General features: G+C 41.4%; 4 protein-coding genes, 1 long non-coding RNA gene and 2 pseudogenes across 14 annotated transcripts; 5 read left to right on the top strand and 2 right to left on the bottom strand.

Annotated features, from left to right (window-relative positions):
* The first annotated feature begins 933 nt into the window (after positions 1-933).
* Positions 934-302,623, top strand: RIPOR2 (RHO family interacting cell polarization regulator 2). 10 transcript variants are annotated; one of them, XM_049885081.1, is made up of 23 exons: positions 145,210-145,868; positions 228,875-229,001; positions 230,308-230,463; positions 231,341-231,419; positions 234,644-234,667; positions 235,758-235,811; positions 239,195-239,344; positions 246,333-246,396; positions 255,927-255,970; positions 257,156-257,281; positions 257,821-257,969; positions 260,509-260,638; positions 261,303-261,452; positions 265,026-265,712; positions 269,571-269,755; positions 272,377-272,545; positions 277,912-278,047; positions 280,222-280,383; positions 281,138-281,296; positions 285,595-285,797; positions 293,346-293,429; positions 296,718-296,808; positions 300,917-302,623. In XM_049885081.1, exons 1-23 carry the CDS (start codon positions 145,775-145,777, stop codon positions 301,015-301,017), a joined length of 3,324 nt encoding a protein of 1,107 aa, XP_049741038.1. In that variant the 5' UTR covers positions 145,210-145,774; the 3' UTR covers positions 301,018-302,623. The 10 variants fall into 10 exon arrangements, 9 of the variants coding, with proteins under 9 accessions (XP_049740996.1, XP_049741038.1, XP_049740954.1 ...); XM_049885007.1 differs by lacking the exon at positions 261,303-261,452 and adding an exon at positions 152,023-152,555 and having other exon boundaries at positions 145,778-145,868; XM_049885039.1 differs by lacking the exons at positions 145,210-145,868; positions 261,303-261,452 and adding an exon at positions 934-1,020.
* Positions 69,986-74,840, bottom strand: LOC126076559 (uncharacterized). Its single transcript, XR_007517506.1, has 3 exons — positions 73,662-74,840; positions 73,198-73,242; positions 69,986-70,001 (listed from the first exon to the last, which is right to left on the bottom strand). It is a non-coding gene; the product is annotated as an uncharacterized LOC126076559 (long non-coding RNA).
* LOC126058244 (uncharacterized) lies at positions 103,118-103,217 on the top strand (annotated as a pseudogene).
* LOC126076547 (potassium voltage-gated channel subfamily E member 3-like) lies at positions 104,454-105,093 on the top strand (annotated as a pseudogene).
* Positions 302,624-306,356: 3,733 nt separating the features above from the next.
* On the top strand, positions 306,357-311,121 carry ARMH2 (armadillo like helical domain containing 2). Its single transcript, XM_049885165.1, has 2 exons — positions 306,357-306,621; positions 310,694-311,121. Exons 1-2 carry the CDS (start codon positions 306,357-306,359, stop codon positions 311,119-311,121), a joined length of 693 nt encoding a protein of 230 aa, XP_049741122.1.
* Positions 311,122-319,459: 8,338 nt separating this feature from the next.
* On the bottom strand, positions 319,460-331,216 carry GMNN (geminin DNA replication inhibitor). The gene is made up of 7 exons (XM_049884960.1): positions 331,040-331,216; positions 328,299-328,380; positions 325,478-325,555; positions 324,719-324,863; positions 321,526-321,608; positions 321,120-321,230; positions 319,460-319,870 (listed from the first exon to the last, which is right to left on the bottom strand). The coding sequence occupies exons 2-7, from the start codon at positions 328,347-328,349 to the stop codon at positions 319,709-319,711; spliced, it is 630 nt and encodes a 209-aa protein (XP_049740917.1). The 5' UTR covers positions 328,350-328,380; positions 331,040-331,216; the 3' UTR covers positions 319,460-319,708.
* A 94,931-nt stretch (positions 331,217-426,147) lies between these two features.
* Positions 426,148-441,475, top strand: C1H6orf62 (chromosome 1 C6orf62 homolog). The gene is made up of 5 exons (XM_049884951.1): positions 426,148-428,510; positions 430,357-430,533; positions 432,405-432,527; positions 436,871-437,005; positions 440,331-441,475. Exons 1-5 carry the CDS (start codon positions 428,382-428,384, stop codon positions 440,454-440,456), a joined length of 690 nt encoding a protein of 229 aa, XP_049740908.1. The 5' UTR covers positions 426,148-428,381; the 3' UTR covers positions 440,457-441,475.
* Positions 441,476-443,279: the final 1,804 nt, after the last annotated feature.

Below are 443,279 nucleotides of genomic sequence, written 5' to 3'. Positions count from 1 at the left end.
ACCCAGGGCCATCTCCCTTTTGATTAACTCAGAGTCAACTGGTTGGGGACCTTAATCACATCTAAAAAATCCTTCACTTTTGCCATAGAATGTAACCTCAGCACAGGGGTAAAATCTCATATTTGCCACAGGAAAAAAAAAAAAAAAAACACTGCTGTCGAGTTGATTCCGACTCATAGCGACACTATAGGACAGAGTAGAACTGCCCCTATATTTAAGGCAAGGGAATTATACAGAGTGTGAACAGTAAGGGGTAAGAATCTTGAGGACTATCTTAGAATTCTGCCTACCACAAAAGCCAGTTGTTATCCTTTCAATAGATCCTGGATTTTGACTATGGGAAAGTTCAGGCAGTGTCAGGGTGGGGCACAGGAGTGAGGGGTAGGCACTGATAAGAGGGTGTCCTGTGACCCTTCTCTTCTTCTGGCCTGCCACAATTAGGGGAGGTTAAAGGAAAGAAAGAAAGCCTAGAAAGTCTACAAGCTTTGATAACAGGGAGATTTGACTTCAAATCCTGCTTCTACCACTTCTTAGCTATCAGTCTGTGGGCAAGCCACTATACCTCCCTGAAAGTTCACTTCCTTTTGACCATAAAGTGTTTATTATAATGATACCAACCTCACACTCATCTTGAGGGTGACCTAAAATATGTCACAAAATAAATAAAATATGACATAAAATATGTCAAAAGACATAAAATGGGTTAAGCACCTAGCACTCCAGTGTTGGGCACATGTCAGGTGGGACTTATTATGATCTGAGAGCCTAGAAGTGGTGATGGTGGCACTAGGGACTGTGTGAAGAGGGTGACTATTGCCACCTTCTTTCCCCAAATGGGCAGGAAGGAAACGCCGTGCCAGAAATGCAGCCGCCTCTTCCTCAGCCTCTAGCATCACCTCCCCCACCCCATACCCAGCCTGCTTGCGTGCACCACAGCAGGCAGGAGGAAGCCCAGATGTGCCTGGGAAAATCCACTCTTGGTCCCTGTGGGAGCAACTCCTGCTCTTCGGAGAAGATGGGGTGAGTGCTTTCTCCCACAGTGAGTCTCCAGGCTGTCTTCAGTAGAAGTAAACACAACCAGACTGCAGAATCCGTGTGGAACTTACTGCCTCACCTCCTTAAACAGTTGAACTCTGTGTCCAGACAGAGCTGCTATGGAGGGGGCTACAGGGTGGCACCCTCTGTGGAACCCACCCAAAGGAATGGAGCCAAGTCCTCCCCATCCCACTGAAAAGACAAGGGTGACAAAGCTGATAGGAGGTTAAGACCAGGGAATGGTGCTGTGCCACAGATACCATTAGTGACTTCCCTCGCAGTATTAATGGGACATCATTGTCTTGGTTTGCTTCTTTGGCCGTTCTCCTGACTCAGTGCAGAGGTATTCTTAATTGTGACGGGGACCTGGTCAGGCAGAGGCCCGAGTTCCACAGACAAATCCCCAGGCTGTGTTTGGGGTCTGGGTGTGATTTTGAAGGGGGTCCCTCCTGCCTGCAGCCACCCTGGACTGACAAGTCTCCTACACAAGGAGGTAAAAACCCCAGATGGGGCTTTCCAGGATATTCTGGCTCATGGGAAGGGTCTTGGAGTCTCTTCTAAATACCTCTGTATCTCCAAATGAGAAGCTGGGGCCACAGGCCGGGGCTAGGCAGGCCCCGGGGAGCCAGAGGGCCTGTGGGAGGAGGCCTGTACAGGGTATCCTTCCCAGCAGCCTCCGTCCGAGCAAGGCCACCCACTCTGCAGATGGTCCCTGCTTGCTGAGAGATCCAGCATCAACTTACAGAGCAGCCTGGCTAGCTATCAGCTTTCTGTCCTGGCCTACGCTGTTATCTGGCAAGGGTGTGCCCACAGGTTGTCGGCCCTGGACTCCTCTCACGTTTCTCCCCAGGGCTCCACCTCATTGAGATTTAGTTTTTCTTTAAGGACACAAACGTCTAAACACCCTAACCAGAGTAGAAGCCAGGTCGCTGCCTTCCCAATGTGCTGGCTTGCTGTCTTGCTGATGTTCTGACTTAATCAGAATTGGTCCTGAGTGTCATATTCCATGTGCTGAAGTTGCTGGCTTCAGGCTGGGTTTCTCTGTTCTGTCTTAACCAGTAAACCAGCTGCTGCTGAGTTGATTCTGATTCATGGTGACCCCATGTGTGTCAGGGTAGAATTGTGCTCCAGAGGGATTTCAGTGGCTGTTTTTTTGAAAGTAGATCGCCAGGCCTTTCTTCTGGAGCAAACCTGAGTGGGCTCGAACCATCAACCTTTCTGTTAGCATCTGAGCATGTTAACTGTTTTCAATACCCAGGGACTCTGTATTACACCAGGCGAATTCCTCTGCTGGTTCCTATTTCATTTAAAGCCATAAACATAAAGATTTGGAAGGAGGCAGGTGAGGTGGAATCGCCTTGTGTAAAAAACAAAGAAAGAAGCCTTTTTCAAACATTCTTTATAATTCTCAGTTCACATATTTTCTGGGCTCCAGTCTAGCCACCTGGTAAAGTTGTCCATTAACAGCTTCAGCCCAGACAGTAGGCAGGCAGGCCCCTCCAGGGTCTGGGTTTGGCCCCAGTTCGGCATTTTGTTTACCATCGACTCTACCAATTACAGAGAATGTATCTGTGTTCTGTTTTAGGGACCCTAGAATTTATACTGGCCTAAGAATTATTTCTATACCTTCCAACGTAACATTACCTATTTTCTCATCATCCAGAAGAAAAATTGCTTCCATAGGATTCTTGCCCTCCTCCTTCCTGCCTGGATGATTGAGTCCGTGCGTGCCATTGCCAAATGGCCAATTCCAGCTTTTACTGTCAAGGAAAAAAAGGATGGGAAATCCGAGAAAGGGAGATACTTTGAATAATTCAAGGGGATTGTGTTGGTTGAGAAAGTGCTTTCTTTGCATGTACATTGATCTGGGTGGATATTTTCGCTGTCTTCAGCCAAGGATACACAAAAGAGAGGGTGTGGAGGGAAAAGGGAAGGAGAGGAAGGAGAAACAAATACAAACGCAGCTCACAAAAATAAAAAATGAAAACAGCAGAGGGATTTAGAGAGCTTGGCGATGGACCCTTTTATTCTCAGGTTGTCTGTTTGCAGACAGAGCTAAAGGGTCCAGAAGTTAATCACTAGAATGGAAACTTGGTTTTCTGTTGGAGGCAGAAAATTATCAGAAGAGCAAATATTCTCAGAAGCGTTTTCTTAGCATACTCAGCTGTGGGGGAAGGAGGCCGTTAGGGGATGGAAGCCATCTTGAAATGTGTTAGCCTAAATTCAAGTCACTACGTGAGTACCAGTTTTTCCTCTGAAATACCAAGATCTAAGAAATTGTTTAACTGCGTAAGAATATGTTTATAATATATATACTTTTTGACAAGTTGTCATGGTGGCCATTAGCGTGACTGTGAGATCAGGCAGTGGCACTAAAAAATAAAAGTATTTCATCTTGGTCTGACGTAACGCTAGTATGCCTTCATTATATAAAAAGCAAACAATATAGAAATATATAACAGAGAAAGGCAAAGTAATCTAGAAATCAATCCCAGGCCCCTCAGAACCCCATCCCCACCAGAACAGGCCACATCCAATGGTCTGTAGGGCATAGTGCTTCCCTTTCTTTTTCTAAAAGATGCTATAAACCCGCTGCCGTCGAGTTGATTCCGACTCATAGTGACCCTACAGGACAGAGTAGAACTGCCCCATAGGGTTTCCAAAAAATATGCTATAGATATTATTTGAATAAAGACCCATTGCTGTTGAGTCGATTCTGACTCATGGTGACCCCACGTGTCAGAGTAGAATTGACCTCCACAGGGTATTCAAGGGCTGGTTTTTCAGAAGTAGATCACCAGGCCTTTCTTCTGAGGCACCTGGATGGATTTGAACCTTGAGCCTTTCAATTAGCAGCTAAGAACATTAACCATTTAATAGGATCATACTAATACTGTACTCTGTTTTGCAACTTGTTTATTTCACAGCATAATCTTGGAAACCTTTTTATGTCAGTTGTTGTTAGTTACCTCAAGTTGGTTCTGACTCATGGCGACCCCATGTGTGCAGACTAGAACTGCTCCACAGGGTTTTCAAGGCCGTGACCTTTCGGAGGCAGATCAACAGGCCTGTTTTCTGAGGTGCCTCTGAGTGGGTTTAAACCTCCAGTCTTTCTATTAGCAGTGCAGACCTTAGCATTTTGTACCACCTAGGAATTCTTTTATGTCAGTAAACGGCAATTAATACTTCAGACCAGATCCATCATACAGCGAAATCCAAATGAAGGCTTGTAGAATAAATAAAATGATTATAATGTAAAAGGGGATTGTAATGGGTGGGGACTGAAGGAACTAGACTTACACTTGGTCTTCGTGGAGCCCATATTTCTCTGAGTCTCTTATCATGTTGTGCTGTCACTGCTGAGATATATTTTTATAAGGTAATAATAATGGCTGTATTTTAATAAGGTTTATTTGCAGAAGGTAAGAGCTCTAATACAGGTGTGGCACAAATGGTTTGCACTTGACTACCAACAAAAAGGATAGCATTTTGAAACCACTCAGTGGCACTGCAGAAGAAAGGCCTGGCAATATCCTTCTGCAAAAATTACAGCTAAGAAAACCCTAGGGAGCTCAGTTCTACCTTGCAACACATGGGGTCACCGTGAGTCAGGATCGACTCAACAACCATGGGTTAAGATTGCTAATCACCAAAACACACAGGGTAAGCCATGGTCATCAGAGTGGGCATCCTCTAAGTTGTGGGGCATCTGAATTCTATGCATGGCTCTGTTCCCCTCTTAGGGAAGCTCCAGGCAAATCAGGGACTCGGGATCTCTCTGGAGTCCCACTGTGCCTCATCTGTGTCCTGGGAACATCAGTAGGTTGCTACCCAAGATACTCTGTGTGATCAACAATGGATTTATGGTTCCGAATGTGTTGGACCAGGTGTTAAGCCTACCTGTTTTGCTTTGGTACTGTATATGGTGGCAGAACATGTACACAAGATGGAGATTGTTTCTCCCAAAGGGAGAGCGAGAGCCAGGCTGACATAGGAGAGGGAAGGAAAAGGGCGCAGAAGAGCCAGGACTGGAGGGAGAGCAGGGGTTCTCCAGTGGGGGACAAAGTCATGCAGGACATGTGCTTTGGGGCCAGGAGCCCTCCTAGGGTTGAAGAAGGGCTTTCTGCCTGCCCTGCTCTCCACTCTCCATTTTCTTTCCCAAACTCTACTTAAAATTCTGTGTGTTGCTGCTAAAACAATAACGTCCTGCACACAGAAGGAAAAGACTGAAAGGATATCTTGGTTTCTTAAAGGAACCATGTAGTTTAAATTCTATGCTTTTACTCCAGCTTTTAGCTGAATAGCTAAAACGTTGTTATAGCTTCCCCAAAAGACGAAAAAAAAAAAAACCCCAAAAAACAATTCTCTTCTGTTTCAGCAGCTGAAATGAAGTTGTTTAGCTTTTAAGATGAGAAGCATCATCTGCAGAGTGAGACTACGTATCTTTTTTTGTTTTTTTAATCATCCTTATTCCTATTAGTTGCCATTTCTGTATCTTCTGAGAAGGTGATGTGGGGGGCTGCAAGGTCCGTGGCTCAGGGCTGGGACTTGTTTCCTGCCCTTGCCTTTCAACATCTTCAAGATACTGGTCACCCTCTCACTATAGCCGGCATACAAACTTTTTTTGCCTAGGCCAGGAGTTTGTTCTTAGCTTCCTGTTTACCTGTTATAGATTAAATTCTGTCCCCCCAAAATTTATGTTTAAGTCCTAAATGCTGGCACCTGTGAACATAACATTGTTTGGAAATTGGGTCTTTGAAAATGTGATCAGTTAACATGAGGTCACACTGGAGTAGGGTGGGTTTTAATCAAATAGGAGTTGTTGTTGTCATTGTCAGGTGCTGTCGAGTCAGTTCAGACTCATAGCAACCCTGTGCACAACAGAACGAAACACTGCCCGGTCCTGAGCCATCCTTACAATCATTGTTATGCTTGAGCTCATTGTTGCAGCCACTGTGTCACTCTACCTCGTTGAGGGCCTTCCTCTTTTCCGCTGACTCTGTACTTTGCCAAGCATGACGTCCTTCTCCAGGGACTGATCCCTCCTGACAACATGTCCAAAGTATGTAAGACACAGTCTCGTCATTCTTGCTTTTAAGGACCATTCTGGTTCTACTTCTTCCAAGACAGATTTGTTCGTTCTTTTGGCAGTCTGTGGTATAGTCGATATTCCTCACCCACACCACAGCTCAAAGGCGTCAGTTCTTCTTCAGTCTCCCGTATTCGTTGTTCAGCTTTCACGTGAATACGATGTGATTGAAAATACCATGGCTTGGTTCAGGTGCACCTTAGTCTTCAAGGTGACATCAAATAGGAGTGGTGTCCTATTAAAAAAAAAAAAAAAAAAAACAGTTACCATTGACTCGATTCCAACTCACAATGACCATAACTCGTGGTGACCCCATGCATCTTGGAGTAAAACTGTGCTCCACAGGGTTTTCAGTGGCTGGTTTTTTGGCAGTAGATTGCCAGGCCTTTCTTCCAAGGCCCATCTGGGTGGACTTGAACCACCAATCTTTTGGTTAGCCAAACACTTAATCCTTGTGCCACCCAGGGACTCAGAGAAGAAACACAGAGAGAGATGCACACACAGAGGGAAGATGGCCATGTAATGATGGAGTTATCCAGCAGCTGCAAGCCAGAAGCTGGGACAGACAAGAAAGGATCTTCTCCTAGAGCCTTTGGACAGAGCATGGCCATGCCAACACTCTGAGTTTAGACTTTCAGCTGTCACAAATGTCATGGATTAAATTGTGTCCCCCCAAAATATCTGTCAATTTGGCTAGCTCATGATTCCCAGTATTGTATGATTGTCTACCATTTTGTCATCTGATATGATTTCTGTATGTGTTTTAAATTCTATCACTATGATGTAATGAGATGGATTAGTGACAGTTATATTGATGAGATCTACAAGATTAGATAGTGTCTTAAGCCAATCTCTTTTGAGATATAAAAGAGAGAAGCAAGCAGAGAGACAGGGGGACCTTATACCCCCAAGAAAGCAATGCTGGGAGCAGAGTGCATCCTTTGGACCTGCGGTTCTTGCACAGAGAAGCTCCTAGACCAAGTAACATTGATGACACAGACCTTCCTCCAGAGCCAACAGAGAGAGAAAGGGAGAATTTTTAGCCTAATGGACTGTGAGAGAATAAATACCCCTTTGTTAAAGCCATGCACTTGTGGTATCTCTGTTATAGCAGCACTAGATGACTAAGACAGAAACTCTGAGAACAGTACATTTCTGTTCTCATAAGCCACCTGCTTTGTGGTAGTTTGTTTCAGCAAGAGGTCACTGAAAAGACAGGAAAGAAAGAAAAGACTAAGGTGGATGTCAGAGGAGACTCTGAAACTTGCTCTTGAGCATCGAGCAGCTAAAGCAAAAGGAAGAAATCATGAAGTAAAAGAACTGGACAGAATATTTCAAAGGGCCTCTCGAGAAGACAAAATAAAGTCTCATAATGACATGTGCAAAGAGCTGGAGATGGAAAACCAAAAGGGAAGAACACGCTTGGGGTTTCTCAAGCTGAAAGAACTGAAGAAAAAATTCAAGCCTTGAGTTGCAATAGTGAAGGATTCCATGGTGAAAATATTAAACGACGCAGGAAGCATCAAAAGAAGATGGAAGGAATACACAGAGTCATTATACCAAAAAGAATTAGTCGATATTCAACCATTTCAAGAGGTGGCATATGATCAGGAACCGATGGTACTGAAGGAAGAAATCCAAGCTGCTCTGAAGGCATTGGCGAAAAACAAGGCTCCAGGAATTGATGGAATATTAATTGAGATGTTACAACAAACAGGTGCAGCGCTGGAGGTGCTCACTCATCTATGCCTAGAAATATGGAAGACAGCTTCCTGGCCAACTGATTGGAAGAGATCCATATTTATGCCTATTCCCAAGGAAGATGATCCAACCCAATGTGGAAATTATAGAATATCATTAATATCACACGCAAGCAGAATTCTGCTGAAGATCATTCAAAAACGGCTGCAGCAATACATCAACAGGGAACTGCAAGAAATTCAGGCCGGTTTCAGAAGAGGATGTGGAACCAGGAATATCATTGCTGACGTCAGATGGATCCTGGCTGAAAGCAGAGACTACCAGAAGGATGTTTACCTGTGTTGTATTGACTATGCCAAGGCATTTGACTGTGTGGATCTTAACAAATTATGGATAACACTGCGAAAAAGGTGAATTCCAGAACACTTAATTGTGCTCGTGAGGAACCTTTACATAGATCAAGAGGCAGTTGTTCAGACAGAACAAGGGGATACTGATTGGTTTAAAGCCAGGAAAGGTGTGCGTCAGAGTTGTATTCTTTCACCATACCTATTTAATCCGTATGCTGAACAAATAATACGAGAAGCTGGAATGGGGCATCAAGATTGGAGGAAGACTCACTAACAACCTGTGTTATGCAGATGACACAACCTTGCTTGCTGAAAGCAAAGAGTACTTGAAGCACTTACTAATGAAATGAAGATCAAAGACCACAGCCTTCAGTATGGATTACACCTCAACATGAGGAAAACAAAAATCCTCACAACTGGACCAATGAGCAACATCATGATAAACAGAGAAAAGATTGAAGTTGTCAAGGATTTCATTTTACTTGGATCCACAGTCAACAGCCATGGAAGGAGCAGTCAAGAAATCAAAAGACGCGTTGCATTGGGCAAATCTGGTGCAAAGGACCTCTTCAAAGTGTTGAAGAGCAAAGATGTCACCCTGAAGACTAAGATGCCCCTGACCCAAGCCATGGTATTTTGAATCGCGTCATATGCATGTGAAAGCTGGACAATGAATAAGGAAGACCGAAGAAGAGCTGACACCTTTGAATTGTGGTATTGGCGAAGAATATTGAATATACCATGGACTGCCAAAAGAACGAACAAATCTGTCTTAGAAGAAGTACAACCAGAATCCTCCTTAGAAGCAAAGATGGTGAGACTGCGTCTAACATACTTTAGACATGTTGTCAGGAGAGATCAGTCCCTGGAGAAGGACATCATTCCTGGCAGAGTACAGGGTCAGCGGAAAAGAGGAAGACCCTCAACGAGGTGGATTGACACAGTGGCTGCAACAATGAGCTCAAGCATAACAATGATTGTAAGGATGGCGCAAGACCGGGCAGTGTTTCATTCTGTTGTGCATAGGGTCGCTATGAGTCGGAACTGACTCGATGGCACCTAACAACAACAACAACAGGGCACTGATTCACCACCTTTTCATGGCTTCATTGCTTCTACTGCCTTCAGTTGTATTAATAAATGGTGTCTTCCCCTCTCCCCCTCAGTCCTAGATACAGACCCATTTTCAGGGCCTGTCCTTACCTCTCCCCACATCAAGTCAAAGCCACCCTTCTTCCTCATAGTTTCCTGAAGCTGGTGTGGACCAGATCATGAGACCTGATGTGTCAATCTGATCATACTGAGTAAAAACCTTATATTCCTATAGGTAGATGCGATTTTGCATACTTTATTTCATTGGAGCCTCACAACTACCCCGTGAGGTTGGAAGAATCAGTACTATCATTCTCATTACTTTTGTGGAAACTGAGGCTCAGAGAAAAAGGAATAAGGGAATATGGATCATTTATTGAGGGTGAAAGTTGTGCCAAGCACTGTGCCAGATGGTTTATCAGACATTGTGTCTTTAATCCTCAGTATTAAAACCCATTGCCATCGAGACAATTTCGACTCATAGCGACCTTATAGGACAGAGTAGAACTGCCCCATAGGGTTTCCAAGGAGCAGCTGGTGGATTCAAACTGCTGACCTTTTGGTTAGCAGCTGAGCTCTTAACCACTGCTCCACCAGGGCTCCAAGAGGTTGGTAATTGTATCCATCTTACAGGTGAGGGCTCTGAGGCTCAGAGAACCTAAGCAACTTCCTAAGCAGCAGAACAGGGACAAGATTCAAAGCCACTTCTCTACAGTCCAGAGTGGTTTTCACAGTTGGAACTATTATCACCAGGATCTAATTTCAGTCAAGTGACTCTCAATCTAGTGGCTTCACTGCTTCCAATACACTCTGCCCAGATAATCCACTCTCGCACCCCATTCAAATCTCAAAGTCTGGGACCCAGTGGAAATACTCACAGCTCTGGGAGTCTCCTAAAGGTTGACTCCAAGGGTTGAAATACCTGACGGCAGCAAAAGAGACTCTCGAGGGGAAGTGGTATTTTGGTGTATATTGGATACCTTATCTTCCTAAAAAACTGTTCTAAATGTGTAGGTTTCTGTGAAATACAGCACATGGAAAACTAACCAAATATCAAAATCCTTATGGAATATTTCTCACAAGTCCCTGAATTCCCTCCTTTCTTAGATACAGCTGCCTTTAAGCTCAGAGCTGGGCCAAGTCTGAGACAACCAGCCAACTTCCAGCTTCTGGTATACCAGGTCTTACTCTGCCATCTCCTCCAGAACCCAGTGAAAACAGGACCCTTCAGCCCCTCTTCAGCTGGTTCAGTAGTCAGCATCCTAAAGCACCTCTGCCTCTGCTCACCTCCAGAGTGAAGCACTGTTCCTCCAACGGCTACTTCCCAGGGGATTCCAGCCCCATTTGATGATCCCTGGGTGGCGCTCCTTGGAAGCCCTACGAGGCAGTTCTACTCTGTCCGATAGGGTCACAGTGAATCGGAACCAACTCGATGGCAATGGGTTTGGTTTGGTTTTTTTGGTAGGTCTCTGGGTGGCGCTAGCAGTTTACACTCAACTACTAACGTAAACTTTGTGAGTTCAAACCCACCTAGCGGTCCTCAGAACAAAGGGCTGGCGATCTATTTCCGTAAAGATTACAGCCAAGAAAACCCTATGGAGCAGTTCTATTCTATAACACAGAATCTATTCAAAGGCTACGGTTTTGTTGTTGTTATTGTTGTTTTAAAGATCCCCTAACACCCGGAACTTCCCTCTTTCCACTTCTTCAGTTGGTTTCCCATTTTGGTGGTGTTGCCCCAGCTGCTGCCTCAGAGGCTGGGTTGAGGCAAAGACTAGGGCAGGCCAAGAGCTTCTCAAACCATGCAAGGATGTGGTGACCCACACCTAGGGTGGGTCCTTTCCTCCACAGCATAAATTTAGCAAGTTCAAGGCCGCTCCCATGCTTACCAGCAGATGCCTCTCTCTATACCCCAAAAGGGCTAATGCTCCCTCCTTTCCTATTTGTAAAATGGCTACCACAAGGCTGGTGACCTACGTACTGGCAGGGCTGGCATGATCAATGCTTTTCCTTTTGCTGTCTTGCATGGGGAAATAGAAACCACACACAGCATGTCCATATTTAGATTCTAGACTCTCACCCTCCTCAGAAGTCAAGCTTGTATACTTGCATTTCTAATCTTGGCCCTGAGTTTGTACTTCACCATGAAGTTCATCTCCTCGCTAACCCACAGCAGGGTCTCCACTGATTAGTTTGTGTGCTTCACTTAACTTCTCTGGGCTTCAGCTTTCTCATCAGCCAAACTGGGCCGGTGGAATCTACCACATACAATAGCTGTGAGCATTAAGACAATACGTGAGAACGTATTTTGTCAGCTGTACCAAGCCCTTGCAAACATCTCTATACTTAGTAGTTCATGGCTGTTAATCAAAAGGTCGGCAGTTCAAATCCACCAGCCACTCCTTGGAAACCCTATGGGGCAGTTCTCCTCTGTTCTATAGGGTTAATATGAGTTGGAACCAACTCAATGGCAACAGGTTTGGGCTGGTTTTGGTTTAGTCTAGTGAATTAGATCAGGTCATACCATTAGCACTTAATTTTTTTTTTTAAATATAATTTATCAGGAAATTCTTAACGAGCTCGTTACCTTTTTTTGTTTTAATATTTTAAAAACTGAACAATGGCTTATCCCAGACTTGCAGATCCCAAAAAGTACCACTTGCCTGAGTGGTCAGATTTGGGCCTGTGTCAGGACTTGTAGGGCAATGACAACAGCTATCAAATGGCCCAAGGGCTAAGGAGTAAGGACAAACAGATTTTGCCTCTTCTCATCCAGAATCCACACACGTCATTTATTTCCTCCAGGCCTTCAGCTTCTTTTGTCCTGCCGGCTTTCTTTCTGAGGGAATTCCCTGTTTCATACCTCAAAATTTCCCTCTGTTTACACCCTTTAAGAGGTTCAAACGGCGAATGCTCTCTGCTGTTGGAAATGGTGGTGGTTCAAGACCACTCAAAGGCAGCTCAGAAGAAAGACTTGGTGACCACTTCCCCAAAATCAGCCATATAGGACACAGTTCTGTTCTGCCCTGTGTGGGATTGCCATGAGCCTGAATTCTCCTGATGGCAGCTGAGTGGAGCCAGGCGGTGAGGGGATGGCTTCTGGTCCCCAGGTTTGTGCTCTATAAATCCACAGAGGTTTGGCAGTGCAGGTTAAAAAGGGTAGAGAGGAATGAGATAGGGTGCCCAGGACACAAGGGGAGTGGACACCAATGTAGGGGTATGATAATGAAGGTCATCATTGCCTGTTAATATGGCACTCTAGTATTAGAAATAAAATAAGTGTCTGTACTGAGAGAAAGGAGACCCTGACACACTCTGTTGCTAACTGAAAGGTTTGAGTCCATCCAGGTGCACGTTGGAAGAAAGGCCTGGCAATCTACTTTCTGAAAAATTAGCATTGAAACTGCTATGAATCACAGTTCCGCTCTGACACACATGGGGTCACCATGAGTCAGTGTCAACTCGATGGCAACTGCTTTTTCTTTTATCCTGTTTAAAATTGCCACGCGCTTGCATTTAAGACCACCGTAATCAAAAGATTTCCAAGAACTTGCAAGAAAATTTGTATTCTAAATTCATATAAACTATTTCTTTAAAAGTATAAATTAATGTTTTTCACTGTTAAAAATGTACAGAAAAAAAATGTACAGCAACTCCAAATAGAGTAGCAAAGTATTGCTTCTAGATATTCTCCAGCTTCCTGTTTTAAAGAATAAACGAGAAGTGTTTATAATTAGTGCCTCCGGTGTATACACGCTGTGCTTCCAACGTGCTTTAGAAGATTAATCTCTTCGATTTGCCTTCCAGTCATTTATTTTCCATCTGCTAGACAAAGGTAAACTTTAGCCTATCTCTATGTGAGTTATCATAAATCTGAATTAGGCAGACCTGTAATAACGGAATCTGGCACTCCTGTATAAAAAAAAGTGGCAAAATGCATACCTATAGAAATATCTAATAAAAACACCCTAACAGCCAAATTCAACAAATGGAAACAATTTCCCTCTCTTCCGCATCCAATCGCCCTAATTACTCATGCAGCACTGAAAAAAAAAAAAAAAAAACTTTTATGCAGCTTGTAAGTGTTTTTTCTCACTCTTTAGTTTTACCGGTAACAATCATTTTATAAAACTGTCTTGCTGAGCACAATGCTTTCAAAAGTGACTCTCCTGTGACTCAGAAAAACTGACAATCTCTGTAACTTTTAAATCCATGCAATATCCTCCAGCTCCTTTTGTGTGTGAATACAGACACTTATAATTTGGTTCCAAAATGTCACATATTAAAGCCCAAACAAGAATGGCACTTAGAATCATAAAGAGGCGTCTCATCAACACATCACCCGCCTTCCGTTCAAACCCATTGCCACCTCCCACGCCTCTCATTCTTGACCTCTAGGAAAACTCTCAACTCTTCCTTGAACAATTACCCGCTAGAGGGACGAAGTGGAGAGAATGACTCCTCCTTAAAGTCCAAAAACAATGCTTCCAGAGCCATTCAGATCCGCCACACCACAGGGAGTATTTAAAAGAGCCCTGCCTGCATCTTCTTTTGTTTAATTCCTATGACCTTCCCAAGTCCAGCATCTCGTCGCTATTCTAATCAATTACATTCTGAAAAGAATTTTTAAAAGTTTTATCCTTATAAATTCAGCTTAGATTCAAAAGATCTTTGCTTTTCCTTTTTTGAAGGCAGAACGATTGCTGAGGGGGCTGGGGGTGGGGTGGTGGTGAATTTCCTCGTCTATTCCTGTCATTTTTAAAAGGCTGTGTTGCTTTTACCTTTCTAACACCAAAAGTCCCTTTGTTCTCATACCCCTCAGCTCTAGGCTTCCAAAACACTGTCATTAATAAGAGAGTTTCTATATAAAAATCCCAGGTGTTATCTCCAAGTAGGAGAAAATTTAAAAACCACAGGCACTTATTTGAATCTCTTTGCGTAGAAGAACTTTAAAGCTAAATAAGTAGAAACTTTTAAATTACCTTTCCCTCCCCTAGAATATATCTTAGATCAGATTCTTAGAACTTCTTCCAGGTGAACACCAGGACTTGTGGGTGGAAGAGGGCATGAGGCAGAGAGGCTTCCCATTACAGCTCAATGAATTAAAAAGCAAGAAAAAAAGGGGGAGAGAAAGAAAGAAAGAAAAAAAACAGCTGCTGTCAAGTGAGAATTGACTCATGGCGACCCCATATGTGTCAGAGTAGAAATGTGCCCCATAGGATTTTCAGTGGCTGATTTTTTGGAAGCAACTTGCCAGCCCTTACTTCTGTGGTGCCTCTGGGTGGACTGGAACCTCCAACCTTTTGGTAAGCAGCCAGATGTGTTAACTGTTTACAATATCCAGGGACTCCTAAACGAATACACCAAAAACCAAACCAGATGCCCTGGAGTTGGTTCCAACTTATCGTGACCCTATGTGTTTCAGAGTAGGACTGCCCTCTATAGGGTCTTCATGGCTATGACTTTTCAGAAGCAGATGGCCAGGCCTTTCTTATGAGGCACTCCTGGGTGGGTTTGAACTGCCAACTTTTCCATTAGTAATGAATAAACAGACACCTCTATGTATCACTTTTCTTCTGTCTCCCTTCTCCTCCTCCTTCCCCTTTTTCTTTCTTGGCTCTTCTTCCCTTAGTGTGACTGTATGGACATTATCTGAGCTTGATCACACCTGTCTGATTACTGACCCAATTATATTCATCTCAGAGTCACAAATTTGGCTTCAGAGAATGTTGTGAGGCTGAAAGAATGGCAGCTTCATTTTTCTAATAAGTAACTAGGAATGTAGAAAACAGCTTCCTATGCCATCAAAGGACACACCATGGTGAGAATATCAATGGATTACAATAGGCATAAAGAGAAAACTGAAGACAAAGCCTTGGCAGAACCTAGAAACAGCATCGGCCTTAGCTAAATCCCATGTTTCATTCGCTCTGTGAGGCCAGAGAGTAGAGGACTGCCATTGGTTGAATTGTGTCCCCCCAAAATATGTGTCAACTTGGCTAGACCATGATTCCCAGTATTGTGTGTTTTTTTTCTCCATTTTGTAATCTGATTATCCTCCATTTTGTGATGTGTTGTAAATTCTAGCCTCTATGCCTGTGGTTATGGTCCTGTTTGGAAGTGAGCTATCCTTTATGATAAAGAGGCAGGATTAGGCTATGCTAATGAGGATTAGGGTGGATGCAACGCCCTTACTCAGGTCACAGCCCTGATCCAATGTAAAGGGAGTTTTGCTGGGGTGTGGCCTGCATCATGACTTTTATCTTATAAGAGATAAAAGGAGAGGGAAGCAGAGCAGAGAGAGAGGGACCTACTATCACCAAGAAAGAAGAGCCCAGAGTGGAGTGTGTCCTTTGGATCCAGGATCCCTGTGCTGAGACCCTTCTAGACCCAGGGGAAGATTGATGCCAAGACACATGGAGATCTCCAAGATTCCACAGATGTGGAAAGGAGACAAGGACCTTCCCCCAGAGCCAACACAGACAGAAAGCCTCCCCCTAGAGGTGGTGCCCTGAATTCAGACTTCTAGCCTCCTAAACTATGAGAGAATAAAGTTCTGTTTGTTAAAGCCATGCATTTGTGGCATTTCTGTTATAGCAGAACTAGATGGCTAACATCTTCTATGCTATTGTCTGGGGGGAATGATGGCCGGGCTCTCCCTTCTCTGTGAGCATCAGCCTGGAGCCAGGCTACTTCCACAAGGACACAAAACTGGAGGCCTTCAGCCATTCCCTTTCTCTGACTACTATGAAAATGCCATTGACTGGATCCCTCTCACATCCAGTTTCACACCCATCACCCACTTCTATTTAACTCTTCTACTTGCCCAAGGAAGAAAGGGTGAGATGTCCTTTTGGGACACACAACCCAATCACATTATCTGGTGCACACGCTGAGGGGTGGAAAAATCACAGGAACCAAGGGGATGGCGTTGATATTCTCCTTGACAATAACATTCACACCTCTGAATGACTCAGAAAAACCAACAAATCTCTGAAACATTTAAATCCATACAATTTCCTCGGGTTCCTTTTGTGCGTGAATGCACACACTTACAATTTGATTTCGAAATGCCATGTATTAAAGCACAAGCAAGACAGCACTTAGAGTCCCCAAGAAGCATCACATTCCTTCCTTTCAAGCCCATTACTGAAAAATGAATTGTCTTTGCGTTTTCTCTTTTTCCTGTCTTCGACTGTCTTTGACTATTAGTAAATTAATCCTTAAGCCTTGAAAATGTTGTTTTGACTGGTTGGAGGTATAATATTAGCAACATTTGTTGTATTAAAAAGAAATGTCCTGAATTTGTGAGTGATTAAACCCGCGGTGGTACATCCAGACAATGAGATAGTCCTCAGCCACAAAAATGAATTTGCTACTGATTTATGCAACTATATGGATTTTCTCAGATGCATTTTGCTTAGTGAAAGAAGCCAGGCTCAAGAGGCTACATACTGCATGCTTCCACTTAAATGACATTCTGGGAAAGGCGAAGTTCTAAGGACAGATGATAGATTATTGGTTGCCAAGGGCTGAGTAGAGTTGACTACAAAGAGGCATGAGGGATTTTGGTTTTTTTTTTTTTTTCTTCTTTTTTTGGTGTGATGAGACTCTTTTTTATCTTGACTGTAGTGGTGTTACAGCATTATACACATTTGTAAAACTGATAAGAATATACACTAAAAAAATAGGGTAAATTTTATCCTGTATTGATTATACCTTTTAAAAGCGTATCTAATTCCATCAAATTTATGGGTTTATTTCCATGTAGTTACAAAGCATTTTTTACAAAATTAAATATTTAACTCCCCCTGTGTCTTAGTTTCCTAGTGCCCCTATAACAGAAATACCACAAGGGGTGGCATTAAAGAACAGAATTTTATTTTCTCACAATTCAGGAGGCTAGAAGTGCAAACTCAAGGTGTTGGCTCTAAGGAAAGACTCTCACTCTGTCAGCTCTGAGGAAGATCCTTGTCCGTTTCAGCTTCTGTAGTCCTGGGGTTCCTTGGTTCCTTGGCAATCTTCACATGACACGTGTCTTCTACAGCTTGTGCTGGTGGTGCAGTGGTAATGAGCTTGGTTGCTAACCAAAAGATCAGCACTTTGAATCCACTAGCCAGCTGCTCCTTGGAAACCCTATGAGGCAGTTCTACTCTGTTCTATAGGATTGCCGTAAGTCGGAATTGACTCAATGGCAGCGAGTTTGGCTTTTTGGTTTTCTGTGTCTAATCTGATTTTTATAACTCAGAAGTGATGAGGTTTAGGACACACCCTACACCCATCTGGCCCATTAATATAACAAAGAAAGCCCTATTTCCAAATTGGTTGATATCCCCAGGTATTTGGGTTAGGATTCCAACCTACATTTTTTGGGACAGACACAATTCAATCTACAACATCCTGCAACTAACACCCTTTATAAGCCAATTATTTGATTAAAAGAATCAAGAATTTAGGGCCAGTTCACGTCATAAAGTAGATATCAGTCTGGTTTCTCACCAGCTCCCACTGTAGACAAACTACTCAGCCAAATGTAGGACACTACAGTCTTGCTACATTTGCCACAACTTGTCCTCCATAAATCTGTCACATAACCACTCTTATCAAGTCATCTGGTCTCCATCCTGCCTCTCTAATGCTCAGAGCTCATTCCCATCCATGCCTTTTTCCAGGTAGCTGCCCTATCCACGAACACTCTTCGTTCTCCTTTTCTGCTTCCTCTCCTCACCTCGTTCCCATCATCCATAAGCGCCCATGAGGTGGGCACTGTCCTAAGTACAAAGGATACAAAAAATGAACTAGACGTGAGTCTTGTCCCCAAAGAGCTCACAAACTAGCCAGATAGAAGCAGGAAACAGGATATATACCAAAATGCTAAAAGTTATTTTGGTAAACCTATTTGCGAATTTTATCTTCTTTTGACTTATTGAGCTATCTACATTTTCCGCATTTAATACCTATTACTTTGGTAATAAGAAGGGAAAGCAGAGACTCAGGGCTTAATAAATGGTTTGAACTAGAGGTTGTTACATTTCTTGAAGTGACAACTAGACATTAGGATGTCAAAAATTAGAAATTGTCGGTATTAGAAAGGGAATAGTGGGAGGAGAAGCTCTGTGGAATCTCATCACAAATGGCAGATACATCCATCTTAATCTATATTGATGCTCCCATTCACAGTAAGAATCAAGCTAAAATATCAGATTGCTTCATTGAAGAGGACAGGGGAAATTTCATTTTGGAGAAGTCTAATTAATTGTAATGAGAAGATCCTGGGAGGGAAAATATAATGTATCTCCAGAAGGCTCCTCCATGTTTTATTTCAAATCCAGCTAATTTCTATTTTCATTCTCTAAGTGAGAACAACCTTTGGGTTGAGGAAGAAGTTTCATTTCTTCCTCGCACTACTTGCACTAACACAGAAGTAGACTTTTTACTTTGGATTTGCCAAATTGCCCTTCTTGAAGGTCATAGCAATCTATCCTGAGAGTGCAAGTGTGTGCCCGTTTCCTTGACAACTTTGCCATATCTTAGACTATTCGTGTTAAAATTATACACATTGACCAAAGGTGGAACAATTTGGGCATCAAAAAAAAAAATAATAATGACTGCAATGGATCAAAATATGTAACAATCCATGAATTCATCATGAAACATTACCTAGCTGATTTTTAATAAGGTCTTTGGGGTACATATTATTGTAGATAATTTGTAAAATAAAGAAAAGTAGAGAGGAGACTTAAAAACACCCCATAATCCCACCATCTAGATTTAACTATTGTTAACATTTTAGAGTGCGTCTTCTTTTGTTTTTATATACATTTATATATATGTAAATACGATCATACTATATACACAATTTTGGTAGTCTGTGTCTTTTGATGAATATAATATAGAATATCCCTATGATAATAAAAATTCTTCTAAAACTGCATTTTTATATGATAGCTATGATATCCTCAGGATGGCGTAGGACCGGGCAGTGTTTAGTTCTGCTGTACACAGGGTCACTATGAGTCGGAACCGACTCGAGGGCACCTAACCACAATAACAAAGCTAATTCATCATACACATATATCAAAAATCTTTTGATATCTGTTTCAAATTTTCACTGGAATTAACATTGTTGTTAATCTGAGAAGCTTGACTATGTGAAGAAGAACGGGGCATCAGGATTGGGGGAAGACTCATTAACAACCCACGTTATGCAGATAACACAACCTTGCTTGCTGAAAGTGAAGAGGACTTGAAGAGCTTACTGAAGATCAAAGACCACAGCCTTCAGTATGGATTACATCTCAACATAAAGAAAACAAAAATCCTCACAACTGGACCAATAAGCCACATGATGATAAACGGAGAAAAGATTGAAGTTGTCAAGGATTTCATTTTACTTGGATCCAAAATCAGCACCCATGGAAGCAGCAGTGAAGAAATCAAAAGACGCATTGCATGGGGCAAATGTGCTGCAAAAGAGCTCTTTGAAGTATTGAAAAGCAAAGTTGTTACCTTGAAGACTAAGGTGCGCCTGACCCACGCCATAGTGTTTTCAGTTGCCTCATATGCATGCGAGAGCTGGACGAAGAATAAGGAAGAGCAAAGAAGAATTGATGCCTTTGAATTGTGGCATTGGCGAAGAATATTGAATATACCATGGACTGCCAAAAGAACGAACAAATCTGTCTCGGAAGAAGTACAGCCAGAATGCTCCTTAGAAGCAAGGATGGTGAGACTACATCTCACATACTTTGAACATGTTATTAGGAGGGATCAGTTCCTGGAGAAGAACATCAGGCTTGGTGAAACAGAGGGCCAGCGAAAAATAGGAAGACCCTCAACAAGATGGATTGACACAGTGGCTGCAACAATGGGCTCAAGCATAACAACGATTGTGAGGATGGCACAAGGATGGGGCAACGTTTTGTTCTGTTGTACATAGTGTCTCTAAGTCGGAAACGACTAGACGGCACTTAACGACAACGTTGTTGTACAATATTAGTTCACATCTCTGATTATTTTCTTCAGGAATATTCTTCTAAATGTGATACTAGTTTTTAAGACTCTTGATACCAAAAAGAAAAAAAACTTCAGGCCCACTGCCAATGAGTCAATTCCAACTCATAGCAACAGTATAGGACAGAGTAGAACTGCACCATTGGGCTTCCAAGGCTGTAATCTTTACAGAAGTAAACGACTGCCACATTTTTCTCCCCTGGAGTAGCTGCATCAACCTTTTGGTTACCAGCCGAGCATTTAACCACTGTGTCTTCAGGGCTCCAAGGCTCTTGATACATATTGCCATATTGCCCTCCTTGAAAGTTATAACAATCTATCCTGAGAGTGTACGTGTATACCCGTTTCCTTAACAACTTTGTCATATCTTAGACTATTTATGTTAAAACTATACACATTGACCAAAGGTGGAACAATATGGGCATCAATAATAATAATAAAGACTGCAATGGATCAAAATATGTAAAATATGTAACAATCCATGAATTCATCATGAAACATACAAACTTCACTGGTCAGTTTTGGAGGTGGCTAGGACACTAATGCTAATAAAATATTTTTTTTAAGAAATAAATGACGTATTCATCCTCTCTTCTATAAACTATTTCAAACTAACTAAATAGGTGATGAGGGAATTCTAGCTAATAAATGCAGAAGGAATAATAAAATTTATAAAATCAGCATTTGGCGATCCTCATGGATACAGACAAAAAGGCCCCCCAGTAACCTTCCACTCAGAGTTTTGATGTCCATAGATATCATTGTCCACCAGTGGCACAGTGGTTAAAGCTCTCAGCTGCTAGCCAAAAGGTAGGCAATTTGAACCCACCAGCCTCTTCACAGGAGAAAGATGAGGCAGTCTGCTTCCATGAAGATTTACAGCCTTGGAAACCCTATGGGGCGGTTCTGCTCTGCCCTATAGGGTCACTCTGAGTTGGAATCAACTCGACCTCAATGGGATTTTATAGTGGAGGGATCTGACTGACACCAACTTAACATCACTAAAAGTGAGACATTTAGTGATGTTACGATTTAATGACTAAGAAACACACAGCATCGCCTATGAAGTCTTGCCAAAAAAAAAAAAAAAAATTTTTTTGAATTGGAACCTAATCAAGATCTCATCTAATCTAGATCTGTTAGTTTATAGGAAATACAAGGAATAGAGGAACAAGTTAAACATCACCATGAGGAAACAGTCAGCTCAGATCAGAATGTGGAAAACTCTACAGAACAAGTGATCAGTTTCTTCAACAAATAAATATATTGAGTGAAAATCATGGCCAGGGGATAGAGGGTGGAGGGGGTAAACAAACAACTGATGAAGAAAAGTTCTATGCAGAAGAATCCATGCTTTAAAAATGCAGAAAGAATAACAGAACTAAAAAAAAAAAAAACTTGTTATCTAATGGAAACCTAATATTATCCAATAAATATTATAAAATATTAAGAAGTTATTGTTAATTTTATAGGTGTAATAATGGCACTGTAGTTATCATTTTAAAAACCTTTATCTCTTAGGGATACATACTGAATTTTTAGGGTGAAATGATATGATATCTGGGGTTTAATTTCAAATATTCCAGCAGGAAAAAAAAATTACAAAAGCAGGAGATAGAAAAAACAAAATTGACCAAATGAAGCTGATAATTATTGAAACTAGGAAATGGTTAAATGGGATTTATGTTATTCTTACTACTTTCACATATACTTGAAAATTTTCATAATAAAAACTAAAAAAAAGAGAAAGGAAAGAGTTGTTTACTGAAAAAAATATGTATATGTTAAAACTCTTTTTTAGTAGTAGATTTTTCTAAATATGACTGAGTGGCTTCGGTCAGGATTTTAAATGTTTCCTCTCTGTTTCTGATTTTCCAAGAACATATATCAGTGTATTACTTTAGTGTAATGTGTTAGTAAGAAGCCTTCCAACGCAGTCAAGAACAATCCTTACTGGGTTTGAAACTGCAAGTTAATACACACACTCTGGGTAGTAACCACCAGGTGGCGCCACTTTGTAGTTTTTTTTCTAAACGTAAAACTTCTTCAGACTTTAATCCACTCAGGTCGTTTTTCTATGTAATCATAGCTCCTTTTGAATAATTTTATATAATGATCAGTTTTTCAACTTTTATTGACAAACCTGAATCCTAATTACGGCCCTGGTCACTAAAAAGGCAACTGCTATCAAGAACTGTTCAACTAAACCTTTTTTCTTAAGGAGAGCATTTAGCATTCTCTCACCTTTGAGATTTTTCTACGATTTACATGTATCCGGCTACATATTTGGAGCCCTGGTGGCCCAGTGGTTAAGAGCTACAGCCCTAACCAAAAGGTCAGCAGTTCAAATCCACCAGCTATGCCTTGAAAACCCTATGGGGCAGTTCTACTCTGTCCTATAGGGTATGTAAGAGTCAGAATGAAAACCCTATGGGGGCAGTTCTACTCTGTCCTATAGGGTATGTAAGAGTCAGAATCTACCTATTTATTTATTATTACTGGACTGTACCATTTCTTTCTCTCTGACTAGATCGTGAGCTCCTTGGGGACAAAGAATATTGTATTCCTCTTTGTAACCGTGTGCTTGGCCATGTTTGTTCATGGTAGAGCATATGGTCCACAGAAAGAGACACTCGAATCAGGGAGGGAATGAAGCACATCCGAAGCTCCTCATTTCACAAATGGGAGTGCTCCCTGCTGTGACTGTCTTTCCTGCCAAGAAAATATTTTTTTTCAGTCTCAACATGTGGTCCGCAGAGAAACAACGAACAAAAGAGTAGATAGTACTGCATGCTTGAGCCTTCGCTTTGATTTTTTTTTCTTTTTCAGTACCAATAAGTCTTTACTTATTTGTTGTATTTTCCCACGGGAAAATGAAAAAAGGGGATTGAGTTAAATGTGTTACAAAATGATAATGGAAGGGAAAGAAAGAATCCAGTAGAGCAAAATCAACCATTAAATAAACAATAATGGCGCCACCAAAGCCTGAAATGCTCAGTCTCCTACAGATGAGGAATGAGGGAAAGGGATCAGGGAAAGGACAGGTACGGTACTTGATTTTTATCCTTCTTCTTTCCCTTGGTTGTTGTTGTTGTTAGCTGTGTTGAGTTGGCCCAATGTACAATGGAACTAAACGCTGCCTGGCCCGGCGCCATGCCCATAATCACCTTCTATCCTTCTTTCCCCGTAAATTCAAGATTTCACACAAAGCTTTGGTTTCTAGAGTTAACATGGGATTACATTCATTCATCTCTTATTAAACAATCCTGTGGCCATTTTGACATGTTTCTTGCACCCACATAAAAGTTCCTGTATGACTTGAATATACGTTCATCTTTCCTTTCTTGGTCTCTCACCCATATTTTCTCACTCCCACCACTTCTCTCTACCCTACGTTGAAGATTAAATAGGTCTGATCCTTCCAAATACAGTGGCATGTGTGCTCAGCATGAATCACAGAAGGAACAGTGCTTAGTCAAGAGGATTGGGAATGAAGGATGGAATGGTCCTGGTATCTTCAGATTTCTCATACAAATTATTCAGGACTTGAGGAGCCACTCCAAGAATTAGATGTATATGTGTGTGTGGACTTTTTTTGGACAGGGGAGGATGCTGGGTGCACCTTGATTTTTTAAGTTTTCATTTCTTTCTAATCAGTGGTTTCCCTGGCAACACAGTTCTGGCTCACTGCATCCCCTTTCTTGAAAAATAATTGATTCCTAATTTCAAAACCAGATGCTCTTATACCATGGCAGCTTCTTGTCAAAGACTCCTTAAATTTTTTAAATGATTGTAGAATACCAGTAAACACACACACACACACACACACACACAAGCACACACCAAATTGTTTTAAAACAGAGATATAGTTTCCTCACCTACTTTAAGAAAATCAGGCATTTTCTTGGGTGTTGTGTTCCTACATTTTTGTCAATGGTAGCCAGAATAATGTCACCTACCACCAGATGGCCACAACCCAATCCCTGGAAAGCCTGAATATGTCGGGTTATGTGGCAAGGGGGATTGAGGTTGCAGATAGAATTAAAGTTACTAATCAGCTGACCTTAAAGTAGTGAGATTATCTAGATGGGCCCAATGTAACCACAAAACCCATTGCCATTGAGTCAACTCCGACTCCTAGCGACACTATAGGACACAGTCTGCCCCCCATAGGGTTTCCAAGGAGTGGCTGGTGTATTCCAACTGCCGACCTTTTGGTTAGCAGTGAAAAGCTTAACCACTGCTCCACCAGGGCTCCAATGTAACCACAAGAATTCTTAAAAGGAGGCAAGATGGTTAAACTTAAAAGAGAAAAATTGGAAGATGCTACACTGCAGGCTTTTAAGATGGGGGATGGGAACATGAACCAAGGAACACAAGTAGCTCCTGGAAGTTAGAAAAGGCAAAAAAACAGATTCTCCCTAAAACTTTCAGGAGAAATACAACCCTGCCAACACATTGATTTTAGAGTTCTGACCTCCAGAACTCAAAGAGAATAAATGTGTACTGTTTAATCCACTATGTTCGTGTAATTCGTTACAACAGCCATACGCGACTAATACAGTCACCATATAATTCCAATTTAACCCCATGGCTTTCCTAGGTGATATTGTGAAGTATTTGTATGTGTCTGCTAATCCTACGTGTTGACAATTGTTATTACTTACAGGTTTTCAGCAGTATTTTAAATATTCTAATAACCAAAATATCGATTTCAATGTCCCTAAAGAGTTTACAGCTTACAGCAGTTTTTTTTTTTTTTTTGAAACCAGTGCAAACCCACAGGGCTGGTCAGCATTCACACCTCACTCTGTTGATTACAGCATCTGCATAATTGCTAAACTGAGGAGGGCTTACTGGGTTCCCACACCACCGCCATCCTGGGTTAAAATACAGGAAGGGCAAATCACAACCCCAGCCCTCCAGGAGTTTATTATTTGGTTACCTTTTAGTTTCATTTCCAGACTTGAGAATGAGTAAGGGCTAAAACTGAAAGCACTGGATAAGAGTGATAGGCGCAGCCAGTTGACACCAACTGGCTGGAAAGGCTTTGTAGAAAAGGGGCATTCGAAATAAGTCTTGAAGGGAGGACTTGATTTATGAAGGGAGAACTTGATTTGAATGCAAAACAAGAGGAAAAAAGTTGAGAGATATGGGCAGGTATATGTGTGGATGGCAGACTGGAAGCCTTTGGGCAGGCAACATAAATAAGTGGAATGGTCTAAGCGTAAGGCAATAGAGAATGGGGAGCGCTGTGGCAAACTACAGAGATTTGCCCTGACTAAAAGGCTTTTATGCCATTTCTTTTAACACTGTGCCAGCCCATATTCCACTCCACTCTCCCCAAAAAGTCTCTCAGCTGATTGAATACCAGCTTTCCATCTCTGAAAAAGGCAGGTTACTTTCTATAGATCTTTTTCTCTCTAAGCCTATCAATTTACCATATCCAGAAAGTGACAGCCTTGCAGCCAGATCTCCAAGAAGATATATACAATGAGAGATTTTTTTTTCCTAGGGTTTTTGTTTTTGTTTTTTTTCTGGAATTGTTTTTTAGAAACCTAGAAATAAATTTAGGATTACTAATTTTTTTTTTTTTTTTAATTTTACCAAACAGAAAAGCAGAACAAAATGGAGGTTGTTTGAAATTTTAATCTCAGAGCCTATTCGATGAGTGTTTATAAGTATAGGAAGGAAAAGAGTGATGACTCAGTTGAGGAAACTTTGTTGTCATCAGACTCCTGACTTTTAGTATGTGTCACTTGGGAAGCTAATTCCATCTCTCGTTACTAAATGTTCCCAGATTCGTGACTATTTTGTCATTCAACTATCAAACACTTTTCTTTCCTCTTAGGTGCTTCAGCAGCAATTAAGGCACGCTGAGGAATGCTTATTGCAAGAACGAATGTCATGAAAATTGAACATAAAGCTAATTTTACTTCTCATGAATAGAGTTCCTGGGGTTTCACTTCAGAACTAATGGAGGGGATCCATTTCCTCCTTGTTCTCCACTTTATATTGCTGAAGTTTACCTTCAGGGAGCCAGCTTCCACTGAGCCTAAATTTTTCAACATTTGTGGGCTTATTCCACAGAGTTCCATTCTATTGTTGGTGCCTTATGCCATGGGAGCGAATGGAATGAATAGCTATTTATTATTAGAACTGAATTTCCAAGAGAAGGCTTTTGAACCATGATCCTTCTCCACCTCCTTCCTGCTCTCCAATGCATGCATACCACTGCCAGTTGCCATGGAGTTGACCCAACCCATGGTGACCCCATGTGTGTCAGAGTAGAACTATGCTCCATGGGGTTTCCAATGGCTTATTTTTTGGAAGTAGGTCGCCAGACCTTTTTCCAAGGTGCCTCTGGGTAGACTCCAACCTCCAATCTTTCAGTTAGCGGCTGAGCACGTTAACTGTTTGCAACACCCAGGGACTTCCTCTGTTATGGATTGAATTGTGTCCCCCAAAATATGTGTCAACTTGGCTAGGCCATGATTCCCAGTATTGTGTGATTGTCTACCATTTTGTGATCTGATGTGGTTATCCTTTGTGTTGTAAATCCTAACATTTATGATGTTAATGAGGCAGGATTAGAGACAGTTATGTTAATGAGGAAGGACTTAATCTATAGGATTAGGCTGTATCTTGAATCAGTCTCTTTTGAGATAGAAAAGAGAAATTGAGCAAAAAGGAGAGGGACCACATGCCACCCAGAAAAAAGAGCTGGGAGTGGATTGTGTCTTTTGGACCAGGGGTCCCTTTGCTGAGAAGCTTCTAGACCAGGGGAGGATTAATAACAAGGATCTTCCCCCAGAACTGACGGAGAGAGGAAGCATTCCCCTGGAGGTGGCCTAAATTTGGACTTCTAGCCTCCTTGACTGTGAGAGAATAAACTTCTCTTTGTTAAAGCCATCCACTTGTGGTATTTCTGTTATAGCAGCACTACATAACTAAGACACCCTCCATTATATGAGTACCACAGAAAACCTCATACAGGAAAACCAGGGAAATTGACTTCCAGGTGGAATAAGAGGGAGCGGCATTTCCTTTCTTCCAATCATTAAAATCATCAACTAGTTTGTTATCAGTTAGTAAACAGGGTTTGAGAAAGAAATGAGAATTTGGTATAAGTGACTGAATTGTCTAGAAGTCTAAACAGGGTAGGGGTGATCTGTGAATTATCCACTGAGTTAGAAATATGGTACATTCCAAGGGTGGACACACCCGCTAGACCCTGGTAGAAGAGAGAAAACCCGATTTCATTAGGCTGCGTGATGAAGCAGCTCTTCACTTCACGTACCATACCGTGTTGAAAAGGTTTTGTTATTTTGTGCTCGTTTCAGAAGCTGATGTGTAAATGGTATGTACATCTGTTGCCATGACAACCCGGCAGCAGTTGGCCTGGGCTTCTTAATAGACTACAAATGTGCTCTTGAAGAGAGGCTTGTCAGAATTTGCTAGATGATTTTCCCTCCTGGATTCACAGAAAAGGTTTAGAAGGTTCCTAACTACATTTAGAGGGGAGACAGGCTGAAATTTAGCACTTGGCTGACGTGAATGATGAGGCTCAATAGCTCAGATCCCCTGCTGAAGTAATCTTGCTCCAGTCTATCATTTCAATACTTGGGGGCAACTGTGTAATTAAAGAGAAGGGCCAAGAATAAATGCAGCAAAAAAGTACTGATGATTATAGGAACTGACGCTTTTGTTGATTTTTAGTGTGAATTATAACTATCTCTGCATTTCGTAAGAGGAAACTGTTACTGCCTGAGTTCTTACTCATATTTTGGCTCGTCAAATTTGTGTGTAGGTGCTGTACTGAGGAAAAAAACCAGCCGTGCAAGCCAAGCGCGTTATTATCCTTCAAGGCCTTCTTCACACACTTGCTGGGCCATGATTTTCCTTGCTCTGAATTCCCGAAAGGACTACACACAATTTTCAACTATTTAAGGATTGATTGTCTAAATTTTGGGTTCTTTGAGTCCTTCATTTCTCCTCCCAGTCTTACTGTTATCTGCCATTTTGCCAGCATCTCCTTCCAAGGGAGGATGGAAGTGGAACACACATTAGCTAATTTGATTCTTATTCTTAGAATTCAGTGGAGCCCGGGTAGCACTAACAGTTAAGTCTTGGCTGCTAACTGAAAGGTTGGCAGTTCGAACCCACACAGCAGCTCCACAAGACAAAGACCCAGCAATCTGCTTCCATAAAGACGACAGCCTAGAAAACCCTATGAAGCAGTTCTACTCTGTCACATGGGGTTGGTATAAGTTGTAACTGACTCAACAGAACCTAACAACAATGTTAGCTCTCAAGGAGTCCTCAGGCAGTACAAATGGTTAAAGTGATAAGCTTCCAACTGAAAGGTTGGAGATTTGAGTCCATACAGAGTCAACTCAGAAGAAAGGCCTGGCAATCTACTTCCAAAAAATCAGCCATTAAAAACTCTATGGAGCACAGTTCTATTCTGACATATATGGGGTTGCCATGAGTCAGGGATGATTTCGCAGCAACTGCTAAAATCAGCTCTCAACAGGACTTTTTCAGGAAGATGGGAACTGGTGTAGTGTGTTGTGGAGATTATCTGTGGTACTTGCCATCCTTATCTCCAGAATCAAGAGTAACCTCTAGTCATCTTTATTTTAAAGGGTCAAATCAGTATTACTTCTGTTAGTTACCTCATTATTCCACTAAGATAACTTAGAAAGTCAAATATCAGCTCTTTTTAATATTTCTTTATTTATCTTTGTATCTCTCAAAAAGTGAGTGTTATTTGCAACACAGTAAATGTAATTAATGTCATTGAATCGTACACTTAAAAATGGTTAAAATGGCAAATTTTTGTTACATATGTTTTACCACAATAAAATTTAATTAAAAAAAAAATGAGTAGTATTGAGGGAAATAGAAAAGACTACAGGAAATGTCAAGGTGATCGTTGTTGCATTTGGGCTCTCTTTTTAAGTTGCAACTTGACCCACTGAAAAGAAAATTAACTACACTAGAATTCAGCCACAAGTATTTGACATGTCTTTAAGCAAGCAGTCTAACCCTTATGGATCTTAGTTCCCTCACTGGTAAAATGAAGACATTGGATGATATTAATTCTGAGGTCTGCTCCAAGCCTAAAAGTTTATGTTTCTCTTTGGGAATTCTGTAAGAAAACCAAGGCCTCAATCTTGCTAGAGCTTTCTAATGAATTAGGGTTGAAAGTTCCTAGAGTTAACCATAATAGAGAAACACATACACACGCACACAAATCAACACTAGGCCCCTCCATTCCCACATCGTAGGTCTGCACCCCTCAACCCACCTTTACCTCCATCTTCTTACCTCATTCCACAATTTTTTTTTTTTTTAAATAAGAAACCAAAGAAGAATCTACAAGTTTCTGGTTTGAATTATGAACTTATTTAAGTTCAGGATGACTGTTGTAGAAAGTATACTAACATGGTGTGGGACATAACTAGATGAACTCCAAGTACCTTTTCGACACTAACATCCAGAGTGTCCAGGACCACCACTTGTTCTCTTGTCATGTTAAAAAGGTGATCTGATCAAGTAGAGAATCGCATCACGATCATTCCCTTTGTTCTAGGGAGGTACAAGGCTTATAACAAAGTTTCTGATTTGAGATGTTGATGTTATAAGCCTTCACTATATTAAAAAAAAAAAACAAAACAGTGCAGAGACCACCAATAGCTTAGGTCACAAGCTAATGGTCTATGGGTGGAGCTCATCCAATAAATGCTTTGTTTGGACCGCACAAGTGGTTTAGTTTTTTTTTTCTTTTCTTTCTTAATTTGGTTGTTGGCATTTAAAAAAATAAGGATTTTACATAAAAATCTAAATTTCCAGTTTCTATTTTTATAACTGGGAAGAGCTGACAAAAGTGGGCCACATTTGCACATAGTAACAGTCCCTTGGTGCTGAAGCTGCTGGTCCTTTACACAGGGCAGGCACTCCCCACCCAATTCACCGCAGTCCCCACCCTGTGGACCACCCACTGTCTTCAGACCACCATTGAAGAATCATTGACTTTTCAGAGAATATAACCTGAATATCATCCAGTCAAAGTTACCAACCAAACCCAAACCCACTACTGTCGAGTAGATTCCGACTCATAGAATTACAGCCTCTTTTAAAGTCTGCTTCAGCAAAGATTACAGCCTTGGAAACCTTATGGGACAGTTCTTATCTGTCCTATAGGGTCACTTTGAGTTGGAATCTAGTTGATGGTAACAGGCTTTTTTCTTTGGTACTTATTTTATAATTAAAGGAAGAAGAAAAAAACAATCTAACAATCTAACTATTACTAGTTAGAACTATTAATAGTTCTTTATATATTATGGCTACAACACCATTCTCGGATACATAATTTGCAAATATTTTCTTCCGTTCTGTAGGTTGTCTTTTTCACTTTCTTGATAGAGTCCTTTGAAACACAGAAGTTTTTAATTTTGATGAAGTCCAGTTTATGTATTTTTTTCTTGTCATTTATGCTTTTTGTGTCATATTTAAGAAACCATGGCCTAATTACATGTCACAAAGATTTACCCCTGTATTCTCTTCTAAAAGTTTTATAGTATTAGCTGTTACACTTAGATCTATGGTCTGTTTTGAGTAAATTTTTGTACATGGTATGAGGTGGGGGGGCATGCAGTCTATTTTTAATAGTTAAGAACTTGCTTCTGTTGACTTTTGCTCCAGCCAATGCTTTATTAGTAGATGCAAAAATATGAAAATGTAATGTGCGTATAGAGCCTATCCTAAGAGACAAAGAACTTTGCTTGGATTCTCAACGTAATACAGAAATGATAACATGAAACAATCTTTGATGGTTACTAGCGAGGGGATGGATGGGGAGGTAAAAAACACTAAATAGACAACACATAAATGGTAACTTTGGTGAAGGGTAAGACAATACGCAATATTGGGGAAGCCAGCACATCTTGACTAAGGCAAGATCATGGAAGCTTCACAGACACACTCAAGCTCCCTGAGGGACCAAATTACTGGACTGAGGGTTGGGGACCATGGTCTTGGGGGACATCTAGCTCAATTGGCATAACATAGTTTATAAAGAAAATATTCTACATCCTACTTTGGTGAGTACTATCTGGGGTCTTAAAAGCTTGTAAGCAGCTATCTAAGGTACTCCACTGGCCCCACTCTGTCTGGAGCAACGGGGAATGAAGAAAACCAAAGACACAGGAAAATATTAGTCCAAAGGACTAATGGGCCACAACTACTACACCCTCCACCAGACTCAAACCAGCACAACTAGATGGTGCCTGGCTACCACCATCAACTGCTCTGATAAGTATCACAGTAGAGGATTCTGAACAGAGCTGGAGAAAAATCTAGGACAAAATTCAAACTTACGAAAAAAAGTCCGGGCTTACTGGTCTGACAGAGACTGGAGAAACCCACAGAATATGGCCCCCGGATGCCATTTTAACTCAGTACTGAAGTGACTCCTAAGGTTCACCCTTCAGTCAAAGATTAGACAGGCCCATACAACAAAATGAGGCTGTCTTAGGCTGGTTTCTCTAGAGAAGCAAAACTAGTAAAGGCATATAAATATATAGAGAGAGAGATTTATATGAAGGAAATGGCTCATGTGATTGTACAGGCTGGAACGTCCCAAGTCCATGGATCAGGATAGCGACTTCCCCTGTTTCACACAGCTGTAGGGGCTGGCAAACCCAGGATTGGCAAGTTGGAGAGTAGGGCTCTTATTCACAGGCTGTGAAGATCGACTAATCCCAAAATCAGCTGGTAAGCTGCTAGTTCAAGTCCCAAGAATCGGAAGTCAGATGAATAGAAGCCAGCTACAGGATCCAGAGCAGGCAAAAGCCAGGACATCCACTTACATTCAGATGCAGGCCACACTCCCAAGGAAAATCCCTTTCAACTGATTGGCTACTCACAGCAGATCCCATCATGGATGTGATCACATATAAACACTGAGAATTATGGCCCAGCCAAGGTGACACACAATCTTAAGTATTACAGAGACTAAAGGGGTGCACCAGCACAAGGGCAAGGACAAGAAGGCAGAAGAGGAAAGGAAAACTGGTAATGGGGAACCGAAGATCAAGAAGGGGAGAGTGTTGACATGTTGTGTGGTTGGCAACCAATGTCACAAAACAATACTTACGTTGTTTAATGAGAAGCCAATTTGCTCTGTAATTCTTCATCTAAAGAACAAGTAAAAAAAAAAAATGATGTAACACAGGTCAACTAAAGTTCTCGATAAACTTTTACTTAGCAGAAGAGCAGGCTAAGGTGTGGCTCTGTGACTATGTGATGTATTCAAGAGTTCAGACAGGAGATCCAATGCAGTGTGGCAGTGCTGCATGGAGCCGTGGCCATCCCTGTCTCATCCCCAGTGCTTCTCCCAAAGACTGGATCCTGGGAAACTGCTCGTCTCTGAAAGATCCCTTTGCTTCCTTGACTCCTACATGTGTGTATATATATATACATATATATGTATATAATATATATGTATATAAACACCAGTTGTTGAGTCAATTCCAATTCATAGCGACCCCACGGGTGTCAGAGTAGAACTGTGCTCCAGAGGGTTTTCAATGGCTGATTTTTCTAAAGTAGATCACCAAGCCTTTCTTTCAAGGTACCTCTGGTAGACTAGTTTGCACCAGCCAGAGATTTAACTCCTAACTCTATCCTGGAAACTCTTCCAGGCACTCTACCGTACCAGATTCTCCATCCCCATGCCTCAACACATGACCTTCTACACTGGCCCACAGGACCCTCCCAGCCTGGGACTGAGAGAGGTTGTGTCTTTGCTCCTCACTGGCTCTGAGAGAATTGGATGAGCCACCCCTAGGAAATGTAATTCTTTCTTTACTCTGCTTTTTTTGTCCCAGAAAATAATCACGGAGAACCTCTGGAATTCTCTATTTTTTTTATGTCCGTAATGTTTGTTACCTCATGAATTAAATAGACTTTGTGGGAGAACATGAGACCTTTACCACGATTTAAAACATGGCTGCTGTGACGAAGCCTACCGTGGGGTCTGAACAACTGATATACAAACTTTGGAGCACAACTTATAATTTGGGGGTGGGGGCTGTCTTCATAGTAACGAATCTTATGGTTACTTATTTTTCTTTTGGCTTTATGGTTTTGAACGAATTTCAATTAAAGTTAAAACTGAGGAAATACTTCCTAGTAATTTGTTAGTTTTTTTTTTTTTTTTGGACCTTGGAAAATGGCAGAAATGAATGTTTCTAGAGAAATTTGGCCTTCAGACTCTTAAGATGATTTCAAAGCAATTCTTTTATTTAATTAACCAGTTAAACACCTTGGGCTGTAGTATCTAAAATGGAGTCACTGAGAGAGGGCAAATGAATTCAGAGGAACCATTCATCAAGGTAAATTTTGACAGGCAAAGAGCCATGGCATAAAGAATGCTGTATTTTCTCTGACCTGCCACAAGGAAGCAGGTCTGCTCTTGTTTTTTACTCAAGCCCTGGTAAACTAAGCTTCTTTTTGGGCTCCCCAAAAAAAAAAAAAATTTTTTTTTTTTTTTTTACTCCTAATGGCAAGCCTTCCCCCATGAGGTCAACTTCACTGGTCTTTCTAAGCCAGGAGCCACAGGATGCTGTCAGCAGGACTGCACATTAACCAGACCTCTGTTCACTGCTTTTGCTGCCTTCGCTGAGATGAGGCAGCAGTAACAGTGGACCAGAGCCTGTCAGGTCCTGACTCCATTCTTAACAAGCTGCATGCGCTCAGCCAAGGTCTCCCCACGTTTATGCCAAGTGAAAGCATTATTGGTGAACCTCCTGGAGCAGTGCTTCTCAACCCTAACTTTGTGGTCAAATCAGGAGAGATTTTTTTTTTCTATGGCAATGCCTGAGCCCCATGCCAGAGTATTTAAATCAAAATCTCTGAGGGTGGGGGCTAGGCAATAGTAATTTTTAAAAATTCCCCAGGTTCATGGGTAGAATTCTTATCTTCCATGCAGGAGACCCAGGTTCAATTCCTATCCAATTCACCTCACACAAAGCCAACACCCGTCTGTCTGTGGAAGTTTGTGTGTTGCTATGACGCTAAACAGGTTTCAGTGGAGCTCCCAGACTAAGATGGACTGGGAAGAAAGGCCTGGTGGTCTGCGTTTGAACAGCAGCAAGTGAAAACCCTGTGGATCACAACGGTCTGATTGTGTTGTGCATGGGGTCGGCATGAGTTGGCCCCTGACACACTGGCAGCTAACAACACCATCAGGTGATTCTAATATGCAGCCAAGATTGAGAGCCACTGTCCTAGAAGAGGGAAACTGTGGTGGCGTAGTGGTTAAATGCTATGACTGCTAACCGAAAATTCGGCTGTTCAAATCCACCAGGCAATCCTTGGAAACTCTATGGGGCATTTCTACCCTGTACTATAGGGTTGCTATGAGTCGGGATCGACTCGAGAGCAACAGATGTCTTTTTTTTTTTTTAATCCTAGAGAAGGGGCCCTGGTGGCTCAGTAGTTAAGAGTTCGGCTGCTAACCAAAGGTCGGCAGTTCGAATCCACCAGCCCCTCCTTGGAAACCCTATGGGGCTGTTCTACTCTGTCTTATAGGGTCACTATGAGTTGGAATCAACTCGATGGCAATGGGTTTGATTTGGTTTGGTCCTAGGGGAATAAATTAGATGCGCTTGTGAGAAGTGCTTTGACACATATAAATTACCACACAAATGAAGGTGGGATTATATTCTATTCAGTTCTATTAAAATGACCTGCATGGAGTGTCTACTGTGTGTAAGACACTGTCCTAGAGGATGCAAAGGGGACTAAAACTTAGTACTTGCCCTGGGGGATTTTCCAGACCAGTAGAGTGGAGATATGTGTACTAAGTTATCCTGTAATTGTGTGCTATAAAAGTGTATTATAACACAAACCAGGTCACAGTAAGTGCCCACACTACAGCTACCACTATCATCGTGATATTATAAATGCCTCTCTGCTTGTCTGTGAAGTCCGGAAGGTCCTCAGGACAAAGACCATCTTATCTACCCATATCCCAGCATCCAGCACCAAGTCAGGCACAGGGAAAGAATAAAGTGCTAGTGGGTACCAAAGGAGGAAGCATGGAGGCCAAACCCTACCCAGAAAGACTGGCTGGGGCTTCATGGAAGAACTAACACCTCACATTGGACCTTCAAATGATGATGTAAGACTGTATCCAAGAAGGAAGTGTGAAGGGTTAAAAAAGGGGATGGTGTCAGGGGGAAGAATAAGAGCAAAGATACACGGTGCATGATTTGCTCAAAGAGTGGCCAGCAGCCCCAATGGTTAGAGGACAGGGGAGGTATTGACAGCTGAGTGGTTGTGGGAGATCCGGGTTCGATTTCCAGCCAATGAACCTCATGTGCAGCCACCACTCATCTTGTCAGTGGAGTCTTGTGTGTTGCCGTGATTCTGAACCAGTTTCAGTGGAGCTTCCAGACTAAGACTAGGAAGAAAGGCCTGGTGATCTACTTCTAAAAACCAGCCAATGAAAACAATTTAGAATCACAATGGTCTCAAAACTGATTCTGGAGATGGCTTATGACTGGGCCATGTTTTGTTCCATTGTGCATGGGTTCACCAATAGTTGGGGCTGAGCTGATGGCAGCCAACAACAACAGAGGACAGGGAAGATGGCGGGAGTAGTAGGCAATGGAATTGATGAGAGCCTTGAATGCCACAGCAAACAGCCAGAAACACGTTCTTTAGACTGGAGAGTGGGGGACACCAAGAAGTTTTGAGCCACATGTGGCGAGGTTATGTGAGGGTTATGGAAGTTTGCTGTGGCTGTACTACTGAAGATGGACTGGAAGGGGGAGAGATGAGATCAATACAGGGAGACCAAGTAGTGTAGAAAGAAGCTCTGTGGATCTGAGAACAAGAGAAGTGAGGAAAGGACGAGCAGTGGGGAGAGGGAGGACTTGGGCCAAGAAGAAAGAAGGTGTGAGAAAAGCAAGAGGATAGCTTATACCAAAATGCAGTTTTGTTTTTGTCTCCCATTCCCTTTTAAACTTTGTAAGGGTTGGGAAACCCTGATGGTGTAGTGGTTAAGTGCTACGGCTACTAACCAAGATGTTGGCAGTTCAAATCCACCAGGCGCTCCTTGGAAACTCTATGGGGCAGGTCTACTCTGTCCTATAGGGTCGCTATGAGTCGGAATTGACTCGACAGCAGTGGGTTTGGTTAAGGGTTGGGAGTGGAAATCTTTGTCCCACTGGGTGAAAACTGGGCAGGCTCGTGACTTCTCTGGTCACCTTCAGATAAATCTTCGAGTCACTTTTAGTTACAAAAACAGGCTTGAGTCAGTATCAACTTGACGGCAACGGGTTTGTTTTTGGTTTAGTTTCATGTCGTAGTCAGAAGAGATGAGGGTCTGGGACAGTTCTTACTTTGGCTTCGCCTTCTCTGGGTTGCCTTACGATTTTAGCTCTCTGTGTGATTCACAAGCACTCCAGGGATTTCCAGCAGCCTCTCTTTGCAGCCCCTGAGACTCCTTCCTGAAAGCCTGGGCATTCTGCAGGACATCTCCAGCCACTTTCTACTTTCTGTCCTGCCCTCCAGGTGGCCCTATTGGACAGGTGACCCTACAGCTTCTCTCTCTCCTGGATGACCCACAATGTGTCCAAACCAAAAAACCTGTTGCCATCCAGTTGATTGCAACTCATAGCAACCCTATAGGGCAGCATAAAACTGCCCCATAGGGTTTTCAGGTTGTCAACGTTTACGGAAGCAGATTGCCACATCTTTCTCCCACGGAGAGGCTGATGGATTTGAACCGCCAACTTTTCAGTTAGCAACCGAGCACTTAACCACTGCGCCACCAGGGGCCCTTACAGTGGTTACAAGGGGACCCTAATGTACCCCTTGCCCCACTCCCTCTGGGAGGGACAGTCCTGCAGCATTCTCTTGCCTTTGCCTCCAAATCAGTTAATGAGTCCTCCACTTGCCCCTGGATTTCCAGACCCTCACAACTTCCCTGGCGAAACCAGACCTAGTCCTTTGTCGGCCTCACTTTCGGCAAACGGCATTTAAAAACCCACTGCCTCAAGTCAATTCCAACTCATGGCAACCCCATGTGTTACAGGGTAGAACTGCTTCATAAAAATGTCTCGGTTGTAATCTTTATAGAAGCAGAACAACAGACCATGTCTTTCTTCCACGATGCGACTGGGTGGGTTGAAACCACCAACCTTTAGGTTAGTAGGCAAGCATACCACCCAGGGACCTGAAGTGGGTCTTACAGGGCTAAAATCCAAGGCTGCATTCCTTTTGGAGGCTGTAGGGGAAAGAGAGTCTGTTCTCTTTCTTTTTGAGCTCCTAGAGTCTGCCTGGAAACCCTGGCGGTATAGTGGTTAAGTGCTATGGCTGCTAACCAGAAGGTCGGTAGTTCAAATCCACCAGGCGCTCCTTGGAAACTCTGTGGGGCAGTTCTGCCCTGTGCTATAGGGTTGCTATGGGTTGGAATTGACTGGATGGCAATGGGTTTGTTTGTTTTTTAGAGGCTGCCTGCGTGCCTTTGCCTGTGGCTGCATCTCTTCAACTTCTATTGTCACGTTGTCTTAGTCGTCTAGTGCTGCTGTAACAGAAATACCACAAGTGGATGGTTTTAACAAAGAGAAATTTATTTCTTCACTGTAAAGTAGACTGAAAGTCTAAATTCAGGGCGTCAGCTCCAGGGGAAGGCTTTCTCCCTCTGTCGGCCTTCTCATCAATCTTCCCCCAGGCTAGGAGCTTCTCAGGCGCAGGGACCCTGGGTCCAAAGGACATACTTTGCTCCTAGTGCTGCTTTCTTGGTGGTATGAGGTCCCCCTGTGTCTCTGCTCGCTTCTCTTTTATGTCTCAAAAGATTGCCTCAAGACAACCTTGTAGTTTGAGTCCTGCCTCACGGACACAACAGCCGCCCATCCTCCCTCATTAACATCGTAGATGCAGGAAAATGACACAATATTGAGAATCATGGCCCAGCCTAACTGATACACACGTTTTTGGGGGGACATATTTCAATCCATGACACATGTCTTCTCCGACTCTGACATTCCTGCTTCCCTCTTATAAGGGCCCTTTGTGATTACACGGGGCCTGCTGAGCTAATCTAGGGTAATTTTCTCATCTCAAAATCCTTAATTTAATCACACCCACAGATTCTCTTTTGCCATGTACGTAACATATTTACAGATTCTGGGGATTCAGACATGGACATTTTTGGGAGAGCATTATTCAGTCTACCATGCTTGTCATGGCACCTCAGTAGAAAATGAGGCAGAAACAGTCCTGCTGGGGGGCCAGAATTGATGCCACTAAGGGCTCCACCACCAGGGCTCCTTACGGTGGGCCCAAGGGGACCCTGATGCATCCCTTGCCCTCACTACCTCTGGGAGGGATGGTCCCGAAGAAGCACTCCCCTGCCTTAGCCTCCAAATCAGTTATGGAATCCTAGCATTGGGGGCCAGAACTGATGCCTCTAAGCACAACAGGGAATAGAAGTGGAGGAGCTGGTTGAAGGTTGGACAAGTGGGTTGTGATGGTTAATATTGTGTGTCAACTTGGCTGAACCATGATTCTCAGTGTTTACATGCGATCACTCCCATGATGGAATCTGCTCTGAGTAGCCAATCTGCTGAAAGGCAGTTTCCTTGAGGGCGTGGCCTGTATCTGAATATAAGTAGATGTTCTGGCTTTTTTGCTCCCTCTGGATACTGTGGCTGCCTCCTGTTCATCTGACCTCCTGTTCTTGGGACTTGAGCTATCAGCTTATCTGCAGATCTTGGGATTCGTTGCTCTTCACAGCCTGAGAGCTGGAGCGCTGCTCTCCGACCTGCTGATCTTAGGTTTGCCAGCCCCTGCGGTTTCATGAATTGAGAGAAACCTCTATCCTGATCCACGGACATGGGACGTTCCAGCCTCTACAATTGTGTGAGCCATTTCCTTCATATAAATCTCCCTCTGTATGTATTTCTACGCTGTACTGGTTTTGCTTCCCTCGAGAACCCAGCCTAAGACAGGGGCATAATGAACTCATTTGGTGGTACAGTAAAACCTGCAAAGGCTGGAACTTATGGAAGGTGGAAACTTGTCAGAGAAGGAAAAACTCAAGTATTTTCCACTAAAACAAGTGATAGAAAAGTGGTGAGACTGCATCCTGTCAAAGGTGGAAAACTTGCAAGACCTGGGAAAAAAAGGCAGTTCCGTCACTGTATATCTGAGGTCACGCCAGGAGATCAATGTGGAAGAACAGGCCTAGGGCTCAGGAGAATGAAATAATAATTATAAAAATGTTAGAAATACCACTACGCACCTATCAGAATGGCTAAAATCCAAAACACTGACAACCCCAAATACTGGTGATGATATGGAGCAACAGGAACTCCCATTCATTGCTGGTGAGAACACAACATGGTACAGCCGCATTGGAAGACAGTCTGGTAGTTTCTTACAAAGTTAAACATAGGCTTACCATACGATTCAGCAATCATGCTCTTAGGTATTTACCCAAATGTCCACACAAACACCTGCACATGAATGTTTATGGTAGCTATATTCATAATTGCCAAAAATTGGAAGCAACCAAGATGTCCTTCGTTAGGTGAATGGATAAAGTGCAGTACATCCATACAACGAAATATTATTTAGCTACGAAAAGACCTGGAGGAACCTTAAGTGAACATTGCTAAGTGAAAAAAAGCCAGCCTGAAAGAGCTATACACTGAATGATATCAATTATATGACATTCTGGAAAAGGTAAAACTATAGGCACAGTGATAAATCAGTGGTGGCCAGGGGTTTGGAGGAGGGATAGAGATGAACAGGTGGAGCACAGGGCAGTTTTAGGGCAATGGAACTATTCTGTATGATACTGTAATGGTGGGCACAGGGCATTATGAATTTGTCAAAGCCCATATGATAGTACAGTACAAAGAGTGAACCCTAATGTAAACCATGGGCTTTGGTTCAATAAGAATGTATCAATAATTGTTCATCAATTGTATCAAATGTACCACACTAATGCAAGATGTTAATAATAGGAGAATGTGTGTGCAGGGGGAACTGAGGATATATGGGAACTTTGTGTTCTTTCTGCATAATTTTTCTATAAATGTAAAATTGCTGTAAAAACATTGTTATAAAAAATAATAATTGTCTGTACATCTATAAAGTGAAACTTTACTTGACCACATCTCGTTTCTTATGTGTACAGGGGAAACCCACTCACTTCATTCACGTTTGTACGTTTTCAGTATGTCATGGTCACAGTTTATGAAATAAGGATTTGTGGGCTAGCTAGGCACTGTGTCAGCGAGGCGGGTATGAAAATGAATAAGAAGGTGCTCTGGGCTCAGCCCTCCAGCCTAGAGGGAAAGGCAGTCAGTTATCAACTAAATGACATCCTCTAGGGTGCAGACCATGATGCAGGAAGAATATAAGACCCAACTTCCAGGCAACATAGAACATCCTCTGTTAATGGTATTTTGCATTTGATAGTCTTCTATTAAAAATTATACTTATCAGTCATTTTTCTCAGCAGTGTTATTGTTGTTAATTGCCATCGAGTAGGCTTGGACACCTGGTGGCTCCATATACAACAGAACAAAATGTTGCTTGGTCTTGTACCATCTTCAAGGTCATTGGTATGCTTGAGTCCATTGTTGGGGCTCCTATGTATTTTGAGTGCCTTCCCACCTAGGGGGCTCACCTTCTGGCACTATATTAGACAATATTATGTTGTGATCCATAGGGTTTTCATTAGCTGATTTTCAGAAGTTCATTGCCAGGCCTTTCTTCCTAGTCTGTCTTAGCCTGGAAGCTCCACTGAAACCTGTCCATGGGTGACCCTGCTGATATTTGAAATACCAGTGGCATAGCTTCCAGCATCAAGCCACCACAGTGTGACAAACTGACAGACAAGTAGTGGCAGCAGTGTTAAAGAACCCCAAAACAGAGAACCCTACCCCCCGCCCCCACCTTCTGCCTCTGCTTCTGGTTGAGCAAGAGGACCCGTCAGAACTTGGGACTGAGATTCAGACAGATCTTGTCCTCCTGCCCAGGGTGCTGGGGCAGCAGAGCCACACAGCTTTCAAGTTCCAACTCCTTTAGACTTTCAGTCATGGGAAAAGTTGTTTGTTTGTTTATTTTCCCCAAAGCAAAGTGCTGCCTTGCAGTCGAAAAGGAGAGTGGATGTTTCCTCTTTCCCAGCTCAGCTTCTTATATAGCTGTGCTATATTTGGCATATCTGTCTGACTTCCTGTTCCAAAAGCCTCCACTTCCTGTCAGTAACATTCTCAGAATGCTCGTGTCTCCCGCAGGTATTATCAGAAACTTGTGCAAGGCCATTGTTTGGTACAGCCTGTGCTCTACAGAGCTGCCTCCCAGCATGGTGACTCATCTGCAGTTGGAGAACACAGAGGGTCATGAACAAGAAGGAAGAGAGCATTGCAGGGAACCTCTTATTTGAATTATGATGAAGGTTTATTAATGAACAAAAAGTAGAAGGAGATTAGAGTGTGTGGGGGCGAGGAAGTACCAGAAATTTGAAAAGGCAGATGAAACTTTAAGGGCAATAAACAAATGTAATGTATTCCTCAAAAGAAAAATGAATAATTATTTGTTTGAGATCTATCTTCCCTTTTAGGTGATAAGCCTCATGAGAACCATAAGGGGCTCTGTCACTTTCCTTTGTTGTTTTAACCACTACAGTGCTAGCCTCCCACCCGTTCTCTCAGTTTTGTCATACTGTGGTCACTTGCATGTTGCTATGGTGCTGGACGTTATGCCACCAGTATTACAAATACCAGTAAGGTCACCCATGGTGGACAGGTTTCAGTGGGACTTCCAGACTAAGACAGACCAGGAAGAAAGACCTGGCAATCTATTTCTGAAAATTAGCCAGTGAAACTCCTATGGATCACAACAGAATATTGTCTAATATGGTGCTGAAAATATTAGAAGGCACTCAACAATGGACTCAAACATACCAATGATCATGAAGATGGTGCGGGACTGGATAGCATTTCATTCTGTTGTACACGGGGTCGCCGTGAGTCAGAGCTGACTCGACAGCAACTAACAACAACCGTGTGCTAGTGGGTACATAATGGTGCTCAACAAACGCTTACTGAATGAATGAAGGCAGAACAGAGGCGTGGAAGCATTAAGAAGCAATCTTCTTAAAAAATATATATGGGTGAATGGAGTGGAAGAAAAACTGGACTTACACATGTTACAGTGTTTATCTCTGGGTAGAGGAATTAAAGGTTATTCTAATTGTTTTCCTTTTATGGTTTCCGATTTTATTATCATTTTTCTGTAATTGGATCTTATATTTGTTTAATAGAAATATTTATAAGTAAGGATTCCAGTTTTTAAAAGTCTGGAAGGAAATATACAAAACTTAACAGTAGTTTTTGTGTTGGGCGTGGAATCACAGAGTTTTTTCATTTTGTCTATTTTCTGTTGCTTTTACCATCTGAAAACACTTTTAAATGGACAAGTTAGTGAGACCCCATCATAGGAGAGGCATTGACCGTGAAGAAAAGGTCAAGTTAAAGAGAAGGAGAAGAAAGTGAATAGCTTTATTATGCATTTTTTAAATTGGTGTATATACATATATATATATGGAAACCCTGGTGGAGTAGTGGTTAAATGCTACGGCTGCTAACCAAGAGGTCAGCAGTTCAAATCCTCCAGGCACTCCTTGGGAACTCTGTGGGGGCAGTTCTACTCTGTCCTATAGGGTCGCTATGAGTCGGAATCAACTCGACGGCAGTGGGCGGGGCGGAGATACATATATATATCCACAGCAATTTTATTTTTTAAACCCCCCTCGGAAATACATGTCACATTCACCAGAAGCTGCACTGGTCCTGCGTGGTTTCCTCTTATGAGAAGCTGTGTATTCTGACTCTGTTCCTGGGTAGAAATTTTTTTTTTTTTTCGTTGACAAGGATGAAAACAGCATTTCTTATGCCTTTTTCAAAGGAAAAATTGCAAGTTATAGCTATTTGGGGAATATTTTTACCAATGCACAGACAGAAAAATGAAAGCACAAAATATCATTGTTGTATAAATTCTCTGAAGGCCTATGCAGATAGGTGCCCCATGGCGCTTTAGAGATGAAAGGGGAGTTTTGTCCAAGGAGTCGATTTGTAGTCTGATACAGGAACACTTTGAGCTACACCTGGTTTGATAGAGGTGAAACCTGGCCTGAGACTAGGGACTCCGGTCAGCCTTCGTAGATGAGAGGCCCCAGGTCTCCATCATCTCCTGGTGACCAGGCCGTGTGAAGGAGTCGCTGCCAGAGCAGGCACTCCAAGACCTAGGGCTCCACCACCTAACAAGCAGGAAAATTCTCTTGGAAAGCTTGTGGAGTCCCTGGGTGTTGCAAACAGTTAGCAAGCTTGGCTACTGAAAGGTTGGAGGTTCAACTCCATCCGGAGGTATCTTAGAAGGAAGACCTGGTGATCTATCTCTGAAAAACCAGCCATTAAAAACTCTACTGAGGACAGTTCTACTCCGTACATTTATGAGGTTGCTATGAGTCCGAGTCAACTCAACAGGAACTGATTGTTGGTTGTTGCAAAGCCATTAGTATGACTACAGGGTTGGGGAGATCTCTGCCCAATACCATGATATTGACTTTAATGGAGCGGACAGTATTAGAAAATGTGTGTGTGTGTGTGTGTGTGTGTGTGTATACATAGGCTATTTGAATATATTTGGGGAACAGGCTTATGATTTGGGATATGAAATCTTTGAAGGGTAGTTATCCCAACCCAAAAGGAGAAATTAAAATGTGAGAATACTAAAGCATCTTCAGAAAGGAGGTAAAAAAAATTTTGTCACCTTTTGAAAGCAAAAGATGGTAGTTTTAAAAAACAAAAATAGGTGTGAGCTAAACACACAGAATCAGCATGGCTTTTCTCCTAAAACAACCCCATGCAAACTCTAAAAGAGTATTCCTCAGTTCTTCTGCCTCTACCCCGGGGGAAACAGGTCCTCAGTGGCCAGGAGGATCTTCAGCTCCTTACAGAACGGAGCCTGTCTGATTGGCCGGCTGAGCAGGGATGCCTGGCAGAGTCCTGTCGCTGACTACCGTCCAATCAGTGCCTGTTGCAGGCGCTCATCTCCCTTTTGGCAGAAAACCTGACGGGGAGGGGGGAGCTCAGCTGTGAGTGGTGAGTGACTGGACATAAAGGAGAAGCTGTACCCAGTCCAGGCCAAACTGAGCTGCGAAGGAAGCGCTGTGCTGGGACCAAGAGGCAGGTATTATGAGGTATAAAGAGACTTTGTTTTTTTGCTCATAGGGCCGCTAATGAGTCGGAATTGATTCATCGGCAAAGGGTTTGGTTTTTTTGATTTTGAGCATGTAGTTTTTTGTTACACAGCTTTTTGTTGTCCAAGCCTATCTATGCTCACCAACTCATTCATTCTTTCATTTTTGTATCCATCATTCAACAGCCAGACCCTATCAGTCTTTCCCTATTAATTTCCACCTTTTATTTCTTTTCACTGAGTCTGGTTATCACTGTGGTTTCCCCGTATCCAGGTTTATTGCCTTTTTTTTTTTTTTTTTTTGAGATATTCAGAGACTCTGTAAGTCTTGGGAGAATGAGACAGTTAACACTGCACTGCCCTGATTTCTGTTGATGTGTTCTACTCACTGCTTTCCACTGTGCCGGCTCACAGCCCTGAGAAGGACACGTTATATACTTGGAACTTAAAAAATACCATCTCAGCTGCTTCTGCTTGTGTCGTAGTCTCATTCCAGTTGCCATCCAGTCATCTCTGACTCACGGCGACACTATGTGTGTCAGAGTAGAACTGTGCTCCGTGGGGTTTTCGATGGCTGATTTTTTGGAAGTAGTTCCCCAGGCCTTTCTTCCAAGGTACTTCTGAGTGGACTTGCACCTCCAACCTTTTGGTTAGCAGCTGAGAGCATTAACCATCTCACCACCCAGAGACTCCTCTATTCTCATCATCACGTAGCAAATGAAAGAACAGTTGTAAACAGCCGTAACTGCAGTGAAGTCAGATTTATTAGAATGTTTTTAACATGTGCATTCAGAAATACTACTTGAACAGGTAAGTATATGAAGTTTACATTTACCTGTTAGAACAAGGTGATGCTGGAAAAGAACACATTCTGCTTAAGGTATAAAACAGTTAGGCTTAGAATGAGAGGTAACACTGCCTTTAACCAAAAGGTCAGCAGTTTGAATTCACCAGGTGCTCCTTGGAAACTCTGTGGGGCAGTTCTACTCTGTCCTGTAGGGTCACTATGAGTCAGGATCAACTCAGCGGGTTTTTGTGTGTGTGTGTGTGTGGTAGGTTCATTGCAAAAAACTGATCATTTATGTCAAACAAACTGAAAGGAAGAAGTAACTAAAAGTAAATCTTGAGATACCTTTTACCCAGTGATATTCTGAAAGTCTGAAGTCAATATGTATTTTCTGGGTCTTCTTCCTCAATTGCTGATTCATTGGTGCTGTGGCTTAGAAATGTATGTTCTGGGGAAGATGAGAACATTTTGAAGATTTAACCGTATGGAAAGGTCAAGGAGTGATTCCCCAGTCTGTTCACTCTATAGTCCAGTCTGGTGAGTGAAAATAAAAGGAAATGGCAGACAGGCCTAAACATTCCACGTCTTACACACAGAAAAATTCCAGGAACTATAATCCATGTGAATTCATTTGAAACAACTTTTGTACTTGAAGCTTCTGTAAATTGCAAAACGCAGGGCTGGCTGTGCCAGTACCAGCTGCCATCAAGTTGACTCTGACTCATGGCAACTCTATGTGTGTCAGAGTAGAATTGTGCTCCATAGGGTTTTTCATGGCTGATTGCCAGGCCTTTCTTTCGAGGCACCTCTGGGTGGACTTGAACCTCCAACCTTCTGATTAGCCACCAAGCACATTAACCGTTCACACCAGGGCTAACCACACACCTCATTTCATGCTGGCTGTTGAATTTTTCTCAGTCTTAAAAATGTCCAGGTAGTCCTACAAGGGAATTCTCACCAAGCCGCTCATTCATCAAGCACCGGAGAGAGGCTTCTGACTGTTATCACCTGAATGTGGCATTTGTAATTGATATTGGGCCAAGAGTTGCTGAGTGCTCTGCTTTCATGCTGGTGAAGGGACCTGGTGGCAAAAAGTTGAAATGTGATCCAGAAATGAATAAAATGTCATGTGTCTGATACAATTTGGTTGTCTTTTAAAGGGCATTATTGTGTGGAGCCCAGGTGGTATAGTGGTTAAGAGCTAGGGCTGCTAACCAAAAAGGTCGGCAGTTTGAATCCACCAGCTGCTCCTTGGAAACCCTGTGGACGGTTGTACCCTGTCCTATACGGTCGCTGTGAGTCAGAATTGACTCAGTGGCAAGAGGTTTGGCTTATTGGTTATTGCTTTGCAGGTTCCTTCAGCACTCGTGAAGGGGAAATACGAAATATATATTTTGTTTTCTATGACAAAGTGCAAGAAATCAAAAAGCATTAATTTTCTGAGAGCTCCCTGGATGGGTGAGGATATACGGATGATTCATAGGGGATCTTATTTCCTGGAGCATGTAAACAAGTTGGTGCCTGCCAACATTATTACGAAGCTTAAAGATGAAAAATGAAGAACACAGACAACTTGGATAAACCTTCCTATAACCTTTTTGAGGACTAGGTGGTAGATCTTCTCCATAATTTATATGGATTTAAATTCTATTGGGCAGAGAGACAATTCACATCCTTGTCCATAGAATTTGTACTTTTGCCATAGAACTTAATGTGAGAATACCCCATACCCAATTATACTATCTGGTTATCCTAAATTTTAGGTAATTTTGTCTTAAATCCCATTTACTGAATATTCCAATAGTATCTATAATCTAAGAAAAGGGTCAGCAAGCTATGGTCGGTGGGTCTCATCCAGTTTTCGTAAATAAAGTTTTCATTGGAACATGGACAAGCTCATTTATTTGTATATTGTCTACGGCTCTTTCTGTGGTGCAGTTGGAGAGAAGAATAGTTACGACAGAGATCATATGGCCCGTGAAGCCTGAAATATTTATTATTTGGCCTTTTACAGAAAAAGTTTACTGACTCTGATTATTAAAGTTTTATAAGACTATATATATAGAGAGTGTGTCTTTGTATTTATATAATTACTTATATGTTCATATATGTATATCTATGTGTAGATATTATTATAAGAATTTTATATTTTCTCACAGTTCAGAAGGCTAGAAGTCCAAATTCAGAATGTGGCTCTAGGGGAAATCCTTCCTTGTCTATTTTATCTGCGAGTAACCCAAACCAAACCCGTTGCCGTTGAGTTGATTCGTAGCGACCTGATAGGACAGAATAGAACTGTCCCACAAAGTTTCCAAGGAGCAATCTGGTGGATTCAAACTGCTGACCTTTTGGTTAGCAGCCGTAGCACTTGACCACTGCGCCACAGGGTTTCCTAATCTGCTAGTAACTGCCAGCAATCCTTGGTGTTCCTGAGCTTGTAGATAGATGCATCTGTCTCTGTCATGTCTTCCTCTTCCCCTGGTGTGTGTGTGCCTATGTGTCTCTTTTTCTAACTCTGAAGTGATTAGGTTTAGGACCCACCCAGCATTGACCTCATTTTCATAACAAAAGAAGGCCCCTATTTTCAAACAGGGTCATATTTACAGGTACATGGGTTAGGATTTCAACACATACTTTGAGGGGACATGACTCAACCCATAGCACCTCCCATAGGTTGAACCAAGTAGAAAAAGTTAATAGAAGTTCTGTAATCAAAAAACGTACAAAGTCCCTCGTTGTCCAATCTGTTCACATGCCATTGCCAACCCCCGTAAAACTGCCTGGACTTTCAGGCTCAGGAACCCTGGGCTGATTGAAAATGACTGTTCCCATTGTACACTAATACATACTCATAAAACAAACAACAACCTGTACCTATCTAAATTTTTCATATTTTGTTCATCATGGATTTTCTTTGCCCATAATTTAGTCTGTAGATGAGTCCAGAAAGATAAGTAGGAGCCAAGTAGTGAAAACCTTATAAAAAATGATAAGGCTTTTGAACTTCATCCTGAGGGCCATGGGGAACCATGAAAAGGCTTGAATTAAGGTAACGAAGAAATCAGGTATTTTGACTTACAGATACCACTCTAGCTACAGGTTTGAAAGTAGATCTGGGAGTTTAGGTCTGCCACAGAAACATCTGGATTTATATTAATCCGCCCAAAATATCAATCAAGGGGATGTTCTCAATTTTATAAAAATGATTCACAACACAAAAATCCTTGTAAATGAAAAATGCATTTGAAAATATGTACTGATTTGTACGAATGTCTGATTGTAAATATTTGATTATGCACAACTTTTCAAAAACACATTCCTGTGTTTCTGCAAGCCATCATTTGTTTTGCTGAGATTCTCAAAGAGTTGCTTGAACAAGTTGACGAACGCTTCAGAATATAAATTGCAGAGGAAATAATTTTCTATCCAAAACACTCGGAAGCAAACAGATTGAGGAAATTAAGAAAACAATTAAGTATAACAGAGAAAAAGAGGAACTTAACGGTTTAAGAGTAAAGACTAAATTACATCTGAAAATCCTTTTCTAAACTCTTGGCTTCACCTGGAATACCCTCTCCTCCACCTATCACATTTTAAGGCCCAGATCAAGCCCTACTCCTAAGAATTTTCTGATTGCTCCAAAGCATCCAATCTCCCTTTCTAAGCTATTGTTTTTGGTGTTGGCTGTCGTCAAGTCAGCCCCCGCTCGTGGTGAACTCATGTGCGATGGAACCAAATGCTGCCCAGTCGCCTGCTATTCCTGTGATCAGTTGGGAATCAGACTGTTGTGATCCTGAGGGTTTTCACTGGCGGGTTTCTTTTGGAAGTAGATCATCAGACCTTTCTTCCTGCTCCATCTTAATCTAGAATCTCCGCTGAAACTTGTTCAGCATCATACCACGACAGAGGGGTAGTGGCTGCGCATGAGGTTCATTGGCTGGAAATCAAACTGGGGTCTCCGACAGGGAAGGTGAGAATTCTGCCACTGAACCACCAATGTCCACCCAAATGAAACCCCCAGAAAACCAAACCCATTGCTGTCGAGGGATTCCAGCTCATAGCAACCCTATCAGACAGCGTAGAACTGCCCCATAGGGTTTCCAAGGAGTAAATGGTGGATTCGAACTGCTGACCTTTTGGTTAGCAGCCAAACACTTAACCACTGTGCCACTAGGGTCCCCCTCAGACTAGTGGCCCTAAAACTTGAGTGTGCAAGAGAATCACCCAGAAGTCTTGTTAAAACCCAGTTTTGGATTCAGTAGGTGTCTTAGTTTCTTGTTGTGTATGGTAGAGTTGATTCCAACTCACAGCAACCCTTTAGGACAGGTTAGAGCTGCCCCATAGGGATTCCTAGGCTGAAATCTTTACTGAATCAAATTGCCAGATCTTTTTTCCCATGAAGAGACTAGTGAGTTTGAACCACTGACCTTTTGGTGAGTGGCTAAGCGCTTAACCAGTGCACCATCAGGGCTTCTCTTAGTTTTCTAGTGCTGCTATAACAGAAATACTACAAGTGGGTGGTTTTAACAAACAAAATTTACTTTCTCACATTTTAAGAGGCTAGAAATCCTAATTCAGGGTGCCAGCTCTAGTGGAAGGCTCTTTGTCGGCTCTGGGGGACAATGGTCCTCATCTCTTTTCAGCTTCTATTCCTCGATTCCTTGGCAATCTTCATGTGGCGTGGCAACTATCTTCCCCCATCTATGCTTGCTTGTCTCTGTGACTAAACCGCTCTTTTTATGTCTCATAACCGATTGGTTTAAGACACAGCCCACACTGATATGGCCCGGTTAGCATAACAAAGAAAACCCTATTCCTAAATGGGATCAGACCAACAGGTATGGGGTTAGGATTTACAACACATATTTTGAGGGAACATAACAGTAGGTGTCTGGCAGGGCTCCAACATTTACATTTCCAACAAGTTCCCAGGTGATGTTGATGCTGCTGGCGGGGGGGGGGGGGTCACACTCTGAGAGCCACTACTCTAGATCAGTGCTTTTTTCTTAGACACAAATGTGTGTAAAAATCATCTGGGGACCTGGGGGTGTTGTTCAAATGTACCACCTAAGTCTAAAGCAGTATTCTCCATTGGGCATGATTTTGCTCCCAGGGGGCATTTGCCCCTGTCTGGTGGCATTTTTGGTTCTCATAACTTGAGGAAAGGGGATATACTTCCTACTGGTACCTAGTGGGTCTCTACCCAACATCCTACAATGTACGGGATAACTCCCAACAACAAAGACTTATCTGACCCAAAATATCAATACAGCTGCTGTTTCAAACCCTGATCTAAGCCATTCAATTGCTATTATACCTACTGGCTTTTGCATATGATTTTTTTTTTCACAATTGCAACTCCTCGAGACTAAATGCTGTCTAATACAGAAATTCTGAGGCTCCTCCTCCTCCCTCAAGAGCAAACCGCCTTCCTGCCCACTCCCAAATGCCTAACACAGTGTTTGCTATATAGTAGGCACACTTGGTCAAAGCTTTTTTTTTAATTGATTGCTCAGGATACTTTAAACTGGGGGTTCTCAGCCTTAGCTGCCTATTGAAATCACCTGGGCAGTTTTAACACAAATGCCTACATCCTATTAGCAGAGATTTTGAGTTTTAACCTATTTATGTCTTTGTCTATAAGCTGTGTCTCTTGGAGACAACATATAGATGGGCCATGTTTTTTATTCATTCTGCAACTCTCTGCCTCTTGACCAGTGCATTTAATCCATTTACATTCACTGTGATTATCGATAGCTAAGAATTTACTGCTGCCATTTTGTTATACATTTTTTTTTGTGTGTGTGTGGTGTTGTTTTCTTTGTTCTTTACTTTCTGTGTTGAGTTCTTTTTGTATACAGATTTCCTTTTCCTTTCATTTGTTGTCATTGTGTTTACTAGGTCTATTTTATTTTCTTCTTCCTTATTTTAGTGAGTAGACTTATTAATTTTCTTTGTGGTTACCCTAAAGTTTACGATTGTCCTGTATTTATATCTTGAAATTGCCTTAAGTTCCTTTCAATATGGAAGTTCTATAATTACACCATTTATTCCCTCTTTTGTTTTAAAGTTGTCATCAATTACAACTTTATATCTCTGGCTCCCTGTAATCAATTTTGTAGCTTGATTTTACTTTTGTGATATCTTTACTTGGCTTGGTATTTGGGTGATGCTATCATGTGTCTTTATCTCAGGTTATTGTGTGAGGTCATTGGTTTTTTATCCAAAGGACTCCCTTTAATATTTCTTGTAGGTTTGGTCTGGTGGCTACAAATTACCTTAATTTCTGCTTATCTGGGAATGTCTTAATTTCACCTTCATTTTTGAATGACAATTTTGCTGGATATATAATTCTTGATTGGCGGTTCTTTTATTTCAGGGCTTGGTGTAAGTCATCCCATTGCCTTCTTGCCTGCATGGTTTCTGAGGAGAAATTAGTGCCTAGTCTTATTGAGGCAACCCTTTGTGAGTGATATTTCATTTTTCAGGAGCTGCTCTTAAAATCCTTTCTTTGTCCTTGGTTCTGAAAAGTTTGATTATGATATATCTTGGTGAATTTCTTTTGAAGTGTATCCTGTATAGAATTCATTGAGCTTCTTGGACAGAAACATTCTCATCTTTCATGATATTTGGGAAATTTTCTGCCATTATATCTTCAAAAATTCTCTCTGTACTCTTTTTTTTTCCTTCCTCTTCTGAAATTCCTCATCAAAAAACCAATCCCATTGTCATCGTGTCAATTCTGACTCACAACGACCCTGTAGGACAGAGTAGAGCTGCCCCATAGGGTTTACAAGGAGCAGCTGGTCGATTCAAACTGTCGACCTTTTGGTTAGCAGCTGGGCTTTTAACCACTGTGCCACCGTGGCTCTGAAATTCCTTATATGCATATATTATTCCTCTTGATGGAGTCCCACATAACCCTTAGACTTTCTTCATTTTTCTTCGATCTTCTGTTTGTCCCTCAAACTAATTAGTATCAAGAGTTTTGTCCTCTATTTCACTGATTGTTTTTTCTATTGTTTCAATTCTACTTCTGTGTCCTTCCACTGAATTGTTTATTTCTGATATTTTATTGTTAAGCTTCTGAATTTCTAGGTTTTTTTTTTTTTTTTTTTTGGTATGGTATCTATTTCTCTATTTTGTCGTTTTGTTTGCCTTAATTCTTCTAGGCTTTTCCCCATGTTTTCCTTGATCTCTTTGAAGAGCCTTAATACCAGTATTTTGAACTCCTTGTCAGGTAATTCCATTATGAGTTCTTCCTCAGAAAGGTTTTCTGTCCCTTTATTTCACATGTTTGCTTGAGCCATTATATCCTCTTTCTTCATATGATTTGTAATTGACTGCTGTCCTTGAGATATTAAGGTTCTATCTTATTTCCTTATATGTTTCTTTATTGATTGTATGTTTATCTTTTTTTGTATTGCTTTGCATTTATTTTGATGCATCTGGAGCTTAGCTTCTTCCATTTCTCTTTATATTGTCTACTTTTTATTGTTTTAATTGTAGTTGTTTTGTAATATTGGTTTGTGTGTGACTATGGTGCTGCTGGTTGATTAGAGGTGATTTTCTCTCACTGGTGGGTATGATGGATCACATACACACAGGAGTCCTCTTTCATTGGGGACGTATGTCTTCCCATATAGGATTGTGTGGAGGAGTGTGAGAAGGTTCCTTTCCAGGTGTGGGGCTCCAGGTGTCAGGTGGACAAGATCCCTCCACAGCTCTTGTGGGGTTGCATGGTCCTTCCACATTGGTGTGTGCTGTTAGTGTGGTCTTTGGAGTACAGGACAGGTTGTCTTTGCAGGCCCAAGGAGACAGTACTACTTTAATGTGCAAGGCAGGCCCTCTGCTTAGTCACAGATTGGTGTCCTAGTGAAGGGGGAGGGCTGGGGGGCCTCTGCACATGCTTGGACAGCCTGAGGAAATAGGTGGAGTGTGGGAGGAGCATGTTGTGGGTGGGTCATTGGGGTGCCTTACCTCACAGGCTGGAAGGGGTAAGCAGTGGGCAGGGTGAGCCACCTGGTTGTCTCACTGCACAGGCCAGGTGGGGTGAGCTGTGGGCTGGTAACTGGGGGAACTTTGCCACATGGGTGGTGGAGGTGGTGGGGGGGCTGCTCAAATGGGAGGGAAAGCAGAGGGTAGCACAAGGCTGGTTAAGGTGAAACTTCCGGTTAATATCTGCTGTTTTACTATTTGTCTTAGTCATCTAGGGCTGCTATAACAGAAATACCACAAGTGGATGGCTTTAACAAAGAGAAGTTTGTTCTCTCACAGTCTAGTAGGCTACCAGTCCAAATTCAGGATGTCAGCTCCAGGGGAAGGCTTTCTCTCCCTATCAGCTCGGGAGGAAAGTCCGTGTCATCAATCTTCCCTTGGTCTAGGAGCTTCTCCATGCATGAACCTCAGGTCCAAAGGCACCTGGCACTGCTTCCTTGGTGGTATGAGGTCCCCATGTCTCTCTGCTGACTCCTCTCTTATATCTCAAAAGAGATTGGCTTAAGACACTATCTAATCTTGTAGATCTCATCAATGCAACTGCCACTAATCCATCTCATTAACATTATAGTGATAGGATTTACAACACTTAGGAAAATCACATCAGATGACAAAATGATAGACAATCATACAATACTGGGAATCGTGACCTAGCCAAGTTGACAGATATTTTGGGGGGGCACAATTCAATTCCTGACACTATTCAATGGATGTTTCCCATCCAAATGGACGGGCACCCCTGGTAATAAAAAGTCTAGTCACTAGTTTCTAAGTCCTTCTCTTCTCTGCACTCACCAACGACCCTGAAACTCTCACCTACCTTCCTGTATTTACCCTTGTCCCTCTGTAGAAGTGCACTGCCTATCTTATTAATCCCCCATCCTGAGGCTCTAATGATTCAGGCTACCTCACTTTGCTCCAGTGGCTTGTCCCTGTGTTTCCCTAGTTTCAAAGCTATGGCACTCCCACATGTCTCCTTCTCAGACTAGTTCAGACCCAGCATGCAATCTGCCTACCTCATTTCATTCCAGGCTTGTTTACTCAGCGTCTCTGCCTCTAGCTGTGTTTTCCATGCAAGTTGCCTTCCTGGGATCTTCACCCAGGGATGTCGTTTGCTTCCATCTCAAAATGGCCATGCTGTGCTGGGCTGGCCAGCTGGGTATAAATGTTCTGAGAATCTTCACATTCCTGTTGATTTCCTTCTAACTCTCTAATCCGGTGCTCAGTTGATTCTTCAAACATCTGTTTGATGTTCAGGGATCCTGGGTTGCTATTTGTATCCATTTCTCTTGGTTTGTTGAATCTTTGTTATAGGGGGACATTAAGGTGTGTCTGTCTAAGCTGCCCTTTTAACTGGAACCCAGCAGAGATTCTGATTTCATTGTTCTATACTGCGGTCTGGGTAGCAGGACTTTTTAAGCTCCCCAGATGATTCCAAAGTACAGTCAAAGCTGAGAACCACTGGAATCTATCCTTACTAGTGATCCAGCACTTGAAACTCTTAAGAGTGAGAAGGGACACTTTGTAGCCTCTTGATCAGACGTAAGATTGCCACAAAGCTTTTTATTCCAATCCATTTCATTGAGGGTCTTTCTCTTTTTCACTCACCCTCTACTTTACTAAGCATGATGTCTTTCTACAGGGATTGGTCCCTCCTGATAACATGTCCAAAGTAAGTGAAACAAAATCTTACCATCTTCTCTTCTAAGGATTCTAAGGTAGAGTCTATGTACAAGGAGGTAGATTGGGTTCTAGGGATTTGCAGTTTCCCAGGCCTGGCCTGGCTGACTATAGCTGCCTTTTCCTGAACTGGAGCTGCTTCCCCAAAAGCTACCTTCCCTCTTCCCCCAATCCTGCCCCTCGAAGGACAGCACACATGATTCTACCAAATGGTTTCTCTCTGGACTGTTTTCCTTCAACCTGATGGATTCTTTTGGACAATTCATCATCCTTTAGCAGACCCTGTTTCTGAATGAGCAGGGAAGGTCTCTATGTTCTTCTAGGCTGAGGGTCCCCATTAGTGTACAGCAAATGACAGAGCCAGAGGCCTATTCAAGGCTAGGCTCCTGCACTCCAGCACTAAGCCCTTATAATAAAAAGAGAAGATGATGCAGACTGGGGAGCAAAAAGCCAAAACACAGATCTGGTTCTCAGCTCCTTTCTCTGAGCCAGGTAGCTGCCCTCAACTGAGAGTATCCCCTGACAGCTTCATAGACCAAATTCTGAGTAATGGAGGGGATGATTGGCCACAGACACTGGAGACAGCAGGGGCTGTCATTACGGTACAGCATCCAAGCCAAAGTGGAAGCTCAAGAGGATGTCAGAGTAAACTATGAACCCATACATCTAAGGAGAGGAAAGAGGGAGAGAGTAAGAAAACAGTTTTCTTGAGATAAGAAGGTAAGCTCAAGTAGAGGCGGGGCAAGTGTGGAGTGGGTTTGGATTCTTAGGATATATTCTTAGTATGCAGGGTGTCAGGGTGCCATTGGTCATTATAGGGAGCTAGGAAGAGGGCAGCGGTGGTTCAGTGGTAGAATTCTCACCCTTCAAGCAGGAGACCTGGGGTTGTTCATCTATCAGTGGAGGTTTGGGTGTTGCTATGATGTTGGACAGGTTTCAGCAGAGCTTCCAGACTAAGACAGACTAGGAAGAAAGGCCTGGTAATCTACTTCTGAAAAATCAGCCAGTGAAAACCCTATGGATCACAGTGGTCCAATTCACAACCAGTCTTGGGGATGGCACAGGATTGGGCAGCATTTTGTTCCATCATGCATGGGGTTGCCATAAATTGGGGGCTGACAGCTAACAACAACAACCAGGAACTAGGAAACATTGTTTGGTCCCAGCCTGGGACGGATTACCCAATAAGCAAGGTATGCACAGGCTTACTTGTGCTTGCTTACTAATGTGTAGCGCACAATTGGTGAAGCTGTGCGCTACAGATTAGTAAGTAAACATAAGTAAGCCCGTGTGTACCTTGCTTAATGTAAGCCCGTGCATACCTTGCTTACTGGTTAATCTGCTCCGGTCCCAGGTGACAGAACCCAAAGCATTGCCTTGTAGCAGCCACAGAACACCCCAATGGCCCATCACTCTCATGAGTCTCCCACCTGTCTCATCTCCCATGTTAACTGAAGTTCCTTGTTCTTTCCTCTTCTGCACCAGAGAATGAAGCTAGAGAAAAACAAAGGGGGCTAGGGAGCAGACATGGTAAGCAGAAAAGTTAACTAAGAATCAGGAAAGTTTTTAGGGCCACTGTGCCTGCAACTGGCCCTCAACAACCTGATTTCCTCATTGCTAATAACATGGGAATATTTTTGAAGAAAATAAAATGCTGTGTTGTGATGCCCTCAGAAATGCTTCGAAGAAAAGTGCTCAGACTTTCAAACTGATATTACCTGACTTGTTTTATTATAGGAAAGCATTTTATTTGGTTGGGGCCAAGCCTCCACTAAATTACAAAATAGGTTAGCTTAGTCTTCTCAGCCTTTAATGTCCTTTTTATATTCCCTTAACCTACCTGCTCAGCATAACCCTCCTCAGTCTCAAAGTATCCAGTTCTTATTCCCACACCCCTCAGGAACCTACTGTCAGATATTTATGGTTTCCCATTTACTCGAAGTAACGTCCTCTAAGTAAATGGTTCTCCCCTACTCTAAAGCAAAAGTTACTGATACAGTTTGTGTGGCCTCTTTCCTGAGGGCCTGGATTTTAACAAAAAACAATACTTTCAGCTCTGAGCTGGAATGTTAAGTACCTGCTTCTTCTCTGTACCACATGACATTTAGACAGACGGTTAAATGCTGCCTTAGTTTCTCAGTGCTGCTATAACAGAAATACCACAAGTGGGTAGCTTTCACAAATAAAAATGTATTTTTTCACACAGTTTAGAAGGCTAGAAATCAGAAATCCGGTTGTCAGCTCTGGGGGAAACCTCTCTTTCCGTCTGCACTGGGGGGATGAAGGTGGGGGGTCCTCCTTTCAGCTTCTCCAGCATTTTCTGAGTTCTTTTAAGATCATGTGGCATCTATCTTTCCCCTATTCCCGCTTCCTTGCTTGCTTGCTTAATCTGTTCTTTTTATATCTCCGAAGTCCTTCATGTAAGACACACCCTACACTGACAATGGCCTCATTAACACAGCAAAGAAAAAACCCTGTTCCAAAATGGGATTACATTCACAGGTATGTTGTTGTTAGTTGCCAGGGAGTGGATTCCCATTCCTGGAAACCCCAGTGTTCAGAGTAGAGCTGCTCCATAGGGTTTGCAAGGCGGTGACCTTTCAGAAGTACATTGTCAGGCCTGTCTTCTGCAGCGCCTTGGGTGGGTTTGAACTGCAAACCTTCCAGCTAGTAGTTGAGCACTTAATTGTTTGCACCATCCAGGGACTCCTCCACAGATATAAGGGTTAAGATTTACAACACATGTTTTTGGGGGACATAATCCAATCCTTGGAAACTCCGGTGCCATAGTGGTTAAGTGCTACGGCTGCTAACCAAAGGGTTGGCAGTTCGAATCCACCAGGCGCTCCTTGGAATCTCTATAGGGCAGTTCTACTCTGTCCTATAGGGTTGCTATGAGTCAGAATTGACTCAACAGCAGTAGGTTTTTTTTTGTTTTGTTTTTAATTCAATCCTTAACACTGCTGTTTTGTCTTTCCACTCACTTACTCTTGGGCTCAACCATAAATAAGCTACTTAAGTAGTCTATTAAAAACCTGATTAGATTTAAAAATCAATAACAACAAATAAACCATGATTTAGAGCAAGGGTGGGCAATTTTTGTCTGCAAAGGGTCACGTAGTAAATATTTTCAACTTTGTGGGTCGCACAGTCTGTTGTAACTACTCAACTCTGCCGTCGTGTGAAAGTATCCATGGAGAATGCAAAAGTGAATGGATGTGACTGGGTTCCAACAAAACTTTATTTACAAAAATCAGATGATAGACCAAATTTGATCAACAGGCCATAGACTGCTGATCCCTGATTTAGAGGCTACATCCTTGTATTCCTGAAAGCATTTCATGAAGTAGCTGGCTACCCATCAAACTAGGAATACTGGCATGATGACTGTTATCCATTCTGATTTAATCAATGCCTTTTCTGATTAAATATGCCTGAATAGAGAGGAGGGGTGGGAATGGGAAACACTAAATAGACAGTAGATATGGGGTAACTTTGGTGAAGGGTAAGACAGTACACAATACTGGGGAAGCCAGTACAACTTATACAAGGCAAGGTCATGGAAACTCCATAGACAGATCCAAACTCCCTGAGGGACTGAAGTGCTGGGCCGAGGGCTGTGGGAAACCTGGTCTTGGGGAACATCTAGCTCAATTGGCATAGCATTTTTTAGTTTATAAAGAAAGTGTTCTACTTTCTACTTTGGTGAGTAGCATCTGGGGCCTTAAAAGCCTATGAGTAGCCATCTAAGATACTCCACTGGTCTTACCCCTTTGGGAGCAAGGGAGAATGAAGGAAACTAAAAATACAATTGAAAGATTAGTCCAAAGGACTAATGGACCACAACTACGACGGCCTCCACCAGACTGAGTCTAGCACAACTAGATGGTGCCTGGCTACCACCACTGACTGCTCTGGCAGAGAGCACAATAGAGGGTCCTGGACAGAGCTGGAGAAAAAGGTAGAACAAAATTCTAACTCACAAAAAAAGACCAGACTTACTGGCCTGACAGAGACTGGAGAAACCCTGAGAGAATGACCTCGAGACATCCTTTTAGCTCAGTAATGAAGTCACTCCTGAGGTTCACTCTTTATCCAAAAATTAGGCAGACCATAAAACAAAATAAGACTAAAAGGATGCACCAGCCCAGGGGCAAGGACTAGAAGGCAGGAGGGGACAGGAAAGCTGATAATAGGGAACCCAAGGTCAAGAAGGGAGAGTGTTGACATGTCATGGGGAACAGGATTACCGAACTTCATTCATCACCTGGGGCTGGGCATATTGAACAAAACCAGGGTTCTATGGGCAAGGAAGAAGGGGGACTAGACACCCTGTAAGAAAGTTACAGTGTCTTCTCCAAAACCAAATGATATGAACTATATGATCACAACTATGTAAAAATCTATGTGCTTTTGAGCAAGAGTCAGTTAGAAGATGCAAAATTAAGTGTGTCTGCATATAGGGTTGTGCATATTTTCCCAAATTTTCCATAACTTTGTTAACACAATTTCTTTTAAAAAAGGAAGCAATGCTTTGGTTTAGAACCAAGACATAGAAGAAAATTATTCCAAGGAAGTAGTGGCCTTCTTTATATGTGTTCGCCTTCACCAAAAATTGGTTTCAGTTCTTAAAGGCAGTAAATGATTCTTCGTTAGGCAGATATTCTTTTCAAACTGAAAATAATGATATGTCTATATGGCTGGTAATATTTGTCCTTCAGATCCTGTTTTTGCAATTGTGCCTAACAAGTCGTATGTCCCTGGTTCTTATTGACCTCAAACCCATTCCCGTTGAGCAAGATGGTGGTCATACCCTAAACCTTGGTTTAGCATCCGTCTCATCTTGCATGCCAGAAGTGTGAATGTGAAGATGTTGACTGGATTTACTGAAGGTTAGGCAAGTGCCGAGGAGTGTTGCAGACAGAAACTCGACTGGTCTCGGGACAAAGTGTTAAAGAGGGAATTCCTGCTTTGGTTGGAGAATTGGCTAAGTGGCTGCTGGGAGTTTTTCTAGCTCAGAGTCCTCATTTGTACGAGCTGAGGTTACCGTCACTAGTTTAAATAGAAATTCCAGATGGTTAGTCTCACTCCAATATCTAAGAATGGTTCTAAAAATCAATTTGAGAACTGTTGGTGTTACTAAGGAGCCCTGGTGGTGTAGTGGTTAAGAGCTACAGCTGCTAACCAAAAGGTCAGCTGTTCGAATCCACCACTTGTTCCTTGGAAACTCTATGAGGCAGCTCTATAGGGTCGCTATGATTGAGAATTGACTCAATGGTGACAGGTTTGGTTTTGGTGTTATTAAAAAATTTAAGCTGTAGTTTACTAAATCTATGGGCAAACAGAAGCAGTTCAGGGACTTAGTATATGACCTAATGAATATAAAAGAACAGAAAAAAAAACACAATGATGAAGTAAGTGAAGTTTGCTCTTGTACTATGACCCCTCCCACTTACCACCAGTGTTCAATCCTCCATCGTGGCAGTAACCTCAAGGTCCCCGCCCCTGCAGTCTTCCACTTTACACCCAGCAGCAGTAGTCTATTTTCTGTACCTTCTATTCTATGTGAGTTCCCAGGTAGTATGAATGGCTAATGAGCTGGGCTGCTAACTCAAAGGTTGGAGGTTCAAAGCACCCAGCGGTGTCTTAGAAGAAAGGCCTAGTGATCTACTTCTGAAAAACCAGCCACCGAAAACCATATGGAACACAATTCTATTCTGACACACATGGGGTCACCATGAGGTGGAAACCACTAGATGGCAACTGGCTATGCCATTCCATATGCCCAACAAAGCGTGCTTATTTCCTAGCCTTTAAGAACTCTGCTTCTTCTTCGCGACATCTCACTATATAATCTAATAACAATTAACCTGTGCTTAGGTATTCCCTATTCCAGGTAGCCTACATGCATTCAAACAGGGAACTGCCTTCTGGAGAGAATTCCTGAACACTAAGGCACAATGGTGGGAGTCTCAGGTTTACTCTGCCCATGGCTAAGACAGGGGAGTGCAAAGTAGAAACAGTGTTTATACTCTTTAATCCTCTGACTTCTCACCCTTCCTAGTGCTAAAGCTTCGACAGCTATCTTCCATTAGAAGATATTCTTCTAGCAAGCGCTTTAAAATAACGGCCATCACCTGGTAGCATTTTGTTTATTTGGCTCACAGGATGTTTGAAGTTTCAGTCATTGTCAATGTTTTTAAAAATTATGAGTTTTCACATGTAAATCCAGATGTCAGGTGTCTCTTGGAGAATCAGAAGCTCTGGTAGCCGCAGGCCAGCATTTCTCCTGGCTACCTCCAGAAGAAGGAGCCCTGGTGCACACTGGTGAATGCTTGGCTGCTAACTAAAAGGTTGGCAGTTCGAACCCCCAGCTGCTGCACCGAGGAAGATGTGGCAGTCTCCTTCCATAAAGATTACAGCCTTGGAAACCCTAAGGGGCAGTTCTACTCTGTCCTGTAGGGTCCCTATGAGTCAGAATTGACTTGAGGGCAATGAGTAATTTTTCTGGGAGAAGATTTCCAGGTCTTTTTTCCCTGACAAGTCACTGGATGGGTTCAAACCGCTGACAATTAGGTTAGCAGCCAAACACTTAACCATTGCGTTTAAACTATAAATCATGCTATTATCATAGTAAATAACATGGAAATAGTATCTTTAAACAATTTACCCACATCAACGTGAGTCCAATCAGTCCAGCCTTTTCAAAAGCCCTGGGGCTATGACTTGCAGCCGGCTTCTCCAGACCATGAGACCATTGAAGCTCCATGCATCCAGGCATCATATCTTTTTTATCGGCTCTAACTGTCTTTGTGGAGTCCTTGGTTGTGCAAAGGATGAACACATTCAATTGCTCACCAAAAGGTTGGAGATTGGAGTCCACCCAGAGATGCCTCAAAAGAAAGACCCGGAGATCAGCTTCTGAAAACTCAGCCAATGAAAACCCTATGGAGCACAGTTCTACTCTGACACACATGGGTTTTCCATGAGTCATAATCAATTCCATAGCAACCGGTATATGGTAAATCAGTGTTTTCACCAAGTCAAAGGTCCTCTTTTGATGTTGACTGCGTATCTGTTGATTGATCCTTCATGTATCCACATCAGAAGGATGTTTTTGTAAATGCCTACCTACTAAAGTTGATTTGGTCATGTCTTCTGAAAGGTACAGAAACCTAGACCTTTATCAGGTATTGAAACATAATAATCTAAAAGCACGTATGAATACAAGCATTATTCATTTTTGGACAAGCCAACCCTTTCATTCTAAGAAAATGTTCAGAAACCAAGACCACGGGTTTTATTTCTGATATATGATTCCGCTGTACCTGGCCTGTTTTATTTACATAGCAAGGGGTGTTGGGTGTTGGACCTATGCAAATAACCGCATCACAGCTGAAACTCAAGAAAATTAGCAAGTGTACTTTCCATAGTATTTAGCTGCTGTTCCGACTAGTAAGACCAATGAATACATGCCATATTTTCTACACAATCAATATCCTTGAGCTTTCTTGACCATTTATCAGGTCTTTATAGGTTGTTCTTTTGATTCTGAGAAGTCAGTGGAACAAGTCAGTTCAAAGTGGGTTAGACTGAGAGATACAGATAGATTAAGAAAACATCATAATGAAACACTGACAACAATCAAATCAGTCCCAGGTGATTAATTCCCGTTTTGTTGATCTTGGGTTAAGCTCTGCTTCCATGAAGTCTACTTCTGGACTGAAAGCGTCCTGAAACTCCTAATTCAGGTTTTTGGTAGAGTCTGACAGGTGCCAGGTACCATCTGTTATTGAGGTTCTTTGATGCTTCTTCTAAGACACTTGATTTCAGAGCTGTAGTTTGTGGCAAGAGATTTTCGAGGAGTGTGAGTGAGAGGCCCTGTGTAATTATATCACAACAAACCTGTTAAAAAAAATATCAGCCCCACGGTCTTAGCTCAGAGACCCTTTTGCAGTAACAAAGGAAAAAAGGGCACCATTGTGGCCCTCCCCTTTGCCTGGGTCCCCAAAAACGCAGCCCGACTGAGATCCCTCGTGGTGTTCTGTGTCTCCCATTCCTGCTCTGAAGGCCGGCACTGGGGACTCTGGAAGCCCTATCAGCCACACTGCACCTGCCAGATCAACTAAATGAATGAAACGAAAGAGCACTGGACTTGGAATCCCTTCCTTAGGAAATGCTCCCATGCACAACACAGTGACTGACAACAGCCTTGTTTGTTGGGAACAGTTGGAGGCTTGACTAACATCCACCAGGGAACTCCCCTATGTGAGCCGTTATCATTCTCTCCAAATTTTCAGCAGGGGCACCAATTCTACCATCATGTCAATCTTGTTATTGTTAGGTGCTGTAGAGTTAATTCTGACTCAATGACCCACACAGTGACCCCATGTGACAGAGTAGAACTGCTCCATAGGGTTTTCTTAGCTGTAACCTTTACCAAAAGCAGACTGCCAGGTCTTTTCTCCTCCAGAGTTGCTGGGTAGGTTCGAACTACCAACATTTCAGTCAGCAGCCAAGTGCTTAAGTGTTGTGTCACTTTCAGTAAACTTGGCTGTGATTGTTTAAAATGATAGAAGGCAACTTTGCGTGGGAATAAGAAGAAGGGGCCAGTTAATGTTTGGAATTCAAGAGCTTCTTCTCTCTTCTAACACTGGCAGAAAATGGCCAGCAACGGCAGCTATAGGTAAACTGGATTCCGAAAGGCAAGAGGTGGGATCATGGGCTCCCCAGGCCAAGTGATTTATTTTGTGTTTGATTTGGTTTGGTTTGTTTTTTGGAAACACTGAAATGAAAGCGAAGGCTGAAACTAAGCAAAATCTCTTGACAATTACAAGTTGCTAACTGGCTCCCAGTATCTCGGAGGGAGCACATTGTCCCTGGAAATTTTAAACCAAGTGGATTATAAATCTGAGAATGGAAGGCAGCTACTCAGGACATCCGAGCTGCCTCAAGCGTGTAGCTCCAGCCCTGACATGTTGTTCATCACGTGATGAAAAGGTCCTTGACAAGAGGACTTTGTACTCTTCCCCCTCCACTTCCCATTAGAGACGACTTTGGAATAAAAAGCAGGGAATTTTGGGACTACTAGGTTTTAGGCCCCTGGTTAAGATGAATCCAATAATTGTCCACTAGTCTTAGGCACTGATATGAGTGGAAATTGACTTGACAGCCATATAAATATTTATAGATAGATTTAGTCTTAGGTAATGGGACCTGGGTGCTGCAAGTGGTTAGGAGCTCAACTACTAGCCAAAAGGTTGGCAGTTTGAGCCCACCCAGAGGCACCTCAGAAGTTAGGCCTGGTGGTCCGCTTCCAAAAGATCACAGCCTTGAAAACTCTATGAAGCTGTTCTACTCTGCATACATGGGTTGCCATGAGTTGGAATCGACTTGACAACAACTAACGACAGCCCCAGGTAAAGAAATGCATAGCTGAGGCAGAGGGTAGTTGTAGATACCTATTTGCAGACTAGTCTTTTGTGTGTGTGTGTGGTAGATGTATAGGTAATAAAACACTTGCCATTTCTACAATCTTCACACGTGCAGGTCAGTGACGTTATGTTCACCATGTTGTTCAGTCATCACCACTAACTGTTGCCATCCAGACTAGTCCTACTGATAGCATTCAGTCACTCTGGGCAACTCCTGTCATGATTTATACCATTCAGAGCAATAGTTACTAGAACTGATGATAGAAAGAACATTCAAGCGACGTAGAAAGGCTGGGACAGTGTATGGAAAACGGGGTGAGATATAACAGCTACAGGTTATAAAGTCCTGCATTTGGTTTCCAAATGTCAATTGCTCGGGTAGAGAAGGGAGACATCTTGATAAAAGTTCAATGTGGTAAGGATCTAGGGAAACACTGTCCAAACTCTTCTATAGAATTCTTTTTTGGGAAATTCAGTGTGTGTTGCACGTTACTGATGTTTTCCTGGGCACTTATTTTATACTGGGTACTCTTCTAAGACTTTCAGGTAGAGTCACTCATTTAATGCTCAAAACAACCCTCTGTGGCAGGTACTATTATTATTGTCCTAATGAACCTATGGGGAAATTGAAGCTGAGTGGTTAAGTAACTGGTCCAAGGTCACACAGCTGGTGGAACTAGATTTTTAATCGCTATGCCATACTACTTTTGAAGGACTCATAAGTTAAAAAAAAAAAAAATTGGCTTAATTTCAAATTAGAATTTGGCACTTTTGATGTGCACTGAACACTTTTTTTTAAGACACCCCTATCATATCTAGTAGGCTAGTATTTCATGAAACAACGATTTGGGAACTGTCGCTAAGCAGTTTCATTGATTCTAGTGAAGACCAACAGAGGGATATTGTTACCAGAAAAGCTGAAATAATGCTGTATGTCAACAGGGAGCTGTGGTGGCTCAGTGGTTAAGCAATTGGATGCTAACTGAAAGGTTGGCAGTTCGAACCCACCAGATACCCCACAGGACAGATACAGCTTTAGAAACCCCATGGGGCAGTTCTACTCTGTCCTATAGGGTAACTATGAGTCAGAATTGACTCAATGGCAATGGTTTGGGTTTGAGTCAACAGAAGTAGTCCTTCCATTCCAGAGATACAGTCGTTCTACTGTGTACTCCGTGCTTGTCCAAACCAAAGGTGATCGAGAGTCTGAGCATCACTATCATACGAGGGATAGCTGACATTACTAGGGGAGAAGATATGATTAATTTCTTTCAATTTTTGAAGAACTTCCATGTATTGCTCCAGAGATGGAAGTGGGATTAACAGGTAAAGTCACAAAGAAGCAAATTTCAGTTCAGAATTAAGCAGCATTTTCTAAGATAGAACAAACTGTGAAGTCTTGAATGCCCGACCACCCGGGATCACTGAGCAGGAATCGTGGCTGGACGGCATGGCCAGGGAGATGACTGTGGCATAGTGGAAAGAGCACAGGACATAGGGTGGAAGACTGTGTCCAAGTCTCCACTCTGCTCCTTACTAGTGACTCACATTCTAGCCAGGCTTGGTTCCCTTAGGAGTCAAATAGGGTCAACGATACATATCTCATAGGGTTCTATAAATTGAGTCCATGGTAGAAAGAAGGATCCCTAGTGGCGCAATAGTTAACTGCTCAGCTGTTAGCCAGAAGGTTGGTGGCTCAAACCCACCCAGCCGCTCTGCAGGAGAAAGACCTGGTGATTTGCTCCCATAAAGATTACAGCTTGGAAAACCTTGTGAAGTGGTTCTACTCTGTCACATGGGGTCACTATGAGTCAAAATCAATTCAACAGGACCTAAAAACAAAAATACAGTAGAAAGAGGTTTAATGATGGAGCAACTGGTGGGTGTTGTCATATGGAAAACGACATTGATGCAACAGAAGCCTTCAAGCTATCCCAGAGGTTCTGGAACAGAAAGGCTCACAGGCCAAATTCAAAAGCTTTAGTCACACAGTTGGTTAAATCATTTTAAGACACATGGTGAGAAGCAGGTAGAATAAGATGGAGCCAATTATTGCACTTATGATAGAGTTGCAAGGAGTGTGGAAAGACCGCACTACCTAAAGCCTGGGGTGTGCAATGTTCACACGACAAAAACTGACACCAAACTGCCAACAAACTGATTTTATTTCTAGATGTAAAAGCCCTTATCACTTAGGGGCAATTATAGCATATACCTTATGGGATAAATCAGAAGGCCCTGGAGGTTTGTGAATGTCCTCATTATTCATAGTATCACACCTAAATAGAGATTCTATCTTTCTCCATACCAGTGATGCAGATTCATATAATAAATTGTCCATTCCCTGGTGGCTCAGTAGTTAAGCGTTCGGCTGCTGACCAAAAGGTCAGCAGTTTGAATCCACCAGCCGCTCTTTGGAAACTCTATGGGGCAATTCTACTCTGTCCTGTAGGGTCACTATGAGTTGGAATCAACTCGACAGCAATGGGTTTGGTTTTCGTTTTGGTCATACCTGCCACAGAGGGTTGTTTTGAGCATTAAATGAGTAACTCTACCTGAAAGTCTTAGAAGAGTATCCAGTATAAAATAAGTGCCCAGGAAAACATCAGTAACGTGCAACACACACTGAATTTCCCAAAAGAGAATTCTATAGAAGAGTTTGGACAGTGTTTCCCTAGATCCTTACCACATTGAACTTTTATCAAGATGTCTCCCTTCTCTACCCGAGCAATTGACATTTGGAAACCAAATGCAGGACTTTATAACCTGTAGCTGTTATATCTCACCCCGTTTTCCATACACTGTCCCAGCCTTTCTACGTCGCTTGAATGTTCTTTCTATCATCAGTTCTAGTAACTATTGCTCTGAATGGTATAAATCATGACAGGAGTTGCCCAGAGTGACTGAATGCTATCAGTAGGACTAGTCTGGATGGCAACAGTTAGTGGTGATGACTGAACAACATGGTGAACATAACGTCACTGACCTGCACGTGTGAAGATTGTAGAAATGGCAAGTGTTTTATTACCTATACATCTACCACACACACACACAAAAGACTAGTCTGCAAATAGGTATCTACAACTACCCTCTGCCTCAGCTATGCATTTCTTTACCTGGGGCTGTCGTTAGTTGTTGTCAAGTCGATTCCAACTCATGGCAACCCATGTATGCAGAGTAGAACAGCTTCATAGAGTTTTCAAGGCTGTGATCTTTTGGAAGCGGACCACCAGGCCTAACTTCTGAGGTGCCTCTGGGTGGGCTCAAACTGCCAACCTTTTGGCTAGTAGTTGAGCTCCTAACCACTTGCAGCACCCAGGTCCCATTACCTAAGACTAAATCTATCTATAAATATTTATATGGCTGTCAAGTCAATTTCCACTCATATCAGTGCCTAAGACTAGTGGACAATTATTGGATTCATCTTAACCAGGGGCCTAAAACCTAGTAGTCCCAAAATTCCCTGCTTTTTATTCCAAAGTCGTCTCTAATGGGAAGTGGAGGGGGAAGAGTACAAAGTCCTCTTGTCAAGGACCTTTTCATCACGTGATGAACAACATGTCAGGGCTGGAGCTACACGCTTGAGGCAGCTCGGATGTCCTGAGTAGCTGCCTTCCATTCTCAGATTTATAATCCACTTGGTTTAAAATTTCCAGGGACAATGTGCTCCCTCCGAGATACTGGGAGCCAGTTAGCAACTTGTAATTGTCAAGAGATTTTGCTTAGTTTCAGCCTTCGCTTTCATTTCAGTGTTTCCAAAAAACAAACCAAACCAAATCAAACACAAAATAAATCACTTGGCCTGGGGAGCCCATGATCCCACCTCTTGCCTTTCGGAATCCAGTTTACCTATAGCTGCCGTTGCTGGCCATTTTCTGCCAGTGTTAGAAGAGAGAAGAAGCTCTTGAATTCCAAACATTAACTGGCCCCTTCTTCTTTTTCCCACGCAAAGTTGCCTTCTATCATTTTAAACAATCACAGCCAAGTTTACTGAAAGTGACACAACACTTAAGCACTTGGCTGCTGACTGAAATGTTGGTAGTTCGAACCTACCCAGCAACTCTGGAGGAGAAAAGACCTGGCAGTCTGCTTTTGGTAAAGGTTACAGCTAAGAAAACCCTATGGAGCAGTTCTACTCTGTCACATGGGGTCACTGTGTGGGTCATTGAGTCAGAATTAACTCTACAGCACCTAACAATAACAAGATTGACATGATGGTAGAATTGGTGCCCCTGCTGAAAATTTGGAGAGAATGATAACGGCTCACATAGGGGAGTTCCCTGGTGGATGTTAGTCAAGCCTCCAACTGTTCTCAACAAACAAGGCTGTTGTCAGTCACTGTGTTGTACATGGGAGCATTTCCTGAGGAAGGGACTCCAAGTCCAGTGCTCTTTCGTTTCATTCATTTAGTTGATCTGACAGGTGCAGTGTGGCTGATAGGGCTTCCAGAGTCCCCAGTGCCAGCCTTCACAGCAGGAATGGGAGACGCAGAGCACCACAAGGGATCTCAGTTGGGCTGCCTTGTTGGGGACCCAGGCAAAGGGGAGGGCCACAATGGTGCCCTTTTTTCCTTTATTACTGCAAAACGGTCTCTGAGCTAAGTCCATAGGGCTGATATTTTTTTTAACAGGTTTGTTGAGAGATAATTCACATACCTTACAGTTCACCAATGACTTTTGGTACATTCATAGAGACAAGCAACCATCACCACAATCAATTTTAGAACATTTTCATTACTCCAGAAAGGAACACTGCACCCCTTAGCCATCATCACCCAATCCCCACCTGCCCACCCCCCACCCCCCGAAGCCCTAGGCAACCACTAATCTACTTTGTGTCTTTATGAATTTGCCAATTTTGCACAGTTCATATGAATGGAATCATTCAATATGTAGCCCATTGTGACTGGCTTCTTTCATTCAGCATAATGTTTTCAAGGCTTATCCATGTACTTAATTTCCTTTTATTTTTTTTAAATTGTGGTTAAAAATATATACCTAATAGAAAAATTGCCATTTTAGCCATTTTTAAATGTACAATTCAGTGGCATTGATTGTATTGACAATATTGTACACATGGTGCTGATTTTATTTCCTAAATCATGGATAATTGACTGTAAATAATAATGGTAATTGAAACTTACATTTTATCGAGCGTTTACTATGGGCCAGGCACAATGCAAAGTGCTTTAAATGCATCATCTCATTTAGTCCTCATAGTAACTCTTTGAGATAGGAATTATTTTTCAAATTCAATAGATGAGAAAATTGTAATTTGTTGAACATGTCACATAGGATTAGGCCAATGTCAGAAAACCCAAACACTTAAAGTGTAGACGTTTAATTCTTTGTTTCTCTCACACACACATATGTAAAGATTGAAAGTGAATAGTACAGGGCTGATAATGGTGCGCCAAGGCATTGAGGTCTTCAGGTCCTTTCATTGTCACCCACTATTGTCCACATGTGTCTTCTTCCTCATGGTCCATGTGGGCCACTCTGGTTCCAGCTATCACATTCTTATTCCAGCTAGCAGAAAGGAAGAAGGCCAGAGAAATGTGTGTCCTATACTTTAAGGACCCTTGTTAGAAGTCACACATAATATTTCTGCTTATATCCCACTGGACAGAACTTAATCATGGGCACCACCAGCTGCAAAGAGGGACAGAAGAGTATAGTCTTTATTCCAGGCAGCCATGTGCTCTGCTAACACTCAGGGGTTCTAATACTAATGGATAAGGGAAGAGTGGATGTTGGGGGACAAGTAGCTGTCTTCGCCATAATTAGAACCCAGGTCAGACAGATTCCAAAGCTTATATGCGTATTCCCAAACTACAGCATCTTTTAAAAACAACTTTATTGAGATATTATTAACTAATTGACGTACAATGTGGTTTAAACCCACTCAGTGGCTTGGCGGAAGAAAGCCCTCACAATCAGCTTCTATAAAGATTATGGCCAAGAAAACTCTATGGGACAATACTACTCTGTCACATGGGGTCACCATGAGTCCGAAAAACTGGACGGTAACCAACAATAATAACAACAAACAGCACACATTTAAAGTGTACCGTTAGATAAGTTTGATATGTGTATACACCAGGAAACCATCCCCACAATCAAGATGGTGAACATACCCCTCATCCTCAAAAGTTTCCTTTTGTCCCTTTGTAATCCATTCCCCCTGCCCCTCTTGGACCCTCCTCCCAAAGCAACCACTGGTGTGCTTTCTGTCACTATAGACTAATTGTATTTTCCAGAGTTTCATACAGATGGAATAAAATAAAATGTACTCTTTGGCTTCAGTCCCAGCATAATTATTTGGAGATTGGTTCATATTGTTCTGGTATCAATAGTTTACTCTTTTTTATTATTGAGTAACGTTCCATTGTAGGGATACCTTCTGGTGAATATTTCAGTTGTTTCCAGTTTTTGGCTATTACAAATAAAGCTGCTATGCTCATTTATATAGAAGTCTTTTATAGACATATATTATCATTTCTCTTGAAATGACCGGGTTGAATGGTACATGGATGGGCAGCTTTTTAAGAAACTGACCAACTATTTTCCAAAGAAGTTGTATCATTTTACATTCCCACCTGCAGTGTATGAGAGTTTCAGTTCCTCCTACATTCTTGTCAACACTTGGTATGGTTGGTCTTTTTGATTTTGGCCATTCTAATAGGTATGTAAAGATATCTCATTGTGGTTTTCATTTGCATTTCCCTGATGGCTAATGACATTGAGCATCTTTTTACGTGCTTATTTGCCATCTGTATATCTTCTTTGGTGAAGTGTCTACTCAAATCTTCTGCCCATTTTTTACTGGGTTTTTTAATTTTTCTTATTGTTAAGATTTGAGCTCTGTATATTCTGAATACAAGTCTTTTATCAGATAGGTGCTTTGCAAAGATTTTTCTCCCAATCCCTGGCTTTAAAGAGCAGGCATTTTTAATTTTGATGAAGTCCAATTTATCACTTTTCGGAAATATAATATCTTATCTAGTTTTGAATGGAGGCATTTCACACTTTCTAGGACCTTCTTACGACCATCTGACAAACTAATATCTTACGCCCATTTTATATGTAGTGAAAGGCAGGAACTTCAGCCAGCCACTTTATTTGATTCCCAGTAAGTCATGTAGCAAACAAGTCGTTAGAATCAACTGTTCTTGGTTGGTGTCTAGTGAGGCTTTTGCCTTTTTTTTTTTTTTTTTCAAAATAAAGATTTAGTGCCTGAATAAGTGATAAGCTTAAGTTGGCCTCAGGAATATGTGATTAGCAAAATGCAGTGCTGTGAGACAATGAATCTTACTTACTAAGGTAATATTAATAAGGCTAGCTGAGTCACTGAGAAATGGACCTTAAAAAAAAACCTTTCAACAAATTAGTTTCCTTCGCATTGGTAATGTTAGTCACACTAACTACTGAATAATTCATTTTTCTTGAATAGACAGCAGAACTAAAAGAACTTGGATCTCAGAAGCGTCAGCAACCAAATGAAATTATTATTCCTTTTTCTTTTCTGTCTTTTTTTTTTTTTGAATACAAAACCCATAATTGTTAACAGTGTGTGGCAAATGGAGTTTGTGGAAGAATGCCTTTGGTTTTTATTTTCTACGCTTTAGTATTATATGAATTTTCACTACAAATATGTTTATCTTTTGTTACTAAAAAAAAGAAGAAAGAAAGGAATACCTTTTGGAAATCAGAGATTGCTAAGACATTATTAGCCTTTGAAAGGTTGATATTGAGGCGAATACCCTGGGTTAGGGTCATTTTTCATCAGTTATCCTTTGAAAGGTTGATATTGAGGCGAATACCCTGGGTTAGGGTCATGTTTCATCAGTTCATTCCTTGTGAATCAAACAGCTGAGGCCCAGCCTCAGTGTACGTATCTAAAGTCAAACTCTCCGTTTTAATAACACCATGGAACAAGGTGAGCCGCTTCCTCTCTATGCTACCTTTATTCTTCTTGTTATTAGGTGCCATGGAATAGATTTCGATTCATGGCAACCCCATGAGACAGGTAGAACTGCCTTGTAGGGTGTCCTAGGCTGTAATCTTTACGGGAACAGATCGCCAGGTCTTTCTCCTGCGGAGCCACTGGGTGGATTTGAGCCACCAACCTTTTGGTTACTAGCCAAGAACTTAACCATTGTGCCACAGGGACTCTTTGAATATTACCTTAGGCTTAGATAATAATAATTAGCATTAATTGAGCATTTACTAGGTGCCAGGCATTCTTCCAAGCAGTTTATAATTATTACTTTAACCCCCTTAACAACCCTATTTGTGTCACTCCAGCCTTTATTTTACAGATGACAAGTGTGGCACAGAGAGGTTAAGTGACTTGCCCAAGGCTGCATAGTTAGAGCATGGCAGGGATTACACTCCAGGCAATATGACTCCAGAGTCGATAGCATTATCCCCTAAACCCAAACATCCCAGTTTGCTTGTGACACAGGCTAAGCTATAGTAGGGGGCCTGGCCAGGAGACCCTGGACATACCCAGTACAGATTCATCCCCCCAGCTCTGTAAACAGCGCAACCTCAGTGAAGGTCCAACCAGCGAGCCTGGGGCCAGAGGCAAGGAAAAGAAAAGTCTTCACTCCGTTATGTTTTGCACTTCATCTCTCAACCTTATTTCCTTCCTTCCTACATTCAAAATTCCCTCTGATTTGGGGAGAAAAAGTGTGCAGGGTAAGCAAGAATTTACACTAACCTTTTCCATTTTGGAATCCAGTGTGGCTCCACAGTGAAGGGAAGCCTGGGAAAATATTTGTTTGGGTTGGTAAGTGCTCTCTACTTACTCACAAGGCCATTCTAGGCTCCCAGGACACAGAAAGCAGTTATTGAAAGCCTCATCCAAAGATAAAATTCTTTACAACCCTGTTGGTTTTCATCCAAACTCTACACCCTTTTGTTCCAACTGAAGGAAAGCAAATGCAGTGGCAAAATAGAAAAGAATTCCAACTATTTGAGACCCACCCCTGTTTCTGTATCTCACACAGAGGTAGAGAAAGTTATCCCACAGAGAAATGGAGCAAAGGAATTTGAGATGGAAGATGGGGACAATGAATGAATGCGTTCATTCAGGGGACCAGAGAAAGGAGGTGTGCCCCACTGCCCCATTCCTGCCTGGCTTCACTCTGTTTCTCTGCCTAAGTGCTGGCTGACCTCACTCACCTCCTCAGAGCTCAGCTCCATTGTGCCAATGCAAGCCTCTGGTGTGTTGGGGGCAGGGAGACGGCTAAAGAATAGAATAAGGCATCAATGCCCATGAACCCCCCATAACTCCGTATGTTGCTGTTAGGAGCCATCAAGAAAGCTCCAACTCAGAGCAACCGTATGAATAACAGAACAAAACATTACCCAGTCCTGCACCATCCTCACAATCCTTGCTATGTTTAACCCCACTGTCGTAGCCACTGTGTAAATCCATCTCACTGAGTGTCTCCCTCTTTTTCTCTGACCTTCTACTTTACCAAGCATGATGTCCTTCTCTGGTGCTTGGTCACTCCCAAAAATGTGTCCAAAGTAAGTGAGGTGCCTCTCCATCCTCCCTTCTAAGGAACACTCTAGCTGTACTTCCTCCAAGACTGATTTGTTCGTTCTTCTGGCAGTCCAAGATATAGTCAGTATTCTTTGCCAACACCACAATTCAAATCTTTCACTTTTTATTTGGCCTTCCTTTTTCATTGTCCAGCTTTCACATGCGTATGAGGCAATTGAAAGTACCATGGCTTCCATTATCTCTGTATACACCCTAGGATGTGGCAGGTGCTACTGTGCATTTGGACAGTTACAGACCTGTGTGTACCCATCACTCATCATTCATACTTTATTTTATAGGCATGAGTGGCCATCTGCTCCCCTAATTCATAAACATAGTTTTACTTAGGTCCTTGGGTGGCCCAGTTTACGCACAACTACTAACTTAAAGGATGGTGGTTCAAACCCATCTAGTGGCAACATGGAATAAAGGCCTGGTAATCTGCTTCCATAAAGATCACAGCCAAGAAAAGCCTATGGAACAGTTCTACTCTGTAACACGTGGGATCACCATGCGTCTGAATCCACTTGATGGCAGTAGGCTTAGTTGTAACTGTCACTATAATGGGAAACCCTGGTGGCATAGTGGCTAAGTGCTGCAGCTGCTAACCAAAAGATTGGCAGTTCAAATTCACCAGGTGATCCTTGGAAACTCTATGGGGCAGTTCTACTCTGTCTTATAGGGTCGCTACGAGTCAAAATTGATTTGACGGCAACGGGTTTGGCTTTTTTTTTTTGGTTGCTGTAATAGGGAGAGAGGTTATAATAGGGAGACAAAAGGGATGGAAACCACAAGCTTAGCTATAACCTTGTCTTCACATCAGGAAAGTATGCAATTCTATTTTTTAGAAATCCATTTATGTAAAAAAATGCATATAATTATAAACATCATACTGTTTAGTCACATTTAAGGTGACCAGGTATCCTGATTTTGTTCACTATTGGTGACATGTGAAAACGTGTAGATAGATGTCCAAGGAAGCATTCCAAAAAGAATAGGCTCAACTCAAATTGCTCCACTAGTTAGATTAGGAGGCACTTTACTTGCTTTGTAAATTTCTGACTCTGGGCTAACCTGATGGGAGTGTAATTCAAAGTAATTAGTGGTGTTTATTGACATTCTTAGCAGCTTGTTAGTGGCTCTAGCATCAACAGCACTAAGACTGTGCAATAGCAAGGAGAAAATTTGGGTGCATTAACTATTCAAGGCCAAGGAGTCTATCTAGAATAAAATTCTCCAATGCATCCTAGCAGAGGGGTTCAACCTGGGGATGTGGCTCCCTATAACAAGTATGGGCTACTCCTGTCCCGCCTTCTTCCTTACCTACAGTGCAGTATTCGATGGTCAAAATATGATCACTGGCTGATCAATAGCAATAATTATGTTTATTACCTCTTATTCACTTTCTATTATGTACCAGATGTTTTACATGCATAACTTCTTTCAATTCTTATGGGAGAGGTATATCTAGCCCCGTCATGCAGAGGAGGAAAGTGTAGCTAAGAGACTAATTACTTAACAAAGCTAGTTAGTGTTTACATGGAAATTCGAATCCAGGTCTGTCGGTTTTAAAACCTGTGCTTTTAATCACTATGTTATACATCAACATGTTTCAAGTGCTCAGGCTAGGTTTGTAATTTTCCTGAAAGATTAGTCATATGGGTGACAGATGGACCATTTCTTTGGCTCTAGGTCCCAACACAGTATGGAAGAAGCCATAAGAACGGGCCTTTCCCTTCCCCAGAAAAGATAACTGAAGGCTTCCCATCATCCTGCATCAACAGTTATTGCCCAGAATTCTGCAGAAGTCCTTTTTTTCCTTTTTTATTTTTTTAACTTATAATTATAGTTTTATTATAGCAAAAAAGGATACAAATGAAGAAGCGCATAGGGGGATGTCTGGGAGGGTTCCCAATGTGAAGCTTCCAAGTCCCAAAAAGAGATGCACTTACCTTCCCAAGTGCATCGCGTAGATGTCTATCACCAACCAGTAAGCCCCGCAGAAGTCCTTTTTTAACACCTGGCAGTTGGTTTCAGAAAAAAGAATAAGATTCAATTCATGTTAATCCCATCGTGACCTTGTGAAATGGAAAGCCCTCTGTGTCTGCTTTGCAAAATACATGTTTCTGCAGTGACGGGCTCATTAAGGTGACTTGGGGATGATTTGGAAGACAGAGTGGTCCTCCCATAGGACAGTAGACCTATGGCATAACTTTTAAAAAACAAGAAAAAGAATGTTGTGTTATAGCTAAAAAATCAGCCAAAAAAAAATTTTTTTTTCTTTACCTCTGAAAATAACTAGTCCACCATTGCAGATTCCTTCTGTGGTCATGGTCACTCTTAATGGGAGTGACACAGAGGAATCTGCAACTTATTGATAGGACCCACGCCAGCTGAATGGGGAAAATTAAGCCAGCTGTTCCTAATTATTCCACAAGGAGCAATAGAAAATGTTGAGAGGACAATTATAGAAGGGAGTTGGGAATGGGAAGAAACTAGTTCATGAAATACAGAAAATCATGTTAAACCTTTATCTAAAAATATGCAAAACTCAATATAGAGCACTTCAGGCCTAAGCAAATGTATCCAGTATGTGAAGTTTATATTAACTTTATTCCATCAACATTTCCATTCTGGCCTCTTTTTGCATCTTCCCCTGAGATGCTCAAGTTGCTTTGAAATTCTCCCACCAGAAGAAATAATAATGGATATTTATCAAGGATTCATATTAATAGAATTTTATGTTAATCTTATTTACTTCTTATAACAACCCTATGAGAGAGGTACTAACAATATTAGACCTACTTTACAGATGAGGACACTGAAGGACAGGAGAATAGAGTCTGCCCAAGGTCATATGACTCAGGAGAAAAACCAGAATTCAAACCCAGGCTTAGGCTCCTAGACTTCATCCACCATGCGGCATTAATGACACAAAATGAGTCAAGCTTAACCCTAAATAATAAATCTCTGAGGGCAGAATTTCAGACACTTTACTACCTGTTATGGAAAGATACATGGAGTTTGGGGAAGGAAGAGGATGTGACCATTTGGTTGAGGCAACTGACTTATATCTTCAGGGGAGATCTTTGATAAAAATAAAGCCCTGAGTCTAAACTAGTCATTTAAAGCTTTTTATAGAGAGAGAGGGAGAGAGCTCTGGTGGCCTAGTGGTTAAGAGCTTGGCTGCTAACCAAAAGGTCAGCAGTTCAAATCCACCAGCCGCTCCTTGGAAATGCTGTGGGGCAGTTCTAGTCTGTCCTGTTGGTTCGCAATGAGTCAGAACCGACTCAACAGCACCTAACAACGACATGTATAGATGTACGTATGTATACAAACCATAAAAACAAAACCAGTTGCAGAAAAGTCGATTCTGACTCATACCAAACAAAAAAACCCAGTGCCGTCGAGTCGATTCCAACTCATAGAGACCCTATAGGACAGAGTAGAACTGCCCCATAGAGTTTCTAAGGAGTGCCTGGCGATTCGAACTGCCGACACTTTGGTTAGCACCCGTAGCACTTAACCACTACGCCAGCAGGGTTTCCTTCTGACTCATATCAAACCAAAAACCAAACCCAGTGCCGTCGAGTCGATTCCAACTCATAGCGACCCTATAGCACAAAATAAAAAAAAAATTTTATTTATTTTTTTTATAGCACAAAATAGCATCCCTTTAATACAGAGTAGAACTGCCCCATAAGGTTTCCAAGGAGTGGCTGGTGGACTCAAACTCCTGACCTTTTTGTTAGCAGCTGAACTCTTAACCACTGCGCCACCAGGGCTCTCTCTCTCTGTATATTCATGTGAAGTTTGTATGTGAGTGTCTGTGTATGAATAGAAAGTGAGGCTTCCAATGAATTATACAATTTTAAAAACTTGAAAGCAACATCATATGAAAAAGAAATTCAGGCTCGGAGAGATGCCTAAAATTATACTGACCTTCAGCTTAACAAAAATATTTCTGAAGCTCCAATAAACCAGTCTAGAAAACAGTACACAGAAAGTAAAAGACTCACTCTCATTAGATACGTATTTGGGCGCTAAAGTGATTTTTAAAGCATTTTTCACTTTAAAACGTTTTACTTATCCTAATGAGTGATCAAAACTCTGCTCTGGCCGTTAACGGGAAGTTCTGATCCAATTCTCACATTTAACAGCCTGAGTGTTACATCTGCTCTGTGAGCTCCTTTCAAAATAAACAGCCAGCCTAGACTGCCCTGTCAGTGGAGTTTGACTGACGTTCAGGGCGATTACCCAGAATCCACTGTTGACTACACAGCTTTAGATTAACAACTGACGGTGGGGAGGGAAGCTGCTGATACAGATTTTAAATGAACACTTCCAGCTTTTTTTGAGATGCTGATGACTTCAGTTCTCAAAACATTTACACACTGCATAATTAGGCTTTCAATAACAAGATGTTTATAGGAACCACCAAAAAATCAGGGGAGCAGATCTAACTTCCACGGCTTTTCAATAGGACCAGTAGTTACTCTCCCACCAATGATATGCCAAGGGCTGGATCTTTCGATTTTCTTCCATCATTAAGATTTTTTAAATCAAAACTACATTTAAAAAAAATTGGGGGACCATAAAATGTGAAACTGCTATAGTTCATTTCAATTTTGGAGATAAATGTTTGGTCCTGTAGTATTCCAGATGGGTCCCTGGGTGACAGAAACGGTGAGTCACTCCACTACTAGCCGAAACATGGCGGTTCGAAAGCACCCGAAGGCACTACAGGATACGGGCCTGGTGCTCTGCTTCCCAAAGGTCACAGCCCCAAAAACCCTAAGAAGCAGTTGCACTCTGACACACGTGACGGCAACCGTTGTTGTTAGGTGTTGTCACGTTGGTTTCGACTCATAGCGACCTTACGTACAACAGAAAAAACACTGCCCAGTCCTGCACCATCCGCACAATTGTTATGCTTAAACCCATTGCTGCAGCCACTATGTCAATCCATCTCCTTGAGGGTCTTCCTCTTTTTCTCTGACCCTCTCCTTTACCAGGCATGATGCCCTTCTCCGGGCTCTGATCCCTCCTGATAACATGTCCAGAGTATGTGTGATGTAGTCTCACCATCCTTGCTTCTAAGGAGTATTCTGGTTGTACTTCTTCCAAGATAGATTTATTTGTTCTTTTGGCAATCCGTGGTATATTCAGTATTCTTCTTCAACAGCACCATTCAAAGGCATCAATTCTTCTTCAGTCTTCCTTATTCATTGTCCAGCTTTCACATGCATATGAAGCAGTTGAAAATACCATGGTTTGGGTCAGGTGCACCTTAGTTTTCAAGGTGACATCTTTGCTTTTCAACACTTTAAAGAGGTCTTTTGCAGCAGATTTGCCCAATGCAATGCCTCTTTTGATTTCTTGACTGCTGCCTCCATGGGTGTTGATTGTAGATCCAAGTAAAATGAAATCCTTGACAACTTCAGTTTTTCCTCTGTTTATCATGATGTGGCTTATTGGTCCATTTGTGAGGATTTTTGTTTTGTTTATGTTGAGGTGTAATCCATAGTCAAGGCTGTGGTCTTTGATCTTCATCACTAAGTACTTCAAGCCCTCTTCACTTTCAGCAAGCAAGGTTGTGTCATCTGCATAACACAGGGTGCTAATGAATCTTCTTCCTATCCTGATGCCCCATTCTTCTTCATATAGTCCAGCTTCTTGGATTATTTGCTCAGCATACAGATTGAATTGGTAGGGTGAAAGGATACAACCCTGATGCATACCTTTACTGATTTTAAACCACACAGTAGTTCCTTGTTCTTGTCAAACAACTGCCTCTTGATCTACGTACACAGTTAAGTGTTCTGGAATTCTCATTCTTCACAGTGTTATCCATAATTTGTTATGATCCACATAGTCAAATGCCTTTGCATAGTCAATAAAACATAGGTAAACATCTTTCTGGTGTTCTCCGCTTTCAGCCAGGATCCATTGGATATCAGCAATGATATTCCTGGTTCCATGTCCTCTTCTGAATCCAGCTTGAATTTCTCGCAGTTCCCTGTCAATATACTGCTGCATCCACTTTTGAATGATCTTCAGCAAAATTTTGCTTGCCTGTGATATTAATGATATTGTTCAATAATTTCTGCATTCGGTTGGGTCACCTTTCTTGGGACTAGGCATAAATATGAATCTCTTCCAGTTGGTTGGCCAGGAAGCTGTCTTCCAAAATTTTTGGCATAGACAAGTGAGCACTTGTGCCACATCTGTTTGACAGCAACTAACAACAAAATATTCCAGGAAGACCTTGCTATTAAATGAGGGTTAACAGTGGCTTGCCTCATGTTCCAAATTTCTTTCAGTGAAATATTTATTTTTATTATATTACAAAGAAATACATGTTCATTGTAGACCTTGTAGGACATTCAGAAAAGTTTAAAGCAAATTAGAAACCACAGGTAATCCTACCATGCCTTTTTATGTATTTTTTCTATATGTAGAGTTTATTAATTCACAAAATCTTTTTTTTTTTTCTTAACATTGTGAGCATTTTCTAGTATTATTTAGTCTTCTTCAAAAATATAATTTAAGGGTCTGGGGACCATGGTTTCAGGGGACATCTAGGTCAGTTGGCATAACAAAATATATTAAGAAAACGTTCTGCATTCCACTTTGGTGAGAGGCATCTGGGGTCTTAAACACTAGCAAGAGGCCATCTGAGATACGTAAATTGGTCTCAACCCACCTGGAGCAAAGGAGAATGAAGAACACCAAAGACACAAGGTAAATATGGGCCCAAGAGACAGGAAGGGCCACATAAACAAGAGACTCCATCAGCCTGAGACCAGAAGAACTAGATGGTGCCCGGCTACCACTGATCACAGCTACCACTGATCACTGCTCTGACAGGGAACACAACAGAGAATCCCTGATGAAGCAGGAGAACAGTGGGACGCAGATCTTAAATTCTCATGAAAAGACCAGGCTTAATGGTCTGACTGAGTCCAGAGGGACCCTGACGGTCATGGTCCCTGGACCCTTTGATAGCCTAAGATTGGAACCATTCCTGAAACCAGCTCTACAGACAGGGATTGGCTTGGACTATAAGACAGACAATGATGCTGGTGGGGAGTGAATTTCGTGGCTCAAGTACACATGAGACTATGTGAGTGACTCCAGGCTGGTGGCAAGATGAGAAGGAAGAGGGGGACAGGAGGTGGTTGAATGGACACGGGGAATACAGGGTGGAGAAGGGGAATGTGCTGTCTCATTAAGGGGAGAGCAGCTGGGACTGCACAGTGGGTGTGTATGGCTTTTTGTATGAGAGACTGATTTGATTTGTAAACTTTCACCTAAAGCACAATAAATAAATTTAAAAAATAATAATTTAGGAGGTACTCATTTCTTAGGGGACACTGAGCTTCTGCTAAGGGTGGTGGAAAAATTTGGAAATGAAAAATGATGGCTGCACAACATAATGAATACAGTGCCATTGAATTGTACAGGGAAGAAAGTCGAAATGGCAAATGTTTTATGATTTATATATTGACCACAATTAAAAAAGAGAGAGGGGAAAATAGCTGCAGGTAATATGTAAAAACAAAATCTAGTTTAAATGGTTGTACAATATTTCAAGGTATGGATTACCATAATGTAAAAAAATAAAATTAGAAATATCACAAGGAGTATGTTTACACACATCCTCTGATTGTTTCCTTATTATTTTCTAGACGTGGAATTATTTTTTAATTCTTTTAGCATCTTACCAGTTTGGCCTCTAAAAAGTCTATACCAATTTACCCTTCCACCAGCATTTCTTGACTGTGAATGAGCTTGATACTTAACTGAGTTTACTCTTCATCTGTACTTCTCTTACATGTTGTGTCCTTTGCTTGGTTTTTTACTGTGCTGTTCATCTTTATTTATTTGTATTTATTTATTTTTTCTGGAACTGTTTATCAGAATATAATTCCTGTTCTCTGTTATAGTTGCTGTAAATATATCTAAATACTTTGTGTTTAGTTGGACTGTTACTATTTAAAGATTAATAATTTGGCAGAATTTCCAAATGAATATATATACCAAAACCAAAACCAAACCCGTAGCTGTAAATTCCGACTCATGGGGACCCTGTAGTGACCCTGTAGAACAGAGGAGAACTGCCCATAGAGTTTCCAAGGAGCACGTGGTGGATTCAAACTACAGACCCCTTGGTTAACAGCTGTAACACTTAACCACTATGCCACCAGGGTTTCCATGAATATATATGTGTGTGTGTGTGTGTACACATATATATGTATGTACGTGTGTGTGTATATATATATATATATATATAAAACTCAACCCACTGCTGTCAAGTCGATTCCGACTCATAGCAACCCTATAGGAAAGAATAGAACTGCCCCCATAGAGTTTCTGAGGAGCACCTGGTGGATTCGAACTGCCAACCTTTTGGTTAGCAGTTGTAGCACTTAACCACTATACCACCAGGGTTTCATATATGTATAACTCTTGGTGGCACAATGGCTAAGTGCTCGGCTGCTAACTAAAAGTTGGCAATTCAAACCTCCCAACCACTCTGTGGGAGAAAGGCCTGGCAATATGATCTCCTAAAGATTACAGCCTTGGAGACCCTATGGGGCAGTTCTACTCTATCATACAGGGTTGCTATGAGTTGGAATCAACTCAACGGGATGCAGCCACAACACCACCACAATTTGGTAGAATTTCCAAAAGAATATACATATACATATTACACACATATATATACATATGTATACACACAGGTGTGTGTGTGAGTATATATACACTTATAACAGCTTTGTTGAGGAATAATTTGCATACCATACAATTCACCAATTTAAAGTGTAAAATTCATTTTTTTTTTTAGTATATTCATAGTTTTGTGCAACCAAGGCTACAATCAACTTTGGAGTATTTTCACCACCCCAAAAAGAAACCTCATACCCTTTAGCAGCTACTCCTCGCTCTCCTGTCTCCCCCAGCCCCTGGCAACACTAATCTACTTTCTGTGTCTATACATTTTCATATTCTGGTCATTTCATGTAAATGAGATTATACAATATGTGGTCTTTTGTGACTGGCTTCTTTCACTTAGCGTAATGTTTCCAAGGTTCATCCATACCAAAGCATGTATCAGAACTTCATCCTTTTTTATGCTGAACAATATTCCGTCATGTGGATACACCACATTTTTTGGGTCCATTCTCAGTTGATGAACATTTGTTTGTTTCCTACTTTTTGGCTACTATGAATAATGGTGCTATGAAAATTTGTGTACATGTTTTTGTGTGAACATATGCTTTTATTTCTCTTTGGTATGTATCTAGAAGTAGAATTACTGGGTCATATGGTAACTTTCAAGGAATTGTCCAACGTCTTCCAAAGTGTCTGCACCATTTTACATTCCCACTAGCAATGTATGAGGGTTCCAATTTCTCCATATCCTCTCTAACATACGCTATTATCTTTCTTTTTTATTTTAGCCTTACCACATATCTGAAAACGTCTATCCTATTACCTTCCACTGAGATTTCTCTTCTTCAGGATAAGTAATTTCTCCAGCTTTTCCTCAAACATTGTGGCTCTGGTATAGGGGTTTCCCCAAACTTCTCTTGTGAATGTTCCAATTCACTGATTTCCCTTTGGAGTATGATATCCAGAATGAGGAGTTCTGAGCTGACCAGGAGCAAGTAAGATGGGAATTTCTGAATTATGAAGTTTCAGATTGCATTAGCTCTTTTTTATTGTTGTTGCTGACCATCACATGGTTGATTTTTACATTGGGTTTTACTGTCACCTAAAACACCCGCACTTTTCCCTACATGAACTGCTGAAACGCCCAATCTCTGCATGTCTGTGTAGGATTGAAATATACAGTCTTAACCTTTATCCTGTTAAAATATCATCTTGCTGCATTTGGACCCATGAAGAATAAATAATTAATAATAATATGGGAAAAACTTTATTATTCCATTTTGAATCTCACAAAAACCATATGAGGAGGTACAATTATATGCTCATGTTAGAACTGACCACGACTCATCTGTCAGTTTGTTGTACTGTGGTGGCTTATGTGTTGCTGTGATGCTGGAAGCTGTGCCATCCATATTTTAAATACCAGCAGGATCACCCATGGTGGACAGGTTTCAGCAGAGCTTCTAGACTAAGACAGGCTAGGAAGAAGGACCTGGCAATCTACTTCTAAAAAAATCTGGCCAGTGAAAACATTATGAATAGCAGTGGAACATTGTCTAATATAGTTTGAGAAGTTGAGCCCCTTAGATTGGAAGAGCTGCCTCCTCGAAGTAGAGTTGACCTTAGTCACATGTATGGAGTCAAGCTTTCAAGGACCTTTATTTGCAGATGTGGCACAACTCAAAATGAGAAGAAACAGCTGTAAATAGCTGTTAATAATTGGAACATAAAGCATACGAAGTATGAATCTAGGAAAATTGGAAGTCATCAAAAATGATGTCCTAGGCATTAGTGAGCTGAAATGGATTGGTATTGGCCGTTTTGAATCAGACAATCATATGGTCTACTATGCTAGGAATGACGAAATGAAGAAGAATGGCATCACGTTCATCATCAAAAAGAGCATTTCAAGACCTATCCTGAAGTACAACACTGTCAGTGATAGGATAAAATCTATACACTTATGAGGAAGACTAGTTAATACAACTATTATTCAGATTTACCGACCAACAACTATGGTCAAAGATGAAAAAACTGAAGATATTTTACTAGCTTCTGCAGTCTGAAACTGATCAAACATGCAATCAAGATTGCATTGATAATTACTGGTGATTGGAATGTGAAAATTGGAACAAAGAAGAAGGATCAGTAGTTAGAAAATGTGGGTTGGTGATAGAATCGATGCCAGAGATTGCATGATAGAATTTTGCAAGACCAAAGGCTTATTCATCGCAAATACCTTTTTTCAACAACATAAACAGTGACTATACACATGGACCTCGCCAAATGGAATACACAGGAATCAAATCAAGTACGTTTATGGGAAGAGACAGTGGAGACACTCAATATCAGCAGTCAGAACAAGGCCAGGGGCCAATTGCAGAACAGACCATCAATTGCTCATATGAAAGTTCAAGTTGAAGCTGGAGAAAAAAAACAAGTCCATGAGAACCAAAGTACAACCTTGAGTATATCCCACCTGAATTTAGACACCATCTCAATAATAGCTTTGACACATTGAACACTAATTACCAAAGACCAGACAAGTTGTGGGATGACATCAAGGACATCATACATGAAGAAAGGAAAAGGTCATTAAAAAGACAGAAAAGACCAAAATGGATGTCAGAAGAGACTCTGAAATTTGCTTTTGAATGTAGAGTAGCTAAAGTGAATGGAAGAAATGACAATATAAAAGAGCTGAACAGAAGATTTCAAAGGGCTGCTCAAGAAGACAAAGTAAAATATTATCATGAAATGTGCAAAGACCTGGAGTTAGAAAACCAAAAGGGAAGAACACACCCAATATTTCTCAAGCTGAAAGAACTGAAGAAAAAATTCAAGCCTCAAGTTGTAATATTGAACAATTCTATGGGCAAAATATTGAACAATACAGGAAGCATCAAAAGAAGATGGAAAGAATACCCAGAGCCACTGAACCAAAAAGATTTGGTCGACGTTCAACCATTTCAGAAGATAGCATATGATCAAGAACTGATGGTATTGAAGGAAGAAGTCCACGCTGCACTGAAGACGTTGCCAAAAAACAAGGCTCCAGGAATTGACAGAATACCAACTGACATGTTTCTACAAATGTATGCAATGCTGGAAGTGCTAACTCATCAATGCCAAGAAATTTGGGAGACAACTACCTGGTACCTGACTGGAAGAGATGCGTATTTGTGCCAATTCCAAGAAAGGTGATCTAACAGAATGTGGAATTTAATCAAACAATACCATTAATATCAGACATAAGTAATATTTTGCTGAAGGTCGTTCAAAAGCGGCTGCCAACAGCACATCGACAGGGAACTGCCAGAAATTCAAGCCAGATTCAGAAGAGGAACCAGGCATAGTATTGCTGATGTCAGAGGAATGCTGGCAGAAAGCAGAGAATACCAGAAAGATGTTTACCTGTGTTTTGTCGACTATGCAAAGGCATTCGACTGTGTGTATCATAACAAATTATGGATAACATTGCCAAGGTGGGATTTCCAGAACACTTAATTGTGCTCATGTGGAACCTGTACATAGCCAAGAGGCAGTCATTCAAACAGAACAAGGGTATAGTGCATGGTTTAAAATCAGGAAAGATGTGTGTCAGGGTTGTATCCTTTCACCATGCCTATTCAGTCAGCATGCTGAGCAAATAATCCGAGAAGATGGACTATATGAAGAAGAACAGGGCATCAGGATTGGAGGAAGACTCAATAACAACCTGAGATATGCAGCTGACACAGCCTTGCTTGCTGAAAGTGAAGAGTACTTGAAGCACTTGATGATGAAGATCAAAGATGAAAGTCTTCAGTGTGGATTATACTTCAACATAAAAAAAACAAAGATTCTCACAACGGGACCAATAAGCAACACCATGATAAATGAAGAGAAGACAGAAGTTGTCAAGGATCTCATTTTAGTTGGATCTGCAATCAACACCTGTGAAAGCAGCAGTCAAGAAATCAAAAGAGGCATTGCACTGGGCAAATGCGCTGCAAAATACGTCTTTAAAGTGTTGAAAAGCAAAGACATCACCTTGAAGGCTAAGGTGTGCCTGACCCAAGTCATGGTGTTTTCAGTTGCCTCATATGCATGTGAAAGCTGGATATGAATAAGGAAGACTGAAGAATTGATGCCTTTGAATTGTGGTGTTGGCAAAGAATATTGAATACACCATGGGCTGCAGAAAGAACGAACAAATCTGTCTTAGAAGAAGTACAACTAGAATACTCCTTAGAAGCAAGGATGGCGAGACTACGTCTCACATGCTTTGGACATGTTATCAGGGGGGATCAGTTCCTGGAGAAGGACATCATGCTTGGCAAAGTAGAGGATCAGCGAAAAAGAAGAAGACCCTCAATGAGATGGATTGACACAGTGGCTACAGCAATGGGCTTAAACATACCAACGATTGTGAGGATGGTACAGGACTGGGCAGTGTTTCATTCTGTTGTACATAGGGTTGCTATGAGTTGGAACTGACTGGATGGCACCTAACAACAACAACAATTATAGTTGGAGAATTTGAGACTTGGCAAGGTGAATTAACTTGCTCGGACTCACGTAGCTGGTAAGTGTCCAGGTGGGATTCACACCTATATTTAATTTTAAAGGTCAATCTCTTGGCCAATTTGCCATATTGCATCCCTTGGCTTTGGAGCCCAGTGCCCTCAGCCAGTGGAGTAACTGCCTTCCATCTTTCTGATCAGCAAATCTTAATTATGATTATTTCTAGAGTTAGTACATGATGTTGTTGTTGTTGATCCAAAAACAAAACCAAATTCATTGCCGTTGAGTCAATTCCTACTCGTATCGACCCTATAGGACAGAGTAGACGTTGTTGATAGGGGCCCTCAATTCAATTTTCGACTCATAGTGACCCCATGTGTTACAGAGTAGAACTGCCTCATAGGGTTTTCTAGACTATAATCTTTATGGAAGCAGAGCCCCAGGTCTTTCTCCTAGGGCAGTTGCTGGGTAGGTTTGAACTGCTGACCTTTCAGTTAGGCTGCTAAACTGTTTGCACTGCCAGGGCTCCTTTTCTGATCTGCAAATTTGATCAGTGTGGCCTCCATGGTTCCAATAAGCTCAGAAGTTTCCAAACCACTGAGTCCTAAAAGTTCTATACTGCTTCGGGAGGTGAAGGCCACCCTCCCCAAGGTCATCTAATCCTTGAACCAGAGAGGGCTCTGGGAAGATTTCTCCAGGAAATGGCATCCAGCTGAGACTTAAATAAGGAAGACTTGGCCAGGTGAAGATCAGAAGGTGAAGACTAGGTGGGTGGGCCCTCAGGTGCAAACATCCTGAGGTCAGCAGGATGGAAGAACAGAAACGGCCAGCAGCTGAGCAGAGTAATGGGCAGCACAGAAGGAGATGAGGTTGGAGAGGGGGACAGGGCCAATCATGAAGTTTGTCAGCAAAGTTTACATCCTAGAACCAGTCACCAGGGCCCATCCGCCTTAGAAGGTAGCCTAACGGCTTAGTGGGCAACTTTGGCAATCTGAGTATGCACTTGGGGTCTCACCATCCCCCAACACCTCCTCCCCAAGTGACTCATAAAAGTGTTGTCACTATAAGGAATAGCGAATAAAGAGTTTTTCAACTTAGTAAGTCAAAGAGCTTATTCTAATGTGCAACTAAGATGGAGAACCACTGACTTAGAGCTGAATGTCTCAAAATTTAATGTGGACAGGAATCATCTGGGGATCTTGTGAAACGGCAAATTCTAATTCCCCACATCTGGGGAATTAGATACCGTTGGTCCCTGGACCAATTTTAAATGGCAAGGCTCTAGAACAGTGGTCTTCAAAGTGTGGTCCCTAGACCAGCAGAAACTGCATCACCTGGCAGCATGTACCAAATGCTAATTCTTAGCCCTACTCCAGACCTATGGAACCAAGAACTCTGTGGTGGGGCGCAGCAATTGGTGTTTAATAACTAGGCCTTCAGGTGATTCTGGTGCTTGATAACATTTGAGAACTACTGTGCTACAGCACCTAAGGGTGCTCTTATAAGCATTTTATACAGCTTATCTAATGAAGGTAGGGGAATTGAAGGTAACGAAAAGAGAGGTGGAAGCAAAGGAGCTGAGTAAACCAGCCACTTGCTGAGGCAACCAGGAGGTCCAAGATACAGTCCCTAAAAGGTGTAGCCAGTTCAACATAATGAAAGCAATTGATAGCATGATGTAGTGCAGTTTCTCAACCAGGGCACTGTTGACATTTGTGGCTGGATAATTGTTATCTGGAGTTACCCTGTGAGGGTGGGGTCTAGAGTAAGGCAAGTGAGGTGCTTAGGATGCACATTTAAGGAGACCCTCATGTTCAGGGTCCTAACCCGTTGCCATCAAGTCGATTCCAACTCATAGCGACCCTGTAGGACAGAGTAGATGTTGTTGATAGGTGCCCTCAGTTCGGTTTTCAACTCACAGTGAGTCCATGTGTTATAGAGTAGAACTGCCTCATAGGGTTTTCTAGGCTGTAATCTTTATGGAAGCAGATCACCAGGTCTTTCTCCTGGGGGTGTTGCTGCGTGGGTTTGAACTGCCGACCTTTCAGTTAGACTGCTAAACTGTTGGTGGTGGTGGTGGTAATGGAGAACAAAGTCTTCACCCTTTATATTGCACTTGATGCTCTCTTGGACCAAATTTCCCCCGGAAGTTTGTTCCTTGCTTCCACACACCCATACACAACCTCTTTCCAATTCATACTCCTAATTTTTGTTGTTGTTGTTGTTGTTAGTTGCCATGGAGTCAGTTCTAACTCATGGCGACCCCATGCATGCAGAGTAGAACTGTTCCATAGGGTTTTTGAGGCTGTGACCTTTCGGAAGCAGTTTGGCAGGGCTGTCTCTCAGGAACCTCTGGGTGGGCTTGAACTGCCAACCTTTAATCTAATAGCTGAGCACTTAACCGTTTGTATCACCCAGGGGCTCCCATAGTCCCAGAACCCTGTGAAAATGAGCGCACACCCATTTCCCAAACCTCAGCATGTGCCTTTCCTAGCCTGAGTTCTGAGATTCAATAATTATGAGGGTGGCTTAGGCTCTGCTGGCTTTCCCCAAAGCCTTCCTCAAAGACTGACTAGTAACTCCTCTAATTATGTACCACTTTCCAATGGGGAAACGCTCCTTTGTTTGCCTATAACCTGAATCAATCTATGTAGAGCTCGGAGGAAGGAAGACACTCTTGTCTCTCCCCACCTTGCCTCCAGTGTACTCAGGATACCAAAAGAAAAAGAAAAACACCAAACCTGTTGTCCTCAAGTTGATTCCTACTCATAGTGACCTTGTAGGATAAAATAGAACTGCCCCACAGGGTTTCCAACGAGTGGCTGGTGGATTTGAACAGCTGAAATTTTGGTTAACAGTCGAGCTCTTAACCACTACACCACCAGAACTCCACTCAGGATAATAGGTACTTATAAGGGAGAGTAATAGGTCTGATCTCTAGAGCTCGCTAGACCCGTTGAAGGACTTGTCACAGGGAAAGAAACTAATATCTGTGGTGCTCCTGCCACGTTCCAGATATTCTGCCTTTTAATCCTCTTTGAGGGGTAATGCCTTAGGTATGTATTTAATTAGATACAAATCCTTTGTGTGGCCAAGTCCAAAGGGAATCAAGCACAGCACAGTGACTTCATTAAGCTCATTATCTCTTCGAGGCCTTATAATCATCCAGTCAGTCCACTTGCCACTGAGTCAATTACAACTCATGGCAATTCCATGTGCATCAGAGTAGAATTGTGCTCCATAGCATTTTAATGGCTGATTTTTCACAAGTAGATTCCCAGAGCTTTTTATTCCGAAACACCTCTGGATGGAGTCGGACCGCCAACCTTTTGGTTAGCAGCCCAGCCCATTAACCATTTGTACCATTCAGCTCAAGCATCTCACTCTCCCAGTGGATTAGACTAGACTTCTGATGCAGACAGGCCAAGGAGACACCATTAAACCTTTCGCCGTTCCCTAAGCCAGTCTGCTTTGTGTTCTGCCTAATTTTGATGTGTTTATTTCTCCACCTGTCTTTTAATCCCCTTTGAGGCGTAATGTCATAGGTATGTATCTAATTGGGTACAAATTCCTTGTGTGGCCAAACCCAGAAGGAGCCGGGCACAGCCCAGTGACTTCATTAAGCACATCGCTTGACCCTATTGTTTCCTTGGCTGCTTACTTTGGATTCACCCAGCAGCACTAGAGTTTGGACTATCCCTTGCTCTCCATTCTCCTTTCCATTTAGACAGAGACAAGCACAGGGATGAGCCTCCTGTGTAACGTGACTTCTTCATGCATAATTGTTTGAATGAAAACCTCCTGGTTGCATATCTGCACAATGCCAGTGATTAAAGTGATTAAATCAATCAAGCCCAATTTCACAATCATTAGAAGTATAATTTCCCAACTCAGCCAGGCCTGAACACGTGGCATGCCAGCTGTCTGACTCAGGAATCAAAAACACAATATTAAACAAAGCGTTTTGGGCTGTGGTTATGTAATTTTGTAGATTTAATACCATATTAATAAGGATAGATAAGGTTAAATAATAGCTTCATGAAATTTTTCTATTAGAACAGTGAAATGTCTGGTTCGTGATTTCCCCAGTGGTGACTCACTTCAGTAGTTCAAGTATGAAAAATACACCTCACTTACCACTCTTCAAAGAAAATACTTTACTCCCAGAAAAAAAATCATTCAGTCAATTACATGTACACCTTGATTTTAGACATGTGGTTTGAACCCACCAGCCACTCCTCAGGAAAAAGACGTGGTAGTCTGCTTCTGTAAAGATTTAGAGTCTTGGAAACCTCATAGGGCACTTCTATTCGGATCTATAGGGTCAGAATCAACTCAATGGCAGTGAATTTAGTAAGAAAGATTATCAGCTGAGAAAAATATTTCTAAGAACTAAGAGTGTCCATTAAAGCCCTTTTGAAAGCATCCAGTAAACCAGTCAGTTGCCATCAAGTTGACTCCAACTCACAAAGACCCACATGGGTCATAGTAGAACTGTGTTCTCTAGGATTTTCAGTGGTTGATTTTTCAGCAGTAGATCACCAGGTTTTTCTCTGGAGGCACTCTAGGTGGACTTGAACCCCTAACCTTTCGGTTAGCAGCCAAGCATGTTAATCGTTTGCACCATCCAGGGACACCTTTAAAAGCATGAAAACCAACCAAACAAACAAACAAAAAGCCCAAACCCATTGCCATCAAGTCAATTCCAACTCATAGCAACCCTATAGGACAGAGTAGAACTGCCCCATAGGGCTTCCAAGAAGCACCTGGTGGATTCAAACTGCCGACCTTTTGGCTAACAGCCATAGCTCTTAACCATGTGATGTCACTGTTGTTATCATAAGGAGTTGGCAAGATGCGTTAGATCAGATCCCCCAGAGCATGATGACAATTTGTCCTTCAAAATTGACCTGCTGGTTGATGCTTCTAAGGGTCACAGGTTGAGATCTTGAGCATCACGTTTAAAAGCAAGGATGGGAAGCATGGTTATACCACCTCTGCTCCTTCTCTGTAACTAAAGATAAGAAATTGCACTAGAGCCAAAGGAGGGAGAAAAAAGATCATTTACATCCTTTTACCTTTGTCACTCAATCCCATATTCTGTTTTTCTAAATGAGGCAATCATTGAGTCTCCTGCTCTAGTTAATTTTGTGTAAGTTTCAAAGTACTCATTTATTCGCTTGGGTAGTCTAAGATCTTACAAATTTCTAGGGTTTGAAATCCTTGCAAGACAGAGGAAAACAAATTTATCCATAGTTGTATCTACCATGTGAGAAGTAACTTGGAAAGCTACTGATTGGGATTGGGATGGGGCACACAGGAGGATTTCTATGATAATTGTCAACGTTCAACTTCTAGCCCTGGCAGAAGTTACAATAGTGTTTGCTTTAGACTAATCACTAGCTATCCATTTGTTTTGTATGGTTTTCTCTATTTCACTGGGCTTTAGGTGAAAGTTTACAGCGCAAACTAGTTTCTCATTCAAAAATTTGTATACAAATTGTTTCATGACATTGGTTGCAATCCCTGCAATGTGTCAGCATTTTACCTCTTTACCGTTACATCCAGGTTCCATTGGTCCAGTTTTCTTGTCCCTTCCTGCCTTCTCGTCTTTGCTTTTGGGCAGGTATTGCCCATTAGGTCTTGCATGCTTGACTGAACTAAGAAGGACATTCTTCACATGTGTTATTGTTTGTTGTATAGGCCTGTCTAATCTTTGGACAAAAGGTGGACTTCAACAATAGTTTCAGTTCTGAGTTAGCGGGGTGTCCAGGGGCTGTAGTCTCGGGGATTCCTCCGATCTCCGTCAGAGCAGTAAGTCTGGTCTTAGTGTGAGTGTGTGAATTTGAATTTTCTTCTACATTCTTCTGCCACTCTGCCTGTGACCCTCTGTTGTGATCCCTGTCAGAGCGGTCGGTGGTAGCAGCAGGCACCATCTAGTTCTTCTGGGCTCAGGCTGGCGAAGGCTGGGGTTCATATGGTCCATTAGTCCTTTGGACTCATATTTTCCTAGTGCCTTTGGTTTTCTTCATTCTCTTTCCTCAGACGGGATGGGACAAATAGATGTATCTTAAATGTTTGCTTGTAAGCTTTTAAGACCCCAGATTCTACTCACCAAAGTAGGATATAGAATGTTTTCTTTATGAACTATGTTATGCCAATTGACCTAGATGTCCCCCAAGACCATGGTCCCAGCCCTCAGCCCCATTAACTCGGTCCGTCAAGGTATTTGGATGCATCTAGGAAGCTTCTATGACTTTGCCTTGGTCAAGTTGTGCTAACTTCCCCTCTATTATGTGTTGTCTTCTCCTTGGCCAAAGTTAACACTTGTCTACTATCTAGTTAGTGATTTACCCTTCCCAGCCCTCTCCTCTCTTATAACCATCAAATATTGCTTTTTCTGTGTGTAAACCTTTTCTTGGGTTTTTATAATAGTGGCCTCATTCAATATTTGTCCTTTGGTGATTGATTTATTTTACTCAGCATAATGCCCTCCAGAGTCATCCATGCTGTGAGGTGTTTTGTGGATTCATCATTGTTCTTTATTAGCGTGTAGTATTCCATTGTGTATAGGTACCATGAGTTGTTTATTCATTCATCTATTGATGGGCACTTAGGTTGTTTCCATCTTTTTGCTATTGTGAATAATGCTGCAATGAACATGGGTGTACATGTGTCTATTCATGTGAGAGCTTTTTCTCTAGGATATGTTCCTAGGAGTGGGATTGCTGGATTGTATGGTATTTCTATTTCTAGCTTTTTAAGGAGGCGCCATTCTTTTTCCCATAGTGGTTGTACCATTTTACTTTCCCACCAGCGGTGCATAAGAGTTCCAATCTCCCCGCAACCCCTCCGACATTTGTTATTTTCTGTTTTTTTTTTTTAATTAGTGTTTATGTGGTTTTCTTTATCTGTGATTTATTTTACGATGAAAAAATGTTTAATTCATTGATCTGTAGACAATTTGTAAAAGCATTCACCGTATTAGTTGGACCAGATAATCCCTGTGGTAGGCAAAATAACGACCTCCCCTCAAGACATGCACATCCTAATCCCCAGAATCTGTGGATATGATTTGCCACATGGCAAGGGGAAATTACAATTGCAGATGGAATGAAGATTGCTAGTCACATAATTTTGCAATAGGGAGAGTATCCTGGATTATCCAGGTGAGCCCAATGTAATCACCAACCAAACCAGCTGTTGTTGAGTCAGTGCCAACTTATGGTGGCCCCTTGTGTATCAGAGTAGAACTGTGCTCCACGGGGTTTTTCATGGATGACCTTTTGGAAGTAGATCACCAGGCCTTTTTTCTGAAGCACCTCTGGATGGACTCGGACTGCTCACATTTTGGTTAACAACTGAACACATTAACTGTTTGTACCACCCAGGGACTCCACTAATGTAATTACCACGGTCCTTCAATGTGAAAATGGAAACAAAGGAGTCAGTGTCAGTGTGATGCAGCATGAGAAAGGCTTGATCAGCCATGCTGACAAGGCTGGACCAGCCATTGCTGGCTTTAAAGATGGAATGAGACCACATGTCAAGGAATGCAGGTAGCTTCTAGAAGCTGGAAAAGGCAAGAAAACCGATTCTTGCCTGCAGCCTCAAGAAAGACTGCAGCCCTGGCAACACCTTGGCTTTAGCCCAGTAAGATGTATTTGGACTTCTGACCTCCAGAACTGCAAGACACTGTTGCTTTAACCCACTAAATTTGTGGTAAATTTTCACACCAGCAACAAAATCTAATACACCCTCTTTCTTGGAAGGCAAAGATGCTCACTAGTACTCCCTCTTCCTTAAGACTTCTCCTTCTCTTTCTCTTTTCCTTCCTCTAAAGAGAGATTCCAAACTTCAGAAGGCTTGTTCTGTCACCTTGATAGAAATATTTACCACAGAAACATTTCTTATCCTGTAGAGCCATTCGACTCTGCCCTACTTGTGTTTATTAAGTAGTAAATTTAAATATACACAGTTGGATATGTAACCATCTTTCTCTCATTAATGTTGGCTTTTTAGAAAGCATTTCAGGTTTTGTTTTTGTTCACATTAGCATTTTGTTTTATTTTACTATTTCCAGTTAATTTTTTTAACTGAAAACATATAAAAGGAAAGTTAAATCTCTCATAATCTCACTGTTGAAAAAAATTGTCTAAAGATAATTTAGCCATCCCAAGGTTTAATAGAGCCTCCTTCACCCCAAATCCACCCCATACAAGACTGGAATCCCAAAGGATTCACCCTCAATGTAAGACTAGACTGGAAATGAACCAGCTCCCTGATTGCACCCCACCATTGAGGAATACAAGGAACTATGTTAAACCTCGCAACTGAGAGAAAGAAGGAAGAAAAACAAGAATTTGGAGCCAGAAGCTGGCCCTCAAAAGGGTTAGCAGAGCAAATTTGCAACACCTTGATGGTCTGAAATACCTTAAGCCAAAAAATTAATTTATAAGAGTCCCAAACTGATCGTGACTTGAGGTACCTGACAAAAATTAAGTTCTGAAGGACCTACCTTTGTCCAAAGCCTCAAATAATTTCTATAAATAAAACTCCAGGAAAATTCACCTGTAGTTTGGCGTTGAAAAACAAACTAAACACGTGGAAAGAAGGCATCATAAGAAATAATCACAGATGCTACAGAGAAAGACATGCAAGGACTTCATGTAATAAAATTATCAGACCCACACCAGAAAATGGCTATGCGTAATATGCTTAAAGAAACAGGTAACCTTGAAAATATGAGCAGGAAACCAGAGACTATAAAAAATAACTCACAAATTTGACAAAGAATCAAATAGTACTTTTAGAAATGAAAAATATAATAATGGAAAAACTCACTGTATTTAACAACAGACCAGGCACTGCTGAAAACAGAATGGGTGAAATGGAAAGTGGATCTAAAGACATTAAGAATGCACCTCAGAGAGACAAAGAAATAGAAAATATGAAGGAGAAGTTAAAGGACGTGGAGGACAGAGTAAGAAGATCTAACGTCTATCTCATTGGAGTCCCAGAAGGAAAATAAACTAGAACAAAGACAATATCCAGGAAAAAAGAACTCTCAAATCTTAAAACTAAAACAATAAAAACCCAATTAAAAAATAAGCAAAAGATTTGAACATATACTTCACCAAAGATATATGGATAGCAAATAAATGCATGAAAAGATGTTCAACATCACTACTCACTAGGAAAATTAAAGCCAAGATGAGATATCACTACATATCTATTAACCCATTGCCCTCAAGTCAGTTCATCTCTTTTTGACCCCATGTGTTTCAGATTAGAACTGCGCTCCTTGGGGTTTTCAATGGCTGTAATCTTACAGGGGAGCCCTGGTGGTGCAGTGGTTAAAGCGCTCAGATGCTAACTGAAAAGTCAAAGGTTTGAACCCACCAGCTGCTCTGCAGGAGAAAGATGGGGTAGTCTGCTTCTGTAAAGATTACAGCCTTGGCGTGATCTTTAAGGAAGCAGACTGCCCCATCTTTCTCCCTCAGAGCGGCTGGTGGGTTCAAACTGCTGACCTTTTGGTTACCAGCTGAGTGCTTTAACCACTGCACTACCAGGGCTGCTTCTGCCTCCTTAGGGCTTGCTAAAATATTGGAGACACAGAATGCTGCAACTTCTTCTAGACAGTTTGTTGTTGTTGTTAGGTGCCATTGAGTCGGTTCCGACTCATAGCGACTGTATGCACAACAGAACAAAACACTGCCCGGTCCTGCACCATCCTCCCAATCGTTGTTATGCTTGAGCCCATTGTTGCAGCCTCTATGTCAATCCATCTTGTTGAGGGTCTTCCTCTTTTTTGCTGACTCTCTACTTTAGCAAGTGTGAGGTCCTTCTCCACGGACTGATCTCCCCTGATAATATGTCCAAAGTATGTGAGACATTTGGGGGTGTTGAAAGAGAGAACAAGCATCTGACACTATCCAGACAAAAGAAAAATAATTTCTAATGGTGGAAGTGCAAGCAGGGGGTGAGAGCTAGCCAGTTCCCTGCCTGTTTTGGAAGTGCTGTTTCCTGACTTCATGATGCCCCATCCATGTCTGGGTTATTGATTTCAGCTCCCCAAGACTAGCTCTCCATCACCTTGCCCTGCCTTCAGAGGGAAGAGCTAGTTGAGCACTCAGTGAATCTTAATAAAAAATGGAAATGGCTTTCCCCCTTCATTTTGATTAACATTATGTATACATTTCTGGCATAATGGGTAATTAAATGAGTTCCTTTGCCATCACAACGTTCTCAGAAATAATTTATGGTTTTGTTTCATTATGTGAAGGCTTTTTGGGGTGGTACTGAAGTTTCATCATAAATATTTCCAAGGAGTGAAAAAAAAGATTACAGCCTTGGAAACCCTATGGGGCAGCTCTACTCTGTCCTATGGCGTCGCTATGGTATGGTGATCTTATAGAAGTAGATCAACAGGCCTTTCTCCTGTGGTGCTGCTAAGTGGATTAAAACCACTAACCTTTCAGTAAGTAGCTGAGCAAAAACTGTTTTTGAAACCTAGGGACCTACATACCTATTAAAACCAGTACATACCTATTAGAACAGCTAAAATAAAAAATACCGATATACCAAATGCTGGTGAGGATGTGAATAAACTAGATTTCTCATGCATTGCTGGTAGAGATGTAAAATGGTACAGCCACTCTGGAAATTATTTTGCCAGTTTCTTTAAAAACTAAACGTACATTTATTGTATAACCCAACAATCGTACTCCTCAACATTTATTCCAGATAAATTAGCATTTACATCCACACAAAAGCCTGTACACAAATGTTCATAGCAGCTTTGTTTGTAATAGCCAAGAACTGGAAACAACCAAAACGTCCCTTAATAGGTGAATGGTAAAACAAACTATGGTACATCCATACCACAGGATACTTGTTGTTGTTACCATCAAGTCGATTCCAACTCATGGCAACCCTGTGTGTTACAGAATAGAACTGCTCCATAGGGTTTTCTTGTTTGGAATTTTAATGGAACCAGATCACCAGGTCTTTCTTTGTGGTACCGCTGGTGGGTTCAAACCACCAATTTTTAGGTTAGCAGTCAAGCACAGACCACAAACTACTCAGCAATAAAAAGGAAATAACTATTGATATATGCAACAACATCAATGGATCTCAAGAACATTGTGATGAGTAAAAAAAAGCCACTCTCAAAAGGGTACATGCTGTATGGGTCCATTTATATATATTTTCAAAAAATACATTATAAATATATAACAGATTAGTGGTTGCAGGGATTAGGGATATTAGTAGGGGTAGCACAAGGGAGATTTTTGTGGTAATGAAGTATTTCTCTATCTTTGTTTTGGTTTTGGTTTTTATAGTTGCTTTAATACTGCCTGGAAACCCTGGTGGCATAGTGATTAAGTGTTACAGCTGCTAACCAAAAGGTTGGCAGTTTGAATCCACCAGGTGCCCCTCGGAAACTCTGTGGGGCAGTTCTACTCTGTCCTATAGGGTCACTATGAGTCGGAATTGACTCGACGGCAACAGGTTTCTAATACTGCCAACCCCGAAAAAACTGGAAGATGCTTTGCTTTAGCCAAACTGGCTTCATCTCAGTTCTTCAAATGTGCCAAACTGCCATCCTGGCAGGTGTGGCAGGAAGATACTGCTGACACCGAGGTCGTGAGGGATCCAAAGTTCAGCTTTCAGCAAGGAGTTCTCTTCCTTCTTGCCTGTATTTAGCCTGCAGATTTGGGCACTTCTAATACACCATGTATCCCCCCAGCCCATATAGTATTTCACTGGTTTCTTTTTCCCCCACATTTCAACAGCTCAGAAATTGGGATGAGTTTTACAATCTATTTCTGTTTCTTGATTGTGGTGGTAGTTACAGAAATCTACACATGTAATAAGATGGCGTAGAAATACACACACACATTGTACCAATGTCGGTTTCCTGTTTTTGATACCGTGCTGTGGTTGGGGGAAATTGAGTGAAGGGTACATGGGATCTCTTTGTGCTATTCTTGCAACTTCCTGTGAACCTATCATTATCCCAAAATTTAAAGTTTTTTTTTTTTTAAACATAAAGTATGAGAATTTTCCCCAACAGATGAAAGACACAGATTTTACCCAAGGAGCTAAATGAATCCCAAGGAGGATAAATACACACACATGCACAAAAACATTTGCTGTTGTTAGGTGCCGTCCAGTCAGTTCCAACTCATAGCGACCTTAAGTAAAACATAATGAAACACTCCCCAGCCCTGCACCATCCTCATAATCATTGTTATGTTTGATCCCATTGTCGCAGCCACTGTGTCAATCCATCTCATTGAGGGTCTTCCTCTTTTTTCCTGACTTCCTTCTTTACCAAGCATGATGTCCTTCTCTAGGGACTGGTCCCTCCTGATAACATATCTAAAATACATGAGATGAAGTCCCACCATCCTTAACTCTAAGGAGCATTCTGGCTATACTTCTCAGACAGATTTATTCACTCTTCTGGCAGTCCGTGGAATATTCAGTATTCTTTGCCACCATCATAATTCATATGCATCAATTCTTCTTGATCTTCCTTATTCATTGTCCAGCTTTCGAATGTATATGAGGCAACTGAAAATACCATGGTGTGGGCCAGGCATAACTTAGACCTCAAAGTGACATCTTTGCTTTTTAAGATTTGAAACAGGTCTTTTGCAGAAGATTTGCCCAATGCAATACGATGTTTGCTTTCCTGACTGCTGCTTCCAAGGAAGCAGTCCTGGAAAATGATTGTGGATCCAAGGAAAATGAAATCCTTGACAACTTCAATCTTTTCTCTATTTATCATGATATTGCTCACTGGTCCAGTTGTGAAGATTTTTGTTTTCTCCATGCTGAGGCATAATCCATACTGAATGCTGTGGTCCTTGAGCCTCATCAGTAAGTGCTCTAAATCCTCCTTACTTTCAGCAAGCAAGGCTGTATCATCTGCGTACAGGGCTAGATTATGCAATAAGGAAGGTACACATGGGCCCAATTGTGCCTCCCACCAATCTGCAGTGCGTAATTTCACCTGTCCCCCACTACAATCAAAGATGCGGTGAAACCCATGTGATACTGCTCACCACAGATTAGCAAGTAAATGCAATTAAGCCCGTGCATACCTTGCTCAATGCAAGCTGGTACATACGGCATTTACCAGTTAATCTGCCACTGTGCCTATTCTAGGTTGTTAATGAGTCTTCCTCCAATCCTGATGCCACACTCCTCCTCATATAGTCCAGCTGCTGGGGTTATTTGCTCAGCATGCAGATTGAACAAGTATGGTGAAAGGATACAACCCTGACAAACACTTTTCCTGATTTTAAATCACATAGTATCCCCTTGTTCTGTTCAAATGACTGCCTCCTGGTCCATGCACAGGTTCTGCATGAGCACAACCAAGTGTTCTGATATTCCCATTCTTTGCTATAATTTGTTATGACCCACACAGTTGAATGCCTTTGCATAGTCAATAAAATACAGGTCAATGTCTTTCTGGTATTCTCTACTTTCAGACAAGCTCAATCTGACATCAGTAATGATATTCATCAACACATACATATACCTTTTTTTTTTGACCAAAATGGGACTGTGCTATACATAACACTTCCGCAGCTTGCTTTTTCTCATAACAGTACAAGTTCCATGAGAGATTTTTTTATTATCTTCTCAGAAAAATACCTTACATAATGGGAAGTCAAAGATAGTTTGAATATGTATGTGTGTGTTTCATAAATGGTTTTGAAGCTGACAACTAAAAGGTTCTTGCCCAGCAGACTAGCGAATCTGAAGCCAGCCAGATGCGGGGTTGGAAGAACAGACTTATTCACAGTTTGCAAACTGGGAGGCAGACAGGGACTCGTGACCTAAGGCTGCCAGCTCCCTAAACTAAAGCAGATTTGCTCCCTATATAGGCAGTAACATACATATTCATGAACAGTGAGGGGAGGATCTTCAGTCCTTCCATGACTGTGCAGTCCGCAAAATTTTTGTGAATGAGTTTTTGCGCACGGCTCTAAATACACTGCACACAACCCGAAAAAAAAGGCGACAGCTTGCTACTGCCATTTGGAGTTGGTGTGCCTGCGCCTCGGCCTCCTGCCAGGAGAAGAGAGGAAACCTGGGGAATCAATCAATCATGGTGAGGTGGTGTAAAAGTTGTAACAAAAATGTAATAAGTGTAGACTTTTTTGAAAAACAACTATTATGGGATGGTCAATAACCCTCTACCCTCCTCAGCTGCACAGTATTCTATTTTATTTTACATTTAATGTGAGGACTTTTCTGGAGATTTGAACCATCCCAAAATTTATATAAAAAGAATAAGCGTTGTCTTTTCCTCTAGTTGCTAGGTGTGGGGGTATTTGCTGAGTACCAACCTCTGTAGTGCGGACTGGAAAACTGGCATGAAGAATACAGGCATTCTCTGTGGAGGTCTCCACAGCCAATCAAAGAAAGGGTTAAATGCAGGAGGACTAGATAATTCTGGCCCCAGTGGGATTTGTAACTCATTTTTCTCCACCTGAACTAAACCAAAACAAAGATATTTTGAGTCATTCTTCCATTTCCAGACCACTGAATCTCAAGAGAGACCTCAAATAAATCCAGGTACTGACTCTCTGTGCTAGTAAAGAGTAACAGGTGTACTCCATTCTCTAAATTATGAGTTTTGAATTTCAAAAGAACTAATTTGGCCAGGAAGATTTATATCACCTTTTTACATACACCAATCAAAAATCTCCTTTTTTAGGTATCGTCATTGTCGTTTTTGGCTGCCATTGAGTCAACTCCAACTCACGGCAACAAAACATTGTACAGCGTCATCCTCACCGTCATCAAGGACAGACATGTTCAGGTCCATCCTTGCAGCTATTGCATTAATCCATTTGGCCGAGGGTCTCCCTTGCCCTGGATGGCCCTCTGCTTCACTCAGCATGATCCTCCCCCAGCGACTGATCCCCCCGATGAAGTGTCCAAAGCAAGCAAGTGGACAATGTTCTGTTATGATCCATAAGGTTTTCATTGGCTAATTTTCAGAAGTAGATCACCAGGTCCTTCTTCCTAGTCTGTCTTAGTCTGGAAGCTCTGCTGGAACCTGTCCACTGTGGGTGACCCTGCTGGTATTTGAAATACCGGTGGCATAGCTTCCAGCATTACAGCAACATGCTAGCTACCACAGGACAACAAACTGACAGGGCTGGGTTTTAGGGATAAGCTACTGCTTTTCAAATGCTACTCTTTAATCAACTAAAAGCGTAAAACCTCTGAAAGTAAACAAACATGAAGTTTCTTTTCTCCCACCTCTCCCAAGCAATACATATCTCCATGAAAAACAAATGAAAAGATGGACTGTGAAAGAAAGGTATATGTTCTTGAGATGAATGGCTTCCTTTTAATAATGAATGTGCCTCTTGGAATGTTGGATGGATTAGTGATTGCAGAGTTCTTTAAAATCCACAGCTGTATATATGCATATTAGTATTAGTATATACTAGTATCTGAAACATTTAATGAATTAATATTCTTCGCTTAGTATTGTCTTTCAAATCTGCCCCTTTCTTTTCATTCCCACTACTCCTATCCTAGACCCAGACTTCATCATCTCTTCTAACGAGTCACCCCTGCCTCCAACCTCTCTCACCTAAACCCATAATCTATGTCGCAGGAAGAGCAGTCTTCTTAAAATAGTTTTTTACTTATTGCTACTGCAAGTCCTTCAATGGCCACACGAAACCTATAATTTTTTGACCGGGCAACTTGTTCAAGCAGCAAAGCAGTAAACTGAAAAGGATTCCAATTGCAAGATATTCCTGTACTCTGATGTTCAGGGTCATGACCACACTATGCAGTCACATATCCCACTGCCACACCCCTACGGGAACCCAATGCCTCAAAGGCCAGTTAGCATCATGTGCCGTAGCACATATACTAAAATTGGAATGATACAGAGAAGATGAGCATGGCCCCTGCACAGGGATGACATGCAAATTCATGAAGACGTAGGTATTTTTGAGGCAGGATGGAAGGCAGGAAGGGACAGGAGCTGGTTGAACGGACAAGGGAAACCCAGGGGGGAGGGGGAGTGTGCTGTTACATTGTGGGGATTGCAACTAGTGTCACATAGCAATATGTGTATAAATTTTTGAATGAGAGATTGACCTGAGCTGTAAACTTTCACCTAAAGCACAATAAAAAAAGAAAAAATGCTTGGAACATTTTAGAGAGTAGCCTGTGCCCTACAAAAAAAAAAAAAAACCAAAGCAGTTTCTGATCAAATCAATTCCAACTCATAGTGACCCCAGGCATGTCAGAGTAGAACTGTGACCCGCAAGGTTTTCAATGGCTGTTTTTCTGGAAGTAGATTGCCAGGCCTTTCTTCTGAGGTGCCTCTGGGTAGATTCAAACCACCACGCTTTCAATTAGCAGCCGAACACATAGCCATTTGCGGCACCCAGGACTCTGTGCCATGCAGTAAGCACAAAATAAGTCCAATTCATGGATTCTGTGTCTGCAAGTTCACCTACCTACTAACATTTATTTGTAACCCCAAAATCAGTACTCCTGGTGCTTTCTTAATCATTCTCGGACATGCACAGAGCAGTGAAAAACTCCCAGCTGAGGTCCAAAAAGGTTGATTCCCTATTCACTAATTCAGTGCTGGATGGGGAGAGAGAATAGAGCATTACTACTGCTGGCTCAACAGTTAAGCCCTCCGCTGCTAACCAAAAGTTCGGCAGTTCAAGCCCAGCCAGAGAAAGACCTGGCGACCTGCTCACGTAAAGATTAAACCCCAAACCAAACCCACTACCGTCGAGTCAATTCCGACTCATAGCGACCCTATAGGACAGAGTAGAACTGCACCACAGAGTTTCCAAGGAGCACCTGGAGGATTCAAACTGCCGACCTCTTGGTTTGCAGCCATAGCACTTAACCACTAAGGCCACCAGCGTTTCCCCCGTAAATATTACAGCCTAGAAAACCCTATGTGGGAGTTCTACACTGTTCTGTAGGGTCGCTACGAGTAGAAATCAGCTCGACAGCACCCAACAACAAACACTGCAAATAACGAGCCCTGACTATAGGGATTTTTGTTACTCAATGCTGTATCCTCGGTGCCTATGACAGTGCTCAGCCCATAGATAAGGAAACCGAAGGTTGGAGAGGTTAAGTGATTTGCCCCAAAGCATGCCCATCGTAAGAGTCTCGGCTAGAATTCCAGTCTATTTTTTCTTTCGGAGCCTGCACTCTTGACCACCAAGTTATACGGTTTCCAGGAGACGAGAGGTCACAGGGTGGTGCTGGGTGCCAGCTGCATGCTGCAGGGCACAGTGCCCTGACAACCTCAGAGCATAGGGCACAGTGTCCAGTGGAGCAAACAGGCACCCCCTTGGAGTGTGCCTAGAGGCGGCTCCTGAAATCAAGTCTGAGAGCCCAGATGTGCTCAGAGACATCCTTAAGAGGCTGAAGGGCTGAGAAGCCTTAGGGCTATGCCTACTCAGAGCCAGAGAATTTTCCTGCTGTTTGAGCATCTTCCGATTTTTCTTTTACCTCAATCCCTGTTGCTATGGAGACCACCAGTGGGACTGAGACATGGTACAAGAGTCTGCAGGCTGTACTGAAGGCCCTCCACAGCAACTTGTTCTGCCAGCCAGGGCCGGGCCAGGCAACCAGACTGAGCAGTGGCAAGCCAGGCCACCTGTCTGTGATGACAACTCCTACGTGTACATTCTCTTTGTCAGGTTTCTGTTTGCTGCCACAGTGGGCAGCCTCACTCTGGAATACACCCACTCCCACAAAGTGGACAAGTGCAGTGACCGCTACCATCTGTATTTCAAGAACCACGTTTCTATGATCTGATGTTCAGAGGCCGAGAATGGCACTAGATCAAGGCATGTGAGGCTTGTCTTCTGAGACCTCCAGAACTCAGATGTAGACCACATCGGGTCTCAGTGTCCCTGTCTGTGGGATCAGTATGAAGCCGTGCTAAGGGAGATCATCGTGGGGGTGAGAGGAGAGGGGCTGACAGAGCCGGGCCTTGTGGATAAGAATTTTTTCCAGGCAAAGATAGCCTTTATAGACAGTGGGAGCCCCTGAACAAACATAGAAATAGCAAAGGAGAATGACCAATGACAAGTCCAGTGGTGGGGTGTTGGGGGGGTGAGGGTTGGAGGAAAAAGAGGAGGATGTTGTAGTGGAAGGAAATGAAACAAAAAGATGCACCGAGGACATTTTTTTATGTTGTCTTCAACAGCCATGAGAAGCAGCAGTGCTTATTCTATGTCACAAATTACATTTTTTGCTCACAAATTTACTTTATATTCATTCACATTTTATATTTTTCAACACATTTAACATCTGTGATTTTACCCTCCTGTAAAGTAACCAGGACAAGTGCCATTCTACCCATTTGGGCCTAAGTGGCTCCATGATTGGAACCCAGGCCTCTGGCCTCCATACCCGGTGCTTTCCAAAACTCTTGTAGGGCCTGGTGCTTATGCAATTCTGTGGAGCCTCTTTAAGAAAAATAATTTTAAAATTTTCTTCCTTTTGTAAATATTAAAAAAACATATCGCCCATGTTAATGTGGCCAGGGCCCGTCCTAGGGTCTTAGAAAGGACCCCATGCAAGTGTGGAGCCGTGAATGTTAAACCTGACTAGCTCCATGGTTCGCTCACCTCTTGAGCTATCCTGTTACAGTGCCCAGCCTAAACCAGACCACGTGACTTTACTACCTCCAGGACAGTCTCTCCCATTTTGATTGAGTTTTGGTTGTGAAAAATTCTCCTGATACCAAGTTGAAATCTGCATCTTTGAAGCGTCCACCCATTGCTTATAGGCCAAAAAAAAAAAAACAAACTTGTTGCCATCGAGCCGATTCCAACTCATAGCGATCCTAGAGGGTAGACTAGAACTGCCCCACAGGGTTTCCAAGGACCGCCTTGTGGAATTGAACTGCTGACCTTTTGGTTAGCAGCTGAACTCTTAACCACCACACCCCAGGGTTTCCGTTGCTCATAGAAGATGATGTTAAGAGAAGCAGAGTGTGACATGCAGGTTCATGGTTCAGTGGAAAGAGAATCAGCCCTGGTTCTACCATTAAAGTGGTATGTGACCTTGGGCTGGACACCTCCTATTTCTGGTCCTTTGCGCTCTTCTGTACAATGAAATAGGTAGACTTGAAAGTCTCTAAGGGCCCTACCAGCTCTGACATTCTAGGCTTCCTGTATAATAGGTTGAACTGTAAGAAACTGTTGTTTTTGCAGGTCCAAAACAGGTAAATATCAGTAGTCTCACATGACTCAGCCTAATTCATGCAGTGTGGCAAGTGAAGACTTTACAAGCCACTTGCTCCAAATCCCAGACCAGCACTTCTCATTGTTCTCTGTCAGATTTCAATTTAAGGGATCTCCATGGGGTTCCGGAAAGGCCCCATTGAAACATACATATTTGTGCATAGCAAAAGCTCTGAAAGAATGTTTGAATAGTGAATATCTCTGAGAAATAGAATTATGGATGACTTGCTCTTTTGACTTTATGCATTTATGTAATATTTGATTTATTTAATCATAAGTATGTTACTTGCAGAATAAGGAAAAAAAGAAAAATGATTTCTCCTTTGAAAAAAAGAAAAATGAGTGCCTACGTGTTTCCTGAATGGAGGACTACAAAACACTCTTGCTCTCCTCAGCGGTCATGTTGACTCCCTGCCAATCTGTGCGGAGCCCTCTGTGTCTGCTTGCCCTTCCTCACCTGTACTTGAGGGAGGAGGTGGAGACCTGCTTAAGGAGATGTGACATATGGGAAAAAAATGGATTCAGAAGTCTACAGATGTATGGGGGTTTAGACGCCACCCGGTGCTAACAACCAAATAAAATGTGGAATGCAAAAAATTACTGTATATCTGTTTCCTCCCCTGACACAGTGCTTTTCACATAACAGGGATTCCATAAATGTTGACCAAAGTGCTTACTAACATATCTTGAAAATTTTCACTTCAGGTCCTTTTCACACGATGTTCACCTGGCCTGGATTACCCTTTTCTCCAAAAGTATTCCCCCAACTGCTTATCTATTCAAAACGTTCTCTTCCTCCTCTGAATTTTTATGTTGTTTTTTTTTTTTTAACTGTCTGTAAAACTTGTTGGCAGTGATTGTATCCTGTCTTGTAAACTTATCTCTTTTATGTGTCTTGTTTCTCCAGCAACACAGTAAATCCATTGAGAATGGACCATGTTTGCCTTATGGTTCTTTGTGTCCCCAACAGGGACTAACATGGCACCTTGCCCAGAGCTGACTCTCCTTAAATGTTTGCTGATGGATAAGTAGGAACAAAAGCAGCTAGAAAAGGACAAACCAGCCAAGACTCATTGTCGTCGAGTTGATTCTGACTTATAGTGACCCTATAGGACAGAGTAGAACCACCCTATAGTATTTCCAAGGAGTGCCTGGTGGATTTGAACTGTCAACTTTTTGGTCAGCAGCCAAGCTCTTAACAACTGCAGCACGAGGGCGTCAGAAAAGAACACAGTATCCCCTAATTTCCACCTCGCCTCTTCTCCTGCTTTAGTGTGTCCAGCCCTTCACTCTTAGGACTTTGAGGAGAGAAAGAGATTGGGAGCTGGAGGTTAAATGCATGCATCCCCTTAAAGTTTCCTTTGTTTCTCTTCCACATCTGGTTCTTACAGTATAGTGGGAGTGTCTGAAATGAGTTAACTGTATCCTTTTCTTAAGATTCAAGGAAACTAGTGTTATGGATTGAATGGTGCCCCTGAGAATATACTTTGGAATCCTAACCCCTATCCCTGTGGGTGCCATGGTGGTTAAGAACTACAGCTGCTAACCAAAAGGTTGGCAGTTCAGTTCCACCAGGCCCTTCTTGGAAGTACTATGGGGAAGTTCTACTCTGCCTATAGGGTCATTATGAGTTGGAATTGACTCGACGGCAGTGGGTTTCTTTTTTTTTTTTAAATACCTGTGAGTCTAATCCCATTTGGGAATAGAGTTCTTTGTTATATTAATGAGGGTATATCAGTGTATGGTGTATCTTAAACCTACTCACTTTTTTTTTAATTTTTAAAAAATTTTGTGTTTTAGGTGAAAGTTTACGGCACAAATTAGTTTCTCATTTAAAAAGTTATGTGCAAATTGTTTTGTGACATTGATTGCAATCCTTGTAATGTGTCAGCACTCTCCCCCTTTCCACCCTGGGTTCCACATGTCCATTTGTCCAATTTGCCTGTCCCTTCCTGCTCTCTCTTCTTTGCCTTTGGGCGGGTGTTGCCCATTGGGTCTTATATACTTGATTGAACTAAGAAGCACATTCCTCATGTTATTGTTTATTTTATAGGGCTTTTCTACTCTTTGGCTGAAAGATGGACTTCAAGAATGGCTTCAGTTCTGAGTTAGCAGGGTGTCCAGGGTTCCTCCAGCCTGTCTGTCAGACCAGTAAGTCTGGTCTTTCTGTGTGTGCGTGAATTTAAATTTTGTTCTACATTTTTCTGCCGCTCTGTCCAGGACCATCTATTGCAATCCCTATCAGAGCTGTTGGTTGTAGTAGCTGGGCACCGTCTAGTTCTTCTGGGCTCAGGCTGATGGAAGCTATTGTTCATGTGGTACCTTAGTCCTTTGGACTGATACTTTTCTTGTGTTTTGGGGTTTCTTCATTCTCCTTGGCTCCAAACATGATGGGACCAATTGATGTTTTTTAGGTGTCTGCTCGCAAGCTTTTTAGACCTCAGATGCTACTCACTAAATAGGAAGCTTCTATGACTTTACCTCGGTCAAGTTGTGCTGACTTCCTGTATATCATATGTTGTCTTTCCCTTCACCAAAGTTAACACTTGTCTGCTATCTAGTTAGTGATTTCCTCTGTCTATCCCTCCCCTCCCTTATAACCATCAAAGTTTTTTTTTTCTGCATGTAAACCTTTTCTTGAGTTTTTATAGTAGTGGTCTCGTATAGCGTTTGTCCTTTTGTGACTGACTTATTTTACTCAGCATAATGCCCTCCAGATTCATCCATGCTGTGAGATGTTTCGTGGATTCATCATTGTTCTTTATTGTTGTGTAGTATTCCACCGTGTGTATATACCACAGTTTATGTATTCATTTATCTGTTAATGGGTACTTAGGTTGCTTCCACATTTTTACTATTATGAATAGTGCTACAGTGAACATGGGTGTGCATATATCTATTTGTGTGATGGCTCTTATTTCTCTAAGATATATTCCTAGGAGTGGGATTGCTGGATCGTATGGTATTTCTATTTCTAGCTTTTAAAGGAAGCACCATATCATTTTCCATAGTGGTTGCACCATGTTTACATTCCCACCAGCAGTGCATAAAAGCTCCAAACTCCCTGCAACCTCTCCAACATTTGTTATTTTCTGATTTTTTTTTTTTTTTAATTAGTACCAGTAATGTCAGGGTGAAATGGTATCTCATTGTAGTTTTGATTTCCATTTCTCTGGTGGGTAATGGGAAACCCTGGTGGTGTAGTGGTTAAGTGCTACAGCTGCCAATCAAAAGGCTGGCAATTTGAATCCCACAGGCACTCCTTGGAAACCCTATAGGTCAGTTCTACTCTGTCTTCTAGAGTGGCTATGAGTTGGAATCGACCCAAGCAGTGGGTTTAATGGCTAATGATAGAGAACATTTCCTCATGTGTCTGATAGCTACCTGGATGTCGTCTTTGGTGAAGTGTCTGTTCATATACTTTGCCCATTTTTTAACTGGGTTATTTGTCTTTTTGTTATCGAGGTGTTGAAGTATTCTATAGATTTTAAAAATTACACCTTTGTCAGATATGACTTAGCTAAAAATTTTCTCCCAGTCTGTAGGTTCTCTTTTTACTCTGTTGATGAAGTCTTTTGACGAGCGTGTTTAATTTTTACGAGCTCCCAGTTATCTAGTTTATCTTCTGATGTTTGTATATTGTTAGTTATGGCTTGTATCCTATTTAAGCCATGTATTAGGGCCCCTAGCATTGTCCCTATTTTTTTTTCCTTTATTGTTTTAGGTTTTATATTTAGGCCTTCAATCCATTTTGAGTTACTTCCTGTGTATGGTATGATGTATGGGTTCTGTTTCATTTTTTTTACAGATGAATATGCAGTTTTGCCAGCACCATTTGTTAAAGAGACTGTCTTTTCCCCCTTTGTTAAAAATCAGCTGACCATGGTGAATAGATTTATGTCTGGGTTCTCAATTTTGTTCCATTGGTCTGTGTATCTGTCATAGTACAAGTACCAGGCAGTTTTGACTACATGACTCTATAGTAGGTTCTGAGATCATGTAGTGCGAGCCGTCCTACTTTGTTCTTCTTCTTCAGTAATGCTTTGCTTATCTGGGCCCTTTTTCCTTTCCATATAAAGTTGGTGATTAGTTTTTCCATCTTGTTGAAGAATGCTGTTGGTATTCAGATCTGGATTGCACTGTATCTGTTGATCACTTTGGGTAGAATTAACATTTTCACTCTATTGAGTCTTTCTGTCTGTGTGCATGGTATAAAAACCCATTTATGTAGCTCACTTTTGGTTTCTTGCAGTAGTGTGTTGTAGTTTTCTTTGTATAGGTCTTTTACGTCCCCGGTTAGATTTATTCCTAAGTCTTCAATCTTTTTAGGGGCGGGGCACTGGTTAAGTGTTCAGCTACTAACCAAAACATTGGCAATTTGAATACACCAGGTGCTCCTTGGAAACTCTATGAGGCAGTTCTGCTCTGTCCTATAGGGTCGCTATGAGTCGGAATAGACGGAAACAAGCTTGAGTTATTATTATTATTAATGATATTTTTTCCTGATTTCCTTTTCAGTGTTTCCTTTGTTAGTGTATAGGAATCCAACTGATTTATTTATGTTGATCTTGCATCCTGCTACTCTCCTGAATCTTTCTATTAGTTCCAGTAGTTTTCTTATGGAATCTTAGGAATTCTCTGTGTATAGGATCATGTCATACTCAAACAGGGATAGTTTACCTCTTCCTTTCCAATTTGCATGCCCTTTATTTCTTTTTCTTGCCTTATTGCTCTAGCTAGGACTTCCACCACAGTGTTAAATAGGAATGGTGATAAAGGGCATCTTTGTCTTGTTCCCGTTCCCAGGGGCAATGTTTTCAGCCTTTCTCCAATGAGATTGAAGTTGGCTGTTGATTTTGTATAGATGTCCTTTATTATGTTCATGAATTTCTCTTCTATTCCTATTTTATTGAGAGTTTTTATCAACAATGTGTGTTGGAGTTTATCAAATGCCTTTTCTGCATCAATTGAGATGATCATGTGATTCTTTTCTTTGTTCTATTTACGTGGTGGATTACATTGATTTTCTAATGTTGAATCATCCTTGCATCCCTGGTATGAATCCCACTTGGTCATGTTGTGTTATTTTTTTAAGATGATGCTGAATTCTATTGGCTAGAATTTTGTTTAAATTTTTTGGATCTGTAGTCATGAGAGATATTGGTCTGTAATTTTCTTTCTTTTTTTTTTTTTTTGTGGCGTCTTTGCCTGGCTTTGGTATCAGGGTTACGCTAGCTTCATAGAATGAATTTAGGTGTATTCCTTCTTTTTCTGTGCTCTGAAATAGTTTGAACTTAACTGGTGTGAGCTCTTCTCTTAATGTTTGGTAGAATTCTCCAATGACACCATCCAAACCAGGGCTTTTTTTATTGTTGTTGAAAGTTGCTCTTTTTTTTTTTTTTTAATTACCTCTTCAATCTCTTCTATTGTTATGAGTCTGTTCAGATTTTCTATCTCAGTTTATGTTAGTTTATTTCTAGTGTGTTTCTATTAATTTGTCCATTTCCTCTAGGTTTTGAAATTTGTTGGAGTACAATTTTTCGTAGCATTCTGTTATGAGCCTTTTTATTTGTTAGGTCTGTTGTAATGTCCCCTATCTCATTTCTTATGTGGGTTATTTGCTTCTTTTATTGTTTTTGTTTTTTCAGTTTGGCCAGTGGTTTGTCAATTTTGTTGATCTTTTCAAGAGCAAACTTTTGGTTTCATTGATTCTTTCTATTGTTTTTCTATTCTCTTTTTCATTTATTTCTGCTCTAATCTTTATTATTTCCTTCTAGTGGCGGTGGGCTTCTTTTGGTGTTATTTTTCTATTTGTTTGAGTTGTAGGGCTAACATTTTTATCTTGGCCTGTTCTTTTTTGATGTGTGCATTGATTGCTATAAATTCACCTCTGAGCACTGCTTTTGCTGTGTCCCAAAGGTTTTGGTATAATGTGTTTTCATTCTCATTTCATTCTAGGAAGTTTTATTCCTTTTTTGATTTCTTCTATTACCCAGTTGTTTTTAAGCAAGACGTTATTCAGTTTCCATATATTTGATTTTTTTTTTTCCTGTTACTGATTTCCACTTTTATGGCATTGTGATCAGTAGGAATGCTTTGTATTATTTCAGTGTTTTGGATTTTATTGAGGGTTGCTTTGTAGTCTAAAATGTGGGCTATTCTGGAAAATGCTCCATGTGCATTGTAAAAGAGTGTACATTTTGCTGCTGTTATGCATGTATGAAGTCAAGTTGGTTGATTGTGGCCTTTAGATCTTGTATCTTTGTTGAGTTTCTAAATGTTCTGTCCTTTACCAAGAGTGATGTGTTGAAGTCTCCTACTATTATTGTGGAACTGTCAATTTCTCTTTTCAGTGCTGTTATAGTTTGTTTTATGTATTTTGGAACTCTGTCATCGGGTGTATAGGTATTTATTAAGGTTATGTCTTCTTTGTGGATTGTCCCTTTTATCATTGTATAATGTCCTTCCTTGTCTTTTATGGTGGATTTTGCCTTAAAGTCTATTTTATCTGAGATTAGTATTGCCACTCCTACTCTTTTTTGATTACTTTTCACTTGATATATATTTTTTCCAGCTTTTGATTTTTAATATATTTATGTCTTTGTGACATAAATATATTAAATATATTTATGACAGCATGTTGATGGGTCATTTTTTTTTTAATCCATTCTTCCACTCTCTGTCTCTTTACTTGTCCATTTAAGTCCTTTATATTCAGTGTGATTATCGAAGGTATGAGCTTATTGCTGTCATATTGTGCTTTTCTTGGTGGTGTTGATATTTTCTTTGTTCCTTTGATTTTCTTGTGCTGAGTTCCTTCTTGTTAGGGAATTTTCTTTTTATTTCTTTTGTTATTATAGATTTTGTGTCTTTTTTATTTTGATGAGTAAGTTTAACTTTCTTTGTGGTTTACCTTGAAATTTATTGAACCACACTTTTATTACTTGATATCACCTTGACTTCTTTTCCATTTGAAAGTTCTATACCCACACAATTTTTCCTCATTTTATTGCTTTGACATTTTCATCATTTACAGACTGATGTCTCTGTTTCTCTGTTTTAAAAAAAAAAAGTCTTTTAGCTTTGTTTTATTATTGATCCCTTCATTTGATGCTCAGAGTTCCAGGAATGATGTTTATATCTGTTTTACTTAGTTTTTTGGGTCTTTGCTGCAAAGAAATTGCGTGGCGTGTCTGCCTAGGGTGCCATGTCGTCTCTGCCCCCTCAGAAAACTTTTTTTAAGTCTCTATTCTTTTTCCCCAGATACGAAAATATTCAGTGGATTAGGAAATAACTATGAAAAAGATATTTTGAAGAAATATAAAAGTTTTGTGTTGGCTTTCTAAAACAGTTTTAATTTTAACTGCCATTTTACATTTAAAAGCAGCCCTCTTTTTCTTGGAAATGGATCTAATGGGCATTAATATTGTGCTAAATTAATTTTGAGCTTTGCCAGCATATATCAATCCTTAGATTATTTTCAATTAATATGTATATACAGGTTCTGTTTCTTTACTTAGTATATGTATTTGTATATATTACCATGATTTGAGTACTTCTTATTTAGAGTTTATGTCATTGCACTATAAAACATAGTTCATTTATCTATTTCTGATTCTTGGACATTGAGATATTTTTTCATTTTTTTGACTATTATAAATAACACATCTTTGTGTGTATTGTTTCTTTTCTTCTTCTTTTAGATTACTTCCTTAAATTACTTTCCAAAAGTCATTACTGGCTCAAACTATTAACAGTAATTGGCATGTTGCCACAGTAATCTCAGAAACAACTGATCCAGTTTACAGTACCGCCAACAATGTTATCAGAAGAATTCAAGTATTTGAAAAGTTTCATTTGGCAAATGTATAATACTAAATATTGTGTACTTCTTCACAAGCCTTGAAAACATGTTAAAAATTGGCATTATAACCAGATAAGTTATGCAGTTAAACTATTTTTGTTTCCTGCTCTAGCACAAAAATAACTTCTCCTACATATCTGATAGACACATAAAGTCCTTGGGAAAATTATTAGCTATTTCTGTATTTTTACTTTACTTGTACAGCTAAAATTCACCAAATAGTTCTTCTGTGATAGACTCCAAAACAGAGGGACTTGGAGAGAGTCTGGCTACTTAACACTGAGCTAAAGAGAAAAGGAATTGTATAATCTGGTGTCAGAAAAGAAATCCACCTAATCCAATTCAACTGAAACTTTTGGTAGGTAGTCTGTTTTGGGTGCCTGCCCACTGCTTCTTCTAAAAAAGAAAAAAGCATGTGGATTTGGTTCCTCTCTCTCTCTTTCTCTCTTTTTTATTTTTGTAATTTTGGAAGAGAAGAAAAGTATACAGAACAAATTTAAATTATGGCATGCCGAGACAATTCAGTAAGGGAAAGAATAATGTTTTCAACAAATGGTGCTGGGACTACTGGATATTTACATGCAAAATAATGAATTTGGAGCCCTACCTCAAGCCATATACAAAAATAACCCAAAATGAATTGTAACCTAAATGTAAAAACTACGACTAAAAAATTGCTAGAAGAAAACATAAGAGCAAATTTTTGTGACCTTGAGTTAAGCAAGAACCTCTTAGATATGACACCTAAAGTACAAGCAATAAGAAAAAAATAAATTTGATTTGATTACAATTAAAAATGAGTGTGTGTCAAAGAACACCCTCAAGAAAGTGAAAAGATAACCTACAGAATAGGGGAAAATATTTCCAAATCATATCTCTGACAAGGGACTTGTATCCATAACATATAAAGAACTTACAATTCGACAATAAAAAAATAAATAACCCAATTTAAAAATAGGCAAAGAATTTGAATGGACATTTCCCCAAAGAAGGCAAGTAAATGTCAAATAAACACATGAAAAATTACTCAACATCATTAGTCATTAGAGAAATCCAAGCCAAAACTACAATGAGATATATCACTTCACACCCACTTTTTGTTGTTGTTGTTGGGTGCCATCCAGTCAATTCCGACTCATAGCAACCCCATGTGACAGAGTAGAACTGCCCAATAGAGTTTTCTAAGTTGTAATTTTTATGGGAGCAGATTGCCAGATCTTTCTCCTGTGGAGCCACTGAGTGGGTTCAAACCATCACACTTTCTGTTAGCAGCAGAACGCTTAATCATTACACCACAGAGGCTCCTTCAAACCAAACCAAACCTGTTGCCATCTGACTCATCTGTTGATTCTGACTCATAGCGATTGTATTAGGACAGAGTAGAACTACCCCATAGGGTTTCTAAGGAGTAGATTCAAACTCCCAATCTTTTACTTAGCAGCCAGGCACTGAACCATTGTATCACCAAGTCTCCTTAAAATGGCTAAAATGAAAAAGTCAGACAGTAACAAGTGTTAGCAAGTATGGAGAGAAATTGGAACCTTCATGCATTGCTGGTGGCAATAAAAAACAGTTCAGTCATTTTGAAAAATAGTTTGGAAGTCCCTCAGAATACTATACAGTTATCATATGCAGTGCAATGGTTTTCTCATATATATGATCTTTCTGCCCTTGGGTTTATAATCCTGCCAACAATAATTGGTTGGGCTGCAGCCTGCCCTGTGATTGGTCTATTTTAGGAACCTTGCAGGGATTGGACAGTTTACTATGCAAATAAATTACATAAAACCCTTGCAGAGATTTGCCAATTACTATGCAAATTGGGTAACTGTAGCCTACCGAGGGGATTGGTCAGTTCATGATCTTAGTGGGAGGAGTAGGCTTATAAAAGGGCCAATCTCACAGAGATTGGTGGGGGACTTCATTGCCATCAAGACCAACCTGGAGCAGAGCATATCCTTTGGACCTGAGGTCCCTGCACTGAGAATCTACTAGATACAGAAGACAGAGAGAGCTGTAACACTGACTGAAGACAGCCACAGATGGCATGAGACAGGATAGCCAGTGCAAGACAGCACAGCAGTTTGAGTGGTAGGAACCAGGAGACCAGCGTGAGATGGCTGTGTTGGGTTTCCTGGCCCATGGAGTAAGGTGGCCACGGTGAACCTGCCAGTCCACGGAGCAAGAGAGCTGAGTGCCCTCGGGCAGGAGGCTTGCTGGTGGAATATGGTGCCTCTGGCACTTGTTGATGTAGCCAAAAAGCTATAACACTTGCCTAAGCAGGGCAGAGGCTGAGACCGAGGCCCAGCAACAGAGGCTAGGCCAAGAGTGAAGTCCAATGTGGGCAAGGCCAAGAAGGAGCTGAGAGTGAGAGCTGTCTTGGTTGGAAGCTGTCTTGATTGATGAACTGTATCTTATATCGTTACTTACAAGTTGATTCTGATCCCAAGTTGTAGCCAGTTACTTCCCTAAGAAATCACATAATCGTGAGTGTGTTCTGTGAGTTCTTTGTGGCCATTGCAATGAATTGTCGAACCCAGCAGACAAGTAGGGTGCCATGGGGAGGACAGCTGGTGTCAAAATCGGTAAAAAGGTAGGAGAGTGGAGGTATGTCTGACCTCCATCTGATAAGAATCAGCTTTTGGCTGATCTTGAGTCTCTCTTCTTGGAAATTTAGGTGATTTCTGACACTAATAGATTACACCACATGATCCAATAATTCCACCCCTAGGTATATAATCCAGAGAAATAAAAACATATGTCCACACAAAAACTTGTACATGAATGTTCATGGCAGCATTATTCATAATAGCCAAAAAATGGAAATAACACAGATGTCCATCAACTGATGAATGGGTAAATAAAATGTGGTAGATCCATAAAATGGAATATTATTTAGCCATAAAAGAATTGAAATACTGATACACAGTATAGCAGGGGTGAACTTTGAAAACATTATGCTAAGTGAAAGTAGCAAGTCACAAAAGACTGCATCTGTGGAAAGGGACAATAGAGAAGTTCAATATCATCAGTCAGAACAAGACCAGAAGCTGACTGCAAAATAGACCATCAACTGCTCATATGAAAGTTTAACTTGAAGCTGAAGAAAATTCAGACAAATCCGTGAGAGCCAAAATACGACCTTGAGTATATCCCAAGGATATGAATCTGGAGAGCACGTGAAGAACAGATTTGACACACTGAACACAAATGACCAAAAACCAGACAAGTTGTGGAAGACATCAAGGATGTCATGCATGAAGAAAGCAAAAAGTCATTAAAAAAGAAAGAAAGAAAAGACCAAAATGGATGTCAGAAGAGACTCTGAATTTGCTCTTGCAAATGGAAGAAATGAAGTAAAAAAGCTGAACAGAAGATTTCAAAGGGCTGCTAGAGCAAAGTAAAATATTATAATGAAATGTGCAAAGAGAACAACACGCTCAGCATTTCTTAAGCTGAAAGAACTGAAGAAAAAATTTGAGCCTCTAGTTGCAATATTGGAGGGTTCTATTGGCAAAATATTGAACAATGTGGGTAACATCAAAAGAAGACGGAAGGAATGAATATACAGTCACTGTACCAAAAAGAATTGGTCGACGTTCAACTATTACAGGAGGTAGCATATGATCAAGAACTGATGGTATTGAAGGAAGAAGTACAAGCTGCACTGAAGGTACTGGCAAAAAACAAGGCTCCAAGAATTGACAGAATACCAAACAAGATGTGTCAACAATTGGATGCAATGCTGGAAGTGCTCACTTATCTATGTCAATAAATTTGGAAGACAGCTACCTCACCAAGTGGCTGGAAGAGATCCATATTTGTGCCCATTCCAAAGAGAGGCGATCTAACAGAATGTGAAATTTATCAAACAGTATCATCAATATCACATGCAAGTAAAATTTTGCTGAAGATCACTCAAAAACGGTTGCAGCAGTACATTGATAGGCAACTGCCAGAAATTCAAGGTGGATTCAAAAGAGGATGTGGAATGAGGGATATTATTGCTGATGTCAGATGGATCTTAGCTGAAAGCAGAGAATACCAGAAAGATGTTAACCCATGTTTTATTGGCTATGGGAAAACATTCAACTGTGTGGATCATAACAAGTTATGGATAACATTGTGAAGAATGGGAATTCCAGAACATTCAATTGTGCATGAAGAACCTGTACATAGACCAAGAGACAGTTTTTCCAACAGAACAGGGGGATATTGTATGGTTTAAAATCAGGAAAGATGTATGTCAGGGTTGTATCATTTCACTATACTTATTCAATCTGCATGTTGAGCAGATAATCTGAGAAGCTGCAATATGCAGATGACACAACATAGCTCATTGAAGAGGATTTGAAGAACTTACTGATAAAGACCAAAGACTACACCTTTCAGTATGTATTACACCTCAATATTAAAAAAAAAAAAAAACCTCACAACTGGACCAATAAGCAACATTATGATAACCAAACCCATTGCCATCAAGTCAATTCTGACTCATAGCAAACCTATAGGACAGGGTAGAATTTCCCCATAGGGTTTCCAGTGAGTGCCTGGTGGATTCAAACTTCCACCCTTTTGGTTAGCAGGTGAATGTCATGATAAATGGAGAAGAGACTGAAGTTGTTAAGAATTTCAGTTTACTTAGATCCACAATCAAAGCCCATGGAAGCAGTAGTCAAGAAATCAAAGGATGTATTGCATTGGGCAAATGTGCTGCAAAAGACCTCCTTAAAGTGCAGAAAAACAAAGATGTCACTTTGAGGACTAAAATGTGCCTAATCTAAGCCGTGGTATTTTCAATTGCCTCATGTGCACATGTCATGCATTGAATTGTTTGAATTGTGTCCCCCAAAGATGTGTGTCAATTTGATTAGGCCATGATTTCCGGTATTGTGTGCTTGTCCTCCATTTTGTGGTTGTAATTTTATGTTAAAGAGATTAGGGTGGGATTGTAACACCCTTACCCAGGTCACATCTCTGATCCAATGTAAAGGAAGTTTTCCTGGGGTGTGGCCTGCACCACCTTTTATCTCTCAAGAGATAAAAAGGAACGGGAAGTGAGCAGAGACGGGGGACCTCATACCACCAAGAAAGCAGTGCCAGGAGCGGAGCACGTCCTTTGGACTAGCTCCTAATCTGGTGGAAGATTGATGAGAAGGCCAACAGAGAGAGAAAGGCTTCCCCTGGAGCTGACGCCCTGAATTTGGGCTTTTAGCCTACTTTACTGAGAGGAAATAAATTTCTGTTCATTAAAGCCATCCACATGTGGTATTTCTGTTATAGCAGCACTAGATAACTAAGATAGCATGTGAAAGCTGGACAATGAATAAGGAAGATGGAAGAAGAATTGATGCCTTTGAATTATGGTGTTGGCAAAGAATGTTGAATATACCATGGGCTGCCAGAAGAATGAATAAATCTGTCTTGGAAGAAGCACAACTAGAATGTTCCTTAGAAGCAAGGATGGCAAGACTTCATCTCATGTACTTTGGACAGGTTATTCGAAGGGACTAATCTCTGGAGAAGGACATCATGCTTGGTAAAGTAGAGGGTCAGCAAAAAAGAGGAAGACTGTCCACAAGATGGATTGACACGGTGTCTGCAACCATGGGCTTAAATAGTAACGATTTCAAGGATGGCACAGGACCAGGCAGTGTTTCATTCCGTTGTACATAGGGTTGCTATGAGTTGGAACTGACTCGATGGTACCTAACAACAACTGTATCATTCCATTTATGTGAAATGTCCAGAATAGGCAAATCCATAAAGACAGTAGATGAATGGTTACCTGGATCTGAGGTGAGGTGGAGGCACTGGAATAGGGATTGAACTGTATATGGGGACAGGGTTTCTTTTTGGAAACTGAAAATGTTCTAAAATTACATTGTGGTGATGGTTGCACAACTCTGTGAATATACTAAAAACCACCAGAACTCGAAATTTTAGATGGGTGGTATGTGAAATGTATCTCAGTAAAGTTATCAAAAATGTTTAATTGTATCTAATTCTACCCCCAAAGGTGATACTCTTAACATATTGCAATATATATAAACTTTGCAGACCTCCCTTAATGAGGATTCCGTGGGCGGTGAAGGGGAAGTCTTGAGAATGTATTGATACACCACAGAGAAATTTTCCTTTCTCCGGTGCATATTATGTGGCTATTACAGCTAATCTTTTAGTATCCACATTTTTATCAAAGCCTTAGATGGTCATGTGGGAGACTTATTAGTCAAGCAAAGAGCCGGGTCATCATCACTGACTCCACTCTCCTTAACTTCTTGTCCAGTCGATCTCCTCTGAAGCGATGCCTGAATCCACTTGTGTCCCTTCATCCTTATTTCTACAGCCTTAGGTAAAGCCAGGAAACCCTGGTGACGTTGTGGTTAAAAACTATAGCTGCTGACCGAAAGGTCAGCAGTTCAAATCTATCAGGTGCTCCTTGTAAACCCTATGGGGCAGCTCTACTCTGTCCTATAGGGTGACTATGAGTTGGAATCGACTCAACGGCAATGGGTTTTTTGGTTTAGTTAAAGCCAACATCATTTCTCACCTTAGGTTGTTGTAAGAGCCCCCCTAACAGTTTGCTCTGCCCACACTTTTGCCCCTTGATGCTCATCCTCCACTCAATCGCTGAAGTAATCTCTCTCCTGCTTAAAAAACCAGCTGCTGCCTGGTTGATTCTGATTCAGGGTGACCCCATGTGTGTCAGAGTACAAGAACTACACTCCATAGGGTTTTCAATGGCAGATTTTTCAGTAGATAACCAGGCCTTTCTTCCAAGGTGCTTTTGGGTGGACTTGAAAATGCTTCAATGTCTCCTCCTATGCTTGGACTACAATTAAATTTCCTTCTGCTGATCCAACTCTAGGACTTTTCACCTCCCATCTCAAGCCGACTGCATACTCTGTTCCAACCATACTTCATTGCTTTCAGCTTCTAGAACACAGCATTCTCTCTCTTCCCTGAGTCTTTGTATTACTCCTTCCTCCAGTTTAAATATGTCTACCCCAAACTCTGGCTCCCCACCCACAGTTCCTCTCACTAGTCTGTGTGAGGCCTACTGCTCTTCATTCTTCAGGAATCATTTGGACATCACTGCTTCCAAAAGTCTTTTCTGGCCCCCACAGCCAAGTCAAGTGACCTTGCTAAGCGCTCCCACAGAGCCCTGCACTTCCCTTACGATAAATAACATTTATTGCACTAAACTGGAACCACCAATTAACTTTCCCCAACTTCCCATTTACCAGCTAAGTGATTTTGAGCAAGTTACCTAACCTCTCAATGCCTCATTTTCTCATATGTAAAATGAGATAAAAATAGACCTACATCATAGCCTTTTTATGAGGATGAAGTGAAATGATATTTGTAAACTCACTAAGAACGTTCTAAGTGCTATGTAAGTGTCTGGCACATTACCCAGAACCCAGTGCCGTGTACATCTCAAGACTGTAAGCCCCAAGAGAGATTTTCTGTCGTATTCACTGTTGTAGCCCCTATAAATCTCATTGAATGAATAAGTACATCAATCAATTAACCAAGCAAGCATGCATATAACTCAGCCAGCTCATATATACAAGCTCTAAAAGAAACAGCAGATAACAAGTGAAGTCTCCAAAGAAGGCAAGAGAGGATGGAAAAAAAAAAAGTAGCAGTTTAAATTAGTGGAGAGAGGATAGGTTGTTTAATAAATAAAACTTGGATCATTAGTTAAACATTTGGAAAAAGCTAAAGTGAGAATTCAGTCTCATAGCATAAACAAAAATAATCCTACATGCAACCATTAATTGAAAATTAAAATCTTAAAAGAATCACAAGAAAACGAAGCTCAGTATTTATCTGATCCTGGAGTTTAATAAATCCCTTTAAGCATGGTACCAGGAAAACCAGTTGCCACAGAGTTGGCTCCAATTCATGGCAACCCTGCACGTGTCAGAGCAAAACTGTAATCCATAGGATGTTCAATGGCTGAATTTTTGGAAATGAATTGCCAGGTCTTTCTCCCTAGTCTGTCTTAGTTGGGAAACTGCTGAAACCTTTTCAGCATTGTAACAACACACAGGTCTCCACTGACAGACCGGTAGTACCTACGCTTGAGGCTCATTGGTCAGGAATCGAACCCAGGTCTCCTGCATGCAAGGCAGAATTCTACCATTGAACCACTCTGGCCCTTGTAGGTCCTTGTAGGAAACAGAGATGGGGATGGATTAATCTAAGGGGGTCACAAAGGAAACACACCATGCATAGAAGAACCTCTGGAAGGTTATATACCAAAATATTAACAATTACGTCTGGCTGGTAGGATTATGGGTAATTTTTCACTTCTTTCTTTATTATTTGCCTTTTTACAATTGGCAAGTATTATTTATTGATTGCTTATTTTAAGAAGAGAGAGAGAGAGAAAATTATTTAAAGTCCAAACAATACAAGCAAATTTATAGAAGTAAACCCTCCCACCAAAACTTATCATCCAGATATAACCGTATTAACATTTTGTTAGTATCCCTTGTCCTAAACATATATACATATGTGGTAGCTATACCACCCATGACCTGTTCCTCAAATCGTAATAGAAATGGGCACAGGCCTTAACTTTTAAAAAATTTTTGTTAAAGTCCACAAATATCAGTTTAGAGTCTACTCTATCTCCCTTAAGTTCTCAGCCTCTGAATTGTCTGAGAATCAGGGACTTTCTTATTCCACAGGCATGTTATGGATTGAATTGTGTTCCCCAAAAATGTGTGTCAACTTGGCTAGGCCATGATTCCCAGTATTGTGTCCACTGTTTTGTGGTCTGATGTGATTAGCCTATGTGTTGTAAATCCTAATCTCTGCCTGTGGTTAATGAGACAAGATTAGGTTATGTTAAGGAAGATTAGGGCGGGATGCAACACTCTTACTCCGGTCTCAACCCTGATCCCAGGTAAGCAGAGTTTCCCTGGGGTATGGCCTGCATCACATTTTATCTTATAAGAGATAAAAGGAGAGAGAAGAGAGCAGAGAGATCGGGCCCTCAAACCACCAAGAAAGAAGCACCAGGAGTGGAGCGTGTTCTTTGAAAATGGTGTCCACGCACTGAGAAGCTCTTAGATAAGGGGAAGATAGATAATCAGAACCTTCTGCCCAGAACTGACAGAGAGAGAAAGTCTTCTCCTGGAACTGGTGCACTGAATTCATATTTCTAGCCTCCTAGACTGTGAGAGAATAAATTTGTTTGTTAAAGCCATCCACTTGTGGTATTTCTGTTATAGCAGCACTAGGTAACTAAGACAGCGCATCAGTCTTGTTATCAATGCCAGGAAGAGTGGGAATTGGAAAATGTCACTAATCCAATTTATGCTGTTCATTGCCACAAGATGTCGCTGTTGAAGACTGGTCCTCCACCATTCAACAGGTGCCACTCCTCTATTGCAGTGAACTGTCCCTGTCCACCCTAATCCTTACCCACCCTGCCGAAGTATCTCAATTTGGACTTTGAAATTAGAGTTCTCTCTTGTCCAATCAACTCTCTGCCAAGAATGACAATTGTGCCAGGGTGTTTGAGTCTGAAGACACTGACTAGAGATAAGAGAAACTGTTCATGAAGAGAAAAGGACCACACGTTGAGTTCAAACCAGCCCTAGCCCTTCCCTGTGTACTGTTTGTTTTATTACAGTGAAAATATACACACCAAGACATTCACCAACATTACAACTTCCACATTTACAATTCAGTGACATGGATAACATTTTCCATGTTGTGCCACCATTATCATTATCCCCCTCGAAAACATTCAACCACTATCAACATAAACCCAATGCCCCGCCAGAAAAAACTCCTTCTTCCCACTCCCCCTCACCCTGGTAATCATCAATAGTCTTTGGTTTCTATATATTTTCTTATTTCATATTTGTGAGATCATACAGTATTTGACCTTTTGCGACAGACTTGTTTAGATCAGCATATTTTCAAGGTTTGTCCATGTTGTGGCATGCACCAGGACTCCGTTTTCCTTCACGACTGAGCAATATTCCATGGTATGTACACTGTGTGTACCCATCAGTGCTTGTGCTGAGTCCAGGTCACCAAACTTTCCTTAAGGTAGTTTAATTTAAAGGGTCTCGCTGTACATCCCCATTAATTCTATACCCAGCACATTCCTCTACAGTATTATTACATCAACTCTATGGCAACTAAACCAAAAAAACCAAACCCAGTGCCGTTGAGTCGATTCCGATTCCTAGCGACCCTATAGGACAGAGTAGAACTGCCCCGTAGAGTTTCCAAGGAGCACCTGGTGGATTTGAACTGCTGACCCTTTGGTTCGCAGCCGTAGCACTTAACCACTACGCCACCAGGGTTTCCGTGTGGCAACTACTTACAATATATGTCTTCCTTTCTAGATTTAAAAAACAAAAACTTCCATAAAGCAGACTACATACATTTTATTTAACTTTGTCCAGCTGATGTGCCAGAGCCAGCTTATCCCTCCTCCCAAGAGCCAGTTGTATAATCCTTACCAGTGTACATTCATATCACCAGTAGATAGCATGCTAAGGTGCTCAATATTGGATGGATGGGTGGGTGGCTGGGTGGCTGGGTGGCCGGCTGACTGGCTGGCTGGCTGGCTGGGTGGCTGGCTGGGTGGGTGGCTGGCTGGGTGGATGGATGGCTGGATGAGTGGCTAGATGGATGGATGGCTGGATGGGTGGCTGGATGGCTGGCTGGATGATGGAAAAGAATAATTGAAAAGGAAAGACGCTTGGGGACAGAAATAAGAGTCAGAAGAGGATGTTAACTAGGTGGGGCGTTAAAAATTTTGCCTTTTACCTTGCAACCTGCCCAGTCAACAACCTCATTTGTTCTATTTCCTTCTTTTGTGGGTTTCTTATGTTGTGTTTTTGCGCATTGTGCAAAAGAGTGCAATATAGTACAGAAGATGTGGTCATCCTGTTTCTGAATTCTATGTTGCTTCATCACATTTCAAAAGAAGTGTTAAATTTTGCATTCCGGTTCATTTTACTGAGATAGTGGTGTGGCAATGCCCACTGCAGAATACAGGAAGCCTCACACTTACCATTCACTAGATATTTACAGCTAGATCCAGTGGAAGGTAAGCAGGGGTGGGGTCCCTTTGTGGCAAGGTTATCTTTACCACAAGTTCCGTTCCCACATGCTCTTTTATCCCAGAATATAAAGAAAAGGGAACTAAGTTTTGCTACCAAAGTTGATAATTCTGTGCATTACAGAACATTGAAAATCCTATCCAGAACATTCCAGAAACAAGATCTGGACTTTTTTTTTTCTCCTCTCCAAACTTTTGTAATGTCCTGTATCTTGACATTTACTTCTTAACCAGTTTTTAATGTTCCTTTTAGAAGTCTTTTGTACAGCTTTCTTTTAGTGTATTAAAAAGCGAAGAGGAACAGGGAAAAGAACTATAGAGGCAGAAACCTAGGGCAAAGGAAGTAGAAAGAAAGTGGTGGGGAAATTTTTTTTTTCTTTTTTTGTTCTTTAGGTGAAAGTTTACAGCTCAAGTTAATTTCTCATACAAAAATCTATAACATAGTGTTTTGTGACATTAGTTGCAATCCCCACAATGTGACAGCACACTCCCCCTTTCCACTCTGGGTTCCCTGTGTCCATTCAACCAGTTCCTGTCCCTTCCTGACTTCTCATCCTGCCTCCAGACAGGAGCTGCACGTATGATCTCATGTAGCTAATAGAACTAAGAAGCACACTCCTCAAGTGTATTATTTTTTTTGGTTGTAGACAGGATTATTCCTGTCTAACATTTGAAGAGTGGGCTTCAGGAATGGTTTTAGTTCTGGGTGAACATAGCTTCCAGGGGCCATTGTTTCAGGGGTTCCCCCAGTCTCCGTCAAACCATTAAGTCTGCTCTGCACTTGTCTCCTGCTCCGTCCGGGACTCTGTTGTGTTCCTTGTCAGGGCAGTCATTGTGGTAGCCAGGCGCCATCTAGTTCTTCTGGTCTCAGGCTTGTGGAGTCTCTGGTTTACGTGGACCTTTAGTCTCTTGGGCTAATATTTTCCTTGTGTCTTTAGTATTCTTCAATCTCCTTTGCTCCAAGTGGGTTGGGATCAATCAGTGCATCTTAGATGGCCGCTCAGAAGCTGTTAAGACACCACTTACCAAGGTAGGAATCAGAACATTCTCTTTGTAAAATCTGTTATGCCAGCTGACCTAGATGTCTCCTGAAACTATGGTCCTCAGGCCCCAACCCCAGCTACACTGTCACTCAAGCCGTTTGGGTGTATTTAGGAAACTTCTTAGCTTTTGCTTTGGCGCAGTTGTGCTGACTTCCCCTGTATTGTGTGTGTTGTCCTTCCCTTCACCAAAGATGACCCTTGTCTACTATCTAGTGAGTGAATTCCCCTTCCCAACCTCATAACCATCAAAAGAATGCTTTCTTCTGAGTAAACCTTTTCTTGAGTTCTTATAATGGTGGTCTCATACAGTATTTGTCCTTTTGCTACTGTCTAATTTCACTCAGTATAATGTCCTCCAGATTATCCATGTTGTGAGATGTTTGGCAGATTCATCATCGTTCTTTATGGTTGCATAGTATTCCATTGTATGTATATACTATAATTTGCTTATTCATTCATCTGTTGATGGGCACCTAGGTTGTTTCCATCTTTTTGCTATTGTAAACAATGCTGCGATGAACATGAGTGTGCATATATCTATTCGTGTGATAGCTCTTATATCTCTAGAATATATTCCAAGGAGTGGAATTGCTATTTCTAGCTTTTTAAGGAAGCACCAAATTGTTTTCCAAAGTGGCTGTACCATTTTACACTCCCACCAACAGTGCATAAGTGTTCTAGTCTTTCCACAACCTCTCCAACATTTATTATTTTGTGTGTTTCGGATTAGTGCCAGCTTTGTTGGGGTGAGATGGTATCTCATTGTGGTTTTGATTTGCATTTCTCTAATGGCTAATGATCACGAGCATTTCTTCATGTGTCTGTTAGCCAGCTAAATGTGTTCTTTGGTGAGGTGTTGTTTGTATCTTTTGCCCATTTTTTAATTGGGTTATGTGTCTTTTTATTGTTGAGGTGTTGCAGTATCTTGTACATTTTAGAGATTAGACCCTTATCTGATGTGTCGTAGCCAAAATTTTTTTCCCAGTCTATAGGTTCTTTTTATATCCTTTTGGCAAAGTCTTTTGATGAGTGTAAGTCTTTGATTTTTAGGAGCTCTCAGTTAACTAGTTCCTCTTCTGATGTTTGTGCATTGTTAGTTATGGTTTATATACTATCCATGCCATGGATTCAGGCTCCTAGCATTGTCCCTATTTTTTCTTCCAGGATCTTTATCATTTTAGATTTTATATTTAGGTCTTTGAACCATTTTGAGTTATTTTTTGTACATGGTGTGAGGTATGGGTCTTGTTTCATTTTTTTGCAGATGGATATCCAGTTATGCCAACTGCATTTGTTAAAGAGATTGTCTTTCACCCCATTTAATGGACTTTGGGCCTTTGTCAAATATCGGCTGCTCTAGGTGGATTCTAGGTGGGTGAATTTACATCTGCATTCTCCATTCTGTTCCATTGGTCCATGTATCTGTTGTACCAGTACGAGGCTGTTTTGACTACCATGGTGGTATAATAGGTCCTGAAATCAGGTAGTGTGTGGGGCTTCCCACTTTGTTCTTCTTCTTTAATAATGCTTTACTTATCCAGGGCCTCTTCCCTTTCCATCTGAAGTTGGTGATTTTTTTCTTCATCTCATTAAAAAATTTAGATCTGGCTTGCATTGTATCTGTAGATCGCTTTGGGTCAAACTGACATTTTCACAATGTTGAGTCTTCCTATCCATGAGCATGGTATGTTTTTCCACTTATGTAGGTCATGAGCTGATCATGGCCAGCAAATGGTGGCAGTAGCGGGCTGTATGCTGAGCAAGGCAGTGAGCTGATGGCTGCCCCCCGAGTGCCTCAGTGGAGGGCATGTCCCTATCCCCTAGAGTACATATGGGAATGGGTTTTGTAGCCAGTCCTTGGTCACGCAGTGCTGTTGGTTGCAGAGAATGGGAGGCCCTACTTATTCTTGAACCCCTGTCATGATGCCCTTCATGTGGGTGGTTGAGGACCCTACTCAATGGGCAAGACAGAGTCAAATGTCATGAATCTGCAACTTCCCCTTGGCTGCTATAGTTGAAAATAGGCTTCAGGTGTATGTCCTAGTGTTCTATGCTAATGAGGGCCTGTGGTGTTGAATTGGCCTATACAGGTCTAGGCAGGGGTGACGGGTGACGGGCGCTAGAAGTCCATGGACCCCTTATGCCAGTGCCTAGGCAAAGGGGCAGTGCCTGCCCTGAGCTCCCATCTTAGGAGGCATGGCGATTTTTTCAAGCTGTGTGACTGATTTGGGTGTGGATGTCCCTGAGTTCCGACTTAGGGGGCATGGCAGTTGTTGAATAACACTGGGCTGGTGTCCCTGCGAGCAGGATGGGGGAATGGATGAAGGGAAAGAGGCACTTCTCTGCTGTGAAATTCCCATGGGGGAGGGGTTATTTTGACCCCGCGCGTAGATTTGATGCTTTCCCTTAACTTTTGCAAGCCCAGCACCAATTCCACTCCTCCTCCCCACCCTCCCCACTGGCTCCGGAGGCTTCTGAAGTGGAGAGATGCATCCTAAGCTACTGCTTACCTCAGCCCACATGCACCGGCCAAGCCAGCCAGCAGGGTGCCGGCAAACTCATGACTAGCACTTCTTCTCTGCTTCTGAACTGTCTCTCCTTTCCCCTGCTGCTCAGTCCAACTCCTCAACTTTGTCTTTGAGGATCAGGGCTCTTAGATTTCCACATATAATCAATTTATTTGTTTTTTCAGGTCTTTGTTTTAAGAGGGACGACTAGAAGCATCTGACTATTCCACCATCTTGGTCCCTCCCCACAAAACATTCTTTATCGTTCTAAGTATGTTGCTTTGAAATTCCTTGTCAAGCGTCTTCCAAAGGGACACTTTTATGGAAGTCTTTGTCAATAAATTTGAAGACACCCAGACCCATTCGTTGGCTGACAACACAATGTAAAGAAACCTATTCCATTGCAAAACTCATGGATTAGTCAATTAATTTCCGTGAAAAAAATGTATATTTTTCCCACTCTCACCAGGGTCTGGGGTCTGCAGTATCAAGATGATAACCCAAGTCTTCCAAGCATAAAAACCATTATTGGGCCTTGTGTAAGGATTGTTCTTCCACTTCATAATCAGAGGTGGGATAAAGTTCACTATAGGACAAAGTTGTGTTCCTAACTATCCTGACAATGTGTGACCTCGTGAAGGCCCACTAGCTGTCTCAGGTGTCATTTCTCAGGGGACATTACATCAGCCTTCTAAAATCTCTGATGTCTAATTAGAAAACTGCTAGGACTCAATTAGTCATTCACTTAGAAAATGTCTGTGGAACACTGTTCCCCTCAGGCCTTGGGGAAAGTCCTGAAACAAAGATGCAAAGGTCTTGCATAATCTTTGCCTTCTAGGAGCTTGCAGTCTAGCAGGGGAGACCAGTTCATAAGCTGATAAATAAGACCTAGATCCTATAGCTTCCAATGTAATGCCTCTTCTATGATATGCAGAGTTCAGTATAGAAAATAAGATTTGAAAAATCACTCCCAATACAGCAGAACCCTGCTCACCTCACCCCATCTGACTTCCTGTTAGATACCTGCACTTTGGGGCATTTTCTAGATGAATATACAGTAAAACCTGGGAGAGCCAGAACTTGATGGGACTGCCTTGTTTCTTTGGTTCTTACGAGGTTTTCATCTTTGACGGGGTGCAGTCTTACCACTTTTCTGTCGCTTGTGACAAATTCATTTTGATTCTCTTAGAATTCAGATTCCTGGGTTCATAGAATTGGGGTGACCCATTCAGGCCATCCACCCTTAGGCGTCCTTTTGAACCTTGAAAGAACTGGTTCACTGGAGTCACCTTCAGGTCAAACAATAGCCTAGTAAGCAGCTTAGTAGAGAGTGTTTTGCCTTAGGCATTGAGTTCTTTTGGAAAATTATCTGTGTGCAGCCAGCTTCGAGAAGCAAAAAGTCCAGGGTCTGACCAGAGGCTGTTTTAGGATGTATGGATTGTCTTTGGCGACTGTTTCTGTAACCTGAGCTGTATAACCGGTTTTTACTCTCCCCGCTTCCAACTGCCTACCCAATATGTTTGGGTGATGCTGCCCAATTAGAATCGGATCTATTCACAATATTCTGTTATACTAATTTTTGGTGTTTTTCTAAACAATTTAGGATTTTGACACTCATTTTAGTGGAAAATATTTTCGTTTTCCTTCTCTGATAGGTTTCTGCCTTAAACAGGTTCTGGTTTTGCAGGTTTTATTGTAGTTTGTTCTGATGTAAATGGAGCAGTTCGGTCACCCTTGTCAGAACCTCCCTGGCATGAGTTTCCATGATCTTGACTCTCTCTCTGACTCTTTGAAAGCATTTGCGCTTGCTCCACCAACTCCACCATGTCACTTATGCTCTAGTGCCTATTCACCTAGTTTCTTTGTCCTCAGTTTCCCCGTCAGTAAAAGGACAAAAAAACCTGTTGTCATCGAGTCGATTCTGACTCATAGTGACTCTGTGGGACAGAGTAGCACTGCCCCATAGGGTTTCCAAGGAAAGACTGGTGGATTCGAACTGCTAACCTTTTGGTTAGCAGCCAGAGCTCTTAACCACTATGCCACCAGGGCTCCAAAGTGAGGACAGTGACACCAAACTCCCTCTCTTACCTCATAATGAGCTCAGAAGAGCAAGTGACACAAAACTCTCTCAGAAGAGTGAACAACACACATCCCTCAGTTGCTTTATTGGTCTTAATATTATCAACATAAGGTTAACCATGAGATCTTAAGTGAGTGCAAGGGCTAATGCAGGGTCCAAATTTTCCTGAAAGTGACAAGGGGATTATTAGAGTATAGGGAGGGAGGAAGAGAAGAGAAAGACTCTTGCTTTTAAGATGGGCATTACCAACTTCACCTCCTCACAGGGTTATCTGGTCCAAACAGGGATTTAACAAATCATTATTGTCAGATAATATCTCTAATTAATAAGAACATGTTGGTTGTGTATAAAGCTCTTATTAGATACCTTCCAGTGAAAGAAACCCTGTTATTGTTAGGTACTGTGGAGTCGGTTCCAACTCATAGTGGCCCCATGTGACAGAGTAGAACTGCCCCATAGGGTTTTCTAGGCTGTAATCTTTACAGGAGCAAATTGCCAGGTCTTCCTACCGAGGAGCCACTAAGTAGGTTCGAACTGCCAGCGTTTGGTTCACAGTAGAGCACTTGATTGTTGTGCCACCAAGGCTCATTGAAACACTTCTAGGTGTTATTCCAGGAACATTTCGTGCTCTGCTCAGCACCCCGCCTCATACTAGCACCAGGGAAATTTCTACCATTCTATAAATAAAAGTAACCGAACCACTTGAGTGCAACAGGCAGCTGGCCGCATTTGCAAAGTCTTTTACATTAGGTCACATTTTTTTTAGGATAAATAACACTGGGTTTTTGGGTGGGAGGATAAATAGATAGAAAGTAGAACTGCCTCCTCCCCTCCCCGTTCCCTCTACCTCGCCCATACGCAATACTTGACACCTCCCCTTTGTTTTTATTTTGTTAAAACAGTGGGTGAAATTTTATAAGAAAATAATTCACCCAGTATTCTAACATTTCTCTGGTGCCTACCTCTTTCAGAGCAGTTGGGCTGATGCAAGCCAATGACTTTTCCTGAAAAAGAAGGAGTCCTGTGCTCCTGAACTCCTGCTAACAAGCTTCTGACCTGTAGGAGACCTCTTCCTCACCTTTAGGGTGATTAGTGAGCCCTGGGCTATCATTGGAGCCCTGGTGGCACAGTGGTTAAGGGCTATGGTGAGCTATGGCTACTAACCAAAAGGTCGGCAGTGTGAATCCACCAGCCATTCCTTAGAAACCCTATGTGGCAGTCCTACTCTGTCTTGTAGGTCAAATTGACTCCACAGCAACAGGTTTGGGTTTGGGGGGGCCATCATCACAACACTGGTTTCCATGGTATTAGAAGACGGGCTCTGCTGTCAACCAAAAGGTTGGTGATTTGAGTTCACCGGGAGGCACCGCAGAAGAAAGTCTTGGTGATCTACTTGAACCATTGAAAACCTTGTGGAGCACAGCTCTACTCTGACACACACGGGGTCACCGTGGGTCAGAGTCGACTGCGGGAACTGCTCGGAAGATGGGAAGTTGATATTTGTACTGCTTTTGGTTTCTGCAAGTCCGCAAAAGAAGAAGCACACTTCTTGCCTTTATTTACCCCTACCCCACTCTCCCCAAATTTACTGCTCAGTCCCTGGCAGAATTGAGACTCCATAGAAGGCTTCACTCAACCTAACCATTGCATGCAAAGTGACATACAGCGTAACCTCAGAAGCCCTGAGATCCTCCATACTTGGAGACTGAGAGAGGAATCTCACGGCTCCCCCACACTGCGATGCTAAACGTGCAAGGATTTGGGCTCGTCGCCCTTGGCTCTGTCAGGCTAAGTGGAAGAGGTCTTCGAAATCTGCAGTATAAACCACATTGAAAACCTTCAACTTCAAGTTTTAATGAGGTTTCTGTTTTGTTTTCTGATTCCTGTTTCTTTGGAGAGGCGGCTGCTTTCTGCTCACCTCCCATTTTAAGCTGCAGTGTTCTTTTCCTGCTCCGGCCCCTACCACGTTCTCTGGTCTACACCCTTGTTTAGAACACTTGGTTCACTGCATGCAGGTCTGTTTGTGGTCTCAGAGAGGATGGGCGGCACTTTTCAATCTGTTAACACACCAGATATGGTTCTAGAAAAAAAAAAAAAAAGGTCTTATTTTTGAATAGGTAAGTAGGAGGGGTTCACATGTATGTGCAGAGGTGAAACGAACCATAGTACCCCTCAGCTGAAGGGAAATTACAGAGCAGGGACCATGAAGGAAAAGGGGAAGAAAGAGGAGCCAGTTCTGGCGCCTCAAAATTAAAATTCAGAGGTAATAACGAATATTCTCCCAGGGCAACCTGAGTTCAGATGTAAAAGGGAAATGTGCAGAGTGACTAATAACTACAAATTCCCATGTGCAATAATTGGGGAGGGACAGAGAGAGAGGCCCCAGAGAGGAAGCTGAGCTCATCATATTACTGCTGAGAGGTTATCTCCATGGTCAAGCATTGCATTTGGAATCAAAGTCAACGAACCAACCAACCAGTTGCTGTGCAGTCGATGCTGATACATGGTAACTCCATGTGTGTCAAACTAGAACCAAGCTCCACAGGGTTTTCCATGGCTGATTTTTCAGATGTAGATTACCGGGCCTTTCTTCCAAGGCACCTCTGGGTGAACTCAAACTGCCAGCCTTTTGAGTTAGCAGCCAGGTGTTGTTAACCATCTGTACCACCCAGGGATGCCTTCTTTTTTAATTGTCTTTCTTTTTCCCTCCCTCCCTCCTTTCTTCTTTCCTCCCTTTCGTCCTTCTTTTGTTCTTTTTTAGACTAGCTTTTTCTTTTAGTTGTAGGGAAGAAAGGAGAGAGCAACTCCCTTGCTCACTAAAGTTCAATGCTGTTTATTGAACTGGAAGGAGTCAGAGTCCTTTCCACCTGGAGGAGAGCTGGGTCTTCATCTTTTCCCAGCAGCCTGGTGGTGTTTTTGCTTTGGCTACATTGTTTTCAGGGAAGGAAGCAGCTTTTGCTGCTCCAGATCTTTAGAGGTAGAAGCTGAAAACTCACAGTTAAGCTAAAGATTGGTTGGGAATGTTAGGAGCCAGAGTCGTGGAAGTGCGGGACCTGATTTCCTCCCTGGGCAGGACCGGTCCATCATTCTGGACCTTGGGCATCTTGTCTCTCCTTTAACTCTGGAGCTTTGTTTTCACCATTCCAATCTTTTTGTGATTGATATTTCAAAACAAAACCTTAAAAGAGGAAAAAGCCTTGAGGGTGGAGCATGCCAGGGTACAAAGGAGGAACCATGATTTCTTAGACTATAATTTTCCATTTCCTCTCTCCAGTTTGCCTCAGATGCATCTAGATCTTTCTGGGTAAATGACAAAGCAGGTTTGGAGATCTAAGGTGAAGCAGGCACCCCAGAATGAGATGTTTTTAGGTGTGTTTAAGCTTTATCCAAGCTCTCCTCTGCTCTTCAGCATTCACAAAACAAGCAGAGCTGAATTTCAAATTTAGGAGTGTCTTTGGATATCCTCCCACAGAACCTTTTAAAAAAAAAAAAAATACAAGAACTCTGGAAATATATTTTTTTTCAAGAGTAATATTCTACCTTCTCTTCATGCTTTCATTCTCTCTTTTCTAAATATAGCCTCTGAAAGTTCTCTTTCCCCAAATTATTTTTCTGTCCTCTGCAGAGTCAGAAGCCACCAAAATACATACAGTGAATAGAAGCAACGCAGAAAAGCATTTTCAAAACATTTGGCCAAAAATCAGAACATAGCAAGTCTCATAAATTCCAAATCCTTGCATTCATTGCTCTCCCTGAGGAAAAGAAATTCTGAAGGCAAGAAGAAGCAAGTCAGGAGATAAATAAGTCATGATCCAAAAAGCTAGCATTAAAAGGATGGAGCTACTAGGACTACTTTCTGCAATGCCCAGACCCCATTGTAGTTTTCTTAGCTCCTCCAGGCCCCCTCGACCACATTCCCCAGGCCTACAGGGTCTCCAGCAGTCAGATTCCACTCAACCTGGGATCTGCACCAGTGGTCTTTAACTGTCTAACTTTTGAATCCCAAAGTAAATTTTGAAAAACTATGTATACCTTTGTATATCTAAAATTTTTCATCAGACATTTAAAAGTTACAGAAGCTCTAATTTATGGAGTGATATCAGGTATATTTTATCAGGTATATCTAGGTATAACACACAAACACAATCACTATCATCTATGTCAAAAATACATGAACACTTACCCTGATACCAAAGCTGGATAAAGACACCACAAGAATAGAAAATTACACACCAATATTCCTTATGAATACAGATGCAAGAATCCTCAACAAAACACTAGAAAATCAAACCCAAAAGCATATAAAAGAATTATACACCATAACCAGGTAGGATTTATCCCAGGAATGCAAGGATGGTGCAACATCAGAAAATCAATCCATTACATACACCACATTAAAAGAACATAGGAAACAAACCACAAGATCATCTCAACTGACGCAGAAATCTAACACGCTTTCTTGATAAATACACTCAGCAAACTAGAAATAGAAAGGAAATTCTACACAGTAAAGGGCATTTATGGAAAACCCACAGCTAATACTCCAGAAGGAAAGACTGAGAGCTTTTCCCTTAAGATCAGTAACAAGACAAGGATGCCTGCTCTCACCACTGCTAGTCAACATTGCACTGGATGTTCTTTCTGGCCAGAGCAATAAGGCAAACAAACAAATAAATAAATGAAAGACATCCAAATTGGAAAGAAAGAAATAAAAATATCTCTATTTGGAGATGAGATGATACTATATATAGAAAATCCCAAAGAATTCATAAGAAAGATATTAGAGCTAATAAGTGAATTCAGCAAAATGGCAGGATACGAGGTCAACACATAAAAATCAGTCAGGTTTCTATACATCAGCAATGAGCATTCTGAAATGGAAATTAAGGAAAAAATTCCATTTATAATAACATCTAAAAGAATAAAATATCTAGAAATAAATTTAACCAGGGAAATGAAAATCTTGTACACTGAAAATTATAAAATATTGCTGAAAGAAATTTAAAAAGACCTAAATAGATTGAAAGACATCCCATGTTCATGGATTAAAAGACTTAATATTGTTAAGATGTCAATACCACCTAAAGCAACTTATGGATTCAACAGAATCCCTATCAAACTGCCAACAGACATTTTTTCTCTCAGAAATAGAAAAGCCAGTCCTCAAATTCATATTGAATTACAATGGAGCCCCAAATAGCCAAAACAATCTTGAAAAAGAAGAACAAAGTATGAGAATTCACACTAAGCAGACCATAAAACTGCAATAATCAAAACAGTGTGGTACTGGTATAAGGATAGACGTATAGACCAGTGAAATAGAATAAAGAATACAAAAGTAAAACCATAGATCTATAGACAATTGAATTTTAACAAGGATGCCAAGTCTGTTCAATGGGGAACGCGTACCCAGCATTCAATGCTGAGACAACTAGATTGCTAATGCAAAAGAATGAAGTTGGAGCCATAGTTCACGTCACTTATGAAAATTAACTCAAAATGGATCAGTGACCTAAATATAAGAACTAAACCCATAAAATTCTTTGCAGAAAACATAGAGGTAAAACTTCAAGCCTAGTTTTTTTTTTTTTTTTTTTTTTTTTTTTTTAACAATCACTCCATAGATATGACACCAAAAGCCCAAACGACAGAGAAAAAATTGATAAATTGGACTTCATGAAAATTAAAAACTTTTTTGCATCAAAGGACTTTATCAACAAGGTGAGTCATATATGTGATAAACACTATGCTGAGTGAAATAAGTCTGACAAAAAAGGATAAATATTATATGATCCCGCTCATATGAAATGTAAGGCAAATGCATACAGACCCAAGTTTATTGGTGGTTACCAGGGACGGGTGGGAGGGGGAAAGCAGAAATTATCGCTTAAGGGACACTGAGTTTCTGTTAAGGGTGATGGAAGACTTTGGAAACAAAAAGTGGTGATGGTTGCACAGCATGGTGAACGTAATTAATGTCACTGGACTGGACATGTTAAAGAGGCTGAAACGGCAAATGTTTTGTTACATATATTTTACCGCAATAAAAAAAGTGAAAAGACAACCTACACAATGGAAAAAAAATTTTTTTTGACAATCACATATCTGATAAAGGTCTAATATTAAGAATATATAAAGAACTCCTACAACTCAACAACAAAAGATAAACAACACATTTAAAAAATGGGCAAAGAACTTAAATAGACAATTCTCTGAAGAAGCTATACAAATGGCCAATAAGCATATGGAAATATGCTAAGTATCAGTCATTAAGGAAATGTGAATTAAAACAACAAGGAAATACCACCTCATGCCCACTGGGATGGTTATTATCAAAAAAGAAGAAAAAACCCAGAAAATAACGAGCGTTGGAGGAGATATAGTGAAATTGGAGCCCTCATCCATGGCTCCTGGGAATGTAAAATGGGATGGCCATATGGAAAACAGTTTAGCGTTTCCTCAAGGAGCTAAACATAGAATTTCCATATAACCCAGAAATCGCAATCCTAGTTATAGACCCAAAAGAATGGAGAGCAGAGACTCAAACAGATGCTTTTACACCAATGTTAGTTGCAACATTATTTGCAATGGCCCAAAGGTAGAAACAATCCAAGAATCCATCAACAGATGATAGGTAAGCAAAATGTGAGAGATATATATACCACATTTTGTTTATCCCTTCGTCTGTTGATATACTAATCCCAAAACTATTGCCCTGAGGAAATCTCTGTCTCTCTCTGTATGTATATATCACAAAATTGTACACTGAAAAGTGGTTAAAATGACAAATATTATGCTATGTATATTTTACCACAATTAAATTAATAGAAAAAAATACGTGCTCTGTGAGATTTGGAAATGTTTTACTATTCCCTGAAATCATCTTTAAACCAATCAATAAAAGAAAAAAATCATCTTTAAACCAATCAATAGTTTAGCTTAATTAGAAAAGAATGTCTGCCTTGAGGATTGTGTTCTTTTAAAGAATTATATATGTGAGATCAAATAGAAAACAGCAACTGGAAAGGTTAGATGAGAAGCTTAAGGGGTAGTGATTTTATGCTGATGGTGGTCAAACAATTCAGGAAAGAATATCAAGAAAGATGGCACAACTTAAAGAACGTAGCCAATGTCATTGAAGTGTACATGTAGAAGCTGTTGAATTGATGTATGTTTTCTGTGTGTATTTTCACCTAAAAAAGAACTTCTAGTTTAAGATTATTAGACTCACTACAAGATCAAATATTTGTCTGGTAGGATAAATCAATATTCCAGAAGGGTTCTTAATCTCATTGAAATCTTTCAGAAAAATGGTTACACATTTTATAAGGAGTGATAGATGACTTCCCAGAGGGTGCCGTCGATCTCATCAGTCCCCAAGTTGGGGACAATTTTCTATCTCATACTGTAATGCATTTTTATATTTGAAAGTCTTTTTTGCTTGTTCTTTAGCATATATTTCTGTAAAAAAAGAAAATACGCGCACACACCCACCCCCACACACATACATATGTATAAAGCCATCCCTCAGTATCAGCCAGGTATTGGTTCCAGGACCCCCTGCAGATACAAAATCTGTGGATGCTCAAGTCCCTTGTAAAAAACGAAGTAGTATTTGCATATAAACCATGCACATCTTCCTGTATACTTTAAATCATCTCTAGATTACTTATAATATCTAATACAATGTAAATGCTATGGAAATAGTTGCTTCATCACAAATGAAGACTTGCTCTGGATGGTAGCCTTTCTCCTCTATGAGTTTCTTGAGCTCTTTCTGGAGCACTGATGCGGCCCTGGCATCAGCTGATGCCGATTCTCTCATGACCTTTAAGTTCTTGAGGCTGTAGTGCGTTACATAGCTAGCCGGCCATCTCTCAGTAGCCTGAAAGTCCTTTCTCTCACTCTCCTCAACCCCTCACAGTAGTGTTCATAGAGGCTGAGTTCTTCTTCATGCCTAAGTTCACCATCAACAGGGATATGCGTCTGTGACATGTCCTCTAGCCACACACTTAATGCTTTTTCAGTCTTTGCAAGCACTTTATCATGAACCAGGGAGACCATTTTTGCACTAACACTTCCATGAATTTCGACTTCTTTCTGCCTTATTGTGCAAATGCCCGATTCATTCTTACCGACCTCATGGCCCACTTAGGCAAACAACAGGCCACTTTTCAAAAGATCTGAGAATTTTTATTTTCTTATGGAGAGCTACCACTTCACATCCCTCTTAGCCGTTGAAGGATTGGTTTGACCAATCCTTTTTTCGGGGCCATTTTGTCACAGAAACAAAGGGTGCACAGAACTCAAGTAGGGAATGAACAAGAATGAACAAACAATACTCAACGAGTTCTGGAGAGAGGCTCAGGATCTGTGAAATGGGCTACAGCAGGATATGCCTACACACCCCTTCATTCACGTGAATTTGGCATAGAGCTTGGGGCACACAGCAAGCTCAAGTTTTGCTTTTGGGAAATTTTTTTTTTTTTTTTTTGTAAATATTTTCCATCCACAGTTTGTTCAACCCACAGATGCGGAACCTGTGGATGTGAAGGGCCAACTCTGTGAATATACATACATACATGCATGCATGCATACATATAAAACCAAAAGAATCCCATAGCCATCAAGTCAGTTCTGACTCATAGCAACCCTATAGGACCCAGTAGAACTGCTCCATAGGGTTTCCTAAGAGCAGCTGGTGGATTTGAACTGTCAACATTTTAGTTAGCTGTGGAGCTCTTCACCCCTTTGCCACCAGGACTCTATATATGTATATTTGTGTGTGTGTACCAAATGGTTTTAAGCATTAAAAATTTTTGTCTGGATGGAGTTATCATTACCATTGTTTTTGATACACAGTTGATCAAAACGACTTAAATATATTACACATCTTGATAAATATCAAGTTCCTACATGAAATTAAAATTTTCTTGAAAACGCATCGCTTAATGAGACGGACAGGACTGATGTTTTCCAATTAGTTCATTTATCCATGGACAATTATTACTTACTGCTATAATAAGGCCAGAATTATTCATAATTATACTTTTGTATTTTCCTAACTATACTTTTGTATTTAGTTTCTATAGAAACTAAAAATAAACATAGAACTATATTTATATGAACTAAGAAGCCAAGTTCATATAAATAAGTAAATGTGAACAAAAGAAATTTTGTTGTAACAGTATCATCAAATTCTTTGTGCTCAGCATACATTGTCTAGTATGTCAGTTGAATTCTTTTGTTGTTTCCTTACTATATATATTTTTTGAGTGATTTTCATTGTGATTGCCCTGGGGATTATAATTAACATCTTAATTTATAACAGTCTAGTTTGGATTAATACCAATTTAATTTCAATAGTATAGAAAATAATCCAAGAAGCTGGACTATATGAAGAACGGGGCATCAGGATTGGAGGAAGACTCATTAACAACCTGCATTATGCAGATGACACAACCTTGCTTGCTGAAAGTGAAGAGGACTTGAAGCACTTACTCATGAAGATCAAAGACCACAGCCTTCATATGGATTGTACCTCAACATAAAGAAAACAAAAATCCTCACAACTGGACCAATAAGCCACATCATGATAAACGGAGAAAAGATTGAAGTTGTCAAGGATTTCATTTTACTTGGATCCACAAACAACATCCATGGAAGCAGCAGTCAAGAAATCAAAAGACGTACCGCCTTGGGCAAATCTGCTGCAAAGGACCTCTTTGAAGTGTTGAAAAGCAAAGATGTCACCTTGAAGACTAAGGTGCACCTGACCCAAACCATGGTATTTTCAGTTGCACCATATGCATGTGAAAGCTGGACAATGAATAAGGAAGACTGAAGAAGAACCGACACCTTCGAATTGTGGTTTTGGCAAAGAATATTGAATATACCATGGACTGCCAAAAGAACAAGCAAATCTGTCTTGGAAGAAGTACAGCCAGAATGCTCCTTAGAAGCAAGGATGGCGAGACTGCGTCTTACATACTTTGGGCATGTTGTCAGGAGGGATCAGTCCCTGGAGAAGGACATCATGCTTGGCAAAGCACAGGGTCAGTGGAAAAGAGGAAGACCCTTAACAAGATAGATTGACACAGTGATTGCAACAGTGGCCTCGAGCATAACAACGATTGCGAGGATGGCGCAGGACCAGGCAGTGTTTCATTCTATGGTGCATAGGGTCACCATGAGTCGGAGCCGACTGTACGGCGCCTAACAACAACAGTGTAGGAAAACTTTGACCCTGTATAGCTTCATTCCCTTCCCTCATCCTTTGTGCTATTATTGTCTTACAAATTATATCTTTATACATTGTATCCCCACCAACACAGATTTATAATTATGGTTTTGTGCAGCTGTCTTTTAAATCAGATAGTGGGCAAAAATTACAAGCAAAAAGTTCATTTATACTATCATTCATATTTACCTATATAGTTATCTTTATCAGTGCTTTTTATTTCTTCATATAGAAAAATTTTTTTTTTAATAGATTCGAGTTATTACCTTATGTCCTCTTATTTCAGCCTGAAGGGCTCCCTTTAGTAGTTCTTGTAGGGTAGGTTTGCTAGGAACAATTCTCTGTTTTTGTTTATCTGGAAATGTCTTAATTTCTCCTTCATTTTTAAAGGACAGTTTTGCTGTGCATAAAACTTTTGATTAACATCTTTTTTTTCTTTCAGCACTTTGAATATATCCTCCCAATGCCTTCTGGCCTTCATGATTTTTAATGAGGAGTCTTACTGAAGATCCCTTGGCTATAATGAATCACTTCTCTCTTGCTGTTTTCAAGATTCTCTCTTTGTCTTTAAACAGTTTGATCATGATATATCTTAGGTGTGAATCTATTTGAGTTTATCCTACTTGGATTTCATTCAGCTTCTTGAATGTGTAGATTAATGTTTTTCATCAAGCTTGGGCTTTTTTGCCATTATTTCTTCAAATATTCCTTTTGTACCTTTTTTTCTCCCTTCTTCCTGGTATGCTTGATGGTGTACCACAGGTCTCAGGCTTTATTAATCTTTCTTTTTTTTTCTGTTTCTCAGACAGGATAATCTCAAATGACTGATCTTCAAGTTTGCTGATTCTTTAGCCTGCTCAAATCTGTTGAACCCCTGTAGTGAATTTTTCATTTCAGTCATTACATTTTTAACTCCAAAATTTCCATTTGGTTCTTTTCTCATAGTGTTTATCTCTTTATTGATATTCTCTATTTGTGACACTTTTCTCATATTTTCCTTTAGTTCTTTAGACATGGTCGCCTTTAGGTTTTTTAATGTATTTTAAATGTAATAAATAACTTAAAGTCTTCATATAGTTAAGTCCAGTATAGTCTGCACTTCTTCAGAGACAGTTTCTATTGATGGTCCTATGAGGTAGTTCTATTCTGTCCTGTAGGGTAGCTATGAGTCAGAATTGATTTTGACAGCAATGGGTTTGGTTTTTTGGTATGGACCATAGTTTCTTGTCTCTTTGAATACCTAATAATTTTTTGTTGAAGACTGGACATTTAAAATAATATAACGTGACAACTCTGGAAGTAGAGTTTTTCCTGTTCCCCAGGGCCTTTTGTTGTTGCTGCTTGTTGTTGTTGTTGTAGCTATTTGTTTAGTGACTAGTGAACTAGTTTTGTAAAGTCTGCATTCTTTCTCAAGTGTGGCATCTGAAGTCTCTACTTGGTTAGCTAATGATTAGACAGAGACTTCCTTAGATGCCTGGAACCAACAAATCTCCCTGTATTTTCCAGGAGGCTCTGTGTGGGTGCTATGCCTTCAGTACTCAAACACTTGAAAATTCTGTCTTAGCCTTCACTTTCTGCTTGCTCAGAACCTCAAGGTTAACCAAAGGCGAGGGCTTAGAGCCTTCTTGGGTCTTTCCTGAGCATTCACACAGCACTGGACATGCTCATAGCCTTACACATCTGTGGCTTTCTATACCCCAGGAGTATGTCATAGCCTTTCAAAGTCCCTCATTCCCCAGTTTTTCCTTTTAATAATTTAGGTTAGCCCATTGTTTGCCCTAACTTTTATGTGCTGCCTTACCCAAATGTAATGTTCAACAATTTCCTCTGATTGTTTTAGACAAACACCCCCAGGGAAAAGACTGTTCACACTCAGCAGCTCTGAGTCAGATCAAATGAAGACACCCTTGTAAGAGAGGTCTTCCAGGCAACCACCAGGCAGGTCAAAAAATGACAATCCTTTGGAAATTGGGCTTTAAAGGAGCTTCAGTCTCCTTTTGCCCCCTCCAGTGGCTGCCAAGATGCTGGGTTTCATTGATTGCGGGCTCTTGGTTTTCAAGGCTACCACAGAGCTGGAGGAGGAGTATGGGAAAAAGGCAAGTTACAATGTCACAGAACTTGCTGTTTTTATCATGATTCAGCCATTTTTCTTGAATAAATGCTCCCATGATTGTTGCACACCTTTGGTTTATTTCCAAACTTCTACAAAAGTTGATCCTGATCATTTTTCCTTTGTTCTCATTATTCTTATGGAAGAGAGTATTTTTGAAGGTCCCTACTCCATCATTGTCCTTGATATCCCACTCAATTCTTTGAACTCTTTCTCAATTATGTGCCTAAATCACATAATGATTTATGATTTAAAAACTTATGTTTACTGATCTATCAGTAACATCTCAGTAAGTCTCTCCTTCAATTCCTTAAAAACAGAGAATTGGGAAACCTGCAATTTGCCAAAAGTTTTATTACCATTCATTTAACGTCATTCCCTTTTTTTTTTTTTTTTCTTGCAATGAGGAACTTTACTGGACACACACTCATTTGCAAATAACACTGTTTTCTGTAATTTAATTTAAATTTATCTGAGTGCTCATTTTGGCTAGTACAAAAAAGGAGTATCAACAAACTTAACCTAGACATTTACAGGTAAATTTAGCCAAGATTAAAACTCAGTTCTGTCAGATCCCAGAACAAATGCCTTTCTATGCCGTTAAAAAAAAAGAAAGAAAATGTCATTGGTCAGAAGGTTAAGCAGTTCCAGCATTCCTTCCCTCAGCCCGTGGCTCTGACTTTCCAACGCATACCCAATGTGTGTCCTGCCAGTGGGAATATTTTGCTGGCTCTTCTCCTTCCTTCCTGAGTGGAGTGAGCAGATTCATTTAGTGGACAATCACCCTCACTCCCAGATCTATTGGAAAGGACTTCTGTCCAGGGCTTTGACTAGCCTGTCCTGCAGGCTCCCCACATGCCTGCAGTAAGCGACCCTGAGTATGGCTCCTATAGCCTAGAGATGTCCCTGAACCTGGAGGAGGTGGGCAGGATGATTTCCACAGGCTCTGGGGGGGTTTCATCCCATGGGGTGAGTATCTTCTCTTTGCAACAGGAAAACAGGAATCTGCTAAAAATCATGTTCCTTTAATCCCAACTCCCTGGACATGGCATTTTGTGGTTAGACTTGTTTTATGTGCATTTTTACAGGCAAAGTTACCCAGAGATAAGATTGTCTCTGGCTCTGTGCTCTTCTTTTTTATTCTTGATTCCAACCACTCCTCTCAGTTTCAATTCCTCTCTCTTATCTTGTTCTCCTTTTTGTTTCTGGACATTTACCCGTAATTATTTCAGATCTTTTCCCTGCGCTAAAGTTGTTGTATCTGAAAATTAAGTATTTAAGAATGATTTCTGGAGGGAATGGGAAATCCTCCAGGAAGGGGTGTGGAGAGAAGACTGTGAAGCTCTTTCACTGATGGAATGAACGCCCACATTTGACGTTGGATTTTCTCATCAGTGTGGCTTCTTTTCTCTAAGCGCTTCACAGAAGGCATTTTTACCATGTAGAAATATTTTTAATTAAGAAATGGATAGCCATTATAACCTAAATTCTTATAACCTCAAAATAATAATATTGTGGTGTTCATATGTTCAACACAGTCAGTCACTGTCATGGATTGAATTATGTCCTCCCAGAAATATGTGTATCAATTAGGCTGGGCCATGATTCCTGGTATTGTGCGATTTTCTTCTATGTTGTAAATTCTGCCTCTATGATGTTAATGAGGGAGGATGGGCAGCAGTTGTGTTAGTGAGGCAGGACTCAGACTACAAGATTGGGCTGTGTCTTGAGGCAACCTCTTGAGATATAAAAAAGAGAAGCAAGCAGAGAGAGACAGGAGGACCTCATACCACCAAGAAAGAGGCACCCGGAACAGAATGTGGCCTTTGGACCTGGGGTCCCTGCACAGAGAAGCTCCTAGTCCAGGGGAAGATTGATGAGAAGGCCAACAAAGAGAGGAAGCCTTCCCCTGGAGCTGACACCCTGAATTTGGACTTTTAGCCTATTTTACTGTGAAGAAATAAATTTCTCTTTGTTAAAGCCATCCACTTGTGGTATTTCTGTTATAGCAGCACTAGATGACTAAGACAGATTTTGGTGCTGAGAAAGTGGGGTGCTGCTGTAACAGATACCTAAAATGTGGAAGTGGTTTTGAAACTGTGAATGGATAGAGAACCAGCAGCAGCAGAGAATCTGCAGTGGCAAAAATGGGACAGCAGCAGCAGAACCAGGAGACCAGTGCAAGACGGTGCTGGAGCCGACCCATGGAGCAAGACAGCTGAGTGCCTGTGCACAGGAGGCTTCCTGGCGGAGTGGGGGTGCCTCCAGGCACTTACTGGTGGAGCTACAGAGCTTTAGAACACTTGCCCCGCAGGGCAGACGCAGGCATGAGGCCCAAAGACCCAAGAGGTCAAGAAGCCAGGAAACAGAAGCCGAAGAGGCAAGGAACACAAAAGAGCCGAGCTGCCTTATCCTCAGAAGGTATGATGGCCATGACCTCTAGTGTTTCTAACGGTAGAGTTGCTATGCCAGTGGGCCTGGAAGGCAGAGTTGAAGCCCAGGGCCAAAGGTCCTCCATTCAGAATCCAGACAGTGTGGCCAATACTTAGAGTCTGGAGGGTAGGGCCACAGTGTAACTTGTCTCAGAGAACAGATGATTGTTTTCAAAGCTTTGAAGGCTAAGGTAATACATTCTGTTGGCTTGCTTGGTGCCTGTTATTCCTTCTTTTACTCCAGTTTCTCCCGTTTGTAATGGAAATGTCTAGCTTGTGCCTGTTCTGCCATTGTACCTTTGGAAGCAGATAACTTGTATTCTAGATTTCACAGATGAAGAGGAATTTTTGGATTTTGGACTTGGAGTTAAGACTTTTGCTATAATATGATGGGGTGAATATGTTTTGCATGTTGCAAGGATGTGATTTGGGGGGGCCAAAGGGTGGAATGTCATGGATTGAATTATGTCCCCCCCTAAAATGTGTGTATCAATTGGGCTGGGCCATGATTCCAGGTATTGTGTGATTTTCCTCTATGTTGTAAATTATGCCTCTATGATGTTAATGAGGGAGGATGAGAAGCAGTTGTGTTAGTGAGGCTGGACTCAACCTATGAGATTGGATTATGTCTTGAGGCAATCTCTTGAGATATAAAAGAGAGAAGCGAGCAGAGATACAGGGGGACCTCATACCACCAAGAAAGAGGCATCAAGAGCAGAGAGCATCCTTTGGACCCAGGGTCCCCGGGCGGAGAGAAGCTCCTAGTCCAGGGGAAGATTGATGAGAATGCTGATGGAGACAGAAAGCCTTCCCCTGGAGTTAACACCCTGAATTTGGACTTTTAGCTTATTTTACTGTGAAGAAATAAATTTCTCTTTGTTAAAGCCACCCACTTGTGGTATTTGTTATAGCAGCACTAGATGACTAAGACAGTCACTTATACATTTACTTAAGAACTTCCCACTGTGCCTGAAATATAGTAGGCACTTATTCTTTTTCTAATGAATGAATGAATGAACACAGGATTAAGTGAGTCAAGTTACTCAAAGCAAGGTCCAGGCCTCACTTGTCTTTGTAACTCCCACAGCTAGTACAGAGTCTGGCAGAAAGTTGGCGCCAACTGTTTAGAGTATAAAAGTTTTGTCACGTTCCTGTGTTTAAGATCTCAGTGAAGTTCTGTTGTTTAACTCAGCCCAGCTTGTTACAAATCAGCCTTTGATCAAAATAGTTGTGGCCAATTCTCAACCTGGCTCATCCTTACTTGTGTTCTTTTCCCCAAATCCAATAATTGGAGCTGTTGCCTCAATCAGTGAAAAGCAAGGTCCTTTGGTCAGCGTTGTTCCATGTTCAACCTCTCACTTCTTATTCAAAATTACTCTCTGTCTCCTAGCCAACCAGTTGCCATCAAATCAATTCTGGTTCATGGCAACCTCATGTGCGTCAGAGTAGAACTGTGCTCCATAGGGTGTTCAATGGCTTTGTTAGAAGTAGATCATCAAGCCTTTCTTCTGTGGTGCCTTTAGGTGTACTCAAACCCTCAACTTTTTGATTAGTAGCCAAGCATGTTAACCTTTTCCATTACCCAAGGACAACCCCCGTAATTCCACTTCACTGACTTCTCTAGCTCAGAGCATTGAGTTTCTGTAGTTTTAGTCTTTCTTTTCTAGTATGGAATCTAGGACTAATTCTCAAATGAAAATTCTCATTCTTTCATATTCAATGCACACTCAAGCTTTCTGCCATTCATTTAATCATTTTTTACTCATTAAAAAATGCATATTGACATAGACTTTCTGGCACTATGTGCTACAGATACAAAGTTCAATAAGAAATGGCCCCAGCCTTTGAGAAGTGAAGAGAAGGGGTGAAATAGACACTTAAATACGTAAGTGGCCCAAGGAAAGGGGCAAGTATTTCCACCTTGGGATGTCAGAGAAAGGCTCCCTGGAGAAGCTAGCCCTTAGATGAAGCCTTGAAAGATGAGTAGATGTCCCCAAAGTTTGTAGAGCGGAATGTAAAAGGAGAAGTCTTCCAGGAAGAGTCATGTGAGCAAAGGTTTGGGGTGCCTGCAGTTGTCGTTGTTAGTTACCTTTGAGCCAGCTCCTACTCATAGCAAGCCCACGTATAACAAAACAAAATGTCGCCAGTCCTGCACCATCTTCGTAATCTTCAGTATGCTTGAGTCCACGGTTGCTGCTACTGCAGTGCCTTCCAACCTAAGGGCGCTCATATTCTAGCTCTACATTGTGCAATATTCTGTTGTGATCCATAGGGTTTTCATTAGCTCATTTTTGGAAGTAGATTTCCAGGCCTTTCTTCCTAGTCTGTCTTAGTCTGGAAGGCCTTCTGAAACCTGTCCACCATGGGTGACCCTGCTGGTATTTGAAATACTAGTGGCATAGCTCCCAGCATTACAGCAACACGCGAGCCACCACAGTAAGATCGACTGACAAAGGGAAAATGGGAGAGCTGCAAATAGCTCAGAATTTCTTTACATTTTACATATATGAGAGATAGTGTAGCATGGTGGTTCAGAGTGTGAACTCTGGGGCCAGGGTCAAGTCTCAGCTCCACCACTTACTTGTTGCATGATCTTGGGCAGGTCACTTCAACTCTTGGGTCTTAAACTAAAATGGGGATAATAATTATACCCATTTCATAGGATTGGTGTGAGAATGAACTGAGTCAAGGCATTTAGAACTATGTTTGGCACTATATAAGTGTTAGCTATTACATATATATAGTCCCTGAGAAGGAGCTCTGGTGGAGCAATGGTTAAGTGCTTGGCCACTAACCGAAAGGCTGGCAGTTCAAACCCACCAGCCACTCTACAGGAGAAGGATGTGGCATTCTACTTCCATAAAGATTACAGCCTTGGAAACCCTACGGGGCAGTTCTACTCAGTCTATAGGGGCACTAAGTCAGAATGGACTCAACAGCACGCAACAATTGTCCGTGGGTAGTACGAACAGTTAAGCACTCGACTACTAGCCAAAAGGCTGATGGTTCAAACCTACCCAAAGGCACCTTGGAAGACAGGCCTGGCAATCTCCTTCTGAAAGGTCACAACCTTGAAAACCCTATGGAGCAACTATACTCTGCATATGCCATGAGTCGGAATGGACTTGACACCAACTAACAACAACAACATATACCTTTATCTATCTATACATATATAAATTTTGTTTTTCCATTTTTGACACTTATATAAATAGAATCATAGTATTTATATTTTTATAAAACTAAAAACCAAACCCAGTGCCGTCGAGTCGATTCCAACTCATAGCGACCCTACAGGACAGAGTAGAACTGCCCCACAGAGTTTCCAAGGAGTGCCTGGCAGATTCAAACTGCCGACCCTTTGGTTAGCAGCCGTAGCACTTAACCACTACGCCACCAGGGTTTCCTATATTTTTATGAGTCTTTTGAAAGCCAACATTGTTTTTGAAATTCATCCATATTTATGCGTGCATCTGTAGTTCATTAATTTTCCTTGTAGTTAGTGTATCACGCATCTGTGCCTTATCTCTCGAAGGTGATCCTGCACTTTGGAGAGCAAGGACCACGTTTTCTATATGCCCTGCTTTCCAGGAGTTCACAGTGGCATTTGTCATTTGTTCACTGAGATTGTTAGCTGTGCTTCTAAGATACTTAGACTGAAGAAGAAAGGACTGAGGGAAATTTACCAAGGCTTGTCAAGATATGGTATAGAACATGATGGCTGCTCGTTCTCTATCGCCACTGAGGTTTCAGCCAGAAGTGGGTCTATGCTACCCTGTAAGAGAGTTGTTGGTAGGTGCCATCGAGTGGATTTTTGACTCATAGCGACCCCATGTGACAGAGTAGAACTGTCCTGTGAGGTTTTCTAGACTGCAGTCCTTATGGAAGCAGATCCAGAGGTCTTTTTCCCTTGGATGGACTTGAACTGCCAATCTTTCGGTTAGAGCTGAGTGTTTAACCATTGTGCCACCAGGGCTCATAGGTGAGAGAGTTAAATTGGATGATCATAATTGGCTATTTACTGTGTGCCAGGCACTATGTCAATTTTTTTTTATACGAATTACTTTACTTCAATTCTTAAAACAAGCCAAGTGAGGAAGGTATTATTTTGTCTATTTAAAGATAAAGAAATTGGCCTAGAGAAGTTATATTAACTTGCTGAAGTAGAACCCAAGCCTACCAAGTGACTGGGGACCCCAGGATTAATTTAATATGGCATCCTGGTAGTTTTGAGAATGGAGGTGATGGAGGTAGTGCTGATGATACTGCGGTGAACAGTCATCTCCTGTTACCCCTCGAGATGTTTAGAGAAGACAGTAATGGCGTGAGCTCTGGAATAAGTCAAATCTGCCACTCACTAGCTGTGTGATCTCAGAAAAGTTAAACTCTTGGTGCCTCCATTGCTTCATCTGTAAAATGGGTCTAATAGCATCTGCTCCATGGGGTTGTGAAGATTTAAGAACACAGGACAATGGATGATAAATGTAGTGATGTTGGTAATTCCAAATTAGCACCCATCCTTGCATCGAAGTCACACAAAATGGAGTTCTAGTCCGGATCCAGATTTCCTACATTCACACCCATTTTAATGAACTTAATTTATGTAATTAAGTGCAACCCCTTGACCAGATGTGTTGGTGGAAATGTCAAGAAGGAAGGGTATCTGCCCCAGCTGCCTGCCTCTCAGTATTTCTCTAGGGAAGCACAGTACAATATTTCTCTACTGCCGTTTGGGGCTAGCCAGTTCCTCCTTCCCCTTGTGCCATTGTCCTGTGCATGTAGGAAGTTCACCATCTCTGGACCCTGGGAACCAAGACACTGAATACCAGTATACCTTCCAGCCATTGTGCAACTGTAAACACCCCACACGTTTCCAAACTCTCCCCTAAGGATGAGAGCATTTGCAGGTTCAGCCACAGTCAGGCTGTAAACCCTTTTGGGGATCCCCCACAGCCACTGGCACAGGGATGAGACCACAGTGAGCTGTTATTTTCTAATTCTAGAATTCTTCTGGAGTGGTCCTTTCTCGCTGCTGGACTTCTCCAGCTCGTTTCCTGTATACTCTCCCCTGGGAAAAGCTGGTGCAATTTCAAGGGTGCAGTAGAGGGAAGAGGGTGCAAATTCTCAGCTTGATGGGTAGCACTTGGAGTCTCTTCAAAGCCATCAGTAAATAAACTTGTCAGAAGTAAACACTTTGGGCCAACAACTCCTTACCAACATCTTTATTTGCATTTTCTGACTGCCTGAGAGTTCTTACAACACAACCTCGAGCTCTGGGAAACCCCCAAATGAAGTTGCAGTATCACTCAGAGATTTGCTTTCTATCAGTTAGTCAATTGCCTTTGCGTAGATTCTAACTCAGCGTGACCCCGTGTGTGTCAGAGTAGAGCTGTGTTCCATACGGTTTTCTAAGGCTGATTTTTCAGATATGGATCTCCAGCCTTTCTTCCAAAGCATCTGTGGATGGACTCAAACTTCCAACCTTTCGGTTAGCAGCCAAGCACATTAACTGTTTGACCACCCAGGGACTCCTGCATTTGTACAGCCATGAAGAATCCAGCACACTTTGGGTAGTTTGATATGGTGATGGCAGCCACTGGTACTCACATGAAACTCAACAGTTAGTCTTCACTTTGGGAGGAACTGCCTTCTTTCATGCTCAGCTACTAACTGAAAAGTTGATAGTTTGAACCCACCAGTGGTACCACGGAAGAAAGGCTTGGTGATCAGCTTCCATAAAGATTACAGCCAAGAAAACCCTGTGGAGCAGTTCTACCCTGTGATACATGGAGTGGCCATGAGTTGGAATCAACTTTATGGCAATGGCTTTGTTTGTTTTGCCCTTTTGAGTTACATTTTTTCCTTTCTTTTTAGTGATAAATTCTTAAGTATTACATCAAGTAAATATTGTGAAATGGAAGTTGTTTGACCAAAACTAGTTATCTATTCATTGACCATAGACTTTATTGAGCCAACAGGAGCCTAGATCTGTGTGAATTTGGTTTAAACTTTAAAGTTTCCAGTTTTCAAATGCAAGAGGTTTGTGCAAAAAAAGAAAAAAAGCAAGTATTACAGATTGAAATGAAATCTCTGTCCTCCAAATACCTGCTTTGGTTTAGCATAGTGGCTTTCTTTTCTTTTAGATAAATTGCCATTGAAGCAAAACCAAGATACCAGAAACGTGAACCCCCGCTCTTTGAACACTACCCACTGTGTTCGAACTCTTAAGCAAGGAAGTTAAAAGCTCACCTTCCCCTCTAACAACATATGAAAGTTGTTGTTTTGAAAGAGAACTCATTACACTCAGACTTGAAGTGATACCTGCATTCAGATTCAACCGTATCTGCAACCCCCATCCAAAAACTTTTTTTCTCGGTCATGAGAATTACCTCACCTGAAACTTGCTCTTCAAATACTCAAGAAGCCTGTTCACAGAAATGAAGCTGCTTTCTTACAAGCAAATGCGGAAGTTGCCCTCCCTGAGTGCTTAGGCAACAGTTGGCAAAGGAAATCGCCTCAGGCAACGTTGGCAAAGGAAATCGCCTCAGGTGGCTGGTGGCTCATTTCACATCTTCTGTTGAGTGACTGCTGCCGAGGCTGACTGTCCTCCCCAAGATGCAGTACCTAGAGGCGGAGGAGCTCCTGGTCGATGAAGAGGATAATATTTTTGATGAAGGTAAACACGTCTTTCTGAAAGGATCTCTTCAGGTCTGCTTTGCTTTGAGACTACTGGAAACTTTTGCCGGGCTTAGGCAGGGACTCGAGTGGTACTTTGAAATGATGACAACTAAGCGTTCTGGACGTGAGGGGGGATTGTGGATATCAATCTAGAAACTGAAGGAATACAAGGCAAAAGTACAGACGAGGAAGTGGAATGGTTTCTCCAAATAGTTTTATTATTGTTGTTCATGACCAGCTAACAGCTTGTTGTTAATTGCCATCCTGTTGACTCACGGTGACCCCATGTCTGCAGAGTAGAACTCCTCCGTAGGGTTTTCAAGACTGTGACCTTTCAGAAGCAGATCACCAGGGCTTACTTTCAAGGTACCTCTGGGTGGTTTTGGCTATTTGTCAGCACTTAATGGTTTGTGCCACCCAGGGAGCTGTGGCTAAAGGCTTAGTTTAGGTCACAAAGTAATACAAAATCTTTCCCCTTGCCCCTCTGCTGTCCTCTGTCTTGTCTAACACCGTGAGAAAAGCACAGTGCTTCACACACGGCAGGGCTGCTAAGGTAGGAACTGGATGAATGGAACGGGAGGGCCTCCCCATGGGGCCATATCACTCCTGTCTGCGCTTCCGACCCCATCCGCTTTCTCTTTCGTTGGATCTTCCACTCTCTCGCTCTTCCTCACACTTACTTGGCACCCCGAATTTCCATTCCCTTGCCTTTTTCCTCTTCCAGGCTGGGGCGCTGAAGCTGTCGTGGCTTCCGACACCCACTGGCACTGATTAGTTATCCATTCTTTGCTCACTGCTCTTCCGTAAGGAGACCGACCTCTGGAGTGGAATTTGACTGTAAGGGTTCCTATTTTAAATGACCAATCTAGTCATCGACGGATGTCTTGTCCTAATATTGCATATGAAATGGGAATGTAGGCAAGAGCTTTTCTAGAATTTTGGAACTGTCCCAAGTAAATGGTAATCTGGACTTAGGGACCTCCTAAAGTCCCCCTGGGTGGAGCAAGCAGTTTGTGATTGGCTGCTAACCCAAAGGTTGTCAGTTAGAACCCACCCAGTGGTATTGTGAAAGAAAGGCCTGGCGAGCTGCTTCTGTAAAGACTACAGAGAAGAACACCCCATGAGGAAGTCCTGCTCTGTAACATGTGGCGTTGCTATGAGTTGGAATTGACCTGATAGCAACAGGATTTGTTTTCTTGTTTTTATTTTTTTGTTTGGGATCAGGGACCTCATAAGTTTGGCTATTTTCCATAAGAAATCATGTAAAAAATTAGATGAAGTAATATTAAGTCCTTTTTTGTGTGTGATTACCCAAGTAATATAAGTTCTTTGAAAAAAAAAGATGAAATATTTTTGAAGTACCATAATAAGAATCCCCTGTAATCTAATCATTTAGGGGAAAACCACTGTTAGTCTTTCAATATCTGTCTTTCCATTATTTTGTTCTAGCCACAAAAATATTTAAAATCATAACACTGGGCTTTGTCATCAGCTTAAATTAGTTAAAAGAATATCTACTTAAGCTTCATGACTGCTCCCAAAATTCCCAACCTGTTGCTTCACTTTGATGATAAACATTTAGAGCAACTATTACTCTGAAGAAGCCCTGGTAGCACAATGGTTAAGAGCTCAGCTGCTAACCAAAAGGTCAGCAGTTCAAATTCACCAGCTGCTCCATAGAAGCCCTACAGGGCAGTTCTACTCTGTGCTACAGGGTCACTGTGACTTGACTTGAGTCTTTTTTCTCTCTCTGAAAGTTTGATCTTACCTAGTCCTAACCTAGTGCCGTCGAGTCGATTCCGACTCATAGCGACCCTATGGGACCTTAGGCTCTATTATTCAGCTTTCATCTCTACTGAAGATGCTCTCTCTGGTTATACCTGTTTAGATCTTTACTACCTTCAAGACTTAAAAAAATGTTCACAGCTAGGAAGATAAACCTACATTGGACAGTTTGGTAATTATTCACTTCATCTCTAGGAATGGCATTTCAAAATGCCCACCCCATATTTCTTTCCCCAAAGAGATTTTTCTTTTTCATCTGGCTACGTTGCTGAAGAATGTCATCTGTGGACTGATGGATCCACACTGTGTAAAAGGATTAAGTGTGGCCCCACCCTCAAGGGAAACCCCCAGCTGTCATAGAGTCTGTTCCAACTCATGATGACCTCATGGGTGTCAGAAGAGAACTGTGCTCCACAGGGTTTTTGTTGGCTGATTTTTCCAAAATAGATTGCCAGGCCTTTCTTCCGTGGTGCCTCTGGGTGGACTCAAACCTCCATACTTTTGGTTAGCAGCTGAGCTTGTTAGCCATTTGCACCACCCTGCCACTCCCCCTGAAGGGAAGACCACAACAAAGCAAGGCTTGGTGAACCTGTGTGATCTCTCTTGTAAGCACTCATTATTATCAAGAGTGATTGTTTCAACCTCAACAATCATGGCATGCAGTCAGGTGTGAAGCCAAACAAGATTCACATTCAAATTCTGGTTCTGCTACATACTAACTAAGCAACTTTTGAGCAAGTTGTTTAACTTGCTAAACTAAATGTCTGGTTTCTCAGTGGTGAAATGGGACAGACAACACTTTCACAAGCTGTGGACATGCTTTCTCCTTTCCAGATTGATGATCTCTTTTAGCTTAATCCCTGAAAGATTAGAGAGAGAATTCTTGCAAGACCAGTGTATTTTTAGTTGGTTTGTGGCGTTCAGGCTCTTGTCTGCCAATTTATACGAAAGCTTGCCCAGGTGGTGCCTCATTTAAACAAGCTCTGTGTGGGATACCAGTCAAGAGCGTCAGCTCTGGAGTACAACCACCTGGGCTCTGACACTCATTCCGTGACCTTGAGCAGGTTACATAATCTCTCTGTGCCTCAGTTTCCTCACTTATAACATGATGGGGCTATATGCCGATTAAATGTATTACAGGGAAAGTACTTAGAATAGTGCCTAAGACATACTACCAGATTTTAAAAAAAAACAAAACAGTTGGCATCAAGCCAATTCCAACTCATGGCAACTCCATATGTGTCAGAGTGGAACTGTGCTCCACAGGGTTTTCAATGGCTTATTTTTCACAATAGATCACCAGACCTTTCTTCTGAGGTCCCTGTGTGAACTCAAACCACCAAACTTTCAGACAAAAACCAAGCATGTTATCCATTTGTACACCCAGAGACTTCCAAAACATAATACCGAAACCAAACCCACTGCCATTAAGTCAATTCCGACTCATAGTGACCCCACAGGGTTTCTAAGACTATAAATCTTTTTTTTTTTTTGTATTGTACTTTAGATGAAGGTTTATAGAACAAACTAGTTCTCATTAAACAGTCAGTACACACATTGTTCTATGACATTGGTTAACAACTCCTAGGCTATAAATCTTTGCGGAAGCAGACTTCCACACTTTTCTCCTGCAGAGCTGCTGGTGGTTTTGAACCACCAGCCTTTTGGTTAGCAGTCAATTGTTTTACTCGCTGCACCATCAGAGCTACTTCAAAACGTAACAAGCACTCAATAAATACTAATTCTGACTATGTATTGACCAAAATTGGTTTATAGAATAGGTTAGAAAGTGATGTTTGAAAGAGATTCAGCACAGAGTCTTCTCACCTGTCTGGTTCACCTGGTGTATTCAAAATATGGACTCTTTACAGAACTTAGGTTTATAAATAACTCTTCAGAGCTAATATGGTGGAAACAACAATGGACAAGTTGTTAAAAGCCTGCGTGATGGCACCACCCCTGGTGTGACGTAGCTGTTTAATCTTGGGCAAGTCAGTTAACCTCTCTGAGCCTCATTCTTCATCTAAAACAAGAAGCTTGATTACACATTCTCCAAGATCTCATTTTTAAAAACTTGATTCCTTTCTCTTTTCTGCATAGTGACATTCCTCTACCCAGAAGGCCTCATGCTCACTCTAGCTCCATCCATGCTTTCAGCTCACTCAACATGCCTAAGAAAGCAGAAAGCTTTTGGTACCATGGGTTTCCTCTAACATAAAAAAGGAAAATGCCCAGGAGTTGGTTACCAGGGCAACATTTTTTCTTTGCAATAGACCTGTTTTCAAAGGACCCTTTCTCCTAAAGGAATGCAGGTTTAAAATTTAGTTTCTTTTGGTTAAAAGTGTATACATACACCTTTAGATATATGGACTGCATAAAGATCTAGGAAGGAAAAAGAAAATGAGTCATGCTCACATGCTTACTGTAATTTTTTTTTAACTGCCTTTTCAAGACCCTGTTTGCTTCAGCTATTCTCTGTGGCTAAGGAAGAATTTTAAGGTTCACAGAGCTCAGGAACATTGATGTGTAACTTTGCTTTTGTTCAAGAGCATATGGCGCATGTGTGTGTGTGAGAGAGAGAGAGAGGAAAAAAATGATAAATATCAGGGTTGTGGTGCATGGTCAGATGACTATTTATTTCTCTCTCACACACACACGCAGCCCTTTTTTTTTTTGTTTTCCAAATAACACCACCAACGTTAAATCATTTAGAAAATGGTTACTATCGGGTAGGCCTTATTCTTGCTTGGGGGAATGATTGATGTGATTATCAAAATATTAAAAAAAGAAAAACCCAGGAACTGGAAATAGAGGCTGCTTTCCCACTGTTGCTTCAGACTTATCAAATTAAAGGGCTTTCATCTGTTTTGTCACTGTGCCGCCTTTACAGCCAGTCTGGTGAATGTTGGTTAGAAAGAGTTGGATCGATAATAATAGTAATGATACCTATAACAATTATGACAATGTCTATGATGATAACAAAAGGAAACCAAAAAAAGAAGAACCGTGGATAGTGGAGGCCATTGGCTGGCTTTCAAGAACAGAAGAGAGCTCATGTGTGGGAGGAAATGGTTCTCCAGGTGGCAGTCAGTGAGCATTTTAGCAGCCATAACTATCCGTTGGCACAAATTAAAGCTACAATTGTTTTTTCCTTAAAAGCACAAACATCCCTGCCTCCATTTGAGCACTGCTCAGGAATCTATTGTCAAGCACAATAATTAGAAAAATAAAACATGATGATTTCACAGTTAATGTGTGCATAATCTTTCTCAGGCTCTTATATTCCCTGGGCACTTCCATGCCTTTTAAGATCTCACTTCTAGAAAGACCTCAGGGAATGACAAGCTTTTGCCAAATCTTAGAATGTCCCCTGGAGCTGGTACAATGCAGCATAGCATGAGAATACTTCTCCTGTCCTGGATTACTGTGCCTGGGAAAGTCGTCGCAACCTCCTCAAAGGGGAGGGCTCACCCTGATGGAGATGACCTGGCAAAAGAAAGTCCATGCAACCATTAACTGCCTGCTGCTCTTCAGGAGAGCAACAGAGAGTTGGAAAAAATGCCACTCACTTTTGAACTAACCTGCTCTCCAAAACAGTGAAGTCAGTTAGCACTCTTTCCCTTTCAAAGGAAACTTCAGCTCAGAAAGAGCAAAAGAATTGCAAAAGACTCATTTAAAAAAATGGTTATAATTAGAACAGATGCCTGTTTTGTGTGTGTACACTGCTTGTGAAGTCAAGGCAGGTTTTTTGTTTTGTTTTTAATTTTTATTGTGCTTTAAGTGAAAGTCTACAAATCAAGTCAGTCTCTCATAAAAAAATTCGTATACACGTTGCTCTATACTCCTAATTGCTCTCCCCGTAATAAGAGTTTTTTGTTTTTGTTTTTTTTGCTCTATACTCCTAATTGCTCTCCCCATAATAAGACAGCACACTCCTTCCTTCTACTCTCTATTTTCGTGTCCATTTGGCCAGCTTCTGACCCCCTCTGCCCTCTTATCTCCCCTCCAGACAGGAGATGCCCACACAGTCTTATGTGTCTACTTGATCCAAGAAATTCACTCCTCACCAGTATCATTTTCTATCCCATAGTCCAGTCCAATCCCTGTATGAAGAGTTGGCTTTGGAAATGGTTCCTGTCTTGGGCTAACAGAAGGTTTGGGGACCACGACCTCCAGGGTCCTGTTTTGTTTTTTAGTAGGTAAACAATTCTGCAATCTGTTGTGATCTGGTGTATTTTGGTATTGTTTGCTGAGTTGTATTTGCCCCTTCCAAAAATAACTGAAAGAAGAAAGAGTGAAGGAGGAAGGAAGAAAGAGAAGGGAGGAGGAGAGAAGGAAGGAAGAAAGACTATGTTCAAACTGTCGAATGGGAAACAAATTTGCTCTGTGTAAACTTTCACCTCAAGCAACAATATAACTTTTTTTTAAAAAAAGAAAGATTAAGCTAAGATTATGAACCAATAAATCCTGAAAGTTCAGACTGGTTAAGTCATACCCTCAGTGGAAAAAAGTATTGAGAGATGGAACATAAAATATATGAGCCTTGGCCAGAAAAAGTTAGAGCTTTTTGTTTGATTATGCCATATTTTATATCACGCAAATATAATAATTATTATTTAACTATGTTGGATATTACTGAAAAACATATGGTTTATCTGGGATGCTCCAGTAGACCCAAGAAATGGGATTGGACAAGGAGGGAAGAGTCTGCCTTACTTTCCTGGATTGAAAAGACTTGGTCACTCATTAGTCTTGCTATTTGCCAAGCTTGCTTGGATTGGTTTCCACTCTTAGATTCCTGGATAAATGCTTTGGTTGGAAGTGATTTTCCTACTGGATTTGTCACAGAGTCTGGTGCAGACACAGACCTCTTCACAGTATTTCATGCCTGTGTGGCCTCTGCCTTGGCTTACTGTAAAACATTCTATTCCCATAGATGTCTAGGAAGCTTTCCTTGGCTGGTGCCAAACAAATGGTGTCATTGCAGGGGCACAAACTAAAATAGCACATTGCACTCCAGCTATGCAAGCTGCCATAGCCACCAGCCCACCCCTCTGATTTATGGCCTCCAGTGACCTCAGATCAGGCCATGCCAATAAGGGGCCCCATACTACAAGTAAGGCATTTTAAATGCTTATTTTTAATATCTTTATGAGCAGGCAGCAAAGTCTTAGCTTTTTAGGAATATGCTGTAAAACATACTTGACTGCGTCTTCTATGAAACTGGAGTTGAAGACTTAGAGTATGTGCATATCCATGGTATGTGTGGCAAAATTAAAAAAGACGTGTGCTACTTATGGTTAAAACATTGGAGTAAATTAGGACTATGCCCTTTCACCTCCCTCCTTGATGGAACTCATTTTACTGACTCAGACCGACATATTCTTTAAAGAGATGTGAATTACCCAGTATCCTATGCTTCACACAGTGTATTATACTTAAAAAGTGTCAGCTTGTTAAACTTCTCATTTGCCTTTGGATGGCTAAATTTGATTGTTTGCCAAAAGATGTTATGTTTACCTAAGCTGTTTAAGAACAAGTCAATGGCAGAAGAGATTTTAAAGGAGGAGGTATTAGCTGAGTCAAATTGAAATAACTGTCTCAAGTACCAGAAGGGCAGAGTAAAAGGGTAAAAATAGCGACTGGTTCTAGCAAGTAAAAATGAGAAGAAAATGAAAACAGAAATGCAGGTGCTGGTGAGGTATTGAATATTCATATACCCAGTCACCAGTTGCTAGAGTCATTTCTGACTCATGGTGACCCCATGTGTGTCAGAGTAGAAGTATGCTCCATAGGGTTTTCAATCACTGATTTTGGGGAAGCAATTTTCCAGGACTTTCTTTCGAGGCACCCCTGGATGGGTTCAAACCTCCAATCTTTCAGTTAGCAGCTGAATGCATTAGTGCGTTGCACCACCCAAACAATGAACATCCATGTGCTTCCTCACTACGCAGCATGCTCCAGGCTGTTTGGGGTGCTAGTTTTTCAGGAGCCTGAAATCAGGATGTACCTGGCTGACTAGAAGGGTGGTGATCTCATATCATCTTCACGGCCCAAAGTGAAAGAGATATTTGACCTTGATTTGTGCATTTGATCCTTGTTGATAGACCAACCAGGTCATTGGAGCTACAAAGCCACTTGACTTTGTGCTATGTAGATAAAGCATATCTCATCAGTGATCTATAATTTCCCTTCAAGAAGAAAGCAATCTACTTGATCATTTTAGATATTTTTAAGGGAAAGATTTTTAACCTGTGCTGGGCTGGCAATCGAAAAGCAGATATAATGGGAAGTTTTAGTCCAGAAGACTAATAGTAATTATCATCATTCTTTCATATGTAGATTTTCCATATTTTACCCTTTTTCATGCTTCATATGTGGACTTCACATATTTGCTTACTGAGTGCCTCAGGCAGGAAATACTTAAAGAAATGCTGATATCCATCAAGGGAAAAAACTGAATCTTGATATATGAAAGCGAGGAAAATATGAACTTTTTGGAGGGCAGATTCTCTTTTCCCAATTGAGGAAGAGAGAAAACACTGGTGTCAAGATGTGTTTCATTCACAGAGAACCTAGTAAACAGGGAAAAGATCCTGAAGGTATTTCAGCTTCTGCTACATTGTGAGGTTTTGCCCTAGGAAATAGTCATTTCTCAATAAAATAGAGAACAAGTTGCTGCCTTCTGGAAAGTGATGAGGTTATGGGGCTACCTTCCTGCTGCACATTTTTCCTTCTTTGCCTTCGGATCACTAAGTTAAAAGATTTAAATGTTTACTCCCTGTAACTCAAAAGACAACAGGGGAAGACCAACTGGTTCCTTACCTCTTGACCTCATGCTGAACTGTCCGTGCTGTATGACAATAATGAGCTAAGAAACCAGAAGAAAAGAACTTGACCTTCAGTCACAAGTTGAGTCAGGTGGCTGATCTATTAAACATGATTTTTCTTATTCCCTATAAATTTGCATTTAGAAAGCCCTGAGGGAATAAATACAAAACCATTTTCTCTGGTGGGATTGTTTTTCTTCCTATTTATAACAGCATGATGCACTGATAGAACGGTTTTTAAAGAAAAATAGGGCAAAGTATCAAATAGGCAGACATGATTTGTGGAAGGTACTCTTAACTGCATTCAGATAAATTACATGATTAAAATATTACGTAAAAGAAGCTCTTCTTTAGTTTCTGGTTTTCATGTTGAGGGGTGCCAAGGATGCTTTGTGGAGGGGTGTGCCTCAGCCCCCTATTAGTCACCACTTCCATCGAGTTGATTCCGATTCATAGCGACCCTATAGGACAGGGTAGAATTGCTCCATAGAGTTTCCAAGGAGCAGCTGGTAGATTCGAACTGCTGACCTTTTGGTTAGCAGACGTAGCTCTTAGCCACTATGTCACCAGGGTGTCTACTGGCATCTCTAAAAACTGAAGAATAAGTAAACATTCTAAGTCTTAACGTGAAGTGTACTAAAAAGCCTTTTTAGGAAGCGTTGCTGAAGTGATCTGCACTATAAAATCTGAGTAAAATAGTGTACTTACTCTATAAACAGCTTTCAGAGAAGGCTCAGATCCCTTCTCAACTACATTACCATACTAAGCACTTTTCCTACAGAAATTCTGGAGCCCCCCTGCTTTTTTTTTTTAAAGATACTATCCATGACTGATATAAATACTTTACTTATGAAAGTAAATATTACCTTTATCGAGTCTAAGACAATATTTCTATAATGTATGGGCCTAATGTCAGCAAAAAAAAAAAAAAATTTTTTTTTTTAATGTCAGCAATAATACTAAGAGTATGAGATAAATGGATTATTTTATCATTTACCCCTAACTACAGTTATATTAATTGACCATGAATTTCAACGTTGGCCTGATTACATTTTCTTCTAGTATATTATCAATTACATGATGATATTAGAATAAATCAGTAACAATTTTAAAACTACACTAACAGAAATGAACACTTGGTTGCATTTAATTTTAAATATGATCTAAGTAGTCTTATTGTATATGGATAAATTTATCTACACTTTGTACATGCACTGTACCTCAAATCTTCAGTTTATGATAAAGGTATTATTTCAAATCTATGGGGGGGATATTATTATTAAATAACTTGTGCTAGGGAAAATATTTAATTATTTGGGGAAATAAATACATTCCTATTGTTTTTGTTGCTATTAGTTGCTGTCTAGTTGGCTCTGACTCATGGTGACCTTACATGTAACAGAGTGAAGCTTTTCCAATTCTATGCTATCTTCATAATCGTTGGTATGTTTGTATCCATTGTTGTGGGGAGCCCTGCTGTTTTTAAATGTTATTTTTACCATTCAGGCTTCCAAACTGAGGGAAGGTAGCATAATAAAAAGAGCAAAATATCTTAACCTAGAAGTCTAGTTCAAGTCCTACCTACACTTACTAATTGTTTGACTTTAGGCAAGTTACCTAACCCCTCAGAAGCTTCATATTCCTTCTTCTTGGTGGTAATTATGATAATGAAGGTGGTGGTGGTGATGGTGATGGTGGTTGTGGCGGTCGTGATGATGGTGATAATTATGGTAGTGGTTGGTGGTGATGGTGGTGATAATTATGGTAGTGGTTGGTGGTGATGGTGGTGATAATTATGGTAGTGGTTGGTGGTGATGGTGGTGATAATTATGGTAGTGGTTGGTGGTGATGGTGGTGATAATTATGGTAGTGGTTGGTGGTGATGGTGATGATGATGATAATTATGGTGGTGATTGGTGGTGATGCTGGTGATGATGGTGGTAGTGGTTGTGATAATGATAATTACAGTAGTGGTGGTAGGATGATGATGATGATGATGATGATGATAGTGGTACCTACCTACCTGTTGCCACCGAGTCAATTCCGACTCATAGCGACCCTGTGATAGTGGTGGTGGTGGTGATGATAGTGATGGTGATAGTGGTGATGGTGGTAATAATGATGGTGATAGTTACAGGTGGTATTAATGGTGGTGGTGATGATTCTGATGATGCTGGTGGTGGTGGTAGTTAGGAATGATCATGGTGGTAATGCTAGTATGGTAGTGATGGCTGTGGTGTTGTTGGTGGTGGTGGTGGTTATGATTATGATAGTTAATGATAGTATGGTTGTGATGGTTGTGGCAGTGGTGGTGATAATGGTGGTGGTATTGATAGTGATGATGATTGCCCCCCTCAAAAAATTGCTGAGAGGTTGAAGGAGATAATATATAAGTTAAAATCATTAAGGGCTTATTAGGTAAATGTCATTTTTATTTTTTTATTAAACTGTGATTTTCTCAGCTGTCCCAGCCCCTCAAGCCCATACAACACTCCTCTTTGTCTACTCCCAACTTAGTCACAAACCAGGAAGAGCTGGCTTAATAAAAGATACAAGCTGATTAAAGCAAAGTTATTGGTACTCTTCACTTCGAATGCTTTCCTGGAAATAAAGAGGTCCCCTTTACAAGCCTGGCTGCTATTGGACCTCCACCAGGTGACCAAGACAGTACTCAGAATAACCCCTCTCCCTGTAAAATGTGTGTCAACTTGGCTAGGCCATGATTCCCAGTATTGTGTGTTTGTCCTCCGTTTTGTCATCTGGTGTAATTTTCCTATGTGTTTAAATCCTAGCCTCTATGATGTTAATGTGAAGCCCTGGTGGTGCAGTGATTAAGAGCTCAGCTACTAACCAAAAGAATGGCAGTTTGAATCCACCAGCTGCTCCTTGGAAACTCTGTGGGGCAGTTCTACTCTGTCCTACAGAGTTTCTGTGAGTCGGAATCGACTCAATAGCAATAGGTTTGGGTTTATGGTTTTACGATGTTAATGAGGCAGGATTAGAGGCAATTATGTTAATGAGGCAAGGCACAATCTACAGGATTAGGCTGTATCTTGAGTCGATCTCTTCTGAGATATAAAAGAGAGAAGCAAGCAGAGAGGAGAGGGACTGTCTACCACCAAGAAAGAAGAGCCAGGAGCAGAGCATCTTTTGGACTCGGGGTCCCTGTGCTGAGAGGCTCATAAACCAGGGGAAGACTGATGACAAGGACCTTCTCCAAGAGCCAACAGTGAAAGAAAGCCTTACACTATAGACTTCTAGCCTCCTAAACTGTGAGAGAATAAATTTCTCTTTGTTAAGTCTATCCACTTGTGGTTATTTCTGTTATAGCAGCACTAGGCAACTAGACTGTGAGAACCCCATTACTTAGCACAGAATAAGTGATTCTCTACCTATTTTCTGTTGTGTTAACCAACCTGGTCTCCCTCTAAGAATTTTTTGGGTATTAAAGAACAATATACACTATGGCAGTTTTGTTGTGGAGAGCCCCTTACCTTGATCAGGAATGCTGGATGTGGAGAATCTTTGTGCATATCTATAACAGTATACAGAACTTATTTCCTGGGTAAATATTTGGTTGTGTTAAACACACCATAGTTACTTGCCTCCCCAGACCACTTTTCAGGGCTCCATTGAAAAGGGAATCTGAGAAAGACGGGGCTTTCTATATTTGTTAAAACATTTCAGATTTAAAGATAGCACCCACTCATCTGGGGTCTTAAACGCTAGCAAGTGGCTATCTATTGGCCTCAACGCATCAATTGGCCTCAACACACCTGGATCAAAGGAGAGTGAAGAGCACCAAAGACACAAGGTAATTATGAGCCCAAAAGACAGAAAGGGCCTCATAAATGAAAGACTACATCAGCCTGAGACCAGAAGAACTAGCTGGTGCCTGGCTACAACCGATGACTGCCTTGACAGGGAACACAACAGAGAACCCCTGAGGGAGCAGGAGAGCAGTGGGATGCAGACCCCGAATTCTCATAAAAAGACCAGACTTAATGGTCTGACTGATTAGAAGGACCCCGGTGGTCATGGCTCCCAGACCTTCTGCTGGCACAGGACAGGAACCATTCCCAAAGCCAATTCTTCAGACAGGGATTGGACTGGACAATGGATGGAGAGGGATGCTGGTGAGGAGTGAGCTTCTTGGATCAGGTGGACACTTGAGACTATGTTGGCATCTCCTGCCTGGAGGGGAGATGAGAGGATAGAGGGGGTTAGAAGCTGACAAAATGGACATGAAAAAAGAGAGTGGAGGGAGGGAGTGGGCTGTCTCATCAGGGAGGGTGTAATTGGGAGTGTGTAGCAAGGTGTATATAAGTTTTTGTGTGAGGGACTGACTTGATTTGTAAACTTTCACTTAAAGCACAATAAAAATTATTAAAAAAAAAGATAGCACCACTGAAAATTTGAAAACTGTCTATCCATCTGTCTGTCTATTTATCTAACAGAATTTTAGGACAATAACTGAGATTTTAAACAAAGCCTCTACGATGCCCCCTCTAGTAATACTTTTGTTTTGATTTTTTCACTCCCATTGCTTTTTAAATATTTTTCTATGGTGAAACTTCCTGGCGGAAATCGTGATCATCTGTTTATGTGTATTTGTGCGTAAATATAGTAAAATGTGCACGCAGACATACAGGAGAACAGACATTCACTCAGTTGTTCACTAGTACTACATGTGGCAGGGAACAAGTTATAGGTTAACCCCCATGAACAAATTGACAAAAACTTATTGACCACCACTCAAAAATTATAACCAGGTTACATAACTTGTAAATTAGCTTGGAAACGGTACCAGCTATAGCATGGTAGACTGGGAATGGATCAGCCAGTCCTCCCCCCAACCCTGGAAAGACAACCAACTAAAGGAATCCCTTGACGGGAGCGGGGCGGGGAGCTAATGGTTAACATGGTTGCCTGCTAAATGAAAGCTTGGAGGTTCAGAAGACACCTCAGAAGAAAGGCGTGGCCATCGACTTCTGAAAAATCAGCCATGGAAAACCCTATGGAGCACAGGTCTACTCTGACACTCCCCTGGGTTTGCCATGAGTTGGAGAAGACTTGACAACTGGATTTTAGGGTTATTTTTTTAATGGTGGGTCGGAAGCATCATCTTCCATATGTGAATAAAACAACACATCTTATTATTTACTACATGGACTACAGTGTAAAGAAAGACAAGTCTCTCTTACATTGATGATATGCTCAGAAAAATTTTTATGCCTTTATCACCCACCAGGCAATGCTGAGAGATTTAGCAAACTGCACGCCGTGAGTCTGTGGCTCTCTGCAGTTATCTTGATCTAAGGCAGATCATTGCCTACAGGCCAAATCAGCCCTACCCCTGTTTTGTGTAGCCCACAAGATAAGGTTGGATTTTACAGATGAACATTGGTGATAGATTTGATGACCAGGAATACTAACCTTGAACCCTACTTAAGCAAAATACTATCCTAAAGGAAAAGAACTCTCTTCTTAAACCGTAACCCATTACCGTAGATTCAGACTCACAATGACCCTATACCAACCAAAGCAAACCTGTTACCATAGAGTCAAGTCCAACTCATAGCACCCATATAGGACAGAGTAGAACTGCCCCATAGTGTTTCTGAGGCTGTAAATCTTTATGGAAGCAGACTGCCCCATCTTTCTCCTGTGAAGCCACTGGTAGGTTCAAACCACTGACCTTTTGGTTAGCAGCCAAGTGCTGAATCACTTAGTAGACCTGTATTACAAAAAAAATTGTGCTCAGTTATTATTATTATCATTAGAATTATATTTTTAAAATGTGTATAAAAATATGTGGAAATTTGTTTTTTCTTCTCTTGGCCCACAAAGCCTAAATAAATTATTTACTGTCTAGCTCCTCACAGGAAAGGTCTGCTGATCCCTCTAGTTCGTCAACTTCCAAGTCATCTTGCCTCTTCAGGTCGTTGAGAGCTTCTTAATCCTCCTCCCCCTGGCCCTTTTCTTTTTCAAGTCTGGTAGTCGTGTTCTATCATTGTTCAAATTCCCTTTATAAGAGAATTTAAAAAAAAAAAAGCAGTTGCTCTGGAGTTGATTCTGACTTACGGCATTGCCAAGTGTGTCAGAGTGGAACTGTGCTCCACAGGGGTGCTCCACAGGGTTTTCAATGGCTGTTTTTCGGAAGTAGATCACCAGGGCTTTTCTTCTGAGGTGCCTCTAGGTGGACTTGAACTCCCAAACTTTCAGTTAGCAGTTGAGCATGTTAACCATTTAAGAGGATACATGCCACCGTACCTCATTACTCTATAATAACATTTGGAGCCCTGGTGGCACAGTGGTTAAGAGCTGTGGCTGCTAAACAAAAGTCAGCAGCTCAAATCCACCAGCCGCTCCTTGGAAATCCTTGAAGCAGTTCCACTCTGTCCTATGGATTTGCTACGAGTCAGAATCAACTTGGCGGCAACGGACTTTTGGTTGATAACCACTGATTTGAGAGTTTGATGGAAAATTAGTGGAATGTTCTGGGTGGAGGGGAGAGAAGATCATGTCATTTAAGGAGAGAAACACGGTAAGAGTACATTCTCCCAATCTGAGTATAGGTATCTTCTTGGACAATGAATTAGGTAAAAAGGTAGCACACAGTTGTCCAGGGTCCTTCCCACTTATACCTCTGCATCATTTCGAGGGGCTCCTCCCAATTCGATCTTTGGGTTCGCTTGCCTCTGAGATCTGAGTCCTTGGACCTACTTTTAATGAAGGGCTGATGTGCAAGTATGCCTTGGGACTATCATCCTGGCTTTTCCACCCACGCCATTCCAAGTCTCCCTAGTGACATGGGAATGACGGTGCCAGGCCTCAGGGAGCATCTCCCAAAGAAACCACCAATTGGAAAAACATTACCTTTATGCTGGGAGATTACATGGGATTAGCCAACTTTGATCATTCCAAAACAGTGTTGGCTCTTGTCCACAGCCCTGAATTCCATAAGGCAGACCAGCATGTGTCTGCTCAGCTTGCATGTTAATTCGAGAACAAGGAAGCCTTTTCAAAACAGCCCCAACAGGAGAGAGCTAAAGCACCACCACACACACCCATGCACACTCAGTGGGGGCCACTCAGCTCCCGGTTGCTAAGCACTGGAAGAAGCAGGAATGTTTAGCTTTATTAAGCATCTCTGAGCAGTTCTAACTTGCTAGAGGGGAAAATTTTTTTCGCTATTAAAAACAGTTAGGAACGGGTACACCAAAAAAACAGGAAGGACCAAGAAAGACTTCTTTCTCTTGAGCCATGTAAGACTCAAAAACCAGTTGCCATTGAGTTGATTCCGACTAACAGTGACCCCAAGTGTGTCAGAGCAGATCTGTGCTCCATACGAATGCTGATTTTTCAAAATAGATTGCCAGGCCTTTCTTCTAAAGCACCTCTGGGTGGACTCAAGCCTCCAGCCTTTTGGTTAGCAGTCGAGCACATTATCCATTTGTACCACCTGATTTACAATTTAACAACAACAACAAAAAATTCCTATCAAGTCAATTCTGACCCATAGCGACCCTATAGGACAGAGTGGAACTGCCCCATAGGATTTCCGAGGAGCAGCTGGTGGATTCGAACTGCTGACCTTTTGGTTCGCAGCCCAATGCTTAACCACTGCGCCATCTGGGCTCCATATATTTATCATAGGGAAATAAATTTCCATGTGCGATAGAAATGGCTCCTAGGCATGACTCTGGACATATCTGATAACATCTTAGAAAGACTGGTTTCCTCCTAACAGGATGTAGAAAGTTAGGTATGGGAATTCTTTACTAACTTCAGCCTAGCTGGGAACCGGTTTTAGGATCTCTGCATAAATGCTTTGAGATTAGCACTTATTGAACCCCCTCTAGAGAAGAATAACCTAATTAGTAGATGTGGCCCCCTGAGAAGCTTATGAACTATTTATTTAGAAACAGATGTATTTCTGTTGTTGTTGTTGCTACTTAAATATTCATTGTCTACCATATGCAAGATTCTATTTTATTCTGGCTCAGAGGCTGCAGTGGCAAATGCAGCTAACTCTCAGGCCTCCAGAAGTTATATTCTTTTTTTCTTTTTAATTATTGTAAAAACATATGAACATAAAAAAATTAAAATTCAGTGTATTTCAGGTGTACAATTTAGTGGTATCAATCAATCACGTCATGCAACCATCACCCCTAATTGTTGCTAAACGTTCTCTGACTATAAACAGAAACTGTTTCCTAAACAATGGCTCCCCCTTGCCTCCTCCCTTCCGCTCCTGGTAACCACAAATGAACTTTGGTCTCTATACATCTGTCTATTCTTATTATTTCATATCAGTGAGATTATACAATATTCGTCCTTTTGTGACTGACTTTTTTCACCCAGCATAATGTTTTCAAGGTTCATCCATGTTTTAGCATGTGTCTTAGTCATCTAGTGCTGCTATAACAGGAATACCACAGGTGGATGCCTCCAACAAACAGAAGTTTATTTTCTCACAGTCTAGTAGGCTAGAAGTCCAAATTCAGGATATCAGCTCCAGGGGAAGAATTTCTGTATCAGCTCTGGAGGAAGATCCTTGTCATCAATCTTTCCCTGGACTAGGAGCTTCTCTGAGCAGGAACCCTGGGTCCAAAGGACGTGATGCTCTACTCCTAGTGCTCCCTTCCTGGTGGTATGAGGTCCCGCCTCTCTGCTTTCTTCCCTTTCCTTTTATCTCTTGTAAGATAAAGTTGTGCAAGCCACACCCCAGGGAGACTCCCTTTACATTGGATCAGGGATGTGACCTGAGCAAGGGTGTTACATCCCACCCTAATCTTCTTTAACATAGTCTAATCTTGCCTCATTAACCACAGGCAGAGATTAGGATTTACAATACACAGGAAAATTATATCAATCACAAAATGGAGGACAAGCACACAATACGGGGAATCATGGCCTAACCAAGTTGACACAAGTTTTGGGGAGATGCAATTCAATTCATGATAGCATTTATCAGGACTTCGTTTCTCTTTATGGCTGAGTAACATTCTATTGCATGTATATACCACATTTTGTTTTCCATTCATCTATTGATGGGCATTTAGGTTGTTTCTATCTTTTCTTTTATCTTATGTATGGCTATTGTGAAGAGTGCTGTAGTGAACATTGTAGTATCTGTTTACATCGCCACTTTCAAGTCTCTTGGGTATATGCCTAGGAGTGGAATTGCTGGGTCATGTGGTAGCTCTATGTTTAACTTTTTGAGGGAATGCCAAATTGTTTATCGTGGAGTTATATTCTAGTAGAAGGAGACAGACAATAGACAAACAAACAAGTAAAAATATGTGTGTCAGCTGGAGATAAGTTCTACGGGGGAAAGTAAAGAGGGGTGAGAGGGATAAGGCTTAGTGGTCAGGGAAGGCTTCACTGATAAATGGCCAGAGACTTGAAGGAAGTGAAGGACTGACGATGTGGACGTCTGGGGGAGAGTGTTCCAGGAATAGCAAGGAGGCCAGTGTGGCTGGAGGCAAGTATGAACAAGACTGAGCCATAGATTAGATGCAAGAAGTTTCTTGGGGGAGGGAAGATCCAGATCCTGTAAGGTCTTATAGGCCATTGTAAGGACTTCAGTTTATACTCTATGTGAGATAGGGAGCATCTCACTGTTTACCAAAGTGACATAATCAAAATTGCCTTTCAAAAAGAGCATTCTGATTGTTTCGAGAACAAAGATAGGGGAGTAAAGGGCAAAACCAGGGAGGCCAGGTTGGAGACTATTGCAGTAATCCAGAAGAGAGTTGGTGGGGATCTTATCAGGCCTGATACCAGCAAATCCATAAGACTTGCTGATAGATCAAATACTAAGGGTGTCTTAGTCATCTAGTGCTGCTGTAACAGAAATACCACAAGTGGATGCTTTAACGAAGAAAAATTTATTCTCTCACAGTCTAGTAGGTTACAAGTCCATATTCAAGCCGCCAGCTCCAGGGAAGGCTTTCTCTCTCTGTCACCTCTGGAGGAAGGTCTCTATCATCAATTTTTCCCCAGTTGAAAGCTTCTCAGACTCAGGGACCTTAGATACAAAGGACACACTCTGCTCCTGGTGCTGTTTTCTTGGTGGTATGAGGTCCCCATGTCTCTCTGCTCACTTCTCTCTGTTATATCTCAAAAGAGATTGGCTTAACACGGTATCCAATGTTGTAGATCTCATCCATATAACTGCCTCTAATCCATCTCATTGCATCATAGTGATAGGGTTTACAACACATAGGGAAATCACATCAGATGACACAATGGTAGACAATCATATAATACTGGGAATCATGACCTAGCCAAGTTGGCAGATGTTTTGGGGGGATACACAATTCAATCCATGACAAGGGGTAAGAAGGAAAAGTAGCCAAGGATGACTCCACGGCTTTGCTCTAAGCATCTGGAAGGATGACATTGCTCTTTGTACTGAGATGAGGAAGACTGCAGGAGTAGCAGGTTTGGGCATAGGGGCTGTTGCTATGGTAGGTCCTCAGGAGTTCCGTTTTGGGCAGTTAAGTTTGTAGTATACCTATAAATAGTAGATGTCTTAATGAAGTTCCGTTTCAAGTACCCAGAATAGTAGGTACTCAAATCTGTTGAAATGTTGACTATAAAGCTGCATGTAAACAAATGAACATTATTCACAGATTTACAACCAGTTCATGGGGATTGGACTACATAACTACTTTTGCTAACTTCTGTCAGGTTGACTCTGACTCATAGTGACCTTATGTACAACGGAATGAAACATTGCCTGGTCCTGTGTTAGCCTCACAATTGTAGGCGTGTTCAAGTCCATTGTTGCAGATATTGTGCCAGTCTGTCTCACCGAGGATCTCCCTCACTCTTGGTGGCCCCCTACTTCAAACATGGCCTCCTTTTCTAGCGATTGGCCCCTGCTGATGACGTGCCCAAAGCAAGCCAGTCAGACAAAGTTCTGTCGTGATCCATAAGGCTTTCATTGACTAGTTTTTGGAAGTCAGTCACCACGGCTTTCTTCCTAGTCTCTCTTAGTCTGGAAGCTCTCCTGAAACCTGCCCGCCATGGTTGACCCTGCTGGTATTGGAAATACCAGTGACATAGCTTCCAGCATCACAGCAACATGCAAGCCACCACAGTACTACGAACTGATAGGCTGGGGAATGAATACAACAGTTCGGGCTGTTCCACGAGACCAGAAGTTAAATAATACAATACAAACTGTTTGCAAACAGTAAAAAGAGATTAAAGGAAATATCAGAGAGGAAAAACTGGAATAATCTAAGCAGGCTTCTTGGCGGTGAGTCTTTGAAGGAGAGAACTTGACGTCCTGGGGAGCGCTGTGACGATATAATCGTGGAAAAGCACCTAAGAACTTTCCATCTTTACACAGCTTCCTGCATTTGCTGCTATGCACATCAAGTTAAGATGCTTGTGTGTCTTGCTCTTTTGCTCCAAGGCCATACAATCATAGAATCTCAGCTGGAAGAGACCTGAAGAAGTTTGTGCAGCACTGCTAACTGAAAGGTTAGAGATTCGAACCTACCAGCTGTTCCACGGGAGAAAGAAGTGGCAGCCAGCGTCCATAATTACAGCCTTGGAAACCTTATGGGGTAGTTCTACTCCGTCCTATAGAGTCGCTAAGAGTTGGAAACAACTCAATGAGTATTTTAATAGAAGATAGGCGAGGAGTCAAAACTCCCTCCTTTTCTTTCCTCTCCTAAGATTTATTGGCCTCCCTCAGTCACATGAGGTGCCCAAGTGGTGCAGCGGTTAAAGTGCTCAGCTGCTCACCAAGTGGGAAAAAGATGTGGCAGTCCGCTTCCATAAAGATTACAGCCTTGGAAACCCTATGGGGCAGTTCTACTCTGTCCTGCAAAGTCACAATGAGTCAGAATCCATTTGACAGCAGTGGGTTTTTTTTTTTTTTTGGTTTCTCAGTCACACCTCCATTGGACAGTCGATGACGAACACTCAAGGACGTTCTCTTTTAAGTCAAATCCCACAAGCTATGTCTTCAGTCACTTCTGTTTATTCTACTCGTAGGGAAAATTGTTCTCTGTTCCATAAGATAGTCTTTCATATCCTCAACAACCATTAAAAGAACCTGTTAACACATCAGTAGCTCTTCAAACACCGAAATAGCCAGTCAAATATTTGTATTCCACCAGGCACTTGAGTTGAATAATGCATGTATCTGCTGCTGACAAGGGGTGAGTGTATTCCGAGTGGTAAAGAGGCCCCACTGTCTGTGAATTAGGACATGAAATGCAGGGACACACAGCCTAACAGCTGTTGAATTTGAATTCCTCTGTGAGTGTAGCACCCGGGGCTGAGAGGCACTTCTCAGAGAAGCTTGTGTATGCTGTTCTAGAACCTTCCAATGCCCACTGGTGACCCTCATCCTGAATTGGCAGCCATCCTGGGTGCAGAGAACAAATAAGAGCAGGTGTTCCCATTTATCTTCTTCAAGTAGCCCCTCAAGGGTCCTTGGGGAAGGGTCAGTGCTGGAAGACCCTGAACTTAAAAGCCTTCCCTGCCCCCACTCTTACTCTCTTGCCAGCACCCAGCTGTTTCCACCTCCTGCTGCTGCTGCTAACAAAAACACAACTTGAATTCAAGGAAAGATCTCCAACATGGACTTCCTTGGAGAAGCCACTCTCTTTGGAGATTTGCTTAAACCAAAGCACTTGAATTCGTTATCATCACTGTGAAATTTCAACCTACGGCAGCCTTAGTGAGAATGACCTATTTTGAGCAGTAACAGCCGATAGCACTTTCGTGGCGTGAATAATTTATTAGGTGCAAGCACTGTCAACACAGTGGTATTACAGCAGCCTGGCTAATTATGGAGGGTGACAGCTCTCCGTCTTGCAGTCAGCGTCTCTCCGAAGCTGCCAGCGACATGGATTGTGTGTGAGCAGAAAAGGGAAGAGGGGCATTGGGGCCAGGGCCTGGCTCCTGCTACCAAAGAAGGCTTTGTGGGTGGAGCAAGCGGGGCTGCAGGACTCATATTTCCCCTTCACCTCTGCGAAGTGAGGCTGTCCAGGGCCCACGGGGAGGGATCTTGTATCCAGTGTCCTGGTTTTGCATAAAATGTGTGTTAGTAGGGGGAGGCTGAGGCTGTGAAAGGGCGACTTAGGAAGGAAAGAACCATTAGACCCTGAAGCTAGCAAGAACATCTAATGGTTGCCAGGCTTCACAGGGGAGGCCTGTGGCCTCTTTAACAGCAGCTGGATTCACTGCCCAGGAGCAGGAATATGAGACCTGATAAGACACAGGAAAAGAGCACACAGCCAGGAGGGACCTCAGTTATGGCTTCAGAATTTGTCCCCCTGTATTTCAAACAGAGCCCTGGTGGCACAGTGGTTAAGAGCTCAGCTGCTAACCAAAAAGGTCAGCAGTTCAAATCCACCAACTGCTCCTTGAAAACCCTAGGGGGCAGTTCTACTCTGTCCTATAGGGTTACTATGAGTTGGAATCAATTAAATGGCAACAGGTTTAGCTTTGGGGCTTTGGTCAGTGTATCAGTCAGGGCACTGCAGAAAGCTGATGGCACTCTCAAATGCAAATAATTCAAGGAGGGTTTATTTATAAAGGAGTCCCTGGGTGGTATGAAAGGATGGAGGTTCATCTTGGAAGAAAGGCCTGGTGACTACTTCCAAAAATCAGCCATTGAAAACCCTATGGAGCACAATTCTACTTGGACACACGTGAGTTCACTATAAGTCAGAATCTACTTGACAGCAACTGATTGGTTTTATTTATAAAGACATTAATTACAAAGGTATGGGTGGAGTGTGGGGGAAAGAGAAGGACTCAAGGGGTTAGCAGCAGCAGCACTCCCCCCACTGTTGTGCCCAAAGGAGGAGAGAGGGCAAGGCTGCCAGAATCTGCAAGGAGACAGCTATATAGAGAGGAACAGTCATCGTTTTTTTTTTTATTGTACTTTAGATGAGGGTTTACACAGCAAACTAGTTTCTCATTAAACAATTAATATACATACTGTTTTGTGCCAACCCCACAACATGCCAACACTCTCCTCTTCTTCACCTTGGGTTCCCTGTTACCAGATTTCCTGTCCCCTCCTGCCTTCTTATCCTTGCCCATGGGCTGGTGTGCCCCTTTAGTCTTGTTTTGTTTTATGGGCCTGTCTAATCTTTGGCTGAAGGGTGACCCTCAGGAGTAACTTCATTACTGAGCTAAAAGGGTGTCTGGCAGCCATACTCTTGGGGTTTCTCCAATTTCTGTCAGACCAGTAAGTCTAGCCTTTGTGGGGGGGGAGCTAGAATTTTATTCCACATTTTTCTCCAGGTCTGTTGGGGACCCTCTATTGTGATCTCTGTCAGAGTGGTCAGTGGTGGTAGCTGGACACCATCTAGTTGTACTAGACTCAGTCTGGTGGAGGCTGTGGTAGCTGTGGTCCATTAGTCCTTTGGACTAACCTTTCCCTGTGTCTTTGGTTTTCTTCTTTCTCCCTTGGAGCAGTCATCTTTTATGGAGGGACACAGATAGCCCAAGGTGACCTCACAGAGGGAAGCAGGGGGTGAACATCCTGACATCACTCCCCTTCCCTTCTCTCATTTTTGATGGGACTCCCCATTGGCCAAACTCAAGTGGACATCAGAGAGCAGGGAGGCTGTTGACATGATCCCTACTGGTGAGCCACCAGGGTAGAGAGCAGGATGGAGAAAGATGGAGACGGCCCAGGGAGGGACAATGTGGAATATGCTGCCAGCCAGGAGCTGCATCAGGCCCAGGAATACAATGACAAATAAATCACCCTGAGTCCCTGCCTTGGAGAATCTTACACACAAGTCCCTTCTTTAACTGTTTCTCCTAATAATGAGAGAAAAGGGAAGGAATTTATTATGAAAAGGAAAACCAACTTAGAACCTTAAAAAAAACCTACATATGAAGTACCGGCACTGTGCTTACATATAGATATTGATCATTTCCAATCGCTTTTGCATTTGTTTTGAATTATTTTATACTTTTTTTCATATCATTGTGCAATAAGTACTTATCAAGTTAAATGTATGCTGTTAACCTTCAGCCTATAGGTTCATAGCTAAAGGAATTTGTAAAGTTAACATTCAGCCAAGATTTTGGCAGTCTAGATCAGTAGTTCTCAAAATGTGGTATGAGGACCCCTGGAGTTCCCTCAAGACACTTTCAGGGGTCCCCAAGGTGCCCAGTAATTTTTAAGAGTATAAAGGGATTTTGGGACCAAAAAAGTTTGAAAACTGCTGGTCTAGATTGGAAAACCCTGGTGGCATAGTGGTTAAGAGCTATAGCTGCTAACCAAAAGTTCGGCAGTTCAAATCCACCAGGCACTCCTTGGGAACTCTATGGGGCAGTTCTACTCTGTCCTATAGGGTTGCTAGGAGTCGGAATTGACTTGATGGCAGTGGGTTTGGTTTTTTTGTTGGTCTAGATTATGTTATCACAGAAAATGACATCTATATGTAATACGATAACACTGTATGAGAAATTCAATGTCAAGTTTCTGGGCAGAAGGGGAGTGCTTGCTACAGTTGGGCATATTTTATTTCCTATCAGCTTTGAACATTCTGCTATCTTCTACCATGCAGCCTTCCAGGGCACTGGGTGCTGAACTAGAAGTGGAGATGGAGGTGGGGCTCAGGCCTGAGGTTGTTTGCCTGAGTGCATAGGCTGGACCTCAGCACCGGAACCTTCATTCCTGGGACATACTAACCTGCTAGGGTGTTGGCCAAACAAGTTTCCCATTGTGCAAGCAGATATGTGTGACAGTGGTAAGGAAACAGTCTGCGATGTCTGCTCCCTTGAGGATGTTATCATCAGTACCAGACACAGGCAAAGGAAAATGGGGTCTTGCTCCTAGCAGTTCAGAAGCCAGCGAGCAAGACTCAGCTGTCATTGTCAGGTTGAAACATTCTCTTATAAATACAGCTCTAATGCCAATAATTGCAACCATGTTATGTTCCTTTTCCAGGGGAAACGGTGACAGGAGCCAGCAGGGACAGTGCATGTTCTTAATCCTCATTCAGTCAGTATTTGTTGACCGTCTTCCACACTCATTAACAGCGGGGTAACTATTCTCTGTCGTTGTTAGTTGCTGTCGAGTTGGTTCCAACTCATGGCGACCCCATGTATGTATGCAGAGTAGAATTGCTTGATAGGGTATTCAAGGCTGTGTCCTTTCAGAAGCAGATCACCAGCCTGTCTTCCCAGACGCCTCTGGGTGGGTTTGAACCACCAACCCCTTTCAGTGGTACAAGTGCCCAACCATTTGCGCCCCAGGGAGTCCTTACTGTACTCTAGGTTACACAAAGCATAGTTCCTGACATCAAGGAGCTTATAAAGTAGTGCAGAGAAGTATACCAAATATCTGCACAGAAGGAAGGTTTGTGATTGAGTCTGTATTCAGGGGACACACTACTGGCAGGAGTGGAGACGAGCACGCGTGTACAGCAGACACAGCCACGGAAGGTATCCTGAAGGAGGTATTGTCAGTGCAGGGCCTTACAGGCCAGGCAGAATTTTTAGAAACAAACATCAGAAGTAGGAGGGAGAGCTATGGGCAAGGCCTCAGCAGAGAGTTTCCAGGCAGTAGGAATGGCCTGAGCAAAAAGTTGGGAGCAAGAATTGTCAAATGTTAGAGCCAGAAGGAAGCTTGACAATCAAGTTTTCTGTTTACAGATAAAGACACTGAGGTCCACAAAAGTTGAGATTGACCCTGAGTTCTGAAGTATGAGAAAGAGAATTAAACCCAAGTGTCTTTGTCATCTAGTGCTGCTATAACAGAAATAGCACAAGTGGATGGCTTTAACAAACAGAAGTTTATTCTCTCACAGACTAGTAGGTTACATACAAGTCCAAATGCAGGGCATCAGCTCCAGGGGAAGGCTTCTCTCTCGGCTCTGGAGAAAGGTCTTTCTCATCAAGCTTCCCCTGGTCGAGGAGCTTCTCCGGTGCAGGGACCCCAGATCCAAAGGACGCGCTCTGCTCCTGGTGCTGTTTTCTCAGTGGTTTGAGGTCTCCAACTCTCTGCTTGCTTCCCTTTCCTTTATATCTCAAGAGATTGCCTCAAGCCACAATCCAATCTTGTAGGTTGAGTCCTGCCTCACTAATACAACTGCTGCCCATCTTCGCTTAGTAACATAGAGGCAGGATTTACAACATATAGGAAAATCACACAATATGGGGAATCATGGCCCAGCCCAATTGATACACACATTTTCTGGGGGACATAATTCAATCCATGACACCAAGTGTCTTGACTTTTTGTCTTAGACTCTTTCCAGGGCTGTTCCTTGGACACCGAACATGGCAGGAAGAGGCAGCATTCAGGGCCTGCGTTGCAGAGAAGTGGGGGTGTAGCTGGAAAGGTGTCCATAGTGCTGAGGGGGATGGACACCTGTTTGGACCTTACATAGATTGCATTTCCCAAAGCGTGTTCTGAGACAACTTTACTGGAACCATCCATGGGCTTGTTAAAATGACTGAACTGGAATGGGAAGGGCATGACCTGAGAAGCCACATTTTAAGGTCCCTCCCAGAGTGATTCTTGTTTTTTATGATTGTGGTAAATATACATGTAACAAAATATTTACCATTGCCATTTCAACATTCTTTTCTTCTTTCTGTAGTTTAATTTTTTTATTGCAGTAAATATATATGTAACAAACCATTTGGCTTTTCAACATTCTTCACGTGTACAAATTCAGTGACATTACTGACATTTATGATGTTATTTAACCATCACCATGGTTTTCTGTCACCCTTAACAGAAGATTAGTGTCCCCTAAGCAGTGAGTTCCCTTTTCCCCCTCCCTCTCTCTCACCCCTGGTAACCACTAACAAACTTTAGTCTCATTTGCCTGTTGTAGATATTAATAGAAGTGAGATCATATAATGTTTGTCCTCTTGTGACTGACATATTTCACTCAGCATGATGCTTTCAAAGTTCATCCATGTTGCAGCATGTATTAAGGCTTCATTTCTCTTTATGGCTCAATAATATTCCCTTGTATGAATGCACCAGAGTGATTCTTACATACTCCATAAATTAGAAAATTGAAAGTAAAGAAAAAGAGAGAGAGAGAGACTGGTCAGATGGGCAAATAGAGAATTCAATGGATGTGAGCAAGGTGGAAGGTAAAGACTTATAGAGCAGAAAGGAGTTCAAGGATTTTAGAATCCTTGAACCCCTTTCATGGTCTGACCATGCCTTTGGGTGCCTAAATGAGTATAGAGGAAGGTCATAAGAGCAGGGAAGGAGCTCAGAATCAGGGTTAGATGTGCTATCCGCATGGATATTAAACATCACAGTTACAAAGAGAGATCAGATCTCAGTTGTATCTGGTGCCTCTCTCCAAATCTGAATGAGGGAGGGTCCTTCAGCATTTCTGGTGGGAAGGTCAAGATGAGCAAAAGAACTGACCAGTGATTGTGGAGAAGGTCGCTGAAACTCATTTCCTTTCTGTTGTCCTGGGTAGAGCATAGGTCTACATGTCCACCATACAGGTTAAGGGTAGTCAACTAAGGTAGTCAACTAGACCAAGAGAAGCCAGAATCCACCAGTGTCATAGGCGGAAGGTATATATAGAAATAAAAATGGGTAGGGGTCCCTAGATGTAACTGATAACTGTGAGAGGACCTTCCAGTTAGAGCACCTGGTTCATCGTGGCAGTGGGTCTTCAGGTATGTTCTGAGTTTCGTGTTACGAATCTGAACCTCTCAATCAGGAAACTAAATGGGCTGCATTTCAGATGCTCTTCTACATTCTTCTGATGAACTGTGCAGTCACTAGGATTGACTGGTGGAGAAAGAACAATTGGCTGGCTTGGGTGATTCTCTTCTCTAAGCAAAAAGTAGCTAAAAAAAATGTCCATGAGAGGAGAGCAGGGTTAAAAAAGGCCATTTTCAGTACTGTTGAAATTCAAACACCCTGTTTTCTGGTACCAAAAATAATAACAGTGCCTATAAACCCTGTATTTCCTCTTTCATAGCATTCATCTGACTTATTTATGGCTATTCTCATCCCTAAACCTTTCTCACCACTGGACTCCACAAAGTAGAGTTTACCTCTGTGTCTCCCACCCTTAGCGGAGTGTCTGACACCTGCGTACACAATAAAATTATTTGTTTAAATAATAGCTATCACTTGTGCTTAGGGGTGTTTCCAATTAAAACTGATGAGGAGAAAAAAAAAAAAAACTTGTGTTAAACCGTTTCTTATTTGGAAGGAACCATTTCCTTTCCACTGGCATGAAATAGCAATGTAAGAATTTCACAATATTTTCATAGTACCCCAACCCCAGTGTCTGACAAACTGTGGGCTTCTCCGTTTTCGTAGATGAGGTCACAAGGGCTCGGTAAAGTTTGGGGGATGAAAGAATTCTGTTTAGGCAGATGTTAGTCGCCGCTGAGTCATCTCCGACTCATGGCAACTGCGTGTATAACAGTATGAAATGCTGCCCAGTCCTGCACCATCTTCATGATCATTGGTAATCAGACAATGTTTTGTTGTGATCCACAGGGTTTTCACTGGCTAATTCTCAGAAGTAGATTGCCAGGCCTTTCTTCCTAGTCTGTCTTAGTCTAGAAGTTCTGCTGAAACCTGTCCACCGTGGGTGACCCTGATGGTATTTGAAATACTGGTGACATAGCTTCCAGCATCAGAGCCACATGCAAGTCACCACAGTATGACAAACAGACAGTGGTGGTAGGCAGTAATAGGGACCTAGAAGTAGCAAACAGCGTTATAACAGAAAGACTAAAGACAACAAAAACTTAACCACTTTGGAATGAAGACTTTCGCCACCACAGCAGAGGCATTGATTTAAAAGGCAGCGTGAAGAACTTTGGACTAAATGCCGGGATACCTCAGTTCTGGTGTTGGCTCATTACCTGGTGTGACCTCGGGCTAATCACTTAACTTCTCTGGGATTCTGCCCAGACAATACAGTATGAAGTGTGTCCTGGTTGTTTAGACCTGTGCTATCTGGTGCTTCTCTCATTCACCTGGTCTCTAGGAAGGCACTATGCTAGGAATATGGGGGCTACCAAGCCATCTAAGACAGAGCCCATTGCTGGAAGCTTCCAGTCTAACCAGGGAAACCAGGTCTGTATTGGGCTTTTCACCTTCCATACCCCACATCCTGTGCTCCCTTCCAAGAGAGCTAGCTCAAGGGGGGTTGCAGCTCATTGTACCCTCTTCATTCCTGTTCAGAGCTTTGCTCTGAATCCAGGATGCTGAGTGGGGCAACCTCAAGGCAAATCTAAAGGCACCAGCCTGGAGAGCTACACTACACTTCTCTCCATCCTCTGGCCTCCGGCTCTGTATATACACGCACACCCCCACATGTATCTACAAGCCTCAGCAAGATATCCCCCCAGCCCAAAAGGGGAAGTTGGTGGCTGGGGAGTGGAATGTGCTGTGGTGAAAAGGGCATTCAGTTTGGAACCACACCCCACTTAGAATATGAGCTTCACTTTTCTTTCTTTTCTTAATGGGAATCTTTAGACACATATCTCTTCAAAAATATACAGTGTATTTCAGATTGCTTGTGAACGTGAAATTCCATACAACTCTCTCCATCCAAAAAAAAAAAAAAAAATGTGTTTACCAGTCTGGCAAACCTGTAAGTCTGTCTTAATAGAGAAATTTTACTAAATTTGTTAGAGATTTTTGTGTGTGTGAAGTTTCACAGACTTGAGTATGTAATTCAGAGTTTGGGAACACCCAGTAAATTCCATTCCAGTTTTAATATAGGAAAGTTTTAAAAACCTTGTTAGATGTGGGTTCTGTGATTAGATGGCCTTACACACATATCTCTGTAAAAATACACAGTGTATTTATGAGTTCAGTTTGCACACATGAAGTTTTATACAACTCTCTGTTAAAGTATATTTCTATGAGTCTGGCAAACATGTAACACTCTCAAAATAGAAGTTATGCAAAATTCATTAGATATGGGTTTTTGTTTTTGTTGTTCAGCTTCGTTTCTGTAATCATAAACAAGTTACTTTCTCAACCTCTCAGAGCATCAGTTTCTTTACTTTCAAATAGGGACCAAAAACCAAACCAAACCCATTGCCATCCAGTAGATTCTGACCCTATAGGACAGAGTAGAACTGCCCCATGGGGTTTCCAAGGAGCAGCTGATGGATTCGAGCTGCCGACCTTTTGGTTAGCAGGCAATCTCTTAACCACTGCAACCACCAGGGCTCAAATAGGGACAGCATGGAAAAAGCAGATTATTACAGGCTTAAGAGAGGTAACGTCACTTAAGATGATGCAGCATGACTTACCTGCTCCCTCTTGTCATTCCTTGTCCCCTCCCATCCACCGTAAAGGTCATACACCATTCATACCAGTTCAGTTCCTGAGTCAGGAAGGTAATGGAGTTGGGAAATGAGGGAAATAGGAAGCCTACTTCTCTCTAGCCACCACCCATTTGTCAATTGGTCATACCGCGGTGGTTTGTGTGTTGCTAGGATGCTGGAAGCTCTGCCACCGGTATTTCAAATACCAGCAGGTTCATCCACAATGGACGGGTTTCAGCAGAGCTTCTTAACTAAGACTAAGAAGAAAGGCCTGGCAATCTACTTCTGAGAATTAGCCAGTGAGAACTTTATGGATTACAGAATATTGTCCAATATAGTGCTGGAAGATAAGCCCCTAGGTTGGACGCCACTCAAAATACACAATGGTCATCATAATGGACTCAAGCATACCAATGATTATAAAGATGGTACAGGACCAGGCAATGTTTCTTTCTGTTGTAAATGGGGTAGCCATGAGCTGGAGCCGACCTAACTGCAGCTCACAACAGCAACAACTTCTCTCTAGAGTGGATGTTAGGCCCTCCCTCCAGATGTTTGCTATGTGGCCTGTTAGCACAGATGCTAATCTGCAGTAGTTCCTTGCCCGTTTCTCTCACTGTGTATCTGCGTATCCCACTGCATATCTGTGCTGTTTCCCAGGTCTCTTTATCCAGAGTGAGGTAAACAGAGAAAAGTGTGGGATCATCAGGCTCCATGTAAGTAGCTATGATACAAGGTAGAAGGTGCCAAGCATCTGAGAGTCAGCTAAGGCATTATAGAAGTTCTGAAGTGGGAGGGCAGGGAGAGGGGCAAAGAATCTGTGAAAACTGAATGGAGAACATGGCTCCTTGGAAATGGAAAAAAATCTATTTGGATGACGAGAAACTGCACTGGACAAGACAAATAAAAAAACCATCGTAGGAGTCAAGAGGTGCTTCAGAAGGCTGGGGATATCCATCTTTTACTCAACAAATGGTTATTGAGCTCTTGCTCTGTGCTGGGGATAGAGTAAATATGACAGAAATGGCCCCGGCCCTTGTGAGCTCATAGTCTAGTGAAAGAGAAATAAAAAACAAGAAAAGGGCAAAGCCATTACATTTACAATCACTGTACAAAAGAAACAAACAAAAAAATTGTTGTCGTCGAGTCAATTCCTAGTCCTGGTGACCCCGTGTATGTCAGAGTTGAATTGTGCTCTACAGGGTTTCTAATGACTGGTTTTTTGGCAATAGGTCACCAGGTCTTTCTTCCAAGGTGTTTATGGATTGAATTTTAACCTCCAACGTTTTGGTTAGCAGCTGAGTACATCAACTGTTTGAACCACCCAGGAACTCATAAAAGCAACAGGGTGTTGAAAGACAATAATTGGGGGAAGGACGTACTTAAAGACGTGGATGGTCAGGAAAGACATCTTTGAATAGTGGGCTGGCTTGTTTAAGGAACTAAAAGGAGCCCCTTGTGATCTGAATTTAGTGGGCGGGAGGAGAGAGGCATGAGTGAGGTTGGAAGGCAGGCAGGGACGGCTGATGCGGGGTCTTGAAAGGTTTGGTATGGGTTTAGGTTTTATTCTAAGTGCAATTGGAGAACCAAAGCAGATTTTAAATAGGAGAATGGCCACAATACTGTATATATTTTTAAAAATCACTCTGCCTTCTGTGTGGATAATATTACTGAGTAACAAATTATCACAAACTTTGCAGTATAAAACAATACACATTTATTTGATAGTCTTTGGGTCAGGAGTCCAGGCACAGCTTAGCTGGGTTCTCTGCTTCAGGTCTCTCACAAGGCTGCAATCAAAGTTTTGGCCAGAGATGAGGTGTCATCTGAAGGTGCAACTGGGGAAGGATCTGCTTCCAGTCTCACATTGTTGTTGGCAGGATTCAGTTCCTTGTGGGTTGTTGGAATGAGGGCCTCAGTTCTTACTACTGGTTGACCAGAGGTCACCTTGGTTCCTTGTCACGTGGACTTTACCAGCATAGCAGCTTGTTTCATCAAAGTCAGCAAGGGAATCCACTAGCAAGATGGAAGTCAGAAACTTTTATAATCTAATCACAAAAGTGACATCCCTTCACATTTGCCATATTCTGTTGACTAGAAGTAAGTCACGAGGCCAGTCTACACTCGAAGGGAAGGAATTACACAAGTGTGTAAATATCAGGAGGCAGGAATCATTGGGGCCATCTTAAAGTCTGCTTGCCACAGTGGAGAATGGATTTTAGACAAGTACAAAGTACAGACAAGAAGCTGTAACTGAGATTCAGGCAAAAGATGAAGGATGCTTAGAGAAGGGTGATGCCAGTAGAGCAGGGAAGAGGTAACCAAGAATGAGATGTATTTTGGAGACAAAAACAATAGGGCTTCTTGGTGTGGGAGGATATAGGAGGCCAATTTTTAATTCTACTCTGCACGCATGGGGTCACCATGAATCAGAATTGACTCAACAGCAACCAACAACAATATCCAACCAAGAATTCCTGGGTGAATTTTTGTGTAATTCCTTCCCTTTGAGAAAAGGAAAAATCAATAATGACTTCCAGGTTTCTGGCTCCAGCTACTGGTTAGATATTAAAAAACGAGTTGCTGTTGAGTCAATTCCTACTCATGGCAACCCCACGTGTGCAGAGTAGAACTGCTCCACAGGGTTTTCAAGGCTGTGACCTTTCAGAAGCAGATCACTAGGCCTGTCTTCTGAGGCACCTCTGGGTGGGTTTGAACTACCAGCCTTTCAGCTAATAGTCAAGCATTTAACTATTTCCATCACCCAGGGACTCCTGGTTGGATATTAGTGTTGTATATTTTACTGAGATGATTAAGTCTAGGGGAGGAGGACCAGGTTTGGCATGTAGGAAGGAGAATCAAGAATTGGTGTGCAAGAAAACAAGCAGGAAGTTTTAGATAGATACTTGGCTATCTGATCTTAAAGTAGAGTTCTGGAATGGGAATTTAAATTTGGGAATCTTCAGCATATGAGTGTGACTTAAGGCCCTGGGGCTCTGGTGGCACAATGGTTAAGAGCTATGCTGCTAACCAAAAGGTCAGCAGTTTGAACCCACCAGTCACTCCTTGGAAACCCTATGGGGCAGTTCTACTCTATCCTATAGGGTCACTATCAGTCAGAATAGACTCCATAGCAATGGTTTTATGTGTGTGTGTGTGTGTGTGTGTGTGTGTGTGTGGAGGGCCTTGATTGCTAATCTAAGGATTTTATGCACACATCATCCCTAGAATCTCCACGTTTAGTCCTCCATAAAATATACCTTTACAACTAACTGCCTCCCCTCTCACCTGCCCCAATTCTAGCTCTCCTTCAAGGGAAAGACCCAGGTTCTGTCTCCTCCCTTCTGCTGGTCTGGCTTATTTGGTGAGGGGTACCATTCATTTGAAGGAGCTCTGGTGACAGTGGTTAAGTGCTTGGTTCTAACCAAAATATCGGCAGTTCGAATCACCAGCCCTGCAGGAGAAAGATGTGATAGTCTGCTTCCCTAAAGATTACAGCCTTGGAAACCCTATGGAGCAGTTCTACTCTGTCCTGTAGGGTGATGAGTCAGAATCAACTCGATGGCAATGGGTTACCATTTATTTGACTTAACTCTTACTTGACTTGTGATTTTACTGTTATTTTAAACAATATCATTCAGCTCCTACACCGTTAATCTTTTTATCTCCATTTTGGTTGTAAAATTTTTTTTGGTGGGGGAAGTTTTTTCTTTTTTTTTTTTCCTTCCTCCAAACAGAAATCAAATCTGTGTCCGTCAAGTTGACTCCAACTCATAACAACCCTACAGAAGAGAATAGAACTGCCCCATAGGGTTTCCAAGGGGCAGCTGGTGTCCCTTCCTCAGTTCTCCATATTTACGGTATGAATGGAGGTTCCAATAGCAGTTTTATTTATGACCATTTTAGTGGCTGCCAAGAGGAAAATGGATGGAGGAGATATGTAGCAGTTCAGACCTTTGTATCAGATTTATTTACCCCGGAATGTCTGGAAATCTCCAGAGAAGTGAAGAGGAAGTGAGAAAGGCAGTAAAGTAAGGAAGCTCCAGCAAAACCTGGTCTCGGCTATCAGGTATCAACCAAGCCATACAACAAGGATGAGTCCAGGTCAAGACTGAGGAGAAGAGCCAGGATCTGTGATGCAGTAAGGTAGTAGGGTCACCAAAGGCCCACGTTTTGCAGGTGTCAGAACGCAGCTTTTTCAAATATACCTAAAAGTTGATTAAACCGTGTCAGCTGGGACAAGTCACATTAATTCTCTTGAACCTTGGTTTCCTCATCCATAAAATGGGAATAATAATACCTAATAATACCTACAGCAGGATTATAGTCAGGAATAAATGATAGAATGCTTGTAAAAGACCTGTTCTCAAACCAAGGACAAAAGAAGATAGTCAATAAACTGTAGCATTTATCATTATAAGGTTGACTCAACTCAGCCAAACTCACAAGAACCCAACCCCAGTGCTATCGAGTCGATTCCAACTCACAAAAAAGATTCATGTATTGACCAGAATACCAATATAGAAAACATACAAAGAGTCACTTACCAGACATGTTCCTGTCACCTAGGTGACATTTTCTCCTCTCAAGAAATGTCTACATGTAAAGACTGAATGCCATCAGGAACTATTTAGTGGGCTTGAAAGCAGGCGTCTGGGAAAATCAAGCTGTAATGAAGGGCACAGACTCACAAACCACTGCTCAGGTCACCTCTCTTGGTCTAAGGCTGCCCAGAGCTTCCTCTTTGGTGCCCTTTCTAGGTATCGAGCAGACTGTGCTCCTTTGGTTAGGGTAACTTTCTTAGGCCAGTTATGATATGGTTGATTAGTTTATGGTTTTAGCTGCTTCTATTGCAGGCCTGAGGGCGTAGACTCGTCATCACAGTTGGATGCAGGTGTTTTCAGTGTTAACAGCCTGCTAGGGTGTTCCATTTTGATCATGTCTAAGCTCTCAGATACTCATTGATTCCCTCCCAAAGTGACTGAATCCCAAGTTGGGGATGGGTGGATGCACCTTGCAAGTACCATTTTGTGCAACACTCTAGGTACATCATTTGTTTAATATGGTGGCTTTACAGATGAGGAAGCTAAGGCATGGCAGGGATTCCCTCTTCAGAGATGGAGACTGTCTTAGTTATCTAGTGCTGTTATAACAGAAATACCACAAGTGGATGGCTTTAACAAAGAGAAATTTATTCTCTCACAATTTGTTAGTTGTTGTTAGGCACCATCGAGTCGGTTCTGACTCACAGCAACCCTATAGGACAGGGTAGAACTGTTCCATAGCATTTCCAAGGAGCGGCTCGTGGATTTGAACTGCTGACCTTTTGATTAGCAACCTGAGCTCTTAACCACCTTGCCGCCAGGGCTCCTCTCACAGCTAGGATGCCAGAAGTCCGAATTTAGAGTTCTAGCTCCAGGGGAAGGCTTTCTCTCTGTCAGCTCTGGGGGAAGGTCCTTGTCATCAAACTTCCCCTGCTCTAGGAGATTCTCAGCACAAAGACCCCAGTCCAAAGGACACACACTATGCTCCTGGTGCTTCTTTCTCGGTGTTATGAGGTCCCCATGTCTCTCTGCTGGCTTCTGTCTTTTATATCTTAAAAGAGATTGACTTAAGACACAACACATAGACTGAGCCCTGCCTCATTAACATAACTACCACTAATCCCACCTCATTAACATCATAGGGGTAGGATTTGGAACACAGGAAAATCACAGCAGATGACAAAATGGTGAACAATCACACAATACTGAGAATCATGAACTAGCCAAGTTGACACACATTTTGGGGGACACAATTCAACCCATAACAGAGACAAAGTCAGAACCCGATTTCTGGGCCCTTGTAGTCTCCAGTCCCACACAGCTTCCACCCCAAAAGGCCCTTTTATGGAATGTTTTTGTCTGTCAAGGTCTCTGGTCCTGAAAAATATTTTGCTCTCAGCTGCTAACTGAAAGGTTGGTGGTACCCAGTGGTGCCAAGGAAGAAAGGCCTGGCGATCTGCCGCGGTAAAGATCACAGCCAAGAAAACCCTACGGGGTAGTTCTACTCTATAACACATGGGGTCGCCATGAGTCAGAATTCACTGGAAGACAATGCTTTTTTTTTTTTTCCTCTCCTTTTCAATGCGCACCCTCCACCGGCTCTTCCCCCTAAGCGGATGCCATGGATAGCTCCAAACTGCAACACTAGCTAGTTGCAAAGGAGCCTGGCGCTCCGGAGATCAGCTGGAGGCAGGCACTAAAGCTCAGCCCTCAGGAGTTGGGCTAAAGTAACTGTCAAGCAGCTGTCTCCCTCCACCAGCCCTCCCCTCCCTGTACAAGTGACGCGGCCAAGCCCGCGGCCGCGCCTCCCCCTCCCGCTGCTCCCCGCCCCTCCGCTCGCTCGGCGGTGCTTGCTCCGCTCTCCGCCGCCCTCGCGCGCCAGCCCCGCAACTGCCCCGCGCGCGCCACAGCTGCTGGGAGCCGACGTGGGAGGGCAGCCGGTGCCGGGGACTGGGCGCGGGGACACGACTGCATCCTCTAGCCCTTCCCCCCAGCCCCTAAGTGAGCGAGCTCAGGCTGTCAGCTAACCCGGAGGGGCGGGCAACCCGGGGTATTGCACTGGCACAGACCCTTTTATGTGCCAGAGGAACCCTGCGTATCCCCTGTCATGACAAGGAGCCTTCGTCTTTAGGTAGGTGCAGCTTTTTAAAATTTTTCTTTCCGTTCCGATTTTGCTTATAACCCGAGTGAGGTGGGGGCGGGGGAGTGTCCTCGCCTTGAATGAATGTTGCATGTTAAAAAGCCCTTGGGACCGGGGACGTCCTTCTACTTCCTACGCCCTGGAGGGTCCGGGTATCAAATGCCCAGAGGGTAGAGACGTGAAGTTGCTGAGCGAAAGAGGCACATGCACATTTTGCAGAACTGAGGGGTGCCCAGGAGACTGGAGGGAAGGGCAGAGGAAGAGGTAAAGAGCGCGGGGCAGTGTCCCCCCGGCTGGGGCCATTTCTGAGTCAGGGATGCGCATATCCTGACAATCAATGCCGTAAGGAGTGGGGTACAAGCGTCCCCGGATGGGGGTCCTCGGTGGCCCCTGCCACCACACGACTTCGACGCTCAGTGCCTGTGGGGATTCCAACTCCGGCTTGGGAGCGCGGTCCGCCGGGTCCTAACTTGTCCGCACGCGAACCGTGGCTGCCCAGATTGAGTTTGGCTATGAACCAGCCACTTCACCACCGTGCCTGAACACCAAATTGGGGGCACGGGGTGGGGGAGGAGGAGCGAGAAAGGAGAAATGTGTTGCACTGATGTCGAGCTTGTGCGTGACAAGGTGGCGAGGAGGGATGCACCTGATGACAGGACCGCCCTGGCAGGTTTCTGTGACTGACGAGGGGTCTGGAGAAGGGACGCGTCTTCGGCTCTTTGACTTAGAGGCTATAGCGTCCTCGCTCCCTCCCGCAGGGGAGGGGGAGCGGATAGCGACCTCTCGGTTTAGAAAGGAGTGGGCGCTGATTGAAATTAGACAAGCGGAAGCCATCCAGGTGTTAAGGTGACAGAAGCGCGAAGTGACAGGGCGCATGCCTTCAGGAGCAAGGAAACAAGTGGAAAACCAAGAGAACTGGGCCGATTCTGTGGAGGAGAGGGGCGGAGATGAGATTGACGGCTGATGAGGAGGCTCTGGTCCTGGAGATAATACGTGTCGCTTCAGTGTTTAACCTTGTTATCACAGAAAACCAGCCGTGATCGTCTTTGAAAATACATCGAGGCTGTCTTTCCTCCCTGCTCCCCACTTCCTACCCCTCTCATGTCCATGCACTTGGTTACAGTTCTAGGATTGTATCAATCATTGCCCCATTCCCGAAGATATTGAAGCTGGCCCTCTCTATGGGACTGGGCATCTTGTGTGAGTTTGGCCCATTGTGTAATATGCATTGGTTTCTTCCTTTTTGTTTTCTATCAGGTTTATCTGGCTCTGAAAATGTTCCCCTCTTCCTCCTGACCCCCCACCCCAGGATTCCTGTTAGCCAACTTGCCCTCTTCCTCTTGCTCCTCTAGCCTTTTTGGACCAGCCTTTGAATTTACCCACTAACATCATCATCATCATCAACCTCCATTGTGTCTCTATCAACTATGTTTTAACTGCTGTCACAAGCAGGGGATCTCAGCCGTTAACTCTCCAAGAACCAGCATCCTCCTGGCTATTCTCTTGTGGTTAATTAGGAAGCAGCCAGTTGCTATCCTCCTGTCTGAATAAATTGCAGGGGTGTGTCTACTTAGGGTAGCAACAGCTTGAGGAAAAGTCCTCCCCTCTCCTCACCAATCCCAGCCCTCAGGATGAGCCCCTGTAGCCAGCTGACCCCTTCACTTATGACCCTGCCAAATCACGGCTCTTCCGCAGGAAGGGAAGGCATTTGCCTGCCCAAAAATCTACAGCATCCAAACATCAGAAAACCTGAACACTGGGGAATCTGATTAGTAAAAGCATACTGCATATGTTGCTTTTCTGAAAGACCCCTGACTGGTATTGCTTCCTTATTCCTCTGACACGCTAACGTGAGATTTTGCTTTGAATGTTTTATCTTCAGCATCAATATAAAGAAACGCCACGCTAGAAAGAGACAAAATCTGAAAGCATGCACGGGGGACTTGCATAGAATTCTGAGTACGCAAACAGAAATTGCAAAAATGGCTCATCTTTCCTTTGTTAACTGTGAAGTAAAATTATTTCCAGCAGAGAAGGGTCCTGTCCCCTTTCAAGGGACACCTGGAGAAGTCAGGTGTGACAGCAGAAATTCCATTCCTAGGGACCTACCCATGGATATGAGTCAGAATCCACTCTACGGCCTCAGTTTTTTTTTTTTTTTACCCTTGATTACCAGGTGTCCTGCCCCAAATTTGAGGTCTTTATATTGGAAACATCCCTACTATGCTAACAACCCACAGCACAGCTGTGGTAACAACCACATGCCCACTTCTAAATGTAACCAAGTCACGTCCCTGTTGCATTTGGGTTCAATTCACAGATTACTGGCTCACTACTCAGACAAAGGTAGTTACGGAGGGTGAACAGCGTAGCTTTCACATTGCACATTAAATGGTTGGATCACGCAAGCAAAGGACCTTTGGGTTGAAGAGTCTGCAAGTCAGTGTTTATTTTACTGTTCATTGCATTCAGTGGGTTAGGAAAAAAATAAGCTGAAAAGACATCAGAAGTCTAAAACCATTTTCTTGCTTTTCTGGGGAGGAAGTGGTGGTAGCAGTGAAAGTCCATTTTATTCACACAATGGATGCTCCTCAGGGCAATGGCAGATTTGACTTTCCACTTGGGCTTCCTTTGCACTGGTGGCCGCGGGCAGGGCCTTGTGCTTGTGAACAGCTCCTTCACCAGGGTCATTTTCATCAGCCAAGCTGAGCTCCGTGAGCTCCGGGAGATAGACAGCTTGTGTTTGTGGCCATTCAACCAGAAAAGAATACCAGCTGAAAACAGACAATGAAGCCAGGGAGTTGGGTGTGGGGGAAGGGAGAGGAGCTACCTCATAGGCCCGTGGCACATAATTGGTTCCCCAAAGGCTAACTTAGATGTGGCATGGTGTCATAAAGCACTTGTCATGTAAATACCCCACAATGTGATTACTAGAAAGATCAGTTCAGAAAAGGAAAATGATCAGGAATATATGTTCCTTTTCATTTGGAAAGAATCCTTACTTTGGCTTCATCTCTGTCTACTTTCGAAATCATATCCTTAGGGGCAGTTTCTTGAAACATTTCCCCCCCGGAAAATTAAAACCTCACCCATTACGCACACAGGAGCTTTCAAATGGATTCAACAGAACAAAGTCACTTGGTACATGTATCTTGAATGAATTCGTATTGAAATATCTACATGTCTTCTCCCATCTTCCTTACCCCCTCTCTGTGGCCACCCACTTCCCCTCTGGGTTAATGGCCCAGATTTTTTCAGTCACAGTCCACTCATCCTACTTAAAGGTGGAAATGGCCCCGAAAAAATAATGGCTATTTTTCTCAGAGTGTGTCAGGCTATCCAGAAAAGATCATTTGACCCGTGACCCCATGCCCTCCCCCAAGGAAACCCAGAACGCTATCAAGGAAAGAAGCCGTTCCAATGTATTGTGCATTGTTTACATGACACTGAGGAGTGTTGTGTAGAGATGAATGTTTTCACACATGCATTACACTAATTAAAAAGGAAATTGCATTTATTTTTCAGCAGTGAAAGCAAATGAGGCACAATATTTCTATGTTGTGTTCCATAAGGTCAAAATGAGTCTCTCTGTCAGAGGAAAGAGGGAGGAATTTTAAACAAAGACAGTACTTTTCACGCTGTTTAACATTCTATAATATAATAAACTGATTAACCATCATTTTTATTTCAGAGGTGGAGTTTTAGCCCAAGTCTGCAATGTTATGTAACATAGAGGCATACCATATACATATATTTTTTCAACGTAAACACGTGTTTACTGAGCAACCATTCCACGATCAGGCTAAAGTTAGATATTTCACTAGATAGATGAGTAAGACGCAGGTTATCCCTTCTAGGGAGGTCACAGTCTGGTACAGAAGGAGGACAAATCCAGGAAATACTAAAAGCTATAAGAGAGCATGTCATCGTGGTAGATGGTATGTTGTGGGTGACTGTATGGCCTGGTTTGCCCTGAAGACACCTGTTGTTGCATTATAATTATTAATAGATTCCCTTTTCACACAGAAACGTTCTGGTTTGCATGATAGGTTACATGGTCACCTGAGAAATAAGGGCTTTGAGAGGTCAGAGAAAGGAGAGGGCCGTGATTGGCGTAGTCAGTAAAGACTGCATCCATACACCTGTTATGTTGTTGTTATGAGTTGTCGTTGAGTTGATTCCCACTCATGGCAATTCCACAGGTGCGGAGTAGAACTGCTCCACGGAGTTTTCAAGGCTGTCACCTTTGGAAGCAGATCGACAGGCCTGTCTTCTAAGATGCCTCTGGGTGGGTTTGAACTACCAACCTTTCAGCTATTAGTCAAGCTCTTAACCATTTGGGCCACACAGGGGCTGTGCCTATTGTAAGATCACAGATAAATGGAAGGTAAGATTTACCAAGCAAGCCTAGGAAGACTGTGAGCTCCATGAAGACACCAAAAAAAAAAAAAAAAAAAGCCACAGTTGCCATTGAGTAGACTCTGACTCATGGCGAACCTGTGTGTGCAGAGTAGAACTGTGCTCCTTAGGGTTTTCAACAGCTGTCTTTTGTTGTTTGTTTGCTTGTTTTTATATTGTGGCAAAGTAGACATGACATAAAATTTACCATTTTAACCATTTTTAAATGTACCGTTTAGTGGCATTAAGTACATTCACAATGTTGTATAACCATCATCACTATCTATTTCTAGAACTTTTTCATCGACCCAAAGAGAAACTCTATATCCATTAAATAATAGCTTCCCATTGGCTAATTTTTTAGAAGTATATTGCCAGGCCTTTCTTCTGAGGCACCTTTGGGAGGGTTCGACCCACCAACCTTCCAGTTAGTGGTTGAGTACCTAGCCATTCTCACCACCCAGGGTTGATCTGTTTTGTTTGCTCCTGTATCCCTAGGGCTCGTATGCTGCTTAGGAAACAGTTGTTGTTATTGCGTGCCGTCAAGCCAATTCCAACTCATAACAACCCTATAAGACAGAGTAGAACTGCCCATTAGGGTTTCCTAGGCTGTAATCTTTATGGGAGCAGATTGCCAGGTCTTTTCTCCAACAGAATAACTGGATAGATTCGAACCACTGACGTTTCAGTTAGCAGCCGCGTGCTTAACCACTGTGCCATCAGAACTCCTAGCAAACAGTAGGCATCAAATATTAACTAACTCCCTAGATGTAAGATCAAGACTGAAGGTAGGAAAGATCAGAACAGTGAGGAGCTATGTTTTGCAAGGAAAGTCAGATGGGAATGATTGTGAATGATGGAAAACAGGCTATTAATGATGATAATACTAAAAAAAGATTGGCCAAATGACCATATCAAAAAATAACCTTATGTGCAGAAAAACAGTATCTTGCAACTTCCTTGCAATTTGCCATTATCTTTTGATTTCAATGCTGTTGGCCTTCATCACTAGCCCTGGAAGTGATCTCTTCCTCCTCAAGCAGATTGTTCAGGAAGGAACTGAAAAAACAATGACTCCATTCTCTCTAAGCTTGTCTCTTTCTGTCCTTGTACTCCAAGAGGACTCTTGGAAGGGAGGCAAGGGCGGGAGTGGAGAGTGGAGGGTACCTTAGAAATACAAAAGCAATGCAGAGGAACAAAAAGAGCGTAAGCTTTTTTCCTCCTCCTAATAAAAAAAAATAGGAGGAATAAATTCAAAGTGACAGTTTCCTGGAACCAATGCTACTCCCAAGAAGTTATTTCCAGCATAACATTTGAGTTCCCCACTTTTTGCTGCATAAGAAGGCACGGAGTGACCTGAACATATCCTTGGCTGGGACTGTCTACCTTCTAATTAATGTGTACCCACACTCAGTGCCTTGCTGATAGGTGAAGGTCCAAGGACAACTCTTCGAAATGAAGATTCCAGGATAACTACTGGCTGGTAACCTCTGAGTCGCAATGCTATGCTTTTAATTTATAAGATCGTTGGTAGCATTTTAGCTACTTTGATATGATCCATATTGTACCACTCTTTAATATAATTGTTCTGGTGACGTTTCATCTTCAGAAAAGAGAGACAGCCCCTGGGTGGTACAAACAGTTTTAACATGCTTGGCTACTAATCAAAAGGTTGTAGGTTTGAGTTCACCCATAGGCACCTGGAAGAAAGGCCTGGCAATCTACTTCTAAAAAAATCAGTCACTGTGAACCTTATGGAGCACATTCTACTCTGACACACGCAGGGTTGCCACAAGTCAGAGTCAACTTGATGGCAACTGTTAAAGAGAGAGATGGGGCTGAGATGATGCATACACAGGGATATAGCATTGGGAACATTCATCATGGTTCAGTTGCAGAGAACAGAGTCCACTCAGGAGAAAGCAGATAAAACAGTTGGGTCAGGATGGCCAAGAAAACACACACTAGGTTGAGTGTTCAGAGCACATTTGAAAGCCACACTGCAAAGCTGGGCCACTAATGAAGCCACCTGCCTGATCTATGATCAAGAAGCTGCCTGGTTCTGTAATGACACTGTCACTGCTGTGATCAGGCAACAGCCCCAGTCAGGAAGCCACCATGGGAAAACCAGATATTCCACAAAGGTTTGGGCAGAGGCAATAGAAGTAGGAGAAACACAGTGTCAGCAGAAAAATGCCCCCCACATCCTAAACCCTGGAACCTGTGAATATGTTACCTTACACAGCAAGCAAATCCCGCAGGTGCTATTCAGTAAAGGGTTTTGAAATGGGGAGAATAGCCTGTATTATCCAGGTGGGCCCAATCTAATCACATAGGTCTTTAAAAGTGGAGAACCTTTTCCGACTGTGGTCAGAGCTAGGTATGACTATGGAAGAATGGTCAGATGGATGCAATGTTGTTGGCTTTGAAGACAGAGAAAGAGGCAACAAGCCAAGGAATGTGGGAGGCCTCTAGAAGCCGGAAAAGGCAAGGAAATGGATTCTCCCATAGAGCCACCAGAAGGTAACATACCCCAGCCAACACCTTGATTTTAGCACAGTGAGAGAGACCCATTTCAGACTTCTGACCTCCGGAACTGTAAGATAATAACTTTGTGTTATTTTAAGCCACTAATTTTGTAGGAATTTGTTATGGCGGCCATAAGAAACGAATATACACAGCCTCCTTCTCACTTCTGTCTTCCAATCTTAAGCACGTGTATCTGGTGGAGGCACCTCCATCACATCTGGAATCCTAGCTGCAGAGGATCCTGGGAAATGTTTTCAGCTTCCTGGCCTGAGTACAGGAAGGCACCTTGTAGGGGGGTTGGAATAGATGTTGACCCTCAATCAAGTGTGTCCAGCACAGCTGCCATGGGAAGTCATGGGGAATGTGGGGCGCCACAGGTGTATGCATGGCACTCAGCTATCCTTCTCTGAGGGACGGTGGCATGTGGCAGAACAGAAGGGGATGCCTGAAATTTTTAGAAAGTTTAAAAAGTGTTATTAAGTCATTAAGGCCCCCAGGGGGTAGGAGTATCAGAATAGTTGTGTTTTTACCTCACTAGAAATTACTATCTGGTCTGCCAGATACTCCTCACAGGGTGGTGTTAGGGAGAGATTATGTATAAGTATTAGTATCAGGAATAAATATTAATTTCTTGCAGTTTAACATTTGACTACTGACAGCCCATATGGCCGATGATATTTTCCAAAGGTGGCTTCAACAATATCTCCCACCCTGAACATCTAGCTCAATTGGCATAACATAGTTCTTAAAAAAAAAAAATGTTCTACGTTCTACTTTGGTGAGTGGCTTCTGAGGTCTTAAAAGCTTCTAAGCAGCCGTCTAAGATACTCCACTGATCTCAACCCATCTGGAGCAAGGGAGAATGAAGAAAACCAAAGACACAAGAGAAAGATTAATCCAACGGAACACAATTACCACAGCCTCCATCAGACTGAGTCTAGCAGAACTAGATGGTACCTGGCTACCACCAACAACTGCTCTGACAGAGATCACAACAGAGGGTCCCGGACAGAGCTGGAGAAAAACATAGAACAAAATTCTAACTCACACACACACAAAGACCAGACTTACTGGTCTGACATAGACTAGAGAAGCCCGGAGAGTATGGCCCCTGGACACCCTTATAACTCAGTATTGAAGTCACTCCTGAGGTTCACACTTGTAGACAGGCCCATAAAACAAAAGGAGACTAAATGGGCACACCAGCCCAGGGGCAAGGATGAGAAGACAGGAGGAGACAGGAAAGCTGGTAATAGGGAACCCTAGGTCGAGAAGCAGACGGTGTTGACATGTCGTGGGGGTGGCCACCAATGTCCCAAAACGATATGTGTATTGTTTAATGAGAAACTAGTTTGCTTTGCAAACCTTCATCTGAAGTACAAGAAAAAAATTAAAAAAAAAACAAAACAAAACACAGTATCTCCCACCCCACATGCTCTTCCTACATGTAATTCCGATATTCCTCACATGAAGAAATGGAGCCTATGTTCCCACCCCTCAAAATTTTGACTCTCTCAACCAATAGAGAATATGACTTCCAATGCTAGATCACAAAAGATAGTTCTACTTCTGCCTTGCTTGCTGGAATACTAGCTCTTGGCGCCTTCAGGCGCCATGTAAGCTGCCTGACCCTCCTGAGGCTGCCATGCTGTGAGGAAGTCCAAACTAGCTCATACAAGAAGAGAGAAAGATGTTTGGCCAGCTTTCAGCTGCCCTCAGCTGTTCCGTATCTAGCCACTACCTGATTGCATGAGAGACCTTGAGCCAGAACTGCCCAACCTAGCCCTTCTCTGGTTCCTGTTGTTTTAAGCACTAAGTTTTGGGGATGATTTCTTACACAGCAAAAAATTACTGGAACGGTCCATCCAGTCAGATGCAGAAAAAAGTCAATAAAAACCACCGTCTTGTGTTATCCCTAGCAAATCTCTGTGAGGTAAACCACGTGACAATGGTCAGAGTAGAATAACCAAATCTAAAGCCCAACTTCTTCTCCTGTAGAAACTCATTCTTAAAATTTATATCAGAAGCAAGTTATCACATATTTTTGGCTTGTTTGTTGAGGGAGAATTATAAGGAAATTGGAATTGAGAAGCAACTTCCCATTAGCTAATCCAGCACTTGAATAAATCAGTTAACCAGTTGTCATCAAGTCGATTCTGACTCATGGTGACCCTACGTGTGTCAGAGTAGTACTGTGCTCCGTAGGGTTTTCAGTGGTTATGATTTTTTAAGAAATAGATCTCCAGGCCTTTTTTCCAAGGTGCCCCTGGGTAGAATTGAACCTCTGGCCTTTCTGTTAGCAGTCAAACATGTTAATCATTTGCACCAGTGCCAGGGACAGATTACTCAATAAGTAAGGTACTACCGATTAATAAATGGGCACAAGTAAGCCTGTGTGTACCTTGCTTGCTGGTTAATCTGCTCTTGGGATTAACCACCCTGAAACTCCAATGTCTGAATAAGCAAAAATCCAAATGACATCTTTCTAAAACAGAGCTATCTTGATTGGGCAAGTATGGGTGCTCCTGACCTTTACTTTGGGGCATATCTTCAGACTAGGAACTCACTCAGAAGAAGAAAAAGTAGAGAAGAAACAGTAACTGGACTAACACACAATGATTTGGCACCTAAAGTAGTTAGCCATGGCTAGCAGTTCCCTCCTTCCCCAGTAGACCTCTCTTTTCTTGTTTCATAAATTTTGCTACTTCCGAAGTTCAAGTTCTAGATCCTATTGACAATATGGTCTATGTTTTTAATATATTCTATGTTGTTGTTAGTTGCCGTTGAGCTGATTTCTAACTCATGGCAGCCCCGTGTGTTACAGACTAGAACTGCTCCATAGGATTTTCTTGGCTATAATCTTTATGGAAGCAGATCGCCAGGTGTTTTCTTCCACAGAGCCCCTGGGTGGGTTCAAACCACCGACCTTGTGGTTAGCAGTTGAGCGCAAACCGTTTGCACCACCTAGGGACCTCAGTCTATTATCTAAGGTATTATAATAATACCTGAGTACTGCCTCAGTAATAACACTTCTGTGAGTTTGTGCAGTTTCTAAAAAGTTTTACATCCATTGTGCCACTTAAACCACGGAACAATCCTGTGATGTAGGCATGACTAATACTAATGTCCCTGATTTCACAAACTAGGAAGCAAAACTTGAAGCCAAACAGATTCACAGGTTTGTCCAAGGTCACCGTGCTAACATGTACGAGAGGCTTGGATAGGGCTGAGGCGTTTGGACTCCTAATTCAGGGTTCATTCACCGCAGCGTGTCCAGCAAACAGTGTTAAGCTGGAGAGAGGGAGGAATAATTTGTTCCTGCTTGCCTACCCCATTCAGTCCCCAAAACATGGCCTGTTTGGAGTCAAAATCCACTGGGGCCTGAAGTCTGACTATCTTGTCTTAAGATCTGACTATTGCCCTTGGTTTCATGCTTTGTATTCCAAGTGGAAAGCTGCCCCTAGAACGACATAAGAGAGGTCAGGAACTGCTCCCTTTCCAGGCTCCCATGACATTCCAAAAAAAAATTTGCCATCTGAGTTTTGTCCTAATAGCCTTCGGCCTAAAATTGGATAGAAATGACATGCGGTGTTTCTTTTTCAAGAGTCATTTTTTTCTTTTTTTAGATTCACAGTATGAGTTTCTTCACCTTAAGATATTTTCCAGATGTAATCTTTTTGGCTGTCTGATTGCTGCCAAATGGCTTTTTCGCCATTGATGGAAGAAAATAGCCAAAGCGAGAAGAGGCTGAGGGGCTGTATTAACTCATGACATTTTCTCAGATGTGAATATACAGTTATCAAGAAAGATAAAAAACCAAACCAAACCCATTGCCCTCGAGTCGATTCCAAAAGATATAGCTACTGAAAAATATATATATACTGAGGGAAAGTATAGTCTTTCATTAAGGGTAGGAGTCTCACTCCTTTATAGTCAAATTGGGGAAAAATAAATCCAGCTCGACCCTGCACACCAGCTCTTACCTATGGTAGAACTCACCTTTCCTTTTGGGTAAATCATGTGATCCTGAATGTAGGTGCAAAGGCTAGGCCTTCCTGTGCCCGAGAGCAGTCTGAAGTCACGGTAATTTTTTTAACAAATGTAAATTATGAATTACAGGTGCGTGTGTACATATATGTCATAGTGCATGTTGATGAAAAGCCCCTCTTATGTCATGAAACACCGAACCTAAACATGGAGTCCCTGGTAGTGCAAGAGGTTAAGAACTTGGCTGCTAACCACAAGGTTGGTGGTTCGAGCCCACCCAGAGGCACCTCGGAAGAAAGGCTGGCAACCTACTTCTAAAAAAGAATCAACCCAATGGCAACTGATTTTTACATGATGATAATAACGATAGCCAAAAACTCACTGCTGTCAAGACATTTCCGACTCATAGAGACCCTATAGTAGAACTGCCCCGTAGGGTTTCCATGGCTGTAAATCTTTATGAAAGCAGGCTGCCACATCTTTCTTCCATGGAGCAGCTGGTGGGTTCAAACTGCCAACCTTTTAGAAGCAGTCGAGCACTTAATCACTGAACCACCAGGGCTCCTTAATAATAACAATAGCTATCACCTGATAGCATTTCCAATGTGCCAAGCACATGTACTAATTCATCTCTTCTTCACAATAACCCTGAGGTAATGACTATTATCCTTTCCGTTTTATTTATAGATGAGAGATCTGAGGACCAGCAAAATTAGTAAGATACAGAGCTTGGTGTTAAACCTACACCATCTGGCTTCAGAGTCCAGGCTATGGCTACCAACGTACATACACAAAGGACCCAAACTCAGAGCTACAGTTCCCACAGCAACTGCCTGTACAGTAGCATGTTCAGTAAGCCTAAGGCTCCCACTTAGCTGGGTGGCGGTTGCCAAATCATTTGGCTTAGCAACTCAGACCTCAGACTCTGCATTCTGTTTTCAGGCTTAGGATCTCGGTTGATACCAAGGCATTAATGAGACTCTTCAGGACTCTATTATAATCATCTAAGCTTTTTTACATTATCCAGCCGAACGGTTCATTACTCCAGCTCAGTAAGCAGTGTGTCTGCAAAGAAGGCACCTTGTCATGGAGAAATGATATAGGCACATTTTTTCAAAAAACAATGCATCCTGATAAATAACGCTGTTGGCAGTGGCAAGCTGCCTTCCTAACTGCAAACGACCAGCTCTCACAATGCCCCGGAGATCTGAACGACCCCACAAAAGGGGAGGAAAATGGAGGAAAAGCACATTTGAGAAAAAAAGAAATTACTTCTTCCCTTTTATAAAGACTATTGCCTGATCCATACCCACATATAAAGTATCCCTTGATCAATTTTGTCTTAATTACCCGATGTAGGAAAATAGGATCGTTGTTAATTCATGCAGTTTTAATTTACGCATAGAAGAATTTTACAGGATAATTACCTGCCATTGAAGAAAAATGAAGAGTGTCAGATCTGGTTAATTGAAGCGTGGTTTATCCTTCTATCTTTGTACCAGAAAAGATTTAAACGGTAACCAAGCTGTAAGAGATGCAAAATTGCACTGGTTTGTTAATCGCAAGTATTTTGGGGGGAGGGGGTTGTTTTGATTTGCATCACAAATAGAGTTCTCAGATGTGAATGACTAGATTTGAATATAATTTCCAGAACAATAGATTTGATTCACTGACTTAACTCGTATTTCATCTTTTCCATAAGTGATCTTTTTTTTTTTTTTTTTTTTCAAACCTGTGCAAGAGAAATTATCTGCATGGACTCTATGTTAGCCTGAATGTAATTTCTCTTGTGGGGATAATTCACTGGGAATGGTGATTATTTCCTTTATCATGATTTACGGAGGATTTACAGCAAGGATTCCTAGCTCCCAATACATTGTCCCTGAAGCTCCATGATTCAGTGGTTTCCAAAAGCTATAACGAAAACAAGCAGCTGGAATGTTTTATGGAGCCATGAATGGACACGGATGGCCATTTCTCCATGACTTTAGTCAAGCAGTGGATAGCTGCTAGGTCCTTTTTGAACGTATACATGTTAGTTGAGAGAAGAACACCACCGGTGCCAACCGCTGTTGAGTTGACGCCAACTCATGACAACCCAATGTGTGTCAGAGTAGAACTGTGCCGCAGCGGGTTTTCAATAGCTGTTCTTTCAGAAGTAGATCACCAGGCCTTTCTTCCGAGGTGCCACTGGGTGGACTCAAACCTCCAACCTTTCAGTTAGCAGTTGAGCTCATTAACTGTTTGTACCACTCAGGGACTCCTAAAAGAAGCATAAGACTTGGTTAAAATTTACTAAGAAAATTATACTCTGTGACTTTTCAAAAATCTGAGGGAGCATACCATAACGTCCCATTCAGGAAGTAGAAAATTAATATCAAAGAGACGGGTCAGAGAAGGCATATATGCCACCTTTAAGTAATTCATGTTCTTGGTATAATTGAGCCACAGGTTTTGCGCTGAGCTTCCTTGTAGCCAGGCAGCTAGGGGAACCTAGTAAATTGTCACTGAAGTTATTGCTATCAGAAAGATGGACGTACAAAACACAGCAGTTTCTCAGAGGGCAAATTCCCCTAGCAATGAATTATAAGAAATGTCTTATGTGGTAGCTTATACAGGAGGCTAAGTTGAGTTAGTCATCGCAAAGCACTGCAGTGAAGTTCAAAAAGTAAAACCTTACATGTTGAACTTAACTCTTATTTTTGTATCCTTCCATCGAGGTTTTGTAAAGATCCAAAAAAGCAACCAAAGGAAATTTCAGGAAGAGAAAGAAAAACATATGTATTTGGCCCTTGATTGCTCTTTTCCAGAAAAAAAAAAAAGTGATACAACTTTTCTCAGGCAAGTTTGCATGCCATAATTAGATTTTTCCAACCGAAAATGCTAGTAGGGGAAACTAAGGATGACTTGAACCTTTCGACACATCCCCCCCCGGGGGAGCCCACCTTAGACATTTGAATTTCACCTTCATAGTAATATTACTGTGCCAGAATTTATCACTTAAGATTTTAGGTTGTAGCAAGGCCAATTTGCATTATTAGCAAACTAAAGCAGAACATAAGAAACCTAAAACTTTTCATTGTTTAGATAAGGTCATTTGTCTTCATCTTTAGCCTGATAAGAATCATAATACCAATAACAACAACAACTACAAAAACAGTTGCCATGCATTCTGCATCCCACTTTGAAATGTGGCGTCTGGGGTCTTAAATGCTATCAAGCGGTCATCTAAGATGCATCAATTGGTCTCAACCCACCTGGATCAAAGGAGAATGAAGAACACCAAGGTCACACGATAACTATGAGCCCAAGAGACAGAAAGGGCCACAGGAACCAGAGACTTCTATCATCCTGAGACCAGAAGAACTAGATGGTGCCCGGCCACAACCGATGACTGCCCTGACAGGGAGCACAGCAGAGAACCCCTGAGGGAGCAGGAGATCAGTGGGATGCAGACCCCAAATTCTCATAAAAAGACCAGACTTAATGGTCTGACTGAGACTAGAGGAATCCCGGCGGTCATGGTCCCCAAATCTTCTGTTGGCCCAGGACAGGAACCATTCCCGAAGACAACTCATCAGACATGGAAGGGACTGGACAGTGGGTGGGAGAGAGATGCTGATGAAGAGTGAGCTAATTATATCAGGTGGACACTTGAGACTGTGTTGGCATCTCCTGTCTGGAGGGGAGATGGGAGGGTAGAGAGGGTTAGAAACTGGCCAAATTGTCACGAAAGGAAAGACAGGAAGGGCTGACTCATTAGGGGGAGAGTACGTGGGAGTATGGAGTAAGGTGTATATAAGCTTATATGTGACAGACTGACTTGATTTGTAAATGTTCACTTAAAGCTCAATAAAAATTATTAAAAAAAAAAAAAAAAGTTGCCATGGAATTGATTCCAACTCATGGAATTGATTCCAGCTCATTCCAACGATTCTAACCCTGTGCGCGTCAGAGTAGAACTGTGCTCCACTGGGTTTTCAGTGACTGATTTTTCAGAAGTAAATCCTCAGGCCTTTCTTCCGAGGGCTTCTTTGGGTGGTTTGGAACCACCAACCTTTCAATTAGCAGACAAACGTGTTAACCGTTCGCACCACCCAGGGACTTCCAATAATAATACTATCGATTTTACTGAGCATGTACTATGTGCCAGCATTTACAGGCTTGATGTCACTTAATCCTCACAGTAACATTATGATATAAATGTTACGTTCCCCATTTTACAGAAGAGGAAACTGAACAGAAGTAGTTGTTCCAAAGAGGAGTACCTGTCAATTGTGAGACTACAAACAGGTTATTAACGACATATCGGACAGTTTGATGTGTCTACATGTGCGTGTGTGTTTTTAAGCTTCTGGATCTTGCTACTTCCTTGTACTTACTGACTGCATCTCTCTCATCCCTTGAAGATTCTGACTGTGACAATATCTAAGATTCTATACAGGTGGTCCCCGATTTACGAAGTATTCAAGTTACGGCAAGTATTCAAGTTACACCATCTGTTTTGTTTTGTTTTTGTAGATCTTATCATTAGTAGTGTGTACTACATACAGTGTTGCAGCATGTCATTTGCTGATGTTATCATTCTCAGACATTCACTCACAGGTGTGCAAAGATCGGATTTATAAAGATATTGATAGTAAACCAAACCAAACACATTGCCGTCAAGTTGATTCAACTCATAACAACCCTAAAGGCAATAATAATTGAAAACTAAAGAAAAAGATAGTCAACTTAACATCAGAACTGACTTACGATGGAGTCATTGGAACCCTGTCGTAAGTCGGGGACTGACTCATTAAGACCCTGTATTAATTAGTTAGAGCTGTAAGGGCACGAAATTGTCACTGAGTTCACTCTCAGGAAATGGGTGAAAAGTTTAGGTGCATTTTCATTAACTATGACAAATGCTCTCACTGAAACACTTTTCTTCACTCTGGGAGTACTAACAGAAACATAACCAGTAAATTTGATACTTGCCCTTTCCTGCTGTGAATATTAATTGTGGCACACAGTGTAATCCAGAATCCAGCTCTGGAGGGTGGCAGAAGTGTAGGGGGTGCAGTGAATTGCTGTATCCTGCCACCTGTCTGCACTGTGGCCCCCTTTTCTCTTCACCCAGAATACCCTAGTCCAAACAGTTGGAGGGCATCTGCTCCTGGGGCTGGAATACCCATGCTGCTGACTCCGGAACGATGGACCCACCCTGCCAAATGATATATTTTTGGCGCAGAGAAAAATTCTATCCCTCCTAGGGACCAAAATACATTCTTATGTGAATGCATGTCATTTTTGAAAGACATTGCCTGTTCACATTCTGAATGCTACTTGTCCCATTTGATTGTACTAAACACCCACACGCCATGTTCTCTGCACTTTTAATTCCAAAGTCTTGTGTTGAGGTTTGGGAAACATGCAGTGTGAATGCCATCCTTCAGAAAAGAAAATGCTCAGAGTGACTGATTGTCTGGAGGGGAAACCTGACAGATCGTACCGTAGAAAATCAACTCTTTAAAATGCCTGCTGAGTGGTAAAATATTCTAGAATCCTGCACCATACTTAATACTGACTGTATCTTTTAAGTAGGAAGAGCCAACTATTTTTGACCCCCTCTGCAGATATTAGATAATCTCTATCATTTTGAAGGCTAGCTCAGATTAATAAAGGTACTTTCAAGAGACTTGAGAATGTACAGTATTTATAAATGAGAGTCCAGGTAAATTATAAAACTCATGAAATCAATCTCTGTTGAAATTTTTCTCTTCTAGGGAATGCACAAGAAGTCTTAATCTAGACCTTATTAAACTGGAAATGACTTGATAACACATCTTCATCATTGTAACAATACCAGTGCATAGATAGGTAGGTAGATAGATAGCTGTCATTGAGTCAACTCTGACTCATGACAACCTCATATACAACAGAATGAAACATTGCCCGGTCCTGTGCCATCCTCATGATCACCCACATGTTCAAGTCCATCCTTGTGGCTATTGTGTCAGTCCATCTCACCAAAAGTCTTCCTCGTTCTCCTTGGTCCTCTACTTCACCAAACATGATGTTCTCCTTCAGCAATTGATCCCTTCCAAGGACATGTCCAAAGCAAGTGAGTCTGACAGTGTTCTCTTGTCATCCGTAAGGCTGTTTTCATTGGCTAATTTTCAGAAGTAGATCGCCAGGCCTTTCTTCCTAGTCTGTCTTCATCTGGAAGCTCTGCTGAAGCCTGTCCATCATGGGTGACCCTGGTCATATTTGAAATATTGGTGCCATAGCTTCCAGCATCACAGAAACATGCAAGCCACCACAGTCTGACAAATTGACAGTTGAGTAGTGGACAATAACAGTAGGAAATATTTACTCACTCTTCTAAGTCCTAAAGGGTCTCTATGAGTCGGGATCGACTCAACGGCACTGGGTTTTTTTTTGTTTGTTTGTTTTGGGTCTAAGCACTTTACATTTATTAACCTATTTAATTTTCACAGCAACCTTCAGAGTTTGGTTCTTTTTGTCATCCCATTTTACAGATGAGACCATTGAGGTCTGGAGAGGTTAAACAACCTATCAAGGCCACACAATATAAAGTGGTGCCACCAGATCACAGACCCAGGAAGTCTGAATTCTTTGGTCTCAACAACGCTGAAATGGAAGGCATTTTCTTTCTCAGGGCAGCTTAAGAAAACAAAGGAACAGGTGACCACAAGCTCCAATCCTGATATGTGGCTACTTTTAAGTCTTCTTAAAAGTGGAAAAATTTTTCTTCTAAATCCTAAGATCTCCAGAGCCATTCCTTGTACTCCATTAAATAAGAGATGCAATTTTATTATGTTTTTCTGGCAAACACTTGTACCACCTTTTTCCAATGCTTTTTGCAGTAGAGTTAGAATCAAGTGAATAAAGAACATACATGACTCTGTTAGGTTTTGATATATGGAAAGAGCAGAAGGCAAATGTGACTGATGATGGCTGTATTCTGTGTGCATGGTGAAAAATTAAACCCCTAGGGAGTTTTTTTTTTGTTTTTTTTTTTTTTAATACTTATGCCCAGGCCACACCCTGATGAACTAAAATAGGAATCTCTGGGGAGCAGGCTCAGACAATGATATTTTTGAAAAGCTCCCCAGGTAGTTCTAATATGCAGGCAGGTTTGAGAACTCCTAAATTAGATGGTGCATTATATTATGCTCTTTCTAGAAGTTATTGATAATTATATCAATAGGAAGGGTGAGAGGCCGGGACGGAGGTTAAACATTTATCTAAGTGTAGCTGAATGTGTTCATATAAAGCCAGTTACTCAGTTCCTACCAGTGGACGTTACATACTTTCTGGATTTAACCACAAAAGTATAAGATACAGGGCATGACCCCCTGAATAGCTAAGATTACCCATTTATTTTTGTTGAATCTCAAATGTCGTTATTATGGTTATACTGTGTTGTTAAACCATAGTGAGCACCTCCTGGTGGGAAATAGTTATGGGGTAAAGAAATAAAGGGCAAGAAGCAGACAATGGTGGGACAGGCATCAGTCATTCTTTTTGAACCATATGACCAAAAAAACAAACCTGTTGCCACCAAGTTGACTCTGACTCATGGAAACCCTGTATGTTTCAGAGTAGAACTGTTTTCCACAGGGTTTTCGATGGCTGATTTTTCAGAAGCAGATCTCCAGGTTTTTCTTCCAAGGCACCTTTGAGTGGATTGGAACCGCCAACCTTTCAGTTAGTAATAGAGTGCTTAATCGTTTGCACCAGGGTCTCCTGAACCATATGAGCACCTGATTAACACTGATTGACAATGTCTGTGGGGCCACAGGGCGTTCAGAACACTGCTGCTTCTCCACTCCAGGATGGTGGAAAGTCACGCTAAGAAACAAGAAAAGGAAACTAGTGGGGGAGTTGTACTTTCGCAGCTAACGGAGAATGTAGATGAGTAGTAACAAGACCATGTCTGGGAGGTAGAAGCCCTGATTCTGGTTCCAGCTCTGCCAACAGCCATCTCAGAAGAGTTACCTGCAGCTCAGTGTCCTTGCCTATAAGACAGGAATGATGCTGTCTTACCTAATTTACAGTGTTTCTATCAGAGTATAAGAGTCCCTTGGTAGTGCAAATGATTAATGTGCTCTGCTGCTAACCTGAAGGTTAGATGTTCAAGTCCTCCCAGAGGCACCTCGGAAGAAGGGCCTGGCAATCCACCCACTTCTGAAAAATCAGCCATTGAAAACCCTATGGAGCAGTTCTACTGTGACACACATGGGGTTGCTGTAGTTGAAATTGACTCAATGGTAACTGGTTGGTTAATGTTAGCCAGCTCAGCATTAACATTTTCGCTCAAAATATAGATTTGGTTCCTCAAGTCCTGACAGCTTTAGACCTCTCTGTCCACCTTTTATGCAGTGAAAGTACTAGAATATTCCAGCAAGCTTCTTCCTACAAACCAGAGGACAGAGGCAAAACCCTGAGGCTCTCTGACAACGCAACTCCCTTTCCCTGTTGGTCTGTTCCATGTCCAAGAGAGATGGTCCCTAGGTTGGGGTTTCTGTGTTTACACAGATGTTGACCTGAGTGGACTGGAAAATAAGGTGGATCTGGAACTTATTAAAGTCAGTTAATTTGACCACTAGTGTGGTCGAATTATAGGGTTTTTATTCGCTTTGAAGTGGGATAAGGTAGGCCCACCTCATAAGCCAAGCAACCCAAGCTTAAATCCTTTCTCCTTCTAGAGAAAATAAACAAATGTTCCTTCTCTATGACCTCCTCTTTATCTGCACTGAGATCTGAGGAGAACAGGGGTTATCAGGTATTGCATTCCTCCTAATTTCCATAAAAAAAAGGGGGGGGTATAAATTAAGAATAATTGTCTCTGAAAATATACTTGTCTGCTTAATGTTTGATGAGTGCCCTAACACCCATAAACTATTCGGAATTGCCTTCTTATATCGGCACTGGACTAGAAGATACTCAGTGAATTCTTAAACAAAAATGTTCAAACATAGGCACCAGTAAAGTGAATGGTACTTGTTGGAACAATTGCAGCAAGTTGTCAAGATTTTTCCATGCTTGCTTCATCTATCCCTTTTGTTATTATTGCAGTTGCAACATTTTAAAGCAAACCCAGACCTCATGATATTTCACTCCTACATGCATCTCGAAAGAATGGCCATTTTCTTGTTTAACCATAATTTCATTTTGCGTCGAACAAAATGAGTAATACTTCCTTGTTGTTATCGTTAGTTGCTGTTGGACATATATAACAGAACGAAACATTGCACGGTCCTGTGCCATCCTCACAATTGTTGGTATGTTTGAGTCCATTCTTGCAGCCACTGTGCCAGTTCATCTCATGGAGGTGTTCCCTTGTTTTCACTGACCCTCTACTTTACCAAGCATGATGTTCTTTTCCAGGGATTGGTCTTTCCTGATGATGTGTCCAAAGTAAGCAAGACAAAGTCTTCACCATCCTCATGTCGAAGGAGCATTCTGGCTGTACTTCTTCCAAAATGGAATACTTTTTCTTAATACCATCTAATATCTAGTCCATATTAAAATGTCCAAAGTGTCTCAAAAATGGCTTTTTTCAGTTGGTTTGTTAGAATCACAATCAAAACAAGGTCCACACATTGCATCAGGCTGGTATGTCTCTTGAGACTTTTCCTTCCTCCTAGTCTTTAAAAAATTCTTCAGCTGCTAAGGAGTCCGAGGCCTCATGAAGATCCATCCAGAGAAGGTCCGTTACCTGCTTTATTTTCCCCAGTCTGTCTGAAGAATCAACAGCTCTCACTCTCCTGGTTATAACTTTGCCCAGGCTGACTGAGATAGGGTACATTGAGGCAGTGGGTAAGAACACAGAAAATGATTGGAAGCCACTTTCTCATCAGTGAATCAGAAGAAAACGTAAAAGACAAGAGGAAAAGAAGATCAACCATTGTGGAGTGAGATTTAAGGGTCCTAGAAAAAAAAAATGGTTCCTCAAATAATTCTGGTGTGACCCAGAGAATAAAATAAATTCTGTGAAGAACAGCAGAGAAGAGGTTTAAAGCTGATGAGAATGAGATGGTTCAGTGGTATATTAGGGGAGACAGGTAGGCTTGGGAAATGTCATTTCCTGTTCTATAAAAATGATTATGACTCTCCTTTAGGTACATCAGCTAAGGACAGTGAACAAGGAAAAGGGTCATAGGTTACAAAGAGTCAGGGTTAATCTACCACTCTGAATGAGAGCTTGGTGTATTTATAGAAGTTATGTGGGTACCAGTATTAGTTTTCTAAGGTTGCCGTAACAAAGTACAGGCAGTCCTTGGATTACAAACGAGTTCCGTTACTAAGTCTGTCTTTAAATCGAGTTGGTACGTAAGTTAGAACAGTGAGGTACGGTTTGCATCTAACGTCAGTTAGTTCAATATTTTTCTTAGTATATTGAGTGCCTTTCTGTGCATAAAAATCATTAAAGAAGCACTTTCAGATACACTAAAACATCTTTAACATAATAATACCGTAATGATAATAATATTTTGATGTGTGTCACAAAGTCATGCCCACTTGTTATTATGAACCACTGTAGGTACCTCAAATTTTTAATATAATAAGCTTTACAGGGATTGGTTCGTAACTATGGGTTGTACATAAATCGGACATTCGTAACCTGGGGACTACCTGTACCACAAGCTAGGTGGATTACAAGAACAGAAATTTATTGTCTCACAGTTCTTGGAGTCTAGGAGTCTGAAATCAGGGTGTCAGCCACATTGATTCCTTCTGAGGGCTCTAAGGGAGAAATTGTTCTATGCATCTCTCCTAGCTTCTGGTGACAGCTGGCGATCCTTGGTGTTCTAATCTCTGCCTTCATCTTCAATGGCCATATTCCCTCTGTGTGTGTCTCTGTGTCTTGTCTTCTCTTTTATAAGGACACCACTCGGATTGGATTAGGACCTACCCTACTATGACCTGATGTCAACTGACAACATCTTCAAAGACTCTATTTCCAAATAAGGCCATGTTCACAGGTTCCAGGGATTAGGACTTGAACATTTATTTTGGGGAGATGTAATTCCATCCATAACAGTGCCTGAGAGGCAAGTGATGGAACAGTGCCTTTTGGGCTCAGAATCCAAGTAATATGGCATTTCACGTGTGTACAAATAAGCCTCTAATGTATTTCATCTTTAGTGTTGGGAATTTGCCGTAGGTTGATGGATCCAGTGTTGGATATATAAACATTCGTTCTTGCGTTGCACTAAATTGCACTTATCTAAGGACTAGATGCACTTTTTGCTTCACAACTGTTTTCACAGCTTCAATTCCTTTGGACAAAACAAGGAATAGCAGAAAACTAATAAAGACTCTTGGGATACAATAACAAAAAAGAATGAAATTCTACGTTGTTGATAACCTGGGCATTTGCACAGAGCTATACCCTTCAACAAGATGAGTTGACACAGTGGCTACAACAATGGGCTCAAGCATAACAATGATTGTGAGGATGGCGTAGGACCGGGCAGTGTTTCATTCTGTTGTATGTAGAGTCACTGTGAGTCGGAACTGACTCTATGGCACCTAACAACAACGGCATACCTAAACTTTGCTATCTGATTATACATTGTTTTTGGCAACTAAATATAATTCAGCAGATGATATTCATGTGGCTACCTTATTGATATGGAGCAGCAAAGGGCAGTGATGAAACCACTATCCCTATTACAGCAGTTTAATTTGCTAAAATTACCATGTAGAGAACATGTACACAGGCCTCTGGGAAGCCGCTCAGCTTTGAAACTGCTGACGTATGGCAGCATATGCATACAGAGCACCGCCTCTATCTATGTTAGCACCCTAGAGTTACTCTTTGATAGAGGGACGGATTACCCAATAACAAGGTACCCGTGGGCTGAATTGTGTTTACTCACTAATCTGTAGTGCACAATTTCACCTGTTTTTCGTCACATCAAAAATGTGGTGAAACCCATGTAAAATTGTGCACTACAGATTCATAAGTGAACACAATTAAGCCCATGCATAATTTGCTTACTGCAAGTCTGTGCGTACCTTGCTTTCTGGTTAATCCACCCCTGCTTTGATATTCAGTTGTTTTTAGATTAATCCTTTCGTTATAGTTTTCCTCCTCCAATTTTTTTTAAATCAGATATACTTTATTCAGGAGTCCTTAGGCGGTGCCAACAGTTAATATGCCGGACTACTATCCAAAAGGTTGGAGGTTCAAGTCCACCCAGAAGCACCTCATAAGAAAGACCTGGCAATCTACTTCTGAAAAATAGCCATTGAAAATCTTAAGGAGCAGGGTTCTACTCTGACACACATGAGGTTGCCATGAGTCAGAGGCAACTTGACGGCAACTGATTTTACACTGATAGCACTGCTAGTAATAATTCACATGACTTCATACAAAATGCCATAGATTTGGGAAAACCACAGTAAAATTATCAGAGAAATTTACTTCAGGGAAGAGAATTAAACATGATAGATAAATTTTGCCCTATTAATCTAAAACTGGCAACTTTTAGAAAGTGGCAACTTTCAACTAGTTCACATCCTTAATAGAAATACCCTTCTATTGTGTGTGGAGACCTGGTGGTGCAGTGGTTAAGCACTCAGCTGCTAACTGAAAGGTCGATGCTGACCCACCAGCCGCTTCACAGGAGAAAGATGTGGCAGTCTGCTTCCATAAAGATTTGTAGCCTTGGAAACCCTATGGGGCAGTTCTACCCTGTCCTGTAGTGTTGCCATGAGTTGGAATCGACTTGACAGTGATGGGTTTGTTTGGTTTTGGTCTATTGTATGTTGCTAAGAAAAATTAAAATATTAAGGTTAGCAAGTGTATTTCTACACTTTTGCCAGGGTGTAGTACAAACACAACAGGTCATTTATTTATGTAATAAGTTCACCCCTACAACAAGTATCCCTTTATCAATTATTAACTCTAAAAATAATCCTCATGATACTTCAGTCATGAGAAGTTTTTCTTTCTCTAAACTTACATTGATATAAACTAATCCTTCCAATAGCTAACAGAAAGCAACTGAAGTCAATCATAATACACGATCATTTATAGACTTTTAGAAAACTGCATGGCTCAGGCTATAATCAAGAGGATGCAGTAAAGTCATGAAAGAATTTCTTGTTCAAAAATTCAAATACAGGATAGAGACTGTGAATAATAGTATGTGTCTTCCCACATATAAATTCTTTAAGTTTCCCTCCCCTGGATGAGTAGTCATCCTCACTACCTTGAGGGTGGGAAGAAAACAAAGTTAAGGAATTCTAGGACCAAGTGGAGAAAGAAGTCCAGGTGTTCTAACTTTGCATCCTTTAACAATCACCAGGCCCCTTTTCAACAGGCCTTTGAACTGGTTCTTCCTGATTCAGTAATGGCTGAGGAAATGACACCAGAACAGACCTGAATTTTTTAAAATTTGGGTGAACTGAAATGATAACTGAAACAGGAAAAATCACAGGTTGAAGCCCTGCTAGAAACTTAATCTCCCTCTTAGAAAACAGGAGCAGTGTACACATTGCATAGCAACCAAATCTCTTGCCTGTCAGATTTCGAGCAGAATCAGAAACAGCGGTGTCCTGCTCAAAGATGGCGGCCCATCGCTGCTTTGAATGGGTGTCACTCTCCTCAGTCCTGGCAATACTCCAGTCTCACACATCAGACTCCTGAAAGGGCTCACGACACCTCTTCCAAGCCTCCCATGTCAGGGCTTTGACCCTTAAAGTTTCCCATTTCTAGTTATGGTTCTTGATCACCCAAACTGTAAAAATTCAGGTCTGTTCCAGTTTTGTTTTGTCAGCCATAACTAAACTGATTTGAAGCCCTGCTTTTTTAAGCCCCTTTTAGGAGCGGATGGCAGTGGGTTTGGTTTTTTTGGTTTAATAAGATGCCTGAATACTAAGCAGGGGCAGGTTATCCAATAGGCAAGGTAAGCATGGCTTACCTTTGCTTATTTTCTAATCTGTAGTGAAGAATTTCACATGATATGGTAAAATCTGTGTGAAATTGTTCACTACAGATTAAAAGTAAGCACAAGTAAACCCATGTTTACCTTGTTTACTAGGTCATCTACCCCTGTCAGGGATTATAAATTTGAAAAGAGACTTTGATGCTGTAGGAAGGTGCTATGGGATTGGGGAAGAGACAGATGCCAGCCATAACTAGAAGCAGAATCTTTGATGTGGTTTAAAAAAAAAAAAGTGAATTTGTTCACTACAGATAACCTGGTAAGCAAGATAAGCATCGTGTTTACCTCACCTTTCCGATAATCCACTCCTGATGCTAAGCCATTGAAGTGCTGCTTTTAAGTGTTGTCATAACAACAGGGACTAAGTGAGGAATGTAACTTGAGTTTGAAAAGACTGCCTTAGTTAAAGTACATTGCTTTTTCTTGGTGTTACAGTTTAACTCTAACCCCTCCTAGCTCCAACGAGAGCCACGATTACATGACATTACCGTAACTGAGTCTATTTTTAGATATATGTGCCATCATATAACTGTCCATTGATTCAATTGCCTTGTTAGGATGGCCAAAAATAAATGAATTGGCCCTATGAAGAATCGATTGGTTTGATACTGTAAGCTATCTCTGAAAAGCTTTAAGATAATTTCTTATCCTTTCTCTGAGATAAGTTGTACAGTTTTATTTGTAGGGCTCGATTCTATTTTCTGCCCACCTCTCATGCTATTAATGAACTGGAGCGTTAGTCACGCATGTTGGTCAAGGAACAAACCTGTGGTGCATAATTATGTTCCCAGCACACTTTTGGGCATATTCTTCTAGAACCCTAAGGCTTGTTCTGTTTAGTATTTCCAAAGATGCAGCTCAGTTCCTGTGAGGCCAACAAAAAAAAGATGAGCTTATAAATATGGTAATTTCAGTAAAGTCAAAATAGCAATAGAAGAGATGTCAGTACCATTTGGATGCCGTTTGGAAGTAAAGCAATAATCGCCATTAGGGAGAAATGAGTTAGTTGCCAAGCCTTAGGGATAAACAGGCTGCCTGCTAGGACGCCTGAAGGAGTGTGTAATGCCAGGCGCAAGGCTACTTTCTTCCATGTCAGAACCCTGTTTCTGAATCTGAGTAATTAAAAAAATGAGAGTTTATAGTGGGTGTGTTTTTCTTCTCAGCAGGATCAACCAAGCTATCTATGAAGCCCATGTTCCCAAGAGCTTTCTCCCTTTTGAGATACATAGGTTTTATGGTTGTTGTTGTTGTTGTCAATAGGTAAATTTACTTATGATTGCAAACTGCCCCAGCCTCAAGTGAAAAATGGTTTTTCTTTCTAACCAAGAAACAGTTGGCCTTGTTTTGATGTGTAGCTTGCACCTACTGAAGGTCTATGAGTGTTCTGGACGTTGCCTTCTAAAATCCAGTTATGACAGCATTAGTCAAAATCAACCCAACTCCTCTTGAGATTTAAACCAGTTTTATGTCTTGAACCATTTTTCTCCTAATTATCATGAGCTCAGCTGCTGCTCGCTGCATTTATTCAATCCAGCAGAATGGAAGAAGAAACGGTTTTCATTTTCCTTAGGGCAGAAACTGTGTCAATTAGCCAGAAGTTCCTACACTTGACTATCCCAGTAAACAGACATGCTATTCATGTTTCTTCCTTAGTCTTCAAATGATTCAACTAGGCCCTTAAAATAGCTTCACATATTCTTCCATCATTGCTTTGAGGCGGAATAAAAGAGAGAAGGGGAGAGGAGCAATAAGGTCAAATCACTTCATCTGTATGTAGTTCTTCACCTGTAAGTATGTATGGTTTTATAATTCGTGCATTCCAATTGGTTGATAAAAGTCAGCTATATCTTCAAAGGGCAAATTCTACAAATAGAACAGGAGGAGCCCTGGTGGCACAGTGGTTAAAGCGCTGAGCTGCTAACCAAAACATCAGCAGTTCGAACCCTCCAGTGGCTCCTCAGATGAAAGGACTTGGCCTTCTGCTTTCATAAAGATTACAGTCTAAGAAACCCCATGAGGCAGTTCTACTCCGTCATATAAGGAGGCTGAGTCAGAATCAACACCATGGCACACAACAACAACATAATAATACAGTCAATTTGGGCAAGAATCATCAATGGATGTTTTAATAGAAACAAGATATTTATTTGCATAGCCTCATTGTCCCTCGCACCAACTACCTATCAATTACAAAGGTGAAAATAATAACTTTCTAGGGGGGAAACTGGCCAACATCACCTTAACCAAGTGATCAAAGTTAACGTCACCAGTTACAGGTCCAACTAACTCCATGTTTTTTTCTAATGCAATATTATCACTTATGTGATGTCACCTCCAAAATGCACAGCCTCAACCTAATCAGGAGAAAAGATCAGACAAGCCCAAATTGAAGGATACTCTACAAAATAACTGACCTGTACTCTACAAAAATCTCAATGTCATGAAAGACAAAGAAAAACCACAAAACTCCCAGATTACAGGAGACTAAAGACAATGAGAAGCAGGGCATGAATCTGGATTAGCTCCTGGAATTGGGGGGAAGAGAAAGGGTGTAGCAATATAAGCAGCATTATTCAGGCCATTGGTAGAATTTGAGAAAGGTCTATACATTAGATAACAGTAATGTATTGATGTTAAATTCCCTGATATTGATCATTGCACTGTGGTTACGTAGGTGAATGTCCATGTTCTTAGGAAATACACACTGAAGTATTTAAGAATAAATGTGCATCATAGCTACAAAGTTCTCAGTGATGGGGGATGAAATATATATAAATATGCATATACAAGTTACTCCTAAATGATTCAGAAAAAAAATAATGTTATGTGTGTATATACACAGACAACAAAATAAAATGTGGCAGATATTAACAAATGATGAATCTGGATGAAGGGTATATGAGAGGTTTGTTGGGCTTTTTGCTGTGTTTTTTTTGTTTGTTTTGTTTTTTACTTTTCTTGCAACTATTCCATAAGTTTCAAATTATTTCAGTATAAAAACATTTGACTTTTGAACTGGGCTTCCAAAGTACCTATGTTTTTAGTCCTTATCAAAGTTTAAAGCAACTCTGCTTTTTAATTATTTTAAAGTTTCTATCCTCAGAAAGGTGTTAGTGTCCAGCTTCCCTGGCTTTCACCTATTCAGATCGTACTCCTTCTTCCACATGTACCCAGAATTTTGTTTTCTTCATGAAACTTCTTGGTTGCTCCTGTCTTGTTTCTCCTCCCTCTCTTTTGAACTTTTTGTTTTTTCCTTATTATTTTCTACTATTATCATTGATGTTAACAGCTAGTCTTATTAAGCACTTACTACATGCCAGGCACTATGATAAGTATTATCTCATTTATAGCTCACAAAATCCTCTAAGGTGTTATTCCTTTTACAAAGACAAGGAAATTGAGATTCAGAGAAATTAAGTAATTTGCATAAATTTGAAAAGCCATAAACTCTAGAACCCAACATGGAACGCAGATTTGTCTGACTCTAGAGTCCACGTTTCCATCATCGTTGATGCTTTTCTTTGGAGCACTGAGAAATGGTGCCACTTAAAATTCACTTCCTATTATTTCTTATACCCAAAAAATGTTTCCCATTTGCTTTATGTACAGTCATCTTTTCTTCCCCAATTAAATTATTAATTGTTTTGAAAGCTGGGATCAGTCTTAGGTTCTCTTTGAGTTGGTTCCTGCCAGTACTCAGTCTGTAATATGTACTTAATAGTTAGGTGTTGATTGATGGTGTCTTAGAAAACATGAAAAGAATACCATCCATATCAGTTTCAAGATATTCTAGAAATTAGTTTCATTCTCTTCCTTCATTTCTTTGAGTTAGTTGAAACTAAGTCTTAATTATAGCAATCTTTTCTCAGTTACTTTTTTTACTTTTTATAAAGCACTTTCTTGTTTTCTGTATGTTTTAAAGGGAAAGTCCTACCATCTACAGGGATTGATGGGAAACCCGGTTAGAAAATGTCCAAGTAACCTTCTGATTGTCAGATTGGATGATACTTTGATCTCAGCTGAGCCTTACAACTCTTACCTGTTAAAATAGGAAGAATTATTACCCATACTCTATAGATACAGAATCTGAGGTTCAAGGAGTTGAGTTCTTGGCCAAGAGGCCACTTATAACACCTGACCTTGGTTCTTCCATCTGCTTGCTGAGGAGAGAGGCTTTGTTGAGTAGCTCTATAAATTTCTCCATCAATTGGCATCATTTGCCTTAATCAGTCAGTGTCATGTATCATGCATGTATTTTTCATTTAGATAGCAAACAATGTTGACAATTGAGAGGCAAACATTAGTATTGCCTTGATTTATTTTAAAGTAGTACATAAAAAAAAAAATAGCCAATGACTTAAATATAACTCCTTTTTTTAAGATTAGTCAACTCTTCCATAATAGGTACCTTGTAACTGTATAATAAGCAGACACCTATTTTTAGGATTCATCTTAAATAATCATTTAACGTAGCAGGCTATTTACATCTGGCCCACATGCTTCTCTCAGACAACTGAATTATACTTCTGCTCTTGACCAAGATGTGGGGGAGCATAAACAGGATGGCAGTTGTTAGGGAAGGAGAAAGGAGGAACACAAATCGGGCATGAAGAAATGACTCAGAACGCGCAGTGGGACCCGTGCGCTGCAACCTGCGTGGCCTCACTGGGGGAAAGGATGCGATCAGGGGAGCACTCAGCTCTCAGGTGGTTGCTTATTGATTCACCTTTTCCTTCTCAGGTCCTGGTATCTTAGCACTTCCTCTTGCAAAAGGCACGATGAGTTTTTCTAGAAATCGATAAAGTGATTTTTTTCTGTACAGTTTTATTACTGTAAAATTCCAAAAACCAGTTGCTGTGAAGTCAGTTCTAACTCATGGCAACCCCGTGTGTGTCAGAGGAGAACTGTGCTCCGTAGGTTTTTCAATGGATGGTTTTTCGGAAGTAGATCGCCAGGCCTTTCTTCTGAGGTGCCTCTGGATGGATTCAAACCTCTGACCTTCTGGTTAGCAGCCTTTGTACCATCCAGTGTAAAGTCCATATACCATAAAATGTACCCATTTTAAGAATACAGTTTGATGAGTTTTATCAAGTTTAGTAAATTTATAAAATTTGCAAAACCATCACCACAATACAGTTTTAAAACAGTCCATCACCCCCCAAAAAGTTCCCTTATGCTTCTTTGCCTGCTGCCACCCCTGACCCCAGGCAACCACTGGAAAAATTGTAGAATTTTTTACTTTTGCCAGCATGCCACTCTAGTGACCTCCCAGCTGACCTACTGATCAAGTACATTGTCTCAGAGGATTGATCTCAGTCTAGTTTGTGAAGATCGTATAGCTTTGTAAGTGTCACAGCCATTGGTTTCTAAGTTGACATTTTTCTACCGTGAGGAATGCTTTGGGGAGAACTGAAATGTCTTTATTAACTCCAGTCAGGGTCACAGATGTCTCTTATATTTTCTGTCATCAGTAGGCATATTTCAGAATTATTTGTTTGTGTTCTTAATTAATAAAGGATTTGGTTAAATAAAGGTGTGGGTGGCACGAACGGTTATGCATGCAACTACTAACTGGAAGATTATCAGTTCAAACTCATCCAGAGGTACCTCGAAAGAAAGCCCTGGCAATCTGCTTCCCAAAGTTCACAGCCTTGAAAATCCTATGGAGGGCAGTTCTGCTGTGAACACGTGGGTCACCATGAGTCAGAATCAACTCGACAGCAACTAGTTTGGTTTTATTTTGGTTAAATTTAAAAAAAAGAAAGTACCATAAAAACCTTATTCTTTGAGAGTTAAGGCAATAATGCCCAGCAATATGTTCCTGTGATTTAATTTCAAGATGTTTGAGTTCTTGCAGTTGAAGCGCATATATGCCAATGTGTTCTCTCATTTCCTGTAGACAAGCCCTAGTCTCATTCTTGAAAGAGATTCACCTTTGCCTTTGGCTGAACATCCCAAATCATAAAACCAGAAATAAAAAGCACACATAATGTAGCTTCTTTTCCTAATATTAGCCAAATGGACACATGAAATATGGGGTAGACCCAAACACTCTTTTAAAGATGGTCTAACAACAACAACAACAAAAAAGTTAATTTATGAACCCTCAGCACAGCTCTAAAAAAGAATCTCATAGAAAAAGCAGGATATAAAATTTAGTATGCAGTATGTTCAAATTTTTTTTTCTTATATATGGAAAGGAAGAATTGCAGGAAATACACCAAAATTCTAATGGTGCTTGTCTTTAAGTGGCAGATACAGGATGGTTCTCCTCTCCCTTCCCTTCCATGCCTTGTTTCTACTTTGCTATATTTTTCTAATACAAAAATAATCAAACCAGGTGCTGTCAAGTCCATTCCAACTCGTGACGACTCCACGTGTGTCAGAGTAAACAGCACTCCATAGAGTTTTCAATGGCTGTGATCTTTTAGACGCAGATCACCAGGCCTTTCTCCCAACATACCTCTGGGTGGGTTAGAACCACCAACATTTCAGTTAGTAGTTGTCTTAGTTTTATCTAGTGCTGCTATAACAGAAATACCACAAGAGGGTAGCTTTAACAAATACAAAGTTATTTTCTCACAGTTTAGGAGACTACAAGTCCAAATTCAGGCTACCAGCTCTAGGGGAAGGCTTTCTCTCTCCATTAGCTCTGGAGGAAGGTCCTTGTCTTTTTTCAGCTTCTGTTTCTTGGTTCCTTGGAGATCTCATATGGTGTGGCATCTATCTTCCCTCGCCTGGGCTTGCTTGCTTAATCTGCTTTTATATCTCAAAGAGATTGACCTAAAACACACCCTACACTTATACTTCCTCATTAACATAACAAAGAACACCCATTCTCAAATGGGATTCTAACCGCAGGCATAGGGGCTAGGATTTACAACACATATTTCTGGGGGACACAATTCAGTCCCTAAGAGAAGTCAAGCACTTAACGATTTGCATCACCAAGGGGCTTCTTCCTAACGCAAGAGTGCTTTTATATTTGGAAAAACTTAAATAAAACTTTTTATAAAAATTGAATGATTCCTATATCCTTTAACGAATCTCAGCATACTTTAACAATCAATATTAAGACTTCTTCTAGTGCACTGGTCAGTTTGCTCAGTGACTTTGTAGGTGAATTGATGCCTCCGGCACTTACATTCTGCTCTGGTCATTGTGGAGCTTTGTCACTGACAGGTGTTGAAAGGCGTGTGGCTGTGCTGTCAGGATCCTTACCTTAATCTGCCTACCCTTATGAGTCCCATATTGGAATTGTTTAAATTGGGGGAGAAACCAGGCTTGCTAACTCAAGCTAATTAAACTCACAAGAAAGTATAAGCCAGAATACCAGTTTATAAAAATAGAATGGGAAATAGAATGGTCACCTAGATGACTTTTCAGATATGTTTTTGTCACTTTTACTCCTTCTGCTGGTAGCACTACCATAAGCTACAATTTAGGGCTGGCTAAAGATTACAGCAGAAACTCTGGTGGCATCATAGTTAAGTGCTACGGCCGCTAACCAAAAGGTCGGCAGTTCAAATCCACCAGGCACTCCTTGGAAACTCTATGGGGCAGTTCTACTCTGTCTTACAGCCTAGAAAACCCAGTGGGGCAGTTCGGTTCTGTTCTGTCACGTGGGGTCACTGTGAGTCGAAATCATCAACGCCTAATGTGTGTAGTTATCATTTACTGCCCATCCTCCAAACAACCCTCCAAGGATGATTTCTATCGTTTTATTCGTAGAAACCGGGTTATCTCTAAATTCTCCAGGCGGCTGGGTATTTACAGTCTGTGTTACACTCACTGGCGGGTCAGCAGTAGAATCCTTGCCTGCCATGTCAGAGACTTGATTTGATTCCCAGCTATTGTACCCCATGTGCAGCTACCATTCATCTGCCATTGGAGACTTGCTTGTTGCTTAGATGCTGGACAGGTTTCAGTGGAACTTCCAGGCTAACATGGAGTAGGAATAAAGGCCCGGTGATCTGCTTCTGAAAATCAGCCAATGGAAACCATATGGATCATAACAGTTTGATCAGTAACTGGTCGTGGGGATGGCACAGGACCAGAAGGCATTTCATTCTATTCCTGCTCAACAGCAGCTAAAAACAATTGCAATCATATCCCTCCCTTTATTTCTGGTCCAATCAAAGCATGAGACCAGGGTGGCATAATCTGATTCCTTGATCTTTTTTAATCTGCAACCTCCAGGCTCATCTCTCTTGTCCAGAAGATACTTACTGATTTGACGGAACCAAACCAAACCCATTGCCATCAAGTCGATTCCAACTCATAGAGACCCTATGCAGCTGGTGGATTTGAACCGTCAACCTTTTGCTTAGCATCTGTAGCTCTTAACCACTGTTCCAATCAGGCTCTGATTTGACAGAGATGCCTTCTAACTTAAGCAGATGCAAGTCCTTCAGCTCAGGCGGTGGCTCATAGCATCCACCGAGGTCCGCTGAGGGCCAGCGTACCTGTATCACAGTGTTGGCAACAGAAAGTGTAAGATCCTATACTGATTCTAATTTCAAAGGACCCAGGTATGTGTTAAATTAGCACTCAGCACTGCATAAAAAAACCTATTGCCATTGAGTCGATCCCAACACTTAGCAACCCTATAGGACAGAGTAAAACTGCTCCTTAGAGTTTCCGAGGAGCACCTGGTGGATTCGAACTGCTGACCTTTTGGTGAGCAGCTGTGTCACTTAACCACTACACCACCAGGGTTTCCCAGCACTGCGTAGCAGGGAATAAAGCAACAGTTTTCATTGGGTGAAGGGTCAAATGGAGAAACAGCTATGACTTTTCTGACTTCTGTGCCAGGAGGCTCAGCTCAGAATGGTAGGGTTTGTTCAACTCTTAGTCAAGGCACTTGGGATTCTTTCCAGAAAGATCCCATTCTTCCTGTTGGCTATGGGAATGGCAGGTTGTGGGTGGAATGGCAGGTTGTGGGTAGAATAGCCTCGACCTCATGCAATGAAGCCAAGTGTGAGGAGCAAACAAAGCCTTAGCAGCTTTACTGTTTGCTTAAGATTGGAAACCTTTCTGGAATTTAACACACAAAAGTGAATGCTGCTTCTGCTAGAGTGTTCAGAAACACCAGCTGAGAATTCAATATCTTAGGGGCTGCAAACATTTTTCAAGGCATCAGCAGTATCAAGTAGCAGCATCCAAAGAAGAGTGTATTGTTTTATGTGGAATTTCTTTCTTATTAGGTACTATGATATTTGATGGACTTTAGCAATGTATATCAGGTACCATGCATACTCTCAGGAGTACAGCCCCATCTCTGAAAGTTTTGAAGGCTAAAATAGTCTGTACATAGGTCAGAACTCATAATAAAGATTCATTGGAGAGTCTGGATTGTTCTGGTTTAATTGGAATTTATGGTACCTAAAAAAAAAAATTTTTTTTAATCCATTATTTCTTGGAAATCATATTTCTCTTCTGCAAGATTTCTGAATATGAACAACTATATAAATACAGTAGTTACCCAACAGGATTACATTATATGCCGGTGGTTGTGTGTGGACTTTCTACCCCTCACCCGACACCCAACTTTGGACAACTCCAAATGTCTACAGTTTCATAAAAGAATTTCTCACCGCATAAATAATACATAAATGCATTTCTTCATAAAAAATTAAAACAATGCACATAAAATTACATCCTGACTACCATTCAGCCCCACCCCACCTCACACTTTCTGTCTGAACAAAACACTGCCTGGTCCTGCACCATCCCCATAATCGTTTGCAGATTGGACCATTGCGATCCACGGGGTTTTCACTGGCTGATTTTTGGAAGTAGCCTACCAGGCCTTTCTTCCTAGCCTACCTCAGTCTGGAAGCTCCACTAAGACCTAGTCAGCATCATGGCAACACCCAGGTTTCGCCTGACAGACATGTGGTGGCTGCACACGAGGTTCATTGGCTGGGAATCAAATCTGGATCTCCCCCTAGGAGGGCGAGAGTTTTGCCACTGAGCTACCACTGCCTCCATTTAAGTCCTTAGAGCCTGAAAATGAGTCGTGTAGCTTTAAGGATAGTTTTCCTGAGAGCTGAGAAGGAAAGCGACTCAGCCGGACCTCTAGGAAGCCAGAGAATGGCCTGAAGACATAGGGCACCAAGAGGTAGGAATGGGGTGTTCAAAAAGGTGATCACTGATTGTTGCAAGTTACAGGAGGGCTGGAGAAGCTAAAATAGTAGCAAAGAACTGTCACTCCCCTTTAGAATTAGAGCTTGACTCATGGTTGACCTGATTGGAACATGGGCCTGTAAGAGGTATTTTGCATGCTTTTGTCCTTTAATACTTCCTACTCCACCCTGTCCCAAACTACTCCTTTTATCTCTCCCAGACCCTGACTTGGCGTGTGGCATGAGCTTGCATGCTAGTTTTATGGCCCTTTTTTTTTTTTAGGCTGGGTGGCGGCCTTTAGGGGAATTGATGGGAGGATAGTGATCTCAGCCTAAACCAGCTCTCTGGCCAAATTCTTTCTTGAAAGATAATGATTGTTTCTGAGACCAGAAAGGCAAAGCAGAAACATCAGCAAAACCCGCTCACCCCAGCTCCTAGTGGTCATCCCTTTGACACGGAAATTCAACAAAAGGCTTTGCTCTCTCGCAAAGCATTTTATAGGCAGCTCTCTTAGAATCCAGGTTCTAGAGAACCTTTCTTGCCTGTTAGGGGAAGAAAAGGAGAATGAAAAGGATTTCGCAGTATGGTTCATGTTTTACTCTCTGATGTGTGATTCATTAAATTTTGCAAAGAGAGGCTTATCCAAGACTGAGTCACATATTTTTTAAAAGTTGGATCTGGCAAATTATAATTAAAAGAAAAAAAAAAGTCCACTCTATTCCGACTCATAGCTACCCAAGGGCAGAGTAGAACTGCCCCCATAGGGATTCCAAGGCTCTAATGTTTAGGGAAGCCGACTGCCACATCGTTCTCCCTCAGATGGACTGGTGGCTGGAAGATAAGAACCACAGATTGATTAGCGGCCAAACACTTTAACCCTTGCAAAAAAAAAAAAACCAAACCCACTGCCATCAAGTCGACTCCAACTCAGCGACTCTATAGGACAGAGTAGAACTGCCCCATAGAGTTTCCAAGGAGCGCCTGGTGGATTTGAACTGCCGACCTCTTGGTTAGCAGCCTAGCACTTAACCACTACACCACCAGGGTTTCCTTAACCCTTAACCCTTGCATCACCCCAAAAAACCCGCTGCGGTAGAGTCGATTCCAGCTTATAGCCACCCAGGGCTCCACATTGTAATAGGGTATTTTTTATTGTTATTGTGGTGAAAAATATATACAGCAAAACATACCCCAGTTCAACGACTTCTACAAATGTAACTCAGTGATATCAGTTAGGCTCCTCAAGCTGTAGAGCTGCTCTCGAAATCCTTTTCCCGATTATTCCATCACCATTAACATACACTCAATGCCTACTAGGCAAAAACTCCCTCTTCCCCCTCCCCCCCACCCCCTGGTAACCACTAATAACCTTTGGTTTCTATATATTTACTTATTTCATATAAGTGAGATTATACAGTATTTTCCCTTTTGCAACTTTCTTGGTCAATAAGGAGCCCTGGTGGTGCAGTGGTTAAAGCACTCAGCTGCTAACCAAAAGGTCGGTGGTTTGAACCCATCAGCCGCGGGAGAAAGATTTGGCAGTCTGCTTCAGTAAAGATTACAGCCTTGGAAACCCTATGGGGCAGTTCTACTCCGTCCTACAGGGGTCGCTATGAGTCAGAATCCACTCAATTGCAATGGATTGGGTTGGGTTTATTTTGCTCAGCATAATGTTTTCAAGGTTCACCCATGTTGTGACATGCATTGGAGCTTCCTTTCTCTTTATGGCTACATAATATACCATTGCATGTATGTATCACATTTTGTATCCATTCCTCTGTTGGACATTTCAGTTTTTACCTTTTGGCTATTATAAGTACTGCAGTGAACGTTGGAATACTGTAACAGGTTATTTTAATTGAAGTTTTAAGTTTTCAACCAACACAGTATCATCTTTTTCTTTGCCTATCACTAATGTGAGGAGTCCTGGTGGAGCAGTGGTTAAGCACGTGACTGCTAACCAAAAGGTCAGCAGTTCAAACCCACCAGCCGCTCCTCAGGAGAAAGATGTGGCTGTCTCCATCTGTAAAGATTTACAGCCTTGGAAACCCTAGGGGGCAGTTCCACTTTACCCTGTGGGATGGCTTTGAGTCAGAATTGACTCGACAGCAGTGAGTTTGGTTTTGGGTTTATCACTAATGTGATCGATTGTGTAATCAAAACTCTGAAGGTAGTGGTACCCAAACTTTGCTGAGCATCAGAAGCACCTGGGGGCCTTTTAAAAATCCCAGTTCATATCGCATACCAATTACATCAGAGGTGCCAGGAGTTGGTAGCCAGACATCAGTAATTTTCAAAGACTCCCAGGCATTTTCAGTGTGTAGTAATGTTTGGGAACTGCTGTCCCAAATTGATTACCCTCTCCCTACCCACTGCCACGGAGTCGATTCTGACTCATAGCGACCCTATAGAAGTGCCCCATTGGGTTTCCAAAGCTGTAATCTTTTTGGAAGCAGACTGCCACATATTTCTCCCTTGAAATGGCTGGTAGGTTCCAACTGCCAACCTTTTGGTTAGCAGCTGAACGTTTTAACCACTGCACCACCAGGGCTCCTCCAAATTGATTAAGAGAATCAGGATCTTTTTGGATTAAAAAAGATAATTTCTAGGAGGCACAAGACAATTATATAATTAAACATTAATTATATAATTAAGATATGGTTAAGAGCTCTGCTGCTTACAGAAAGGTGGGCGGTTCAAACCCCCTAGAAGCTTCACGGGAGAAAGATGTGACAATCTGCTTCCATGAAGATTTACAGCCTTGGAAACCCAATGGGGGAGTTCCACTCTGTCCTAGAGGGTCGCTATGAGTTGGAATCGACTTGATGGCAATGGATTTGGGTTTGGGTTTGGTTTTTCTGTCCACGATGCAACAGACTTACCGCACGAGAAGTTTCAACATGAGATATAGTAGTAATAATATTTGCTAAATGGAGACTTTAAAGTGGGCTTTTGATTATCAAACTGTTCAGTCTGGAAAGAATGTAAACTACAGGGCTTTCTTGATATTTATTACAAATTCACATGTAATACGAAGATAGCATGAGCATGCTTTCTGAGCCTAAGCAAGGGAGCACTAATGAAATGTGGGCAAACCTCTGAGTAACCGGCAAAGAGTGCTTCAAACCTCGTCAAAGATTAAGTGAATTACGGTGGTTTTCGAGCCTTGGGAGGAGTAGTCAGGGAGAGCCTTATTTGCATCCGTAGTTTGTTTCTCCATTCTTGCACGAGATATTACTTTCACAGCACATACATGCTTCCACTTAATTGCTTTTAAAATTCTAGAGAATGTTTCAAAAGTTAACCTTCCCATCCTCAGCTGGAAGGGGATTTGTGTCCAATCCAGAACAAAGAGCAAGCTTAATATGAAGAACGCCTATTGCAACCTGAGTCAGCACCTGTACCCTACAAGAATGCCTACAAACCCCAGAGCTTCTTTCTCCCAGGGAGGGAGGGAAGGAAGAGATTTAAGGACCTACGGTGTGGGGGAGGGGACTGTGTGTCCTTCTCTCTCAAGGGAGGCAATGTTTTCAGACCTCCTCCACTTGCTGAGCAGCTCCGGAGAGCTTTGAGTAGGGCCTAGGGAAGTTGGCCTTTCCATTAAACCTGAACAGGACTACAAGAGACTTCTGCTGCTATTGTTTTATTTGGGGCTTTTTTGTTTTGTTACGCTTTAGCTTTTCTTTCTTTCTTATCGGGTCTTGAAAGGGCAACTGTTGACGTTATCCCAACGCACCAATTTGGTGTCTGCCCACTTTGGAAATCTTCAACCTGGACAATAGCTGCCTCGCCTTTCTCCTGCTAGCCCAGCCCCTTCTCTGGACTAAGGTTACCTGCTAAAACAATGGTATGTGCCATCCACCCAGCCAAAGGAAATAGAATTACCTAACAGATCTAGGGCAGGCCTTTGGGGGAACTCACCTTGGGCTTTGGTCCAGCAGAAGTTGTGTTTGGTCAATGCGTCTTGGTCAGTTGTGGTGAGACTTCACAAAAGACAAGCGAGTAACTGAAGTAGGGGTGGTCTGCTTTCTCCTTTATTTTTCCTCTTACCTTTTCTTCCCTCCTCTCTGGTGGTGTTATCATAACCTAGATTATCACTTCTTTTGTGTGTGCTGCCTTCTTATTTTGCACTGCCACAAAAAGTGGTACAATCTTGTCTTTCAAAATATACTTAAAAAAAAAAAAAAGAAATACTTAAGGATAGGAAAAAACAAGGACAAGTTGAAGTAAGTTCATCTCTAAGGAAACCTAGCATTTCTGGTCTTATGACTGCGATGTGTAGCATTCTGCCCTAAGACCTGACTGTGTTTTGAATATGATACAGGACATATCTAAAACTTTTGGCCTATTTGTTTTTCTTTGGGGAGGTGTTGTTGCCTGCAGGTAAACATTCCAAAGTTTTTTTTTCTGTTTTTGAAGTATGGCCAGGCCTTGTAAAAAAAAAAAAAAAAGAAGAAGGAAACCTGAAGTGATTGCTAATTTTGTGTAATTTATGTTTATTTGTGTCTTGGAAGGTGAGTATTTTCATTCATCTGAGAGCTGAGTCCTTTGGCTTGGAAGGAACGTGTCATAGGAAAGATGTCTATGCGGATCTAATGACCTCATAACTCACTTCACCTGGTCACTCTGTTCCCTTTTATCATTGTTGAAAAGCTTAGTGTGTTTTCTGTCAGAACCTGCCTTTAACTCACCTTAATCTTCTCACTATCTTACAGGACTACCAGCCAGACACCCAGAAATCATGTTGGTAGGATCCCAGTCCTACTCACCTGGAGGGCCCAATGGGATCATTAGAAGCCAATCCTTCGCGGGTTTCAGCGGCCTTCAGGAGAGGAGATCCAGGCAAGTAGGGTGCCCTTCTCCCCGGGTGCAGCTTGAGAAGGAAGCAAGGTTTGATGTTGTGAAGAGGGTCCGTGTGCATGCAAACGCGAAACACACACATATTGCATTACACACAAAATATTATTTTAATCTCTTTTCCACAGAAAAAAATTGTAATGTACCAAAATTAAATGCTGTAGTTTATTTTTTAAGGAGCCCTGGTGGCAAAATGGTTAAGCACTTGGCTGCAAACTAAAAGGTTGGCAGTTCGAACCCACTCAGTGGCTCTCAGGAAAAAGACCTGGTGATCTGCTCCCGTAAAGATTACAGCCAAGAAAACCCTACAGGGCGGTTTCAGTGTCACAAAGGAGTTGCTATGAGTCGGAGTTGACTCGACGGCACCCAACAATGACAGTTTCTTTTCTATTATTTAGGATTCCTCCTGCAAAGATTTGCTGAGGATTTAGGACAAACTACCGACATATGTGTATACCTTCCCCTGCCACTCCCCTGAAGCTACCTGGGGATGAAGCACATTTTCCACTGCATATCAGATTTTGGGAACTATGTTTGGTATGAAGTTAGGCAGTAGATAAAGACTCTCCCTCTGCAGACGGAACCCAGGGAGTAGATGACATTCAGATGCAAGGATGGGAAAGTTAGTCTTCTAGTTGCCCTGGCGTCTCCTCTCATCTAACCAGATTTTCCTTTAGTCATTTAGAAACTTTATTCATTCTTTGAACAAGAGTTTTTTTAGTGCTTACCATGCTTCAGGTTAACATTACCAGTTGCTAGTTGCCATTGAGTGGATTGTGACTCAAGGGGACCCCATGTGCATCACTGTACAGCTGTGCTCCACAGGGTTTTCAGTGGCTGATTTTTTGCAAGTAGATCACCAGGCCTTTCTTCCGAGGTGCCTCTGGGTGGACTTGAACTGCCAACCTCGGTTAGCACCCGAGGGTGTTAACCAATTGCACCAGCCAGGGACTCCCTATCTCCTACTACCTGTTCACTATTTCTACCCGGAAGTGTTTGTCCTTGGCTGTTACGAGGTTCTAGTGGGTGATGCATTTCCACTCAGAGTGCACACTACCTGAAGCCAGCCTTGATTCTGGGCAGTGCTACCCAGTAACGCTTCCAGATTTTTCCAGTTAACAAATTTAAACCCAAGAAACTAAATGTAGGTTAGCTCAGTTCTATTAATATGCAAGGGGATGTTATTTTCCCTAAGGGACACTAATATGAACACAAGATGATTCAAAAGACATTTCTTTGGCCAAATCTTTTTTGTACCCTTGACTGACAATTCCATCTCTTCCTTCCATAGGTGCAACTCCTTCATTGAAAATACCTCTGCTGTCAAGAAGCCTCAGGCCAAACTCAAGAAAATGCACAATTTAGGACACAAAAGCAACAGCCCTCCCAAAGAGCCTCAACCTCAAAGGGTGGAAGAGATCTACAGGGCCTTGAAAAATGGACTTGAGTAAGAACATTAAACCTGCTCATGTGCCAAGACCTCCTTCCTTTCTAAAATACCCGGCAGGTCAGAAAAAGGCTAGTCATATGAAATAATTTTAAAATGCCTCTGTAGGAGGTGTTTTATTCTTGCACCAAGATCGGGGAAGCCTTTAATGGGTTCCAACAGTCTGAAGTATGTGGGGCTTCCATGTTATATCCATAACATTGAAGGAGACTCAGAAAACAAATGTTTTTTATATTTATCTCTGTACAGTATTGCATTTCACTTGACCGGTGGCCAAGCATATCTAAAGATGCTGAAGAAGGGTTCTGAAACCTTCTTGAGTATATCACAGGGATTGCTTGTCCAGAATAAAGCTTCCCTCGTGTAGTGAGGGAAACCCTGGTGGCGTAGTGGTTAAGAGCTACAGCTGCTAACCAAGAGTTAGGCAGTTCGAATCCACCAGGCTCTTCTTGGAAACTCTATGGGGCAGTTCCACTCTGTCCTATAGGGTCGCTATGAGTCAGAATCAACTCGACAGCAACGCGTAATGTAATGAGACACCTGCAGCCAGTGTTGTATTTAACTGGATAAAATCCTTTCAGTCCAGAATGATTCCAGACATGTCTTGCTCCTTCCCTCCCCAGTGGTTTTTCTTTTCTGGACATTTAGCCTCACAGGAGTTCTCCTTTTTGACCATCTGGACGCTTTCAGATGCAACTGCTAGAGCTTTCAAAATCCTGAGAGGTTGAGAAAGTACAGAGCCCCCTGCCCTACCTGCCCTCTGCAGAGCAAGGCTCAGATTCTTCATCTTTTTTCAGAAGGAAAAGGTCAGCAATCGGCACCAGGCTCCACTTGATGGTCACAGAGCTCATGTTTCTGTCTCGTCTTATCTTTGCAGTGAATATCTGGAGGTTCACCAGACGGAGCTGGACAAGTTGACAGCTCAGTTAAAAGATATGAGAAGAAACTCTCGCCTGGTAGGTACCACCCCATCATTAAGATGTTCACACGGCGTTCTTTTTTCAGCTAAGTACCTTCTATTTGATAGGGGTGGGGATGAGCGTTTAAAGAAAAGCAGATTCAACAGGTAAGGTACTGTCTGCATCCTGGTGTGTATTTTAGAAGGAAGAAGGAGGTTAAATTTTCTTCTTCATACTTTTCTAAATTTTCCAGATAAATTTTATAATCAGAAAAAAAAATTTTTTTTAACTCCCTAAAAAAAAGGAAACATGCCATTGCCATTGAGTCAATTCTGACTCAGGGTCACTCCACGTGTTACAGGGTAGAAATGCTCCATAGGGTTTTCTTGACTGTAATCTTTATGGAAGCAGATTGCCAGGCTTTTCTTCCACAGCACTGCTGGGCGAATCCAAGCCACCAACCTTTTTGTTGGTAGCCAAGCACAAACTGTTTTTGCCACGTTCTCTGTGCCCCTTTTCATTTATAAGGAAATGAAAAGTTGGCGTTTTCCCGGTATATTAATAGTATAGAATTTGAAACCCAGAACTTTTGCTTTATTTCCAATTTAAAAAAAAATATATATAAGTCAGTGATGCCAGGGAGGGAAAGGAGGCCTGGGGTAACCACTATGTGAAGCTGGAAGAGTTCCTGGTCAGATCAGTTATATATTGTATTGCTCAAGATGTCTGTAAAATCCCTCTCTTTTAATGACTTTGTGAAGATTTGCCTGATGAAGAGGTATTTCTAATTATTCACTATGTTAAATGATTTTGTTCATTTCTAAATGATACTGCACCTTAATGTTTAAAGGCATTAGAAAGCTCAAGGACAGTCTCATATACCTAGGAGGTATATGTATTTTCTTTTTTCGGTATATTATTTCAGTATATTATTTTCTTTTTTAAGAGCACTAAAATGTATATTGTCCTTTTTAAAGGAATCAGGTTAAAATACTTTATATTCTAATGATACTGCCATTGCCCCAATCTTTGTGGCATTCTTTATGGAATGGCTTTCAGAGCTTTGGAATGCCCATGACCATCCTCAATGGCAGCAAGTTTTCCTCCTTGGAGAACGAGGGCAAGGGCTTTCATGAAGCTGGGCCCTAGTGTTCCATAAAAATCAAAACCAAGCTAGTTGCCTTCAAGTCAACACCAACTCGTGGTAACCCTAGGTGGGCAGGGTAGAACTGAGCTCCATAGGGCTTTCAGTGGCTGATTTTTCAGAACTCGATCACCAAGCCTTTCTTCCAAGGCTGAGTGCTAAAGTCTTTGCACCACCCAGGGGCTCCAAACCCATAAAAAAACCCAAACCCGTTGCTGTAGAGTCAATTCCAACTCATAGTGACCCTGTAGGATAGAGTAGAACTGCCCCATAGAGTTTCCAAGGCTGTATGGAAGCAGACTGCCACGTCTTTCTCCCATGGAGTGGCTGGTGGGTTTGAACCACTGACCTTTCAGTTAGCAGCTGAGCGGTTAACTCTTTATACCAGCCAGGGACTCTAGAGTTTTCTAAAAGTTCTTCCTATAGAGAATGCAGTTATGGTGCCACTTGAGGATGTCCCCTTGGTCTCCTCAGCACTCAGTGTGAGCAATATCTCTACCCACACACCAACTACCATGAGCGCACAGAAAATGAACTTGGTGTAAAAGTTTGTGAAAAGCATATTACTGTCCTCAAGAACTCCTTGCTAAATACTAATTTTACATGTTTAAACAGGCAGCCAAGGTATTTTTAACACATGTATCACTGCTACATTTTATGGTAACACCATTTTTCTTTTTAATTTGAAAAACAAGTATTACATGGTCTTCACTATGTAAGAGAAGAGAGTTCAAAGCAAGTGAAAATTTAAGGCGCCAATGGGCAGAGAGGACTGGCAGAAACTCTGAAAACATGGAGTATAGATAAATACTGGCTTTTGAAAATATTTTTACTGGTATTTAAAATAAGCCATATGTTCTGCTGTGTGTATCTTCTCAGTAGCAACAACAAAAAAATTAAATAAAATTTTTTTAAAAAGGCATCGGGTACTAGCGGATATAATTGTAAGTCAGGAAGGCACAGTGCCTTTCTGAGACCAGTACAGATGGACATGGGTGAAAGGAAATACCAGTGCAAGTCCAACTGTGGGAAAAGCGAAAACAGAAATAAACCACTCACTCTGGGATGACAAAAAAAGAAAGTTATTAATCCTGACTTAAAAGATGGGAGATGCTTCACAATGATGGTGAACAAGGAACGTCTCCTTTAACGTAACCAGAGTTGTCCCCAAAAAGCAATGTATCAGTACTAATAAGAAAGCATTTGTCTGGACTTGAACTCACCTATGACCCATAAACATATTCAATAAAATGTCTCAGAGAAAATGTACACACCTCCCCAAAAAACGTAAAGTTCACCAAAAGGGATATTACTTTATATATACACCCACTGCCATCGAGTCGATTCCAACTCATAGCGACCCTATAGGACAGAGTAGAACTGCCCCACAGAGTTTCCAAGGAGTGCCTGGCAGATTCGAACTGCCAACCTCTTGGTTAAGAGCCGTAGCACTTAGCCACTATGCCACCAGGGTTTCCAATATATGTGTGTGTGTGTGTGTATATATATGTAGTGTTTTAGGTGAACATTTATAGTGCAAATTAATTTTTGATTCAAAAATTTTATACACAGGTTGCTTTGTGACATTGGTTGCAATCCCCGGGAATATGACTTTTAAAAACCTCCACCGTAAGATATTAGAATGTGTTCCAGGGATTCTCAGAAGGCATTCCACACAAGGTGTCATGTGGCACCTGATAATTACTTTCTGTTGACAGGTTAACACGTTGAGAGGCAAAACATCTGCCTAGTGAGCTGATCTGTGCGCCTATTTTCCTATTTTTTCCTAAAATAAATAGCACCCTAAAGAAAGCATTATTTGTTGTTCGGTGTGCCAATATGCATACTTCTTAAGTTGTTTATCATGACATGAAAAACATCTCTCATGCTACAAAGTCTTCTTGGAGAATACAGTCAATTTAAATGTGTTTATCTTAAATTTGTGGTAATATATTTTTAAAAAATAAGCCGGAATTTTACTCTTTCAAAGCAAATGCCAAAGAACTCAGCCAAACTATGCATTTTAGAGATGACCATTATTTCACAGATAATGCAAAATTGCAGGCTAAATCCCTCTAGTAATATCAGTAACGATTTGGGAAAGATATGTTTTAATCCAGGTATTTCTTTATTTTAGGGCGTGCTGTATGACCTAGACAAGGTAAGTTTTCATTCTGTGTTGCGATGCTGCTGAAATATTAAACCCTGTATCCTTGAGGAGAAGTCCGGAAGAGATGCTTTTAGGGACAGTAAGATTTTAGATAACTAGTGGTTTTTCTAATCCTGGAAAAAGCCATGCTTTTGTCCAATGAGAGTGATGAATACATACTGCCATCAACAGATCCAATAAAGTGTTTAAGGTTACTTCCATAAAAATGCCACCTGGTTGTAGGGCTTCTCAGCCATTTGGTAAGTTTGGAAACCCTTCGCCATGTTTTTTCCAAGTATTAGCTACCATACTCCATCAAATCTGTGACATCTTTGTTTGGAAAATGTACCATTCCTTTACATGCTGCTAGAAAAAAAAAAAAAAATGGTTCCAGCCAATTCTGACATAATTCTTTCTTTTTCACTTGAAATTTGTGTTTTATACATATTGACACGCTCTTCTAGGCCTATTTAGACGTGCAGTCTTTTAAATTATTATTATATATGATGCTGCTCTCCGTGCACACAGTAACTTTTTATTTTGCTGATGAATCATTGTATAATCTTTTTGATGAGATTTTAATAGGCAGTTAAATGTAATGCCTATAATACCAGCAATACATGTAATACAAATGAAGGGATGACACACCAACAACTGTGATTGTCTCTGAGCATGCTCAGACAGCTATCTGCCTCCTGGCCAGTATGCACCTCAATTTCAGAGACACAAAGATCAGGGGAGGGAGTCCATCTTGGAACTGATTAATTATGCTATTATGAAGCATTTTATGTATTCTCCATTACAGCACTGTCCTTCCAGAAATCCAACGCATTCTGTTTGGTTAGTCTGCTTTGGTGTTAAAGACAAGGATTCCAGGAATTCACTGAAGTTCATCTCTTAGGATACTTATTGAGTATTTTAAGTAATACTTTCCAGGTTGACCTTAGAGAAGCTCTACAATAGCGGCAAAGATAAGGAAACAGGGGAAATAGAATCTTCTGGTACTTTTGGGTCTGAGAGAATTAAGGCAATATCCTCACAAGCCTAGAATAATGAAACTGCAAATGACTGTACTTTTTCAAATGTCCTCTTTTAATTCCAGCAAATTAAAACAATCGAAAGGTACATGAGACGCCTGGAGTTTCACATTAGTAAGGTAAGTGACATTCCTGTTGTGTTTCTTCGTCTCCGTTTTTCAGTTCTCAGTTACTGACCAATGTGCCTTTGGCCTAAGCTGAGCATCTAGCCCCTGGAGAATTTCTTAGTTAATTGATTCCTAAGCAGATAACCAATTAAGGCCTCCCACAGGCAAAAGAGATGGAGGAACAATGAGAACGAAAAGCCTGATAACCTAGCACTGTTTTGACTGTACTTTAGCAAACGTTCATTAAGTGCTTTCTCTGTAGCTTGCACTGTGCTTGGCAGAGGGCTTACAGCCTCAGCATCATGTGCTTAGAGATAAGACTGAGTCAAACTGACCCTACAAAAATGTCTTACATGGCAACTTCACTTTCTGGTCCCACATTCAACTTGGTACCATATATACTTCCTCATGAAAGCCTTTGAAGTACTAAAAGTCAGCTGTCACGGGCTTCCCTAAATCTTTCTGAAATTCTTGGTTCTTTCTGCTCCTCTTCATATGCCTTTCCACCGAAATTGCTTCACTAGATGGTCCCAATTTATACCGTTCCTGACATCCAGCTCTGAACCTTATAAATAGTTCACAGTTGGTCCAGCTAGCCTTCTACCGAGTGGAACTATCACCCCTTTGTTTTGGACGCTCAGGAATTATTGGTGTGACCTAGACCAAGTCTCCCTTTGGAGACAGGTAAATCTCGCCATTAGCCATTCCTCTTCACATCACATTGTTCCCATCCACCCTCATCTGTCTCACTTTCAAGTGGGAGACTGGGTGGTTTTACAGAGGAGTCAGAAGCCTTAGGTTCTAGTCCCAGGTCGGCCGCGTACTCACTGGGCCATATAATCTATGTGGACCCTGACTTTCCACTCTGAAATGGGGGTGGGGAGGGGCATGTACTCAATCCAGATAATCCTAAGGGTCCTTTCTGCTTTAAATTCCATGATGATTTATATGTGTATATTGTTGTGGATTCTGACTCGTGGCGACCCCGTGTGTGCAGAGTAGAACTGCTCCATAGGGTTTTCAAGGGCGTGACCTTTCAGAAGCAGATTGTCAGGTTTGTCTTCCAAGGTGCCTCTGGGTAGGTTTGAACTGCCAAGCTTTCGGCTGTAGCAGTCGAGCATGTAACCATTTGCACCACTCAGCCCTACCTTTATGTGTGTATAGTTATGTATATATTACTGCTTTGTACGTTCCCACTTTGAAAGACATTTACTACCTAGGCAAATCCGATACTGCTCCTATTGCTGATAAACTCAATACATAAAACAATGAAATCCATTAGAAGGTATTGTGTGGCAGGCAAGCCTCGACAAATTATTTTGCTAAGTTTGAAAGACAGAAAGAAAACAAAATCAGTATTAGGTCGGTTGTATTTCTTAATCTTGTATCTGTTCATGTTAGATACAACACTCCTGATGGTTTTTAAAGGTCAGTGGTACTGTTTGCGTCATCTTATGTAGGAGACCTAGGAAATGACAAAAACCCTGGTGGCGCAGTGGTTAAGAGCTACGGCTGCTAACCAGAAAATCGGCATTTGGAATCTACCAGGCGCTCCTTGGAAACTCTATGGGGCAGTTCCACTCTGTCCTTTAGGGTCACTATGAGTCATAATCGACTCGATGGCATTTTTTTTTTTTTTTAATGTTCGCATCTAGGGTAAGTATTACTGACATCTATGTAGAGAAAGCAATTATGGAAAAGTATGCTACCTTAAGGGGAGTAAGACCATGGGTGGCACAAATGGTTTACACTCGGCTGCTAACCCAAAAGTTGGCGGTTCAAACCCACCCACTGACTGTGCGGAAGAAAGACCTTGCTACCTGCTTCTGTAAAGGTTGCAGCCAAGAAAACCCTATGGAGCAGTTCTACTCTGTAACACAGGGGCTGACTCGATGGCACCTAACAACAAAAGGTATTAGTAATGTTTTTTAGTGAACAGCCAAAACTTTGCCTGCAGAAAAAAAGCAATTTCTTAAATTCTAAAATCTGGTATATTCATCGCCATTTTCTTCTGGATCTGCAGCTTCAGCCCCCTTTTTGAGAGAACAAAGTTGGTACTGAAATAAAAATTCACGTGGTGCAGTAGTAATACGCTGCGTTTGCTTCTGCTAATCGCTGGAGATGTCCTCCTTTGTTATCTGCCTAAAAATCCCTGTAACCGATTACAGTTAGTTTAGTGTGTTTATAACTTAAGGTCCTATAAGACTGTAGAGATCAGCGTCACTGGGAATAACTTTAGAACAGGTTTTCTCAACGTCGACATGATTGCCATTTTAGGGTAATTCTTTGTTGTCAGGGGTCGTCCTGTGCATTGTAGGATGTTTAGCAGCCTCTCCAGCCTCCACTCAGTAGATGCCAGTAGCATCACCCCAGTTGTGACAACTAAAAATGTCTCCAGAGATGGTCAAATGTCCCCTGGAGGGCAAAATTGCCCCCAGGTGATTGAGAATCACTACCTTAGAATTATTAAGTGATTAAAAAAAAGTATTAAGTGATTATCAGTCTTATGATAACGAGTACGAACAATAGTCGTTTCCAGAAGGTATATTACTGTTTTGAAGCATAAGTGAGGAGGTGTAGCAGGAACAAAGTTTGTTTTCATTGCTTCGGTTAATTTTTTTTATTGTGGTGTCATTTACAAACAAAAAAAAATTCACACTTCTTCAGTGTTCAGTTTGATAAGTTTGGGCAATTGTGCTTCACCCTAACTTTAAGAATAACTCAATAACCTCATTTTCCCTCTTAATTATTGAGCCAAGATTTTAACAAAAATTGGTTTTAATAAATAACATCTAGTTCTTTAAAAAAAAAAAAAAAAGCTGAATCTGGATATGTGACTATCACCTTGTAACAATACCTCTTAAAGTGATAATCACCTACTATGTTACAAAGTTTTCACCTTGGTGTGAAACTACAAACTCTTTTAGTGCTTGTTCCATATGTATAGAACATTCCTGGTAGTTCAGTGGTTAAGGGCTATCTATGGCTGCTAACCAAAAGGTTGGCAGTTCGAATCCACCAGCTGCTCCTTGGAAACCCTATGGGGCAGTTCTGCTCTGTCCTGTAGGGTTGCTATGAGTTGAAATGGACTCAACAACAAGAGGTTTGTCTTCATTACCCAGTATTTGTCTTGCACAGTCTACCAATATTAAACACATTTTCGTTTTATATAATTTGAAAATTTGAAAAGAAGGGTCAAAGTCGAATCCTTTTAAAAGTAGAAAATGGTTCATAGTGGCTAGTGCAGAAAGTGTTTTCACACACTTCTCTCCAAGGTCTTCCTTGTGGAGGTCAAAAACATCAGGTAACTTAAGCGCTTAACAATGACTTATGTAATGTCTTCCAAGCATGACAACTGTTTATAGCCCTTGTATTTCCTGTTTTGATTCTAACAGGTAGATGAACTCTATGAAGCTTATTGTATCCAAAGACGCCTCCAAGATGGTGCCAGCAAAATGAAGCAAGCCTTTGCAACGTCCCCTGCCAGCAGAGCTGCTCGGGAGAGTCTCTCTGAGATCAGCCGGAGCTACAAAGAGTACACAGAGGTATGGCTTACCCATTCAGGTGCTGAACCCCACCTAGCCTGATCAGAATTGTTGCTGACTGCCAAGAACAAGGCGAATGTTCTTCATTCCATTCCTTAGAGAGATAAATTTTACCATTTGCCTGGCTTGCCTTTTTGGAGGTGATCAGTGGAATTTATTTAATGACTATCTAGTAACTTGGTTGGTGGTATTTTTGCATAGGGCTTTCACTGAACTTGAGAGCACGTATGCCTCTCTGAATCCCACGCATCACCTATCAGGCATTCATCCCCTGGTGCCTTGCGACATGTTTCTTCACATGCTTGTTTTACCCTGACTACAAGATTTTAGACTCTTCAAAGGCACACAGTGGTCTAATTATCTACTTCTTTGTGTTCCTTCCTTGCGTGATCTGTACAAGTAGACTACAAGTGCTTACTGAAAAATTCAACAAATGAAGGAATAAGCCACGTGGCTCTGGTTTTTGCCACATAAATGTGCTTCCAGATTCTCTAGTGTATAATCTGTTGTTGTTATCGTTAGCTGCAATCAAGTCAGCCCTGACTCATGGTGACCCATGTGTTACAGAGTAGAACTGCTCCGTAGGGTTTTCTTAGCTGTGATCTTTACGGAAGCAGATGTGCCAGGCCTTTCTTCCACAGAGCGGCTCGGTGGGTTTGAACCACCACACTTTGGGTTAGCAGTATCGCAAACTGCTTGCACCACGTGGGCTTCCAATCTAATCTAGCTTAGTCTGTGGAAGTTGAATGGACACTGAGGTTAAAATGGCTACTCTGGGTGTCAGAGTGGGGAGTCAGTCCCCCTGCTTCCTCAGACTTTTTACTGTGAATTTTTCCTTCTCTCTCAAAGGGGACAAAGAACTGTGAACAGAAGTGTGCCTTCTTTAGACCTGTCTCTGGGGCCCTAGCATGTGACATGGGAGGTTTTCACTCCTGAGTCACCCGAAACCAATGTCGTTGATGAAATGCATGAATTATTGAAGCAGCACTTCTCAGTAGCCCATGAGCCCTGGGTGAGAGATCAAATTTCATGAATGAAGTCATCCGCCTGGTGAGGGTCTGTCACACAATCCCCAGAGCTGAGAATCTGCCTCAGCCCTGGGACTGGAGGGGCTTCCTGAATGACTTGTGGCAGAATACCTTCCCACCTCCAGTCCAATGCTGCCTCTGGTCTGAGCTAATTTGTCCCTTAGTTTCTTAGTGTCTCTATAGCAGAAATAGCACAAGTGGGTGGGTGGCTTTAACAAACAAAAATTTATTTTCTCACCGCTTAGAAGGCTAGAAGTCCTAATTCAGGGCACAGGCTCTACGGAAAGGCCTTCTGTCTCTGTCACCTCTGGGGGAAGGTCCTTGTCTCTTTAGCTTCTGTTCCTTGGCTCTTTGGGGATCGTCGTGTGGCATGGCATCTCTCTCCCCCCATTGCTGCTTTCTCAGTGCTTGGTTCTTAATCAGCTCCTTTTATATCTCAAAAGAGATTGCCTCGAGACACACCCTACACTAATATTGTCTCGTTAACATAACGACAACAAAAAAAAAACATTCCCAAAGGGGATTATAACCACAGGTATAAAAAAAAAACAAACCCATTGCTGCTGACTCATAGCAACCCTATAGAACAGAGTTTAACTGCTCCATAGGGTTTCTAAGGAGTGGCTGGTGGATTTGAACTGCCAACCTTTTGGTTAGCAGCCATAGCACACCGTAGCTCTTAACCACTGCACCACCAGAGCTTCAACCACAGGTATAAAAAAACCAAAACCAAACCCGTTGCTGTCGAGTCCATTCCGACTCATAGTGACCCTGTAGGACAGAGTAAAACTGCCCCGGAGGGTTTTCAAGGAGCACCTGGAGGATTTGACCTGCGGACCTTTATGGTTAGCAGACATAGCTCTTAACCACTGCACCACCAGGGTTCCCAGGCATACGGGTTAGCATTTACAGCACACATTTTGGGGAGGACACAGTTCAGTCCACAACATCCCTTCTCATGGCCTGAAATGGGGCTTCTTAACCTAAGTTCCCCCCTTTCAGAATAATGTCTTGTAAATGCATAAAATACATGGGAATTCAAAGGAAACAAATGATACTGAAATAGGATTGTTTTAATACTGTCAGTGCAGTTTTCAAAATATTTTAAAAAAACCAAATTTGAGATATAGTGCTCTGCTGCTCCTTATTAACACATCAGATAATAAGATCTCTGGCAGCAGGTCTAATACCTACTGAAATTTCAAAGTAGTGAAAAGTTGTAGTCGATTTTTCAGGGTGTCTACAACAAACATGGTTTCTACTGGTGACAAAGTCAGGTACTGCTAATACCGATGTGGCTTGTTTGCTTCATTTGTGATATAAGGCAATGTTACGTTTCAGCTAGAGGTTGGTGAAAATAAAGATGTGACTCCCCACCCTGCCCCCATCCAAGTTTATAGACTCCTAAGTTGAGAATCTGTGGCCTAGAAGAAACTCTAGTTCACAAGGCCTTATTTCTACCTGTCTCTGAAATCAGATCAGCTTCTAATTATAGTGGCTGTCGTGGTGCAAACAGTTAAGCACTCAGCTGCTAACCAAAAGGTTGGCAGTATGAGTCCACTCAGAGGCATCTCAGAAGAAGGGCCTGGCCATCGATCTCCAAAAAATCAGCCATCGATAACTCTATGGAGCACAGTTCTACCCTGACACACACAGGGTCACCATGAGTCAGAGTCGACAGCAACTGGTTTTGGCCTGTAGTACATAAGCAGACAACTGACCAGCGGCATTTAGGAGCTGCCTGACCTGACACTTTTCAGAAATAGCCACCTCAATCAAGTGCCAGGGCACAGAAACATGACTTTACTCACAAAATCAAAGATGCAGAGTACAGATTTGACAAGAAGAAAGGCTGCCTTAGAGAGACGAGAAGTTCAGGAATTCTGTAGCTTCATGCCTCCTGTGCCATCAGGTGATTTTCTATCTGTCTGTCTTCATATAACCACCATGGAAGCCAGCACTGTATCACAAGGGGCATTGGGGCAAGATCCTCTGCGAACAATATTCGTTAGCAGCTGCGCGTGTGAGACAGAAGAAAATTCTGACCACAGATCTCCCAACCGTTAAAGTAACTGGCCTCTAAGTTTTTCAATAACACTGATAGCCATCTTGACATAACGTAGTTGATATTGCTAAAAACCATGACCTGTTCTTTAACAGAGATGCTCAAGGCTCTCTGTTAGAACTTTGGTTCACAATATGGAGTCTTTGTTTCCAGAGTTGTCATGCTGCCCAGAACTCAGGCTTGAGGACATTTCCCTCCACTTTGCTAAGCTGCTTAAGGGCCTGCAAGCTTACAAGGAGAAAGGCAATGCCGTGGTCTTTGCATTTCATCAGTGCACCATTTGAGGAGAATAATCGTATTGGAGCAGAACAAAGTTAAGAATCAGAGACTTTAGCCTTACAAATCAGTCCTGAAGTCCTCCGCAAACAAAATTGAAATGGCTAGTAGTATCTGCCAGCACTCACTGAATTGGCTAGGTTTTAGCTGGAGCCGCCACCCGCAAGACCATAGCCTCCATGGAGGCTGGCTACAGAGGGAGAATCCTGTAGATGCCTCCAGGGTGGGGGCTGGAATGGGGACCCTGCTTAGAATAGCAGAGGTGGTGCCTAAAGCTTATGCTGTGATGAACCCCTGAAACTACTGCCCTTAGATAATCTTTAAACCTTAAGCCAAAATATTGCTTGAAGTCTTTCTTAATACCAAATATTAGTTTAGCTTAACCAGTAAAGAATGTCTGCCTTGAGCATTGTTATCTTTCAAGGGCTATCTATGTGGGATCAAGCTGACAACAGCAACTCAGAAGATTAGATAGGCACCTTAGGGGACAGTGAGTTTATGTCATTGGAGGAGGAACAACTCAGAAAAGGAGGGTGAGAATCCATGTCACTAAATTGCACATATAGAAACTGTTGAATTGGTGTATGTTTTGTTGTGTATATTCTCAACAACGACAAATTGCTGTGTGACCCAGCAATTCCACTCCTAGGTATACACTCAAAAGACCTGAAAGCATTATTCACAGTAGCCAAAAGGTGGAAACAACTCAAGTGTCCCTCAAGAGATGAATGGATAAATAAAAAGGGGTATATCCATACAATGGAATATTACTTAGCCTTAAACAGAAATGAAGTCCTGATACATGCTATGACATGGATTAACCTTGAAAACACTTTGCCGAGTAAAATAAGTCAGACACAAAAGGACAATTACTGTATGACCCCACCTGTATGAAATTCGTAGAGAAGGCAAATGTATATAAAGACAAAAGTTTTTTTAGTGGTTGGGGACTAGAGGGGGATAGGCAGTTATTGCTTAAGCAGTACAGAGTTTCTGTTTAGCGAGATAAAAAACATCAGGCAATGGACAGTGGCTGATGGCTGCACAACATGGTGAATGAAACTTAATGTTACTGAATTGTACACTGAAAAAATGGTCAAAATGGCAATTTAAAAAAATTTTCTTATACTTTTTTAAAATTGTATTTTAGATGAGGGTTTACCAAGCAAATTAGTTTCTCATTAAACAGTTAATACACACATTGTTTTGTGACATTGGTTGCCAACCCCACGACATGTCAACACTCTCCCCTTCCTGACCTTGGGTTCCCCATTACCAGTTTTACTGTCCCCTCCTGCCTTCTAGTCCTTGTCCCTGGGCTGGTGTGCCCCTTTAGTCTTGTTTTGTTTTATGGGCCTGTCTGATCTTTGGCTGAAGGATGAACCTCAGGAGTGACTTCAGTACTGAGTTAAAAGGGTGTTCGGGAGCCATACTCTCAGGGTTTCTCCAGTCTCTGTCAGACCAGTAAGCCTGGTCTTTTTTGTGTATGTGTGTAAGTTAGAATTTTGTTCTACATTTTTCTCCAGCTCTGTCTGGAACCCTCTATTGTGATCCCTGTCAGAGCAGTCAGTGATGGTAGCCGGGCACCATCTAGTTGTGCTGGACTCAGTCTGATGGAATTGTAGTAGTTGTGGTCCATTAGTCCTTTGGACTAATGTTTCCCTTGTGTCTTTGGTTTTCTTCATTCTCCCTTGCTCCAGACAGGGTGAGACCAGTGTCGTATCTTAGATGGCCCACTCTCAAGCTTTTAAGACCCCAGACGCTACTCACCAAAGTAGGATGTAGAACATTTTCTTTATAAACTGCCTTACGCAAAATGACAAATGTTTTGTTATGTATATTTTACCACGATAGAACTTTTTTTAAAAAGCTTATGTTGGCCAAGTTGCAAAAGGACCTCAATGAGGACGATCTGGGCCACTGCACCTTTCCTTTATATTTCTCACTCTGACTGCTCACCTTAGGCCCTCAAACACTGAGGAATTAGACCGGCAGTATCTAACCACACACACAGATGGCATCAGTTCTTCTGCCTTTCCTGTTCCCTCAACCTTCGAGGAAGGCCAGACCCCGGAATCATTGTTGGGGTGCTGTAGCACTGGCTAGAGCACAGCTGAGCTCCTGAGCTCTGTTTGCCCCAAATTTGTATTAAGAAAAATTTCAAACCTACAGAAAAGTTGAAAGAATAGTATATGTTCCCTTTCTTTCTTTCTCTGCCTTCCTCTCTCCCTTCCTTCCTTCCTTTTCCCCCCGTTTTTTGGCTAAGCCATGTGACAGTAATAACTGGTAGACCTCATGACACTTCACCTGCTAAATATTTTAGCACTATCTCTTAATAGGAACCTATGCAATCTGTGTATCCCCTTATAATCACAGACCATGATCACAATTAAGAGAATTAACAATAGTTTTATAGAATTATCTAAATCCCGTCCATATTCAAACTGCCCCTCTTTGGTCCAGTAATGTCTTCTATAGCTATTTTAGTTTATTTAAGGTCCCTAAATATTTTTAGGTGGTGCAAATGGTTTGCACTCAACTACTAACCTAAAGGTTGGCCATTCAAACTCACCCAGCGGTGCCATGAAAGAAAGGCCTGGCAGTCTGCTTCCAGAAAGATTACAGCCAAGGAAACCCCATGGAGCAGTTTACTCTGTGTAACACATGAGTTGCCATGAGTCAGGACTGACTTGGCAACAATTTTTTTTTTTGCTTGTTGCTTGTCTTTCAAATCAGGATTACCACATTGCATTTGGTTGTTGTGTTAGTCATCTAGTGCCGCTATAACAGAAATACCACAAGTGGATGGCTTTAACAAAGAGAAATTTATTTTCTCACAGTCTAGTATTTCTCACAAGTCCAAATTCAAGGCGTCGGCTCTGAAGGAAGGTCCTTGTCCTCAACCTTCCCTTGGTCAAGGAGCTTCTCAGGCACAGGGACCCCAGGTCCAAAGGACGTGCTCTGTTCCCGGTGCTGCTTTCTCGGGGGTATGAGGTCCCCAAATCTCTGCTTGCTTCCCTTTCATCTCTTGAGAGATAAAAGGTAGTGCAGGCCACACCCCAGGGAAACTCCCTATACCTTGGAATTAGGGAGATGACCTGAGTAAAGGTGGTGTTACAATCCCACCCTAATCCTCTCAACATAAAATTACAATCGCAGAATGGAGGATGACCACACAATACTGGGATTCATGGCCTAACCAGGTTGATACACATATTTTTGTGGGGACATAATTCAATCCATGACAGTTGTTATGTCTCTTTAGTCCTTTTTATCTAGATTTTTTTTTTTTTCCCCACAATACTCCCTTTTTGTAGAGTCCAGGCCTGTTGTTATAGAATAGCTCCATATTCTGGATTTGTTAGTTCATGATATAATTTCACTAGTTTTTCTAGGCCCTAAATGTCCTGTACCCTAGGAGAGGGACTTGCTTAGACTCGGCTTAAACATTTCATGAGGAATACTTTATAGACAGTGCCCCATAACTTACTGCAGACGGATGAATACCTGGCTCCTGTTGTTTGTGCGGTGTTATCCACAGCTGTTAAGAATGTCATGTGCTTTGAACTGTTGTGGGAATGAAGGGGCACTCTAACGCCGTCTCCTGTTCTCTTCACAGAATATGTGCGCCATTGAAGCAGAGCTGGAGAATCTGCTGGGGGAGTTCTCCATCAAAATGAAAGGTATTCTTTTTCTGTTCAGGGAGAGGAAGAAGCGACCTCTGCAGAGCTCCTTGACATTTGAGAGGATATACTATTTTTATATTCCTTGCAAAGACACTGAGTCGCCCACTCTCAACCCTCCCCACTTACATGAATTTACCAATGTCCTAGAACCTTCTCATCCTGAGACATACTTAAAAAAAATGTTTATTGTGACAGATTTTCAAACATACACAAAAGGGACGAGAAGATGACATTGAGCCCCCATAAACTCACCACCAGGATTTAATAATTAGCAAGCTGTTGCCACATTGGCCTCACCTATTTTCATGTTTTCTTCTTCCTTTCATGAAATAGTTCAAAATAAAGCCCACATATGTCAGTCCGCCCTCGTATACTTCAGTAAGCATCTCTTCTAGCAGAGGGACACTTTCTTACAAACCACAATGCCAAACGCTCTCACATTATCACATCCAACGTAATGAATAAGCCTTCATTATTAACCCATTCCATTACCAGGTTTCCCCAGTTGTCTCCAAAATGCTTTTCGCAGTCGTTTGTTCAAATCAGAATCCAAATATTATGAATGCTTGCTAAGCATATTTCTTGTTGTTGTTGTGAGCTGCCACGGAGTCAGCCTTGACTCATGGCAAACCCATGTACAACAGAGTGAAACACCGTGCCATCTCCATGACTGGCTGCAGATCAGACCGTTGTGATCCATTGGGTTTACATCGGCTGATTTTTAAGAATAAATCGCCAGGCCTTTCTTCCTAGTTTGTCTCAGGCCGGAAGCTCCATTGAAACCTGTTCAGCTTCATAGCAACACGCAAGCCTTTACTGACAGACATATCTCTTAAAAACCAAACCAAACCCATTTTCTGACTCACAGTGACCCTGTAGGACAGAGCAGAACTGCCCCATAGGGTTTCCAAGAAGCAGCTAGTGGGTTCGAACAGCTGATATTTTGGTTAGTGGCCTGAGCTCTTCACCACTGTGCCACCAGGGCGCCAACATATCTCTTAGGTTTCCTTTAAATCTAAAGGAGATCCCTACCCCTTTTTTCCTACCATTGACATGTTGCAGAAACCATTGTTGTACAGGATGTCCCACATTCTGGACTTATCTGTTGTCTTCTTTGTGGTGTCACTTAAATTGTTCTTTTATCCCCCATGTTTTCTCTAAATTGCCTGCCAATTTTTCGTTCTTCCTGTTAATTCCACCAGGACTGTGCCTTTCCGCTGTTTTTCCCAATGCCTTTTAGGTAGTTATTCCAGAAAGTTCCAATCTATTACTGATTTATGTCATAGCATCTTCAGAACAAAAAGGAACTCTGGTTTTAGAAAATGGAGCATCACCCAGGTGTTGTCAAATTTACAGCTCACTGGCCAGACAGGGCTATCAAACAAGTGGCCATCACACCAAGTCCATTTTTTTTTTTTTTTTTTTGTAGTTTTGGTGTTTTCAGTTGCAGCAGAGGGCTGATGTTTACTCATTTCTTTTCCTAAGTTTTCTTAGCAGCTTAATCCTGGGTTGCTAATAGGACTTAATCACCCTCTTGCCTACTTTACGTAATGAAGGGAGTAAAGATGGAGGACTTTTTTTTAAACGCTCTCAACAGAGCTCCTGCTCTTCCATCTCTGCCTCTCTGCTAGAGTGTTCTTTCTTGCCTGATCCTCTTCCTTAGCTTCTGTCTGGACTCAGGCTTTCTTCCATGGGGCCTCTCAGACCAGAAATTGACCCTCCATATTCACCGATTGATTTCTCTCCCTCCAGTTTCCTAATCTAAGGTGAAACTCAGAAACTGTGATGCCTTCCAAGGGTAAGGCCCCCATGGAAATCTTCTTCTCCCTCAGCAAAGCAAAAGGGGAGCCCCCTCACACCGCCAAGAAATCCTCTACCTTTGCAATTAGCTACTTTCTTGTCGGTTACTTGTTCTAGCAAAACAACCGCCCCAGAGATACATATTGACAAAAACTGAGAACATTTCATAATATTCTCAGACCTGGTAACCCCAACTTCCTCCTACCACACCCTTCCACACTTCTCTTTTTCCACATCCCCAACACAAAGGAGGTGGGGGCGGGGTGAAGGTGATGATGAAAAAGACAGTTGATCAAACCTTGCTGACTCCTGCTATTTGGCCAGGCACTTAGGATGCATCCTGACGGAAGCTTCCCGGCTTTGAGTTCCACATAATCTACTGGAAAAAATGGACATAGGAGACAGTGTGTTCTAATTCAGTGAGATTAACGACCTCCTAGACCAAGAGTGGAAACCCTGGTGGCATAGTGGTTTAGTGCTACGGCTGCTAACCAAAGGGTCAGCAGTTCAAATCCACCAGGCGCTCCCTAGAAACTCTATGGGGCAGTCCTACTCTGTCCTATAGGGTTGCTATGAGTCAGAATTGACTCGATGGCACTGGGTTTTTTTTTGGGGGGGAGGGTAGACCAAGAGCGTAATCAAACTGCTGCAGAAGTTGGGGTGGAAAAAGGACTCCACAGAGTAATCTTTGAATTAGAATGCACAAGATTTTTATAGGCAACTGGAACAGCACTGGAATAGCCCGTACCAAAGAAAGGGACCAGTAGCCTAGTGGGTCTGCAGCGCTGTTGGAAGAAGACTCATGGAGAGTTAGTGGTAGCCACATTGTGAAGAGCCTCAAATGCCAAGCTAAACCATAGAACTAGATCCATGAGCTCTCAGCCAGCATGGAGGTTAAGAGCTCTGGTGCCTTAGGGAGAACTGGTTCTCTTCCCAATTACTGTACTTAGTTCCCATTAAGTTTCAGCTTTCAGGGCAGTTAGGAGAGCTCAGGCTTCTGGAGAGGAAAGGAACACCAGCAAGCTAGTAAATTCGCATTACTTTTGCCTGGTCCATTATTCAGTAAGACTTGTGGTGGGAGTCACATTCATCTACTTGGCTGTTTTCCTTGGATTGGGAAGTGTGACTCTTGGAAAGGAAAATCATCATAGAAGTAGGAAAATTGACGGGGAGAATTCTTCTGGCAGAACATTGTGAGCAGAGGAAGAAAATGGTGTGTGGTGCAGAGGTGTAGGGTGGGTAAGAGAGTCCGGGGCAATCTCTAAGCTGGGCCTCCCCCTACGCCATTTCAAGATGAATAGACCTTGTTAGTGACGTGGCATCAGCAGAAACAACAACCCCTCTCCCGTTCAGCTGCCTCAGGCGCCTTTCACATTTATGGAGCTTTGGAATGTCACTCCACACCTTGTCCGGCGCCCCCTCGGACTTGCACGGGGAGGGGGCAGGTCCCCCTCAAACCATCCCCCCATGCCCCTGGTGTAGTGTAGCCTCTGGAGCTCCAAATAAGGCCATGGAGGAGTTTTTCTATCAGTAAGGTGAGAGCACGGTAAAACATCCAGGAAGTATTAGAGGCACCATGAAAACAAAAGTCCCCTGATCCCACTGCCTCCCCATGCCCATCCCTCAGAGGTAGCCCCTCGTGGTGGTTTTTTGAGTGCCCTAATGAAAGCTTTCCAGACAGTGCAGCAGTTATCACAGAACTGCTGAGAAAACATTCAGCTTGTCCTAGCGGTGAAGATCCCCACAGGCCCCCAGACCAGCGCCTGAAGGAAACCTGGCCAGGCCTATAAGACATTAGATTGTAAAGGTAATTGCCCCGCTGTTAGTGCCAATTCAGCGACCAGTACCAAGAGCAACCTACACAGCAGATAAAGAAGCACAGCACCAGGACTGTTTTGGCCTAGCTGTCGCCATTTTGGAGCCCTGATGGCTCAGGGGTTAAGAGCTCGGCTGCTAACCAAAAGGTCAGCAGTTCAAATCTGCCAGCTGCTCCTGGAAGCCCTATAGGGCAGTTCTACTCTGTCCTGTAGGGTCAGTATAAGTCAGAATCAACTTGACGGCAATGAGGTTTTTTTTTTTAATCGCCATTTTGGTTCATTATTGCTGTAGTCAGGGAATCAGTGATGTCACTACAAGCGATTTCAAGAAATTTTGCTTTGATAACGTGGGTCAAGAAGCTCAGAAATATCACTATCAAGTACATTTCCCCATTCGGGTAAGCTCTTTGGATATGAAATTTCTGATAATTTTGAAAGAAAAAAAAAATCCTGAAAGAATTTTTCCCCTTTACTCACATTTAGCCAGCAACAATACCAGGTCAGTTACTTTTAAATCTGGCTTTCGTTATAATTGCACAGTTCAACAGGCAATGGATTAATCTTGAGCTAATTTGCTTTTTTTTTTTTAATTTGCACCAGTTTTTTAAATAACACTTCATTTTGTGTTGGAATTGGCTTGTCCAGCTTTGGATTTATAAAAGACAGTCAATTGTGCTTTCTTTCAGAAGTATTTAAAAGAAAGACCAACTAAATCCTCCAAAATATTATTCGTGAAAACCACCCTATCTAATTCTGCTTATATTTCAGTAAATCCTTTTAAGTGCCTTGTTATGTTCTAATTATTACTGAAAACTGTTCCTACATGAACTGACTCCCTGGGCAAGAACGAATGGTGAGCTGATGAGTTGCTGCCATCTAGTGGCAGATGATGGTAACAGTAAATGCGTTTTAAGCATCCCTGGTAGTGCAATGAATGGTTAAGGGCTCAGTTGCTAGTGAAAAGGGCAGCAGTTCAAATCCATCAGCTACAACTTGGAAACCTTATGGGGCAGTTCTACTCTGTCCTATAAGGTCACTATGAGTCGGAATTGACTCAACGGCAAGAGGTTTCGACCTTTGCTAGGAGTCCCTGGGTGGCTCAAACAGTTAAGCAGTCAGCTACTAAATGAAAGGCTGATGGGTTCAGTCTCACCCGGAGGCACCAAGGAAGAGTAGCCTGGCGATCTACTTCCAAAAGGTCACAGCCACCAAAACTCTGTGGAGGGAAGTTCTACTCTGACACACGTGGGGCTGCCAGGAGTCAGGATGGACTCAACATCAACTGGTTTGGTACTGGTTTGGTACCTTCACTATTATCTTAAACATGGCACTGTCCCTTAATCAGGGAGAAAGAAGATTCTTCCAACAGTCTCACAACTTTTTAACAGGGCTGTTCAGAGAAGGTAAAAATTGTGTGACACCATCCCCATCACGTTTACATGGGTAGAATCAAAATTTAGTATAAAAACAACCCGGAACTAGGAAGGTCGTAAATGGCAATTGGAGGAGAATGAGGAACCAAGGGAACAGTTTGTCATTTTGTTTGGCTGGAAGGGACATGGGTACCTTCATGTCAAAAAGAATCACAGGGCTGTTTTAGAAGCAGTTGATCAAAATTATTTCCTGCCGGGCTGACTCTCTGAAATCACTGGGTAAAATGAGAACAGTGTTTTCACCTTCCTGAATCTCTTTTAAATTTTGTTCTAAGGTTTTTTTAAACATTGAAAAAGATACAGACAAATCAAAATCAAACATAATTGCTCCAAAAAAAAAAAAAACCATTGCCATTGAGTCGATTCCAACTTCTAGTGACCCTGTAGGACAGAGTACAACTGCTCCCATAGAGTTTCCAAGGAGCGCCTGGTGGATTTGAACTTCCGACCTTTTGGTTAGCAGCCATAGCTCTTAACCACTACACCAGTGCTAAACTTTGCTGAAATTATTATGAATATCCAACCAACCTTTTCTCTGCGTATATGCTACCTTTCAACCTGTCTGTGATCTTTCTTAATATCTTTGTTATTTTTCGTTATAAAATAAATACATGATCTTTGAAAAAAATCATATAAATTTCTATTCAGTGTTGAAAATTGAAATTCAGTTTCATAATCCCACCCTTCCAGAGATAATTATTTTTAAGAGTTTGGTGTATTTTTCTAGACTTTTTTCCTATGGATACATTTTATATAATCGAGGTCATACTCTACATAAAATTTTGTATCCTTGATTCCTCTTTACTTAATATTGCGTATAAATGTTAACTTTTATTAAAAGTTCATCTTAAACATTTGCACTTAATTCTTAATTGGAATTACTTTATTGTGGTAAAAATACATAAAACAAAATATTTTACGTTTCGTCATTTTTTACATGTCCAATTCAGTGACATTGATTACATTCATCATGTTGCCCAACCATCACCATTATCTATTTCCAAATTTTTCATCACCCTTAACAGGAACTCAGTGTCCCCTAAGCAAAGACTCCTCCTTTCCTTCTCCCTTCCATCGTTGGTAACCACTAAAACAGTTTGGTCTCCATGTATTTGCCAATTCTAGATATCTCATATAAGTGGCATCATACAATATTTGTCCTTTTGCAACTGACTTAATGTGGTGGCATGGTGGTTAAGAGCTTGACTGCTAACCAAAAGGTTGGCAGTTCAAATCCACCAGCTGCTTCCTGGAAACCCTGTAGTTACTCTGTCCTATGGGACAACTATAAGTTAGAATTGACTCAATGGCAATGGGTTTGGTTTGGTTTTTGTTTGTTTGTTTGTTTTTTATATCACTTAGCATACTGTTTTCAAGGTTCATCCATGTTGCAACAACAGCACTTTGCTTCTCTGTATGGCTGACTAATAGTCCATTGTATGGATACGCCACATTTTATTTACCGATTCATCTGTCGATGGACATTTGGGTTGTTTCTACCTTTTGTCTATTGTGAATAGCACTGCAATGAACATTGATATACAGGTATCTGATTCTCTGCTTTCAATTCCTTTGGATATACACCTGGGAGTGGAGTTGCTAGGTCATATGGTAATTCTGTATTTTAATTGGAATTTATCATAAAACCTTATTGGTTCTTTTCATCAGAAAATGAAAAAGCGATGAAGATTTTTGCCCATTTTTATTAAATTTGTTTCATTCCTTGATTAAGACTTTCAGGCTCTGGGTCCCTATTAATGTAAATGGCTTTGCTTTGTGATTGGCAAGGAAACAACTGGAAACAACCGATTAAATAAAGCAGGATGACTGATAAGCCTTTCTCGATAAGCTTGTTTTTGTACACCATCGGGTTGCTTCCAACTCATAGCAACCCTACAGGATAGGGTAGAACTGTCCCGAAGCGTTTCCTAGGCTGTAATTTTCACAGAAGTAGATCACCAGTTCTTTTCTCTCATGGGGCCACGGGTAGCTTTGAACCGCTGAACTTCTGGCACGTAAGCATTGTGCCACCAGGGCTCCTTACTGATAAACTTAATCTACTGTATTAATTATGTGCACAAGGCTGGTATGCCTTCTTCCCCACAGCTTTGTTCACACTGGACACACAGCAGGCGTTTCAGAAATATTTGTTGAATGGATACATGCCATTCCTGAAAGTACCCTGTGGTGATACCATCATCTTGCTGTGATGAAATTCTGTGATTTAAATGCCACCTTCCTCCACAACACATTCCTACATTAAATGAGATAGTGTCTTTTTTGTTGTTTTTAATTATAGAAGTAATACATTCATAAAAATTCAAAATACAAAAAAAAAGAAGCAAAAATCTTTATTGTCCCAATTGCTGTTTCCCTCCCCAATGTGTATCAATTTGCTGTGTCTTTCATAAAGACTGCCTCTTTTAACTGAACAGTATATGGTGTGTACTCGATAAATAATATTATCTCACTCTTGAATATATACTTATTTCCCCCTAAGAACCTACCAGGTGGAGCCCTGGAGGGGCAGTGGTTAAGAGATCAGCTGCTAACCAAAAGGTTGGCCGTTCAAATCCACCAGGCAGTCGTTGGAAACCCTGTGGGGCAGCTCTACTCTGTCTATAGGGTGGCTATGAGTCAGAATTGACTCGACGGCAATGGTTTTTTTTTTTTTTTTAATGTGCCAGGTGCCATCTCTTGACCTTCCAAATAATTCTTTGAGTTAAACAGTGTTATCCCTCTTTTAAGGTTGAAACTGGAATTAAATAAGTTATCTAGAATAGGCTCTGTTGTTGTCGTTGGTTGCCACCAAGTCAATTCCGACTCATGGCAACCCCGTGTGTGCAGAGAACTGTGCTCCATATGGTTTCCAAGGCTTTTGGAAGCAGATCACCAGAACTGTCTTCCAAAAACAGAGATGACCCCCAGTTTTAAGTCCATGTTACTGCCTACAGGTCCTAGTCTGTTTCAATCCTATGGGCTTTAAGCGTGTTTTATTCTGTACTATGGGTATCTCTAAAGTTCTTCTTAATTTCCAGATTGTTATTCCAATGTCTAGCACAGACCCTCAGCCACAGTAAGCTTTCAATAAATATTTATGGAAAAGACAGGTCACGCCCAGAGTTCCTGAGATGTCCCAAGATGGTGGCCATCTAGTATAATGAGATTTGTTTTTGCTACTTCACAACATAACATACCCATTGATGTCAAGGTGATTCAACTCATAGGGACCCTATAGGACAGAGTAGAACTGCCCCATAGGGTTTCTAAGGCTGTAATCTTTACAGAAGCAGACCACCACATCTTTCTTCCATGGAGCGGCTGGTGGGTTCTAACAGCTGACCTTTCGATTAGCGGACGAGTGCTTAACCACTGTACCACCAGCGCTCCTGACCAGATAACATATTGGGCCTCAAATTGAGCAGAACCGGTTGGAAATGACTTGCCGGATAGCACAGCAGAAGAAAAGACCCCATCTTCATTTTGGGGTGGGGATTGTTGTCATGTACTGGTTGGTTGGTTGGTTGATCACTAGTTTTGTGTAGATCATAATCCATCTCACATAATAGATGATGTGTCGTGATGATGGACAGAAAGGATAAGGGAAACAGGAGAATGTGTGAGCTGGGGAGAGACAAGGGCAATAAATGTACGGAATTTTACCCCAAATGGGAAGCATTTACCAGAAATCACAAATCTTGGGGCGGAAAGAAAAACAAGAGAGCAATTTCATTTTCTTGGCAATAGGTCGGGTAAACAAATTAATATATCTTTCTGGGCCTAATATCCTTGAAACTGGAATTTGATTAGACATTAAGTCAGCCAAAGTTAAACAGATCTAGTCTCTGCATACCAGAATTTTTGTGTGCATGTGTGTTTTTATTTGTTTTTAATTTTTATTGTGGTGAATAGGAGCCTTGGTGGTGCAATGGTTAAGTTCTCGGCTATTAACCAAAAGATCTGCGGTTCAAAGCCACCAGCCACTCGCTCAGTGGAAGAAAAGACCTGACAAATCTGATCCCATAAAGATTTCAATTTCAGCCTTGGAAATTATAGGGGGCAATTCTACTCTGTCCTGTAGGGTCACTATGGGTCAAAATCTACTTGACGGCACACAACATTGTTGTGAAAATATACACAAAAAAAATTCACCGATTCAACAATTTCTGTACATATAATTCCATGACATTGATTACATTCTTCTTGTCGTGCAACCATGATCACTACCCTTTTCCAAATCATTCCGCCACCATTAACATGAACTGAATGTCCTCTAAGCAGAAACTCTTTTGTTCTCCCTCCCTGCCCCCACCCCCATAACCACTAATAAACTATGGTTTCTATGTATTTGCTTATTTCATATAAGCGAGGTCATATAGGATTTGCCCTTTTGTTACTTGAATGTTTAAAATATGTTTGTGTGGGTTTGTAAAGGGGGTATATGCCTGCATCTCATATCCTAATTGCTTGCTTGTAGGTCTGGCTGGCTTTGCTCGTCTCTGTCCTGGAGATCAATATGAAGTAAGTGCTGTGTGGGTCTAGGTGTTGGTGCTGAGGACTTGAAAAGCAGGGCCGGTTGTCATTATTTTACCTCTTAAATTGTCTTTAATTTTTTTTTTTTTTAATTACAAGCAATAAGAAAAATTTGAGATTGGTACTGGAACTCCTTTCGTCTAGATATACCAATGGTTAACATGCCACGTTTGCTTTAATTTATTATTATTACTATTATTATCAGTTGAACCATTTTAAAGTACAGATGTTATGACCCTTTACCTCTAAATTCTTCTCCAAAGCGTGGGAAGACATTTTCTTCATATAATCATTGTACAGTTCTCAATATCAGCAAATTTAACATTGGCGCTTTACCTAATGTCATCTAATAATATGGTCCCTGGTCATATTTTGCCAATTGTTCAAATATTGTACTTTATAGCAGGTTTTTTTTTTTTTTTCCTGATCCAAGATCCAATCCAGGATCATGACTGATTATAAGGACCATGACTGAAGAATAATAATGCCTGAATATTTTTTTATAAAAATGTACTCCAGAAAGTGAATGGAGTATATTTTCTCCCTTCCAAAGGAAACTTACATAATAATTTCATCTATCTTTCTCCTCCAAAACCCTCTTGAAGGGGAAAAAAAAGTATCTTCCCCTAAACATTGTGGCTTTCTGACCACGGAGCAACTGGACACCCTCTCCCCAGAGTATGTTGAATTGCCAAGTCCTTGTCTAGCTCCCTGTCCCTCGTCTAGAGGGAGGATGTCTTATTTCTTGCTTCTTACAGCTAAGTATGTTTTTGATGATGGTTTCTCATTTCTCTAAAGGAGTTGGGGAGTGTGAAGAATGAATCCCAATGGCTGTTCTATTGATGTAGAATTAACTAGAGAGAACTATTCGATATGAGTGAGCAGAAGGGCACAGAGCAATGCCTTCTACTAAAAGAAAACTCTCCACTCCCTCTGTCTTGGAAAAGCAGAACTTACTCCCTTTTAAGAGTCTCTTTTCCCCTCATCATTTGCCCCACCCTGCAGAACCCAGGAAGTTTGGAAGAATGGATAATATGGTGGTAGCTTGAAGGCGGTGGAGAAGGGGAGGAACAGCAACTGCTTTTTTTACTTGCACTTTTAATCATGTTCTTTCGGTTGGGAAGATGGGTGAGGGCAGTGATACATGAGGACCCTTTGATGTCTTCTCCCCAGATTTTTATGAAGTATGGCCGACAGAGGTGGAAACTGAAAGGCAAAATAGAAGTCAATGGCAAACAGAGCTGGGATGGAGAAGAAATGGTTTTCCTGCCCCTGATAGTTGGGTTAATTTCCATTAAGGTAGAGTATTGTCATTGTCTTGTCTTTCCTGGTGCCACGGCTGGATGATCTAATGGTGTAGACCTTTACCCATAACTTCTGCCTGCTGGCCCTCCATCCCACGGACTTCTCTCTGCACCCCAAGCGCACCACAAAGACAGCCACTCTTTGGGAGAATTAAGTCAGGGTGGGAGAATAAATGTAAGATGGGCTTTGGAAATACTCACTTCTGATTTCAGATATGGGAGTCCCTGGGTGGCACAAAAGATGAAAGCTCTTAGCTCCTAACTGAAGGGTTAGAGGTTCGAGTCCTACCAGAGGCACCTCAGAAGAAAAGCCTGACAATTTACTTCTGAAAAATCAGCCATTGAAAACCCTATGGAGCACAGTTCTACTCTGACACACATGGGGTCTCCATGAGTTGGAGTCAACTCAGTAAGCGACTGGTCAACTGGACTTCAGCTATGATTCTGCAACAACCCAACCAGCTAAGAAAAAGGAAGAGGATATCCTGCTTTTCTCCTCTGCTGTCATGAAAGGGCTTTCACCCTCTCTGCTAGGTCACAGAGCTCAAGGGACTGGCATCTCACATCCTGGTGGGCAGCGTGACCTGCGAGACCAAAGAGCTGTTTGCAGCCCATCCTCAGGTGGTGGCCGTTGACATCAATGACCTTGGCACCATCAAACTGAACCTGGAAATCACCTGGTAGTAAGTTGCCTTTTCCAATTTCATCACGTAGAAATATCCCTACAGGTTAGTACTATTCAAAGGGGTCCATGCACTATGAGCATCACCTGGGAGCTTGTTGTAACATCTCAGACCCCACCCCACACTCCCTGAATGAGAATGTCTCAGGACAGGGCCCAAGGGCTGGTTAACAAGCTCACCAGGTGGTGCTCATGAATGCTAAAGTTGGAGAAGCTTGTTCCATTTCTACTCTCGCCCTGTACTTCCTATTTTAAAACTGTTTATTCTGCCTCCCTCCCTCCTTCTCTATCTTTGAATATATATATATGTGTATATATATATATATGTCTTTCAAGTAGACTAACTGGGAAGAAAAGAACCGTCCAATATGAGATATTTTACCCTTCAAAAAGATTGTTTCTCTCTTTGGTGGTTGGTTGATTTTTAATTTTTATCATGGTGAAATATATATAAAAAGCATTCACTGGTTCAACCGTTTTACATGTACAGTTTACTGACATTAATTATGTTGACCATGTCGCTGTGGTGGTTTTTTATTTGTGTGTGTGTGTGTGTGTGTGTGTGTGGTAAATATATAGGTGATAAAACATTTGTCATTTCAACAATCTTCATATATGCAATTCAGTGACGTTAATTATGCCCATCACGTTGTTCAGCCATCACTCCTAACTATTCCTGAATTTTTCCATCACCCTTAACAGAAGTTCAGTGTCCCCTGAGCATTGCACACTGTGGTATTTTAAATGTTTATCCCTCTTTATCTCATATACTTCACATAACTTGAGAGAAATTCTAAAATCCTTCTTCCTCCAAACTCTTTTTACTGAGATAGGATATTTCCAAAGGGCAAGCGATACCTTTTTTCCAGGACTTCAAACCAGTTTGAACTGGTTCAGTCATGGCCGAGGAATGATAACTGGAATGGGAAAAATTACAGGTCACAGCCCTGGAATGGGAGACTCAGAAGAGGCATAGTGAGCCCTTTCAGAAGCCTGATTCATGAGATTGGATTATTGCCAGGATTGAGGAGAGTAAAACACACCCAAAGCAGTGCAGTTGGCAGCTATCTTTGAGCAAGACACTGCTGTTTCCAACTCTGCTCAAAATCTTACAGGCAGAAGATTTGGTTGCTATGCAACATGTATGCTGCCCTTGTTTTCTAAGAGGGAGATTAGGTTTTTAGCAGGGCTTTGCCCTGTAATTTTTCCTGTTCTGATTATCACTCTGGTTCACCCAAACCAAAAAAACCAAACCAAACCCAGTGCCATCAAGTCAATTCCGACTTATAGTGACCCTAGAGGACAGGGTAGAACTGCCCCATAGAGCTTCCAAGGAGCACCTGGCAGATTTGAACTGCCGACCCTTTGGTTAGCAGCCGTAGCACTTAACCACTCTGCCACCAGGGTTTCCCTGGTTCACCCAAATTTTAAAAATTTAAGTCTGTTCCAGTTTCACTTTCTCGGCCATGACTGAACCAGGAAGAACTGCTTCGAAGTCCCGCTTTTTTCAAAGCAATGAACTTAAAAAGTGGTTTTGTAAAGTCACCCCATAAGAAAGGTCATTTATTAAGTTACTAAGCACCAGTTTCTCACGTTTGATATTATCAAGTAAACTATGCCCATAGGAGTCCCAGAGTGTTGCAAATGGTTAATATACTTGGCTGCTAACTGAAAGGTTGGAGTTTCAAGTCCACCCAGAGGCACCTTGGAAGAAAGTCCTGGTGATCTACCTCTGAAAAACCAGCCATTGAAAACCCTGTGGAGCACAGTTCTACTCTGACACACATAGGGTCACCATGAGTTGGAGTCAGAGTTGACTCAATGGCAACCGTTTTCTTTCTTTTTAAAAAAAACCAGGGTCTCCTTTACAAGGTAGAGAGGCACGGAAGTAGCAATGACCTTGTGACCTTGTCATTGAAATAGAGAAGCCACCCTTTGCCCCACCCTCCCTCCTCATAATCTGTAGTCATCGGCATCTCAAATGCAAGATTATTCCTGCTGATGGGTGAATTGGATGGTGCGACAATAAGTGGTGCCATTGTGAACAGTATGTTACTCTTGTTTCAATCATAAAAGAGGTTCTGAAACAAATAGGATTCTATTTTTGAATGTTTTCTTTAGGACTGAAAAAGAATTTATTAATTTTTGTATTGCTGAAGTGTCTATCCCTAGAGAGCTGGAAGAAATTTTACAGACTTTTTGCCTCAACAACATCTTGTTGTTGCAGGGCAAGCATTCATGTGTTCATGTTTCTATTATATACGAGGAAATAGGTACATCTAGGTGTATCTAGGTGTATCCATCTAGATGGCCAATAAATTATGCCTAAAGCTGGGATAGTAACTGTGGTCTCTTGGATTGGTTCAGACTCAGTCTTCTGCTCCATTTTCTTTTATCTTGGTTGCTTTTCTGACAGACTAATTTGCCCAGAAACAGTCCAGTTCCCAATGATTTGATTCAAGATTGCTTATGTGTAGTGAGTTGGCCTGTGGTCCAGTGATTGTAGGTGATTTTAACAGCGGGTACCTATTGTCTTGCAGTCCGTTTGACGTGGAAGACATGACCCCATCCTCAGGCACTGGGAACAAGGCGGCCGCCCTCCAGCGGAGAATGTCCATGTACAGCCAGGGCACCCCGGAGACACCCACCTTCAAAGATCACTCCTTCTTTGTAAGTTCAGTGTGGTCTCTGGAGTTGATGATGAGCCTGAGCCAGAGTTTGCTCCCAGGATTTGAAATGCTCAATACATGAAGTGAAGGCATCTGAATAATTCCTAAATAACGTTATTGGTAAAAGTTCACCCTATTCCAGTAGTGACTAAGGAAATTGCATTCCAAGATGCCTCTCACCCAAGGATGGATTACCCGATAAGCAAGGTATGCATGGGCTTACTTGTGCTCACTTACGAATACGTAGTGTACAGTTTCACCTGGTTTTCACCACGTCTTTGAAATTGTGCACTATAGATGTGATGAAAGCCAGAGGAAATTGTGCACTACAGATTAGTAAGTAAGCATAAGTAAGCCTGTGCCTACCTTGCTCACTGTAAGCAGGTGTATACTGTGCTTACTGGTTAATCCACCCTGGCTCTTGCCATATACGCACAGGTGGTGAACCTCCTCTTTCTGGCCTCTCCCCTCACTTGCTTCATCTGTTGCTTTGATAATAACATGTAGACTTTTCTGAACTTCCTCTAATATAAGCCTTTTAAAAAAGTTGATGTAAATAAATAACGCCCTCCTTGTTGTAATCCAAAACATTTGCTTAAAAGCTAACAATATGTAGCTACCTGATGCTTTCCACTAACTCCCCCATCTTGCTTTGACTTCTGAAGAAATGGTTGCATCCTTCACCAGACAAGCCAAGGCGGCTGTCTGTCTTGAGTGCCTTGCAAGACACTTTCTTTGCCAAGCTGCAACGCAGCCGCTCTTTCGGTGACCTGCCCTCTCTCCGGTTGCGCCCCACGGCTGTGCTAGAGTTTTATGTGAGTGGGGCCTGCACGGGTGTGAAGTGCTTGATTTTGGGGGCTTGGGGCATGGACGCTTTGGCATGGCTCTTGTTTTATCTTCTCCTTTACTTGGGTCACAGAGCCCTGGTGGTGCAGTGGTTAAGAGCCTGGCTGCTAACCAAAAGGTCAGCAGTTTAAATCCACCAGGCACTCCTTGGAAACCCTATGGGGGCAGTTCTACTCTGTCCTATAGGGTCGCTATGAGTCAGAACTGACTCGAAAACACCTAACAACAACAACTTGGCTCATTGGGTTGGGGGAATGGTTACATCTGTCCTGTCCTTGGGGGGGAAACTTAACAGTGCATGCAGCTCTGTAAGATAGGCCGTTTGTCCCCTGTGCTGTGATTTTTCTCCACTGTGGCAGAGAGATCCATGGTAACAAGATTTCCATTTTCAAAAATTACCATGAGCGTTAAGGCCAAAAGAGATTGTATTCCAGAAATTAAATGAGTTGGCCACTGGTGTCGGCCGCTATGCACCATTTTAGTGTTCAAAAACCAGCCTTCAGGGAACTCACAAGGATTTAAACCAAGCTCCCTAAAGCTGTTTCTATTTAAACAGGCTTAGTCTTAGTTTGTTGTAGTGCTCGTTAATTTACTGCCTTAGCAAAAGAAACCGTTTCATTCAGAGCAGGAATGCAATAGGCAACTTTCATTACATGTGTTATGCCTTACATTATGAGAGTATGTGTTACTGTGCACATACATACAGATATACATTAATACATATGTAATATTTTGTTTTTTAAGGACATAATACAAGTAATCTTTGAATATCCAGAGAGGAAAGGATTAAAAGTTTTCTGGTTAATAATAATAATTAAATCTTATTCAAAGAGTTAAAAACACTCACAGATGAAAAGGAAGGATGAGGCTAAACTCTATTAATAGTCTCAAAGGAGAAAATGGGAAAAATATATGGGAAGAAAATGCATGATAACATATACAAAAAAAACTATATATATAGTTAATACAGTTGTATACATAACTACCAATTTAATGTGTATTTTCATATTCATACACTATAGGGTCGCTATGAGTCAGAACTGACTCCACCGCACCTAACAACAACATGGTATAAATGGAGGGCTGGAGTGGGCAGGGATTGCTAGAGGTTTTAATAACATAATTTAAACAAGAGCAAGATTAGAAAACATGTAATGGCTTCCTAATGCCTTTTGGATAAACACAAAGACCCTCAGAGTGGCGATTCTGATCTGGACACAGCCCACGTCTCTAGGCTCATCTCTCATTCTGTACTCTTTATCTTCTGGTTGATTCTCCTTGAACTTCCCACAGCCCTCCAGATGCACCACAAACTTTCAGGATCTCAACCCTTTGTACACACCATTTTTTCTGGAATGGGCTTTGTCCTCCTCCTGTTCTCCCCCTCGCCATCCTCCAAGGCTGAGTTCTAGCACCACCCCTTTGTCTGGCAGTGGCCTCCCTTGCTGGGGCGCTTACTTCATTTTATTCATACTCAGTTATAGCAGGCATTGCATTGTACTGTCATGTGTCTGTTTATAGTCTTGTCCCCTTCTTAGACAGTAAGTCCCCTTACTGCCATCTTAACTTACTCAATATTTGCCACTTAAGTGGGTGCAGCTCACGTTTGGGAAATATGGGACTCAAGAGAGATGGCTGAGGAAGATTCCAGAATTTGAGTAACAGTCTTGACTTCCTAGTCCTCCTGCCATAGCCTGTGCCTTCCACCTACCCCAAAGCCACCAAGAGATGTGCGGACAGAAGCCCAGACGTGGCTGGGCTGAACTCCTTGGAGGACCAGAGGGTTCTGTGAAACCCCCATGGAGGAGGTTTGGGAGTAGGACTCCAGGCCTCCCCACATCCCTCTCCCTAAAGTTCCCCCTTTTCTCTTTCCTAGATGCATATGGTGTATTATTGGGGGTGGGGTACTAATAGAGGAGAGAGGAAATAAACACGGGGTTGCTGGGCTGGAAAGTCCTTGGGTGGTGCAAATGGGTAATGCACTCAACTGCTAACTGAAAGATTGACAGTTCAAGTCCAGCCAGAGGCACTTTGGAAGAAAAGCTGGTGATCTACTTCTTAAAAATCAGCCATTGAAAACCGTGTGGAGCCCAGTTCTACTCTGACCCATGTGGGGCCTCCATGAGTGGGAATCAACTCCACTGCAGCCAGTTTTCTCAGCTGGAGGGGGTGCAGAGGTGGGCTGGAACCCAGCTCTCTTTGCAGTTCCTGAGGAGGGTCCCTGGAGCTCCTTCTTCTGCCTCCGCCAGGACATCATGGGGCACAGCTTAACAATCACCAAAAGTACAAAACACTGTTTCAAAGGTGAAGAAACAGAGCCTGTAGAGGTTACTTGTGTATCCCAGAGACATGTCCTTTTACTCATCCTGTCTTTAAAGTAACTACCTTACCAAACCAACTAGAGTGGACAGTTTGGGTTGAACTAGCTGCACATGTTGGGATGTAGCGGCCTCAGGTACAGCAGGGGCGAGGCCAGAGCAGCTGACCGGAGGAAGAGAGGAACCCTTGCCTTTCTGTGGGCTCCCCTTTTAACTTGCTGTACCTTTTGTTTGCTAGGCTTATTCCCATTGCCATTGTGACAGTTCATTGTTTGATACATAATTGGATTAGGTATTAGCTTGGTACTTACCACTGACTCTAAGAATCTAGTTGGAAATCCAGGGAAAATGACCCATCTTAAAGAAGTTCATCTCAAATAACTAGAAAACATTTCCTACAGAGCAACATTTGACACTTAAACAGTATACACAGATCCCAGTGTAAGAATGACTTAAAAAATATTATAATGCCTTCCCAAGCTAATGATCTTGGTTACCTGGATATTTCTGACCTCTCTCTTCAGAGTTCTGCTTCACGAAGCTCATGTGTACCTGTAAAGCAGCCTGGGTCTGTCAGATAGAGGACTCGGTTTCTCTACAACCTGAGAGGCCTGGGGTTTGCATTCCTGGGAGATCAATGGTCTGCTTCTTAGTATTTTTCTTCTATTTTTATAGACGTTATGCGAATGTATTGCCGGCCTTGAATTATTTATGGCATGGTTACTAAATTAATAAACATTTTCAAGGGCTTGGAGTTCGTGGGTAGAGATTTTTAAACAATAATTTGTGAGAACTGAAGCATCACATCTTTGGCGTGAAATAGCAGGAAAGTTGAAAAGCCTTTTAAGATAGATGCCAAAAAAAATTCAGTAGCGTTATTCATAACTATGGCTGCCAAATACAGTGAGATCCTAAAATTTAGGAAACAAGCACTTCCCCCCACCTTTGGCAACCTTTTATTTTAAAAAGTGTCAAACCTGTACACAAGCCGAAAGAATAATACCTTGAACTTGAACCTGAATTCAACAGTGGAAACAGAATTTTTGACAGCTTGTTTTCTTCTCTGTCTCACGCACACACACACACACATCAACAAATAACATGTTAATATCATGAAAGTTCTGATATTTCAAATCTTACTTGCCGTATATTTTGTTGGGAAATAGACCATGCTAAATGCATCATTTGCATTTAAAATAATAATGAGGTGCCTTTTATCCACAGTCGAATCTACCCGATGACTTTGAGAATGGAAAGGCAGTTGAAGAGAAAATGCCGCTATCCCTCAGCTTCAGTGACCTGCCCAATGGGGACTGTGCCCTGCCCTCCAACTCAGCTGGCTCTCCCTCCAAGACATGCCCAGCAAATCCAGAAATCACCATCACCCCTGCAGAGCTGAACCACAGCAGCCTGTCCTCCCAGAATAAGGGCACAGAAGACACTAGCTCAGCATCTTCCAGAGGCTCCTCGGCGGAAAGCCAAGAGCCAAAGTCAGACATGGAGGACCACGCAGAGCGTGAGAAAGCTGCCTCGGCCACGTCTGAGACCTGCCAGCAGTCTGCAGGAGCTGGGGCTGACGGCCTGTTCCTGGAGAGTGACGTTGCAGAGGCTCTTCTGGAAGCGTCCGATGAGGCCTCTGAACTGAAGCCTGTGGAACTGGACGCTTTTGAAGGCAACATCACGAAGCAGCTGGTCAAGAGGCTGACTTCCACGGAGGTGCCGGTGGTCACGGAGAGGTTGCTCTTCGAAGGCTCTGTCAGTGGGGAATCCGAAGGCTGTAGATCCTTTCTGGATGGAAGCTTAGAGGATGCCTTTAGCGGGCTTTTCCTTGCATTAGAACCACATAAAGAGCAGTATAAAGAGTTTCAGAATCTGAACCAAGAAGCCATGCATCTGGATGATATTCTGAAAGTAAGTACCTTTGTAGGGAAACTGGATTAGGTTTGGAAGGAGATATTCGAACCAATATTCTATTTAAGCCTGTCTTTATCTTCATCCCATTCCATGACAACGTCATCAGGTGATAAAACAAAAAAACCAAAACCACTGCCGTCGAGTCAATGACCCCATAGGACAGAGTAGAACTGCCCCGTAGAGTTTCCAAGGAGCGCCTGGCGGATTTGAACTGCCGACCCTTGAGTTAGCAGCTGTAGCACTTAACCACTACGCCACCAGGGTTTATCACCATTAGGTGACAGATTATTTAAATGCCATTGATTTTTAATGTCAGTAGCACATGCGGAGCACATACTAATTTTCATTTTCCTGATAGGAAATCAACTTAGCTAAAATAATTAGGAGTTAAATTAATAGATACAAAGAATGTCTAAGGAGCCCTGGTGGTGCAGTGGTTAAGCACTTGGCTGCTAACCAATAGGTCGGCGGTTCGAATCCACCAGCAGCTCCTAAGGAGAAAGATGTGGCAGTCTGCTTCTGTAAAGATTACAGCATAGGAAACCCTATGGGGCAGTTCGACGCTGTCCTATAGGGTCGCTGTAAGTTGGAATCAACTCCATAGCACACAACAAAAACAACAACAAAGAATACCTACAGCCTTTCAGTTCAGAGTTAATAATTTCTGTTTCCAAATGTGGAATGGTAGCGTCTTGATCATCATAACATCACTAAGATGTTCCTGGACAGGGTCCCTCTCTGGGAGTCTTGGGGAAGTGGGGAACCCGGTCCCTGATCACAGGTGGAGTTAGCCAGTTCCAATGTGAGAGCCATGAGTCAGTGCCCTTCTGCCCACGACACTGCCTGCAGGAGTCCCGTCTCCTGAACTTGGCCCAAATCAGCATGTCAGCAGCTCAGGTTCATCACAGGGGAAGAGTCATCAGCCATAGTCAAGAAGTCACGAAGCCCTAGACCCCACCAGGGGTTTCTTCCTCAATTCAGGGCGCTCAGAGCAGGCCAGGGTAGAAGGGGGAGGATGGGAGTGAGGAGGGCTGATTTTCTTCTCCTGTGGAGGTCCTGTGAGATCATTGTTTCTCCATCGGAATGTATCCGCCCCCACCTACCCACAGATTGAATTGTAAAAACACCCTACTCAGATCCCACTGCCACACCTTGTATTCATTGCTTTGCCACTCTGATTTGTATTGCTCACTAGAGGAGGACTCGGATCCTTTTCTTCAAACAGCAATTCTTTGGGGACCCATTCTGTAAAATATCCTTGGAAATAGTGTTACAGTGGCAAGCTGGAAATCAACCCATGGAAGGCAGTAGCGTCCTTTGCATGGCTGTTTTAAGATGTGGCCCTCCCTATGGCATTTGGAACTACCTTTCCAAGACTTTTCTGGCAATCCTATCCCTCTCTATTCAGTCATGCTAAGACTTAGCTCTGAAAGGGATTTGTGCCCAGGCAGATGATAACTCCTGCTTAGACTCTCCGGATCCTCTAATGCTCATGACAGATGAGTTCAGCGGTAGGCATTGCCTCTGAGAAGCAGAGAAAGGCACTCTGGATGCTTCTGCAAGGCAGAACTTAAAAGGGCTGGTGTGCAGGGGCTGCCTGTCTGGTACTCCAGTGGAACCATCTTTTCTCCCCTCGACAAGCTCTTGTCTATCCCACACAGTTGGCTGGCTCTACTTCTTGTGCAAAAGGTTTTCGTTTCAAATAACTGAGATACAAATTGACCCCACCTAAAGAAAATGCCTTAAAGAAAGCCCGTGGAGATGGCAACTCTATTTCTAGGCATCCCTGGTGGCACAAATGGTTTCAGTGCTTAGCTGCTAACCGAAAGGTTGCGGTACAAGCCCACCCAGTGGCTCCATGGGAAAAAGACCTGGCAATCTATTTCCGTAAAGATTACAGCCTAGGAAACCCGATGGGGCAGTTCTACTCTGTCACATGGATTTGCTAGAGTCAGAATCAACTTGATGGCACCTGTAACAACAACAGAGTGCTGATAAGTGGCTCCATCCACCAGGAAACACTAAGCGAGTCATCTGTTCATTTTATATAAGCCCTGGTGGTCACAGATTTCTTTCTAGAGTGTTTTTTTTAATATGCTGTTGCTTCAAAACTATCCTGCCACTCACATTCTCAGCTGGACCTCTCTTTGTTATGACTGATATTTAAACACGTCCGTACCATACAAAAACAAGTTCTGCAGACAGCTGGCATAGGATAAAAAAAATGAAAAATGTTGAGATGATTCCAGCTCATAGCCACCCTATATAGACAAACCTAAAAGTGGGTTGGGAGTGGTGCAAATAGTTAAACATTCAGCTGCTAACTGAAAGGTTGGTGGTTCAAGTTTACCCAAAGGTGGCTCAGACAAGAGACCTGGCAATCTACTTCCAAAAAATCACCCATTGAAAACCCTATGGAGCACAGTTCTGCTATGACACACCTGAAGTCACTATGAGTTACAGTCATCTTGTCAGCAACTGCTTTTTTTTTTTTTTTTCTTTAGAAGTGGTTTGAGTCTGGCCTGGCTCCTTCTCTAACCTGAAATTCAGAACATCATCAGAATTTAGGTCTGCGGCAAGTGGCTTTGTATTCAGCCAGAATTAAAGCATCGGCTGGACAAAGCTTTCTCTTTTTTTCCCCTTCACATTCCTAGGGTGCTAAACATCTTGAGGATCAAAACTAAATGATGCTGCCTCTTGGACGGAGATCACTGAGGGTGAATGAAACAGCTGTGCTTTAAAAGAATGAAAGACGTTTTCCCATGTGCTTTTGTGCCATCTTGAGTGTCAGAGACAGCCCAGCAAGGCCTTTCCCACCTTGTGTTAAGAAATCAGCAAGCAGTGCCACCTGACTGGATGGAGGACATTTAGTTCTTTTTCCATGCAGGACTTGTTCAATCTGCCCCAGCGTCCTCTTGAATATTTGGAAGTACTTCTTTGTTATTGTTGCCCCTAACAATTGGCATTATTCTATTTGTAATGTTTCTGTTTGTGACTAGCAACATCGAATTCTCCAGGCCATATCATGGATTTGCTCATGTAATTGCAGGGCCCAGTCAGGGAAGGAATAGGACTTGTTCCTTCAAAGGCAGAGCTCCCAAGAAAGCAGAGCTACTCTGTCTTATGCTCATAACATTCATTTTCTTCTCAGTTCTCAAAGAAAAATGATTTGCAGTGAATATAAAATTCAGATTTAAGGCTTCTTACCTAGGGAGCGTGAGCTAGGAGAATGTGAGCAGTTTTTTTTTGTTTCTGGGATTTGTTCCATTACTCCTTTAGAATAAGTGCCTTTGATGGCTAGCTCCTGTTTCAGGACACTGAGGCAATTGCCACTTGGAATTACATATTGATTAGTATCTGGCATTGACTCGGTGCCTCTTAAAATTTGTCCGCTTGTTACATTTTACTTGTGGTCGAGCAATGGGTGGCGGGAATGTAGCAGTTATGTTTCTCAAGACTTTCTGGTTTTAATGTTTGTTTTTTTTTTAACTTTTGATTATGGAAAGTTTCAAACAGAAGTAGAGAGAATCGTGTAATGGATCCCAGTGTGCCAACCCACCAGTTCCCACAGCTATCAACTCATGGCCAATCTCGTTTTCATCTCTTCTTCTTTTACCTGCTTACTTCCTTCTGGATTACTTTGGAACAAATCCCAGATATTGTGTCATTTTATCCACGGTTGTACCTTTTTTTTTTTTTTATATGAAGATTTTACATGCATTAAAAAGCACCAACAAAAAATAAAAATTTGAAAAAAAAAAACTGAAAGCATTTGCATCTCAAATCTGGTGTCGTGTGTTCTGTTTCTCCTTTCGAATGTGTTGACGTTTTCCTTGGTGCCTTCTGCCTTTGCAGTGCAAGCCACCAGTAAGCCGCAGCAGGTCTTCCAGTTTAAGTCTTACAGTTGAAAGTGCTTTAGAAAGCTTTGATTTCCTGAACACCTCTGACTTTGATGAGGAGGAGGAGGACGGTGAGGAGGTTTGTAATGTTGGAGGAGGTGCTGACTCAGTATTTTCAGATACTGAGACTGAGAAAACTAGGTAAGTCTGAAGTTAGTATCTGCTTATATTTCTGCTATTACAGATGAAACAGTAGTTCTTTGCTCCTATCCGAGGGAACCTGATGCACATCTCTAAAAAGATAAAACTCCCCATACAAATGGCCAATTGGCTTACAGTTCCTTTTTATTACTGGGTACAACTTTTAAATATTGTCCACCTTTCTGGGCTGTTTAATGGGAAATTGTTTTGTTTTGTATGTCTTATAAATGGAGGGGAAATGTTTGTGTATGTGTATGCATATGTACATGTTTTCTTAATAGGGTTCAGTGTCTACAACTTGATCCCAGTGTAATTAACCCCAAATTAACTAGATTATGTTTCTGGAGAGCTCCTACTTGATGAAATATTTGGACCTGGTTCTCCCTGATTTGGATCTTATTGCTAATGCCTTTGTATTGTTGTGCTTTGTTTTTTCCCCACCTCTTTGTATATCTGTTGGTTCCCTTGAGCCCAATGAGTGTTTGCAGTAGATTAAGCATATATTAAATATTAAAGCCAGGTTCAAGCACCATGGCCCATATTTCCCTTAGAATGGAAAAAGGGTGGCTGAGACCTAATGAGTACCACTATATCTGCAGCCCCCTAGGTGGACAATGTGGCCTTCTCTGTAATGGGGGGAGGATAAAGGTAAAATATTATCACCTTCTCCATAAGGCTTTCTTCTCTAGCCAAACCATGTGTTTTAGAGCTAGAGCCTGGGGTCTATTTTGTGACTTCAGGTGGAGCAGAACAAGCACAATGGAACATACTCATCCTCAACAATTGCTGCAAAACAGTACACATTCACTTTCCCAAAGAAAGGAGTGGGTTTCCATCCATCTCTACTTTTGGCACAACATGATCTGAACAGGTTTACAAGTTACAACAAGCTATGGCTATTCAGCCTTCACAGACCTCTTTGTGGGAGGTTTTAACGTTTTGGGGTTTTGTGTTCCTTGAGGGTTTCGTCTTCCAAAATGAAACAAGGAAAAACATGTGAAATAGATTTTATTAGTTGAGCAAACTGGGGCCGTAGCAAGAAGAAATTTATTGAATAAATGTAATGTTTAAGTTATACTTTTACATTCTATGGAGTCCACGTGTGGTATAAACAGTTAAGCCCTCAGGCCCTAACTGAAAGGTTGGCAGTTCTAGTCCACCCAGAGATGCCTCAGAAGGTTGGCTTGGGGACCTACTTCCAAAAAAATCAGCCATTGAAAACTCTATGGAGCACAGCTCCACTCAGACACACATGGGGTCACCATGAGTCAAAGTCAACATGACAGCAACTGGTTTTTACCTTATGCACTGAGATTTTTCCGGCTTGCTTGAATTTGTGAAGGGCTCCACAGCCAAATATTTTTCTATATACTTATTAGCTGAAGCTGTTACATGACCTGTCAAAGTCAGGCATCAATCTACATTTTTTTCTTCTGGCTATAAGAAGCATTTTAATAACAACAGCTTTTATATATTTTATGCAACACTGGTAATATGTCTCATTTGATCACTCTTGCTGTATGTCATCAGAGGCATTAGGGAAAATTACGTGCGCGCACATGTGTGCGGGTGCGTGCATGCGGGGTTTTTTTGGGGTTTTTTTTTTTTTTTTTTTTTGCATTTTAAATACTTGTTGACTGCCAGGACACAAGCTGAGCGTTCTCCCCTTGTAAGCAATTGTGAATCAGAAAAAAAAAAGCGTTCAAAGCCACTAAGCTCTGAAGCATGATCTTTTTAAATTGCGGAGACTAGGGAGTGGGAGATTAAAAGCCAGAAGGGGCCCTATCGCTGACTGTGTATACGTCCCTGTTTGCTCTCCCGTGTGTGAACTATTCTGCTGATACCTCGCTCCCCAGCACACATGTTCATTTTAAGAATAAAATTAAATAATAGATACATCAGATTTTGAATGTAAGTACCCTGTCAAACTAGCATATTATCATGATATAACTTTAGACACTGCAACCCGTTGCCCTCAAATTGATTCCGACTCACAGCGACCCTATAGGACAGAGTAGAACTGCCCCAAAGGGTTTCCAGGCAGTGCAACAGAGGGATTTAAACAAAGTGTGAAAGGCAGAACTAAGCAAGGCCTCTAAATATTCAAACTCCCCTTTCAACTTTTGTGCAGAGTAGAACATCATGTCTCTCTCCTTGGCAGCTTTCTTTTTCCTATTCTTCAACCAGCAATTGATCTGAGGCCAGGAAAAGGCCTTGACAGATTATTTCTTAATGGTATTGCTCTTGGGAAACCACAAGTACAGGGGACAGTTTCATCCCAGAAAATTTGGCAAATTACCCTGTCAACAGAGCAGGAAAGTGCAACAAGTGAAAAGTGAGGGCACCTTTCAAAGACTTCTTGTTGAGACCAGTTCACAAATGGTTCATTGTGCTTGAGAAGCAAACAGAACGCAGGAAGTAATTTGTTTGCATGGTCTTTTAACATGAGGCAAATTGGCAGCTGGGCTGAATTAAACAGTAGCTTTTCAAAGATACCTTGCTTTTTGAAGGTAGACCCTGTTTTCACTGGGGGTCTAGAGGAGCCACATTGAGTTGGCCTGTGGTTTTTATATGGAAAGCAGTAGCTACGTAATGCTTCACGCACCTTCCTGCTTCAACAGTTACAGGTCAGTACATCCGGAAGCCAGAGGGCATCTTAGTGAAGCACTGACTGAAGACACAGGAGTTGGGACCAGTGTGGCAGGAAGCCCTCTCCCACTGACCACAGGAAATGAAAGCCTTGACATCACCATCGTTAGGCACCTACAGTATTGCACCCAACTCGTTCAGGTAGGATTGGTGACTGCTTTTGTTTTTAAATCCCAGGTTGTCTCTGTAAAGGACAGTGTGCTTCCTTTTTTAGTTTAGCCGGTGAAATGACAATTCAGGAGAATGGTTGTACAACTTGAAGAATGTGATCAATGTCACTGAATTGTACATATAGAAATTGTTGAATAAGTGTATGTTTACTAATGTGTATATTTTTGACAACAAAAAATAAAATAAATTATTTTTAAAAAAGAATGCATAGAGATAAAAATAATATGATAAAAAAACAAGAAGAAATGAGAATTCAGGAGTAAGAGAACAGTCCTGCTTTTGGTTGAGTCAAGTCAAAAACTGATGGGAGTTACCACCTTGCTCAACCCTGAGTTTTCCATCTTAAAACCTAGGTCACCAAATCTTAAAAGGCAGAAGGAAAAAATAGTTGAATATTAGGGGGTGGGGGGAGGGAATACAGTATCAGGTGGAATACACTTAGCTCTTGCTTTGAAATCTTTTGGTAGTAGATAAGAGTAGTATGTTTTTTTTTTTTTTTCAAGACAAGGTATCTGCAGTCTGCCATCTACAAATGGTACTTGAAAGCCAGTATTACTGAACATATGTTAAAATGAATGTGTCACGTGAGTTAATTTTCCACCAACCAGATGGCTAAAGTAGAATGTTAAAGAATCTACATAAGGTTTCCTAGATCTTGAATAAGTACTTCTCCTTAGCAATGGAAATACATATTTCTGTAGGCCGCTATCATCACCAGTTAGCTATCATTATGGGACATATGGAGCTTATTTTTCATCTTATTTCAAGTTGCTGACTACTTAAGATTTTGCAACAGTGGAGCAAATATTTTTTTTTTGATTAACTTTTATTAAGCTTCAACTGAACGTTTACAAATCCAATCAGTCTGTCACATATAAGTTTACATACATCTTACTCCATACTCCCACCTGCTCTTCCCCTATTAAGTCAGCCCTTTCAGTCTCTCCTTTCGTGACAATTTTGCCAGCTTCCCTCTCTCTCTATCCTCCCATCCCCCCTCCAGACAAGAGCTGCCAACACACTCTCAAGTGTCCACCTGATATAATTAGCTCACTCTTCATCAGCATCTCTCTCCCACCCACTGACCAGTCCCTTTCATGTCTGATGAGTTGTCTTCGGGGATGGTTCCTGTCCTGTGCCGACAGAAGGTCTGGGGACCATGGCCACCGGGATTCCTGTAGTCTCAGTCAGACCATTAAGTATGGTCTTTTTATGAGAATTTGGGGTCTGCATCCCACTGATCTCCTGTTCCCTCAGGAGTTACCTGTTGTGCTCCCTGTCAGGGCAGTCATCGGTTGTGGCCAGGCACCAGCTAGTTCTTCTGGTCTCAGGGTGATGTAGGTCTCTGGTTCATGTGGCCCTTTCTGTCTCTTGGGCCCCTAGTTGTCATGTGACCTTGGTGTTCTTCATTTTCCTTTGCTCCAGGTGGGTTGAGACCAATTGATGCATCTTAGGTGGCCACTTGTTAGCCTTTAAGACCTCAGACGCCACATTTCAAAGTGGGACGCAGAATGTTTTCATAATAGAATTATTTTGCCAATTGACATAGAAGTCCCCTCAAACCATCTTCCCCAGACCCCTGCCCCTGCTCCGCTGACCTTTGAAGCATTCATTTTATTCCGGAAACTTCTTTGCTTTTGGTCCAGTCCAGTTGAGCTGACCTTCCACGTATTGAGTGGTGTCTTTCCCTTCACCCAAAGCAGTTCTTATCTACTGATTAATCAATAAAAAACCCTCTCCCTCCCTCCCTCCCTCCCCCCTTCGTAACCACAAAAGTATGTGTTCTTCTCAGTTTTTACTATTTCTCAAGATCTTATAATAGTGGCCTTATACAATATTTGTCCTTTGGAGCAAATATTTTGACATTCTTTTCTTGCAGGAAGGGTTTCAGCTGCCTTGAACAAAGTGTTTTCCCAAAAGCCTCTACTTAAAAAATTCTTCTTCCTTACCTAGTTGCTTGTCTTTTCCCAGTCTTGCTCTTTCTTCTCCCAATATGCCTCTGGATGTGCGAGGAACAAGAAAAGAATGTGGAAGCAAACGTAACAATGGTTTCAGGGGAATGATCCAGGCAAGAACAGTACATAAAGAGGAAGAATTTTAGCTATTCCTCCAAAAATTGAACAGAGAACTACCGTATGAGCCAGCAATCCCAAACCCAGTTATATGCCTAGAAGAAGTGAAACTTGTACATTAATGTTCATTGTAGCACTTTTCACAATAGCCAAAGGGTGGAAATAACCAAAATGTTCATCAGCAGATGAATGGATAAACAAAATGTGGTCCATGCATGCAATGGAACATTATGCAGCCGTAAAGAGGAATGAAATCCTGATGCATGCCACAACGTGGATGAACCTTGGAAGCATTGTGCTGAGTGAAATTAGTCGATCACAAAGGGACAAATGCTGTATGATCTTACTTACATGAAATAAGCAGATACAGAGAAACCAGAGATTACTCGTGGTTACCAGGGGTGTGAAGGAGGGGAAAAGAGGGAGTTTTTGTTTGGGGGACCTTAAGTTTATGTTAACGGTGGTGGAATGTTTTGGATGAGGTTAGTGTTAATGGTGGCACAACACGAAACACGTAATCAAGGGCATTGAGTTGTACACGTGGAAGTTGTGTTGGCAGACGTTCTGGTGTGTATGTTTTTACCACAATAAAAAAAGAGAGAGAGGGAGAAAGAGGGAAGGAAAAAAAAAAATGGAGAATTGTGCTCCCTAAGAGTTGTCCCAGAGCACAGGATCCACTGGGAGACAAGAGGCAGGGTGAGGAGCTGGGGTCCCCAGGGAGGCCAGGAGCAGGGCAGTGTTTCTTTTTCAGTAACACACTGGCAATGAGGTGTAAAGGAATATGCTTTTTCTTCACAAGTAAATAACCTCAAAGTAGCTTCTGACAACTTATATACTGTGGGAAGTTGGTTAACGATTAAGATGATTGCCATTTGGTTGGCCAACACCTCAGCTGATCTCTTTCATTGAATTTTTAATTTACAAACCACGATGCCAGCAATTAATCTGTCGAAAGGTGCAGTTTTTTTGTTGTTGTTTTGTTGTTTACTGGCCAAAATGGACAAGGATTTTTATTTACTTAGGGTTTATTCTATACTTTGGGTAGCGGATTTCTCACCTTCCACACAGGAGTCCTGGTTCAATTCCCGGCCAATGCACCTTGAGTGCAGCCACCACCCATCAGTCAGTGGAAGCTTGAGAGTTGCTATGATGCTGAACAGGTTTCAGTGGAGCTTCTAGACTAAGACAGACTAGGAAGGAAGTCCTGGAACTCTATTTCCAAAAAATCAGTCAGATACCATTGTACATGGGGTCGTCATGAGTCAGGGGCCTGCTAGATGGCAGCTAACGTTAACAACATCCTGTATTCACTGCCCATTTGAATGAGCCTGATACTGTGCTGAGCAAATCACCTATTTACCTTTTAGAGGTAAAGTAGTTATCTTGTGAGACTTGAGAGAATTCCCTTCCATAAAGGGGTGAATGTTTTCTTCCAAAGATTGTCATGCAGTGTTCAGTGCAATGTTCTTCCTATAATACGGTCGTGATTATAACAAATCAACTCTTCAGTGAAAAATCAGTGCTAGAAAAACAAAAGAGGAAAGTGTAAAGATGTGAATGAAGGAGTGGGGATTGGAACCTAAGTTCTAACTCTTACTCCCGATCAGTGCGTTGATGAGTTTATATGGTGTATAATTGCAGAGAGATAAATATGGGCCTTCCATAAGAATCATAATAGCTATAATCATTTTTAAAATGAACTAGTACATTACTACTATATTTACTTGCATGAGAGGCATTAATTAGTACGTAATAACTGCTGCAGTGCACACACTCTTGAATTTGAAAACCCTACTTTAGCGTCCACATGCTTTAAACAGCATAGCATGGTAGTATATAGTACAGGTAGTAGTCCACCCCCCGTCTCTCAGGATTTCGTCGAATTGTGGTGGCTTGCATGTTGCTATGATGCTGGAAGCCATGCCGCCACTTCTTCAAACACCAACAGAGTCGCCCATGGTGGACAGGTTTCACTGGAGCTTCCGGACTAAGACAGACTAGGAAGAAAACATTGATAATCTATTTCTGAAAATTAGCCAAAGAAAACTCTATGGAACACTACAGAATATTATTGAATACAGTGCTGGAAGATGAGCCCCATAGGTTGGTAGGCGCTCAACATGTACAATGGCAGCAACAATGGACTTGAGTATACCGTAGATCACGAACATGGCACAGGGCTGGGCAACGTTTCGTTCTGTGGTATGTGGGGTCACAATGAGTTGTAGCTGACTCAGTGACAGACAACAACAACAACAGCACAGTAGTAAAGGGTCTGCATCCTGCATTCATGCCTACCAGCTGACAGAGACAGGTCTCTGAGAGACAGAAAAGAGTAGAACCTTTAGGCAATAAGTGACTTACGTCCTTTCCTCTCTCAGGGCCCCCTCAGTCTTATGACCAGCACACAAGTGAAACCGCTTACTACTAATGTGATGCTGGCGGATTACTTAACCTCTCTGTGCCTCAGTTTCCTCACTGGGATATCAACAGAACCAACCTCATTCGGTTGTTGTGAGAAATTACATGAGCTAATACATGTAAGGAAACCCCGGTGGCGTAGTGGTTAAGTGCTATGGCTGCTAATCAAAAGGTCAGCAGTTTGAATCCCACCAGGCACTCCTTGGAAACTCTATGGGGCCGTTCTACTCTGCCCTATAGGGTCACTGTGAGTCAGAATCGACTCCATGGCAAAGAGTTTGGTTTTTGTTTTTTTTTAAAATATATGTAAAGGGCTCAGACCAATGCCTGGTACATACCAAGCACGTGTTAATTATAATGAGATAGCTCTGATTATAATTACGATTATTATACAATATGCCCTTAATTTTCAGCTTGAACATTAGGATGTAAAACCATGCTGTGAAAAATCACTGTGCTTGTAAAATAAATCTTTTTTTTCCTGCTTACACACCAAGACATAGCTTAAATATGCCCTCCAGGCTCCAAAGAGGAAGATCAGATTTACAGTACACAAAAGGAAAGGCAATTTTACAGTAAACTTACAGCTCTAACTACTGAGAAAATTCCGGAATTTGTATAGGCATGAAGAACATTTAAAGCACAAAAACACGTCTGATTTTATCAGATGTTGTCACTGGCCTGGAATGAGGAACGTTATCAAACAGGAATAAAAACACTGTATGAGTTTATTTAGCGTCGCCACCACATTTGAGGAAGGATGAGGTTGGGTGGGGAAAGTGGTTTGAGTTTGTTCCATTGACAACAACATAATTGAAACCGTGGTTTTGTTTGTTTTATTAGCAAATTGTGTTTTCAAGCAAAACCCCCTTTGTCGCAAGAAATCTCCTAGAGAAACTTTCTAGGCAGATCCAAGTGATGGAGAAACTCGCAGTAGTCAGTGATGAGAACATAGGAAACATTGGTTCTGTCATCGAAGGTAAGCATCTGCAAAACCTACCACCATTCATGCGAATGATGACACCCCTAGCCCGCTCCCCTGCCTGCATCTGTTCATTGCTTTATCAGGACAGCAGTGCATTCCTGGGCCATAGAATAGGGCATAGTGGTCTCATGAACACCATGCTCCAGCCTTCTGACTCAACCAGCAGAGACAAAGCTGTGTCTGTAGAAACCTCCAGAAGTCAGGTAATAGGGTATGGAGAGAAACAGCAAACACCTTGTAGGCAGAGTTTCACAGACTGCTGGCGTGCCTCCATTTATGGACAAATGATCAGAATTGATCTCGCTCCTGGAACTGGCTAAGACAACTCCCATAACAGCTGACTGTCTGATGGAAAATGTTTCCAAACCCTGCTAGGAAAAAGTAGAAATGTGTGAACTTGAAGGCCTGTAGAAGAGCCCCTAGTTCTGAGAGTTTTCGATACAAACGTGGCATTGGAAAGATGTCTTTGAATTCATGTGGTCTGGCTACAGGGCTCTTTTGTAAAGACAAGAATTTGTGTCTTAAACAAAAAACCTGCCATCACAGGTTGAATGAAAGTAGTGGGACACTAGGGTCTTCTAAGGTCCCTGGGTGCTGCAAACAGTTTGCGCTCGACTCCTAACTGAAAGGTTGGCGGTTCAAACCCACTCCTCAGCTCCTCAGGAAAAAGACCTGGCCATCTGCTCTGTAAAGATTATAACCAAGAAAACCCTATGGAGCATTTCTACTCTGACTCACATGAGGTCGCCATGAGTCAGAATGGACTTGACAGCAATGGTTTTGGCTTTTGCTTATGGTCTTCTAGGAGACCCCGGGTGGTGCGAACGGTTTAAGCCCTGAGCTACTAACTGAAAGATTGGCAGTTTGAACCCACCCAGAGGTGCCTTGGAAGAAAGGCCTGTCAGTCTACTTCCAAAAGATCATAGCCGTCAAAACCTATGAAGCACAATTCTACTCTGACTTCATGGGGCCACCATGAGTTGGAATCAACTCTATGGCAATTGGTTTGGTTTTTGTTTTTTGGCAGGGTCTTCTAGGTAATCTCAGCTTAAGCCTAAAGGTCTTTGTACATTTCTGCCTCCTGCAACCGATCCCACCAGGAGCAGGTGACTTGGCAGGTTTATGAGAGGCACAAAAAGGGGTAGGACATTCAGGCAGCAAATGACTGGTGTTTTTGCTTCTCTCAGGCCCCTCCTCATTATCACAACCCACAGACAAGTGAAATGTTAACCCTGCCTTACCTGGTCCAGTGCTGCCCAATCATTTCAGTCTAAGAACCACCTGGGCAGGTAAAAATCCCCCAACAACCTACTGCTGCCTTCCATTTCATTCAGAAAAATCTCCCGAAGTTAAGTTCTCTGATTCTTTGCAATTTTTTTGCTATAAGGTTACAGGAGATGAGATGATGCTGGCACATCTCCGAAGAGTAGAGCCATTGTGATTTCTGTCACTTAAAGCAAACAGCTTTGCTGTTGCTGGGTTTTCGTACCTCCCCAGTCTGCAAGGTTCCTCATCACAACTTCTTTGCCCTTTGGACCCATCAGCCAACCATCAGCCAACCACAGAGGAATCTTATATAGCTCAGATCGAAAACCACAGCCTTTAAAAAAATAAAACGAGAGGTCTCTGAGGATGCCTTCCCCATGCCCACCCAAGTACAAGTCTTCATCTACTTCATTTGAAATATGTGTTGTTATTCCAGAGATAACCTCTAAAACCTCGGAATTTCCCCAGTGATTGAAGTATCTTGAATGAGGCCTCCAGACCACAGCTGAACTATCAGTTACACTAATGAGGTGACTCTTGGGTGGGGAATGGCCTGGCCAGAAAGACCCACCATATGATATCAGCCAGTCTCAGGGGCAAGAGGCCAAGATTCAATCAATCATGCCTATGAAAAGGGATTTAACTAAAGCTTTGGACACAGAAGCTCCTTGGGCTTCCTGGTTGACCAAAGACATCAGTACACGAGACGGTGACCCGCCTTTGTTGAAACATGGAAGCTCCGTGTTGGGGACCCTCCTAGACCTCACCCTAAGCATCTCTTCTTTATACTCGTCTTGAGTTGTATCCTCTTTGGTATATTAAAGCTGTAATCCTGGGCGGGGAGGGGGAAGTCAATTAAATTAAACATGTGTCAAAGGACGGGGGTGGTTCTTCTTTTGCAGCCATACCGGAATTCCACAAGAAGCTGTCTTTGCTCTCCTTCTGGACCAAGTGCTGCAGCCCAGCTGGTGTCTACCATAGCTCAGCTGACAGAGTGATTAGGCAGCTGGAGGCCAGCTTTGCCAGAACTGTCAACAAAGAGTATCCAGGACTCGCAGACTCAGGTACAGGCCAGTGGGAGGGACAGCATTTCTGCCCTTAAGTGTGAGAGTGAGCATTCGTGGGGCTCCCTGCCACCTCCACAGCAGCCTGAGAGTGGGAGGCTCACAAAACGCCAGCCCTGAAAAACCTGCTCTCCAGGGAAAACACCCTCAATGGCAGCAAGTTAGATTTAAGAAAGGAAAGGAAAGGTGTTGGTCATGCTTCCATTCAGAATAACAGCACTACATTTCTGTGTTAGTATTCAGAGTGTGTATACTTTTTTCATTAAAATGTCACCACTTTGGGGTGTTAAATGGTTCAATAACCTCAGAAAAACTATTTGGCAGTTTCTATGAAAGTTACATATACACTTACCCTATGACCCAGCAGTTCCACTCCTAAATATATCAAGAGAAATAAGTGCTTATGTTTACAAAAAAAGACACCTATAAAGAATATTCATAGCAGCTTTATTCACAGTAGCCAAAAATCTGAAACAACCTAAATACCTATCAACAAGAGAATGGAATCATTTTAATATACGTATGTAAAAATCATCCAGCTAGCTGTACACTGAAGATTAGTTCACTTAACTAACTTCCCTCTACATATATTATACTACGATAAAAAGATAAAGGAATTATGAATTGTAAAATTGATGGATGGATGGATGGGTAGATGGGTGGGTGGATGGGTAGATGGGTGGGTGGGTGGACCGACGGACGGACGGATGGTTATGTTTCTTCACAGCTGCTTTGTATCTTCCCCTTCCAACAGTGTTCCAGACCCTGGTATCCCAGATTCTGGACCGGGCTGAGCCTCTCCATTCCTCCAGCCTCTCCCTAGAAGTCGTCACTGTTTTCCAGTATCACAGTTACTTTGCCAGCCATGGTGTCAGCGACCTGGAGAGTTACTTGATCCAGCTAGCCAAGCAAGGTGAGATGTGTTTTTTTGTCACACTGCGGTGGTGGCGGTTTAATTTTTAGTTATTTGTGACCTTTTTATTCATAGTTTTTAGTGATGGGAGCCTCTTTCCCCTCCCCCAAGTCAGCAATTGAGCTGAGGTTTGTCTTTTAAATGACTTTTGGACTTTTACCATTAGTAAGCCTCTTGTTAATGAATCAAGGGTTTACTAAGAACACCCCAGTCATCCAGCAGAGGTATACCATTAACAGGAAGCTGGTCAATGATTCAGGATTTCACTGTAATTTTTTACCCTCGTTAATGGATTTGCCATTTGTAGGTTCAAACCTACAGGCAATACCATTTTATGCTGTCTTTTCTGATGGCACTTTCATAATAATAGGCAGAAATGGGGTTCACGAGGCAGGTGTGGTGACCCAGTGGGAAGGGAAAGGAGGAAGACGTAGAAAGCCAGATCTAAGGGTGCATATCCAGGACACAAGGAGAAGGGACACCAGTGTAGGGGTGTGACAATGAAGGTCATCATTGCTTGTTAATATGGCACTTCCAATGTTAGAAATAAAATAAGTGTCTATAATACATGAAAGGAGTCCCTGGATAGTGCAGATAGTTAACGTGCTCAGCTGCTGACCAAAAAGTTGGAGGTTCAAGTCCACCCAGAGGCACCTTGGAAGAAAAGCCTGGTAATCCACTTCTAAAAAATCAGGAGTTGAAAGCCCTGAGAAACAAAGTTCTACCCTGACACACCTGAGGCCACCATGAATCAGAGTCACCTTGATGGCAACTGGTTTTGTATTGAGTGTAAACCTCTTCAGGAGTGGAGCCAGGCAGTGAGAGCCTGGTTTCTGGTTCCCAGGTTTGTGCTCTATAAATCCACAGAGGCTTGACAATGCAGGTTAAGAGGAATGGGGAGGAATGAGGTGTGTTCCTTGGGAGCAGGTAGAGGTTGGCACTGTACCAGCAGCAGCAACATGTCTGGCACAGACTCAGGCTGAGTCCTTCTCTTTCCAGAACATTAAAACCTGTGACAAAACATTTGCCACACAGGTTGGCATCATAGTGAGAGGAACAAAATCCTCCTCCACTTGGCACCACGCCAGCAGGGAGCATGGGAAAGTGTATGTAATCCCTTAGGAATCGCAAATTGGTACAGAGGATTAGGAGCAGAAAGTCTAGAAAGGAAGACACTGTTTTAGAACCACAGGGTCTCATTGTGTTATAGTCTACATTTCTTGGTATTCAGTTTGTCACAGTCTGAGTCACTTTTCTGAGTAAATTTCTTTTGGAGGGTCTGTTTACACCTCTAAGCCTCTTATTACATGGTCCAGGAGAAGGCCCATTCATTTACTGGTAGAAATGGTAATGACAATGAAATCCCTAACCCTGTAAATGTTTATTTCTTCTTTGATTGTGAAAGGAAAAGGCCTTAATTGTAGAAAGTTTAGAAAACATAGAGAAGCATGAAGAAAATAAATTCAGATCACTCGTTCTTCCACTGTTAAAATCGAATGCATTTTTCAGATGAATGAGTATGGCTTTAATTTTCAAAATTGAGATTGTTTGTTACAGAGAGTTATATCCTGCTTTTTTTTATTTGACATTATATCCCAAATTATTAAATATGCTTTAAAAATGTATCTATTACAGTGACAAATCTGTGAAACATTTCATAACATGGAGGAACCTGGAAGGCATTATGCTGAGCGAAATTAGTCAGAGGCAAAAGGACAAATATTGTATAAGACCACTATTATAAGATCTTGAGAAATAGTATAAACTGAGAAGAACACATACTTTTGTGGTTAGGAGCGGGGGAGGAAGGGAGGGTGGGAGAGGGTTTTTTACTGATTAATTAGTAGATAAGAACTGCTTTAGGTGAAGGGAAGGACAATACTCAATACATGGAAGGTCAGCTCAACTGGACTGGACCAAAAGCAAAGAAGTTTCCAGGATAAACTGAATGCTTCAAAGGTCAGCGGAGCAAGGGTGGGGGTTTGGGGACCATGGTTTAAGGGGACTTCTAAGTCAATTGGCAAAATAATTCTATTATGAAAACATTCTGCATCCCACTTTGAAATGTGGCATCTGGGGTCTTAAATGCTAACAAGCGGCCATCTAAGATGCATCAATTGGTCTCAACCCACCTGGAGCAAAGGAGAATGAAGAACACCAAGGTCACACAATAACTAAGAGCCCAAGAGACAGAAAGGGCCACAGGAACCAGAGACCTACATCATCCTGAGACCAGAAGAACTAGTTGGTGCCCGGCCACAACCGATGACTGCCCTGATAGGGAGCACAACAGAGAACCCCTGAGGGAACAGGAGATCAGTGGGATGCAGACCCCAAATTCTCATAAAAAGACCAGACTTAATGGTCTGACTGAGACTAGAGGAATCCCGGCAGTCATGGTCCCCAAACCTTCTGTTGGCCCAGGACAGGAACCACTCCCGAAGACAACTCATCAGACATGAAAGGGGCTGGACAGTGGGTAGGAGAGAGATGCTGATGAAGAGTGAGCTAATTATATCAGGTGGACACTTGAGACTGTGTTGGCATCTCCTGTCTGGAGGTGGGATGGGAGGATAGAGAGAGTTGGAAGCTGGCAAAATTGTCACGAAAGAAGAGACTGGAAGGGCTGACTCATTAGGGGGAGAGCAAGTGGGAGTACGGAGTAAGGTGTATATAAACTTATATGTGACAGTCTGACTTGATTTGTAAACGTTCACTTGAAGCTCAATAAAAGTTAATAAAAAAAAATGTATCTATTGGTTTTATAATATTTCTCCATTTGGATGAATGCTCATGCATTTGACTGTGTTGAACGCGTAGGTTGCTTTCTGCTATTAATTTAGCTGGAACTAACAAAAATACCACAAGTGGGTGGCTTTAAAGAACAGAAATTTATCATCTCATAGTTTTGGAAGCTAGACGTCCAAATCAGGACATCAGCTCTAGGGGTGACTTCCTCCTTGTTGGTAGCCCCGGGTGTTCCTTGGCGTTCCTTAGCTTGTGGAAGGATACACAGTGACACCTGTCTTCCCTCTGTGTGTGTCTGTTCCACTCTTTTTCTAAGACACCACTCAGAAGGGATTAGGTTTAGAAACCACCCTACTCAGTTTGACTTCATTAACTAACAAAAAAAAAAAAAAAAAACCCTATTTTTAAACAGGGTTATATTTATAGGTACAGAGGTTAAGACTTCACCATAACCTTTTGGGGGACACAAGCCAATCCATAACAAGCTGTTAGAGAGAGATACCGTCGAGTCAACTCTCACTCGTGGCAACCTTGGGTAATACTATCTCAAGACTTTTCATCAGAGTATTTATTTAGAAAGCACTGAAATTGCCAGAATGTCCAAAACAGGAGAAATAGGGAATTAAAGCAAAAAATCTGGACAGTTCACAACCTTGTCCACTGTGTAGAAGATGCTGCTCTATCAATAGAATATGAATTTTAGCTTATATTTTTCCCATCTGTATTGAGCCACCCACACTCTCCTCCTGGTGTTTTTGTGACCAGTGGAATGCCCATGCTTGGTATCTAGTTAGGGATTAGAGTATTTTCCTTACTCCTGGAGTATGATCAATTTGTCGAAATGAGACCCAGGATCCTATCATTTACCGTACCGTATCTGTATTCCAACCATCTACCTGGGTTTCTTCATCAGGGCCCAGTTGCCTGAGTGGAGACAGAGAGAAAGCAGAGTTGGGTTCATCCAGGGTTAGGGTTTTGCTAGACAGGTATGACCAAAAGACAGAGGGCAATGGAGTTTGCTATATTAGGAAGATTGTAAAAAATGCTTACTTATATTTTTTCACTGTATTTTTTATATTTTATTATTTAATTCATCTATAAGTTATTTTAGAAGCCACTGTGTCTTAGTGGTCCATCTTTTTTTTTTTTTTTTTCACATTTGATAAGCCACTTGTCTCAATATAGTTATTTGAATAATCTGTCATTTTCTCACTAATTTGAAACGCCATTTCATCATATACACTTGAGTCTGTTGTTATGTACATACTTTCATATTTACTTGACTTTTGTTTACATGCTTAATAGGCATGTTGCAAACAGGTAACAGGCTCAACTGCTAACCAAAAGATTGGCAGTTGAAATCCATCCGGAGGTGCCTCAGAAGAAAGGCCTGGAGATCTACTTCTGAAAAGTCAACCATGGAAAACCCTATGGGACACACAGTTCTACTCTGGCACACATGGGGTCCCCGTGGGTCAGAATGGACTCCACAACAACTGGTAGTATTTCATTGCTGTCAGCGTGAACTCTGTTTTCTTCTTATTCTCTAGTTTCCATGGTTCAGACACTGCAGTCACTAAGAGATGACAAACGGCTACAGACCATGACTGACCTTGCACCTGGCAAACTTCCGGCCCAGCCGGAAGTACTCAGGACGCTAGCTCTGATGTTAACCGAAGACAACAATGAAGTTAGTGAGGCTGTGACTCTTTACTTGGCAGCAGCCTCCAAAAACCAACACTTCAGGGAAAAGGTAGGACACGAAACCGTAGGCATCAGACTGAAAGCTTATTTAATTTTCTATCACTTGTCATTTTTGTTTTTAGCTGTTGTAGAGTCAGCTCTCGACTCATGGCGACCTCACATGTTACAGAGTGGAACTGCTCCATAGGGTTTTCTTGGCTGTAATCTTTATGGAAGAGTTACAATATTTTGCAAGTTAAAAGCCATCATTTCTGTTGCTAGGGAAGAAGTTCTTTACCTCTCCCTCAGCTTTAATTCTTTTTTGGGAATAAATACAGTAAATACAGCACAGCCACCTATACATTCTGTACCTTTGAGGGGTACCAGCTCTTGCGCAGCAGTTGTCGTTAGTTGCCATCAAGTCAATTTTCCAACTTATGGTGGCCCCATGTAGAACTGCTTCATAGGGTTTTCGAGGCTGTGACCTTTCAGCAGCAGATTGCCAGGCCTATCTTCTGAGGTGCCCCTGGATGGGTTCGAACTGCCAGCTTTCAACTAGTAGTCAAGCACTTAACTGTTTGCACCACCCAGGGACCCCTCCCTCAGCTTTAATTAAAGAGCCCTCTTGAAACAAAGGAGCCCTGGTGGCGCAGTGGTTAAGAGCTCGGCTGCTACCCAAAAGGTCAGCAGTCTGAATCCACCAGCTGCTCTTTGGAAATCCTATGGGACAGTTGTACTGTGTCCTAAAGGGTCACCACGAGTTGGAATTAACTCAACAGCAGTGGCTTTTTTCGTGATACAAAAGGAGCCCTGGCAGTGCAATGGTCAAGTACTTGGCTGCTAACTGAAAGGCTGGCAGTTCAAACCCACCAGCGGCTTTATGAGAAAAAAGACCCAGATGATCTGCTCCCTTAAAGGTTACAGCTTAGGAAACCCTCGGGGACAGCTCTACTCTGTCCTTTAGGGGCACTATGAGTAGGAGTCAACTTCTCAGCGCCCAGCAACAACAGCCTGATACTAAAGGCATCTGCAATTCAAGCACATTGGTGCCCGATATAAGAAGTGGGCTTGGTTGTCTGGGAGCCCTTTACAGTTTGAACAGTCATTCTAAAAGATAACCCGATCGAATTCAGATCAGCACAAGAGAATTAAACTTGGCCATGCCTTGACCTTGGAAGGGTCAGATGTTGATCTCTCAGAGGAGTCTCTGTAACTTTTCACGACCTCTAACCTGGGGTGTAGAGTCGCTATGAGTCGGAAGCAACTCTCTGGCAATGAGTTTTTTGTTTGTTTAAGCTAGGGTATGGTGGGATGTCCGCGTACTCATGAGAATATATTTCATTCTTATGCCATTTTGGCCCAAGAGCGTAAACTTAATACTGTACTTTCCTACCAAGTTCTGGTCTTTTGAGTTAGTTCTGTGGGCTGTACCACCCTCCTCCTCAGGGAAAGAGAGGTGGAAAACTAAAGCATGTACACACCTGAGTGTGCACAGGCTTCTGTGAGCAGGACCGTGGTGCACTCCAGTCCTGACTTCCTCTTAGAAATAACAACAACGATGACAATTACAACGCAACCCTCTTTGGGTTTTCTGTATGCACCTTCTACTTTTAGGGCACATTCCACAGCCTAAATGCTCTATCTTTTAACTCCAATTGCAATCAAGTCAGAAAAAAACAAGAAATAATAATAACTGCCAATTTATCAAGTACCTATTAAACACCAGGCACGGTGCTACGTCACTTACCTATCTTATCTCTAACAAGATGGATATTATTTTCCTCCACTCAATAGATGAGGAAACAGAGACTCCGAGGAGTAAAACTTGGCTAAGATCACACTTAAAGAGTAGCAGTGGTCATCGAGTTGATTCCAACTCATAACAATCCTATAGGGCAGAGTAGAATTGCCCCATAGGGTTTCCAAGTCTGTAATCTTTATGGAAACAGACTGCCACATCTTCCTCCCACGGAGCAACTGGTGGATTTGAACCTCTGACCTTTTAGTTAGCAGCCAAGCACTTAACCACTGTGCCACCAGGGCTCCTAGTTAAATAGTAGAACCCCCAAAGTGTGAACTCTTTCCATTTCTTTTGTATATGGAATAGCAGAAGTTATTAGCTGCAGTCGCGTCGGCCCCCAACTCATGGCAGCCCCACGCACAACAGAACTAAATGCTGCCTGGTCCTGTGCCATCTTCATGATCATCTACGGATCAAGATCATTACACTCCATAGGGTTTTCACTGGTTACTTTTTGGAAGTAGATCCCCAGGCCTTTCTTCCTAGTCTGTCTTAGTCTAGGAGCTCCACTGAAACCTGTTCAGCATCATAGCAACATGCAAGCCTACACTGACAGACGAGGGTGGCTACGCATGAGGTACATTGGTCCAGCATTAAACCCAGGTCTCCCACATGGAAGGCAAGAATTCTACCACTGAACCATGACTACCGCTAACAGATATTACTACATTAAACTCTAGAAACTAGATGTAAAGGGCTAAAGAAATACAAAAAGTACCCAGGTGAGAGCTAGTGTTACTATAAATCTTGAACCCTGGTTCAAAAATCATAGTCATTGAAACAAAGTTAAAGTTGCATGTGTTGTTTGGTGATTTTACGCCTTTTTTCCCTCACCTAGACATGTAAGAAATATCCATTCTTCTGCAATGATACCTTTGTATTGGGATGTTGTTGTTCTTTTAATCATCTCAGACCCGCCAGAGGAGATGCTGACTGCTTTCACATTGCGACAGGGGGCTTCTTGCTTCACAATGTGCCTCTGTTTGCTTCCTAGAACTGCTACCAATCTGGTTGTCACAGCAGTCACCATTTCTTAGGCAACTTCTCAAACTAAAGCAAGCACTCGGATGCCCACTTGTGTTGTAAGCTGTTTATCTCTGCAAGAAACAGGGACATGCCAAATACCTTCTCAAGCTATGCATCCCCAGTTCCCACTGAAGTCAGCAGAGGCTCACTCTTTGTGCTTAAAGGGACAACCTGGTCAGAAGCCATGTACTTGGCAATCAGTGTTATCACAGATGAGCACGGTACCATATTAGAAAGACCTCTGGAAGCTTGCTATCTAAGACAGGACTAACGGGGTCAGGTAACGTCTGTAAAATTAGCATACACATGGTTGCTGTGTATTTAGCATGTTAGCCTGGCATATGACAAGTGGCTGGTTATTTATATTGAGCAAATGAGCAAATGAATTAATATATTCAGATACATGTATGTACATGCTTACAATACGTATGTTTCCTAAATGGACAGATAGAAATCATAATATTTTTCCCCAGACTGCCAAATTAAATGGATTATGACCCTTTGCATTTTGCATAGTCATCATCAATTGGTTTTTGACTTCCAGGGTCAGCCCTTGTTAAAATTATAAAGTGATGTACTTTACCCCACAACTCTTCTCTGTTCCCCTCCGTCCTTCCCTCTTCTACCCCTCCTAAAGGCCTTTAGGAAACGCTGGTGATCTAATGGTTAAGCGCTATGACTGCTAACCAAAAGGTCGGCAGTTTAAATCCACCAGACACTCCTTGGAAACCCTATGGGGCAGTTCTACTCTGTCCTATAGGATCTCTACGAATTGGAATCGACTCAACAGCAATGGGTTTTTTTGGTTTAGAAGACTTCCAGGTTTAACCAACAAACAAAGGCTTTTCCTTTACCAAAACCATACATTCATACGTGCCAAGGTTTAAATGGCCGATAACTACTAAACTGTCCTTTCTCTCAAGCAAGTTTGTATTGTAACAGTGATTTAACAGGGATGAAGTGCTAGACATATACCTGGGCATCGTCTGCCAGTGGTAGCGAGAGCTTTGGCGAGGGGCTGGTGGGAGGTAGAACCACAATCAGTCACCTTGTTCCTTTTATAAGGGAAGCTGGCCCTGTGTGGCTGGCCTGTTGGGATTTGAGTTTTATTTCCTCCTCCTTTTACTGCAGGGAGCCCTTGTGGTGCAGTGGTTAAGTGCGTGACTGCTAACCAAAAGGTGGGCCGTTCGAACCCACATGCAGCTCCATAAGGGAAAGATGTGGCAGTCTGTGCACGTAAAGACCACGGCCTGGGAAACCCTATGGGGCAGTCTACTCTGTTGTATAGGGTCATTATAAGCTGGAATCGACTCATAATGGGTTTGGTTTTGGTCTTTACTGCTCACCCCCAGGAAGAAGGTGTGAGAGGTCAAAAGGCAAAAAAAGAGAGGTCGTGAAAAGCCAAAGCCCAAGCTCTAACTATTCAGACCGAGTATAACTAAGAGCTGTTGTTGTTGTGGAAACCTTGGTAGGGTAGTAGTTAAGAGCCACAGCTGCTAACCAAAAGGGCAGCAGTTGGAATCTACCAGCCGCTCGTTGGAAACCCTATGGAACAGTTCTGCTCTGTCCTATAGGGTCATTATGAGTTGGAACTGACTCGATGGCACCTAACAACAACAACAACCAAAAAACGAAACCAAACCCATTGCCATCAAGCCGATTCCAACTCATAGTGACCCTATAGAGGCCCTGTAGGACAGAGCAGAACTGCCCCGCAGGGTTTCCGAGAAGTGCTAGCCTTTTCATTAGCAGCCAGGCTCTTAACCACTACACCACCAGGGCTCCAATTAAGTAAGAACTAGTTCCTTTTACTGCTGTTATTTTTATTGTTAACAACCAATACTGCATATCTGTGCTTCCTGTAAGAATGGAATTATTTACCAAGAGCACTGAAAACATATGTCCAGAAAAAAACTTGTACACGAATGTTCATGTCAGCATTCTTCATAATAGCCAAAAAGTGGAAACAAGCCAAATGTCCGTTAACTGAAGAATGGATAAATAAGATGTGATATATTCATACAATGAAATATTATGCAGCTGTAAAAAGGAATGAAGTTCTGATAGATGCTACAATATGAATGAACCTTGAAAACATTATGCTAAGTGAAACAGCAAGACACAAAAGGTCACATATTGTATAATTCCATTTATGTGAAATGCCCAGAATAGGCAAATCCATAGAGACAGAAAGTAGATTAGTGGTTGCCAGGGGCTGAGAGGATAGGGAAATGGGGAATGACTGCAGATGGGTCCAGGGTTTCTTTTTGGAGTAAAGAAAATGTTCTGGAATTAGATAGCAGTAACAGTTTGTGAATATACCAAAAACCCCTGAGTTGTACACTTTAAAAAGGTAAATATTATGGTAGGTGAATTACAACTCAATTAAAAACAATGGAGTTCTATAGAACTGAGAAAACAGAATATGTTTAATTACAACTATCAGTGACTATACAACCAAAAACCCAACCTGTTGCCGTCGAGTCAATTCACACTCATACCAACCCCATGGGACAGAATAGAACTCCCCCATAGGGTTTCCAAGGAGCAGCTGGTGGATTCGAACTGCCAGCATTTTGGTTAGCAGCCATAGTTCTCTGTAGCTCTTAACCACTGTGCCACCAGGGCACCATCAGTGACTGTAGCAGTGCCATATGACGTCTCAGGAGTAAGCACGTCATTTAGTGGTTGATGATGCTTTCATTCCAGGCACTCTGGTACATTCCAGGCATTCTGGTTCATTCCAGGCACTCTGGTGTTATCAGATTTGGTTAGTGCTCTCTAAGTACAGAATACCATTCCAGATGCTGTAAGGAGTTAAATAAGGTTAAAAAAAAGAAAAAGAAAACTTCGTCCTCAGGGAGATTCAACATAAATGGCTCCGTGTAGTATCCTTTCTCCTATAAACACATAAATGAATACACAGACGTATGCCAGAATAAAAAATGATAACTATATCTACTGAGATCTTACTTTGTGCCAGGCACTTTCTTAAGTCTTTTACACATTAAGCTGTCTTAAGTGTCATTGCATTTAATATTCAATTATTATTATAAGTAGGTCTTGTTATTACTACCATTTTGCAGTTCAGGAGACTAAGGCACAGGGAAGTTAAATAAGTTGCTCAAATTCACAAGTTAGGAAGTTGAGATACATGTTAGAAATGTTTATGTACTTATGACTACAGATAAATGTAAATAAAGACAATTAACTTCATAAAAGGCCAACAAGGGCATAGGAGATCCTCAGTGAGATGGGTTGGCACAAGAGCCATTAACAATGGATTCAAACATGCTGGTGATTGTGAGGATGGCACAGGACCAGGCAACATTTCATTCTCATGTACGAAAGGTTGCCATGAGTCCAAATCAACTCCGTGGCAGGTAACAACAACAACCAACTTAATAAAATACAAGGAAAGCCTAAGTACATGTGTGCTCTTACTAATATTACTATTGCCTCTAGCTAAAATGACCTTTTCTCCCCCAGTTTCCCAACTGAAATCTAACCTATCCTTTCAGTCCCAATTCAAACATCATCACTGTCATTAAATTGCCTCAGAACTACAGAAGGGGTATCTTAGTTACCTAGCGCTGCTGTAACAGAAATACCAAAAGTGGACGGCTTCAACAAAGAAAAGTGTATTCTCTCATAGTCCAGTAGGCTAGAACTCCAAATTCAGGGCACCAGCTCCAGGGAAAGGCTTTTTCTCTCTTTTGGCTCTGGAAGAAGGTCCTTGTCATCAGTCTTCCCTTGGTCTGGGAGCATCTCAGCACAGGAACCTCAGGTCCAAAGGATGTGCTCTGCTCCCAGCACTGCTTTCTTGGCAGTATGTGGTCCCCCCGTTTCTCTGCTCACTGCTCTCTTTTATATCTCAAAAGAGATTGGCTTAAGACACTATCTAATCCTGTAGGTCTCATCAGTATAACTGCCACTAATCCATCTCATTACATCATAGTGATAGAACTTACAAGACACAGGGAAATCACATCAGATGACACAATGGTAGACAATCATATGATACTGAGAATCATGACCTAGCCAAGTTGACAGATATTTGGGAGGACACAATTCAATCCATGACAAGGGGTCTCATCTCCCTCTGACTGATTTAGCATCTTGTAGCTTTCTTATGACACCTAATACATGTTTTTATGCAGTTCCTTCTAACCTGTCATTACCAACTAAACCTGAAGGCCCTTTGAAAGCCAGAATTATTATGTATATTTTCCCTGAAGTTCTTGGCCTGGTAAAATATAAGGGAGCAATTTATTGAATAAGCCAAACCTGTTGCCATCAAGTTGATTCCAACTCATAGGAACCCTGTAGGACAGAGCAGAACTGCCCCATAGGGTTTCCTAGGCTGTAAATCTTTACAAAGCAGACGGCCACACCTTTCTTCAACAGAGCAGTTGGTGGGTTCAAATCACTGACCTTTTGGTCACTAGCCAAGCACTTAACCACTGCACTATTGAATAAACAGATAGTTTTTTAATCAACATGAATTACATATATTTTATGTATACATGACATATATGAACTATTCTAACACATAACATATAATATCAAACATACTGTGAATAGAAATTTTTAAATAATTTTTTTTAACATAGTAGAAATTTCCTTTACCCAGTAAATCAGTAATGGATTCTTCTTAATCTTCTTAATTTGCAGGTAATGCAAAATGTCTAGCTTTATACTGTAGATTATCTCAGGGAGCAAAAATGATATATATTTCTTAAACTACAAGTAAATCAAAATCTCTTCATGATGTCCTTCCTTCTCTTTCAGGCCTTGCTCTATTACTGTGAAGCACTAACACAGGCAAACCTCCAACTCCAGAAGGCAGCTTGCGTGGCCCTGAGAAGCCTTGAGGTAAAGTCCAGCCTCGCAGCCTCAGAGCCCCACCACACACACACACACACACACACACACAGTTCAGCTTTAAGCAGGGCTAAAACCAGTTGCAGTGGAATCGAGTCTGACTCCTGGCAACCCCATGTGTGTCAGAGTAGAACTGTGCTTCATAGGCTTTTCAATGACTGATTTTTTTTGGAAGCTGGTTGCCAGGCCTTTCTTCCAAGGTGCCTCTGGGTCAGGACCTCAACCTTTCGGTTAGCAGCCAAATGTGTTTACTGTTGGCACCACCCAGGGACTCCATTAAGCAGCTAGCCAATCTTAATTTTGTTAGAGGAAAGTATTAGCAGTCAAAGAGCTCAGATGTAAATGAAAATAGAAAGGGCTGGGAATTCCCAGAGTTTACCTTTCAGCAGGCAAGATTTAATGTTTGATCTGCCTTAATCACAAAAAATAAATAAATAAATAAGACTAATCAGTCTTCAGAAAAGAATGATGCAGCCACACCTTAGAACTTGTTAAAATTTTGGATGGGGACAAGAAGTAGGGACCTGCAGGCCTGATGGGACAAGAAGAAAGAGATTAACACCTCAAAAGAAAAAGTCAATGATCTGTGAAGAAAAACAGCTCTGGGAAACTTTATCTTCCTTGTTATTTTGTTTAAAAATAAATAAATAAATAACCTTCAGGTGGCCAAAAAGCTCACCAACATTACCCATTGCCCTTGAGTCGATTCCGACTCATAAGGACCCGAAAGGACAGAGTAGAACTTCCCTACAGGCTTTCCAGGGAGTGTCTGGTGGATTTGAACCTCCAGCCTTTTGGTTGGCATCCATAGCTCTTAACCACTACGCCACCAGGGTTTCCTCACCAACTTTGATGGCTATTTATTTGGGTGCTGTCTTGATAAATGGTGAAATGTCAATGGTTGATGGCTGTGATATAGAGGTAATACCTCTGTGTACCTGCATACATGAACAGACATGAGGGTACAGCAATCCGTATGTGTTTTTATGGCTTCACACGCTGCAAAGGTTAAAGCAGAGGGTCCAATTTTAAACTCTGGCACATTGAAATCTGGGGGCGTCAGATTCTTTCCCTTTGCTCTTCTCTCCTACCCTGGAAAGCAGAGGATAGGATTCTTTGTGCCACTAGAGACTTCTTCCTAAACTACCTACTGCCCCAGCTGCTGCCATGGAGCATGGTGTGGGGAAAAAAAAATGCAGACTCATTTGATCAAACAACTTTAGCTAACTTGTTGGGGAAAGTAACTTTAAAAAAATGAATCGTAATATACAGACAGCCCATGTTTTTCTTTTCTGTATCAATGTGGAAACAACCTTGAGCGATCAAGGACCTCAAGTATGCGGCCCTCAAATTCTGGGTCTCCCATCTGTCTCAATGGGCTAAAATAGTCCAAGTCTAGCTGTCCCTGGGTGGTGCAAATGGTTAACAGCGCAGTTGCTAACCAAAAAGTTGGAGATTCAATCTACCCAGAGGTGTCTCAGAAGAAAAGCCTGGTGATCTTCTGCTGAAAAATCAGTCACTGAAAACCCTATGATAGAGCGGAGCTCTACTCTGATGCACATGGGGTCATCGTGCGTCAGAATCAACCGTTAGGCAACTGGAAACCTGTATCGCTCACTCTAGTTTGCCATACTCTGGAACCCACCACCACTTCCTGAGCCTAACTTTCTTCCAAGAAAGAAAAACAGAACTTGTTACCCTTTCTCAACTCCTCAGGAATCTCAGCAAGAGCATTTTTGTCTTATAGAAGGTAGGCTCCCTTTCTACTACATGCCCTAAATATTGATGTTTGTAGAGGCTCCGTCCTGGGCACTCTTCTCTCTGTATCCTTTCCCTGGGCAAACATCTACTCCCACAGCTTCCATTATCACCTATATGCTAATGACTCCCAATATTTCCAGTCCAGGTCTTCCCTTCCAATCTAGTATATATCCAGGTTTTAGATATCTTTACTAGGAAGTCACCTCAGGTTCCACCCACCCCGTACCCGCCTGTGGTCTTCTATATCTTAGTGATTCACACACAACCACTCTCCCTGTAGCTCGTGCCAGAAAGCTCGGCGTCATCAGTGACACCTTCCTCACCCTCACCTGCCACATCCAGTCAGTCTTCCCATCCCATAGGTCTCATTTCCTTAACAGCTCTATCGCTGCTCTACTCGGGGCATCTGCATCTCTCACCTGGGCTAGAACAACCTTCCCAGTAGTCTCCCTGTCTCTTTACAGTCTTAACTTCCTTCAGCCCATTCTCTCCACTGCAATTAGAATCCCACGCAGTGCCGTCGAGTCGATTCCGACTCAACCAATTCATGGTTGCAATTAGAACACATGTACTAAATAGATACCCTGCTTAAAACTCGTCCATGCCTTCCCATGACCTTAGAATAAAGTCCAAGACCCTTAGCATGCCTTGTAAGGCCCTCCTTGACCTGGTCCCTGCCTTCTTCTCCAATCTCATCTCTGGCCACATCTCTAGATCTTGGACCCTATCAGTAGCTGTTCTCCTTCATGGAATTTATTTTCTTCTCCATACCCCCAGCTACCCTTACTCTCACACACCCACATACCCGCCTGCCACATGCCAAAACTTGGCTAACTCCTCTAAGATATCACTTCCTTCATGAAGACTTCCTTGACCAGACCAATTTATGTTTTACCATGGCACCCTGACTTAGCCTATCATAATACTTGTATCACTCATTATAATAATTACTTGTTTAATCATCTGTCTTCCCATGAGACTGTAACTCCTGAAGGCAAGGACCATGTCTTGTTCAGTGCTGAATTCCTCATGCCTCATACACTGCTGGGTTCAAAGAGGGCTCAATAAATGTTGGTGGAATAAACAAATGTAAAAATTCCCATCATTGACCTTTATTCTCCTCCTCTATTTTAGTATATAAGCCTAATACTGGGAATTCTTAAATTAGAGCGGTTTCGGAAGCAGTGTGATAGAGTGGAAAGAACCAGGAGAATGTATTCTATTCTGGGAAAGCAGGCTAGTGTGACTTCACTTCTCTAGACCTGGAGTCCTCTGTGAAATGAGGACTGTAGCTGATCATCAAAGCTTCTGCAAATAGAAACCCTGGGCTCCATCCCAGGAAATTCCAATAACCAGGAATCTATACTGTAAAAAGAACTCTGTAAGTGACCTTGACACAGTTAGGTTTGGAAACGTCTGGGTAAAATGGTTTTTAAAGTCCCTACCAGCTCTGAAATGCTAAGTCTCAAGTCACATCAGACACAGAGGTCACAACACTGTATTATTCCTTCCCCACAGGCTACTGAAAGCATTAAAATGCTGGTAATGCTATGTCAGTCTGATACAGAAGAAATCAGAAAGGTGGCCTCAGAAACCCTCCTGTCTCTTGGTGAGTTCTTTTAGATGATCACTTCCTTCTGAGCCAACTGTAAGGAAAAGTTTCATGTTCCATGTTATAGCAAGCATATGTTTCTTGTCCTTGTAAGATATCTACTCATACACACTCTCTTTCACACACACAGTCTAAAGAAATGATGGATGTCCATCTTATCCCTACTCCTTGTTCTAATTTTCTGGATGTTGAGGGTAGGGTTGCTCTCCGGAGCCGTGCTAGGTGGGTTCATTAGTCTTTGCACAATTTGGAATAAAGAACACAAAAGTCAAACCATAAAGCAGAGGCGGTAACCAGAGAGCAAGGTTAGATTTCCAGGATGGGGTTGGCATTACCCGGAGGACAGGGATACAGCCCCCAGGTAATGCCATAACCTGCCCCCCTGCCCCCCAGGTATCCCAGCCTCATCCTTACTCTCGGGTAAACCTCTGTTTGCCTCCTATCCTGTAGCACCTGAGCCCTGACACTAAAGAAAAGAATTTAAGTATTTTTTATACCCTGGAGTATCCAGATAACCCTTCCACTTGATTTCACTTCACTTTATAAGGGTTCATGTCTCACAAGTTTCATGTTTTTCTCCTTCTTTGTGGAGTGCAGAGGGTGGGAACAGCCCTTTTAACTCTGCATTGACAAGTATAAATAGTTGTAAATAACCCTCCTACTGCAACACACTCTTAAAATGTAAAAACTATACTGCTAGAAGTCTTCAAACGTAACCCGATCAATAATACTACTTGGCCAAAAGCCATTCTAACTTGACTATAGCTTAATAATGTGAGGATGAATCTTACGGCATTTATAATCACTGTGAAAATTACATTGATTGTTAAGCATTCTTTCTTACAGTTACCGATTTAATAAAGCTTCATTCTGCTATTGAATATATCATTCGCTGCACAGAAATCTTAGCCAGCATATGTTTGTTTAAAGGATAAAACAGCTATTCCTTATGGCTGTTTTAGACATAGAAATTATTTAACTCCTGAAATGTGTACTCAGGGTGTTATTAATTTGAACTCCTTTATGCCTTAGTGTTCTGAAACAGCAAGGAAGGTAAGCCAAACGTTTGTAAGATATAGCCAACAGTGCTTATTTTTCCAGAATAACCTAAAGAAGTGTATCCTTATTGAATGTGCCTCAAGATTTGCTCCAGCTGCACAAATAGCAGCATCTTTCGAACTAACCATCATACCTGCTTCACCTTACGTCTTTACACACCTTGCTCACCCCAGCCGCATGCTCTCTCACCATCAGTTCCATGGTTCTCAATCCTGGTTGCACATTGGAATCACCAAGGAAGCATTAAAACATACCCATGCTGGGTCCCACCCCCAAAGTTGTTACTAACTGCCGTCGAGTTGGCCCGGACTCACGGTGAGCCCATGCACGACAGAATGAAACATTGCCCAGTCAGGTGCCATCCCCATGATTGGTTGCAGATGAGACTGTTGTGATCCATAGGGTTTTCACTGGCTGATTTTCAGAAGTAGACAGCCAGGCCTTTCTTCCTAGTCTTAGTCTAGAAGCTCTGCAAAACCTATTCGGCATCATAGGAACACACAAGCCTCCACTGATAGACGGGTGATGGCTGCGCTTGAGGTGCACTGGCATAGGTTTCCCGCATGGCAGGTGAGAATTGTCACTGAGCCACCAGTGTCCCTCCACTCACCTCCAAGGATTCTGATTTAATCGGTCTCAGGGTGCCTTGGCAGCAGGGCTTTAAAAGCCTCTCAAGTGATTCTAATATGCAATAAAGTTTGAGAACCCCTGGCTCCATGTTACAAATTTCCTTTGACCCTAACAATCTTGGTGCACTTTTGTCTCACACAGATGACTGAATTAATGTAGTGAAAATAGTACTTACAATGGGAATTGATAGGAGATACTCCATGACGAAGGGCTGAGGGGCTGTCACAGGGCACTCGAGGGGCAGGGGAAGCAGCTGTTTTCCAACCAGTATGGAATAATTTCATATTTTAACCTACAGCTGTCCAATAGAACCCTTTGCGATGGTCAGAATGTTCTATAACTGCATTGTCCAATATGGCAGCCACTGGTCCTATGTGGCTATCTCATTTCAACACGGCTACTATGACTGAGGAACTAAAGTTCTAACTTCAGTTTTAATTAATTACCACTTAAATTTAAATAGCCACATGTGGCCGATGGCTATCACAGAGTAGTTTGAAGCGTGGCTGTGACCATTCCAGTGTGTCTGGGTGAACCTTAGCCCTCTTGGAACCACGTCTGCCTGACTCCCCAAAGCTCAGGCTATATCTCCTCCAACAACCTGCCTACTTCACAGAGCTGTTCAAAGACTAGTGGAGGAACCAGTGCAGATAAAAGCCCGCTGAAAACTTAACGTTAGCAATGTTAGTAAAAGTGAACGCACTGAGAGCCTGGCCCCGGTTGTGTCACTGTAGTAATGTTAGGTAACATTCATAGAGGGTTTGCTTTGTGGCAGACACTGTTCTGAAGAATCCGCATGGGTTAGCTCATTTAGTCCCCCCAGGAAACCTCATAAGAAACATAGTTAGCCCTTTTTTACAGAAGGGCATACTGAGGCATGCTGAGGTTATGTAACTTGGCCATGTATACCCAGACCCAGTCAGGTTCTAAGACAGAATCCTGACCTTCCAGGCTACCTAGACTCTGAGGAATGCTGGGGAGGGATTTAGTGCCTCTAACTTGAAATCTATCCATGAGCAAACTAGGAACTGACCAGGTATGAGTGGTTTTTCAAAGAGCGTTCATTAACCAAGGCACCCACAGGGATTTGTGAGCAGATATGGAGGGAGCATGGTATGAAAGGAGCCCCCTCTGGCCCTCTGTCTCTCCATTGCCTCTGCCCATCAATTGAAAAGATGTTGTTTTCAATCTGTTTTAAATAGCAGGTTTTCACATATATATTTTGTTTTAAAAAAAGGGGGGTTCTACTCCAAAAAAAATAAAAAGTTGAAAACTACTGAACTAGGAAAAAAAACATATTTGCCTCAGACAAGACAAAGCATGCAGCAACAATCAATTAACATCTCTCAAAATTAGGGGACTTTTGCTTACGGAAGGATTCACTGCAAGGTTCTTTTAAGTACAGGCAAATTTCTACTTTTATATCTAACATATTCCTGAAAAAGTTAAATGTGCAAAAAGCAAAAAAAAAAAAAAAAACCAGACTGTTGGTTTACTGAAAGACTTCTGTTTCCAAAGACTAAAATACATTCCAAAACCTATAATTACACCCCTTTTCTAAAACCTACTCATGCCAATATAGTCCCAGCACATCATGGATCTTTTTCACTTTTGTTTTCCTTCCTTCACAACTGAACATCAGTCCAGGGGACTTCTGATTGACAACTCATTATGGCCTCTTTGTCTCAGTTACTGTGAATGTCTGAGAATCTGCTTCTTGACACTGGTATTAGCACTTTTGCTTTCCCATTTTCTACTCATTTTTTTTTTTTTTTAAAACAGGAAACTTGCAAATATGTCCTGACTGTTCAAAGCTGGTGCTACTGACAAACCTGAGCTAACTCTTTGCTGGCAGAAGGTTCCACCATGTACTTACATGACAGTCATTTTTTTTTTTTTTGGCTGAGATTTGAAAGCCTAAATTTGACCTTTACCAATGATCATTTAAATGTATCAATATATAATGTATAAAAGTTATATAACAGTTCAATGCACCAACGTCAGCCATACTGAAATCCTTAACACACTTAAAATGTAATCCATGTGATTTCTCGGGAATGAAGCTATTAATGTGAAATTATCTACATCAAATGGCCATAAGACTTCTACTGTTTTGTCCCTGGCACTTCCTCAAAAATTCTTAGTTATTCTAAATATGACCTAGAAAATAACAACATAATTAAGAATGTTGTCATTGGTTGCCATCGCATCAGCTCCAACTAGCGGAAGGCTTTGTCTTTCCTAAAGTTAACATACCAAAATATGGCAACCCATACCTAAACAGCCCTGATACTCATTTATTATTTATGATTATTGATTTATTTACTGTAACTTATTATAATAACATAATTATTATTATTTGAGTGATGAATAAGAAGGTACAAATAGGTATTCATGCTCCATGTTCTTTATCCAGGAGAAGCTGGACGGATAGCATATGAACAGCTGGACAAATTTCCCCGAGACTGTGTTAACGTCGGAGGTCGTCATGGAACTGAAGTTGCCACAGCCTTTTAATTACAATTTAACTCTACCCAACAGCTAAGTGTCTTCATGTCTGGCCCTTTTCATCAGAATGGTGCTGTAATTTAGCTGGGAAGTGTTTAAAACGTGAAGCGTTCTGCTTAGGGTGTCAGGAAATGTGATGTGTTATAGAAAGAACTCAAAGTCCAGTTGCACAGTACCTATTCACTTTTCCCTTTAGCCAATGGACTAGGGCTCTGTATAGTTCAGTAAATTACGTCGTTGATTCTTCTGACAATACATAGTGAGAGAGTCCGTCTTAGCTAATGTGTATAGAACTTTAAAATAGCCATCTTTGTACTTTGGGGGAAGATCTTCTATAGTCACGTGATACTTTGATAAATATCATCTGCCTTGCAGTTTTTCTCTGTCTCGTTCTCAGGGTTAAGTGGTCCCCATAGCTACCTAATTTTACTTTACATACAAAGCACAAAGAAGAATTTCTTCAAATAAAAGTTTGCTTGCAGAACCTGATAAAATGACCCATTTTGAGAGTTTCTTTTTTTTTTAAGCTCTCTTTATAGCTTGTGTTTGTTTTCTCCGTTCTGGAAATTCCGAAATCATGTTTCCATTATAGTAAAAAGAACTACCTTATTAAGATTATACCCATAGTCTTTCTTTAAAAAAAACAAAAAAAAAAAAACCCAAAGCTTTTTTTTCCAAATGAGAGCCATTTTTTATGATATTCTTACCCTACGGGTGTTTTGCTGCTAAAGATAAATCAAAACCAAAATTCATGGACTCCGAAAGCTGTGATCTCTTTGAGATGGATGATGTTGGAGGAATCCTAATGGGTGGGAGTGGAGGGACATTAAGAGGTGGTCCTTGCTTCTGGAAAAACGGCCATAACATCAGGAAGAAGGAAGCCCCAAGGGATGATTACTGTCTCAGAGAAATCATTCACTGTTGGGTATAATTTCTTGGCCAAATATTTTAAATGACAGATCCCATGATTGTTTAACTATCAAAAGAGTTAAGTCCATTAATAAAGTACAAGACCATTCAATAGCTCTTATTAAATAGCTTTTCTTCCTCTTAAGAGTATAAAAGGTGGGGTATGCCAAGGTATCAAAATAACATGTGAGTGTAATTAAAACTGTGGAATATCAACTGTACTATAGACGTGTTTGTAAAAAGTATCATTTAGATGTCATTTTCAATATTTACATTTTAGTAAGACTTCTAAAAAGGACTTTTGTATCATTTCAATGTGAAAATTGTCGGGCTTCCTGGCAAATATGTGTTTCAACTGTGAAGTTATAATGTACATACTTGTAAATTTATACATATTATATATATGCTTATATCCTTCATTTTAAAGGTACATTGTACAGTCTGTAGTACTGTCAAATGGTGGAAATAGTTCTTTTTGTAGGAAGTCATATCACAGATGTTACAGGGTTTGTTTGTTTGGTTGGTTTTTTAAAAATATTTTGAATATTGCATGAGTGAATAATTCTATATCTTTTGTATTCACTTCCGCATTTTATTTTTGGCTGGGGCAGGTGGCTGGGGGAGGACGCTTTTAGTTTTGTGGCATTTGTATTCATCGCTCTTTCAATCATGTAAGTTAAAATAAAAGTTATTTTTGAATTACCAATCTCATGTACAGAGTCTGCTCTATTTTTTCATATGCCTTTTTCATTTGGTATTTATACAACACAATATACCTCAATTCTTGAATTTATTCTTACCTTGAAATGTTTTTATCTATAGGTGGGGATAATATTTACTTCTCAGCTTTGATGTAAAGCTAATTGGAAGGAAAAAAGAGCTGTATTTTGGAGTTTGCTATCTATGAGCAGACCGTAAGCTCCCTGAGGGCAAAAAGAGTCCTCGTTCATCTTGGTGCATGCTCCCAGCCAAATTCTACCAGCATCATCCACACAGAAGCCCCTAACATTCAAAGCTCTGAAAGTATTTACTGAGTGACTCATTAAAAGACTAGTGATTGCTTTTACTAAATCAGCAGTAAAAAAAAAAATTTCCCCAAAAGGGTTTGTTGCTGTACTGTTGAATGGAACTGCCTCAGTCACTACATGTACAAAATTGTAAAGCAAAACTGTAAACCTAAATTCAGCAGAAAATACCAGCACTTCTTATTATATCAGAAAAACAAAACTACTCAAAAAGAAAAAAAAAAACTTTATTCCTGATATTATCCCGGAGACAGTAGCTCTTAATAAACAAACATTACCTTCTTTGATTTTGAGAAAGTTCTAAGAACACTTTATACAGAGAACAATAGTTATTTGCTAAAAACCCAGCTCTCTATCTTTTCGTTTATTCATCAAGTGTTTATTGCATACTCATCATCAACAAGGTATATGACAGGGACTGTTCTTGGCCCTGGAGATTCAGCAGTGAAGCAAAAATAAACAAAAGAGATTTAAAATAAAAAATTCCCTGCCTTCACTAAGCTCATATCCTGGCGGGAGGTTGCATGTGGAGGGTAAAGAGAGGTGCATGGAGGACAGGAAGGCAGGGAAGTGGAAGAATGATTGCACAGGTTAGGAAGGAAGGGTGGTGAGGGCAGAGGTCACAGGTTTAATGAATGGTCAGGGAAGGCCTCACTGGGTCAAAGAAGGTCTCACCGGGTCAGGGAAGGCCTCAAGGGCCCTGGAAGGCCTCACTGGGTCAGGGAAGGCCTCACTGAGTCAGGGAGGGCCCCAGTGGGTCAGGAAGGCCTCACGAGGTCAGAGAAGGCCTCACTGGGTCAGGGAGGGCCCCACTGGGCCGGAAAGGCCTCACTGGGTCAAGGAAGGCCTCACTGGGTCAGGGAGAGCCTCACTGGGTCAGGGAAGCCCTCACTGGGTCAGGGAAGGCCTCACTGGGTCAGGGAAGGCCTCACTGGGTCAGGGAGGACCTCACTGGGTCAGGGAAGGCCTCACTGGGTCAGAGAAGGCATCACTGGGTCGAGGAGGGCCTCACTGGGTCCGGGACGGCCTCACTGGGTCAGGGATGGCCTCACTGGGTCAGGGAGGGCCTCACTGGGTCAGAGAAGGCCTCAATGGGTTGAGGAGGGCCTCACTGGGTCAGAGAAGGCCTCACCGGGTCAAGGAGGGCCTCACTGGGTCAGGGAGGGCCTCACTGGGTCAAAGAGGGCCTCACTGGGTCAGGGAAGGCCTCACTGGGCCAGGTAAGGCCTCACTGGGTCAGGGAGGACCTCACTGGGTCAGGGAAGGCCTCACTGGGTCAGAGAAGGCATCACTGGGTCGAGGAGGGCCTCACTGGGTCGAGGAGGGCCTCACTGGGTCAGGGAAGGCCTCACTGGGTCACAGAGGGCCTCACTGGGTCAGGGAGGACCTCACTGGGTCAGGGAAGGCCTCACCGATTCAGGGAGGGCCCCACTGGGTTGGGAAGGCCTCACTGATTCAGGGAGGGTCCCACTGGGTCAGGGAGGGCCTCACTGGGTCAGGGAGGGCCTCATTGGGTCAGAGAAGGCCTCACTGGGTCAGGGAAGGCCTCACTGATTCAGGGAGGGCCCCACTGGGTCGGGAAGGCCTCACTGGTTCAGAGAAGGCCTCACTGGATCAGGGAAGGCCTCACTGGGTCAAGGAGGGCCTCACTGGGTCAAGGAGAGCTTCACTGGGTCAGGGAGGGCCTCACTCGGTCGAGGAGGGCCTCACTGGTTTGGGGAAGGCCTCGCTGGGTCAGAGAAGGCCTCGCTGGGTCAGAGAAGGCCTCGCTGGGTCAGAGAAGGCCTCGCTGGGTCAGAGAAGGCCTCGCTGGGTCAGAGAAGGCCTCGCTGGGTCAGAGAAGGCCTCGCTGGGTCAGAGAAGGCCTCGCTGGGTCAGAGAAGTCCTCGCTGGGTCAGGGAAGTCCTCGCTGGGTCAGGGAGGGCCTCGCTGGGTCAGGGAGGGCCTCGCTGGGTCGGGGAAGGGCTCACTGGGTCGAGGAGGGCCTCGCTGGGTTGGGGAAGGACTCAATGGCTCAGAGAAGGCCTCACTGAGAAATTTACATTTGAGGACTGACTGGAGGAACTAACAGGATAAAGCATATGGATATCTGTGGGAAGAGCATTCCAGGCAGAGGTAACATTAAGTCCAAAGGCCTTGAAGAAGGTCCATGCTTGGTGGTCCAGATTTTCTAGTAACCACATTTTAAAAAGTAAGAAGAATAAAAACTCGTTGCTGTTCAGTCGATTCTGACTTATAGTGACCCTATAGGACAGGGTAGAACTGCCCCCATAGGCTGGTGGATTCGAACTACAGGCCTTTCAGTTAGTAGCCAACCTCTTAACCACCGTACCACTTGGGCTCCAGTAAAAAGAATAGAATTTTAATAATTATATTTTGTTTAACTGAATATAGCTGAAATATCATCTGAACATGTAATCAATGTAAAAATCATTGAGATATTTTGCATTCTTTTTTCCATACTAAGTCATTGAAATTCAGTGCATGTTTACATCTATAGCACATCTCAATTCAGACTAATTATATTTCAATAGCCACATATGTCAAGTGGCTATAGTATTGGACAACACAGGTCTATATCTCCCTAATTAACCCAGTAATATTCTTTATAATATACGCACACACATGCATGCACACATATGTATACACAGGATCCAACCAAGGATTACATGTTGAATTTAGATGTCATGTCTCTTCAGGCTCCTTTAACCTAGAACTGTAGCCCTTCCCCCCCACCCCCCACCCCCCCCCCCGCTTTTTAACCTCCCCGGCATTAATATATTTGAAGAGTACTGGCAGATTTTTGTAGAATGTTTGGAATTTGGGATATATTTTGGAAGTACAGCCAATGGGATTTCCTGATAGGTGGGATACGGGATGTGAGACAAAGACAAAGTCAAGGATGAACCCTCAATTTTTAACCTGAGCGACCAGAACGGTGGAGTACCATCTCACAAGACAGAGAAAACTGAGAGGCAATAGTTTTAGGAAAAGTCAGTAATTCTGACTTGTTCTATTTGAGAAGCCTCTTAGACATCCGAATAAAGATATCTGCTGGAGACTGACTATGAATCCGGAGTTCAGAGTATTGTGATCCATAGGGCTTTACTGTCTAATTTTCAGAAGTAAATCTCCAGGCCTTTCTTCCTAGTCCATCTTAGTCTGGAAGCTCCACTGAAACCTGCTCAGCTTCACAGCAATACACAAGCCTCCACTGACAGATGGATGGTGGCTGTGCACGAGGTGCATTGACTGGGAATTGAACCCAGGTCTCCCACATGGAAGGCAAGAATCATACCACTGAGCCACCAGTGACATTCTACAGCGTTGCTAGGGATGCACTCCAGAGTTCTTGATTATGAACTCACGTTACTGCCAGTGGTATAGCAGAAGCACCGTTAGCCTTTTTACACAATGGCTAAGAGCCACGGCTTTTGTAGGCGATTTTGGCTTCAGATTTATCAGTATTTTGTGAGGCTATATCAGGGCTTCCAGAAATTCTGGCAAGTCAACATTAAGGGCTTTTTTGTTACAAAGGAGGAAGAACATATCTCTTCAGTGGAGAGTATTTTTCACAAAGAAAAAATTTTGGTACTCGGTCATATGTTGAGGAATAAATCTCTAGCCATTGAGAAGAGAGCTCAAGCTGCCTATAGGATTGGAATGCTGTCCTTCACAGGTACCGATTTAACCAGAGACACTAAAACAAGTGTTTCAAAATCCTTTTGCTTGTTATAACACTGTAATTTAGTGATTTTCATAACTCTAGTCTTAAAATTCCAGCAGGCTTTCCTTTGCTTAAATTATTAGTTTTTTTTTATCTTTGTACCGTCAAAGATACTACTAATTATTTTCTCCTCTAGAATCTCACGTTTTACCAGAGGCAAGGACTAGAAGGGAGGAGAGAACAGGAAAAGCTGGTAATAGTGAACCCAAGGTCGAGAAGGGAGAGTGTTGACATGTTGTGAGGTTGTTAACCAATGTCATAAAAGAATATGTGTACTAACTCTTTAATGAGAAGCTAGGTTGTTCTAAAGTACAATAAAAAATAAGAATCTCATGTTTTAAAAGAATGTGTCCATTAAATAAATTTCTAATCAAATGTTTTCCCATTTTATTAATTTAAGATATATATATACACCGAAACTGCCTATTAAAGTTCTCATTGTCCCCCCCCCAAAAAAAAGAATCTACACTGAGTTGATACAACTCCAACCTAATGATATGATTCCAACCCAGCATAAAACTATTTGATATTTTTTATCTTGCAAAAAACATATCACTCAGAAAACAACTTAGAATAATCAATAAAAACTTAAGGTTTTCAAAACACCTACCAAAACTAAAACAAACCCATTGCTGTGGAGTGGATTCTAACTCACAGTGACCCTGTAGGACAGAGTAGGGTTTCCAAGGCCGTAGATCTTCATGGAAGCAGACTGCCACAGCTTTCTCCCGGAGCAACCAGTGGGTTCCAACCACCTACCTTTGGGTTAGCAGCCCAGCGCTTACACTATTAGTGTGTACTTGGTTAGAAAATTAAGAGGTAAACCATCGTAAACACACATTGCTCTAATGATTGTCAAATTCAAACTCACTCAACTTTTTTTTCCTAAGAAATTACAAGATAGGTAAAGAAACTTTATAGGTAGTGCTCAACAATACATCTCCTAATAAGAAGCTCTAGCTGGCAGCTACGAGTGTCTTAGATGGATTTTTTGTTAATGTTTAACAATGAATTACAGGGGTTTCCCCTGCTATCTGAAAGGAGAGCGCTCCTATGAAACCTTTTGGAAGCCAGAATGGTGTAAAACCCAAACCCAACCCACTGCCGTCGAGTCGATTGCGACTCATAGCAACCCTATAGGACAGAGTAGAACTGCCCCCATAGAGTTTCCAAGGAGTGCCTGGCGGATTTGAACCGCCGACCTCTTGGTTAGCAGCCGTAGCACTTAACCACTACACCACCAGGGTTTCCAAAATGGTAAAAAGGACCAATTAATTCATATGGGAAAAAAAGGCTGAGTATTCTCAAACCCGCAAAATAACCTACCCAACCATACCAAACAACACATACAACCTAAAATAACACTCATATATAGTAAAAGCAGGAATGATAGGACAAACACACAGCCTAGATAAAGTAGAAATAATGTACGTAAAGCGTAGTTCCTGGGGAAGGGGCTGGGGGTGACGCCAGTCTCGGTGCTTGGGGTGCGTGCTGCCTCTTAATGGCTCGCTGCAAAACAAACGCTGAACCCTAGTTTCTCTTTTAACCTTTCTTCGTAAAAGCGAAAACCCTCTTTGGATTTCTTTAGGTGAGTGAAAACAGGTACCAATGTAGGTCTTTTGTAACTGCAAAGTGATGTAAAACGAACTTTCGAAAAGCAGGAGATACCTGTACTTAGATGTAGTTTGATAGATGGAGTCCCTGGGTGGCACAAATGGCTAAGCCTTGGCTACTAACCAGAAGCTTGGTGGTTCACACGCTGCCAGAGTCGCCTCAAAAGAAAGGCTTGGCAATGTATATCCCAAAGACCACAGCCACTGAAAACCCGAAGGAGCACACGGTTCTACTCCAACACTCACGGGTCACCATGAGTCAGAATCCACTCAACAGCAACTGGTTTGGGTTTTTTTGGTTTTCTTTGATAGACCAAATCTTTCAAAGAATGGTGTCCATGAGCGAAAACAGTAAAAGAGGTGTCAAAATGGTTGGGAAGCACTCTCAGAGCTAGAGGGGATACAGAAAGCTCAGGAGCTACTCTCGGTGAAGGAGGGTAAAATGGTGCCCAGTTCACGAGGGAGACTCATTTCCCTGTATCCACCATTTGGGATAAGAGCTAGCTAATTATAAAAGGATCAGAATCCTTTAGTTCAATGATTTTTTTTTTTTTTTTTAAGCAAAGTTCTGTTTTAAAATGTCACTGCCTTAATATAGCTTATAAAGAAAATGTTCTACATTCTACTTTGATGAGTAGCATCTGGGGTCTTAAAAGCCTGTGAGTGGCCATCTAAGATACTCCTTTGGTCTCACCCCTTCAGGAGCAAGGGAAAATGAAGAAAACTAAAGACACAAGCGGAAGATTAGTCCACAGGACTAATAGGCCACAACTACCACTGCCTCTACCAGACTGAGTCCAGTACAACTAGATGGTGCCCACCAACCACAGACTGCTCTGACAGGGAACATAGTGGAGGGTCCTGGACAAAGCTGGAGAAAAATGTAGAACAAAATTCTAACTCGAAAAAAAAAGACCAGACTTGCTGGCCTGAGAGAGACTGGAGAAACCCTAAGAGTATGGCCCCCGGATATCCTTTTAACTCAGTAATGAAGTCACTCTGGAGGTTCACCTTTTTAGCCAAAGATTAGACAGATTCAGAGGACAAAACGAGACTAAAGAGGCACATCAGTCCAGGGGCAGGGACTAGAAGGTAGGAGGGACAGGAAGGCTGATAATTGGGAACCCAAGACTGAGAAGGGAGAATACTGACATGTCATGGGGTTGTTAACCAATGTCATAAAACAATATATGTACTAACTGTTTGAGAAGCTAGTTTGTTTTGTAAACCTTCATCTAAAGTATAATAATAAAAAAAAAAGTGTAAGGCCATAAAAAAAAAAAGTCACTGCCTTAGCTGAGCTGGTAGGAAGCAAGCGGAAGGGCTTATGCCCAGGCTTCAGCTAAAGCTTTACAGCTGAGTAGGATATCCTTAGACCGATCGGGTTGTGGCAGTGCAAGTAAGAGAAATCCAAGCAGGATCGTAACTCCAGGGGCTAGAATCTGGTCAACTACGACAACCACTCTTCACCATCTAAATAGTCTTCATCCAGTGCCTTCTTGGCTAGTACCTTGATGGAGTTGGAGGTTTATCTGAACTAGGAAGAGCTGGGGTTCAAACACATGGTGAAAGTAGAGTTTAGGACCAGGCTGGGTTAGTGGCCAGGAAAAAAAAAAACAACCTCGTGAGGTCAGTTTGGTCCCAGATCTGCAGAAGAGTTGGGCAAGAAATGTGGAACGATGGGACAGCAATAACCAACAATATGTGAAAAACTTCCCTCCAACCAGTTAGATCCTGGCTTTGCCACTCAGCCTTTGATTTTCTCTTTGTTTGCTCTAATGCCCTGGTGTTCTTCCATTTTTTCAAGTACTGAAGGTAAAGAGTCAGGAATAAGACCATGAGGTGCAGGCTTGCTAGATGAACATAAAAAAAAAAAAACATAGCCAGGCTATATTCGTCTTGCAATACTCACTGCTGGGTGCCTGATTAAAGGAACCAGGGAGGAGCCTTTGGCAGGCAGTGACCCTCCAGTGCTTTACACATTAAAACCCAGTTGTCATACAGTAGACTCATGGTGGCCCATGTGTGTCAGAATAGACCTGTGCTCCATTGGGTTTTCAAGAGCCGATTTTTTTGAAATAGATCACCAGGCCTTTCTTCCAAGGCACCTCTAGGTGGACTCAAACCTTTCAGACAGCAGCTAAGCTCACTGATCGTTTGCACCACCCAGAGACTCCACTGTACGTATTCCTCCTTCCTTATCAATACATGCTTCGTAGTTCAGCATACACATTCTAGTCTTCACAGCAGCACAAGACATGGGGAAAAAGCCTGGAAAATTCAAAGTACCCAAGGTCTCACCTACTTAGCAACAAGAATATATGAGTATAACATGGGGGCACTCCAAAATGTTGACCAGCAACTAGCTATAACAAATATTTCAAGAAATATAAATGTTTGTTTTACAGGGGGACCCATCGCTGGGCAATTTGCAGCTGAGTACATGAAAGATGTATATGACTTGTTGAAAACTCAAGAGATGGGGCCAAAAGTAAAGATCTCGCTGCTCCAAAGTGTAGCATGCTGGTGTTACTTAAACCCTGCCAGCCAGAGAAGAGCCAAGCATCTGCACTTTATCCCTCTCCTCATTAGTTTTATTGAGGATAGGTGTGAGTCTACTATCAAAAGTGAAATCAACAGCCACCTCCTCGTTAAATGCTGGACTTGCTACGTTCTCTCTGTCTTGATGTGCAACAACTCGTCTTGCATGAAGATGGTTAGAGATTACAGCTCTGTCAAAAATCAGTTGGAAATACTGGCCTCTGAAGATTGGTCTGGATGGCCTGAAAATTTTGCAGAGGTGCTGTATTTCCTAGTTGGTTTTCACAAAAATTAATTTCTCTAAACCCACTGACATCATGCAGCTGTCTGCACCCTTGTTCTATCCTGGGAAACAGAAATAAATAGTAAGAACTGATATATTATGCATCAATGTTTTCTTTTAGGTAGTTGAAGAGTTCTTTATAAATTTCCATACAATTACTATAATCACCAAACCTCTGAAAAGCACCGCTGTTTAAAACGACCTCATAAAAATTAAGTTCCTGAGATGGGACTTCTTTGGGAGACGCATTACCTGTATATGTTAGCAGTGATGGTGAATGTGGGGAGTTATTAGATGACATTATGGAGACCCGGTTGCATAGTGGTTAAGAGCTCAGGCTGGTAACCAAAAGGTGGGCAGTTCGAATCCACCAGCTGCTCCTTGGAAACCCTATGGGGCAGTCTACTGTGTTCTATAGGGTCACTATGAATCAGAATCGATTGGATGGCAACGGGTTTGGTTTTTTTGGTCTTACATGACATTAAGCCAAGACACCCAGAAATGCCAAATCCTAACCCATTCAGTCACCCCTTGTAGTAGGTGCTGTTACCCTACTTTCAAAAAAAAAAAACAAAAGCCAAACCAGTTACTGTCGAGACAATTCCAACTCATGGTGACCCATGTTTGTCAGAGTAGAACTGTGCTGTATAGGGTTTTCAATGGCTGGTTTTCCAGAAGTAGATTGCCAGGTCTTTTCTTACCAAGTCACCTCTGGATAGACCTGAACCTCCAACATTTCCATTAGCAACGAGCGCATTAGCGTTCGCACCACCCAGGGACTCCCCATATCCGTTCAGACCTCACCGCGTCCACGCAGGACTTTGTTGCCATCTCTTTGGCCGAGGGCTTTTTCCGGCTGCCAGAGCATGATCCTCCTGCACAAACAGCTGACTGAAAAAAAAAAATTTCTTTTTTTTTTCAGCTGACTGAAGTTCAGGGAAATTAACACTCCCCAGGAACAACCCTCAACTCCACAGGCACAGCTCTGGGTGCAGAGAGCGCCATGTGATCACACACCCCAAGACGGCCTAAAGTGAGGCTCTTAGATTTTCATAAAAAGAACTTCACTCTTATTTTGTCTGTTAGAGAATATGTAGCAGAATACCTACACTTGAAGTTTGTGTGACCCAGGCTCATCAAAAGCTTTTCTTACCAAATACAGTATTTATGGAAAAGTGCCTAAGGGATATGCACCTCTTTGTTGCTCTAACTACACTAACGTTTACCCCCAGCTTAAGTCCCAAGCGTCAGAGAGGGAACGATGTGCTTTCATTTTTCACAGAAATGCTTTGACTGGGCTGTGCTTTAGAGTTATGCTTCCACCTTTCACTGAAGGGGTTGTAAAAAAAAGGAATATTGTGATCCTCGTTTGTATTTACTGCAGGGATGCGGTGAGGGATGCTAACCACACCATCGCGTGGGCTTCCCTTCATGAGGATCCTGGAGGAAAATTTCTCAGACCTTAGAACCAGGTCATTGGTGGTTCAGGGGTAGGATTCTCGCCTTCCATGCAGGAGACCCAGATTTGGTTCAGCCACCCCCCTCAGTGGAAGCTTGTGTAAGTTAGTGGCTGACCTCAGCAGCTAACAACAGAACCAGGAAAAGCTCTGCTCTACTGAGCAAACGTGTATCTTCATCCTTTGTGGATGAATTCTGTAACAGAGTTTCTTCAACTAAAACCCACTCTTCATAGTGTTAGATGAAGGGTAGAAAATGAAGATGTTCGATTTAAAGACCGGGTCGCTGTCGGAAATGCCCTTTTTTTTTTCTTTTTTAATTTTTTCATTTCCTCACAGTAATACACAGACATAGTTTTAAAAGTCAAATAATATTGCAAGGCCTTTAATGAGAAACAGCAGTCCCCTAACCCCTTCCTGATTCACGCATCCAGAAGCAGCCATTCGCATTCTTTTGGCCTTTTCGTCTGGTATTTATTTCCGTATTTCTAAATAATTCACACACATTGCTCATTCTTGATTTTTTTTTTTTCAATTTTAGGCATTTTTTGTTTTACTCCTCAATATGGTAGATGAGGTCTAGCATTCTAACACTGCCCCATGGCTACCTCTACTTCCCCTCCACCACTGAATATAATTGTCACCATTTTTAATAAAGCTCTTTTTTAAAAATATTTTTCATGGCTGAGATCCACAAGGTAGTACGATTTCATTTCCTTTCTTGTACAGCTTTTTGTTTTCCCTGGAGTTTTTCTGTTTTTGCTTGTTGCTTAGTTTCCTAGGTAGCTAATAACTATTTTAAGGAACCCTAGTGGTGCAATGGAAACCCTGGTGGCTTAGTGGTTAAGAGCTACAGCTGCTAACCAAAAGCCTGGCAGTTCAAACCCATCAGGTGCTCCTTGGAAACCCTGTGGGGCAGTTCTACTCTGTCCTATAGGGTCGCCATGAGTCAGAATCAACTTGATGGCAATGGGTAAGGTGCTCTGGAGGCAAAGCACTCAGCTATTAACTGAATAGTCTGCAGTTCAAATCCACCAGCCACTCCACGGGAGAAAAGACCTAACAATCTACTTCTATGAAGATTACAGCCTAGGAAATCCTATGAGGCAGTTCTACTCTGTCATATAGGGTTGCTATAAGTTGGAGTTGACTTGATGGCACACAACAACAAAGGATTCCCAGAGCTGCCCTGGTTTCTGCTCCTTCAAAGGCACCATACTCTTCTAATGAATTTCATTTTTCCTTGTTACACAGGGTCAGTTTCTATTGTTTATAAAGAACCTGATAAAGGCAGGAAGGAGCATGACATATTTAAGAATTTCTTTTAAGAAAAAAAAAAATTTTTTTTCCCACATCTTTTAGGAAGAGTTTAGTTTTCTTTACATGGCTTCTCCGCACTCCACCCCCTACACTTTTCAAACTGGTTTGTGTTAATACATAAAAAAGAAATAAATTTGGGGGTGTTATTCTTAAAAGGTGTGTCTGGATGGCACAAACAGGTAAATGCTCAACTACTAGTCGAAATGCTGTCAGTTCAAACCCCCGAAGAGGTGCCTCAGAAGACAGGCCTGGTGATCTGCCTGGTCACAGCGGTTAAACGCCTATGGAGGAGTTCTACTCTGTACACTTGGGGTCGCCGTGAGTCAGAATCAGCTCCATAACAACGAACAGTTCTCAAATCAGGCCATTTAATTTCTTCTTCCTAATTTCTCTTAGATTTTCATATGTAAATGAGTTTTTTCTCTTTCCTTCCCATAATTATCCTCTTTATTTGGTCTTATTGAACCAGTCAGAGACCTCCAAAACAATTCAGAATTGTGCTCCATCTCTAGTTCTTGATCTTGCAACTATTTCTAAAGCTTCACCATTAAGTATGTTAGAAATAGGTAACTTTAATCAGGTAAAAATTTTCTTTCTTTTCCTAGCTGCTCTGTCCTTGTTAGTTGCCACTGTGCCACCAGGGCTCCTTTCATATAGCTTACTAAGGATTTTTACCTGGAAAGGGTGTTGAAGTTTATCAGTACTAAGAACTTCAAGTGTTCATTTATATTAAAGCAGCCTTGCATTCCTGAGATAAAGCCTAACTTGGTCGTTAGGTTTTATCTTCTTAATATACAGCTGGATTAGATTTGCTATTTTATTGAGGAAGAGCTCCAGTTCTCCCACTTCTATCCCTTATGGACCATCCTGGTTATTTTGGTATCAGTTATGTTAGCCCTGCGGAACAAATCACCAAGTTAGTTCAGTCTAATCCATGCTTCACATATAACCTTTTTTCCAGCTGATTCTTACCCTTTTGCCATTTGCCTTAAGTGACCTCAACTGCCTTTTTAAAATCAACTTTGAATAACTTCCTATCTAATTTGCCAGATTTGACTGACCTCTGACCTTCCCCCAAGGCATTTCCATTGATACATTCTACTGACATATGATACTCAGTAGAAAATCTGACTCACCACCTTCCAAATGAAATTCTCCCATACTCTCCATCCCTAGGGTCACAGTTCACAGAGCCTAGAACCTTAAAATCCACCACCCCCACAAAATCACAAACGGCAAAGACAAAATAAATAGGACCTCATAAAATTAAAAGCTTTTGTTCATCAAGACTTTACCAAAAAAGCCAAAAGAGAAGCTACTGACTGGGAGAATATCTTTGGAAACCGTGTATACAATAAGAATCTAATAACCTATATATATACATATATAAAACTTCAATAACTTAGCAAAAAGACAATAACCCAATCATAAAATGGGCAAAGGACTTGAATAAACATTTCACCAAAGTAGACATTCAAATGGCTGCCAAACACATGAAAAGATGCTCAATATCATTAGCCATCAGAGAGATGCAAATCAAACCCACAGTGAGATGCTATTTCACTCCCACAGAATGGCTAAGATAAAAACAGAAAATGGCAAATGTTAGCAAGGATGTGGGGAAAATGAAACCCTTATCCATTGCTGGTGGGAACACAAAGTGGTACAGTTGTTGTGGAAAACAGTGTGCCCATCCATCAAAAACTTAAAAATCAAACTGCCATATGACCAAGCAATCACACTCCTAGGCATACACCCCAAAGACTTGAAAGCAGAGACTTGTACACCAATGTTCACTGCAGCACTATTCACAATAGCCAAAAAGTGTAAACAACCTAAATGCCTATCAGTGGATAAAGGGATAAACAAAATGTGGTACATACATACAGTGGAATACTATTCAGCCATAACGGAAATGAAGTCTTGATACATGCTACAATACGAATGGAACTTGAAGACATTATGCTGAGTGAAATGTCTATCAGAAAAGGACAACTATTGTTATGACCTCACATAAAAAGGCAAGAACAGGCAAATGTATGCAGACCAAAGTTTACTAGTGGTTACCAGGGTGGGAGGGGGATGTGGGAGTTATTGCTTATGGAGTACTGAGGTTCCATTTACGGTGATAGAAAAAGCCCATTAAGTGTAGGGTTGCACAGCTGACTAATATAAGTGTTGTCAATAAGCTGTACACCTGTACAAAGTTGAATTGGTAAAAGTTATCTAAAAAATAATGACCAAAAAAAAAAAAAAGAGTAGCTGCTGAGGCTTCTTATGTACAACCAAACACCTCATAGGATTTGGTTCTGTGGAGGTTTAGGGTCATAGCTTCATGGGACATCCCAGTTAATTGGCCTAGTAACATCTTTGGTGCCTCTGTTTTACCTCATTTGTTAACGTAGAGCCCGGGGTCTTAAAAGCTTGCAAGAAGCCGTCCAAGGCACAACGATTGGTCTCTATTCACCTGAAGCAACAGAGGACAGAGAGTCGGGAATATGAGGAGGATATGGCTAACTGCCTCCATGAACAACTGCTTATTTTGACGTGAGACCAGAGCTGGATGGTGCCTGGCTACCATTACTGAACATTTGGATTCGAGATTCTATAGAAGGATCCTGGTCAAGAGGGGAAAAAATGCAGAATTTCAAATTCTCATGGAATCCAGAATTTTTGGATCCATGGAGGCTCGATGAGCCCTGAAACTATTGCCCTGAGATAATCTTGAAATCTTAAACCAAAAATATCCCCTTAAGTCTTCAAACCAAATAGTTTAGCTTAGCTAGTAAAAACTGCGTTAAGCATTATGCTCTTTTGAGATCTATCTATATGTGATCTAATTGACAACAGCAACTCAAAACTCAGGAGACAGTAAGTTTATGTTAATGGGGGAGGAACAACTCAGAAGAGGGTGAGAATGGTTGCACAACTTGAATAATGTAATCATTATCTTTGAATTGTACATACATATATAAACTTCGTGTTTTTGTTGTGTATATTCTCAACAAAAAATAAAATATAAACAAAAAAAAATTGCATCACCTCCACAGTTTTCCTCTTGAAATCTGCCCCTAAAACCAGGTAACCTGATCCCCGTGTAACCACTATTGTATTTTTAGGCTATTAACTCATGCCTTCTCCATCTTTGCCTACCATGCCCTGCCCCCCTGCCTCTGCAACGTATTTTCCTAAGTATGCTGTGCTTGCAAAAAAATTTTTTTAGTGACATTAAAAAAAAAAATTGGAGTGATACTTATGAAAATACCTCGTAGGGTTAATCTGCTTTCTCTAACTAGTTCGTGTTCATAATTTTATATAAATGGAAGCATATGGTATGGACTTTATCTGACTTCTTTCAATCAACATCTAGATTCACCTATGTTGTGTACACCAAAAATTCATTCAACTTCCAAGTAGTGTTCCATTGTATGAATATACAATTTTTACTTATCCATTCATCTGCTGATGGACATTTGAGCTACTACAAAACTGAAAATTTGTGGACAAATCTTCATGTGGACATATGTCTTCATGTTTCTTGAGTAAATAACTAGGAATGGCTGGGTCATATGGAGTATGTATGTTTAACTTCTAAGAAATTGCCAACTTTTCCATACCAGTTGTACCATCTTATATTGCCATCAGCAGTGAAGGAAAGTTTCAATTTCTTCATATCCTTAACACTTATTTTTTTTTTTAATGGTCAAGTTCTTGTTTTTAAATGTTAGCCAGTCTGATAGATATTTAACAGTATCTGTGCAGTTTTAAATTGCATTTCCCTAGTGACTGATATTGAGCATCTTTTAATGTGTTTATTTGCCATCTGTATATAGTCTTTGGTGAAGTGTCCAAATCATTTCCCCATTTTTAAAATTTCGTGTAATTAGGTAAGATAGCTTAAGGTAGGTATGTACATAGGTAAGGTAGGTAAGTAGGGTAGGTAAGGTGGGGTGGTTAGGTAGGTAGTAGGGAGGGAGGGGGGAAGGAAAGAGGTAGAAATCCTTTTTCAGATGTTTTACTAATATTTTCTCCCAGTCTGTGGCTTTTTTCTTTCTCTTAAAAGTGTTCAAAGAGGATTTTTAATTTTCATGAAGCCCAATTTATTGCATAAAAACAAATCCAAACCCATTGCCATTGAATCGATTCCAACTCAAAGGGACCCTATAAGACAGAGTAGAACTGTTCTATAGTTTCCAAGGAGTGCTGGCTGGATTTGATCTGCCGACCTTTTGGTTAGAGCCGTAGCTCTTAACCACTGTGCCACCAGCGTTTCCTTATTGATATAATTCTTGCTTTTTATGCCCTATTTGAGAAATCTTTCCACACCTAAGGTCAAAGATTGTTTCTATTATTTTCTTAAAGATGTTTTATAGTTTTAACTCTTACCTAACTTTAAAGTCCTCTTCAATTCCTTCTCTTCTGTTCCCTACAACCAAATCCTGGCAATTCATTTTTGGTATTTCTTAGAAATATTTTCTATTTGCAAAGACATTCTATTCTACTTAGCTCTCCTCTCTACTGCTCATTCTAGCAGACTTCCAGATGATTCTCCTATTCAACTCCGAATTTTTTCCTCAATACTACCTTTAAGCTAGTGGCCCACCTACAACATACAGAACTGCACTGTCCAAGACAGTAGCCACTAGTCTCATTTAGCTATTTAAATATAAATTAAAAATTTGGTCGCTCATTCACACTGGTCACGTTTCACCTGTTCAATTACCACACATGGTTAGTGGCTATCATACTGGACAGCACAGATACTTTCATTATCTTACAAAGTTCTTAGATGCTGCTGCTATAGATTAACAATAGCTTCTAATTTTTAAGCACTTTGTTCAGGTTTTAATGCTCACAATAACACTATGCAGCAGGCTTTAAAGTAATTCTTTAAAGTTTGACATTGTCAGTTTATACTTGTATGCTTCTTACAAAATTTATCCAATCCCAAAGCTGTACACTTTGCGAACAATTTCTATTTTGTCTTTTTCTTCCATCCAAACATAGTTCATATGGGAAATCCCTAATTAATCTCACCCTATTACTTATTAGTCCCTCAGTATTTATATACTTTGCAACTACACAGTGTGTGTAACATGTGAACACAGAAAACTTTAGAACCCTTAGCAATTCCTGCATCTCTGCCTTGGAGTTTTACCTGCCCCCCACTTTGCTTCTCTATAGAGTTATCACCATCACCCTTCATTTTAAGCTCCCAAGAAGAGTCTTGATCAGTCCAGCCAGTCGAACCTTTACACAGTTAATCAGATTCACTTAAGAGCTTTGGAAAAATAGATTCTCACACTCCATGCCAAAAACTGCTCAGTAAGGTTAGTATCTGGAATGAGGTCTGAAAATCAATAGCACCTCCACTGATTATAAGGTGCAACCAGGTTTGGAAGCGAAAACCTTAATTATCGCAGTCTAAATAGGGATGCATTTATTTTCCCCTTTTTTCCTCTAAGACAGCTAGCAGAGGAATAGAAAGAAAACAATATAAAGAAATGGAAAAAGAAAATTTTTCTGCAGACTCCTTATACTTCAGTCTATCAAGGTATACACAAGGCTTCTTAATAGGAGATTGAAGTTTATTTATCATATACACAAGTCATTCCAGACAACTGAGAAAATGCTATTTAAATAAAACACAGATTAAAAATACATAGTATTTGTATTTTAATACAATAATAGAGTCCCAGGATTCAAACCAGTCAGTCTGATTCCAGAGTTTGCATTATGTAGTTATTTACTCTGCTACCAAGAACTACAGTGGAGGTAAACTTTGGCAGTGTTATTTCTGAACAGTCGAATGTTAATGAATTTCATATACATGGTTCTGCATCTGTAGAGGAAGATACAACTTCTTCAGCACATGTGCCAATTTCTGAGTCTTCTACTTCAGAATCTTCACCAGTTTCTTCTTCAGACTCAAATTCCTGACTATCCGATGATTCAAAGTTATCCAGAGGTTCATTACTCAGTCTCTTTTAAAGAATAAACCAAGAATTTATTGTAAAAACTTTAAAACCCAAGTCCCTTATCAGCATGCTGATATAGCTAACCCTCAATGTTATACTGAGGTTCTTTTTGCCATGGTCCTCAATTAAATGCAATTACAAGCAGTCAAGTGTTACATCAGTCTCTACCACGCTCAGTCATACTTCAGCAAAGTCAGTGTTTAATGTGCTAATTTTTTTTAAAGCACTAAAATGCTTTCAGAATACAATTTAAATTAGTACTTCTCAATCTATCTGCAGTGAAGGACCAGGTTTTCTCATGTCCAATGTACTGTGGACCAGTACTTTTAAGGCAGTTAAGAGGGCTTCTACAGCACTTCCACATGAAAACTTCAAGAACTAAATCTGACATGGCTCTAAAATGTAAGGTAACAACTCACTACATGGAATTTTTATTTGAAAAACTTTCTTCCCATCAGCAAGATGGGTTTTTTACAAACATGAATAACTCTTAAGACCTATTTTAGGCAAGACTAGAAAAGTAACAGTCATCAGGTTGGTTCTTACAAACACGTTAGGTGCTGTCGAGTTCGTTCCGACTCACAGTGACCCTATAGGACAGAGAAGAACTGCCCCACAGGGTTTCCAAGGAACAACTGGTGGATTTGAACTGCTGACCTTTTAGTTAGCAGCCAAGCTCTTAACCACTATGCCAACAGGGCTCCTATAAACACATTAGTACTTCCAAATTAAAAAAAAAAAAGGGGGTAAGATAAAACAACCAAACTTATTTAGTGCACCAATCAACAGTTTTATAAATGACAATAAAGTCACACTAGCATTAAAAACTGCTTTAAAATGTGTCAGCCACAAAATATAATTTTCCATATACTTTATTCTGTTTTTCAGAGAGAGGTTGATTCCTTTTTATAACACTATAAGAAAATACATGTTCTATTGCTTCATAATAATAAACAACAGCCCAGTATACTGGGCTCTTTCTCTGTGCCAAGCACTGCTCTCAGCTCTTCATGTACTATATACCTTATTCAATTCTCATAGCAAACCTATCAAGTAGGCTCTATTAATCCCATTTTACAGGTAAGGAAAACAAAGCCCTAACAGGATAAATAAACCTACTTGACTTAATGGTATAGGGAGCTAAGGCTTAAAGCCAGGAAATCTGATTCCAGAGCTGAAACACACTGATATAAACTGCTTCAACTTCCCAGAAAAACAGATGATTCTGAATCAGGTGAATGTTAAAAATACCTACCTCTATCACCTCTGCCATATACTGTACGTGTTCTGCTACTTCTGCCAATTCTTTATTCTCTTTTTTCAGACGGGCAATTTCATTGTCCTTTTCTTCAATTTCTTTATGAAGCTATATAACATAAACAAAGTTTAGTATTCCATAGATAGGGCCCTGCTATACACCAAACCTTAAGCTTCCAAGGATATAATTGATAAAGTTCCTAACAAAGGTGGTATCTTTCTCTCTCAATGCAGCAGGCTTTTTGTGAAATAATTCTGGTAACAGAGTTGCCTTTCTAATTATACTTTTCTTAGGGCAACATTAAATCTAGCTGATACTGTTCTAACCAAATATGCTAAGCAGTGCAAGGGAAACAATCCCGGAATTTTAAAGAATGCCACAAATAGTTATACTCTGTACATACTTTCTCATTTTCCTTAAGTGCTTCATAGAGGGCCTTCCTCCGTTTTTCTGCTACTTCCTTCCAATAGTGAGAAGGCGGATTTTCTGAAATAAATTAATATTTTACATGTAGACAAGTTACATGCTGCTTTAAAACTTCAGTAATTTCCTTCTATTGAAAAAAATATTTCCAGTCTTACTAAATAGTACCACTCATATTTGTCACACCCATTTTTAGAAGATTAAAGTTAGAAAACAAAATCCTTTTTTTTTCTATTTTAAAGATTTCAAACCTTCAGAAAAGTTGCAACAGAAGTATAATTAAAAAAATTACCTTTTGCCTAAATTGATAAAAAGTTTTGCTTTATGTGTTTGTGTATGTTTATCTGGTTATTTAACACTGACATTGTTGAAAAGTCCAGATCAGTTGTTTTGTCCACTGTGCTTATATTTGGATTTGCCTATTTCCATAAGCAGGTTCAAGGGAAACATTTTTGGCAGGAATTTGCATAAATATGTTGTGTTCTTCTCCGTGCATCTTCAGGAAGCACATGCTGTCAATTTGTCACAACGTTGGAAATGTTAAATTTAATCACTTGGTTAAGAAGACATCTGTCATGAATTGAATTGTGTCCCCACAAAATAAATGTCAACTTGGCTAGGCCATGATTCCCAGTATTGTGTGACTGCCTACCATTTTGTCATCTGATGTGATTTTCCTGTGTTATAAATCCCATCTCTATGATATACTGATATGGGATTAGTGGCAGTTATGTTAATGAGGCAGGACTCAATGTACAAGGTTACACTGTGTCTTAAACCAATCTCCTTTGAGATATAAAAGAAGCGAGCAGAGTGACATGGGGACCTCATGCCACCAAGAACCAAAATGAGGAGATTAGCACATCCTTTGAACCCAGGGTCCCTGTGCTGAGAAGCTCCTCAACCAGGAAGACTGATAACAAGGACCTTACCCCAGAGCCAACAAAGACAGAAAGCTTTCCCCTGGAGCTAACACCCTAACTTCAGACTTCTAGCCTACTAGACTGTGAGAGAATAAATTTCTCTTTGTTAAAGCCATTCACTTGTGGTATTTTTGTTATAGCAGCACTATATAACTAAGACAATACCTATCAGGTTTCTCCGTTGTAAAGCTATCTTTTTTCCTCAGTATTTAAAAAATGACCTGTCAAGTAAAATGTTTACTCTGTGTTGAATATCCTATTCCACAAATAACCTTTCACGCAATTTTAACTCGATAGGTGTTTCTTGCTTAAATCTATTACTTGCCATCAAGTCGATTCCTACTCACAGTGAACCTACAGGACTAAGTAGAAATGCCCTGCCCCTTAGGGTTTCCAAGGAGCAGCTGGTGGATTCGAACTGCCAACCTTTTGGTTAGCAGCCGAGTTCGTAATCACTGCACCACCAAGGCTCCATTACTTCTATACCAAACCCATTGCCCTCAAGTCAATTCTGATTCATAGCGACCCTATAGGACAGAGCAGAACTGCCTCACAGGGTTTCCAAGGAGCACCTCATGGAATTGAACTGCCAACCTTTTGGTTAGCAGCCATAGCACTTAACCACTATGCCACCAGGGCTTCCATTACTTCTATAGTGAATGAAAAATGGTAATTTTCTATTTAAGGAGTTCCTTCTATATTTTGTACTGGCATTCTCTTGTAAGAACTTTCCCTACCCCAATTTAAAAAAATTATTACCAATATGGACTCATGTATTCTTTTTTTTGTTGAATGTATTATAATCTATTCTGGTCTTTATTTATTTTAATGCTCAAACTGTCCCAAATAAAGCCAGTAAAAACCCCTTTGATTAACTACTATGTTCTTTTGACATGACTGTCAGTTTTTTAGTAGTTCTTTATTTTCAGACAAGAGATGTTCCAGACTCACCTATAGTTTTTCCTGCCCCAGTCCTGAGATCAGCCATTTCTCCAAGGAGCTTCTGGCAGAGAATAATGTTTACAAACTAGGTATGCTCCTTGCTATTGGGGTGTCATTTGTTTCTAAGCTTTCAGCAGCAAAGCCAAGATGTATTTTTTTTAAAACATTAGTTTATACTGCCAATTTCAATTCAATGACAAAGGGTTCTTCCTTTCCTTCCCCAATCCACATTTGTATCTGCCTTCACCACATTATGAACCTTGCTCTCAATATCAACATATTACTGATCTGTCCAACCCTAAAATGTACACAAAACAGTTTCAGAATTACTGTACTGAAACCACCATGAGCAACAAATGTAATAAAGTTCAAGATTTCTTGCAGTTCTTTTTCTCTTTATAATATATCCCACTGAGGGTCTACAGTCAAGAGTTCTATGGTTAAGTTACATGAATTAAACTTTTTCTTCTGTGTGGTTATGTTAGCAATATGGTATCTAGTTGTTTATTTCTGTATTTAACTTTAGGGTTTTTTCACCTATCCTTGTTGATTTAATTTTAACCAAATCAGATGAGTGTCACAATTTATTCTACTTTACTAAACACCTTTATTTTTATCCATTCAACCTTTCCTAATTTTGCCTAATAAAACCCTGTTGTGTACAAGCTTTTTCCTTAATGCCTTCCAGGCAACTCAGAATGAGCCCAAATGTCACGGTGACCTTGACCAAGTCAATTACTTTCTCTAGGCTTCAATTTTCTCACCAGTTAACAATATCAAATGACTTATGGATAGTACAGAATAATCCTCCATAATCCTTGTAAGATATTAGCTTCCTCTTTTGATTTCCACTGCCATTCCATCAAAAACAAGTACTTAGTACAGGCACAGTTCTCATTCATCTTTGCTGCTTTTACCTCGGCCATGTTTCTACTGGTTCCCTTACCTCATATTCTCCTGAAATATACAAATTCCTTTTTTATTTCAAATGCATGCTCTAAACATGTTTCTTTCAAAAAGCCTATTTCCCATTTTGTAAACTCTAACAAGGCAATACAATATCAGAGCTGCTGTATTAACAACTATCTTTTTCCTTAATACTTTATCCACATTTGGATCTTAACAAATAAATGTTCAGAACTGTCCAAACAGTAAGATAACACAAAAACATACAAGTGAAATATCTAATAATATCCCAGATTAAGAAGAGGCCATGGGCAGAATTCATAACAGTATAACAAATATATAATAACATCAACCTTGTATTATAATTAAAAATTTTAAGATAAAAGATGCACTTTTACATACCTTTAATCATAAGATCAAATGCTTCTTGGGTGACTCCTCCAAGATTTTTATTTTCACTATATTCTGGGACAACAACGCCAGGACTAGAAGTCTTGGGCATTAACTGGCCACTTCCATGTTTCCTTTTGGATAAGCCTTTGGCCAACTGTAATGGAAAGACACGGATCAATCCCATTTATTTTGATTTACTGGATAGGACAGTTGGAGGTTTTTGCATTCATGTATCTTTTTTTGTTTTGAACCAATCACCTTTTTAAAAATTACACAATTCAAAAATATATAGTTATACCTTAGGAATTTTATTTGTAGCAGCTATTTTGGACAGAGTTGGTTCTACAAACATTTTTACTATATTTAAATAATCTAGGACCATGGAAAGGCAACAGTTTCAACCTGCCAAAGTCTAGATACCCTTCTTCATGATTGCATCATTTATGGGGGACAAATGATAGAATCTCATATTCTACTCTCAAAATATTGTTATTATCTTATAGAATAATTCATAACTTATTACATCATTCCAATCTCACTATAGGTATTCATATAAATTTTGAGCTTCCTAAATTGAACAATTAAACAAAAACTACAAAAAACACTTCTTTGGGAAACACAATTTTAACTCTTAAATTATTAACTCTTAAATAACTCTCATTTTCAAATTTCAATAATTTAGCGTTTCTAACCAAGGAAATCCTGGAAATATTTTTAATAATGCAGAGGTATTATCGTGGTGCCCCTTTCTAGCACAATAATGCATACCTCACATTCTCTTCCAACAAGAGATCCAGCTGCTGAAGGCTGAATCATCTTCAGAGTTCTTCTCGGGACAGGACTATTCTAAAATCAAATAAATTCATTCTTTGGTTACTGAGTTTCTATATGGATTGCTACTACCTTAGCTCTAATATAATTCAGGAAAAAAAAAACCCACCTAAGAATGTCTTTTGTCCTATACAATTTTATAACGCTACATATGGACAATGAAGACACCGGCTTAATCAACTGGGACATTTATTATTTCTCCAAAATTTTAATATAGTTTAAAAAAATTCTTAAGAATGGGTCAAATCATTCAAACCTGACACAAACGAGTAACTTTTCTCCTCCCATTTCAATATATGCTCTTGCTATCAGTTAATCATTTTGTCAACTAATCCTATCTTGTTAAAATAAAATTTCTAAGCTCTAATAGTTCAACCCATATGTAATAAAACTCCAGTACAACAGAAATATCTGTATTCCCTCTTACAAAGCTCTTGTACCCAGAAACTAGAACTTACAGGTAGTCTACTTTTATAAAACCAAGCATAACATTGAATAGAAATCCACATAAGAAATAAATAGGGGGGAGAGGGAAGATTAATCATTTACACTGAAAAATACTTCTCAAATGTCCTTTCAATTTGTCTCAAATGTCCTTTAAATCGTGAATATCCTCTAACGCATTCATACATATGCATTATACATACACACATATATATATAATTTTCAAGAACATACTTCACACAAAACAAAGTACACATGTAATAGACCTCCACCCCCAAACCACTACCTACTTGTAGAAGCAATTTTACTTCAAGCCCATTCACGAGGAGACAGCTAAAAGGTCAGTGTCTGAGGCATAATTAAAATACTCTAATATGTCCAAGCAATTGTTCTGGAAAAAAATATAGCCTTCCTTGTAATATGTAAATGCCTTCCTGTATATTTCCTGATCTGAAAGTTCTCTTTATTTTTGCAAAAATCATTAGTTATACTGCCACCATGGGATAGCAAACAATGGTGAATTCTCAAACAAGGTTAGCAAGAACATGATACCACACCAGCGTGAGAAAGTTACTGATTCCACACTGTACTTCACATGACAAGAGTTCACCTTTCCCACGGTACAGTTTCTACTGCTGATTATTATCTCACTATTTAACTGAAGAACAAATGCCAGCTAATGTGAGAACAAACACTATACCAACATTTCAGATATAATTTAGATTACAGAGTAGTCAATAGCCTCCAGACAAACAGAAGAAAATATAATTTTGGAACCTTAATAGAAGGTGTTAATTTTATTTAAATGCTTGCTATTAATAATGGCCAAAGACACCAGCTAAGTTACTGTTATCAAAAAACATGACCTTTCCTAGGATTTAGCTTTTCTACATGTAAACTAATGTTTTTATAACATTTGGCCCTAAAAAATGTAATACTGCATTTTCTTTATTCAGATTATGCTTAAGAATGATGCCCTTTAGAACCAGAAAGGTTCTTACATGTTAGTGGTTCTTAGCCTTTTTAGAAAGCAATTTGAGACTCTGTGAACCCTCTCCCAAAAAACGTACATTTGCATGCAACTGACAATGAATCCGATTAAAACTCACCCTAACAGAGCTAGTTCTAACCCAATTCGCTCATGTCACAGATGAGTAAACTGAGGCTGGGGGGTTAACTCAATCAAAGTCATATAGTTTTGGAGGCAGAACCAGAACGAACCAGAAGATACATAAAACTAATGTTAATAAAATCATTTCATGAAATTGAAGAGTAAAAACAACGGAATAATAATCTTGTATATAGAAAACCCTAAAGAAGCCACTAAAAATCAATTAGAACTAGTAAAAACGTAGTAAGGTTGCAGGATATAAGATCACGATACAAACATCAATTGCATAAAAATCTCAGCTTACTTTTCTACAGAAACTGACAAGCTGATCCTAAAATTCACATGGAACTGGAGGGACCCAGAATAGCCAATACAATCTCGAAAAAGAATAAAACTGGAGAACTCACATTTCCCAATTTCAAAACTTAACTACAAGACTGGAAACCCTGGTGGTGTAGTGGTTAAGAGCTACGGCTGCTAGCCAAAAGGTCAGTGGTTCAAATCTACCAGGCACCCCTTGGAAACCATATGGGGCAGTTCTACCCTCTCCTATACGGTCCGATTATGAGTCAGAATCAATTCGACAGCAACAGGTTTAACCTGAAAACTGCAGTAACCAATATTGTGATCCTAGCATAGACATGTCGCTCAATGGAACAGAACCGAGACTCTAGAAATAAACCTTTACATTTATGGTCAATTGATTTTCAACAACGATGCCAGATGCTGGAACTTGTGATTAGCCAACATTTTAAGTAAAAGCAACATTAAGTCAGATAATCACAAGCTCCAACATTATTATATTACTACTGACACACCAACAATAGTGTATGGCTTTCAGAAACAGTACACTTAGTTTGCAAAGAACCAAGTTGAACCCATTGCCACCAAGTCAACTCCAACTCATAGGGACCCTATAGGACAGAGTAAGTAGAACTGCCCTGTACAGCTTCCAAGGCTGTAAATTATCAGCGAAGCAGACTGCCACATCTTTCTTCCACAGAGGGGTTGGTGGGTTCGAATTGCCGACTTTCAGTGAGCAGCTGAGCTCTTAACCACTGCACCACTCTACTGCTGCATGTCCTCTGACTAAAAATGCAGTAACTCAAGTTTCATGGAAATCATCAAGATTAAATTTGGCTAAACCATGTCAAAATACTTCTAATCACATGCTTCCTACAATAAAGTGATTCTATCACATACCTTTACATTCTCTTGGAGTCCTTCTTGTTTCTGCTTCATACTGGAATTCATTATACAGCCGGTAAAGCACAGACACCAGTAACTGAAAAACAGAATATGGTTTACATCTGAGGGTAGAGTCTGGATTTTTTGTTGAAAGTACTCAATGTCTGGTAGAACTACTTACCTTTCCTGCTCTACTCACACTCAGCCCTATCAATGAATAGGGTGGTTAAGGTCATTGGCTCTTTACCCATACACACACAAACAAGAACTCTGAGTCCCCCAACTTTTGACATACTTAAGCTACAACGAACCACACTTATGATCATCCTTTTTTTCTTTTTGGTACATCTTATCTTTAGTAGTATGTACTACGATGTTGCTGCAGTGTGTAATTTGATATTGCCAACATGGAACACCTCACAGATCGCGAAAAAGGGGAATGACAGATCAGGACTTAATGGATTTTTAAGAGGAAAGAAATGCTGAAGAACAATAAGAAGATAAGCTGTCAAAAAATTGTACGGTGAGAGGATTAGCTGAAGTTTTTAAACTAAACCAGAGGCTTCAGTTGCTTGAAAACATGGACCCAAACACTGACTGCTTTGCTACAGTCGAGAGGCCGATTTGGGAAGCAGGGACATGTTACTGCAAAATACATAAAGAAAAAAGAAAAGAAACATACAGACAACTCTAATTTTCTGACTTGAAACACCATCCTCGTTCCCAGAGATAATCCAAATGATCCAGAACCTTCCACAAGTGGAGTCATTACCGCAACTGACAAAATATCAACATCATCCAACTTTTCTTCGTCAGTTTTTTTTTATGTATGTAATGTATGTATTAAAATATACCTCTAAGTTTTGATGTAACATTTCCAATACCTAAAGACAATAAAAGTTGGATTTATAAAGATCCTGATAATAAAAAGCAATAATGATAAAAGCTAAAAAAAAAAAAAAAAAGAGCTCTTAGACTTGTGTCAGAACCTACTTACAAATGAGTCCTAGGAATGGAATCCCGTTGCAAATTGGGTATTCTAAACAAATTTGCAAAACGTGATGGTGTCTTGGATTAAATACAGGGCTCTCAAAGATCTGAGAAATGCTCACCAGAAAAAGCAAAACACAGGTACTTAGATTTGCCCAATCCATCCTAAAGAAGAGCATCCTAACTTTGCTCTTCAAAGGCTGGTTTAAACTGTAATTAACTGGGCTCTGGCAATCTCCATTAACAATCACTGACTTAATATTCAGTCAAATGAGATTATGCATTTACATTTGTAGGAAATGCTAAATCACGAGCATGAACTGAGAGACTGAGAGAAAACAAGGAAGAGGGTACAGGAGAAAAATGGGTAGGTACCGTGGTTAAACAAGGCCTCCCAGCCAGCCTCACTCCAAACTCAGCATCTGAACTCTCTCCAGTCATGTCTGGGCCTCTCAGATAGACCTCCCTTGATGTCTGTGGCCATGCCTTTACCCAACGCAACGGCTTTCAAACTTCCTCTAGGACCCACCCCAGCCTACATTTTACACTGTGCCCTAGCCCGCACACAAACATATGCAATGAAGAAAGTTTATGAACAAAACTATATAATTATGCGTGGTGCACTCATTATTTTCCATTCTATTTCATGTTGAAATGCTGTTGGTCGGAACTCACTATATTGATCCACGGCAACGTTTTTCAACAGGACCCCGAAACCACTTAATGGGTCATGATCAACACCTTTTAAAAATGCAGGTGAACAGAATGGAACCGAAAAACAGGAGATATCAGTGCAGGGCATGTGAGGATCAACACTAGTTAGTGAAACTTCCTATTTAGTTACATGGCTGTGTTCTAAGTGGTGATGTAAGGTGTGTTTTAGTATTTGTCACAATTAAAAAGGCTGAAAACCTCTCATCAAGTCTAATCCACCACATGCTTACCACAACCCTGTCGGCAACCTTGCACCCTTATTCTTTAAGATTTTTTTCTTTTCCTGTATCTTGTCTCTTAAACAACTACATTAAATACTCTAGCTGAGGTGATGGTTGCACAACATGATGAATATAATGTCAATAAACTGGACATGCAATATATGTTAAAATTGGCAAAGTCTGTATGATTAAAAAAAAAAAAATCCCAGCAGAGGACTGCGCCCAAAGGGAACGCTGATACACAGAAGAAATCAAAGGACCGTGTTTTTAATGGGAGACCCAGGACTCAGCGACTTTCTCCCATAAGCCAAGTTCGTGGGTCCCCTCAGAACACGGGGAGTACCTGAACTGCCAAGACGATCGGCAGCCCACCTGAGCCCCACAGGCAGGTACCCCAGAATGAGTCCCTCATACCAGCGGCACCCAAGACGCCCCCAACCACGCCAGCTCCGCCTCTGGGCGACCGGCGAGGTGGCGGCGGTCCCGTCCCGCGCGCCCAAGCCCAACAACCGCGACGCGCGCTTCGGGGACGGCGCCCGCCAGCCAATAGGGAGCGCGGACGGGAGAGCGCGCCAAAACCAGCCCAGCCAATGGGGCGGCCGCTCACCTCCTCTCCCGCCCCCGCCCGGGCTCTCGCAACTTTTCAAAGACCACCCCCCCCACCTTCACCCCGACCCCTACTCTGACCTTGGCCCTGGCCCCGGCCCCGGCCCGGCAGCTGTTAAAAGAGAAACCCGGCTTCAGTCTGGCAGGAGCGAAAAGCAGGTTTTTTAGGAGCTGTATGCCATGAGCCCCGGCGTTCCCACTTCCTGCCACCTCTCTCACACTTACGGGACGGAGATGCTCAACTGTCACAAAGAACGGAGGTAACTGCGGCCGCGGCGCCTCTCAAAGCCGAAAGCCAACCTACGTTCGTCCCAACAGCTGCTACAGTGGTCAGCTCGCGCCGCGGTAGGAGCTCACCAACTCCGCCCGCCCGCCCCGGGCGACCACATGACACAGACGCAAGCGAGGGGCAGGGCCTCCGGAATCCAGCAAATCACCTCTCGCCTTCGCCCGCTTTGGCCGCGCCCCCTCCTGCGCCTGCGCGTTGGGCCGTAGCGGGTGTTGCGCTGGAAAGCCTGGTGATTTCTGGTTGCCGACCAGCGGGTGCCGTCTGTCCCTGCGCATGGCTCTCCCCACTTGCTTTCAGTGTACAATTCTTTTGCCCTTTACAAGCGAGAAAAAGATTCGCCTCCAGTAGACGTCAACACAGGGATAACAAAATATTGTACTTATAGCGTACGACTTATATTTGCGTAAAGCCCTATTTTTACTATTTCGTAATGAGGTAGAGCAGCCCTGGTGACCCAGTGATTAAGGTTCGGCTGCGAACTAAAAGGTGGGCAATTCGAATCCATCACCCAGTCCTTGGAAATCCTGTGGAACAGTTCTATTGTGACCTATAGGGTCGTTATGAGGCCGAAGCCACTCCACCGCTGTGGGTTTGGTTTTGGTTTGCTTTGATGCAGTAAAAGTTATGAAAGGCCTTATGTCACGATCAAATTAATCCCTCAACTTACATATAAGCACTGTTCTGTGTGTTGGCAATATACAGCAGGCGTGCAATTTCAAGGAGCAGGAAAACCTTAGTAGTAATTCCATCTAGCTTTTTTTTTTTTAATCCTTTAAAATTCTCAAACTTGTCGGCCTAGCACATTTGGACTCCCTAGAGTCGAGTCAGAGCTTTTATTTACACTTACATAAATATGGAGCCCGTGGTGGTGGGAAGGGTTAAGGCGCCTCCGAGAAAAAGCCTGGCTGTCTTATTTTAGAAAATCAGCCATTGAAAACTGTGGTGCACAATTCTCTCTGACACACATGGGGTCGCCATGATTTGGAGTCCATTCAAGGACAACTGGTTACCACAGATGTTTGCTGTTGTGTGCCATGGAGTTGATTCCAACTCATAGTGACCCTGTAGGACAGAGTAGAACTGCCCCATAGGGTTTCCAAGGCTGTAATCTTTTAGAGAGCAGACTGCCAGATCTTTTGCCCCACTAAGCCACTGGTGGGTTCCAGCCACCAACCTTTGCGTTAACAGTGAAGCGTTTCACTATTTCTTCACCAGAGCACCTTCCATAGATATTAGTACACACCTGTTTTCCTGTTTCTTAACTTTTATGGGATTATCGTTCTTGAAGAGAAGGAAATATCTGTTAAAACTCTACACACAGCGCTGCCTTTAAGAAATGCTTTCTCAGCTGTATCCCCTGAGACCCTGTGTGCCCACCTCCTGCCACCTCTCTGGCAAAAGACTGGATTTCCAGAATAATAAGAGTTGTAGTGGCCAGTGGTTAAGTATAAGCACTGTATCTTTTGATTCCCAGAGTTTCTTTATCCATGAGATCAAAAGGGATCACTGCCAAAGGGTATTGAAGCCACGGCTGGTGGAAGCTGAAGTCCATGGAGCCAAAATGGGTAAGGTATGTTATTTTCAGGTAGCCACACACACACACATTCTGACTTATGGTGACCCTATAGGACAGAGTAGAACTGCACTACAGAGTGTCCAAGGAGCACCTGGTGGATTCAAACTGCCGACCTTTTGGTTAGCAGCCATAGCTCTTAACCACTATGCAACCAGGGTTTCCTTCAGGTAGCCAGTACTAGGTAAAATGTAAAGCAAGGTGTTTGCCATTTCTAAACGTTTCTAACTTTCCAGAACTAAAAAGTTAGAAAAGAAAAAATGTCTTCAGTATGAAAATGATAAGCAACCAGAGGGGTAAAGTCTAGAAGTTACCATAGTTAAAAGTCTACACAAGCAATTCGAGAATTGCTGATTTTCAGAACATACCGTTGAAGCCCACTTACCCAATTGTTGTCTGTAATTGCTAATTGTGTTGGTTAGTTTCGTAATGACGTGGGGAGACTTTTACTCTACACATTTCGATATTGTTTGAAAAACATTTTTGTTCTCTTTAATTCAGCATACCAAAAGAGATGATGCCCACCTTAGAAAAAATTGTGAAGCCCCCAGAGCTTTACCAGCTTAGGTTATATCCCTTCTTTGCCTGATAAAAAAAAGTAACTAGTTTATGTGACAAATTAATTCTCATGCTATCCAATTTGGTAGTTATTAGCCACATGCGGCTTTTGAGCGCTTGAAATGTGGCTAGTCCTATTGAGGTATGCTGTAATTTATAGACACCAGATTTCAAAAATTTAGTATGAAAAGAAGAATGTAAAATATCTTCATAATTGTTTATATTGATTCCATGTTGATAAGATATTTTGGATATACTGGGTTAAATAAAACATATTACTGAAATTAATTTGACTTGTTTCTTTTTACTCTTTTTAACATGGCTACTGGAAAAATGTTTAATTAGAGATGTGGCTCATATTTCTCTCTCATGGTATATCGCTGAGACTCAGTGCTGTCGAGTTGATTCCGACTCATGGTGACTCCATGTGTGACAAAGTAGAACTGTTCCATAGAGTTTTCTTGGTTGTAGTGTTTATGGAAGGATCACCAAGCTTTTCTTCCATGGAGCCACTGGGTGGGTTTGAACCTCCAACATTTAAATTAGCATTGGATCACAAACCACACCACTTTCTATACTATTATGATGTATGTTACCCTACTGAATCCTTTCAGTATCCCTGTGTGATAGATGTTTTTACTCCCTTTTTTACAAGGCTGGAAGGCAGGCCCAAGCTAGATGGCCGGCCTAAGATCTCACACAACTGGTGAGAGATAGACTAAGACTCCATATCTTCTGACTCAAAGTCCACATGTGGGAAGAAGGAGGTTCTGAAAATATTCCTATTTCAAGCCCCCAAACCACTGGGGGAATGTCTCTAAAACTTGCGCTACCCTATTGTTTCCTAAGGAACAGATTAATAGGGAAAATAATTTTGCAGGGGCCTGGGGAACAGTTATTAAGTAGTTATTATTTGATCAGAATTCTTCTCTAAGCATCCAAGTATATACTGTAGTAAAAAAAAAAGCATATTGATATGCTTAGGTTTATGCAGTAATTTTGGCTCATGCATGATCCTTTAGTGCAATTTTAAACTATACAACCTTTTTTTTTTAATTCATGGGTGTTTTTCTATAATCCTTCCTATTGGCCTCATCTAGCTAAGCCCAGACTCCATGCTTGTACGCTTTTGGCTGTTTCTTCTTATCTTGTCCAACACATTTATAATCGGTTTGTGAAAATAGAAAGGGGAAAGAAATTACAATAATGTATCATTTACGTAAATAAAACCAAACCATTTAGCATGACTTAAAGCACAATGAAAAATTGAATTATTAACAAAAGGAAATAAAACCAATTGACATGACAGAGAATAAATGCACCTTTTCTTAATTTGTTACCATTTATTAGGGGTTTGCTACACTGAATTCCTAAGGTTTTTAGAGTGCAGGAATTGCCCATAATATGATAATCTCTATTGTTCTGAAAACTGTCAGGGGAGAACAAATAACAGCTCACTACGTTCTTATTCAAAACATTTAAATAGGATCAGTTGTAGAGGGCTCCATTTTACACGATTCTCCTGCTATTGCATTCAAATGGTTTAAAAACGTACGTTTCAGGTTGCCTGTTAACAAGCAGATGGTTGGAAAAAAAAAAAAGAGCAGAAAAAAAAAGTCCAAATTCAGACAACATATCAGAATTAGGATTTTACTTTTAAGGCAATATTTTAATGAGATAGTCATATTAAATATTATAAATCAGCTTTCAGATGAAAAGAGTAAACAGGCGATTATAAAGTACCGAAGAAACAAAAAACACAAGGCGCATTGCAATCCATGATGAAACTTTTTACTTAAGCAGTTGCCATTTCTCTCCTCATTATAATTCTGTTTTAAAAGAGAGTTTCTATTTTCAAAAGTTTCAGAGCAACCAGTGTTGATCCGGAGAAGTTCACTATTTACTAGAGACATATTTCAGTCACTGTTTGTCATTTCTATAAAGAAATTGCTGAATTTTCACAATAGTCTCTCAATGTTCCTTTTTCAAAACAAGTGTATTCTAAGCAGAAGATTTCTTCCTAATCTCTCTTTCATCTGGTATTTATTTACATTTTATTTCTTAAACCTAGACCATTTCTGAAAGGATTTAAGCACGCAGAAAACAAAAACAACAACAAAAAATTTATATGATGAAAACGAATTGTTAGTCACTTGAGACAGTATGGGAAAGAAAACCTTGCCTGGACATTGATCAAGGATGTTCTTGGATTCCTTTAGAATGGGAAAGCCTACCTGAGAGTCCAGTTGTGAGGATTTTTGTTTTCTTTACGTTGAATTGCAATCCATACTCAAGGCTGTGGTCTTTGATCTTCATTAGTAAGTGCTTCAAACCCTCTTCATTTTCAGCAAGCAAGGTTGTATCATCTGCATAACACAGATTGTTAATGAGTCTTCCTCCAATCCTAATGCCCCATTCTTCTTCATATAGTCCAACTTCTCAGATTATTTGCTCAGCATACAGATTGAATAGATATGGTGAAAGGATACAACCCTGATGCACACCTTTCCTGACTTTAAACCAATCACTATCCCCTTGTTCTGCCCGAACAACTGTCTCTTGATCTATGTAAAGGTTCCTCACGAGCACAATTAAGTGTTCTGGAAGTCCCATCCTTCGCAAGGTTATCCATTATTTGTTATGATCCACACAGTTGAATGCCTTTGCATAGTCAATAAAACACAAGTAAACATCCTTCTGTTATTCTCTGCTTTCAGCCAGGATCCATCTGACATCAGCAATGATATCCCTGGTTCCACGTCCTCTTCTGAAACTGGCCTGAATTTCTGGCAGTTCCTGTCGATATACTGCTGCAGCCGTTTTTCAATGATCTTCAGCAAAATTTTGCTTCGTGTGATATTAATGATATTGTTCTATAATTTCCACATTCGGTTGGATCACCTTTCTTAGGAATAGGCATAAATATGGATCTCTTCCAATCAGTTAGTCAGGAAGTTGTTGTCCATATTTCTTGGCATAGATGAGTGAGCACCTCAAGCGCTGCATCTGTTTGTTGAAATATCTCAATTGATGTTCTATCAATTCCTGGAGCCTTGTTTTTCGCCAATGCCTTCAGAGCAGCTTGGACTTCTTCAGTACCATCGGTTCCTGATCATATGCCACCTCTTGAAATGGTTGAACATCGACTAATTTGACAAAAATTCTCACAACTGGACCAATGAGCAACATCATGATAAACCGAGAAAAGATTGAACTTGTCAAGGATTTCATTTTACTTGGATCCACAATCAACAGCCATGGAACCAGCAGTCAAGAAGTCAAAAGACGCATTGCATTGGGTAAATCTGCTACAAAGAGCCTCTTTAAAGCGTTGAAGAGCAAAGATGTCACCTTGAAGACTAAGATGCGCCTGACCCAAGCCATGGTATTTTCAGTCGCATCATATGCATGTGAAGGCTGGACAATGAATGAGGAAGACCGAAAAAGAATTGACGCCTCTAAATTGTGGTGTTGGCAAAGAATATTGAATATACCATGGACTGCCAAAAGAATGAACAAATCTGCCTTAGAAGAAGTACAACCAGAATGCTCCTTAGAAGCAAGGATGGCAAGACTGCATCTTACATACTTTGGACATGTTGTCAGGAGGGATGAGTCCCTGGAGAAAGACATCATGCTTGGCAGAGTACAGGGTCAGCGGAAAAGAGGAAGACCCTCAACGAGGTGCATTGACCCAGTGGCTGCAACAATGAGCTCAAGCATAACAACGATTGTGAGGATGGCTCAGGACTGTGCAGTGTTTCGTTCTCTTGTGCATAGGGTCGCTATGAGTCGGAACCGACTCGACGGCACCTAACAACAACAACAACAACAACGACCTAAGAGTACACTAAGACCCTGGGAGGTGCAAACCAAAAGGTTGGAGATTTGAGTCCACACAGAGGAACCTCGGAAGAAAGGCCTGGTGGTCTACTTCTGAAAAACCAGCCATTAAAAACCCTGTGGAGCACAGTTCTACTCTGACACACATGGGGTTGCCACAAGTCGGAATTAACTTGACGGCAACTGGTTTGGTTTGATAGGAGTATACTACAGTCCGTGTTAAGGTGATAGGTTAGAGGAAACACCTTCTTTATTTTGCTATTGTTTTTAATACACTTTATTTTTTAGAGGAGTTTTAGATTTAAACATATTATTTGAAGGAGAGGACAAATTATGTCTCACCAGTGTCAAAAGAACCAAAAATCATTACAGCTTTATGTTTAGGTGAATACTTGTGGCTCTGCTTTGCAATAGCAGACATCATTAGAATGAAGCAGAAAAAGTCTTGTATTAATTCATAAATGCACACAAAACCTGAAACAGCAAATAATCTAAAATTAATTTAATCTTTGCCCTGGGATATCTTTTTGTGCTGGTGTGTGGGTGTCATGAACTGAGTTCTGTCCCCCAAAAAATATGTGTATCAATTGGGCTGGGCCACAATTCCAATATTGTATGATTTTCCTATGTTGTAAATCCTGCCTCTGTGTTGTTAATGAGGGAGGATAGAAGGCAGTTGTGTTAGTGAGGCAGGATTCAACCTACAAGATTGGATTGTATCTTTAGGCAGTCTCTTGAGATATAAAAGAAAGAAGTGAGCAGAGAGACAGGGGGACCTCATATCACCAAGAAAGCAGCACCAGAAGCAGAGTACATCCTTTGGGCCCAGGTCCCTGCCCCTGAGAAGCTCCTCAACCAGGAGAAGATTGAGGACAAGGACCTTCCTCCAGAGCCCACAGAGAGAGAAAGCCTTCCCCTGCAGTTGACACCCTGAATTTAGACTTGTAACCTACTAGACTTTGAGAGAATAAATTTCTTTGTTCAAGCCATCCACTTGTGTTACTTCTGTAACAGCAGTACTAGATGACTAAGACAGCGGGTGAACTTGATGTCCTAATAATTCACAACATTTCAAGGAAAACAACAAGGGCACAGGATCAAGGTCTTATTTCACTCAGAGGGAAAGCTGTTCAGCTTTTCCATTCTACTCTTCTCAACTGCTTGTTCCTCACTTTAGAAGGGGTGGAGACAGAATAAATTGTAGGATGATGCACAGGAACTACTTAAGCAGTTCTGCCATTTGTGTGATCTCCTTTTTATGGCATTACATTTCAGCTTTATTGTATTTTAAGCACACTGTGCAGTTCAGGTGCAAACTGAAAGGTTGGAGGTTTGAGTCCACACAGGCACCTGGGAAGAAAGGCCTGGCAATCTACTTCCAAAAAATCAGCCCTTGAAAACCCTATGGAGCATAGTTCTACTCTGATGCACATGGGGTCGCTATGAATCAGAATTGATGCAGTGGCAACTTATATTAAGAAGCTCCTACATTTTCAAAAAGCTCTGTAAAGGAGAAAAAATTCCTTTCTTTGAAACTCTGTTTATCTTGTTCTTAATGAAAAGTAAGAATAATTTCTGAGAAAGTTTTGATATATGAATACCAGAATTTAAACTTTAACATTACATATCTCCAATTTCAGGAAGGTCTGTTCTCTGTAGCAATATGGGTATGAATACACAAGATGTGATCCCATAGCAAATTTGTCAGAAATTTTGTTGATAAATGTAGAAATAATATAGAAGACATAGGGTTTTATTTATGAACATTAGGAAAAGGGGGGAAGATCATGGAATATGAATGAAAATAATAACATGTATATAAGAAAACAATCTTGAGGTAGAGGAGAGGCTTAAGATTGGCTGAAAGTGGCCAGATTTGTGTTTGGAGAAGGGAAAGGAGGACTTCTGGTATATGGCTTCCTGATACAGGAAGAAGTTTGGTCAAGTAAGCCATATTACATTTCCCACTCTCCATAGCTCTTGGGAATAGGTTTCCAGCAGCCAGTAAGAGAACAATTCTATTCCACCTTTTGGGTGAAATTGCAGTAGTTAGTATAGACTTCAGTGTAGAAAATATCTCAGTTTGCACACAACAGACATAAACTGCAGTTAACTAAAGAAAAAAAAGGAAAGTCCATGGAATGGGAGAAGGGAAGAAACCATGGGGACAACTCTGGAGACCCCAGTAGCAGGAGTCAGATTGTGTTGCCAAGACCCTGCCATTAACGTGATGTTCCAGTGACGGTCTCCAGCCCCTCTAGTCCACATTTCAAATTCCTCAGGAAGAGAACCTGATTGGCTCACTTTGGGTCAGATGGTCTGGGCTGGATGTGTATATTTGGGGGGGGGGGGGCGTTGAGCTATCCCATCACTATAGTTCAATAGCTCTCCCCCACCTAGTGTAGGCAGTTGTTCCTAAGGAAGAGCAAATGGCTGTGAGCCAGGCAGCTACCCTAAGAGGGATCTCCTTCAGGGATTAAAAAATAAAATTCTGAAAATTGCCACACTTGGAGGGTGGAAAAACTCCAAGGTAAAGTGACTCAGAAAAAACTCAAAAGGTGGATCTTCTCACTTGAGCCAGGAAAAGATTCTTCAGTTATTGAGCTCTAAACCTGTCAGTTACCTCTTCTCTACACATTTGAAGAAAGCAGATGTGTTCCTCAGAAAAATGGCACCCAGTGGCTAGCCTTAGTATTGAAAGTGGAAAAAGCAAAGACATGGTTCAAGCTATTGAAAGTAGTTGAAGCTGAGGAAACTGTTTGGGGATTATGGGAATGTTGTGTATGTTGATTGTAGCGGCAGTTACACAATTACCAAAATTTATTAAACAATACGCTTAAAATGGGTGAATTTTATCAAATGTAAATTATGCCTTGATAAAGCTGGAAAATAAAGGAGCCGAAGCAATACAGGCAAGACCCAGGGAAAGACTGCCTGGATGCTAAACCCAAACCCCAAACCCATTGTCCTCAAATACATTCTGACTCATAGAAGCCCTATAGGACAGGGTAGAACTGCCCCATAGGGTTTCCAAGGAGCCGCCGGTGGATTTAAACTGCCGACCTTTTGGAGCCACCATAGCTCTTGAGCACTGCACCAAAAGTGGAATATAAACCTAAAAAAAAGCCAAAACTATTGCTGTGGAGTCAATTTCAACTCATAGCAACCCTATAAGACAGAGTAGAACTGCCCCATAGAGTTTCCAAGGAGCGCCTGTTGGATTTGAACTGCAGACCTTTTGTTCAGCAGACGTAGCTCTTAACCGCTATGCCACTGGGGTTTCCAAAAAGGGAATATAGAGCCACCCAGGGTTGCTGTGAGTCGCAATTGACTCCATAGCAATGGGTTTGGCTATAGTTTGGAACTTCCTGGAAAGGATCCCTGGTGGCACAGTGGTTAAACGCTTGGCCACTAATGGAAAGGTCAGCAGTTCGAATCCACCCGCAGCTCCTCAGGAAAAAGATGTGTCTATCTGCTTCTGTAAAGATTATAGCTTTGGAAACCCTATAGGGCAGTTCTACTATGTCCTATAGGGTTGCTAGGAGTTGGAATGCACTGGACGGCACATAACAACAACTTCCTGGAAGGCTAGAGTCTACCTAACCACCAAGTGAGTGGGTTCAGCAAATGGATCAGTGAGGAAGCAGAGCTTGCACTGAGGAAAGATGTCAGGTGGTCTAGAGCCTGAGAAAAGTCAGTAAGATTAGCATCAGAGAGCCTGAACCAGAGGACAGGCATCCTTAAAGCCCAATAATTATTAATACTATCTTAAAATTTGTATCTTTTATTCTTTTATAAAGCATTTCACATATGCCATTTGGCTTGAATCTGCACAAAAACTCTGCTCCGTGAACAACGTAAATAATATCTCTACTGTCCATATACAAAGAAGCTGAGTTGTAGGGCTGGTGTCAGGACATATGCCCATTAACAATTTGCTGCTTCTCAGCTCCAAATGCACTGACAAGTTCCAGTCAACAATTTCCCACAAGTTCTGTTGGCATAGTACCATAGCAACTTCTCTGTCACCGTCCCACCCTCTCCAGTGAGGTTTGGATCCCAGACCTGAGGGAGGAGAAAACATTTCCTTGGGTGCAATACCTCAGCACCCAATGAAGTAAAACCAGTTGCCATGGAGTCGGTGCCAACCCATGCGTGTCAGAGTAGAACTGTGCTCCATAAGGCTTTCAATGGCTGATTTTTCAGAAGTAGATTGCCAGGCCATTCTTCCGAGGTGCCTCTGGGTGGACTTGAGCCTCCAGTCTTTTGGTTAGCCGTTGAGCACATTAACTATTTACACCACTAGGGAATATAGGAATTGAAGATAAAGAATAAGGAACAGCCACTACCCCCTCCAGCTGAAACAGTGTATCCTCCCTTCCCTGGCTGAGGTCCAGACCTTGTTGGAGACGGCACCACAGGGGCAGAGAAGTCCCTATGGTGCTGCACTCATGGAATTTGCTGGGAACTTCTCCTCTGAAACTTGGCAGAAACTTGTCCTGACGGGTACCAAGAAAAGCCTTTCACAGGGAGGTGTCTCACCAGAGGCATTTTACCACAAAATTGCCCTAGGGGATGGTGCCTGGGAACCTGCTGGCTGCTGGGTGCTGCTGGCCACTACGCATTGTAGGACTCTGGTACAAGAAAAGTCAACAATACTGCGGAAGCCTAGCTAGGAAGCACGCCAGAATCAAGAAGCAAAACTCCCCTCCTTCTGCAATGTCCTCCCGCGCCCTCTACTGGCAAAGCTTCTACACCAACTGGTAAAGGGAAAATATTTACAGTCCAGGTTTATTTTCACAAAGCAGACAAAAAGGGTGAATTTGGAGCTCAGAGGCAATGAATTGATAGCTGGCACAGGTGCCATTGAGACCTCGGCCCAAATCTTAACTCTACCACTTATTAGGTATGTGTCTTGGGCAAGTCTCTTACTTTGATCTTAGTTTTCTCTCTAAAATGGGAATGAACAAAGCACATGACCACACTGTTCACAAAAAAGAAATACAAATACCCTTAAACATGTCCTCAAACATCTGAAAAGAACTTACAAAGAGAGAATTGCAGATTAAAACTATATTGTGATATCATTTCTCACTTATTAAAAAAAGTTGCCATCAAGTCTTTTCCAACTTATGGCAACCCCATGTGTGTCAGAGTAACAGTGTGCTCCATAGAGTTTTCGATGACTGAATTTTTGGACATAGCCCACCAGGCCTTTCTTTTTAGGTGCCTCTGGGCGGACTTGAACCTCCAAACTTTTGGTTAGCAGCCGAGTGTGTTAATGGTTTCCACTACCCAGAGACACCTTTCACATATTAAACCCCAGTGCCATCAAGTTGATTCTGACTCATTTCACATATTAGACTGGCAAAAATCCCAAACTTTGCAGCAGGGAACAAATAAGTGTTGAATTTCCAAGCCTAGTGTTCCTCTCTTGTAATGCAAACCACTGCATGTGCAGGTATCCATATAACCCTAACTGTGTTGCCCAGTGGGACTTGTGGAATATGGAAACTGGTACAACCAAGAAGCTTTGGCTGCTTTTGCTGTGTGTAATAAAGCCCTTTGTCTCTGACCCAGGAGTCTCGTGTCTTCTGCCAGTATCTGTGAAACAGTTACAGAATAGCTTGTTAACTTGTAAGTAAGGTAAAATCCAAGACATTTCATAGTTCTTGGCTGGTCCCATCCCTAAAGATTGTTCTCCAATAGATTTGGGGGCAGACTTGTGGAACTCTGAAAAGAGTAGATGATAACATGTGTAATTATGACTACTAAGATGAGCCTGTGGCCCTTACCAGGTTGAAATTCACTGCATTAAATAATCTAAAGACGCCACGCTTTTTAAGTTCTTACATTTCCTTGTTTTAGCTTTTGTAACTTTCCCTGCAGTTCGGTTCTCAGCCCTTATTTTTTATTGCTGCTACCTGGTACATCTGGAGCCCTGGTGGCACAGTGGTTAAAAGCATGGCTGCCAACCAAAAGGTCAGCAGTTCAATTCCACTCCTTGGAAACCCTATAGGCACTTCTACTCTGTCCTATAGGTGTACATCTAGCAATCCCTTCCTCCTTTTAAATGTTGCTTACAACTTACTATGGGGAAAAAATCAGATAACCACATTTCTAAAAATTAATCTCTAAGTAAGAATACCCCCACATGTCTGTCAGTTTGTCATACTGTGGGGGCTTGGGTGTTGCTGTGAGGCTGGAAGCTATGCCACCAGTATTCAGATACCAGCAGGGTCACCCATGGAGGACAGGTTTCAGCTGAGCTTCCAGACTAAGACAGACTAGGAAGAAGGACCCGGCAGTCTACTTCTGAAAAGCATTAGCCAGTGAAAACCTTATGAATAGCAGTGGAACATTGTCTGATATAGTGCTGGAAGATGAGCCCCCCCATGTTGGAAGGCACTCAAAAGATGACTGGGGAAGAGCTGCCTCCTCAAAGTAGAGTCGACCTTAATGACGTGGGTGGAGTAAAGCTTCTGGGACCTTCATTTGCTGATGTGGCATGACTCAAAATGAGAAGAAACAGCTGTAAACATCCATTAATAATCAGAACCTGGAATGTACAAAGTATGAATCTAGGAAAATTGGGAGTCATCAAAAGTGAAATGGAACACATAAACATCGATATCCTAGGCATTAGTGAGCTGAAATGGACTGGTATTGGCCATTTGGAATCGGACAATCATGCAGTCCACTATGCTGGGAATGACAACTTGAAGAGGAATGGTGTTGCATTCATCGTCAAAAAGAACATTTCAAGATGTATCCTGAAGTACAACGCTGTCAGTGATAGGATAATATCCATAAGCCTACAAGGAAGACCAGTTAATACAACTATTATTCAAATTTACGCACCAACCACTAGAGCCAAAGATGAAGAAATAGAAGATTTTTATCAGCTGCTGTCTGAAATTGATCGAACGTGCAATCAAGGTGCATTGATAATTACTGGTGATTGGAATGCAAAAGTTGGAAACAAAGAAGAAGGATCAGTAGTTGGAAAATTTGGCCTTGGTGATAGAAACAATGCCGAAGATCGAATGATAGAATTTTGCAAGACCAACGACTTCTTCACTGCAAATACCTTCTTTCGCCAACATAAATGGCGACTATACACATGGACCTCGCCAGATGGAATGCACAGAAATAAAATTGACTATATCTGTGGAAGCAGACGATGGAAAAGCTCAATATCATCAGTCAGAACAAGGCCAGGGGCTGACTGTGGAACAGACCATCAATTGCTCATATGCAAGTTCAAGCTGAAACTGAAGAAAATCAGAGCAAGTCCATGAGAGCCAAAATATGACCTTGAGTATATCCCACCTGAATTTAGAGACCATCTGAAGAACAGATTTGACGCATTGAACACTAGTGACCAAAGACCAGACGAGTTGTGAAATGACATCAAGGACATCATACATGAAGAAAGCAAGAGGTCATTGAAAAGACAGGAAAGAAAGAAAAGACCAAGATGGATGTCAGAGGAGACTCTGAAACTTGCTCTCAAATGTTGAGCAGCTAAAGCAAAAGGAAGAATTGATGAAGTAAAAGAACTGAACAGAAGATTTCAAACGGCGTCTCGAGAAGACAAAGTAAAGTATTGTAATGACATGTGCAAAGAGCTGGAGATGGAAAACCAAAAGGGAAGAACGTACTCGGCATTTCTCAAGCTGAAAGAATTGAAGAAAAAATTCAAGCCCCGAGTTGCAATAGTGAAGGATTCCATGGGGAAAATATTAAACGATGCAGGAAGCATCAAAAGAAGATGGAAGGAATACACAGAGTCATTATACCAAAGAGAATTAGTCGATGTTCAACCATTTCAAGAGGTGGCATATGATCAGGAACCGATGGTACTGAAGGAAGAAGTCCAAGCTGCTCTGAAGGCATTGGCGAAAAACAAGGCTCCAGGAATTGATGGAATATCAACTGAGATGCTTCAACAAACAGATGTAGCTCTGGAGGTGCTCACTCATCTATGTCAAGAAATATGGAAGACAGCTTCCTGGCCAACTGACTGGAAGAGATCCATATTTATGCCTATTCCCAAGAAAGGTGATCCAACCGAATGTGGAAATTATAGAACAATATCATTAATATTGCACACAAGCAAAATTTTGCTGAAGATCATTGAAAAATGGCTGCAGCAGTATATCGACAGGAACTGTCAGAAATTCAGGCCAGTTTCAGAAGAGGACGTGGAACCAGGGACGTCATTGCTGATGTCAGATGGATCCTGGCTGAAAGCAGAGAATACTAGAAGGATGTTTACTTGTGTTTTATTGACTATGCAAAGGCATTCAACTGTGTGGATCATAACAAATAATGGATAACCTTGCGAAGAATGGGAATTCCAGAACACTTGATTGTGCTCACGAGAAACCTTTACATAGATCAAGAGACAGTTGTTCAGACAGAACAAGGGGATAGTGATTGGTTTAAAGTCAAGAAAGGTATGTGTCAGGGTTGTATTCTTTCACCATACCTATTCAGTCTGCATGCTGAGCAAATAACCTGAGAAGCTGGACTATATGAAGAAGAACAGGGCATCAGGATTGGAGGAAGACTCGTTAACAACCTGCATTATGCAGATGACACAACCTTGCTTGCTGAAAGTGAAGAGGACCTGAAGCACTTACTAATGAAGATCAAAGACCACAGCCTTCAGTTTGGATCGCGCCTCAACATAAGGAAAACAAAAATCCTCACAACTGGACCAATGAGCAACATCGTGATAAAAGATTGACGTTGTCAAGGATTTGATTTTACTTGGATCCACAATCAACAGCCATGGAAGCAGCAGGCAAGAAATATCAAAAGACGCATTACACTGGGTAAATCTGCTACAAAGGACCTCTTTAAAGTTTTGGAAAGCAAAAATGTCACCTTGAAGACTATGGTGTGCCTGATCCAAGCCACGGTATTTTCAATCGTATCATATGCATGTGAAAGCTGGACAATGAATAAGGAAACCGAAGGAGAATTGACGCCTTTGAATTGTGGTGTTGGTGAAGAATATTGAATATACCATGGAGTGCCAAAAGAATGAACAAATCTGTCTTAGAAGTACAATGAGAATGCTCCTTAGAAGAAAGGATGGCGAGACTGCGTCTTACATACTTTGGACATGTTGTCAGGAAGGATCGGTCCCTGGAAAAGGACATCACGCTTGGCAGACTACAGGGTCAGTGGAAAACAGGAAGACCCTCAACGAGGTGGATTGACACAGTGGCTGCAACAATGAGCTCAAGCATAGCAACGATAGTAAGGATGGCTCAGGACCGGGCAGTGTTTCTTTCTGTTGTGCATAGGGTCGCTATGAGTCAGAACTAACTCCACAGCACCTAACAACAACAACAAGTAAGAATAAATATCAGGGGCAATTTTGCTTATTATCAGATTTTCAGTTGTGTCCCAAATAATCAAGGTCACCTGATGGGACCTACAGTGAGTTTTGTTTGTTTTTTTTTTTGGTAATTAAACAATGATTTTTTTTTATAAGCAAAATATGCATTTACTTAGGCAAAAATAATCACTTAGCAAAGACAAAATAAAGTTTATTTGTTTTGTTGTGAGGTGTCATAATGACTGAGTTGATTCCTACCTTCGTTCAAAGTGTTTCCTGCTGAGAAAATGGAGAAGAGTTTTGGTTCATGTTCACTTGTTTGTTTGAATGCTGGAGTTGTATAATCCCAATGGAATAAGACTAGTGTCTTAGACATTTAGTGCTGCTATAAATACCACAAGTGAATGGCTTTAACAAAGAGAAATTTATTCTCTCATAGCCTAAACCAAAAACCAAACCAAAACCACTGATGTCGAGTCGATTCCGACTCACAGTGACTCTTTAGGACAGAGTAGAACCGTCCCATAGAGCTTCCAAGGAACCCCTGACAGATTTGAACTGTTGACCTTTCAGTTAGCAGCCATAGCTCTTAACCACTATGCCACTAGGGTTTCCTCTCATAGTCTAGTAGGCTACAAATCCAAATTCAGGGCATCAGCTCCGGGGGAGGACTTTCTCTCTGTCGGCTCTGGAGGAAGGTCCTTGTCATGAATCTTCCCCTGGTCGAAGAGCTTCTCAAGTGCAGGAACCCTGGGTCCAAAGGATGCACTCTGCTCCCAGTGCTGCTGTCTTGGTTGTATGAGGTCCCCCCTCTCTGCTCGCTTCCCTTTCCTTTTATCTCTTGTAAGATAAAAGTTGGTGCAGGCTACACCCCAGGGAAACTCCCTTTACATTGGATCAGAGATGTGACCTGAGCAAGGGTGTTACATCTCATCTTAATCCTCTTCAACATAATCCAATCTTTCCTCGTTAACTACAGGCAGAGATTAGGATTTACAACATATAGGAAAATTATCACAAAATAGAGGACAACCACACAATACTGGGAATCATGACCTAACCAAGTTGACACATATTTTGGGGGGACACAATTCAATCCATGACAACTAGTTAATCAGTTTGGTTGATTCTCTTTTTTAATTGCTTGTTGGTTTAAGGCAGTGAGTTGTTTTTTTTTTTTAATTTCAGATATTCTTATTTCTACCTTTGATACAAATGCCTGCTTTGAAGCATTTGTTCATGGTTTGAAGTTTGGAGCTTATCAAAAAGAAGCCCAGGGCAAAAGTGCCCTCGCCTTCTTGTCTATCATAGGTAGATTTACAGATTGCAATAATCTTTGTGAAGAAAAATCTTGGCATGAAGAAATGTCACATCTTTTGGCCAAATTCCCTCAACAGAAACCTGGAAGAATCTCACCACTTTTAAGTACAGATGTCACAGTACTAACTAGCTAGAAGGGAATTTTATTGAACAAGTAGCAACAACTATTATATATTACATTCAGGCATACCATAATGGTCCAAACTTCTTTTCTGTCTCAGAGTGACTGTTCCCCAAATTCACATTCCCCAAGCATTTCCAGTAGATGCAGTATAGCCCTCTGCTGTCTTGCAGTCTTAATGACCTAATTTAGGACTCTGATTGCTTGACCCTTTCCTTAGGCTTACAGACTGGCCTCTATCTGCAGACTTACGCATTACTTGTGGGAGAGTTTGGAAATGTAGCTTACTCAGCAAGTCTCCTTCCACGTATAACAGCAGGAAAGCAGTTATTCCGACTGGTTGCAGCTCCAACGGCTTTGAGTGTGTTGACCCTGTGCACCTGTGCACTCACACAGAAAGACACCTGTACTCCTTTGGAACCAGTATTGACCAAGTCCTTACCTCTAAGAACACCCACTCCTCAACCTGGTTAGATTTTTAAGACCAGGTTGTTATAGGAAAGTTGGCATTATGAGAAAACGGAGGATGATCACATCAGATCACAAAAATATTATGTAGGACGCATATGTCCCTTTGGACCCGAAAGGTGGAAAATGTAGGTGGGTTGTATATGTTCCACTGGTTATGAAAGGGTTACTGCCAGAAGTACATCATTAACGCACAGAATAGTCACACGATAGATATTTTACTATTGTTGTGAATGTGAAATATTGGATAAAAAGATAGTCGTCGATAAGTGAAGAGTAGGTGTAGTGGAATGAACACCTTGTTTTAGATTAGGTTGTCCTTTCCATCCTCTGTTAATGTTGTTGGGTGCCGTTGATCCAATTTCGACTCATAGGGACGCCATATGATGGAATAGAACTGCCCTATAGGGTTCTCCAGGCTGTAATCTTTATGGGAGCACATTGCCCAGTCTTTTTCCCACAGAGCCACCGGGTGGGTTCAAATTGCCAACCTTTCAGTTAGCAGCTGAATTCTTACTGTTGTGCCACTAGAGCTTCTTTTTAGTCTCCCTATGGTGGTATTTATTATTTCATACCCAAGAAACTAGACCAAATTGTTCAGAGGCTGTCAGGAAATCAGAAGTCATTCATCTTAGTCACAGGTTATCTTATTTACGCACTGGTCTGTATGTTTGAAAATTACACGAGACTCTAAGTTCTCCATTGGGCCTCATCCCAGGTAAAGCTGATATCTGAGAAAGCCACTGAGAGTTTAATCCCTGAAGACTTTCTCTGCTCCTGAATCTTCTCATATAAGTTGTAAAAATGTCAGAGTTCAGAACTTATTTTCCAGATCACCAGAGCTATATTTGGAAACAAAGACTCACTGGATTTTTCTGGATATCTTACTAAAGATAAATGCACTACCTATGAAAATATTCTTGCCAAAAAAAATCAAACCTGGATTTGATCAAGCTTCTGGAGATCTGTTGCCAGTTTAATACTGGGGACAGAAAAATATGTTAAAAGAGACCATGGGGATGCCGTGGTCATTAACAAAATCTAAAATAAGGAAAATTGTTATGAATTGAATTGTATCCCCCCCGAAATGTGTGTTGTAAGTCTTGACCCCTATTTCTGTGGCAGTAATTCCATTTGAGAACGGATTTTCTTTATTAACGAACAGTATTAGTGTAGAGTGGATCTTAGATCAATCTCTTTTGAGATATAAAAGGTCCGATTAAGCAAGCAAGGAAGGAAGCAGAGATGGGGGAAGATAGGTGTCAAGCCACATGGAGATCACCAAGGAACTGAGAAACAGAAGTTGGAAAGAGACAAGGACCTTTCCCCAGAGCCAAAAGAGAGAGAAAGCCTTCGCCTAGAGCCAGTGGCTCTAGCCTCCTAAACTGTGAGAAAGTGAATTTCTGTTAGTTAAAGCCACCCACTTGTGGTATATCTATTATAGCAGTACTAGATAGCTAAGACAAAAATTCTACACAATAAATAACTTGGTTTCTTCGACAAGTAAATGGCAAGATAAACAAAATAATGAAACACACACACAAAAGGATTCATAGGATACAAAAAGACATATTAACAAATGCAATATATGGACCTTGTTTGAACAAACCAACCGTTGAAAAAAAGAAACAATAAGTGAAATTTGGACACTGACAAGATATTTTGTTATATTAAGATATTCCACTACCCACTGCCATAGAGTCACTTTCAACTCATAGCGACCCTGTAGGATGGAGTAAAACTGCCCCATAGAGTTTCCAAGGAGCACCTGATAGATTCTAACTGCTGGCCTTTTGGTTAGAAGTCGTAGCTCTTAACCACTGCACCACCAGGGTTTCCATTAAGATATTAGATGTAATAATTATGTTAAGAAAAAATTATACTAAAATAAAGTTCTTATATTCTTTTAGACATAAATACATATTTACAAATATAATGTTATGCCTGGAATATGCTTTGAAATAATCAGCATGCAAAGGAGGGTAAAGTTATAGATCAGGCTTTCTCAACAGCTGTAACTCTTTGTCGTGAAGGTTCATCTGTGCATTATAGGCTGTTTAGCAATATCCCTAGACTCTACCCACTTGCTGCCAAGAGAAGCCCCCAGTGTGAAGATCAAAAATGTCTCCAGACATTGCTAAACATTGTCTGGGGGTGCAAATCACACCCAGTTGAGAGCCATTGGTATCAAAGAAAGAAGATTGGCCTTGTATCAATAATTCTTGAAGCTAGGATATGAGTACATGATGGTTCATTATTTTATTTCTTCTACTTTTATATAGATATTTGAAACTTTCAATTATAAAAAGTTAATATTAATTTTAAAAGGGTTAAATTAGGTGTGAGAAGGTGGAAATACTGGAAGATGACCATAAAACCCCTGGCAACCACAAATATTTGCACTGATTTATTTTTTGATAAACCATTTGCTTGATACAGTATGAACACAGCCAAGAGATATGAGATGGTGAACCACGTTACTAATGGAGGTTTTTTAAACTTATAACTCAAATGATATTAAAGATAATATAGTCAGCTATCTTTAGTACAGAATAATTTAAAGGATTGAGCATGGCCTAGACAGTGGCACATGGGCTATATATATTTAGTCTTTACAGAGGTGCAGCTTAGTACACACAGTGATAACCTACATATTGTCTTAAAATCAAGTTTGTTATCATCATTTTAAAAAGCAGATGACTCCCATAAGCAAAGACAGATGACAAGCTGAGAGAAAATATTTGCAATTTATTTCACAGATAAAGGGCTAATTTCCCTAATTAATAAAGAGTTTTAAAAATACAGAGGAAAAAAAAAAAAGCCAACAGCCCAATAGGAAGATGGCCAAAAAACAGGAACAGATGGTTCACAGAAAAAGATATACAAATGGTCATTACACATATGAAACGATGCTCAACTTCACTCAGAATAAGGGACGTGCAAATTAAAACAACAGAGAGAAACCATTTCTCAACTATCAGGTTAGCAATTTTTCAGAAGCCTGACAATACATTTGTGGTAGGCAGAATTCTAAAATAGCCCCCTTGATCTCTGCCCCCTGGCATTATACCCTTGATTAGGTTATGTTATATGGCAAAGGTGAAGGGATTTTATAAATGTAATCAAGGTTCCCAATCAGTTAATATTAAGTTAATTAAAAGGGATGTTATCCTGATGGTTTGACTAATCTACTGGATGCTCTTAAACGAGGGTTTAAACCCTGGTGGCGTAGTGATTAAGAGCTATAGCTGCTAACCAAAGGGTTGGCAATTCGAATCTGCCAGGCACTCCTTGGAAACCCTATGGGAGCAGTTCTGTCCGATACGGTCACTATGATTTGGAATCAATGGCAACAGATTTGGGTTTTTTTGGTTTCCAAGGTCTGAGACATTCTCCTGCTGGGCTTGAAGAAACACACTGCCATGAGTTCTAACAACAAAGAAATGAGCTCTGTCAAAAACATGAACGAGCTTGGAGGTGGCTTCTTTCCCATTCAAGCCTCCACATGAGAATGCAACCTGGTCAATGGCTTGTTTGCAGCCTTGTGAGACCCTGAACAAAAGACTCAGCTAAGCAGTGCTCAGACTCATGCACAGTGCTTTGGATTCACTTAAAAAAACAAAAAACCAAACCCGCTGCCGTTCAGTCGATTCTGACTCATAGCAACCCTATAGGACAGAGTAGAACTGCCCCATAGAGTTTCCAAGGAGCACCTGGCGGATTCGAACTTATGTCCTCTAAAATACACGTTGTAAATCCTAACCTCTGTGTGTAAACTGGTGTGGCAGGGGCTTTGTTTGACCTCCTCTAACTTCACAAGGCAGGAGAAGAATCAAGATCAGCAGCGTCAGCCACCCAAGGCTAATCCTCATGAAGTGAAGGTCAGGCATACCCCCTCCCTCCAACCTTTTTACCAATTCTGACACCAACCATCCTTCCCATGGTACTCTACTTCTCTGCTGGGTTCAATAATTTTTTGCAATGGCCACGCAGAACTCAGAGAACGTACTCACAGTTACGGGGTTTATTAGGGAGGTAACAGCTTACAATTCAGGATCAAGAAACAACTCAGGATACAGTTCTTAGACCAGGACAGCCTCTTTTCAGTTGTGCCGCAAGCAGGCCTCTCTCTGGCCCTCAGCCCCTTGGTCTGGTCTCTGCCTTGCTCGGGTAAGTGTTACGAAGCTTTTTTAGCTCTGTGATAAGTGCCCAGAAGCATTCCACTCAGCCAGAGGTGCTCAGCTTTCTCTCTCCATGGATTAGTTCTGCCAATAAGTTCCCAGAGGCACCCCCCACTCTGCCAGCAAGCCCTCTGCCCAAAGGCCCTCAGCTCTATCTCTGTGGATCGGGGAGTCTAGCGCCACCAAGTGCCCCGAGGCACTTCACTCCACCAGCAAGCCTCCTGCTTGAAGACTCTCAGCTTTCTTGATCCATGGGCCAGGAGGCTCAACAGCACCATCTTCTGCTGGTCTCCTGGTTCTGCTGGCTCTGCTGCTATCATTTCTCTGCCACTGTTTCTAGATGTCTCTGGTATTACAGCTCTCTCTCTGGGAGGTTCTCAGCCCAGGGACTCCAGGTCCAAAGGACGTGCTCCACTCCCAGCTCTTCTCCTCCATTATGGTGTGGTTCCCCTTTTCTAGTCCTGAGACAGCTCATTTTAAGCCTAGTAGAATGGTAAAACTGACCAATCCCCTTATCAGGGCTCGATACACCTTACTCGCGTTGTCCCACCCCCACCTGGGTGTCATGCACTTTATTTGCATTATTAGTAAGCTATCCAATTCCCTGGGTGGCCCACAATTACTTTATTTCCATAGTCCCACCCAATTTACAAGACCATGATGAGAAAGACCATATAAAAGCTATCCATCCATCCCACTGCACTGAGGTTATAATCCCATTTGGGAATGGAATGTCTTTGTTATGTTAACAAGGCAGGATTAGTGTGGGGTGTATCTTGAGTCAATCTCTTTTGAGATATGAAAGAGATTAAACAAGTGAGCAGAGGAGAGGTGGGGTCAGATAGATGCTAAGCCACATGGAGAGCTCCATGGAAGCAGAAACTAAAGAGACAAGGACCTTCCTCCAGAGCCAACAGAAACAGAAAGACTTCCCCTAGAGCCAGAGCTCTTTCAGACTTCTAGCCTCCAAAAATGTGAGAAAATAAATTTCTATTTGTTAAAGTCATCCACTTTAACTATGGTAACTAGATACCTAAACAGCATGAAGAGGTGGTAGACAGAGACATGCCATCACTTGCTGCTTTACCCAGATCACTGGCCCCTGAAGGCCTGAACAACAGAAATGCCCCCTGATAATGAGGCATCGTTCACTCATGGAACATTCCATCTCCAATGTGGCCAATTCAAAGGACAGCTGCAGCATCTACTGTTCGATGGCAAACCATGGACAGCCATTGCTTTAGAAACTCTGGGTACTTAAGTTGAACATGAATCGGCCATACAGCCTACTACCCCGACATTGGCTGAAGCTCATAGACTCATGGTCCTTCATTAATGGACCTGCTGGATGGCCAGGCCGTTGGGCTTATGAATACTGTTTTTTGAAGGGCACATTGTTTGATGAAACGTCTTATAGAAGCTGATTAAACAACTGAGACATAAATTCAATCTTTATGTTACATATTTCATGCCCATGAGAACGGATTAAATCTACAGGACAGAATCTGGAATGAAAGCTTATTAAGTGTGGGAAGCTATAATTTCTACAGTAGCCCACTGGATCCATGTTCCAACTGAACACCGTGATGAAACCACCATGAACAGGATGCTCAGTGAGGAATTCATCTGACACATAAAGGCACTAATGCCTGCAAAGCCTAGACTACCTCCACTATCCATCCCTTTACTGATCATAGACAGTTTATTGAGCAGCTTCTGTGTGCCCAGTCGGCTGACGTTGGAGATACTGTAAAATAACATAAAGAAAGCTTACATAGAGCCTCATGTGAGTGACACACTGTCATGGATTGAGTTATGTCCCCCCAAAAATGTGTGTATTAACTTGTTTAGGCCATGATTCCCAGTATTTTGTGGTTGTCCTCCGTTTTGTGATTGTAATTTTTGTGTTACAGAGGATTAGGGTAGGATTGTAACTCCCTTACCAGGTCACATCCCTGATTCAAAGTAAATGGAGTTTCCCTGGGGTGTGGCCTGCACCACCTTTTATCTCTCAAGAGGAAAAAGGAAAGGGAAGCTAGCAGAGAGTGGGAATCTCATACCACCAAGAAAGAAGCATAGGGAGCAGAGCTCGTCCTTTGGACCCGGGGTCTCTGTGTGAAGAAGCTCCTAGTCCAGGGGAACATTGATGAGAAGGCCTACAGAGATAGAATGTCTTCCCCTGAAGCTGATGCCCTGAATTTAGACTTTTAGCCTACTTTACTGTGAGGAAATAAATTTCTTTTAGTTAAAGCCATCCACTTGTGGTATTTCTGTTATAGCCGCACTAGATGACTAAGATTCACATATTTATCAATAACTGCAAGTAAACGCAGAATCACTGCTGTGATAGGAGTTCTGAAGGAAAACTACTGGGTGTTATTAAAGCATGTAATTAGGAGAAGACTTATTAGAACCCTACTTCTTACCTTGTTAAATGCTTTCACACTATTCTTACCTACCAAATTGAAAAAAAAAAAAAAGATTTTTACAACCATTCTCATTTTTGGTAATGATTTGAAAGCTGCACTTGGGACTGAACCATGCAGAGTTTCCAGACGTCACTTTCCATTTATTTCCTCTCTTACCTTTCTCACCGTTTTGAGGTCAAGGCATCCTAACGTCCATTGATAGTATCCCTATGCTTTCTCTTAAAGTTATAACCTTCTAGCTCTTTGATGGTTCACTTTTGCCATTTTCCCCCTTAATATGTCCTTTACCTCAAATCTCTTCCCTGAGGTTAGAGTGAGAAGACGCAGCCAAGCCCAGCAATACTGTGTGGGTTCTATCAGCCTCAGTCTCTGAAAGGGCCCTGTTACGGGTGGAATTGTGGCCCCCCAAAATTTGTGTTATAAATCATAACTTCTATACCTGTGGTTGGAGCCCTGGTGGTGTGGTGGTTAAGAGCTCAGCTGCTAACCAAAAGGTCAGCAGTTCAAATCCACCAGCTGCTCCTTGGAAACTCTATGGGGCAATTCTACTGTGTCCTTTAGTGTCGCTTTGAGTTGGAATCGAACTTATGGCAGTGGGTTTTGTTTCCTTGGTTTTATACCTGTGGTTATAATACCATTTGGGAATGAGCTTTCTTTGTTAAGAAGCCATGTCAATGTAGGATGAGTTTTAAGCCAATCACCTTTGAGATATAAAAAGAACAGAGATGGAGGAAAAGAGATGCCATGCACGGAAAGATCACCAAGGAACCGAGAACCAGAAGCTGAGATAAGGACCTTTCTGCAGAGCTGACACAGAAAGAAAGGGACAGTGCCCGGATTTCCATTTGTTAAATCCACCCACTTGTGGTATTTCTGTTATAGCAGCACTGGATAACTAAGGCAGGCCCATTATCTAAATCAAATGTGATAGGCTTTTCCTTGACTATCTTATGCTATATTTGGGTGGGTTTATCCAATTGATCTGAATAGGTTACAGCTTTAAATTGAAGTAGCGAAAATGCATTTTCTTTAGTGTTTTAATATTAGGGAGAATATATTTTCTCATTTGTTTTAGTATAGCTGTATAAGCTGTGATTAATCTCTAGTCCTTGGAAAAGGGTGCAGGCTTTGTTCAAAATATAGCTGAGCAGCCTGTTCTACTCTTAAACATAACAAACATCCTAACACCTTACAACATGTTTTCCCCTATTCAAAATAGGTGATTGAGAGCTTGACATGACTAACGCCATAATGATGCTCTAAGTAATCTCTAAACGTTTTTTTATAGCACCAGCTGCACCAGTCTCTTCCAAAGGGGTATGGAGCTCTCTTAGCTCCTGTGGCCTTGGTCTCTCTTCTTCTTTCTTTGTTCTCTGGAGAAAATGGCCTTCAGCCTGCAAACCGACAGGAATGCTTTCTTTCTTGCTCGCTATCTCAGCCACAGTGGACTTGGCAAAACAGCTCCACTAGCTGAGAGATTCTTATGAGAGTTTTTCAGCCTGTTATAAATATACTGATTAGAGTCCAGATGCCTGACATGTTTATCTTTAGTTTAATGAAGAGTTTTTGTAGTTGCTTTGTGATGTATAAGACCATCTGTGGACTATGTGCTCAAAACATTAGGCAACCCTGATCTTTCCCATATAAAACTCTCCCATCAACCCTTTAGGGCAGATAGAATTTGGGAAGAATTTAACCATTAGTGGGTTGGTTTTGTCTCTTGAATACCGCTATTCAATAAAGCCTTCTTACTGCTTACCTCCTCCTGTCTCCATATTGGTTTCGTGGCAGGTGGCTAGAACCCGCAATTTGCGGTAACAAAATGAGGCACAGATAACTAGAATCATCTCTAGCAGATTTAGTCAGTAGTCAAGGATTTCTGCAGTTTGGTCATAAATGTTTATCAGGATATAGTAATGTATGTCTGTGTGTGTCTCACTGCCAGGCTTGAGGGTTTGGGGACGAATATCTGTATTCACCCTCTCAGATACAGCTCTTGGCTTTCTAGTGTGAAAGCTGGGATCATGGTACAGCAAGTGGCAAAGTGACTTGAGATGCCCATCATGACCAGGACTTTATATGATCCACCATGCTCCCCAGCACTCAGACCTCAAGGGGAAGTGGTATATGTAACATTAGGCTTCAGCAGGTCCCACACGCACAGGTAAGTTGCATAACCAGGTGGATAACGCTCCTAATGCTCTTATCACTGTGCAGAGTTCACTCTGTTGTCTTGTGCTTGTGGTCCATGAGGACTGTTGACTGTTGAGGAAGAAATTCGAGCCTCATTTATGTATGGTTTTGAACATGCTTTGAAGAGTCAGAAGTGGACTGCTACAGCATTACAGTCCCATTCCGGAAAGTTCATCAAGAACATGGAAAGGGAATTCCTCACAGTGGGAGGATTTCAAGTAGACCGTCTAGAAGTCTACTTTGCCAAAAGGAGAAATGTGTTGTGATTGGATCTTCATCAATGCATGGGCAACGTCTAACAGTTGCTCAGATGTTTAATGAGTTAGAGAGATGTGAAAAGGGGCTTTGGGAAATAGACGTGAACCACTAATAGGGCACATTAGGTATATTTATACCTACCCTCACAGTAACAAAAATGAATGAACAAAATATTAAAAAATCTTCCTCAAAACATTGAAGAGCTGCACTTTAGTATGAATGGTCTAGCCAAAACCCAGGAAGTTCTTGATTTTCTTTTGTCTTGAAGTCATTTCCTGAATACGGAAAACTTAAGCTTTAATCTTTATGCCCCATAGCACATTTGGGAAAAAAGGCAAAGCCCAAGGAGCACTGAAAATGGGAAACCTAGTAGGATGAGCTCCTCCATCAAGCTGGGACCCCAAAGGGCCAGGTCCCTCAGCGTGAGGGAAATGTCCGACCCCGAGGACTACAGGGGCAGTCACCCTGGTGCTGAGTGGTGTGGGAGAAAAAACTCGTTCCTCAGTTTTAACCACAAGAGGTCTCTCAGATAGATTTACAGCCCAAGTTCACACTATCTATGTGATCTGAAAATCCCCAAGCCATGAACTCCATTTGAAGTAGGCCAGACTCCAAGGCGCTTGGCAAAAGCAAACACAAAGGAATCTACTCTAATCTGTTGTTGTTAGTTGCTGTTGAGTCAAATCTGACTCATAGCAATTCCATGTGTGCAGAGCAGAACTGCCCCATAAGGTTTTCAAGGCTGTGACCTTTTGTAAGCAGATGGCCAGGCCTGTCTCCTGAGGCACCTCTGAATAGGTTTGAACTGCCAATCTTTTGGCTAGTAGTCAACTGTTTGTGCCACTCAAGGACTCCTTACTCTCATTCAGGCTTTGAAAAACCAAAAAAATAATTTTATAAGCAAAATGAGCACTTAACAGTAAGAAAACAAACTGTTCACAAGAAAAAAAGACACCATGAAAAGCATGCAGGCCAAACAGATAGCAAAATCAAATAACTCGGATAATAGAATAATAAGAAAAGGATATACAGTAGCTATGCTTACTATGATTAAAAAAGCGAGCTTTACAATACGTTCAGGAAATAAGAAACCATAGAAAAATGGAAAAGAACAATATTTAACATTTAGAAATGAAAATATAATGATTAAAAGTAACACCTCCATGGACTTTTCCAGACCAAAAAAAAAAAAGACCATTTGACACAAGTATTGAACCAAACCGAACCCACTGCCTTTGAGTCGATTCCAACTCTTATGGGACAGAGTAGAACTGCTCCATAGGGTTTCCAAGGAGCGCCTGGCAGATTTGAACAGCCAACCTCTTGGTTTACAGCCATAGCACTTAACCACTACGCCACCAGGGTTTCCTTGACACAAGTAGACTGTCATTAATGAAAGTTCTGAAGAACATACTTTAGGCAGAGGAAGCAATCCCAGATGGAAGGTATGAGATGAAAGAAAGAATACAAAAAAAAGGTAGGTATATGGGTAAATCTGAATATTAACTATAGAAAAAATGAAAACATCTGATTAGGTTAAAAAACCTAGTCTATAAGTTGGGAAGGGGTAAATTGAGTCACCTGAAATCTAAACACTCTCTCAATTTCCCCCACAATTAATATTGGAGATTCTGATAATATTTTTCAAATTAAATTTCTCACTCATGTGGTCTTTTGTTTGTTTATTCTGTACATGTCAGTATAGGACATATAAAGAAAATGTTTTGTGGGTCTCTATCTGTTAAATTTCCAGCTTATTGCTAGATTCCTCTGTAATTTGGATGGAGGCTCAGTGGTTAAGTGTTTGGCTGTAAACCAAAAAGGTCAGCAGCTCAAATCCACCAAGTGCTCCTTGGGAACCCTATGGGGCAGTTCTACTCCGTCCTATAGGGTCACTATGAGTTGGAATTGACTTGATGGCAGTGGGTTTTTTTTAATGTTATAAACATACAAATTCACTGTAGAGCTTTCACTTGTTGTTGTTAGTTGTCATCTAGTCGATTCTGATTCATGGCAACCAACCCCATATGTGCAAAGCAAAACTACACCATAGGGTTTTTAAGGCTGTGACTTTCAGAAACAGATCACCAGTCTTTACTTCCAAGCCTCTTCAGGGTGGGTTTGAATGACCAACTTTTTGAGTAGTAGTTACACCACCCAGGGATTCAAGAGTTTTCACTGCTGGGGAGTTTTCCACAATAAGGATGTATTCATGTCGCATGGCTAGTTGCCGCCATGAACAACTACCCTCTTTGCCATGAGACCAGAAGAACTAGATGGTGCCAGGCTGTAGTTAACCTGTTGCTGTCAAGCAACCCTAGCAACCCTGCAGAACAGAGTAGAACTGCCCCATAGGGTTTCCAAGGCTGTAGTCTTACAGAAGCAGGTTGCCACATCTTTCTTCCACGGAGCAGTTGGTGGGTTTGAACTGCCAATCTTCTGCTTAGGAGCTGAATACTTAACCACTGTACCACAAAGCCTTCTTTGGCTACTGTTACTGAGTATTTTGATCAAAGATTCTATGGAAGAATCCTGATCAAAAAGGGGAAAGCAGAAAAGAACTTCAAATTCTTATAGAATCCAGACTTTATGGAGCCATTGAGACTAGATGAACCCCAAAAGCTATTGCCCTGAGATAATATTTAAACCTTAAACTCAAAATATTCCCTGAAGTCTTCTTTAAACCAAACAACAGTTCAACTTAATTAGTAAAGAGTGTCTGCCTTGAACATTGTGCTCTTTTAAAGAATGATCTAAATGGTACTAAACTGATAACAGCAGCTTGAAAGGTTACGTAGGAAGCTTAGGGGCCAGTGAGTTTATGTTAATGGGGAAGGGACAATTAAGAAAAGGACGGTGAAAATGGTTGCACAACTTGAAGAATGTAATCAATGTCCTTCAATTGTACAGGCAGAAATTGTTGAATTGGTTTTGTTTTGCTGTGTATATTTTCAAAAAAAAAAAAGAATGTATTCACGGAGTACCAAACCAAAAACGCATTGCCACTGAGTCGATTCTGACTCATAGCGACCCTATAGGACAGAGTACAACTGCCCCATAGTTTCCAAGGAGCACCTGGCAGATTTGAACTGCCGACCCTTTGGTTAGCAGCCATAGCACTTAACCACTATGCCACCAGGGTTTCCTTCATGGAGTAGATGGGCCTGTTTATGTCTTTCAGAACCATGGAGAGATCCACTTATAGTGGAGTATAGGGGTTAAATCTCTCAGCTGGAACCAAAGGGATACTGGGGAAGAAGGTTCGAGATAAACCCCAATGGATATGGAATTATGATTTTAAGCAGTCATTAAGTACAATCTCAAGCACTGCATCTCCCCTTAGGCTAACAGCCATGCTTACATCTTTACAATCAAATGGCCTGTTCAGGGAGAAGAGGCAGCTTCAGACCAATCTTGGCGAAATAATACAGAGGACTAAGAACAAGACAGTTAAAGGAATGTGTTTGCTTTTGACATGCAGAGTCTGATATTTTAGCTTAATAATTTGTAGGTCCCAGGAAATGTTACATGATTTGTTTTGAAGAAACGTGGTAAGCACAAATTTGATCTGCTAAATTCTTTTCAAAAGTGTCTCATAAATGTCTTATAATTGGTCCTCTGAAATTGCCTGTAAGAAAGGTTAGTTATAAAGTCATTCCCAGAGGGCTAGTTCAGAATTTAGTGGTATTAACAACACAGCGTTTGAAAAAAAAATGCTGACTACCTTTTGCCACCTAGTGGAAAAATTGAGCAACTGCATCTGGGCTGCCTCAATTTTAGAGCAGGAAAGAATCCTGGAACACATTATAGTCAGAAACCCTCATTTTCAGAAAAAGTGAGGGGACAAACCTCCTGACACCCAGCACTAGTATTATTCAATATATGTCACTATCTGTGTTATGGAAAGCCTGGTGGCATAGTGGTTAAGTGCTACGGCTGCTAACCAAAAAGCCAGCAGTTCAAATCCACCAGGGGCTCCTCGGAAACTCTATGGGGCAGTTCTACTGTGTCCTATAGGGTCACTATGAGTCGGAATCGACTCGATGGCAGTGGGTTTTGTTTTTGGATTTATCTTTCTTATCTCAAAATATTATTTTTAGTTCTCTTTATATGCTAATACCCTATATTTCAATATACATAATTTTCATGGTGTTTTCACATACATTAACTCACTTGAGCCCTACAACAAACCTGTAAGATTGTCATAGAAGAATTTATTCTTCTCATTTTACCAATAAATCAAGGAAGGCTCAAAAATGTTAAATAAAACTTCCAAGGCCAGAGTAGCAAGCTCCTGGCATACAGATCCTTTGACCTTCCAATAGTTCCCTTTCCTTCTACTTTTCCAACATGCAAAAACTATCAGATTGATTGTAACTTCATATCCTAGTAATGAGCCAGCTGCACTGAAAGCTGGACTGGGACAATGTTGCAGACGACCTTGATGTCAGAGTTTAAATACTTCATTATATCCTGTCACTCCAAACTAATTTTTCAAAATTAGGGCATGTAAGGCAGTGTTTTGAGAGATTAAACGCATGGCACCCAATCCAGTTCCTCCAACTAGTCCACCTTCAATGCTTGTTGAAGAAATGTGCATATGAAGGTTCAAGTTTGGAAGTAGTGGAAGGAGGCCTTGAGAAAGAAATGTGAAAGCTCCTCTATCGCTTGGATGAAATGAGAAAAGGCCTGAAGTGCTCTGGGCTTGGAAAGTAGGGGAAGAGGTGGAGGAAATGCCAGAATGCCGTGCCTGGTTCCTCATAGTGGGGAGTGGGAGGGAAAGCAAGAGGGTGGGGAGTTTTCTCAGTCTAGGTTTTGTCAAGAAAACAGAGCCACATTGGTGTTACAGAAATAAAACTCTTAACAGAGGAATAAGGGTTTTTACACTAATGTTTGAACATCTCGGGGAGCAAGGGTCAGTGAAGGTCTGAGAAGCTGCCGTTGGAAGGCTGGGGAAGTATACGCTGAGACCTCAGCCTGAAGCACTCAAGTGGGTGGTTCTCAAAGTTGTTTGGAAATTGCTATAACTCTCAAAACCTCTGAGAAAACTCCCACCAATTGTTTCAGTCTGCTTAGGCAAAGCAGGAGGCTCTCAGACCTTGCAGAGAAGCTGCTGAGAATCCCATCTGCCCAACATCTGCCTGAAACTACCTCTGGAGGATGACGACCTCTCCGTCTTCTGTGTCCCATATCTCACGCAGTCTGTCCTGCTGGAAAACTTGTACGGGGAACTATACAGGGACGAGGATCCTGGAGATGTATTTCCTAGCTTCTCTTTTGCAGAGAAGATGCTGGAATGAGGACGCTGGGTTGACAATACACAATCCAAGACCTGAGTTAATAGTGAGTGCAAGTGGGCTGGCTGACAAGCAAAGGTGCCACAAGCTGGTGTAAACTAGTGATGGGTTTATGAGAGTCATAAATTCAGCAAATACTCTTTGGTAGCTAGGATGAGACAGGAACTGTAAAAAATGCAGGCTCATGGTTTGCACAATGTACCTCAGTAAGGCTCAAGAAGGACTTTGGAAGCTCTTTGTTCTAACCAGGACAGAGGCACATCTTTGGATTGGAAAAAGTTGTGCTGTGTTCTCCAGAGCCTAGGGGCTCACGAAATGCAGTCTACGATAGGCTGGCGACAACAATTCTTAGGAAAGCCGGAAGTTTGAAATGAGTTCAGTCTTTAGGAATAAAGTTCAGTGAGAGGCAGAACTGGCAAGGTAGTACTTTTCCATGTTAATCAACCCCATAAACACTTTTTCATATGTGCTTTTGCCTTTTATCTTTTCAATCTAAGTACATTCTTAGAGGTGCTCAGGGTGAGATGAGTATTATTGTGGATCTGAGTTTTGTGAGGCACAGGGGTGGATAAGAAAGGAGAGGAGACAGCTCCAGCATTCCGCATAGTCACAAGTGACCCTCAGCCTGAGATCTTGCTGCGACTGCTGCACTCAAAGGAAAAACCAGCCACCTGAGGGTAAACAGCTGTATAAAGAGGGTGAGTCCAGGTCCCCAAACACAGTCCCTGAGGTGGATGGATAAGCAGCGTAAGAAGAAAGCGTGCAGATATCCAGAAGCCTGTGAGCGTAAGGACTTGGAGCCCAGACGCCCTCTCTCACGTGGATCAACACAGGTCAGGCCTTCTGTGGAGACGCTTGGCTGTGCTTGATGGGACTCCAGCAGCCCATCTAGGGCTGGGTGTAGTTTGAGAGAGAAATGAGCGCACACACAACCCTGGCCCTTCTTGGCCTCCCCACCATCATCCTCTCTCCACAGGTTAGTATCTATCGCCTACCTGCACCTTTTCACTTTTGGGCCCATAATCAATTAGCTATGGGGTGTGTGTGTGTATATATATATATATATATATATACACACATAGATATATATATATATTCAATATTAAAAAGTCAATAAATAGTTTATGCTAAATTCCAATCAATAGAATGAGGTCACTAAAATCAAATTTATAAGGATAAAACATGATATGGGAAAAGCTTGTGAAACAATAGCAGACGGAGAGGTAGTGAAAAAACTGCATTTGCAGTTTCTTTTTTTTTTTTTAATTGTACTTTAGGTGAGGGTTTACACAACAAACTCGTTTCTAATTAAACAGTTAGTACACATATTGTTTTATGACATTGGTTAACAACCCCACAACATGTCAACACTCTCCTTGCTCAACCTTGGGTTCCCTATTACCTACCAGCTTTCCTGTCCCCTCCTGCCACCTTTTGTTTTACTGAACTTTAGGTAAAGGTTTACAGAACAAACTAGTTTCTCATCAAACAGTACACACATTGTTGTATGACATTGGTTAACAACCCCACGACGTGTCAACCCTCTCCCTTCTCAAACCTGGGTTCCCTATTACCAGCTGTCCTGTTCCCTTCTACCTTCCAGTCATTGCCCCAGGGATGGTGTACCCCTTTAGTCTTGTTTTGTTCCATGGGACTGTTCAATCTTTGGCTGAAGGGTGAACCTCAGGAGTGGCCTCATTACTGAGCAGAAAGGGTATCTGGGGGCCATACTTTCAGGGTTTCTGTGTCTCTGTCAGGCCAGCAAGTCTGGTCTTTCTTTTTGAGTTAGAATTTTGTTCTACATTTTTCTCCAGCTCTGTCTGGGACCCTCTACTGTGATCCCTGTCAGAGCAGTCAGTGGTGGTAGCGGGCACCATCTGGTTGTACTGGCCCTCCTGCCTTCTAGTGCTTGCCCCTGGGCTGATGTGCCCTTTTAGATTCATTTTGTTTTATGGGCCTGTCTAATTTTTGACTGAAGGGTGAACCTCAGGAGTGACTTCATGACTGACCTGAAAAGGTGTCTGGGGGCCATACTCTCAGGGTTTCTCCCATCTCTGTCAGGCCAGCAAGTCTGGTCTTCCTTTTTAACTTAGAATTTTGTTCTACATTTTTCTCCAGCTCTGTCTGGGACCCTCTATTGTGATCCCTGTCAGAGCAGTCAGTGGTGGTAGCTGGGCACCACCTAGTTGTACTGGACTCAGTCTGGTGGAGGCTGTGGTAGATGTGGTCCATTAGTCCTTTGGACTAGTCTTTCCCTTGTATCTTTAGTTTTCTTCATTCTTCCTTGTTCCAGAGGGAGTGAGACCAGTGGAGTGTCCTAGATGGCTGCTCACAAGATTTTAAGACCCCAGGCACTAATCACCAAAGTAGAATGTAGAACATTTTGCTTTTAAACTGTGATATGCCAACTGAGCTAGATGTTCCCCCAAGACCATGGTTCCATAGCCCTCAGCCCAGGAATTCAGTTCCTCAGGGAATTTGGATGTGTCTATGGAGCTTCCATGACCTTGCCTTGGAAAAGTTATGCTGGCTTCCCCAGTGTTGTGTACTGTCTTACCCTTCACCAAAGTTACAACTTATCTATTGTCTATTTAGTGTTTTTCCATCCCTACCCGCGCCCCCCCATAAACATCAAAGATTGTTTCTTTTTGTGTGTAAACCTTTTCATGAGTTTTTACCATAGCAGTTTCACACAATATTTGTCCTTTTGTGATTGACTTATTTCACTCAGCATAATGCCCTCCAGTTCATCCATGTTATGAGATGCTTCACACATTCATCGTTGTTCTTTATCCTTGCGTAGTACTCCATTGTGTGTATGCACCACAGTTTGCTCATCCATTCATTTGTTGATGGGCATCTAGGTTGTTTTCATCTTTTTGCTATTGTGAACAATGCTGCAATGAAAGTGGGCATGCATATATGTCTATTTGTGTGACAACTCTTATTTCTCTAGGATATATTCCTAGGACTGGGATTGCTGGATCATATGGTATTTCTATTTCCAGTTTTCTAAGAAAGCAAAATATCCTTTTCCAAAATGGCTGTATCATTTTGCATTCCCACCAGCAGTGCATAAGAGTTCCAATCTCCCCACAGCTCTCCAACATTTGTTATTTTGTGTGTTATTATTATTATTATTAGTGCCAGTAATGCTGGTATGAAATGGTATCTCATTGTGGTTTTGATTTGCATTTCTCTAACTGCTAGTGATCACAAGCCTTTCCTCATGTGTCTGTTGGCCACTTGAATGCCTTCTTTGGTGAGGTGTCTGTTCATTTCCTTTATCCACTTTTAAATTGGATTATTTGCCTTTTTTGTTGTTGTTGTTGTAGAGGTGTTGGATTTTCTTGTAGATTTTGGAGATTAGGACTTTGTCTGATTTATAATAGCCAAAATTTTTTTCCCAGGTTGTAGGTTCTCTTTTTACTCTTTTGGTGAAGTCTTTTAATAAGTATAAATGTTTAATTTTTAGAAGATCCCAGTTTTAGAAGATCCCAGTTACCTAGCTTATCTTCTGTAATTTGTGTGTTGTTGGTCGCGGTTTGTATGCTGTTAATGCCGTGTTTTAGGGTCTCTGGCATTGATCCCATTTTTTCTTCTGTGAACATCATAGTTTTTGGCTTTATATTTAGGTCTTTGATCCATTTTTAATTAGTTTTTGTATATGGTGTGAGGTACGCAGTTTAATTCTAATATTTCATAATGTAGGTTTTTTAATGTAAACATCAAGTCATAGTAAGTGATTGTGGATTTTTTCTTTGTAATGTTTTGGTATTTTCTACAAAGAGGTTTCTTTTTAACATAAGCAAAATAAAATGAAACAACAAAATAAAGAGCCTGAGAAAAGAATATCAAAACCTGGACCCAAACAAAAGATTCCCTATCCCTTTCATAGCCTCTGTATAAGTAATAATATACGTCTAATTAGGCCAACTGTAAAAGTGACCCACTCTATTAAAAATCCTAGAAGATGAGCTGTTAACTTTCACCTAAAGCACAATAAAAAAGAAAAAATTACAGCTGAGAAAGAAAAAAATCATAGAATAGATGGTTTTGTAAATTTAATAAATTAAAAATATCTCCACATCAACTTTATAAAGAGGACATGGTTTCAGGAAATCAGCATTGTACCTACATTCTCCACCCATATCAGAGAAGGCTGGATCCTCAGCTTCCAGTCCTTGCCCCATCCACCGTCCCTCCTGGCCCTGCTGCTCAGAATCTTAAGAAGCATGAGCAGAAATATGGGCCCAGACCCAGCATCTGCCACTCAGAAATGGCCATAAGACTGGCCTGCCTAATACAATGGCACCTGACCCTCGCCTGACCCCAGCCTCTGCCTCCATCTTGAAGCTTCTCAGCCCGCTCTTCAGCCTCCACTTCCCAGCATCCTCCTTGCCCCACACCCCTGTCACACCTAACCCACCTGACAGGCTGCATGCAGACAGCCCTTATCCAGGCTAAGGCCCTACCTACTTGGCAGCCAGGCCCTCTCCCAGATTTTCCTGCACATCTGGGGGTCACTATCACTGACTCAGCAGAAACTGAGGCAGGAGATGGGTAATTGAATCACTTGGCATGGGGACTCAAAGGGAAGCAATGGTGACACAGGCTCCCACCCTTTTCCTACCTGAGCCCTTCTTACTGCAGATCACAGCTCCAGCCACCAGAGCTTCGGCTACCACAGCTCCAAGGAGCACCAGGCCCGCAACAATTCCCATGATGGGGACAGAGGGCTGAGGAGGCAGCTCTGGGAAGAGAGGGGAAGGTGAGGGGTCCTGACCCCCAGGGCTCAGCCCTAACTGTGCTGGAGGTGCCCAGAAGGGCCTCTGCTTTCCCCGAGAAAAGGTTCCACCCTCATCACCCTCCTTACCCTATCTCATGGTAAAGGGCTCTGGCAGCCCTTCCTGCTGCACACGGCATGTGTATCTCTGCTTGTCCCCAGAGGGCACCACCAAGGCCACCCACTTCTGGAAGGTCCTGTCCCCCGCAGGCCCAGTTTCCACAAGCTCCATGTCCTGAGTCTGGTCGTCGCCATCCCGCTGCCAGGTCAGCATGATCTCTGTCAGCTGGAAGCCGAGGCCCCGGCACATTAGCAGCCTTGTGTCAGAGAAGGAGTAGTGGGTCACGTGTTAATGGTGAATCTGTAAAAAAGGGTCAAAGAGAATTCAGTCTTTGATTTTCTTCCCACATTATCCTTTAAAGGGAGGCACATTTAACCACCATGGGAATGGACACGGCAACTGAGGAGGGATAATGAGAAAATCAAACATCAGCTTTATCCATAGGAGTCTACAAGGAAATGTTATTTTAAAGCAGGTTCTAACCCACATACATTGAAGGCTTCAGATGTCAGTGCAGGAAGAGGGGCATTTGGTCCCTCACAGGTAAAAGCAGGGTCAGAAGGCAGGGTCAGGAGAGCAGCAGGCCCAGGATAGAGATATAGGGCAAAGTCGAGAGAAACAGCCACAGGCAGAGGTTGATTTCCAAGGCGGGGTTCCTAAGAAACTGCTGTTCAGTTACTTCCCTTGACTTTTTTTTTTTTTTCTATTTTCCCACTCAAACTTCACAGTCCCTAAATGTCTCAGAAAGCCCTGAGAAGGGTAAAGGATTCAGTAACCGATACACTCAGCCTCCCCATCAGAACCCCATAAGCTAGGGGGAGGGCTGTTGGATGGGTTCCATCCTCCCTCTTGTCCTGAGGGACACCACTGGGGACACAGCTCCTGCCTGAAAGGGGTCCAGGGAGGCTGCCCATGCCCTCCTTCCCTGTGAGTAGAAGTGTCTTCTGCAGTTCTCAGGGGATCTGTGGAGAAGATTCTGTGCATGGCCTCCAGGGGGACCTGGGAGCTCTACCACCCCGTCCACCTGTCCCTCCTCTGACCTGCCACCATCCAGGAGAGCAGGTCCCTGTCAGGAAGCTGGAATCCGCCCGAGGCTGGAGGAGCGCTGACACCATACAGGAGGCTCGGGTCCCCTCATCCTCCCCACACACACAGCTGACCGCCCCCAGGAGCGAGACCCAGCGTCCAGCATCATGGTGTCGGTGGTATGGGCAGTAGCATCTGAGGCAGCAGCAAAAGCTGTGATTTCTATATGTCACCCAACCAAGGGTGGGATTGTGGATTCTGTTTCTGGCTGTATAGCTTCAAGCCTAGTTCTGTGGCTTTCCCCAAAATGAAATAAACCCCAGTATTTTTTTTTATCACAAATATACACTCCTTTGTGTTTAAATTATAAAAATTTGGATTCTGTTGTTTGCACCAAGAAGTGATTAAGAAATCAGCATGGGGAGTTTTCAGAGAGCAAGCATGCAGAGAGTTTCTTTCTGTTGAGCTGTGAGCCACTTCCTAAATCTTCCGCCTGGCTACACTGCATGGTTCAGAAATGACATGTATCACCCAGCATCTCATTTCATAACTGATATTTGTCCTCCCTTTTCTTTCCTGCAAATAAAACCATTTAAATGGGGTTTTAAGATCCCTCATCCCCGTGGGTGCTACTCTGATCACAGACCTCAGTGGTTCCAAATCTGGCTGAGCGTGAGGAGTGCTTGTGGAACTTTTTACAACATACTCAGACCTCTCATCAGATGATGGATCTGATCTGGGCCCCGAGCTCAGAAATCACTTACTTCAGAAGCCCTCTAGGTGAGGCTGATGCACAGTGTGGTGGGATTAGTTACTTTTGTGTGTGGCCTTTCGAACCATGGTCTTGTGACTTCCACCCAGATGATTGGGCAGGGCTGTGCAAATAAAATAATTGTGGCCCACTGAGGGGATTGGTCAGTTTTGCCTTAAAAGAGAGCCAATTCCATGGCTAACAGACACATGAGGATATGCTTAAGATCATTGGTTACTAGAGAAATGCAAATCGAAACTACAATGAGACGCCATCTAACCCCAACAAGGCTGGCACTATTGAAAAAAAAAAACACAAAATAACAAGTGTAAGAGAGGTTGTGGAGAGATTAGAGCTCTTATGCACTGCTGGTGGGAATGTAAAATGGTACAACCACTTTAGAAAATGATATGGTACATCCTTAAAAAGCTAGAAATAGAAATACCATATGACCCAGCTATCCCACTCCTAGGAATATATCCTGGAGAAATAAGAGCCGTCACACTAATAGACATATGCAGACCCGTGTTCATTGCAGCACTATACACAATAACAAAAAGATGGAAACAAGCTAAATGTCCATCAACAGACAAATGGATAAACAAACTATGGTACATATACACAATGGAATATTATGCAAAAATAAAGAACAATGATGAATCTGCGAAACATCTCACAATGTGGATGAATCTGGAGGGCATTATGCTGGGTGAAAAAAGTCAGTCACACAAGGACAAATATTATATAAGACCACTATAGGAACTCAAGAAAGGGCTTAAACACAGAAAAAAAAAGCATTCTTTGATGGTTACGAGGGTGGGGAGGGAGGGGAAGGGGAAATCACTAACTAGATAGTAGACAAGGATCGACTTTGGAGAAGGGAAAGACAACACACAATACAGGGGAAATCAGCACAACTGGACCAAAGCAAAAGCAAATAAGTCTCCTGGACAAATCCAAACACTTTGAGAGACAGAGTAGCTGGGGCCGGGCTGGGGGACCATAATTTCAAGGGACATCTAGGTCAATTGGCATAACACAGTTTATTAAGAAAATATTGCACATTCCACTTCAGTGAGTGGCATCCGGGGTCTTAAAAGCTTGCGAGCAGGCATCTAAGACACATCAATTGATCCCATCCCACTAGGAATAAAGGAGAATGAAGAAAGCCAAAGACAGAAGAAAAAGACTAGCCCAAAGGACTACAAGGACCAAATGAACTAGAGACTCCACCAACCTGAGACCAGCAGAACACGATGGTGCTCAGCTACCAACAATGACCACCCTGACAAGGAACACAACAGAGAGTCCTGGACAGAGCAGGAGAGAAGTGTAGAACAGAACTCAAATTCACATAAAAAGACCAGACTTAATGGTCTGACAGGGACTGGAGGAACCCCCGCAACTCTGGCCCCTGGACTCACTGTTAAACCAGAACTGAAACCATTCCTGAAGCCCACTCTTCAGAAAAGATTAAACAGAACTGTAAAACAAAAAATGATATACGTGAGGAATGTGCTTCTTAGTTCAATCAGATACATGAGACCAAATGGGCAGCTCCTGCCCAAAAACAGGATGAGAAGACAAGAACCGACAGGAACTAATCGAATGGACACAGGGAACCTGGAGTGGGAAGGGAGAGTGTGCTGTCCCATTGTGGGAATTGCAACTAATGTCACAAGACAATATGTGTATGAATTTTTGAATAAGAAACTAACTTGAGCTGTAAACTTTCATCTAAAGCACAATAAAAAATAAAAATAATTTTAAAAAAGATAGCCAATTTGAGAGTAGACAGGACAGTCCACCACCACCAAAGAAACAGAGACCTGTAGCAGATACCCACAGAAGACAGCGCAGTGAGCTTCCGGCCCACGGAGCGAGAAAGCTGAGTGCCTTTAGGCAAAGACTGAGAGCCAGGGAAAAGTCTATCCTGACCCACGAATTTGGGACTTGCCAGCCTTCACAACGACATGAGCTATTTCCTTTAAGTTGTTCATGAGTTCTGTGAGACCCTGCAGCAAATTAGGGAAGCCAAAGACAGGAGGGAGAGCAATGAGGCAAGATGTTAGAGATGATGGAGTGGAACAGCAGCTTAGAAAAGTTAGACATTTGGGGCATCTTTAACTTCCACCTCATAGGAACCATGCTTATCCCTATAAAATAAATTATTTGTTTACACAGCCATGTAGGAACCCCTGGTCTACATTCTTACTACTAAAACTGTGATCTTGAAGACCAATGGCATCAGCACCAACCTTGTCATAAACATGGAATCTCGTGCTCTACTCCAGACCTTCTGAATCTTAATGAGATTTCCAGGTGGTTATCTGCACAGAAAGTTTGGGGCTCCCTGATCTAGGTGCCTTCTGGATGTGGCGTCAGAGCTCTGCAGACTGCTTTTGGTGTGTTGTCTGATCAGATCACTTAGCACTGGAGGGTATGTGGTTCAGTCTTTGTTCCTTTTTCTTCTATACCTAATCACTCCCTTGGAAGTTTCATCCATTCTTAAGGTTTTAAAATATTATTTATATTGTGTCACCTCCCACATTTATTTCTCTAATCAGCATTTCTACTAATATTAAGACTTCTATGTCTTGATAATGATACGTGCAAAGACCAGGAGTTAGAAAACCAAAAGGGAAGAGCACACTTTGCATTTCTCAAGCTGAAAGAACTGAAGATAAAATTCAAGCCTCAAGTTGCAATATTAAAGGAGTCTACTGGGAAAATACTGAAAGATACAGGAAGCATCAAAAGTAGATGGAAGGAATACACAGAGTAACTGTACCAAAAAGAACTGATGGACAATCAACCATTTTAGGAGGTAGCATATAATCAAGAACCTGTGGTATTGAAGGAAGAAGGCCAAGCTGCACTGAAAACATTGTTGAAAAACACCGCTCCAGGGATTGACAGAATACCAGTTGAGATGCTTCAATAAACAGGCACAGTGCTGGAAGTGCTCGTCCACCTAGTTCAAGAAATTTGGAAGACAGCTTCCTGGCCAACTGAATGGAAGAGATCATTACTTGTGCCCATTCCAAAGAAAGGTGATCCAACAGAATGCAGAAATTATCAAACAATATCATTAATACCACCCATAAGTATAATTTTGCTGAAGATCATTCAAAAGCAGTTGCAGCAGTACAGCAACAGGGAACTGCCAGGAGTCCAAGCTGAATTCAGAAGAGAATGTGGAGCAAGGATGTCATTGCTGATGTTGGATGGATCTTGGCTGAAAGCAAAGAATACGGAAAGATGTTGACTATGCAAAGGAATTCAACTGTGTGAATAAAAACGAATTACGGATAACACTGGGAAGAATTGGGAATCCCAGAACACTTAATTGTGCTTATAAGGAGCCTGCACATAGGCCAGGAAGTTTGGACAGAACAAGAGGATACTGCGTGGTTTAGAGTCAGGAAAGGTATGCATCAGGGTTATATCCTTTCTCCGTGCTTATTCAGTCTGTACCCTGAGCAAATAATCCTAGAAGTTGGACAGTATGAAGAAGAACATAGCATCAGGATCGGAGGAAGACTTATTAACAACCTGAGATATGCAGATGACACAACCTTGCTTGCTGAAAGTGAAGAGGACTTAAAGCACTTATTGATGAAGATCAAAGAATTCAGTATGGATTATACTTCAACACAAAGGAAAAAATCCTCATAACTGGGCCAATAAGCAACATCATGATAAATGGAGAAAATATAGAAGTTGCGAAGGATTTCATTTTACTTGGATCCATAATCAACACTCATGGAAGCAGCAGTCAAGAAATCCAATGATGTATTATTGCATTGGACAAATCTGCTACAAAAGATCTTTTTAACATAGTCAAAAGCAAAGATGTCATTTCGAGGACTAAGGTGCACCTAACACAAAATATAGTATTTTCATTCTTCTCATATGCATGGGAAAACTGGACAATGAATAAGGAAGATCAAGAAGGATTGATGCCTTTAAATTATGGCGTTGGCAAAGAATCTCCTACCTGGGACTTGAAACCCCCCAGTGGGACAAGAAAACTCAGACCTCACCCCCATCTACCTGAGGTCTTCTTCCTCCAGATCACACCTCCAGCCACCACAGCTCCAAGAACCACAGCAACAATTCCCGTGATGGAGGTGGTGGGCTGGGAAGACAGCTCTGGAAAGAGAAGAGAGGTGAGGAGCCCTGACTCATTGGAGGTCTCCAGAAGGGCTCCTGCTTTTCCTGAGAAGAGGCTCTGCCCTTTCCTCCCCCCTTACCCTGCACAGGGCACGTGTGTCTCCGCGTATGAGTGATTGATGGTCTGTTCCACAGTCGGCCCCTGACCTTGTTCTGACCGATGATATTAAACTTTTCCACCGTCTGTTTCCACAGATGTAGTCAGTTTGATTCCTGTGTTTTCCATCCGGTGGGGTCCAAGTGTACAGTCACCGTTTATGTTGTTGAAAAAAGGTATTTGCAATGAAGAAGTCGTTCGTCTTGCAAAATTCTATCGTGTGATCTCCTGCATCGTTTCTATCACCAAGGCCATATTTTACAACTACTGATCCTTCTTCATTTCCAACTTTCTCATTCCAATCACTAGCAATTATTGATGCATCTTGATTGCATGTTTGATCAATTTCAAACTGCAGAAGTTGGTAAAAATCTTCAATTTCCTCATTTTTTTTTTTTTTGGCCTTTGTGGTTGGTGTGTACATTTGAATAATAGTCATATTAACTCGTCTTTCTTGTAGGCATATGGATATTACCCTATCACTGACAGCATTGTACTTCATGATAAATCTTGAAAAAGTTCTTTTTCACAATGAACGTTACACCATTCCCCTTCAATTTATCGCTCCCAGCATAGTAGATCATATGATTATCTGATTCTAAATGGCCAATACCAGTTCATTTTAGCTCATCTTTATGCATCCCATTTCATTTTTGATGACTTCCAATTTTCCTAGTTTCATACGTTGTACATTGCACATTCCAATTCTTAATGGATGTTTGCAGTTGTTTCTTCTCATTTTGAGTCATGCCACATCAGCAAATGAAGGTCCCAAAAGTTTGACTCCATACACATCTTCAAGGTCAACTCTACTTTGAGGAGGCAGCTTTTCCCTAGTTGTGTTTTGAGTGCCTTCCAACCTCAGTGGCTCATCTTCCAGAACTTTATCAGACAATGTTCTGCTGATATTCATAAGGTTTTCATTGGCCAGTTCTTTCAGAGGTGGACTGCCAAGTTCTTCTTCCTTGTCTGTCTTAGTCTGGAAGCTCCATTGAAACCTGCCCACCAAGGTTTTTGCTGGTATTTGAAATACTGGTGGCAAAATTTCCAGTGTCACAGCAACACGCAAGCCACCACAGTACAACAAATTGATGGACATCTGGTGGAACAACACACTATGAAGCCATAAAAAAAAAAAAGAAGAAGAATTTGATCTCTGATTTGGAGAAATTTCTAGGATATACAATTAGAAAAAAGCAAATTGAGAGTGAATACTATTCCAACTTTTGTGTAAGAAAAAATAAAAATATGCATATATATTTGCTTGTTTTGTTTTGTTTTTGTAAAAATAATCACAAGGAAGATAAATCAGGAACTAATGAAAAAAGGGAAGTGAGGACCAGGGTGAGACACAGGGTGTAGGGTAGGATGGGAGTATGACATGCAGAGCATAGTTTTTATTCTTTTTTACTTTTGAACTATGAAAATATTTTATATGTGCAGAAAACACGTGAAAAATTAAATCAAACACCCTACTTAAAGATGTTGAAGTATATAGAAATGGGCAGTCTGAGCCCAGCCCACCAATTTCCCTGTGACCTACAAATGAACCTTGTGGTTAGGACCAGAAGTGTTGGCCTGGCTTCTTGGATGGGTGGAGACTGTGGGCTGTTTCCCTTTTCTGGGTCATCTTTACCCAAAACACATCCCATAGCAGAAAGTGGCCTGTCAGCACATCTTTGTCCTCTTGCCCTAGACATTTATCAACATTCCCAGGATCTGCTTAGCTAAATGTGTGCATTATACAGCACCTGACCAACCCCACTTCTGTATCTGTTCACAGCAGGGAGGGAATGGGATCTTTCCCCTGTAGAATAAGATGGATGTGCACAGATTATCCTCCTGCACTGGCTGAGGAGCAAGACTGCTGGCTATGGGGAACTGATGTCCACTATCAAAGCTGTGTTTCCTCTGTCTCTTCTCTATATGAGTAAAGTGTTGTTCCATCCAATGCCTGTGTGAGAGTCATGTCTTTTTTGGTGACCCTGAGACTTGTGAACTATAAAAAGAGGTTTCTATCCTCCATGTGATGGCACACCTCTCCTGGAGGTGGTAACAGTCATCACTTGCTCAACAAAGTATTGAGGGGGGAACGTACCAATTTCTGCGGTTTATTTTGAAATGCATCAAAAACATAAGATGAATTCATGGGTGGTTACCATGATGGATGATAAAGCAAATACAGTAAAATGTTAATGGTAGAATCTAGGTAGTGGGTCTACACGTATTCACTGTAAAATTTTTTCAACCTCGCTTTATGTTTGCACTCTTTATAATAAGACATTGGAAAAAATTAAATGAAAAACAAACAAACCCTAAAGCAATCCTAAATATATCAAATTGATGATATAACCACACACAGAAAAGAATTAATTCAAGCAAACTTTGAACACAGTACTCTATACACCCTTAGTAGGATATAGTCTATGGACAAAAAAAGTTTCAAAGGAATCTTGAATTTTTCTTGTTAGAAATCCACACGGACCTTATGATGAGTATTCAGATCCCATGATCACAACTATATAACTCACGTTCCAACTATATAACTGGGGGTTCTCTGAATTACTTTCTGTCTTAGGCTGGGTTTTCTAGAGAAGCAAAACTAGTGAAGCATGTATATATATATAGAGAGAGAGAGAGTTGTTTCAAGGAAGTGGCTCACTTGTTGTAGAGGCTAGAAAGTCCCAAGTCTGTGAGTCAGACTGACTCACATTGCTATAGGGGCTGATGAACCCAAGAGGAGCAGATAAGTTGGCAGGTCACTGGTTCACAGGCTGCAGAGGCTGATGAATCCCAAGATTAGCAGGTAAACTGCTAACTCAAGTCTTAAGTACTGGAGGTCGGGTGAACAGGAGCCAAATGCAGGGTCCTGAGCAAGCAAAATGAACATAGGCCACACCCCCAAGGAACCCCCTTTCAATTGATTGGCTGCTCATACAGAGCTCATCATGGAGGTGATTACATTATATCTCATTATGGAAGTGATTACATCATTACATAGCTGCCAAACTATATCATAACTGCCAAACCACCGAGAATCATGGTCCAGCCAAGTTGACATACAACCTTAACCATCACACCTTCCATGTACAGTATAATGTTTAGTAAAGGATGAGCAGTAAAAGTGTGTTAATTTCAAGCTTGCACATATATTAATATATGTGTAACATATATAATGTTAATTTCAAGCTTACACATATATTCTTAAAATTCAGCAGTAATTGCTGTTATTGTTTAGAACCACAACTGTGGAGCAGGAGATACATAAAGAGCAGGTCAACAAAAATTCCTCTTGAAATAGCCTGTTTAGATTTAGTTTCACAAAGTTAATAACCTTATTAATGATAACTTTCCATACAGTATTCCTGCCTTATATAGTTCCAGGAAGAATTTTTTTGATACCCGCTAGGTGGCAATGCTTTCCAATCTAATTAAAAGAACTTGAGTTTGAAAGCCTCATTTATCTAACATTCTACATTCTATACTGATCTCTCCTACCTATTGAGCAAACTAGACTTTCATTGATATCTACATAAAGTAATGCTGTTTAGAATTTTAATAACAAAGAAAAATGAATCCTAGTTCTCCACACAAAGACTATATTAAATCAAATTCAGAAATCTTTGGATTGGTAGGGACCTTGGGAGTCAATTAGTCCCTTTTTCTACCTCAAAACAGAATAGCTCTCCTACTCTATTGTTTTGCATCAAGGTTGTATCCTTTCACCATACTTTTTCAGTCTGTATGCTGAGCAAGTAATCCAAGAAGCTGGGCTATACGAAGAAGAACGCGACATCAGGATCGGTGGAAGACTCATTAACAACCTGCAATCTGCAGATGACACAACCTTGCTTGCTGAAAGCAAAGAGAACTTGAAGCACTAACTGATGAAGATCAAAGACTACAGCCTTCAGTGTTGATTACACCTCAACACAAAGAAAACAAAAATCCCCACAACTGGACCAATAAGCAACCTCAACATAAATAGAGAAAAGATTGATGTCATCAAGGATTTCATTTTTCTTGGGTCCACAATCAATGCCCATGGAAGCAGTGGTCAGGAAATTAAATGATGTATTGCATTGTGCAAGTCTACTGCAAAAGACCTGTTTAAAGAGTTAAAAAGCAAAGATGTCACTTTGAGGACTAAGGTGCACCTGACCTAAGCCATAATATTTTCAAACACCTCATATGCATGGGAAAGCTGGACAATGAATAAAGAAGACTGAAGAAGAATTGGTGCCTTTGAGTTATGGTGTTGGCGAAGAATATTGAATATACCATAGCCCTCCAGAAGAACGTACAAGTCTGTCTTGGAAGAAATACAGCTGGAGTGCTCCTTGAAAGCGAGAATGGTGAGTTTTCATCTCATGTACTTTGGACATGTTATCAGGTGGGACCAGTCACTGGAGAAAGGCAGCATGCTTGGTAAAGTAGAGGGTCAGTGAAAAAGAGGAAGACCCTCAATGAGACGGATTGACACAGTGGCTGCAACAATGGGCTGAAACATAGCAATGATTGTGAGGATGGTGCAGGGCCGGGTAGTGTTTAGTTCTGTTGTACATGGATTCTCCATCAGTTGGAACGAACTTGACAGCATCTAACAACAACAACAACTCTATTATTTTTTTCTCCACCCAGGAAATCTATGATATGACGTTTCTCAAAGATCTATTCCCGCAGTTAGCATAAAGTCAAGTAGTTCATTCGTTTTTTATAAAATAAACAATCTCTTAGTCATTACCATATGCCAAGTATTGTGTGAGGTATTACAGATATGATGGGGACGGCAGAAACAGTCCTGCTACCCTCAATGAGCAGCTGCCTGGCAGCTGGCCTTCCTGGGAAAATGAAAGACATGGCATGGCTCCTGGAGGCATGGCTTGCTCTGCTCTTCTCAGCTCAAAAAGAGCAAAGATTCTACAGCTATAAGAAAGGGAGGCCCAGTGGTGGAGAACAGACACTTGCAAGGAAATATGGCTTGAGGGTTAAGCGTTTGGCTGCTAATTGGAAGGTTGGTGGTTGGAACTCACCCAGCAGCTCTGTAGGAGAAAGACCTGGTGATCTGCTTCCATATAGATTAACCATTTGCCATTGAGCCGGAATCAACTCATAGCGGCCCTGTAGGACAGAGGAGAACTGCCCCACAGGGTTTCCAAGCCTGTAAATCTTGACAGAAGCAGACTGCCACATCTTTCTCCTGTGGAGCTGCTAGTGGGTTTGATTGAACTGCTGACCTTCCAGTTAGATGCTAAGTGCTTAACCACTGCACCACCAGGACTCCTCCCATAAAGATTACAGCCAAGAAAACCCCCATGGGACAGCTCTACTCTTTGTTGCGTATTCTTTGTTTGGTTTGTTTTTGTTTGTTTGTTTGCTCGCTTGCTTTTTACAATCCTTAATCATTCTTAGCTCCCAGCAGTACAAAAACAGGCCTTGACCAGAATTTGGCCTGAGGGCCATAGTTTGCTTACTCTGCTCTATATACTTAACACATTCTTAAACTGAAGCAAAATCACAAGGAATAAATCTATTACAGAATGTGAAGCTCCTTTCTTCTGTTCCAAGAAAGCCTATTTTCTTGTGAGAGAACGAATAAATAATTTTGAAATGGGCATGTGAAAATGAAAGAATCATTTTCTTCCTTACTGAATAAAAAAGAAGAGGGAGTTCTAGCGGGCAGCCAAAGTACCATTAAATTAGCTTAGGAAAAGAGAGATAAGGCAGGTGCCCTCAGCTATAAGGGTAATTAGGGGAAGTTATAGGATTTTTCAGATGTTTACCTGTATTTTATTAACTATGCAAAGGAATTTGACTGTGTGGATCATAACGAATTCTGGATAACATTGCAAAGAATGGAAATTCGAGAACACTTAATTGTGCTCATTATACATTTGCTCAATGCATCCCCCTGCCACCCAGGGAATTTGTGGATAGGTATGAACTAGATTTTTGGAAAATAGATTGGAAAAAAAATTAAGTGAAAAGAAGTAAAATACATGACTTAAGACTCCAAAAGCACAAAAATCTGAAAAACAAGCTCCAGAACAAATCTCTCTTGGAAGAAGTACAGTCAGAATGTCCCTTAGAAGTGAGGATGACAAGACTTCATCTCATATACTTTGGACATGTTATCAGGAGGGACAAGTCCCTGGAGAAGGACATCATGCTTGGTAAAGTACAGAGTCAGAGAAAAAGAGGGAGACCCTCAATGAAGTGAATTGCAAAAATGAGCTCAAACATAGCAACAATTGTGAGGATGGCACAGGACTGGGCAGCGTTTCGTTCTGTTGTACACAGGGTCGCTATGAGTCAGAACTGTCCTGTTAGCACCTAGTAACAACAACAAATTTTGAACAATCTCACTGAAAATAAAAAGAGTAGGGAGGGCTCTAAAGAAATCAGTTTAAGTGCTAAGAGTTTTCTCTGGAGTTCAGAATAAAAAAGGTTTTATACAAAAGATGAAAGGGGGAGTACGTAAGCACTAAAAAATGAATGCAACATGAGCAAAAACCTTGAATAAACCGAAGTTTATATCCTATCCTTTAAAAGCTGAAATTTTTTTTTTAGACATTGTCTTAGTTATCTAGTGGTGCTATAACAGAAATACCACAAATGGATGGCTTTAACAAAGAGAAATTTATTTTCTCAGAGTCTACTAGAAGTCCAAATTCAGGGCATCAGCTCCAGCGGAAGGCTTTCTCTTTCTCTGTCGGCCTTCTCATCAATAGTCCCCCAGACTAGGAGCTTCTCTGTGCAGGGACCCTGAGTCCAAAGGACATGCTGTGCTCCCAGAACTGCTTTCTTGGTGGTATGAGGTCCCCCCTCTGTGCTAGCTTCCCTTTCCTTTTATCTCTTGAGAGATAAAAGGTGGTGTAGGCCATACACCAGGGAAATTCCCTTTACATTGGATCAGGGAGGTGACCTGGTAAGGGTGCTACAATTCCACCCTAATCCTCTTTAACATAAAATAACAATGACAAAATGGAGGACAACCACAGAATACTGGTAGGCATGGCCCCGTCAAATTGATACACACATTTTTGGGGGGACATAATTCAATCCATGACAGAAGTAATGGTGGGATTGGGGTATAATCAGTTATTAGAGGTGGAGCAGGACTGGCTACAGAATTTACGGGGCCAAGCACAAAATGAAAATGTGGGACCCCTTGTTAAAATTGTTTTAATAATTTCAAGACGACTACAAACAGAGCATTAAACTAAGCGTGGAGTCCCGAGTATGGGGCCACAGACTCCTGAAGCAGGCCTTGGACTGGGGACTCAAAAATCCCCAAATCTATCCATCTCTGCTCTTTTAAGGTTCTCATGGAAGATATGCAAGAAACAACAGCAAATAGGATACCAAGTACCCCTTTATTGTTAAGTGGGTTCCTGTACTCTGCAGAGTTCTATGCAACTGGGCTGCAGCACACATCTTATACTCTGGATCTGAGTCTTTCTGCAGAGTGAGAACTGAGAATGATTGAATGCCTGAAAAAAAAAAAAAGGTTTATGTAAATAGAAGGGAGAAAAAGAGCAAATGGTTGGCCTGCCCAGAGTGAAGCTACTATGCTAGAAGTAGAAGGACACTCCCGCAACCTCTCCCACTAGTAAACGTGCTGTCGTTAGGTGCCATCAAGTTGATTCTGACTCATAGTGAATCCATATAACAGAGTAGAACAGCCCATAGGGTTTCCTAGGCTGTTACCTTCACAGAGCAGATAGCTAGGTCTGAGCAGCTGGTGAATTTAGAGCGTCAAACTTTTGGTTAGCAGACGAGCACTTAACCATTGTGTCACCAGATCTCCTTACTAGTAAATGTACACCATTCACTATCTTAGAATCCATTAGATGGTAGTGCCTCTGTTACCCAAAGCAGGTACTGCACGGTGCAGCTTCCTGTCAATAAAGCACACCGAGGTAAGGAGGGAGGAAGAGCATTTATTGAAAGCAGGCAGGCAAGGAGCAAGGAGTTGTATACCTTAAATCAAGCTTTTGGAACAAAGGAAGGCAGAATCTCTTATACCATCTCTCGTCTTTCACAAGGAAGTATACATAGAGTTTATCTTGGTGCGCAGGCGCAGTAAGACAAATTGCATTTTTTTTTTTCCTTTGGTATGTAGGCTAGTAAACTGGGTTTGACTGGCTTGGGCCACACCCAGTGCTTTGAGGACAATGAACAGGAGGGGGCATGTTCTGCTTGGTCTGGTCAACTCCCCGCTGAGCCACACCCAGTGCTATCGCTTAAGGCTTTGTTTGATAGTGACTAAGCAGCTCCTGGCTATGCTGGCTATCACGCTATCACCTCCTCTGGGGGCAGAACAAGGATTGTTGTTGTTGGGAGCCTTCAAGTAGATTCTGATTCATAACAACCCCATGTGACAGAGTAGAACTGCCCTATAGGATTTTCTTGGCTGTAAACTTGATGAGGAAACCCTGGTGGCAGTAGTGGTTAAGAGCTATGTCTGCTAACCAAAAAAAAAGGCCAGCAATTCAAATCCACCAGGCGCTCCTTGGAAACCCTATGGGGCAGTTGTACTCTGTCCTATAGGGTTCCTAGGAGTCGGAATCAACTCTACGGCAACAGATAAGCTTGATGAAAGCCGATTTCCAGGTCTTTCTCCTGCACAACCACGACTGTGTTCTAACTGCCAACCTTTCAGTTAGCTTCCGAGCAGTTGCTAACTGAAAGGTTGGCAGTTAGAACATAGTCGTGGCTGTGCAGGAGAAAGACCTGATAGAGGTGGGAAAAGGAAGACTTTTCTCTGCCCCCTCACCTCAAGTGTGATGGAAAGGGTTTTTTAAAACTATATTTGAATTTGAAAAGTAACAAGGAAGAGTGGTATTTTTTTATGCTGAAGTAATCTTCAGTAATCTGCAAAGTTTTAGCCAAGAAAAAAAAATTGAAGCCCGGTAAAAAAAAGTGTAGAAGAGCATCAGATAATACAGTTGTTTAAAATGAGTTTGTGTCTAGAACTAGACAAAATACAGTAAAACCTGCAAAAGCCAGAACCTGTGTAAGGTGGAAACCTGTCAGAGATGGAAAACTCAAATATTTTCCATGAAACATATGATAGAAAAGTGGTAAGATGCACTCTGTCAAAGGGAAAAACTTGCAAGACCCTGAAAACAAGGCAGTTCTGTCAAGTTCCAGCTCTCAGAGTTTTCCTTGTGTATCTCTGGGATACTAAAGGAATTAATACATGTGCTCTCACAGTCACTGTAATTACTCTTTGAAAAATCATAAGACACATGGGGAGAAACCAAAAGCCTGAGCTAGGCAAAAAAAAAAAAAAACCCTCAAATTTTTAAAAAGAGGAAGTTTAATTCTGAAAATAGGGACTCCAAAAAACAAAACAAAACCAAACCCGTCGCCGTCAATTCTGACTCATAGCAACTCTAACAGACAAAGTAGAACTGCCCCATAGGGTTTCCAAGGAGAGCCTAGTGGATTTGAACTGCCAGCCTTCTGGTTAGGAGCCATAGCTCTTAAACACTATGCCACCAGGGTTTTCAAAAGTAGGAACTAATAAACTTGAAATTGACTGTTGCTATAATTGTGACCAAATACCACTATACAAATAGTTTGCAGAGACATATATAAGAATGAGATGATAATAGAAATCAGCATATGTGTACTGTAAACAAATCCTTTCAATCCAAAACCAAAACCAGACCTATTGCCATCAAGTTGATTCAATTCATTGCGACCCCATGTGTGACAGAGGGTTTTCTTGGCTGGAATCATTGAGGAAACACTTCACCAGGCATTTCTTCTGCAGTGTCACTGGGCAAGTTCCAACTGCCAACCTTTAGGTTAGTAGCTGACCACAGACCCTTAGCGCCACCCAGGGACCTCCTTTCAATTCAGCCTCTCTAATAAAAGTGATGGGGGAAAGGAGAGTGGAGGGTTCAATTATGGTGGTAAATCAATGAAATATAGCAGAAATAATTCCAGCAAAATAATTAACAAAACCTATCATGCTGTCCTTAGGGATAAGATGAAACAGTGATAGATGAATCAGCAGTTTGAAAAATCCAAACAGTGTAGATGAATTAATACATCAGAGTCGATTAGTCCAGGAATCTCACAAAGCTCCACCTATCACTGTCCTGTTTGGCAATTTTATCAGTAATTTACCTATTGGCACAGAAGGCTGCTTATCAAGTTCAAAGATTATCCAAACTAGAAGGGATCATTAACACAATGGCTTAACAGAAAGACTCAAAACTGTCTCCACAGGCTGGGATCCAGATTTCAAGCCAAGGGGTTGATATTTTGCCTAGAATAAATGTTAAGAGATTTTTTAGGGTTTTAAAAAAATGGTAGAAATACAGGAAGGAGACTAGGCCTGCTAACAACTCCTAAATCAATACAAGAAAAAACAAAAAGCTCAGAAGTTTTGATTGATTATGTGTTAAAATGAACCAACTCTACAATGTGATGGTTAAAAAAGCTAATACGTCTTTTCTGCTTTTGATCCCTGTGAACATTGCCTGCTGCCTTGTTTTTCTCTTTAAAACCCTTTGGTTACAACCCTCCCCCATTCCATGCCAGGCATTGAAGTTACTGGTCTATTGTAAACAGGTTATTGTTAGCTGCCATCAAGTGAGCCCCAACTCATGGCGGCCCCGTGCACAAAGGAACAAAACACTACCCATTCCTGTGCCATCTCAATGATCAGTTGTGGATGGGGTGGTTGGGATCCATGAGGTTTCCACTGACTACTTTTTGGAAGTTGATTGCCAGGTCTTTCTTCCTGGTCTGTGTTAGTCTAGAAGCTCCACTGAAACCTGTTTAGAATCATAGCAACACACAAGCCTCCACTGATAGATGTGTGGTGGCCGTGCAGGAAGTGCACTGGCCAGGAATTGAACCCGGGTCTCCTGCATGGAAGCCAAGAATTCTACCACTAAAAAAATCCCTCCCATAACCTCTTCCATTTGCCACATTCAAGGCTATACTTCCCTGGCTTTCCTGGAGACTTCTAGAACTGCTATGGTGAGAGCTGCTAATCTCAGGAAAATTGAAAGTAAAGAACACCGACCATAGAACTGAAGAAAGATGAGCGATTTAACAGAGGATTGTGCAGCAGGCCAAAATACAGGACGTGTTACCTACATAGACTTAAGTACAGTTGAAACTAACGTCATACACAAATTATGCAGAATTTCCAGGACCACTAAGACATGTGCCATCTATTTTCATAACAACTTTTGAATAATTTCTAAGAGTTGAAACAGAGTTAAAACAATGATAGAGATTTATCAGTTGATTGTACAATTTGCAAACGGACAGCATACAGCATGAGACTGGGTGTTGAACTTGACATGAGGCAGTATGGGTTATTTATAGTTCAAGGAACAAAGAAAGTCAGGGAAGTTCAAGGGTTTTTATGAGTCTTTCAGATATTCGTCAAAATGTCTTTTGAAATCCTTTCTTACTCAGAATTGCATTTGGCTAAGAAGACGATGCAGGTCTGAGGGGTCAACGCCTGCTGAAGCCAACTTGTCTGGAATATAGAGACATTCTAAGAGGGTGTGTTACACATAAACTTAAAGAAACAAGCTAGTTACTAACATTAAGGTTTAGGTTACTTATTATCTTAAACATTTGCCCTATGAGACCAGTTTTCACCATGTTCGAAGGACATGGCAGAAACGCTGTCCTCAATTTCCCCATTTTGTTTTAGTCTCTACGTAGGTTTCTAGCCTTGACACAACACATACATAGACACATAAGTGTAAAACCAACCATTCACATAGTTGGATACAGGGAAGAAGCTTTCCTTTATTATGACTTGTTTCTGATTCTATTTTTCCATCAATAGTAGAAGCTACACTGAATATTGTATTTGACTGCTCAGGCCCATTATCTCTAAGACCATCATGGATTTTTAGTTCTACACTCTCCATTTTAGTTATGTGATGAGATTTCAAAACAGATCCAAAGAGCCCACTTCCACAAGTGTGCCGATCCTTAGTGCTTTTGGAAACACTCATGTCCATAGAAGAAGCCATATCCAAGGTGTTTACTATCCATGGTTTTGACTTGGTCTGTAAATACTGGTAAAGTCACACAATGCAATATTTTCTAATAACTATATATATATTTTTTAAATATTAGTTTTTTCACAATAAAAACAATTTTACATCATGTCAAAAAAAAAAAGAAAGGCTAAATAGCTTTTGGCCAAATTATCAGGAATAGAATAATAGTAGTTTTCTGAGAGGGAGTTACAAGCATTGGCTCTGGAGCTAGAATGTCACTGTTCAAATGCAACCTCTTCCCTCGGACTTCTTATCATAAACTCTGGAGGCCATAAGACATTGAAGCCATTTCTAAAGTGATTTTTTAAGAGATCAGCCCAGAATTCTTTATCTGGGGAAATACCCATTAAGAATGAGGGTAAAATCCATAAAGAGAGAGAGAGTAACAGAATGGATGAAAAAAACAGGTCCCATCAATATGCTGTATACAAGAGACACACCTTAGAAACAAAGACATAAATTTATTAAAACTCAAAGAATGGAAAAAAAATAAGCAAACACCTACCAAAAAAGAGAAGGAGTGGCAATACTAATCTCAGATAAGACAGACTTAAAAATAAAATGCACCACAAAAGACTAAGAAGGCCATTATATAATGATTAAAGGGACAATCCACCATGAAGACATAACCATAATAAATATCTATGCACCCAATGACAGTGCTCCAAAATACATAAAACAAAATCTAACAGCACTGAAAAGAGAATTGACAGTTCCACAATAATAGTAGGAGGCTTCAACACATCACTCTTGGTAAAGGACAGAATATCTAGAAATTCAACAAACATACAAAAGAACTAAAGGCCAAAATCAACAACCTTGACCTCATAGACACATATAGAACACTCCACCCAACACCTACAAAGTACGCATTCTTTTCCAACATACATGGAACGTTCTCCAGAATAGACAACATCTTAGGCCACAAAAAATCCTCAACAAAATCCAAAACATTGAGATAATAAAAAATGTATTCTCTGATCACAATGCTATCAAAGTAGAAATTAATCACAGGAAGAACAAGGAAAAAAAAAATCCAGAGAAACTGAATAACACCCTGCTTTAAAAAAACCACAGGGTAATAGAAGAAATCAAAGATGGAACTAAAAACTTCCTAGAATCAAACATGAATGAGAGCACATCATACCAAAATCTTTGGGACACAGCAAAGACAATGTTCAGAAGTCAGTTTATAGCAAACATCAAAAAAGAAGAAAGGGACAAAATCAAAATGTTAGCTACACAACTCAAATGAATAGAAAAAGAACAGCAAAAGAAGCCCACAGCCACCAGAAGAAAGGAAATAATAAAGACCATAGTAGAAATAAATTAAATAGATAATAAGAAAACAATAGAAAGGATCAAGACCAAAGTTAGTTCTTGGAACGGATCAACAAAATCGACAAACCATTGACCAAATTGAAAAGGAAAAACAGGAGAGAACCCAAACAACCCAAATAAGATATGAAATGGGGGACATTACAACAGACCCAACTAAAATAAAAAGGATCATAACAGAGCACTATGAAAAATTATACTTGAACAAATTTGAAAACCTAGAGGAAATGGACAAATTTCTAGAAACACACTGCCTACCCAAGCTAACAAAAACCAAACAAGAGAAGAGATTGAATAGGTAATTTTAAAAAACTCCCAACAAAAAACCCTGGTCTAGATGGCTTCATTGGAGAATTCTACCAAACATTCAGAGAAGAGCTTACACCAGTACTACTCAACCTATTTCGGAACACAAAAATGGAAGTGATACTTCTGAATTCATTCTATGAAGCCAGCAAAACCCTGATGCCAAAACCAGGCAAAGACACCATACACAAAAAAGAAAATTACAGATCAATATCTCTCATGAATATAAATTTAAAAATTCTCAACGAAGTTCTAACCAATAGAATTCAGCATCATATCAAAAAAATAATACGCCACAACCAAGTAGGATTCATACTAGGTATGCAAGGATGGTTAAACATTAGAAAATCAATCAATGTAATCCATCATATAAATAAAAGAATCATGGGATCATCTCAATCTATGCAAAAAAGGCATTCTACAAAGTTCGACACCCACTCCTGATAAAAACCCTCAATAAAATAGGTACAGAAGGGAAATTCCTCAACACAATAAAGGGCATCTGTACAAAACCAACAGCCACATCATTCTTAATGGAGAAAGGCTGAAAACATTCCCCTTGGGAACAGGAACAACATAAGGACGCCCTTTATCACCAGTCCTATTTAACATTGTGCTGGAAGTCCTAGCTAGAGCAATAAGGCAAGAAAAAGAAATAAAGGGCATCCAAATTGGTAACAAAGAAGCAAAACCTTCCATATTTGCAGGTGATATGGTACTATACATAGAAAACTCAAAAGACTCCACAAGAAAACTACTGGAACTAACAGAATGATTCAGCAGAGTACAAGATAAACACACAAAAATCAGTTGGATTCCTATACATCAATAAAAAGAACCATGAAAAATATATCAGGAAATCAGTACCATTTACAACAGCCCCTAGAAAAAATAAAATACTTGGGAATAAATCTTACCAGGGATGCAAAAGACCTATACAAAGAAAAATACGAAACACTTGCAAGAAACCAAAAGAGATCTACATAAATGGAAAAACACACCATATTCATGGATAGGTAGACTCAACATTGTGAAAATGACAATTCTAAGCAAAGCAATTTACAAATACAATGCAATCTTGATCTAAATACCAACAACATTCTTTAAAGAGATGGAAAAACTAATTATCATCTTTATATGGAAAGAGAAGAAGCCTCAGATAAGTAAAGCACTATTCAAGAAGAAGAATAAAGTAAGAGGACTTGCATTACCTGTCCCCAGAATCTGCTATACAACTGTGGTATACAAAATAGTCTGGTACTGGTACAATGACAGATACATTGACCAATGAAACAGAATTGAGAACCCAGATGTAAATCCATCCACCTATGGTCACCTGATCTTTGACAAGGGCCCAAAGTCCATCAAATGGGGAAAAGACAGCCTTTTTAACAAGTGATGCTGGCAAAACTGGATGTCCACCTGCAAAAAACTGAAACGCGGCCCATACCTCACACCACACTCAAAAACTAGTTCAAAGTGAGTCAAAGACCTAAATATAAAGCCAAAAACTGTAAAGATCATAGAAGAAAAAATAGGATCAATGCTAGAGGCCCTAATACATGGCATTAACAGGATACAAACCATAACTAACAATACACAAACTCCAGAAGATAAGCAAGATAACTGGAATCTTCTGAAAATTAAACACTTTATGCTCATCAAAAGACTTCATCAAAAGAGTAAAAAGAGAAACTACAGACTGGAAAAAATTTTTGGCTATTACAAATTTGACAAAGATCTAATATATAAAATCTACAGGAAAATTCAACATCTCTACAACAAAAAGACAAATAATCCAATTAAAAAATGGGAAAAGGATATGAACAGACATTTCACCAAAGAAGACATTAAAGTGGCCAACAGACACAGGAGGAAACGCTTGCGATCACTAGCCATTAGAGAAATGCAAATCAAAACCACAATGAGATAACACCTCGCCTCAGCATTACTGACAGGAATAAAAAAGAACAGAAAATAGCAAATGTTTGAGAGGCTGTGGGGAGATTGGAACTCTTATGCACTGCTGGTGGAAATGCAAAATGATACAAACATTTTGGAAAATGATATCACACTTCCTTACAAAGCTAGAAATAGAAATACACAGTCCAGCAATTCCACCCCTAGGAATATATCCTAGAGAAATAAGAGTCGTCACACGAACAGACATATGCACACCCATGTTCGCTGCAGCATTGTTCCTAATAGCAAAAAGGTGGAAACAACCTAGATGCCCATCAACAGATGAATGGATGAACAAACTATGGTACATACACACAATGGAGTACTACGCAACGATGAGGAACAACAATGAATCTGCAAAGAATATCACAACATGGATAAATTTGGAGGGCATCATGCTGAATGAAATAAGTCAGTCACAAAAGGACAAATATTGTGTGAGACTGCCAGTATAAAAATTTATGAAAACATTAACACACAAAAAGAAACAATCTGTGACGGTTAAGAGGTAGGGGAGAGATGGGAGGGATAAACACTAAATAGATAATAGATAAGTGGTAACTGGTGAAGGGTAAGATAGTACACAATACTGGGGAAGCCAGCACAAATTTTCCAAGGCAAGGTCATGGAAGCTCCGTAGACACATCCAAACTCTGTGAGCGACCAAATTAATGGGCTGAGGGCTGTGGGGACCATGATCTCAGGGAATATCTAGCTCAATTGGCATAATATAGTTTATAAAGAAAGTGTTCTACATCCTTACATTGGTCAGTAGCATCTGGGGTCTTATAAGCTTGTGAGCAGCCATCTAAGTTACTCCACTGGTCTTACCCATGTGGAGTAAGAGAGAATGAAGAAAACCAAAGACACAAGGAAAAGATTAGTCCAACGGACTAATGGACCACAACTACCACAGCCTCTACCAGAGTGAGCCCAGCACAACTAGGTGATGCCCGACTACCACCAGTGACTGCTCTGACAGGGATCACAATAGAGAGTCCCAGACAGAGCTGGAGAAAAATGTAGAACAAAATTCTGTCTCACACACACACACAAAAACCAGGCTTACTGGTATGACAGAATAAAAAATAGAGACTGGAGAAACTCCGAAGAGTATGACTCCCAGACACCCTTATAGCTCAGCAATGAAGTCACTCCTGAGGCTCACCCTTCAGCCAAATATTAGAGAGGCCCATAAAACAATACAAGACTAAATGGGCACACCAACCCAGGGGCAAGGACGAAAAGGCAGGAAGGGACAGGAAAGCTGATAACGCGGGAAACTAAGGTCAAGAAGAGGAGAGTGTTGACAGGCCATGGGTTTGGCAACCAGTGGCACAAAATAATATGTGGATTAATTGTTTAATGAGAAACTAGTTTGCTATGTAAACCTTCATCTAAAGTACAATTTTTTTTTTTTTTTGGCTTCAACAAAGAGAAATTAATTTTCTCACAGTCTAGTAGGTTACAAGTCCAAATTCAGGGTGTCGATTCCAGGGAAAGGTTTTCTTTCTCTGTCAGCTCTGAAGGAAAGTCCTTGTCCTCAGTCTTCCCATGGTCGAGAAGCTTCTCAGGCGCAGGGACCCTGGGTCCAAAGGATGCGCTCTGCTCCTGGTGCTGTTTTCTTGGTGGTTTGAGGTCCGCAACTCTCTGCTTGCTTCCCTTCCCTTTTATCTCTCGAGAGATTTTCTTGAGAGATAAAAGGTGGTGCAGGCCATAAACCCAGGGAAAATCCCTTTACATTGGATCAGGGATGTGGCCTGAGCAAGGGTGTTACATCCCATCCTAATCCTCTTTAACCACAGGCAGAGATTATGATTTATAATATACAGGAAAATCACAAAATGGAGGACAACCACACATGGCCTGACCATACTGACACATATTTTGGGGGAACACATTCAGTCCATTACACTCCACCCTTTGGCCCCCCCAAATTCACTTCCCTGCAACACGCAAAACATGTTCACCCCATCACGTCATTGAAAAAGTCTTAACTCCAAGTCCAAAATCCAAAAATTCCTCTTCATCTGTGAGATCTAGAGTACAAGTTATCTGCTTCCAAGTGTAAAATGGCAGAACAGGTACAAGCTAGACATTTCCATTACAAATGGGAGAAACTGAAGGAAAGAAGGCATAACAGTCACCAAGCAAGTCAGCAGAACACATTATATTAGTCCTCAAAGCTTTGAAAATATTCCTCTGTTCTCTGAGACAATTCACACAATAACCCTGCCCTCCAGCCTCTAGGTATTGGCCACACTCTCTGGATTCTGAGTGGAGGCCTCTTGGCCCCACGTTTCAGCTCTGCCTTCCAGACCCACTGGGACAACTCTGCACCCTCGATTTTAGGGGCAACATTCTTCCAGTCCATCTGAGTGGCAACTGCACCCTTAGAAACACCAGAGGCCATGGCTCCATCCTTTGGAACCCCTGAGGTCATGGCCATACCTTTTGAGACTGAGGCAGCTCAGCTTCTTGTGCTCCTTGTCTCTTTAGCTTCTGTTTCCTGGTTTCTTGATCTCTTGGCTCCTCAGGCTTTACACCCACATCTGCCCTGCTGGGGCAAGTGTCTGAAAGCTCTGTAGCTCCACTGATAAGTGCCTGGAGGCACCCCACCCTGCCAGGGAGCCTCCTGCACACAAACACTCAGCTCTCTGGCTTTGTGGGTTGGCAAACCTAGCTCAACCGATAAGTGCCCAGAGGCACCCTACTCTGCCAGGAAGCCTCCTGTGCACAGGCACTCAACTCTCTCGCTCCATGGGTCAGTTCCAACACTGTCTTGTACTGGTCTCCTGGTTCTGCTGCTGCTGGTTCTCTGCTGTGCTGCTGTTACAGCTCTATTCATTCACAGTTTCAAAACCTTCTTCCACATTTTAGGTATCTGTTAGAGCAGCACCCCACTCCCAGTACCAAATTCTGTCTTAGTTATCTAGTGCTGTCATAACAGAAATACCACAAGTGGATGGCTTTAATAAAGAGGAATTTATTTTCTCACAATCTAGTAGGTTACAAGTCCAAATTCAGGGCATTGGTTCCAGGGGAAGGCTTTCTACCTCTGTCAGCTCTGGAGGAAGGCCCTTGTCCTCAGTCTTCCCCTGGTTGAGGAGCTTCTCAGGCACAGGGACCCTGGGTGCAAAGGATGAGGTCTACTCCTGGTACAGCTTTCTTGGTGGTATGAGGTCCCCAACTTTCTGCTTGCTTCCCTTTCCTTTTATCTCTTGAGAGAGAAAAGGTGGTACAGGTCACACCCAGGGAAAATCCCTTTACATTGGTCAGGGATGTGGCCTGAGCAAGGCGTTACATTCCACCCTAATCCTCTTTAACCACAGCAGAGATTATGATTCATAATATGTAGGAAAACCACACAGTGGAGGGCTAAAGTACAATTTTTTTTTTAATTAAAAAAAAAAAACAAAGAATAGTGAAATGTAGATATTTATAGAAAAAGGAAAACTAAATCTTTCGCCATTGGACTTGCAGAACAAGAAATGCTAAAGAGAGTCCTGAGGTCTAAACAGAAATGAACCGAGAGGAAACTCAGATGCTCAGGAATGAGTGAAGAATGTTAGGAATGTTAAAAATTGTTTTAAAAAAGCTATTTTTTCTCTGAAAAAAAGTCATTAAAATAAAAAACAAATTCTAGCTGTGCCACCTACTGGTTGAGCAACCTTGGACAAATTAATCTCTTTTTGTCTATGTTCCTCTGTTTTAAAAACAGGGGTAGAATAATACCTATTTAGTACGGTTGTGTTAAATATTCAATAATACACATAAGACATTTAGAACAGTGCTCAATAAATCTTAGCTGTTACTGTTTTGTTCCAGGCACTTTACATATGCTCGTATCTGTGTAATTTTTTTAAAATAGGAGCCCTGGTGGCGCAGTGGTTAAGAGCTTGGCTGCTAACCTAAAGGTCGGCAGTTCAAATTCACTAGCCACTCCTTGAAAACCCTATGGGGCAGTTACAGTGTTAAAAAAAGGTATACTCTGAAAATGTCTTCTTTGATCGCCAGATAACCGTTGTTCAGAGTTTCTTGGGTACCCTTTCATTTTACGTACAGATGTGTACATAGAATGCACCATATTCCACACCTCTGCCTTTTTCCATCACATATTGCATATCTTGGAGATCTTTCCGTATCAGTGCTTACAAATCTACTCTATTCTTTTTCAAGCTTCATAGTATTTCATTGTGTAAATGTATGATAATTTATTTAACCAGTCCCCAAGGCTGGGTCATTTAGATTTGTACTCTGCCTTGTTTTCACCAACAATGCTGTGATGGACTTCCTTATCATTTCTGGCGTCAAACTGACTGGGTTGCAAATCCCAGCACTGTCACTTATTAACTCTGTGACTGTGGGTAAATGTTTACCAACCTTAATTTCCTTAAGTATGAATTGGGGGTAATAATAGTGCCAACCTCTTGAGGTTCTTGTGAAGATTAAATGCAAAGCGCCTTGCTTCATGCCTTGTACACAATAAACCAGTTGCTGACGAGTCGGTTCTGACTCATGGAGATCCCATGTGTGTCAGAGCAGGACAGTGTTCCACAGGGTTTTCAGTGGCTATGACCTTTTGGAAGCAGGTTGCCAGGCTTTCTTTCAAGGTACCTCTAGGTGGGCTTCAGGCGCCAACCTTTTAGTTAGTAGCTGACTTCTTAACTGCTTGAGCCCCCTATGGACTCCTCTGTACACAGTAAGGTTTCAACAAATATAAAACATTCCTATTTTTATTTTCCAACTTGATGTACACTTAAGTTTATCTACTATAGGGTCGCTCTGAGTCGGAATCAACTCTAAGGCAATGGGGTTCCGTTTTGGGTTTTTATAAGGTCAGTTCCTAGAAGTAGAATTGCTAGATCCAAGGGCGCGTGTTTAAAATTGATAGGTGATGTTAAATTGTTCTTTGTGTTGGATAGTCTGTTCCTCTAGATACACAGTTTACCTTTCTCCATCTTGCTTTGTACCCTAGAAGGCTGACCTCCATAAAAGTGTGTCACCCCAGTGTTATTGCCAATCACTTTCCAGTCAGGTTCCCTGTGAGAGACACAGGCACAAAACGAGAGTGAGGGGGGAAGGAGCCCCAGGCCTTAGCTTGGCGGTGGCTGCATTCCTTTACCAAAAGCTGCAGCTCCGGTTAGGCAGCCCCTCCCCAGTGGCTCCTGATTTCCCCAGGGTTCACTACAGCTGCCCGTTCAGGCCTAAGGGTGGTAACCACTTCCTGCAGTTGCTTGTCCTTGGGTGCTTCACCAACCCTGTGGGTTCCTTAGCCCTGTGCACATCTCTATAAATAATCCTTTTGCTAAACTTCCTTTGGTTACTCTTTTAACATCCCATCTGGGATCCTGACTGGTACACTATCTAAAGTACCCTCCCAATAACACGCTATGAGATTGCTTGTTTTCTCACGCTTTTGCCGATACCGTCATAACGGTGTTTCCTTGAGATTTTACCTAAAATTCTTCACTTCTTTATTTTTTTCTGAAGACCAATGCCATTATTTATTTTTATCATAAGGAATGTTTACTGTTTACTGTTAATCTTCAATTTCTTAAAGGCCTTTGTATAAATAAAACCAAAACCAAATCATTGCCCTTCAGTCATTTCTGACTCATGGTGACCCCATGTGTTACAGAGTAGAACTGCTCCCTAGGGTTTTCTTGGCTGTAATTTTTAAGGAAGCAGATTGCCAGGCCTTTTTTATGCACTGCTACTTGGCAGGTTCAAACCACCAGCCTTTAGGTTAGTAGCTAGAACAAACTGTTAATGTCATCTACGGACATTTGCATAAACGTAGATACTTATTTCTTCAATATTGTAGTAGTTCAATTTGTAAAGGCCAGTTAAGAACATCAGAAACTCAGCTAAAATAATATTAAGGGTTACTACAGAATTTTAAAAAAACTTTACTTCAAAGTATTATATTTATATTAAGGAACTGTTATAAATTTTGTTTTGTGTGACAGGGACATTGTGGCCATGCTAAAAAAAGAAAGGAAAAAAAAAGCTCTTAGCTTTACATACAGCCTCCAAAATATAAGTGAAACAACAGGATGATTTGAATCTGCTTTAAATTACTCCAGTTTAAAAAAAAGGGGGGGAGGGGAATGCATGGAACAAGACTGGGGAAATGTTGATAATGGCTGAAAATAGATGGTGGCTACGTGATGATTCATCATACCCACTCTTTCCCGTTCTATACCCATTCATTATCTCCACTCAGGTATGTCTGAAATGTTGCACAACAAGTAAACAAACAAAATCAACAGCAACAGCAAAGCAAACAAACCCAAAGACAACTAAAAAATTCAAGTGGAACAATTTCTGTAGGTCCATACCACAATCTTATCTGCATTCTTTGGTGATTATGAAAGATACCAGGACACTTGGATGACAACTTTTCAGTTTTAGTTTATGTTCTCATTATATTGGGATATTTCCCAGTACTTTTTAAAGAAAATTTTCATACATTTATGGCCTGTCCCCAGATTTCTCATACCCTTTTTGTTTTGAAAAATTTCAAATACAAATGAAAATTGAAAGAATAGCATTATTAAAATCTATATACCTTCTACCAGGTTAAGCATTCGGCTGTTCACAGAAAGATTGGTGGTTCGAACCTACTCAGCGGCTCCACTGGAGTAAGACGTGGTGATCTGCTCCCATAAAGATATGTTGTTCTTGTTGTTAGGTGCCGACAAGCCTGTTATGGCGCCATCTTCACAATCGCTGCTATGTTTGAGCCCACTCTTAAAGCCACTGTGTCAATCCCGTTGAAGGTCATTCTCTTTTTCACTGACCTTCTACCAGTTATGATGTCCTCCAGTAGACGTTGGTCCCTTCTGATAACACGTCCAAAGTAAGTGTGATTGTTAAGTTTGTGTGTCAACTTGGCTGAGGCATGACTCTCGGTGGTTTGGTAGTTACGATGTAGTTTGGCAGTCATATGATGATGTGATCACCTCCATCATGAGATTTGATATAATGTGATCACCTCCATGATGGAATCCACTGTGAGTAGCCAATCAGTTGAATGGGAGTTTCCTTGGGAGAGTGGTCTGCATCAAATATAAGAGAACTTTCTGGCAAGGCTCTCGGACTTTTGCTCACTCTGGATCCTGTAGCTGGCTCCTGTTGGTCTGACCTCCGGTTCTTGGAAGCTAGCAGCTTACCTGACATCTTGTATGTCAATCTTGGGATTTGATCAATCTTCGCAGCCTGTGAGCAAGAGCCCTGCTCTCTGACCTGCCAATTTTGGGTTCGCAAGCCCTGTGGCTACCTGAATCAGGACAGCCTCTATCCTGACTCACGGACTTGGGACATTCCAGCCTCTACAACTTTGTGAGACATTTCCTTGATATAAATCTCTTTCTGTATATGTATATATATTTATATGCTTTACTGGTTTTGCTTCTCTAGAGAACCCAGCCTAAGACAGTTAGTGATGAGAAGGCATACCATCCTTGCTTCTAAGGAGCATTCTGGCCATATTTCTTCTAAGACAGATTTGTTTGCTCTTCTGGCAGCCCACGGTATATTCAATACTCTTTGCCAACACCATAATTCAAATCTATCAAGTCTTCTTCAGTCTTCTTTATTCATTGTTCAACTTTTGAACGCAGATGCGGTGATTGAAAATACCATGGCTTGGGTCAGGTGCACCTTAGTCCGCAAAGTGACATCTTTGGTTTTTAATATTTTAAAGAAGTCTTTTGCAGCAGATTTGCTCAATGCAATATGTCGTTTGATTTCTTGACTGAGGCTTCTGCAGGCCTTGATTGTGGATCCAAGTAAAATGAAATCCTTGACAACTTCAATATTTTCTCCATTTGTCATTTCTCCATTTGTCTCCATTTGTTGCTTATTGGTCCAGTTGTAAGGATTTGTGTTTTCTTTGTGTTGAGGTGTAATCTATACCAAAGGCTGTAGTCTCTGATTTTCATCAATAAATACTTTAAGTCTTCTTCATTTTCAGCAAGCAAGGCTGTGTCAGCTTGATATTGCAGGTTGTTAATTAGTCTTCCTCCCATCATGATGCCACATTCTTAACATAGTCCAGTTTCTAGGGTTATTTGCTCAGCATACAGATTGAATAAGGGTGGTAAAGGGATACAACATTGTAGCACACCTTTACTGACTTTAAACTACTATAAAGATTACAGCCTAAAAAAACCCTATGGGACAGTTCTGCTCTGTCACATGGGGTCACTATAAGTTGAAATCGACTGGACGGCACACAACAGAAACACACCTTCTACCTAGATTCAACAGCTGTCAGTATCTTGCCACATTTGCTTTACTTTACTTTATATACTTTTTTTTAACTAAACCCTTTAATCATCATAGCACTTTCATTCTATCTTGTTCCTCCCCTTCCTCTTGAGTTTTGTGTTATTTTGTTTTTAGTCTTCCTATACACTGCCTAAGGAGCTTTGGTGGCATGAGGGTGGAGCACGAGGGTGGAGCACAAGTTTGCTAACCAAAAGGTCAGCGGTTCTAACCCACCCAGTGGCTCCACGGGACAAAAGACCTGGCAATCTGCTCCTGTAAAGTTTACAGCCTAGGAAACCCTATGGGGCAGTTCACCTCTGCCACATTGTGTCACTATGAGTCAGAATCGACTCCACGGCACCTAACAACAACATACGCTGGCTCCTTTTCCTAAAATATTCTTATATAGTCTTCTTAGAAAATAATTTTTCCTTAAGTTTACATCCATCTCCAGCTACCGCCGTCTCTCTTTTTCATAGCCCATTTTCTCAAAAAAAGAAGTCCATGCTCCCTGTTTCTACTTCCTACCTCCTGGTCAGTTCTCAATGGCCTGCAATCTGACTTCCACCCTGTGTCACCTCAGCACCAGCCAGGACTGAGAAACCCAACAGAGACTTGGCTCCTGGCAGTGTCTTTTCTTCGACCTCCTTCTGCTTGAAATCCACCATCTCCTGCAGCTGCCAGGGCATCACTCATTTCTGACTTTCCTGCTTCTCCAGCTATCATTGCTCAGAATCCTTGGCCAACTCCCCTTTCTGCTTGCTCCTTGAGATTCTAAAGTACTCTATTTCCAAGCTTTATCTCATATTAAGAAGTCCAGGGCGGAGCAATCAGTTAAGCGCTTGACTACTAACTGAGAGGTTGGCAGTTCACACCTACCCAGAGGTGCCTTTGAAGAAAGGCCTGGCAATCTGCTTCCAAAAGGTCACAGCTTTGAAAACCCTATGGAGCACAGTTCTACTCTGCAAACATGGGGTCACCTTGAGTTGTAATTGACTCAACAGCAATGGGTTTGGTTTTGGTTTTATCCCAAATTAAGAGGTAAAACATTTTGTCCCTTCTGAAAGGAATTTCAGGCATCAGTAAGAAGATGGGGTGAAATCTTTTTATGTGGAAGAAGCCATGAGAAAATCTTGTTCATGAACTACCCCTTCCTTTTGATCCTCCAGTTTTATGTCTTCAGGCCTTTGCATGTTTACTAAAACCATACCAGGGGCTATTCAGAGAATGGAATATGGGTAAAAGGCAAAAATGATCTTGCATGTTAGTGGCTTTGAGAGAAGATTTGTTGGAGAGTGAAGGAGAATATCATCTTTCTCAATATGAAGTTGTGGGATTTCACTTACCTGTGATAAAGCCCTTTCTCCCCCATCTCCACAGATAATTTAAAGTTGACTATTAAAAAGCCCATTAAGAGGTCAAATACAGTACACGTTGATTTCTGGTTTTAAATTGCTTCACAGAGCTACTCAATCTGGCTTGCTTGAAATGACTAATTCTTTTAAGCTTCAAAAGAGAAAAGCATGAATGGTAGGTGAATGTTCTGTTCAGGAGCCTGTCAGTATTTAGGAGACAACACCTGTCTTAGTTATGTGGTGCTGCTATAACAGAAATACCACAGGTGGATGACTTTAACATACAGAAATTTTCTCACAGTTCAGGGGGCTAGAAGTCCAAATTCAGGGCACCAGCTCCAGGGGACAGCTTTCTCTCTCTGTTGGCTCTTGGGGAAGGTCCTTGCCATCAATCTTCCTCTGGTCCAGGAACTTTTCAGCACAGGCACACCAGGGCCAAAAGATGCACTCCACTCCTTTCCCTTCTTTCTTGGTAGTTATGAGGTCCCGCTCCTCTCTGCTTGCTTCTTTCTTTTATATTTCAAAAGAAATTGACACAAAATACAACTTAATCCTGTAGATTGAGTCCTGCTCATTAACATAACTGCCTCTAATCCTGCCTCATTAACATCACAGAGGTTAGGATTTACAACTCATAGGAAAAGTAGATCACAAAATGGAGGACAACCACACAGGACAGGGGATCATGGCCTAGCCAAGCTGACACATGTTTTGGGGGGACACAATTCAATCCACAACAACACTTATGCTGAGAATTAAGCTTGGCCTGAAGTGCAGTGGACCTTGAGACTAGGAGAAAAGAAAAAAAGTCAGTAAGTGATGCTAATACATCAGAAAAGTGACAAGAAAGGGGACAAGTAGAGTACCTTAGCAAGGGTTGTTTTTTGTTTGTTTTCTTCCGTTTTTGTGTTTGTTTTTAAGAAAATTGGATATTTCAATCAACAAAAGGTGGGAAATAAATTAGCATGTAAGATGAGCGGTAATAAGCAATACATGTTTCTTATTGGAAAATAAAAATTTTAAAAAGGAATTAGTTTAAAATGAGGTAGTTTTGTTTTTCGTTTTTTCTCTAAATATAGCAAAACTGCAGCAGCTACAGATTTATCAGAAGTAAAACAACTGATGTTATTAGGAAGTTACAAATGCAATTAGTTTGTTGTTTTTTGGCTCTTATTTTATTTTAAAAAAGCAGTCTCTTATTTTCCATTCCATATTATGATATTGAATATCCCTAATATCCAGTTAAAGGATCTCGATGAGAATTTTTTAATAATAAAATAACTTGAAAAGACTTCTTTTTTTATGAATTCACCAAGTAAAGATTAGTTAAAAAGACATTCTGAGGTTATAATCTATTTTTTAACCATTTAAAGGCTAAGCTAGTTACTAATCTTTTATGTGTGTTTTATAGTAAAATAGTAGCCCAGTTGTAACAGCTTATTCTGATTTTTTATTATCGAAAGTCTAGCACAGGTGAAAGCTGAATGAAGTTTAGAGTTTAGTTAAAAGTAGTTTACCAATGTTGTTTTATTATTTTGAGAGATGTTACCATGGTAATGTAAAATGTTGGCATTAGGGAAAATGGGTGAGGATTATAGGGGAACTTGCTGAATTATCTTTATAACTTTACCGTAAATGTAAAATCATTCTATCAATCTGTTTTTTATTAAAAAAAAGAAAAGCCTAGCATTTGTTAATCGTTATAATAATGGATGTTTAGATAATGACGCTGTCAATATTATCCAGGTGATTCCTATAATCATTAAAATTATGCATCTGACAAAAGCTTAGCTAATCAAAATTTTGGGATTTTTCAAGTAGAATTCATGTTTAAAAACTTAGCTCAGGCTGTCAATTCTAAATTAAGAAATAACAGGTAAAGGGCATTCAGGCTAAGACGAATGATTCTCTAAAACAACCTGAAATAGGATGGCTTTCTTGAGGCCAAAATAAGTTGGATGAGACCATTGACCAAAAGAAAGATGTTACCTGCTAGTTTCTCCTACATCTCTGGTTAATTTGGAAAGAATGGCAAAGAAACTGAGAGGATCAGAGGCCTATATGTTTGTTCCTTTTTTTTTCCATTTTATGGTATACCGATACTTTCGAAATTGGGGCAACTAGTAAGATCCCCAAACCCCATGGACTGGGCTCTTTCAATGAGTAATTTTGTAGAGCTCATTAAGGATATCACATGCCTTCTCATTAAAAAGAAACTAAAGAACCTGTGTCCATTTGAGACTATGTTGGCATCTCCTGCCTGGAGGGGAGACGAGAGGGTGGAGGGGGTTAGAAGCTGGCGAAATAGACACGAAAAGAGAGAGTGGAGGGGGAGAGCAGGCTATCTCATTAGGGGAAGAGTAATTGGGAGTATGTAGCAAGGTGTATATGGGTTTTTGTGTGAGAGACTGACTTGATTTGTAAACTTTCACTTAAAGCACAATAAAAATTATTAAAAAAAAAAAAGAACCTGCGTCCATTATGATTCTCATTGATGCTGCCTCAGTTTTTGACATTTAGTTTTAGAGACCAGAGTCAGCAGACAACAGCCCATGGGCCAAATCTGGCCAGTCCTGTTTTCTTATGGCCTCTGAGTTAAGAATTATTTTTACATTTACAAATGGCTGCGGGAAAAAAAAAATTAAAAGAATAATGTAAGGTAGTATGTGAAATGAAATTCAAATTTTAGCATCCATGATAAATTTTGATTGGAACACAATGGAGCTCATTTGCTTATATGTTGTTGACGAGTGCTTTTGTGCTACAATGGCAGAACTGAGCAGTAGCAACAGAGACTGGATGGCCTGAAAAGGTTAAAATGTTTATTATCTGGCCGTTTACAGAAAAACATTGCCCAATCCCTGAATAGACAGCTCCCCCACATACACACACATCTTCATCTTGGTTTTCAGAACAATATTCTTATTTGGCCTAAATGCCACTGGTCTGGTGAGGACAGGACGAGCATCATGGCCAACTAACTAGAAGACTTCCTGCAGACATTAATAGTCAGCATGTTAAGGGCTCAAGCACCAGAAGAGCTAACATGACTGAAGAGGCTAGGCAAGTTCTGTAGATCTGGTGGTGTACCTGGGTGGTACAAATGGCTAATGTGCTCGGCTGCTAAAAAAAAAAGGTTGAAGGTTTGAGTCTATCCGGAGTCACCTTGGAAGAAAGGCCTGGCAATCTACTTCCCAAAAATCAGTCACTGAAAACCCTACAGAGCACAACTGTGCTCTGACTCACATGAAGTCAACATGAGCTGGGGTCGCCACAAGTTAGAGTCAACTTGATGTTAAGTGATAGAGCTGGTAGAAAGGGGGTCCCATTTAAAGAAGTCAGCTGAAGAATAGGAAACATGAGGTGCTAGTTAGTAGATTAAAGTAATAACCTATCTAGGCAGACAGAATCCAGAAGGTCAGAGTTTACAGGAACTGCATTGACAAGGTGAAACCAACTTGAGTTCTATTCTGAGGACAAAGGTGTTTGCCCCATTTTATATAGCTTTCTGTAGTTGGACAACCTTCTTTGTCTGTGGATTTAACTCCTGGGATGGCATGCTGAAGAAACATCACATATCTCTCCACTACTAGATTTTTCCTCATATTCAGTTCCACACAGTAAAGAAATCCTTACTTTCATATCTGATCAAAATTACCCTGGCTCAGAAGTTTGTCTTTCCTTCACAATGAGGTCATATAACCAGTTCCTTATCAAAGTGAAAAGACAGCAAGAAAATTTCCCTTGTATGTCACGAAAAGTCCCGAACACCTACAGTCATTCTTATCCCCATCCAATTATATAGAAAGTATGTAATAAACAATAGCTGGGAGAGGGAGTGTGAGAAAAAGAGGCAGGTAGTTTAAGTTACGCCAATTCAATCATTTTTAATAGCCAAGAATAAAAGTATGTCATTTAAAGCAGATAAATCTAATAAAATAAGTATATCTACAAACCTAATGATAAATCCTAAAAAGAGCAGAAAGAGGGAAGAAGTGGAAATATACTAACTTCATCCTCACTTACGGTATGGAGTCAATTGGCTCTGTCTAAATAAATAGAGGATGAATTGTATTACATAAACTTGTAGTTATAAAGGTTTAAGCACTAGAACAAAAATACAAATACGTGTTTCTTATAAATTAACTGGAAAAACACCTACCCACCTACACACCGCACACACACATACACACATAAAGAAAATATAGCCAATATAGTGAAAGATTTAAAAAAGTGGCAGAAACAAAAACTCAGGAAATACAACACAGAATTAAGACTATAAGCCCTTTGCCGTCTAGTTGATTTCGACTCATAGCGAACCTATAAGACAGACTAGAACTGCCCCATAGAGCTTCCAAGGAACGCATGGTGGATTCAAACTGCCAACCTTTTGGTTAGCAGCCATAGCACTTAACCACTACAGCACCAGGGTTCCCAAGACTATATATAGTAATATATATACTATACCTATATAGCTATGTATATACACATATACATATATATATGACTACATACACACACACTAAATTCACAGGGACAGACACGGTTGCCTATCCAACCACCATTTTCCTTCTTTTTCCCTGCTACCAGCACCCTGGAGTCCCTGCTGGTGCCAATATTTAACATGTTTGACTGCTAGATAAAAGGTTGGAGGCTCAAGTCCACCTAGAACCATGTCAGAAGAAATGCCTGGCAATTTACTTCTGAAAAATCAGCCACTGAAATCCTACAGAGCACTGTTCTACTCAGACACACATGGGGTCTCCATACCTTTTGTTTGGGGATGTACCCAGCCATAAGGGATAAATCATAATAGGCTAAGCCAGGCATAGCTAGTTAATCCTGTGTCCCTTTGTCAGGTATTTACTTTCCAAAGCTCCCTCATGTCTAAGAGTAATCTTGTGATCCAGTTACACAGCCAAAGAGATTTGAAGTAATGTCTGTTGTGAGGCTTCTGAGAAAGATACTTTTTCCCTTGATGAAAGTAGTCCCAGGAGGATAAAGCCTTTTTTCCTGGCTACCCCCAGTTTTCTGACTTTGAATGTGACAGTGATATTGGGAGCTGTGGCAGCCATTTTGCATTCACGAATCAACAAGAATAAGGGCTGGCAGAACAGAAGGCAGGAGCCCGTGATTTGATGACATCGCTGAGCTGCTGAATGCATGCCAGCTACCAAGTTGCAGTGTGACTCATAGCTGTACTTCCAAGTTTCATTTCTATCTTCAGGCCTGTAATCCAAAGAGGTCATGATTAATCTTGCTTGGCAAAAAATTCCTCTCCAAAGCTTTTAACCATTTGCCTTTTCAGACCTTTTAGATATTTTACTTGGCGCAGAACATAGTCAATTTGGTACTAAAAATCTTCCTGGTAGAGAGCCTGCCTGGATTATATATGAAACCTTAATATTTAGCTTGTGACATAGAATAGCTGCACCATTTTACCTCCAGAACACTGGAAATGGCAACACAATCCAAAAATAATTCAGGAAGGAGCTTCCTGACCAAAACCAAACCTGTTGTTGTCGAGTCCATTCTGACTCAAGCGACGTTATAGGACAGAGTAGAACTGCCCCTTAGGGTTTCCAGGGAGTGCCTGGTGCATTGGAACTGCTGACTTTTTGGTTAGCAGCTGAGCTCTTAACCACTACATCACCAAGGGGTCCGGAGGTGCCCTTGATTATACATTCTTGTAGATATTTAAGCTTCTGGTAACTGGAAAGACCTGGAGGTATAGTGGTTAAGAGCTTAGCTGCTAATCAAAAAGGTCGGCTCAAATCCACCAGTCATTCCTTGGAAACCCTATGGGGCCACTCTACTCTGTCCTATAGGGTTGCTATGAGTCAGAATTGACTCAACAACCACGGGTTTGATGTTTGGTTATTGGTAATTGAATATTACTGCTGCTTGATCGTCTGTGACTGATTTCTTATTAACTTATTTTAAATTCACAGTTGTTCCAATAGATTTCCTTTCTCTCCACAAGCTTCTCCTCCACTCTTTTGTCCTCACATTCACTGACATCCTTGTAAGTGTCACTAAGAAGTCTCAATTCCTACAATTATTCCAATTCCCACCTCCTTATATCTTCACAGCCATCTTCTCATCCTTCCCTCCTAGCTTCCTGGAAGCCTTATCCTACCACCCTCCTTTCTAAAATAAATTCACCCACAGTGCTCCCACCCATCCAGTATAGCCCCCAAAGGATCTCACTTCTGCACTGACTTCTCTTTCTCCCACTTCATTGATTTCTTCCCCTTCTACTTTCAACTATTGAACAGGTCTCTGTAGACAGTTACTTCCCCAGCCCCCAAAATGCTGCTTCTTCTTAAGGCTACTGAACTCTGAAATGATTGATACCTGCCCTGGAGTTCCATTTGCTCACTATCCATACTCTTATCTACTGCATATTTGGCAATCCAGTTTCCATCCCCACAGCTACACTGAAACTGTCCTTGTGAAGGTCAACAATGAACACTGAAACCCTAAACACTAAAGCTGTTCTTGTAAAGGTCAACAATGACTTTTTTTTTTAGCTAAACCAGTTTTTCTTTTCTGCTTCTCATTCTTTTCACCTAGCTGCGGCATTAAAAAAAAAAAAAAAAAAAAAGATTTCTCCTACATCAAACGCTCTCTTCCTTGGCTTCCATCCTATATTGCTAGCAGTTCCTTCTCTTTTCATTGCCGTCTATTTGTCTTGCCAAAGTTTTACTGGATATTCTCGTTCTTTAGTCCTTGGCTCCCTATTCTGACTTTATTCTTTCACTCCAAGGTCACATCATCTTCCTTGCAGTCATTGCTGCTGTACTAAAAAAGGTCTGTACCAGAAAGGGCCATATAAATCAGTGACTACATCAGCCTGAGACCAGAAGAACTAGATGGTACCCAGGTACAACCTATGACTGCCCTGACAGGAACACAACAGAGAATCCCTGATGGAGCAGGAGAGCAGTGGGATGTAGACCTCAAATTCTCGTAAAAAGACCAGATTTAATGGTCTGACTGAGAGTAGAAGGACCCTGGAGGTCATGGTTCCAGATCTTCTGTTAGCCCAAGACTGGATCCATTCCCAAAACCAACTCTTCAGACAGGGATTGCACTGGACTGTAAGATGGAAAATGATAGCGCTGAGGAGTGAGCTTTTTGGCTTAAGTGGACACATGAGACTATGTGGGCAGCTCCTGTCTGGAGGGGAGATGAGAAGGAAGAGGGGGACAGAAGCTGGCTGAATGGACACAGGGAATACAGGGTGGAGAAGAAGAGTGTGCTGCCTCATTAGGGGGAGAGCAACTAGGAGTACATAGCAAGGTGTATATAAATTTTTGTATGAGAGACTGACTTGATTTGTAAACTTTCACTTAAAGCACAATAAAAATAAAAATTAAAAAAAAAAAGGTCTGTACTACTTTCTCATTTAAGAAAGAGGAGTTGATTTCTACTCAGGGTGAAACAAGTGTGTCAGAGTAGAACTGTGCTCCACAGGGTTTTCAGTGGCTGATTTTTTGGAAGTAGATGGCCTGGCCTGTCTTCTGAGGTACCTCTGAGTGGACGCACATCACCAACGTTTTGGGGGGCAGCTGCTCATTAACTGTTTACACCACCAGAGATTCCCACTTAAACTCTAGTCCTTCCTTACCAAGTGTGTGCTATTTAGTTATTTGTGTGGGTTTCACTGACACTATAATTTGAATGTGTTCCCTTTCTCAAACTGGCTTCTCCTTCCGATTTTCCTGACTCTGGCCACCACCATTCTCTTAGCTGCTTTGTTGTCCTCTTCACTTACCTCTATCATCTTCAACCCAGATATTTAGCTTTCTAGACATTTCCTACTAAATGTCAACTGACTTCACCTCTATCACTATTCCCAGTGCCATTCTCAGGTCTTAATCAAGTCAAAATTTCCCTGTCTGGTCTTTATAAGGCCCTTTTTTTTTTTTTTATAGTCTAACCCATCGTATCTTTTGGTATTTTTATTGAAAAATTTATGTGCATCATAAGAAATATAAAAGGCTAATAATGAAAGCAGCTGTCCTACCCACTCCTTACCCCCAGGCCCATTTTCCAGATGCAGCTTTGATGTAGTAGAATATTCAAAAGGTACTAAAGTCTACACTGTGAAAAGTTTCCCTCCAGCTCCTGTTTCCCTGTCACTCACGTCCTTTCCCTGTGCATAACCAAAGTTATTAGTTTCTTGTGAACCTTGCTCTCACACATATTTTGTATATTTAAAGAAAATAGGCATGCTGGGTGGTGCAAATGGTTAATGCACTCAGATGCTAACTGAAAGATTCGAAGTTCGAGTCCACCCAGAGGTTCCTTTGAAGAAAGGCCCACCAATCTACTCCTGAAACATCAACCACTGAAAACCTTATGGAGCCCAGTCCTACTCCCACCCACTTGAGGCTGCTGTGAGTCAGAGTTGACTCGATAGCAACTGGTACTGATGCTCATTTTCCCACAACTGGCAGCTTACTGTAGACATTGTTTTACATATACATATCGTGATTCTCTCTTAATATAATGAAAATAACAAAATAAGAAAACAGGAGAGGATGCAAATAACCCAAATAGGAAATGAAACGGGGGACATTACAACAGACCCAACTGAAATAAAAAGTATCATAACAGAGCACTATGAAAAACTATACTCCAACAAATTTGAGAACCTAGAGGAAATGAATACATTTCTAGAAACACACTACCTACCCAAACTAACACAAAATGATGTTGAAAACCTGAACAAACCCATAACAAGAGAAGAGATTGAACAGGTAATTTTAAAAAACTCCCTACAAAAAAAAAGCTCTCACCCAGATGGCTTCATTGGAGAATTCTACCAAGCATTCAGAGAAGAGCTTACACCAGTACTACTCAAACTATTTCAGAATATAGAAAAGGAAGCGACACTTCTGAATTCATTCTATGAAGCCAGCATAACCTTGATACCAAAACCAAAGACACCGCAAAAAAAAGAAAATTACAGGCCAATATCTCTCATGAATATAGATGCAAAAATTTTCAACAAAATTCTAGCCAAGAGAATTCAGCATCATATCAAAAAAATAATACACCATGACCAAGTAGGATTCATACCAGGTATGCAAGGATGGTTAAACATTAGAAAATCAAGCAATGTAATTCACCACGTAAATAAAAGAATCACGTGATCATCTCAATCGATGCAGAAAAGGCATTCGACAAAGTCAAACACCCATTCCTGATAAAAACTCTCAATAAAATAAGTATAGAAGGGAAATGTCTCAACATAATAAAGGAAATCTATGCAAAACCAACAGCCAACATCATTCTTAATGGAGAGAGGCTGAAAACATTCTCCTTGAGAACAGGAACAAGACAAGGATGCCCTTTACCACCACTCCTACTTAACACTGTGCTGGAGGTCCTAGCTAGAGCAATAAGGCACGAAAGAGAAATAAAGGGCATCCAAATTGGTGATGAAGAAGTAAAACTGTCCCTATTTGCAGATGATATGATACTATACATACAAAACCCAAAAGACTCCACAAGAAAACTACTGGAACTGATAGAAAGATTCAGCAAAGTACAAGATAAACATACAAAAATCTGTTGGATTCCTATACACCAATAAAGAGAATGATGAAAAGGAAATCAGGAAATCAATGCCATTTATAATAGCCCTTAAAAAAAAATATTTGGGAATAAATCTAACCAGGAATGTAAAATACTTATACAAAGAAAACTACAAAATGCTACTACTGCAAGAAACCAAAAGAGATCTACATAAATGGAAAAACATACCATGCTTGTGGATAGGTAGACTCAACATTGTGAAAATGACAATTCTACCCAAAGTGATTTGCAAATACAATACCAATTCAAATACCAACAACATTCTTTAAAGACATAGAAAAAATTTATCATTAATTTTGTATGGAAAGGGAAGAAGCCTCAGATAAGTAAAGCACTATTTAAGAAGAATAAAGTAGGAGGACTTGCACTACTTGACCTCAGAACCTACTATACAGCTACTGTAGTCAGGACTGCTTGGTACTGGTATAATGACAGACAAATTGACCAACGGAACAGAAGTGAGAACCCAGATGTAAATCCATCCACCTATGGTCACCTGATCTTTGACAAGGGCCCAAAGTCCATCAAATGGGGAAAAGACAGTCTTTTAAACAAATGGTGCTGGCAAAACTGGATATCTATCTGCAAAAAGGTGAAACAGGACCCATACCTCATACCATATACAAAAACTAACTCAAAATGGATCAAAGACCTAAATATAAAACCAAAAGCTATGAAGTTTATAGAAGAAAAAATAGGATTAATGCTAGAGGCCCTAATGCATGGCATTAACAGGATACAAATCACAACCAACAACACACAAGCTCCAGAGGATAAGCAAGATAACTGGGATCTTCTAAAAATTAAACACTTATGCTCATCAAAAGTCTTCACCAAAAGAGTAAAAAGAGAAACTACAGACTGGGGAAAAAAATTTTGGTGATTATAAATCAGACAAAGGTCTAATCTCTAAAATCTACAGGAAAAACCAACACCTCTACAACAAAAAGACAAATAATCCAATTAAAAAATGGGCAAAGGAAATGAACAGACACTTCACCAAAGAAGGCATTCAAGCAGCCAACAAGCACATGAGGAATTGCTCAAGATCACTTAGCCATTAGAGAAATGCAAATCAAAACCACAATGAGGTACCATCTCACCCTGGCATTACTGGCGCAAATCAGTAAAACAGGAAATAAGAAATGTTGGAAAGGCTGCGGGGAGATCAGAATGCTTACACACTGCTGGTGGGAATGCAAAATGATACAACCATTTTGAAAACCATACGGCACTTCCTTAGAAAGATAGAAATAGAAATACCATATGATCCAGCAATCCTTCTCCTAGGAATATATCCTAGGGGAATAAGAGTCGTCCCACGGAGAGACATATGCACACCCGTGTTCAGTGCAGCATTGTTCACAATAGTAAAAAGATGGAAACAACTTAGATGCCCATCAACAGATGAATATATAAACAAACTGTGGTACAGACACACAACGGAATATTATACAATGATTAAGAACAATGATGAATCTGTGAAGCATCTCATAACATGGAGGAATCTGGAAGGCATTTTGCTGAGTGACGTAAGTCAATCACAAAAGGACAAATATTGTATGAGACCACTACTGTAAAAACTCATGAAAAGGCTTACATACAAAAAGAAACAATATTTGATGGTTACGAGGGAGGGGAGAGGTGGGGATGGAAAAACACTTAATAGACAATAGATAAGTGGTAAACTTGGTGAAGGGTAAGACAGTACACAATACTGGGGAAGATAGCACAACCTGTACAAGGCAAGGTCATGGAAGCTCCATAGACACACCCAAACACCCTGAGGGACCAAATAAGTGGGCTGAGGGCTGTGGGGATCATGGTTTTGGGGAACATCTACCTCAATTGGCATAACATAGTTTATAAAGAAAACGTTCTACATTCTACTTTGGTGAGTAGCATCTGGGGTCTTAAAACCCTGTGAGCAGCCATCTAGGATATTCCACTGGTCTCGCTCCTTCGGAAGCAAAGAAGAAAACTAAAGATACAAGGAAAATATTAGTCCAAAGGACTAATGGACCACATCTACCATGGCCTCCACCAGACTGAGTCCAGTAAAACTAGATGGTACCCGGCTACCACCACTGACTGCTTTTACAAGGATCACAATAGAGGGTCCCAGACAGAGCTAGAGAAAAATGTAGAACAAAATTCTAACTCAAAAACTGAGACTAGACTTGCTGACCTGACAGAGACTGAAGAAACCCTGTGAGTATAGCCCCAGACACCCTTTCAGCTCTGTAATGAGGTCACTCCTGAGGTTCACCCTTCAGCCAAAGATTGAACAGGCCCATGGAACAAAGCAAGACTAAAGGGGTGCACCAGCTTTGGGGCAGAGACTGGAAGGCAGGAGGGAACAGGATAGCTGGTAATAAAGAACCCAGGGTTGAGAAGGGAGAGTGTTGACATGTTATGGAGTTGTTAACCAATGTCACAGAGCAATGTGTGTACTCTTCGATGAGAAACTAGTTTGTTCTGTAAAACTTCCTCTAAAGTATAATTTAAAAAAAAGAAAATAACAAATATTACCTGAGCACTTTCTACTTTTTATTATTATTTTGAATGCTTTATAAGTGTTAATGCATTTAATTCTCACAACAACCCCATGAGGTAAGAGCTATTAAGATCCTCATTTTACAAATGAGAAACATGAGCAAAAAGCTAGAAATTGGCAGAACCAGAACTCAAATCCAGTAGGCTGACCTCTAGACTCATGTATTTAACCATGATACCACTTTTTTTTTTTTTTTTTTTACCACGTTACTACATATTAGAGATTGCTCTATAGGAAGTCATGAAAAGTTTCTGAGTTCCTTTTTTTTTTTTTAACTTTTCTTTTATTGAAGTAAAACGTGTTTAGAAAAGTGCACAAATCATATGTGTGTACAGATGAATGAATTATGAATTTCCCAAAGTGAAGGCACCTGTGTAACCATTACCCAGGTCAAGAAACCAAAGCCCCAAAAGCACCCTCTCATACCATTCTAATTAAAATCTGCTGCAATGATTTTCAAATATGGCTTCAGAATTCTTTGACACCGCTCCTTCCATCAAAAAATGGGGTCTCAACTGAGGTAGAAAATCTAAACAGATTCATAACAAGAGAAAAGATTGGAAAGGTAATTAAAAAAAAACAAAAAAATTCCTGTCCCAGATGGCTTCACTGGAGAATTCTACCAAATGCTCAGAGAAGAGCTCACACCAGTCCTTCTGAAACGATTTCAGAACATAGAAAAGGAAGAGATACTTCCAAATTCTTTCTATGAATGGCCAGCTGAACTCTGATACCAAAATCAGGCAAAGACACAGCAAAAAAAGAAAACTACAGGCCAATATCACTCATGACTATAGATTCAAAAATTCTCAACAAAATTCAATCCAATAGAATGCAGCATCATTAAAAAAAAGTAAGAAAGAAAGAAACAAGGTCTATTTCCTCCCTTTGAATTTTTGCTCAGTAGAGAACTTGACCAATAGAATATGCAGAAGTGACAGTTTTCAGGCCAGGCCTTAAGAAACTGGCAGCTTTCACTTCCTGTATCTTGTGATGTTTACTCTTGGAACCCAGCCACCGTGATGAGGGGAAGCCATGCAGCCACATGGAGAGGACATGTATAGGTATTCTGGCTGACAGCCCCTGAAGTAAAAGCCAGCAGTTGGCATCAACCATGAGGCATGTATGGGAACAAGCCTTCCCAGGATTACAGCCTCTAGTCAGTCACCTCCACACCCCTGCCCCCCAGCCTTTGAGTTCTCTGAGCTGATGCTGTGTGGAGAGATGAGCCATCCCCTCCAAGACCTGCCCAAATTGTAGGTTTGTTAGCAAAATAAACGAGTGTTATTGTCTTAAACCACTAAGTTTGGGATATTTTTAATGCAGCAATAGATAACTGAAACAGTACTTTCTTTTCCCTTCCCAAGGGTGATCACTGTCCTGACTTCTGCTACAGTAGATTAGTTTTGGCAGTTTTTGAATTTTATGTAAATGGAGTCATACGGTTTGTATTATTTTGTATCAGGATGCTTTTGCTCAATATGATGTTTGTTGGTATTCACCCACGTTGTTGCAGATAGGTGTAGTTTGTTCATTTTTATTACCATAAAGTATTTCTTTGTACGTCTATACCACAATTTATTAGGCATTAATAACACAATTAGGTTGTGCTTAATTTGGAGCTATTATTAATAATACATGGAGTCCATGGATGGTCCAAATGATTAAGTAGTTGCTACTAAATGTTAGTAGTTTGACACAGCCTCCTCTAATCTGCGGCCAGAAGAACTAGATGGTGCCCGGCTACCATTACCGACCACTCTGACCAGGATCAGAATAGAAGGTTCTGTTAGAATGGGCTAAAAATGTAGGACAAAATTCAAACTCAAAAAAAAAAAAAAAGAGCAGACTTACTGGTCTGAAAGGGACTGGAGAAACCCGCAAGACTATTGTCCTAAGACAACCTTCTAACTTGAAACTGAAGACACTCCCGGAGGCCACCTTTCATCCAAATAATAGACGGGGCTATAAAATAAACAATAACACCCATGAAGAATGTGCTCCCTAGAAGATCAACTATATGAGATCAAAAGGGCAACATTTGCCCAAAACTAAAGATGAGAAGGTAGGCACGGGGAAACCGGACTAATGGAAACGGGGAATCCAAGGAGGAAATGGGGAGAGTGCTGACACATTGTAGGATTGCAACAAATGTCATGGAACAATTTGCAAGAATCATTGATTGGAAAAATAATTTGCTATGTAAACTTTCACCTAAAGCACAATAAAATGGTCAAAGGGGAAAAAAAAAAAGGTTGGTGGTTCAAACCCACCCAGAGACTCCTTTGGAAGAAAGGCCTCGCAATCGACTTCCAAAAGATCACAGTCATTGAAAATCCTATGGAGTGCAGTTCTACACTGACACACATGGGGATTGCCATTAGTAGGAACTGACTTGATGGCAACTGGTCTTACTGGTATGAATAATGCTGCTACAAATATTCTTACACTTCTTTTTTTTTGTACGCATGTGCACACTTTGGGGGTATATATCTGGAAGTGAAATCCCTGGTTCACCTTATTCTTTTTTACAATTTATAGCTTCACAGTATTTCCACATATAAGATGTACCATAGTTTAACCATAGTTTAATTTGTTCTTTATTGAAGGATATTTGTTGTTTTCATTCTTCATTATGAAATTCCACGCTGTAAATCATCTTGTACACAAGTTATTCACGTGTGTACAAGATGATTCACAGAGGAGAATTTTATGATCTGTAGGATAAAATCCTAGAAGTGTAAATTTCAGATCAAAGAGCATGTGCACTTTTGACAAAAATTAACAAATTGCTCTCCATCAAGGGTGTATTATTGTGTAGTAAAGAATTTAACTTTGCCCAAAGAGCAGTCTGGCCTTTGCCCTCAGCTCCTCGGAGGTAATCTCTAAGCCCTTAAAATATCTTGCTTGATAGAAGTGTCTTTGTTTACCTGGGGTCTTTGGGCCACATCGGATAGTCTAACAATATGATTTAGTGCAGGGGCTTTGGGTCACACAGTATCAGCTTGATGTGTTGCGGAGTTGGAGATTGAGGTCAGCCATGTGAGCAGCCAAGCAGGTTGATGTGACTGAACCCCAATAAAAAGTCTGGGAAACAAGGCTTGTGTGAGCTTCCCTGCTTGGCAATACTCCATGCATATTGTCACACATTTTTTTCCAGGAAAGTTAGAGCTGTTCGTGACTCCACTGGTTGAGAACAACTGCAAGTTCTGTGCGTGGAAATTTCCTGGACTCTGCCCCATGTATCTCTTCCCTTGGCTAATTTTAACCTATATTCTTCTACTGAAAAGACCTGTGAGTGTGGGTATAACAGATTTTGTTGAGTTTTATGAGTCCTTTCTAGTGAATTCTTAAACCTGACAGTGATATTGGTGACTCTCGTGCTTCCAATTGATGTCAAAATTGAGGGTGGTCTTGAGGACCCCAGAACTATGCAATTGGTGTCAGAAGTGAAGTTAGTCTTGTGGACTGTTCCCTAACTTCACACTCATACTTCATCAGAAAGGTGTAAGAGTTTTTGTTCTAACAAATTAGTGTGTCATTACATTTTCTAGTCTCTGTTTCAACTCTCACATGTTGAAGGCAAAGAAAAAGTTCGGAAGAACTAAAAATAATTTATAGATAAATCACTATGTCCAGTGGCATGAAGGAACTTACTTGGCCAAACCTGGGTCATATGTCCACTTCTAAATTTGAGAGGTGGGATCACCTTGTCTGAACCACAGGGACTAAGAATGTGGTAGGTATGGTGTCCTAAGAGATTCTCGGAAGCAAAAAATGCATGTCCATTACTTCTTGCATGACTGAAAATAGCGTTATTTTGTCCTGATACTTTATTGATAGTTCAGCTGTACATAAAATTCTAGGTTTGTGATCATTTTCTCTCACAGTGTTAAAAACAGTATTTCATTGTTTTCTTTTTTCTCAACATTTTATGATGAAAAATTTCAAAAGTAATAAAAAGTTGAAAGTATTTTATAGTGGATACCCATGTACTTATCACTTAGATTATACAGTTAACATTATGATATATTTGCTTTATCTAATATCTATCCCTCTATTAATCTATGGACCCAACTTATTCCTTATGCATTTCAAAATAAATTACAAGCATCACTGTACTCTCAAACCAGAGCTTTGAACCCCTTCCTCTCGGTTCAGTAATGGTCGAGTAGGTGACATTGGAACATGAAAAATTACGAATCAAAGCCCTGCAAAAACTGAACTTCCCTCTTGGAAAACTAGGGCAGCATACACATTGTTTAACCACCAAATCTCTTGGCCGAAGATTCTGCAAAGAGTCAGAAACAGTGGTGCCCAGCTCAAAGATGGCAGCTGACCTCGCTGTTTTAAATGTGTGTTGCTCTCCTCAGTCCTGGCAATAGCCTAATCTCACACATCAGGCTGCTGAAGGGTCTCACTACTCTTCTTCCAAGTCTCCCATTCCAGGGCTCTGACCTGTAATTTTTCCTGTTCCGGTTATGGTTCCAGATCTCACAAATTTTAAAAATCGGGTGTCTTCTGCTTTTGCCTCGTTAGCCATGACTGAGCTAGTTCAAAGCCCTGTCTCAAAAATTCTTGATATTGCTTTACAGTGTTTTTCATTTGAGGTAAAATAACAAAATACATAAATATAAAATACAATAAAATGCAGAAATCTCAAGTGTACCATTCAATGAGTTCCAACACTGCAGCCCAAACTCATATCAAGATACAGAACATTAGACATTCTTTCATGTCCCTTCCCAGTAAATTCTATCATCTACCCTCCCCAGAGGCAACTATTGTTCTTTTTTCCACCATAGATTAATTACTCTTGTTTTAGGACTTCATATACATGGATTCATACAGTACTTACTCTTTTATGTAACACTTCTTCTATTCAGCATAATATTTCTGAGATTCATCTATGTTGTAGTCTGTTTCTTCATCTATTCGCCTGTATGAATATATCAGTCCATTTATTCGCTGTCCTAACGATAAGCACATGGACTGTTTCCAATTTCCAGCTATTATGAATAAAGCCACTATAAGCATTCTTGTACACATCTTTTTATATACATGGTTTTCATTTCTCTTGAATAAATACCTAGGAGTAGAGTTGGTAGTTCATTGGGTAGGTGTAGTTTTTGTTTTATAAGGAACTGCCAGATCTTTTTCCAAAGTGGTTGTACCATTTTACAGGCCATTAACAATGTTTGAGAGTTCCAGTTGCTCCACATTCTTATCAACGTTTGCTATTGTTTGTGTTTTTAATTTTGGCCACATTACTTAGTATTAGTGGTATTTCATTTTTCTTTTGATTTACCTGACGCTTAAGCAGTATTCATGTGCCATTTGTATATTTTCTTTTGTTTTTTAAATTATTGTTGTAAAAATATACACATTTGCCAGTTCAATATTTTCTGGGTGTACAATTTAGTGATATCAGTTACATTAATCACGTTGTACAACCATCACCCATAATCATTACCAAATTCCACATCACCTGTATCTTCTTTTGGATAGTGTTTGATCTAACCTTTTGCTTATTTAAAAAAATGGACTATCTTTTTATAAATGAATTGTAGAAGTTCTCCATACACTTCAGATGATAATTCTTCAACAGATATGTTTTGGAAATATTTTCCCCCAGTCTATGGCTTGTGTATTCATTTTCTCAACAATGTCTTTTGATGAGCAGAAATTTTAACGTTGGATGAATTTATTAATTCTCTCTTATGGTTTTTGTTTCCAACGTCCTGCCTAAGAAACTTTGCCTACCCCTAAATCATGAAGATATTTTCTTTTGTTTCAGCTATCATGTTTAGGTCACAGATTCATCTGAATTTTGTGTAGGGTTTGAAGTAGGAGTTGAGGTTTTGTTTTGTTTTGCTTTTTTCTTCCCATGTGGGTATCAAGTGGTTCTACCACCATTTGTTGAAAAGATTCTATTGTTCGCTGATGTTTAATAATTGCAGATACTTAATCTGTTGCCAGTCTGATTTTTATCCCTTTTGGGGTGATTTATTTTTTCCACCTCTCTGGGTGTTTTTGGGATCTTCTCTTTTTCCTTAGTGCATCTAATATTATCTTCCTTGTCTTCTGGTATGCCGTTCAGTGAAGATTCATGGCTATCTCAGCTTTGGCGTATTTTCTTCAATGATTGTCCTGTTAATTACTATCCTCATATTTTCTCTTGGCTCTCTTTCCGGAACTTCTATTGCTTAGATCTCGGACCTGGGTTAGACCTTGTATTCATTTCCTAGGGCTGCCATATCAAATTACTACAAACTGCAGGGCTTAAAATAACAGTTGGTTAGAAGTGAGTGTGACCTGGAGACTCTCAAGTTTGCAACTGGTGTCTGAAGTGAGGGAAGTCTTGTGGAGAACTGTGTCCTTCACCTGTGATGTTTTAGCCTAAATCCAGGTGGTTAGCGTCAAAAGTTACAGCAACATGTATGGATCTTTCCCGTTCCCTTTCCAACACCTAAACCTTGTGGAATAGAGGGTGAAATGTGTTCTGGGAAGGAAGACAAAAAATTCACAAATTTTTAAATTTTCCTTGATATGTTAACTGCTCAAATTTGCCTTAAGTTCTTTGTATGTAGAACAAGGGTAGAATGAATATTTTATTTCTAAAGGTGATGATATATTTCTAACAAAAGTATCAGAAGCCAGATTTCCCAATTTGTCTACTATAACCTTCCTAGACACATTAAAAGAAATAATTAGTCATAGCATCTGGACTTGTGGAAGTGACATCTGGAATTAAGAAAGATCTTTGAAATGAAATTAGGAAATAGGAAGCAAATGTCAGTGGGAGCAAGAGGTCAAGGAAAACTAAATAAAAACAATTTTTTTGGATGTCATTTGTTTTTTCTTCTACAAATTGAGTCTAACAGGCAACAATAATGGGTAAAAATTCCTTTTCACATGGTACCAGCAGATTTGTTTGAACAGCAGTCTGCACATCTTTAACTCATATTTACATTACTTAAAGTGTAAATAGAGGGGGGATAAATATTTTTTGGATAAAGCATGAGAAACAAAAAGGAAAAAAGGACAGGCAGGAGAAGGAAAAGACGGAGATGAAGAGGAAGATATTAAAAGATAAAGAAAATACACGGTAGGGTGTTAGAACTTACCCGCAAAGTCCTCAGATTCTTAGCCCTCTTCTAAACTGGGGGAGAATGACTGGTTACCTGGCCAAATCTCATTTTCTAAGCCTATAACTTGCCCTAGGCCCTCGGTAAATATTACACTATCAACCTGCATATAAGAACTGATCTCCACAGTTTGGGTCTACTGAAATTAGGATGAAAACTAAAGGCGATATCAACAAGCTGATACCCCACCCAACAAAAAGGGGCAGGCAAAGGTCTCAAAAGAAGTACTGTTTACACTTTTTATTTCCTTTTGGCTTAGTAACCATATGGCTCTGTTGTAGATGACAGCTCTGTAAGTGCTAGAGTATGTGCTGTGAAGAATCACCAATGAACTGTGAAATTTTATTACCCCATATTATTGTAGTTACTTTAGATGATAAATCTGTAAGGTTGAAATCTGTAGATAACGCCCCTGGTGCTTTAGGATCAAACTGCTGAGTATCAGAGCTAGTTCTCTAGGCCTGTATAATCTTGGCAAATACTTACTCTGCATAGATGTATGTCATGCTTATTAAACTGTTGATCATAAATATGACCAACAATCAGGACCCATGTCTGATAAATTGGCATTGCCTTAGTCTGAGTTCTCTAGAAGAGCAAATCCAGTGAAGCATAGAGATAGAGATAGAGATAGAGATAGAGATAGAGATAGAGATAGAGATAGAGATAGAGATAGAGATAGAGATAGAGATAGAGATAGAGATAGAGATAGAGATAGAGATAGAGAGATAGAGATAGAGATAGAGATAGAGATAGAGATAGAGATAGAGATAGAGATAGAGATAGAGATAGAGATAGAGATAGAGAGGGAGAAATTTACTTCAAGGGAATGGCTTATGCAATTGTGAGGAAAGGGCTTATGCAACTGTAGGCACTGGCAAGTCTCAATTCCTGGGACAACAGGCTGATGACTTCTGTTGGCTCACATGGTTGCAGGGGCCGACAAACCCAAAAGCTGCAGGTCAGAGGACAGGCTGACAACTTCTGCTGGCTCAAGTGGTTGCAGGGGCTGATGAATCCATCATCTGCAGGTCAGGTGACAGGCTGCAGACCTCTGCTGCCTTACATCCCAAGAATCAGAGGTCAGACACAAAGAAGACTGCAGGGTCAAGAGAGAGCGAGCTTTGCTGGAACACCAGTTTATACACTGGATGCAGGCCACATTCCCCAAGGAAACTCCCCTTTCAACTGATTGGATGCTCACATCAGATCATGGAATATGATTACTAGCATCTACCAAGCCACTGAGAGTCCCAGCCTAGCCAAGTTGACACATAACATTAACCATCATGACATTAATGATGGAACAAAATATTTGAGAAGTCCTGAAAAATCTAGTATGCTTACTGAATATGGTGGTGGTGGTCAGGGATTGGGGGTGTTGAGAAAACTCAATTTTTATGAGAGTGTGTGTGTCGACAATGCATATTTTAAAGGTGAAACAGAATTCTGGTTCTTTTTAGAACAGTGAAGAACAATTGTTAAATAATTTTATTGGCTATCTTATTGTCGTACATGTAGGCTATGTAAGCACATGCTTGAGTAATTATTTCTTAATTGGTTGGGATATCCAGGACTGGCTTGCCTTGAAGTGGGGAGGTTAACCTTGGAGCTCTACTCAGGTGGTGTGGATTCTGTTTCTTCAGGAAAGAGGCTGGCACAGAATCTCATAAGGTGTTATTTTATTGCCAAATATAACCGTCTGCGGTGGTATCTGCATTTCAACAAAGAAAATTACACATCCTGTATCTAATGGTGCAACTTAAACCCCCAAAAGGGGAAATAAAGCAGATAGTTTTAGTCAAGGTGCAGCCATTATCGCCTCACAAATTCCTGTATGTTTGGAGGGGCCTAAGCCTAAAAAAGCCATTTCTAACAAATTTAAGTAGACTTGCTCATAGTTACCAACCAAAAAACCAAACCAACTGCTGTTGAGTTGATTCTGGCTCACAGTGACCCTATAGGACAGAGTAGAACTGCCCCGTAGAGTTTCCAAGGAGTGCCTGGTGGATTTGAACTGCCGCACTCTTGGTTAGCTGCTGTAGCACTTAACCACTACACCACCAGGGTTTCCTGTTCATAGTTACCAACCAAAAAACCAAACCAACTGCTGTCGATTTTGAACTGCCCATAGGGTTTCCAAGGCTGTAGTCTTTAAGGAGGCTGACTGCCAAATCTTTGTCCTGCAGAGTGGCTGGTGGGTTCCAACTGCCAACCTTTCAGTTAGCAGCGGAGAGCTTTAAGCACTGTGCCACCAGGGGTCCTTTTTTCATAGTTAGCAAAACTAAACCTTAGGAGAGTTCCATCTGATTTTATTGAGGAACATTACGACTGTGGCTTTTTAAAATTTGTTATTTCTTTTGATTATCCCTCCCATTTTATAGCCCTTCCAAGGTGGTAAATATAAGGAGCATAGAAAATTGAGCTGCAAGTATTTTCTTCCTCTAGGGCACAATGCTGCTATTTCTTGGCCTATCTCACAAAGATCTGGAGCAGAACTATGGCACACAAGGTCATAGGACTTGCTCAGCTCGTGACCAGATATGCAATTCCAGAGCATCTGAAACTAAAAACTTCACTTTTCCCCAACATCTGCTCTATTCTGGTTGTGTGTGTGTGTGTGTGTGTGTTTCTGAAAACATACATAACAAAACATACACCCATTCAATAATTTTTACATGTATAGTTCATTGAAAATGGTTACATACTTCACGTTGTGTCACCATTCTCCCTGTCTCTGCCCATTTTGTTTTACCACCATTAACTGAGCCTCTCTGCCCCTTAAAGTTCTCACCTGTGTTTCAGAGTTACTGTTATCCATTTGTCTTAGGCTGGGTTCTCCAGAGAAGCAAAACCGGTAAAGCATGTAAATATATATATAGAAAGATTTATATCAAGGAAATGGCTCATGTGGTTGTAGAGGCTGGAACATCCCAAGTCCATGGGTCAGGATAAAGGCTCTCCTGATTCATGTAGCCGCAGGGGCTGGCGAACCCAAGATTGGCACGTCAGAAAGCAGGGCTCTTGCTCACAGGCTGTGAAGATTGGGCAAATCCCAAGACCGGCAGGCAAGATTGCACGTAAGCTGCTAGCTCAAGTCCCAAGAACCAGAGGTCAGATGAACAGGAGCCAGCTGCAGGATTCAGAGTGAACAAAGGCCCACGAGCCTTGCCAGAATGTCCACTTATGTTGGATGCAGGTCACACCCTCAAGGAAACTCCCTTTCCACTGACTGGTAACTCACAGCAGATCCCATCATGGAGGTGATCACATTATAACAAATCTCATCATGGAAGTGATGGCAACATCATACTACTGTCAAACTATATCACAACTGCCAAACCACTGAGAATCATGGCCCGGCCAAGTTGACATAAACCTTAACCATCCACCATTTAATCTATTCTGTTTTTTCATAATTATTACAGTAATGTAAGAATTCTTCCATGGTTTCTTAGATGTGACGCCAAAAGCACAAGCAACAAATGAAAAATTAGATAAACAGGACTTTATCAAATTAAAAACTTTGTGCTGCAAAGGACATCATCAAGAAAGTGAAAAGACAATCTACAAAATGGGAGAAAGTACTCATAAATCATGTATTTGATAAGGAACTTGTACCTATATTAAAAAACTCCTCCAACTCAATAATAAAAGACAAATAACCCAAATAAAAATGGACAAAGGCTCTAAAAAGACATTTCTCTAAAGAAGATGTACGAGTGGCCAATAAGTACAAGAAAAGATGTTTAACATCATTATGCAAATCAAAACCACAGTGAGATATCACTTCAAACCCACTAGGATGGCTATTTAAAAAAAAAAAAAAAACCACAGGCAATAACAAATTTCGTCAAGGATGTGGAGAAACTGGAACCCTCATACACAGCTGGTGAGAATGTAAAATGGTGCAGCCACTTTGGAAACCAGTTTGACAGAGTTAACACATGACCCAGTAATCCCACTCCTGGGTATATTCCCAGGAGAACTGCAAGCATAAAGGCACACAAAGATTCGTGCATGAATGGTCATAGTAGCATTATTCATAACAGCTAAAAAGGAGAACCCAAATGTCTATCGGTTGATGAATGGATAGATAAAATGGAGTACATCCATACAATGGACTGTTATTCAGCAATAACAATACATGAAGTACTGATATATGCTACAACATGGATGAACCTTTGTCATGGATTGAATTGTGTCTCCCCAAAAATGTGTCAACTTGGTTAGGCCATGATTCCCAGTATTGTGTGGTTGTCCTCTATTTTGTGATCGTAATTTATGTTGAGGGGATTAGGTGGGATTGTAACACCATGCTTACTCGAGTCATCTCCCCGATACAAGGTAAAGGGAGTTTTCCTGGGGTGTGGCCTGCACCACCTTTTATCTCCAAAGAGATAAGGAGAAAGGGAAGCAAGCAGAGAGTTGGGGACCTCATACCACCAAGACAGCAGCACCAGGAGCAGAGCGTGTCCTCTGGACCCGGGGTTCTTGCATCTGAGAAGCTCTTCGACCTGGGGAAGATTGAGGACAAGGACCTTCCTCCAGAGCCAACAGAGAGAGAAAGACTTCTCCTGGAGCCGACACCCTGAATTTGGACTTTTAGCCTACTTCACTGTGAGAAAATAAACTTCTCTTTGTTAAAGCCATCCACTTATGGTATTTATATTACAGCAGCACTACATGACCAAGACAACCTTTAAAACATTATTCTAAGTGAAAGAAGCTAGTCACAAAAGATCATATATTGTATGATTCCATTTATATAAAATGTGCAGAATACAGGCAAACCTATAGAGACAGAAAGTAGATAGTTGTTGGGTGCTGCTGAGTTGATTTCAACTCATAGCGACCCTATAGGACAGAGTAGAACTGCCCCATAGAGCCTCCTAGGCTGTAATTTTTACAGAAGCCCGGGTGGCGCAGTGGCTAAAGTGCTCGGCTACTAACCTAAAGACCTGCAGTGCCAACCCACCAGCAGTCTGCTTCTGTAAAGACTTAAAGCCTTAGACACTTTATGGGGCAGTCCTATTCTGTCCTATAGGGTCACTATGAGTTGGAATCCACTCGATGGTAACGGGTTTGGTTTGGGTTTTAATCTTTATAGAGGAGCCCTGGTGGTGCAGTAGTTAAGAGCTCAGCTGCTACCTAGAAGGCTGGCAGTTTAAACCCTCCAGCTGTTCTGGGAGAGAGAGAAAAATGTGGCAGTCTTCCGCAAAGCTTACAGCTTTGGAAGGCCCTACGGGGTAGTTATAGTCTGTCCTATAGGGTTGCTATGAGTCAGAATCCACTCAATGACAACAGGTTTGGTGCTGAGTACTTTAACATTGTGCCAGCAAACCCTTTGTTAACTGTGAAAGTAAGTCAGCAAAATGCAAGCTTTATCTTTCAAGGTTAGAAATAATTTGGAAACCTTAGAAGTCTTACCCTTTGGTTCTGGACAACAATTTATATTGAAGGGTAGGGTCCATTATTCTTTTGTGTCATGGGTGATGCAAAAATTTTCTGATTTTGCAAAGTGAAGAGCAGTAATTTGGAGGCCTACTAAACTTTAAAATTTCACCATAAAGCATAGTTGATAAAGTAGCTTTGCTTTGTTGTAGAGGAAAAACTCTGAGTTTGCTTAAAGTAAAATAAAGGTTTACTGAAAGAAGAATCATTTGAATGGGGAAACGTGGGCTCCACTGAAGTGAATCCAAAGAATCCAAACCAAACCAAAAACCAAACCCCTTGCCGTCGAGTCGATTTCAACTCATAGCAACTCTATAGGACAGAGGAGGTACAACCCGCAATAAGCTGACTGGTGTATAACAAAGCAAAAGAATCAAAGGTGGGACATTGAGAAGCAAGCTTTGGATATCACTGATTACAAAGTCACATTCGGCAAGACAGGATTCGTTGACAAAAAACTATTGCTGGATATGATTAATGTAATGATGACAAGTACTGGTCCTAAGTCTTTCACATATAATTACTCACAGGAACACATTCCATATGTTAACTTATTTTCCTGGGGGTGGTCTGTATGTAAGTCACAGGATGACTGTTGATAGGAGCCATGGAGGTGGTTCCGACTCACAGTGACCCTATGTACAACAGATCAAAACACTGCCCCATCCTGTGTCATCCTCACAATCATTGCTATGTTTGAGCCCATTGTTGCAGCCACTGTCAATCCATCTCATTGAGGGTCTTCCTCTTTTTGCTAACCCTCTACTTTACCAAACATGATGGTCTTCTTCAGGGACTGGTCCCTCCTGATAACATGTCCAAAGTACACGAAATGAAGTCTCTCCATCCTTTCTTCTAAGGAGCATTCTGACAGCATGACTTAAAAAAAAAAAAAAACAAGCCTGTTGCCAATTGAGTTGATTCCAACTCATAGTGACCCTATAGGACAGAACAGAACTGCCCTTTAGGGTTTCCAACGAGTGGCTGGTGGATTTGGACTGCCAACCTTCTGGTTAGCACCCAAGCTCTTAACCACTGAGCCACCAGGGCTCTGACAGGATGACTAGAAGGAGATATTCTGAGAACTGATTGTTAGAATATCTTGCTTAGGGCAGAACAGTTCCTGAGGGTGTCTTATACTAAAGGTTTGATAAACATTTGTGTCAATATCCCTTGAGACAAGGTATGTCATCCCTGTGGGATGACCACAGAGAAAAGCAAAGTGTCACTTCTGTTATAAAGGTCAACTGCCTTCTGTAGTCAAACCTAGAGTCAAAGATGGGGTTTGGGTCCATTTTACCTTAGTCAAGTGCCTCTAAAATTTAGTGCTTCTCTTTAACTTATATCGAGCATCGACCTTTGCTGATTACTTACTTACATAATTTGAGTTTTTATCAACACATCAGAGCTCTCAAAAATGGCCTCAAAGCTCTTTGGCGCCAAGATTCATGTGATTCACCGGCTAAACGCTCCACGGTACCCTCTTCACACCTTGAGGAAGGTAGAGAATCATTTAACGGGCAGGAACTAGATCTCAGATTCTGGGGGAATTGGCAATAAGGGGAAGAAAATCTAGGGAAGGTTCGCCTGCTTCTCTCCTAAAGTCACAGCAGCAACCTAAGCGGAGTCTTAGACCTTGCTCAAAGCTTGAAGGCGGCTCTCCCAGCCCGCGCACGTGGCGAGATACGGACCCAGGGCCGGCGAGACTACAATGAGACATTTTCTGCTACCCAGAACCACCCAGTACTGTGTGTTTTCTGCTACACATGGTTTAAATTCCAAGTACCGGAACTGAACTCGCAATTCGTCCACGCAAGATGCTCCAGGGCAGACCCCCAGAAAGACTACCAATCAGTAGTTTAGAAATACAACCGTAACAAGGCGAAATGAGAAGCTGCCCCAAGATCCGGCCAACACACACTTCCCTTTTCCTCTTTCACTCCGCCTCCATCCTTGCCTACTCCCCGCCCACTTCCCCAGCCTGGGCCAGCCTGGCTCGCATGCCCCGCTCGGTCCCGCGTCCTGCTCAAGCCTGAGAGCCCGATGAGTCCGGGAAAGAGCAATTCCATCCGGGTGCCGTGTCGGGGAGGGCAGAAGGGCGTGGCTTGTGACGTCACCAGCTGGGGGCGAGGAGCTAACTCTGGGGACTGGGACATCCTGACGGAGGGGCGGAGGGAGTGGCGGGGAGCCCCCTTCCCCGCCCCATAGGAACGCTATACTGGAAAGAGGGGAGACTCTCTATTCCCAAACTCCCCTTTGCGGCGGCCATGTTATTTAGAAAGTTTAACTTCAAAGACGCAGCCTTTTCAAGCGTTTTTGTACACTCCTTCTCTTGTTCTTTTTTCCTCTGTCCTTAATAACCGTGACAACCTCCCCGCCTTCTTGTCCTTTCTCCCCCTTTATTCCTGCGTAGATGGTGGAGGCCCGCGGGGTGCGCAGCCGCAGAGGGTTCGGGGCGGTGCCGGTGAGGGGTGGGTGACGCAGTGACCGTCGCTGCCATTTTAAGTTGTTTGTTCTTGTTTCTTTTCTCAAACGCGACTCTGCCCCGGACCCGGGAGGCGCCCGAGGCCGTCGCCGCTTCCGCAGCCACCGGTGGGGGGGGGGAACGAGGCTGTGCCACCGCGGACGCTCACTATCCGCTTCGGCTTTTCCCCCCTCCGGGTCTCCTCGACCTTCTTTGATGAGAGCCGGAGCTCGACCGTGGGGAGAAGAAAGACTCAAGAGCAGATGCTTGGACTGAAATAACTTTATTTGGGGGGGTTTACTTCGCTGACGGAACCTTTAGTGCAGGGCTCCCCTTCCCTTCCTCCCCTCCCCCTCGCTGCCAACACCACTCCTATCCCCCCCTTCTTTCTCCTCGTGTTTCTTCTTCTCTGTCTCTCCCCGTCGCCGCCACCTCCGCGTCCTTCCCCTCCGCCGCCGCCCGGGGCGCCGAGCCAGACTATGGGTCCCAGCTGGGGGCTGAGCGGCGGCAGTAGCGCGGGCGGCCCGGTCACAGTGCGCACTGCAGCGGGGATGGAGGGGCTCAGTTGGCTGGTGGTTTTCTCTTGACATGGCTCCTGCCCGTGCTGCGAGCAGCGCCCCCGCCGCCGCCTCCTCTTCCGCCGCCGCCGCCGCCACCGCTCCGCCCGCAGGCTGCGGCTAGAGGGTCCGAGCCCCGCCCGAGTGTCGGTCAGTGAGTCCCGGTCTCCGCGGGGACAGAGAGGGGATTTCCCCGTCATCCACCCTCGCCCCTGCTGCCTCAGTTCCACCCCCTGCCTCCTCGGGCAACAAACTAACGACCCTACCCCGAACAATCCAAACTCGGAGAACATGGTCTGTTCAGAGTGAGAGAGAGCTAATCCGGAATCCGGGAACTTAATCTTTATTTTTTTTGGGGGGGTGGGGTGGGCTTAACTTTTTGAAAGTGATTAATATTAATACAGTTATTTTCTTTTCTTCCCACTGATCCTACCCATTTACCCACTCCCGCCTACTCTATCCGGGCGGGAATTGTTTCCACGATGAAATGAGTGAAAACCTGAGTGATCTCCTGTGTCTCCCGTGGTGCGAGTGAGTCGCTGCCGCTGAAGGCAAGGGGTGGGGTTGGGACCTGGGGGGTGAAAAGCAGGTGGTCCCCGGGCACTGCCTGGGATTTGGGAGAACCCGCCACCTTTGCCTCAGCAATGCTCACAAGAAGATAAACCGCGCTCCCCACCATCTTGAACGGGGGCATATTCACAGAGGAGGCTCCCTCGGGGAATGTAGGACTCATTGCAGGGCTGGGGGTGTTGGGATCCCGGGCATTAATCAGGTCTGACCACAGAGCCGGAATAATTATTATATCGTATTATATACCCTCATTCCCTCTGCCATCATGATTCTCCTTGGCAGCAGCATTAGCAGCCGCCTGAGGGTGAGAATGTGGGTGACGGGGAAGTTGGTAGTGACTCCGCTGTTTTTTCTCATGGCTCCTTTGGGCAACAGCTGCCCACCCCCGGTATACACTGTAGTTGATTGCAGGGAATCCCTGTACCTCTCCCCTTCCTTCTCTACCGATTTTGCACTTTTCTCTTTGCTCACCACCAAGTGTAATCAATAACAAGCACTGACTACATAGCAATAGTGAAATCTGAAATAACTAAGAATTAATTAGGTACTACAGCCATGGATCTGGCTGGGTAAAATCCAATTGGGTATTTCAGTTTCATTCACCTACCCTGTTTCGGTGTTTTGTTTTTGTTTGTTTTTGTATTTGGAAAGCAAGGATCATACTTCCCTCTTCCCGTTCCGTTTCTAAAAAGAGGGAAGAAATCTGAATGAATTTTAAGGATTTTTGGACTGGTGTCAGCTGTGTTTTATTGCACACCTAAATCCTGATAATAGGCTTTTCATTTCGCCCTAAAGCTTTTATTTTGGCAGTTAAGCCTAATGCGTTTTCCAAAAAGTTAGTTCAAGTGTTTTCTCCTCTTTCTTTCCTTCCTCCCCTTCCTTTTTCCCATCTGACCCCAAACGTTATTGTCCAAACATGACTGGACAGCAGCTTTTGTTTCTTGACCCTGTAATATGACAGTCTGCTAATATTGCCAGAAGGTGCAGTTTTGGGGTTACAGTTGTGATTTTAGCTATTCAGTCATATTAGCAGGGGACAAAAAATGACTTGTTTCTGTTGTACTTGAGTCTTAAGAAAAAGTGCCCATAGTTTAGTGACAATTTCCAAAGGCTTTAGTACCACCTGTATTTCAAAATGGGGGACCCAAACTCCCGGAAGAAACAAGCTCTGAACAGACTACGTGCTCAGCTTAGAAAGAAAAAAGAATCTCTAGCTGACCAGTTTGACTTCAAGATGTATATTGCGTTTGTATTCAAGGAGAAGGTAATTTAAAGTTCTTAAAATGTGAATTAGCACAAGTGATTTTTTTAAGTGTATACTATTAGGTTATCTGTTACTCTTAAACAACCATGGATGTTAGATTAATGAACAGTTGAAAAAGTACTTTGTATGCTTTCTCTTGTGGGTAATCGTGTGGATTGAGCAGTTGTGATCTGGAGATAGTTAATTCTAAAGTTTAGGGCCCACTTTTAGTTGACCTGGGTGGGTAACATTGTCAAGATTTAGCTTGTGTGACGTTACATAGGGAACTTTATAGCAATTTAAAGATTGTCATATATAAAATATAAGTAGGCTGTTTGAAAGTGATAAATTGGAATCAAGATGGTTATATGCTAAAATCCTGTGTTTTTTCAACTTCATGGTATAACCTTTTTTGTGGTATACTTAATGAAATACAAATATACTTTAATTTATAGAGTAGTTAAATACTGCAGTGGGTAATTGGTATTAGAATCACGAATTTTTTTTAATTCAACATTCCTTAAATGGGAAGTTTAAAAACAAATTTTTTTTTTGGTCTTAGAGTTAGTTCTACAATTAAGTAGCAAATAGTGAGTTGTGAATAGTCAGGAGACCATGACATAAATAAGCAGTAATTTTTTTCGACTTAAAACAGTTTCTAAAATAATCAGTAAAGCTTTTTGACTTGAGATTAGGTTATGAGTATAAGGAAGTATTACTTTGATTTTGGCACTGAAATTGTGAGCTCGTTTCAGATCAGAAATACGATCTTAGTATGGTATCAGTTTAGTATTTGGGAGTTTTCCCAGGTTTTTACTCCACTTTTAACGGTTATTTACATTTAGGAATATTCTTAGCTGATAAAACATAGCAGTGTAAAGTGGCTTCAAAAATGGTTTGTTTTGAAGTGTTTGTCCCAAGATCAGGTAGTAACAAGGATTTACTTCCTCGTATTCTCTGTTTTTTAAATAAAACAAGATAACTGCAAAATTGATAGAATCAGATTTTAGTTGAAGGTGTCATAAATAGGTTCAGTAAAAGTTAAATCCAAGATGTAAGTGATGAGACTAGATCTTTGAATTTAATCTAGAAGACGTCCCAGATTGTACCGTCTGTTTTTTTTTTTAACACCTGTGGACATTTTTTATTCTGTGAATGGACAGTACCTGGGCAATCACCACAAATAGTTCATGATTATACCCCGTACAACCGAATTTTATAAGTTTAGGTTGACGATGAGCCGTTGATCTTACCTAATTTTGAAATTCAACTTTTGGTAGAATTTTTTTCTCCTTTCAAATACATTTGTGTAGTTCCATCGTGCCCAGGAAGAGAATGAAGATTGAAACGTATTAGGAGTAAAACGATCGACTTGTCTCAATAGTTCTTTTTTTCCTTTTAACTGCTGAGGTTTTAATTTAGTTATATGTAGCACCAGTTAAGTGCTACATATAGAATTATATCAAGTCTATATCTTTTTTTTTTTTTTAAACTTTAAGAGTGTGAATGTTCCTTACAGCATTTAAGAAATGTTATTGTCTAAAATAAGTATCTTCTGTATAAGTCAGAATCAACTCGACGGCACTGGTTTTGGTTTTTTTTGGGGTGGGGGGTGGTTATGGATATCATAATACTATGACACCGGGCAGTTAAAAATTCTGATAGTAGCATATTTGTGTATGTTAGGGGTGATGTGTATGTTGGGGGTGAATAAAAAGGATCAGTCTATCTGAAAATCTGTATTTTCAGGGAAAAGTTACTTCGGATGGTTAATTTTGCCGTGTTAGAACACATTTAACGTTGTTATGTGAAGTGGGAGTTAAGACATTGTGCTACCGGTGAGTAAATACAACATTTTTTCTCTTAGAAGAAAAAATCAGCACTTTTTGAAGTGTCTGAAGTTATACCAGTCATGACAAATAATTACGAGGAAAATATCCTGAAAGGTGTGCGAGATTCCAGCTATTCCTTGGAAAGTTCCATAGAGCTTTTACAGAAGGATGTGGTACAGCTCCACGCGCCTCGTTACCAGTCTATGAGGAGGGTAAGTACTGTTCGTAAGTCTGGTTTTGGTAGGTTAGTTTTTGTGAGTTAAGCTTGCATTTCTTTCTTTTGTCTTTTTTTTTTTCTTTGTCGTCATAAAAATGGGTAGTTTACTATGGTTATGAATCTCTTTGGGTAATATAAGTTTTGTGTAACCAGAAATTAAGAGTCTTTTACAAGGCCTGTAAAATGTATTTAGGTCTTGTCAGTTAGTGGCATGTATAAGTAAATGAGTTTAAATTTCTAAAAATTTTATTGTGGTTTAATAAGTGTTTGTCGTTACAGCCATTTTTAAGTGTAAATTGAGTTTTAATTTTTAATTTATTAGTCTTCTAGGGGTAGAATTCATTCTCAGCTACTGTCTGACCTCCAGAATTTGACAAATATTTTTTGATGGTGTGTTTTGTTTGTCCCTATTCACTTGTTAGTCAAGCCATGTTAATGACTGGGATTATGCATTAGAGTCTTTAAACATCTACTGTGTTTGATTAAAGAAAAAGAAACAAAACGGTTGCCGTCAAGTCCATTCTGACTTATGATCACCCATGTGTATCAGAGTCACACTGCTCCGTAGGGCTTTCAGTGGCTGATTTTTTAGAAGTAGATCCACCAGGCCATTCGTCCAGGCTCTTCTGAGTAGACTTGAACCTCCAGCCTTTCAGTTAGCAGCTGAGCACACTAACTGTTTGCAGCACCCAGGGGCTTCAGTGTGTTTGATAGAGTTAGAATAGTCTAGTTCTGCCCCCAGACCATTCTTACATGGATAAAGTGTGTGGAGGGATCCCTTTAGTCTGAGTTAGGTGCTGGTGATAGCCAACTATTTTTAATAATTCAAGTGCTGCGCGTAAAACTTTGTTTTTAAATTCCTAAAATAGGTTTGGTTTGTAAAAGTTGACTTCAAATAAAACATGTATGGATAACTTTGCTTATGTGGTGTTATGGTGGGGTACATTATTGCTATGAAGAATGTTTTTCCTTTTTGTGGGGAAAACTAACATCATGCCCCTTATAAATGAGAAACTTAAAGCAGAAGGTATTGTTAGTGCTAACCTTCTAAATTTCTGCAGCACATGGAGAGTTAATCTGGATGTTCCTGAATATAAGAGGTCCTCACTTTTAGTGATAAGTGTTAGAAGACTGGAGATAACCATGTTCTGGTCTGGTAAAAGATCATTGGCCTTGAAAATTATATGTTGGAGTGTGAAAGGGAACAAGAATTGAGAAAATGAAAGGGAAGAAGAATTGAGAAAAGGTAGTTTTCTATCACCATGTAACAAAAATAGCATTGTAGCTGTAATGAGGTAGTGATTCATATCAGAAGGCCCAAGACACCTTTGCTTAAATTGGTTCTGATTTTAATGGGTAAAAATAAAGCTATAGGGGCTTACCAAAACACACACATACACTGAAACACAAAATCAGCTTTAGTCGGAGTTTTTGCTATGTACTGATGAATGTAGGCCTTGGTGTGAGAAATACTGGATTGAGTGACTTCCTTGTAGACTTTACCGTTTGGTATACCCGTTGCCATCAAGTTGATTCCAACTCATAGCAACCACGTAGGCCAGAGCAGAACTGCCCCACAGGGCTTCCAAGGGTGTACATCTTTACAGAAGCATATTACCAGGAATTTTCTCCTGTGTGGACTCTACCAGATAAAATTTAAAATTACAGTCTGTGAGCTAATCTGATTGCGTACAGTCCTATTACTATTACTTCTTAAGAGGTAATTTTTAAAGTTACCTTTTGTACTTGTAGAATGTCTTTATAGTCAAATCCTGTAATGTGTGACATTGCTTGTTTAGCTTTAAGTTTCTTTGAAACTGATTTTTGGTTTTTTGTGTTTTTTTTTTTTTTTTTGTCACTTTCTAGGATGTAATTGGCTGTACTCAGGAGATGGATTTCATTCTTTGGCCTCGGAATGACATTGAAAAAATTGTCTGTCTCCTCTTTTCTAGGTGGAAGGAATCTGATGAGCCTTTTAGGCCTGTTCAGGTATTTTATTCTTTAAAAAAAAGTGTAATCAACAGTTCACTGAATGAAAACTCCTGGAATAGGATCTAACTTGAGAAATTCTTAGGGAATACGCCTTCTAATAAGTTGTGTTTCATGGGTCCCTTCTGTCTTTTTGAATGTTAAGATGTGAGAGGAGAAAGCATTTGGATTATAGAATCTCTTGAGATTGAAGTGCCTCTAACTACCCAGTATGTCTTTGAAATTATGGCAAGAGAAAAATTTTTCAAGTAAATATGTCTTGATTTAGAGAGGGACCCATGGATGAGCTTCATAAGATCTGTGACCCTCTTCCCTCTCCACCCTGAAGTAATATACTTAACTAGTCTCATTTTTACAGGAGTCCAATCTAAGAAAGTGCTTAAGAAACACTTTTCTAGAAGTTGATTTGTGTATAAAACTATAACCCAAAAACGCAGTGCCGTCGAGTCAATTATGACTCATAGCGACCCTATAGGACTGAGTAGAACTGCCCCTTAGAGAAGGGAATTACATTTTGTAGTGATTCATAATTAACCTTCTTTGACATCTTGCTAGCGTTTGACTAGTTTGTAATTTGATGTATTTGATAATTTCTGGTGTTAATTTAAGGGCACTTAGCTGTGTGTTGATGATCCTAATTTTATTTACAGTATATAGCTTAGCATAGAAAAAAAGGAGAACGAGATGCATCAAAACGTTACTTATGGTTAGTTCTAGGTCTGGTATAGGTGACTTTTCTTTTTAATACTTAAGGTATGTATGTATATATTTTCATAATTTATTTTCTGTAGTGAGCATAAATCTATTTTATAATCAGAAAAAAGAAATAATGACTCTGAAGACTAAATATTAGAAGTCTTATGTGAAGCTAGTTGTCTGGAAGTATGAAAACTCTGTCATTTAGAACGTTTTATATCTGTTTTTCTGAAGGATATTTATGGTGCTTTTGTGTTTGACAGACTCTCTAAGCTGGAATACTCGTCTGGCCCTGTGGTGATGTTGCCACAGATCAACTCAAATTATTCCTTTTTCTAAGACTATTTGACAGTAAAAACTTCTCAAGATAATGCGTAGGCTAAATACAAGTAAAAGTATCATTATATAAACAAAAAACAGTTGTCGTGAGTTAACTCCGGCTCATGTAGACCCCATTTGTACTCCATAGAGTTTTCAGTGGCTGTTTTTTTGGAAGTATATTGCAGGCCTTTCTTCAGAGCTGCTTCTGGGTGAACTTGAACTGCCAGTCTTTCAGTTAGCAGCCAAATGTGTTAACCATTTATACCATCCAGAAACTCTTATCATGTATTTGTGTCTTTTAATGGATATCTAACGGACATGAATATGTTGGCAAAAGGAAAGGGAATACAGGCACGGAAAAAGCATGTTTATAGTTATCAGGCAGGTCTTACAAACTCCTCAATTCATACTACTTTCAGGGAGCATTGTTAGATTTTTTTTTTTTTTAATTCAGAATTTCCCATTGGAGAATTACAGATAATCCGTTTATCACCTGGCACTTCATCTCTCCCTCTGGGACCTAATTTGGAATAGTTAATCTTGTTTCAAGTACTACTTTACTTTGAAATCATGGCTAACGTTTATTGAGAGTTGGCTGTGTTAGGCATTCTCTTAAATATTTTATATACATTTTATCTTAGTCCTTCCAATAACTAGGATATACATGAGCCTCATTTTGCAGAGAAAGAGGCAGACAGTTAAAGATTAGGTAGATGGTAGATGTGAGGTCATGCTGTTTGTTAAGTGGCAGTCAGGACATAAACCTGGACTGACTGTAAAGCTTGTGCTCTCAACAAGTGCACTGTACTATGGAAAGTTCCCTGTATTATTAGAAAACCTTAAATTCTGGACTGAATATAAGAAGTAGGACATAGGTAATGTCTTTTGGTTTTAGAATTCAGCTGCAGCAGATAAATTAACAATGTAAGAACTAATTTACTTCCCTCAAGATATTTAAAATATTTGAATATCCTGACTGAGAAGCCTTAAGTCTAAATAATCTAGAACAAAAGGAAAGGTAAACTATAACTTTGCAAACTTTTTTTTTTTGAACTGCTGAAGGGCTTTAAAATCTGAATACCTTGGCAGTGAGATTTAATAGGAACCAGAGTAAAAATTGTCCTTAAATATTGAGTTCCTGGCATATTCAGAGTTCTGCAAAGTTCCTGGGTGGTGTTAAAATATGTCCCTTAATGCTACTGCCCCAGGTTGGATCTTCATCCCACTGTTAGAATATTTCATTACGTTTCTTCCAGAGTTGCTTATTTAATGCTACTTATAAGAGTTTTCTTTTTGGTGCAGACCATTCCTTTTCAAATCTGCATGAGTCCCTATTTTCAATAGGATAGAATTGAAATGCTTTAAAATTACATTCAAGGCCTTTTTCAGTCTCACCCAAACCTCTTTTCAATGTCATATTCTATTGTCCTCTTTCATCTGCTCTGGCTTTGCCATATTGGAGTACTTGTAGTTTTCCTATTTGAACAATACCTTGATTTTGACACAGCTTATACTTGTGTTGGTCCTATTTCCTAGAGTGACATTTTTCCAAATTACTAACCAGTATGACTTTCCCTTGGGAAAATTCTTAATCTTTCAAGCCCCTATTCAAATATCACCTGCTAGTGCTCCTTGCATTGCCTACTCTTAATTATTTCGTCTTTCCTCCTATAGCACTTAGATGCTAAGAGCCCAATTTAGGGTTTCACAAATAAACCACCTCTTGTTCTAGAAAAGGATTTGAAGCAAGTTATGTTTTATATTTATATGTGCTTCCTTTCCAGAAGTGAGTGAGCCTCTTAAGGTTGAAATAACTTCAGTTATAGCTTCCAGTATCTAATATAGTGCTTTCTATGTGCTAAGAGTCCAATAAGTATTTGAATTTGTACAGAGGTACAAAAGCAAATAAGATTATTTAAGTTGGAATCTGAACACTTAATACGAATTTTAAAAAGGAAATGTTAATTGCAGTGAAGAATAAAGTAATATGCTATACGGCACTTGGATCCAGCCAGGAGACCATATCTTATTTTTTAGCTTAGAGCCTATTAAAAAAATAAGATAAAATTCTAGATAGCAGGAACTGATAGTTTTTCTGTGTTGGGGTTTTTTTTTTTTTAAACTGTGTTCGACATAATAAAGGAATAAAAATTGAACCAAAATGAACCAGCAGTCATTTACAGTACCCGTAACCTGTTGCCATCGAGTTGATTTCCAACTTATAGCGACCCTATAGGGCAGAGTATAACTGCCCTATAGAGTTTCCAAGGAGCGCCTGGGGGATTTGAACTGCTGACCTTTTAGTTAGCAGCCGTAGCACTTAGCCACCATGCTACCAGGGTTCCCATGTAAGTATCAGATGATGTAGGTAAGGTCTCTTAAGTTTCTTGAATTTGAGGTTAAACTTGGTCATTTCAGCCAGGATTTAGTCTCTCCCAGTGATAACCACGAAGATTTTGTGGGAGGATGGAGTTGATCGTCATCATGTTAAAAGATTAAAAGAATGTTCTGGCTTAACTATGTTAACAGTCCTTTATAATGTGAAAACATTTTTTAAATAACCTGAGGCTAGCTGTAAAAAAAAAAATGACCCTTAAAATCTTTGTACAAAAATATCAAGAGGTTCATAAATCCTCTGAAGCCCATCTGTGTGAAGAACAGAACTATATTTCAGGGTGGGCTTTCGTTATTTCATTTAATCCTCTTAACTGCCCCGTGAAATGGGTTAGAGCCTTATTTGATAGGTGAGAAAGCTGAAATTTAGAAGTTACGGGGTCTGAATAAAGTCACATAGCTAGTGAGATGTACAGCTGGGATCCGAATCAACATTTCTTTCCAGAAGCCATCATAGTGTTTACCATCATTGAAAGGAAGGAGATGTCGTTGGGGTTTAAAAGTACTGAGGTGAGGGAGTCTTGAGCTGAGTGGGTTTGGAAATGTGATTTTATGAAATTTGGTAGTAGACAATATTATTTAACTGACATATTAGGATTTAGGCATTTTGGTGTGTATCTTTTCTTGAAGGTCATATTACATAATGAAGTGCTGCCCAGTAGAACATTTTTGGTGAAAGAAATGTTACACATCTCAACAGGCTGTTCAGAATAGTGGCCACTAGCTGTATGTGACTATTGAGTACTTGAATTATGGCTACTGTTACTGAAGAACTGAATTTTAAGTTTTATTTAGTTTAAATTTGAATAACCATGTATGGTTATTGGCTACCGTATTGGACAGCGCAGATACAATGCATATGGATGCAGGAGATGTATCAGGTAGTGTAACTTGTTTGTAGTTATTAATAAGTGTTTGCATTTCTTATTTAGGCCAAATTTGAGTTTCATCACGGTGACTACGAAAAACAGTTTCTGCATGTACTGAGCCGCAAGGACAAGACTGGAATTGTTGTCAACAATCCTAACCAGTCAGTGTTTCTCTTCATTGACAGACAGCACTTGCAGGTAATGAGCATTTTTTTTTGGAAAACCACTTAAGGGCTCATTTGAAGATACTAGCTTATTGGTTAGTAAACTGTCTTCTTTGCAGGAAACTTAGTTTTGATCTGCCTTCTCAACACTGCATTATTTTTGAAGTTATTTAAAAGACAAAAACAGATGTCCTTGGGCTTGCCCTAGAACAATGGTTCCCAAACTTTGCTGCGCCTTAGAACCATCTGAGAAGGTTTTAATAGCCATGACTTGAGCACATAGTAGATTGGAGAACCACTGCCCTAGAGCTGTTCTATCTAAAGTCTAGTCAGCAGGTCAGCATCAACTGAGAACTGGTTGAAAATGTAGAATCTCAGACGCTACTCTGGTCCTGCTTCACCAGAATCTGCATTTTAACAAGATCCTCCGGTGACACGTTACATTTTGAGAAGCATTGGCTTAGACTTTTTTAGTCAAAATCTAAAGAGTTTGAGGCACATTTGGATTTAAAAGATCCACATGTGCTTCAAATATGCAGTTCTAATTCAAGCAGTAATCCAATTGTATTTATTTGTTCTTGTTTGTACTTCAGGTGAAAGTTTGCAGAGCAAATGAGTTTCTCATTAAACAATTAATACACAAGGTGATTTGTGACCTTGGTTGCCAACCCAGCAATATGTCAACATTCCCCTCCTCCACCCCAGGTTCCCTGTTTCCATTCATCCAGTTTTCCTGTTCCTGCCGTTTCGCCTGCTTTTGGACTGGTTTGCTCGTTTAGTCTCGTGTACGTGATTGAACTATGAACATGTTCTTCATGTGTGTTATTGTTTGCCCTATACACCTGCCTAATCTTTGGCTGAAGGGTGACCCTCACGAATGACTTCAGTACTGAGTTAAAAGGGTATCCAGGGGCTATACTCCTAACATTTCTCCAGTCTGTTAGACCAACAACTCTGGTCTTTTTTTGTTTTGTGAGCTTGAATTTTGTTCTGTATTTTTCTCCTGCTCAGCCTGGGACCCTCTGTTGTGATCCTTGTCAGAGCAGTATGTGGTGGTAGCTGGGCACCATCTAGTTTTTCTGGGCCCAGTCTGGCAGAAGTTTTGGGAGTTGTGGTCATTAGTACTCTGGACAAATCTTTCCCTTGTGACTTTGGTCTTCTTCATTCTCCTTTGTTCCAGCCAGGATGGAGCCAGTAGATGTATCTTAGATGGCCACTTGGATGTTTTTAAGACCCCAGGTGCTAGTCACCAAAGTAAGATGTAGAACATTTTCTTTATAAACTGTGTTATGCCAGTTAAGCAAGGTGTCCCCTGAGACCATGGTCCCCAGCCCTCAACCCAGTAACTCCATCCCTCAGGATGAGTATTCCAATTTAGTTCTTAATTTTATGAAACATTTTTTATTCTCATCAGACTAACCCGGAATATCCGTTATTATTAGAAGTTTATGATAGTTTATTATAAGCTATTAACCTTTTAAAAATAGCATCATCCTGACTTAGCATTCAATAAATGAGGGCCTGCAAAGTGCCAGGCATTGTACAACAATGGACAAGATAGACAAAAATCCCTGCCTTCATAGAATTTACATTCCAGTGTGGGAGACCCAGCAATAAAATATGAAAAATATGTAGTATTTAGATGTTAGATAGCGATAAGTGCTAAGAGAACAAGAAAGCAGGTATGGGGAATATAAATTGTTGGGGAGTTTGAAATCTTAGAAGACGTCTCTGGGTGATTGAAGACCACGCCTGCAAGTTTATTTTTAAATAAAGTTAAGAGTGTATATATGCAAGATAGTAAAAAATGCAAAGGTGAATTACACTGGAACGGTTGGTTGGTCTCCCTAGTTGTAGATGAATTTGGTCTTCGGTGCTCTTAGTCGCTTTCCTCCACCCGGCTTTTGTTGTTGATCTTCATAACTTGAAAATCTGTTGCCATATTTGCATTATATAGAAGAGTTCATGAGGGAGATGTTAGGATAGTGGCCAGCGTGTGTTGTGTCATGTGCCAGGCTCTGTCCTAGGAGCTTTACACGTATAAACTCATTTAATCCTCAAGACAGTCCTCTGAGGTGAGAGTGTTAATATTCCCATTTTATAGTTAAGGGAACAAAGATATTAACTTGATCAAAATCACTGAACAGATCATGTGCCCTTGATCATAATACATGATTTATGTATCATCTGGTTTATCATAAGGACTAAAGGTTAATCTTGGATGGGCAGGTGGTGTAGAGGCACACACCTGGAGCTGGTGGATCTAATGTAAATGCAGACACTGTTGTGGTCTTGGACAAGTAACTTTAGTGAGGACGTTCTTCGGTTAAATTGGGCAAATGATATTCATAAAGTTGTGATGATTGAAATGAGGTTTTATATGTATACATATTATATAGGTTTATTTACATATATAGACTGCCTCAGACAGATCAAATTGCTTTCCCTTCCCCCTCCTTTTTAAGAGGTGCTGTAGTGAAAAGAAATGAACTTTGCAGTGAGGCCTGGGTTCAGATTTCATCTCCCACTTCACAGGAGTGGTTATTTGTGAAAACTCCTAGCACCAGGGCTTCCCAGTTCAGTCATGGCTGAGGAAGTGACGTCAGAACAGACCTGAATTTTTAACATTTGAATGAACCAGAACTGTAACTGAACCGGGAAAAACTACAGGTCTAAGCCCTGCTGGAAACTTAATTTCCCTCCAGAAAACAAGGGTAGCGTACCTGTTGCGTAGCAGCTAAATCTCTTGCATATCATGCTCTGCACAGAGTCTGATACAGCAGTACCTGCTCCAAGGTTGTGGCTGGCCATGCAGCTTTGAATGGGGGTCGCTCTCCTCAGTGTTGGCAATAATCCAGTCTCCCTCATCAGGCTCCCGAAAGGGGTCACTATACCTCTTCTAAGTCTCCCATTTTTGGACTTCCACCTGTCATTTTTCCCATTCCAGTTATGGTTCCAAATCCACCTAAATTTTTAAAAATTCAGGTCAGTTCTGGTTTCACTTCGTTGGCCGTGGCTGAACCGATTCGAACCAGTTTGAAGTCCTGCCTGGCACACATTTATCATAACTGCTTTCAAAACTAGAGTTAATTTAGCTGGTAATACTTTGACTTTCTTCTAGTCCTTTGCCCCAGGATATGCTTAAATCTTTTATTTCTATTTTTGTGTATCTTGCGTGGCAACGTTTTGTCTTCCTAACTAGACTAAATCCCCTAAGGGTGGGGACCATATTTTATTGCCTGATTCTGTATGTTTTGTTACTGTGTCCATAGGTGCTTAGTAAATAGTGGAAGATAGACTTTGTGCGACCATTGTTAAAGTCTTACTTATTAAGAATATTAAAAATTTTCCCCTTCCAGACTCCAAAAAACAAAGCTACAATCTTCAAGTTATGCAGCATCTGCCTCTACCTGCCACAGGAGCAGCTCACCCACTGGGCAGTGGGCACCATAGAGGATCACCTCCGTCCTTACATGCCGGAGTAGAGCGCTGACCAGCACAGTGGAGAAGACCAGAGAATGCAGCAGCAGTGTTTTTCTTGTTTTCTTACCACTTATTCTTTCAGAGTTTAAGGAAAATGGACTCATGCACAGAACACTATGCATTTTGAAACTTGTTCATCCTGGATTTTTTTAAATCATTTGTATCTGAGAACTTAAAAAAATTAGATGTCTTCTGCACAGACTGTGTGAAAGAAGATGCTTTGCATATTTGCTGCACTGCATCAGCGTCTTTCTAAAAACGTGAAGTGAAAGGACTGTTGTACACTGAAACGCTTAAATGTATCTGAAAGCACAAGGGGCTACTCGGTTTTGATGGTCTTCCCATTCGTGCTGGTTTTTGCCTCTTTGGCATCTGTCATCAGTATTTAGAGGGTGAGAAGTGAATGTAACAGGTCTAACATTTTAAAACCTTAGAGCTTTGCTGTGATCACCGTTGTTCCAGAGCACTGTCAGGTTAATTCTAATGACCAGAAGTGGTTGTTAAAAAAATAAAAGGAGAGCCACGGGAAAGAAATCTTAAATGAAAACAAGCATCTCACTGGAGGCATTCTTGCCTCATATGTTACTGTGCCATGTTTGTTTCCTGGTACTCATGTATTGTTTTTTCAGATCTCTTTCCCCAAGTTGCTGTTATAAGAGTGTTCTGCTGAGTGTGGATACAGTTACACACGTTAAAGCAGATCTGGAGTCTGAAGTAGCTAACGCAGCTATAAAACTGAGAATACATTCATAGCTGCAGAAACAGTGATAGGTAGAGGATTTTCCTTTTTGGTTTTTGTTTTGTTTTTTGGTTTTAAAGAGAAGGGATTTTACCAAAAAAAAAAAAAAAAAAAATCCAGTGAATTGTGCATAAATACTGGTTTCTATACCGTCTTAAAGAAAAACTTAAGAGGGTTTTTTGGCAGTAGAAAAAAGTTACAAAAGTTGGGATCTTAAATTGTGAAAAAAAAAATTGTCAAAAAGCAGAACTCATTTTGTGCAATGAACGTAAGGAAAGACTACTGTATAGTTTGTTTTTGTTTTCTTTTAAATGAAGAAAGCTTTGCTTAAGGGTTGCCTACTTATTGGGGTAAATCTGAATGATCCAACACCTTTGGAGTAAAACTAGTGCTTATCGGCTTCCAATTGTATTTAGCTTCTGGTTGGAATTTGAAAAAATGAAAACCTAAATAAAATAGGTGAAAGTTCCTGACTATTCAGGTGAAACACAAAACTTGAAGTGGTAACTTTTTTTCCCAAGTCACGGGGTGTTATTTTATTGTTAATTGTTTGACAAGGAAACTTTACCTGGTCCTGTGCCATCCTCATAACTGTTTGTATTTTATAACTTATGGGTAAACAGTAAATTTGGGGGTGGGGTGGGGGGGGAACCGTGTGACAACTGTGTGTGTAATTTTGATCAAAATAGCAAACAAGGACTTTTTAACAGCTTTCAGTAATCAGCCTGGCCTTATGCCTGCTTCATGGAAAGAAAAAATACTGTTCTTAATTTTCGAGATGCTTTTCACATGTTCTCTGGGGTCACTTGAGAATTAGAATCTATTTGAAAGAACGCTTTGAATGTTTATTATGGCCAAGTACTGTTCTAAAGCTCTTAACTCATTTAATAACTCTGAAAGGAAACTGGTACAGAGGGTAAGTTAACTTGCCTAAGCTCACATCGTGAGTAATGGAGGATTTGAACCCAGGCTGTCTAACTGTAGAGCCCAAGGTCCTAACCATTTTACTATGTTACGTATGACACATTAAGCATTTCAGCAGCCATTTGTTTTATTCATCTTTAAATTTTTATTTGAAATAATTTCAAAATTAGAAAAGATGAAAGTAATGCAGAGAGCTCCTGTATAACCTTTACCAACATTGAGTTTTTAACATTTTGGTACATTTGTTTTCATTCTCTATACATACATTGTTACCTGTTGCTTCTCTGACCCATTGGAGAGTTGGTTGCATCCGTTGATTGCTTATCCCTTAGTACTTTAGTGCGTGTCGCAAGTTACGAGGATATCCTCTTATATAACCATAGTAAAATTATCATGTAGGAAATTTAACACTGATATTATACTTTATCATCCATATTCCAGTTTTTAAAATTGTCCCCATGTCCGTGATACAACCCCCTTCATCTGCATATGGTCATGTCTAGTTTCCTTTAGTCCAGAACAGCTCCTCAGCCCTTCTTCGTACTTCATGACCTTGACATTTTTAAAGAGTACGGGCTAATTTTTTTTTTCTCCATAATATAAAATGTTCCTCATTTTACATTTGAGTGATGTTTCTTCATGGGTCGATTTCAGTTATGCATTTCTGTCAACAACTGAAGTAAGTGATCTTAGGCCCTTCTCAAGATAACATCAAGAAGCATACTGTCTGCTCACTGGCGATGGTTTTGTTTTCCTCGTCAAAGCGTTGTCCTGCTTCTGCACTGCGTAGTTACTTTTTCCCCTTGCAACTAAGCAGTCTGTGGGAGACAACACTCAAAGACCATGCCCCTTATTAGGAGCATCACTGATTTCCTGCAGAAACCAATCTGTACTATAATGGTTGCAAGATGGGGATTTTCTAAACCTACCCCTCCTTCCACATTTGTCAGTCTTCTGTTGTAAGGAAGAGCCCTCTTTGCCATGCATCATCTATCTAAACAGACCAACCTTTTTTCTTCAATCCTGCATAATGAGCATACCTCTATCTTATTCTTGAGCACTTCCTTACTGTAAGGCACAAGATACTTTCATCTTGTAACTTCTGTGTCCTAGCCCCTACTCTGGAATCAGGCATTTGTTGAAGGAGCCTGGGTTTCTTGTC

This window comes from Elephas maximus, chromosome 1 (genome assembly GCF_024166365.1).
Source record: "Elephas maximus indicus isolate mEleMax1 chromosome 1, mEleMax1 primary haplotype, whole genome shotgun sequence".
In the NCBI taxonomy this organism is placed as follows: domain Eukaryota; kingdom Metazoa; phylum Chordata; class Mammalia; order Proboscidea; family Elephantidae; genus Elephas; species Elephas maximus.
Note: the sequence above shows the minus strand (reverse complement) of the source record. Positions and strands in the feature narration are given on the sequence as shown.

Excerpts from the sequence above, each read along its gene's own strand:
- GMNN (XM_049884960.1), bottom strand. The coding sequence starts at position 328,349 with ATGAATTCCAGTATGAAGCAGAAACAAGAAGGACTCCAAGAGAATGTA. Across the intron at positions 324,864-325,477 it reads TTGTTGGAAGAGAATGTGAG|TTGGCCAAAGGCTTATCCAA; the intron begins GTATGCATTATT and ends TTTCCATTACAG. Across the intron at positions 321,609-324,718 it reads ATTTGATCTTATGATTAAAG|AAAATCCGCCTTCTCACTAT; the intron begins GTATGTAAAAGT and ends AATTTATTTCAG.
- RIPOR2 (XM_049885081.1), top strand. The coding sequence starts at position 145,775 with ATGAGGCCCAAAGACCCAAGAGGTCAAGAAGCCAGGAAACAGAAGCCG. Across the intron at positions 246,397-255,926 it reads GTTCTCCATCAAAATGAAAG|GTCTGGCTGGCTTTGCTCGT; the intron begins GTATTCTTTTTC and ends GCTTGCTTGTAG. Across the intron at positions 281,297-285,594 it reads GATCCAGCTAGCCAAGCAAG|TTTCCATGGTTCAGACACTG; the intron begins GTGAGATGTGTT and ends CTTATTCTCTAG.
- ARMH2 (XM_049885165.1), top strand. The coding sequence starts at position 306,357 with ATGGCTAAGAGCCACGGCTTTTGTAGGCGATTTTGGCTTCAGATTTAT. Across the intron at positions 306,622-310,693 it reads TGGAATGCTGTCCTTCACAG|GGGGACCCATCGCTGGGCAA; the intron begins GTACCGATTTAA and ends TTTGTTTTACAG.
- C1H6orf62 (XM_049884951.1), top strand. The coding sequence starts at position 428,382 with ATGGGGGACCCAAACTCCCGGAAGAAACAAGCTCTGAACAGACTACGT. Across the intron at positions 428,511-430,356 it reads CGTTTGTATTCAAGGAGAAG|AAGAAAAAATCAGCACTTTT; the intron begins GTAATTTAAAGT and ends TTTTTCTCTTAG. Across the intron at positions 437,006-440,330 it reads TTGACAGACAGCACTTGCAG|ACTCCAAAAAACAAAGCTAC; the intron begins GTAATGAGCATT and ends TTCCCCTTCCAG.